At 38.8% G+C, this 541,903-nt stretch overlaps 11 protein-coding genes and 2 long non-coding RNA genes across 26 annotated transcripts; 6 read left to right on the plus strand and 7 right to left on the minus strand.

Annotated features, from left to right (window-relative positions):
* Positions 1 to 1,648: 1,648 nt before the first annotated feature.
* On the plus strand, positions 1,649 to 41,525 carry LOC5579967 (cellular tumor antigen p53). Of its 3 annotated transcripts, none has more exons than XM_021838344.1 (6): positions 1,649 to 1,982; positions 17,287 to 17,382; positions 17,458 to 17,494; positions 17,565 to 18,021; positions 24,603 to 25,334; positions 40,433 to 41,460. In XM_021838344.1, exons 2-6 carry the CDS (start codon positions 17,327 to 17,329, stop codon positions 40,489 to 40,491), a joined length of 1,341 nt encoding a protein of 446 aa, XP_021694036.1. In that variant the 5' UTR covers positions 1,649 to 1,982; positions 17,287 to 17,326; the 3' UTR covers positions 40,492 to 41,460. The 3 variants fall into 3 exon arrangements, with proteins under 3 accessions (XP_021694036.1, XP_021694034.1, XP_021694035.1); XM_021838342.1 differs by lacking the exon at positions 1,649 to 1,982 and adding an exon at positions 16,988 to 17,152 and having other exon boundaries at positions 40,433 to 41,525; XM_021838343.1 differs by lacking the exons at positions 1,649 to 1,982; positions 40,433 to 41,460 and adding exons at positions 16,988 to 17,152; positions 25,416 to 25,704.
* Positions 41,526 to 71,013: 29,488 nt separating this feature from the next.
* On the minus strand, positions 71,014 to 126,402 carry LOC5579966 (nuclear pore complex protein Nup98-Nup96). The gene is made up of 5 exons (XM_001658433.2): positions 125,729 to 126,402; positions 116,423 to 118,727; positions 91,710 to 94,366; positions 71,892 to 72,004; positions 71,014 to 71,826 (listed from the first exon to the last, which is right to left on the minus strand). The coding sequence occupies exons 1-5, from the start codon at positions 126,009 to 126,011 to the stop codon at positions 71,506 to 71,508; spliced, it is 5,679 nt and encodes a 1,892-aa protein (XP_001658483.2). The 5' UTR covers positions 126,012 to 126,402; the 3' UTR covers positions 71,014 to 71,505.
* LOC110674212 lies at positions 73,825 to 78,751 on the plus strand. The gene is made up of 3 exons (XR_002498740.1): positions 73,825 to 73,989; positions 74,049 to 74,465; positions 78,658 to 78,751. It is a non-coding gene; the product is annotated as an uncharacterized LOC110674212 (long non-coding RNA).
* A 450-nt stretch (positions 126,403 to 126,852) lies between the features above and the next one.
* On the plus strand, positions 126,853 to 153,073 carry LOC110674213. 2 transcript variants are annotated; one of them, XM_021838345.1, is made up of 12 exons: positions 126,853 to 126,998; positions 127,055 to 127,491; positions 129,120 to 129,385; positions 130,120 to 130,152; positions 130,241 to 130,432; positions 130,813 to 131,010; positions 133,983 to 134,063; positions 134,117 to 135,009; positions 135,712 to 135,982; positions 136,587 to 137,173; positions 152,457 to 152,864; positions 152,926 to 153,073. In XM_021838345.1, the coding sequence occupies exons 1-8, from the start codon at positions 126,990 to 126,992 to the stop codon at positions 134,134 to 134,136; spliced, it is 1,236 nt and encodes a 411-aa protein (XP_021694037.1). In that variant the 5' UTR covers positions 126,853 to 126,989; the 3' UTR covers positions 134,137 to 135,009; positions 135,712 to 135,982; positions 136,587 to 137,173; positions 152,457 to 152,864; positions 152,926 to 153,073. The 2 variants fall into 2 exon arrangements, with proteins under 2 accessions (XP_021694037.1, XP_021694040.1); XM_021838348.1 differs by lacking the exon at positions 136,587 to 137,173.
* A 1,115-nt stretch (positions 153,074 to 154,188) lies between these two features.
* On the minus strand, positions 154,189 to 155,142 carry LOC110674694. The gene is made up of 2 exons (XR_002499103.1): positions 154,895 to 155,142; positions 154,189 to 154,819 (listed from the first exon to the last, which is right to left on the minus strand). It is a non-coding gene; the product is annotated as an uncharacterized LOC110674694 (long non-coding RNA).
* Positions 155,143 to 157,411: 2,269 nt separating this feature from the next.
* On the plus strand, positions 157,412 to 300,798 carry LOC5579960 (dedicator of cytokinesis protein 1). 8 transcript variants are annotated; one of them, XM_021838349.1, is made up of 13 exons: positions 157,413 to 158,188; positions 252,786 to 252,897; positions 253,221 to 253,650; positions 268,303 to 269,921; positions 269,978 to 270,509; positions 286,638 to 286,751; positions 287,238 to 289,118; positions 289,196 to 289,701; positions 289,763 to 289,864; positions 290,164 to 290,271; positions 291,178 to 291,253; positions 291,328 to 291,555; positions 299,388 to 300,798. In XM_021838349.1, the coding sequence occupies exons 1-13, from the start codon at positions 158,137 to 158,139 to the stop codon at positions 299,862 to 299,864; spliced, it is 6,237 nt and encodes a 2,078-aa protein (XP_021694041.1). In that variant the 5' UTR covers positions 157,413 to 158,136; the 3' UTR covers positions 299,865 to 300,798. The 8 variants fall into 8 exon arrangements, with proteins under 8 accessions (XP_021694045.1, XP_021694046.1, XP_021694047.1 ...); XM_021838350.1 differs by lacking the exon at positions 290,164 to 290,271; XM_021838351.1 differs by lacking the exon at positions 286,638 to 286,751.
* Positions 296,777 to 299,380, minus strand: LOC110674214. The gene is made up of 2 exons (XM_021838358.1): positions 299,144 to 299,380; positions 296,777 to 299,083 (listed from the first exon to the last, which is right to left on the minus strand). Exons 1-2 carry the CDS (start codon positions 299,318 to 299,320, stop codon positions 297,575 to 297,577), a joined length of 1,686 nt encoding a protein of 561 aa, XP_021694050.1. The 5' UTR covers positions 299,321 to 299,380; the 3' UTR covers positions 296,777 to 297,574.
* Positions 300,799 to 312,801: 12,003 nt separating the features above from the next.
* Positions 312,802 to 316,076, minus strand: LOC5579964 (cellular tumor antigen p53). 3 transcript variants are annotated; one of them, XM_021838360.1, is made up of 6 exons: positions 315,827 to 316,076; positions 315,015 to 315,622; positions 314,593 to 314,733; positions 314,472 to 314,514; positions 313,232 to 314,402; positions 312,802 to 313,152 (listed from the first exon to the last, which is right to left on the minus strand). In XM_021838360.1, exons 3-6 carry the CDS (start codon positions 314,640 to 314,642, stop codon positions 313,106 to 313,108), a joined length of 1,311 nt encoding a protein of 436 aa, XP_021694052.1. In that variant the 5' UTR covers positions 314,643 to 314,733; positions 315,015 to 315,622; positions 315,827 to 316,076; the 3' UTR covers positions 312,802 to 313,105. The 3 variants fall into 3 exon arrangements, with proteins under 3 accessions (XP_021694052.1, XP_021694053.1, XP_021694051.1); XM_021838361.1 differs by lacking the exon at positions 315,015 to 315,622 and having other exon boundaries at positions 313,232 to 314,399; XM_021838359.1 differs by lacking the exon at positions 315,015 to 315,622.
* Positions 316,077 to 335,964: 19,888 nt separating this feature from the next.
* On the minus strand, positions 335,965 to 338,128 carry LOC5575036 (serine protease snake). The gene is made up of 3 exons (XM_001661715.3): positions 337,267 to 338,128; positions 337,015 to 337,203; positions 335,965 to 336,950 (listed from the first exon to the last, which is right to left on the minus strand). Exons 1-3 carry the CDS (start codon positions 337,361 to 337,363, stop codon positions 336,082 to 336,084), a joined length of 1,155 nt encoding a protein of 384 aa, XP_001661765.2. The 5' UTR covers positions 337,364 to 338,128; the 3' UTR covers positions 335,965 to 336,081.
* Positions 338,129 to 338,199: 71 nt separating this feature from the next.
* On the minus strand, positions 338,200 to 360,025 carry LOC5579962 (serine protease snake). Of its 2 annotated transcripts, none has more exons than XM_001658428.3 (5): positions 359,602 to 360,024; positions 339,256 to 339,483; positions 338,930 to 339,197; positions 338,607 to 338,869; positions 338,200 to 338,550 (listed from the first exon to the last, which is right to left on the minus strand). In XM_001658428.3, the coding sequence occupies exons 1-5, from the start codon at positions 359,729 to 359,731 to the stop codon at positions 338,228 to 338,230; spliced, it is 1,212 nt and encodes a 403-aa protein (XP_001658478.3). In that variant the 5' UTR covers positions 359,732 to 360,024; the 3' UTR covers positions 338,200 to 338,227. The 2 variants fall into 2 exon arrangements, with proteins under 2 accessions (XP_001658478.3, XP_021694054.1); XM_021838362.1 differs by lacking the exons at positions 338,200 to 338,550; positions 338,607 to 338,869; positions 338,930 to 339,197; positions 339,256 to 339,483 and adding exons at positions 339,565 to 339,955; positions 340,012 to 340,274; positions 340,334 to 340,604; positions 340,669 to 340,863 and having other exon boundaries at positions 359,602 to 360,025.
* A 12,409-nt stretch (positions 360,026 to 372,434) lies between these two features.
* LOC110674215 (venom protease-like) lies at positions 372,435 to 373,587 on the minus strand. Its single transcript, XM_021838363.1, has 3 exons — positions 373,448 to 373,587; positions 372,857 to 373,381; positions 372,435 to 372,793 (listed from the first exon to the last, which is right to left on the minus strand). The coding sequence occupies exons 1-3, from the start codon at positions 373,557 to 373,559 to the stop codon at positions 372,441 to 372,443; spliced, it is 990 nt and encodes a 329-aa protein (XP_021694055.1). The 5' UTR covers positions 373,560 to 373,587; the 3' UTR covers positions 372,435 to 372,440.
* A 6,374-nt stretch (positions 373,588 to 379,961) lies between these two features.
* LOC5579956 (serine protease snake) lies at positions 379,962 to 433,191 on the plus strand. Its single transcript, XM_001658426.3, has 4 exons — positions 379,962 to 380,464; positions 406,663 to 406,863; positions 413,608 to 414,111; positions 432,697 to 433,191. Exons 1-4 carry the CDS (start codon positions 380,404 to 380,406, stop codon positions 433,014 to 433,016), a joined length of 1,086 nt encoding a protein of 361 aa, XP_001658476.2. The 5' UTR covers positions 379,962 to 380,403; the 3' UTR covers positions 433,017 to 433,191.
* Positions 433,192 to 454,044: 20,853 nt separating this feature from the next.
* LOC5579959 lies at positions 454,045 to 454,609 on the plus strand. Its single transcript, XM_021838364.1, has 2 exons — positions 454,045 to 454,062; positions 454,114 to 454,609. Exon 2 carries the CDS (start codon positions 454,160 to 454,162, stop codon positions 454,559 to 454,561), a length of 402 nt encoding a protein of 133 aa, XP_021694056.1. The 5' UTR covers positions 454,045 to 454,062; positions 454,114 to 454,159; the 3' UTR covers positions 454,562 to 454,609.
* Positions 454,610 to 541,903: the final 87,294 nt, after the last annotated feature.

Consider the following 541,903-nt stretch of genomic DNA (forward strand, 5'->3'; position numbering starts at 1 on the left):
GAAAAAACTGATCTGCCGACTGAGGTTTTTAATAACAGTTTACTTTGAACACAATACCAAAGACAAATTAAAGACCCCGATGTCCCTTGCAGTTGCCCAAAATGTTATGGCTCATATGGTAATCTAGAATGCCGTGAAAAGTGTACTGCGATCTGTCAAACTTGGGTACCTTTTGTACTACCGAGGGACCAAATGCAGTACTAGAAGTGGTACACAATCTGAGCCCGAGTGTGACGGACCTGACAATACTTTTCACTTTTTCAGCCATAAAAACGGTTGGCTGCATTTGACGTTTCGTGAGAGGGGAATCTGGGCTGCATATGACGTTGATATTTTTCCTCTTCGCGAGTCTCTCTCAGGTTTGAACCATTTTTAATCTGAACGATGTGCAAATTAGCGGGGTACAAATTAAAAAATGTTCAGATTAAATGTGGTCAAACCAACGGGGGTACCCGGTAATACAATTTGTTTGACGTTGGTATGTTTATGTGTTCTGTCGTATTCTTTCAAACAATTGAAACACTTTTTTTTTTCGATAGCAAACTCTCAACCGTATATTTTTCTTTCAACCGTCCGCGTCTCTTGTGATGTTCATTATGACACTGATAGAAATGCACTAGCAAATAATTGATAAAGTATAACGATGGATTGAACTGGATTATTTCCATATATATTTGTATACCGTTTTGATTCATATTACGGACATTTAAGGACTCAGGGAAATATAACCCAGCATAGAGCATACAAAATAAATCATTCTGTGTGATTCCTTAGCGCTATCGAGCGTCGGAAGCCCTTTACTTTCGAACGGTGGGTGAAGAATACGCTTCCGCAACTTCAATAATTTTAAATTAATCAAAATGTGTGGCCTTTTCATGATTCTTATTCCGGACGCTTCCTCACTTTTGCTTCATATTCCGGACACTTTGAATCGAATTCCGGACAGCTCATGATAATCATAAATGGAACAGTCAAATCATCAATCGAAATCGTTAAACCACCAAAGAGACATCTAAGGTAGTTGGGCATTATAAATTTTTAAAGATATTTATGGAAAAAGTTAAATTAAGAACTTTTGAACAGCAAAAATTGAAACATTTCGCGTGAAATGTTTCCCATACAAAGTAGAGTGTCCGGAATTTGAAGCTGTCCGTAATATGAATCAAAACGGTACTAGCGGTCCCGGCAAACTTCGTCTTGCCATCAAGTAGGCTATTGAAAAATCCCATATAAAATGACAGTTTCGTTCGCGCTTGTTTTTTCAACTTTCCCGGAGAATATCCTGGGATTTTTATACACACAAACACGTCGGAACCCTTAACGAACAAAACTGAGAAAGAATCATTCAGATCCGTTCGGAAGCCATTTCGTGACATACAAACACCATTCCATTTTTATTTATATAGAAGATAGATAGATATGCAAAACAGCAATTTTTTTTTATTCACTCTACAATACTACATGTTCCTAAAAACGAAAACGACATAACACATCATAAGCTAACACGATGATGCGCACATCCCACGGGAGCTCACCCTACTCTACTCACTAAAATGAGCTGCGGCGAACTATGAACGCGTGAGACGTGAGAATCGAGCTGTCAACAACGAACTGTCAAACATAAATCCCGACCCGCGACCGATACAACGGACTCTTCTTCTTCGAACACTTTTCGTCGATCCGGTTCTGTGGAGCAGTGGTCGGTTTTGTTATGCGTGAAGGAATTTGTGCATTTTTCGTGAAAAATTTGTGTATTTCCGAAGTGAAAACTGTTCCAGCTTGTGCGCCAGGTTTTGCACTATCGACGGTGCATCGTTTTTGTGTGAATGTTTTGTGATTTTGCCAGTTTCGGGTGGATTTGTGCTACGCTCAGTTGACGACGGTACTTGGAGGAGAAGACAGCGAAAAGGAAAAACAACTGCAACCTGAAATCGGAATTGGATTTTCGTCGTGATCCGCATAATATAGAAACCATACAATTTGTGAGTATTTCGCTTAAGTTATCCATTTACCATTGATGCTTTTATAAGAAATTTGGGTTCTAGCAGAAAATCAACAATAATTATTGAAGCAAATGTGAGGTTAGACTCTGCAGGAGATCAGACCCCAAAATGTAACTTTCCTCTGCCCTTGTCTCTCAAAACCGGTTCCAAGAAAATGGTCTCAAAGGAAACGGGCGGCATATTTTTGCACTGTACTGCTGTATCTCTCGGTACAGCAGATGCAACTACACAGCTTGGGAATCAGATAAAAAAAAATCATTGCATATAGATCATGTCAATCTACCTAAAAGGATACGATAGGCAAACGAGGATCACTCGTACAAAAAATAGGCTGGGATCATAGAAAGTAACATAAATCAAGCTTCCTGCCGAGGCGGGGGGTTCTTTTTCTTCTTCCCGAAGGGCACACCAACATTGAGTAACCTTCACGGCTATCGTTTTCCCAATTTGAATGAGGCTTCCTGAATTGAACAGAAATCGGTCTTTGAGAATTATGATGAATGCTAGCACAAAGCAAAAACACTCCAAATTGGAAAAGGAAACATCGTAGGAAAAGGTCTCGAAGAGTAAGATCAGCATAAGATCGTTTTGAGGAGGAATCAAAGGAAAGTAAGAAGACAGCCTAGGCTGAGCCTCTTTCTAACACATGCAGCAGACTTAGGTATACTTGAAACTTTAAGCAAACAATCAGATGAGCTTTGGGTTCGGATTCGGGAGGATGGGCAACAAGATCATAAGCGAATAAAATACACAGAAACATAAAGTGATAACTCATTCGATTTAAATGCACTCACACTTAGGAAGGCGAGTGCAGAGGATAAAATGCTTAAGCCAGGCTAAAACATATCATAGTCGTTGTATATGTATTGGGGTTGTGTCTTTCTTCTTTGGCACGATGGAAGACTTATTTCCCATATGGGAACGTTCATAAATTATATCACGCACTTAGGAGAAAGGGGAAGGAAGAGGTGTTGAAAATCATCAAATTTTGCGTGACATTTTTTCAGAAATAGTTTTTTTATAAGTTAGAAATAAAACAAATTAGTGTCAGAAAATGATTTCAAGAATAGTGCAGCTTAAATGCGGTGTCGAATAAATTACCAAAACCCTAAAACTTATAATGTTTGACAATACAAGAAGATTCCGAGACATCATTGTGACATAATTCTAACATAAATCTCAATGTATTTCAGATACAATTGGTCGATGTCAAGGACTCTGATGTGATTTTGACACAGATGTTTCATCAAATAAATAAGTTCCAATATCACGGCAAATTATACAAATCTCGCATACTCTGAGATAACGCCCTAAAAGCCTTTGGTAACCACGAGCGTAGCTCGTTGTTTCTGAGCAAATGAAGGAATAAGCATCCAAACCAACATCACGGGCAGGTAGATATTGATCCTTTCTTCCCCATAGCGTTATTAAATAACATGAAAATCCATTCAGATGCTCAGTAACAACGAGCTACACACATGGTTACCAATGGCTTTTAGGGCGAGATCAGAAGTTATGCGAGAAATATATTGTTGTAATGAATGCTTTCCAGATATTGTTATTTGGAACGTTTTCTTGAAATTAGGTAAAAACACTTAGTCCAAGTCTGATTAACACCGACCAATTATGAAACGTTTTTTCATAAAAAAAACCTAAACTGCAATCTCAGGATTTTCAATAGGCAGAATTTTGATGCAATCCTAGGCCAATCTCATAGGATCCTGAGCATGATTTCTATATAATTCTGAACTTTATAACGGTGGTAAGAGTATGCATGAACGCAATAGAACTATTGTTTAATATGTCAGTATTCTGTGTTTTTTTTTTATTTCACTGATTGACAACCGATAGATTGACCGCAAACATGCGTTTTAGTTGTTTTAGGTTGGGCACAAAAATTATGAATCAATTGGCAAGATTGTTTCTATTGCAAATGCATAGTCTTCATCATTGAAACAGATCATTAATTATCATAAATTTCAAAAGTATGGTAACGTTTTAAAATAAAGATAAATTCAAAAAATAAATTTTAAAATAATAGGAGGAACCCATTTAGAGACTTTTCTGGAGTGATTCTTTAAGAAATTGCTGGGTAAATCTCTGGGAGAGAGATTTCCCTGGAAGAATGCTTGAAGCAGTCTCTGGAGAAATTCTTGAAGGAATCTCTACAGAATTACCTGGGTAAATTGCTGAATGAATCAAAGAAAGGTTACCTGGGTAGATTCATAAAATGATCTTTGAGGGATCTGGGTAAATTGCTGAAGGAATCCGTGGAGGGATCTCAGGAAGTAGTCCTTGGAGGAATCCCTAAAAAAATCACTGTGAAGATTTTGCGGGAGGAATCCCTGCAGTAATCCTTACAGAGATATTTCAGGAAAAATCCCTGAATAATCCTTGGAGAAGTTTCTGGGAGAAATATCTGAAGGAATCCACGAACATATTTATCTAAAGGAATCTAGATAGAGTTTTCCTAATGTAATCCCTGGAGAAATTCTTAGAGTATTTTTTGATAAAATTGCAAGAGGATGATTCAATGATTAATCTTTCAAAAGAAATTCTTGAAAGAATCCCCGGAAGGATTTTTAGAATGCTAGAACGACACTCTTAAGAAATTTCTGAGGATATTCCTGGAGAAATCCCTCGTGAAATGTTCGTGAAATAATTTTTCGTAGAATACCTGGTGCAATCACTGGAGAATTTCCTGATGAAATTCCTGGAACGACCTTTAGAGGAATCCATACAGCCCAGAAGAGGACTTCCTGCAGATATCCTTGCATGTATCCTTGGATGAATCCATACAGGAATGTCTGATGAAATATCTGGAGTAATGCTTGAAGAGATTGTTCTAGTGTAACACCTGGAGAAAGACTTGGAGACATCTCTGCAAGAATCCCTATATAGTTTTTCCTGGATAAATTCTTGAAAATGTCTCTGGAGGAATCTCTGAGACAATATCAGAATAAATCGCTTGCATTCCTGGAAGGATCCTTTGGAGAAATTCCTGGATCCCAGTAAAAAAATACTGGAAGAATCTGTGAAGGATTCACTGGAGGCATTCCGGAGGACACTCTTTGCGAGAATTGTAGAAAAATACCTGTAGAGATTTTTCCGCAGAAATCCTTGCAATAATCTTTGGAGGAATCCCTACAGGAGCTCCTGGCAGAATTTCTGGAAGTATTGCTGAAAGTATTCCTTGAGCCCTATTGGAGCAAGTCTCAAAAATCATAGTGATCAAAAGTTCTTTCCGGAGGAATCTCTGGAAGAATCACTGGTGATATCTCTAGTGGAATTCCCCGAGAAATCGCTGTACAGATTAATGTAGCCTTTCATAGCCGAGTGGTTAGCGTCCAGGGTACAAAGCAAAGCTATGTTGAAGGTGTTTGGGTTCGATTCCCGGTTGGTCCAGGATCTTTTCGTTATGGAAATGTCCTTGACTTCCCTGGGCATAGAGTATACTCGTACCTGCCACTCGATACACGAATGTGAAAATGACAACTTTGGCAAATAAAAATCTCTGAGTTGAAAACTGTGGAAGTGCTCTTAGAACACTACGTTGAGTAGCCGGCTTTGTCCCTGTGGGGATGTTAATGCCAAGAAGAAGAAGAGGAATGCTATTTAGAAATCTTATTAGATATTTGGTTGTTTTTGAAAAATTCCATGTAAATACGTGAAAAATAGAGCAATTTTCATCATATTCTGATCATTGTGAACTATAAGGGAACATATTGTAAGGCTCAAAGAGAAAATATGTATTGTAGTTTTAATAAAGAGCAGGGGTGGCACACTTGCCCCAAAGTCCACTATTATTGACACTTTTGATTCACTTCGGCAGTAGGGTTATCATATTTGATCACAATATGCGTAGTATTGAAGTGCTTATTATTGCAAAGTTTCAGATAATTTGCCTGAGAAAAAACCCCCATGCCAAAGCGAATCATGGAAGTGTCCAATTAGGTCTGCACCTTACTTTGTTACATTATTCTTCTAAAAAAAATGTTTCGTTTCTCTCACACTCAGAAACACGGATAGTCACAAAATGATTAAATTTGAGTAATTTATGACTATTTTCTATCTGCCTCTCTTTCATCCTGCAGGGAATTTTATTCCTATTTGTCAATTTGCCTGGGTTGAAGCATCGCTAAGCTTCAACCCAGTCGAAATGACAGTTAGGCTGAAAACTCACAGCAGAATGAAAGAGAGGCAGATAGAAAATATTCATTAATGCATAAACTTTAGTAATTCTGAGACTATTTTTGTTTCAGAGCGCACAACATCGCTAACGTTTCGAAAGGTGTCCGGCCATCTGACCGAATGCAGTTTAGCCGAACGCCATTTGGCCGAATGGGTCGTTTGGCCGAATGCCGTTTGGTCGAATTACGAACCAAAAATGATTGAATTGCTACAATGTTGATGTGTAGGTTCCATAAGTGTGACCCTATAGTTGATCAGCTAGTTAATTTATTGATTTTCATGATGTTACGGGACGTCATGTTTGTCACTATATATGTAAGTGCTCCAAAAGAATGATCAAATCAATCCGTCAATTCAGGACGAAGTTGTGAGCTGTGATGTGTGCAGCTCAAGACTCTAAGATGATGGTTGAATCGTCTCTGGGTTACCAACGGTATGCTACGGTTTGAAATGTTTTTAATAATTTCATAAGTATTTTTTTCTTATTTTAAACATAGGCTATTCTTTCGAGTTAGTTTAGTACAATTCGAGGGATCGAAGTAAATTAATCCTGCAGAAGAACGCATAAGTCGTCAATCGTTTTAGTAACTATCAAAAGCTGACTACAAACGCAATGCGGAAACCTATGCTGGCAGCTATTACCGCTAGCAGAGAAGTGAATAATTTCTTACATTTAGTATGTTGTTCTTTATGCACTGACTGTTTCTTGAACTAACACTAAAGAGCTTATTATTTGTATATTAATGATGATTTGCCCTTCTTCGAGAGAAAGCTGTTCTATGCAATTCAGCTTTGAAATTCATTACAATTGCATGAGCTATAGTGAGTTCACTATTGTCATCAATTTCATGCAAACGGCAGAACCCAGAACCGTTTCGAAATATTATTTAATCTGTCAGGGGTAACATTTTCTTTTAGCTTTTGTCTTAAAGATTTTTGAATCAAAGTTTTATCAATTCTTTTGAAAGATATTGGCAATCAAACGTATTGTATTGTAATTTTTTCCAGTAACTGAACATTTATACCACAATTAATCCGGATATGTATTGAAGTCCAGTCTAGTACACGACACTGAAGACGACCGGTCGAAATACGCGTATCTGTCAAAGGATACAAACTCTAGTGGAATTAAATGGTATAGTACTAAATTTGCTTTTTCATCTACCTAATTCTTTATTTATTCTCTAAAATTATTAAAACCAATCATAAATTGTATAAATAAGAAGGAAATATATGTATTTACATGTGTGGCTTTTTTCATTATCACCTTTCGAATCCCGGTCGGTCCAGGATCTTTTCGTAATGGAAATTTCCTTGACTTCCCTGGGCATAGAGTATCATCGTACCTGCCACACGATATACGAATGAGAAAATGGCAAAAGCTGAGAAGCAGGCTCTGTCCCAGTGAGGACGTAATGCCAAGAAGAAGAAGAACGAATAGTAACGATCACATTGATGAAATCAATAGTTATACTTTGAGGATTTTTGTATTTACCAATAGGGTCCTAAAATGTTTAATAAAATCTTGTTTTTATTTAATAAGACGAAAGAGTATGTTCTTGCAACCACTTTAGCAATTTTTCCTGATCAAATAACGGTTATATCACATTTAAAATTAAATTTAAAAAAAAGGTTCAACTTTGAACCTTGACACTTAAGATCATGCTTGACATTCACTGAGTCGGCAAAAACGCCACAGGGGCTAACCTTTTAACACTGGGGTTGTTCCTATTTGACATTTCGGAAGGGGCACGGAAAACAAAATACACCCAAAATTTGAGTTTAAACCAAAAATCTGAAAAAAATGTTTTTTGGCCGTAAACCAACGAAAATCATTTAAAAATTGAGTAAACATGTGATTCTGGCCTAAACTTAATCGTTTGGTACTAAAATTAGGATAGGGCTTTAGGACCCTATTAATATATTTTGAAGAATTAAGAAATGTCTATGCGCTTTTTGTTTGAAAATTTTCAAATTTATTTATCCCTGTCTTTCGGTTCAGAAAGGGGTATACCCGGTATACCATATATGGGCGCGTTCTGCCAACTCAGTCGAGGCAGATTTCTTATGTAAACAAATTTCAACATGGACGTTCTAAAGTGCTAATGAGTGTTGTGCTTGTGGTGAGCACTTGAAGATGTGATGGACGGTCATTACTTCACGTTCACGCTCTACTTATAGTTCTCTAAAATGGTCTATACAATAATCGACCCTGAGCTTAACTATATAAATTTTTTTTTTTTTTTATCTAGTTCGTTTATTTGAGGCTCAAATGCGTTCAACGCTTTACGGAGCCGAAATTCATTTTTTGTATTTTTTTTTACATACAATCAATTGACTTTTTCAACATTAATGTGGGATGGAGCCAGGGTACTCGTGGCAGCTCGAGGTTAGTGGTCACAATTTTTGAAGGAAGGACATGGTAGGGATTGGGATCAGGGTTCTCAGCAGCTCATCCGGGAGGTATAACGTGGCATCTTGATTTTTGTTTCATGGCGTTGGTAGCGATTTCTTGCCGGTATTCGACTGCCGGATGGCCAGGATCCTCAATCCATCACAAAGGGGACAAAAAAAACTGGGGAAGAGAACACAAGAGAATTAAACTTTTATACAAGACGAGCAAAGAAAATCGTAAATTGCGACCATATAAATAAGATCGCGGGTGCCCAACACATCTCTAACTGGAACATAGGGTTGTCTACCTCGGGCCGCAAGGGTATCCAAAAGTTGCGCTCTGGAGGCGTCCATATCCGGGCACTGCCAAACTACGTGATCGATGTCATCATAACCGGAACCACACCTATTACAAATATTGCTCAGCGCGAGGTTAATCCTGTGTAGATGTGCATCTAGCGAGTAATGGTTGGACATAAGTCTTGACATTACGCGAATGAAATCTCGACTTACGTCCAAACCTTTCCACCAGGCTCGCAAGGAAACTCTAGGAATTATGGAATGTAACCACCGTCCCAGTTGGCCATTTAGCCAATCGCTTTGCCAACCGTGAAAAGAACTTTGACGTACTAAATGAAAAAAATCATCGTGTGAAATTCGTCGATCATAAATCTCACCTTCCTCAGCGCCCACCTTTGCGAGAGAGTCCGCCTTCTCATTGCCATAAATTAGGCAATGTGAGGGGACCCATACAAAGGTAATCTTATATGATCTTTCGACCAGTGCACACATCTGCTCTCTTATTTTTGTAAGAAAGTAAGATGCATGCTTTACAGGTTTCATCGATCGGAGTGCCTCGATTGAACTGAGACTATCCGAGAAGATGAAAAAGTGGTCTGCGGGCATGTTTGAGATCATCCCCAATGCGAAGTTGATTGCTGCCAGCTCAGCAACATAAACCGTGCAAGGTTCCTGAAGTTTTCGGAAGGCGGAAGAATTTTCATTGAAGACACCGAAGCCAGTGGATCCATTTATACGTGACCCGTCAGTAAAATATCTCCTGTAGGAATCAACATTCTGGAACTTTGCGTTGAAAATACGTGGAATAGTTATACATCGAAGTTGATCTGGAATTCCATGAATAGCTTGTTTCATGGACAGATCATATTCAACAGAGGAACTGTCATTGGAGAAGCGTACACGTGGAGGGTTATAACATGGAAGGCTAATGTCAGATGACATGTAGTAGAGATAAACTCTCATGAATTTTGACTGACTGAACACTCAGTCATTGAGCAATTCTTCGAAGTTTTCGATGACGAGTGTGTTGCTCACTCCACACTTAATAAGTATTCTTAGCGAGAGCTCCCAGAATCGGTTCTGTAGCGGTAAAACCCCTGCCAGAACCTCTAGGCTCGCATTATGTGTCGAGTGCATACACCCTAAGGCGATACGCAAACAACGATATTGAATTCGTTCCAATTTAATCAAGTGGCAGTTTTCTGCTGAGAGAAAACAGAAAGAGCCATACTCTAGAACAGAGAGAATGGTTGTTTTATAGAGTTTTATGAGGTCTTCCGGGTGAGCACCCCACCATGTTCCGGTAATTGTTCGTAGAAAATTGATCCTTTGTTGGCATTTCTCCGTTAAATACCTAATATGAGTTCGCCAAGTGCCTTTTGAATCAAACCAGACCCCAAGGTATTTTGAAGTCAAAGACTGGTCGATGTCTGTTCCCAAAAGCTTAAGCTTTAGTTGGGTAGGATTCCGCTTCCTTGAAAATACGAGTTTTTTGCGGAGCAAACTCGATCCCTAAATTTCTAGCCCAAGTGGATAGATTATCAAGGGAATTTTGCAATGGTCTTTGCAAGATTTCCGCTCGTGGGCCCTTCATAGAAACCACAGCATCATCTGCAAGTTGTCTTAGCGTGCATGGTTCTTCCAAACAGTTGTCAATATCTTTAACATAAAAATTATAAAGCAAGGGACTCAGACATGAGCCTTGGGGAAGGCCCATGTAGCTAATTCTGGAAGTTGTCAGTTGACCGAGAGTGAAGCTCATGTGTTTTTCTGACAACAGATTGTACAAGAAATTATTCAATATTCCAGGTAGTCCACTATTGTGCAAATTTTCTGACAATATTTCTATGGAAACTGAATCAAAAGCGCCCTTAATATCCAAGAAAACCGAAGCCAATTGCTCCTTGTCCGCAAAGGCTAGTTGAATATCTGATGAAAGCAACGCTAGACAATCGTTTGTTCCTTTGCCCTTGCGAAAGCCAAATTGTGTACTGGAAAGCATGTTGTTTGATTCGACCCAGTGATCGAGTCGGGATAGGATCATTTTTTCTAACAATTTCCTTAAACATGATAACATAGCGATCGGGCGGTACGAATTATGATCAGACGCTGGTTTCCCAGACTTTTGAATAGCTATTACTTTGACCTGTCTCCATTCAGGTGGAACAATGTTGTGCTCCATGAATGAGTTGAACAGGTCAAGCAACCGTCTTTTAGCGATATCAGGGAGATTTTTAAGAAGATTGAACTTAATCATATCGCGTCCCGGAGAGGAGTTGTTTGATGAAAGAAGAGCCATAGAAAATTCCAGCATAGTGAATGGTCTGTCCAAAGAATCGTCTCTTGGAGTTTCCCAAAAAGGCGGATGAGCTGGAACTGAGTCTGGACAGACCTTTTTTGCGAAGTTGAATATCCAACGATTGGAGTATTCGTCACTCTCATTTGAGGATGAGCGGTTTCGCATGTTGCGAGCCACTCTCCAAAGCGTCGTCATTGAAGTTTCTCGTGAGAGGCCATCGATGAAACGTCGCCAATAGCTACGCTTCTTCGCTTTAATAAGATTCTTCTAAGTCTTTTTTCGAGCTTCGAGTACTCTAAATAAAGTTCTGAGGTACCATATCTACGAAAAGCTTTAAAGGCATTAGATTTTCCACGATACAACTGAGTGCATTCATCATCCCAACCAGGTGTGGCTGGTCGTCTTTTGAAGGATGCACTTGGAACTCGTTGCTTTTGGGATTCTAATGCACTTTTATAAATCAATTCTGTTAGGAATCGATACTCATCCAACGGTGGGAGAGTGTTGAATGATTCGATACCGAAAGTTACCGCTGATGCAAATTTTTGCCAATCGATATTCCTAGTGAGGTCAAAAGGAACCTGAATTGACTGTTCTGACCTTTCAAGATTATTTCTGATAGAGGTTATTATGGGCAAGTGATCACTACCATGGGGATCATCGATAACCTTCCACATGCAATCGAATGATAGTGAACTTGAACCCAAAGATAGGTCAATGCGGCTTTCTTTGCCGTCGGATGAAATACGTGTCGCTTCACCTGTGTTCAAAATGTTCAAGTTGAAATCGTCGCATAAGTCATAGAAAATAGCCGCTCTATAATCGTCATAAGATTCGCCCCATCCAGTACCATGTGAGTTCATGTCACCCAGTATTAGAACTGGGGATGAGAGCAAGGACACTACATTCCAAAGATGACGGCGGTTTATTGAAACTCTTGGAGGAATATAAACAGAAGCTACGCAAAGATCTTTACCCTTTACGTTTATTTGGCAAGCAACGATTTCTATGCCTGGATGAGTCGGGATGGGGATTCTGCAGAATGAGTGGCACTTTTTGATCCCTAAAAGCACACCCCCGTAATTATCATCTCGATCCTGGCGTATAATGTTAAAATCGTAGAAGTTAAGATCATCTTCAGAAGAAAGCCATGTTTCACAGAGTGCAAATATATCACAATCGGAATTGTGAAGCAAAAATTTAAATGTGTCTAATTTAGGTTTTAGACTATGACAGTTCCACTGTAGCACAGTGATCATATCTTGTACCTCACTTGATGAATTAGCCATCGAAAGATATGATCGAAGCAAGGAGGGGCCACGAGATAGTCAATTCCCTGAGATATTCTTCTATTGCGGGGAGAAAAAGGTCGAGTATGCCTCTGAATGAGTCTGAAACTCCGAGAGCATTACATATGCGATCCACAAGGGCCAACTATATAAATTAACAGTTACCAATACAATAATCGTTCTGAGCTTACTAACATTGTAACGTCTGGCTGTGATATACTTTTACGGAGAGGCATCCGCACAGGTTTGCGTGGTCAATTCGAATGAATGCCCCTGTGACGCTATTGGTGGCACTCTCAAGCGAATGGCAAAAAGAGCAATTCTTCCAAAAGACTATGGAAATACAATTGCAACTCCGCGAGAACTATTCGACTGAGCAGTGAAACAAACCGATACATGTATCACCAAATTAAATTTCTGTAATATATCTAATGAACAATATGTTAAAATGTCAGAGGAATTGGTTTGTTTGATAAGGTTAAAACTGTCCCTGGTACCTAAAAATATCATTGTTTTATGCCTATTAGTGATACACAAATTGCAGCCAAACGGTATACCAATTCAGAGGATGAACCAAAAATATTCAATTTGTTCAGTAAAGCCCAAAAATAATGTAAATATTCATGTGCAGATACTACGTTTTAGGATATATAGCAATAATAAAAATAAAAACACACCACGACTTTTTTTCATAAGCGTAATATTGACCCTTTCCAGACACCTGTTAAGATTGGCTTTGACCAAATAAGAAATGAAATATTATTGTGATATCTTTCAAAAAATAAAAATCTGTCGGATTGTTAGACGGAGTTGATTTTCTCATAAGCGGTATGGTGCGAGATCAATTGAATCTAATTAAAAAAAACTCTGTATAATTCCGTTTTATTTCTTTTAACTACTCGCAATAAAACAAATATAATCTATTTTGTGATTTAAACTCATTTATCACTTGAAAATATGATCATACTAGACTATTTAAAGCAAAATAAAAAAATCATTTTGGACTTAAAAAATTCGATGTTGGAAAAAAAAATTTCTCTAAAATATGCCCAATTTGCGATGTATGGACGACTTTTAGTAAATTTAATTACGAAACTTTTTGCTTAAGGATGATCAAAATCCGTTTTTTTAAATCGACTTTAAAGTTTTGATTTTTTTATTTTTCAGTGTAGAAAATGTTTTTTTATTTTTTCAATATTTTTTTTTCTAAAACTTCAGGAAATTTCACGACAGTCCCCCTTACAACACTTTTTTTTGTAGGTCTTACCGTTTTTTGAGTTATACGGGTTTATAAAAAGAAAGACGTAAACAAACTTTGACCCTTTCCAAATGTTAGTCTAGATCGATTCTGAAAAAAAAACAAAGTATGTAAAGTATCTTAGTTTCACATAGTCTTCAGACCCAGAAAGTTTCATTGAATTCTGAAGAGGTGCTGCCAATCCCTTTGTCGAGTTGGCGTGAAATCCGTCTATGCTACAACATGTCGTCGCGTTTATTTTATCATAATGATCTTTTATCTACATCCGTCTAACCATTCTGAATAGCCGTTGTGTGAATATCACTACTTACTAGCCGTAAAAATAAAGCTGAATTGTCCTACATTGAAACATTAAGATTTTCGCTCTTTCAGATTCATTTTTTGTTGTTAATCATCAATTTTGTTAAGATGTCCTTATTGCCGTAGAGGAAATCGGGGTAAAACTGACACGCTAAGCTTATTTTAAAATATGTGTACTTTTACTTGTTAAATTAATTTTATTTATTATTATATTTTATTTTGTCGAATCACATATTGATTGTTAATCTAGCAATCCTTGAGATCGCTGGATGATATATTAAGGTTATATAGTGATTTGAATCAAATTGATATTTCATCATTTTTAGGTGAAACAATTGAGAGTGCGGCTAAGATTGACACCCTGTTGGGGTAAAGCCGACACATGCACTTTGAGAAGAATTTATACATGGCATATTAGACTGGCCCAGCTCAGTATGGGAGAAAAATAAAGTTGTATGATTCCACGGGGCACCCCCCAGGATTATTTCTTGGGGTTAGAGGAAGCCTTTCTGAAAAATTCAGCTAATTTGGTCGTTCCATGAGCTGGCGCATTTGAATTGAAGTTAATATGGGATTTTCAGCTCAAACAAATGAGCAACAGCACATCATCTACTGTTTGGTTCAGGAAAATTGATGATCGCGTTCAATTGGACCCAGAATGTCAAAAACACTACTTGATATAATAGCGAAGAATATTGTAGAAGATTTTACCACGATCAAAATTAATAAAGTTGGTGTTTTAACCATCTGAAGAATATCATGCAATACTGCTTGTATTTCTTCAACATAGCTTGGAGGTAACCACTAAGCGCATCATAGCCACCTATGACGCTGGGCGAGCTGAGGCACATGTCGCATGCATATAAGTGACTGTACGGGAGTGCTGATCTAAGCCTAACTTTCAACAACTGAAAAAGTAATAAAAATGAGATTAAATCCAGATACAACCTTCTGCAATTATGTTCATTAGGGTATCAACTAGTGTGTTTGTCATTCTGGGCTTATTTGAATGCTAATAATTAGTATACGGAACGAAACAGTGACATAGGGTCAATTTTCAATAAATTTGAGACGAATATCCCATACAAACTTCATAACGATTGCGCCAGCTGGTGGAGCAACCAATTGAGTTGAAATTTTGAGAGAGCGTTTTTCTTACCTTAAGGCTCATATCTAGGGGGTGCCCCGTTAAGTTTTACAACTTTTTTGTTTAAGGGGCCAGTCTAATGGCATATTGGAAACTTGACTTTCGACTTCTGTGATGCCTTCCTCTGGAGCAGCAGTTTTCATATCGTGCGCCGCGGAGCACTTGGTGCTCCGCGATGCCTTGGTAAGTGCGCCGCGACAATTGACATTGATTCTTCATCGTTGCTCTCTTTGCATTATTTCTGAAAACGGATTACCTTTGCGAATTTCATTATTTGTTGAAGTTATTAGCCAAAGAGGGGATCGGTAAATAGAAATCGATCATGTCAGTTAAGCCCTTGAGAATAAACAGTGTTGAAATATCTTAAGTTTTCGCTTTAAAATACGATTTCAATTATATTTAGCCAAGCCATATCAAGAATTTTCAAGAGTATAAACTTAAAGATCAAAGCAACTGATCGCGCTGAAAATTTGATCGATTATGATAAACTTGTTGGCAGCGAGATTTTTTTAAACCACTGTTTTGCTCTCTTTATTTGTGCTCTTGAAATTAAGAGATGATTTTAACCCCTTTACCCCGGCAGCTTCATTTTTTACCGCTAAAAATATATTCAAACAGCGATTACTTTTATGGTTTTAGATAATTTTGCACCATTTTTTTACAAGCTCTCAAAAAACTCTTCTAGTTTTAGAATATGTGTTGTTAATTGGTCATCTGGATCCGGAGATATTCCATAATTCCTTGTGGGACCGACGTGTAGCCATAACCTACGTAAATGTCTCAGGCTACAGAAGTTTTATCGTGTTCGGATATTCACTCCTCGAAATGATACATTAATGCGAGTTGTAAAAAAATGAAACAATTTGGTGCAGCCGTCTTTGAGTAATGCGCATTTATGTTTCTGGTAAGTACCACACTGGATAAAAAAAAGATCTTGAAACTCTGAAAAACCTCATATCGTATTTTTATAATAAAAATATCGCGATTTGAATATTTTTTAACGTTAAAAAAGCTGTCTGTCGGTAGAGGGGTTAATTCATCTTCTCCATATGATGTGTTTGATATTATGGTGGATGACGAAACACAGTACTTTAGATTTTTATACACGCAGAGTCAAAATTTCGGTCATTATTCAACTTTCATGTACCTCGTATATTTTACGAAAACTTTTAGCATTTTCTGGAAATTTTCCCATACATTCCGCTTGTGACCGTTTTAGCTGCGAAATTGGGTTTTCTGGAATTTAATATGGAAAACAACCCTTAAAGTTGAAGCCTTAGGACATTCATATATATTCATAGAAAAATATAGATTTTCAATGCTCTTCTTACACTACTCTAGTTTAGTACATGAGAGTATCAATACTTGCTCCCGGCAATGTATTCATGCGATATGGAAAGGGTATCACAAGTTTGTCGCATGCACAATTATGAAGAAACCAGAAACCGAACGAACAAACAACAACCTGCGAAACCGAAACCGATAGGAAAAAAGAACACCACCAGAAAAAGGGAGGAACGTAATTCTCACACATGGATCCATATGCGCAAAAGAAGCGAAAGCAAGAAGGAAAGGAATCAGCTGTGGCCGCATAGCAGGTACCGGAATCGACCCACATCACATCACCCATACACGCAGACGATCATAAAAATATGCTAATCACGATCAGAGCGAGCCTCCGATTCTTACGTTATACATTGCTTCCGATATTCACCTACAGGTTCAGGGTACGATAATGGGTGTGTTAGGGGGGAAAGATCTCGGCCAGACGAAGATGGCAAGGATTCGGTTGTCGCGCGAGACAGTTTCAAATTAGTCATCATCACCGATGGTAGACGATAGTTGCTACAGTTGTTTAGCACATTTTGCGATTATCAGTGCGTTGCGTTGGAGAGTTTTGGCGATAAAAATGATTTCACCTGATGGGTGCAGTACTTGCAGCAGCACTCCAAGTCCAATTAGCTGCGAGAGGTATTTCATGTAATGAGAACCACTGGAATCGAAAGAGTTTCAGCTGGGCTAAACGAATTGCATCATACAAACAGGATGGGGAGACGATGCTCTTGGCTGGTTTATTAACGAACACGTGTTTTTTTTCTTTGCAGGCAACATTCTTGCTTTGTAACGGTACGGAAAACCCTGGAGATGGTCGACTCGCAGGACACGAATCAGACCTATGGCCAACCGACTCAGCATCCAATGTAAGTATCAGCCCACGCATGGCTTAATCCAAATCAGATAAGCTTTTAAATAATGTGTAATATTTCCTCCTTCAGTGACGAATGTGATGCTGCCCAACTGGTACAGATTCCGGTGAGTTAGCTTGAACCTTATAGAACTGGATCCCTGCAACACTAATCATCGAATCAAACCCCCTTTTCAGACCAATGAGTTCCTGATGGACCTTGACGGAGATATACTAGACTACCACGAGGTGCTCAAGCTCGGATCTTCAGGAAGCTCGCTGATGGGTGAATCCGGTGACCATTACATGGAGCAGAAACCGATCGTCGTCGTCGATCAGCAGACGCCACTGATGGCTGCCCTGCTGGACCATATGGACCGTACTCCCACGCTGGACGAGATCGAGAATCCGGTGTACAACTTCAACGTGGACCTCAACGGGGAAACCAGCGGCAAGTCCAGTTGGATGTTCTCCTCGCGGCTGAACAAGGTATTCGTCAAGATGGGTCAGGCGTGTACGTTCAACATCTCGTATCAGGCCTTGACCCACCAGGAGCTATTTGTGCGGGCGATGATGGTTTGCTCGGCACCGGAAGACATGCACTATCCGGTGTACCGATGCGAAAACCATCGCGGAAGCGACAACGTCAATCCGAGTAAGTATCTCAAATTCTATAGCATTTCCCAGACTCTCGTTCCCTAGAATTCAGCATTTCCAGAATGCACCATTCGCTAGAATGTAATGGGTACATCAAAGTTTTTAAAAGTGATTATTCATTACTGACAGTAGGTACCTAGGTCTCATTTTAGATTGAAGTCTCTACAGGCCTATTCATCAAATCCAATAAGTAATCTTATTTTTTTTCAAACAATACATCAGCTTCATGTAATGGAAATTAAGCATTATTTGTTCTTTTATAATCCAGAGTGTCACTAAACAAATTGATTTATAACATTTTTCCATTTGTCAGGAAAATATGCTAATTGAAAACATTTGTTAAATATATCAGCTAAAAATGATAAGCTACTTTTTGGAAGTTTCTTGATGAGGATGTAGAAAATTCCATCATCGCCAGGAGCTTTCATATTTTTGAATTTTTTAACCCTCTAATACCCAACTTCGCCTTTATTTATTTATTTATTTATTTATTTATTGCATTTTTCACAAGCAGCGTAAGATATAAATCTTATAATTGCCACAAAGTAGTTATGGAGTGCGTCATGGTAACAATCACTTTTACTTTTACATATTACAGAAAAAAAAATATATACTAAAACTAATTAAAGTGTACTTTGCATTGCTTCTTAAACACTATAATTGAATTTATTTCCTTTAAGAAATTCGGCAGAGCATTCCATAAACCGACACCCTTCACGAAAAATGTACCTGAATATTGTGACGTATAATGAACTGGGATGGAAAAATTTCTGCTTCTATTACTTCTTAATGATCTCAATTTTGTGTGCAAATATCTAGGATTTTTGGTAAGAATTAACTTATGGACTATGATACTAATACGTGCCTTGTAAAAACCATGAAAGGAGTTGTCCAACAGTGTTTGTTGAAGGTGAGAAACATGGTCCAGACGTTTTAAACCATATACAAAACGAACACATGAATTAAGCGCTACTCTAAGTTTTTCTTGAGTTCTAGACGTTACACTGAAGAACAAAAAATCACAAGATATAAAATATGGTAAAATGAAAGTTTTGAACAATTTCAATTTCATATCGAAGCTGAACAGATTAGCCTTTGAATAAAGAGATCGTAAAACACCATAAATTTTACCGCACTGACCTAAAACGTATTTGTCCCATTTGAAAGAAGTTTCAACAGTGTACCCTAAACTGGTTGCACTATCAACAAATCTTACGGGGTCAGAACCTATTTGAATTTTTGGACATTCACAGCTATTTCCACGATTTATTAAAAGAGCATTGGTTTTTCGAGCATTCAGTTTGAGAGAGTTCAGTTCAGACCATTTCCTGATAGATTCAAGATCTTCATTAATGAAACATGCAATAGTCTCTGCATCATATTTTTTACAATCAAAATACAACTGAACATCATCAGCGAATAAATGTATAGAACAATATTTAATAACAGATGGGAGATCATTTATGTATAAACTGAACAAGATAGGACCTAGAACAGATCCTTGCGGAACGCCCGAGCTGACATTAAGAAAACTTGATAAAATACCATTAGAAAAAACGGCCTGCTTACGATTCTGCAAATATGATTGAATCAATTGCACAGATTGCCTACAAAATAAAAATTGTTCTGCAAGCTTATTACACACCATTGAATGTGATATGGAATCGAAGGCCTTTGAGAAATCCAGTAATATCATAATGACTTTATTTCCTTTATCCAAGACGATACCAATGTCATCGCAGATCTTTATCATTGCAGTTTTGGTACTGTGACCTGGACGATACCCCGATTGATAATCGGAAAGTAATTGCTTATCGTGAACATAAGCACAAATTTGTTTTTTTAAAATTCGTTCGAAAGCCTTGGACAGTGCGCTAAGAATACTTATCGGCCGCAGATTCTCAAGCGTATTGCACGGGGTACACTTTAGAATTTTGTGTAAAATCGTACCTTTTATATTTTTCTACGATCAACCATTCACAGAAGAAAAGCTTGGTGGTATTAAAATAATTTCAAGCCTGTTTTTCCGTTAATTACACGGAAAATAAAAATAATCCCAGAAAAAAATTAAAAATTTAATATTTTTTAAAGTATTACAAAAACTTGAATTTTTATCATTGCCAAAAATCAGTAACTAGAAGAGGCTTCAAGAAAAAATGAAAAAGGATAGGGATGTTCAAAAATAAAAATTATAAAAATCAAAAACCAAAATTCATAGATTTGCTAATAAAAACAAATCATTGCCCAAAACGTGTTTAGAACGATTTTAAATAACTAAAAATGATATTTAGATCGAAAATAAAAATTTGGGTATTAGAGGGTTAATCATAGTTCTCACTTCTTCTAAATCAGTCTCACAGGCATTTTCGAAAACGTTGTCTTGATTGAGAATATTTTCGAAGTCCTGAGTAACTTGATTTTCAATTGGACTAGTAAGTCCTAAGTTAAAATTGTGCGCACTTTAAAACTGCATAGCAAGTTTTTGAGCTTTTTCACAATTAGTTAGTAATAATTTGTTTTCCTCTTTCAATGCCGGTATTGGCTTCTGAGGTTTTTTCAAGATTTTAGATAATTTCCAAAAGGGCTTAGAGCCAGGGTCCAATTGAGAAATTTTATTTTCAAAATTTTTGTTTCTTAATTGAGCAAAACGCTTTTTGATTTCTTTCTGCAAATCCTGCCATATAATTTTCATAGCAGGATCGCGAGTGCGTTGAAATTGCTTTCTCCTCACGTTTTTAAGACGGATCAAAAGTTTAAGATCATCGTCTATAATCACGGATTCAACTTTTACTTCACATTTTGGAATTGCAATGCTGCTGGCTTCAACAATGGAATTTGTTAAAGTTTCAAGAGCATTGTCGATATCAAGTTTTGTTTGTAAGGGAATATTAACATCAAGATTAGAGTCAATAAATGTTTCATATATATTCCAGTCGGCTCGAAAATAATTGAAAGTGGAGCTGATAGGATTGAGAATCGCTTCTTGGGGTATTTGAAATGTAACAGGGACATGATCAGAATCAAAATCAGCATGAGTAATCAGTTGGCTACAAAGATGACTAGAGTCAGTTAAGACCAAATCAATCGTAGATGGATTTCTAGAAGAGGAAAAACATGTAGGGCTATCAGGGTATTGAATTGAGAAATATCCTGAAGAGCACTCATCAAATAAAATTCTGCCGTTGGAATTACTTTGAGAATTATTCCATGACCGATGTTTGGCATTAAAGTCGCCAATGACAAAAAAAATTTGACTTATAGCGAGTTCATTTTTGCAAGACAGTTTTGAGCAAATTAACTTGCTGTCCAGAGCATTGAAAAGGCAAATAGGCAGCAATGAAAGTATATTTACCAAACTGTGTTTCAACAGAAACACCTAAAGTTTCAAAAACTTTAGTTTCAAATGACGAAAACAGTTGTTGTTTTATACGCCTATGAATGATGATTGCAACTCCCCCACATGCCCCATCAAGTCGATCATTACGATAAACAAAAAAGTTAGGATCTCTCTTAAATTTAGATCCAGGTTTTAAATATGCACGTTATTAACCGTAAGAAAATTAAACAGCTCGTCCTCTTTACCATTCAGAGAACGAGCATTCCAATTTAAAATATTTAGATTATTATTTGGATCCATTAGAAAAACGTAATCCAATAACAATTTGATTTGTAAATTTTACACCTACTTGGACTGCTTCAGTCATAGTGGTGGCTTTGAACATTACATCAATCATTACTCGCGTACTCTGGGATAACGCCCTAAAAGCCATTGGTAACCACGTGTGTAGCTCGTCGCTTCTAAGCAAATGAATGAATTAGCATCTAAACCAACATCACTGGCAGGTAGAAAATGATCCTTTTTATCACCATAGCGTTGCTAAATAACGTATAAATCCATTCAAATGCTCAGAAACAACGAACTACACACATGGTTACCAATGGCTTTTAGGGCGAGATCATATGTTATGCGAGATTAGATTCAATTGTTCAGTTAGAAAATTAAAATCAGAAGCAGACATATCACTTGAAGTGGGTACATTATCTGATGGATTCCCAATAGAATTTTCGGTAGACGAAGAAGCTGAGTAGGAGTTACCTGTGGCGGTAGGGTTTTTTCCATTTGATTTGAAACAAGTAGAATGGGTACTAATAGTACGAACAGGGGAGGAGTTCAAATTACCTGCTACGATATCGGCAAAGGATTTACCGTGGGTAGATACATTCGAAATTGAAAGATTCGAACGGCTACCAGACGGATTAAAATTAGTTTGTGAATGAGCATGATTATGATCTTCATGATGGGTATGATTCATGATCAAGCGATCGTTAACTGAAAAATGAGCATTGTTCGATACTCTACCAGGCAAATTCCGGAAACGACCGTTATCGTAACGGATATTATCTTTCATCTGCCTGGCACGAGCCTCAATGACCCTTTTGCGTGAAGGACAATTCCAAAAATTGGACTTATGGTTAGCCCCGCAATTACAGCATATGAATTTGGTGGTATCTTCCTTCACTGGACAGACGTCCTTGGCGTGAGAAGAACCTCCGCAAATCATGCATTTAGCATCTATGCGACAATTTTTTGTACCATGATCCCACTTTTGGCACCGACGGCACTGAGTGGGGTTCTGGTAATTTCCTCCAGGTTTCTGGAAATGTTCCCATGTCACACGGACATTGAACATAAGTTTTGCTTTTTCTAAAGCTTTAATATTATTTAGTTCTTTTTTGTTAAAGTGAACTAAATAATATTCTTGAGAAAGCCCTTTCCGAACAATGCCAGATTGGGTTCTCTTTTTCATAATGATTACTTGGACTGGGGAAAATTCAAGTAAATCATTTATTCCATTTTTGATCTCTTCAGGTGATTTATAGTCACTTGAGAGACCTTTCAAGAAAACTTTGAACAAACGTTCAGTTTTGTCGTCATAAGTAAAAAAAATTCTGCTTCTTCTCTTCAAGATGTTTGAGAAGAAGTTCGCGATCTTTAAGAGTTTCCGGCAAAACGCGACAGTCTCCTTTCTTTGCGATTATGAAGGAAACCTTGATTCCCCTAATGGAGTTCAAGATCTTCTTCTTCTTTTCTGGCGTTACGTCCCCACTGGGACAGAGCCTGCTTCTCAGCTTAGTGTTCTTATGAGCACTTCCACAGTTATTAACTGAGAGCTTACTATGCCAATGACCATTTTTGCATGCGTATATCGTGTGGCAGGTACGAAGATACTCTATGCCCTGGGATGTCGAGAAAATTTCCAACCCGAAAAGATCCTCGACCGGTGGGATTCGAACCCACGACCCTCAGCTTGGTCTTGCTGAATAGCTGCGCGTTTACCGCTACGGCTATCTGGGCCCCAAGAGTTCAAGATCTCCTGCCTAAATCCCCCAAATTCGGAACCACTGACCACGATAGGCGGCACTCTTTGCTTCCTCACTTGAATCAAAGAGCCTGGGCTAGAGGCTGCTTCGATTTGGTGTTCGGAAAATTTGTCTAGAGCATCGAACTGATTGCTCATTTCGATACAATTATTCATTTCACCCTTGGAAGAAAGTTCGCATTCCGGGGAAACGTTCTTTTCTTCCATTCTTGCCACGTGTAGTGACAGTTTTAAAACCCATTTTTTTGGAAGGAAGTAGTGAATTCAGAGATTCACCCTTCCTTTTGTTTGTTGTTGATACCATGTTTAATTAATAAACGAAAGAAGACGTGACCTTCGAGAGGTTTTTTTTTCCCAAGACGGTGTCCAAGAAGGATTACCACCGCTAGCTTTCGCCAACGGGTCCAACGAAAAATCGAAGGCACGGGTCCAAACAAGGATCGTAAAGGGATCAATAGTAGACAATAGTACTGAAAAGTACCGTTTTTAATTTTAGCACTGAAAAGTACTGTTTTATTGCTTTAGGTAGTTTTTAACAAAACTTCCAAGAGCAGAGAGAATTCGTGTACGCACAGCACGAAGGTACGATGCGCACTTGAATGGCATCCTTAACATCCCTCAAAGTGGGGACTGGTTGGTTTCCATCTTCCGCAGTACTGATGAAGGCATTTCCTCCTTTGTCCCGTTCTTCATTGCCTGTGCTCTCAGCACCATTCAGGTGTTCGTCGAAGTGCTGCTTCCACCTTTCGATCACCTCACGCTCGTTCGTTAAAATGCTCCCATTCTTATCCCTGCACACCTCGGCTCGCGGCACGAAGCCGTTGCGAGATGGTTGAGCTTCTGATAGAACTTACGTGTTTTTTGAGACCGGCACAGCTGTTCCATCTCGTCGAACTCCGTTTTCTTCTCCCGACTCCGTCCCGACGTTGCTCTCAGCTGTGGTCTTCGCCGATTGTCCCGGTTCATATGCTCTCGTTGATTGGCTTGGGAACCGTAAAGTTTTTTAGTATACTCTACTCTATATTGTCAAAAATGTCATTTACAACCCTCTGCATTTGGGCCCCTCAATTCAATCTGGGGAATGATCGGAATGATATTCTAAGGACCGATGTTCAGGAAAATGTTATATATAGAGTAGTACCTCATCATCACACTGACTTCAATTCCTTCGTTGAACCTTCTACCTTCTCTTCCGCAGAACTTCCCAGCGAGGTGAAGGCGCACGTCATGCGCTGTTTCAACCCGTCCGCTCGGTATGTCGGCACCGAGAACGGAGTCGCCTTCAAGGACCGCCTAGCGGTCATCATTCCCCTGGGCATGACCTCCCAGGAGCAGGTGGCCCTGAATGTATCCCTCGAGTTCGTCTGCCAGAACTCGTGCCGCATCATCAACCGCCGGACGACGGCAATAATCTTCACGCTGGAGGACGTCCACGGCCAGATTCTGGGCAAAAAGTCGCTGCACCTCAAAGTGTGCAGTTGTCCCAAGCGGGACAAAATGAAGGAGGAGGAAACTGTAGCTCCCACCAAGCGAAAGAGCGACACCCAACTGCAGGCGCCCCCGGGTAAAAAGATAGCCAAGGTGGCCACCCTTTCGCGCCAAATTGCTGCTCAACAGCAACAACTGCAACAGCGACGCCTCACGCCATCGCCAACCAGTGGCAAGCTGGCCTTCATCAAGAGGGAGATCTCGGCGGAATCACTGAACGGTTGTAACCAGAAGGCCCGTTCCATCACGCCCTCGCACAGTCAGGAGATGGTCGAAGCCAATGGCATTCCGGTGACGGTGCTTCTGCCCTCGGTGGAGATGGCCAACAAGGTGGCCGAGTATGCGTTCCAAATTGTGGCGGCCGAGCTGGTCCGCAGTCACGCCGATCAGGACGACTCGAAAAAGCTGGCCGCATACCTGACCAACATTCGCCGGGTGCAGAGTAAGTATGAACCGTTTGTTATGTAGGCTTAAGGACGCATTTATTTTATTTTATTGCTTTTCTTTTTTTTTTTGTGGCCAGCTCGAGCATCTAAAAGAAAGAAAGCTTCGAGGTAGTGTTTTACTGCCGGGGGACTTAGGTAGACTTATTTAAAAGACTGTATGCAATATAGGTATCATTGAGTTGATTTGTTCAGTAGAAAGACTGATAGTTTTGTAGTATTTAGCGTGACAGAGTTTGTAACGATTAGGATAAGTTCAACAGATTTATATTAAAATATATCGATCTCTCAAGGATAGTTATACGAGAGAGTGTTCTGAATAAAATATTGTTGATCGCAGTGAAACTGGCAACTATATCGAAAGATAAATCTGTGTTTGTGAAGTGAAGAAAGAATATTGAAAGATTCGGGGCAACGTTAGGGGTTCGATTTTGCAATATGATTGTGAGAATGGGACGCCTGATTTACCGAACACTACATGAACTACATGAAGGTCACCTAAATCATCTTGAAGATGTACTGCATTTACGAAAGTCCGTATTTGATTTTCAATAAAGTCCAGAAGGTTACAACTGATCTCATCTGTAATGCTTTGTGAAGCTTGAGAGCGTTTTTTCGACTTGTTCTCTAATTTTATACAAATCTCTATTTTTGATTTAAGGTCTCTAATGACTTGATTTTAACCAAAATGGTCTTTAAAGTCTCTTGTTTTTCATTATTTTGCTTGCAATGAATTCTGATGCAAAATTCTACAAGATCCTGAGAAACCTGCTTCTAAGAATTTCTTCAGAATTTGCTACAAGGAATCTCGGCGCAATATAATCTTACTAATCAAATAATTTCCTCAGAGAATACCTTGAACATTTTTCCCAAGAGTATCCTGAGACTTAAAAAACCCTTAGCGAATTTCTTCAAAACTCTGAAATAAACACTTTTATTCTCTTGGAAGCATTTCTGTAGGTATCCTTGAGTGAGAATTCGGTCGATTTGTGGACCTTTCAGACAGTTTTCACTAATCGAATTTTATCCTAACCCTTTTTATCCACGGTTTCCCAAGAATTGCTCAAAAAATTCCTCAAGATTTCGAGGAAATCTATAAAGAACTTACTTCCAAGCGTTCCTCAACAAATTTCAACTTTTATTCATCGGTTAGTTCTTTTAGCATATTTCCACTGAATTCTCCGAACATCCATGAATAAATTTCTGTAGGAGTTCCGTCTAAAAACTCACGGGTATCTTTTTCAATTATCTTAGCAAGTTATCTAGATAATAATTCGAGTTGTTTAGTGAAATATCTGTAACTAAATGAAAACCAAAAGTTATCTAGAAAATCTTCTGAGATTTCCTCAAAAGTCAGAGGTTATTTGAGAAAAATATAGATTCTATTTCTAATAGATTCTGAAAAAAATCCGGAGACAGCTTAAAAAACTTCAGGAAGAATAAATAAACATTTGAAAGAGTTACTAAACAAACCATAGGAGGAAACTCTGGAGTAATTTCGGAAGGTATCCCATTAGAAATTCCTAGTTGAACTAGAAATCCTAAAGAATAATTTAGAAAGAAATCCTTTGAAATCCCTGAAGGCATCTCTGAAGCAGTTTGTGATTTTTGAAGTTTTTCCCAACGAGAGTCTTGGAGGATGTTGTAGGGAAATCGATGGAAGAATCATCGGATAAAGGAATTAGCGCTTTCATGAAAAATATTTAAAAGAATCTTTGGAGAAATTCCTGATGGAATTTTGGAGGTAAATCCTTTGGTTATCATTGAAAAAAAAACAGGCCCTAATCTTGAGGCTTCCGAAACAGAATTCTTGGAGGCATTCCTTAGGAGAATTCTTAGGGGAATTCCATGGAAAATAATTACTAAATGAACTCCTGAAGAAAACTTCGGAGTAATATCTGTGTCTTAGGACAAATTCCTAAATTAGTTTCTGATGAAATTTCTAGAGAGAATCATGAAAAACGCATAGAAATGTCGGATCTGATTCTATGTGGAATCAAACACCTATCTACAGGTACCTGTTAGGTTTCGTTTTGTTTTCTTGATTCATGGTCTCTTTTTAAGGCAAGAGGTCTTTAAAGTTCCTATTTTCAAGACACTCATTCCAGTCCTGGGTTTATTTCAAAGTACCGTGTGGCAAGTGGGTAAAATAAATCATATGTTAGGTTCTGGAAGTAATAAATGGGTTTATTCTACGACTTGCGTGAGGTGACACAGTTTTTTATGACAAACAACTTTGTAGAAAACACAAAAAATGTTAAAAATCTTGGAAAAAAGTTATGATAATAAATATGATTTTTAGGGACCATTCACATACAACGGAATATATCTCAACAAGTATAAGATATAGAAAATCGTGTCTTCGACAAAGTTGTTTCAAATGGCCAATTTTACAACTTTGCCGGCGACACTATATGTCTATCTGAATGTTATAAAGAAATAACTATATTGCTATATTGCTAAAATCAACGATTTGGGCACTATTAAAAAAGCGCATGAAATCGACAAGATCCAAAACAGTTAGGTGGTGGATTGACCACCTACAAAATATTTGAATTGACCGTTAAAAAGGTAGTCGATTAACAAAGATGAGAGTGTGACATCTGTTTGTCTGTGGTTTATCTTTGCAATTTAACTTTTCTAATACCAAAAGGGTGAACATTTACGCCAACTACTAAGGGTCCAAAAAAATCGGAAGTGCAACTTTGCCCATGTAGGTATATTTCAGTCGTTTTCAAAGCGATTTTCAAATATTCTTCAGCAATGAAATCGGACACTATTCGAAATTGATGCTAATTTTTAAATTTTTGAAATATTTGCTTCTACTCAAAGTTATTAATGGGACGGACCTGGTGTAGTAGTTAGAACATACGCCTTTCAAGCCGAGGACCTGGGATCGAATCCCATCCCCGAGATAGTCACATATGACGTAAAAAGTTATAGATACGAAGAAAGAAGGACATTAGCCTTTGGTCCCAAGATGAACTAGCCCAGGGCTAAAAATCTCGGTCATAAAGATAGGAAAAATATATATTATAAAAAAATATTAAGTGTAGTGAACGAGTTTGAGCAGAAATATAAATTTTGATTACGCTCAAATTTTTGGACCCGCTTGCCTGTAACTCAAAGTTAAAAGCGATGACATATCTCGAAAACTTATTCAAACAGACTCAAGTCAAAAAAGTATTACTTAAAGTAAAAGTACTTACTTTATCGATTCTACGTGTTTCGCAGATGAAATTCTACACATTTTGATCTAAACCAACTCGATTTTTCACTTTGAGAACGTTTACTTTCCGGATTTACAAAACGACGAAAGTAAGATTTTCAACTTTCGCTACCTAACCACTACTTTCGCCGCTCCGATATATGGAGAGACAAAGTTACTTAACCACGAATCAAAACAAAACACTACTTGAGTCGATTTTACACTGGTACAAAAAAGTCGAAAGTAACTGAATGAATCGGCTTATCATTTTGTAATGAAATTTTTGTGGGACATAACACGAACTCCCTAGTTTTTGAATGCGAGCTTATTGTATGCAAAATTTAAGCAATGTACACGGCGAAAAAATGTCAAAAAGGTTATTCGTTTTAAACAGTTTTAGAAGACAGGTTGTAATTCTTCTGAATTAATTTTCTAAAAACCGCATGGTAGTTGCTTACGTCGATTTGAAAAAGTAATCGAGATACAGTTTTTTCGACTTATTATTGATTGTGAAAGTCAAGTGAACATGTTTGAGTAGACAAATAAATTTTCGACTACACTCAACATTTATTTTACCTAGCTACACTAAAACGTATATCCTGTTCGTCTGTGAATCAAAATTGATGGCAATGGCAAATAGTTTTCATGGCATGAATTTGCTTGCAGATTGATTGCACTTAACATTTCTTTTACTTAAAATACTACGAAAAACACTTATTGTGTGATCCGTTTCCATGTAAATTGCAATTCAAAGCTACGAGATGTAGTTTCCTCAACAATAACTTGCTGGTAGAAGTCAAGTAAACATGGTTAAGTATTTAGCAAATTTTTGACTAAATTCAAAATTTATTTTACCAAAACAACTACACAGTCGTATTACCTGAGCTTGTTTGTTTGTAAATCAAAATTAAAGGCTATGCCATGTAGTTTTTATCGACGTGAATTTGCTTTCGGAATTCAAGTGAACATGTTTGAAATCGTTCAGCAGTCCAACGATGATACTTCTAGTATTTCCCACAAGGATCCCCATAGTTTCTCAAGTGTTTTTTTTTCCAGCTGCTTCTTCAGGGATTTCCATCAGAGAATCTTACACTAATACTTCCAACGACTTCTACATTATTAATCTAAAAGACATTCAAAAATCATCCAAATGAATCATCCTAGTGAAATCCACAAATGCTTAGTGCGTTTTGAAGAAATTTGTTATGCGAACCTCCAGCGCCTACGACGATGTTTTCCAGTAGTTCTTTAAGCCATTACCACATGAATTTCTTCATCATTCGAAAATTACCCTACAGATTTTCTGAAGAATTGCTCAAAATTCGTCTAGGGATCATTCCGGAAAATACTTCAAGAAGTTTGAACGATTAGATTTGTTTTTGAATATCTAAGGATATCAAAATAAATCATTGTAATTAGAATTTAACATTTAAGGGTAAGCCAATCGGGAGCACCACAGAGACTCCCTGACTCAAAAACCTCAGGGTCGACACGCTCACTAATACAGCTCGCGGTCAAAAAATTAAGTTAGTCAACCACAGAACTTCTTTATTTTATTCTTTAATTTATTGGCTGGATAGCTTCACTCAGTATTGATAAACTCACACTCAAGTCTCAATCAATACGCTCTCTCGTGAGAGCAAACTCATTAGAGATCTGCTTCGCTTGAGATTTTGATGCAAAATCACTCAATCAACTTGTTAACACTACCGCTTGGTACCACCCTAGTGGACGAACCCAACAGATCGACAAGTACTGCTGTCTGACGTACAAATGTCATGGATACTTTGGCGAACGCTGTCACTGTCAGCGTAGTTTAGCGAAGATTATAAATGCGGAAAAAGAAGAATTACGTTTCATTAGACAAAATCACATTTGAGTCAATCCAAGTTGAATTCGTTCATCCTAATTATATTTCGGTTAAATTGTTGAATTTGATTAATATTGTGTAGCACACGTGAGTAAACGTATTCTGAACATTAAATGCGAGGGTTACAGTGCTAGAAAATTATTCTTATAATTACAGGCCGGAATACATTAAGAATTCGTATGAAATTGTTCACCCGAATTGAAGTAATTGAAAACCATTGATGTAAGACACCATGTAATTAAAACTTGAAATTATTCTAATAAAACATATTTGCAGTTTTGAGCTGTACGACAAACTCGTCTGCTGCAAAAGGATTTCTAAATTTCGGTGTGAACACAACTCAAGCCGTAAAAAATGATTCAGTCGCAAAACCCGTCAAAAACTCGTAAAACCCAAATGTTGTTGTTTACGTTAGAAAGGATTGCTTTAATTTTACCAGACTAATAAAAAAATATTGCCGTGTGTGAGTAAACTGTGGAAATACGAAACAATGAGTCAAAAAGGTGAGCCAACTCATTCATGAATTTTTGACCACTGAATTGCGTGATTGACATTTCACGCATGAAAAATCTCAACGAACTCTGGGCAAGTGAAGGTATTATGGAGTCGTCGACTGTCTTGCGGCCCTTGACCTCGTTGCTCGGTCATTGACCTCTCCATGAACTCAACGACCCCATTACGCCACCCCTCAAGGCTGCCCAGAAGATGGTAACCAAGCCCTCTCTGGTGGTGGTTTTTTTTCACTGCGGTGGGTAGGTGGCTGCGTGACCCCAGACAACCATAAATCGAATGAAAGTTCACGTTACAACTCGTTTATTCATACTAATTACATCAAACCCGCAAAACACCGTTGATAAACTCGTCCGATTGATTAGTTTCCTCGCATAAAACACTTCTTTTCTGAGTTCATTTGTACATTTTGTTTCGTCTCGTCCACTCGTACAAAGTCGAATCAATCCGTAGCAGCTGTCAAATCAACATTTGTTATCATAAGTTTAGTCGCATAAGATCACGGGTTAGTTCGGTAGGATATTTATACACTCGCATTGTATGTTATTATTCATCACATAATATATGAACGCATATCGCCTCCACTTTTGTACGTAGAAGGACTTTTCGCGGCATCTTATAAGTGAAATTTTGCACATACAAAGCCTCCAGGTGATTTCGTTATACGCACATTTTGGTTACTGGGACTACTCTAGGGTGGCGGAGTATATCTAAGGCCTATCTTCTCGGGAGTTTGAACGGTGGGAACATAACAAAGTACAGGTATGTTCCGTTTTTATCAACACGATCGTTAATTTTCAGTTGACAAAAACGGAACCGTGATAAAAACGGAATAGTTTTCTTAGACAAAATATTATACAAATTTCAAAATAAAATTGCAGTTTTGTCAGAATATTACACATTTTCATCATATAAATACACAGTATTGGTGTTTAGGAGCTGTGAGGAGAATTTAGAGTGTTCATTCTTATTGGTTCGTTATGAAAGTTGATTGCATTCATTGCATCAATATGATTTTGTAATAAATCATTAAAAGTGTTAGTTTTACTGGTTTGAATTTCAATTAATGTATTATAGAATATTAAAACGATAATCACATAAATGTCCTTTGCATCATTAGGTTCGTCATATTTGTAAAAATAACTTCAATAAAGTGGGTCAAGCTAATAATAGTTTTATTTTTTATTTTTTTCAAGAAAAAATCAATAAGTCACTTTTTTTCTACTGTGCATTCTTGTTGCTTCTTCTTCTTCTTCTTTTTATGGCATTACATCCCAACTGAGAAAGAGACTTTTCCGCAGCTTTTCTGCAGTTATCAACTGAGAACCTTTTTTTTGCATTTTTGGGAACTCTCGATTGGCGATTGAATGTGGAGTTATGTTGCGAAAGTTTTGCAAACTGGATTGAATATTTACGGTTCCCTGTGCTTTGAATTGCATACGTCTTAGGCGCCGTCTACAAATTACGTAACGCTCTAGGGGGAGGGGTTAGTAGGCTCAAGCGTTACGGCTCATACAAAAATTTGAAATTTTTCATACAAAAAGCGTTACGAAGGGAGGGGGGTTCAAAACTTTTCAACTTTAGCGTTACGTAATAAATAAACGTTGCCTTATCAGTAAAATTATTGTGGGGGTATTTCTTCTAAAGATATTACTATCAACTTCTTCGGGGACCTGGTGTAGTGATTAGAACACAAGCCTCTCAAGTCGAGGACCTGGGATCGAATTGCATACCCGAGATAGTCACTTATGACTTCAAGTTTATGGTAACGGTTTCCTTTTTTTTTTTTTTTTTTTTTTTTTTTTTTTTTTTTTTTTTCTTTATTAGTATCATTCCAAACATTACATTCATTTCTTATATCTAGGTGTTCTGTGTTATTTGACAACACTATCATCCTAATTTGGTAAAACAAATTTAAGATTTTATTAACATTTTGTTAACAACATATTACATTTAATTTGCCGTAGCAGTTCAGTTTTTTTTTTTACAGGTGAGTTGATTTCACCTGCTTATAAGAGAAAAAAAAATGTTTTTAATATACTTAACCTAACTTAACCTAAACATATAACGCATTAATCGTGGCAATAGAAGATTGTAACGATTTTTGCCTGAAATTATTAATGATTGTATTTGACATTTGTTCCAATGTTTCAACATTGGATATTCTATGTAACTCATTGGTACTATACCAGGGAGGAAGCCTCAGAATCATTTTCAAAATTTTATTTTGAATTCTCTGCAGAGCTTTCTTCCTGGTATTACAACAGCTAGTCCATATTGGTACAGCATACAACATGGCTGGCCTGAAAATTTGTTTGAATATCAAAAGTTTGTTCTTAAGACAAAGTTTTGATTTTCGATTAATAAGGGGATAGAGACATTTTACATATTTATTACATTTGGTTTGAATGCCCTCAATGTGATTTTTGAAAGTTAAATTCTTATCTAGCATGAGCCCTAGATACTTAACTTCATCTGACCAATTTATTGGAACCCCTCTCATCGTGACAACATGTCTACTTGAAGGTTTCAAATAAAGAGCTTTTGGTTTATGTGGGAATATTATTAGTTGAGTTTTGGAAGCATTAGGAGAAATCTTCCATTTTTGCAAGTATGAAGAAAAAATATCCAAACTTTTTTGCAATCGACTACAGATGACACGCAGGCTTCGTCCTTTGGCGGAGAGGCCTGTGTCATCTGCAAACAAAGATTTTTGACATCCCTGAGGTAGCTCAGGTAAGTCAGATGTGAAAATATTGTATAATATTGGTCCCAAAATGCTGCCTTGAGGAACACCAGCTCTTACAGGAAGTCTTTCAGATCTGGAGTTCTGATAATTAACCTGAAGTGTACGATTTGACAGATAACTTTGAATTATTCTAACAATGTATGTTGGAAAATTAAAGTTTTTTAATTTTACAATCAAACCTTCATGCCAAACACTGTCGAATGCTTTTTCTATGTCTAGAAGAGCAAGACCAGTAGAATAGCCTTCAGATTTGTTGGAACGGATCAAATTTGTTACACGTAAAAGTTGATGAGTGGTCGAATGTCCATGGCGGAATCCGAACTGTTCATTGGCAAAAATTGAATTTTCGTTGATGTGGGCCATCATTCTGTTCAAAATAACCTTTTCAAAAAGTTTACTGATGGAGGAAAGCAAACTGATTGGACGATAGCTAGAAGCTTCTGCAGGATTTTTGTCTGGTTTTAAAATTGGAACGACCTTAGCATTTTTCCATTTATCAGGAAAATATGCTAATTGAAAACATTTGTTAAATATATCAACTAAAAATGATAAGCTACTTTCTGGAAGTTTCTTGATGAGGATGTAGAAAATTCCATCATCGCCAGGAGCTTTCATGTTTTTGAATTTTTTAATAATAGTTCTCACTTCTTCCAGATCAGTCTCCCAGGCATTTTCGAAAACGTTCTCTTGATTGAGAATATTTTCGAACTCCTGAGTAACTTCATTTTCAATTGCACTAGTAAGTCCTAAATTAAAATTGTGCGCACTTTCAAACTGCATAGCAAGTTTTTGAGCTTTTTCGCAATTAGTTAGTAATAATTTGTTTTCCTCTTTCAATGCCGGTATTGGCTTCTGAGGTTTTTTCAAGATTTTCGATAATTTCCAAAAGGGCTTAGAGCCAGGGTCCAATTGAGAAATTTTATTTTCAAAATTTTTGTTTCTTAATTGAGCAAAACGTTTCTTGATTTCTTTCTGCAAATCTTGCCATATAATTTTCATAGCAGGATCGCGAGTGCGTTGAAATTGCCTTCTCCTCACGTTTTTAAGACGGATCAAGAGTTTAAGGTCATCGTCTATAATCACGGATTCAAATTTTACTTCACATTTTGGAATTGCAATGCTCCGGGCTTCAACAATGGAATTTGTTAAAGTTTCAAGAGCATTGTCAATATCAAGTTTAGTTTCTAAAGAAATGTTAACATCAAGATTGGAGTCAACATACGTTTTATATATATTCCAGTCGGCTCGTAAATAATTGAAAGTGGAGCTGATAGGATTGAGAATCGCTTCTTGGGATATTTGAAATGTAACAGGGACATGATCAGAATCAAAATCAGCATGAGTAATCATTTGGCTACAAAGATGACTAGAGTCGGTTAAGACCAAATCAATCGTAGATGGATTTCTAGAAGAGGAAAAACATGTGGGGCTATCAGGGTATTGAATTGAGAAATATCCTGAAGAGCACTCATCAAATAAAATTCTGCCGTTGGAATTACTTTGAGAATTATTCCATGACCGATGTTTGGCATTAAAGTCACCAATGACAAAAAATTTTGACTTATTGCGAGTCAATTTACGCAAGTCAGTTTGGAGCAAATTAACTTGCTGCCCAGAGCATTGAAAAGGCAAATAGGCAGCTATGAAAGTATATTTACCAAGCTGTGTTTCAACAGAAACACCTAAAGTTTCAAAAACTTTAGTTTCAAATGATGAAAACAGTTGATGTTTTATACGCCTATGAATGATGATTGCAACTCCCCCACATGCCCCATCAAGTCGATCATTACGATAAACAAAAAAGTTAGGATCTCTTTTGAGTTTAGATCCAGGTTTTAAATACGTTTCGGTAATAACTGCTATATGCACGTTATTAACCGTAAGAAAATTAAACAGCTCGTCCTCTTTACCATTCAGAGAACGAGCATTCCAATTTAAAATATTCAAATTATTATTTGGATCCATTAGAAAAACGTAATCCAATAACAATTTGATTTGTAAATTTTACCCCTACTTGGACTGCTTCAGTCATAGTGGTGGCTTTGAACATTGCATCAATCATTAGATTCAATTGTTCAGTTAGAAAATTAAAATCAGAGGCAGACATGTCATGTGATTTCCCATTGGAATTTCCGGTAGACGAAGAAGCGGAGTTACCTGTGGCGGTAGGGTTTTTTCCATTTGATTTGAAACAAGTAGAATGGGTACCCATGGATCGAACAGGGGAGGAGTTCGAATTTCCTGCTACGATATCGGCAAAGGATTTACCGTGGGTAGATACATTCGAAATAGAAAGATTCGAACGGCTACCCGACGGATTAAAATTTGTTTGTGAATGAGCATGATTATGATCTTCCTGATGGGTATGATTCATGATCAAGCGATCGTTAACTGAAAAATGAGCATTGTTCGATACTCTACCAGGCAAATTCCGGAAACGACCGTTATCGTAACGGATATTATCTTTCATCTGCCTGGCACGAGCCTCAATGACCTTTTTGCGTGAAGGACAATTCCAAAAATTGGACTTATGGTTAGCCCCACAATTACAACATATGAATTTGGTGGTATCTTCCTTCACTGGACAGACGTCTTTGGCGTGAGAAGAACCTCCGCAAATCATGCATTTAGCATCCATGCGACAATTTTTTGTACCATGACCCCACTTTTGGCACCGACGGCACTGAGTGGGGTTCTGGTAATTTCCTCCAGGTTTCTGGAAATGTTCCCATGTCACACGGACATCAAACAAAAGTTTTGCTTTTTCTAAAGCTTTAATATTATTTAGTTCTTTTTTGTTAAAGTGAACTAAATAAAATTCTTGAGAAAGCCCTTTCCGAACAATGCCAGATTGGGTTCTCTTTTTCATAATGATTACTTGGACTGGGGAAAATCCAAGTAAATCATTTATTCCATTTTTGATCTCTTCAGGTGATTTATAGTCACTTGAGAGACCTTTCAAGACAACTTTGAACAAACGTTCAGTTTTGTCGTCATAAGTAAAAAATTTGTGCTTCTTTTCTTCAAGATGTTTGAGAAGAAGCTCACGATCTTTAAGAGTTTCCGGCAAAACGCGACAGTCTCCTTTCTTTGCGATTTGGAAGGAAACCTTGATTCCCCTAATGGAGTTCAAGATCTCCTGCCTAAATCCCGCAAATTCGGAACAACTGACCACGATAGGCGGCACTCTTTGCTTCCTCACTTGAATCAAAGAGCCTGGGCTAGAGGCTGCTTCGATTTGGTGTTCGGAAAATTTGTCTAGAGCATCGAACTGATTGCTCATTTCGATACAATTATTCATTTCACCCTTGGAAGAAAGTTCGCATTCCAGGGAAACGTCCTTTCTTCCATTCTTGCCACGTGTAGTGACAGTTTTAAAACCCACTTTTTTGGAAGGAAGTAGTGAATTCAGAGATTCACCCTTCCTTTTGTTTGTTGTTGATACCATGTTTAATTAATAAACGAAAGAAGACGTGACCTTCGAAAGGTTTTTTCCCAAGACGGTGTCCAAGAAGGATTACCACCGCTAGCTTTCGCCAACGGGTCCAACGAAAAATCGAAGGCACGGGTCCAAACAAGGATCGTAAAGGGATCAATAGTAGAAAAAATAGTACTGAAAAGTACTGTTTTAGTAGCACTGAAAAGTACCGTTTTTGATTTTAGCACTGAAAAGTACTGTTTTTGTAGCACTGAAAAGTACTGTTTTATTGCTTTAGGTAGTTTTTAAGAAAACTTCCAAGAGCAGAGAGAATTCGTGTACGCACAGCACGAAGGTACGATGCGCACTGTAACGGTTTCCTTATGATGACTTCCTCAAGGTTATGTCCCGACATGAACTAGCCCAGGACTAAAAATCTCGTTAATAAAGATAAAAAACTATCAACTTCGACAAGGATGCACTAATTGCCAATCTAGAACAGCGTCACCATCGACTTTTAGCTTTACGTTAGATCACGATGCGACTGGCAATTAAATAACTTGAAGTTCTTGTTTTTTATCAAGTAAAAATAATATTAAACACTAAGTAGTCCAGTCAAGTATGGCATGCAATCTCTCATACAAAACGACAGATTAGTTTCCAGTTGTTTTTCGAGTTATTCCAGAGAATTTTTTAAATCGTTTCCTTCACTCAAACACGTCGGAACACTTGACCAATACAACAGTGTAATAATCATGTAAGCCTATTAGCCCGTTCTTAAGCCATTTCGTGACACACAAACATCATCCCTTTTTATTTATATAGAAGAATTTCTTCAAAACACAAAAGTGTACAAACTCTCGCCGAATTAGAACTTTTTGGTAAGAAACTCTTTTGTAAAGTTTCATGGAAAAGTGTATGACTGTTGGTATGAGACTCCTCATTAACCTTTTAGTCTCCATGTGGTGAAGGAATTCATGGGAAAGGAGATCAAGATCCCAGCAAATATGGGATGGTAACGTACGTGACGTGATCAATCTTGTCCAACAGACCATGCTCAGTTTGAACAATCCAATTGATTAGTGGATAGGGTGTCAGACCTTATTGAATCGTATATGACTTGACACCTACCATGTTTCATAGGTGCTCAACATCAACATAATGTCCAAAATTCCACTCTGAGGCTATTGAAAAGCAGTTAAATTGCTTCAAAATAAGTATTTAGTTCATATTCTAAACATTTTGAAAATAAAAAAAAAATCAAAAACGGAATAATTTGTTGACGAAATCGGAACGTGACAAAATCGGAACGTGATAAAAACGGAACATACCTGTACAAGTTTTCCTGACATTTGACAATTTAGATTCTACGAAACGCTAAACACGAATTTCTCGATGACTCTCAAGACATAAAATAACTAACACTTACACAGTGTAGCTCGATAATTGGGTCCTAAAATGTTTGATAAAATCTTGTTTTTATTCAACAAAACGAAAGAGCAGGTTACTTTAACTACTTTAGCAATTTTTTCCGCTCAAATAACGGCTATATCATGTTTAAACATTAATTTTCAAATTGAGTTCATAAATGAACCTTGACACTTGAGATCATGTTTGACGTTCGCTTAGTCGACAAAAACACCACAGGGGTTTTAGTTTTAACACTGGGGTTGTTCCCATCTGACATTTCGGAAGGGACACGGAAAACAAAATTCACCCTAAATTTGAGTTTAGGCCAAGAAGTGTGACAAAATCTAAAAAAAACATAAAAAAAATGTTTTTCGGACTTAAACCAACGGAAAACATTGGGAAAATTGAGTAAACATGTGTTTTTGGCCTAAACTTAAGCGTTTGGCACTAAAATCGGGACAAGGCTTTAGGACCCTATTTGCTTGGCACTACTGTACCGAGAAAAGTTCAGTTAATAAATAGGGAAAGTATACCAATTATGGCCATAGTGGTTCCCTATTTGGCCATATGCGAAATTTTGACAACTTTCACATTTTAAGTCTTTTTGAATGTTTTAACATCAAGATATATCTTAAATCTAATTTCTACAACAAACACAAATTTTCAAAAAATAAAAACATTTAAGTAATCATGTATGGCGAAATAAGGAACCACTATGTCCATAACTGGTACACTTACCCTAAGCATCGTTCATGACGGTCACTTTTCATTATCGGTCCAAAGTAAAAATTCCAAAAGCTTGGACAGATCATGTTTTCAAAAGAAACCTACAGAACTTCCTCCAGAATTTCTCAGAGAATTCGTCCAGTGATTAAACGAGATTTTTCTATACGCACTTTTTTCAGAATTTCATACAGGGGTTACTATAACAAACTCTACCAAACAACTATAGGAGAACATCGAGGTATTTCTCAGGGAATGTATTAAGAGACTTTTCCGACTTTCCTTTCTTTTAGAAAAAAATCATTTTTCCTACAGTCGACTCTCTACATCTCGATGTTCTACATCTCGATATCTCTCCCTATGTCGATGAGTTTTCCGGTCCCTTCATTCTGTATGCATTTTCACTTTCGAGACAGTATGCATATTGTTTTCCTCTAAGGTTCACAACTACATCTACACTAGGGCACCCATACCATTGGGCGTGATAACCATTATGGGATTTAACATTGTGACAGCATTGCTGTTCTGTCAAACACACAAGGCTACGGTGGCGCTATCTGTGCTTTCCATAGCGACCGTTTTGGTTATTTTAGTGATCCATTTGTTCAAAAATATCTGAAACATTTCCTTGGCAATTATCTGGAAGTAATCCTGGAAATTGAGGTATTCATCGAAATATTTATCGAAAAATCTAAAGTAATCTCCGGAGTATTTCCTGGGGTATCCTAAGAGTAATTCCTGGTCAAAATCTTAGAGAAATCCTAAACGAAATCGAGGAAATCTTATGGAATTCTGTGATAAACTTTAGATAGATACACTGAATGAATTTATCGAGAAATCACAGATAGTATTTCACAAAGAGTTTCTGTAGATATCTTCAAACAGAGGAAGCTTCCTCAGCCCAGTGGTTACGTGCGCAACTACAGATAAAGCCATGCTGAGAGTATCTGGGTTCAACCAAGTCGGTATAGATTTTTTGGCGATGGAAATTTTCTTGACTTTCCTGGGTATAGAGGTGATGATACTCTGGTCTTTTGACGAAACAATCGAACAACTACGAAACTTGAGATATTGGTTTTTCAATAAAACAAACGAATTAAACATACTATAGAGCTTTTCTTATGTTATCCGAAAGTTCCAAAGGACTCTTTGCGTTTTCAATGTACATGAAACTTAATACCATTCTATCGCTTTTCCGTCTACTTACAGAAGGTCTACATACTGGCCGCCCAGGCTCCAATACCAATGCATCAACGGACTCTGACTAGCCCTGTGGTTCCAGCTCATTAGGCTTAGGATAGATAAGAAGAAAGACAAAGTTTATTCTTAATTTTTATTTTTACAACGTTTACGAAAAATTTAACAAATTATGTTTAAGACTTAGAATTCTAGTGATGTGCCAAAGGTTCGTTTTCCTTCGCACATCACTTCCTCATATTTACTAACACGCACTAAACGCGAAACACTGTTAAATGTAGCAACGTCGTAGCACAGACAAACAGACGTCACATTTACCTCACTCATCTATAGTGCTCCAAGCGTCTGGTTGTCTGTGGCTTCCTAGTGTGTAAAACAAATCCTACTCTTTAAAAACTCGCGGGAGAGTATTGAAACCTACTTCCCAGTGTCTTCCTGTAACCGTTTCGGAAATTTAAGCCTATCGTGTCCTTCGATTTACATTTTTTTTTTGTTCTATCATGTTACTTACTAGTTACACAAAACCCAATACAAAACCAAGTTTGTCGAACAATGTTGTGATTCTGTTACCGCATGTTAACCAGAAGATCCGCCCCCACTGTCGAATTTTACACCCGCCGTACGAAGTGTCCCATTTCCTTGCAACCTTTTAAATTGTTTTCCTACTTTCTTGACCTCCCTCCCAATCTCCTCAGTTGCCATGATTTCGGTGCAATTCTCTTTCTAGTTTATCGGTCTTTTTCAAGGCAGATTTAGAATTGGCTTACTTTGGTTTTACTGCTTAAAACTTTTAGATGATAAGCATGAAATTCGAGAGTACCTTAAGTTTTTTTTTTACTTATTTCATTTGTTCGAAAAGCGAGAAAATGACGCTTATTTGTTTAGAATAGAAGAATCGAATCTACGGGGATATAAACAACGCCTACAACGGTAGTGATGTAGAAAAAGTGCTATTTGAAGTGCTTTCTAAACAAGTTTGTTGAAGATAAGCGGATGATGATTTATACGGATGAATGTTTTCTGTATTACTTTATAAGAAATTGATAATGAAAAGATCATTTCAAAAAATTACTTTGAAATCCTGAAATACAAGCATTTTCTGAAATGAGGAATACTTTTAACTGTAGTAAGGTATCACAAACTCCTTAATCGGCTTATATCAAGAAAGCACATAATCGCACTATTTTACAGTTAGCCTAGTGAACAAGGATTTGAGATTATGTATATTCTCCATTTATTCGAAAATCTTCGTTATTCAGTATAAGATCTGCTTCGCATTTCGATCTTCACAATTTTCAGGTGTTTGTCGAATTGCTGCTTTCACCTCTTAAACAAAACACTTCCACCTATTAAGATGTGTTCATCTTTATCTATTAGGTACCTTCAACAGCTCGTACAATGGCTTCAAACACTGCGCCAATCTTGGACAAAATTTAGCATAATAGTTGGCCATGCCCACAAACGCTTGAACCTTCTCATGTTCTCTTCGATCTTCTCCCGAACGAAATGATGGCGAATGTCGATGCGCTAAATAATGTGCAGGTTGAGTATTGATGGCCGATTCTTCAACATAAGCATAAATCAACGTGCACAGCCCACACTCCGGAAGCACTGATGATGATAAAGATGCATTTTACGCGCAGCTTGAACGTGAATACGATCGCTGCCCAAGCCACGACATTAAGATCATCATAGGAGATCTAAACGCTCAGGTTGGCCAGGAGAAGGAGGTCAGACCGACGATTGGAAAGTTCAGCGCCCACCGGCTGACGAACGAAAACGGCCTACTACTGATTGATTTCACCGCCTCCGAGAATATGGCCATTCGTAGCACCTACTTCCAGCACAGCCTTCCATACCGATACACCTGGAGATCACCACAGCAGACAGAATCGCAAATCGACCACGATTTGATCGATGAACGGCACTTCTCCGACATTATCGACGTCAGGACCTATCGTGGCGCTAATATCGACTCCGACCACTGCCTGGTAATGATGACGCTGCGCCCAAAACTCTCCGTCATCCTTGAGCGACTGAAGCAGCCGAATGTCGCCACAGCATACGCCCAGCATCTCGAGGCTGCATTAGTGGAAAAGGGTGAGCTGGACGAAGCCCCTCCTGAGAACTGCTGGAGAACAGTGAAAGCAGCCATCTACGATGCAGCTGAGAGCAACGTCGGGTACGTGAGACGGAACGATTGGTTCGACGACGAATGTAAGCAGATTTTGGAGGAGAAGAACGCAGCGCGGGCGGTCATGCTGCATCAAGGGACCCGGCAGAACGTGGAGCGTTATAGACGGAAACGGCAACAGCAGACCCGTCTCTTTCGGGCGAAAAAACGCTGCCTGGAGGAGACGGAGTGCGAGCAGGTGGAACAGCACGCAAGTTCTATCAGAAGCTCAACGCATCCCGCAACGGCTTCGTGCCGTGAGCCGAGATGTGCAGGGATAAGGATGGGGGCATTCTGACGGACGAGCGTGAGGTGATCGAAAGGTGGAAGCAGCACTTCGACGAACACCTGAATGGCGCTGAGAGCAGTAGAGCACAGGCAATGAAGGGCGGGACAACGGAGGAAATGCCTTCGTCAGTACTGCGGAAGATGGAAACCACTTTGAGGGAGGTTAAGGATGCCATTCACCAGCTCAAAAGCAATAAAGCTGCTGGTAAGGATGGTATCGGAGCTGAACCATTTGTCTGCACCGGCTGATAGGCACAATCTGGGAAACAGAACAGATAGCCGTAGCGGTAAACGCGCAGCTATTCAGCAAGACCAGATGTAACCATAATTACTGTTTACAATATTAACAAAGTATGGTTTACCATGAGGAACATTGATGTCAACCAACAAGCAATCTGTTAACAGCAAATGTAGAGGCAACATAACAAACATAGTAACTATAAATTATACTAATGAAATGAATGATCGATTTTGGAAAAAAAACTAGAATTGAGCATTATCAACAACTGCATTATCACTTTTATGATAACTTTTTTTGTAGTGTATAATGGCAATTGGAATATTGAATACCAAATATCAAAAAAAAAGACAAAATCATTTCCCGAATAATTTCTTGTAAAATGCAATTTGACTCTCACGAAATTGCTACAGTAATGATTGAGTAACTAACCTGATCCTGAGTAATTTGTTGCAATCAGAAAGAACGGCTGATGATTTCTTGATGGATTCATTTTTGATTTTTTTTATTTGGTTATTTTTTTTTGTTTATGTGTAAAAGATCCCCAAAATCTCCTATGTTTTATGATTTAAATATTGTATCAGATACAAAATAAACAATTCAGTACACAATAAATTTGATTTGGGAGAAAAAGTTGAATTAATTACGAAAGAAATCGTGTTTAGGGGAATTGGGGCAAAAATAGCAAAAAAACTATATGCTCCCACTATCTTCTATCAATGAGGCTAACGGCAATCAATCATTTAGATCAATATCGTTTACCCAAACTATCGCACATCGTTTGGAATTTGTGATATAAGCAGGTAAATTATTCACAATATGTTGCATAGAGCATACATAATTTTCAAACATATTCTACAAATGTTACTAAAACATATTTCAGCAAGCTATATTCATGATTATTTGACTATATTAGAATTTATTTCAATAAAAAAACATGTTGAAAACTTTAAAACAAAAATTCCTCTTCAAAAATATTTCATTGTATATTTGGCCCCATAATCCCCTAAATTTCCATCATTTTATAACGTTCTCTGTGAAACATTGTTGAATGGACTAGAAATGATGGATTTCATGGGAAATAATCTCCACAATAAAATAGTTTTACTCAAAACAACATGAAAATCTAAAATTTTCAAGGAATCGGGGCAAAACGGGCACCATAGCTTATCCCAGAGTAGCCCCACATTCATGAAACCATCACCAATCGATTCCTGAGAAAATTTCCTTTCGAATGAGCTATAAAACTTATTTTTTTTCTTTCTATTGTGAAATTTATCAATTTTTTCCATCTTTGGGTTCGGAATTCCCCAATGTGGAATGGTCGATGTTAACTGCCGCTTACGAAACCGAAAGGTAACTCCTAAACCTAGGGTAGGGATCTCAAAATGATCGAATCCAGAGATGAGAATCAGATCTCTCTCCTCTTCAATCTCCTGCGACATATCACCACTGCAAATTCAGATGGACCGCTCTCCAACGATCTCCCATGCTGCTATAGCAGTGCAGTGGTCATCCAGCAAAGCAGGTAGCCACGAATGTTGTTTACCATCGTCTGCTATCCATAGCCTGCCTGCCTAGCTGATCTGCAGTAAACCTATTGTGTGGTCGCAGTTGGTTACTGTGATCCAGGGCTGTAGTAAGAAGGGGCTAAGGGATGCGATAGTACTCCACAACAATCGGTTTTAAGGCGGCATACGACAGTATCGACCGCGTAGAGCTATGGGAAATCATGGACGAGAACAGCTTTCCCGGGAAGCGCAAGGTGTGCGAAATTTGGGCTTATTCTACGACTGGGGTGAGGTGACAATTGTCGGTGTCGTATAGCGAGGTGACAATTCTCGACTCGAGTGAAGTGACTCTCCATTTGATTTGCACGGCGACTATCGGATCCGAAAAATCGACCGGAGAGCAGGGATTGAATCCTGAGAAAATTGAGAGAATCTCTCACGTATCGCTCTCTGTAACTATCATAACATGCTGCACATTATGAGAGACTGTTTATCGTATACTGCTACAAGTTTGATCAGATTGGGGGGATAGTAGTGCATGATAAAACCCCTCTAAACATGCTCCAAGCCTGGGGGACACTATAGCTATTGGAAGTTCGTGGATTGTTTATCGTGCCAGTAAAGAAAAACACCTATCCCCAACGGTAAACAAGCGAGAAAAATGGATTTTATCATCGCTCTCTCGTTGGGGCTCTCGCTCGCTGCTTTCATTTATCAGACTTGTTACACCTTGCGATACAATGACGATCGTGGACCGCAACAGATGGAATGTTTTTCTTTGCTTGCTTTGATCGTGCTTCATTCTCAAATGAGAGCGAATTCTGCAACGCCTGCCGGAGAGATGATTACCACCCCTCCCCCCCTAACCCCCGGTTCAAATCCCGCTGGTCGAGGATCTTTTCGTAAAGGAAATTATCACGATTCCCAGGGCATAGAGTATCTTCGTACCTGCCACACGATATACACATGCAAAAATGGTCAATCGGCAAAGAAAGCTCTCAGTTAATAACTGTGGAAGTGCTCATAAGAACAATAATCTGAGAAGCAGGCTTTGTCCCAGTTGGGACGTAATGCCAGAAAGAAGAAGAAGATGATTCCCAACATTCTGATGTTCGCTTTGAAGCTTCTGGACCTCGTCATCGAACGCTGGCTCGGAAGTTGAAGCGATGCTGTTGCAGATCGAATCGAATGGCAACGACCACAAATCGAACATATCGATCTAATCGATGTCGAAGACGTTCAGATTGGGGGACGACGTGACAAAGCATTTGCCACGTTTCGTTGTTTCGTTGAGCGTGACGTCGCATTGGAACTCGTCTATAAGCCCCAGTGGTTCATCGGACGCGTTGACTGTTTCAATCGATGGTGGCGTCGTTTCCGGTTTACCTAGTTGCTGCCAAGCATGGGAAACATTCACTCGAATATTGCATTTCTCTCGCTCACATCCACAAGCGGTGAGGGGGGTCTGTAGCCTTGAGGGTACGCTTCCGCTTCATAAGCGGAGGGTCATGGGTTCGATTCCCAGCCCCTCCACAATAAACCCGTCCAGCCATCAGAAGACGCCTCACTTCCCAACTAACATTCACTCATTTAACAAACACCATTATAGCAGTTTTATTCAGCATCATGTTTAATAGCATTTTAATAATTTTCATGGCCAACCTTTGTTCAGGCGTTGTTCACACAAATTTGGAGAAACTTTAAAGCATGTCGTTGAATTCCAACTTTATTTTTCAGCTTTAAAAACGTTTTACAAGAACTTAGTTCAGCTTTTATACGACTGATCCAAAAATAACTAAAAACAAATAAAAACCAAAACAATATTTTTATAGGCGCTTTAAATGTAGTGCACTCAATCATCATGATATAACAACCATATTTAAAAATCGCCTGGATACTGGATTCGAACTCGAGACCTTCCAATTGTCAGCGGTATGCCTTACCATCTGCGCCATCCAAGAATTGATTAATAAACCGTCCAGTGCAAAATATAAACCTCTCTTAGCTGAATATTGATCATGTTTGAGCTTCTATTCGACATCGTCTAATCAACACATGGTATGCTAATTAACAACTGAACAAGCATATTAATCAGTTGCTGTTTAGTGCTGATCCAAGCCGAGTTCAGTCGGCTATTTTTAGCGCACAGTGAGAAAATTTATGTCAATGATGGTCAAAACTAATTTTTATTTACACGAAGTGAAATCAGTCTGAAATGATAAAGGTGAATATGCATCGAAGCCAAACCTCAAATTTTCAAGAGCACAAATCTAGAGAACCAGACAGCGCAGCGGTTCGAGTTGAAAACCTAATCGATTGGTCACACGCTGGTGTTAACCAATCGATTGAGTTTTCAGCTTGAACGGATGTTTAGTTCTCTAGATTTGTGTTCTTGAATATTTGAGGTTTGGCTTCGATGCATCTTCACCTCAATCTAATTTCATAATTAGTTTTAGTTTGTTCAAAACTTAAATTTGAATGATTCATCAACTTAAATTGAAATTCATTTATTTTTATAAATTATTTTTGTAATTATTTATTATATTATTGATTTGTATTTTTCATAAACCTGTTACGCATCAAATAAATAGTCTTCTGTATGAATATATTTAAATCATTTGAAGTGTTCTGAGGATTATGCGCCAGAATAGAAAAATGTTCGAATACCTTGACGCGTGGGATTTTTTTCAGAAATGGCCAAGTAAATCATATTTCTTAGATCGCACTATTCAGTTGTAAAGAAATGTAATTTCAAACGTAGCTCGCTATAGAAATTCATTTAATCAATTCTGTAAAAGAATTTTCAACCTTTCTTGTACGGAACAACATCCCGAGCAGGCGAAAAAAGCTTAGCAATAGCAAATTATAATATGGATAGCTAAAAGTGATATTAACTTTATAAATATAATATATAAAAGATCTGGAAATGACATCTAAAATTAACAACATACAAAGAACAAACAAAATTTTGATGTTTTCTTCAGATCTTTTATGTCAATCAAGTCAAAATCACGCTTTGTTTGTCAGTACTTCGCTCCTACTAGGAATACTTAGCTCAAATGTGTTTTTCAAAATAATCCTACATTTCTGGAGGCTGACCATGTATATTTTGTGAACAGCTATTTAAAAAGTTTCGAGAAAGCATAAGTTATAAGCTTTGAAATGCATTCGGAACTCAACACGAATTTCGGATTTGTCCATTTTATGAAATTTAGCTATAGTGTGATCGCTTTTACAAGGCTGATTTATTGCTGAACAATGTGTTTGTTAATCATTATTTTGGCCTCTATTAGATCAACTGTTCTTTTTATATACTGAAGCTGAGTTAGGATTTTATAAGATTCTCATTCAGCTCTTATTCATGCTTGTGTTAAACATGTGGAAATAGCTGAAGTGCGACGCAAGTAAAACGTTTGTTCGTCTTCTGAATATCCTTTTATACATATACATTTGTTTAGTGGAATATTGGCTTTTTAATTGGGGGAAACATGTCTTGTTCAGCTCATTAGTAAAACAATCTTGACTAGTCGAATGAGAATCTTTGGAAACGTTTAATAAGTGGCGATTCAACTTTTGTTCATTCTAATGCATAACGTTGAACATTGACCTAAGTTTGTGTTAAAAAAGCACCTTCTCAGCTCTTTATAGAGCAAAATTTTTATTCAGCTGTCATTACCATTATTGAACAATAATTAAACATGCATGCTTGTTTGTGGCTCTGAATTGTTAGTTGGGTTAGCACATCCATCCTCCGTCAGTATCAGATGGTGACTGAGACAAACTGACCCTCTTCGCAGGCAGCTAGCCTCACTAATAGCAGAGCTCTCTCCTACCTGCTCGGTGTGAGAGTGAAAGAGTTGGAGAGAGTGAAACTAGATGTAAATATAGATAAGTTGAAAATAGATCTGTATCGATAAAGCAGCTACAGATCAACTGAGTCCGGCACAGTAGTGGCCACGAGCACGGAGTGCCTAAAAAAGAAAAAAAAAATAAAAAAAAAAATCCACAAGCGGTCAAGAGCGAGATTGCCGTTTCTCCGACCAAGCTGAATGTTTCAATTGCCAATGCGCTTTCTTCTTGTTCGCCGAGCGACAAGTTAGACAAAAACGGCAACAAAATGATTCACTACCGACTCCTTGTGCCTAAGGCATCCGATTGCTGTAGCGAATGATTCTTTACATTCTGATTCCGCACGAGTGGCATTCGTATTTGAGAGCTGAAGAGCGTTCACTGACTGGTAATACACAAGGCGAAATCACAGACAAACAGACGTAACACTTAGAACAAATCTCGATCAAAATCATAGTCACGAAGATATGTACGCTCAATGCTAAAATTAGTGTGTTTGGCCGACGGGCCGACGGGCCAACAGATGGCGGCAGTGTGTAAACGTCAAACACGAACAAAACCGATGCGAGCGCTGCGGGTGGTGGATTGACCACCGACCATATTTTTGAATCGACCGTTAAAAAGGTAGTCGATGGACAATGATGAGAGTGTGACGTCTGTTTGTCTGTGGCGAAATGTTTCAGTGAACGCAAAATCTGTACATTTCGCAGGAGAGGGATTCCACGGAGGCATGCAAGTCGATTCTGATCGACCATTTCAAAAATATCTGAAACTTTGCACAGTTTTTCAGTTCCATCTAAATCGTCATTTTCCGATATCAAATCTTCAAGTTGAGTCACGACTAACTTTTCAAAAGGGTGTATGTGAAAATGGTTCAAAAATATTCAAAAAGCTGCACAGCAAAAACGGTTCGTTCGATTGTTAGACAACTAAAGAAACAAAGTTAGACAACTAAATAAAAATTCAAAAAAAAAAATTTTTTTTGCATTAAAAAACATCATTTTTGTCACAAAAACTCAAATATCTCAAAACCCTATCGGAATACCAACGTAATTTTTTGAGGGAAAACGGTCCATTATATTAGCTATCTACCATAAAAATTTGGTGATGGTAAGCCAATAAACAAAAAAGTTATGACATTTCAAATATTTCACAAATTTGACACTTAGTGAAATTTTTTTTTTTTCATTGTTAATTTTTTTTAGGACCGCAGTTTGTTGCTGATTTTTTTGTTAAGGGTACCACATGAGGTTAACAAGTTGTTTTCATGATATTTTATTTAATTATTCATAACTATTATAGCATCTATTAGAAAGTTAGACGCGATCCAGTGTTGTGATCTAAAGTCTTGATAGTGTCATATTTTTTATTGTACGTAACTGAAGAAAAAATCTTTCAATAGTGTTGAAACCTTTTGATAAAAGAAACCTATAAGAAATCTAATATTGAAGACAAAAGCTACAAAAAAAGTTTTCTATACAGGTATACGACTAGTTTACCTGCAAAAAGTTTACCTCGTAGAGAACAAGGCGGGTCTATACCCAGGTAATCTAGTATACGTAAAGCAGGTCGGTTTTCTCGGCGCTGGTTTTCTCCACAAAGTTAAAATCTGATTACACCTGGGTATAGACCCGCCTTGGTAGAGAATAGACTTTGTTAATCATATTTGGGAGAAAGCGAGTAACTTCAACAACATCAAAAACATGATAGGTACATACCATGAACATACTCACGAAAAAGCTAAAAATATACTACCACTATGGTTATAAAAGATTTAATTGTAAAATTTTTCTTCAGTCTAGCAACCGACACCAAACTAGTCAGTAAAAACTTAAAAGTGATTTTGTTTATTAAAATCTAACGAGCAACATGAGTAGTCGCTTTCTCAACTGTTGCAGGCCGTTTGCAGAAAAAAAGTGTTCGAAAGAGCTACGAAATCTCACCGAAAGCACCATAGATAAACTGAAAGCGGCTGGTTATGCTCCAATGTCTACATTGAATACAAATTTACGCATTTGTACGTCCTGCCGTTTAAACGTTGACAAACGGGCAATCTGTACATCATCGGTGGATCAGGTTGCAGGAAGTTCGAAAACAACAACAACTGAGGAATGACTAGATGCACCGACAACAACTGAGGAGTTACCAGAAGTACCAAGTGCAGATAGTCTTGCCACGGTACCATCAGCGACATCTGTTTCAACAAATCAATCAGAAGATGAGTGCATCCAGAAGGTCAACATCGAACGCTTCAACGAAGGGATAGCTGGAATAAAAGTGACTCCGATTAAATGGACGAAGATGGGTTACGTCAATTATCCCGAGAAAAAATACCGTGAAATCAACGAAGCTGTACGAAGAAACCTCTTCAAATTAGGACCTGAGGATGTGGAAAATACAGACTACGATGAGGTAATTATGAATATGAAGGAAAGGTTCTCGAATCTAGCCACGACACGGAAGGAAAAATTATTGATTTTGTCGATGCTGCCAAGCTCGTGGTCTATTCAAGACGCCATTGATGAGTTCAAAACTAATAGAAATACAGCAAAAGAGGCAAACAATTCAAAAATAACTGTCTTGCAACCAAAAATGCTAGGTCGAGTACTTCATTAACAGATGAGACAAAAGAAAAAATAATTCAATATTTTGAAGACGATGAAGTAAGTAGAGCTATGCCTGGCCCAAAAGATTATGTATCTGTAAAAAAATATTAAGGTAGGTTTTTCCTCATTTGCAAGCCTTCGTCCAAGGCAATGCAAGCTTCTATCCAATTCAGGAACACATAATGTTTGTGTGTGCACAACACACGAGAATATTAACCTAATCTTACATAGTTTGAAAAGAATCAATTTATCAAAGGATATTAAAATGTTAACTGGTAGTCTTTTGTGTGAAAATACAACATCAAATTGCTATCTACGATCTTGTTCGGATTGTCCAGATTCTTCATCATTGGAAAATACTTTATTCGCTGAGTTTGAAGAAAATTATATTGATCAGTTATCATTTGAGCAATGGGTGACCTAGAAACTATTGTAAAACCTGTAGATGAGTTTGTGTCATTTTTTTGCTTGAAATTAGAAAGTTTAATTCCTCACGACTTTATTAAAACAGAGCAATCCCGCTTTTAAAAAAAATACGAAAAATACATTACAAGATGGTGAATTTTTAGTCATTTGTGATTTTTCTGAAAACTATAGCTTTGTATTGCAAGATGAAGTGCAGTCCCATCACTGGAATGTACAACAAGCTACAATTCATCCATTCGTTATTTATTTCAATGGAAGTACGCAAATTGAACATTTTAGTTTTATTGTAATTTCCGAAGATTTAAGACACGACTCAGTATCTGTAAATTTGTTCATTGCCAAAATGATTAACTTTTTACGCGTTGATAAGGATAAAGAAATCAGAAAGATATATTTCATGTCTGATGGAGCAGCATCGCAGTACAAAAACCGTAAGAATTTTTCGAGCCTATGTCAATTTAAATCAAAGTACGGAATTGATGCAGAATGGCATTTCTTTGCTACGTCACATGGCAAAGGTCCTTGTGATGCTATTGGAGGAACCATAAAGCGCATGGCCACAAGAGCAAGTTTAGCCAAAGAACGTGAGCATCCAATTAAAACTGCAAAAGAACTATTTGATTGGGCGAATCGCAGAAAAGAAGAAGATTTAACAAAATTATCATTTTGTTTTACTACTACTGAAGAGTACGAATTAACGGCATCAGAGCTCAGCGAGCAATATAATAACGCGAAAACGATCCAAGGAACCCAAAAATTTCACTGTTTCATTCCATTGTCAGAAAATAAAATTAAAGCAAAACTATACTCGAACTGTACTGATAATGATGCAAAAGTGTTCGATATTGTAAAAAAATTGAATAACAATAAATAAATAAATAAGTATTAATAAAATGTTTTCATGATCTCATAACGCATACCCAAATCCAAAACTTTTAAAGTTTATATATAACATTTAGAAACTCATCGATCATACTCTAAAAAAAATATCCTGGTAAAAATTTTTTTTATTTTCGTGTAATCTGTTAATTCATTTTAATTTATACATATATACATATACATATAATATTTATACATATACATAATATTTATACATATAATATACATAATACTAATGAATACATGAAAACAACTTGTTTAATTCATGCAAGGCCCTTAACAATAAAATCAGCAACAAACTGCGGTTCCCGTAATAATTTACACCGAAAAAAAAATTTTTTTTTCTACTAAATGTGAAAATTGTGACATGTTTGAAATGTCATAACTTTTTTGTTTATTGGTTTACCATCACCAAATTTTTATGGTAGATAGCTAATATAATGGACCGTTTTCCCTCAAATAATTACGTTGGTATTCCGATAGGGTTTTGAGATATTTGAGTTTTTATGTCAAAAATTATGTTTTTTAACGCAAAAAAAAAATTATTTTACTGTGTGTATTTTTTTGGAATCTTTATTTAGTTGTCTAACTTTGTTTCTTTAGTTGTCTAACAATCGAACGAACCGTTTTTGCTGTGCAACTTTTTGAATATTTTTGAACCATTTTCACATACACCCTTTTGAAAAGTTAGTCGTGACTCAACTTGAAGATTTGATATCGGAAAATGACGATTTAGATGGAACTGGAAAACTGTGCAAAGTTTCAGCTCAATAGAAAAAAATGAATTAAAAAATTTACCAAATTTTGGTGCTGTTGCTTGGAATCACTCAGGAAGCTTTCAGTGATTGAATGGTGAACGCGTTCATTCGTGTCTCCAATTTAAGAGAGGATAGGTGCTCTCTCCGCTCCGTATATGTTTTCATTTTCGGTTTATCTCAATCGTTTACGATTCGTCGGGATTGCGCGAACCCTACACTCAAAATAATCCAAACGTCATTGTTACGTGAAAACATGCGTGATTTTTTTCCATCGCACTTTTCACGTAGCTCTTACGTTAATCATAGGTAGCTCAGAATGAACGCATGAACTTTTGAACTTCGTCCATTCCACCGTCGCTAAACGTAAGAGCTACGTGGATTTTCCGGTAGCCTTTACGAAGCGTTTCAATAGGACCTAGATGGTCTTGCATTAAATTTAACTGTAATAAAGACCAATCTTATTTCTAATAGGCTTTGGAAGAAAACTAATTCCCAATTGGAAAATGTAAACAAACTTAAAAGATTGTGATATTTTTATTGTCAATCTGAGCATTTTGATTCCTGATCGTTTCCCCAATGTTGTAAGTTTGGTCTGTCTTGTAGCCTTCGCGTGCTATAATTGATAGAGGTTATAAATCACGTATAAAATATGAAGTAATGCACGGATTCTTCGGTATTCAAAGCATATTTACCTTGAAATCAATCTTACACAGGATTTAAAGCAGCAGCAGCTTCTGAAGTTCTTCTAAAATCAAGCGGGCGCCATCTTAGGATTTGAGCTCAACACCGAATGTACGTACAATATGCAGATGTCAAAATGAACTCAGGCACCTACGTGAATTCCACGTAAGCGCGATAGGTAATCTCAGTAAACATTACCGAGTCACTATTTGATGGTTATGAATGGTTTAGTGATCTTTATCTTAGTCAGGTGAAGTGGAGGTAAAATGAATTTGGAATGATCTACGTGATTTTTCACGTAGCAATGACGTTTGGATTTTTTTGAGTGTAGTAGCGTTCGGCAGTCATTGAACATTCGGTGGCAGCAGATACTTTGCAGATATTTTATCGGTAGCGTTCGGGTGAGTGAGTGAATTTTCTCATGCTTGGTTGCTGCCAGGTTTGCTCGCAAATCACCGTGATGTCGCTGGCTGAGTCCAATTGCAACGACGTTGTGACGTTGTTGATGGCTGTCGTTACGAAGCGTCGCTTCTTGGAACGGTTTGCAATGTGGTTCACCGCGGAGACTCCTCGAGTTTGGGAACTGGAACCACTTGATTTTTTCTGCTTCTTCTTTGCAGGCTTCTTACCGGTCGAATGTGTTTGACTGGAATCGCCGGCGGTTGACTTATTGATGCAGCCGCAGTAACTTTCCTTGTGGCCGACGCGATCGCAGGTTTCGATGGTCAGAAAATGGGCAGTCCCGCACGTAGTGGACCTGACCACATTGCCAACATGGTGTGGATGGTAGCTGCTTACCTTTCGCTTTCGGTGGACGTTGTGGCTGATACTCCTTTTTCTCCGAGACCGCGTGGACGAACCTTCGAACCTGATGGTTTTTCGATGAGCGTTGTGTCCGCCTTGAGGTTGACAAGTCGCTGGAACTCGTCGATTAATGTCTGGAGAGTCACTGGTGCTTCAACCGTCCTCCATGCGGAAAAGAAGCCGTGCCCGAATGTCTGCGTTGCGGGATGCTTTGAGACCATAGACGAAAACCAAGCACTTGAAGTGGTCGATTTTAACTTTATCGAACTCGAACTCCTCGCATGCCCGATTTACTTTCCCGCCGTAGCTGATGATGTCTTCTGCCTCGTTTTTTACCAGCTGTAGGCAATGGAAGCGTCCCTGGGAAGCTGGGGCAGGATGTAGTTCACATAGCGGCTGTTGACTACGCCCCGTCGATTACTCAGGCGAAGGGAGCCCTACTTAACTCTACGTCACTGCTTGCAGCAACCAATGCTGACTCTGGCATCGTGAGCAAAGCAGATACGTAAAGAAGAGAGATAATGCCGTATATCAACAAAACCGCTGTCGCGTCCTGATGTGAAGGTTTGATTAATCACACTTTTCTTTGCCAACGGGACTCGCGTGATATCAAGAATAACTACTAGACTCGTCCAAGGTCCACTTATGATTGAATTTTATTTCTACTCAACTTAACTACCGAGGCCTCGTTCTCGGTGGCGGACGTGACCCTTTTTGTTATGTCAGCATAACCGCGTTCACTGCCCGGGTGGTCATCGCCCGGGTGGTGTGATCGCGTTTATGCTGATCATTTGTTTACGCAGTTTTCACTGCTATGTTTATGTAGAGCTTATCGCTGTTATAAGAATATAGGGCCGCATCCACCACACGCCCTATCTAATTTATTAAAAATTTTAAGTTTAAACTTACAAATTTTTACTCTTGTTGCTATTATGCTATTCTTTAAGATAATCGGTGAAAGGATTGAAATTGATTGATATCATTACTTTTCTTTAATTATCTACTATCCACCACACGACCCTTAGATCATTCCAGGAAGAGGATTGCTCTATTTTTACGTACAGTTTCCAGTTTTCCATCTTTGTTTATTAAAATATTTGGCCCTAAATCTTGAATGACTTCAAATGGACCTTCGTTTATATCGTCAAGTTTGGTGGTGTCTTCTTTTTTAAGAAAAACTTTTTGATTCTCCCGAAACACAATCTTTTTCGCAACGTTCTGAGATTTTGCGTTCTGTTGTATTTTGTTATCAATTAAAATCTGCCTAGCATCATTATGTGCCGCTTGCAAACGATATTTAAGCTCTTTCGCGTAACCTTCGAAATTGTAAATAGGATCTGTTTCAGTTTGAATCAAGGAGGGAAGAATGCATTTTCTTCCGAACATTAATTCAAAAGGAGTATAATTGTGGCTAGAATGAACTGTTGTATTGTACATGAAAGCCCAGAACGGAATCCATTCTGACCATGTAAAAGGCTGTCCATTGAGACTAGCTCTCAAAAATTTTCCTAATGTTTTGTGTGAGTTTTACAGCGATCCAATCGTTTCGTGGCGGTAAGCAGTGCTAGTTAATTTATCTATACCTAGTAATTCTGCAACGTCCTTCATGACCTGTGCTATAAATTCAGTTCCTCTATCTGTTGCGATAGTTTTTGGAATTCCAAAATTCAAGATCACAGCCTCCACGAAAGCTTGGGCTACTGTTCTGGCTCGCTTGTCACTAATGGGTTTTGCAATAATAAACTTACTAAGCTCACATTGCACTGTCAATACGTATTCCTTTCCATGGTGGTCTTTTGGTAGAGGACCAACCAAGTCTAAATAGAGTTTTTCCATAGCATGGTTAGCTGTTGTAGTCACTTCCAATGGTTGCTTTGTAGTTTTATGATGTTTTGTAGTTTTGCATAAAATGCATTTACTAACGAAATTTTCCACATCGCTTTCCAGACCTTGCCAATAATAATGTTGGCGTATGGTCTTATACCGTTTTGATTCATATTACGGACAGCTTCAAATTCCGGACACTCTACTTTGTATGGGAAACATTTCACACGAAATGTTTCAGTTTTTGCCGTTCAATAGTTCTCAATTTCGAGGCTCGATTTAGTAAGCTTTTTCCATAAATATCTTTGAAAATTTATATTGCCCAACTACCTTAGATGGCTCTTTAATGGTTGGACGATTTCAATTGATGATTTGTCTTTTCTATTTATGATTTTCATGAGCTGTCCGGAATTCGAATCAAAGTGTCCGGAATATGAGGCAAAAGTAAGGAAGCGTCCGGAATAAGAATCCTGAAAAGGCCACACATTTTGATTTATTCAAAATTATTCAAGTTGCGGAAGCGTATTCTTTATCCACCATTCGAAAGTTAAGGGCTTCCGACGCTCGATAACGCTAAGGAATCATACAGAATGATTTATTTTGTATGCTCTATGCTGGGTTATACTTCACTGAGGCCTTAAGTGTCCGTAATATGAATCAAAACGGTACATTCGTCGTACTCCTACATGACCTGCGGTTTTACTAAGGTGGAAATTATATTCTGTTATAAGAATGTAGGGCCGCATCCACCACACCGCCATAGTGACAAGTATATTACGGAAAAAACTCGCTGAATTAGATCATTATAGTTTATAGTTTAATTATTGAATTACCATTCCCATATTTACAATTGCCGGTATATAATGCTTGCCGATATTAAGAACAGTGCGAGAGTATCTAGCTACATAATTGCAAATTTGGTAAGCGTGGAATGCAGTATATAAGCATATGCTACAACATAACTCTACTTTGTAATTAGGCGGTAGACGGTGTAGAATTCAACCGGTTACATTGAGCAGCTCATCATATCTAGACATAAGGAGTGGTACGCTCATAAGGTAAAATCCGCAGTGGCTAATATAACAATAGATGGTGCATAGGATTCATTACATTACTATCGTGTACAGGGGTTGCACAATGCAAGGGGCCCAGATAGCCGTAGCGGTAAACGCGCAGCTATTCAGCAAGACCAAGCTGAGGGTCGTGGGTTCGAATCCCACCGGTCGAGGATCTTTTCGGGTTGGAAATTTTCTCGACTTCCCAGGGCATAGAGTATCTTCGTACCTGCCACACGATATACACATGCAAAAAATGGTCATTGGCATAGTAAGCTCTCAGTTAATAACTGTGGAAGTGCTCATAAGAACACTAAGCTGAGAAGCAGGCTCTGTCCTAGTAGGGACGTAACGCCAGAAAGAAGAAGAAGGGTTGCACAACCCTTCGAGACGGAACACCATTGCGAGAAACTTAAGGCGAGGAAAGATCACTAAAAGTAAGACCAATTCTATACACGTTAGTAACTAGATATTGATGAAGCTATATTTTTAGGAATTTTATAATTTATCCCACCCAGCGAATAAATTCATTGAATTTGGATCTTGTCCTTTCTGTTTCCACAACAGCGGCTGTGTGAAGCATGATCTAACATCCGCAGGAGGAGACGTACCTTGAACGCGTCGTCGAGATTCCGAGCGCCGTTGTCGAAAAGGTCCGAATAGCGTGCAAACCACTTTTCGAATGTGATGCCGTTTTCGGGGTCGAACACAAATTCGCTGATGTTGGTGGAGAGCGACTCTAGAACTTTCTCCTGGTTGATCGGCGTCGGCGTGGCCAATCGTTGGAGTAGTTCAGCCATTTGCACTTACCTCGTCGCCAACAAATGTTGTGTTTTGGGATCAGCCGAATCAGTGAAAAACGTGGTTTTACACAAATTACTTATAGAAAATGTATTCACATCTTCACTACTATACGGTTTACGGCAAAAGAGACCGAGTTATGCTGGGGCAACACGCAGGTTGCTGTGATTGAAAATCTGTTGTTAATGGTAACAATTTGAAATTCAAATTTTGCTTGGTGTGCTGCGATCACGCCTAACACTGACAATAACGTTAGCCGTGAAATACGGAGGCGCATCATCAGTGGAAGTCGGGCCTACTATGGCCTCCATAAGAAGCTGCGGTCAAAAAAGATTCACGACCCGCACCAAATGTACCATGCACAAAACGCTCATAAGGCCGGTAGTCCTCTACGGGCATGAAACGTGGACGATGCTCGAGGAGGACCTGAAAGCACTTGGGAGTCTTCGAACGTCGGGTGCTTAGGACAATCTTCGGCGGTGTGCAGGAAAACGCTGTGTGGCGGCGAAGGATGAACCACGAGCTCGCCCAACTCTACGGCGATCCCAGTATCCAGAAGGTGGCCAAAGCTGGAAGGATACGATGGGCATGGCATGTTGCAATAATGCCGAACAGCAATCCTGCAAAGATGGTGTTCGCTTCGGATCCGGTTGGTACAAGAAGGCGTGGAGCGCAGCGAGCTAGGTGGGCGGATCGAGTGCGTATCGATTTGGCGAGCGTGGGACAGAACCGAGGATAGAGAGATGCGGCCACGAACCGAGTTTTGTGGCGTGAATTCGTTGATTCACTGTTATCTGTTTAGATGTTAACGTTCAACGCTCCCTCGTCGTAATCATTGTCATTATCTAAACTTCAACAGCAGTTTTTCTGTTCAAAACTGAATTGTTTTCGACGAAAATGTGTTCACTCTGCAGGGTGGCCACTAAATATCCATTTTGAAATTCCCGCTTTTTTCCCGGTATAATCTCAAAATTTTCCCGGTTTTAACGGGGGTACCCCAAACGTAAAAAAATGACATTTTATTCAGTTTTTGAGTTGAATATAGAGTAAGGTGGGGCAAAAGTTCGACCTTAGTGGTATAATCAAAGTTTCCAGGAAAACAATAGCAGTTAAAACAAAACAAATACCATACAGTGAACCTTCAACATATTGGCTATAATTTTGCTGAACAAACTTGTGTCAAAATATTTACCCATTTTTAGTTATAACAGTTTCAAAATTGATTGTCTTATTCGAACTTTTGCCCCATCGGTGGGGCAAGAGTTCGAATCTAGTCTGGGGCAAAAGTTCGCTGGCTTAAACAAAAAATATCGCTAGTCTAATGACAGGCATATTTTACACCATCCGTAAACTTAAGTTGGACGAAAAATACACACTAAATTGTCATTAAAAATTGCCCAAAACTGGGTTAATTGTAATATACTCAAAAATAGCAGATTTTCGCAAAACTAAGTGGAAATGTAAAATTTTGGTGACAGTTTTCACACGATCAGACAAATTTAACTAAATTTGAAGATAATATGTGGATTTTAGGCAATTTGCAAAATTTTCCGTGATTTTATACATGGGTCGAACTTTTGCCCCACTATGGGCCAAACATTGTTTTCAAGTATTTGATGATGATGATGATGATATAGGCTGCCATCTATTGTAGCAAGGTATCCACCGGTAGCAATGGCCTATTCTAACAAAACAATTTGTTCAAGATTGTATGACTATTCGTATTCAATCATACTCCTGTCTGAAGGGCCAAAAACGAATGGCGGACCCGTAAGCAGAGACACTTACGCGAAACCCGCAAGGAAAAAGAATCTCCTTCCAAAAGTAAGTTCACACGAACAGTCGTACAATCAAGCCCTTGCTTGTCAGAAAGACCCAATAGATGGGAAGAAGAGCCCGCCCTTTTTCCACGAAATGTTAGCGATAGGAAGTTGACAGTTTCACTTTTTTTTTTTTTTTTTTTTTTTTTTTTTTTTTTTTTTTTTTTTTTAATTTCTTTATTAGTATCATTCCAAACATTACATTCATTTCTTATATCTAGGTGTTCTGTGTTATTTGACAACACTATCATCCTAATTTGGTAAAACAAATTTAAGATTTAATTAACATTTTGTTAACAACATATTACATTTCATTTGCCGTAGCAGTTCAGTTTTTTACAGGTGAGTTGATTTCACCTGCTCATAAGAGAAAAAAAATGTTTTTAATATACTTAACCTAACTTAACCTAAACATATAACGCATTAATCGTGGCAATAGAAGATTGTAACGATTTTTGCCTGAAATTATTAATGATTGTATTTGACATTTGTTCCAATGTTTCAACATTGGATATTCTATGTAACTCATTGGTACTATACCAGGGAGGAAGCCTCAGAATCATTTTCAAAATTTTATTTTGAATTCTCTGCAGAGCTTTCTTCCTGGTATTACAACAGCTAGTCCATATTGGTACAGCATACAACATGGCTGGCCTGAAAATTTGTTTGAATATCAACAGCTTGTTCTTAAGACAAAGTTTTGATTTTCTATTAATAAGGGGATAGAGACATTTTACATATTTATTACATTTGGCTTGAATGCCCTCAATGTGATTTTTGAAAGTTAAATTCTTATCTAGCATGAGCCCTAGATACTTAACTTCTTAATATTATTAGTTGAGTTTTGGAAGCATTAGGAGAAATCTTCCATTTTTGCAAGTATGAAGAAAAAATATCCAAACTTTTTTGCAATCGACTACAGATGACACGCAGGCTTCGTCCTTTGGCGGAGAGGCCTGTGTCATCCGCAAACAAAGATTTTTGACATCCCTGAGGTAGCTCAGGTAAGTCAGATGTGAAAATATTGTATAATATTGGTCCTAAAATGCTGCCTTGAGGAACACCAGCTCTTACAGGAAGTCTTTCAGATCTGGAGTTCTGATAATTAACCTGAACTGTACGATTTGACAGATAACTTTGAATTATTCTAACAATGTATGTTGGAAAATTAAAGTTTTTTAATTTTACAATCAAACCTTCATGCCAAACACTGTCGAATGCTTTTTCTATGTCTAGAAGAGCAAGACCAGTAGAATAGCCTTCAGATTTGTTGGAACGGATCAAATTTGTTACACGTAAAAGTTGATGAGTGGTCGAATGTCCATGGCGGAATCCGAACTGTTCATTGGCAAAAATTGAATTTTCGTTGATGTGGGCCATCATTCTGTTCAAAATAACCTTTTCAAAAAGTTTACTGATGGAGGAAAGCAAACTGATTGGACGATAGCTAGAAGCTTCTGCAGGATTCTTGTCTGGTTTTAAAATTGGAACAACCTTAGCATTTTTCCATTTGTCAGGAAAATATGCTAATTGAAAACATTTGTTAAATATATCAACTAAAAATGATAAGCTACTTTCTGGAAGTTTCTTGATGAGGATGTAGAAAATTCCATCATCGCCAGGAGCTTTCATGTTTTTGAATTTTTTAATAATAGTTCTCACTTCTTCCAAATCAGTCTCCCAGGCATTTTCGAAAACGTTCTCTTGGTTGAGAATATTTTCGAACTCCTGAGTAACTTCATTTTCAATTGGACTAGTAAGTCCTAAATTAAAATTGTGCGCACTTTCAAACTGCATAGCAAGTTTTTGAGCTTTTTCGCAATTAGTTAGTAATAATTTGTTTTCCTCTTTCAATGCCGGTATTGGCTTCTGAGGTTTTTTCAAGATTTTCGATAATTTCCAAAAGGGCTTAGAGCCAGGGTCCAATTGAGAAATTTTATTTTCAAAATTTTTGTTTCTTAATTGAGCAAAACGTTTCTTGATTTCTTTCTGCAAATCCTGCCATATAATTTTCATAGCAGGATCGCGAGTGCGTTGAAATTGCCTTCTCCTCACGTTTTTAAGACGGATCAAGAGTTTAAGATCATCGTCTATAATCACGGATTCAAATTTTACTTCACATTTTGGAATTGCAATGCTCCGGGCTTCAACAATGGAATTTGTTAAAGTTTCAAGAGCATTGTCAATATCAAGTTTAGTTTCTAAAGAAATGTTAACATCAAGATTGGAGTCAACATACGTTTTATATATTCCAGTCGGCTCGTAAATAATTGAAAGTGGAGCTGATAGGATTGAGAATCGCTTCTTGGGATATTTGAAATGTAACAGGGACATGATCAGAATCAAAATCAGCATGAGTAATCAGTTGGCTACAAAGATGACTAGAGTCGGTTAAGACCAAATCAATCGTAGATGGATTTCTAGAAGAGGAAAAACATGTAGGGCTATCAGGGTATTGAATTGAGAAATATCCTGAAGAGCACTCATCAAATAAAATTCTGCCGTTGGAATTACTTTGAGAATTATTCCATGACCGATGTTTGGCATTAAAGTCACCAATGACAAAAAATTTTGACTTATTGCGAGTCAATTTACGCAAGTCAGTTTGGAGCAAATTAACTTGCTGCCCAGAGCATTGAAAAGGCAAATAGGCAGCTATGAAAGTATATTTACCAAACTGTGTTTCAACAGAAACACCTAAAGTTTCAAAAACTTTAGTTTCAAATGATGAAAACAGTTGTTGTTTTATACGCCTATGAATGATGATTGCAACTCCCCCACATGCCCCATCAAGTCGATCGTTACGATAAACAAAAAAGTTAGGATCTCTTTTGAGTTTAGATCCAGGTTTTAAATACGTTTCGGTAATAACTGCTATATGCACGTTATTAACAGTAAGAAAATTAAACAGCTCGTCCTCTTTACCATTCAGAGAACGAGCATTCCAATTTAAAATATTTAAATTATTATTTGGATCCATTAGAAAAACGTAATCCAATAACAATTTGATTTGTAAATTTTACACCTACTTGGACTGCTTCAGTCATAGTGGTGGCTTTGAACATTGCATCAATCATTAGATTCAATTGTTCAGTTAGAAAATTAAAATCAGAGGCAGACATGTCATTTGATTTCCCATTGGAATTTCCGGTAGACGAAGAAGCGGAGTTACCTGTGGCGGTAGGGTTTTTTCCATTTGATTTGAAACAAGTGGAATGGGTACCCATGGATCGAACAGGGGAGGAGTTCGAATTTCCTGCTACGATATCGGCAAAGGATTTACCGTGGGTAGATACATTCGAAATAGAAAGATTCGAACGGCTACCCGACGGATTAAAATTTGTTTGTGAATGAGCATGATTATGATCTTCCTGATGGGTATGATTCATGATCAAGCGATCGTTAACTGAAAAATGAGCATTGTTCGATACTCTACCAGGCAAATTCCGGAAACGACCGTTATCGTAACGGATATTATCTTTCATCTGCCTGGCACGAGCCTCAATGACCTTTTTGCGTGAAGGACAATTCCAAAAATTGGACTTATGGTTAGCCCCGCAATTACAACATATGAATTTGGTGGTATCTTCCTTCACTGGACAGACGTCTTTGGCGTGAGAAGAACCTCCGCAAATCATGCATTTAGCATCCATGCGACAATTTTTTGTACCATGACCCCACTTTTGGCACCGACGGCACTGAGTGGGGTTCTGGTAATTTCCTCCAGGTTTCTGGAAATGTTCCCATGTCACACGGACATCGAACATAAGTTTTGCTTTTTCTAAAGCTTTAATATTATTTAGTTCTTTTTTGTTAAAGTGAACTAAATAATATTCTTGAGAAAGCCCTTTCCGAACAATGCCAGATTGGGTTCTCTTTTTCATAATGATTACTTGGACTGGGGAAAATCCAAGTAAATCATTTATTCCATTTTTGATCTCTTCAGGTGATTTATAGTCACTTGAGAGACCTTTCAAGACAACTTTGAACAAACGTTCAGTTTTGTCGTCATAAGTGAAAAATTTGTGCTTCTTCTCTTCAAGATGTCTGAGAAGAAGTTCGCGATCTTTAAGAGTTTCCGGCAAAACGCGACAGTCTCCTTTCTTTGCGATTTGGAAGGAAACCTTGATTCCCCTAATGGAGTTCAAGATCTCCTGCCTAAATCCCCCAAATTCGGAACAACTGACCACGATAGGCGGCACTCTTTGCTTCCTCACTTGAATCAAAGAGCCTGGGCTAGAGGCTGCTTCGATTTGGTGTTCGGAAAATTTGTCTAGAGCATCGAACTGATTGCTCATTTCGATACAATTATTCATTTCACCCTTGGAAGAAAGTTCGCATTCCGGAGAAACGTCCTTTCTTCCATTCTTGCCACGTGTAGTGACAGTTTTAAAACCCACTTTTTTGGAAGGAAGTAGTGAATTCAGAGATTCACCCTTCCTTTTGTTTGTTGTTGATACCATGTTTAATTAATAAACGAAAGAAGACGTGACCTTCGAAAGGTTTTTTCCCAAGACGGTGTCCAAGAAGGATTACCACCGCTAGCTTTCGCCAACGGGTCCAACGAAAAATCGAAGGCACGGGTCCAAACAAGGATCGTAAAGGGATCAATAGTAGAAAAATAGTACTGAAAAGTACTGTTTTAGTAGCACTGAAAAGTACCGTTTTTAATTTTAGCACTGAAAAGTACTGTTTTATTGCTTTAGGTAGTTTTTAAGAAAACTTCCAAGAGCAGAGAGAATTCGTGTACGCACAGCACGAAGGTACGATGCGCACTGATTGACAGTTTCACTCTTCCTATCCATCTCGCTTCAATCGGGTGCCCTGATGGTCCCACCCAACCCAAAATGCATATAACATTGGAAATATAATTAAATAACACAAGTCATCATGGAAAGATCTCACCGGTTTTTTTTTATCCTTGTTGTATTTTGAAGCTGGTCGTCGCAACGATGTCGTCGAACCAGGTCCGTCACACTCGGGCTCAGATTGTGTACCACTTCTAGTACTGCATTTAGTCCCTCGGTAGTACAAAAGGTACCCAAGTTTGACAGATCGCAGTACACTTTTCACGGCATTCTAGATTACCTTATGAGCCATAAAATTTTGGGCAACTGCAAGGGACATCGAGGTCTTTAATTTGTCTTTGGTCGAACTATTTCACCGTTAGCTATAAAGTATCATTTATGCAAAACTGTTCAAAAACCGAGAAAAAAAAACAAACTTCCACTCTTCCGATAAAGCGATACGAAAATCAAATCCACTTGTTGGGCTTCTCAAACTGCACTGCCCGAAAACCGAAAAAAAACTTCCATTCCGACGAACCGAAAGCCAAAAAAAACACTTCTGCTATGCGAAAACTGTACCCGCTTGCTGGGCTTCTCCAAATGAAGATCAAACGGTAGAGTTGCTAAAAATCGAACGGGCACTGTATTAAATTTGCAACACTCCAATTGAACACCACTGTACATGCCCAGTTTTCTAATCGTACCGTCATCTTGCTCATACCCGCTTCTCTTTCCCGCTTCCGAAAGATCACTTTAATCAGTTGGTGTGGGTAAGACTCGCAAGCGAAAATTCTCCTCACGTTCACCTCTCTCACCACACCACATCCACCCGTCCTACCTTTCACTACCACTACTACTAAGGGCCCGATTTTATAAGTCGAGTCGATTAAAATGACTCGACTGGAGTCACCGTCGACCAAAAAATTCGCTCGACACGACTCTGTCACTCAAGTTTCTCGACAGTTGTCACTCTATGTGACTGGATTACTATGGGAGTCGACGGGTGACATCTGAAATATGCATGCTTACTTCGATCGACAGTGATTACAGGCGAGTCACATGAATCTGCTCGATTTACAAAATAGGCCCCTAAGACCGCGTTCACTCATACACTAATCGCTTCCCCCGCGCATGCTGTCGCCAATCTTTTTTTTTTCACAGCAATTCCACTTTTTTAAATTCTAAATTATTAACTTTTAATCCATTTTCCAACTGAAATTTAACTTGCACTCGCGACTTCGCTCTTTTCTGCGTTCGGATATGTATTTTTCGTCGATTTTACTTTGATATTTCCACATTTTTTCACAATTTGAGTACCACGATAAAAATGCACAACCTTCCCTCAGCCAGTGCTCAGCAATCAAAACATTGTTTTCAAGTATTTATGCAAAAACTAATACACCTCAAAGCAGCCTTATGATAGGCCTAGAAACGCCCTTACATAAAATATTGAAAAAGATTTTATTTTCAATTGGTTCCATGCAACGAAAGTTTGACCAAAAATACAATATTCACGTCGAAAAACAACAAATAGCCATAACTTTTCCAAATCTCAATCGATTTTAATGATATTTGGAATGAAAGTCTCTTACTTGAATAGCATTCAAACCACTATGACATTTATAAGATTTGCTTTGAATTGAGCTGGAAATCTTTAAAAGAAACTCTTACCCCACTCGAACTTTTGCCCCACTTTACTCTATAGTATTTAGTTTGTTTCCAGCAGTGGCGCGGAAAGTTGGTAGGACACGTAGGACATGTACTACGCACAAAAAGACCTGGGTAGGACAGTCAAAGGATTGTCCTTCCTACGATTCAACAAAAAAAAAAACAAAATCATCAGAAAGCTTGAATTTGTGTGAAGAACGATTGTGATGGCGAATAGGGATTTCTGAAAGTGCAATATTGATATATTCAGTGTTGCGATGGATCTTCTTCGTGAACAATGATCGACGCATCTTCGCGATCCAATATTCGCCAAAATTCATTTTTCATTTTTGCGTCACGAAGAGCATCGCAAAAAGCAAACGAATGCAACGCCGAAGAAGTAAAATGAATACACCGATAACTGGTTCGCGAAGTCTTTCCACTCGCAGGATTCATTTATCCACGCGCTGTTCATTCTCGTGATTCATCACGCTAAGCCAGCTCCGCGCAGCGCATGTGTTAAAACTACACAGAATGAGGAAACCAATGTAGAACTGGCTGACTGAGTGAAAATTCTGTGTAGGTCGCACTCATTCTGTGAGTTGCCGACGTGTTGGCCTTCGGCTGTGCGGGGAACGATGGAAACGGAACTGTCAATGGGGAGTTTTCTGAGATGTTTTCTAGCGAAAAGCCGGAAGATAATCGCAAATGCGAAAGTTTTTTCCCCATTTGCTTCCACTTCAGCTATTCAAATGAAAAAATCTCTGAAAAACTTTAAAACTGGAATGTTTTTTTTATGTTTTCAGAAGCAAAACAAAAATGGAAGCGAATTCCGCATTCCAAGCGTTTCTCCTCTGTGCGCATTTCACTCATTCAGTTTTGTTTACCACCTTTTACACAAAACTGTGTACAACCCCTTTGCACAGAATCTGTGCTGCACGAAAAAAGGCCAATTTTGTGCGCACGGCACTTATTTTTGAGCGGAGCAAGTTTAGCGTGACTGTTGCGAGCCCGCAACAGATGATGCAGATGATCGCAAATGAATATTTTCCTGCTCTTCGCGAAGAGCAGGCAGCGTGGATCGCACCGTTCACATTACCGAGCGATGGAAAATCACCCGATGATAGCGTCGGGAGAAACAGCGATCCGAAAATTAAACACGAACGAATGAAGCGCCCGAACGGTTGTTTGTGTTTATTCGCAGATTCTGTTTTGATGCTTACGAAAATTCATTGTGCCTCGCGTTTCCGATCGCTGTTCAGCAACATTGGATATATTCTATCAAAGTATTGCTGAATTTCTTGACGATTTTAAAGACTATTCCTATAGAACTCCCACAGTTAGTTTCTGGTTTGATGAAATTCCCACTAATATTTGTGGCATTATTCATAAAAAATATTCAGAGCAGATGATGACGATTTTCTGAAAGTTTTTTTTTTCAGGATTGTTGAAGAAGTTCCAGTGATATATATGGTAGAGTTTCTGCGTTTTGGAACATTTTTCAAGAATCTTCAGTTTCTTCTGAAAACGTTTGTTATGAATTTGATTTGGAGCAAAGAAAAAAAACTACACAAATTAACATAATTTTGACTGTTCATCAATTAGTTATCTAGGAAATTAGAACATCCTCGTTGGTTGTAATGATGAGCAGTTCGATCTATTTTTGTCAAATTTGTTTAATAAAATCCCAATTCTGCTCGCAGTGTATCCTAATACAAAATTGCACAGGCTCCTAAAAAACCTTCACATATTATAACGGGTTCATCAGGCTCTTAAATAATTTTGTTTCCGATTCTCCGAGGAAAAACTTCAGGAATTATCATAGTGATTCTATTTTTTAGCAAATTATCTAGGAAATCTTCTAAAACTTCCTCAAGAGTCCTGGAGTTATTTCAGAGATCATTGTTCATACAGAGTAACTTTAAAGCTTCCACTTGTTTCATATGAGGTTACTTCAGGATTCTTTAAAAGTGCCTCATGTATTTATTTTTCAGAATTTTTTTCTTGGCCTTTCCCTGGACACATTCCTTGAAAAAAAAAACTTTCAAGGTTTACTTGGGAATATCTCAAATGTAACACTTTTCTGCAGAAACCTAAGAAGAAATCTCTGGAGCAATTGCTAGAGGTATTTTTAGAAAATAAATCTCTAGTTGCAATCTTTTATAAGTTCCAAAAGACAGTTTCATAGGGAATCCCTAAAAACTCTTGGCGGCATTTCTGGAGAATTTATTGATTCAATTGAAGAAGATTTTTTGACCGGAAACCTTGCAGGATGTCCCAACAAAATAGATGGATTAATCACTGCATACAATCTTAGAGAAGTTAGGACTTTCTTTCACAAAGATTTTTTGGAGGAATTCTGATGATTTCTGACACAATCTTTGGAGAAATTCCATATCTGTGGTTCTCTTTGGGTAAATCCAGGTTGAATTCTTTAGGTATCCAAAACAAAATTCTTGGAGAAATTCTCTAGGAAAATTCGTCAAACTCATTTAGAAATTTCCGGAGTAATATCTGAATATTTTATCTGAAAAAAAATCAGGTAGAATTTCTAGAGAAAATTAAGTAATTCCAAAAATGTGTAAGGTCTAGAACAGTCTGCTCTGACACTATGAAGAATAAAACTGTTATCTCATGGCTCTTATAAGGTTTCATTTTTTTCTTGGTTCCTGTTTGGTCTCTTTTCGACCATCGTATTATTATTATTATTATGTCTCCGTTTTCTGGCAAGATGTCTCTAATTTCCTATCTTTTAAGGCACTCAGTCTTATCTAGCCCAGTAAAGACGGAAAGCCTTTTTAGTCTTGTGGTAACGACTGACATTAAAAATTAAGGGGTTTGGAAGCAAAGGGGTGTCAGTGAAAAAAAAAACTAGTTTTGAGAAAATCTACTTTGAAGTTTTCATTCTATACTAATTATATGAAAGTCAAAAAGTTCCTCAACTCAACATCGACCAAAATGACGCTTACACCCCTTTGTGTTTGAGACCCTCAAAATAGTCAAATATAGTTTCACTGTGCACAAAATATTTGTCAACGTTTGTCCTATCCATGGTTCCGAACGTGGACGCGCCTCTGGTTTCCAGCCAGCTCTCGCCGCAAATCAGCAATTTGCTTTTTCTTCTTGAGAATCCGGATCTCCTCGTCCAGACGGGGTTGGTGGTCTAATGGCTATCGCTTCTGCTTTGCAAGCAGATGGTCGTGGGTTCAATCCTAGGCCCGTCCCTTTCACATATTTGCAACACTCTTTCTAATAGCTGTCTTTCTCTATCGCTCGGCGTCATTATGGCGCAAACATCATCAGTTCTATCTATCACTAGAATCGCTTACCACAGTGGTATCCATACGGTCGAATACCTCATCCATCACTAACAAAACACTCCTACCTCCAAGGTAGCTGTGGAAAATTCAGGAGATTTTCCGGTTTTCTAGTAACAACAGCTAACTAATCAACTTCTTTCCTCTCCCTGGTGGACATGAGGACGTGGCCGGCGCCATTATCAATCGAAAAATATCAAGGGTAGTGTGATTTTACATTGAAGATGGAAAAAAGCTAAAACCCAAGCTTCATCTGAGTGGTTCTCTGTGCAATATCACTATCCTGATTGATCAGGGAGTAGCAACTACGAAGTCTATGTTTCATCAGTTTTTTTATCGTTGAGAATCCGGATCTCCTCGTCCAATATTTCGTCTTCTCCGATGTTTTGCTCCGCGTTGTCGTCCTTCTCCTTTTGGTTCGTGATTCAATTGGCCGGATGACTATCGTACAGCGCACGTAGGTGTCGAATAGAGGCCGTTTCTGGAACTTCAACTTCGTGCACCTGAAGCCACTTTAGGAGCTTTTCTTTATTCATTCGTCCTTCCGCCATTTTCAGCTAAACTTCCTCGATCCCACTTCTGAAGTTGTAGGGATGGCGTCCGTCCAAATAAAACATGCGGTTGAACTTACGACGTTTTAGTTTTCGTGTCTGAACGTGTCGGTTGGCTAACTCACAATGATACAGGAAGTGTGTCAAGAAAATATACAAAGGTGGTTTTCAAAATAAAACACACTAAAACAAAAAATCGAAACGGAAACACGATAATCGATAAACGAACAAAATCGGGAATTGACGCAATACACTCTTGTTGAAAATTAGTGGTAACATACATAAATCTAACACACGGAATATTACAATATCAAAAACTAAGTCTCAGTCACTATTCGATACTGACGGATGATTCGATGAGTTTCACAAGGTAAAGATAAATCTCTTGAAAATTCAAGATATGCCTTCGCTTTAAATTCACCTTAATCAAAGTCCTGCGTGTGGCGTCTTTCGGTGGTTGTTCGAAGTTTGGCTGGTAATCGACCATTCGCTGTGAAAGTGTAGGCTTTGGGACCCCTATCTCGTACCCTAATGCATAACAACAGGGCTGGTCATCATGAACACTAAATAGAGACCGCTTTTCTTGGTTGTATAGATTTTAGTTTGGATTTCATAGCTCCAAATTCTCTTAACGCTTAGGCTTAAAGCTAAAAACTCAAAAACTCAACTATAACTTGCTGTTGTTTACACACTCCCGAAGTACTTTCTTGCTTTCCAAAGATAGGATATCTCGCAGACATAACACAAACGAACCGATAACCCTTTTTTATAATGAAACTGCTAAACTTTAAATCGTCTTCAACTGTTGTACGTTTAGGAAGAAATTATTAGATAATACATAGTTAGACTGTCCCGTTTTCTGTTAAAGTTATAAACGTGCTTGTAAATCAATAACCAGTTGCATAGCTGTAGTGTAGTTGTAGTTATCTATATTGTTGCTCAACAAATGAATAAGATTATAGGTGTTGCTAGAAAATACTCTGTTCTATTAAACTCTTGCATAATTTAGTTGTCTTCTTTCACGATAGTCGATGTGATTCCTAGGATTAAAATTCACCCTGCAGGTTCGGTTACTGCTGCTTCCGGAGGTCCTCCACCAGAAACGCGCTCAACATGTGCCGCAGTTCCTCCTTGGCGTACTCCTGCGGCAGCGGAAGCTTCTCCAGCGCGCTCCTCATCAGCGCACAGCTGTTGATGCGGGGATCCTGCGCGAAGAACGACCTTATCAGGTACGCTAGCCGTTGGGCGATTTCGCTCTGGCAGAGGCGATGCTTCGGCGTCGGGCAGGGGAACATTTTGATCACCGAGCACAGGTCGGACAGTTTGGGCTTGAGCTCCTCGAGCCGCGCCTCGGCCACCTCGTCGTCGATTGCGTCCCGGATCAGGTCGAACTGCGAAAAGGAGGGATTGCCATAGATTATTGATCGGAAAGCGTTCATTTTTGTATTGTACTTACCTTTTCGTTCAACTCGATGAAGTCTTTCAGGATTTGACCCTTGATGGACCAGTTGGAGATTTGTTTAACGTCTTCGAAGTCGTTCAGCAGAGACTTCAGATAGGGGATGTCGTCTGGAAGAAGAAGAGATACATGTTTGAACAGAATATCGAAATACAAGTTTTGCACGATTCAGTCAATTTGTTTATCTTGCAAATGACGCTCGCGTCGAGAAGGTTGAGGCAGAAGGCGGAATTTCAACAAGCCGAAAATATCACGAGCAGAAAAACCTTAAGGCGGAAAATAAACCAGGGGATTTTAAAGCGATTTGAGGGTAAGGGAGGGACAACACCAACCCTAGTACGCCCCAACTGGAATCCTGCATGCCATCCCATTAAAAAGTCGATTTTTATGCGATTTGTGAGGAATTATGAGCATAATCAGATGGGGGATTTGAGAGGGAAATTGAATATAATACGATGGTTGATGCAAAGTGGTTACACGCTGAGACTCGCGAAGTCGGTCTTCTTTTTCTGTGATTGCTGAGTTTTTTTCTTATTCCACTTGGTGTTTATACCAATTATGCGCATGCTGTTCAAATCCTCACATGAACCTCTCAGCAAAAAATGTTTGAGTTTGCATCACATCGAATCATATATAGCCGTTTGAGTGAAATTTCATGCCAGCAAACGTAGCAGACATTAGAAATAATTAATCTTCTGCTTAGACTGCCGACTGAGGTTTTTAATAACAGTTTACTTTGAACACAATACTTTTCACTTTTTCAGCCATAAAAACGGTGGGCTGCATTTGACGTTTCGTGAGAGGGGAATCTGGGCTGCATATGACGTTGATATTTTTCCTCTTCTTCTTCTTTCTTCTGTCGCCACTTGTTCAATGGCATTTAGGGATGGCACAGCTCTTTTCGCTATATTGCCAGCGGTTTTGTTTATAGTCTGAAAGACTTCATGAACGTACACGATTCGCTGTCAGCGTGACGTGAAAAAGACTGTGAACGCCGGCCGATCTAGTTGACGGCGCTTATCACTTGTCAGTTTCTGATTGTGTTTATATCGTGCTTTTGATTTCTCGCAGGAAATTGTTACATTTTTCAAGAGAGTTAAATCTCGATTACTTTTTCAAATCGACGTAAGTAAGTTTCATATGGTTTTGAGAAAATTAATTCAGAAGAATCACAACCTGTCTTTTAAAACTGTTTTAAAATTAATCAACTTTTTGATTTTTTTTTCGCCGTGTACATCGCTTAAATTTTGCATACATTAAGCTCGCGTTCAAAAACTAGGGAGTTCCTGTTATTTCCCACAAAAAAATATTACAAAATGATAAGCCGATTTATTCAATTACTTTCGACGTTTTTCTACCAGTGTAAAAGCGGCTCAAGTAGTGTTTTGTTTTGATTCGTGGTTAAGTCACTTTGTCTCTCCATACAGCGGGGCGGCGAAAGTAGTGGTTAGGTTGCGAAAGTTGAGAATCTTACTTTCGTCGTTTTGTAAATCCGGAAATTAAACGTTTTAAAAGTGAAAAATCGAGTTGGTTCAGAGCGCAACGTGTAGAATTTCGTCTGCGAAACACGTAGAATCGATAAAGTAAGTTTGTATACTTTTTTGACTTGAGTCTGTTAGAATAAGTTTTCGAGAAATCTTTTTTCTCATAGAGTTGGTGTATATTGCAGTATGGACCGATGCACGAGTTCATAAATTTGACGTTTTGGCGGTGCCAAATTCACTCGTTGTCATGGTCACATAAATAACACGGCACCGCTCAAACGTCAACGGGTGAACTCGTGCACTGATCCATTGGTCTAGGTTGTATTTTTGCCTTGTTAATGCGTATTTTACGCAGTAAAATATGACGTGCTCAGAGTTGTCGACTGCATCACATATATCACAGATGCAGTCGTCTTTGATTTTCATTTTGCTTAGCCAATAATTGGAGTAGTCATGGCCCGCTAGCAATCGATTGAGTGTTCGTACTTCAATATTGTTTAACGGTAGCTTGTGGTGCCAGGGCTTCTTAGGGATTGTGTTGCAAACCTGGAAAAACTTCCTCCCTTTTCCAAGTTCTGCGGTGTAATTGAGATACCATAGTTGAGCTTCCTGTTCGCTGACTGATGCAAAATAGTTCAGTCCGTCGTGTATTAACAATTTGTTTTTGCAGATATTGTCGCTGGTGGTGCCGGCCTTGGCCAACTGGTCCGCCATATCGTTGCCTTTGACGCCAGTGTGCCCGGGTATCCACTGTATAGTTGTTCCGGATTTCGTAGCCATTTCCAGGATATTGTCTATGACTCGATCTCGGTCTCGTTTGGCGATGTTGCTTCTAATCAATTCACATCCAGATTTGGAATCCGTCATGATCACTGGGCTCGTTATGTTGCTTCTTGTGATGTACTGCAGTGCGACGTATATTGCCTCTATTTCGGCTGACATAATGCACACAGAGTGCTGCAAACGAAGACTTATCCTGACGTTCCTGGATTCGTGGTAAATTCCAATGCCACAGTTTTCACCGTTGTCTGAGGCATCAGTATAGATGATTTGTCGATTATTATATGTTCCGTTTATCAGCGATAGGGTAAGTTGCTTAAATATTTTAATATTTGTTGTCTTTTTAGGCCATAAATCCCTGTCTAAAGCTGTACGTACAAACACATCCCCGAGTTGGCATTCTATTTCTACAAGATATGACATATCTTTCAAAATATTCTCATGTTGCCGATAGATCCTTTCTACCATCGACATTTTATTTTCTTCAAATGTGTTTAGACGTGTTAGTTGCTCCCAAACTGGAGTTCTTTCGTAGCAGTGTTTAACTACCTGCCTACCGATTACCTTGATCCTCCTGAAACGGAGCGGATGTTGAGCCGATATGGCTTGGAGCGTGTTTAGTGGAGTCGTTTTTGTGCAGCCAGTTATTCGTCTTAGACACGCGTTGTTTATCTTTTCTAATTTGTCCAGATTGGTAGGACTAGCTGACCCATAGATGCTAGCACCGTATTCTAGGAATCCTCTGAAAAGTGCGTTGTACACCAGCCCTAGAGTTTCGGGGTGACTTTCGTGCTTGAGTCCACTGATTACCTTCAAAATGTTTAGCCTATCCGTTAATCTGTGGGTAAGTTCACGGATATGTGGCCCATACCTTAGATTTTTGTCTAGCAATAAACCTAGGTACATGTGCATCCTAACAGTTTCGATTTTGTTATTCTCAATGGAAATGTTGAGATCTTTGGGACTGCTGTTGAAAATGATCGCCTTTGTTTTTTGAGCATTTACCGTAAAATTTAGATCTCTGGCCTTTTCCACAAAGATGTTCATGAAACGTTGTCCTCTTGCCTCTACTTCCTCGATGCTACGTCCTTCAATAATCATGGCAAAATCATCTGCATATTGCACTAACACCACTCCTTCTACTTCTATGCTGTGTAGTGCTGCAGTGTATATGTTGAACATTGTGGGCGAGAGAACATCTCCTTGCGGTAGTCCTTGACTCACATAGCGAATCATAGTGTCATTACCTACACGTAAACGTACAGGTCTATTAACCAAAAAAGCAATCATCCAGCTGGAGAATTCCGGAGGGATTCCGCTAGACAACAGTGTTTGTTCCAGTACTTCTACCTTCACAGCGTTGAACGATTTGGATAAATCGATGAACACAACTGCTGCAATGTGGTTCATTCGTCTAATCTGCATAATCTTGTTAGTCACAAACTCAAAGCAACTTACCGTGGACATTCGCTTACGGAAACCAAACGACAAGTCTGGCAGAAACGCTTGCTTCTCCAAATGATATTGTAGCTTATCTAGCACCGCTGCGTTGAGCATCTTCAGGCCGCAATTAATCAGCGAAATTGGCCGGGTTCCTTCTACGGTTTCCGGATTCTTACCGGCCTTAGGGATAGCAACAATTTTTATGGTTCTTATTTCCTCAGCTAGTGAGCACGTTCGCCACATGTGATTCATATCCCGAATGATGCTATTTCGAACTTCGGGGCTCAAGCTTCTCAACAAACTGTAGGAAATCCCATCAGGACCGGGTGACGAACTCTTTTTAGACGCAAGAGTTGTTTCCCAGAACGAAGGCGTGATGATATCATATGTTGGTAGGTAACATGGTCTATAATTAAGATAGTCTTCCTGCGAGAAATGCTTGTCCAGGAAAACCCGAGCCATCGGTGGGTCGTCATGAACTATCACATTATTGACCTTCTTCTTCCTGCCATTCAAACATCTCAGTTTCTGCCAAACTTCTTTGGACGGTGTTCGGGGGTCAAAGCTGCTCACAAATTCTTCAAATCGTTGTTTTGATGCCTCCTTTTTCTTTTTATTGAAGATAGCCTCCGCTTTTTTGAACTCAATCAATTCCCTCATGCCTCCATTCCTGTTGAACGCCGCCCTGGCATTACGTTTGTCCTGCCAGGCCATTTCAACTTCATCAGACCACCAAAACTTAGGGTCGTATTTGTCCTTCTGCCTAGCATTCCTGTGTATCTTTTTAGACACGTTCTGAAGTTCCTGGAAAGTAGCTGCTGTGCTAACATTGATCTTTTTGAAAGCCTCATGTACCTTGGCCTTGTTTACGAAGGTTTGTGCTCTCCTAGGTTCGACTAAGCAAATCCTATTTTCGATCGCCAGATGCCTACTACCTATTCCATAATCAAGAACTTTCATTGTTGTACTATTGAAGAGCTGCGGAGTCACTAGTACCAAGTCTATAGTAGATGGCGTTTTTCCCAACTCTGCCGGAACGAATGTTGGTTGACCGTCGTTCATCAGGATAACATTTTCTTCGTTTATAAGTTCAAATAAAGCTGTTCCTTTATTATCCGAGTGTCTGGGATCCCAGGAAGTGTGGTGACAATTAAAGTCACCTCCCACCAACACTTTAGGATAATGTGCTAATTTACGAAAAATGGATTTTAGCTTATCTTTTAGGTCAAGGTGAAACACATTTGGAGCGACGTATATTGAAACTATTACAATATCCATGTTCACTATTTTTCGTGCAATAACCTGGATCTTCGGATAACTCGCAATTTCTACTTCACACGTCCTAATGTTTCTGTCGATAATCAAACCGGCACCACCGTATCCATCATCCCTGGAGTCAAGATATGTGAAGTACCCTGGCACTTTATATTTAAGCTTTTCGTATTCTTTTTTTGTCCAACTCTCTGTTATAAATGCTACGTCATATTTCTCTTTTATTAGTGTTCTAGCTAGTTCATCTTTATGTTTTTCAAGGCTCTGTATATTTAATTGTAGAAATTTCAAGAAATTTTTTGTCATTTCTACTTACATTTTGTCGTTGACATCCATAGACCAATCATACCTTTCAGACCCCTGCTTGGATCTGTCTCGAGATCTGTTCTTGCGCTGTACCATCGGGACCTGCTCGCTGGCGATTACAGCTCCGCTCGTAGATGCTGTATTGCCATCCCCATCGTTGCCAATTTGCTGCTGCTGATCTTTGTGCTTCTGCTGTATCTCGAACTTTTGCACGAACTTCTCAAAATCGTCGACTCGGTATTTGTTGAAGAGCGCCACTCCATTACGTTGTTCTTCACCATCATCCTTCTTCTTCTTTTTATCCGCAAAAACCGTCACCTGTTCCGCAATGTTGACTTGTTCGATGGGACGCTTTGCCTTCTGTGGCTTGTACTGGTGCGCGTTGACTGGTTTGTAGACTCCGCTTGTCATTTTGGCGTAGCTTTCGGGAATCGTCGGAAATTCGTCAGCGTTTTCCAGGATTTCATACCGGTTCTGCGTAAACGTAGGATTTTGTTCTCTTGCTTCCATATATGTGAGTGTTGTCTTCGCCATTATGCTCTTGATGTTTTTCTGGCGTATCCGTTCTGGGCAGTTTTGGTCGGTTGTTCTGTGCTCATCGTTGTTTCTGCAGTAGAGACATTTCGATCTGTTTTGGCATTGGCCGGTTTCGAGCCCTTCGTGCTGCAGTGAACAGTTTTCGCATCTCTTTTTCGACCGACAACTCTCCGTCTTATGGTTGTATCGCAGGCAATTCAGACACAGTACGGGTTTGTTGATGAACGGTCTGACCGAGTTTATGCAGCAAAACAGCCGAACTTCGGTCGGAAGTTTGCTGGCGCGGAACACAATACTGATCCTGTTTGTCGGGATTTTATTTCCTGCTTCGTATCGGTGCAATCTGTTGATCGCTAGGATGGGGAAATTGCTGCTGATGTTTTCCTTGATCTCTTCCAGGTCCATGTCGGTAGGGACTCCAGCCACAACCCCTGACACCGACACGAAGCTGCGCGGGATGTACGCCTTGTAGTTGTTGTTCTTCAGCATGGGATCCGATTGAAGTTTGTTCGCAGTCTGATAATCCTTAAGGAAGACAAGAATTTTGTTTCGACCCAGCGCGCGCATGTTGTAGATGCTGTTCTTGTAGTCGTTCTGCTTGCTGACCAGTCTTCCGAGGGTAAGTTTGTTGATCCTTAGTTCTCCCTTGTTGTCGTCTGCGAGTTGAACGATCACCCTGTACGGGAACACATCCTGTTGGTGATATTCGTAGATGGTGTAGACTTTCTGCTGCTGTTCCGCATTTCGACTTTTGTCAGGAGGCTCCGTCATCGTGCGAGGTTAGGTTCCCGCTTCTCCTATTTCACACTTTTCGGCACTAGAACTCAGTCACACAATGTAGTTTTTTCTCACTTCCAACAAAAAATGTATTTCACGTTGTATTGAGAAACTTCGGAGGTATTAAATTCGCTTTTTTACAACCGTTTCGTGGATTTTTCGAGAAATCAAAATGGCGTCCGAGACACGTTTTTCTTCACTCCGAAAAAAATAACACGTCCGTCACGATCGAGATCTACCAAACGAAAACCGATATTTTTCCTCTTCGCGAGTCTCTCTCAGGTTACACGCAGTCTTCAAAATCTCCTTTGCATAGCGTTGCTTTGATCAATAAATCAGGGAGAAAGAAAATGCACACTCCTCTTTTCCCAACCCAACATTGCTTTGATTTGCTCCTATCATTTCGTGGAAACACTGCATTAATGATCTAGAAAAAATATCAACTCCTTCCGTTGGGCAAATATGGGTAGTAGGCATAGCAACCGTACGATTATCGTTTCATTCCGTGGTCGGAAAGCTTGAAAACTGTCAGACTGCAGTTATCTGCAGGTGAAAATGTCCGTTGCTGGAAAACTGGTGGAGTATTTTATAATGCGAAACTTTATTTTATTTGGTTTTAAATAAATTTTATGTATTTTTTTTTCTTATAGAGAACACCCAATGGATGTTATTGGCATTCAAAAGCCAACGATATCATAATAGTCCCATTGAGATTGGTCGAGGCTTATCCGATGAGAACCTAAAACCCCAAAATCACAACTGAACTCAGTGACAATCTCTATAACCTGGAAGGGAGGCACCGATACTACACACGAAATATGACACACTTTTCCAAATTGCAAGATAACTCCCGCTCACCAACGACAATCAAGGCAGGCTTGGGGAAAATCGCTAGTTTTCTTTTATGGGGCTCTGCACAAAAATCATCCTCTCTCTTTTGCTCTGCCATGAAATTAGTAAACAACAAGGCCAGTAAACGTCAAAATCCTATACAAAATCAAAACAGTGCAGAGCCCCATTGTGTACCTTCGATCTTTCTGGACAAACTTGGAAAAAGGGCCATAGTTTTATGTGCATTCAATTTTAATGATGATTGGACAACAGTAAAAAGATGCGTGTTTCATTACTTTATATTCGATCAAATTAAAAGGTACTATCGTGGCATTGCTATTGGGTGTTGCAGGAATTGATTTTCAACCGACTGTTGTCAACTTTGTTGGAATGCAAAAATTTGTTTTGATCAATTACGCGCTTTTATCAAGTTTGTCCATTCTTCAAGATCTGGGCTCACAGTGACAGTTCGTGACAGCAGAATCTCAGCTCACTATGACGTACATCAATTTTGTATCTCCCAGGTTATACTCATAGCGATCATCAATCGATTCGCTATAGTATAATACCAGGCGGGCGGAAGGCAGCGCGATGTAACTCGGCCCAAGCCCGAGGATGGAAAACAGCGCGCTTCGACGGCGAAGTATTCACTGAAGCCCTGAGGCGCGAACGGAACACTCTGGACCTAAACGGTGAAGAGCTAGTTGCTGTGATATCACGAGCGTGTGATGCTTCCATGCCGAGAAAAGCCCCTCCTAGAGAGAACAGGCCGCCGGTGTACTGGTGGTGCGAATCAATTGCAAATTTTCGAGCAATCTGCCTTCGGGCTAGACGGAGAATGCAACGCGCACGCACAGAAGCACAAAGAGAAGAACGCGGTGCAGTATTCAGAGAAGCAAAGTTGGCTCTCAAAAAAAAAAATCAAGAGTTGAAAACGGGCATGCTTTGATAGTCTATGCGAGAGTGACAATTCTAGTCCATGGGGTGACGCCTACAGAGTGGTAATGGCTAAGACCAAAGGTGCCATAGCGCCCCAACAGAAGTCGCCCGAGTTGCTGCGATCGATAATCCATGTACTCTTCCCGCACCATCCCATAAGTCCATGGCCCCCAGCGCCGTATGCGGCAGATGAAGAAGAAGAAGTGACGAGAGTGACGAACGAAGAGCTGGCAGAAGTCGTGAAGACATTCGCGTCAAAAAAAGCACCAGGACCCGATGGTATCCCGAATGTTGCCTTAAAAGCGGCAGTGAACGCGGATCCGGACATGTTCAGAACTACGATGCAACGCTGCATTGTTCAAAGAAGCTTCCCGGATGTATGGAAGCGACAGAAATTGGTGCTACTACCAAAGGCGGGGAAACACCAGGTGACCCGTCGGCGTATAGACCTATCTGTCTACTAGATACGACGGGCAAGTTATTGGAGAGGTTGAATCTCAACAGGCTAGTACCGTATACGGAGAGCGCGGACGGCCTGTTCAACAACCAGTTTGGATTCAGGAGAGGTAAATCTTCTCTGGACGCTATCCAGTCGGTCGTTCAGACAGCTGAGGCGGCAATCGAGCATAAAAGGAGCGGCATCCGTTACTGCGCGGTTGTCACTCTGGATGTGAAGAATGCGTTTAACAGCTAGGATTCGAACATTAATTAAAGAGTTCTAGAAAGCTATTTTGATGGTAGGATTCTACTGTATGACACAGAGGAGGGGCAGAAAATCGTTCGAATTACCGCGGGAGTACCTCAAGGTTCAATCCTGGGCCCGCTTTTATGGAATGCGATGTACGATGACGTACTGAGGCTGCCCCTTCCGACGGGTGTTAAGATTGTTAGCTTTGCCGACGATATCACCCTAGTGGTCTATGGTGAATCGATGGAGGAAGTAGAGTTGACAGCAGCGCACTCTATTTCCATAGTTGAGGAATGGATGAAATCTAGGAAAATAGGACTGTCACAAGACTGAGGTGGTGGTGGTCAACAACCGCAAGTCCGAGCAACGGGCGCTTATCTCGGTAGGTGATTGCACCATAGAGTCCAAGCGATCCCTTAGGCATCTTGGGGTAATGATCGATGACAAGCTGAGCTTCGCTAGCCACGTTGAATATGCCTGTAAAAGGGCATCTACGGCTAGAGCGGCGCTTTCGAGGATGATGTCTAACAGCTCTGCTGTAATTGCCAGCAAACGCAAGCTACTGGCAAGCGTGGCGCTATCCATACTAAGGTATGGAGGATCAATATGGTCAAAAGCGCTAAGAACGAGCAGAAACCGCAAGCAGTTGGAAAGCACGTACAGGATAATGTGCTTAAGAGTAGCAAGTGCATTCCGGACGGTATCTAAAGAGGCCGTGTGCATCATAGCCGGGATGACGCCCATCGGGCTCATCATCAAGGAAGATGTTCAATGCTTCAACCAAAGGGGTACCAGAGGAGTCCGCGACACGTGTAAAGAGGAAACGCTCAGAAGCTGGCAGCAGGAAGGGGATAACTCCACTAAGGGTAGATGGACCCATCGGATAATACCAAATGTGTCAGATTGGTATGGATTGAACTTCCACCTGACGCAGTTTCTGTCAGGACATGGTTGCTTTAGACAGTACCTGCATAGGTTCGGGCACCCATAATCTCCTGCGTGCCCCAATTGTGCTGGTGTGGAGGAAACAGCGGAGCATGTCGTGTTCGATTGCCCCCGTTATGCGGAGGGGACACGTCCGCCAACAATATAATAGAGAGAATGTGTACGGATGCCGAGTGCTGGAATGCAGTAAGTACGGCTGTCACTCACATTATGTTAGAATTGCAACGCCTATGGCGCGTCGACCAATAGTTGGCTGCAAAGGATTAGCTCTGCCGAGGCTGGTCCCTTGTAACATTGTTTAAGTTGGCTAGGAGAAGCAGTTTGCCTAGGTTACTTCTGCTACACGTGTTGTGCTATACGCACAGGCCCCTCGCTGAAGAAATACCGTAAGGTGGTTCCGGCGAGATAAAGGTCTGAGGCCAAGGGTAATATCGATGCACAGTACACCACTTGAGCAATTCTAAAAGAATTGCTCAAGCACAGTGCATCGGCTGGTTTTAGTGGGTCGTCGTCGTTGGTGCAGCATCCCCACACTGCCGGAGTCACCATCTCAGGCGTCTGTTTGCAGATTTCCCCCATGTAAAAAAAACCTTCTTGTATTAATGGGATTCGACGCAAACAGAAATTTGGAAGTTATGTTATCCTGTAGTATTGTAACATGCCCTGCTCAACGCACCCTTCCCTGGGTTCGCCGTTGAATATGGCAAACTCTGTTTCTCCGCCATCACTCACTGTTCCAAAGAAGAACCTAAGAATCCGTCGTTCAAAAACTCCTGAGTACCTGAAGCTCTCTTTCAGCATAGTCCATGCCTCATATTCATAGAGGACTATCGGTCTGACATCGTTTCAAATGTTTTGCCAACAGTATCCGTACTATCCGCGAAGCAAACAAATTGAATAGTCTATCACCCTGGTAAAGTCTCCGGCGGGATTCCAATGAACTGGGGTTGGGGTGTTCACCCGAAATTTTCACGCTTCACGCTGCTCACCGTCCATCGTTGCTCTTATTAGTCTTGTGACCATCCTTCTTCTGGAACATTTGTCGTACAAGGAAGATTTGGTCCGCCATCGAGTGACCGTTGACGAAATCTACTTGATTGACATATGGCTAGTTCTTCACCTGACTGGGACTGGGCATCCCTCGAAATATGAGTACAGAAGGATGGTCAGATGGGCCAGCCTTTGAGCCCAACCATGGGGTTTCACTATTATGGGTTTTTAACGTAGGACGATAGACACATATAAAAAAAATTGGGGTGGGTAATGTCTATTACATTACCGCGGGGTTGACGTAGAACTACGATGATTAATAATTTGATTTGTCAAGTGTATGAATTTGTAAGTGTACTAGTTTTGTATTGTTATTGATCGGATGAAGTTTTCAGAAGTATACTCTTTTTGGACTCATTTTGGTAGTCCTGAAAAGAACCATTTGTCGTTCTGTGGTTCCGAGAACCATTGTTTGGTGTTCCAGGAATAATGCCAGATGATTGAATTTGTTTTTTGGTCGTTGCTTTCTTGTGTTGCTTGGTTGGGTGATCGGTTTCTGGCTCCAGCTGTAGTTCGCCAAACTCCTCCAGTAGATTAGATGTTTGATAGCTCGGGTGCATCGATCGTTAGAATCGATAGGATCGGTCCAGTACTTTGGTCTGTAGCAATATCCATTGCATGAGCATTTAGGCTCTATACATTGATACTCATCAATATGCAGGCTTGGCCGCTATGATCCAGTATTTCACGCAGTTCGTCTCAAAGCGTCACTAATTGATGATTGCCTAAGCGCTGCAGCTCATTCCTCAAGTCAACCCTCTTGGGAGAATTGCTGCCTTTGGCGTGATGGAACTTAAAAAGTAAGAGGTTGTTTCCGAGATACGACCGCCAAAGTGACGTTGGATAACATTAGCATCTTCTATCTCCTGGCTTGAGACCCTCACGTACTTATGAAAGATTTCTGAGAGAACAGCACCAATTTTCGACCCAACAACTTTCGACCGATTTTCGATACGGTTTTGGCCTACTTTGTATGAAAATCCGAAAATTGGCACAGAATTCTTGTAGGTCGAAAATAAGTGCTCTTCTAATCAATTTTCACACTATTTGTTGCATGCCATTTTTGACCTATTATGAACATTTTGTGTTATTATTTGGTTGGTTCGATTAACTCTTCAACCGGTCGATGGAAGAAGAAGCATGAGCGATAACTTTTGCTCAACAAACAAATATTCCGCTTGAAGGTCCACGCATGATCCACTAAGATTGATTGCTTAAGTGGGTTCCGAAGCCTTTCGATACTCGTCGTATCCGTGGCGAACGTGCTGAAATTGCATTGAAGCACAATTTCAAACAACTGCCCTTTTCAGGGCCACAATTGATTAAATAATTTATTTAGTTATCAATTATAGTTTCGGATGATTAGTTTTCAACGGAGATAAATGGCAAACAAAGTTTAACATAGGTTCCCGTCGTTGGGGTCGGGCGGCGGTAGCATTTTCGCAGTCTTTTCTGTGTGCGTATTTCCATTCGATCGACAATGTCTTACCAAATCGAAACGTCAACAAAGCTGTTGCTTATTAGTTTTAGCTCTGTGTTCGACGAGTTGATACTGATCGCTCTAGTATCATTTAGGTAGCGACGGCGACAACGGCATTATGCGATCATCTCTAAATGCGAAACAAACCGGGAGGGATTCTTCATTCAAGTGCCGTTCGCAATTTATCCGACTCATGCACACACTGTCGAGGATCGCCTCGCGCCCGCAAAATGGGAAATTTATTTCCCATTTATGGTTGCGTGTAAATGACTGACCAAAATCTGAATCAATCACATCCAATCATCAAAATGTCGCTCTTCACGGTGGAAAATTCTCACAACTCTTTTAAAATGAAATTGTCGTCCTGCAAAGGACGGTTGGTGGTAGTCACCGTCGATCAAACTGGGTTTTCATTCCATTGTTAGACAGAAACACACCAAAAGATCACCGAAAACGGTTAAATTAAAATGCGGTCGGTAATTTTGTGCTTTCTTGTCCGTCCTTGTATTCGATGGTTTGCTCACTCCTCCGACGGTAATTATCAAGGTTTCTGGACGCATCCTCCACGAATTCGATGGGCTAACTGGATGCCAAGGGCCATGATGAGCGATTACACGGAACCCGCAGCTTTTAGCTTGGGAATAAACAGCAGCAGCAGCAGCGACGAACGTGTAAATTTTATTCCGATATGAGTCCTTCTCCGGTTCCTGGTCAACGATTGACTGATGCGCGGGTGAAGTCGAGTTTGGTTGGCTTCGACTGAACACGAGATAATAAAGAGAAGTAAGAAGAAGACCGAAAGGGGCGTTTCCTTTTGAATGACGAAAGTGGCTAAGATATCGCGCAATGATGTCTGTGTCAGGAATACACAAGAAAAATGTGCTTTTCTATGAAACATGCTTCGATATTTCCCAATTTTTCAAAAGTTTAGTCATGATAATCAATAGTTTTCATTGTTGGAGTAGATTCGAAAGATTTCCAATCGATTGGTGCTCTGTCCCAGTGAGGACGTTAATGCCAAGAAGAAGAAGAATAAGAAGATGTGAATAAGTTCTCAGTTTATTCGACAAACCAGCTAAATATTTCATGGGTGCACAACAGCAACAGGGTAGCGGATCACAGGGATTAAGTTGAAATCTGGAAACGTAGCTCAATCTTGAAATCTTGAGCGATTTCACAAACCAGATTCTGGATTAACGGCTCAGCAGGCTTCTAGCTGCGAGGTACTTCTCGCTAAGCAAGTTCGGAGGAGCTCTTACCAGCTCGAAAGCGGAAATGGAATGAAACTGAATCCAACGAAGGCAGCATGTTTTATAACCTTAGAATAGCAGATGATGCTCCTCCCTTTTGTGCTCTTCGCTTTCTGATCGACCAATCTGGGAAATGGGTATGTGCTAATAATGTGTTGGGCTTGGAATTACTTAAAAATTGTGGAGAATACTAATACGTGAGAAATTGGTCGAACATGAATTGTTGGAATGATTAGCATTCCCTAAATATTCAATACGAGCTATTGATAATCAATAGTTTTCTTTATTATGAAGGTAAATTTCTGATCCATGGGTGCCAAAATTATTACAATTGTTCAATGAGAATGTCTTTTCAAAAGCATTCTTAATATGTCACAATTTTGTTACATGGGATAATTTTCCTAATTAAAGTGATCCCATAAAATATGGAACAAAAAAGGCGCTGTTCGAAAAGCCACTCTATTTTACAATCGTTGTGAAATGTTGAGCACTCACCCCGACGGCACTGCAGCAGCGTCCGCGAGTACAATCTCAAATGGTTGAGTCATAAATTATTCATGACAAATGAAATGTTGTATGAAGGCGTGAAATTGATTTAGGAATATTAGAAGTTATAAATAAAATCGGAAATATTTCTCTTTTAACTCTTTTCCACAAATTTGATGGCTCTGAAAAGAACCGATGGCTTTGTTAGCTTCGATGTTGTTACGGATAAATAACACTTCTCGGACCATTAAAACTCAGGGGGCTTCTGGTATTTGCTTCTACGGGATTGCTTCTTGACCACCAATGATGATTTCATCACGAGTCGAAATTTTGAAGCGCGGGTCAACAGCTCCTCGGCCGATGAAATTATCGGCGGCGATGACGATGGCTGGGTGAACGCAAACAAGCGGTGAAGCACAAAGCGAGAATGACTCGCCCGACCGTGTTCACAGTTCGACCGCAAATTCACCTGTGGACTGCTTCCTCTTCTACTTCTAGGCGGCGGCAGCGGTGATGGCTTTGGCTTCGGACGGCATCTTCTCTCGCTCGCTCGACAGTTTGATTTGAGCGAAGCAAGACAAACGGGGGCGTCCTTCGCTATCGATGTCTGTGCCTGAGAAGCACGCCCGGTCAGAGCAAGCCGATCTGTCGCCTGCTGAGATGCGAGCCAATCGGAGAGTGAAAAGCAAATGACGTCAAATTTTCTCTAACCACCCCTATTTATAGATTTGCTTGAAATCAACTTTCTATTTTAAAACAGTTATTAAACTATTTGGACAGGTATGTGGGATTCAGTAAGTAAACGACATGAAGCTTTGATGTCTTATCTTTCGATTGAGGTGCTAATCAAGAAATTTCGTTAGGCCAGCGAAAAGTTATGAACGTTTAAAATATTTCATGCCAGCGTAACGCTCTTGGTTTTGAAATTCCAATTTCACTCCTGTATAGAGAAGAAAGACGTACTTCTACGTCAAAAAGGGTACGTGCGCCTTTGCTGGGCCGACGACTTCTGCAGCCCAGAAAAAAGGAGAAAGGATCGTTGGCGTGATTGCGAGTGATGACTTTGGTGTTGGATGGGTCTTACCCCCGAAATAGGAATCTTTCGGGGAGCCCACCGGTCGTGTCGATGTGGAGATTCTTGCAGGTTGATTGAAATGATGGGGCGGACTTACCCCCGAAGGAGAGGTCTTCGTTCGTCCAATCCCACCGGTCGTCCAATCCTAGGTGTTCTCTGACGTGGATGGAGTTGGGTACAGGTTGTGGAGTCGTCACGTACGGGAGTAGAGTCTGGTTACCTTCCGTTCTGGCTGTAAGGCTGATAGAACGCTTGCGGAATCGGTGAGTATGAGGATTGGAGCACTCGCTGGTGAGATGGCTGCATAAAAGATGGCCGCTGCTTCGGCAGAGAAACCCGAACACTCAGTTGGAAGGCTTTGACAGAGTGTCAGATCGGCGCCGGAGATGTTGATACCTACTCCATGCTGGGAAAGAGATCCGACTGTGTAACGGTGTATGTGTTCCGAGTAATTAGCCCGCAGAAGTTCCAGTACGGACATTCTAAGCACCGTAGAGTCATCGCCACTACGGAAGGTCTTTTTATCTGCTCGTCTATGTTTGGAGGGGGCAGCTGCTAACTGCTCGCTCCATGCCAGTGTACTTTGGCCACAGGGGGGAGACTGGCATTGGCAACCTCACGGAGAATACAATCTGCTTGATCAAAGAGTTTCTAGCTGGGTTTGAAGCGTAAGTAGTCGGTCGCTTTGCAGATGGCTGCGTGCACACGATGGCAGAATGGGACAATACCAGCTTCTGCACAGGCTGCGTCGGCAGGTGTGGATGGAATTAAAACGGAGATAGTTCTGACGTACCCGTTGAGAAGATTTCTAGCAGATTGTGTTGACTCAAACATTTCGAGACCGTAAAGTAGCCTGCTATCTACGATAGCTTGTGCCACCCTGAAGCACGTGGACCGATTGTTGGACCTATGTGGCTTGGATATCGTTTAAATGATGCTCAGACGGGAAAGACAGTTCGTTTTGACAGCAGTGAAATGCTCCTTAAATAGCAGGTTACGGTTAATCAAAATCCCTCAAGTCCTATCAGTTTTCCGGTTTGGAATGGGTTGCCCGTCAGTTTCCACCATCAAGATGCTTCCATCCCTATCTCTACAAATTTTGGCTCGCGGTACGAAACCTTTTCGAGATGCGTTAAGCTTTTCATAGAACTTTCGCGTTTCTTGTGAAAAATGGATGCAGTTGCTCCATTCTTCACATTCCTCTTCTTGCTGCCAGCTTTAGCCACCTTCTGGACACTGGGTTCGCCGTAAAGTTGGACAAGCTCGTGGTTCATCTTGGTTTATCTATCGCCGCTACACACCATTTTCCTGCACATCGCTAAAGATCGTTCTTAGCACCCGACGTTCGAAGACTCCAAGTGTTTGCAGGTCGACGAACTCGTCGATCACCTCGAACGTATTCCCATCTTTCGTAACATTGCTTCCTAGGCGAGCCGAGTCGCGCTCGGCTCCACCCACCAGCATGTACTTTGTTTTGGTCGCATTTGGCTGTCTCGCTTTTCAGGTGATGTATAGGTCTGCCACGTTTTCAAATGTTCGGCCGACAATGTCCATATCATCCGCGAAGCAAACAAATTGACTGGATCTCGGGAAAATTGTAAGCCCGACTCGCCGCATATCACCTTCTAACGCAATATTGAACAACCCATCATCTTGTCGTAGTCCCCGACGAGATTCAAACTGGAATGTTCGCATGAAACCTTCACACAACCACCATCCATCGTGACTCTTATCGTTCTCGTGATCTTCCCGGAAAAGCTGTTCTCGTCCAAGATTTTCCATAGTTCTACGCGGTCGATAAAAAACTGGAGTCCTCCTCGGAACGGAACCTTCTGCATCTGCTTTCGTTCTTCCTCACTGCTAGGGTTCTTCTGCTTCGTCAATTTTTGATTGTGGTTCGCCGGAGTCGCAATCGGATCATATTCTCCCATTCCGAACCGTTCGATTATCTGCTGAATATACTGCTCTTCATCCAAACACACAGCCCCCTTCTACCGCGTCACTCGGATGCCAATGACTTTGTTGACCAAACCAAGATCCTTCATCACGAACTTCGAGGTGAGCTGTTTCTTGAGATGGTTCACCCAACGCAAGTTGTTGGAAAATAGGACAAGGTCGTCGCAATACACCGCTACTATCAGGTTCCGACCGTTTTCAATCCGGTAATGCACGTGTCGAACTTCGATCACTTCAGTCCAAAGCGCTTCAATTCTCCATCTAGGTTTTTATTTCAAATCCAGCTAGCTTGCTTTAGTCTGTACAACTTTTTCTTCAGCTTGCAGACACTCCTCGGACGATCAGGGTTGACGAATCCTTTTGGCTGCTCCATATACATTTCTTCCTCCCCCAGTTCACCTTGCAGAAACGCTGTTACTTCATCCATCCCTTAACTTGAGAGTAACCCCTGGTCACCAAACGGGCTTTATACCACTCGGTGGATCCATCTGGATTGGTCTTGATCGTATATAATTACTTGCAACGTAGTGCTGATTCTTCATCTGTGCTCGATAATCCTCGACCATCGCGTCTTTCCAACGGTCGCTGCTGTTCTCGTATGAAATCGCTTCCTAGAACGTCTAAAGGTCAACGCTTGTATCACCTGGTACATCGTAAAGCTGTGGAATTTGAGTGCTTTCATCAGGAAGAATACTGAGACTCAAATGAAAATCTCGATACTTGCTTGGGGTAACGTGCTCCCTCACTCCCGACATCAAGCAGCATACTCTTGGCGCGCTCCACCAACGTTCGTTTCATCCGTGCTGCAAGCCCATTCTGCTCCGGATTGTAGGAAACCGTTGTCTCGTGGTGGATTCCACCTTGACGCAAGCACCGCCGCATCCCACGATTGACGTACGTACTTCTAGCCGTTGTCCGTTCTGATCCGCTGATTAAGCTTTTCCATCTTGTTCTCGACAAAAGACTTAAAATCTTCGAATGCTTCCAAAACGTCTGTTTTTGATTAAAAAAATATACAAACGATTTCCTGCTCGCATCATCGATGAATGTCAGGAAGCATTTACTTCCTCTCAACGATGCCGTCTTCATCGGCCCACCCGATCAGTACGATGACCTTTCATCTTGAACGGTTGCCGATGGTGCTTCATGCCATCGAGCGAGAGATGTCCCAATCAACAATGCCACAGTTGAATACTGTTCTGCTCCCGTGCCACGTGAACTGTCCAACCACTACGATCTCCTTCGTGGGGCTAACGATCTTGCATGATTGTCACCTGATATCCGCTCTGGCAAATCATACTCACGGACAACGGATTCAAGGCTAAATCTGGAACACTTAGCACATTATTCATGGCGATATCACATGACAAACCTGCAATGTCTACTTCCAAATTGACAACGCCCTTCGAGATGACGGAAGCTTTAGCATTATTCACATTGATACTTGACGACACATTCTCAGCTTCTTCATACAGCTCCCGACACAGAATCGAAGATTCAGTCGACATTGTCATCTGAAGCCTTCACTGCGTTGAACGCCGCGTAAAATGCAGCATGATTACTTTGCTTATCGCGAGCTTCTTCTCGTGTTTCCTTCCTTTCGCTTGATTTCTTCTGGCATTGTGTCACAACTGGCATAGTGGCATAGTGTCACAACTTCTTGCACCGGAAACATTTCACCGCAGGCTTTTCTCCTGATTTCTGATCGCTTGACTTGCAATCGATGCCGAGCTTCACATACTAAAAAACGCCTTGGCGATGTCTGAAGTAAGCTTCATACCCGACGACTCCAATCCCAGGATAATCAATTCGTGCTGCTTCGGTAGGCCTTTTGATAATTGTGAAAATGGGATCGATTGATTGAGTCTCATCTGCAAAACTCGCACTCCGTTGGAGACTCCACCAAAGTATTTTATCTACCGCATCTCCAAAACTCATCATGTAATCCCCAAGGGCCGTAACTGTCCCGCTATCTGCACACAGGGATCTTGAAAGGCTTATCTTTATAGACAAAAGAACGTTTGAGGTTATTAGCCGTTTCATACCGCAACGCTGTCTGACCGTCTTTCATTTCAATATACACACAGAAGCGGGTGCAATTGAATGCTATTGACATCCGCTAGGTTGAGACATCTGGGCGGACCGGGCGAACGTTAAAACCAACTAGCAGATTTTTTTTTCGAACACTACTCTGGCTACGATCAAAAGCTGCAACTGTAAATAATGATCAGGCTGAGTGAATCACCTTCAGTCGAAAACCTTGCTTTTATGACGTTGATTTCGAGCCTTCAAGCATTATCAGCCTATTCAGCTTCGCCGGAAAACCATGCTCAGACATCAGCCACATCTCTTCACACTGCTTCTCGCTGCCTTGAAATCTAATTACAAATTGTGAGTCTGCAAGTTAAAATCTAGCAATTTATCTAAAAATACCGCCTAAAACCTAAACCGTACTTAAATTTTCAATATCTAAAATCTGATTTCAAACAATTTGACAAGTATCCAGAGGTACTCACCATTGATGACGCAATCCGCCGCGATGTGCTCCATGATGACCTCGTGCGCCTGGGACCACTGTTTGGCCTTCAGCAGGAAGCGCGCCTGCTGGTGGTAGTCGAACTGCGCCCCCGCCCGGACGGCCTTGGCCCAGAAGATCCAACTCTCCGGGATGCCCAGCTCGTTGACGACGAACCGTTCCCGCTGGAGGTACTCCTCGTCCTGTTCATCGTCTCCCAGGGTTGCGGACGTCAGCTGGATGTAGCGATAGAGCAGATCCTGGATGGCCAGCTCGCGCCGCGATTGGTCGTTCAGGTGGAGCAGAACGTAGATCGACCAGTGCCACAGGCCGTGGTTCTCTAGCTGGCTGGCGAACGAAACGTGCAGTTGACTGCGGGACAGTTCCGAACAGTGGCGGTAGCCGAGCGTTTCCAGGATCTGGAGCAGGAACCACGATAGACGGAAATCTAGGGGATCTGGTGTGTGAGTGGCGGGGTTCAAGAGGGATTCCAACGGGTGGGAACGCTTGGAGTAGAGTTTTAGCAGGTGGAACCGGATGTCCTGGATGGGTTTGGAGCTGTCGAGTTTGACGCGGGAGGTGTAGGCTGGGGATGGCGGAAGGGCGAAGAATTCACTGGATTCGAAGGATTTTTCGTAGTTGATAAGGGCATCGGTGATAGAAGCGGTTGGGGAACAAAGGTACCATAGATGAAGGGCGAGCGATTTTAGCCAACCAAGCTTTTCGAAGATGTTGATTGCTCCGTGGGTGGAGGACAGAAGAGGGATTCCCGCGATCAACATGAACATCTTCAGCCGACGGGGGTCGATGAATTTGTCCGCCTCTACGTCTTGCCAAGAGCTCAACTGGTGCTGGACCAGCTGTCGAACGGTTGGGCCTCCGGAGACCTGCGCCAACAGCATCGAAAGGTTGATGTCGTTGTTTTCGAAAGCCAACTCGCAGGCATCCAGGACCTTGTGAGTGCAGATCAGTTCAAGAAGTTGATCGAGATATTCCTGCTTCTTGCCTTTGAGGGCAGCTGTCACTTCCTTGGCGGAGAGATCCGTGACGACTTCTTCAATCCACTCGGAGAAGAGATCGCGTCGGAACATGATGCTCATGTGGGCGGTTTCTTCGACGTCCTCCAGCTCTTCGCGGGCTCCCCACAGAGCGGCACAGAGCGACCATACTTCGACGCACAGAGCTTCGAAGTCTCCTCCGGTGGCAATCAACCGGGCCATCTCCAGGTGGTCCGCAAGCGCGGCATGTTTTCCCCCAGCCACGTAATGGGGACAGTCGCTTCCAGGAACCTTTCGTACGTCGTCGTACTTCAGCTGGATCCTCAGGTGATCCTCGACGGTTTTGGCAAACTCGGGAATCTCCGCCGACGACCTGATGCGGAGCATCTGTAGTGCTGCCGTGGAGAAGTCTTTGCCTGTGCGGCCTGCGAAGAATCGGTGCAGATCACCAATGGGCATCACTTCGTCCTTCTTCAGGGTGGTGCAGTTTTCGACCGTGTTCAACTGGACCAGCGAAGATGGGAAACTCCAGCCGACCTTGAACTTGCGGCCGTGGAAGTAGGCCAGGTCGGATTTGTTGTTCAGGAAGCGGGCTAGTACGGATTTGTGGAGAGGGATTACGATGTTATTCGAGTGGACCAGTTCCACCTTGGGCTTCAGGATCAGGGGAAGTGACTTTGGTCCAATGGGACGAGGGATTTCCGTGATGAGCCCATGTTTGAGTTTCTGTTGATCCTGGAAATTCTTACTCGTTGAGGTGGTGAACAGGGTCGGAGGAGCTCCGAAGTCATCCATCTGCATGGATTCCGCTTCCACCACTTTGGGTGATTCACCTCGCATATACAAACTGCTTGTGAGGGTCCTGCCAAGACCAAAATACGGCTTGTTGGGAACCATCTGGTCGGGACTGTCCCTCCCGCCGTCGGTCATGTCCGATATGATGGATCTCCTGTCGAAATCGTCATCCACGAAGAAAGAAGCCTTCATCAGTTGCAGTTTGTGCGAATCGGTTCCCATGCCAAGGGCCAAAGCGGCGGTCGGACTAGTTGGCGCCAGGCTTTCGTGCGTCATCATCGAGTAGCTAAGATCTTCTTGACCCATGACTTTCTCTCGATTCATCAACGGTTTCTTCGGAATAACTCCTTTCTCTTTGCCGAGCTTATCCTCTCCTGTCATTTTCGCCTTTTTCGGATCGACCGGGGCCTCATCCTCATCACTGTCGCTCAACCCATACTTGGAGAAGTGCTCAACTTTGAACACCCAGCTTCCAGTGTCCGGTCTATACTCCAAGAACCGGGTATCGTGCTTATCGCACACCCTCCGAAGCTTTCCTTCGTAATCCATCAGCGCCAGCCGGTGCGGATCCTTGATCGGTTCATGCAGTGCCTTGTCGTGCGGCCACACCTGGTCCAGCGTGATCTGGGCCTTCCGGTTCAGGCCCTGTCCCACCGGGGGCTTGTTCTCATCGTCCGGATAGATGATCACCTCCTTGTGGCGGAAGTGGACAATTTCGTCCAGGTTCAGGTTGGCCACATCGATCGGTTCGTTGAAGTACACGTTGCCGTAGCCTTTCCGTCCGATGGTGAAGTTCGGCACAACGCAACGGCCGTCCGCGTCCATCAGCTGCAGGATTTCGTCCAACGTCGGGATGGTGTAGTAGCTGGAAGGACAAAGGATTTTAATATCACATGACGACTAACATTATGCAAAAGAGTTGGAAAAAGAAGTGTTTGGCTATAACTTGTCTGTGCTGTTCAGTCGAGGAAGGATTAGCAACTGGTGAGCTTGTTTCATTCTTGTAATAACACACATTTATATCGTGGCAACGTTACATTTATGTACCGTGCACCCCCGCTAATTTGAACGATACTTCATGCAAACCATTTATAACTTGAACTTCCAGTCACCCTACAACCGTGTTTCTGGTTACCTATTTGACTATTTTTTGTTTTACCTGCATTTCGATTAATGATATTCCATTTCGCTTTACTCCGTCACTGTTTATAATATTTTGAGAAACACATAAAACACACACCTATTCTTTAATTGATTTGTCGAAATTACTAAAAATAACCTTTGGGTAATTTCACATTAACCCTTTCTTTCCACAGCTTTGTTTGACAATTTAACTGTCAAAATGGTGTGATAGATAACTTTATGGACTGAGGTAACATGAATCGCATCTCTTACCAAGGTGAATCCTGATAATGTAGCTTTTGAACCCTTCCACTAACAACACTCTTTTCAGTGAAAGCCATGGAAATGCAGAGGAGATCTAGGTCTCTAGTAGAAATGGACGTCACACAAACGTCCCTTCCCTACCCCGATGACCATAAGGGCGTGGTCACCAGCACCGTTATTGACATTTCTTAGTTTGGAATCCACGATTTTGTACATTGTAAGATTGTATGCTACTCCCAAGCTACAACTGTTGGTTGCCTGTGCAATCTAGATAATACTGGTCAATTACGGAGTAGCAACTACGTATTGTACGATTATCAATGCTCATTAGTGTGGGACAAAATTTAGATTCTCGCTTCAGTCCACTTTTTGGATTGCATTTAGGTCCCATAACAACTGTGCAAAATTTCAGCACGATCGGAGAAACTATATTTTAGCGCCAGCCGTTCAAAGTTTGTATGGGATTTACTATGGGAAAACATACTTTTACAAAGAAAAATCGCCAGAGGTCACCCATTGTCCTCTATAAAAATTCTGAAATTCCATACAAAATTTGAACGGCTGTTTCTCCGATCGAGCTGAAAGTTTGCACAGTTGTTATGGGACTTGAATGCAGTCCAAAAAATGGACTGGAGCGAGAATATAAATTTTTCATATAACCGTGTCCCAGGCTAATGCTCATGTTCATTTTAATATCTTTGTACCTAAAATTGATTGAAATTCAAGGGACAAATTTCATGGTTCAGGCTTCCGGTGTATCTACTTTGAAATCGAACTGGAAGACGAAAAATGACCAATTTCGGAACGAATGCCCATCCTAGTCTTCAAATGGCCTTGATTATATTTTCGCGCTGTTCCAGATTGGCATGACAATAACATGAGCCATTTCGCATAAAGACGTTTGGCATAATGGACGTTTCCTTTTAAAGCAGTTCCATATAAGAACAGACAAAACTTTTAAGATGGCATACAATTCTAAATTCTAATGTTTCCTCTTGATATGTACAATTGAAGAGTAGATTTTGTTTTCCAATACTCGCCAATCTACTAAATTTTCCATGTGTTTACATAAAAATATGCTTAAACCAAATGTTATATTTTTTGTTTGTTTGTTTTGAAAATGTACATGGAAAGGCGACACTACTGAGCAATTCTCGCTGAAACCAGGCCGCCATCGGCACCCATCGTTAGAATTCCAATTTTATGTCACTGATCGCTAGTTTTCGATAAAACTTAAGGGTGGTTCTTTCTGTTTTCTCAAATTGGTGGACCCCTCGCACGCCAGCTAGCTGGCAATTTGCAAAACAATTTGCAAAAAAGCCCATTTTTCGATAAATCTTGGGTATTTCTTCACGGGATATGTCTCATATTTCGCTCGGAACACATAGCAAACTTAGTGGCATCGTATAAAGAAAGGATATAGCTTTATTTGAACTCGAAAAAAATTGGCGGCCATTTTGAATTTGGTCGCCATCTTGAATTTTGTTAGAAAAATCGTTTTTTTAACCATTAGCGCACCGTTAATTTTTGATTCTGTGATCAGAAAGCTGAGGAAAAATTGCGTAAGATAGGCTTCAGAAGAGCAATGGTATTTACCCTATCAAATGAACGATTTTCTAAATCATGTTATACGATTTTTACATACAGTATTGGACAAAACATTTGCAACTTTTTCGATTTTCCATACAAAATGACCAACTTTGATAAGCTATATCTCAGTTATTTATGGACCGATTTGAATGAAATTTTGGCAGAACATCAGACATAACTTGAATTTTAACATATATTTTTGAGTGATTTTTCCAAGCACAAGTTCAAACGCAATAACGGTCTGACTAAAATGATTTTTTTGACGACTTTTTGTAAACGACATAACTAAACATATTGAAGGAATAGCTTCATGGTATCTTCAGCAAAGCTGTAGATTTTAATGAAATGAACAAGTTTGCTGAAGACAGTTTTTGTGAAGGGCTATCAGATTTTGAAATAAATAGGGTTTAATTTTTCGTCAAAAATAACATTTTAGATAAACCGTTATAACTTATAAACTCGTGATTGGAAAAATCATCAAAAAATATATGTTACAATTGAAGTTATATCTGATTTCTTGTGAAAATTTCATTCAAATCGGTCCATAAATAACTGAGATCTAGCTTACCAAAGTTGATCATTTTGTATGGAAAATCGAAAAAGTTGCAAATGTTTTGTCCAATACTTTATATGGCGAGTGCAATCAATACAAAAATCTTTTTTTTTGTACTACACAGAAACAAGTTCTCAACCTTTGGTGTTTTATTCGAGTCGAGTGAAGGATAAGAATATTATTTTGAGTGAAAAAATCTGGCGGCCATCTTGGATTTTGACGCCATCTTGATTTTAGGTAGAAGAATTAATTTTTCACCTTGATAGCACTCAGCATGTTGAATTTAGAGGCTATCAATAAAAAAAAGGTTACGTATACTCTTTTTCTTATTATTATTCTTAATTTTCCTGACGTTACGTCCCTACTGGAACCGAGTCTGATACTCAGCTTTATTAGTCATAAATACAGGTTATTAAATAGGAATTTTCTATTATAATGCGATTTCTGACAACAGAATAATTCTTCGACACATCTTTGATAATTCAGTAATTCAGTAATAATGAATAAATAAATTCAATAAATGAAAACCGTTCAAAAACATTGATTGTATTAAACAAACATTTTTTTTACCATATGCATTGTTGTTCATTGAATGAAGTTTATAGATTGCGCGTCGGGACATTAGTAAGTCTTGTGTTAATATCTGTAGTAAAACATTGACAAAAGTGCATTAATTTAGAATGGAAATCTCAAATCTTGAAGCAAAAAAACATCCTTGATTTTCTGAGCTATAAAGTATCGTTTTTAGTACCGCCCAGCATGCATGTGAAAAAAAGCGAGATTGAAAGATGGAAAGCAGGTTTTGTTTTAATGTGGACGTAATGCCGAAACGCAGGTGTATTTTTTCGAGGTTGGAAAATCTGGCGCCCATCTTGGATTTCGACGCCATCATGGTTTTTAGCAGTTGAATGATTTTTTACCATCTCAGTGCTCATCATGTTGAATTATGAGGCCTCCGTTAAAAAAAACAATCAGATTCTATTTTTCTTATCTTATCTCAGTTTTTCAACTGATTGTTCATTTCTATCAATGGTTTAAGGTGAAGATGAATCGAAGCCAAACCTCAAATTTTCAAGAGCACAAATCTGGAGAACCGAACGCCCGAATTGGCTGAAAACTTAATCGATTGGTCACCTCCAGCTAGTCACCAATCGATGAAATTTTCAGCTCAAATGGATGGTTCGTTCCTCAGATTTGTGCTTTTGAAAATTTGAGGTGTGGCTTCGATTTATCTTCACCTTAAGACCAAATAAATGTAAGAAATAATGATAATTTCAACTCGAAGATATGCAGAAGAATCATTCAGGTAGCAAATAAGCGTTAAAAAATCATGTTTGAAAATTTGTTTTCAAAGCGAGTTAAGCTGAGGGGCTGGCTCCGTTCCAGTAGGGATGTAACGTCAGGAAAAAGAAAAACAACAAGAAGAATAAGTGTATCGGTAGGATTAAAATTCAACATGTTGAGTGCTATCAAGGTGAAAACTCATTCTACTACTTAAAACCAAGATGGCCGCCAGATTTTTTCACTCAAAATAATACTCCTATTCTTCATCTGTCTCAAATAATACACCAACGATTGAAAACTTGTTTCTTTGTTGTACAAAAAAATGATGTTTGCATCGTCATATACGTCAAAATAGTAGAACATGATTTAGAAAATCGTTCATATCATAGGATAAATACCATTGCTCACTTAGTTTTTGTAGCCTATCTTACGCAATTTTTCCTCAGCTTTCTGATGGTGATCTCAGAATTCAAAACTAGCGGTGCGCTAATGGTGAAAAAACAATTTTTCTAACAAAACTCAAGATGGCGACCAAATTCAAAATGGCCGCCAAAATTTTTTTGAGTTCAAATGAAAGCTATATCCTTTCTCTATACGATGCCACTTAGTTTGCTATGTGTTCCATGCGAAATATGAGACATATCCCGTGAAGAAATACCCAAGATTTATCAAAAAATGAGCTTTTTTGCAAACTGTTCAGCTAGCTGGCGTACGAGGGGTCCACCAATTTGAGAAAACAGAAAGGACCACCCTTAAGGTGATTATAGAACGAAGCCACACCTCAAATTTTCAAGAACACAAGACTTTAGAACCAAATAGCGCTCCGCAGTTGAAAATATATCCCATTGGTCATCACCAGCAAGCAAGCATTTTGATTAATTTTCAAAGCGAACTGTTGTCAAATTTTCTCGTCTTGTGCACTTGAAAATTCGAAGTTTGGCTTCGTTTTTTAATCACCTTAAGTTTTATCGAAAACTAGCGATCAGTGACATAAAATTGGAATTCTAACGATGGGTGCCGATGGCGGCCTGGTTTCAGCGAGAATTGCTCACTATAGTATTATAGTTTTACATCAGTGTTACATTCGTAGTGTTACATCAATGTGTGAGTGTTACATCAAAGATGATTCTAATGATTATTTGAGTTACACGTCGCTTCACCTTAAGCAAAGGGATGTTGATAAACTGCTCACGATCGTACATTCCGTTGCCAGTTATTGATAGGACGTACGTCTAATCTTCATTTTTGAAGAAAACCAATTGGAATTACAACATTCACAACTTCCGGGGTCATCATACCCCTTTTTCATAAAAATTCTCGATACGTCCGTGTTATGGTTCCAGATATTACTGAACCACAGCAATATCGTCCATTTCAAATTATGCCAAACGGCATTATGCAAAATGGGGTCCAAGGTCCCCACTAGGTAGTTTGGCTCTAATTCCATTAGAAAAATGTACTCAATTTTGGGTTGATTTAACGCAAAATTGAGTTCTTTCGACCCAAACATAAGAAAAGTTGCATTTACCCAAATTTGGCTTATTGGGCCAAAGTACCCCCATTGGGTAGATGCAGCTCTCTCTATTTTTGACAACATTCGTGTGGGAGAAAGAGAAAACCGAGAGATTTTGGGTTGAAACTATAATCGATAAGGTACCGTGGGGCAAGTGGGTAATGGAATTCGCATAGTTGAGATTCTTCAAATTCTAGAGACTTTAAATTGAAACAAATGAGGTCGTGTATATTTTTTAGCTTGACTCCCACCAAATATAAGCAGCATGCTGAAATTGATTTTTATGAAAAATTGAAGAAAAAAATACAGAAAAAGTTTTTGAAAAATGTCTCCTTACTTTTCACTTGCCCCACTACCGTTTTGAACAAAAAATTCAAAAACAAACAGTTATATCCACGATTTCTATAAGCTTTAACATTTGTTAAGGCTTCCCAATGAACAATAACATAAGTAATAGGTAAACAAAGAAAATATTATTCTTTTCACTTGAATTTTCTTCTGTTCAGTTATTTTAGTTGAAATGATTCGACAACATTATAACTGCAACATTTCCAACGTTAGTTCTTACATCATGGGACAGCAATTGCATTTCTGCTGTGTAGAATTTCCACCGCTCGTCATTTGTTTTTAAGAAAGTCGGATATGACGTCGGATAACTTTTTGAGCAAAATCAAACGGAATCCTTCAATAAAGTGTTTAGAATCTATTTTAAGTGGATATATCCCATTTTTATGTTTTGAATTAGCTTTACATAGACATTTTAACGGGATTTCCGTGCGCTCACTTATGTTGGAACTTTTCCTTCAACGTTTTCCTTTAAATCGGCTGTCCGAAGTGGACATATTAATATCGTAATGTTTGGCAACGTCTTTTATGAGAAGTTCCATGATAATACCTTTTAACACTTTGAGTATAGTGTTTCTTGAATTATCAGCTCGTTCTGTTGTTCTATAATAATTGCGAACCTTGTTTACTTATAGCTACTTGAAAAGAAAACACAAATTCAATCTCTAATGAGAAACTTTTCCCTTGCCCCACGTGATTAGTGTTAAGTGTGATCGTAGCACACCGGGCTAAATTTGAATTTTGAATGGTAACCATTAGCAACCAAATTTTCAATTACAGCAACCTGCGCGTTGCCCAATATAGGGTAACCCACGGTGTACTATATTTAAGAAGGTGATATATTCCGAAAACTGACAGCTACTTGACGACGTCATTCCTATCCACCTCGAACAAATTTTCGAAAAAATTGATCTAGTGGTCTGGATGGTATATGGTACGATAGGAGTGACGTCACATGTTTTCAACCAAATTTGATGTTTACATCAGTGAAGAGCCTGCCTTGTTAATTTTTTATGCCGTGGGGTAACCAATATATTTTGGACCTCTATATATTTTGGACCCCCTGGGCCAGTTTCCTGCAAATTTTCCAGTTAAAATCGAAAGACCAATACAATCCGCATGCCATTTGGAAAGATAGGACCATTCCGCACTTGCATCAAGCGTTTGTGCATGGAAAATGTGTTTATTTTATCTGAAATTAATTTAATTTAATCGGTTCATCCATGCAATCGTTACAACACGTTACACACAGAAATTGAAGACGTCAGAAATTTTTCAAATGTAAACAAAAACTTTTTTCTAATTTCTGAACTAAAAGCGTAGAATTTCTTCGCTTTTCCATTGTCAATCGATTGATTAGACTTTGGGCAAGCATATAATACAACCAGTGCCGTGGACTTTGTCGCCAAACGATAAGAAAATGCCGGGGGTCCAAAATATATACCATGAGGGTCCAAAATGTATTGGTGTGTCCAAAATAATGAAAAACAGTGCATCACAATTCAATTATTTTCGACGTCTTTGGATCCTACATGACCGTATGGGCATTTTTATCTCGTAGATGAAGTTTTTCTCTACATTTTGGTATGTTCTTTGACATGGTTACGCTGTGCAATAAATTAATTGGGACAAAAATGTAAAATCACTTCCTTAGGGGGTCCAAAATACGACCGTTACCCTAACTCGGTCTCTTTGGACAAGCAACGATTGATCCGGACAAACGCGAACCAACTGAAGAAGCGCTCAGCTGATCCAGTGCGAACAGATGGTCCTTCGCCGCTTTCCATTTTTGTGGATGAGTTTGGTCTATCCAACACCGCTCCGATCCGTCGTCCAGTCCAAGAACCAGGTAGCGCAACAGTTTCCGCAGCATCCGCACCAGAATCCGGCGATTCCGAATACTTTTCGGAGTCCGATCCCGAAGATGAACCAGCACCGCAACCGACTGTAAACAACAACAACCGACCGAGACGCATCGTACGACTACTAGGGTTGTCGCAAATTAATCGATTATTTCTATTAATCGATTAATCGACTCACTAATCGATTAATTTTTCATCGATACCTGGCTCAACCAATAATCGAGATAATCGATTAACTGAAGTCGATTATTTGTCGATTTTTGCAAAAAAAAAAAGTCTAATTCAAACTACGGTGATGTTTTCCTGTAAAACACTGTGTTGTGTACTGTTATGTACGAAAATTTATTGCACAAACAATCATAAAATCACGGATATGATCATGGATCTAGCAGTTATTCATTTTGATATTATCTGTGCATTTACACCTAATTGTCGTTTTCCAAGATCATCGGTGCGAGAAGTTTTTTTTTTCGATAAACTCAGTCCTATAGGCCTATACTACCGTTAATCGCAAGTCAGTCCCATCTGCTTTTTTTATGTTAAATTTGAGTTTATACAAGTTTTCATATACCTATGATCATTCAGCTACACTAACGAGACGAGACATAATGTGTTCGGTTAAATTAAAAAAAAAAAAACAACACGTCGAATTGTTCCATAATGAAATGTAACCTCGTTACAGTCTCGCTGCATAGTTTTGTAACGTGTTATACAAAAATTACGATGTTTTGATCATCTTACTTTTCATCTCAAAAAGGTATCAGAATGATAAGTAAATTGAAAAAGTTTCATTGATATACAAAAACTACAAATTGAACTTTAACACTTCACTTTTGCAAAAAAATAAAATACTAAAATCACTTGTAAGGCGAGCAAATACCTTTAAACTCTAATATGTGTTGCTTATTTTGACAGATAGGCCTATTTCGTCTGCGACTTACAGACTTCTTCAGTGCAACACATATTAGAGTTTAAAGGTATTTGCTCGCCTTACAAGTGATTTTAGTATTTTATTTTTTTTTTTTGCAAAAGTGAAGTGTTAAAGTTCAATTTGTAGTTTTAAACATACTCTAATGATCCCTCCCCTAAATTTAATATAAAAAGTGTAGATACAAAAACTGTCAATTAATTGTCCGTGGGTCATTATCTCATTGCCTACACTACAATTTTTTATTACCGTTCCATGTTTTGTAGACAGCGGGAAGCGTAACATGCGCTGAATTTTCTTTATCCACTTCTGGAAAGATTCCTACCTCCACTTTTAGCGTTTTCTTAGTCTTTTTTGAGATTCTCCCACATTTTTAAACAAATGCTTACAATGAATTTATCAAAAATTCTGATAGATTTTCTTTGCTTCCTTTGTAGTTCAGGTTAATTTTTGGCCATTGGCACTGAAAAGAGATAGTTCTGAAATTTCCTTACTTTAGAGAATGAACAAATCCATGCTGCAAAAGTCTTTCAGTGACCGCGGCGCGGCGCTACAATGTTTTTAAACGCTCTCAAAAATCCATTTTTGAATCAAATTTAGTTTTTTTTTCGCTTTAATGAAAAGGTATGAGATTCTAGGATGGAGTTCTGAACAGTTTTTGTAAAATTGGTCATTTTGTACACAAGCAAGTATACACCTATGGTCAGAATTTCATAAGCATGTATGGATCATATTTTTATTTGGATTCACAAGAGCATCAAGTCATGGACGATTGGTTTTGACGATGGGATATCGATTCTGGTAGATCTTTGTATAGACATTTTCTGATCATCATATTGTTGTTCCATCATTCGACAGCTCATAATCTATGATTTTTATCCACATTCAGAAAGTCGTCATACCATAGGGTAAATATTAAATAGGTTTTATCCGAATTCTTCATTTTATGACAAAACACAAAGATAGAACGAAATTTATATATTTTTATCTGGGCTACAGAAATTGAGCCAGAATTTTTAACGAATATTTAAGTAATTCTCACATCAATTTATACACGAATTCCTAGCTTATTATACTTGTACAGATTTCTCCATGAATAAATCCAAAAACTGCTCCAGGAATCACACTGCGAAGATTTTTCCATAGAGATCTCCAGAAATATTTATAGCTGTGTTATCCCTGAAGATGTCTCTAGAAATTTAATATGAAACTCAAATTTAAGATTCCTTCATTTTTTCAGGGATTTCTTCTCCGATTTTAACCAGGGTAATAATCCTAGGATTTCTTGAAGAAATGTTTGGAGTATTTTCTAAAAGAATTCCAGGAAAAAAATCTGGAGGAGATTTTCGAAGAAACCCCATTCGAAAAAAACTGGAGAAATTCCAAAAAAAAAAAACTTACAATTGGATGTGTTTTTAGAGGCATTATTCAAAGAATTTTATAAATAATTCTTGTTGTTTTTTTTAATAAATTAACCCTGGAAGGAATTTGTTGAGGACTTATCGAGAGATATCATGAAAATCTTGTAAGAACAAATAAAGGATACGTGATATAAAAACATGAGGAAATTCTGGCCGATTATAGGAGGAATGACTTTAAAAAAACAGGTAGAATCCCTTGAATAAATTCTGGAACAATTCCTAGAATAAGGTGCAGAGGAATCGCTGGATAAAGGTAAAAAGGAAAATCCAAGGAATTTCCTAGGAATGGAGGAATTCCTGACGAATCTCTAAGAGAATTTTTCTCTTGGAAACTCATGAATAAATCCCTGTAATAACTCTTGAAAGAACCACAGAAAAATGTTTTGGAGGACCCAAGTGATATTTGTGGAGCAATGGTTGGAGAAATCTTCAATCAAATTTGTAAAAGAATGCTAGAAGGAACCCGTAGAGGAATTTCAAACAAAATACTTGCAGCCATCTCTGAAGAAGTTTCAGAAGGATGCCGATTAGTAATCCCTAAAAGTTCTATTGGAGCAATTTATAGAGGAATCCTTAGATGAATTCTTTGAATACTTGCAGAAATTTTCCGAAGAATCCCAAAAGAAATTCATAAGTAGATGAAAAACCCGAATTTAGTACTATACCATTTAATTCCACTAGAGTTTGTATCCTTTGACAGATACGCGTATTTCGACCTCAACTGTAAGGCCGTCTTCAGTGTCGTGTACTAGACTCGACTTAGAAATTCATAGTAAAATCTGAAGAAGAAAATCTGTTGCATCAAAAAAGAAACGAATAATTCCAAGCATAACTCTTAAAAAACCTCTGACACAAAATGCCTAGGGGAATCTTTGGCAGACTTTCTGAATAAAAATCGCAAAGGAAATAATTGAAAAAATCTTCTAAGAATATCTGAAGCAAAATCTGGAACAATCTTTGGATAAATCCATGGAATATTTCCAAAAGAAATTTCTTGAAGAATTCATGAAGGCATCTCTGGAGAGGTTTATGTTTCACTAGAGGAATCTTATAGAAATTTCTAGAGAACCCTCTGAAGGAAACCATGTGAGATTTTTTCCATAGGAATTCCGTGAGAAATATTGAGAGAAATTCTGAGATAAAATTCTGTAAAACATCCTGAAGGAGGCTTAGAGAAAATTCCTAAATACATCCTAAAGAAATATCTGGAACAAATCCTTGTACAATGCATGGCGGAATCTCTGAAAGCGTTTTTGAAATAATTTAAAAATATGTTTAGGAGGAATCTTTGGAAGTATGAATGATGGTGAAATTATGGGAGAAATCCCAAAAAAAAATCCTATCAGTAGCATCACTGGTAGAATTCTTAAAAGAGTCCCTGGTGGAATTCCTCCTGCAATTGTTTTAAAGTCGTCAATGCATGATGTGAAATTTTTGTGTAATATTGTGTATTTCTTTCACCACCGTACTGCAAAGTGCGGTCTCATAATTGCGAAAGTGTCAATAAAGATGCGGGATTGCATAGAATGGTGTTTTCAGAGCACTTTTTCTTTGATTTGCGAAGACTAAGTCCCCAGAAGACACCTACCCAATTTGATGCAGTTGCGCATTTTTTTTAACGTTACCGCACTTGTAAAAACTTCTACGATAGTCCTGTGGTGAAAGAAATGCGCAATACATAACCTTAACAAAGGCGCGTTAAAAAAATTTCCATGTTCCCTATTTTTTTATTGAAATTCTTCAAATGAATTCTTCTTCCAACTCTTGTAGGAACTTTTCTAAGAAAATCCACAAAAGTTTATACCGTAGGGTTAAAAACAGGAGGCTTCGTGGCCATGCGGTTAGCATCATAAATCGTTTAGACATATCGTCAAACGAAAAAATCATTATGTTGCCTGCTTTAGCTAGGGACAATGTAAACTGTCAAACATTTCGTAAGGAATTCGAACAAATTTTTACGACTACAAATATTTCTGATATTTCTCGAGGCACTTTGATTCGGATTTCTAAAAAAAACAATTCTAGGTATTGCTCCATAAATTTCACCAGATTATTTAAAAAAATCTTTTCGAAACTTGTCTAGGAATTCCTCTAGTAATTCCTCCACAAAATTTTCTTGGAATTTCTCCTGCATTTATTCTTAAGATTACTCCTGCTAATCTTTCAAACATCTCTAGTGATTTCTCATATAAACTCGTCATGAATTCTCTAGAAGTTCCACACCAATTGCAACAGCGATGCCAAAATACTAATTTCTTCAGGAATTAGGTCTAATGTTTTAAGAAAATCCTGCAGGATATCTGAATGATTTTTTTTTTCAATTATTTTAGAAATTGAACAAAAATGTCTTCTAATATACTTTAAAATCACTCCTACGGTTACTTCTTGACATCCTCTGAAGAATGACTGGGATTTTTTTTAAGTTCAGATGAAATTCCTAGTGAAAATCATGACAAAATGCATACAGCATTACGAAAAGTATCACTTGTGGTAATGTCACGAAAAATGCAAAATAAATCTCCAAAATGCTCTCAAAGAAATTCCTGGTCAGATTTTATGATAAATCCATCTCATATCATCTATTTCCTGTTGAGTTCTTCTTTGTTTTCTTAATTTCTGTTTGGTTTCTTAATATTTTTTCTGGTTCCGGTTTGGTGTCTCTTTTCAGGACAGAATTTAAAAGGTGCAGTCCTATACCAGTCCTGATCAAAAGTTGACATGAGAACGGGTCAACGGATTTGGATTTTTTTTTTTCACTTTTGCATTTATCCAGGACTCCGACGCGTTCGTGCGAGTGAAAATTTCATAAACTTCATAGATAATGTTAGGAAATTGTGTGTTGTAATTTGAAGTATAAACGCCCATAAACGCAGTATGCCAGGATAGTTAGGAAGTAATGTAAAAAAAGCAACAAACGAATAGATTAATAGTAAAAATTCTATTCATCTTTGCCGTTTTTCTCCTTGCAGAATTGTGAAAAAAAATATTCCAGGGGTAGAAAATTCTAAAGTAACCTAAACAAAGCTTACCTGAGAAAACTGAATATCGCCGAAGTTCCCGAGTCAATCTAAAACATTTCAGTAGATAATAAAAATTCTTGAAAAATGATCCAAAAGTTCATTCGAAAATCCTGCAGAAACTCATTTCAGAACATCCGTAGAATTTTGTCAACAATTTCGTTATAGTAGTTACAGAATGATGATTTTTACATCACGAGTCGTAAATTTATCCTACGAGGCTTGCTGAGTAGGATAATTGACGAGTGCTGTAAAAATCGAGTTCTACAACGAGCTACGTACAACATTTTTTGCAATCTCGTAAAAGACCACTTGAGGGCATCAGAAATTATATCGGAATGCATTCACCATCATTTTACAATTTCAAAAAAAATGTTGTGTAATGGTTCATTTCGCGAGAGTTGCGTAATGAATTATCACAATGCTGGTTTCAGTTGCGTTATGACTATTCCCGCACTTCATACTTTAGTGCAGAAAAGTAGGCCGTGTCATGAAAGCTTGGCGTGATGAAAAACAGCCTATTACGATGAGCAATTGCAAAAAAAAAATTATATCGGAATGCATTCACCATTATTTTACAATTTCTGATAAATTGTTGTGTTATGATTCATTACGCAACTCAAAACTGTTCCTTAACGAGAGAGCGTTGCGTAATTAATCGTTACAGCACTGGTTTCAGTTTGGTAATGACTATTCCCGCACTGCATAGGGGGAGATCCCCCAGTGCCGGACAGCACCCAATGCCGGACAAAGTCGAAACATTTAGAAATCATGGTCCAATCAAGATGGTGTATTAGAAGAAAAGAAAGCTATTATGTAGACTAATGTTTGCGTAGAATAACACATCCTTGAAATATGCATGCCTTTCAAAAAAAAGTAGAAAAGTTTGAAAATCTTTAAAAAATTGACGTATGCTCTTAATTTTGAGCCTATTTAGTAATTATTTTGAATATGAAAAAATACTTCGGTTCCCGCAAGCATGATCGAAAATAATCCTTATTTGATAGTATGAATGTATATTGTACCATAATTGAACTAAATATTGACAAATTACAATTTTGGTTAAGCACCTCCTGTCCCTCAGTTTCGGACAGCTTGATTTGTTATATGATATCATTGTAATTATTGCACCAGTGTCTCAAAATACTTTCATTTTTCATGGGTTTCGTCGATCATGATATCAAACATGCAATAAAATTAACAAGAATGAACATTCAGTACAACATCGTGAAATGTGCTACTTTTCATCATATATGAAAGAGGTTTTTGATAGGCATCTTGCAAACTAAGAAAAACTCAAATTATTCTTGTAAATGTTGCAAATGCATTGAATTGGTAATTATAAACTATTCCTATAGTGTGCACATTCAATGATGTTCAAATTTACAGAATTTTAGGCATTACCAGATCGTGTCCGGTATTGGGTGCCACCTTTCAAGATCGATCAATTTGGTACTAAAATATATCATCAAAATGCAATGTCAAAATTCATATTTATATTTTCAAATTTATTTTTGTACACTATAAAAATGATAATATTTATCATAAATGGGTAACACGAGCCCATAAAATCAATATTTTTCGAATTATGAATTTAATGGCTTAAGTGTCCGGTACTGGGGGATCTCCCCCTACTTCAAAGCAGGAAAGTAGGCCGTTTCTTGACAGATTGATGTAATGAGAAACAGCCTAATACGATGAGAAATTACAAAAACATTTATACCTAGTGTTTCTGATAAATACAATTTGTTCTACAAATTATTCAATTATTAGGGAAGCAAAACATAAATTTTCTACAAAGTTGAGGGTTCATGTTCTGCATAGATGCATCAGTTCTTTGTGTTTTTTTTTCATTTCCATTATGGAAAAAATGAAAAAATGGGAGAGGGAGGGATTAGTTTCCGAATTGTAAATGTAGGCCATACACGGAGAAAACGAAGTACTCAAAAATAAGTTTTTTTATACTCAAAATTGAGTAAAGCCATCGAACTGAAGTAGTGGGTAAATTCAATTCTGTCAATTACGTACATTTAACCTGAGACGAGACTCGCGAAGACGGTCTTCTTTTTCTGTGATTGCTGAGTTTTTTCTTATTCCACTTTGTGTTTATACCAATTATGCGCAAGCCGTTCAAATCCTCACATGAACCTCTCAGCAAAAAAAAAATGAGTTTGCATCACATCGAATCATAAATAGCCGTTTGAGTAAAATTTCATGCCAGCAAACGTAGCAGACATTAGAAATAATTAATCTTCTGCTTAGATTTATCAGCAACTTTGGAAAAAATTGCTCCGCTGACTGAGATTTTCAATAACAATTTACTTTGAACACAATACTTTTCACTTTTTCAGCCATAAAAACGGTGGGCTGCATTTGACGTTTCGTGAGAGGGGAAACTGGGCTGCATATGACGTTGATATTTTTCCTCTTCGCGAGTCTCTCTCAGCATTTAACCCAACATTTGAGTTCTCTATCGAAAACTTAAATTTGAGTAGAAATCAACTTGTTCAATTTATTGCAGTCATTTAGGCTACGTTCTAGTCGTTGGGTAATTTAAACACAATTTTGGATGAAAAAATGAAGCAGCCACTTTAAAATACCAACACAGATCATTTCAAGTTAGTCATCGTCGGCGAAGGATGTGATCGTGATCGTTTCTAAAAAATAGTCGCAACATTGGTGGATTAGTGTAGTGATTTTTTAAAGGTAAGTGCCCTTGACTTATTTTCCTCCGAAGAGTTCAGTGTGCCGAAGAAATTAATATCAAACGGTCTTTTTCTTTTCAGATCCTCAGTTGTCCTGGGTCCACTGTCATCCCGTTATAACTACTGTTTGCCGTCCCTGCCACTCGTTGTGAACGATTTCTGGAACCGAGATGCTGGTTACTGAGCTTAAAAGAAATACCGCACTGATTTCGACAGATGGCACCCCGCCCCGAGCTTTATTTTCCAGTTCCATCCATCCTGTGCCACCGCCTAATTGCAGTAAATTTTCACACCCGATACGAAATGTTTTTGCACCGTAAACGTCGCTCCTGACATCCACGTCGTTGAAGTTTCAAACGAATAAAGGTTTTTTTTTATAGTTAATCTTTTGGTCTTTATATATCACAAACGCATGCTTATTATATCAATTTTGATATTTTTTTGTTTTGGATTTCGCTTTGTATGAAAATACCTATTTTTGAGTTTTTACTCCCAAGTTAACGTTGAGTAAAAATCACCCACCGATTTGATTTGGTACAATTACTCAAATTTGAGTACTAGGCTATTTACTCAAATTTGGGGTAACGCACTAACGTGCCGAGTTGGGTCAAAAGAACCCAAATTTGAGTATGTCATTTTCTCCATGAGCCCCATGTTTATGCTTCGAAAATTGGATTAGTTCTATTAAATTTTATAAGAGTTTCATCGTGCACGTCGATCTGTATTTAGAAGGATTTATCTATTCGGAACAATTCTCAAAACAGTTTTCAATAAAATTTCTAGCAAGTTGAAACGGCTGGGGTCTAGGCTGGGGTTACATGAAATATAAAATTTCGTAAAATTTAAAAATTTTACTACAGAAACATTGTGCTTACAAATGAAACAAACTTTACGGAACGAAAAACCTACTAACACTTATTGTCATCATGTTCAAAACTTAATATTTCATTTTGCCGCACCTGTTTTAGCTTACTCCGGTGTACCTTATAGTATTGAGAACTCATATTTACAGAAAAAAATGTCGATTAATTCGATTAATCGAAAAATACTGGTCGATTAATCGTTATCGATAATCGGCATTCTTGGACTGTAATCGATTATCAGCTAATCGATTAATTGAGATTTTGCGACAACCCTACTACCAGCGAGATTTGAGCCGTACTACCTGAACTAAGGGGGGAGATGTTAGGTGTGATCGTAGCACACCGGGCTAAATTTGAATTTTGAATGGTAACCATTAGCAACCAAATTTTCAATTACAGCAACCTGCGTGTTGCCCGATATAACACGGTCTCTTTTGCCGTAAACCGTAGATTAGTGAAGACGTAATAAAATTAGCTCTGGTTAAGTTAGTAAAAACCACGTTTTTCACTGTTTCGGCTGATCCCGAAACACAACAATTAGAAAATTAACGGTGTTTCAATTTAGTTATTTTTAGGTCTACGTCGATTTAATTTTGAAACTTTTTTTATTGCAGTTTGCAACTGTCAGAGGGGACAACTTAGAAGTGGTACAGAAAATTATTTTACGAATCTTTTTTCCACTGAAAATTTCAAAATGAGATTGCACGCCGCCAACGGAGTGATAGTTGACAGGTTAACAATCTTTCGTTGTATTATGCAAACATGGCTGAAAAATCTCAGGAATCTCTTACTTATCCTAATGTTCTGAATGGTCTCGAAGGTTTAAGCACGAGTTTGAAACGTTAATTCACATATTCAGTAAAATATATCAATTATTTTCACTTACCCCATTTATCCACTTGCCCCGCGGTACCTTGAATCATTTTATTTAAGATACCATACTATACAAAGAACATAATTTCGAAGATCCATTTTTAATTGATTGAATATCGTCAAATTTGGCAGCAGAAGCTATAGCCATTAGACCACCAATCCCTTCATTGTAAAATTTGACGCTTGGACTACAAATAGTATGCTTAAATCTTATAAATCATCATTGAAGATACTTTAGCCATCAAAAGTGTGTGAAGCGTCTGTCACAATTAACATAACAGGTCTATAAATTAATAGCATAGCCCTCTCCTACGGAAATCCGCTTCGAAGTTGACCATTTGGAAGTCTGGCCATCATTTGGATCCATAATTATGATGTAATGACGTCCAAATCATATTCTTGAAATTGAAAAAAATGGGTTCCGATTTTGGCACGGTTCCGTTTTTGGCAACTGAAAATTTCGATTTTGTTGCCAAAAACGGAATCCCACTGTATTACTCTGAGGAAAATGAATAGTAGATTCACTGAGTAGAAATAAGTGGCGACAATCTTATTGTAATATGGTTTCTGAATTGCCATAATAAGGATTACCTCTTTTGTTGAAGTGGTATAAAAAATCTAATTATAGCTTCATTTCCTCAAAATTTACAAGTAGAAAGTAGACGTTGTGAAGCATTGCATTTGCCACCGAAAAGTGAATCTTGTAGGAGACTATGGACCAATGCACGCGGTCACTCGTTGACGTTTGAGCGGTGCCGTGTTATTTACGTGACCATGGTAACGAGTGAATTTGGCACCGCTCAAACGTCAAAATAGTGAACTCGTGCATTGGTCCATAATAGAAGCCAAAGGTAACTTTACCCTTAAATATTCACTATAATAATGACTATGAAAAGTAAGACGCTGAGATCATTCATTATGGTGGTATGGTTATAGTTAGTTTCGAGAAATTGTTGAAAAGACAAGGAAAGTAACTTTTTTCTTTAAGGATATATGAACGTAATGACCAATAAATACTTTTAACAACAAAAAACGAAATTAACTAGAACTACAACTGAACAGCCAAATTTTGTTAAGACTTGACGACAATTGACATTTAAGACTCTAATCTTACGTAAAAGACAGGAGTAATCAGAATAGCACTTTAATGACAAATTATCCAAAACCATTTCGACTAGACAGTATGAGTAATGACACTACTACACTACTATTTCAAACAAATTCTGCTGTAGCTGCTAATTTTTACAATGCTCATCCGGAAAGTATGGCACGGTAAATGGCTGGGCATGGCGTACCATTGGTACCTCGCGTACCTACAGGAATAAAATAGACCCCATTGTGTGGTCCTTAGACTCTTGCCCAGCAACTCCTATCCCTACCTCCTCGTGGTACTGGCCGGGGTACGAGTAATACTTATGACACACTTGTGGTATACGTACCATGGTACAATTATCTTGAAATGGGTTCCATACTGATAATTGTCTTCATTCAAGATAGCCTTGGAATAATTTTCTTGACAACTTGTACCATGGTATATGTATCAGATGTCTAACCTTGGGGTAGATCGGGTAACCAACCCCCGGTGGGAACTTTGGTCGTATGCTGACAGGGAAGGGGGGGTTTGCTTTTGCTTTTGCTTCTGCAAACCTTGAGCGTCTGTACTCCATGTTAGGAGCGGCTCACAACAGCGTCTGTTCCCCATGTCAGGAGCGGCTGATCATCGTCCGAGTGCCAGAGAAGGACTCTAAGCTAAACTGCGCACTATGGCCCTCCGAACATTTAGGAGGAATGGTCCACCGGAAATATAGGGGGTTGGTGTCAGGCCCTGCAAGCCAGCCGTAAAAATACATCAGCACAGGATCGTCAACGAGATAATACGGACCGGAACAATCGGCAAAGACCACAGCAACGAAAATGGACTAGCGATTGAAAACTCGATACGTGGAATCGTAAATCTCTCAACTGCATCGGTAGCACACGCATACTCTCCGATGTACTGAAGATCCGCGGTTTCGACATCGTAGCGCTGCAGGAGGTGTGCTGGACAGGTTCGATGGTGCCATCTACCAGAGCTGCGGCAACACACGTGAGCTGGGAACAGCTTTTATAGTGATGGGTGATATGCAAAGGCGCGTGATCGGGTGGTGGCCGATCAACGAAAGAATGTGCAAGTTGAGGCTCAAAGGCCGGTTCTTCAACTTCAGCATCATAAACGTGCATAGCCCTCACTCCGGAAGCACTGATGATGAAAAGGACGCATTTTACGCGCAGCTCGAACGCGAGTACGACCGCTGCCCAAGCCACGACGTCAAGATCATCATAGGAGATTTGAACGCTCAGGTTGGCCAGGAGGAGGAGTTCAGACCGACGATTGGAAAGTTCAGCGCCCACCGGCTGACGAACGAGAACGGCCTACGACTGATAGATTTTGCCGCCTCCAAGAACATGGCCATTCGCAGCACCTACTTCCAGCACAGCCTCCCGTATCGATACACCTGGAGATCACCACTGCAGACGGAATCACAAATCGACCACGTTTTGATCGATGGACGGCACTTCTCCGATATAACCGACGTTAGAACCTATCGTGGCGCTAACATTGACTCTGATCACTATCTAGTGATGGTGAAACTGCGCTAAAAACTATCCGTCATCAACAATGTACGGTATCGACGCCAGCCTCGGTATAACCTAGCGCTATTGGCCCAACCGAACGTCGCTGCCGCATACGCGCAGCATCTCAAGGTAGCGTTGCCGGAAGAGGGCGAGCTTGACGAAGCCCCTCTTGAGGACTGCTGGAGCAACATAAAAGCAGCCGAGAGCATCGTCGGGTACGTGGAAAGGAGGACATGTAACGATTGGTTTGACGAAGAATACAGGCAAGTTTTGAAGGAGAAGGATGCAGCGCGGACGAGAGGTGATTGAAAGGTGGAAGCAGCACTACGATGAACACCTGAATGGCACGGATAACACAGGTACCGAGGGTCACGACAGCGGAGGAAGTGACTACGTCAGCACGGCGGATGAAGGAAACCATCCTGCCCCCACATTGAGGTTAGTTAAGGATGCCATCAACCAGCTCAAGAACAACAAGGCCGCTGGTAAGGATGGTATTGGAGCTGAAATCATCAAAATGGGCCCGGAGAGGCTGGCCATTTGTCTGCACCGGCTGATTGTCAGAATCTGGGAAACGGAACAGCTGGGTCTACCACAAAAGGCCGAATCACATAAGGCCGAAAGCACAGAAGGCCGAATCACAGAAGGCCGAATCACAGAAGGCCGAATCACAAAAGGCCGAATCACAAAAGGCCGAATCACTAAAGGCCGAATTAGAGTTACAAGCCTAAAGAATAAAGCTTGGATATGAAAAGAACAAGTCCATGCTTTGTTAAATGCAGTCATGTCAGTAACCAGTGCCTTTTGTGGTACCGTACGGTACTCCACCAATTTGTATGCCAACTAAAGTTGGCGAAGCACACGGTTCGGCCTAGTGGTCCCTAGTTGGCCATTACGCCTATTAGAAACAGATTAGTGCCGCTCTGGTCTTGCGAGGCCATAACCGTTAAGGAGCGATTCCTCGGGTCCTAAGGGCGCCCTAAACGTCAAGGAGTACCCCTCTCGGCAAAGTCACTCCGGCCTTGTCCTGGGCTCTGTCGATGTAAGCCAAAGAGAAAAGACGCCAGGGAGACAAGTAGATCGCACCTTTCCGTCAAGTCGATCTACTAGCGATCCATCAAGTTAATTTTTCGACTACCACCACCACCCTGCGGGGAAATCCACCGGAGGCCCATCCAGCCGGCCGCAAAAACATCGTCAGCAAGTGCTCGTCCATCGGCATGGAGACACCAGGCTAAGCAGCATCAACAGTACCGGTAAGTCCCAAAGTTTTCAATAAATTACCCGCTCTACACCCACAATCACAATAGTAAATTCAATAAAGTCAACCCACACCACATAAGCAATAGTTTTCCAATAAATTTCACATTATTTTTCATTTTAAATTACACTTTTTACATAACCCAAGTAAGGGGACAGTATCTGCACGTTGGTCGTGAAGCCCCTCCGATTGCCCGGTAGTAAGCCGACCTTGAGACCCAGCTTGAGGGGTCCCTTTCTACTGGAAGATTACCGCGAGCTTTGCTAGGGTTAAATTTGTCAGAAATGCCTTAAGGAATTCCTTCGACCAAATGTATTCTGTAGTGATTGTTGAAAGGATTGCAGTAGTAATCCTTTGCAAAATTATTCATTATGTCTTTGGAGGGTTTTGTTCCTTAACGGATTTTTTGGATCAACATTTCTCGAGAACTTATTCAAATAGGCTCAAGTCAGAAACAAACTTACTTTATCGATAAAAAAAGTAAATTAAAAATCTTCTTTTTTTGAACTTAGTTGTATTGCAATCTTTCTGAATTCCAAAACAACTTCAGAATAGAACAAAATTTCGAACAAATCTCTAAATGAAACTGCTTTTTGTACAAACTTTAAGTTGAAGAATATCAAGAAACACTAAAGCTATAGCCCACAACGTGTTTTACAACTCTTTTTGATTGCCAACGGAACAGAAAACTTGTAGGTACTCACCCCGGTCTACGCAGCACGATCCCGGTCGGGTGCGGTTCCGCCTCCTCCTGGATGCTATTGGACATCAGCGACAGATCCCCCATCCCGGTGGCATTGGCCGTGGTGTCATTCAGAAACGACCGATTGCTCGACGACAGCAGCGAATCATTCATGTTAATCGGCGAACTTCCACTGCTAGCCACTCGCCCGGCCGTGTCCGGTTTTCCGGCTGGTTGGGAACCGGTGGAGCCCGTTGGTGAAGAGCTGGAGTCCAGCGAGATGTTGGGATCCTTGGCGGCAGAGGACGACGCCGCGGATTGGGCGGCCGATGATGGGGCGAATTCCTTGATTGTGGTGTCCAGCACCGACTCCGAGAGGCGATTGCTTTGCCGGACTTTGTCCAGGGCGTTCGACTGTAGCCAGGAAACGCGACGGCTGGTGTCCTGGGCGGATGATGGGACCTCGATCGGGTTCAGCGGGATCTGGTTGTGGAAGGACTCTTTGGCGACTGGATCGTCCTTGGCGGTGGAATCGTTACCGGAAGTTTGCTGAGGGGCGGCTCGGTTCTGAATCGTGATGGTTGGGGTGGACACCTTTGGTTTGATGATGAGTCGCTTGGCGTTCGGTTTGAGGGAGAAGGATTCCTCCAGGGTGCTGTCGTACTCTTCGAGGCCTTCGAATAGGGATTTCTTGGAGAGGGTGGCCGCCCCGACGGGTTTCACCCGAACGCCACTTCCGGCGACTTTGGGCGAGACCTTGAACTGTTGGTTGGCGCCCTCGAGGATGGCTTTCTGGGCTGTAGGGTTGGTCGGTTTGAGGGATTCGGCCGTGGCTCCGGTCAAGGGTTTGATGTCTTTGAAGATGGGATTGTCGCCGTACGGGGAAGTGACCATGGCGAGGATCTGCTGGTGGATGGGAACTGAGGCTTGGGTTGGCTGGCCAGCCATTCCCATTCCGGTGTTGGTTCCAAGCCCTGCGCCGAATCCTCCGCCTCCGAGGGTTCCAAAGCCGCCAGTTCCTGCGCCGAGAGTGGAAGTATTACCAAACAGGCCGGTTCCAGTGCCAAGACCGCCAGGTTTGTTCGCTGTGTTTCCGAACAGGGATCCGGAACCGGTGCCGAAGTTCAAGCCGCCTCCGAAGGTACCCGTTGAGGTGGCCGTGTTCAGTCCGAACGCTGGAGCTGGCTGTTTGTTGAAGGTACTTCCGAATAGGGAACCTCCGGTGTTGGTGGCCGTTCCGAAGCCTCCGAAAGTTGGCGCCGTTGAGGCGGGAGTTTGTCCGAATGGACTTTGGATGGCTCCGAAGGTGCTCGCGGGCTTGGCACCGAATAGACCGCCTCCGGTGGTGTTGGTTGCCGTGGTAGATCCGAACCCGAATCCGGTCTGGGTGGTTTGCGTTCCTAATCCTCCGAAGGCGGTTCCTCCAGCAGTGCTTGTGGTGGTTCCTGAGAACAATCCTCCGGCAGGCTGGGGTTGACTCTGGGCTCCGAATCCGCCGAAAGTGGACTGTCCAAAGGTGTTCGTAGCCGGAGTTGCCGTTTGACCGAACAATCCGGTGGTTGACGTTCCGAAGGCTGGCTTGTTAGCTGTCAGGCCTCCCAAAGTGCTGGTGTTGGTCTGGCCGAATCCGAAGCTGGTGGTTGTGGCCGTAGCCCCAAAAGACTTCCCAAATGCAGTTGCTTGGGTCGCTCCGAAGGCCGGTGCCGTAGTCTGTCCAAAGGTATTGGTGGTGCTTCCGAAAAGGCCCGTGCTCGGCTGAGACGTCGTAGTCTGTCCGAATAGTGACTGGGGTTGTGTCGCTTGTGCCCCAAATGGTGTGGGCGCCGGTTGTGCTCCGAAGAATCCTCCGGCTGCCCCTGCTTGAGGTCCCTTCCGGTTTGCTTGGTAATCCTCAATCCTCAGCTCCTCAACCGACTTATTCTCATACTCCTTCATGAAAGTGATGCAGTGCTGCTTGGTCTGAACGGTGGTCGTTTGGCCATTCTTGACCAACGTGTCCGTCGATGCCGTTTGCTGATATTTGGCCACCGCCGTTCCATTTCCGGCGCCAATCGGAGCTACTCCTCCAAAAGCTGGCTTCTGCGCTCCGAACAGTCCCCCACTCTGTGCCGTTTGGCCGAAGAATCCTCCGGTCGTGGTTTGACTGGTGCTTGCCTGGCCAAAAAGCGAAGTCTGCGCCGCGGGTTGTCCGAAACCTCCAAATCCGGCCGGTTTGGCCGCTCCGAATGCCGAATTGTTGTTGTTAGTGCCGAACAGGGACGTACTCGGGGCCGTATTATTCTGCGTTCCGAACAGAGAAGTGGTTTGCTGCTGCGGCTGGCCGAATGCTGAAAAAACAAGAAATAATATTTCATATTTCAGAAATTTCAATGAATGTATTTCTGGTAGGTATTTGAACAAAGTTTAAGATATTACTCAAAAGATTCCTCTGGAATTGATCCATTAATTCCTTCATGAACTCCCCAAAGTACTCCTGCAAGATTGTCTTTCAGAATGCTTTCAAGAATTCGAAGAATTTTTTTATCCTCCAAAAACTAGTAAAGAGATTTCTCCAGACATTTCTTCAAAAAATACTCAAAGAAATCCTCAGCCTCTCCAGATTTCATCCTAGGACTTGTTCCAAGTTAAGAAATTCTACAAGAATTCAATCATCCATTTGCCAGAAAATGCTCCAGCTATTCCTCCAAAGCTTCCTACGGATTATTACAGAATTTATTGTATGTGCGAAAACTTGTATGAATCTACAGGGAAATTGCTAAAATAATTATTGGAATAACTACCATACGATGTCCGATATTGCAGGACTTTATTGAGGAATCGCTGGAAATGTTCAGGAGAAAAACCTCGAGGAAATTTATGTAGAAACAATCATAGATATAACAAGAATAATGGCTGTAGCATTTTTTGGAGTGAAATCCTGAATGAGCTTTTCAAGAATCCTAGGAGTATTGAAAAGAAAAATGATTAGGGAAATTTTTGGAAGGGACTGCAGGAAGATCCTTGGATAAAATTATGAGAAATCTTATGAGGCGATTCTTGGGGGAATGCCTGGTAGGAATATCTAGAATCTCAAGAATTTTCCCATGGATTCACTGCAGGGAGGAAAAAAGAGCAAAAAGGGACTTAAGAGGTAATTTTGTTTGAAAAGGAGATTTTACAAATCTTCCACTAAAAGTAAAGATTTTTCTAGAGACTCGCATTGAAATAAAGATCAAGTCTAAAAAAGACCTTCTGCCAGTCTTGGAATCCTAGAGTAATAACTGGATAAATTGGTGGAAGAATTTGTGGAAAATTTATAGGATAGGATAGTAACTGAAAAAATATTCAAAGTAATTCCTGTAGAAATTACTGAAGGTTGGAGTTTTGTTATTTTTTTTTCTTTTAGCAAATGCTGTGAACTTCAAGAATCCCTTGAATCGTTGGAGGATTTTCTGGGCGAATTTTCGAGAGAATTGGTAGAGAAATTTTGGGAGCGATTCTTGAAGGGGTATATAAAAGTGATCCATAAGAAATCTCGCGTAACTTTTCAAAAGGCCTATCTAACATTGAGAAGTTCTCTATCGATCTATAGTGAAAAACGTCCCAAAAGATTTGTTTTTCTTTATTAGAGAGACTTTCAGCCCGAGGCTGGTTCGTCTCTCCAAAAGATTGAGTTTTTTACTGTTATAATCGAAATTGAGCGAGAAAGGAAAGAATCTCTCGTTTTTACATAGCTCTTTTAGCGAAGTTTAGCGAGAAATGGCTGAAGAAACCACTAGAAGATTTTTTGAGGCTTTTTCTTGAGGGGTATGAAAAGAATTGTGAAGGAATTTCATAGTCGAACAAAGAACTCTGAAAGCTTTGGAATTCTACACCAGGATTCATTTAGAGCAGGAGAAGGAAAAAGTTACTCCAGAGACCATTTTGGTTGGGCCTAAAAGAGACTTTAGAGACCTTCTATTGAGACATGCATTAAAATAGTGACCAAGTCCAAAGCTGTTAGTTACTGAGTGTCTAAAATCGGGAACTTTAGACACCGCATGCTTGAAAACAGGAACCAAAATGAGACCGGAAAGAGATCACGATGCCCACCGCAGCCTGAATAAACACAAATTGCTAACGACCATCATAACGCGACATTACACCGGTCGTTGCTAAACACGTATGGGAAACAGCAACCTACCCTGTCGGTTAACAGTGCGTTTGTATCTTTGGCAACGCTATCCAACCGATCCAACCGTTGCTATTCTTTAAAACAAAGTGACGTGCAGTCTCGTGTTTCGTCGGTATTTTATTGTTCCGTTTTTTTTTGAGGATGTATTGGAGAAACTCTGCAGGATTTCCCGGAGGATATCTAGGGGAATTCTCGGAATAACTCCAGAAGGATTCCTAATGGAGCTTCGGAGGATTTCCTAGGAATTACTGGAGCATTCCTGGAGAAACTCCGATTAAATTATTGGAGGAACTATCTCGAAAATCCAAATAAAATCGCAAAGAAATTTTCGGAGGAGTTCCCAGTGTAGCTCGAAAAGAATTACCGGTAGAGCCGCCCAGAAATTACATCGGGACATTCTTTTCAAGAATTCCCCCGAAGATTTCTCCAAAGAACTCCTCCGGTATTTTCTTCAGGAATTTCTCATGGGATTTCGAATGGCATTTCCAATTCCTCGTCATCCAGGATTTTTTCTGAGGATTTCGTCCAGAAATTCATAAAGAAATTCTTATTTGGATTTTCTCCAGAAATTATTTCGGGGACTTTTCAGAGAATTTAAACCAGCTGTGGATTTGCAGCAGGAATTTCTCCAGAAACGTCCTCCAGGAATTCACCCGGGGATTTCAAGGAATCCTCCAGAGATATCCCCCAACATTTACTCAGGGATTTTCTTCAGGAATTTCTTAGGGAATATCTTTCAGGCATTCATCCGGGGATTTGCTGCAAGAATTTTTCCGGGGACTCGTTCCAGGTATCCCGTCGGGTATATATTTCCTTCAGAAATTTATCCGTGGATTTCGTCCAGAAACTCCTCTTGGGATTTTCTTAAGAAATTTCTTTGATGATTTGAGAAGATTCCTTCGGCGAATTTCTTCCAGAAATTCTTCTGGGGATTTCGTCCAGGAATTCCTACGCCGATTTTCTCTAGAAATTCCTTCGGAGATTTTTTCATAGAATTCCTCTGGAGATTTCCCCCAAGAATTCCTCTGGGAATTCACTCCAGGAATTTCTCCGAGAATTTCAAGGATTCTCTCTGGGGGTATTCCTAGACCTCCTTGGAGATTTTTTCCAGGAATTCAACAGGGGATTTCTATAGCAATTCCTCCAGGGATTTCCTTCAAAAAATCTGTCGGGGATTTTTTTTCAGAGAATTTTTCCGGAGATTTCCTTCAGGAATTTCTCTTGTGATTTGAATTAGGAATTTCTCTTATGATTTCAACCAGGAATTTCTGTGGGGATTTTCTCCAGGAATTCCTCCGGGGATTTCAAGGATTACTCTGCCAATATCCCCAAGAACTCCTCTGAGAATTTTCGCCAGGAATTTCTCAGGGGATTTACAATAGTAATTCCTCATGGGATTTTCTCCAGGAATTCCTCAGGGAATTTCCAATAGCAATTCCTCCGGAGATTTCGTCCAGGATTTTCTCTTGGGATTTCGTCCAGAAATTCATCTGAGGATTTTCTTCAAAAAAATTTTCTGAGATTTTTTTTTCTCGAAACTTCTCCTGGGATATTCTCCAGGAATTCTTCTGAGAATTTCGTCCAGAAATTCCTCTAGGGTTTTCGTCCAGGAATTCCTCCAGAAACTTCTTTGACGATATGCTCCAGGCATTTCTTCCGGAGAATTCCCCCAAGAACTCCTCCGGGGATTCTCTTCAAAATTCTTCAGGAGATCTCCAATAGCAATTCCTTCTGGGATTTGCAACAAAAAATTTCTCCGGGGATTTCACCAAGAAAGGTCTCCGAGGATTTTCTTAATAAATTCCTCCGGAGATTGTTTTATAGAATTCCTCTGGGGATTCACTCCAGGAATTTCTTCGAGAATATCAAATAGCAATTCCTTCGGGGATGAAAATTTTCTCCAGGAATTCCCCAAGGGACTTCTAATAACAATTCCTACGGGGATTTCGTCCAGAAATTATTTTGTGCTTTCCTATAGGAATTGCTTCGGGAATTTCCTCCAGAAGCACCTCCGGAGATTGGTCCAGGAATTCCCCTGAGCATTTCCTACAGAAACTTCCCTGGAGATTTGCTCTAGGAACTACCAAGGGGATTTCCAATAGCAATCCCTCAGGGGATTTCGTCCAGAATTTCCTCTGGGTATTTCACCCAAAAAAATCATAAGGATTAAAAATCATTCTCCGGGGATTTTCTTCAGAATTTCTTCTGGGATTTTTTTCAGCGAATTTTTCTGGAAATTTTCTCCAGGTAGTTCTAGGGAAATTTGCAAGATTTTTTCCGAAGATCTTTTCATGGGATTTCTTAGAGGATTTTCTTCAAAAATGCCCCCGGGGATTTCTTCCAAGAACTTTTCCGAGAATTCCCTCCAAGAAATAATCCGGGGATTTCCTTCCTTTAAAGTTCTCGGGGTATTCCTTCGGTGCTTCACCGTTCATTCCTCCTGAGTTGTTTCAGAAATTCTTTAGGAGTTCTTTCAGCAATTCTTCTGGATCGAATCCAGCATATCCTCCGAAGTTCCTCCAAAGTTCTACCGGGAAGAACTTTGGATTTCCTTCTTAGCTCCTTTGGAATTGTTGCGTAGTTCTTTCGGGTATTCCTCTAGGAATTTTTCGAGTTTCCCCCATGAATTCCTCTGTAGGTGCTCTAACAATTCCTCCGGCGTTCCTTCAGAAATTTTTCCGGAGTTTTTCCTGAAGCTTTGAAGAAACTTCGAAGCAGATGTTGGATAAAATCCAAAAGAATTGCTGAAAGAACTCCAGTGGAATTTCTGGAGCAACTCAGGAGGAATCACCAGTGAACCTCCGAAGGAACTCTAAAGAAATTCCTGTAGGAATTTTAGACAAAACCCTAGAAAATCTCCAAAGGAAATCCTGGAGTAACTTTCAAGTAAAATTCAAATTCCTACAGTTGGAAAGAAATTCCGGAGGAACTTTCTGGAAATCCAAATGAATCGCTGGATGATTTTTTGGAATAAGCCGTTCCGAGGAATTGCTGGATGATATCCAGAAGAATTTCCGATGGAAATCCGGTATAATTTTTAGAGGAGTTCCCAGTAGAAGTCTAGAGAAATTCCCGGAGAAACTTTTGAGAAATTTTCCGAGGAACTCTGGACAAACTTCCGGAGGGAATGTAGTGAATTATTCGAAGCAACTTCAGAAGAATTCCATTTCATGTTTACTATGTCTCAATCAACTTTCCAAAGCATTTTTGTTCTATGAGTCGATGGGAACTTCAGTAATCGATTCATGGAGGTTTGCCTGTACTTGAGAAACTCTGGAAAGTTCTGGAGTTATTTATTTGGTGGAACTCCATGGAGGAAATCCTCGGCCCCGGAGGGGAAACCTTAAGAGGAGTCCTTGGGACATCCCTGGAGGATTTTTTTTTTGAAAAAATCGCCGGATGAATTTCTGAAGAAAATTCCGGTGGAATTCCTGGTGGAAATAACCGAAGGAATTCATTAGCGATAGGGAGCCAGATCCTATTCATGGCACTTTTGGTTCATTTCGGCAGAGGGGTTTTTGTAAGCTACAGAGCTTATTTTTGGTCAAAATATGCATCGCACTGAGGCGCTTCTAATTGCAAAGTTTCAGACGATTCGGCCGAGAAAAACTCCCCATGCCAAAGTGAATCATACAAGTGACCAAGTGGTTCAGCACCCTGCTTTTTGTCTAAATGTCCAAATAATGCGGAACAAACACTTCACGTTATGTCGTGCAAACACTGTAGCTGTCAATAATGATAAACAAGAAGCAAGAATAGCAACTACCGGTGAAATAAAACCACTAACCTAAAATAGAACCACTTTGCGTATTCATTTTATGCACGCATCTGTGAACGCACTGGTGGGCATCGTCATAACCCTAAATCGAGAAGCACGATCTGTCCCAGTTGGGACGTTACGTCAGAAAGAAGACGAAGAAGAAAATTATTCCGAATGCTTCTTTATCCAACATTCATACAGTGGATTTTTTCCGGATTTAGCAGGGAATTCCTCCGTGCTTTTCGTTTAGAATAGAATGCCCGTTCGATTTTGGCAAAATCCATTTTACCACCGTGCCAAAATCGAAAGGTTTTCAAAAATTCGTTAGATTTTGGTAACTATTATCAACAATTTCTACAATTTATTCAAAACTAAGTTTAGAGGATGACTTTGTAGTTCAATTCAGAATGAATTGTGTAAGAAAAATGCACTCTACAAAGACCGTTCGATTTTGGCAACATGTCAGTTTTGGACGTGTTTGCCCAAATCGAACGAACACTGTACTGGTTGTAGATAATGAATGATGACGCCTATCAAATGTTTTTTCCGAGCAAATCTTTCATTCTAGAGAAATGTTCAATTAGATGACTTTTCTCCATACAAAATAGAATTATTTTACTTCGACTGTTCTATCGATATCTCTAGCAGATCTTCCTACCGAACTTCATCTAAGAAAATCCTGAAAAGTTTATTCCAGATATTCATTTATGGATTTCAAAATTTTCTGACCTATGAGACTTCCTCCAGGAGTTGCTGGACTTCCTACGCTGATTTTTTCTACTTATTTTTTCTTGAATTCATCTGCACATTCTTCCATAAAATACTGCAAATAATCCTTTAGGAATTTTCATAGGACTTATACTGCCCATAAACGCATAATTGTCCCATGTGAATAGGAAATCCAGCAGATATGGGACTGATATGCTTTTATGGGCAGTATAGGACTTTGTACTTTTCATAACATCAACCGGGTATTCCTGATATGATTCTTCCCAAAATTGCTCCAATTTTTAAATAATTTCACCTAAGGATTGATTCTGAAGTTCTTCCTAAAATTTTACGATTTTCTTTTAATCTACATGGATTCTTCTATTTTTAATTTAAAGTTTTACAAAAAGTTTCTGCTTTCTTTTAGAAATACTTCCTGGATTTTTTTCAGGAGATTCTCCAAAGATAATCTGGATATTTTTTAAACTTTCCTGGAAAGTTTCAAAAAGAATTCATGGAGGCTAGAGAAATCACTGCTAAAATTTTTGAAGATTACTGGTTATTATTATTTATCTTTATTTGAGTGGCTTTTCGCCCTTGGCGAGTTCGATAATGATAAAAAAGATACTTTAGGAACCTGCTACCAGCCCTGGGAACGAACAAATTGCGTCGCAGTAAAAATATATAGAATCAGTGACGTCACCCACCTCCGAATCCAGATTGGGTAGTTGCCGGAGCGCCGAAAGCCGGTGCCGCCGTGGTACTCGCCCCGAACAGTCCACCTGCGGCGGGTTGCGTTTGTCCGAAGAGCGAAGGCGTCGCCTGTTGGCCAAAAGTGGGCGTAGCCCCGAAGGCCCCAGTCGTCGCAGGCTTCCCAAAGGTACTCGTCTGCCCGAATGGACTGGCCGTGGCTGTGGTGCTTCCGAATGTGCTGCCAAATCCCCCGGCAGCACTCGTTTGGCCGAATCCTCCCTGCTTGGGGCCAAACATGGTCGATTTCCGAAAATTCGCTTCAAAGCTTCTGAATAGATATCACTTTTGTTTTGATTTTTGCTCCGTCGCCACTTTCTCTCGCGAAACTGTCAATAATGAAAACGCGCGAACATAACCTCAACTCAACGAACTGAAGTCAATAAACACCAAGAAGAAGAGGCAGACACCGATTCGATCGGTTCCAATCACTTTTTCCACATGAAATCACACTTCAAATGATGGACTTTCACCTTATTTCGACGCGGAACGATGCCCGGCACGTAATTTCACTACTTTAGCACGGAATCAGTTGATTTTTACGCTCAATTTCGGGATTTTCCGGCGAGCAAAATTTCGAACACAGTTTTCACGTTGATTCAAGCAAAAGGATACTCGGCTCAGGTCAGCTCGCGGGAGTGCGAATGAAGCAGAGCTTTTTATGTCATCTTCGGAAAGCTTGGTTTTTGACAGAAGCCCGATAGATCAAGGTGTTTTAAATAGCAGGTAAGCTTTCTTCTGAGCTTTCTACACGCAAAAAATATGTGCGGTAAAAACTACAATTTTCTTCTCCTCTGGGTGGCCGAGACTAAACTACCATCACAGACAAACAGACGTCACACTCTCATCGCTGTTCATCGACCAACTTTTTAACGATCGATTCGAATATCTTGTAGGTGGTCAATCGACCATCCGCAGCGCTCGCGTCGTTTTTGTTCGTGTTTGACGTTTACACATTACCGCCACCCAGGGGGTGGGAAACTCGGCTCACTGTGCCCGGCACAGTTCTCCGCACAGTTCCGCACAACTGGGCACCCTGCTAATTGTCATTTGTTTTTGTTTTATTTTTTCATTGATTTGATTTGACAACTAAAATTTTGTTTTTGTTTGTAAATAATCGGACCGTGACCTGAACCGTGATTGTTTTTTGTGATATTTTTTATTTAGATATTTTGCAGTTTTTAGTTTGTTGTGAATAGTTTTTGAATAGTTTTAAACATGGATGAGGTAAGATAATTTAAGTTATTATAGAGAATGATGCAATAAATGTTGTTTCACTACAGGAATGGTTCTGGATGCAGCTCGAGCAAAAATACGGCCAAGTAAGCCTGCACTTAAAGAACATCCTTCGGCTGCAGAGCTTGTGCCGCCAATCGCTGGCGAACCTTACGGAGGAACGCATTCGACACATCGAGGACGACATGAGAAGCATGGCCGAATGCCTGACGGAGGAAGCGAACGCAGGAGGGACACCGTTGCGTGAGATTTATGGTCTGCAATTCGCCAAAAATCCGGAGCGGTTCCGATTTTTGGCAGGAGAAGTTATGTGCTTGCTAGACTTAGCACAAATTATGCGGGACCACTCAGCTACGTCGTTCATACGGCCTTTAAAAAAAGCTAAAGCTTGTCTTTCCCAACACCCCGAGCCTGTCGCGAACCCATGCACAGATGGGTTATTGGATAATCTACGCCGAAAAATAACCCTACATATCCGATCCATGTAAGTATTACCCTGATGTAGGGAAGGTGTACCGGTATTCGCCATGTACCAGTTATTCGCCACCCCGGATTATATACCGTTTTACGACATATATGGTTGCCAATTGTTTAATGTTCGCTAAATTGCTTTAAGGCTAAGTAGCCCGTCATTCGTTTTGGCAACAATGATGACTTTTCAGCTTGCATTTCTAAGTGATAAAACTCAGTCGTGATAGGATTATACTGACTTGAAAATGTATCACTGTACGCGCTAACATGCATAAAGTATGCTGATACTTTTTCAGTTGTGTCAGTGCAAAACCAACTGATTTTCTTTGATTCGAAATCGTTGGATAAATTAGCAACAATCATCAACGACACATACAAATTTCAATGACGGCCTACTTCGCCTTAAGATGATACGGAAACATTCTTGGAAACCGCAAAATTTTCTCAAAAAAAAACCTTTTTTTTTTAATTTTTGCACCTTTGCACTTATTTTTCGCCACCCTCCATAACAAATTAACGTAGGTGGCGAATTCAGGAACCAAAATTAAAATCGTGGCAAATACTGGTGCAAGTGGTCCAGTATTCGCCACCCCAATTTTTAATACAAAAACAAAGTTTCTGATTAGTTTATATATTTTCCCTCTCCCTTTCGTGTAATGTATTGACAGTAACCAAAGGTCGTTTGATTGATGTATAAACAATATTTCTCCTTAAGGTGGCCAAAACTGGTACACCTCCCCTAATTATTGTGAAGATGAATCGAAGCCAGACATCAAACTCGCAAGAACACAAATATAGAAAACGAGACAACCGATGATGTTGAAAACATGATAAATTGATCACTCAACCAAGTTTTCAGTTTGAAAAACTCTCTGCTTTTCCAGATTTGTGCTCTTGAATATTAAAAGGTTTTGACCTCGATGCATCTTCACCAAAGACAAGACATGGTAGTTAGGCTCAGACTGGGTACCACTTCTAGTACAGTGAAACCTCCATGAGTCGATATTGAAGGGACCATCGACTCATGGAAATATCGAGTCATGGAACAGCAATCCTTTGGAAAGCTGCTTCTAGGGACCATCATAGTAACCATGAAATTTTGTTTTTAGTATGGTTCCATGAGTCGATATCGAGTCATGGAACATCGACTCATGGAGGTATCACTGTAGTACAGTCCTTATTTCGTCTTTGTCTTTACCTTACAGGACATATTTAAATGTATACAGTCGACTCTCCACATCTCGATGTTCTACATCTCGATATCTCTCCCTATGTCGATGATTTCATAAGTCCCTTCAGTCTGCATACATTTTCACTCTCCATATCTCGATATCCTCCTTATCTCGATATCTCCATATCTCGATGTGTTTCTGTTGATTTTTCGTTCTCAACTTTCTCTCCGTATGTCGATATGATCAATATCAAAGGTTACTAGACCAGAGTTTTGGGATTCAAAACAAATTAGGAGCGCAAAATGACGTCTGTTTGTGTATTACTTTCTTGGCAACGGAGTGTTTTTCAATCTAGTATTCATCAAAACTTTGTTCTTTGTCTCGATCTCTCCCTATCTCGATGGTCCCTTCGATATCGAGATGTGGAGAGGCGACTGTAATTTGATTTATTACTTTTTCGAAATCACAGAACATCTCGAAATGACCTTATGGAAAAAGTCCATAAAATGGATGCAAAGGTGTACTTGACCAACGCCGGGCAGTATAAGGCGACAATAATATGCCCATTTTGCGAAGCCAAACCCTCAAAAATAACTCTGAGCATGGACGTCACTGGAAGTTGGCACATATTTGGATTCAAACGACATTACAATACGTTCCATTTGTCGTTACCGGACTCCATGGCCGAACCAGTTATCAAACGCAGCAAAAACGATACGAAAAAGGAGTCATACGGTAAGATATGTTAACATATTCCTTGACAAGTGAACGCCGCGTGGCAGTCAATTTGGTTCTCAGAAGGCGGTTGGGTGACAAAACGTCGCATGCCATAACGTCGAATGCCATAACGTGGGAGAGAACGGAAAATTCTTGGAAAAATGATTCTCTTCCCATAGAATAAATAATGCACTTTGAGCCAGACGTTTTTCGAAGCATATTGAATCGAAATCATTGTGAAAAAAGAAATACAATTCTAAATCGCTGTTGAAAATTTACTGCTTGCAACGTTTTATCCCCTTCGACGTCTTGGGATTCGACGTTTTGTCTTTCGACATTGTGTTCCTAAACCGTGTTGAAACAGCCATAGTGATTCCCTATTTATAAATCCTACTGCATAATAATTATTGAAAAGATTTGGAATTTAAAAAAAATCGCGTGTTTAAGGTAAAGGTGAATCGAAGGCAAACCTCGAATTTTCAAGAGCACAAATCTGGAGAACCGAACACCCGTTTGAGCTGAAAACTTAATCGATTGGTCCCCACCAGCTAGTGACCAATCAATTAAGTTTGCAGATTAAACGGATGTTTGGTTCTCCAGATTTGTGCTCTTGAAAAATTGAGGTTTGGCTTCGATTCATCTTCACCTTCAATAATATAATATAAATGAAAATTGTATGTATGGCTAAATAGGAAACCACTATAGCCATAACACTCCTAACCCTGTTTGAACATTTCATTCGCTAATTTTAGATCTCAATTACGAAGACGTCGAAGTATTAGAAGGTAATTTATATGCTGCAATTCACTTTAATAGATATTTTCCGACGATAGGTTTTCGAATTATAAACAATACAATTTTTGTGTTATTTAGAAAACATCACAGTTGAACTTCTCACCGATGTAAGCAAAAATGAACCGGCATTGAATGGTTCAGATCCATACTCATATAGAAGATCTCTCGAAATGTATAATGATAGCGTCTGCACTGAAGAATATGTGTTTGCCAAGGATGCACAATTTGAAGCAGTGGAATTCCTTGAAGGGTACCAGGAACACGTCGAAGGTAACTAACACATAACAAATCAGATGTAATTCATGCTGCACAGTGCCCATTCGATTTTGCCAACACAAAATTATTCAATTTTAGCAACATCGTTCTTTTTTGGTTTTGGTAACATTTGTGGTTGGTATTGTTCAAAAATAGGATGGTTTTCCAAAATTTGTTAGGATTTGGCAAGAATAAATAACAGTTCCTATAATTTGATTAAAAATGTAGTTGGATAACTTTCTAAATAAATTCACGATATGGACATTTGTTTGATCTGTTGCCAAAATCGAACCGACACTGTACATTGCCTTATTCCAGGGAAGTCCAGAATTTTAAAAAAAAACAATTTTTTCCTTTATTGGTTCATTTTGCTTGCATATATTTTTGCTTCACAGAGAATAGTACAGACAAACCTTTCGCCGATATAATTCAAATGAATCCGTCTTCGAGTGATGCTGATCCGTACTACGTGGAAAATGATAGCTTTGTCGAACTTCATTATGATAGTGTTTGCACTGAAGGTGTTGTGATTTCCGAGGAAGCAACAGTTGGATTTGTGGAATTCGTTGAAACGAGTCAAGAGGACACCCAAGGTAAATTAATTGCCAAATGTAAATCATATACCGTGAAGGCCCCATATTCTGTACATTCAAAGCTTTTCAAATTTCAATCTGCTGTAACTAATCTAAAACACACAATAAAACTCATAATTTTTTTAGAGCAAATACTTATCGATCTTATGTGTTTACAAGGGAAAGTATAAAGTAATGATTTTTATTAAAAAATCTTAAATTTCTTCAAGGGCGCCGTGTTCCTCTTTCTGGGCTCTCATTCTTTCAATTTTCTTATCCTGTGTATTAATGTTCATAATTTTGCACAAACGATAAGTTTTCTATAATAGGTAAAATAATTTACTAAAAGCATCATTGGCACATTGATTCCTTCTTCTTCTTCTTCTCCTTCTTCTTCTTCTTGGCAATACGTCCTCACTGGGACATACACCTTTAGCATGGCTTTGCTTTGTAGCCGCGGACTCTAAACACTCGGCTAAGGAAGGCCCCACTTTAATTCCTACTTATTTTTAATTTTCTTGCTTTTTACGTGTTTACGTCTCTAGTGAAAAGTGGCCCACCTTTAAGGCCGCACGGGACGTCATCATAATCACCCTATCCATTTCAAGAGGCAAATCCCAAGAACCACTCCATATATCGATGCGAAAATGTATCACTATGATGCTTTATATGTAGTACACAACCCGATAAATTTTCAGCTTCATCGGTTCACTAAAACTCGAGATTTGCTTCCACAAAGATTTGATGATTATTGTTAGAGTGAGACGAAAGATAGGAAAAATAACACGGTCTCCCGTGTCCCCTTAACATAGAAACTTACTGAGCAAAGTTAATTTTATCTATAATACAGTCTAAGATAGTTACTAGCATAGCATATCATAGACTGACAGTACATGTCAATGATTGCTACTCCGTCATTGATCGAAACTGGTAAGAATTGTACTTCGATCCAAATGAATAATGGATGGGTGTTTCGTTTACACTCGAAGTGCAATTTCAGCAGATCTCATATTAAAAGTCAATAGCGGCGCCAGCCAAGTCCTTACAGAAGATTAAGAAAATACGTCGACATTCAAAATATCGAACTATTCAAAGGTTATTTTTAGTAATGACAAGAAAAGAAAGCTATAGGGTAGGTGTACCAGTTATGGCCATAGTGGTTCCCTATTTCGCCATACGTGATATCTTGAATACCTTCACATTTCGAAAAATCTTTTGTGTTTTAGCAGTAAAGTAAAGGATAAATCTTGATGTTAAAAAGTTCAAAAAGATTAAAAATGTAAAAGTTATCCAAATTTTGCATACGGCCAAATAGGGAACTACTATGGCCATAACTGGTACACTTTCCCTATATAATAAAACTATATTTATTAATATAAAGGTTCATGCCAACACTTGAAGTGACGAACCATCCACAGTCAGTTTGAAAAATACATGAACGATATTGATAAAAGTTTCAAAAAAGAGTTCAAAACACTATTTATTTAATCATCTTAATTTATCTCAGTTCTATGATAATTTGTGAAATAATCCTGACAATTTTATAACAAAAACCTTATAGGGTATGAAAACGTAACGCTGTAGTACATCGACATTCATAATATCGAACTACACAAAGGTTATTTGTAGTAATGATGGAAACCGACATTTATAATGCTGGTTATTTTAAGAAATGACAAAAAAAAAGATGGAATATGAATATTAAAACTATTTAAAACAGAATAAAGGCTTGTGCCGACACTAGTAGTGACGAACCATTCATAGTTTGCTTGAAAAATACAAATAACATAACTTTGCTTTGATATAAACGTGTAATAACAAGCTCGTTTTATGCTCACCAATCGGTAATCCATCCTCGACTGAACACAAACAACTTTTGACACTCGCACAACGTAAACCGGATACGATTGACCTTGGTTCCATCACTCTATAATACAGTCCAAGATAGTTACTGTTAATAAACTGTTTTGTAGATAAAATAAACTGAACACTTTAAGGTGTGGGTTTATTCACAAATTTCATTACGCTAAAAATGGCCATTTTCGACACCCACCCACCCCCTCGTAACACTTTTTGTGTGAATATTTCATAAATTTTGTATGAGCCGTAACATCGCGAAGACACCCACCCACCCCCTTTAGCGTTATGAAATTTGTGAATGGGCCCTGTAACTCTCAAGATAAATATTATAGTATTGTGTATTTCTTTCACTACTGGACTGCGAAGTGCGGTCTCATAAGTGCGAAAGTGAGAATAAAAGTGCGGGATTGCTTTCAATCCTGTTGGTGTCTTCAGAGCACTTATTCTTTGATTTACAAAGAATAAGTCCCCGGAGGACACCTACCCGATTTAATGCAATTGCGCACTTTTATTAGCGTTTCCGCACATGTAAAAACTTCTGCGATAGTCCAGTGGTGAAAGAAATGCGCAATATTCTAAACGAATTTACCATAGGATTTCAATCGAAATCTAAAAATACACACTAGACATGGAATCCTAACAAATTTTGTTATATTTTCAGCTCATGTTATCCAGAATTGACATTGTTGAGAAACGTATCATTTTGTTAAATAAACTCACTGGATTTAATTCAGAATGATATATTCTGTCTTGAATTATATTCGGTCCAGAATCCTATAAGGACTTGAAACACTATATAGCGCAGCGTAAAGTAAATGTTCTGTAATCCTTAGCTTTCAAATGGAGCGCCTTTATAAATTATGTGTGATCGCATGTGATTTCAATAAATCACGCTATTTGAGATCAAATGGTTATTTTCCCCCTATATTTCCAAATGAAACAATAATTTAAAGCTAAATAAACACTATACGTTTAATTGAGCTCAATCTCATGTTAATTTAAACTTAAATGAAATTATTTTGGTGGACTTAGAGGATGTTCAGCTACAAGTTCATGGCATTGCTTAATTTTATGTTCATACCTGTTTATACATCTAAATTATATTTTAACGATATATTTGTTTTTATTTTTAGTGGAGATTAAATTCGAAGAAGTGTCAAACGATAAAATCTATTTGCATCCTGATGAAACCAGTTTCGATCCTCTGGAGGGAAGTAGGTAGTGAAGAAAATTTCGAAAATTTTCCCCTACATCTTATTTTTTCCAGCAAATCCGTCGGAAAACTGAAGGTTTGGAGTGAGCCGGTCGAACACTTCAACGAACCTTGCTCTGCGACCGATCAACCTAACACTTTACTTGATCTACACGTCAGCATTCACGAGCGGGCAAAAATTACCAATGAACGAGGCATGCGCTACAACGACTTAGAGTTGGATGTGGCCGCTTACGATTATATGACGGCTGGTTGTAGTAACTATCAATTTAAAAGACAAAATATGTCTCTGCCTTGCATCAAAACGTTGAAAAAGCATATCTCTTCGCATACTGAAGATACTCGAGAAGGTATTTTAATGATTGCTCCACTCGTCAAATACTTGAAGGCTCACGACTACCCGATGCGTGTTGTACTAAGTGAGGATGGAACACCTGTATCGCCAAATCCTGAATACGATTGTAAAACCGACTCAATTCGAGGACTAGTCGCTCCTTTGAATGAAAACGGCATGCCAAAACAAGATCTGTTCATAGCCAGTTCGGTGGCAAAACTCATCAACGATCTCGATACATACACCGTTGGCGAATATTTGTACACGATTCTTGCAACACCATTGGTCCCGAAAGCATCACCTTTCTGCATTTTCTATATGTGTACGGACAACAAATTTACACATGAAGATGTGCTTCGTAGATGGCGTTATATTGAAACACAACTTGCTAATGCTGGAATCACTGTAGTAGCTAATGCTTCCGATGGGGATCCACGATTGCTCACTGCTATGAAATGCAGGACAGGTCTTCCTCGAGAAGCGCCGTGCAAAGTGTATGGACCACATTTTGTTGCTGAATTAGGCGACGATGCACTTTGCATCCAGGACTCAATCCACTTGATCAATAAACTAAGGCATAGTTTACTAGATCCTAAAAAGCATATGTACCTTGGTAAGTATTTTACCTCCCATAAAAGCATAACTGTCCCATAAAGAAAAAGTAGGTATTGAGAAAATAGCGCTCGAAGTTTGAAGTTTGTCTTCTCATACAAATGTATATAATTGTCTAGTACATTTCTGCATGCCATATTAAGCCATAAACCAAGTTTACCCTCTCTTTCCCATGACTTTGATCGATTATTAAACAGAAAAAAAAATCATCACAAAAAAACTTTAATGTAAAAAAAGCTTGAACAAACAATATTGCAAATGGGCTAAACTTGTCAAAATCAGTTAAAAAGTAGTTGTTTTTGACAGTAAATTGATTGTTTATCAATAGTTTTACTATTGAAACAGTTAGTTAGCTAATGGTTTAATCTGATGAGTATACCATAGAGGTCAACTCTCCATAATTCGTAATTGAAAGGACCATCGAGTCAATGATGTATCCATGCCATCCATGTTAGCTTGCCTTGAAAACCAACTTTCACTAAGGTTCTCTAACTCGATATCGAGATACGGAATATCGAGTAAGCGAAAGTTGACTGTAGTAACTATTGCATAGTATTCATCTGATTTGGTTGTCTCAAGTTCATCGAAAATCAATGGAGCTCTGAATCTACCATGAAAAATAAAAAAAATAAAAAAAATAAGTTGAAGGCCTAAAAGCAATGGTGAATTAACTGCTTATAAATATTGCATTATTTCATTTCAGGAAACTTTACAATCGCATCGTCGCTTTTGAAACAGATGATGGATTATGGAGACAAATCTGTGCATAAACTGAATCCATCCGATTTAAATCCGTTGGACAAAATGAAATTTGATCCATCAATAAAATTAATGTCTTCCGAGTTGATTGAACATCTGGGCGAAGTGGTCCCTGGAAGCAATGGAACGGTTGCGTATTTGAAAGTAATGCGTTTGATATATCAAGCATTTATCGAAGAAAACATCCCACCGAAAACCCGAATTACAGCGATTTGGTAAGTTCATCTATTATTAAAAAGTATTATAGGCTTTTAATAGAAACCACACGATGAGATGGTCTTTTTACCAACAGTTTCAAGAGTTTCAGTAAAGTTTGTACATCGGTAAATTTTGCTTCCTGAATATACTGACAGGTCTAGCTTATAAATGTCTTGTAAGGTACAACGGGGCAAGTTGAAAATATGGCTCTAATCTGGCATTTGCTGCTAAGAACAAATTGCTAGCTTGGTATACACATTTAGATGACTTCACTGCAGATTTGAGAAATTTTTACCCAATTAAAAATCGTCAGTTTTAGTTTTTAATGATTTTAGGTGTCTTAAAACAAGCATATTTAGCATGGGGTCATGCACAAATTACGTCACGCTCCAAGGGGGGGGGAGGGGGTCGAGCCAAGCGTGACAAGTCTTACAAAATTTTCGGAGGACTCACACAAAAAGTGTGACAAAGGGGGGGGGGGGAGGGGGTCGAAAAAGTTTAAATTTAGCGTGACATAATTTGTGTACCATCCCCATTCGAATGATTTTTTTTTATTATCAAAAACAGCACTACTGACTATCAATTGACCAAAAGTATAATCCTCGTTTCTATTATTTATAGGACTGCTTTATTTTTCATTCGAGCTTGGCGTTCTATTAGTTTGAAGAATACGAAGAACATCAAACAATGTCCAACTTCAAATGTCTATTGGTCCCTGGAACTCAACGCACATGCACTTATCCAATTTGTAATTGTTTGTCGTGAAAATCACCATCCGGAACAATTTAACGTTCCCATCCTGTCCAGTCAACCATGCGAAACATGTTTCAGGGAATTGCGTTCGATGACTACACTAAATCACACTGCCATCAATTTCACTATTAAGGACGTCGAGCAGAGGATGCAAAAGGTGCAGATGAAACTGCTAATAATGTATCGCAGGAAAAATTTGCTTCATTTCCCTACTTTGCGAAAACAAGAACAAAAAGCTTCAGAAACAATAATTTATGATCTACCAACCGACGATGAAATTTGTAGAGCTATTTTGGACGCAGAGATTGACGCCACAGAACTTCTAATTTCTGTCGGATGCATTAAGGATGAAATCGAATTTTCCAATAATATTGTTATTCGAAATTCTCAAACAACACCCGAATTTCAATTTGTCAGTGCGCTGGACGAGACAGAATGGAACGATGAAAATGTTGGTAAGACCATCTTTATACATTATATATACTTCCCTCAGTAATGTCTTTTATATATGTAAAAACCTCAAATGTTTGTATGAGCTACAACATAAACCTGTGGGCTCCTGGATCTGATCGGGTAAAAAAGAGGTAGTTTTTGGAACACGCCAAGTTATGTTTTTTTTTTTGTTTTGAATGTTTGGCACTAATAAGCGGTTTCTTCACCACCAGGCCTTAAACATAGTTTAAGGGGGCAGGATCATCAATTTGAAAATTTTCAAAGGCAATTTTTTCGTTAAAATCATGAAAATGTGTTCACTATATTCTTTTCTCCAACCGAGACACAGTGAACACAATTTCGTTGAATAAATTTTAGTTTTGAACTACTCTGCCCATAACTGCATAACAGTCACATTCGACATTTTTGACAAATTGGAGTTAATACCATGGAGAGTCATCAAATGATAAATACTTTCGATCAACTTAATGAAATCTGTGAGATTGTTCTAGAAAATTCGAAAAAAATACCAAGTTGTTTTGTCACATTGATAATTATAATCGCATAACAGTCACATTGAGATTATAAATGAGCCTCGTAATGTAATAGCGATGAAATTTCTATCCGAATTATTTTCTGACTATTCACCTAGTATGCGATATGAGTTGTACAAAATATCAGCCTCAAATAAGTACTTTTGAGTTCCTGGTAATTTTTCGAAATTTTAGTTTCCTCCCATACTGCCATAAAATGCACACTTTGTACTCCATTTACTCAATGCCTACTTTTGTCGAATGTTACAAATATGCAGTTATGGGCAGTACTACAGTTGTTAACTACTATTAAATTCTCTTCTAAAAGACATTCAGGCTCATTCTAACAAACTTCATAAAATCTAAATATGGAAATATTAGACAAATACAGGGTGTTTGGTTCCGGACTTTAAGAATTTTGAGGGTAGATAGATCTCCACGAGTTATGAAAAAGTGCCCAAGGAACATAGGGTCGCAAGTCACTGCTAAGTGAATTAATCACAATTTAAAGTTTTTAAATTTTCTCATCTTTGACGCTCCATATCTAAATAACTATTAGTCGTACATTCAATCTCTGCGCACGAATCGAAAGCTTATGACCTCATCTTTCTTAGCTTCTTCGACATGAATTTTGTAGAAAATGGTTAACATGCATAAATAATGAAAAGTTTACAAAAAGTGACGAAAAACTCAGCATTTTTTCAGGTATTTTCATGAAATTTAATATGATAATGAAAGTTCCTTTAAAAAAGTTCTTCTACAAAATACGCATTACCTTGTTAGCTGCCAAAGTTTCTTTGTGAGCAACATTGTATGTTTTGTAGATTCGTCACAATATCACTTTTAATGTTGCGCACCAAACAGTAATAAATCAATCAAATAATTGCTGGTAACCCTATTCGTTCGTGTGTTCGTTGATTGCTGCCTTCGCGTGGGAATGAAGTGGACGGTGACGACGGATGTTGGTCGTGCCGAAGCGGAGGGAAAATGAGTTCGCTTTGCAATTTGCACCATGTCATCTTCGCTGCGGCGTTTGGTTTGTAAACAGTTTCACAAACAGATTCAATGCGTGCGCCGCATGACTGTCGTAGTAGCGAAGGTGTATTTATAACGACTGATCCCTTTAAATTCTTCGCACTAGTAGCTGAGCTACGGTGCAGAGCGGATGGGGGTGCGCGTGCGCGTGCTGCGAGAACTCAATTTGTGCATTTCTCGTGTACGACGTTGCACTTTTAATGCATTATTATGCTATTATGGGTCATTTATACTTGAATTACATGTGGGATATAGAGATTCATAATCTTGACCCATATTGTAAGCGATGTACATAAAGATGGGCGAGGGAGTCTCACAGGGCGAGAGGTCGGTTTTTGAATAACCATATAGGGGGAAGAGAGGTGTGGCCAATGAACACGGTACAAACAAATTTTATTTTATGTTTTTGTACAAATCACGTGGTTCATGGACAACCTCTTTTCACGCAATACGCGCGTCGTTGTAATGTTGTACTTGTAATGTAACCTCGTAAACCTCGCTCGTGATACACAGCACAAGCGATGTGAAGTCTTAGGTCAATTTCTCAATGCGGTGGAAATTTGAGAAAATGTCTAACCCTAAACGACTTTCAATTGGCGGGATTCGAACCCACGATCAACAGCATGGCTCGCGGAATTACCGGTACGGCTGGCATATGATATGATATGTAGGAATATTATAATCGCGTAGAACATAGTTTTGCATAATGTACTTGCTAGAAGAACCTGCTCCTCAGCTAAGTGTAAGTACTTCCACCGTTATTAACTGAGTGGTTTTCTTTCCAATTGATCATTTTGTGCATTCTTGAGTCGTAAAGGTTCCTTTCAAAATCACAAGCAGCATTTCCAGAACTTTCAATAGAGATTGCTAAAGCAATTTCTCTCCTCTTTTTCACGAATTAAATTACAAGGAATTATACTGGAGATAACTCAAAACAACGACATAGTAATTCGTTTGAGGATTGCTTCAGGAATGATTTCAAGAATTATTCAAGGAACTTCAACGAAGGTTTTTTCAAAAATTAATCTGGGAGTTTCTTGATCTCCCAATTTTTATGCCTGGAATGCTAGAGATAGTTGGGTCTCGGGTTTCCAACCCGACGGGATCGCGTTTAAAAAAAATTGAGTTCAGGTTGCTTTCAACCTTCAGTTCAAAAGATTTAGGTCGGGGTTTGGCTTGGTAAATGTCATGTTTCGGTCGGGTTTGAGTCGTCTTTGGTGATCATTATGAACAGAGCAACAATCGCCAACGAACATTTCTGCTAAACAAGAATTGAAAAAAAACACTCTCAAGCGTACTCCAACGTACGTATGTCAGAAAAGTTTATTTACTAGTAATTTCAAAATGGGGTTTTAGAAGGATTTTCTCAAAAATTGCTTTCGAGTTTATAATCAGAAAATTTTGGGTTTGAGTTTGGAAACGAATTATTATTTCGGGTTTAGGTCGGGCCTGGGCTTAAAAAAATATGTCGGGTACGGGTCGGGTTTGGTTTTATAAAATGTGAATTCTGACCAAACCTACCTTCTGGAGTTTTTCCAAAAGTTACATTTGAAATACTTGACAGAAAATTTGTCTGGAAATCATCAACAAAAACAATATTTTTATTTCTCTAGAACACACTTTTGTATTTTCCAAGGAATTGTTTAGGTATTTCCACATTAAGTGGTTCTGAAATTATTGCAAAAGTTCTGTTGGAAACTTTTCAATTTGTTCCTTTTGGAATTCTCAAAGAAGTTCATGATTTCTTCAGGCATAATTTTTTGAAATGCTAGATGAGTTCTTTCTGGATTTTTTTCCTCCAGAAGTGTACCTTCAGGAAGTTTTGAAGAACCTCCTGATGAAAAAAATCCTGGAACTCTGCATGAAAACCTTTGGATATTCCAAGTGACACCTCTGGGGTTTTATGCAATATGTTTTTTGGAATTCCTTTATGGAAATTTGACTACAAATTGATACAGAAATGCGTATAAAGATGCTCTCAGAAAACAATCCAGTGATTACTTCCAGGATTGCTTAAAATATTCCTTTAGAGACACCTCCCGGTGCTCCAGCCAGCAAGCATTCCTTAAAAAAATTTCTCCAGGACTTTCTAAGAAACACCCTTTTTTTATTTTTCATCTGTTCTCTCAAGAACATTAACCTTATTTTTATTATTTTTTCTCCGTTTCATACACAATAATATAGGGTGCTTCAAACATTTGCAAGATTAATTGAATAACTTTTTTTTATTTTCAGTGGTTTTCAGGTTTTTCCTCCAAAATTTTGCAAGTACCCTTCTGGATTAAATTTCTGATGCCTCATTGATTCCAAATATTGGTTGATTCAATGCTGAGAAAATTTGACTTGTTTTTTCCAGTTTAGTTTTTGACATGTGTCACAAACTCAAGTAAAAGTTTGGTAAACAATATTCAAATGTTTGGTTCAAATTCCTATAAAGTAAGATTTATTCATTCGACACGTCAATTAATCAAAAACTTATGTATATTTTTTCAGGTGGTGACCCTAAACTATTGAACGCGAGTTTACATTAACTTAAACAAACTTAAACTAAAACTTAATCCAGAAATGTAATCATAACGAATCAAACTATGTGTCTTTAAACTATAAACTAAACAAAATTCCTATAGTGGTTTTCCCAAGAATGTATCACAGGCTCTTTTTAGGTATTCTACTAGGAATTTTTTTAAATTTTTTGTCCATGAAATTTTCAAAATAATCATCCAAGAATTCTTCAATCAATTTCCTGAGGTACCGGAACTCCTTTTGCTTTGAATTAGAACATTTAAACTTTTGAACGCGAGTTTACATTAAGGATGCCTCTAGGAGATTGGACTGGAACTCCTACATAAGTTACATTAGAAATTTATCATGATGAATTTGAATCAATGATTCTTTCAATACTTTCAGAGGTTTCTTCAAAGAATACTTAAAAATCTCTTAGGAATCATTCAAAAGTTTTTAATAATACCATAATAACTCCTGGAGCCTTTCGAAACAAAAATTGTTGATGAATTCTCCATTAATTTCATTGGGAAATTCTATAGCAGTTACCCATGAAATACTCTCAATTAATTTAACACATGACGAATTCCATCCAGAATGATTTGAAAAAAAAAATGGAAACCGTGCTCGATAATCTTTGATTATGATTTCATTTTACACATGTTTTAGTAATCCCCATCTGTTTTTTTTTCTGAATTGCTGCGCGTTTACCGCTACAGCTACCTGTGCCCCATATTTCGTGTATAAATCCCTTAGTTTTCGGCAGGAATATGTGACGAATTCCATGTCAAATTGACCAATCACAGAACTCGAACATCGTCGATTTGCAGTGAATTTTGCACATGTTTTTGGTATGGTAGAATAAGTGTTTTCCATAGATCAATTTGACATGGATCATTTCGACTTAAGAATACCCCATGGCCTATGAGTTTTTGCGTGCAATTTATTTAAAAAAATATAGTTCTGAAACTGTTGATTTCAGAGAAAAAAATGTTCCACGTAAAATTCAAAAATAAAACATGAATTTTAAATAACACAAATATTACATTTCAAATATTTTTATATTTTCACCGTGAAATCTTGATGGCAAACAGTTATTTGGGATAGCGTTTCATGATGAAGAAATTTTAAGTAAACAAGTTTTTCTAAGAACCTCTTTTGGTCGATTTTTAAAATTATTCTAAATCATAATGATATTCACAATCACCTCTCTAGAAGCAGCCCTTTTCGAGTTATTTCAAGCCAAATGCCAAAATATATCATTTTAATAATTAAATAGGACATTTCCATTAGTTATAGGGGAAGTTGTACAAAGCAAAGCTATGCTGAAGGTGTCTGGGTTCGATTCCCGATCGGTCCAGGATGTTTTCGTAATGGAAATTTCCTTGACTACTCTGGGCACACGGAAATGGCAACCTTGGCAAAAGAAGCTCTCAGTTAATAACTGTGGAAGTGCTCATAAGAACACTAAGCTGAGAAGCAGGATCTGTCACAATGAGGACGTAATGCCAAGAAGAAGAAAAAGAAGACGGAGGACAATTGAAGTAAAAATATCAACGAAAACTAAAATTTCAGAAAACTACTTTTGAAAATGAGAACTGACGTATTTTTTTAGTTCGAGAGTCTTGAGGTTTTTCAGTGAGATGAACATCGTTATGATATGAAGTCAAACCTGACACCTTCAGATTACCACCAACAACTGTTCATCTGAAAATATACCAAAAGTACTTTTTAGAAAAACTTTTGCATTAAAAGTTTCTCCATCTTGAAACAGAGCCCGAACACAAATGTTTACAATCAAGATTCCATGGTGGCAATTTAAAACAATATTGAAAATGGGGTTCTGAGTAATATAAAATTTTGTTTAATTTTCATGATAAAATTTATATATTTTTCAGTGCATATTGTTTTCTTTAAAATTGGAACATTTAATTTCATCTAGAACTAGAATTTTTCGAATAAATTGCACGCAAAACCTCATGGCCATTTTCAAAAGTTATTATTGAGTAAAAATGATCGATTTATCTATCAAAAACACTTATTCTACCATACCGAAAACATGTGCAAAATTCACTGCAAATCGAAGATGGTCGAGATTTGTGACTGATCGATTTGACATGGAATTCGTCACATGTTCTGTCGGAAATTAGAAAAATTATACACGAATTTTGGGGTCCAGATAGCTGTAGCATTAAACGCGCAGCCATTTAGCGAGACGCAGTTGGGGGTTATGGGTTTGATTCCCACCGGTCGATGATCTTTTCGGGATAGAAATTTTCTTGACCTTCCAGGACATAGAATATCTTTGTACCTGCCATACGATATACAAATGCACAAATGGTCATTCGACAAAGTAGGCTCTAAGTTAATAACTGTGGAAGTGTTCATAATAACACTTATCTGAAAAGCAGGATTTGTGCCATTTGGGACGTAGTGCCCATTAGAAAGAAAAATCCACGAGTTTTTAGACTTATTCATCTATGGAGTTCGCCAGAACTTATCAAGAGAACACTTCAAGGAACTCTAAGAGGTTCTCCAGGAATGCCTCCAGGGATTCCCCTTAAACAATCCAAGTTTTCTTGAACTTATTTTTCCTGAAACTTCTAAAGGGAATCAAAAACTAAAAGCACAAACGTGGTAATTGCAAAAAAAACCTAGACAAAAAAATTATAAACATTATCATAAACAAGTTAACACTAAAGATGAAAAAGAAAAAGATATCTGTATCATCAACAGTTGAAACATGTGCTGTAATATACAATAACTTGAAATTAATTACTTTTTTAAGTCAAAAACGAACGAATTTTCAGAAATTAATAGGGCTCGTACGCAGCCCAAGTAACAATTTTAGTTTAACGAATTACTTCCAGGGTGCTATAAATAAACGCCCATAAAACCACTGTTGCCTTCATCGCTCCCCACAAAACCTCTAGTAGATTAGAACGTGACCAGTTGGTCCACTCTGAAAGAGGCTATGAAGTGTATAATTATGTCACACGAATGAAGCAAAATATCATGTATGGTAGCTATTTTGAGGCCATCTGTCCTGGATGAATGTCGCTTCATCTTGTAAATTATTTTATCATAACGTCGATCGGATTTATTAATTGTTAATGTTAATGACATAAGTAGTGACGTTATATTGGTGTGGTAAGTATTAAATTTGCAATGTTAACCCCTCTACCGGCAGCTTCAATTTTTACCGTCAAAAAATATTCAAATCGCGATAGATTTTTTGTTTCTAGATATTTTTGCACCATTCTTCACAAGTTCTCAAAAAACTCTTCTAGTTTTCGAAAGTGTGTCGATATTGATAATGGGTCATCTGAATTCGGAGATATTCCAACATTCCTTAGGGGACCGACGCGTAGCCATAACCAACGTAATCATCTCAGGCTACAGAATTTTTATCGTATTCACACATTCACTACTCGAAACGATATATTAATGCTAGCATGTTGTGAAAAATATAAGCAATTTGGAGCAGCTGTCTTTAAATTATGAGCATTTATGTTTCTGGTACCACCCTGGACAAATAAAGATATTGATAACTCTAAAAAACCTCAAATCGTAATTTTTAGATTTCTCCAAGAATACTGAACTGATTTGTATGTTTTTTTCAGAGTAGCTCGTTATAACCTATTATGTATAACACACATTTTATTTTTTGATAAATTGACCAAAAACAAAATGGCCGCCAAAGATATTTTATATGGAAAATGTCGGTCCCCCAAGGAACATCGGAAAATCTTCATAACCAGATAACCAATGATTAATATCGACTCAGCTTCTTAAACTAAAAAAGTTTTTTTGAGATCTTGTGAAAAAATGGTGCAAAAATATCGAGAAACAAAAAAGTTATCGTGATTTGAATATTTTTTGACGGTAAAAAATGAAGCTGCCAGTAGAGGGGTTAACATTGCAAACTTAATACTTACCACACCAATATAACGTCACTACTTATGTCATTAACATTAACAATTAATAAATCCGATCGACGTTATGATAAAATCATTTTCAAGATGACGCGACATTCATCCAGAACAGATCGCCTCAAAATAGCTACCATACATGCTATTTTGCTTCATTCGTGTGACATAATTATACACTTCATAGCCTCTTTCAGAGTGGACCAACTGGTCACGTTCTAATATACAAGAGGTTTTGTGGGGAGCGTTAAGGCAACAGTGGATTTGTGGGCGTTTATTTATAGCACCCTGGAAGTAATTCGTTAAACTAAAATTGTTACTTGTGCTGCGTACGAGCCCTATTAATTTCTGAAAATTCGTTCGTTTTTGACTTAAGAAAGTAATTAATTTCAAGTTATTGTATATTACAGCACATGTTTCAACTGTTGATGATACAGATATCTTTTTCTTTTCCATCTTTGGTGTTAACTTGTTTATGATATTGTTAATATTTTTTTTGCTAGGTTTTTTTGCAATTACCACGTTTGTGCTTTTAGTTTTCGATTCCCTTTAGAAGTTTCAGGAAAAATAAGTTCAAGAAAACTTGGATTGTTTAAGGGGAATCCCTGGAGGCATTCCTGGAGAACCTCTTAGAGTTCCTTAAGGCGAAGTAGGCCGTCATTGAAATTTGTACGTGTCGTTGATGATTGTTTCTAATTCATTTCACGATTTCGAATCAAAGAAAATCAGTTGGTTTTGCACTGACACAGTCAAAAAAGTATCAGCATACTTTATGCATATAGGCCCGTACAGTGATACTTTTTCAAGTCAATATAAACTATCAAGACTAAGTTTAATCACTTTGAAATGCAAGCTGAAAAGTTATCATTGTTGCCAAAACGAATGACGGGCTACTTAGCCTTAAAGTGTTCTCTTGATAAATTCTGGCGAACTCCATAGATGAATAAGTCTAAAAACTCGTGGATTTTTCTTTCTAATGGGCACTACGTCCCAAATGGGACAAATCCTGCTTTTCAGATAAGTGTTATTATGAACACTTCCACAGTTATTAACTTAGAGCCTACTTTGTCGAATGAACATTTGTGCATTTGTATATCGTATGGCAGGTACAAAGATATTCTATGTCCTGGAAGGTCAAGAAAATTTCTATCCCGAAAAGATCATCGACCGGTGGGAATCGAACCCATAACCCCCAACTGCGTCTCGCTAAATGGCTGCGCGTTCAATGCTACAGCTATCTGGGCCCCAAAATTCGTGTATAATTTTTCTAATTTCCGACAGAACATGTGACGAATTCCATGTCAAATCGATCAGTCACAAATCTCGACCATCTTCGATTTGCAGTGAATTTTGCACATGTTTTCGGTATGGTGGAATAAGTGTTTTTGATAGATAAATCGATCATTTTTACTCAAAAATAACTTTTGAAAATGGCCAATGAGGTTTTGCGTGCAATTTATTCGAAAAATTCTAGTTCTAGATGAAATTAAATGTTCCAATTTTAAAGAAAACAATATGCACTGAAAAAATATATAAAATTTATCATGAAAATTAAACAAAATTTTAAATTACTCAGAACCCCATTTTCAATATTGTTTTAAATTGCCACCATTGAATCTTGATTGTGAACATTTGTTTTGGGGCTCTGTTTCAAGATGGAGAAACTTTTAATGCAAAAGTTTTTCTAAAAAGTACTTTTGGTATATTTTCAGATGAACAGTTGTTGGTGGTAATCTGAAGGTGTCAGGTTTGACTTCATATCATAACGATGTTCATCTCACTGGAAAACCTCAAGACTCCCGAACTAAAAAAATACGTCAGTTCTCATTTTCAAAAGTAGTTTTCTGAAATTTTAGTTTTCGTTGATATTTTTACTTCAATTGTCCTCCGTCTTCTTTTTCTTCTTCTTGGCATTACGTCTGGTCTGGCACGGACAATTTAAGTGGACTGTATAGAATTAAGTCCGTCCAGACGCGGGTCTTCAGAGGTCCCTGACCTCCACCTTCGATCGTTGACCTTTCTCACTAGGATCACTACACTGGGACGAGTTTTATGTTGGCAAAAAACTAAACTTTATTTCCGACCGCGAACCGAGTACAGAGACGTAATGTCTTGTTGGATATTGGTGGCTAACTAAATTTATTCTGGTGCAAATTGGCTATTATAAACATCTGGATGCGGCGATCTCTCGGGAAGCGAGAGATGGGAGATAGCTCTTATCGCTCCTATCTCCTATCTTAGGAGAATTGAATGCGATCTAAAGAGATCAGAACCAGGGGTTCGCAAACTAAATGGACCGAACAACGTCCTCATTGTGACAGATCCTGCTTCTCAGCTTAGTGTTCTTATGAGCACTTCCACAGTTATTAACTGAGAGCTTCTTTTGCCAAGGTTGCCATTTTCGTGTGCCCAGAGTAGTCAAGGAAATTTCCATTACGAAAACATCCTGGACCGATCGGGAATCGAACCCAGACACCTTCAGCATAGCTTTGCTTTGTACAACTTCCCCTATAACTAATGGAAATGTCCTATTTAATTATTAAAATGATATATTTTGGAATTTGGCTTGAAATAACTCGAAAAGGGCTGCTTCTAGAGAGGTGATTGTGAATATCATTATGATTTAGAATAATTTTAAAAATCGATCAAAAGAGGTTCTTAGAAAAACTTGTTTACTTAAAATTTCTTCATCATGAAACGCTATCCCAAATAACTGTTTGCCATCAAGATTTCACGGTGAAAATATAAAAATATTTGAAATGTAATATTTGTGTTATTTAAAATTCATGTTTTATTTTTGAATTTTCCGTGGAACATTTTTTCTCTGAAATCAACAGTTTCAGAACTATATTTTTTTAAATAAATTGCACGCAAAAACTCATAGGCCATGGGGTATTCTTGAGTCGAAATGATCCATGTCAAATTGATCTATGGAAAACACTTATTCTACCATACCAAAAACATGTGCAAAATTCACTGCAAATCGACGATGTTCGAGTTCTTTGATTGGTCAATTTGACATGGAATTCGTCACATATTCCTGCCGAAAACTAAGGGATTTATACACGAAATATGGGGCACAGGTAGCTGTAGCGGTAAACGCGCAGCAATTCAGAAAAAAAACAGATGGGGATTATTAAAACATGTGTAAAATGAAATCATAATCAAAGATTATCGAGCACGGTTTCCATTTTTTTTTCAAATCATTCTGGATGGAATTCGTCATGTGTTAAATTAATTGAGAGTATTTCATGGGTAACTGCTATAGAATTTCCCAATGAAATTAATGGAGAATTCATCAACAATTTTTGTTTCGAAAGGCTCCAGGAGTTATTATGGTATTATTAAAAACTTTTGAATGATTCCTAAGAGATTTTTAAGTATTCTTTGAAGAAACCTCTGAAAGTATTGAAAGAATCATTGATTCAAATTCATCATGATAAATTTCTAATGTAACTTATGTAGGAGTTCCAGTCCAATCTCCTAGAGGCATCCTTAATGTAAACTCGCGTTCAAAAGTTTAAATGTTCTAATTCAAAGCAAAAGGAGTTCCGGTACCTCAGGAAATTGATTGAAAAATTCTTGGATGATTATTTTGAAAATTTCATGGACAAAAAATTTAAAAAATTCCTAGTAGAATACCTAAAAAGAGCCTGTGATACATTCTTGGGAAAACCACTATAGGAATTTTGTTTAGTTTATAGTTTAAAGACACATAGTTTGATTCGTTATGATTACATTTCTGGATTAAGTTTTAGTTTAAGTTTGTTTAAGTTAATGTAAACTCGCGTTCAATAGTTTAGGGTCACCACCTGAAAAAATATACATAAGTTTTTGATTAATTGACGTGTCGAATGAATAAATCTTACTTTATAGGAATTTGAACCAAACATTTGAATATTGTTTACCAAACTTTTACTTGAGTTTGTGACACATGTCAAAAACTAAACTGGAAAAAACAAGTCAAATTTTCTCAGCATTGAATCAACCAATATTTGGAATCAATGAGGCATCAGAAATTTAATCCAGAAGGGTACTTGCAAAATTTTGGAGGAAAAACCTGAAAACCACTGAAAATAAAAAAAAGTTATTCAATTAATCTTGCAAATGTTTGAAGCACCCTATATTATTGTGTATGAAACGGAGAAAAAATAATAAAAATAAGGTTAATGTTCTTGAGAGAACAGATGAAAAATAAAAAAAGGGTGTTTCTTAGAAAGTCCTGGAGAAATTTTTTTAAGGAATGCTTGCTGGCTGGAGCACCGGGAGGTGTCTCTAAAGGAATATTTTAAGCAATCCTGGAAGTAATCACTGGATTGTTTTCTGAGAGCATCTTTATACGCATTTCTGTATCAATTTGTAGTCAAATTTCCATAAAGGAATTCCAAAAAACATATTGCATAAAACCCCAGAGGTGTCACTTGGAATATCCAAAGGTTTTCATGCAGAGTTCCAGGATTTTTTTCATCAGGAGGTTCTTCAAAACTTCCTGAAGGTACACTTCTGGAGGAAAAAAATCCAGAAAGAACTCATCTAGCATTTCAAAAAATTATGCCTGAAGAAATCATGAACTTCTTTGAGAATTCCAAAAGGAACAAATTGAAAAGTTTCCAACAGAACTTTTGCAATAATTTCAGAACCACTTAATGTGGAAATACCTAAACAATTCCTTGGAAAATACAAAAGTGTGTTCTAGAGAAATAAAAATATTGTTTTTGTTGATGATTTCCAGACAAATTTTCTGTCAAGTATTTCAAATGTAACTTTTGGAAAAACTCCAGAAGGTAGGTTTGGTCAGAATTCACATTTTATAAAACCAAACCCGACCCGTACCCGACATATTTTTTTAAGCCCAGGCCCGACCTAAACCCGAAATAATAATTCGTTTCCAAACTCAAACCCAAAATTTTCTGATTATAAACTCGAAAGCAATTTTTGAGAAAATCCTTCTAAAACCCCATTTTGAAATTACTAGTAAATAAACTTTTCTGACATACGTACGTTGGAGTACGCTTGAGAGTGTTTTTTTTCAATTCTTGTTTAGCAGAAATGTTCGTTGGCGATTGTTGCTCTGTTCATAATGATCACCAAAGACGACTCAAACCCGACCGAAACATGACATTTACCAAGCCAAACCCCGACCTAAATCTTTTGAACTGAAGGTTGAAAGCAACCTGAACTCAATTTTTTTTAAACGCGATCCCGTCGGGTTGGAAACCCGAGACCCAACTATCTCTAGCATTCCAGGCATAAAAATTGGGAGATCAAGAAACTCCCAGATTAATTTTTGAAAAAACCTTCGTTGAAGTTCCTTGAATAATTCTTGAAATCATTCCTGAAGCAATCCTCAAACGAATTACTATGTCGTTGTTTTGAGTTATCTCCAGTATAATTCCTTGTAATTTAATTCGTGAAAAAGAGGAGAGAAATTGCTTTAGCAATCTCTATTGAAAGTTCTGGAAATGCTGCTTGTGATTTTGAAAGGAACCTTTACGACTCAAGAATGCACAAAATGATCAATTGGAAAGAAAACCACTCAGTTAATAACGGTGGAAGTACTTACACTTAGCTGAGGAGCAGGTTCTTCTAGCAAGTACATTATGCAAAACTATGTTCTACGCGATTATAATATTCCTACATATCATATCATATGCCAGCCGTACCGGTAATTCCGCGAGCCATGCTGTTGATCGTGGGTTCGAATCCCGCCAATTGAAAGTCGTTTAGGGTTAGACATTTTCTCAAATTTCCACCGCATTGAGAAATTGACCTAAGACTTCACATCGCTTGTGCTGTGTATCACGAGCGAGGTTTACGAGGTTACATTACAAGTACAACATTACAACGACGCGCGTATTGCGTGAAAAGAGGTTGTCCATGAACCACGTGATTTGTACAAAAACATAAAATAAAATTTGTTTGTACCGTGTTCATTGGCCACACCTCTCTTCCCCCTATATGGTTATTCAAAAACCGACCTCTCGCCCTGTGAGACTCCCTCGCCCATCTTTATGTACATCGCTTACAATATGGGTCAAGATTATGAATCTCTATATCCCACATGTAATTCAAGTATAAATGACCCATAATAGCATAATAATGCATTAAAAGTGCAACGTCGTACACGAGAAATGCACAAATTGAGTTCTCGCAGCACGCGCACGCGCACCCCCATCCGCTCTGCACCGTAGCTCAGCTACTAGTGCGAAGAATTTAAAGGGATCAGTCGTTATAAATACACCTTCGCTACTACGACAGTCATGCGGCGCACGCATTGAATCTGTTTGTGAAACTGTTTACAAACCAAACGCCGCAGCGAAGATGACATGGTGCAAATTGCAAAGCGAACTCATTTTCCCTCCGCTTCGGCACGACCAACATCCGTCGTCACCGTCCACTTCATTCCCACGCGAAGGCAGCAATCAACGAACACACGAACGAATAGGGTTACCAGCAATTATTTGATTGATTTATTACTGTTTGGTGCGCAACATTAAAAGTGATATTGTGACGAATCTACAAAACATACAATGTTGCTCACAAAGAAACTTTGGCAGCTAACAAGATAATGCATATTTTGTAGAAGAACTTTTTTAAAGGAAGTTTCATTATCATATTAAATTTCATGAAAATACCTGAAAAAATGCTGATTTTTTCGTCACTTTTTGCAAACTTTTCATTATTTATGCATGTTAACCATTTTCTACAAAATTCATGTCAAAGAAGCTAAAAAAGATGAGGTCATAAGCTTTCGATTCCTGCGCAGAGATTGAATGTACGACTATTAGTTATTTAGATATGGAGCATCAAAGATGAGAAAATTGAAAAACTTTAAATTGTGATTAATTCACTTAGCAGTGACTTGCGACCCTATGTTCCTTAGGCACTTTTTCATAACTCGTGGAGATCTATCTACCCTCAAAATTCTTAAAGTCCGGAACCAAACACCCTGTATATAAAATAAATGGGGGCCTTCCTTAACCGAGTGGTTAGAATCCGCGGCTACAAAGCATAGTCATACTGAAGGTGTCTGGGTTCGATTCCTGGTCGGTCCAGGATCTTTTCATAATGGAAATTTCCTTGACTTCCTTGGGCATAGAGTATCGTCGTACTTGCCACACGATATAGGAATGCGAAAATGGAAACTTTGGCAAAGAAAGCTCTCAGTTAATAACTGTGAAAGTGCTCATAAGAACACTAAGCTGAGAAGCAGGCACTGTCCCAGTGAGGACGTAATGCCAAGAAGAAGAAGATAAAATAATACATTAAATTTTAAATTGTGTGTAACATTTTACTCTCTATTTTAGAAGAACCAATCCGAGACAACAAAGATTCTAGCCGATCAGATGAAGCAAGTTTTGTTGACTGCAATGGGAATGAATCTGAGAAAATCGAAACAGCAGAAAGCATATTTTAACGAGCAGGCGGAGAATTGATACTACGGAATTGTGAGTCGGTATCCAAAAGCCATTCGTTTAAAGTGAAAGGGATTAATGGGAGAATCATCCATGTTAAAAAGTCCACAATGCTTTGGCTTTTATCGTCTGGCCGCTTTAAACGTTCAAATGATAGATTAAGGCGTTTCCACCGGATCCGAACGCTCAATGCTCTGCCGATTACCACCAACCGTATTAAGGATGACGTGACCATTGGAGATTGGGTGGCATTGAGCGGTCGCCTGATTTGCCATGTTAGCAGTTTTCAATATCAGACAGGTGAAAATACAAGTTATAAAATGTATACATAACTTTTAAGACACTTAATCAAATCTTGCAGGGAGATCTAAAGCGTGTTCTCTACAAACTGTTCCTGTCAAATGCCCTGCTAACGTGAAACGCAGAGGTATTTTTCTAGTTGGGAATTTTTATAACGTATCAGAACAAGGAGCCCTTAATTTGTGTAACGAGCGCCACCGCCAAAAGGATATGAAGAATTACAAAACACATATTGTGGCTCCTACTAAGAAAGCGAATCGTTCCAGTTTGGTGTTGCCAAGCAGTACATTAAAGTTTCTGAAGTCTTTAAATGTGCTATAAGCATGACACTTTCTATCATGTTTCTAATCGTATCGTTCTTGCATATCTCTAATCAACCTCAGCATGCTCATCCGAATACATAATGTAAATCTGTTACTATCAGATTTTGATTTGTCTTCCATTTATAGTTTTATGAATAAAAAAAAGTTAAAACGTCGCAGAAGGGCGAATATGTAGTAGATGTAGACCGAAGCAGACGTAGCAAAATAAAACAAAAAGTCCGAACTAGTAGTTTTTTTTTATCCTTTTAAGGCTGATTCACAAATTTCAGAGGCCTAAAATGACCATTTCAACACCCACCCAAACCCGTCGTAACCGATTTGTAAAAATATTCTACAATTTTTCTATGAACCATAACATCTTGAGGACATCAACCCATCCTCCTCAGCGTTATGAAATTTGTGAATGGAACTTTTCATTGCTTATTATACATAATAATTAGACATACAAATTAGACTATCATACAAGTGCTAAAAGAGCACGTTGCTTCAGATCATCTCGATCTACAAGAAATTAGTGCACCGAAGACACCATCAGGATTCGACGTCACACTGAGTTGCTCACACTTTGAAGAAGTGTGCACCATCGACCATTGGGGCCTTGCTTAGCCGAGTTAGGTTACTGTCCGAGGCTACAAAGCAAAGTTATGCTGAAGGTGTCTGGGTTCGATTCCCGGTCAGTCCAGGATCTTTTCGTATTGGAAATTTCATTGACTTTCATGGGCATAGAGTATCATTGTACCTGCCACATGATATACGAATGCGAAAATGGCAATTTATGCAAAGAAAGCTCTCAGTTGATAACTTTGGATGTGCTCTTAGAACACTACGCTGAGTTGCCGGCTCTTTCCTAGTGGGGACTTTAATGTCAAGAAAAAGACCATCGACCTTAGTGAGTACACGCCTGTAATCACATGTTAGTTTAATAGATTTCTTATTCATATGGAATAGTTATGCATGCGATTTTGAACATTTCTCAAGAGTTATCTGAATAAAAGCAACCATCTGAAGGTTATTCTATTCCTCATTTATTTTTCCGAAACATCATCAGGGCACTCACGCACCATCTCCTGCATATTGAAATTTGAGCTAGCACCTACTTATGCGATAACGCATTTTACTGCGTCGTTATAATATCAAACCGTACCATAACTGGTACACTTTCCCTACCTCAATTTTCGAAAATTTACATCATTACTTGTAGAATATAAGTCGAATGTCAAGAAATCGCATTGCCAAAAATATATAACATAAAGATAAAAAACCTCTATTAAAACTTTAATTATACTTATCCTGGGTTATAGATGATTTGAACTATGTGAAATTTGTGCTCCCTAGTTTCCTGGTTTCAATCCTTCTTCTTGATGGTTTGAATGGTCTTTGGGATATCGAGATGAGTCGACTGCATTTTCGATCACTCGACAATCTCTAACTTTTGGACTTAACCCGAGAACCTTCCGCATAGTAATATTCTCACTGTCGGTCTGAATACCTCATGTATTATTTTGCATACAATAGTTGATCGATGGTGCTATATATTGATTAAATAGTTTGATTCCGCAAGGGAAATCGCTCTCATTAATACGATTGCTGCGCCCCGATGAATGCATCTTCTGTTGATGATGTTTGATTTTTCTACAAAAAGAGTCATACCAATTTTAATTAAATGATGTTTTGTGTTCATTACTTTTGTCATTACTCAACACTTACCGAATGCTCAGAAACTCCAACAACGTCTTCGGTCGAGCAAATAAGCATTAAAAACCTGATTAAAAATTAATAATTCTAATGCTGTTCGATCGATTCGATCTGTGATTCGTTATCCAGACAAAACAAAAACAATCTGTCATAACATCAGTAACTGTTGCCAGTTTTTGCAGTGCAACCAGCCAAATATGACATATTGATTAGATCGCTCATTCTCGCACAATGGGCACAATTCGGCACAATTTCAGATGAGCCGAGTTTCCCACCCCCTGATTCATTGTGTAGTGCTCTAAAATCCTGTGCTCTGAATATAACAAGAGCTCATGCCAAAATGATTAAAGATCAATAAACAGCATATCCGAATTCAAATCACTAATAAAAAACGAAAGAATCCTCAAAATAATGAAACTTCGACTAGCGAACAATTAATCGCCAGCGCACATGCACAACAATGCATTATTCGCGGAGCGTAGTTTGTTGTGATAGCTTAACGACAAAAGGTTGATCGTTGTTGCTATGATCTCAGGATAAAGAACAACCGCGATGAATCATTTATTTTGTCATGATCACTAGATTTCCATCCTTGGTCACTATTGTGTAATATATCATCCAGAATATTATGTAGAAGATGAACTAATAAAAGCACAAACTTATTTTCACAATTGATAGACTAGATGTCGATAAAATTATAATAAATTTATTAATTTTTGATTCATTCTTGATGCGGTGGCAACGAAAATTCCACGAATCTGACAGCTAGTAAAAAGAAAGAAAAATAAACCTATAAAGAAAACAACAAATTTTTGGTAAGTTAGAAATGGTTAGAAACGGTTATATGCGGTTAGCTACGGATATATTTGGAAAAGGCGTAATGTGGACGGATATTACCACATGTAGACATTACGAAGTCTTTCTTTTGCTTTTTCTTTAAAATCCGTCACCGCCTTCCCTCTTGGTCCCAACAAAATATGATCTTCGGCAAAGTTGTAGCTGGGAAGATTTTACATGGGAAGAGCAGGTCCGTCGCACTCGGGCTCAGATTGAGTACCACTTCTAGTATTGCATTTGGTCCCTCGGTAGTGCAAAAGGTACCCAAGTTTGACAGATCGCAGTACACTTTTCACGGCATTCTAGATTACCTTATGAGCCATAAAATTTTGGGCAACTGCGAGGGACTGGGGCCCATTCACAAATTTCATAACGCTAAAGGGGGTGGGTGGGTGTCTAGAAGATGTTACGGCTCATACGAAATTTGAAAAATGGTCATACAAAACGCGTTACGAGGGGGTGGGTGGGTGTCAAAAATGACCATTTTTAGCCTTATGAAATATATGAATAAACCCATGGAGGTCTTTAATTTGTCTTTGGGAAGAGTGTGTGGCGAGCGGATAGAGGACTGAACACAAAAGATTTGGCTTTTTCATAGTTATTTCCATATAAACTTCAAATGGCGTGTGCACAACCAAATTTCTTCCACGGAAGAACTTCCAGAGCAACTTCCTGATGGAACCACCAGTACGAACTTTTCCGATAAACATCTGGAAGTGGAGAATTCGAGAAAAAAAAACTTCCTAGAAGATTCCGGAGCTGTAAGATTGTGGCAAAGAGTTAGTAAACAATGAAATTGAGTAAGAATAAGAAGAAATAAAATCAAAATATCAGCTGTCAAACAATACCACCCGAGTGTGAACGGGTTTCGTGATACAATTGTATCACGTTTCTTGTATCATGATACGACTCAGTAGTCTGAACAAGGCATTAGATTTTAACTAAATAAATTAATGAACATCTTGAAGCAATTAGTAATGTAATTTCTGGAGCAATTTTTTTGATTATCCTCAGAAAAAATAAGGTTGAATTCTCAAAGGTATCTTGAAAGAAAATCTTGGATGAATTTCTCCAGATGACACTAAATGAAATCCTAAAGAAATCTTGGCCACGGTGAGCCGTCGGCCAACTACCAAATAAATATTGTCAAAAGCAAGACCGAACACAAATATTATTCAGCTACTTCGCGCGACCAAAACGTCGCTAGACTCTGGCGACCTTTTCATGTTAATGCTCAAGCGACACAGGCTATTTCAATGCGTCGCTAGAGCACTAAACCAGTCCAGCGACGCACCAGTTGAGCGACGTTGCAGCGATTTTTCGGATGCACAATACCAATGGTCAAAATAGATTCTCACAGTGGATTTTATGTTTTTTAACACTTCAGTTGTCGCGCTGTTGTATTTTGTACAACACTAGTGGAAAAAGCTCGCTTTTCGCTCCCAACAGCAGCGTAGTGGTTCTGACGGTGGCAAACCGTGCGACGACTGGAAGGTTAACAGATTTTATAAGACTGATGGAGTACATTGAGTAGTTTCAAGTTAGGGTGGTATACGATGGAAATAACTTCAAATTCGCCGGTCTTCCAGCTCACCGTGGTCTCTATCCCGCCGTTCGTCGACCGAATCCGAAAAAGCTCCGAACATTTGAAGCTTTTTAGTGACTTCATCCCAAGCCACCCGAACGAGGCCGAAGCGCAATCATTCGCAGTTTTGCTTTCGAGCCGATCGGACGTGTTTCTATCGCTTTGCTCGTCGTCGTCGTCGCGTTTTGCTGCTCAACAATTCCCCCCTTTAGTTCAGTGTTTTTTTTTGTTGTTGTTGCGCGAAGATTGTGCAGTGCGCGTTCTTTACCGTTTTTGTTAGTGTTTGTGTTTACGGTGGAGGTGTCGTTGGTGGCTCTGCGCGTCCACCCACATCCTCCCCCACCCACCTTTCGTTTGCGCGACGGCAAGCGGCCCCCCACCCACAAAAAAGGAGTCCGCACGGTTTTCGTTTACAATCATCAAAACAATCGCCGAGTCCGGAGGGCAGAGTATAGGCCGTGGCTGAGTGTGTGTCAGTGTGTGCGAAAACAAGACAAGAAGAGGATCATTTTTTTTATGAAGCAGAATATTTTGCATCAACGGAACCAGCAGCATCCAAGTGCACTGTGAGTGTTGAATATCATCGATAGGGAAAAGGGCAAACACTGGCAAAGCAACCCGTATCAAAGGAGGCACGCATCAAAATGTGAACCGTCAACGCGTCACCAGGGCGACGAAGAAGAAGTTCGACGATGAAAAAATCGCAGTGTTAATCAAAATCCGGTGCAAGCGACAGTCGAAAAAAAAAGTGGAGATAGTGAATTTATTGGCGACGTCGTGAGTGATAAGAACGCGCGGTGTTCTTTTGAAAAGGTGACAACAAGAAGAAAAGATGACGGTCACATCGTGGAAAAGTGTTGGCCAGGCGAAAATGCTCGCTATCGGTAAGAATACAGTGGGGAGTGGTTTGGGGTGGGGCTGGGATTAATCAATTAAAAATCATATTTATTTTGCTGATGTGGGATAGATGGATGAAGAATATGTTTAGAGCAAAACGTGGAAAGCTCAGTGCACAGAAACCAAGAAGTGCATTGGGAAGAAGAACGAAACGGTTGATCGTAGTCGGCGGAGAATCCGTCTCCAAACGAAAAAGACGTGTCGCTATGGTAATCAAGGAGTGCTGCGATGTGCGAGAGGGCGTACAAAGACGAAGAAACTGGCGATGGAAATGTGTGCGACAATTTTATGCTGTTTATTTTTGTATGGCTGAGCATGGGTAAAAAGAAGTTGAGTCAACTTTTTTCTTTGGATTGGAATAACGATGATCATCGAACGACCGGTAAGCTTATCACATTCATCAGCGGATTTTTTGGTCCTGTTAGCAGCTCATCGATTACTGTTCTTATGGAAGGCTTTGACGGGTCTTACACCATGCATTTATATTGAGATTGGACCTATCGTAAGGGGCATTTGGGATTGAGAGTCTTCCAAATTCGGTTTGTGACAGAAGTAAACTAATGAGAGGGGAAGCACTTTTTCGACCTACAAGAGTTATGAACAAAAATTCGTATTTTTACACAAATTAGACATAAACCCAGAATTCAATTGATTGACTTATGGAAATCAGTAATGAAATTCTTCTTCAAAATCATAGGTAAAACTTACAAAATTATCAATAATCGCTGTGGCGCCAAATCATACGTATATCTTAAGAAATTAATAAACTTTTTTTGCCTAAGTGCAGGACTGGTGTCCGGTCTCTTTTTAGAGATTTGGTCACTATTTGAAGCAAGTCTCAAAAAAGTCACTTTATTTCCTTTTGTGCTTGCAGTGAATCCTGTTGCAAAGCAGAATTTAGAAATAAAGATTCTCTAAGTATCTTAGTAGAGCTTACAACACAGCTGGAAACAGATCTCTTTTAAAGGCTTGGTCTCTTTTTCAATGCAATCTTCAGGGACTCTTTCAGAGAACTCTCCAGAAATTTCTTTTCAGATTCCTTTATTCTCCAAGAAAATCTTCCTTAGAGGAATTACTAAAAGTAATTCTTAGTAATTCCTCAATTTATGTGTTTCCTAACTCTGACTCTAACTTGAAGCAACAACTCAGAAATTTCCCCAGTTGATACTTGATAATTTCAAAATGATAATTTCAAAAGATTCCTACATAAGCTTTTTTCTTCAAGAAAATCCGGAAAGATTCATTCCAGAGTTTTTGAAGAATTTTGTTAAGGGATTTTTGCAGAAAGATCTATAAGAATTCCTATGCCAGTTTATCCAGTCATCCTTCCTGGCATTTTCGTATGAATTCCAACAAAAATTCATCCACATTTACCCAGGAATAGATGTAGTAAATTCTAGTTTTAATGTTCCAATTTTCCCAAACAACAAACAAGTAAAAACTTACTGGATATTTCAATAACTCATCCGATCACCCTTCACAAATTGCTTCAGGGACTCCGCCCGTCCATAATTTTCAACGAAACTCTGCAGGATAGCAATTAGCAACTTGGTTGGGAAATCCTCCAATGTTTCCTCGAGGGTCTAGAAGTTCTTACACAGAATTTTGTGGGCGTTAATCAAGAGTTACTCTAGAACTCAATCAAGTTTCATCAGATGTTACTAAAGGATTTCTTTTTGGAAATCTTCACCAATTTCAGGAAAAAAACCATGTCATTTACCCTGAAAAAAAACGGAGAAAAGGATGCTCACATTACTTCTCGTCCTAAAAACCATTGGTAATCATGTGTGTTGCTCGTAGTTTGTTAGAATTTTAATGGATTTACACTTTATTTAACAACTCAATGATGGAGAAAAGATCATCCTCTACTTTCCCGTGGTGTTGGTTTGGATGCTCATCCATTTATTTGCTCAGAAGCAACGAGCTACACACATGGTTACCAATGGCTTTTAGGGCGTTATCCTAGATTAAGCAAAATTTGAAGATTTGAGAAATTTATCAAAAGTTTGCTGGACGAATTCCTGAATCTTTGCTAATGAACGACAATTTTGTGGATTTCCTAGAAAATGCCTGGAGGAAATACTGGTTGAATTCTAGCAAATGTTCTAATCGAGAATCTTGCAGGAAGTTCTTAACAATAGGATGTTGGAATCATTGGATAAATTATTGGATTGAAACTCTATTGGAAAAAATGTGAAATAATCTTTGGAGGAACTCCTGATGAAATTTCTGTAGTTATCCTTAGTAGATTTCATGATTTTCTCAAGCGAATCTTTTGAAAGAATTTATAAGGAAGTCCATAAAAACACAAAATGAACCCCTGAAGGAATCTTTGGAGGAAACTCTTTGATCAAGTAGCTGAATCAGGAAATAATGTAGGAATTCATACAGAAATACGAGTACTTGTAATTTAATTCTTTTTGTTATCTTGGTTCCCTATTGGTCCCCTTTTGATCTCATTTTGGTTCTTGTCTGGTCTGTTCTGGTCTCTTATTTCCAGGCAAGAGGTCTCCAAAGTTCCTATTCTCAAGACACTTAGTCGCTACCAGCCCTGTATCTTTGTGTCCGCCGCAAATAGGGTCAATTGGTAAAGAACAGTGCTGGGAATGGTAATAGTAGTAGGCTTGAATATCGCGAAAATCACGTGGCTCTTCCCAGTACAGTAGTTCAAGATCGTGAATCTCATCAAGTAGCCTATGTTAGGTGCATGCATTTTCTAAATCATTATGGTTATTGAAGACTCTAAATGCGGGAAATGCAGCGGGAAATAGAACATTTTTCAACAGTAATTTTGGGTTGCCCTTAGCAACGGGTGTTTTGCTATTTTCAAGGCGTTTTGCCTACAGCAGCGATGGGCGTAAATTTTACTGGCTTCGCTGACTGTGATTTGCTCTACTTGGCTACTGTAGAGTGAATTTCAAGATTTTTCCCAACCTTGGTAAAGAATACTCTAAGTTAATAACTTCGGAAGTGCTCATAAGAACACTAATCTGAGAAGTAGACTTTGTCCTAGTTAGAACTTAACGCCAGAAAAATGAAAAGATGAAGAAAATACTCTTTTTTTAATGAATAATGGGAAATATGACGCAATCATTTTCTTAGAATTAATCAGAGAATATTTTTACGACAATTTAATCAATTCATAATGTGCTCCGGAAGTTCTGTAGGGATTGCTTAACAAATCATCAACAAATTATTCTAGGAATGCCTTGAGAAATCATCATCAGCCATCGTCACCAGCACTACGCTAGTACGCTAGTTACTAGGTATTCGTTTACCAATTATCCAAGGAATTCGTCCTGGATATTATTCCAGCGATTTTTCAAGGCATTCTTATAGTTGATTGTACAGAAATTACTCTAAGAATTGCTTGAGCAGTCAAACTGCCTCCAGTAATTTCCACAAAGAATACTCTGCCAATTTTCCCAGGGACTTTTCATTAGCTCGTCTACCAAAAATTAGTTTGTTAGGCTAAGATTCCTACATGAGTTCTCGAAAACCATCCATAAATTTTACATTTTTTTTCAATAAAACAAACAATAAAACAATAAAAAACAAAGAGAAATATATATATAAACAAACTTTTTGGAATTCCTTAACAAACTAGGAATTCTGCATGAAATACGAGAAACTTCTACTAAGTATTTCTCCAACATTTCATCCAGGGATTACTTCTGCAGTTCTTCCAAACATTTCCTAAGTAATTCCTCAAATGAAATCTGTGTGCACATTACAGTTTCACACCATCAAATACGACTGAAACTATTCCAATTCAGTGGTTCCAAACTTTTTGAAGCTGCGACTTCCATTGAGGATCTTCAAACATGTCGTGGACCCCTAATGGATGGATGTTTTTGAAATCAATGTTAATGGAAACCTGTTTAGGATCCCAAAAAGATTTAACAGATACACTGAGCAGGTACTGTGAAAAATCACGACTGTTATCCACCGCAAATAGTGAGAGATCTTGAAAAACTCCAACAAGGAGGATTTTTTTTTCTTATTCTGCTTGTACTTGTTGAGAACTCTAGAGGATCCAGAGAAACCGTCGGAGACTCGTACTTGACTATTCCACAAGTTCTTCCTTAATTTATTCATAACTGTCATGTCACTCCAAGAAAAGCTTCAGGAATTCTACTTGGTATTTCTCCAAAATTTGGAATTTACCTTCAGAAATTGATCTAGAGATATCTCCATCAGCTCTCCCAAGAATTACTTCAGCTATTTTCCTAGAGATTCTTAGGAAAATTTCTCCACAATTTACTTCAGGAAATCCTTCTTTCTCCAGTAATTTCCACAGGTAATTTGTCCAAAGACTCCTAAGATTTTCTTAAGATGTATTTTCACTGCTTTTTTTGTCGATTTCTTCTACGCACAGAAATTCTTCGAAGACGATTAATTTAAGGATTTTTTTTCTAGAAAATCCTACAAGAATTTCTACTCCTCCATTATTTGAGGAAATATGTTAAGAACTCTTCTAGGATGTCCTCCATAAGTTCGATCAAAAAGTTCTTCATAAATTATTCCACAAATTTCAGCAGCATTTCATCCAAAGATAACTCCCAATCCAAGGATAGTTCTCCCAAGCATATCTCAAGTAATTTCTCGTATGTAAGTTGCCTCGATCATTTCTAGACACATTTCTCCAGAGGTTCTGTATGGTGTTTTTCAAGGAATTTCTTCGGAGGTCCTGCAGGATATTCCAAGACTTCTACAAGAGTCCAGCAACAATCTTATTTAAATTGGGCCAAAAGATCTCCAAAAGATGTGCTTGATGACGATTTCTGGAGCGTTCTCTACGACTTCCATGGCCATGCTAGCAGATTTGGCGTTTGACCATGCACTTTAAATATGCAAAACTCTCTTACTCTTGGGTTTATGGGTATTGGATTTACTGAGAACAAAATCCGTAAATCATAGTTCTACACAAACTTTGTTTTTTTTTTTTTCACTTTTGATGAATTGTTCTTGCTTCAAGTGATCCCACGATTACTTGTAACTGTCCCTATAGGACACTTACTACACAAAGAAGTATATCTAACAATATACAGGTCGGACTCGATTATCCGGAGTATCGATTTTTTTTCACTCCGGATAATCGAATCACTAAGAAACAAATTGAAATCGTTGATAAAAGAACCTAAATATTTTCTTTTTTTGTTGTTTTATTTATATGATGCAATGGCGTAGCCAGAAATCGTTTCTAGGAACGGTACGGGTCTTTACAAGAAAAATACATTTTTGATCAGCATTCACAAAAAAAAAAAAAAAAATTAAACCCCCCTTTTCTTAAATTCTTAAATACGTTCCAAACTGCAAAACCATTCATATTGCAATACCAAATTATCTCAAATTTATGCATAAAAATTGAAAAAAAGAACATCAAAAAACAAATTCCGGATAATCGAGTCCGACCTGTACTATCATAACACAGAAGCTACCTCAGACATTCCATAAGGAATTCCTTCAAAACTTCTTTCAGAAATTTTTCAAGTAAACCCTAAGACCTCCAGGAACCTACCATTGTTTTCTCGAGACTTCCACAAAGATTCTCATTTAGAAGAACATCTTCAAGAACTCAATCAGTACGTCTTCCAGGGATTTTCTTGGAATCCCTACAATTTTAAGCTCAGAATACAAATTCTGAACAGTTTTGAATTGCGGACAATCTACTTTTGATGGGAAACGGTTCATTTGAAAACTTTCAATATTTGCCGTTCAAAATTAGTTACTGTGGAGAAGTGATTTATAAGCAATTTCTATATTTCGATTTTCAAATTCCACTATACTTCACTGGACCTTAAGTGTCCATAATACGGTACTTCAGAGAGCCCTCCTAAAATACCTTCAGGATGATAATAAATCTTCGAGCTGTTAGTAGAATACCTATAAGTAGATGAAAAAACCGAATTTAGTACTATACCATTTAATTCCACTAGAGTTTGTATCCTTTGACAGATACGCGTATTTCGACCTCAACTGTAAGGCCGTCTTCAGTGTCGTGTACTGAAGTCGAGTCTAGTACACGACACTGAAGACGGCCTTACAGTTGAGGTCGAAATACGCGTATCTGTCAAAGGATACAAACTCTAGTGTAATTAAATGGTATAGTACTAAATTCGGTTTTTTTCATCTACCTTCAGGAATTTTTCGAAGAAGTCTTCAAAGCATTTTTCCAAGAATGTTTCCAGAAAGATGTCAAGGATTTTTTCATCAGTATTGGAGAAATTTTAGAAAAAATCGGGAGATATGTCAAAGAAAATTATAAAGTAACATCTGACGTAACTTCATTAAGGCTAAGTAGCCCGTCATTCGTTTGGCACTTTGCAGATCAAAATGTCAAAGTAATAAAAGTCAGTTGTCATATGTAATATTGATTCAAAAAAGTATCACTACTTGTGCTTACATGCAGAAAGTATGTTGATACTTTTTTCAGCTATGTCAGTGAATACCCCAATGATTTTCATCAAATTGAGGCCGTGAGATAAATAAGCCACTATCATCGATGGCTAGTACAAATTTCAATGACAGCCTACATCGCCTTAAGTTCTGAAGTAATCCTTGATGAAGTCGTACAAGATTCCCTGAAAGAAGTTCTGGACTCTTGAGGAATCAAATTTCTGGAAAACATGCCTTGAAAATTATTGGACAACATCCCGGGAAAAAATTGCGTAGAATAATCGAAGGAATCACTGGAAAAAAACCTGTTCTATTAGCTGATGTAAAACGTTAAAGCTAAGTAGCCCGTCATTCGTTTTGGCAACAATGATGACTTTTCAGCTTGCATTTCAAAGTGATAAAACTCAGTCTTGATAGTTTTTTTTTTACTTGAAAATGTATCACTGTACGCGCCAACATGCATAAAGTATGCTGATACTTTTTCAGCTGTGTCAGTGCAAAACCAACTGATTTTCTTTGATTCGAAATCGTGAGATGAATTCTGGACAAACATTTGAAATGGGCTCAAGAGGTCTTGAGCCTTTTTTTAGAAACGTTGCTGTTGAGCCCATTTTTAGCCCGCCCACGCAAACTAACCCCACTATCAGAAAGATTGGTGTTAGCTCTGCCTGATAGTGGTATTGGTGAGCGTGATCGAGTTGAATTGGGCTCAACAGCGGCTGGCAAAGCCAATTTTTACCAATGTCGTTGAGCCCTTTTGAAATGTTTGTCCAGAATTAGCAACAATCATCAACGGCGCGTACAAATTTCAGTGACGGCCTACTTCGCCTTAAATGAACTTACGAAGAAGCCATTGAGATTTTACTTGGGTAATTATTGAGGAAATTGTTTTGAGCAACTGCAGCAGTAATCTTAGAGACGAACCAGCCAACGGCTGAAAGTCTCTTTAATAAAGATAATAATAATAATAATGCAGGAGTAATCCTAAGATGAGATGTTGGAAAACATTGTGAGAAGTGAAAAAATCTATTTGAAAATACCTGGAAAGATAACTGGAGAAATCGATGTAGAAATTGTTGTAGACCTTTTGGTAAAATTCTGAAACGAGTTCTGAAAAAAAATCTTTGTGGATTTTCAGGAGTCCTGTAGAAGTCTTTGAAAAATTTTCTTTTGTTCCAGGTTGACAAGTGGCTACTTCCCCGGGACATCAAATCCGTGACATGGCCTGGTGGTTCCAAGTATGATCATACGTAGCTGCTTTGATCACCAATGCATTGACGCATCAAATTCATGAAATTTGATGAGTCACATGCTAGGGTTTGTTTCAAATGGACAAGTGGTCACTTTCACGGATGCACCAAATCCGTGCAGTAACGTTTTAGACGTTTTTTTTTTTCGAACGATTCGAAAAGGTGTACATCAGATCAGATTAAAAGAGATGTACATCATGGAATTGGCAATCAAAATTATTAAATACCAATCCAAAATAATCTATTTTTTCAACGGAATCCGGAATAACTTCGGTACCATTGAACCAATGTAAAACAAATTCTGGCAATCAAAATTCGAAGAGATTCCCGATCGAATGAAGCGGTTGAAATATGATCATATTAGAGCTGATCAAAGATAAAAATTGTATGCCAAAAACTAAGTTAGTACCGCAAAGGATAGGAAAAAACCCTAAGAAAGTCTCTTGGAGAATATTCTTTGTGCAATTAGAGTAATTAGAAGAGTTGGAGTGCTCAAGCATCCCCTGCAGCAAATTATAGAAAAAAGAAAAGAGAAATTCCTCTAAGCATTCTTTTTGAAATTCAAATGAGAGCTGATGGAGGAATCACTAGAGCAATTTCTGCATGGATCTTTGGAGTCTCTGAAAGTTTGTCGATGAAATCTTTGTAGAAATTACTAGAAGAATTCCGGAAGCGTTTTCCTTCTAGAAATGCAGGAATACCTGCGCTAAAGGCATCTTCAATACGAGAAAACTTCGATGTTTCAGACTTAAAGTGGTCTACTGAAAAAAAAAACTCATTACACAGCGTAACAAAAATGACTCTTTTGCGTGTCTCAAGGATCAAATTATGTGTCTCGAGTAGATCTGGGGTTGCTGAATCTGATGCCGTTCTCAGAAATGTTCCAGCACGTCACAATTTTTAGCTACAGGTCTTCAAAATTGTATAGTAAACTGATTTAATTGATGTTTACATGAAATTCTAAATATGATTTATCAAACTTTATTGAGATCTAATCCACCAAGTATGTGAAACATAACTTTAACTTTCATTTCAGACATAATTTGGGTGAAATTTCAGGATTAAATTGGGATTAAATCGATTTTTTCAACATGCTTCAGTCTTCATACTAAATTCTTCGTTTCTCTCATATGGCAAAATACAATACTTTTCTAAACCATCGAAAAATAGCTTTAGAGCATCAAAAGTTTTATAAACTTTGTTCATAAGTATTGTTACACACATGAAGTTCGAATTCTGTGGCAAATTAAGCAAATAGATTGCCATACAAGATGGAAAACTTGCATGCAAGTTGGCTGAAATTGTCAAATTTTGCATTTTCAACTGCCAATATCTCCAAAACTAAGCGTGCTATGCTGTTTCTGAAAACGGCAATGGATTCAGCAACGCTTTATAATATAAATAGCGATATTTTGGTGCTTGAGACAAAATCGTGTTCCGCAGTGTTATCGCAAGTTTATCGATTTAATAAAGAAGCTCATTCAATTTACTTTGTTAATGCTTTGAAATCGTGTTATCAGTACTGAACTAAGAAGGACACCCTACATTCAAATGTGTGCTAGATCGTGAATAGAACAAAGAAGCTACACTCAAAGAAAAATATATCTTTAATTTGAATCTGCCGCAATTGTCAAATTATTCAAAGTGCTCACGATTCGCCGACATTCCACATTCGGAACCAAATCAAACAAATTACGGCTTCCACGGTGGATCGCAAGCAAAACAGGATATTGGCAATATATAGCGATGACGACGCCGACGATACCCGTCGTATTGCTACCTTCTTCTGCCGCCTACAACAACGGATCCGCCCTCTTCTACGAGTTGAGCTGAGAGAGCTGGGAAACAGAAGCAATAAGAACCAAATTAGCGCTGGAGCGCCGGAAGTTTGCTACCTTCTTCTCATACTCGTCTGTCTATCTTAGTAGTACGATTGTAAAAAGTACAAATTTTGGTAATTTGAGTGTGCCTGGTGCTTAGTCTGTTTCAATTGGGCCTTTTTCCTCGCAAATTTGGGCTTTCGACTTCATACAGTCAACTCTCATTAACTCGGTATTTCGTATCTCGCTATCGAATCATAGACTAATAGTAATAGCTGTTTATCATGGCTAACTCGATACACTTGCACTGATCTTGTGTTCTACAACTCAGATTTGAGATTCTGATGGAGTTACAGAGCATTGACTGTAGAACAAGATTTACGATTTGACGGTAAAGTTGTAGGAACACATTACAAAATAGCTAACTTTGGTCCAAAAAATCAATCCGGATTAAGCGCACGTATCTCTAACGGTATTTCCTTTGGCTGAGCTATACCGAAGCATTTTATTGATGACTCACGGTTTCCATCGAATTCATCAATAGTTACGATTGGATATTGTGGTTTCTGCGGCCAGTTCAAGTCTGGAAACCTTGAAAACATTCACCTTCGGCACGATTCCAGCTTTCCGATTCAAATGAGAAAAGCTCTATGGTATTCTTCAATGTTTCAAAATTGATGGATCACACATAGTTTGCTGCCTTTTCGCTCTAATTGAGTTTTTGTGAGCTGTTACGTTTCAAAACGACTCAAATCCTGGGAAAATATCCTTCAGAATCACATCTCACATCTGTTTCTGTGCGGAGCGTGAGAGAGCACAGGCGAGAAAGTCCTGGTAATTGGCTTTCCACTTAGCCACCACCCTCGTCCTTCTCGGCGGCCTGGGTGATTTATGAATGGAACGAGTCCTCACTGAGGAGAAGGAGAGAGAGAGAGAGCGAGACCATCAAACGTCGCGCAGACTGACGGAGACTCGGAATCAATTCCCAAGCCGGCTAACGACATCCTTGAGGCCCCAGCTGTGAGAAAACACTTCTTCTCTGCTAGTCAATAGCCTCGTCGTCGATCGGAACAAGAAAGGATGGACGGAAGAAGAGTAGACACGGATTTGTGTCGGGCCCACAGCAGGTCAATATAGCTTTGTTGGGTTTTCTGTGTGTTTCTAAGCATTGAGGCGAATGGTGGTTTCGGTAGAGTTCCTGGAAGGAACTAAAAAGAAACGAAGCTCGAATCATTCCAATGAGATTCAAGTTAGGTTTTTGAGCATTAACGCTTGAAAGTTGCAGAGTTCACTCTTAGTATTCGATAGAGAAGAATTTTGAATACTTTTGACAGTCTTAGCTGAAACAAAAAAAAAAAACAATTCTCGTTATTTCTACAAAGATTTATTCTAGCAGAAACTGCTCTAGTAATTCTACCATCCAGAAATTCTTCCAGTCGCATTCCGTAGAATGCTTAGAAGAATTTCTTCAGAAATTGCTGCTGGAAATCTTTGAGAACTCCAACACTTCTATTTTCTCTGATTTCACAAGCCAAGTTCTTTAAGAGACTTTCCCAGGATGTTTTCAAATCTCGCGTAATAATTTAAAAGGATCAATCCTCATATCGTGAATTCTGAGAAAATCAGGGTGTCTACTACCTGGAAAAAACTGAAATTTTCAGGGAATTTTATTCCACCTGGAAAAAAACCTGGAATTCTCAGGGAATTTTGTAATTCATTGTTGAATAATAACTAATTACTGGGGCGTCCGATTTAAAAACGGTCTTCGGCAAAGTTGTAGCTGACTATTGTATCCCACAGTATCAACGTAGTTCTAATCCTCAAGAGCACATGGGCAAACACTATGACCGATTGAATGAACTGCTTGCTTTTCCCATATTAATTCCCATATAAACTTCAAAGGGCTTGTACAGTCTCAGTTTTCATCCGAATGAGCTCAAACTTTGGGAGGACACTCAGAATTTGATCTAGAATCGAATGAGTGGTGTGGAGCAAAATCGATTTTTTGAACCACTCTATTGAATATGTTCACGATTAACTATTTCGAAACTATTTTTGCACACTTTATTTAATATAAAAAATTTCGGCTGCGCCGCTTCAAAATGCTACTTGCACGATTGAGTTCATTAATAAACTTGGAAGTATCCCGTGAAATGCTCTCAAATAATGCACCATTAATTTGTCAAAGAGTACTATGATCATCGATTATTCGTAGTTCCGGAAAAAATGTCTGTTTGTTGCAGGTTATGAATCTGCATGATTGAAGATTTCAAAGGTAGCAGTAATATTACACAGCTTAACAAAGATAACATTTTGCGTGTCTCAAAGACCAAATCATGTGCCTAGTAAATTTGGGGTTGATGAATTTGAAGCTGATTTCGAAAATGTTCCAGCACATTACAATTTTGAGCTACGGATCCTCAAAGTAGTATAAAATACTCTTTTTTAATGTTGAAAGTTAAACTATGATTGGTATATAGAGATCTAACCCACCAATAATCACCAGAATAGGATTATGTATGATTTGGTTTGAATGCACGAATAAATGTTGAATAAATCGATTTTTTAAACATGCCGCTATCGTCACACAAAATTATTCGTTCCTATTATATGGCATATATGGCAAGATTCCATATTTTTGTAATACATCAACAAATAAATTTTGAGCTTTTTTGAATGGAACTTCTGAATAGACCTTTTTCGTCAGATCTCAGCCCGATCTCAGAATATATTTGAAGCATTCCTGTTTTTTTGTAGAAATTCTAATGAAATACAAAAAAAATCATTTTATTTCCTTCGCAGTATTGGTAAATCTCTCTTTTACGATATATGGTGTCTGTTTTTCAAGGAAGATCTCTAAAGTCTATATTTTGAACAAAATTGTCTCTTAAGTCATCATATTGAATGTATTGCTTGCAGTCAATCCTGATGCATATTTTTACACAGTAACATTCAGAGACTATAATGCGAATATTCAATAGGCTCATCTAGATTTTTTCTCAGATCCCTCGAAGAAAAGCTTCAAGAAATATCTCAGTAATTCCAAGAGATTTGACCTAGAATACTTTCAAAGATGTTCTCTAGATTTTTTTTATAGAGTTCTCTCTACCAATTATCCCAGAAATTCATCCAACGACTTTTCGAAGAATGTTTAGAGGAATTTCTCCAGATTGTGCTCCGGTAATTTCTAATTTATTTCTTTGTTTTTTTTTTTCGAAAATTATCCCAAATTATGCACTAATTCTTCAATCTATTCCTCCAGTTGTTGCTCTAATATACAGAAATTACTTAAGAAAACCCACCAAGGAATCGCACAAGAATTCCTACATTTTTTCATGTTAATTCCTTTTGAGTTCATTTATGGTTACTTCCAGGAATCGTTCCAACAGTATCTCGAGGGGTTATTCGAGGAAATCTATTAGGAAGAAAGGATTTCCCAATAAACTCGATCGTCGATTCATCATAATGCTCCTATAGATTTTTTTCTAGGAGTTTTTTCAGCATTTCATCCAAACGTTTTCAGATGAATTTCTCGAATAAAATACCCTTGGAATCTTCCAAATTTTAGTCAAGGTTCCACACCAGTCAAAACCACTGCAAATTTTCCAGTAATTACTCTGATCATTCTCATACAAACTTCTTTGGGAATTCCTTCCGATGTTATTCAAGGAATTAGAATTCTGAAAATCCTACGGGATAAGCTATTCGATTGATTTTGATTTCAATATCTTAACAATTGATCTAGGAAATCTTCTCAAACTTCCTCAAGTGTCCAGGAGTTCTTTCGCGATCCTTGTTCATCAAGAGTTATGTACTTTGAACCTTACACAAGCTTCATCGGAGTTTACTTTAGGTTTTCTTCTAAAATATTTCTGAAAAATTTGCATGAAATTTCTTTAGAGATATTCTTTTAAAAATGCTCGAAAAAATATTCGAAGACTTACTTGGGAAATATCTCAATGAATTACTGGAGTAATTTCTTAAGAAATCTTAGAAGGAATCTCTAGGGTACATTCAGAAAGTATCCACAGAGAAATTTCAAGTTGAAATGTTAAAAATATTCCTGAAAATCAATGTTGTACGGGATTCTAAGAAAAACCCAGAGGTGCTTTCTGGAGAAGATACTGTTTTTTAGATGTTCCAAACGGGTATTTTTGAGTGCCCAAAAGAAAGCGATGGAAGAATCGTTGTCTGGAGAACTTAAGTCTTTGTTGGGGAATCTTTGGAGGAATTCCCAATGAAATCTCTGAGGTGTTTTCTGTGGTTCTCCTTCAAAAAATCCATATTGTATTCTTGAAGTTTCTAAAATGAAATTGTAGGGGGAATTCCTTGGAAAATAATCACTAAAGAAATCTTTGTTTTTTGTTAGTGTTTTGAAGCCATTTAAGACCTACTGTTAGAAATGAATTCGAATTCATTCAAAATTTATAATTCGATAATCATCAGAATTCAAGAGTTTTTCATAAGACCGGAAAAAACCTGCAAATATCAGGGAATTTCATTTCAGTAAACGAGTAGACACTCTGAAAATTCTATGTGAATATGGTGAACATTACATTTCCAATTCCTATTTCTCAATATACAAATCATTCATGCTCGTTGTGTTGATTCACTATAACTACACGTTAATAATTGATTATATATGTATGTATGTATGTAGATAGCCACTATCCCTAGCTTGAGTCTTGCTCTGCATGCGGTTCCACTGGATAGAAAGGTCAATTTTCATTATTAATTTGTATTCATGATACCGTTGTATGAAGGGCCAAAAGGGGTGTGGCGGACCCGTAAGCAGAGACACTTACGCGAAACCCGCGGGTAAAAAGAGAATCTCCTTCCAACGGTACAATCCAACAATTAGAATAATGAGAATCGCAGTGCTTGTTCAGCTTTCCACGAGATGGTTTGTTATAAGAAGGGCGCGTCAAATCCATTGCAACTGTTGGAGATATGCACCCATCTACGAGGATGTTAAGGCACATTCTCCTAGACTCCGGTTGGCACTCCACCCCATCGTCCAGCTGCAACTTCAATGATGCCCTGATGCACCCCCCCAATTCCCAACATATGAATTGGCATATTTATATAATGAAATGTATATAAAAATGGAAATAATGTTCATGTATGATTTATATAGATGTTCAATTAAATTCAATGAATGTGATAAATTCAACCTCATTCAGCACCATCTAAAATAAGGACAAAATACATTTAGTATACACGTTAATAATTGATTATATTCTAAAAATGTGGAAAAATGAAGAGTTTAAATGCTTGGCTCATTTCAGATTTTCACCCAGGCATGGGTCCTTTTTATAGGCCAACTTGAATTTTGTTAGCGTGCCTTGGCCCAAGGATAGGCCCTTTTGGCTTTCAATGAATGGTCAAGAGAGAGTCATTGACCTTGTTGACGCCGCTATAGTGTAGAGGTGTTCGGGCACTAAATTATGCACTTAATCACGGCAAATACACGGATTTAATGATAAACAACTGTATTTTCGTGAAATATATTAGTCGCTTAACTTATGTCGAATTCGTTTTTGAACCTAGGTTGGAACTGGCGCAACCCGTTCTGAATTACAGTTTCAACCCTAACCCGATTCAGGTTCGACCGAACTTCAATTTGCTTGACGTTGGTTTGTTTATGTGTTGATCACCGACCCAGTTCCTAAAAACGAAAACGACATTAGTGAACAAGGTCAATGTCAGTTTGCGATATTTTCTGATTTTTGGCTCTCTTGATGAAGAGAGATCTGATCGTTGGCAGTTTTAAGCAGGGGACCAATGAATGATGTTCAGAGCTTTCTTTGCCAAAGTTGCTATTTTTGCATTTGTATGTCGTGTAGTTATCTTCGTAATCCTTTAAGACATCCTCAAGAGTCCAGGAACTCTTTCAGGGAATCTTGTACGAGTTCATCAAGTGTTACTTTAGAACTTAATGAAGTTTTATTAGATGTTACTTTAAAATTTTCTTATAAAATATCTGCCATTTTTTTTAATTTCTCCAATAGCTGTTGAAAAAAAACCCCGACATTTTCGTGCAAACATTTTTGAAAACATGCTTTGAAGACTTCTTTGGCAAATTTATCGAAGATTTCCTTGAATAATTCCTGAAGGAATCTTAAAAGGTCTATCTGGAGAACCGTTGAAGTATAACTAAATCAAAAGCATATAAATCAAATTTCTGTATGATTTCTAAGCATCATCAAGCTGGAAATTAACTTTTTAATCGTTTGTAAAGATTTTGATTCCGCAACTTAAAACACCTTGAATAAATAGAAATGTGTGGCCATGTTTCTGATTTCGGACACTAACTAACTTCTGCTTCATATTCCAGACATAAGAATCGCTTGGAATCCGGTTTATGATTTGCTCAGATTTCTGCTTAGAATTCATTCGGAATCCTGCTGAGTACTCTCTCAGCATTTTGTATGAGATCCGCATCAAAAACTTGGTAACGAATTGCTCAAAGTATAGGATTCGCTTGGAACCATGTTTAAAATTTGCTCAGAATTTTTGCCCTGAAATCTGTATAGAATTCTCTCAGAATACTTACCAAGATTCGTCCAGAATCTTATTTTTGATTCTTTCGAATTTTCGTTCAAAATCCTGATTAACGTCATAAACCTGTCCAGAATTCATTCAGAATATTGTTCAGGATTCTCTCAGATCTCAGAATACTGTTTAGGATACTTTCTTAATCATGTTCTGGATTAACTCCTGTAGTTTCCAAATCCTGTAGATGAAAAATCCTCCGAATATCCTGTTGGGAAATCTTACCGAATCATCAAGTTAATCAAATAATCCAATTACCTGTTTTCCGGATGTCCTTGATGTTCTGAATAACTTTACCGAAGACTCAAACTTTCTATATCATATGGATTACTAGATAGAGCATGCATAAAATGCTCAATTTTACATGCTCACTAGTGCCACCTAGCTTCAAAATTGCGAACCAAACTATTTGCTTTCCGAATGTCCTAGATCTGCTGAACAACTTTGCTGAAGACCGCAGCATTATGGATCTTCAGCATCTCGAGATATAGCATCATGAATGTTTCTGTTTTGAGGTGATGCTAAACTTTTCAGGGTGATTCAATATTCAGCTGAGTGTTGCAATACTTTTTCAAGCGAGTCCGTATTTATGACGGGTAGTGTATGTCTCTATTTGTCTCTGGTTGTACTCTGAAAATTAATCAAGATTCATACAATATCCTATCCAGGGCTGCTGCTCAGGATTCTCTGAGAAAATCTTTGTGAAAGTTTTCTTTTTGAGTGTGCTTCGTAAAGCCCAAGCAAGACGATTCGTTTTCGGCTCTGCAGAGAAGTTTTTTATAGGATCCAAGCAATCGAGTCTGTTTAGCTCGCGTCTACAAAGTGATTTGATATGTACATCAGCTTGTGCGTTTTGTGTTGACGGAGTTGATTCGTGGCTGCACAGTCAAAGATGAATTAGCAATTGGTGAGCTCGTTTCAAGTTTGTTTTTAAAATAAGAAAAAAAATGATAACACATGCTTTTGTCCTGACAACGGTAAACATATTTAATTTTTGTAGTTGTTCAACAAACACAGGAATCGCTCAGAATCTAATTACAAATAGTTTTGAAAACTTATAGAGAACTCTCTTAGAAGTCTATTCAGGATTCTCTTTGAATTCTATTAGACTCCTAAACAGCATGGTCTTAGAATCCCTTTCTAGATTATCATTTAATCTTGTTGGGCATTTCTTCCAAATTCTGTTGAAGATTCTCTCCGAATCATGTTGAGGGTTTTCGCTGAATCCTGTTGAGGATTCTCTCTGAATTCTGTTGAAGATTTGTTCAGTATCTTGTTCAAGACTTGCTCAGAATTCTTTTAAGGATTTGCTCAGAATTCTGTCCAGGATTTGCTAAGAATACTGTTCAGGATTCGCTTAGATTTCTGTTCAAGGTTCCTCAGTGTTCTCTCAGATCCTGTTGTAGATTGTTTCAAAATCCTGTTCTCTTAGGCTTGTATTAATAATTCTCTCAGATTACTACAGTTAACTCTCCCTTACTTGATATTCCGTATCTCGATATCGAGTTAGAGAACCATAGTAAAAGTTGGTTTTCCTGGCTAACTCGATGGTCCCTTAGATCACAGTTGCACTGGTTTTGTGTTCTGTAACTCGATACCTCCTTAACTCGGTGGTCCCTTCAATATCGAGTAAGGGAGAGTTGACTGTATTTGAGATTCCCTCAGAAGCATGTTCAGGATACCCCCTGAATCCGGTTTAGTATTCTCTTAGAATCTTTTGCAGTATTCTCTCAGAAAGATTTACATAGAATTTTGTTCAGGATTCGCTAAGAATTATGTTCAGTATTGATGAAGATTCTTTAAGTATTTTGTAATAGATTCTTTCAAAATGCTGTAGAGAATTCTATCAAAATTAGGTTTAGTATTCTTTAAAAAACCTTTGCAGGTTTCTTTCAGAATGCTGTTTAGGATTCTTTCGGAATTCGATTCAGGATTATCTCAGATCCTGTTGTAATTTTTTTCGAAATCCTTTCGGTTTTCTCAGATTGCTGTTGAGAGTTCATTTTGGGATTCCCCCAGAATCCGGTTTAGTATTCTCTTAGAATCCTTAGTAGATTTTTTCTCTGAATCCTGTTCAGAATTCTTCCAGAATGCAGAATACGAAATTTTCTTACAAATCTTCATGCTCCAAATCGGCATTATACTTAGCACTGTAGGGCTTATAAGTCATTTAATAGTTTTATATTAGCACTATATACCTTTTTTGACGACGTAGAGGACTCCGTGTGCTCTTGGTTATTTTTTTAGAATCATGTTTAGGATTTTCTTCAAAGATCCTGCTTAGGATACTCCTACAAGAATCCTTTTCTAAGTTTCTCTTAGAATCCTGTTCAAGATCATTTCACGATTTTTACGATCATTCACGATGATTTCAAGAATATGTTTGGAATTTACCCAGAATCATACAGAATTCTTTCCTGCAAATGCAGGACTCCTGTTTAGAAGTCTTCAAGTAGATTGTTCAAAAAGATTTCTTTCAGAAGTCTTCCAGAATTTCACTTGGATGTCCTTCAGGATTTTAGTTCAAAATCCTTGAGAATTCCCAATTGAAATTCTACAGAATTTCATGTCGAAGTCTTCCAAAATTTTTCTATGGAATACTGCAAGTTTTCGTATTGGAAGATTATAGAATTTTACTTTTGAATTCTCCACAATTTTGTTTTGAGAACTCTTCAGGATTTCATCTTGAAAACATTTAGTATTTGCTTCGGAATCCTCAAGAATTTCGCTTTGTCCATCCCTGAGATAGTCACCCATGACGTAAAAAGTTATAGTGACGATTTTCTTCGGACCAGTGAATTACAACAAAATTGTAGCACAATTGTATCAAAATTTGTTACAAATAAAAATCTTGTTTCATTTTTGTTAGAAGCACTTTAAATTGATGGAGGAAATTATAACATAAATAAAACAAAATCAGTTAGGCTGTTTCAAATTTGTTTCAATGCAAAACATATTTATAACACAATTTGTTGTAAAAAAATGAGAGAAATTGTTTATAACAAATTTTGTTATAATTCAGTTATGAACAGCTCCAAGCTGAGTTATATTTTTGCTTGCTTATGTTTCAATAATGAGTAACAGTTTTGTTTAAATTATAATATATTTTGTTTCAATTTTGTTAAGTGTAGAGGAAATTGTGTTATAATTTTTGTTATTTTAACTACTAACCAGCCAAAATTACAGCATATTTTGTTACAAAAACGCGGTAACTAAGTAACAAAACTTGTTACAACTCTGTTGTTATTCACTGGTCGGGGAAATAAAGCCGTTGGCCCCGAGATGAACTAGCCCAGGGCTAAAAATCTCATTGAAGAAAGATTAAAAAATCGCATTGTAACATTATGAGGGTTTTTTATTCTAATTTTGTCCTTTTTAGAACATGTGAGAAAGTACATCTGTCCTTATGGAAAGCAAAACTGCTGAATCTATAAAACATCGTCGCCTGCTTTGACCAACCTCATACGGCACGGATCGAAATCGCGATAACTTTATCACAGCCCAACTCAACACTATCTCAACAACCACCAGCCCAAAGGGGCCTCACATTAAGGTGTGTTGTTTACATCGGTTCGGTTTATGATAAAGTCTGTTACGTTGGTGTGTGAGCGTGGCTCGATGCCAGCAACCACTCGAAAGCTTCTGGACTGGATGATGTGATGAATAATGCGAAGCAAATACACAGTCAGCGAACGATACGCGAGAGAACTGAAAACGAGTTTCGTGAAGCTCTGTGACACACATAAAATATCATAGTGGATAATCAGACGATTGTCATTCACTTACACCGCCCCTAGCAAGCGCTTGAACCGGCCAATTGAAGATCCAAGTATGCCATTAGAGCCCTAGCTGCGTAGTTGCGGCGTCAATGATCGATCAACCGGTTGACTTTGATTGGAAATTCGATATCGGGCGATTGCTACTTGGATCAGGGATCGCTGCCGGAAGAGTTTCAAACATGTCAATGACTGCCTCTTGGCGCGTCAAGTTTCTATGCTCAATAAGTCACGTACTCGTGAACTAAAACTTTTTTATCGCATAGTGTTTACAACGACAAATCAATCGTAGCATCATCAGAGAATGATTCATCATACACGCAAACCGACCAGCTGAGCAAGCAAGCTCAAGGGTTACGCGAATTTCCTAGGAAACACTTCTGATTCATCTCAGTAGTGGTCTTCGGAGGCCAGACGGCGTTGTTTAGTCGGCGATTTAAATCGAGCGAACACCGCAGCGGGAGGAAAATTCGCTTTCGTCGAAATATTTATCGACTGGCACAGGGCTACAGGGATTTCACCGCGATGCTTTCTCATCCGTGTCGTCAGTGGGGATGCACCGAAAAATAAAAAGGTTCGCAGAAGACCGAGATGGCTAAAAATAGCCGGGGTTTATCGAACTGGACCCAAATCAACGGAGCGTCTGGCAAGGCGATGAACGCACCCAAAAACAGCTATTTAATGGGAAATTTTATGACCGATTCTGGCAGGGATTGGGATGAGTTTTAGTCGCGATTTTGTCTGCGTTGAGCGATTGATGAGGTTGGTGATATTGGGTAATTGTGGAGGGAATGAACTAATCTGTTGGAACAGCTATTAATTAGTTATATGTAATAATTTCAGCTGAATTCAGGTATAACTTGCACTGTGAGAACAGCCCAGGGCAAATTTTGAAAAAGTTTTGACTAAATTGTTGATGATTCTCTCAGAATCCTGTAAATAATTCCCTCAGAATCCTGTAGAGGATTCTCTAAGAATCCGGTAAAGGATCCTCTCAGAATCCTGTTGCGGATTCCCTCAGAATCCTATTGAGGATTCTCTCAGAATCCTGTAGAAGATTTTTTCAGAATCCTGGCGAGGATTTTCTCCTAATCATATTGAGGATACTCTGAGAATCCTGTTGGGGATTTTCTGAGAATCCTTACTCTCCGAGTACTATTGAAGATATTTTCAGAATCCTGTTGGGGATTCTCTCAGAATTCTATAAAGTCTAACAGTGCTGGTTCATTAACTACCAAAAAGAGTTATTTGATTTAAAATGAAACAAATTTTCATTGACTCGCTGTTATCCAGATTGCATGTGGAGAAAAACGATGAATTTTTTACTGTATTAAAATGTATATTAGGATCATATATCGATGATGTACTGAATTTTGATGAACACCAAATAATCAAAAACGGTATCTTTTCAAATGCCAAAGTATCGTCACATAGTACTGCCTACGCAACTGTGCACTGTAGCATGTCACGATTCCACTTGACAAGCTTCTGCAGTCAATCAAACAAAACCCTTCGCCGGATCCGATCGCCATAAATAATTGGATCAGAAATTTTATCACGCTAATCTGCAGCGCCATCGGACTGACGTCAAGTCACGCATCTAGATACAGCAACGACAATGGCATCCCGCCCGCTCCGATCAGACGGAGATGGTCCGCTTTATTCAATTTAATTGTCGGAATTCCATTCTCCCGTTGGTCCAACGCTCTCCGACCTATTCTCTTCGCGTCCTCCGCTTTATCAACGAACGATCACGCCACCACAATTCAGAAACGCAACAACCCAGCCTGACAATGCCTACTGCCTGCGACGAGTCAGTTGACTTGGATCGATCGGAAGCTTTGGGTTAAACCTCGGAATGCAGAGTGTCATTGCTTGCTGGGATGGATGACTAACGAACGACGCGGTTTCCTTCATCTCTATCACCTCAATTCTCGCGGAACATTACTAAAGGACCTATGTACAAATGAGAGATTCTCTTCTCTCTCGTTCTCTTTCGATTATAACAGTGGAATACTAAAGATTTTGGGAAGTTTTTCACTATAGATCGAAAGTCAATTTCCTTGACTAGCGTTTCATACAAAAAACGCAACAGAAGAGGTTAATGTGACACAGTTATTAATGAAAGAGAAAGTAAACAAAGAGAGCCTCTCAATGATAGATAGGTCCTTTAGTAATGTTCCGCGAGAATTATCACCAGGCAGCTATTCTTGATTTTCCTCGTTTTCTTCGATCGCAAACTTTGTGCAAAGGTGGCTGGCAGCGTTGCCAACTTTCCAGATTTATCGGGATAATTCCAGACTTTTTAGGCTACACTTAGCAAAAGATTGTAATTTCGTGCATGGGGAACCTTACAATTGAATTATAAATTTTCATTTGGAAATTTGTAATGCTTGTGTAGGGAAGGTGTACCGGTATTCGCCATGTTCCAATTATTCGCCACCCCGGATTACATAGCGTTTTACGACATATATGATTGCCAATTGTTTAGTATTCGCTAAATTGATCTTAAAGCAATGAATCTCAAAGCAAGCTCCGGAAACATTCTTGAAAATCGCAAAATTTTCTAAGAAAATAATAGAAAAAAATCATTTTCCTTAAAATTGGTGCTCCTTTGCACCTATTTTTTGCCATGGTGTTCCTGATTCGCCACCCTCCATAAGAAATCAACGAAGGTGGCGAATTCAGGAACCGAAATTGAAATCGTGGCGAATACTGGTGCAAGTGGTCCAGTATTCGCCACCCCCATTTTTCATACAAAAACAAAGTTTCTGATTATTTTTTATATTTTCCCTGCTAAGCTTAGATTGAAAGTTTTCGTTTAATGTATTGACAGTGAACATAGGTCGTTTGATTTATGAATAAACAATATTTTTCTTTAGGGTGGCCAAAACTGGTACACTTCCCCTACGACAAGATCTAAATTTGGCGTCCCTGCCTTGGCATTCCTGCCCGCTCGTGCCACGCTAGACTACGTCCATTTTTGCGCCATCAGCCATCAATCGTCATCATCATCCTTGTCTGCATACAATCAGACGATGGGGCTGGAGCTGACTGACTGACTGGCGGACTGGTGGTGACGATAATTATTATCAATTCCAGTCACATAACTGCTTCGGCGTTTGCCACCTCATGACATCCTATGATCAAGTACCACCACACAGGCACAGATACCTACTAAAAAAAGAATAGGGGTACTATCTACAACGGATTCGCGAAAGATGTTGAAAGCCAGTGCTCGTGCTTTCAAAGTAATTTCTGTTTGAAATTGACGACAGAAGTCTACGAATCTAAATTATTGTACTACTATAAAACACTTTTATATCAGTATGAAATCAAGTTTTGATCAAGAATATATGTACTGAAAAATCTATCTGAAGTTTGTCGCGTATATTTTGATGTATCAAACCAATGTGTGATTTCAAGCGAAATTCATGGAAATATAACGTTGAGTGTACGTCCGAACGAGTACGAGATTTCGCGACTGACTTGCACATGTATTGCAGCTATATTAGCCTTTGCGCGGTGGAGGAGACACTAGCACCACTAGCTTTGAAGTTCGCGGTAAGAAAACTGCTACTTGCTTGCAAGTTTAATAGCCTTTGTCACCTTGAAAAGCGCTGCTGCCTGTTGGATATGACTACAAGCACATAAACACAGTTATAGCCAGCGTCATCCCGTTTACGACAATATTTCCTTGGAAGAATGAAACTGTTCGGATTCGGCCCTGCGATTTCAGAGGCGTTTCAATCTCAATTGATTTATTGATCACAAGATTATCTTGAGACATTTCTCTGTTTGTTTTTTCAACCAATCCTCTACAGGATTCTGAGAGAATCCTCTACAAGATTCTGAGAGAATCATCTACGGGATTCTGAGAAAAACCTCTACAGGATTCTGAGAGAATGCCATACAGGATTCTGAAAGAATCCTCTACATGATTCTGAGAGAATCCTCTACAGTATTCTGAGAGAGTCCTCTGCCGGATTCTGAGAGAATCCACTTCAGGATTGTGAGAGAATCCTCTACAGGATTCTGATAGAGCCCGCTACAGGATTCTGATAAAAACCTCTACAGGATTCTGAGAATTCTCTACAGGATTTTGAGAGAATCCTCCACAGGATTCCAGGAGAATTCTCCACTAGATTCTGAGAGAAACCTCTACAGGATTCTGAGAGAATCATCTACGGGATTCTGAGAGAATCCTCTACAGGATTCTGAAAGAATCCTACACAGGAGGATTCTGGGAGAATGCTCTACAGAATTTTGAGAGAGTTCTCTACAGGATTCTGAGAGAGTCCTTTGCCGGATTCTGAGAGAATCATCTACACGATTCTGAGAGAATCCTCTACATGATTCTGAGAGAATCCTCTACAGTAATCTGAGAGAGTCCTTTACCGGATTCTGAGAGAGACCTCTTCAGGATTGTTAGCGAATCCTCTTCAGGATTCTGAGAGAATCCTCAACAGGATTCTGAGAGAATCCTCAACAGGATTCTGAGAGAATGCTCTACAGGATTCTGAGTGAATTCTGTAAAGGATTCTGAGAGAATCCTGTACCGGATTCTGATAGAGTCCGCTACAGGATTCTGAGAATTCTCTACAGAATTTTGAGAGAATCCTACACAGGATTCCAGGAGAATTCCCCACTAGATTCTGAGAGAATCCTCCACAGGATTCTGGAAAAATCCCCTAAAGGATTCTGAGTGAATCCTACACAGGATTATGAGAGAATTCTCCACTGGATTCTGAAAGAATCCTCCACTGGATTCTAAGAGAATCTTCCACAGGATTCTGAGAGTATCCTACACAGGGTTTTGAAAGAATCCCCCACAGGATTCTGAGAAAATTCCCCACAGGATTCTGAGAAAATCCCCCACAGGATTCTTACTGAATCCCCCACAGGATTTTGAAAGAATCCTCCACATGATTCTGAGAGAATCCTCCACAGGATTCTGAGATAATTCTCCACAGGATTCTGAGAGAATCCTCCACTGGATTCTGAGAGAATCCTCCACAGAATTCTGAGATAATTTCCTCACAGAATTCTGAGAGGATCATTCAAAGGATTCAGGGAGAATCTTCCACATGATTCAGAGAGAATCCTCTACAGAATTTTGAGAGAATCCTCTACAGAATTTTGAAAGAATCCTCTTCAGAATTCTGAAAGAATCCTCCACAGGGTTCGGAGAGAATTTTCCACAGGATTCTGAGAGAATCCTCCACAGGATTCTGGGATAATCCTCCACAGGATTCTGAGACAACTTCTCCACAGAATTCTGAGAGAATCATTCAAAGGATTCAGGGAGAATCCTCCACAGGACACAGAGAGAATTCTTCACTAGATTCTGAGAGAAACCTCTACATAATTCTGAGAGAATCATCTACGGGATTCTGAGAGAATCCTCTACAGGATTCTGAGAGAATCCTACACAGGAGGATTCTGGGAGAATGCTCTACAGGATTTTGAGAGAGTTCTCTACAGGATTCTGAGAGAGTCCTTTGCCGGATTCTGAGAGAATCATCTACACGATTCTGGGAGAATCCTCGACAGGATTCTAAGAGAATCCCATACAGGATTCTAAGAGAATCCCATACAGGATTCTAAGAGAATCCCATACAGGATTCTGAAAAAATCCTCTACAGGATTCTGAAAGAATCCTCTACCGGATTCTGAAAGAATCCTCTACAGGATTCTGAGAGAATCCTCTACATGATTCTGAGAGAATCCTCTACAGTATTCTGAGAGAGTCCTCTACCGGATTCTGAGAGGTCTCTCAGGATTGTTGGCGAATCCTCTTCAGGATTGTGAGCGAATCCTCTACAGGATTCTGAGAATTCTCTACAGAATTTTGAGCATTCTCTACAGAATTTTGAGAGAATCCTCCACAGGATTCCAGGAGAATTCTCCACAGGATTCTGAGAGAATCCCCCACTGGATTCTGAGGGAATCCAAAACAGGATTCTAAGAGAATCCTCCACAGGATTCTGAGACAATTTCTTCATAGAATTCTGAAAGAATCATTCAAAGGAATTAGGGAAAAAGGATTCAGAATTTTGAGAGAATCTTCTTCAGAATTCTGAGAGAATCCTCCACAGGATTCTGAGAGGATCCTCCACAGAATTCTGAGATAATTTCCTCACAGAATTCTGAGTGGATCATTCTTCAGAATTCTGAGAGAATCCTCCACAGGATTCTGAGAGAATCTTTTACAGGATTCTGAAAGAATCTACTGCAGGATTCTGAGAGAATCCTCTACAGGATTCTGAGAGAATCCTCTACAGGATTCTGAGAGAATCCAAAACAGGATTCTGAGAGAATCCAAAACAAGATTCTGAGAGAATCCTCCACAGGATTCTGAGTGAATCCTCCACAGGATTCTGAGAGAATCCAAAACAGGATTCTGAGAGAATCCTCTACAGAATTTTGAAAGAATCCTCTTCAGAATTCTGAAAGAATCCTCCACAGGATTCTGAGAGAATCTTCCTCTACAGGATTCTGGGACAATCTTCCACAGGATTCTGAGACAACTTCTCCACAGAATTCTGAGAGAATCATTCAAAGGATTCAGGGAGAATCCTCCACAGGACACAGAGAGAATCCTCTACAGAATTTTGAGAGAATCCTCTTCAGAACTTTGAGAGAATCTTCTTCGGAATTCTGAGAGAATCCTCCACAGGATTCTGAGAGAATCTTTTACAGGATTGTGAGAGAATCCTTTGCAAGATTCTGAGAAAATCCTCCACAGGATTCAAAAAGAATCCTCTACAGAATTCTGGGCAAATCCTCTTCAAAATTTTGAGAGAATCTTCTTCAGAATTCTGAAAGAATCCTCCACAGTATTCTGAGAGAATCCAAAACAGGATTCTGAGAGAATTCTCAACACTGGAGTCTGATAATCATTCACAGGATTCTGAGAGAATCTTTTACAGGATTCTGAGAGAATTCTCCACATGATTCTGAGAGAATCCAAAACTGGATTCTGAGAGAATCCTCAACAGGATTCCGGAAGAATCCTTAACATGATTCAGAGAGAATTCTCTACAAGATTCCGAGAGAATCCTCCACAGCATTGCTAGAGAATCCTCTACAGGATTCTTGGAGGATTCTCTACAGGATTCTGAAAGAATCTTCTACTAGATTCTGAGAGATTGTTCTACAGGATTCTGAGAGAATAACCTACAGGATTCTGAGAGAATCGTCAACAAGATTCCCGGAGATTTCAGAGAGAATAGGGTCCTAAAACCCTATCCCAATTTTAGTGCCAAACGCTCAAGTTTAGGCCAATAACACATGTTTACTCAATTTTCTAATGTTTTCCGTTGGTTTGAGTCCAAAAAAAAAATTTTTTTAGATTTTGTCACACCCCTTGGCTTAAACTCAAGTTTTGGGTGCATTTTGTTTTCCGTGTCCATTCCGAAATGTCAGATAGGAACAACCCCAGTGTTAAAACTAAAACCCCTGTGGTGTTTTTGTCGACTAAGCGAACGTCAAACATGATCTTAAGTGTCAAGGTTCATTTATGGACCCAATTTTTAAATTAAAGTTTAAACATGATATAGCCGTTATTTGAGCGGGAAAAATTGCTAAAGTAGTTGCAGTGTGATGCTATTTCGTGTTATTGAATAAAAACAAGATTTCATTAAAAATTTTAGGACCCAATTCGCTTCAAGATTCTGAGAAAATCCTCTACAGCATTCTGAGAGAATTCTGTAAAATATTTTGAGAGAATCCTTTACCGTATTTAGAGAGAATTCTCTACAGCAGTGCTTCCCAAACTTTTTTTGATTTACGCCTCCTTGAGGTCAATATTATTTTGGAATCGCTTCCCTGATATGTCATGCAACTATTTGAACTAAGCGCTATATTGTGCTGAACTTTTGATCAATATTTAATAAAAAAATAATGAAAATCGATCAAATAATCAAGTTTACAGGTGTATCACTCAGAAGTGTTAAATATTTCATGTAAATGCGCTAAAATGTCTTCGGCTCGCATATATCCATAAAATGCTCAATACAAAATTCTTCGTTTCTTTTATATGGCAAAATACAACACTTTTCTAAACCATCAAAAAATAACTGAGCATTGAAAAAAGTATTATGAACTTTGTTAATAAATATTGTTATACGTATGAAGTTTGAATTATGTGGCAAATTAATCAAATAAATTGCCATACAAGCTTGAAAACTTGCATGCAAGTTGACTGAAATAGTCAAATTTTAGCATTTTCAGAAGCCAATATCTCAAAAATTAGAGGTGTCATTATATTTTTTGAAATCGACAATAGATTCAGCAACCCTTATTGTAGTAAATAGCGGTATTTTGGTGTATAAAACAAAAACGTGTTCCGCAGTGTAAGTTCTCGAGAAATACTGGCTACTAGATTTCTAATGTTTGACTTGATGACAAACCTGCGCAGGTCTACACTAGTTTCAATTTATTCCTTGAAGATTTCCGCACAGTAAAAGTTGCTGGTTCCCATGAAAACTTTAACGGCTGTAATGAAGAAAAAGACGGAAATAAAATGGGATAATTTCGAGCTGTGCAATCTTATGAACAAATTTTGTACCAAAATAGATCATATGATGGCAAAATAGAGCACTTTCCGTAGTTCGTACTAGGTGCTCTCTAGAGGGCCCTTAACTTGTGGATATTTACAGCCTTTTAATGGACAGATTCACGCCTCACTGCAGCAGCTGTTTCTTGCGTTAATCCGTCCCTCCTTATATCGGAGTGTGTCCAGCAGCATAAGAGTTGAGATGACGGAATATCCATTTAATCGTACAGTCAAGCATATAAAACTCGGCAAGGAAAAACATCTCAACTTCGTTCGATCTATGTGGCATCGTTTCACGAGGGTTTCACTGTTTGCACAGGCCCAATCTAGCGAACCATCATCACATGCTTTCAAAAGATCAAAAAGTCATACGCGAATGCTGCAGAGGGTAAATGACCCTTTCATCTTTTACATTTCGCTTCCACAGGCACCCACTTGGGAGAGACAGCATCTAATGTGGGATCTAATTGAATCGAAGCAACGACGAGGGAGATTCTTCCAGACCGGGGAAAGTGTTCTAGTTCTAGATAACTCAATTAGAGACCGCCTCCTTCCACTTGAGTTTCATTTTTAAACTTTACAGGCACTAATTAACAGCTTGTAACTGCCCGGGGATCCCTCGAGACTTGCAGCGCTATAAAAAGTAACACCTAGTCGTCGAACACCCTTTTCCGCTAAATCTCCTTAATAAGGGAACTCACCGGAGCGGAACAACGAGCGGATCTTCCCCACAGCTCGACCGTTTTCTGAACCTACTTTTTTTGACGGATCAACAACGCGTAAAATTGCAGCACCGCGCGCAGCAGGCCATGCACCGTCCAAGTTTTGAGATGCGCTTCGAAGCTTCAAAGGGGGCACGTGTTGCTACGATTCATAATTAATTGCTCCGACTCGTGGCGGCCACTAAGCAAACTGTGCACCAGAGCAGAGGTGAATCGTAGTTGGCCTTGACCCGTTTGATCCATTATATGAATTAATGTGCGCATCACCATTTTTCAGCGAATGCAATGGACGCGCAATTACTGTTTGTACTGTTAACGAAGTGGTTGAGATCGTACGAAACGGATGCTGAATCACGTCAAGCTGTCAAACTTGAAATGAAATGACCAAGATTTGTGCCTCGAGTTTGAAGACACTGAACCGGTGTTGAATCCACCGTGCAACCTTGAAGTGGAACAATTTCTGGCACGCGCTCCATGCAAATTCAAGAACGACGTCATGCGTGAACTGGGAGATTCTTCTCAGGAAACCGTAAAATATCCGACCATTAGTGTGCGCAAAACGGTGCGGCGTCGTGGAAAAGTCTGAAAACGCATCGCTACAACATTTTATCGTAATTAACTGTTAATAATGTTGGCTTCATTAAAACCGCTCAGCATGTACAGTTCGCTGAAGTAGACTTCGTCGGCCTTTGCAGCAATTACTCCAGTGCTTCCAACGTCTGCTGAGCAACGCTTCTTATCGATTGTTTGCAATCGGTTCCGGCAGGTTGCAATCAAATGCGATTTTTTATGCTCGCATGGCTACCGCTTCTCCTGATATAGAAGAGATATTGAAGTTCCCATAGCGTCTACTTAGATAGTCGCACCTTCCGTCGTCGTCGTCGGCGTGGAATCAACCTGATCCATCAAGTAGGCGCTGTGACTTCCGAACTCACGCGCCATTACGAAATCCGTTGTCATGGCAGACAACAGAGGAAGAAAAAACTTTTACTTTCGTTCGACGACTTGAATATGTATGAATATGCGAATTTTGCGAGACCCTCGGCGCGCAAGGGTGAAAGGGAAAGGTGAATCGGTGAAACTTTCATTTCACTTCTTCGCCATGGAGACCGGGCAAGGTGACCGACATGCGGCCTTACGTATATCTGAGCGAGCTTACGAAGTGAATGGACAAGATTCCGGCGAGAGACGAGCGCGAAATGGGAAAAGCGAAAAAACGCCACCGGTCGGTCACTGGAGCGAGTGATCTTGGATGATGTTTTTTTTCGCCGACAAGGAACTTGAAGTGACCGCAAGAGTTGAGAAGAAAGCGAAATTAGAGCGAGTTGGCTTGCTTAAATGAGTACTTAGTTAGGTTTTCAACAGTACTTCAAAGTTGGCCATCTATCTCCAATGCAAATTCGTGTTTTTGTTGACTTCATCTAGCTGATTGGAAAGCTACTTATTGAAATGAATCTTGCCTGGAATACTTCTCCCAGAATCAAAGGATTTTTTTTCCAGATGTTTGGAAAGCTTCATCCAGAAGCTTTGAAAGCCTTTCCCTGAAGATTCAGAAGGTCTAAGGATTGAGAAGCTTCTCCCAGAAGCTTGGAAAGGCTCTCCCAGAAAGTTAGAAAGACTCTTCCAGAAGGCCGGGAAGCTTCTTCCAAATAACTCAACAAGCTCTTCCCAAAAAACTCGGGAAACTTCTACGGGATACTCGTGAAGCTTCTACCGGAAGCTCAGGAAGCTTCTCACGGAAGCTTGAGAAGCTTCTCTCAGATGCTCGGAAAGCTTCTCCTAGAAGCTCGGGAAGACTTCTTCCAATTGAGTGGAAAGCTTATCACTGGAATGTACGATCTTTTTGGCGATGACTTCGAAACTTGCCTAAAGTGCTTCTCTCAGAATCTTGGCAGCTTTTCCAGAAGTTTGCAAAGCTTCTCCCTGAAGATTGAGAAAATCTTCCCAGAAGCATGAGATGCTGGGGCCCAGATAGCCGTAGCGGTAAACGCGCAGCTATTCAGCATGACCATGCTGAGGGTCGTGGGTTCGAATCCCACTGGTCGAGGATCTTTTCGTAAAAGAAATTTTCTCGATTCCCAGGACATAGAAGTATCTTCGTACCTGCCACACGATATACACACAAAAATGATCAATCGGCAAAGAAAGCTCTCAGTTAAAAACTGTGGAAGTGCTCATAAGAACAATAATCTGAGAAGCAGGCTTGGCCCAGTTGGGACGTAACGCCAGAAAGAAGAAGAAGCATGAGATGCTGCTCTGTGCAGTTTGAAAAGCTTTTTCCAGAAACTTGAGAAACTTATTCTAAAATGTTGGAAAGGCTTTCCCAGAAAAATGGAGAGGCTCTTCCAGAAGCTCGAGAAGCTGCTTCTGGAAGTTCTGGAAGCATCTGCCACATGCTCGGAAAGCTTCTCTCGGAAGCTCAAGAAGCTTCTGCCAGTAGTTCGGAAAGCTACTACTATAAGCTTGACAAGCTTTTCTCGGAAGCATGAGAAGCATCTCACAGAAGTTTGGAAAGCTTCTCTCGGAAAGTTTATTCCAGAAACTCGGAAAGCTTATTCCAGAGACTCGGAAAGTTTATTCCCAAAAGCTCAAGAAGCGTATCCCAGAAGTTTAGGAAGATTTTTCGAAAAGCTTTGGAAAAGCTTTTTCAGGAACCTCGGGAAGATTCCCCCAGATGCTTGATGAGCTGCTCCCGAAAGCTCGGAAGTCTTCGCTAGAAGCTTGGCAAGCTTCTCTCGAAAGCTCTGGAAGCGTCTCCCGGAAGCTCAGGAAGCTTCTCCCGGAAGCTCGGGAAGCTACTTCCGCCCAGTTAACATTTTGGTTGGTATATTTTTTGCTGTACATCATTATATATTAATAAATTTACTCGTATAAAATGCATGAAAACGCTATATACAGTCGAAGCTCGTTATAACGACATCGCAAGGGACCGTCGGTATACGGAGATGTCGCTATAAAATCGTCGTTATAAAGAAGTTGGATGTCGTTATGGAGCATGGAGGAATAAAACGACCATAATGTGTACTAAAATAGCTAAACGAATGTCGTTATATTGAGTGACTATTGAATATAACACTAATGTCGCAATAGAGAACGGTCGAAACAGAGAAATGTCGCTATAAAAGTTGAAACTAGTATGGAAATTTGAAGGGACCATCGGAACCGTCGTTATAGAGAGATTTGTCGCAATAAAAGTTGTCGTTATAACGAGCTTCGACTGTACATACCAAAGTGGAGGCCATATACGCACTTCCCACGACTTTTTCAGACTTTCCATGGTTGGCAATACGATGCCACAAAATTCCGATAAAAAAAAAATCCAATTCGAACACCGGACCGTTGGATCCCTAATCCGGTACCATACCACTACACCACAGACCGCTTTATGAATGAGGTGTGATTATTTGCCAACATGAAAGGAAGTTTGCTATACAGCACACACGCTTTGTTGTTTATTGAAGCCCACCGCCAGAAGATACCAACCTCGGGTGGCAAATTTTGCTAAGTTATTGCGATTTCATTTGATGCTAGTCTGCATTGATATTCTGTCAGTTTATACAACTTGATGCGATTCTAGATTATACTATTAGCGGCATGGTTTGTTGTCAGCAAAGTTTGTCGGCAATGAATCGTAGCAGAGAATTATATACAATTTGTGTTAACATTTATTCGTTTTGATTTGACATATTGTGCGATTCTGATTTTTGACGTATGAATATGAGATTTTTGGCGCACATTCTTATGCGATACGTGGTTCGCTGGGCGGAGTCTTGGGGAACTTCTCCAAAAAGCTCGGGAATACTTCTTCCAGTTGATAGAAAAGCTACCCACAGAAATATGTGAACTTTTCCACATTGGCTTTGAAACTTGCCTGAAATGTTTATCCCGGAATTTTTCCAGAAGTTTGGGAAGGTTTTCATTGAAGTTTGAGAAGCTCGTCCAGAAGCCTAATATGCTGCTACCTGCATTTTGAGAAGTTTCTTCCAAAATCTTGAAAGGCTCTTCCAGGAATTCGGAAGGTCTCTCCCAAAAGCTCGGAAAACTTCTACCGGAGGCTCGAGAAGCTTAGGAAGCTTTGTGCAGAAGTTGAGAAAGCTTTTGCCAGAAGGTTAGGAAGCTTCCACTAGATGCTCGAGAAGATTCCTTAAACAGCTCAAGAGGTTTCTCCCATAAATTCGGGGCGGGAATCTTCTCCAGGAAGCTCGGGAAGCTTTTTCTCATAGTTCAGGAAGCTTCTCCCAGAAGATCAAAAAGCTTCTTCAAGAATCTAGGAAAGTTTTTCCCGGAAGCTCGAGAAGCTGAATCCATAATCTCGGAAAGCTTCTTCCGGAGGATCAAAAAATTTCTCTCGGAAGCTCGGGAAGCTTCTTCCGGATGCTTGGGAAGTTTTCACGGAAGTTTGGGAAGCTTCTCCTGGAAGCTCGAGAAGCTTGAAGTACGATGAGCTCGAAGCGCTTCTTCTCAGAAGCTAGATGCGATTAATCCAGAAGGTTCTCAGAAGCTGGAAGAATTCATTCTACAAGTTTGATGAGTTTCTTCCAGAAACTTAAAGAGCTTCTTTCCGAAGCTTGAAAGGGTTTCTTCCCGAAGCTTGAAGAGCTTCTCTCCGAAGCTTGAAGAGCTTCTCTCCGAAGCTTGAAGAGCTTCTCTCCAAAGCTTGAAGAGCTTCTCTCCAAAGCTTGAAGAGCTACTCTCCGAAGCTTGAAGAGCTTCTCTCCGAAGCTTGAAGAGCTTCTCTCCGAAGCTTGAAGAGCTTCTCCTCGAAGCTTGAAGAGCTTCTCCCCGAAGCTTGAAGAGCTTCTCCCCGAAGCTTGAAGAGCTTCTCTCCGAAGCTTGAAGAGCTTCTCTCCAAAGCTGGAAGAGCTACTCTCCGAAGCTTGAAGAGCTACTCTCCGAAGCTTGAAGAGCTTCTCTCCGAAGCTTGAAGAGCTTCTCTCCGAAGCTTGAAGAGCTTCTCTCCGAAGCTTGAAGAGCTTCTCTCCGAAGCTTGAAGAGCTTCTCTCCGAAGCTTGAAGAGCTTCTCTCCGAAGCTTGAAGAGCTTCTCTCCGAAGCTTGAAGAGCTTCTCTCCGAAGCTTGAAGAGCTTCTCTCCGAAGCTTGAAGAGCTTCTCTCCGAAGCTTGAAGAGCTTCTCTCCGAAGCTTGAAGAGCTTCTCTCCGAAGCTTGAAGAGCTTCTCTCCGAAGCTTGAAGAGCTTCTCTCCGAAGCTTGAAGAGCTTCTCTCCGAAGCTTGAAGAGCTTCTCTCCGAAGCTTGAAGAGCTTCTCTCCGAAGCTTGAAGAGCTTCTCTCCGAAGCTTGAAGAGCTTCTCTCCGAAGCTTGAAGAGCTTCTCTCCGAAGCTTGAAGAGCTTCTCTCCGAAGCTTGAAGAGCTTCTCTCCGAAGCTTGAAGAGCTTCTCTCCGAAGCTTGAAGAGCTTCTCTCCGAAGCTTGAAGAGCTTCTCTCCGAAGCTTGAAGAGCTTCTCTCCGAAGCTTGAAGAGCTTCTCTCCGAAGCTTGAAGAGCTTCTCTCCGAAGCTTGAAGAGCTTCTCTCCGAAGCTTGAAGAGCTTCTCTCCGAAGCTTGAAGAGCTTCTCTCCGAAGCTTGAAGAGCTTCTCTCCGAAGCTTGAAGAGCTTCTCTCCGAAGCTTGAAGAGCTTCTCTCCGAAGCTTGAAGAGCTTCTCTCCGAAGCTTGAAGAGCTTCTCTCCGAAGCTTGAAGAGCTTCTCTCCGAAGCTTGAAGAGCTTCTCTCCGAAGCTTGAAGAGCTTCTCTCCGAAGCTTGAAGAGCTTCTCTCCGAAGCTTGAAGAGCTTCTCTCCGAAGCTTGAAGAGCTTCTCTCCGAAGCTTGAAGAGCTTCTCTCCGAAGCTTGAAGAGCTTCTCTCCGAAGCTTGAAGAGCTTCTCTCCGAAGCTTGAAGCTTCTCCGAAGCTTGAAGAGCTTCTCTCCGAAGCTTGAAGAGCTTCTCTCCGAAGCTTGAAGAGCTTCTCTCCGAAGCTTGAAGAGCTTCTCTCCGAAGCTTGAAGAGCTTCTCTCCGAAGCTTGAAGAGCTTCTCTCCGAAGCTTGAAGAGCTTCTCTCCGAAGCTTGAAGAGCTTCTCTCCGAAGCTTGAAGAGCTTCTCTCCGAAGCTTGAAGAGCTTCTCTCCGAAGCTTGAAGAGCTTCTCTCCGAAGCTTGAAGAGCTTCTCTCCGAAGCTTGAAGAGCTTCTCTCCGAAGCTTGAAGAGCTTCTCTCCGAAGCTTGAAGAGCTTCTCTCCGAAGCTTGAAGAGCTTCTCTCCGAAGCTTGAAGAGCTTCTCTCCGAAGCTTGAAGAGCTTCTCTCCGAAGCTTGAAGAGCTTCTCTCCGAAGCTTGAAGAGCTTCTCTCCGAAGCTTGAAGAGCTTCTCTCCGAAGCTTGAAGAGCTTCTCTCCGAAGCTTGAAGAGCTTCTCTCCGAAGCTTGAAGAGCTTCTCTCCGAAGCTTGAAGAGCTTCTCTCCGAAGCTTGAAGAGCTTCTCTCCGAAGCTTGAAGAGCTTCTCTCCGAAGCTTGAAGAGCTTCTCTCCGAAGCTTGAAGAGCTTCTCCTCGAAGCTCGAAGAGCTTCTCCCCGAAGCTTGAAGAGCTTCTCTCCGAATCTTAAAGAGTTTCTCTTCGAAGCTTGAAGAGCTTCTTCCCGAAGCTTGAAAAGCTTCTTCCCGAAGCTTGAAGAGCTTCTCTCCGAAGCTTGAAGAGCTTCTTTCTCATTCTTGAAGAGCCTATTTTCGAAGCTTGAAGGGCCTCTTCTCGAAGCTTGATGAGCCTCTTCCTGAAGCTTGAAGAGCTTCTCCCCGAAGCTTGAAGAGCTTCTCCCCGAAGCTTGAAGAGCTTCTCCCCGAAGCTTGAAGAGCTTATCTCCGGAAATTGAAGGGCTTCTTTCTGATTCTTGAAGAGCTTATTTTCGAAGCTTGAAGGGCCTCTTCTCGAAGCTTGATGAGCCTCTTCCCGAAGCTTGAAGAGCTTCTTCTCGAAGCTTGAAGAGCTTCTTCCCGAAGCTTGACGAGCCTCTTCCCGAAGCTTGAAGAGCTTCTTCCCGAAGCTTGAAGAGTTTCTTCCCGAAGCTTGAAGAACTTCTTCTCGAAGCTTGAACAGCTTCTACCCGAAGCTTGAAGAGCTTCTTCCCGAAGCTTGCAGAGGTTGTTCTCGAAGTTTGGAGAGCTGCTTGTAGAAACTTGCAGAGCTGCTTCCTGAAGCTTGAAGGGCTTCTTTCCGAAGCTGGAAGAACTTCTTCCCGAAGCTTGAAGTGCTTCTTCCCGAAGCTTGAAGAGTTTTTTTCCGAAGCTGGAAGAGCTTCTCTCTGAAGCTTGAAGTGCCTCTTCCCGAAGCTTGCAGAGCTTCTTCCCGAAGCTTGCAGAGCTTCTTCCCGAAGCTTGCGGAGCTTCTTTCCGAAGCTTGAAGAGTTTTTCCCGAAGCTTGAAAAGCTTCTTCCCGAAGCTTGAAATGATTCTTCCCAAAGTTTGCAGAGCCTTGGACCTTGACGTTGAAGTTCAGTGAACTTGGTGATGGTTTCCTTAGGCTTCAGTAATGTTTCTTTGCTTCAGTGGCGCAGTTGTTATGCAAACCAAACTATCCGTAAACAAGCTCTTCCGTTCCCACAGACGACGATACATATCGATTAGGCATGCTAGGATAATCACGCCGAAAGTTTTGACGCCATCTTTTGGAAACCGTTTTTCGAACAATGCCGATTGAAAATCAACGTCCAGCTCAACCGGAAACCATTTTGGCGAGTTTGAGTCTATTTATCTGTGTGCCATAACTATCACCCTTCTTCGTCATCATTATCGCTGTTTACAATTTGCACCAATCCGTCAGTCAGTGCGCATCATATGGGAAACTGAAATTTGCATGATGCAAGTCGTTAATCGGCTTTCCACCCTTCCTCGAAATTACACCAGGCCTGCTCAGTTGAGGCGAAAACGAGCGATTACTAACCACCGAGTCGCGTTCGCTCCGCTGAAGATGATTTTAATAAGCTCAAGGCGGGCGTCCGTCAAAATGCAAAATCGCTGAGCGTAGCGATCATCATCATCAAAACTAGAAACGACGCGACGACGATGGTTGAAGGTGAAGAAACTTTACCTGCTTGGAATCTAGTTAACCAAACAATACCGGTACGGGGAGGGTGCCAGTTGTTGTTGCCAACTAACTATAAGGTCTTGGAAATAAAAACAATCCCTCGCCGAAGCCGTGTCAAGTGTGTGAACAGCTGAGAAAACTTGCTTCCATCGTAGCTTCATACTGGCCTCGAGCGAGATTTTCAAAGGTGAAACAAATTATTAAGAGTGAGCATACGAGAGCCGTCGAAATCAAGTAGTCCTCCTAGAGACGGAAGGAACTCGTAAGTCACGGCCTGCTGCGATTGTTGTGGTGGTACGTTGCCACACTGACGGTTCGGGCACAGACAAACCGACTTTGCCTTCTTAGTGTGAATGGCTGTGGTTATTCATGATTTCAGAGTTACAATTGTCTTCTATTGTCACGTTGAATCCGAGTTAGCCATGATGACATTTGCAATCATGCAATCTGTCGGCATATTCGTAAAACTCAATTACATTCCAAATTTGATTGTTGAGCACGCGTTTCGGAAACAGTGACGAAGTGCTGCTATCCTTTGTGAGAGGTTGAAAATCTAAGCAGGCATTGGATTACACTGATTAAGGCCAATTTGAACACTTAGTAGAGTATCCAGTGCTGGGAATGGTAATAGTAGTAGGCTTGACTTTTCGCGAAAATCACGTGACTCTCCCAGTACAGTAGTTCAAAAACGTGAATCTCATCAAGTAGCCTCTGTTGGGTGCACGAATTTTCTAAATCATGAGTGTCATTGAAGGCTCTAAATGCGGGAAATGCAGCGGGAAATAGAACATTTTTCTACAGTAATTTCGGGTTGCCCTTAGCAACGGGTGTTTTGCAATTTTCAAGGCATTTGCCTACAGCAGCGATGGGCGTGAGTTTCACTGGCTTCGCTGACTGTGATTGGCTTTGTTTGGCTACTGTAGAGTGAGTTTCAGATTTTTTCCCAACCCTGAGAGTATCAACTCGATAGTGTCATATGCGTAACGCTTCACTGTTTCAGATTCTCTATGAAAGTGTCATCTGTTGCAACTTATCCAGTATGAGACCCGCTTGGGTGTCCACCAAATTGCAATGCCTACTGCGCCACCACGGGTGGCAATAATTGGCGTCGCGATTCGATGTAAGCAAAAATGCCGTCTCGGCGACCGAAGTGTTTACTTGAAAGAAGAAACCACGTAAGGCAAAACCGCATATCGACCATATCGGCCGGCCGATGAAGGAGCCCGGTATGGATTGGTTGGTTGGTTCATGGTTGGAGTGTGTATTTATGATGCAAAACAATTATCACGTTGCGGGAATGCTAAAAAGCCGTTCGCATGCCGTTGGTTAGTAACTGATGATGGTTGCTTAGATTTTAGCAAAAAGAAAAGCAATTTTAGTTGCGGAATCTTGCTTTGCAGTTAAGAATTGCGGCAGGTAAGTGCTCTGCCAAAAAGATTTGGCCGCAATCATCGTTTTGGGTGTTTGATGGACAGAACACAGAATCTCTTTCCATTTTGTTTGTTATAGAAGCCTTTTGACCTGCATTTCAAGAAAAAAAAATGGACGGGATCGTCTATTGAATGCTGTATACGAATGGTTTGTACTAAGTATTTAAGGCGAAGTAGGCCGTCATTGAAATTTGTACGCGTTCTTGATGATTGTTGCTAATTCATCTCACGATTTCGAATCAAAGAAAATCAGTTGGTTTTGCACTGACACAGCTGAAAAAGTATCAGCATACTTTAGGCATGTTAGCGGGCACAGTGATACTTTTTCAAGTCAATATAAACTATCGAGAGTGAGTTTTATCACTTTGAAATGCAAGCTGAATAGTCATCATTGTAGCCAAAACGAATGACGGGCTACTTAGCCTTAAAAAATCTCGCTTATAATACTCGTAGATTCGTAGCCTAATACTCCAGGAAAGCTTCCTCTTTCCTAAAGAGCTGTACAGCTGCAAGTCAGTTGTCTAGCGGAAAACTTCATTTGAAACGAAACGAACGAATGTACACTCAGGAAAATTAACAGGCTTTTTCATCAAAATGTGACAGTGACACAAACAGTCACAGAGAGGCTATTCGAATCACGCAGCAAAAGTGACAACTGATACCTCTGCCGGTGGTTGAATCCGAAAATGAAACGAAACCAACGAATTTGGGTCAAACTGAGGAGTAGAACTAGCGTGTCGTTTGTTTTTGTGCCCCGTCCTAAGGCAACGTCACAGAAGGAGTGCCATCTAGAGTGCCATGCGATCCAACAATCGGAGAAAGGAGGAAATCCTCCGCAAACCCGGCCTACTAGATAGAGTATGCAGCACCCTCAGGTCTAGTAACCCAAATACAGGCATTCGCTATTCACGTGGTGGCTCACAATGGCTAACGAGGCAAGCGATGCTTGAAAGAGGAAGTCAAGGTAAAACCTGGTTTCTATTCAGAACGCAGCCTACTGTGTTACGAAATATCACCAGGACTCCGTGTTCAAGTACGCCTCCTACTTCTCGAAAGCTCAAGCGGAAAATGGCAACAGATGAAGTGTCGGTTTGTGGAACGAGTGGCGGGAAAAAGTGTCACCATCATCGTGTTGGAATGAAAGTGAGGCAACCTGTCACCCGAACAACCGAGGAGGGAGCATTTTCTAGAACGGAGTGGAGCACGTATTGACGTATTAGTGTCATTTGTTGATACTTTTGTAAGCCGATGGTATCGAGTTTCCACTTGGCCTGCATTCGAGGAGCGTCGTAGAACAAGACGGAATGACAACGAAATGGCTTTCTTTTGGGGGCGGGATTGCAACAAGTTGAAGTTTGGTTTATCCAGTGAAGCCAGTTACGCCAACAAGTGTAATTCGATCAGATTATAATGGTTTCTAATAACGATTATGGTTCACTTCTAAACGTTTCTTAGCGAAAAAAGCGTTATGACTCATACCCATTTTGATTGTTTATACTATCTTCTATCTGTCCATACAAATAAAGCGAAATGGCTTAAGAACGGGCTAATGGACTTAAATGTTTTTTTTCACTGTTGCATTGGTCAAGTGTTCCGACGTGTTTGAGTGAAGGAAGAGTTTTGGAAAATTCTCTGGTATAATTGGAAAAACAACTATAATATAACTACACAGAAAAAAATATTTAATTTTCAATGTGATGTAAACTGAAGTCTACTGTAAAAATGAATTAAATTCGTGTGTTATTACAGCATAATGTAAATTTAAATGAATATGCATTGAATTTTCTACTAAAAATGGTTGAATATTACATGATCGTGTAAATTTAAAGTGAATTCAATTGAAAAATAATGAATTGGTCGTTGAAATTTACGTTTATTTTGATGCTCCAAATATGTGCATGAAAATAAACTTAAATTTACAACACATTTTTAGCCGTGTAATGTACCGAATTCAATAAGCGATATTTATTAAATATTTTACGGTATCCATGGCGAGCCGCTTACTCATACAATCGACCACAGAGTTCCGGCAACAGAGAATACCCCCAACCGGTGAAATTCGTAAATAATTGCAATTAACGCACGAACCGTACCGTTACACCGCATTTGATCTGTTTACTTTGGGAGTTGTTGCTTCTGTTCGTTCGTTTGATCGTCTGCAGCGTCTTTACACGATATATGTACATTTTACGTATGTCACCCGGTTGTTTGACGTGCCCCTGCAGGAGAGAACCAGAAAAAGACGACGTCGACCAGGTCCCCCAGGTTTGGCGCAAGGAGCTAAAAATAATGGAGTTACGGCATATACCTCGCCCAAGCAAGCGTTTACTTAGAAGTTCTGCTTACTTTGATCGATGGTGCGATGCTAGAATGCGTTTCTATGGGGCCTACTGCTTGTAAAACGGTTGAACGAATAGGAAGACACGTGACTGGTGCTGCAGTGAAATGGCCCTAACACTGAATGTTTGTAGGGGATAATATGTTTATTGTTACGCATATGCAGTACGGTGTTCAAGATGACATCTCGGTGAACTTTACTTTAGGACATATGTAACCTATGTCTCTCGTTCTCTTTTAACAATAACAGTGCAATTCTAAAGATTTTGGAAAAATTTTCACTATGGATCGAAAGGGTAGTATTTCATACAAAAAAAAAAGCAATAGATTTCGAGGTTAATGTACCGTAATTAACCTTTCCCCCGACTTCTTTACAAACTGATTCGAATTCATCTAGGCGCAGTGGAAAAGCGAATGCATTATCGGTTACTAAACCAGTCCCCTATGGACCTAAATGCTAATGTTGAAAATATTTTAAAACTAGCACTAAGAACATCAATCTCTTCGATGATTTCTTCAATTGTCTTCAGATGAATGCTATTTTGTTCGAATAGTTGCGCTCTGAGTAACTATGTAGTTATTCTTATTCTGAATTTAAAATAAAATAAAAATGTGGGCTTCGTAGCCGTGTGGTTAGTGTCACCGAGGCATTTAGCCGCATCGTGCAAAGGAGTGTGGGTTCGATTCCCGCCTCAGGCCGAAAAACTTTTCGAGTGGAATGTTTTCCGACTGTGCCACTGGGCGTTGCATGCTAGTCCGTTGTCTAGTGTGGTGCTTCCTTCAAAGGGCAAATAACCCACTGGAAGCATTGAAGTGTAGTGTCTTTTTTTTTTTTTTTTTTTAAAAAGAAAGACAATTTACACCGTCTTCAGCACATAAGCTGCACAGACTGAACGATCACTAACATTAGGCAACGGACTACACGAAACACCCAGTAGCCCAGTGATGAATTTTTCGTTTGACGAAAAGTTTTCACCGACTGGAGCGGGAATCGAACCCACACCCCATGGCATTTGATGAACAATTCAAAATTCCATTAGGAATCTGCTGTGGAAATTCTCAAGCAATTTGTTAACAGTCTTGCCAAAATTCGTTAGAATTGTTTAACGAATTTTAGCGAGACTGTTAACAAATTGCTTGAGGATTTCTCAAAACAAATCTTTGCTAACGATCAGTTAATTTTGGTGCGGACCGGACAAGAAAGGTTATGGAATTCGAATGGAAGAAAATGCTACAGAAAGTAGTTCCAAAAAGATCGATGGATGATTTCAAATTGCATCTCAAAATTTTCATCAAACATGACTTCAATGTTGGCCATCTATATGTGTTACTCACAGTTTCAAAGAAAATTTGGTGTTTAAGAAAAATGAAATGGTTTCGTAAAACTTCACCTCTTCTGTTCTGCACCTGTTTGTTACAGTTCAATTATATGATTGGATGTTTATTAAAAATACATCGCTAAGCTCATTCGTACTCTCCAATCAACACGATTTTAGTTCTGCTTTTCTAAGAAGCTGTTCATTTAATAAACCGCGTGGACTCATTTTATGAATCAATAATAGAAAAAAAAATTTCTACCTTTTTGGAAAATTCAACAGTAAATAAACTATAGGCTCTGTTCACCATAGATTCTATAGTTGGTGGATATTTTCTAACACTAAATTTATTGTGATGTTTTGTTCGGGAAACCGACGTTACTTTACGATCTATGCGTTCTATACAAAAGCTTCAATAAAAACCAAAATCGCAAAATACCACATTTAAATAAAAATAGTACAAAAACATAATATAGCTGGGGAGGTCACAAAAAAGCTACTGTCACGAATTTTCCTGAGAATTAACAATTACAATTTGGCTGATATTCAGCTGATGATTGAGCCATTTAAAAGTGACTTGGATATTGCAGTTTTGTTAAAGAAGCATTCATTGTAATAAAAAAGGGGCTCATTTTGTGTATAAAATTGATAACTAGCCTGGAACATAGTGAAAAGTCTTTGAAGTAAATCTGCAGGAAAAATATCAACGATGTCAATCTGAAGAAACTGAAACTGAGAAAAGCAAACGCGTTTCTCATCGGTCAAGATTTGTAAAATAGAAGCTTTCGTGAGATAAAGAAGAGCACGATTCGAGTTGGGTTCCTTTTGCATTTCGCTGAGCTGAGCTACCCTATGCTCCGACAGCTACAATGGATGAACTTCCCATGAAGACATGCTCTGAATTTCGCTTGTGCGTGTTGGTGCCGAAATTGTGACTTCAGTCAAGGATGCATTACCAACTGGTGAGTTCGTTTGATGGATCAAATTCAAACTATGGCTGGTTCGTCACTGTCGGTATAAGCTTTCACTCCTGGTTTAAGAAATTTGAGCTACTCGTGCATATTCTTTTATATATTTGCCGCAATAACTAAAAAATATAATAGTTCGACATTAAAATGGTCGACTTGATTAGTTCGACATTAAAATAGTCGACGCACTGATAGATAACTTTTTCAAATTGAGGCTACATTAAACGCACCACTTAACCACTTAAGGTGAATTCTGATAATGTAGCTTTGAGTCCCCCCCCCCACTAACAAAACTCCTTCCTAACATCCCTTCCCTTCTCCGATGACCGTAAGGACGTGGCCGGCGCCGTTATTGACATGACAACTTTTGGAGTTCTCTCGAAATTGTACATTGAAGTTGTATGCTACTCCCAAGCTGCATCTGTTGGTTCCCTATACAATTTCGATTATTCCGGTCAATCACGGAGTAGCAACTCAAAATTTTACGGTCATCAATACTTATGCTTAAACAGAAATATAATATAGCTCGGCCTTTCTGAATTAAGGTTTGGATTTTATTGGACATTTATTTCACATATGCCCTCCAACCCATACCTTCCATGGAAATTTAATTTAGCCTTCTTAATGGATTGAGAAAAAGTTACAAATCATTCATTAAGGGTCAGAAATACTTCCAGGAATTTTTCATTATCATTATTTTTTTTCCGGAGATTCCACCAGCATTAATTTCACACTTAATAAATAAGAGATTCTACAAGAAATAACTTCATGAATAGCTTTAGGGATTCCTCAAGTGTTTTCTCCAGGGATACCTACAGGCAAATGGCCAGCTGAGTTATTCATGTAAGGATTTTTCTTGGCAATCCTCCAGGTATTCGCTTTGAAATTTCTCCAGTGATTCGTTCTTGGCCTCCAAAAAATCCTCCGGGTATTCCTTCAAGAATTTATCTAGAAATTCCCACAAAGATACTTGATTTTCTCCAGGGATTTCATCAAAAAGAATAAGAATTCTTCTAGGGTAGAAATTTTGTTGGAATCGCGTATTGTTTAAAGATTTCTTTAACCTTAGTAAGGAACGTGGGGAACGACCCATGTCAAAATTCAAATCAATGTTACTTTTTCAATTACAATGATTGGATTATCCTAGTAATTTGAAATTTCCTGACATTTTTTTTTTGTGGGAAATTTTATTTCGGTGGAAACAAAAGCTTTGAATGACCCCTAGGGGAGCTTCCATAAAAAAGTTACAAATTGTGACTGTAGTTTCGTAACTAAATAAGTAATCTGAATCGTCCTCATATTGTTAAATAGGTATTCACATGGACTGTGAATAGAGATTCTCAAATCCCTTAGTTATTCATACCCCGTTCCGGAATCCCGGAACATCCGATAAGTGAGTGTCTATCGCAGTCTTGTATATGTGATTCACATCGGTACTATTCGGCTGATGGATATTTTGGCATAAAATTTCTCGGTAATAAGGATCCAATTACTGGTGCACATCCCCTGAAAAATTGAGTCCAGGATGGTCCATGCGGAACCGGTTCCTGGAGTCCCGGAAGGTTGCCAATCTGGAGAATTCGATGAAATTACTCGGATTTATGCCCCAAACCCAAATGAATTGTGCCCAATTCTTTACGATTTTTTTATGTTTGGATGTATCTTGCCAAAAGGATGAATGGATGGTAATTCTGGTCCTTAGGGAGCACCTGAATGGTCACCAGGAAACCCGTAATATGGGACCACTAAGTTTTTGCACCAAAAGTAGGCATGCGACGGCTGAATCTAATGCCAAAAAAAGAAGATTCAGTCGTTTCTCTTCCAGCTCATCCCTGGAACAAAAGAAGGACCTGGATAAAACCAGGTAGAGATTTTTCTGGAGCAATCCTTGGAGAAATTCCTGAAGAAAAAGCAGGAGAAGTCTCTGTAGAGATTTTCCTAGAGAAATCCCTGGGAAAGTCTCTGAAGGATAATCTAAGTTAGTTACTGAAGGACTCCTAGAGACATCTCTGGAGAAATTCCTAGAGAATCATTGGAGATTTCCCAGGAAGAAACACTGTAGAGATATTGTAGGTAGAATCCCTAAATAAATCCATAGAGGACCCCTGTAGGGATTTTTCTAGAGAAATCCCTGGAATAATCCTTGGAGGAATCCATGGAGCAACTTCTGGAGGAAACCCAGGAGAAATCTCTGCACGAATCCATGGAGAGATTTCCCAAAAGGAATTTATGTAGAGATTTTACTGGGGGAATTTCTGTAGAAATTTTTCTAATGTTATCTCAGAAAAAAATCTTGGGATAATTTCTGATAAAATTCCTGCAGAAATTCATGGGAGAACCTCTGGAGGAATTTCAAAAGGAACTTTTGGATAAATCCCTGGAAAATTATGATCAAAGCTCTTCTTTGACAAATTCACAGATTGATAGCCGTGAGATTGGATTGATATGAGTCAAACACACTTTTCAATGTTTTGAGCATAAAAAATGATCCGTGTAGTATTTCCTAGTAGGCCCTTCCTTAGCCGTATGGTTAGAGTCCGCGGCTACAAAGCAAACTGTGGAAGTGCTCATAAGAACACTAAGCTGAGAAGCAGGCTCTGTTCCAGCGAGGACGTAATGCCAACAAGAAGAAGAATTAATCCCGAAAGAAATCTCCGGTATAACTCATGGACGAATCTCGAGAGGACTTCTTGGGGATATTATTGTTTGTATACGTAGAGGAATCCTCGAAGGAAATTCTGGAGAAATCGATAGAGAAATATCTAGAGTAATCCTAAAATAGATTGTTCTAGTGTAACTCCTGGAGGAATTCCTGGAGAAGGCCTTGAAAATATCTTTGCAAGAATACTTGTAGAGATTTTCGTGGAAGAACCCTTGGAGAAGTCTTTGGAAAATTTTCTAGAGGAATCTCTGGAGGTATACCAGCAGAAATCGCTAGAAAAATCCCTGGAGAAATCTCCGGAGAAATTTTCTGAACTTCAACTTCTGAAACAGATCCTGAAGGAATCCAGGAAATTGTTGGAATCCTGCGGGAACTCCTTCGATATCTCTAAAGGAATCCCAGGATGAACTTCTGGAGGGATTGCTGAAGGTATTACTGGCGCCCTGTCAGAACCAGTCTAAAATGTCTCAGTGCGAACCAATTTTTTTCCTGGAGGAATCTTTGGCAAAAGCCCTGGTGGAATGCCTGGAGAATTTGCTGATTACGGTAGAGATCATATTGAAAGATATTTTGGCAAAATCCCTGGGGGAATCTTCGAAAGAATTCCTGACGAAATCTCTAGAAGAGTCTCTGGAGATATTTCGAGAGGAATTTTTGAAGGAACCTCTGAGGATTTTTCTATTAATTTATTTATTAGCTTCAGCGATAAAATGTCTGTACTTATAGATAAAGAAAACATGAATAATATGACTGTTCGAATGATGCCGATGCGTTGTATGAACCAAGCGGAGAGCATAGAGTATCATCGTATCATCAGTCTTGCCACACGACATACACATGCAAGACACGACACACATATGTAGAAGTTGTCATAAGAACACAAGTTGAGAAGCAGGCTCCATCCCGATTGGGACGTAACGCCAGAAACAAGAAGAATTTTTCGTTTAATTTTTGGTATGGTGTCTATTTAGATCTGGTTGAAAAATACATGACTTTTGAGCTGTCCCTTGATGGCACTGTATGATGGTCTGAAAATGTCCGCTTCACAGCCTACCGGAACCGGTTCCGGAACTCTCCGACCAAATCTAATTGTTGGTCCTCTTGATACTTTTATAAATCGGTATGAAAAGCCATGACATTTGAACTGTCGTACCATGCATGCGTATGAACATCTGAATATGGTTCCAGGTTCCAGGTTCCAGGTGGCCTTGTGCCCAGAATGTCCGTAACCACAAAAAAATTTCCAGGATCAGGGATGCCTAGTCAATTTTCCAAAAATATGGAGGATTCTGAAAATTTGTCTGGAAAAGTCTGGATCGCCTTTTGGAGAACCTTACAAATTATTTACAAAACCTTACAAATTCGTTTCAAATTTTATCTGGATGTTCCAGATTTTTGTAAAATGGAGCTTCAAAAATCTGGAATATTCCAGACAAATCTGGAAGGTTGGCAACGCTGTCCAGGATACCATTCTGGATTCTGGATTCCTTTAAAAAAAAACAAAAATCGGATTTTTGAGAGCGTTTCAAAATCATTTTTTACCCTTGATGCATAACGTGTCACTTTTTTGTAGCTCCGCTCCTAGAGGTCGCTGGAAGCTTCTTTTAGTACGAAAATTTTTGTTTTCAGCAGTTAGGAAAAGTCAGAAAATTTCATATCTTTTATCTCTTTTAGCCTGATCCGCTGCTGACAAGTAATTTATCGGCCTATCTTGATGCATGGGAAATTTCTGCAAGGAATCGGTCAGTAAGGCGCTTTTTTCTGATCGCAGTACGCAGTTGAAAAGAACTGTCAGTTCAAATGGGAGTCGCTGTAGAAAATTTCTGCAAGGAATCGGATAGATATTTCTTTAGCGATTCCTTTTCAGTAGCAAATCAGGCTTTTCTCTACAAAGTAACAGCACATTTTCCGTGCCGATTAACCAAAAATTACCTTAATACTTAAGGAAGGTTAAGGTACAACGGGGCAAAATGAAATGCAAAGTTTTGAATATGATGCAAAATAATGTTACAAAATTTTTGGTATAGAAAATTTTGTACGATTTGTTAAGTTTTATATAAAGAGTCGTTAAAAATCTTCACATACATGTTCACGTTAACACATTCAAAAATCTACAAATAATTGATTTTTTTCCTGACTTAGTGAATTTATGCTCGACCCACATATTTTTCCATTGAACTGTTTCAAGACTTTTAAGTTTTATATAAAACTAAAATATCGTAACAATATATGAAAAACCGAATTTAGTACCGTACCATTTAAATCCTCTAGAGTTTGTATCCTTTGACATCTACGCGTATTTCGACCTCAATTGTAAGGCCGTCTTCAGTGCGTCGTGTACTAGACTCGACCTAAAAAAATATTGCAAGTTCGATAGATAAAATATTTAAAAAAAAAGAAAATTGTTGTTATTTTGGACTTTCTCGTTTCTTATCCTTGTAAATTGTAAATTGAAAAAAGCGATTCAATATTTCTCGATAAAGAATAATCCTATGAATGTATTCGAAGGTCTGAGACAGAATTACTGGTTCTTAGAATTACTGTTATAAGAAACATTGTACTCAATGACAATCGCATGCATAACCATGAATTTAGCACATCCTCATATTCACTCACGTGCTTCAAATTATCTTACATTCATGAATCTAATGAATGACATCTTTCAACTTTCTACCATCGTTTGTTTTCATCGAGGCGACTTATTCGATACGATCTGCCACCGCCGCCGGATCGAGTCAGCAACGGAAACTCCAAACACCGCTGGTGAACTATAATTGATGACCACAGAGGTTGTCATTTTCCAGAAAGTTCACCTTCAATGCAACTTCGTCGTATCGTACGGGTAGCAGCAAGTACCTACATGACATCGAATGCCGGTAGCTCTCAATGAATGCATCATGTACGACATACCGCACCGTGCCACAGACAATTAAATCACGTTACACATAAATGCTTCAAGGCAAATTACTATGGCTACAGTATGGGCCATGAAAAAATGCGAAGTTTTACGAGCACACATCAGCATTATTTTTATTGTTTTCGTAAGCGAATTTAATTTCTGATTACTGTAGTGTATTCTGATGTCACATCGCCATATAGGACAATTTATGCCATATTGTTTCTCATAACGTCTCGTAATGTACAAAAATAATCAAGTTTGAAATATGACAGGATTTACAAAGAGAATTAAAAATGAAATGAAAAGTCGAGTATAGTACACGGCACTGAACACGGGCTTACAGTTGAGGTCGAAATACGCGTATCTGTCAACGGACACAAACTCCAGTGGAATTAAATGATATTAGCTTAGCTTAGCTTAGACTGACTACACATATCAATGACACAGCGTAACAAAAATGACATTTTTGCGTGTCTCAAGGATCAAATTATGTGTCTCTTGTAGATTTGGGGTTGCTGAATCTGGTGCCATTCTCAGAAATGTTCCAGCACGTCACAATTTTTAGCTACAGGTCGCCAAAGTTGTAAAAAACACTGGTTTTATTAATGTTTACATGACATTTAAAGTACAATTTATCATACTTTTTTGTAATCTAATGCACCATACATGCAAAATAGAACTTGAACTTTCATTTCAGACATAATTTGATTGAAATTGCGCGATTAAATTTCGATTAAACCGATTTTTTCAACATGCTTGCAGTCTCCATACAAAATTCTTCGTTTCTTCTATATGGCAAAATACAACAATTCTCTAAACCATCAAAAAATAACTTCCGTATCGAAAGTAATACAAACTTTGATGATAAGTATTGTTATACACATAAAGTTTGAATTCTGTGGCAAATTAAGCCAATATATTACCTTTCAAGCTGGCAAACTTGCATGCAAGTTGGCTGAAATAGTCAATTTTTGCATTTTCAACAGTCAATACCTCAAAAACTAGACGTGCTATGATATTTCTGAAAACGGCAATGGAATCAGCAACCCTTAATTAAGTGAATAGTGGTATTTTGGTGCTGGAGACAAAAACGTGTTCCGCAGTGTGATTGCTATTCCGTGATTGACCGAAGTCAGTGAAAATGCATAAAGAATCAACTAGAAGTCCGGCTGGGATTGGCCATAATCTTCTTCAGTGTGCATAATTCAGTGCCTCTATTTATACAGGGTCAATGACGGCGCCAGCCATGTCCTTGCAGTCAGGTGGGATTGGGGGAAGGAATGTTAGTGTGTAACCTTTGCTATTTGGAGACCGTGTTTGCCTCTGCATCTCCACAAAGGTTACTGAGAGGAATGTTTGTTAATGGGGAGGATCGTTGGGTCACAGGATTCACTTTGATAAGCGATTAGACCATGATAAATAATTATTTGTGAAATGTAAACATGCTTATATGTAAATATAATATTTTCATTTGATATGAAGAATTTCTATGTAGTAGGAATATTATGCCGACCCTTGAGGTGACGTTGAATAAAGTGAACCTTTCGCAAGTCTACACTTGTAGTGTCGAACCATTTTTTTTAATCGATAAAAAAAACGTTTTACTCAATTAAGATACAAAATAATTGAAAATAAGATTCCTGAATTGGACCTAGAGGCTTAGAGCTTCCCCTGGAAATTATCTAAAATTTTGAAAAACCCTCAGAAGCCAATACCGGCATTATAAGAGAAAAACAAATTCTTACTAACTAATTGCGAAAAAAGCTCAAGCATGTTCTATGCAGTTTGAAAACACGCACAATTTCAATTTAGGACTCACAAGTCCAATTTAAAATCAAGTTACTCAGGATTTCGAAAACATTCTCAATCGAGAGAACGTTTTCGAAAATTAATGGGAGAGTGTTTTGGAAGAAGTGAGAAATATTATTAAAAAAATAAAATAAAAAATATGAAAGCCCCTGTCATCTTTTTATGGTCCATACTGTACACCTCGACCGTGAGTGAGGGCATTCGATGTTCTACACTTGTATAAGCGTGAGTGTGTTTGACTGTAATTGGCGATATAGGTATCTACAGACGGTTCGCGCGCTGCCTCGAGCGCTTATGGCCGATTGGAAGTCGCTCCGGAAGGAAACCTACTCGCCATTGGTCGTCGCCAATGAAGTTTCATTTATAACGGCGGGGCGTCGGAAATAGCTCACCCGGGGTCAGCAACCAGTCTCGCATCGATTGAAACGATTTTTAGCACCACCCTTATTAAAAAATTTCTAAAAAATAAACGGAGGACCCTCTCGAAGAAGATGTGCTCGCTTGTTTCAGTAAACAAACCCCGACGAAAAAAAAATGGTAAATTAATTTACATCTACTGCTGATAAGGTTTCGACCTCCAACTAACCAAAACACTCAGTATACATAGTAGAAACCATCCGTGCGTTTCCCTTCCATATCACAATTTTGGTGAGTGGGCCGATATGAAATGCCTCACCTCCTGTTGATTGTTTACTCTATGTGGTCTCCTCTAAGTTGCTTGATTGTGAGATTGAGCTATATCTGTTAGGGTGGATCAAAAACTTGTTTTGATAAACATCACTCATTCGTTTCATGGTCAGATCATGAAAGTGAGGCACAAGCTCTATGAAGTTCGTATGGAAGAACCAAATATACATGCAATATAACACGATAGAGTCAAAGATATTTGAAACGCAGTTGCATTGATTTTGGGTTCTATAACTCGATGGTTTCTTCAATATCGAGGTACGATGAGTTGACTGTAGACATTTTAAACAATAGAACCATAACTTTGACGAGTATCGTTGAGTAGGATGTCTATGATTTTAAATTATATTGAATTCGAGAACCTTTGGTAATGAGAAGGAATTATATTACCCAGTTTTCGAAGGGACGTGGCCGGGACAGCTCTTGACTATTGGAGAATGCGTCAATCCTGTCTAAGAGTCAGTGGTTTTTCCTAAATATCTGTCCATGGTAATGGACGGGAAGGAGGCAACTCTCATACGACAGTCCATGACTGTATTTCGAATTTGTACAAATTGCGTAATCCTATTTGCAAATATCTCGCGTAATAATTCAAGACGAAGGACCAAGATTTTCTTTTGTGGATAATTTTAATCTTTATTATAAAATCCGCTCTGACGCTGATGCTCAGTTTCTGCAACAACAGCTGACTGCAATATCATCAGAGTTTGGTGACGTACTCTAGAGCAGCGTGCTGCCTTTGCCTCTTTGAGAGGCAGCGAAAAAATGCTAAGCAGAGAGGCAACACAAATTGAGCGAGGTAGATGCAGCACAAAACACACCAGAGTAAAATTCCCTCAAAAAAGATTGCCATCGCAACTCCCCGAAGATTGTCTACTTCGGGCGGGACGCTCGAGTTCTTTCGAAGCGTGCGGTAAAAATGGGCGTGGACGGGAATAGCGATGTTCATGATATTGGTGTTCTTTTTCATGATTGGATCATGGTTCATTCCCCAGCCTGAAAGTAATCTGGATAAGACTATCAAAGAGAGACATGAATGTCGCTAGTATCCAATCTACGAAGTATACCGTAACTAACGCTAACGCTATCGCTAACGCTATCGCTAACGCTATCGCTAACGACTCGTATCGCTTGAGGATCTGTGTTGAAAATTTAGAGTTCCATTTTTTCTCCTTAAAAAACGGCAAAATCACCTCTTTGCATCGCAGAGGAGTTTCTATCAAGGCTGATTGTAATGTTATTTTGAACTCATGAAGATTGAGACGTTGCACGATAGATTTTGGACATAAAACGGAAATGTGCTTAAAAAGGCCCTCATGGTATCTGTGCCAGGTGTTCTGGAGTGGTCACATCCATTATTCAAATGTTCATTCTGCGATCATCTATATGTTCATTCGAACTCATGAAGATTGAGACTTCGGATGGCATGTTTTGCTTATAAAATGGAAATGTCTCCAACGAGGCCCTGGTGGAACCGGTGTCAGGTGCTCTGGGGCTACATTTGTTGATACCGAGTTTATTCTTAATTTATTGACAAGTTCTCTACAATTCATGAAAATTGAGCCATCGTACGATGTGTTTTGGACATACAAAGAAAATGTCCTTAAAGTGGCCCTGGCGGAACCGGCCACGGTGTTCCGGAACGGACAACTATTTCAAATAATGTACAAATATGGTCACATTCACACGTTTTCTATTAAAACTACGGTGTTGTACCGCCGTGACCCTAGTACAACCCGGAATATCTCCGGCATGATTCCGAATTTTGCATGGCATGGCATTAACCTTTTTAAAGTCAGTTTAGGGTGGTTTCAAACAAATTGAATTCAATTTGATGAAATGACAGATATTTGAAAATGACATGGTGGGGACAGGAATGACAAGTTGATCAAACACAGTTAAAAATAATCAAGATTACACGTCATGTAAACTCCATTTATGCAATGTAAATTTGACGTCGTGTTAATTTAAGTCTGAAATCATGTAAAAATGTGTTATATGTCATGTAACCATTCATAATCCTGCTAAATTACATGACATATAATCGAAGTTTACATGACATATCATGTAAATATCCATGATATTCCACGCTCCAATTATGTGCATTATATGTCTCAGAAATTTACACGTTTCGTTCGAACTGTGAATTAACAATAACACAGCGCAACAAAAAGAACATTTTTGCGTGTCTCAAGAATCAAATTATGTGTCTCTAGTAGATTTGGGGTTGCTGAATCTGATGCCGTTTTCAGAAATTTTCCAGCACGTCACAATTTTTCGCTACAGGTCGTCAAAGTTGTATAAAACATTGGTTTTGTTGATGTTTCCCTAAAATTTGAAGTATATTTTATCAAACTTTTTTGTGATCTTTTCCACCAAGCATGTAAAAGAGGACGTAAACTTTCGTTTTAGATATATTTTGGTTGAAATTTCACGATTAAATTTAAATTAAATTGATTTTTTCAACATGCTTGCAGTCTCCATACAAAATTCTTCGTTACTCTTATATGGCAAAATACAATACTTTTCAAAAACATCAAAAAATAACTTTTCTGCATGAAAAGTATTATGAACTTTGATGATAAGTATTGTTATACACATAAAGTTTGAATTCTGTGGCAAATTAAGCAAATAAATTTCCTTACAAGCTGGCAAACTTGCATGCAAGTTGGCTGAAAAAGTCATTTTTTGCATTTTCAACACCTAATATCTCAAAAACTAGACGTGCTATGATAATTATGTAAACGGCAATGGATTCAGCAACCCTTAAATAAGTAAATAGAGGTATTTTGATGCTGGAGACAAAAACGTGTTCCGCAGTGTAACCAAACGATCACAAAGTAGCGAAAAACGGTTTTTTGGATCACCCTAATACCCATACCCTTGGGTTCAACGCAAAACAAAGCAAAACAAACCGCTTCCAAAATATTACGAAGGGAATTTCGGGGATTTCCTCTCTCGCTATTTCTTCCCTACTAACCCACATAATCGTGCATACAAAACGATAAGTAGGCTTTCGATGTCGTGCACAGCGACGACGCCATGACCGGCTTTATTTGTTTGCGTTCGTTTTCGTTTCGTCCCAAACGAGGAGGATTTTCTAATAATAATGGATAACTCCAACAACAACAAAACGCCCGAGGCAAAAAAGGGAAATCTAATCAAAATGTACGCATCCCGCCGACTAAACATTTGCATGTTTATTTGTTTGTGCCCTTCCGGAAGTTATTTGTCCCCTTCTCGTTCCGTTTTCGTCATTGTCCGGTTCAATTTTGTCCTACGTTTCAAATCGAAGCATGTCGGGTAGCTCCCATGGTTGCTGATTGCTTGGATGACATACGACTGGTTTCGATCTGGATATCGATTTGAGGATCAAGTTAGCTGATGTTGGGACATATCGACGTTTCCGTTGTTAACTATGGTAGAATCATAAATTTGAAATAATCTCTTAGAGAATTTGTGGACATATCCTAAGAGGAATTGATGGCGGAATTCTTAGAAAAGAACGTATATTATTGAAGTCATTCCAAAGATGACATATTCGTAGGAATACTTCGGCGAGATATTTAGCACTACAGAATGGATCTAGCGATCCTTTAGGTTTGTATTGTTTCTGAAGACATAGTTTCTGAGTCATAATACGGTAGATTCCCTTCTTTAAACCCATGGGTCTCCCTGCAATCCATTTAGCAATCCGGAACCTCTTCGAATTACAGTCAACTTTCCATAAATCAAAATTCAATATTTCGATATCGAGTTCAAGAACCATAGTATATTGTTTTCATGGCTACCACGATGCCCCCCTTCAATCACAGCTTCACTGGTTTTGTGTTCTATAACTCCCTTCAATATGGGGTTATGAAGAGTTGATTGTGTTTTTGAAATTACTACGGACTACTTCTGAAGTCCCTAGGAATACTTCGGCATTATCTTGGCATCTTGGCAGCCCTTATTATTGCTTTGATAAGGCATGTTTGATCCCAATGAATAGGCAGGGTGGCCACCGAACCGGGAAAAACGGGAAAAGCGGGAGAAAGACGGGAATTTGAATCCATCGGGAAAAAGACGGGAAAAACCGGGAATTTGAGATGGTCACCGGGAAAACCATTCTGAACGATCATCTTCACCATCTTCAGCGATACCAGGGCTTGATTTTTTCACTAACTTATGACTTAAAGTTTTGAATCAGAGTTTCAAAACTTCTGGCAGAATCAAACCTTGAACATATTGGATTCATAATTTTCTTTAGTTACTTTATTTTAGTGGGGCTTTGTTTCACCCTAACATTAAACTTCATTTGCTTTAGTGAACTTTTCTTTTTTATGAAGAAAAAAAAATGAAAGATAATAGATTGAAACAATTGAAATAGTATAATAGGATGCACAAGAGAGGCATACCTATATAAATGAAAATGGAATGGTGTTCGTATGTCACGAGTTGGCTTAAGAACGGGACGGCCGATTTAAAGATTTTTTTCTTTTCCTCAAGAGCTCCGACGTGTTTGAGTGGAATAATATTTTTGAAAATCGCCCAAGAAAGTTGAGGGGAAATGTGAATTTGACATAATCTTCGGTATTATTTTCAACGTCTCTATGATCTACTGGGCAATACAACGTTTGCCGGGACTGCTAGTTGTTGGAGTGAATCAAGAGTGCCAAAAGTAGAAACCATCTTATTGGCACAATTGAGGGGATTAGAAGCAAATGGCTGTGACAGAAACCTAGTTTTGAGTTTCATACTAATTGTACGGGAACCAAAAAAACTAACCCGAACATTATTATTTTTCTTATTGGACAGAAAAATCACCTAAATATACAGTTGAAAAACTTGAAGTAGATTTTTTAAGAAAATACAGTTAGAAATCGAACAAATGGTCATCCTTTTGCGTATGGGCTTCTGAATTAAAAACCGGGAAAATTTTGAAAATCATACCGGGAAAACCTGGAAAAAAGCGGGAATTTCAAAATGGATATTTGGTGGCCACCCTGATAGGTTATGTTAAAGCTCAATAGTTCACTGAGTAGGTGGATCGCCAGCAGATCATTTTTATTACTATAGTCAACTCTCCATAACTCGATATTGTAGAGATCATCGAGTTAGGGAAGTGTCCAGTTACAGAACACAAAACCAGTGCAACTGCGATCAAAGAGACCATCGAGTTAGTCATGAAGTTCAAGCTTTACTAAAGTTCTCTAACTCGATATCGCGGTACGAAATATCGAGTTAGGGAAAGTTGAGTGACAACTCAAGACTAACAATTCAAAAGGCCTCATCTCCAAAAAGTAAACAATGAGAAAAATGCAATCTCGTTTTGTCAAACAATAAATCAAATTTATATTATGAATTTAAGCTTTTTATGTTATTTTATCGTCCAGAAAGTCGATGGATAAACTGATTTATAGCTATGAATATTCATTACTATCATTTTAGCAAAAAATCCTGCTAAAAAAACGAGTCAAAGGAAATGAGGCTTTCATGTCACCAAAAGCTGTGCAGCCCTTTTCATTTGTGCCCATAGATGCCGGCCGACGCTGATGAGGCCTGTGAGTTGACGCCTTTGTTTACTCTAAAATGTGTTGAGGCCTTCTAGTTGTGGCTTGTTTTTTCATCATCTTCTGATGTGGCCTTTTGAAAATCATTCAAAATTGATGATGAAATAAGAAATTTGAAGTGTAGAAGAGTGTTAAGTGGTGAAGTAAAGTACATGGAGATCCCTACAGCAAGAGAAGATTCGTGCGGTCGATTAAATATGTGATTGATTGAACCCTTCGTCATCCATGAAAATTATGTATGTGCTACGCGAGTTTGTCGTCGAGAAAATGTATGGAAAATTGGTTCAATTGATATAATATTGCAATTAAACGTTATTTTTCATGCAATTGAAACCAAATCGTGTTTTTGTTGATAATTTGTGAAGTACAGACAGGCTGACACAGGTATTATTAGGTAGTATGGTACAAAATACATCACTTCACAGGAACCCGACAGAAAATTTGATTATGTTCGCTGTTGAAACTATCGCTGTGTAAAATAATACAGGGAGCGGAGCGGCTGAAGTATAACTTGTATCTGCTAAGTAAATTTGAAACATTTTTTCGTAATTTTAGTTGCAATTTTGATGTTTGTTTAATAGGCCTCAACTCGGTTTCAAGTAAATATAGAAATGGGGCCTTTTTGGGAAAAGGCCGCATTTACGATTAATATCCTAATTATCGGGAAATGAGATGGGGCCTTTTAGAAAAATGATATTTTTTCAACTTTCATGCATATTTTTGCATGACTATTGTATGTTACAGTAAGAATAGGCTCTTATACACTTAAATCAGCAGAAACCCGATTTGTTTACATTTTGGACTTGAGGCCTTTTCAATTGTTGGTCTTGAACTGTCACGAAATACAGATGCCACCCAAGACAACACCTTGCGTTCGGGACTCTTCTCGCAGCAGTACCCCGTATTCAATTCACACATCTGTGCGAGTGCGAAAGTTATTCGACCAACCCAAACAACAAGAACAGCGGCAACAAACCGTAAAAATTTCAGACTGTTCGTAGATCGGTCAGTGACCAACTGGCCTACTATGTACGTATTTTCGTATGGCGTAATTATGAAATCTCGTTTACGTCTCGCATTTAAGACGGTGACGGCGCCTACCTTGATGTGCCTGCCACACTTATGGGGCAAAAGACGCACAGCAAAACCGAAAGCCAACTGCAGTTTTCTTTCTGATCGTTCATTCATAGCCTACCCCTATCGCAGATTTACTGCTGACCGACAGCGACAATTGGCGGCTATCTTGGGCGGGCGGGCTCGACCAACGACCAAAGTGGTTATGATTATTCAATTGACCGGCTCCACTTTTTGACGAAGATGCACAGTAAAAAAATAAATTGATATCGGTCGACGTAATTTTTGGCCATGAATTGATAAACAAACGAAAGTGAGTTGGATCTCTTCCATTTTACAACAAAATTTCGCTCAAAACGAAATCGGATTTGATCGACGAAAATGCGAAGAAACCAATTTCGAGTAACTACACAAAACTTGTAGCAAATCGGTCGCACTTCCCTCAACCGAGAGAGGTACCGTAAATTCGGGTGAAATTGATCAGTACAGTAGGGTGAATTTGATCACCGTGTCATACGATTTTGTTTCTTCCTAATAGAGTACAAATATCAATGTGACCTGCAGTGAAAGAACGTTGTTTGTCGTAAGGGGCGGTCCATTAATTACGTAAGACAATTTTCGGGATTTTTCAACCCCCCCTCCCCCCATGATAAGATTTTTTGTATGAAAATCCAAAATAAATTGTATGGCACGTAAGAAATCTCAAACCCCCCCTCCCCCCATAACCTCTTACCTAATTAATGGACAGCCCCTAACTGTTGTCGAATTGTGTGTTGCAAAGTTTTTTGCGTTAAAGAATGTTTATTTCTTTGAAAATAATGTAAAATTTCAAAATTATGTACGGTGCAGTAATTACAAACATCCATCTAAACATGGATCTGCACATGGTACAAACCTGAAAGTTTGTTGGGATTCTTAAGATATATCCCCAAACCAGATTTCATCACCAAAACTCGTACCAATTTGCTCATTCGGTTGTAATAATTGAATGTCTGTTAAATATTAGAATATCTCTTGGGAAATTGCATACATTTAGACGTTTTCTCCTCAATTCTTGAAATTTATCTATTCATTATTTCCATTAATAAGGTATTGTTAAGAACTTAGCATGTATATTCGAATTCAGGGAGCTCAAATTTATTATATGTAGAGTTGTTTTGAAAACTAATAATAATCGTATTGACAAGTGATCAATTCCACCCCGAAATGAGATCCCCCGATTTTTTTTTTATTTTAGAGATATTTCTTACCACTAAAATGACATTTGTTGAAAAATTTCGGTGCATGAGCCAATGAGGCTCATCTTCGTTCTTGTTTTTCTGCATTCAATTGTTTGGCACAGTCAACATTATAGACAACAAACAAGATGCACCGTGAAAAATGATCAATTTTACCCGAAATTACGGTATCGAACGCGTCTCTCACTCGCTAGATCATCATGTTTTACATTTTTTTTGGGTTAATCTCTTAGGTTTATTTCTCAAATTGGTTCTATCGATTTCTAGACTCAGATTTTCAACTGCCGCTTACTAGTTTTGAGTTTGAGAGATGAAATTTTCACTAAACTTTACTAAAGGACTAATATTTACTAATAAGAACTTAAAAGGACTAATAATTACTAATATTTAACAATGATATTCTTTGCTCTGTTGCTCTCTTTCGATTATAACACTGCAATACTAAAGCTTTTTGGAAGTTTTTCACTATAAATCGAAAGACAATGTCCTTGACTATCGTTCCATACAAAAAAACGCAACAGGTTAAGGTGAAACATCTCGGAATCCAAAGATGGCCGGCACAATGGCCGACTTCTCACCCTACTCACGTTTTCAAAGGCACAAAACTGGAGAAATAGTTGACAAACGTTCCTGATCTTCCTATTTTAAGCTTTCTGCTAGTACACAAAGCCAAAATAAAAAGTGCACTGTTGTGGGATGCTTTTTTCGCGAGATTTGTGCCTTTAAAGTTTCAGTGCAATCTTAGAAGTTGATTCCAAACTGTTTCACCTTAATGTGTCCCAGTTATTGATTAAAGCAGTGGTTCTCAACCTTTTTGGAACTGCGTTCCCGTTCGACAATCTTCAAACATCCTGCGGACCCCTTGAAATGAATGTTCTCAAATTTAATGCTTGTAAACGTCTTCCAAATTTCTTATTATGAATCAAAACGTATCCTTGGCAAGCACATCCAAAAGTTTCTGTAATTCACCACAGTAAGCATTGAGCGCTTCGCACAAATTTCGTAGGTGGTACAGTTCTTGTTGAATGAGGTTTACCTTCTTCCCGTCCGTTACCAAAGTTGGAGAGCAGTCTATTTGCTACGTCCTGGGATTTGGAAGGAATGATTAGTTAAACCCCTTATTAACGGAGATACCTACAATTCTACGATCTGTCATACGTGTGTCTGTACGCAGATAATTCAAGTCTTCTGCTCAGATTATTTGGAATCGACTAAGAACTTTGCAAAACATCTTGCCGAGAGTTCGACTAGCAACTTTTTAAAACAACCTTACCAAAATCCATTGAAAAGGTCGTTGGAAAGCTTCCAACTAAAATTACCAACAGCATTTTTTAACAATATTTCCAGCAGTAACTATCCTAAAAGATTTTTATAAGATAAGGTAGATTTCTTCGAGTATCCTTAATCGTCCACCAGAATCCACAAAGTTCTTGTCAAGAAATTTTCCAATGATATGTTATTTTCCTTGCACCATCTCTGCAAGCTGCTATATATATTTGAGAAATTTGCTAATGGACTTCACGGAACCCAATTAACGGCATATTAAGTAAATGTAATAACAAAAGTCAGATATCCATCAAGAATCTTCGCAGAAATCTTTCAAGGATGACTTGTGAATTTCTCTCGAAAATCTTATCACAATACTACTGATAGACTCTAGATGATTTTGCCAATGGGTTGAATAAAAAAGTGATTAATTTCGATTCTCTTAAATAGTTTGCCAAGAAATTGCCAGAAAAAAGCCAGTAATTTGCTATAGATACCTGTAGGAATAATGCTTGTTGCATTTACAATTTTAAACTTTGAAATCATAGCAGTTTGAATTCCATATATAATAAACTTTTCAAAACAAGAGAATACCAGGCTTGACAGAAATTCTTTTACGATCCAAAATTGAGGCGATTTGAAGGTTTTCCTTAGGAACGAAAGAAGAACTCAAAATTCACAACACAAATCCTCAAACGATTCTAGTGAGATTGCATCTAAATGCGGGGATTTGTTTCTTGTACTTTTTCTCTCTTACTGTTATGCTCACCTTTATTCATACTTAAGAAGAACTCTTGTGTGACCCACCCGAACAAAGCTTGCCTCGCCGAGTAATGATGGTACTCTTTTTTAATAGATTTATTCTCTAGTTATTTTGTGTCACATCTTCCTTGCTCGCAACTGCTTAGTATGTTTTCGCTCACTCAAAAAGAGGCAAAGACAGCGCGTTGCTCTGGACTCTAGAGTATGTTACCGAACTCTGGTGTTGTTGAGGAATATTATCGAGCCTGGAGGATACTCATATTTATTCATAAATCAATAAAATCAAAACTTATTTAAAATGGCTTCGCGGACCCCGTCAGAGGTCATCACGGATCATTAGGGGTCTGCGGACCAGCTGTTGGGAAACCCTGGATTGAAGTGAAAGTAGACAAAGAGAGGCTGTCAATGTGAGATAGGCCCTTTTGAAAAGTTACGCGAGAATTTAAGGATACATTTTCAATCCGGCGAATTTCGCATGATTTGCTTTGCATGTGTTCGGAAACGAATAATCTACATATCGGGCGGTATGAATAAAATGTAATAAAATTGAGTTTATTACATTCTCTGTAGTAAACGCTATATGTGGAACACGAGTGGAACATGTTTGTGTCATTTTTCTTACTACACCTCTCGAACATACTACAAGCGACGCGCTTATATGAATAAAGGTAGCATTTACTGCAAAGTTAGTCTCAGAGGTTACTACTCATGCTTTGAGATTGTTGGATTGAATGGAATAAAATTAAAATGTGAGTAAAAATCATGGAAACACTATGTTAGCTTTGATATTTGGAAAGATATTTTGGGATTTCCGTAAAAAAATCAGAGATTTTAAAAAGAGTTTTAAGATTCTGGTGCCGTAGGAATTTTGGAATTTTTGCGTGAATTTTGACATTACGATAAGCATGTTGTTTCATAGGAATCCTTGGATTTCTGCGGTAGTTCGTGAGAATTGTGACATACAAGATTCTCGGATTTCTGGGATTCTGATAGACATTATAGATTTGTTATAATAATTCTGGAATTCTGGTAACAATATTAAAAATTCGATTATTGGTCTTTTGAAATTGTTTTGGTATCTTTGAGAAGGTATTTCTGAGATTTTAGGATTTTACATCACTGGAATCTAAAAAAGTCTACTAACTTGATAATGTTATGTTTCATCTCTGCATAGGATACAGATTTCTAGCAAAAATTCCAAAATTTCCAGACAATTCTTTTTAGTCAAATCATTATAAAATTCACACGCACATAAGGGGTCATCCAAAATGACGTTCGTCATAAACGGAGGGGAGGGGGGCACCACACTGGGGCAGATCGCTGTTTTTGACGGCCAAAACCTCTATTACTCTGGATATGCACCCTAGAGGTTTGGTGTCTTCGACAAAGTGTTTTGGAATAACTTGTACTACATTTTGAAATATTCAGATTTGATCTAGATGAGTGGAAACTGATCTAGATCAGTTTTATCTTTTTAAGGGACGTCCTAGCAAAAAACTTTCTTCTGCAAAATTGTTCATTGAGGCATTTTTGACATTTATTCGGAAGACACTTACACGCTATCGCTGACGTGCATTACGATATATGTCAATTTAGTAAAAACAGTCAAAAAATCGATTTTGACCATTTTTTCACACAAAAAATTGTTCAAAAATATTTTGTCATCAAGAATTAGAAGCTTAACTATTAGAAAGTAAATTTACAACATTTACTAGCAAAAGTTTCAGATTTAGTTATATTTTTGGTAAAAACAGTCTAAAAATAGTGTTTTACAAAATCCAGGATAACTCATGAAGCGGTAGATGGCGGCAGCTAATTTTTTGTATACGACTAGTCAATAACATAAGTTTCATTGTCGCGAAGAAAGAAAAGTGGGGCCACGTGGGGCTTTTTTCTTGTAGTGGTTTGAAAATTTGATGAAAATATGTTAAAAAAAAAGCTTATATTTGAGAAACTTTTCATAAATTTATATTTTTCAAATGTATTTCTGAAAAATATTGCATGTTGACGAAATGTTTTTAAGAAGTCATCTCCAAACTGGTGTTCCAATAAACTTTTAAATGGAATTCAAGATAATTTGTCCCATATGTATATCTACCTCTCTATCTATCCTTTGATTATTAATTACTAGTGGTCCCGGCAAACTTCGTCTTGCCATCAAGTAGGCTGTTGAAAAACGCTGTGGATCGTCCCATAAAAAATGACAGTTCGGTTCACGCTCGTTTTTCCGACTTTCCCGATGAATATCCTGGGAGTTTTATACACACAAACACGTCGGAACACTTGACGAACAAAACGGAAAAATAATCATTCAAATCGGTTGACCCGTTCGGAAGGCATTTCGTGACATACAAACACCACTCCATTTTTATTTATATAGATAGTATTGTGTTTAATGAAAGCCATATTATACGATACCAGTTTGGTGATCACTTTTTCAAAAAACTTCGTCAACATGCAATATATTTTAGAAATACATTTAAAAAAATATAAATTTATGAAAAGTTTCTCAAAAATAAGCATTTTTTAACATATTTTCATGAAATTTTCAAACCACCACAGCAAAAAAGCCCCACGTGGCCCCACTTTTCTTTCTTCGGGACAATGAAACATATGTTCTTGAATAGTCGTATACAAAAAATTAGCTGCCACCATTTGCCGCTTCATGAGTTATCCTAGATTTTGTAAAACACTATTTTTAGACTGTTTTTACCAAAAATATAACTAAATCTGAAAATTTTGCTAGTAAATGATGTAAATTTACTTTGTAATAGTTAAGCTTCTCATACTTGACGATAAAAATTTTTTTAAATTATTTTTTTGTATGAAAAAATGGTCAAAATCGATTTTTTGACTATTTTTACTAAATTGTCATATATCGTAATGCACGTCAGTGATAGAGTGTAAGTGTCTTCCGAAGGAATGTCAAAAATGCCTCAATGAACAACTTTGCAGAAGAAAGTTTTTTGCTAGGACGCTCCTATCAAAAGATAAAACTGATCTAGATCAGTTTTCACTTATCTAGATCAAATCTGAATGTGTTAAAATGTAGCACAAGTTATTCTAAAATACTTTGTCGAAGACACCAAACCTCTACGGTGCATATCAAGAGTATTAGAGGTTTTGGCCGTCGAAAACAGCGATCTGCCCCAGTCTGCAGACGGGGAAGGGGGGTCTGAAAATACCGAAAAACGATGGACGTCATATTTGGATCTTCCCTAAAGGGAATGCCAGATTTATCGCAAATTTACATTTCAAATAATGTAAAATTACATAACCTACATGTATTTGTGCCCATGCTCGATTACGCGATGTACAGCTGGAATGTAGTAATATTCATATTTTCACATGATTTGTCGTGTGAATAAGCGACAAATTTAGAATCCCCTTTATATGCATGATTTGATTGATTTTACGCTGCACTCTGAATGGATTTTTCGTAACATGCACCATCAGTCACTGCTACCCGTATGTATATTAAAGGCTCATGTCCGAAAGTAGTACGTACTTCATGGTCGAAAGGTTTTTTATTCATACCAAAAGTGTGGTAAACTTTGTGGATTCTGGTTTTGAGTAGAAGCTACAAGTTCAACGCTTTTTATTCATACCACCCATTGAGTCTACAAAAGTATCCCTAAAACCGTTTTTTGATATTTTGAAAAAAAGTTCCTATTATGTCTCACGCTACAGAGTAAAATGCACACACCTTAAGGGGGCAGGATCCGTCATTGATTTCGGAATTTTCAAAAGCAGTTTTTTTGTTCAAGATCAAGAAAATTTACAGGAAAATGTGTTCACTGTATTATATTCTTCAACCGAAACACAGTGAACACCTTTTTATCGAATAATTTTCAGTTTTGAACAGAAAAACTGCTTTTGAAGTTTCGATGATGACGACCAGCAGATTATGAAAATCGAATGTACCTCGGTTTTTTTTTCCGCTGGAGATCAGTATTTGGTCTATAATTTCATAATCGAAAGATTTTAAAATATTCTATCGGTAAAATTTTGATTTTTTCCAATTTTTTTTAGCTATTTTTTCATACACAATTCATGAAAATCACGTTTTTCAGCCCATACAAAATGTATGGAAAAAAAAAATTACCGTGCGTTTTGCGAAGTGACTCAACTGTCAACATTTTTGATGCTAGCACATCTGCAGTACAAACGCTTATAGTAAAATGACCTATGTGCGGAATCAAAACATGAATTTCGAGCAGCCGATACGTCATACTGTTTCTGAATCGCTAAGCCTGTTGTTGGATTTCACACAGCTGGCGATTCGGTAAACTGATGACGGACATCATTAGTATTGGGTTAGAGGCTATATGTATGACAAATGTTAGTTCTTTATTTATTTTTATTACTCACGACTTCGTTCAATGCACCCGTTAGTTGAGTTGAATTTGGAAATATGCGAAAACCAATATTCATTGTAATTGGACATAGTAACTAATGAATTACTTTACTTTATAAAAATTTTATGGGAATTAGTTGAACTTGATTTTCAAATTTATAACGTTCAATTTTCGAAATAACATAACGACGTAAGTAAGATTTTCAACTGTCGCAACCTAACCACTACTCTCGCCGCTCTCTTATATGAAGAGACAAAGTGACTTAATCATGAATCAAAACAAAGCAATACTTGTTGGACGGAAAAATCACCTAAAATACTGTTCGAAAGCTTGGAAACTGTAGAATTGAGTATGTTTTACTCAATATCGATCAAAATGTCACTTACACCGCTTTGCGTTAGGGGCCCTCATTTAGAAATAGGGATTTTGATTTTTCTCAATTATTTTCTCCAAACTGTGTAAAAGTTTCATTCGTCGATTCAAAAAGGTATTCGAGAAATACTAGATGTAACGTATATCTGATGTGACGCAAGTATAAAACGAACTGTTATACTGACTTATCAAGCTAGATACACATACACTTTCAAGGTTTCATATTGATTAATCTTCTTGGTGTATGTGACAAGCACAAATCAAAAAGGTTTATCAACTCAATTTTTCAATTCTATTTTAAATAAATCAGGTTTCTATTTTCCAGTACACAGAAAAATGCAAAACATTTTAAACAGGAAGTTGAAATTGTTTGCGTTATTATGTATCGAATTTTTCTCGTTTCCTCCAAACTGTCACATACGTCGTTTTTAAAATTTATGCTTGCATTATACACCATATTTGAAACAGGGTTGATGTGCATCTAAAATTATGCAACATCACAATGTATTTCTTGCTGTGCACTGGTTTCGATACGACCCATTCACAAATTGAATGAATGATTCATACGATGACGACGTGTGGGACGGAGAGTGCATCTCTTCAAAGTTCAATTCACTAGAAAACGAAGACTGAGCAATCGGTCAATCAAATGATTATTCGATGTTTCGTTTTTTCAGCAACGCCATGAACAATTTTTACAAGCGGGTCTGTTTCTTCGAAGTAGGGGATTAATTGACGGGTCACGGGGTGTTGAATCCGGTCAAAAGCGCGTATTGGCCGTTGATTGGCGCGATAGGACTTCCAATGTCACCTCGAGGAATTGCAATCGGAGTAAGAAGTTGCTGTGTTATCGGAAGAATACGCTCAATTCTACCATGAAAAAAGTCACCTTTCCTTATCTTATCTAGTGGACCAAGACGATGATTGCTGCAGTGGGATGGGCAATTGTCTGAAGGAAAGCGCGAACAGCTTATGCAGTTTCGAATTCATGCATATTCTTCGAAAATGTTCATTTATTAAAACTTTGGTATATTCCAAACCATTTTTTTTTTTCAAATGTGTAAAACGATTATCATTAAATGATTAAATAATTAAATGCTTATTTTTTCAAAAGGACCTATCTAACATTAAGAGATTCTCTCCTGTATTGCTCTCTTTCAATTTTAACAGTGCAATATCAAAGTTTTTGGAAAGTTTTGCACTATAGATCGAAAAACAATGTCCTTATGAAAGGCTAACATACAAAAAAAAACGCAACATAAGAGGTAAACGTGGCTCAGTTATTGATGAAAGTGACAGGCAACAAAAATAGTCTCTTAATGTTAGATAGGTCCTTTGAAAAGTTACGCTAGATTTGTCATCGTATGTTCCTGATGAAATTTTTCCTCTTGAGAAGGACGATCAAAGCATGCTAAAAAATCTTTTCCCATAATTTTTTATTACATACTAGTGGTCCCGGCAAACTTCGTCTTGCCATCAAGTAGGCTGTTGAAAAGCACTACGAATCATCCCATACAAAATGACAGTTCCGTTCACTCTCGTTTTTCCGAATTTCCCGGTGAATATCCTGGAACTTTTAAACATACAAACACGACGGAACCCTTGACAAACAAAATGGAGAAAGAATCATCCAAATCCGCTGACCCGTCCGTAAGCCATTTCGTGACATACAAACACCATTCCATTTTTATTTATATAGATAGATAGTTCAATGGTTGCTACGATTATTTTCAAAATCTGGCGTCAACTTAATTGTGACGTTAATCAAATAGTTTGATGATATGTCATTTTCCAATCCGATTTCTACATCAATCGTGCTTGTCATCCCCATCAACTTAAAGACTTACGGGGAATCACATTTTTCACGAAAATCTGCAGCTGCTACTCGCGCCAAGGGTACGTACCTACGTGACATTTTCGATAGGCACATGAAGATCCCTGGCTTCACCGTGTTGGTTAATCGCACACCAGTCGTCGGAGCTATAAATCGCCCCATTTGTGTCATCGATGGAAGTCGAACGGGTGCGGTCCTCTTTGCCGACCGACACACGCGATTTATGTAAACATGTTTTATTTATGGTATTGAACGGGAAAACCACCGATTGTGATTTTTAATGTGGATTTGAAGACATTTGGGAGCAATTTTAGAGACAGTATAGTTTTCGCAACTTGTAGCTTATTGAACGACGATCAGGCTCCTCCGATGGTTTTATCGACAATTTATCGCGTAACTCTTCAAAAATACCTGTCAAACATTGAGAAGCTTTCTTTGTTTATTTTTTCTTTAATCCATAACTGAGCTACATCAACCTGTTCTGCTGCGTGTTTTTGTTTTGTTCAATATCAGATAGGTCCTTTTGAAAAGTTACGCGAGATTTCGACGTTTTTGAGCGAGCAATTTCACATCATCTGTTTTTTTTAGAGGAATGAACATCTGTACATTCCAACTGTGAAAAAGAAAAAATCGTTTTCCTTAGTTGTAGGGGGATCAATATAAATATTTAGCGACCGAAATCAAATTCCCAAAACGTAACACGGTTTAACCCTCTAATACCCAACCCCGCCTTTAGACGGGGTACACTTTGGAATTTTGTGTATTTTTTCGTAGCTCGGAAATCATAATGATTTTATTTTTGGCTTATACCTTGACTCATAACACGCATATAGGAATAGCTTTTTATGACTTTTGAAACTTTTTTGTATTTTTAGAAATTGTTTGAAAAATTGCATTCTTATATAACCTACAAATGCCTGGGCTTCATTTAACGTGTAATATAAAAAATCGTACCTTTTATATTTTTCTACGATTAACCTATCACAAACGAAGAGCCTGGTGGTATTAAAATTATTTCAAACCTGTTTTTCCGTTAGTTACACGGAAAATAAAATACGCTTCGAAAAAAAATTAAAAATTTAATATTTTTCAAAATACCGTAACAAATAAAATTTTTATTATTGCCAAAAATCAACAACTAGAAAAGGCTTAAAGAAAAAATGAAAAAAACTAGGGATGTTCAAAAATAAAAATTATAAAAATCAAAAACCAAATTTAAAAATTTGCGAATAAAAAATTAATAAATGCCCAAAACGTGTTAAGAACGATTTTAGATAACGAAAAATAATACTTAAATCGAAAATAAAAATTTGGGTATTAGAGGGTTAAGTAATTCCTTCACTGTTGCATTGCATGGCAGCGACGTGTTTGGATAAATCCACCGGGAAAATTGAATACAATGGTAATCAAATTTATTTTGCATAGCCTACTGGGCAGTACAACCATTTCCGGGTCAGCTAGTTGTTCATAAAGAAAACCTAAAACACTTCCATAAACGAAGGAATCCGGAGAAATGACATCCAGCTTGTAGCGGCGTGAACGGCTCCATTAAAATGCGCTAAAACTCCGGCATTTTGCTGCAAAGCGATTAGTACCCGTGATTAATGGATGACTGAAGCAGACCAAACAACGCAGAAAAAAAAAAAACTGAAATGCATTCATTTTATTGCAACCAAATGAACTGCCCATCCATTTGTCTGTGCGGGCTTGACTTTCGGCTTTCATAGCAGTCATATAGTGGAGTTGATCCTATGCTGCGATGGCGGGTTTTTATAAGACCTACGACGGTGCAGTATGTGACTGACTGACTGTGTCTATACATATTTTGTAGTATTGTTTTTATTGCTGCCATAAGGGACGTGGGCCACGATGTAGAAAGTGCAAGTGCAAGAAGTAGCTTTGATAACCGGAACTTGATTACACACATTGCACTGTAAACTGCCACCGAACAGACGGACGGACGGACGGACGGATGGATGGCAGTAGAAAAGGAATGTCAGTCAGCACATGCATCGCATACGGCACTCGTATACGCTATGTGCAGGGCTGGTAGCGAGTCACTTTTGAGTTAGTCGGTCATTATTTTCGACTTGGTCTCTACAAGTCACTATTTGCAATGAAAAGTCACTGAAATCACTTTTTTTCAACAAATTAGTTACTATAGTCACTATTTTAATAATGAAAAAAGAAGAAAAAATGTAGAGTACTTGTCACATTCAGAGCATAGCATAACATAGAGTGATTCAAAAAATCGTTTTAGCTCCACACAGCTCAATCGATTGTACATCAAGTTATGAGTGTTCTCAAAAAGTTGAAGCTTATTTGAATGAAAACTGAGATTGCACAAGCCCTTCGAAGTTTGTATGGAAATAGCTATGCAATTCATTCATTCATCTTATTGGTCATAGTGTTTGCCCTTGTGCTCTTGAGGTTTAGAGTTACGCTGATACTGTTAGATACATTCATTAACTAGAACCTTGTCGAAGACCGTTTTCAAATCAAAACGCCTCAGTAATTAGTTATTGATTTTTGTATGAATTGAAAATCTTTGGCTATAATAATTGAGCTGCTCTGCATACACTGGATATATCTTGTAAAACATAGTAGCCATGAGTTGTGCGTGCTTTCTTTTGCGTCAGATGCAGTAATAATGCCTGTTCAAAAGTTAAATGAGCACTGTTGAAGAATCCCTGATTGGATATAAACTAATAACTAAATACTGAAACGCCCGATTTAGGAACGGTCTTCAGTAAAGTTGTAACTGATGAATGTATCTAACAGTATCAGCATAGGTCTAACTCTCAAGAGCGCATGGCCGAACTCTATGACCAATTGAATGAATAGCTTACTTTTCCCACAGTTATTCCCATAAAAACTTCGAAAATCTTCGGCAGTCTCAGTTTTCATCCGAATGAGCTCAAATTTTGAGATGACATTCACTTGTAGTGAAAAACCAACCATAATTAGTTTGAAAATAACATAAACGTAATGATGCCACGATAAAAACATATTATTATCTTAACCATGAAACGAGCTCACCAGTTGGCAATCTATCCTCGACTGAACACGGATATCTTTTCGCAATCGCACTACGCGAACCGAACACGATTGATCTTGATTCCGTTGCTCACTCCACAGGAGCATGCAACGAAATCGAAAGGCCACACACTACTCTCAAAGCTTCTCACAATCAAATTTAATGCTTTGATTCATGAACACGTTCATGTTGAAATTTCGGGAAAATGTTATGTAGGGGAACTTGGTTTAGTTCAGACCCAGTAATATTTCGGACCATTAAGCATCCTTGGTAGCCATAAGTTGTACATCGCACCCAATCCCTTGTATACGGTTTATATAATGCTAGTTAATGGTATATTTGCATTATATCAGTAACAAAACAATATTGATATGTCTAAGCACTGTTTACGCTCAACAAGTTTGAAAATTAAAAAAAAACACATTATTGGTCCAATCTAGACCTTTTGATTCAGGCATAAGCTCATAAAAAAATCCCAATACTATCCGAAAATGTAGGAATTAATAAACCTGGTACTCGAAAAGCTTCTTCATCAATATTAATGACAATCTGTAACCCAAAAAGTATAGGATAAAGTATGCATCTGAAAAAAAAAACAGAAAGCATGATAAGCGCAGATAAAAAAAATCCTCCGAAAAAAAATTCAACCATTGAGTTTGATTATTTATGCTTGCGCATAGAAGAGAAATTCTTAACGAAAATAACCAAATTGAAGTTATACTTCGTTCTTTTTTTCTATAAAACGATAAAAATGGGGTGGTCCGTATTAGACCATAAGGCAGTTGTTTCCAACCTTTTTGAAGGACTGTGGACTCCTAAAATTGATATGCTTCAAATCGAAGTTTATGGGAAGATTTGTTAATGAATCACTAGATAGCTTTGACAGGCACATCTGTAATCCACCACCGATAATGTAAGAATTCTGCTATGAATCCTTGGAGTCTATTAATTCCAAAAATAATGTAGGCCGGAGTCTATTAAACATCTCCACGGTGAGCAAGAAACCGTTATTACACAAAAAAAAAACCATCAAGTTTTTTTAAGAATTTAAAAACTTTTGCTACACATGCCTGGAGCTTTTTTGCTATTTTATTTCGTACTTTTACGCTATCCAGGGTGTCTACTACCTGAGAAAACCTGGAATTATCAGGGAATTTAATTCTACCTGAAAAAATTGAAATTCTCAGATAATTTCGGCCACTATGTTCTTTTTGCGACACAAAATCTTTTCAATAAAAATAAAAAATAGGGAGGTCCCGTAGCCTCGAGGCTACACGTTCGTTCTGTAAGCGGATGGTTATGGGTGCGATTCTCAGCCCCTCCATCAAAACACTTAGTTCAGCCACAGGGAGATGCTGCACGGAGGACGTGCATTGGAGAGCACATCCGTCCTCCGTCAGTATCGAACGGTGACTGACACGACTGACCCCTCTTCGATGGGTCCTCAAACGACTGATATTGCGGCTAAATGAACAACAGTGCACACAATGGAATATGGAATTCTGGACATGTATGACTGATGAAGCGAAACGGCGTATAACTCTTCCTATCTACACTGAACCTTAGATAGAGAAGCACACATTCAATGAATAGGGTTTAAAATAGACTGTATCGAAGTTTTAGAGTCTTCAGAAAAGCCTTAGGAGATTCCTTCTGGAATACTTTCACCTTTTTAAAGCACCTTATGTTTAGAAGATTTTTTTTTGAATTTGGTACAGAAAATCTTAGAGCACTACAACGCTACTACCTCTTCTAAATTTCCCAGAGATTACTCTGAAGAAATTCTAGCAGTTATCCCAGCATTCCCTCCAGATGTGTTTTCACTGGTGTTTTTCCAGTTGTTTCTTCTAAGAGATTTCCCACAGATTCTACAGGAGTTCTTCCACAAAGGTTAATTCTGAAATATTTGAAAAAAAAAATCTGCCTTTTCCCAAAAACCTTACAACAACTCCTACGCCAATTTTTCATTTATTCCAGGCATTATCATAAGGATTAAATATTTTAAAATTTCATCTATGATTGCTCTCAGGAATTGCTCCAAAACTTCCTTCAGTCATTCGATGAAATCTATTATAAACTTTTCCAAGAATTCCTTATTAAATTCGACCTAGTATTGCGCATTGAGTTTCTCCAGAAATTTCTCTCGGAATTTCTCCAGCATTCCATTACAATATTATCGTTGTGATTCTGTCTGAATAAAAAAAATCAAGATGTATTATAGGACAGCATTCAGAGATTCGAATGATTTTTGAGTTATCTTATTAATCTAATAAGAAAATCCTAGAAAGAATTTCATCAAGAATCCAGGAGTTCTTTAAGAGATCATCATAGGAATTCATCAGAGCATATCTTTAGAATTAGAAAAAAAATCAGATTGAATCCATGAAGGTATCTAAAACGAAATTCTTGAAGGAATATCTTCGAAAGTTTGTGAAAAATCACAAATCAAACTCCTTAAGAGATCTTCGTAATAATATGTCAAAGAAATCTACTGCAAAACGAGCAGTTATACTTGACGCAATGTCACAAGGAATCCCGAAAAAATCTTAGAAATATTGTTAAAGGAATGTCTGTTTAAATGGGGAATAAAACTCTCGTGTCGTGGTTTCTGTTCGCTTTCTTTTTGTTTGGTTATTTCAGGTCTCCAAAGTTGTTATTTCCAAGATCCAAGGTCAGTCATTACCAGCCTTGATTTTCCCAAGATATCATATATTGAAATACACAAAACGATTTGCAGAAAAATTTACTGGGTGCGTCGCTGATGTCCATAAATCTGATTTTTTCTTAAGTCCGAATAGAGTATTTTCTCCATATCTGAAAGGCACTTTCAGATCATTTGATAAGCATTCTTGGTTTTCGTGGAATTTGAAACAAAATTACCAATGTTTTTTCCTGTGTTGTTTAAACATTGAGAACAAACTGATATTTTTTTATTTTAAAGTGAAAAATATTTTGAAACTCATCGTTAGATTTTTTTTTGTTCAAGTGTTTCGAAGTCGAACTCCTATCTTTGAAAATAAATTTTAAGTCATCTAAAATGAAAATATCGGGAATAATTTATGCACCATGGAAACATTTTTGAAACTGAAATTATTTTTTTAAACCTGGAAATATCAGGGAATTATATTTCTGTAAATGATTAGACACCCTGCTATCTGAAAATATTAAATTTAAGTTCATTGAACATTTTTCAGATTAAAACAAATAGGGTTATAGATACAACGTAAATTTACGACAAATCTTGATTCAATCGCTCACTCTACACTGCCGTTCTACGCCTATTTGTCCCGTTGTCCATAAGGCGTACATAGAACATGGTGCAGGTAGACAGGTGTAGAACGGCAGTACAGGAGCATCCAACGGAATCAAAAGACTACTCTCAAAGCTTCAATTAAAAGTGTTAAAAAAGAACACATAGGGGAGTTTACGTATCTCGGCAGTCTAAGCCGCTACTTTTGCAATTTTCTCGGACATCAGCAGAAAAATTATGTGTTTGTCTGATTACATCTATGCGCTGCTCAATCCTCTATCGATTCACAAGGACTGAATTGTTATAAGCCTTTCGGAAACGGTTTTACAATGCTTCGAACAGGTCTTGTCAGTGTGCCTATTGTCGGCAGCCCCGTTTTCTTCAGCAGCTGTCCCATAAGAATTGCAGGCAAATCTCTTCGGCAACTCCGAATCAGTCGCATTTTTAGACGAATTCATTTGGATTGATCACATCTTTGGCGAAATTGTTTGTTTAGTCTCAGAAATATTGTCAGTGGGAAGCAGACGGAACAAAGAATCTGAATCCTTTGGAAAGCTGTTTCGCGGGATAATTATAGTAGGGTCGGTGTACCAATAGACGCAAAGCTAAGAACAAATATTCGAGATACAAAAAAGTAGAGTGGAGTACCTTGTAAAAACATTGATTTGTGTTTTGCCTACGCCTTGAAGCTAGTGCTACTATAGGAACAGAAGTTATAATTAGTGCTACTATAGGCACATGTGTTCCTATAAAAAATAATGGTGCTGGCTTTATTTTTCGATTTTTTACGCATATATGTATTGCAATCCTCTGAGCAGAATCTCGATAGAGAAACAAAAAAGTAGATTTGAGTACCTTGTACCTTTTAATTTCGCCCTAATTGCTTGTCTTTGACACATACGCCCCAGACAACCAGAAGTCGCATAGCAGTATACGAAAAAAGTCGTTTATTTGTACAAATTGCATCGCTCCCGCACTATATGGTGGATGAAATCGTATGAACGATGAGTTTCCTCGCATAAAACGCTATTTTACGAGTTCATGTGTACATTTAGTTTCGTCCCGTATACCCATACAAAATCGGATCAATCCGTAGCAGCTGTCAAATCAACTTTGTTATCATACATTAAGTCGCATAAGAGCACATACTTATTCGCAAGAAAATCCATACAAGCGTATTGCATGTTGTTTTTCATAATATAAAATGTGCATGCATATCGTCTCCACTTTTATACGTGTAACGCCTTTTCACGACATCTTATACGTGAAACAGCTCACATATTTTCATATTTTGGCATTGGATTCCAGAAAAATTCTATTCAATGTTTAATAAAATTGTTATAAAAAATATTGTGAAACATGTTATTGTTGAGGATTCTTTTCAAAAAAATGTTTCCGTCAAAGATCATTCAATTCGTACAAATGCCTTCTAACATGCATATATTTTTTTTCGAAAATCAAAAAACGGTTTTCTATAAAACAATTGACAAATTATTTTTACGAAATTGACGGCTCTAAATTGATTACTCTAATATACAAAAATGGGGTTTTTGTGTAATTTAAAATTTAGGTTTTATTTTTGATTATTTTATGACAATAAATAAATTATTTTTTCAGTGTATATTTTTTCTTATAGTCCAAACGGTTCACTACAACTTCTTCATAGAACGTTTTTCTCTAAAATCAACAGTTTTAGAATTAGAATTTTTCAAATAAGTTGCATGCAAAAATTCATAGGCCATTTTCAAAAGTTAGACTGGAGTCGAAATGATCAATTTTTCTATGGAAAACACTTATTCTACCATACCAAAAACATGTGCAAAATTTAATACAAATCAAAGATGGTCGAGTTCTGTGATTGACCAATTTGACATGGAATTCGCCCATTATTAAAAAAATAGTAAAACAACTATCAAAATTCCATCTGGATGTCATCAAAAATCTATCAAGGTAGGAGAAAATGCTTGAGGAATTTCCAATCAAGCTATAGTTAAACATATGTCACTATAAATCCATACAGATTTTTAAAGCAATCTGCCAAAAAAAATTATATGGTTTATAGGGGAACTAGGGGCATAATGGACACGTTAAGCAAATGTTCGTTTTAAGACCATAAAATGACAATGTTTTTGATTGAATTAAATTTGAATTTTTTGAAGTTTGATGTTAGTACGACGTGCTACAATCATTCATGATGATAAAAATCATATCATATGTCAGAAAAGCGAGATAGAAAATTGGGTCGAAAACAAGGCTATGAAAAGGTATCGGGGTGAAATGAACACTTGCATGGAATTTAGTGATTTCAATATATTTAATGACTGTCAATCGCTCCGATATGGGGGCTCTCCCTCAATCATAGAACCTTTCTGGGTTCGTTACTTTGCTCAAAAATTAGATTTTTCCATGGCCTTGCTTATGTGCCAACTTGAAACTGAGAAAAACTTTAAGTCAAATTTTGAAGGACAATTGAAGCAAAAAATAAACTTTTATATCATCAAACATTTCAAATGCAACACAGATTTCATGCAGTGTATGATCTTTTGATGAAGTATGCATATTCTCAGATATTGAGAGGGTGTCCATTTCGCCTCGTATGTTCATTATGCCCCTAATCCCCCTAAATCCCTTAGATTTGCCTTAAAAGTGCTGAGCGGTTCCACAGAAAATTACGACTTTTTTCCCAAATTTCATTTTTATATTTTTTTGATTTAGATGAAATTTTGCACATGCTTTCTTTATGCCCAAAAATGCCTTTTTGCATCATCGGTTCGCCATTTTGACTCTAGCCTTACTTTTGAGAAGGGCCTAATAAAAATTCCTTAATCATTTTCAAAAAATTATAACTTAGAAACGGTTTGTCCGATCAGTTTAGTGTCTTCCCCAAAGTTTTAGGTTATTGTTGGGACTATCTGGAAAAAAAATATACACTGTAAAAAAAATGTTGTAATTTTTTATATTTTGAAAATAAAGCTTAAAAATCAATTTTCTCAAAAATCGTATTTTTGATTTTTTTTTTATATGTTAAAGTAGACAAAAATGAAGTCTTTTGCACAGTTGGTCAAGATGGAAAAATCATGGATAAAAAAGTTATGATTTTTAAAAAAAAGGTGAATTTTTGAAAATGGTCATAATAAACTTTTTAAATGTTTTTTAACTCGATTTTATGAAAGTACGCAAAATTTACAACAAAAAAGGTATACGGGAAAATCAGGCTAACTTTTACTGTTTTAATACAAAATTATGATACAACTAGTGGTCCCGGCAAACTTCGTCTTGCCATCAAGTAGGCTATTGTATGCCCTATGGATCGTCCCATATAAAATGACAGTTCCGTCCACTCTCATTTTCCCGGCTTTCCCGTTGAATATCCTGGGATTATTATACCCACAAACACGTCGGAACCCTTGACGAAAAAAACGGAGAAATAATCATTCAAATCCGTTGATCCGTTCGTAAGCCATTTCGTGACATACAAACACCATTCCATTTTTATTTATATAGATTTTCAATTTTCGGTCATTTTCGAATGTTTTTCGAGGCTCATAAGCCTAGAAATTTGTTCATTGTCTGAAAGAGCAGATAATTTTTTACTAAAATGTTTGAAAACATATTGATTTGGTAATTTTTTATGGTATGAGGCGAAATAAAAAATGTGCCCTGTAAAAATGATTTATTTATTTTTTTAACAAAACACAACTTCAACATTCAACATTGTGATATTTTGATGTGTAATTATCAAGAAAATATGGAACAAAATGTTGAAAGTTAAGAAATAACGAATATAAAGCAATCAATACGTGAAATGCATTCATATCGATTTAAGATAATGAAATATTTCCATTCGAAAACAAAAGCTTTATGAGTAGAAGAGTAACGTGCCCAGTTGTCTCACACAAATATACCTGATGTTTTCTTAAAGTATAGCACGTTGGTATATTTTTGTGGTCGGACAGAAACGTACCTTATAGTTGATTCAAGTACCCATGTTGGTATAAAAAAGAGCTGATGCAGCAAAGACACAAGCAAGTGATAATCAAGTGAAAGGTAAAAGATAGCTTAGAACAATGAAGTATAAAATGAACACCATCAACGAAGGTTGTGTAAATGTGTTTTCAAAAAAGTGTTCAAAAAGTTACCGAAATCTCACGGAAAGTAATACAAATTAGTTGAACTAGGATTTGCAGATGAAAATCAGCTTAATAAACAATTTAAAATTTGCGATTCGTGTCGTTTACAATTGGCCAAAAGAACAGCATTATCAAGCAGTAGTGACTTATCAAGTAGTGAAGAGGAAGACGTTTGCATGGAAGAGGAAACAATAGAAGCATCAGCAACTTCAATACAGTCAACGGATTCCAATATGAATATTCCTAGTCAGGAGTCATTGAAAGCAACGTCAGCACCTTCAATAGAATCAACGAACTCCAACTTGAATGTTTCTAGTAAGGAGACATTAGAAGCAACGTCAGCCACATCGATTGAGACAACGGATTCCAACATCCCATTGATGATGAGATTGAACATCCCATCAAAAATGCCAAGGAATTATTTGATTGGGCTCAAAAGCGAAAGGAGAAGCAACTAACACAAATTTTCTTTTATTATGCAACTACAACAGAGTATAAACATATCAAGGAGCAGCTTAATGAACAATATTTGAAAGCAATAACTATTCAGGGAACACAAAAATACCATTATTCATTTATTCCAGTGTCCGTAGATAAAATAGAAATTAGGCAATTTTCAAACTGTAATGATAGTAAAAAAATTTAAACATTATGAAAAAGTAAGAAATCTGTTTCAAAATAGGACGCTCCATCATTGTATAAGAACATGAAATAAAATGCTTTCAGAAAAAAAATTCTTTATTTTATCAACTCGAAAAACATCCGAAAACAACCAAAAGTTGTGAAATTTCAGTAAATTTAATTTTAAAATCGCTGTATCTCGGAAACGATAGCAATTAGCAACATTTTTTCATATACAGTCAACCCTCCATGAGTCGATATTGAAGGGACCATCGACTCATGGAAAAATCGAGTCATGGAACAGCAATGCTATGGAAAGGCATTTGAGGGGGCCATCGTAGTAACCATTAAATTTGATTTTTAGTATGGTTCCATGAGTCGATATCGAGTAAAGGAACATCGACTCATGGAGGTTTAACTGTATCTTTTTTGTTGCAACTTTTGCGTACTTTCATAAAATCGAGTCGAAAAGCATTCAAAAAGTTTATTTAGACCATATTAAAAAATCAACCTTTTCTAAAAAATCATAACTTTTTTGTCCATGATTTCTCCATTTTGACCCACTGTGCAAAATACTTTAAAATATAAAAAAAACGATTTTTGAGAAAATGGATTTTTAAGCTTTATTTTCGAAAAAAAATACAACATTTTTTTTACAGTGTATATTTTTGTCCAGATAGTTCCAACAATAACCTAAAACTTTGTGGAAGACATCAAACCAATCAGACAAATAGTTTCTGAGTTTTAATTTTTTTTAAGGCTTTTTACCTTAGGCCCTTCTCAAAAGTAACGCTAGGGTAAAAATGGCGCACCGATGATGCAAATAGGCATTTTTGGGTATAAAGAAAGCATATGCCAAATTTCAGCCAAATCAAAAAATACAAAAGTAAAACGACATTCGAATTCAAATGAAATCGCTCTGCTCTTAATTTTATAGCTCTGCATTTTAAAGCCATACAAGGTAATGCAAAGAATTTTAAAATATGTCGGCCAAGGAAATCTCCAAGAATTTTAAAAAAATTTACCAACGCTTAAGATTTTGGAGAAATGCATAGTGAACATCACTGCTACAAAGAAAAAGTCCAGTGGGACTTCTCATTACCAGATCTTCAACAAGAATTGTGTTGATGGCATTGGGAGAGAAGTTGATATTAATTTTAGTTAGCTTAAGTACATCTATATACTTAAGCTAACTAAAATTAATATCAACTTAAAGTTCAAAAATTGATGGTTTTATTAAGCTGGTAGCTATTATAATCTATAAGTTAATAAATTTTTATCAAAATTAACTCTTTGTTGTAATGACCTTAAGAGGTCGTCATGGCACCCTAGGGGTTTGCGGGTTCTTGGTTGGGAACACGCTTCTGTAAGGAAAGAAGTTTAATACTCGTTTTTGAACGAATGTTTGTAGTTTTGACGCCACTTTTCAGTCACTATTTGGTGATCATTTTGATGTTTTTAGTGACTGGCCGCTACCAGCCCTGTGTGTGTGCCTGCAGAAGGGTTTTCGACTCTTTCAAGGCATACATAATTCCTCCGATGCCGACTCGGCTGAAACCCGGAGGGGCAACTGAGTTCATTGGCGCACGTTTGTTTAGGCTGAGTAAGGCAGTCGTCGTCGTCGTCGTCGGTCGACATTAAGAATTTAACCACTTGTGGCATGCATGGAGAAATTGAACCAAGTGATGTAATGTGTATTTACGAAAAAATAATGACGTTCTTGAGTAAACGCTACTGCTGCTGCTGCCGCCGTAATTGCTTCATATCGATAAACTACCGAAGGAACCCGCCAAGTGGCACTCCTCGAACGAATCGCTCGGATTGAGCTATGAAATGTCACAAAGGGACGGAGAACCTCAATTAATGTGGGTTCTCTATTCGGTCTTCAACCGGAAAAGTGGGAGTTTTTTATGGGATCGGTCCCATTTTCAGAGTGTGTCACAATTGAGGGTGGAAAAAACAGAAAAAATGAAGCAATAAACGTTGCACTTTATTGAGAGGAGAACGAAATCGAGTGCAGCATACAAAGTTGGCGAGTTTTGGATCTAAGATGCGGCTGGTTTGCGAAACGATGACTTTTCAGCCTCGTCGTCGTCGTCGTAGACAATGGTTGCTTTGGTTCGATCTTTGAGCAAGGGGAAAAAACCGCTGTGACTGACAAGCGGCGCAAATAATTGCAAACAAATGATGATAGCAATTAGTTATCACGAAGAATGCCGCGCCGACGATACCGATAATTGTTGTTGGCCTGAGTCAAACAACAAACAAAGCTGGCGATTGTTCTTCGGAGACGACGAGTTGCGCAAACAAAGTCAACAGCACCGCAAGTGGCCATTCGATGACTTCCGTCACCTTATCCTACCCTGCGCTTGAAGAGGAGGAGATTTTTATAATGATCTATCTGAAGAATTTTATGAATGCAGTTGCTTGTTCAATAACAGGCATGTCTAGAGTCTAGACGATATGTGTGTCAATAACAGGTGCAAGGTTAAAAAAGTTCTTTACTTGATGGCAATTTACTTCATGTTGCCCTGTGTAATACGTAATTCTGGGTCTTCAATCAACAAGGGTAATTTTAAACGTATTTCCCCGGGAAGTTGATTACCAGACATAATTAAGTCTATCGATGTTCTACATTGGAATTTCCATTGACAGATTAACGTCTGTAGGCCTTTTTAGATATAGGAGGGCTCAAATAGCTAGGAGCTAGGAGTTCCAATCAGATTTCCAGGAAATGCCTCAGGATATCTTGAAAACCTTTTGGAAACTCTCGAAACTTCTTTTCAAACTCCTGAAATCTTTAACGATCCTCTGAAAACCATTGACAATCCGTTAGTATCAGCAATCATTGAAAAAATGAGGAAAATTCTCACAAAGAAACGAAACTGAAAGTGAGGAAAAGCAGTCGTGCAGAACGCGTCCCATCACATAATCAGTATGCCATGCCAACAAACATATCGTTACCGCGCGTGTGGAACGACTTGGCAGAGCCTACTCGGATGAACTCAACAAAGTGAAGGCCGTCGTTCATGTTATCCAGTCAGTGCCGCAATAAATGTTCAACTCTCCAGTGGAAAACGATGCGCTTATTCTCATCACACGCGTCGAATTTTCCCATCGCTCCGATCCGAGTGCGGAGACTGGAGATGTTCCATTAGGCACTTGAAAAAGTGTTCTTGAGTGACTCCTCTCCAATAGATAGCGAGTGGAAGTGTGGAAGAATGTTTCAAACTGCTGCTCGCGGAGATTTTCGCTTTTTATGAAGGTAATAAATGTCAAAGAGAACCGCTTGAAGTGAGCAAACAAGCGCGGGAGTGGGGAGAACGGGGTTGGTTGGGTACATCTTAACATCACTTCAATCGCGATGCACACACCTTGGAAGTTTTATTTGCGGCGTAGTCGTCACGAACGATGACTACATTATGCCATTATGTAACGCTTTACAGCTAACAAGGCTGTGGAAAGTGAACAACTCGTCGCCAGAATAATTCTCAACGGCTATGACGAACACTGCGCTGGAACTAGCTTCTCTCAAATCTAAGTGGGGGGGAGGTTGGGAAGTTCCCAGTCAGGGTTCCATTTTCATGTTTCACATCTCGTTAGATGAAAACTGTGAAACAGCGGCAAACACTATCGTTTGTTCAGTAAGTTGACGCGTATGCTCTTAGTTCTACCACAGACAAACAGACGTAACACATAGAACGATTTCTTTTGAAATCGATCGTTCATATGTTGCACGAAATACGATTGAGTGCCACAAAACTCGAAGATGGCGCTAGTGTGAAACGTCAAACACGAAGAAAAACGACGTGCGCGCCTCTAGTTGTGAGTGATCCAACATAGGAATTTTGAAATAATCGTTTCTAGTGTGGTCGATGGTAATTTCCACAATGTTACGTTCGTTTGTCTATGGTTCTACCCTTTCCTTCACTGCTCGCTAGCATTGTAAGTTTGATCGGTTGGGCATTGTGCAACTTTGTTCATGTTCTTCGTAAAGAAAGGAAAAATGGACACTTTCTGATAGCGGGGCTGGAAGTATGCCAAACGCAAAGCCTACTTTGTCATTTGTTGGAGAGGCACATTCAGGCGAATAGCGTTGACACATATTCTCCGTTTATGTTCGGATCGTAGCAGACATTGTGGCTGCAACAAGCAGAAGCCCTAGCAGAACATATATTATTTGTGAGTCTTAAGTGAAATGAGAGTCCGTGATTATAGATGATGATTTTAAATTCTCGATTCGTCTTAAAAACGTGAGGAGAAGGCAATTTCAACCTTTAATCGAGAGCAAGTTTTCATAAACTGGGGAACTGATTTGGAAGAAGTAGGAAATACTGTTAAAACAATCAAGAATATGATTTTTTTTACATCCTCATCAAGAATCTTCCGAAGAGCAGCTTATTATAGTTAACATATTTAACAAATGTTTGCAGTTAGCCAATATCTGACAAATATAAAATACCAAGGTTGTGCCAATTTTAATACCGGACAAAAAATCCTGCTGAAGTTTCCATCTGTCGTCAAATCAGCTTGTTTTCCTCCATCAGTTAACTTTATGAAAAGGTCATTTTGAACAACAACCAAAATTCAATTTTAGCCAAAGAACAGCTCGAACATGGACATTCTACCACTCATCTGTTTTTACGTGTAACAAATTTGATTCGTGCCAACAAATCTGAAGGCTATTCTACTGGTCATGCTATAATCTATTGTGCTCTGGGGTCTTTTATTCAATTGAGCCTTGGGTTGATTGCTTCCTTTTTGAAATGGTGAGCTCGTTTCATTCTATTTTTCTGATCTTGTTTTGCATGGACGTTAAATTTTCGTTTTCAACACTCCTACAAGGTGTTATCAGGTGACAAGTGTTTTACCCCTCTACCGGCAGCTTCATTTTTTACCGTCCAAAAAAATATTCCAATCGTGATAGCTTTTTTGTTTCTTGATATTTTTGCACCATTTTTTAACAAGCTCCCAAAAACCCTCTTCTAGTTTTAGAATCCGTGTCGATATTGATCATTGGTGATCTGAAGATATTCCGATGTTCCTTGGGGGACCGACATTCTCCATATATAAAATGTCTTTGGCGGCCATTTTGTTTTACGTTAATTTATAAAAAAAAATAAAATGTGGGCTTTGTAGTACCAGTTAATGAGGAATGTTCATTTTATAAAGTAGACATCTTGTGGATGTTATATCTTTTTAATTTATCAATAATATCGCAATCGGTTTTCTGTACATCGTTCTACTTATGTAGTACAATGTTGTGATAATAAAAATCCATCGAAATAATTAAATTTCACACGAATAAGGAACAACGTTTAAAACAGTCATTTTTGGAGGTTATCGAAATCAATGATTATTAGAAAATTGCTGGAAAATTCGACAATCTATAATTTTCACGGTGCTCCCCTGACCGTTATTATCAGAAAAAAAATCTCCATCAAATCTGTGCTCACCAGTCGTTTTCTATAGCTATGCTGCATGCCTGGGCAAAATTTCAAAAAAATCGTAGGGCCCGTTTTTAAGTTACGTCCTTTTGATTGTATAAGTCCAAACATTCAAAGGAAATTTTGGCTATTTATACGGGTTTTCACTGACCGTAACCATCAAATGAAATATACAATCAATATTTTATTCAAAATCTGTGTATTTGATTATTTTTATCTTGTAAGTGGAATTTAGAATGAGAATATCGGCGGAATTTTGAGTTACGCCCTTTTGGAAGAGTAACCATTAAAAACACTAATTTTAAATAGAATAATTATGCAGTCTAAAACAGTTAAGCCTGTTTTAATGTTTTCAATGACATATTGCTCTTACAAGTCACAAAAATATTTCACGATTAACTGATTTTTCATAGGCTCAAGCGCTATGAGGCATTACGGAGCCAATTTTGTATTATTATTATAATTATTATTATTATTATTTTTATTATTATTATTATTCAAACAATATTGTTACAGCCCAACTAGCTGCCCCCTCGAGTGTTCCAGCAAACTTTGTACTGCTCCAGAACTTAAACTTCAATTGTTGAGTCATGCATAGTTGGCCAAACTATCGCACTCTAGACCATTGTCAATATTTTGTGATCGTTAATAGCATACAGCACTACATTTATATATTTCACAAATTCACAATTTTACTTGTGGGTTTTCCCGTACTTTTAGATCACACAAATACGTACGAGCCCTGTATAAATACAATAGTACCAGAATTGTTTGAATCCATCAACCCATTTTTAAGCTAACTCGTGAAGAGGAATCCTCAATACATGGACTATGCTTCAGAAGAGTATGAAATATCCGTTTCTATTTGGTTTTATTGAATCAGAATACTTGCAGAGCATAGTTTTACAAGTCTTCCTTAAAAATCAATACTCACATCAAAACTCTTTTGAGAACATTCTACCCTATAACCCCAAACTTAATTTCTCCGTAAACATAGGTCTGAATTCCGTAACCTTGAACGCACCAACATTTGGCATGTTGCTGTTGCCCCGAATATATAGTTACCTTAAATGACATTGCTTCGTGATAATGAAATTCGGGCCAAAGCCATTCTGGTTTGTAGGTTTATGGCATTCGTAGTAATGGAGGTCTGGATTAAAGGATATAATTTTTGAAAGATACATGGAATATGGTCAATACAGAGTTGTTCTTAGATTTTGTGTAATTTCGAGTTTTGATTTTTGGAAAATCGTAATTTTATTTGTGGCCCTGTTGTTGCCTGGTGGTCTGCCTAACTTGATTTGAATCCTATACAAACTTTGCCTGTAAAGTTAAAACTAACCAGTTACTATAAACAGTGAAAGCAAGCGAAAAAAACATACTTTGAGAGCTACACAAACTTTTTCTTGCTGACAAAGACAAACATTTTAAAATTAAGCTGTATGAGTGCTGCAATTTTGTTCAATTTCAAATTCAATTGAACAAAATGATTTTGGATTGTCTACACTTTGCATTATTTTGTTTTGTTTTGTATCTTTGCTTTTCACGTCGATAATTTAATTTTCTTCCATACGCCACTTACACTGAAAAACTTAACCAAGTTTGAAGGATTGCTACCTATAACAGAATACTTAAGCCTGAAAGTATTCTTTAACGCAGGCCTGCTCAAACTTTTTGACACACGGGCCAAATCACAGAAACAATATTGTGTCGCGGGCCAAATTTTTTTTGCGGGCCAAGTATTTGCAAAACAATCTAGTCCAGAATATGTTGATGAATCTACCCCAGAAATTTTGGTGCCTGTTAGAATATCAAGAATTTTATAAAAATCATAATCCGAATTCTACTAGAATCCGACCTAATACTATTAGAATGACCCAGAATAGGCTGAAATCCTTATGAAGCTTTCACGAAAATCTCGGTCAAAATGTCCAGGATTTCACAAGAATCATGCCAAGGACTCCTTTAGAATCTCAATCATTAGTCATTTAGAAATTGAACCTTGAAATCTGAGAATGCTAAAAAGTATTCGAAAAAACCTATTCAAAAGTTTATTGTAAATTCGTTCAGGGTTCTAGCAAAATGTTACATAGCGTAATATTATAATCTTGCCCAAAAATTTTGAAAGTTATGTGTTGAATGCGATGAAAATTATGGCAAGTGTGCCTTGTGGCCGTGCGGTTAGTGTCGCCAGACATTTAAACGCATCGTGTCATGGGGTGTGGGTTCGATTCCCGCTTCAGCCATTGAAACTTTTCCTCAGGAATGTTTCTCGGCTATGCCACTGAAGCATGCTTGTCCGTTGTCTAATGTTAAGTTACAGTATGTGCAGCTAAATGGCTGAAGACGATGTCAGTTTCCTTTAAAGAAGTCTATGGACTCCTGATCAAAATTCAGTGAGAATCTTGCCGATAACATTGGTGAAAGTCGTTTGCAGAATTTTGAACAAATCCAGTTCAACATTTTGTTAAAAGTCTGTCTTTTTATAATCCTATCAAGGAATCTGCGTGAATTACGCACAGGTGTTGGGAAAATTTATTTCCAAGATTCTGTGCGAATATTAGCCTCTGATTCAGTGAAATTATGTATGAAAAATTAGCCTTTTGTTAAATTTTTTTGTTCAGGCTGAATTTTTTGAGTGTTGACGGAAGTCATGGCAAAAACATTGTCGAAACACCTAGAATTTGAGATTTAGAATTTGAAATATTCATGAAATCAAGAATCTTAAAAGATCAAAAAAAAAACAAACCTTTTCAAATAATTTCCAAGCTGAAATATTAGATTGATACAAAATTTAAAATTAAATTCGCGACCACGAAACAAAAAGAGATTTACAAAGCACTCGCACCAACGGAAAACCTCGTAAGGAACTGTCATCTTGTGCGTGAAAAAAAAAGCAAAAAATATATCTCGCCTTGTTTTTCTCACAGAAAACCGAAGAAAACATCAGCAGCTTCGTAGTCGCGAATAGTCTTGGTATGTTCTAACTTCGGATTGGTACAATATCCAATGGGCCAAATACGAGAAGAATCCTCCGAAACCTCCGCGGGCCGTACGTTGGGCAGCCCTGCTTTAACGTATACTTACATGTTGGTACCAATGAGTTTCATGTTGCATTTGAATCGTAAGTACATGGACTCACCATACTATCCAGAATATTGTGCTACAAAAACCAATTTGGTTACATGATGAAATTGGCTCCGCAATGCCTTATAGCGCTTGAGCCTATGAAAAAACAGTTTTTTTTTGTGAAAAACGATAACGACATGTAAGTGCAATGTGTAATTATGAACATTAAAACTTGCTTAACTTTTATAGAATGCGTAAATATTCTATTTAAAATTAGTGTGTTTAATGGTTACACTTACAAAAGGGCGTAACTCAAAATTTCGCTGAAATTCTGATTCTTAACTCCACTTATAAGTTACAAATAATCAAATACACAGATTTTGAATAAAATATTGATTGTATATTTCATTTGATGGTCACGGCCAGTGAAAATCCTTATAAATAGCCCAGATTTCCATTGAATTTTTGGACTTATACAATCAAAAGGGCGTAACTTAAAAACGGGCCCTAAGATTTTATTGAAATTTTGCCCAGGCATGTAGCATAGCTATAGAAAACGACTGGTGATCACAGATTTGATGGAGATTTTTTTTCTGATAAAAACGGTCAGGGGAGCCGTGTTTTTTATTTTCAAAAACGGCTTATTTTTCGAAACCATCTTTAATCAGAAGCCTGCTGAAAAATATCAAGTTATTTCTGGAACAACAATGTTGCAGATATCATACAATCATTTAAAGTACGTCCTGACCGAATTACTGATATAGTATTAATATGGAAAATATATTACGCCTTCATGGAGTTGTTTATTTAGCCCACATCTAAAGCACAATAAAAAAACAAATACAGTAATACCTCGATATAACGTAACTCGATTTTCATTTTCGTTACCTTTCACCGAGGTTACGTCATACCGAAGCAATTTTTTTTCTAATGGCCTTAAATTGATATAATTGAATTAGCAGGCATTTTCAGTTTATTTTACATATTTTTTCAAAAAAAAAAACGTATTCAATTTTTACATATTTTTTCATTTTATTTTTTTTACCTCTCTATTGTAGTAATCCCTAAATAAATGTACTCAGGAAAAATCGTTGGAGGAATCCTTGAACACTCGGAGAAACTATAAAAGAAATTTTTAATGCGGAGCAGTCCATGAATATTTTGAGCAGGCAATTATGGAACTTCAAGAATTTTGTTATGAGGAACTCTTGGTAGAACTCCTAAAGCAATTTTTGTAATTTCTTGACAGAATTTTGGAATGAATGTCCCAAGAATTTTTCAAAAAATTTTTTTTCCTGAATTAATGAAGAAATCACTAGAAAACTCCATTAAAAACAAGAATTATCTTTGAGGAATCTTCCATGCAAAAGTTACAAATACGTGGTGGAAAAGAATTTTCCGGGGAATCATGGGAACTTGCTCAGTTTTTAAGCGAATCTCTGAATATATTTTTGTAACAAAAAAATCCATAGAAAAATTTCTAGACTTATCGTCTTTAAAAACTACTTGGAGAGCCCAATGAAAAAGAATCATTGAGAACTTTCTTAAGACATCCCTGATGGGATTAATGAAGGATTTCATTTGACAAAGAATCATTGAAGAAACTTAAGTAGTACATAGAATAGTTTTGGCAAAAATGATTGGAGAAAGTTCTGCAGAAAATCATAATAAAATTGCTGGAGAAAAGCCAAGATTTTTTTTCAGGTCTTCGGACGGATACCTGTACGATTTTTTGGAATAATTCGTATTCCAAGAGTTATAACTGAATTGTTCTCTAAAAGGGCCGCTGGAAGATTTCATGAAAAATCGCTGAAATAATTTATGAACCTTTGAAATTCCGGAAAAATATGAGGTATCATATGCGGAATGGTTTGAAGAATTCATGGTTGGATCCGCTTTATATCCTAAAGAAATTACTTGATAATATTTTTGTAAAAAGGCACAGAAAAATTCATAGGTATAATATACCTAATAAAAAAAACTTTAGGAGAAATTCAGAACAGTTGAATTGAAATTTACTAGAACCCAGAATTCCTTGGAAACAGTTCTTGGACATATTCCGGAGAAATGCCTGAAGGAATATTTGAACCATTTCTTGGTGGAATGGAATGCGAACGCTTTGATTAAATTCCTCAAGGAATTCTTAAGGCGGGAATCCGTTAAGTCAATATTGATGAAATGTTTCTAGAAATTTTTAGGCATAATTTCTAGAAACTTCCTGGCATAATTTCTGAAGAAAATCTTAGAAGGAATTCCTGGAATATGCCTGGAATTATTTTAAGAATATGTTTAAGTTTTATAAATGAATACCAAGAGAGTTTAAAATGAGTCCATGGAGAAATTATTGGCGGCATCTCCGGGGGTATCCTCAGAATGATGTTAGTTGAAATCCGTGGAGAAATTTCAAGAGAAACATCGAATTCTTTGAGAAACCGTTTGAAGGATATCTGTAAAAATTCCTAAAACAATAGCTCAATATTTTCTTAAGCAGTTTCAAGAAAAAAATGTCTATCAAATATACGTCTAATGAATTGGCGATGGCAGCGTGGCCCGGCGACACACATGTCTAATCAGAGTTTGATCTAGTCATTTGGAATGCAAAGTCTAAAGTTTCAATTTCAGCAACTCGATATCAATTTTTGACTGTAGTCAGTGATAGTAAATGCTTGCATTGCTTCGATTCAGTATTGGTTGGTGTTTGAATCTTGAAAAATGTTAATTGCAGTTCATAAATCATGTTTTTAATAAAAATTGGAAAAATAAATGGGACCAAAAAAAGTTATTTAATATCGAGGTATGACTGTACTTCATTTTCAGAAAACCACTCAAAGCACAATGAAAAACATCAAAATTGGCAACACTGCCGTAATGAAATTGATTTTATTTTCCATGTATTATTTTCATAATATGTTATTCTGAGATAACCAATTGGAACATTCGGAGGAAAACGTTTATAATTTGTTGTAGATCCTTAAATATGCGTACATGATTTTAAAAGTAAGAGATTTTTTAGAAAAACGACCATAAAGAGTAAAATTTATAGCTAGGAATGTGGTTAAAACACACTCTTTTATACAAACAACAGTTGAACGATGCACAGAAAACCGATTTAAGAAATTGTGCAAAAATATCGAGAAACAAAAAAGTTATCGCTATTTGAATATTTTTTTGACGGTGAAAAATGAAGCTGCCGGTAGAGGGGTTTATTATTGATCGTAAACAAAGCAGAATCATATTTCAAGGTGGATTATTCACGATTCGCTGCCATGACAAGGAAAACAATGTCTATACAATTCAAAAACTCCACTGCGTTGTGCACAAATATTTTCCTTCGCATCAGGATTACATTCCCGTTGCTATTGTTCTTTCGCTCCACATCGGTCCGGAGCTTTCAATTAACTCCAAGAGCGACAAAAAATTTAATTGAAATTTTCTCCTATTTAGTCGGAAGGTAGAAACGATTTCTCCGCTGCCTTGGTTTTGCGTCATCATCAATGCAAAGCATCCGGGAGGTGTGGGTAACCATGCCAATCTCGCACCGGCATCATCATCATCCGGAGAATCATCGTTCGTGCAGAGCTCAAGGACGATGTTTTAAGGCGAATATTCAAGGTGAATTGGAATTCAACTTTAACATTGCATCGAAGCTTCGAAAGAATAATTTTCACGAAGCAAGCCTAAAGCCTTAGAACAAGATCACTATTCGTTCAGTATAGTTTCACCTTAACCACCCATTGATGCCTGCCTGGAACGGAGTAATGGACGGTGTGTGCAATTATAATGTCAGTTTGTCTGTCGGATTGTCGATCCGAGACTGCCTCACGCCGGCCTTCCTCCCTCTATCATTCATATTCTTCAAGTGAACGATTGTGGCAAGCAAATTTAGCAAATTTATTACGTCATCTCCACATCTGGGACCGTGACCGATATGCCATGCGGGTGGATTACTTCAGTGGTTTGGATTTTTTCGTAGAATCACTACAGTATTAGAAACAATAAATTCCAATGTAAAGACACAAGGTCTGATTTCGTCAAACGCTTAGGCCAGTGATTCTCAAAATGGGCGAAGTCGCCTCGGCGATTTTCAATAATAGGGAGACAATATTGTATTATGAACAGCTTTTGGTTTATGCACGAATATTATGAGTTGATTTACGGAAGCATCAGGAGAAATCTTTCCTTTTTGCAAGTATGAAGAAAAATATTAAAACAAATATAAGCATATAAATAATTATGTGCAAATATTACTCTGAAAATTTCTGATGGAGTTTACTTAGTTATTATCATTATTATTATTATTTTCCAATGAATTTCTCCACGAATTTTCCCAGGGAAAGAATCGGAGAATTGCATTTAGAATACCTAAAGAATACAACCTGGATTTTTCTAAAGAGAATCACAGAAATGGAAATTCTTTTTCAGATATCATCTGCATTCCTCCAAAAATTCTTTAAGAAATTCTTCAAGAAAGTTCTAACACCTCCAAGATTTTATCCAGTGATACATCCATCGATTTCTTTGGGACATCCTGAATCTGTGCATCGCAATTTTTTACAGAGCTGGGAGCGCTAAAAAGCCGTACAAATATCGAAAGAGTACCGTTCAAATCTTTTGCGCGCAGTTTTTAATTTTTTCAGTGTCCATTTGTAAAAATATGTTTAAAACAAGTAGGGTTGATCAGAGTAGAATAAATTTAAGTAGAGTATAATTGAATAGAATAGAACAGATTAGAATAAAAGTATGTATGTATGAATATATAATATAGATAAAGATAAGTGATGTTAGAGTGTTTCGATCAACTTTGATACAGTCATTGTTCAGCTATAATGAAATGTGTATATTTCCATTATACTTTGGTCCTTTTTCAATGTCAGTATAGACAACATGTGTACGTGTTAATTTGGAATTGTTCAAATATTACGTAACGAGGAGGTTCGGTAGTGTTACGGTTCATACATTTTCCATACAAAAGCTGTAATGTGGGGGAGCAAAGGGGGTCTCAAATTGGAAAATTCTGCGTTATATTTGAATACAATTTGAATCATTCCTTCTATGCCACTTGCTAAATTGAATGAAATAAGAACAACCGTAAAAGTGTAATGATTATGTATGCACCTAGCTAACCGTTGATTACACAGCGTAACAAAAATGACATTTTTGCGTGTCTCAAGGATCAAATTATGTGTCTCTAGTAGATTTGGGATTGCTGAATCTGGTGCCATTCTCAGAAATGTTCCAGCACGTCACAATTTTTAGCTACAGGTCGCAAAAGTTGTATAAAACACTGGTTTTATTAATGTTTACATGAAATTTAAAGTACAATTTATCAAACTTTTTTGTAATCTAATCCACCAAACATGCAAAATAGAACTTGAACTTTCATTTCAGACATAATTTGATTGAAATTGCGCGATTAAATTTCGATTAAATCGATTTTTTTCAACATGCTTGCAGTCTCCATACAAAATTCTTCGTTTCTTCTATATGGCAAAATACAACAATTCTCTAAACCATCAAAAAATAACTTTTCCGTATCGAAAGTATTACAAACTTTAATGATAAGTATTGTTATACACATAAAGTTTGAATTTTGTGGCAAATTAAGCCAATATATTATCTTACAAGCTGGCAAACTTGCATGCAAGTTGGCTGAAATAGTCATTTTTTGCATTTTCAACAGTCGATATCTCAAAAACTAGACGTGCTATGATATTTCTGAAAACGGCAATGGATCCAGCAACCCTTAATTAAGTGAATAGCGGTATTTTGGTGCTGGAGACAAAAACGTGTTCCGCAGTGTTACAGATGGAGCAGAATCCACCATATCCCATATTCCATATTCTTTCCATACATTTCAAAAGGGCGTATCTGCATATCCTGTCCAAGAATTTTTCAAATTGAATGCTTTGGACAATTTCCTAAAATCACTAACAGGCGTTAATTTGGTAGATATCATTTTTCGTGTATTGGCTTATTAGTAACTAGTTGTCCCGGCATACTTCGTACTGCCAAGTAGGCTTTGGAGTAGGCCATAAAAGATCCTTATACAAAATGTCAAAGTTTATTTCCTATTTCTTCCACTTCCTCGGTGAGTTTTTTGCTAATATTATTCCACACAAACACGTCGCAACCCGAGGAACGCAACTGCAAAGGAATCACGCACATTGATTGGCCCTTTCTTGAGCCATTTCGTGACATACAAACACCATTCCATTTTTATTTATATAGATAATCAAACAAAGCATTGGCCCTTTTCAAATGTCGGTCGAGAAAAATTTTAGAAAAATGTATTTTTCAATATCTTAAACCATATAAAAAATTAAAACTACAAATTTTTATTATAATCTCTTTGTTTAAACAAGTTAAAGTGGCATATTTCGTGTGATTTCTATCATATAAACTTCAAAAGGGCGTAACTCAAAATTCTGCCTAAGGATTTTTTTAAAAATCGGCCCAGAGGTGCAGAGCAACGTCAGGAATCAACTGCTGACTGCCGTTTTAATGGTATATTTTATTTGATAATAACGGTTATTGGAGCACCGTGTGTTCGCCGAGGGGGTGAACTGACGACTATAGTATCGTGTTCAATCGTAGTAGGCGTTGCATGGTGGGAAATGATGATCTTTATCACGCCATCATCGGCTCTAGGGTAATTCGTTCAATGCTGGTCGATAAGCATCAGAGATTGGATTTCATTTTGCAAATCATTTCTTATTTTCGCGAACCCATGTTTCTATCTGTCTATGATACATTTTCATATAAGTAGACCACCGTTAATTACCTAATCAATCTCGCAAAGGATTAATTTACCTTACATCATCAACAAGGCCAGGCGTAAATCACGGACGACTAGATTCCTCTATTATGCACACTGCAAAGCTACCATTCAGGTCGGTTCCGTTGTAGCGAAGTAAGTCAATGGATCGGAAAGAGCAAATATCCCATCGTAATACCACTAATCCACCACACTACGCAAACGGTCGTCGAGAGCCGGGTTTAGAACGACCAGCACCGGTGAGTACAGTATGCATGATTGATGAAGGGGTTCCTGTTGCATAGCGGATCCAATCGCGTATCAAGTTACCCCCATCGTGGAGTAGAGCCTTTGCACTCGTAACACTTTGCAACACACGCACGGCTTGCTACGATCCATCATCCATCTATCCCATATCCGTCGGCGAGAGGGGATTTCAAGGGCGACCGACACAGATTGCCTAGGGGGATGAACGCAAATCCCCCAGCCTACTGCCATTGTTGAACGGGCGTATAATCTAATTCGCGTATTTGCCTTGTTTTAATTTTTTTATCCCATGCAGCCAAAGCCAACTACAGCGAGTCGAACAAAGAGCACAGACTGGAACTGGACGTGGGCGATTCGGTGGTCATTCTACAGGAAACTGCCAACTGGTACTACGGATATAATCGAAGGTAAGTCGATAGAAGAGGGGTCTGCGATTAACGCAGGATGTTTGATTGCAGTGCTGGTTGGCGTTTCTCATTAGTTAATGCTGTGAATAGTGTCCAATTTTTAAAAGATACAGAACGCATACAAATCTTTACAAACTTCTCGGATTTTGACCAACTTTTAATGAATTCTCAGCCAATTTGAATGGATTAGCCCTTGATGAACGAGAACAGAAACAGAATAGCAGCGAAATAACCAGATCGTTATCTATACAGAGATGCCAAATGAGAAAAAAGCACAGAATACACTCAATAATCCAATGATATTTTCCATTTCTGTGTTGCAGTCGACCCCACGTGAGCGGCATCTTTCCCAAATGCTACGTCCACATCGTCGACAGTCGGATATCCCGCGACGGCGAGCTGGTCGTGGCCCGCACTGAAATCGTCGAAGAGATCACCACCGTCCTAAAAGAGTGGCAGCACCTCTACCGGCGGTTCTTCCTCTACACCCACCCGGACTTCAAGGTCATCCGGACGAAAATGCTGGAGCTGATCCGGCTGCGATCGCAGCTGCTTTCCGGGAATCTCCCGGTCGACGAAATGAAGGACATCAAGCTTAAGGCCACCTCGGAGATCGACACCGGAAACAAGATCCTCCGGCTGGACATGGTCGTTCGGGACGAGTGCGGCAACATTCTGAACATCGAGCGGACTTCCACGACGCAGCTGTACGAGCACCACCTGAATGCGGTCGACCGGATCAAACGGGCGAGTGTAAGAACAATTCATATCTTATAACGTTATCAAGATTTGTCGAGAATCTTTTCGAATCAAACGTTTATTCTCTTCTAGATCTTCGAATCTATAAGTTAGTTCAGCGACATGTGAGAGAAGAAGACATATTCGGGAAACTTCAGAGATACTGGGTGATGTGTATGTAAATGTAATAAGATGAGTTTACCACATTATCGGTAGTACTTGCTACCTGTAGAACACGAGTGGAACATGTTTGTGTAATTTTACTTCACTACAGGCTATGAACATACTACAAACAACGCGTTGGTATGAATAAAAGTAGCATTTACTACAAAGATACTGGTAGTTGGCCTCATAGGTTGCTACTCATGCTTTGAGATTGTTGAATTTAACGAACCAATTGAAATTTGAGGTAAAATCATGGAAAAACGAATTCAGCTTTGATATTTTCAAAGGTATCAAACACTTTCCGTAAAAATTCTGATGTTCAAAAAAGAATTTTAATATTACTGTAAGATTACTGTAGGAATTTGGAATTTCCGCGGATGTCGGTAGGAATTAGGAATTTTACGTGATAATTCTGACACCATAGATACTCGAATGTCATTTGGAATTCCGTAGTCCATGTAGGAATTGGGGAGGGAATCCCCATTCTAAAGATTACTACCGGAATCACTACAAGTCCAATAAAAATCTCGATATATATTCAACGAAAGCAATCTCACTGGACTCATAAGAGTTTTTATCCGAATTGTTAGAGATTTATACCCCAAAGTACAGGAAAATCCGTTTTTAATCCAACCAGTATTGTGAATATCAATTTTCAATTCTAAGAATTCCAGGGATGATTCTACCCCATTACCCCGAATGCCATTTCCCCGAATCTCATCACCCCGAATTCCATTACCCCGAATGCACCATAACCCCGAATTCCATCACCCCGAATGCTATTTCCCCGAATTCAAAATTATCTTATTGATAACATTTCCCAATGATTTTGAAATTCGGGGTAATGTCATTCGGGGTGATGGGTCGTTCGGGGTTTTGGAATTCGGGGTAATGGCGTTCGGGTTAATGGCATTCGGGGTAATGGGATTCGGGGTAATGGGGTAGAATATCCAGGGATACTACCAGGTGTCTTACCGAAATAACAAGAGTACCACAGAAATACTTAGAATCCATCATAGGATTTCAAAATGCTGTTAAAAATAGCAAAGGAAGCTTTAAAGTTTAAACCCTACCACAATTTCATCAGAATCGCAGTACTAAATTCGAAAAAAAAAAAATGATTTTTATATATTTATGATTGCTGTAATTTCAAGATTCATTCATAGGATGCAGATTTCTAGCTAAAATTCAAAAATCTCAATTAGCTCTGTGTTTTCAAATCATCATAAAATAATGCACATCAAGGAAATGCCAGATTGATCGTAAATTTACAGTACAAATCGTGTAAAAGTACATAACCTACATGATTGTGAGTAAATTGTCACATAATTAGTTAGAGCTCGATTATGCGATGTATAGCGGAAATGTAGTAATATTTATAATTTACCATGATTAGTAGATTAAATAAGCGACAAATCTGGCATTCCATTTATGTGCATGAATTCACGCTGCATTTAACATGGATTTTTCTTTCTGTGCAGTATCAGTTGATAGCTCACTGCTACCCGTACGTAGTAAACGCTCATGTTCGAATGTTGTATGCATTACACGTTCGAAAGGTTTTCTATTCATGCTGCAATTGGTACAGTCAAGCGCTTTTTACTCTTCTTCTTCTTCTTGGCATTAACGTTCCCACTGGAACAGAGCCTGCTCCTCAGATTAGTGTTCTTATGAGCACTTCCACAGTTATTAACCAGTGATGGAAAGTGGCGAACGCTTCATCTGAACTGGAACAAAAACAAAACCAAACGCTCCCGAGCGTCAGAGCGCTGGCTTACTCGCATCTATCGACTCCCGAGTAACTGAAGCTAAAAGTGATTCGCGAACGTGTTCGGAGCTGCTCAGAGTCATATTGTGCTTTTGGGAAAAAACCTGCTTACCCTCCGAGATTTATGGTTTTCAAGGGCCTTTGACTACAAACTAGTAGTTTACTGTCGATATGATGGTTATACAATTAATTTGTCTGTCAAAACCATAATAAATCACACCTTGCTCGGTTACTCGCGAGTAAACGCTCGCGAGCTTGTTACTACTTCTTTTGACATGTTCTCCCGAGCAGACGGGTGCGGGCTTACTCACACCTAGCCAGATCCCGAGTCTGTGATGTTTGTTATGCGTTGGTATACACTCGTGAGCTGCTTCGTGATGCGAACTTTTCCAGCACTGTTATTAACTGAGAGCTTTATTTGCCTAAGATGCCATTTTCGCATTTGTATATCGTGTGGCAGGTACGATGATACTCTATGTCCAGGGAAGTCAAGGAAATTTCCTTTACGAAAAGATCCTGGACCGACCGGGATTCGAACCCAGACACCTTCAGTATGGCTTTGCTTAGTAGCCGCGGACTCTAACCACTCGGCTAAGGAAGGCCCCCGCTTACTTACTTACTTATTTGGCTTTACATCAATTATCTTGATAAAGCCTCGCCAACAATATTTCGCCAATTCCCTCGGTTCATGGCCGCTTCTCTCCATCCTCGACTGTGACCCACGCTCTCCAGGTCCTGGTGTACCTGATCAATCCACCTAGCTCGCTGCGCCCCACGCCTTCTTGTTCCGACCGGATTCGTGGCGAACACCATCTTTACAGGGTTGTTGTCCGGCGTTCTTGCAACATGCCCTGCCCAGCGTATCCTTCCAGCTTTAGCTACCTTCACGATACTGGGTTCGCCGTAGAGTTGAGCGAGCTCGTGGTTCATCCTTCGCCGCCACACGCCGTTCTCCTGCACGCCGCCGAAGATCGTCCTTAGCACTCGGCGTTCGAAAACCCCAAGAGCTTGCAAGTCCTCCTCGAGCATAGTCCACGCCTCATGCCCATAGAGGACTACCGGTCTTATGAGCGTTTTGTACATCGTGCATTTGGTGCGGGGGTGAATCTTTCTTGACCGCAGTTTCTTCTGGAGCCCATAGTAGGCACGACTTCCGCTGATGATGCGCCTTCGTATTTCCCGACTAACATTGTTGTCAGCCGTCAACAAGGATCCGAGGTAGACGAACTCGTCCACCACCTCGAAGGTATCCCCGTCTATCGTAACACTGCTTCATAGGCGGGTCCTGTCGCGCTCAGTTCCGCCAACCAGCATGTACTTTGTTTTCGACGCATTCACCATTAGCCCGACTCTTGTTGCTTCGCGTTTCAGGCGGGTGAACAAATCTGCCACCGTTTCAAATTTTCTCCCAATAATATCCATGTCGTCCGCGAAGCAAACAAATTGTCCGGATCTCGTGAAAATCGTGCCTCGACTGTTAAGTCCGGCTCTCCGCATGACACCTTCAAGCGCAATATTGAACAACAGGCACGAAAGTCCATCGCCCTGTCGTAGTCCCCGCCGAGACTCGAACGAACTGGAGTGTTCGCCCGAGATCTTCACGCAGTTTTGCACACCGTCCATCGTTGCTCTTATCAATCTTGTGAGCTTCCCGGCAGTGTTGATAGACTCACACTCAAAAGCTCAATCAATACGCTCTCCTGTGAGAGCAAACTCAATAGAGATCTGTTACGCAAATCTCACGCTTGAGATTTTGATGCAAAATCAACTCAATCAACTCACCCCGTAAAAAATGATTCAGTCGCAAAACCCGGCAAAAACTCGTGAAACCCGAATGTTGTTGTTTTCGTAAGAAAGGAGTCATATCATTTTACCAGACAAACAAGAAATTATTGCCGTGTGTGAGTAAGCTGTGGAAATACGAAACAATGAGTTAAAAAGGTGAGCCAACTCATCCATGATTTTTTGACTGCTGAGTTGCATGATTGACAACTCACGCATGAAAAATGTAAGACGTGAGTTGTGAGAAATTGAGTTTTTCACAACACTGCTTCTCGGGAAAGCTGTTCTCGTCCATGATTTTCCATAGCTCTATGCGGTCGATACTATCGTATGCCGCCTTGAAATCGATGAACAAATGGTGCGTAGGGACCTGGTACTCACGGCATTTCTGGAGGATTTGCCGCACGGAAAAGATCTGGTCCGTTGTCGAGCGGCCGTCGATGAAACCTGCTTGATAACTTCCCACGAACTCGTTTGCTATAGGTGATAGACGACGGAAGAGAATCTGGGATAGCACTTTATAGGCGGCGTTTAGGATGGTGATTGCACGATAATTTTCACACTCCAGTTTGTCGCCATATAACGCCTTGCTTCCACTCCTCCGGTAGCTGTTCCGTTTCCCAGATTCTGACTATCAGCCGATGCAGACAAGCGGCCAACCTGTCCGGGCCCATCTTGATGAGTTCGGCTCCGATACCATCCTTGCCAGCGGCTTTGTTGTTCTTGAGCTGTTGAATGGCATCCTTAACTTCCCCCATCGTGGGAGCTGGTTGATTTCCGCTATCCGCTGTGCTGACGTAGCCATCGCCTTCGCTGTCCTGACCTTCTGTGCCTGTGTTCTCTGCGCCATTCAGGTGTTCATCGTAGTGCTGCTTCCACCTTTCGATCACCTCGTGTCCGTCCGTCAAGATGCTCCCATCCTTATCCCGGCACATCTCAGCTCGCGGCACGAAGCCTTTGCGGGATGTGTTGAGCTTCTGATAGAACTTCCGCGTTTCTTGAGAACGGTACAGCAACTCCATCTCTTGGCATTCCACCTCTTCCAGGTGGCGCTTTTTGTCCCGGAATAGGCGGGTTTGCTGTTTCCGCTTCAGTCTGTATCGTTCCACGTTTTGCCGCGTACCATGCTGCAGCATTGCACCCCGCGCTGCATTCTTCTCCTCTAAAACCTCCTGGCACTCCTCGTCGAACCAATCGTTTCTTGAGCTCCGTTCCACATATCCGACAACGCTTTCGGCAGCGTCGTTAATGGCTGCTTTGACTGTCCTCCAGCAGTCCTCAAGAGGGGCCCTATCGAGCTCGCCCTCATCCGGCAACGCTTCCTCAAGATGCTGCGCGTACGCATTGGCGACATCCGGTTGTTTCAGCCGCTCGAGATTGTACCGGGGCGGGCGTCGGTACCGTACATCATTGATGACGGATAGTTTTGGGCGCAGTTTCACCATCACCATCACCATCATAGTGGTCGGAGTCAATGTTGGCGCCACGATAGGTTCTGACGTCGGTTATGTCGGAGAAGTGTCGTCCATCGATCAAAACGTGGTCGATTTGCGATTCTGTCTGCTGAGGTGATCTCCAGGTGTATACGGGAGGCTGTGCTGGAAATAGGTGCTACGAATGGCCATGTTCTTGGAGGCGGCAAAATCTATCAGTCGTAGGCCGTTCTCGTTCGTCAGCCGGTGGGCGCTGAACTTTCCAATCGTCGGTCTGAACTCCTCCTGGCCAACCTGAGCATTAAAATCTCCTATGATGATCTTGACGTCGTGGCTTGGGAAGCGGTCGTACTCGCGTTCGAGCTGCGCGTAAAATGCGTCCTTGTCATCATCAGTGCTTCCGGAGTGTGGGCTATGCACGTTGATTATGCTGAAGTTAAAGAATCGGCCTTTGATTCTTAACTTGCACATTCGTTCATTGATCGGCCACCACCCGATCACGCGTCTTTGCATATCACCCACCACTATAAAAGCTGTTCCCAGCTCGCGTGTGTTGCCGCAGCTCTGGTAGATGGTATGATTACCTCTAAACGTTCGCACCAATGCTCCTGTCCAGCACACCTCCTGCAGCGCTACGATGTCGAAACCGCGGGTCTTCAGTACATCGGAGAGTATGCGAGTACTTCCAATGAAGTTGAGAGATTTGCAGTTCCACGTACCGAGTTTCCAATCGCTAGTCCATTTTCGTCGCTGTGGTCTTTGCCGATTGTTCCGGTCCGTATTCTCTCGTTGACGTTCCTGTGCTGATGTGTTTTCACGGCTGGCTCGCAGGGCCTAACACCAACCCCCTAGATTTCCGGAGGACCATTCCCCCTAAATGTTCGGAGGGCCATAGTGCGCAGTTTAGCTTAGAGTCCTTCTCTGGCACTCGGACGATGATCAGCCGCCCCTGACATGGGGAACAGACGCTGTTGTGAGCCGCTCCTAACGTGGAGTACAGACGCAAACCCCCCCTTCCCTGTCAGCATACGACCAAAGTTCCCACCCGTTGGTTACCCGATCTTCCCCAAGGTTACTCGTACCCCGGCCAGTACCACGAGGAGGTAGGGATAGGAGTTGCTAGGCAAGAGGCTAAGGACCGCACAAAGGGGTCTATTTTATTCCTGCAGGTACGCGAGGTACCAATGGTACGCCATGCCGAGCCATTTACCGCGCCAAAGGCCCCGCCATTTACCGCGCCAAGGCCCCCGCTTATTATTCATATTACCCATTAACTACATGAAGTATTGTAGTGAATGTTCTTTGTCATCCAAAAACTTTCTGATGTGTATCGGAATCGGAATCGGTTATAAATTACCCCTACGGTACCGTTTTGATTCAAGAATCATTTAAAGGCCACACATTTTGATTTATTTAAAATTATTGAAGTTGCGGAAGCGTATTCTTCACCCACCGTTCGAAAGTAAAGGGCTTCCGACGCTCGGTAGCGCTAAGGAATCATACAGAATGATTTATTTTGTATGCTCTTTGCTGGGTTATATTTCCCTGAGTCCTTACATGTCCGTAATATGAATCAAAACGGTACTTGTAAATTACCCTATGTATCAATAAATTATTCAGTATGTCCTTCTCCTGGGTCCCGGAATCTGCTCCAGAACATCCCGGAAGTACTTGCAAATGGCCCTATGCTGCAAGCAGTTGTTCAAGGGATTACCATCATCGGATTGATATCCTTTTCCAGGGTCCCGGACTCAGCTCTAGGATATTACGGAAGTACTTGTAGATGACCCATTGTTGCAAACAGTTACTCAATATGCATTTTATTATACTCCCGTTGTAATATCTTGAAGACTGATGTGTCGCACGGTATGCATTGTGCTGATCACGTTTTGATTCCCAATTGATGCCGCAGAAACCGGTTTCAGGTAATCCGGAACCGGCCAGATTGGTTCCAAACGAGTTGAAAGAGTCGGAATTAGACTTACATGTTTCTCAGGAGCACATAAATGCACTGACGAGCCTCCAACCATACCGTCTCTCAGCTCATCGGAATCCTAGTGTGCTGCGCTAGATGAAGGCTCACGAAAATTCTAAAAGCGTGCGCTAGGTGATGTGCTCTCGAGGAGACTCGTCTCATGCGCTGCTCGGCGCTAAGGCTCGCCATCGGTATCCAAGTTATGAAACAACTGCTTAGTAACGAAGAGCCTCTACAACTATTTTCGCCTTGTTATGCAGGTGTCTAGATGGCTTACATGATATGGTCGAAGACTCACAATCCAAGAGTTACAATTTCGATCCTCGTTGAAAACTTTTGTAATCACTTAAATTATTGCGCAGAATTTTAAACAGCACATGTGACTGAGCGCATGAGACCACAGTGAGACACATCTCAAGAAAAATGAGGCGCACCATAAAAGGTCTCACAATTTACAGAGCGCCCGTGCGCTTGCAAGCAATGAGGCTCCTGCACCTAAGGCAACAGCACGTGCACAGTAACTCTAGTCGGAATATACTAATAGTTAATGATTCAGTTACAAATACTGTAGCTTTGTTAGATCCGTGCAAAATAATTATGGACTCAAATGGCCTTCGGACACAACCCACGGGACATTCGTATAAATCCGGAACCGACCGTCCGACTTGCATTCCCCGTACAGGTTATGACATTTGAATAATGTTGAGGTGTTGTGACAAAATTTCATGGAAATCCGATGAAAATTGTGGGAGTTAGAGTTGAAAGATCATGAAAATTTGATTGTAAAAAATAGATCAAGGACGCTAAGGTTAATGCCTGGAAACCTAATCAGAGATTTTTTATTAGTGCAGCATAAACTTTAACTATTTTTGTTTTGCAATATTTTTGAACCAAATTTTGACACACACACTCAATCTGTTGGTAAAAATAACTGGGTTTTTGAACTACCGAAAAAGTCAGTGAACTAAAAATAAATGTCAGAAATCGAAAAACAGTGATTTTTTACTGAAATTTTGCAGAGAGGTTTCTTTTTATATCATATATCGACAAAAAATAAAACATGGTGAAATTTGCTTTTCAATTACTCGTGGCGACAGTGTTCATTTTACTGACTTTTTCGGTAGTTCCAAAACCCAGTAAAGTAATTTAATCTAAGTGTGCAAGAAGCGGATATCCTTCTTATTTTAGGGCTTGGTCAGAAGTTTGGATTAGCCACCTGGTTCCGGAGTTATTCCGGAATCGAAATAGGTGTTTCAAACTGGCCAATTTAAAAAAGTGGATTCGCTATGTGAATTCAGCTAAGTTTTTACAATTATTAGCTCCAAAATGAAGGAGACGGATGTCATGGGTACTACATGACGCGGATCATAATCTCCGGATGTTCCGGGGAACCGGTTCCGCGACCATCATTTGGAAGCGAGTAAACACTATCATGTGACCCACAAAAATTCATGATTTTTCAAATGACTGCATTTTATGTCTAAGCCATTTGACCATTTTTGGACCGGTATCCTGGTTTCCGAGGAATCGGTTACGGGGTCAATTATTCGAAATCAGTAAACATTGTCATGCGATACATCAAACTTCGGTGATTTTGAAATATATACCTTCTATGGATGAGCTGCAATGCCTGAGACCAATATGTCCACTCTGGAACCAATATGTGGGTTAGGAACCGGCTCCGGGGTCAATATTTGGAGGTGACTAAATATGTACTATCATGCATCACATCAAATTTCATTATTTTGCAAATTGAACCTCACAGTTTTTGACTTATTTGGCAGCTTTTAACCTGGTATCCTATCCATAGATCCTTTGGATTCGAGACCAGATTTAAATTCAAGAGAACTTCTGTCTCCATTTGCGCTTAGAAGATTCAGAGCACCAGTCTTCAATTCAGCAGTTATTTGTTGGTGCTGTTTTTCATTAGGTTGAGCTGTTCGGCAAACTTATTTGTGTATCAACGTTTTTCGAACAGGTTTAACTACTTTTGGGTTTTGAGTGGTTCCGTTTCGGAGCTACATTCACTTTCAACTCGTTGTAGAATCCCTGCAATTCGATCTTCAACAGTGTTGACGTCTAATTCCGATCCAGATCAAAGATCTACGGGATATTGCTTTTCCAGCGTGGGAGTGAACTTCTTAGTAGGAGTTTTAATATGTTTCGTTTCTTCCATTTTCAGCATGGCTTCTCTCAACTCGTGACATTTTATGTAGTCTATCGAATCTTGCGATATTCTTAGCGGTCTAGCAATGAAACAGCTTACACTGGATTCATAATCCAAAAAACCTTTACCACGAGGAGTACTCGAGTCTTGATGAACTGGGCTGACGACTTGAACCAGTATCCGAACCACGGGATCCCTCTATCGAAAGTCGCAGTTCGGAAGCTTGCTTTCCGTCTGTTTCATCAGGCATGTGCTTGGGTTCTTCTTTAGTTGGAGATTTGTGCTTCTTTCTTTTTTCAGGATCGCTTATATCCTCGAAAGCTGCTTGGCATTCGATTTTTCGACCACTTGTTCCATCTGTTTCCGTGCATTCTTCACTGCCCATAGTAACCCATGAAGCAGTTCCATCACTTTGACTTCTCTCCAAGTTAAACTTTCGCATGATCTCCTTCTTAGCTGGATGTTCTACCACCTCTTGTTCTTCCTCAAGTTCCTCTTCGATGGATGACTCCTCGTATTCTATTTTAGGGATACGACATAGAAAATAAGAATCCTTCTGGTCTCCTATTTCACTTACCTCAGTCAACGATTGACTCCCTACTTTGCCAAGTCCTCCGGTGACCTCATCCGGGACTCGTTGGGACTGTGAACAGCGCGCTCTATAGCGGAGCTGGAACGTCCACCTTAGCTACTTCTTGTTTTCTCGTATGAGTATGGCCTTCGGAATCTGGTGAAGTCGTGTCCCCGTAGTTGTCAATGTAGTTTTGGTCGAGGCTTCGTGTTTATATTCAATATCTAAGTATTGCGATTCCTTTTTTTTCCAAGCTCTTTTTTTTTCATTTTATTATGTACAACTGAACCCTCGATTAAGCTCTTAAGCTGCTTAAGCTCTTGACTCTTTGACAGCTTTGTTGGAGATTTTAATACAATACTTCTGCTATCATCAGTGATTCCTTGTTCCGAACAATCCGAGTAATCATCAAACGACTTGCCACGATCATCGAAGCTAGGACTGGCTTTACCCAGTTTTTCAACACTTTTTTCAATCCTCAAAACTACGACTAATCTTTGCCAAAGAACTATCCAGTTTTCAGGTTTAGATTTTACTTCTGCATCAATGATGCATTTATCACCTTTAGTATTTTCTTCCCAATCGTTTCAATTTCATTTTCTCCAGTGATTTGAATTTTTCCTTTCCGTTCGATTTGTTTTTCCTAATTTTCTTGACGCTTGGTTCGAAGAATGTCGTTCAGAGAGGCCTTCTTTACTTCATCCGAGGCTCGTCGCTTCGGTTGAGGTATTTTCCCCGACCCTTTTGGGCTTGTTGATTTGCACTTCTGTTTTACAGCTGTCTGATCACCAGTTGCTGGTCCTTCGCTGAGATTCAGACGAGCATGAGCGAACAAAATTGACGCATGTCGCCGAGTCGATCAATCAGTTTTGTTCGAGATGGAGACAGCTTGGATTCACTCTTTGGTATTGGCAAAGCTTGAAAATCTTCTTTGAACTTTTTACTCAGTTCCTTCTTCAAGGTTCTCGCAAACCGCAAGTTATCTTCGCGGATTGTTTTGTACACTTCATCGTCTGTGCGGTGAAGTTCGGTGGTTTCGATTATCGGCGACGGAACCTTCTTCGTCATGTGGTATGCTCTAGTCGATTCCTCCTTGTTTCATCTTCCGAGCTTGGAATTGAGAAGGAGCTTCAGAGATTAGTCTAGTTCCCGTATTGGACCGACTTTCAAGTTCCGCCAGTTTCTTACACTGCGGTGGAGAACCCTCAATCTCTGTGGAACTTATTGTTTGTCCCCGGGCCCAAACATTCGTCATCTTGCTGGATTCATGTTTCAAGATAGGCTCGATTTCTTTTCTGGATTGTGGCGGTGAAAATTCTAGTTTAGTTGGCATGGCCTCTGTAGGAGAGCAGTAGGCCATGAAAAAGAACGACAGAAAAAAATAATTACTTGTCAAACCGCGTGTTAGATCAGTTTAATAAAGCGAAAACGTCCTAATTATAAACCGTTCAAATAGTAATTTCATCCTGCATTGCGGAGATTTCTCGAAGAAAAAGGAAGAAGTGTACCGTCGGATTGTTTCCGACCATTTGCAGGTGAGCTAAACTATCAAAGCGATTCCGTGCCAGCCTCTGTGCAGAAGCAAGAAGAGCTCCCGAGAAGACGTTCCTTCACATTTGGTCCTTCTCCGTTTCCCAGGTGAGCCCGTCCCTGTCGGTGAATCTGCAGCATCTGTTGAACCGAATACGTCGTCCTAATCTAGACTTTCATCGTCAGAGGAGAAGGACGTTATTCGAGTTTTGGCATTTTTCTTCTTTTCGTCTGCACTGGAGCCATCCCGGTTTGGCAACACGTATTGGAACGGTCAACTCTATATTTTTCTTCTCGATCTCATATGCAGGGTGGCCACTGAACCGGGAAAAACGGGAAAAGCGGGAAAAAGACGGGAGTTTGAATCCATCGGGAAAAAGACGGGAAAAATCGGGAATTTGAGATGGTCACCGGGAAAATCATGTTGAACTAACATTTTCAAGCTTTAATCTACAAACCACTAAAAATAAGTTATAGAGAGTTGATATGGTTTATGATAAGCATCTGTTATCTTGGCCAAATAACATTAAACCATCAATGATTCAATTGCTTGTAGAAATACTCTACTTTGCTACACTTACCTTCATAAAAAAATCAAATTGATTGGCAATGTTTCGAAATATTTTATGATTTTTTTCTTTTAAGCTAAGTATGCTGTTCAGCTCAAGAAAAGTAAAAATTTCTGCGGAAAGAAATGGTCAAGAAATTTTCTACTGTGAGTCCCATTTAAATTGACATTTCTTTTCAACTGCGCACTGCGATCAAAGAAAAATGCTTTTCTTGAGCATTTCTTGAAAAAAATTTCCCACGCATCGAGATAGGCGATTACTTTTCTGTTGAAGTGCATACTTCGCTTTACTACTTACTACTTACTAAATTATCTGACTCAAAGTTTTAAAACTTCTTGCAGAAGGTTAAAGCACTCAAACATATTGGATTCATATTTCTCTTCAGTTACTGAATAATAAATCAATAAAACCGAATATTCTTGTAAACAATGCTTCATTTCTAAGAGTTTCTAATGTATCATTAGTTATCTAATCGACTAAAAATTGAATAAGTAAGGTGAGATACATCCTTCATCATGTGCGGGTTTGTTTAATCCTCATCTTAAATTTATTTTCTTTAGTGAACTTTTAATGTTTATGAAGAAAAAAAATCGAAAGATCAGAAATTGAAATACTTTTAAATAGGATAATAAGATGCACGAAGAAGGCATATCTATATAAACGAAAATGGAATAGTGTTTGTATGTCACAAGTTGGCTTGAGAACGGGACGTCCGATTTTAACAATTCTTTCACTTTTGGTTTCTCCACAGGCTCCGACGTGTTTGTGTGGAATAATCTTTTTGAAAAACCTCCGAGAAAGTTAAGAAAACGGAAAATTTGACATAAGCTTCGGGATTTTTGTTTACTGGGCAATATAGGCTTGGTAGCTTTCAAAACAAACCCCTGTCGAAGTGAATCAAAAGTGCCAAGAGTAGAAGCAAAGGGAAATATCGCTGAAATGCTTGAATTATTTTTTTAGTATATTCAATAAAAAATCCGACCCTTCTGCGTTTGGGCCCCTCAATTAAAAACCGGGAAAATTCTAAAAATCATACCGGGAAAAAAGCGGGAATTTCAAAATGGATATTTGGTGGCCACCCTGCATATGGAAGCTCAACAGGCTTTGGCTCAAGCTTCTTATGTTGATTGCCATCGGTTCGGGAGCTCGTTGCCGAGTCGCTTTCAATCTGGCTGAGCTTGTTGTTCAGCTGTTCCATTCAAGAAGAAGAGGATCCATTTTCTTGGTAATGTCACGTTTCGGGCTGGTAAGCTGAATGGTTTGGGATGACTTGTCGACCTCCAGCGATACGGCGGGATCTACTTTTGATAAGTCGATGTTCTGCGTAAACAGAAGAAGAAGCTCTTGGGAACCTCGAACCCCTTCAGGGCTAGCTCAACGGTTGGGATGTTCATATCTTACGTTTGGGGCAGTTCAACATGACTGCCATGAGACTTGCACAACGGTGGAGCACTGGGGATCTGCTTGTAGAGGTTCTCCTCTTCGCTCTCCTAAGCGAGGTCGATTGGCCAGCGAATTGGGTCTGATGAAAATATTTCTATAGAATTCCGAATTATGACCAAATTTTAGAGCCCCTCAAAAATCTCGACAAACATATTCAGCCATTCCATGAAAAACCGATCTAGTGGGTCACCGAATCCCGTGAAAATTTGCTATTTTGTTCCTTATCCGAAATAAGGATACACGTGTTTTTGGATTTTTTGATTAGGGTGACCATTTCCGAAATAGTGTTACCAAAAAAATCGCAATTTCGCAAAATTTTTATTTAAAAGAAAAAAAAAACTTTTGAACTGCTTGACCGATTTTCAATTTTCTTGGACGAAATGAAAGCTAAAAATTTTGACTTTTCAAGAAAATATAAAATTTTACAAAAATTGTTTTTTTACATGAAAAAAAAAAACAAAAAAAATCCGAGGACTTCGGGATAAAAAGGGCTATTTCTGTTCTCATTTTTTCTTGAAAGTTCAGAAAATTTTACGTTTACTGTCATATTTTCAGCAATGTATGTTTTTTTAGTTTTTGAGATATATTTTTTTGAAAATAAAAAATCAGTCATTTTTTATCGGCACACACTGTAGGTCTCAGCGCATTAGATTTTTTTTATTTAAAAAAAAATCATAACTTTTGAACAGCTCAACCATTTTTCAATCTTTTTTATGGAATGAAAGCTTAAGATTTCAACTTTTCAGAAAAAATATAAAACTCTGAACAGAATTTTTTTTACATTAAAAAATATAAAAATTTCCCAAAAAACTAGACATTTTTATATTTTTTCATGTAAATCTACAGCAGTAGATTCTGTAAGAATCATGCCCAAGAATACAATACAATTATTGATAATGATTCTTTTAGAATCCTGTCCAAAATTTTGTGAAAAATGTTTGTAATAGTAGAAATTCATTTTTTTTCTACTAATTAGAGGAAAATAGGCTTTTACATTACGGATATAAAAATGTTTTTTTTATTCAAATGAGCAGTGATTTGTATATACCTAATCCTATACATATTCAGATAATACTGAAGACATGATACATCTATTGTTCTCGAGTTAAGAACATAGAATCTACAATTATAACAGTAGATCTATTTCAACAACAAGTGTAGGCTACATAATCAAGTTTCTTTCAAATCTTAGGGACATCAGCTCAGTTCCTTTGTATCCTCCACTAAGTTAGTGGCTTTCAACGAATTTTCCATACCTTTCCAGACGTCAACCACCAAGAACCGCAACGTGGAAACGATGAACCGCCACTCGCACAACCTGCTCCTATCCGTGCACAACTTTGTGTGTCGCCTGTGCGAGGACACCGAAATCTTGTTCACGCTGTACGACGGCGAAGAGATGCGAGCCATCACCGAGAACTACGTGGTCAAGTGGAGTCGCCAGGGCGTGGCGGCCGACCTCGATCAGTTCAACAACATCAAAGTGCTGTTCACGGATCTGAGTGGGAACGATTTGAGTCGGAACAAGATCTACCTGGTGGCCTACGTGGTCCGGATAGGGGCCATGGAAGGCAAGGATACCGACACTCGAAGAAGCAGCATGGCCAACTCGTCCAATACGGGCAGTCTGAAGAACAAGAGTCAATTGACCAACCAGATGAGCACTCCGGCTAGTCCGGGTCCGGGCGGATCGGCATCGGCTGCAGCTTCTAGTCACGAGCAGCAGATGAGACGACCGTTCGGAGTGGCGTCTCTGGATTTGTTACCCATCATCAAGAGGACGGAGGATTTCAAGAGTGATTCCCAGTTGAAGATGCCATTTATTCCCTGTGAGAAAGAGTCGTTGGAGAGTACTTTGAGGAAGCTTGTCGGCAACAAGGATCTGGCGGATAAGAGTGACGCAGCGATCTGGATTAGCGTGGATATCCTACACGGGGATATCAAACAGGTGAAGGAGGAATACCCACACTTGGTGCTGGGTAATGTGGCATTCGCGCGAAAGATGGGATTCCCGGAGGTGATCTTCCCCGGAGATGTTCGAAACGATCTTTACCTAACACTAGTCGGAGGGGAGTTTCCCAAGGGCTCCAAGAGCAGTGATAAGAACATAGAAGTGACTGCGATGGTTTGCAACAAGGAAGGGGTGGCGATCCCCGGGGTGATCACCTATGGCGGCGGGGGATTTGCTCTGAACGAGTACAAATCGGTGATCTACTATCATGACGATAAGCCAAAGTGGAACGAGACGTTCAAGATCGATGTGCCAATAGAGGAGTTCAAGCAGTGCCATTTGCGGTTCACCTTCAAGCACCGGAGTTCCAATGAGGCCAAAGATCGCAGCGAGAAGCCTTTTGGGCTGGCGTACGTGCGGCTGATGAACGACGATGGAACCACGCTGCAGCACAAACGCCATCAGTTGGCGCTGTACAAGATCGATCACAAGAAGTTCGATCAGGACACGCAGTACAACTACCTGCAGCTGCCGGCATTGCCGGTAGAATCGAACCTGAAACCGTCGATCAGTGGGTTTAGCTTGGCGAAGGGCAACTTCACCATCGAGACGAATCTGTGCAGCACGAAGCTGACGCAAAACGTGGATATTCTGGGTTTGCTGAATTGGTCGTCGCGGAAGGAGAAGATGGAGGAATCGCTGAACGCGCTGATGAACGTCAAGGGCGAGGAGGTGGTCAAGTTTCTACAGGACATTCTGGACGCGTTGTTCAACATACTGGTGCTGAATGAGGACGCGGCCAAGTACGACAACCTGGTGTTCAAGTGTTTGCTGCGGTTGATCGAAATCGTGTACGATCTCAAATACCAGCACTTCCAGTCGGTGCTGGATCTCTACATCAACGAAAGCTTCTCGGCGACGTTGGCCTATGAGTGAGTATTAGTTGGTAGGTCGGGTGATATCACTTAATTGCTATTTTCGATTTCAGAAAGCTGATCAACGTGGTTCAGACGCACATCAAGAACGCGATCAACAACGTCAGCAGTGATCGGTCGAGCTCGATCAGCATCTACGCCGTCAACGAGAACGACGAAACGCTCTACCGCACCACCAAGTACCTGCAGTACATCATGAAGTTCATCATACGATCGCGCATTTTGTTCGCCGATCTGAACCAGGGAAAAGATCGCGAGCTGTTCGAAACCATGCTGGAAGATCTGCTGGAGTCGTTCACCGAGTTGATCAAGTACCAGAACGATCTGCTGAAGTCGCAAGGGGCGCTGCTGAAGTATCTGCACATCATCGCGTCCGATCTGATGCAGGTGTACGATCCGATCAAGCTGAGTCAGCGAATCGTGGACATCATCACGAACGTCCCGACCGGACGGCTGAATCAGTCCAAGATGACCTGCATCAAGGATGTGGTCGACTCCAAGCTGTTCAAGTTGCCCCAGTGTCGAGCTATTCTGCTGCCGGTGTTCTGCCGGCAGATCAAGGACAAACTCGAGAGCAAGGAAGAGGTAAGTTTTGCGGGTTCTATTTATATGTTTAAAAGAAGATTGCTGCATGAAACTCAATGTGTTCGTGATCGTGTTCATGTGTTTGTCATACCTTTTAATTGCGCGTTGCACTGAAGTCGAGTCGGACCCTCCAAAAAAAAAAAATAAGCACAAACGTTTGCATCCCGCCTTTCAAATTGTGTGTTTCGTTGTTAAGCAAATTACTTTGGTTCTTTCTGTTTGTCCCAATAAGGCAAAATATATTCATGATTTTTGTTTGTTTGTCTGTTTGTGTATGCTTGCTGTCTTGCCGCCTGTGTCGTTCGTTCTTCTCCTGTATGCCTGCGCCCTTCGACTTCCATCTATCTTACAAACTGTGTGTTACAATACTTTCATTATGCATTTATCATTCGCGTAATACATCGCTACCACCATCATCAACACCCACCGAAAAGAGATCATTATCCTCTTGGAAGCACCGCATTCACACCGCGCCCATATGCAAACAAGGAAGTAGTTCACACCTTCCGGAGGCCGGGAGCTCGTTGTTCTAGTTGAGGTAGTTACCATCTGTTCCTTGTGTCGTATAGTCCCCGTGGAAGCAGAATGTACATATCGTAGTGCCGTTTTTTTGTTACATAACCTTATCATCTGCCCTTTTAATGTGGTCGTTATCCATTCCATTCTCATACATCATAACATTTCATTGAATCATATTGTTTATCTAACAACATTGTTACAATCACATAGTTTTACAAATTCGTACAATGCTTTAACTGGTTCTGATCGACTCATGTTTTAAAATTCTCCATCATTAATTGAATTTAGAACCAGTCAGAGTAGTGGGCTATTCAGAGTAGTGGAGATATGAGAAGTAATATTCGAAATTTCGTCATTCGGGGCAATGTTATTGAATCGTGAAACTTAAGTCATTCATCCGGCTCAGTTTCTTCTCGAAATTCTCATCAGAATCGTCTCCGGATTCTTATCAGAATTCTTTCTGGATTTTCAATCAGTGAATCAAATTGTCATCAAAACAGATGAAAAACAAACAACAAAGCAAGATCGCTCACAACCGTTTGTCCCAACTGTTGCGGATAAGGATACAATCAAATGCAAAATTGTCATGACAATCACAGAGCGCAACATTGTTGCAGCGTTTTCAACTCGCAAATAATCAGTTATTTTAAACACAAACCCAAATTTGTTTTATGGATGCTGCTCGATAATGTGTCAATCTTTTCCAACACGGAGAAAGCTCTCGAAGATTGCAATGCAAAGCCCAGAAAATCGCTGCGCAAGTAGTGATCGATCATTGTCATATTCTGTTCAAGTAATGATAAACTGATGTTGCAAATCGAAATTGTTGCAACAAGAATAGGAGATGACAATGTCTTTGTTGCTGCGTATTGGGTGACAATTGATTCACTGTTTTCAATATAATCGCTTCAGGATTCTCATCCTTAGAATCCTTCCAGCATTGTCATCAGTATGCTGCCAGGATTCTCATCAATATCGTTCCAGGATTTGTATTCAAATCCTTCATCATCATAATCGTTGAAGGATTGTCATCAAAACCATCCAGAATTTCAGAATCCTTTTAGATTTCTCATCAAATTTCTTATTAGGATTCTCCTCAGATTTATTTCAGGGTTCTAAGGTTATTTACAGCGTCATCTCCAGATTTTCATCAGAATACTCTCATATTTCTCATCAGAATCGTCTCGGGATCATCAGAATCTTTCCAGGATTCTCATCGCAATCCTTTCAAAATTTTCATCAGAATCCTTTAGAAAATTGTCAGGATTCTCATAAAAATCCATCCATACAGTATCCTTACAAAAGTCTCATCGAAAACCTTCTAGGAATATCATCAGATATCAGGAATTTCATTATTATCCTTCCTGAATTCTCATTGCGGTTCTTCTAGGATTGTAATCAGAATACCTCCATGATTCTCTTAAGAATCGTTCCAGAATTCTCATCCGAATGCTTCTATTATTGAAGGAATCTTTCCAGTATTATACCTAGAAACCTTCCAGGGCTCTCTTCATAGACAAGACCATTCGAGTTTCTCATCAGAAACCTTCCATAATTTTCCAAGTATCCTTTCAGTATTAGGAATTAAAAAAAAAAAACAAAACATTGATGTTCCGAAATCAAGATGTGGAATTTTGTAGATGGATTGTATGAAAACTTCCATGGGAAATTTTTCAATGAATTTCTCCATAGAAGGAATCTCTGGAGTGACGATATTCTTATAAAAAATCTTGGTTGAAATGCTGAAGAAAAACTGAATGACAATTCTGGAGGAGATCCTAAGAAATCGGTGTAGGCATCTTTGGAGAAATTATTGCTTGAGTTCTTAAAGATGCCTTTAATGGAAATCTCGAAATATCGATGGAACAATCACTGGATGCATATTTGAACGATATTCTTGACAAATTTGTGAACGAAGCCATATTCAACTAGGCTCTTGGAGGAATTCTTTACCCAGTTAAAGTATTAACTGTAAAGGTTGAATTTCGGAGTAATGCCTGTAGAAAACTTTGGTCAAATACGAAGAAATTTCTAAAAAAAAGCATACATACATATCTTATAAGGAGCAGTTCATACAAGAATGTCTGGTTGGATTATTTGAAAACTCCGATCTCATGATTCCTGTTTAAATAATTTTCGTTTTCTTGGTCCCTCTATGGTCTCTCTTGATTCCCGATCGGTCTCTTTTTAGTCTCTTTTTCAAGCATTGTTGAGAACGAGAGCGATGGGCACCGATCTTACAGCAGGACAAATAGAATCACGGCGATACTTATCTGTCACATGCTAAAAAGCTATCATTAATTCATTTGTACAAATACAAATTTGTTATACTTGAAGCTAAATAGGTACTCACAACTTCGGTATTTTCCCGTATTAGAGTATAAGTCTAACACTTCCGTGCTGCATTTTGTTCTCGTTCGTACAATTTTATGAGTTACCCTATTCTACAGCAAATATAAGCATCACAGATAAACATAGAGAATCTAGTACAACATGAGTTTAGAACAACGCATCTAGTACACTGCCCATAACTGCATAACAGTCACATTCGACATTTTTGACAAATTGGAGTTAATACCATGGAGAGTTATCAAATGATAACTTACTGAAATTTGTGAGTTTGTTCTAGAAAATTCGAAAAAAAAAAACAAGTTGTTTTGTCACATTGGCAATTGTAACCGCATAACAGTCACATTGAGATTATACATGAGCCACATAATATAGTAGCAATGAAATTCCCATCAGAATTATTTTCTGACTATTCACCCAGCATGTGATATGAGTTGTACAAAATTTCAGCCTTGAAGAACCAGTTTTCAGCTCTTGGTAATTTTAAGAAATTTTAGTTTCCTCCCATACTGCCATAAAACGCAAACTTGGTATTCCATTTACTCAATGCCTACTTTTGTCGAATGTTACAAATATGCAGTTATGGGCAGTACAACATCACATTGACAAGTGAACAGGGAATACAAGTGCATATTGTATTCTCATGTAACAAGCCTAATGCCTCTCAAGGTCAACGCATTTAGTCGCTATTATTCAACCAAAAACTGTCAATATCCAGCTTTTTACGCTAGCACGCCATAAATTTTGAATCACCCCTCTCTGACATTTCTTGCCTCTGACACTATGGACCGATGCACGAGTTCGCGAATTTGACGTGTAAGCGGTGCCGAATTCACTCGTTGCTATGGTCACGTAAATAACACGGCACCGCTCAAACGTCAAATAGTGAACCCATAATATTTTATAGTTGGATCATAGCAATCTTTGGAGTTGAGCAAATTTTCATTTTGACTCAAAACAAATATTTTCATTCGTGTATCCAGGAGACCAAAACTAAAAAATACTTCAGATGTTGTATTCTTTTCATGGCGGCATCCACAAATTACGTAACGCTCTAGAGGGAGGGGAGAGTAGAAGCGTTACGAATCATACAAAAATTTGAATTTTTTCATACGAAAAGCGTTACGGAGGGGGGGGGAGGCAATCAAAAATTTCCAATTTTAGCGTTACGTAATAAATGGATGCTGCCTATTTTGCTGTTTGTAATAATGCTTATTTATTTTAGGTGGATGAAACTAAATTGTAGCTAAATTCACAAACTGAATAGGAATTTAAAATTACAAAATATGAAGTCCCATCTGAACCTAGATGTATGCCAGTGATTTGACAAAATAGGCTTTCTTGAGCGAGCCTATCAAAAGCGATGTGGGGTTAGGTCCGTGGTCACCAAAGTGTGGCCCGTATGTGATGACTGTATCTCTCAAGTCTGATAATTTTTCGTAATTTTTGTCTTCGGGATGCTGTTCTACTCCCAAAGTTATGAAGAACACGAAACTAAATTATTACGAGAACAATACGCTATTTATATATATCTATATAAATAAAAATGGAATGGTGTTTGTATGTCACGAAATGGCTTACGAACGGGTCAACGGATTGGAAAGATTCTTTCTCAGTTTTGTTCGTCAGGGGTTCCGACGTGTTCGTGTGTATAAAAATCCCAGGATATTCGCCGGGAAAGTTGAAAAAATCGAGCGCGAACGAAACTGTCATTTTATATGGGACGATCAAAAGCGTTTTTCAACAGCCTACTTGATGGCAAGACGAAATTTGCCGGGACCACTAGTCAGAAATAAATATGGTTGAACAAACAGGACTGAGGTTAGGTCATTTGACAAAGGAGATTAAGGTCCAGTGGATGTAATGTACGCCCGCTTCGCATGGACCTCAGAAATTGGTAATGCAAGGGAGAAGTATATTTTCATACAAGGGTAGTTCATTAGCGAAGGTAGCTAGCTTCTATTCAAAGCTCTGAGTTAGTTGTGGTCTCTAGTGAATTATAGAAAAATGGTTGATGTAAGTATAACAAAATGAATATAAAGATGTTGTAGCTGCATTACAAATCAGGTGAAAATTATTGACACTTCAATCAACAAAATAAAATCATTGCCTACTAAGACTTCGCTATAAAATCTGTACACAAGGAGTGTCAAAATCAAATCACCCCTTGTCGTTTATGGCCAGCGTAAAAAGCTGGATATCTTGCTCGAAGCAACATTTTTATACATCCCAGGTAACAAGTAAGTCGTATATTGGGCCAAAATGTTGATTTACGGCTTATATAATGCCAAAAATCCCAAATATGAGCCGTATATAAGGGATTGGGCTCGATATACGGCTTATGGTTACCTGCGATGAGCTTTTACGTTACATTTTCTATGAAGTTTGCAAATGAGGACATGGGCATTCTATACCAAATAATCTATTTAAATGACAAATCTCAAATGGGGTGATGACTCATCACTGATCACTGGTGAGCTTATTCATGTCTTACTAAGCTGCCATTCGGTTACATCTTTTGGTGCATCAGAAGACTGGCTCCAGAGTCATGTCCAAGGATTCTTAGAGGAGTCCAGGTGCACTCCACGGGGCAATATAAGGTTGAGAAACGCTAAAACCAAGGGCATCTCGCATTCTCAATTATACCTGTCCTACGATATTAATCAAATATATTTTGGCAAATTTATAATCTAAGTAAAAAAATCAATTATTGAAATCAACTATTTAAACTATTCCCTATTAGGTAGATCATGAAATTCTTTTCGTAGAACAAGTAGATTTGAGGCTAGGGAATCGCCCAACCGGCCCGACCCCGGGAACCTCGAAGAACTTGCGTAAAATTATTTCGATGTTCAAACTAGTTCTAAGGCCAGGAAAATCACTGGAACAGCTTGTAATCTTTGGAATCTCTAAATAACCCTAGAAAATTCAAAATACCTTTGGGAGCCTTTATAATTTCAAGGATGTCCTTTGAGAACTCCTTCCGATACCGTTGAGAACCCATCAGATTCCCTTGCCCACTCCAGAGAACCTCTGTGTACTGCTTGGAATCCTCTGAGATCTTCCAAATCTCGCTTAAGAACTCCTTAAAAATATTGTGAGATCCTCCTTGAGAATTCCCAGGAAACGCTTGAGAACATCCTAGGAATCACTTGGAGCTTCTACAACTGTATTAGGAACCCCTGAGAATTCCTTGGGATCACCTAGCGTACCTCTGACAACGCTTTTGGAAACCTTAGGCATCCCGCTTCGGGAACCCTTTGGATACCTATTGGGATCCTTTAAGAACGATTTGAAAAACCCTCCTAATAATCTTTTGACATCAGCATTCAAAGGGCAAAATCTCGCTTCACAAACTAATTCAAGCTATGGATCCCACTTTTAGTTCATAGGTGCCTGAAGTATCTTCAGTTCCATGTAATGTTTCCTGAACTCCACTCCTAATTTTGGTTGAGAGATGTTAACTTTAAGATATTTAATCCCGAAACACCGCCAGAATTCCTTAAAATTTCTTAAGGAACTGTTACTGGAATTTCAGTTGGGATTTCTCTGAGAAATATTTCAGGAATTCCTGCGTAACTGAATTTTTTTTTCAAGAAATTACTAAGTTTGCTAAGAATTCCTCTAGGGATCGCTCATGGTTTGTTGCTGTGGTTCCTCCAAAAATTCCACTAGAGATTTGTTCGAAAATTCATCCAGGATTCATATTCTAAAAAATTAAAATAATTTGTATTTTTCGGTAGAAACTTATACCCCTTTATCCCCCTTATCTGATAATCCTTGAAAACCTATAGAAATTTCCATGTAACGCTTCGAAATCTCCAGAGTTTTATTTGAACCGCTTCGATACCCCCACAAGGATTCCCAAATCACGTTACTTATTTTACAAGAGGTAAGAAAAGAGTGAAATACGCTGGGAAACCATTCTTGGCCATTCTTAGCCCCTGAGAACTTCTCAGAAATCTCTGAGAATTCTTTGAGAGTCTCTGAAAACTCACAGGAATCCCCTTAGAACCCCATTGATAACTTATTTGGAGATACTTAAAAAATCGTAGAGAAACTCTTATAGAATTTCTCGAGAAACGCTTTGCATTTCCCTGGTAATGCTTAGGGAGCCTCTTAGTCCTCTTGGGTACATTTTGAGTGCTAACTCGTATAGGCCTCGGTGAAAGCAAAAATACTAAAACCCTCACCCACCGCCCAGCGAATACTTAATCGATCAAATATTTTTTTGTCATTATACTCGTACACAAATCTAGTTTCTAAAAGTGGCCAGAAGAACTCGGGGATATTCCGGTAGCCGGAATTATTCCGGTGGGTCACTGGGTCAGGTCGGGTAAAAAGAGCTATTTTTTGGGACAGTAAGTATTTATATTAAATTTTAGGCGTCCCGGAAAATGGTCATTTGTAGGGTCAATCAAATGCAGGATACATGGTAATCTATTTCAATCGTTTCTAAAAGGTGGCCACATTATAGCCGATTCCGGAAACTATCAGCGACTTGAAATTTGCCTACCTCCAGGGGCCCAAAACAATAGCACCCTTCTCACCTAACCTGTGCCAGTGACCCACCGGAATAACTTCGGTTACAGGAATATTTCTAAGATCCTTTGGCCACTTTTAGAAACTATATATTTGTACGAGCTTACTGACAAAACATAATTCAAATCCGTCAAGTATTCGCTGATCGGTGACAGTTTTAGTTTTTTTTTTTTCACTCAGGTCTATACGGGTTAATTGGATATCTCTAAACATGTATAAGGATCCTCAATTTCGCGAAATTCTTATAAGGGTAAGACCGTTCAATACTGAATAATGCGTTAAAATGAGATATCTATATGGGCAGTTCCTATATTAACTGGTGGTCAAAAATATATTTGTTATCTCATGTCAAATATTTGAGTTTGTTGATAAAAATTTTATTTTTGTTCGCAATAGCAAGTTTTCGATACAATCTTTTGAAAAGGGCCTGCATATTAGTCACATTCGACATTTTTGACAATTTCTAGTTAATACCGTGGAGAGTCATCAAATGATGTATACTTTCGATCAACTTACTAAAATCTGTGATTTTGTTCTAGAAAATTCGAAAAAAATACCAAGTTGTTTTGTCACATTGGTAATTGTAAATAGTTTCCTATCCTTCAGTTCACATCTTAAGGTACACTTGGAAATGGATTTTAGCATAGGATAACTTTGAGCAAAAAATAATGAGATTTGTGAAGTTTCGATGAAAATACAATTTATTTAGTTCAGTGTAGTCCTCACATTTACCCAAACAAAAGAACGAACTTTTAATACAATATTTTATACTAAGATACCCTATTTTAACAGTGAATAAAGATAAATTTAAAATACTTGCGTTTGCATAGACATAATTATTTTTCTTAAAAACTTTCGACATACTCTATCAATGAAACTCAATGGGGCCAGATAGCCGTAGCGGTAAACGCACAGCTATTCAGCAAGACCAAGCTGAGGGTCATGGGTTCGAATCCCACCGGTCGAGGATCTTTTCGGCTTGAAAATTTTCTCGACTTCCCAGGGCATAGAGTATCTTCGTACCTGCCACACGATATACACATGCAAAAATGGTCATTGGCATAGTAAGCTCTCAGTTAATTACTGTGGAAGTGCTCATAAGAACACTAAGCTGAGAAGCAGGCTCTGTCCCAGTGGGGACGTAACACCAGAAAGAAGAAGAAGAAGAATCAATGAAACTACAAAAGATCTTGCTTTATTATTCCAGGAATACCTTAATAGAAGCGTTTACTATGTAATGATGTACATGAAAAACAGTCAGTTGTCGATTGTTGGCCACCTTATCGCTCATAGTGGAATTGATAAACATCTTTTTAGAGCATTTATGAAGTTTACCGGAAGTCTGAAATGAATAATCTAGAAGTTTTAAAGGGTTTCTGAAGAGATCACAAGGAAGGTTCAAGGGTTACCGAAAGTGCTACCCTTGAAAGCCTCCAAAGTTTTTTGAAGATCCATGAGAACTCCTTTGGATATCTTTGTAAAAAATGGGATCTTGGAAGCTTTTCAGGTGTATTCATTCTTTGAAAACCCACTGGGATACCCACGGTAAATCATTGGAAACTATTGAAAACCATATGGAAACTCATTGAGTATTTTAATAAAAGCTTCTTGCAAAATTTCGGAAGCTCTTGAAAACCGTTAGGGCATTCCAAAGAACGCTTCGGAAAATTTTGTTCAAGTGGGATGGTGGTTCCGTTTACAAGCTGAAAAATCCTAAATATTCCTCTTTCAATTCCGGCTGTCAATTGGGGTAAAATTGAAAAGTCGCCAACTTAAGCCCAGAACCAGTTTTAAGGCTTATCGCGGAAGAATCATTCTTCGCAAAATTACAGGTAATCAATGTGCTTGAAAGAAATTGTTTGCAAGCAGTTATTTGCTACGTGCTACTGCAGTGCACTGTTGGCAATTTAATCAGAAAATTCTGCTAAATTCCCAAAATAGATGTTTGCGAGAAAATTGATTACGCCTTTACCATTGTTTGGTCGTTATATTGTATGATTGTTAACATTTTAGAACCAGCGACACGTTGGGGTAGCAATAAAGAGCCGCCAGTACCACTCTTGGGATATACCAGTCGCCACAGTTTCTATTCTAAAATCGCTATCTTACAATGATTATAATAGCATACAAAACGACGGATATTTGGAAATAAATCCGCCATTTTTCTTGCCCCAGGTATGTTTTTGATAATTTCTGGAATCTCTTCTAAAATTTTTTGACAGCCAACTCGATATCTTTTACAATTCGGAAGAATATCTTATTTACGCAACTGTTTTTGGAAAGTTTGTAGATCGAGGTACATCCATTCAATAATAAAGGGCACTGCGGATCTCAGAGGATTCCAAGGAGTTCCTAGATGCTTCCAAAAGCTATTATGCTATTAAAAATCAGGGGATCCCAAGGTATTTTCAGATGCTTCCGCGGGGATTCAAGGAGGGTTGGCACAGTCTTGCAAACTCCTGGACACCTGGGAACTTCTAGAGATTATTGGAAACGCCCACGGAGCTCTTCACAACTTTTCTTGGAGATCGTCCTGTAGACCCCCAGTAACATGGTTACCCATAAAATTTGTAAAGTTCTCTTTGAGAACGGTTTAGTCTCTAAAAACTCATAGAAATCTTCTTCTCAAACTCTTTGAGGATTTATATAAATTTATTGTGAGTCCCCGGAAACCTTCAGGAAATTTCTAGAAACACTTTGTGAACCTCTGGTGATCTATTGTAAACCTCTGATACCTCTTGGATGTTTACAGAATTTAGAATATCTTGAGTAATTTCTGAGATTTTCATTGGGCAAACACCAAAACGAATATCTGAATTAAATGCAGGTTATAAACAAAACCCTGTTTCACAGGAATGATCCATAAATTCTTTATAAATCAAAGTTTGAAATAAGGACTGTTCATTTTATAAAGTGGACACCTTGTGCATGCTGTATCTTTCTTATTAATCAATGAAATTTCAATCGGTTTTTTGCACATCGTTCGACTAGTATTGTACAATGTTGTGATAATAAAAATTCTCCAAAATAATTAAATTTCACACGAATATGGAACAACGATTAGATCGGTCGATTTTTTGAGGTTATCAAAATCAATGATTGTAAGAAATTGGCTGGAAAATTCGATAATTTATATTTTCTATTTTCAAACAAGGCTTGTTCTTCGAAAGCATCATCAATCAGAAGCCTGATGGAAAAAATCAAGTTATTTTTGGAGCAACAATTTTACAGATATAATAAAATCAATTTTCCCGTATATTTTTAAAGAAATTTTTTTTAAATTTGATGGGAATTGATATGAGTAGAATTTTTTGTGTAAAAGTCCTGATGGAAGTCCTAATATAGTATTAATATGAAAAATAACTTACGCCTTCATAGAGTTACTTAGTAAGTCCCCACGTCACATTCAAAGCACAACAGAAACACAATTGTTTTATTCTTAGAAGACCTATCAAAGTACATTGACAATCATCAAAATTGGCAACACTGCTGTAAAAAAATCGATTTTATTTTCCACATATTATTTTCATAATATGTTATTCTGAGATTACCAATTGAAAAATTCGGAGAAAACTGTTTACAATTTGCTGTAGATCGATAAATATGCGTACATGATTTTAAAAGTATGAGACTTTTTAGTAAAACTACCATAAACAGTAAAATTTATACTTAAGACTGTAGTTCAATCTCACGATTTAGCTTTCGTTTATACTAATATAGTTTCTTTAGTAATCCAAACTAGTTTTGAACACGCTTTTTACTTTTCTCTTTTGCTGGGAGTGAAAGGATGGTGTATCAGCAAATTTGGCCATAAATGGGTAAATCACTAAAGTTACCTAATGTCATAGAATGGTGGAATATAATTGATATTTTTAAAGCTTTACCTTTAGTAGAATAGTAAAGGATACAAACATACAATTTGTTCATAAAAATAAGGATTTTTGTTTTGCGAAAAATAATGTTAAACTTTGACGGACAGCTTTTTTTTAAGAGTTTTTGGAAAAACTATTTAGTCCTTCAACCAAAAGCATTTTCAAAGATTTTATATTTTCATAGCATTTTAGAATAATAGGTCAACGATACACAGAAAACCGATTACGATTTTATCAATAAATAAAAAAGATATAGCATAAACAAAGTGTCCACTTTATAAAATGAACAGTCCTTAAATAGCAATCACTAGGTACACGTTGAACGCTATCGGATCACATGTTGTCGAAACATGTCCATTTTTGGACATGCCTGAGGCAAATGTTTTCAATACTTGACAGTAATTCAGTAATTAAATTGTTCACAAAAATCATAGGTTAAACTTACAAATTTCAACAATAATCGTTGTGGCGTCAAAACATAACTATTCCCAAAAAATAGCTACATTCAAGGAGTTTACAGGAGTGTCTGGGCAGTTCTAAATAAGTTTTCACCGGTTTGTAAGAGCAAGTGGTTAACATGAAGCTTACAAGGTTTCCTAAGGCGATCCAAAGTGTGTTTCAGAGGTTTACAGAGTTTCCAAGGACTGTCATGGGGTGGAATACGCTGGGAATCTCCTGGCAACCTCTAAAACTCCATGAGAACTCGTTTGAATGCATATGAAAGTTAACAAAGATCTCTCCAAAACCCCTAGTAATTCCTTGATAATCCCTGGAAATCCCTAGTAGGTTTTTGAGAACTATTTTAGAGCTGCTTAAAAACTCCTTGAGAATCTCACGAAAAACCCAGAAGCATCCTCAACAGAGTTGGGAAATGTCATGGGATTCACACTAATTCAAGCTCATCGCTGCTGTAGGCAAAATGCTTTGCAAGTAGCACAAAAAACACCCGTTACTAAGGCAACCTAAAATAACTTTTGAAAAATGATCTATGCATTTGCCGCATTTACAGGCTGTGATGACCAGTGCAGGGAATGGTAATAGGGAAAGTGTACCAGTTATGGCCATAGTGGTTCCCTATTTGTCCATATGCAAAATTTGGATAACTTATACATTTTTAATCTTTTTGAATGTTTAAACATCAAGATTTATCATCTATTTTACTGCTAAAACACAAAAGATTTTTCAAAATGTGAAGGCATTCAAGATATCACGCATGGTGAAATAGGGAACCACTATGGCCATAACTGGTACACCTACCCTAGTAGTAGGCTTGAATTTCGCGAAAATCACGTGGCTCTCTCACTACAGTAGTTTAAAATCGTGAATCTCATCAAGTAGCCTATATTGGGTACATGATTTTCTCTAAATCAGTATTGTCATTGAAGGCTCTAAATGCGGGAAATGCAGCGGGAAATAGAACATTTTTCTACAGTAATTTTGGGTTGCCCTTAGCAACGGGTGTTCAAGGCTTTTTGCCTACAGCAGCGATGGGCGTGAGTTTCACTGGCTTCGCTGACGGTGATTGGCTTTGTTTGACTACTGTAGAGTGAATTTCAGATTTTTTCCCAACCCTGGTAATGACACAGGATGACACAATGATTTACCAAATCCATGCACCCAACAAATGCTGCTTGATGAGTTTTAGGTGACATAGGAAAACGTGTTATTTTCACTATCTTTTGTCTCACTCTATCAATTGTCATCGAAACTTTGTGGAAGCAAATCTCGAGTTTTAGTGAATCGATGAAGCTGAAAATTTATTGGATTGTGCACTACATACATAGAATCATAGTGATACATTTTTCGCATCGATATATGGAGTGGTTCCTGAGATTTGCTTCTTCAAATGGATAGGGTGATTATTATGACGTCCCGTGCGACCTTCACGCTTCCAGACTACTGTAGTGAGGAGAGCCACGAGAATTTCGCGAAACTCAAGCCTACTACTATTAGCATTCACACCCCTGATCCCCAATTTATGGTTGAAAGACTGCTTCGATAAGTTCGGAAAACTTTTTCTCCAGAACAATGAGACGTGTCATGTTGTTGAATTACCGTAAAATTGTTGAAATAGTCACATTGACCTTCGTCTAGGTCATCTTAACTGGAGAATTGCCTATCCTTTGTACTGCCCATAACTGCATATTTGTCACATTCGACATTTTTGAAAATTTCGAGTTAATACCGGGGAGAGTAATCAAATGACAAATACTTTCGATCAACTTACTCAAATCTGTGAAATTGTTCTAGAAAATTCGAAAAAAATACCAAGTTGTTTTGTCACATTGTCAATTGTAACCGCATAACAGTCACATTGAGATTATTCATGAGCCTCATAATGCAGTAACAACGAAATTTCTATTAGAATTATTTTCCGACTACTCACCCTATATGGGATATGAGTTGTACAAAATTTCAGCCTCAAAAAAGCATTTTTGAATTAGTAGTGATTTTTTGAAATTTTAGTTTCCTCCCATACTGCAATGAAATGCAAACTTGCTATCCCATTTACTCAATGCCTACTTTTGTCGAATGTTACAAATATGCAGTTATGGGCAGTGTATCTTCCTGGTGTTTTTCTATCTCCCAATCGGTTCCCAAACTTTTAAGCTTTCGGTCGTCGCGCGAAGTTTTGTAACGCGAGTAGTCGCGCGTTGTACTTTGTACAACACCCTTGGTTTTGCGAAAATCTCAGGAGTCTGACCACTTAGATAGATGACGTCTTCTGCAAAATTGTTCAGTAGCTTATGGGCTATCATTATCATAGCTAAGAAATTCGGGATTTTGCCACTAGGCGGCGCTAGTGAGCATTAAGCTTTTGTTTCCCAGATCTCATGATTCTGACCACTTAGAAAGATGGCGTCTTCGGCAAAGTTGTTCGGTAACTCAAGAACTATCATTGTTTGAGCTAGTTGACTCAAAATGTTGCCACCAGGCGGCGCTAGTGAACATAAAACATTTGTTTCGCAAATATCTCAGGAGCCTGATCACTTAGAAAGATGGTGTCTTCGGCAGAGTTGTTCAGTAGCTCAAATTCTTTCTTTGTTTAATCCTTAAAGTTAGAGATTTATTAAAATAATGGCGGGTTTTAGACCCCCCTCCCCCCATTGTAAGATTTTTTGTATGAAAATTGAAAATAATTTGTATGGCGCGTAAGAAATCTCAAACCCCCCCTCCCCCCATAAACCCTTACCTAATTAATGGACGACCCCTAAGTGGTCAGGCTCCTGAGATATCTGCAAACAAAAGTTTCATACTCACTAGCGCCGCCTAGTGGCAAAATTTTGAATCAACTTGCTCTAAAAATGATAGTCCTTAACTTACTAAACAACTTTGCCGAAGACGACATCCTTCTAAATGGTCAGGATCCTGAAAAATCTGCAAAACAAAAGTAAAACTTCCATGCCCACTAGTGCCACCTAGCGGTCAAATTCCGAATTAAATGAGGTACCATCAGATAGCGCTTCACCTCCAGAACAACTTTACTAAAGACCCCAAGTTCCTATATTATCTGGACTTCGAGATATGACGATTTCAAACTGTGGTTTCCTCGAACCGTACATAGTGCGTTCATTATTATGCGACTTCCATGTACATTTATTGATTTTACCGTATTATAAAGGGTAAATAAAAACTGTCGAGTATTGTTCTTAAGAAGATTCTTGAGGAATACATTTTGGTTTGGAGTCGATAGATATCTTTGTTGCAGAATGATAGCATATAAATCACAACTGTTGTACAAAGTACAACAGTGCGACAGCCCGAAGGTTAAGGCTACAAGTCTCCAAGTGCCGTTAAAACTGAAGCACTCCAGTGGTATTTCGTTAAGGCCCATAAATACGGCATTGGAGTTTTTCCTTAGATAATGTTTAGTGGACAATGGGACTGATCATTCTTCAGATCCGATTCAGGACAATTCAATAGTAGTGTAATACGTCCTATGAAACATAACTTTAGGACAAATTAGATTCATGATTCAATTTCACATTGAAATTTTTTCTATCTGTATGGAGAAACTCATCGCAATAGCCATGGTGCTAACAGTAATGAAGTTTGTGTATACGATTTCATCCATCTCACTCCATCTTCATGAATATCATTGCCGCATCAACATCGCTGTTCAACCCAAAAATGCATTTCTCTGTTTAGGGGTCATGCACAAATTACGTCACGCTCCAAAGGGGAAAGGGGCTCGAGTCAAGCGTGACAAGCCTTACAACATTTTCGGAGGACTCATACAAAAAGTGTGACAAAAAAAAGTGTCGAAAAAGTTGAAATTTAGCGTGACATAATTTGTGTACCATCCCTTAGAATAGTCTCGTTCGATGCGTCGTAAGCAACGCAGATTGTAACTAACCCCAGGCCTTGTTTCCCTCGTTTTTTGATTTACTAATCCGCCTATGGTGTTCGGAGTTACCTGTTACTAACGTTACGCGCTAGTTAGCCTACTGAGAAATAACTCGATTTTTAACAAGTTTTGTATTTTTCTTTCCCTCCCAACCTCCATCTCATCCCGCTTCCTTCGATCGATTTGATTCTATTCAAAAATTTCAAAATTAACCCGTCCGGTGGTTGGAAATCCGTGGTTACGTTGATCATCTTCACACGGTCACATTTGCGCGAATCGATTACTCACGCGCATTGTAATATTTCCCTCTCTCTGTATGTGTGTGTGTGTGCGCTCATCAAACGCACCACCTCGTGATCGTTTTCGCCGCCCCATTTTTTATTTTCTGGTTTTCGCTGGTGTTTGTGTGCCTACTACAACTACCACTACTACCCCTACTGATTTTGCCACTAACTGAACAATGAACAAACCACACGAATCGGGCAATGTCGTCGCCAGGGTGAATTCATGTTCGACATCCGGCAGCAGGAGAAGAACCTCATCAAGGCGGCCAAGGTCCTCGGGGAGAGCAAGTCGCAGCTGCACACGCGTGAAACCACCGCCAAAACGAAGGTATTTATGCGCTCCACCTGTGTTCTGCTCTCTGTCTCTCTTTCTCGCCCTCGTCGGTGTTTTGTTGCACACTAATGTAATCGATGAAAAATGCAGCAGGTGCGCCATAAGCTTTTGGCTGTGTGTGCGTGAGCGTTCTTTGTTTCCGTAAATAATGCAAGAGAGTGCTGTAGCTTTGGCTTTGAGTTTGAAAGTGAGTGTGTGAGTGGAGCAGTTTATATTGAAACAATAGACATTTGAGGCGGAGTGCAAAGTGAGTGCTTACAATCATTGTATCACTTTTTTAGATGGAATTTCAAATATCATTCTCACATTGTGCAGCATTTTATTATTGTTAGAAATTTCATTTTAATTCAGGCATCAACAATGACAATACGACAATTAGATCCTAGTAGCCACAAAATTTCAAACGAAGTAACCGTCATTATTGATGCAGCCTGCTACGAATGAAAAGAAGTTGTCATGGAAACCGTCGCTTTTTCTCAGGTTGCCGAATGCGTGAACATCATGAACAACATGCTGGAGTTGCTCTTCCACAGTGAAGAGGACATTGGATCGACGGAGAACGATGTCCGGGAGATAATGCAGATTCTCCTGCGCACCGTCATCCAGAGTTCCATCGCCATGGATCGTGACAATCCGTTGGTCGGTAATCTGGTGGCGATCATGCTGGGGATCTTCCGCGCCATGACGGCTGTGCACTATCAGGCGTACGAGAAGAGTTTCCTCACCAGTTTTGATTTGCTGGATTTCCTCATGGAAATTTTGTTGGTGTTCAAAGAGCTGGTGTCGAAGCCCGTTTTCCCAGTTGACTGGCTGGACATGATAATGCATCAGAATACAGTGATTCTTGAAAGTCTACGTCACTTTGCTGTTATCATAATGGATAGGTTCTTCTCGCCATTTGAGAAGCAGGTTTGGTCGAACTATTTCCAGTGTTCGATCACCTTCTTGACGCAGCCGTCGCTACAGCTGAATTTGTTCAGCAAAACCAAACAGTCGATGATTTTGAGTAGCTATCGTGACATCCGGCGTGAGACTGCGTTCGAGATCAGGAAAATGTGGTTCAACCTAGGCGAATACAAGATCATGTTCGTCCCGCAGTTGGTAGGGCCCATTCTGGAGATGAGCATGATTCCGGAGATAGAACTCCGAAAAGCGACCATTCCCATCTTCTTCGACATGATGCAGTGCGAGTACTACAGTTCGAAGTACGTGATGGAGAGCTACGGGGATACCAAGAGGAACGTAAGTCACGTAAAGGGGAACTTCAACGATTTCGAAAAGGAGATCATAGAGAAGCTCGATCACTATATCGAGGGAGGGTATGGAGATGAAGAGTACAAGACACTGTTCTACGAGATCATGTATGAGTCATGCAGCAATCATAACACGCTACAGACCTACGGAATTCAATGCGTCCAGGTGCTGACAAGATTGATGGAGAAGCTGTTAGAGTATCGGTGTTTGATCCACGACGAAAGCAAAGAGAACAGGATGGCTTGTACGGTGAGTTTGCTGCAGTTCTACGCCGAGGTCAATCGAAAGGAGATGTACATTCGGTACGTGAATAAACTGTGTGATCTTCATATGGAGTTTGACAACTTCACGGAAGCTGCATACACTCTGAAGTTACACAGTAATGAATTGTGTTGGGACGATACGCCGCTTTCTCCATTGTTGAAGTCTAGTCGTCACTCCGGTTGTAGTACGCATTGGCATTTGAAGGAACGACTGTACAGGAATATCATCGATCTGTTCGATCAAGGTAAGATGTGGGAGTCGGCGATCGATATGTGCAAGGAGCTATCCCAGCAGTACGAAAACGAATCCTACGACTATCTGAGTCTAGCTGAGTTGTACAAGAAGATGTCCCAGTTTTACGAGAAGATTCTGCGGGAGAAACGGTTCGAGTCGAACTACTACCGGGTGGCGTTCTATGGCAATGGGTTTCCGCAATTCCTTCGAAATCAGGAGTTCGTCTACCGGGGGAATGAGTACGAAGATTCCGGCTCGTTCAACACCCGTATTCTGAGTCAACATCCCAGGGCGGAGTTGGTCCCGACGTTGAATCCCGGCCCGGAGATTCGTCAAAGCGAAGGCCAGTTTATACAGATCGTGAAGGTCGACCCCGTCAGCCGGGATATTCGGATCAGCAGGGATCGGAAGAACATTGCGTCCAATATCCTGAAGTTTTACCAGACAAACAACGTGAGCGAGTTTCAGTTTTCGCGTCCGATTCGGGACTCGAACGGAGGCGGAGATGACATAGCGAGCACGTCGTACGAACGGACGATCTTGATGACGAAGGACGCCCTGCCGGGCATTTTGCGGTGGTCCCCGGTGAAGTCCAGCACGACGGTTGTGGTGAGTATTACGCTGCAGTACTTGACGTCAAGAACTTTAGATCATTTTTATTGAAACGATTCTGTGTTTTCCGCTAGATCTCACCAATCGAAATGGCGATTGAAACCATGGAGGCGAAGAACCGTGGCATTCGTGAGCTCGTCCTGGAGCATCGCTCCGATCCCACCCTGCCGATCCATTCGTTGAGCGCCACCATCAATGGCGTGGTGGACGCAGCGGTCAACGGGGGTATCCCGATCTACGAGGACGCATTCTTGTCGCCAGAATATCTCATCAGATATCCGGAGGATGATCATCTGGTGGCGCGGTTGAAGGACCAAATCGCTTCGCAGATCCCACTGCTGGAGGTTGCCATCCAGGTGCACAAGGCCAAGGCGCCGGACAGCCTGATGCCATTCCACGAGCGGCTGGAGACGTGCTTCGCCGGACTGCAGCCCACGATCGAAGCCAAGTACGGCAAGCGGACGACCGACATCAAGATTGATCGGGACAGCGAGGTGACGCTGAGAAGGCAGATCTCCGCCATGCCACAGGTCAGCATTGACTCGAGTCGGCTGTCCGAGACCAGCATAGGGTCGTCTGAGTAAGTATCAACTGTTGCGCCTGAAACTATGCCTAACCTAATTGATTTCAAAAATTTGCAGCAGTGGAATCTCCAAGAGCCAAAACAGTCGCCCAACAACGACCAGCTCGGGCGGCTTCAAGTCCACCTTCACCAACTTTGCAACGAATTTCAACAGTACAAGGTAGGTCGATCTGTTCCATTCTAGACAAATCTTGACTGTAAAAAAATACCCAGCAAAAAATCGCGTTAGCTCTCATGCCATTGGACATTATCCATTCAAATTAACCCCATGTAGAAGATTTGAGAGTAATTTGCGCAGCAACTAATCCTGTTAGATCAGTACAAACTGAATTCCCACCTTTTTTATTTATCTTCCCACCTCTGACAAATGTTGTTCCCACCTTCCCATATCGTGTCGCGCCGCCATGATGCTTCCCTCCGTGTGTCACTATCATGCTCGCTCAACCCATCGTGTCGCAGTGACTTTTTCGAGTTTGATCGGCTGAGCCTGTCCAGCGTCAAGCTCGGGACGCAATCCGGCAAGCTGATCTGCAACATTTCGACCAAGATTGGCAGCAAAATTAGACAGTGTGTATTGCCCATACCGTTTCGCCATTAGTATTTTGTGATAGAGCAGAAGCATTGCAAATCCCACTTGAATCTCACACATCGTTTTTTTTTTCTTTTTTGTTTCTTTTCATTTGTATTGTGCTTTATCGCTTTTCTTACCGCGTGCGTGCGCTTGTTGCGAAATGTTGAAAAGATCATGGCCATCTAGATCGCTGCAAATTTTGTAGCAAGCCAGCTGCTGAACAATCGCAAAACAAACGTCTAGATTTTAAGGGGTGTGCGCTTTCTCGAAATCGGAATCGTTGAATCAGGATAAGCAAAGTGACGTTTTGTGTCAAGTTTTTTCTTTCTTTGTTGTGTGACGTTGAAGCCAGATATTTTAATGGAATGAAACCTGGCTTCCTTTTTCTAATATATTTTCTTGAATTGGTCGGAGCCTCAACTGGTCTGGGTTAGAAAATTGTTCACTCGTTCGCACTTCGTTGCGTTCTACTTGATTACAAGACATCAAGATAGAGTGCGCTAGCGTTTTCCACCACTAAATTACACATTAAATACAACCAACACTAATATCGTCAAATGTCTTACCGAACAAACTGTTTTCTTTCCTCTTGTTTCATTCTACTGTGCCTACTGCAAACACAACCCTCCGGAAATCGGACTACGCAGACTCGACCTTTCGTCTCATTCGTTTCTCAATTCAAATGGGAAAATCATGTCTCAGCATATCTTTTCTTTCTTACAACATTAGGGACGTCATACTTTTGTGTCTTCCATTTCATGCGTGTGCTATTCTGTTGGTTGAATTTTTCCCGTTTTGTTTTTGCGTTATCTTTCGTTGTTTGTTTTATGTTTCTTCTTTTCAAATCATTATTGTTTTCATTTTTTCTTCTTTCGAAATTTGCATTATTACGTCCCATCTAGAACATCACTCGGTAGCTCACCCGGTGCCAAGGGCAAGAAGGACAAGTACGGTACGAAGCGAAGATCGAGTCGCAAGGTGAGTAGTATCCTTCTCGGTTCGACCGCTGAATGGCGCCAACATTAACATTTTGCATTGTTTCCTCTCGACAGAGTGATCGCGACTCGTTGAACCTACAGGTTTCGAACAGTCAATTCTACACGTCTCCCATTACGATGGCCAGCGAGATTGTCGGGGCGGGCGGTGGCAACAGCAGCTGTAGCGATCGAGACAGCATCGTGCTTCAGAGTGGACCGGCCAGCATCGGGTCGCAGTCGACGACCTGTTCAACGCCGACGACCACCGGCTGCAGCACACCGAAGGTCGAGCTAACCGAAGAGGTGAGTAGACGGGTGAAAGGGTCCTAGTAAGTGGCGCTGAAGCAGTGCAGTGATGATCGACGATCGGTTGAACTTCAATGGCTACAAAGGCTGTAAGGGTGGTCAATGCAATAATGAGGATGATTATCGATCAAATATCAATAAGGAGTGCATTCAACGTATATAACATTCCTGACTTAAGCCGCCAGTCCAGCTATGAACATGATTCCCATGAAGAATCGTGTCAACCCTAGCTAGCATGGTATCACTATTTATAAGATCATCGTAGAATCATGAAAGGCTTTATCTACAAAAAGGGGAACAAGCTAAAATGTGAGAACTATCGAGCGATCACTATTCTTAATTCCGCCTACAAAGTACTGTCCCGAATCGTCTTCCGTCGTCTATCATGAATAGCAAACGAGATAGTGGGAAGTTATCAAGCCGGCTAGATCTTTACAGTACGCCAAATCCTCAAAAATGCCGGGAATATCAAGTCCTTACGCATCACCTGTTCATTGATTTTAAAGCGAAATACGACAGTATCGATCGCATAGAGCTATGGAAAATCATGGACGGGAACAGCTCTCCCGGGAAGCTCATAAGATTGATTAGAGCGACGATGGACGGTTTGCAGAACTGCGTAAAGATTTCCGGCGAACACTTCAGTTTCCTGGGAACTACGACAAGGCGAAGGACTTCCGTGCCTGTTGTGCTGAAATAGTAGCAATCTGAAGTTTGCCTAGACCGGACACGAGTCGAGTCGGCGTCAGCGTCGTAGGCCAACTATGGCCAATCGCGATTCACCAACCACTCCGAAATTCAACGTTATCAATTTCAAATTGGATTCTTAGGCGAGTGACCATTTGGTGAATGTGAAGACGTTTTTCGACGTGGCGACGGCGCAGGTCTGGTCGCAAAGGAAGAAAGCGTGAATGAGAAATCGTAGTGTCTCCCTGGACATGCGTTAGGTGCTCTACGTGTCGGGCCTTCGAGACAATCTGCTGTCGGTTGAAAAGCTGGCTGTTGCTGGCGTTGAGGAACAGCACCTCAAGAAAGAAGCGGGCTCAAAAAGAATGGAGAAACCATATCTACCACAACTATCAGGGGCAACCTGTACGAGATTAAAATCAAGGTGAGTGGCTCAACTGCTAACGTTTGTCAGGTAGAACAAAACGATCTGTGGCATCTCAGCCAAGGTGGCATGGCCAAATTCTTGCAGAAGCAGTTAGCTACCGGTGTGGACTTCAAGTTGAGACAGAATCGATTATGCGATGCCTGTGCTCAGGGCAAGCATCGTACGGAACCTTTCGATGGCATACGTCTATCGCGCAAAGCGACTTCTCGAGTGGCTTGGGAGGGATCGAGATGTTTCCTTTCGTTCATCAACGACAAAACGCACTTTGCCATGATCTACCTGATGAAACGGAATTCGGAAATCTTCGAGAAGTTACAGGAGTACGAAGCCCTTGTTACCGCACAATTTGGATTGAAGGTCTTGAATCGCACCGTAGATCAAGGCCGTGAGTATGGTTCTACAGCGCAGAAAGGAGTCTACAGAAGGGCATCCAAATCGAAGCCACCGTCGCCTACACCCCCCGGCAGAATGACGTGGCCGAGCGATTCAGTCGGATGCTGGTGGAATCAGTGACTACCATGCCATGTCGAAACCAATGTGGTGTGGAGCGGCTGTAACGGCGTGGGTCTCAACCCAATTTCGGAAGAAATTGGACGCCAAGAGTCAGGAAGACATCATGGCGGGTTACGCCCCCAACGAATACCGCCTCTGGAACCGAAATGACAGGAAGGTGGTGATTGCTCGTGACGTTCGTTTCGACGATAACTATTTCCCATACGCTTCTGAAATGAAGAAAAATGAGAAACCGTTCGTAGTGCTACCATCGTACGAGTAAGAAAATATCGACGATTCCGAGGAGTACGAGCTTGCTGGCCCAACTACCGCCACGCTCCCTTCGTAAACAGATTGACGCGATGCCCAGGACGCGACGACTCGCCGAGGCGCAGCGAACAGAAGCGCAAGTTACCAGTTAAGTTGCTGTTTTTTCACTGGTTTCCGAGTAACTTCTGCAGTAGATGTTACTGAGACTTACCGGGAAGCCCTGAGTTGTGATGACCGAGACGAGGTACAGTCGATGGAAAAGAACCAGGTGTGGCAGCTGATGCCATGCTCTGCCAACGTGAAGCCGAGGAAAACCAAATGAGTTTTTCCCATCAAGGACGACCAAAGCTTGCGACGATTAGTATCATCATTGCGGTGGGCGTCCATGAAGGCATCTTCTTCAATCTGATGGACGTGAAGACCGCTTGTCTTCATGGCGAGCTGAAGGAGCATAGCACCGGAAATAGAGTGTTAGCTGTAAAAGTCCCGGCCTGAAGCAGTCGCCACGGTGTTGGAACCAGAAGTTCACCAATCAGATCGAGAAGCTGGCCTTTGTACGTGCGACACCGTGACGGTGATGAGTTGTACATAATTTTGTACGTGGACGATCTGCTGATTGCCGGAAGAAACCTGAGCACCATCAAGTTCCAAATGACGGACTGCGGCATTTCCTCGGGATACGGATCGACTACAACCGTAGTGAGTTTTCAATATGGGATAATAAGTTTCTACTTACATTACAGTACTAGCGAATTTGGAACATTTCTCAAAATTTCAATATAAACCTACATTGTCTTTGGGCCTCCTTTAAATCACCACATATTAAGCTGGAAATTTCACAGAACACTATTTTTATGGTAAGGATGGTAAGGAGCATATGGGATATTGGATTTTCAAACATTTTTAAAATTTGAATCGTCCCACTGTACACCCTAGGAAGCAGTGTTACGATACGATAGACCGGGTACGTTTGAAGAGCAACTTAGGAGAAGTTCCAAAGATAATCCGGTTAAGCAAGGCGTTTGACGGCACTTCAGATTGCATAGTCAAATCGAGATCCATCTAATAACGATAATTGAGCCGTGGATATAGCGGTATATTGGCCATTCACAGGATGAATTGTGTCCCTTTACAGCTCACACGAAGGCTTCGAGGTGAACATAAGAACCAGTTGTTCGAGAACAATTCAACACTTGAGCCGTGAAGTTGGAAAGACTACTCGCCAACGCTAGAAGATATTCGTTTTTTTTTTTGCATTATAACAGGCAATCGGTTTCAAAAACGACCGGAGAATTCCTACAATTCCTAGCAGGATGTTTGAACGAGGATGGAGCAGTTCGACTAGAATCTAATTGTTAAGACAATTCAAACAAACAGCGGTAGTTAAGATCTGAATGCAGATGAACTCACTGAAGTGACGGCATGTGAGGTCACACAGCCGAGAAAACTGGAACCAAGAAATAATCGGAGTCGGTGGAATGCAAAACTAAGCACTTTCCATGCTGCTTGTCCTAAACCAAGACGCTGCGTTCAGAGGGATCTCGCAGGATTGAAAACTGTTGGAGTTGAGACGGAACCGATTGTAGAAGCCTAAGAAGAAAAAAAAAAACGTCCCACTGTATCTCATTGTTAGCCAATAGGTTGTGGGCCCAGAATCGTGAAGGACAAATGGCGAATACGTCGAATCCTGGAATCGAGCGTCCTATCGGAAGGGAGAATTGGACGACATGGAAATTCGCCGTTCAAACCTATCTAGCGGTGGATGACCTGTAGTAGGCTATCAAACCGAAGAAAAAGGCTGATGGCAAACTGGTAGCAGCCGATCCGGTCAAAGACATAAAGTCAGGAGGGAAAATTATCTTGTTTCTGGAACCTGAAAATTACTACCATGTTCGGCAAACGGCTACAGCACGGGAGCGTTTGAAGAAACTGTATGACAACTGGTGACAAAAAGTTTAGAACTGCTTGAAGATGTGAAGAATGCGCGAGGAAGGGTTGTAGCTGCTAACAAGGGATCCATGTATTGTCGCGCGCCCACCAAATCGGAACGCGCGTGTGGGACACGCGACGTGTGACTCGTTCCCGACATAACTGTCATAATGACATGTGTGGCGCTGCATTCTTACGATGTTTATGAACACAGTGCACTATTCAAATGTTAGTCGCGACGCTTGTAGATTGATAAAAACAATATTTAAAGAAAAATGTTTGTCCTTATTTCTGTTGGATCCATAATATATTGAAGAAAGACAAATTTCGATACACGTCCAGTATATTCCAGGATTGTCAAGGATCTTCTATCAGTAGTTCAAATTATGAAGAAAGGCTACAGCCCAGTGAACCACGTATCGTATAAGGATGTGCGCCAAAAATCTCATATTCATACGTCAAAAATCAGAATCGCACAATATGTCAAATCAAAACGAATAAATGTTAACACAAATTGTATATAATTCTCCACTACGATTCATTGTCGACAAACTTTGTTGACAACAAACCATGCCGTAAATAGAATAATCTAGAATCGCATCAAGTTGTATAAACTGACAGATCATATATCAATGCAGATACACGAGGTCGGTATCTTCTGGCGGTGGGCTTCAAAGAACAACAAAGCGTGTGTGCTGTATAGCAAACTCTCTTTCATGTTGGCAAATAATCACACCATATTCATGTAGCGGTCAGTGGTGTAGTGGTATGGTACCGGTTTAGGGATCCAAAGGTCTGGTGTTTGAGTCTCACTGGAAACTTTTTTTTTATTTTTATCGAAATTTTGTGGCATCGTTTTGCTGACTATGGAAAGTCTGAAAAAGTCGTGCGAAGTGCGTATATGGCCTCCACTTTGGTGTGTATATAGCGTTTTCATGCATTTTATACGAGTGATTTGATTCATATATAATGATGTAAAGCAAAAAATATACCAACCGAAATGTTGACTGGGAGTGTTCTCTTTGATTCGAGTGACTGTATGGTGATGAATGCAGGATGAAGCTAGCAAGATAGCAACAGGTATTATCGAAAACGATTTATTTTCAAGCTAGATCAATTGAAACATGCTGGATCAGTTATGTTGAGTTCGTGTGCAGCATCCCTTGAAGTTTGGCACAAACGTTTGAAGCACCTGAACATCAGCAGTGTGAAGAAGCTGTCCAATGGTCTATTGGATGGTGTTCAAATCAATGCAAGAAGTGATCGTGATTTTGCCCGATAAGAAAACATGGAGACTGAAGGCTATCGATGGTTTGATTCAGCATTCCCACTGACACCAATATGTCCGTGCTCCCTCCACGACAAGCTTCAAATCCACCTTGGTCACAGGTGTTGAGGCTCAGCGTACGGGAACACTCCTTACCAGACAAGTACAAGGATTTTTCTATCAATTGCAAAGGTCTTCCCGTATCAAAATCTCGACTGGCATCCGTGACTCGTTCAAGTGATATTCAGATAAGCGATGACAATGCTGCTGAACGTATCCAAGGTCCTGGATTCAGCGGTGTTGCTAACAACGAGATTCATCAGGGCGTGCCGCATGAACCGAAAACGTTTGACGAAGCTATATCATGCCGATATGCGGCATGGCGTTTCAACAAGCAATCTGGTTGAACCTACTATTGAAGGATTTTAATGCTGAACAGGAAGTTACTATTTTTAAGGATAATCAGAGTTGGCTGAAAATGTTGATCAGTGAAAAAATAGCCATAGAAAACCGAAATAAGCTGCATCTATTGTCCCACTGCACTCATGGCAGACTTATTAACAACACCGTTGGCAAAACTGCGTATCAAGAAGTTAGCTAAGATGGCCGGACTGACCGTTTCCGTCTAGGAGGAGTGTTGGAGATGATACGGAACCGATAGCAGCCTAAGAAGATGTAACCATGAAGAAGAAACATATGAAAATGATGGAAGGCTAATTCGAAGAACGAAGAGAAGCTCAGAAAGACGTTCAGTGATTCAGAGATTCAAGAAATCGATGATAAATGGTTGAATTGTTGTCATGAATGTTTAATTGAAACAACCAACGTCATTTCATACACTTTCTAATTTATAAATTTTGGTGAAATAGCCGGTAAAGGCCTTAGTCCCAAAGTTATCACCGTTACCATTTGAACGCATCATGAACCAGCTCGCAACCTCCTCATCACAGCCCAATCCGGTAGAACCCGGTCTTCTGCCGCCGGCTTTTGCTCTTCCGACCACCTCTCGGTGCCCCGCCCAGCCGGGAGTAGATCTTCTGCGGGGCCGGATTTTTCGCCTCGTTGATCCGGAAGCACTTCCACAGCCCGTAGCGTAGCTCCAGCGCGTCGAAGAACAGCGTAGCCTCATTCCAGGTGATGTGATGCTGCGCGTACTCGTAGATCTCCTTCAGCGGTGGATTCAGATGCGGGGCGTGATCGAACCTCCGGTTGAGCACGGTGTTGACGTAGGCCGTCAAAGACGACCCTCGATGGATCCAGTTGATCAGTGTCATGATGCTGATGCACGTGGCATGGATGCAGTTCATCTGCTGCTGATTGTAAAGCGAGTTACTGGAAGACTCCAGTAGACGCCGTTGGATTCCCAGCAGTAGGCAGACAACCGCGCAAGCTGTATAGCCGCAAGGGATTTCCACCAGAATCATACAGATCACGTTGTAGAACACTTCCAGATTGGTGCGCCGTTGACTGTGAAACTCTATGGCGGTGCTCAAAGCGTTCTCGAACTCCCGTCGGTGCGTTTCGAACATCTGCCGCTGAGCCGGAAGGTACCGATTGATGTCTATGTCGTAGTAGGTTCCTTCGTGGAATATCTTTGGGGTGTTGAACTGTAGAAAGTTGCGTCCTCGATCGAGAATTTTCGCAAAGATCCGACTGGCGAGGATGCTTTTCGAAGCAGTGCTTGATTTGATGTAAGCTAATAGGTATTCTTGAATGAGGATTTCTTCTTGAGAGGGATTTTCTGAGAGTTCCAGAGTGGATGCAGCAAACTCCACGGTGGTTCCGAACTCGAGCATGGCCTCGTCGGAAAGAATGGTGTCGAACGTGAGCGGCAGCATGGTGATCAGCAAGCTGCTCAGTTGATTCGGTTTAATGACCTTAATTAGATTGCGTAGACATATCTCGAAACCTCGCCGCAGTTCGTAGATTTGGTTCTTGGATTCTCCGATGACGGCGCTGCTGTGGTAGAACCGGAGTAGTTTTGACATGTCCGAGTGCTTGATTTCGTCCCAGTATTGAGGCTGGATGATGTTCTGTAGAACGACTACTGTGTGACGAGCTTGCAGGACATCGTTTCTAGCTAGTAAGGTCTCGACGTAGTTGACGATTTTGTAGAGCAGTAGCGAAGCAGGACTTTTGCACTCCAAGACCATTGTTAGTATTTCAACACAGATAAATTCCACCTTCCAAAGGTTTTCACGCTGCAAAAAATTGAGAATGGTGTCGATAACCATCTCCTGCATTTCCGGAATGAGCAGATAGATCAGCGATTGGAAACATTTTTTCGCACTGGCGAACGGCTGTTTGCGAAAGCGATCGAAGAAACTGCGGGTCAATTTGAGATGGGCTACGTAGGCCTGAACCAGCACTAGGGAACATTCTAGAATCATTTGTTTTTCGGGAATATATTGGAGGATTTCGCGATCCGTATGCTTGATAATGTGCCGGAGAATCTATTCGGATGACTATGATTATCATGATAAATTCAAAGATAGATTTAGTGGAAAACTAACCTTCAAAGATTTTTGTCCTTGAATGTTTGTTGATCGAATGGTCGCATCAAGAAAAATGGCCGTACTTTGCTTCAACTGTTGTGCCTTGTACCGTGCCCGGGAATCTGAATGCTTTCTTTTCGATTTAGTCAAAAACTGTATGATCGAGGACGCTGCCGTCATCTTGGCCGTCGCCATTTTGTAAATTGTCAAACAACATCGTCATTTCACAGCTTACTTTGTTTCTAATCTCATCCATTCGCAGCTCCATCCCAAGCGCCCACTTCGATCGGAAGTGGAGAAGGAAAAGCGTCACTCTCGACCGCCGAGCGTTGTGACGCCCACGCTGAGTATCAAGACTCTAACCAGCACTGGAGGGGACACCGTTTCGATTGGTTCCGCCGAAAGCAGTAGCAATCGCAATTCCATCATAACGAACGGTTCCACCACTTCGGAGGAAGATCTAGTCCCGCCGCCGTTGCCGATGAAGACCCGAGACAGTGACTACGGCAACGTACCGCTGAACGAAAGTTCACTGTACCGGCGGACCACTTCGGCCAGCCATTACGTGAGTTGTAAGCCTTTACCACCGGTTCCTACCGGTATTGTCAACTCGGCGTACGACGTGGTCGAGACGAGAAACAATAGCGTTATTGTGATCAGCAGTGGTGGCATCATCTACGACGAACGGAAGCGGCCACCGACACCTCCGCCAAAACCGGCCAGGAATTCCAAGGTATGATAGCTAGATTATCTCTCTTCGATTTTCTTTTTGTTTCCACGGAAACCGATAATCAAAATTAGTGAGTACAAAAGTAGTGTACCCCTCGTTTTGCGGTGAGTACAGAAAGGTAGGAATTGATCGGCAAGCACATAGAGACGCGATTAGATAGGTGGGAATTGTGAAAGACATTTAGATAGCTGAATGCGTGAGTGTGTAGGTTAGGGAAAAAGAACACGCACACTGTATTCCGTTTCCGATGCAAAGGAAACGCCAGAAGCCATTTTATTTTACGTTCTCGACGTAGTATTTCGTTTTGTTTCGCTAAGCTAAGAGAAAAGGCAAAGCCGATTATTATCGTTGTTTAGTTTTATTCGCGGATGTAGTAGGCGTGTGCAATTATACGTTTTATTTCAATACGCAATGATCCGTTTTCCAAGTTTTAACAACTTACCAAAGACGACATAGTAGGCGATGAAAAATCGTGCATAGATCCTACTTTTCAACGCATCTATGAATGCATAAGATAGTTTTAATATTAGATAGATTAAGCAATCCAGTTACTGTGTAAAAAAAACGATAACGAAGGAACAAATCAGAGAGCTTCTAACTAATCGAAAGCTAGGTATAGTTTTAACGAAAAAAGCATTATTTATAGATCAATTCTAAAGATTTATCGTATGCTAATCCTAGAGTTTAGTATTATTTCGCTACATATCGAGATCAAAGTTAGTTCTAATGTAAATTAACCGAGCATATTTTGTTTCCACGATTCATCATACGAGCGCAATATTATTTCCTATCCCTTAGTAGGTAAGAGTCATCGTGCGGTTTGTAAGGATCAGTATAATGTACATGGTAATAAACGGCAACGGCCAACTGCAACTCGGCTGCGGATGGACGTTGTATTGATGTGCTTGCGCAGTCGGCTTTGACCAGCGCAGCATTCCAGTTACAGTAGGCGTACTCATTTCGAAAGAAATCCTTTTGCGGCCGAAGCAGGCGTTCGTTCTGAACGATTTGGTTTGGAAAATACAGTTGACTCTCCACATCTCGATATCGAAGGGATCATCGAGATAGGGAGAGATCGAGACAAAGAATATACTTTACATGAACACTAGATTGAAAACTGCTCCGTTGTTAGGAAAATCACGAAAATAATAAACAAACGGGCGTCATTTAGCGTTCCTAATTTAAAGTGAATCAAGAAAATCTGGTCTATTAACCTTTGATATTGGTCATATCGACATACGGAGAGTAAATTTGGGACATAAAAATCATCAGGAATATATCGAGATATGGAGATATCGAGATAAAGAGGATATTGAGATATGGATAGGGAAATTGTATGCAAAATGGAGAGACCGAAAAAATCATCGACATAGGGAGAGATATCGAGATGTAGAACATCGAGATGTGGAGAGTCGACTGTACGATCATGCACCGTAACAAACCACTGAAAAAGGCATCCTGTAGAGATCCAGTGCGAGATTTACAATCTGAGTTGTAAGTGTTTGGTTTGTCAATTGATAGTGTTAAGGTGATTTTGTATTTTGTTTATACGTTAAAACGACAGGAAATGTTCGTAGCAGTTGTCTAGGTTTTTCCCCAGTATCACTAGGCATACAACTAGGGCAAATGTATGTCAGCTAACCATAACCATGCAGGCCCACCGAGCTCCCAAAACCCACCACCAGATGTCCGGTAGCATAGCGTTCGGGTGACCATGAGGGGTGGCGAAATGGTGGCCATCGTTTAAAACCCGAATGGAAAATGGTAATGACCGACGACCTAGGTCAAGAACCTCTAAGGTTGAAAACTTAATTAATGGTCGTTCACTTGCCCGGATGAAGCTGAAGAAGCTAGTCGCAAAACCCGAAGTCCGACGTGCGAGAGGCCTATTCCGGGTACTTCCCGGCATCGTTATTAGCCGAAGACCACCAAATCGGTAGCCTAGGACTCGTAGGAGGGTCCCAGCAGGCTGCAACCAAAGTCCCCCAAGCCAACCCGAGGAGAGCGTGGCTGAAGCATACTTGTGTGGTAGGCGAACGCCGGTGGCCGATACCAGGCCGAGAGGAAGGAGTGGACAGGTGGTAGCTGTAAGAAGAAGGGGCCCGAAATGAAAAGGTTAGATTAGTCAGTAAGAAAGTGGGAGGAAAGTGATGTTAGTAGATAGAAGAAGTAACGAAAAATAGGAAGGAAATGAAGTAGGAGTTTTGACAAGTGAAGTGCTGTGGGTTTTCCTAAATTTCGAGTTCGAAGATTCCCTTTTACTTATTTGGCTTTACATCAATTACCTTGATAAGGCCTCGCCAACAATAATTCGCCAATTCACTCGGTTCATGGCCGCTTCTCTCCATCCTCGACTGTGACCCACGCTCTCCAGGTCCTGGTGCACCTGGTCACTCCACCTAGCTCGCTGCGCCCCACGCCTTCTTGTTCTGACCGGATTCGTAGCGAACACCATCTTTACAGGGTTGTTGTCCGGCATTCTTGCAACAGCGTATCCTTCCAGCTTTGACCGCCTTCACGATACTGGGTTCGCCGTAGAGTTGAGCGAGCTCGTGGTTCATCCTTCGCCGCCACACGCCGTTCTCCTGCACGCCGCCAAAGATCGTCCTTAGCACTCGGCGTTTGAAAACCCCAAGAGCTTGCTAGTCCTCCTCGAGCATAGTCCACGCCTCATGTCCATAGAGGACTACCGGTCTTATGAGCGTTTTGTACATCGTACATTTGGTGCGGGGGTGAATCTTTCTTGACCGCAGTTTCTTCTGGAGCCCATAGTAGGCACGACTTCCGCTGATGATGCGCCTTCGTATTTCCTGACTAACATTGTTGTCAGCCGTCAACAAGGATCCGAGGTAGACGAATTCGTCCACCACCTCGAAGGTATCTCCGTCTATCGCAACACTGCTTCCTAAGTAGGCGGGTCCTGTCGCGCTCAGTTCCGCCAACCTTTTCGACTTTGTTTTCGACGAATTCACCATTAGCCCGATTCTTGTTGCTTCGTGTTAAGGCGGGTGAACAAATCTGCCACCGTTTCAAATTTTCTCCCAATAATATCCATGTCGTCCGCGAAGCAAACAAATTGTCCGGATCTCGTGAAAATCGTGCCTCGACTGTTAAGTCCGGCTCTCCGCATAACACCTTCAAGCGCAATATTGAGCAACAGGCACGAAAGTCCATCGCCCTGTCGTAGTCCCCGCCGAGACTCGAACGAACTGGAGTGTTCGCCCGAGATCTCCACGCAGTTTTGCACACCGTCCATCGTTGCTCTGATCAATCTTGTGAGCTTCCCGGGAAAGCTGTTCTACGCGGTCGATACTATCGTATGCCGCCTTGAAATCGATGAACAAATGGTGCGTAGGGATTTCTGGAGGATTTGCCGCACGGAAAAGAGCTGGTCCGTTGTCGAGCAGCCGTCGATGAAACCTGCTTGATAACTTCCCACGAACTCGTTTGCTATAGGTGATAGACGACGGAAGATAATCTGGGATAGCACTATGTAGGCGGCGTTAAGGATGGTGATTGCACGATAATTTTCACACTCCAGTTTGTCGCCCTTTTTGTAGATAGGGCATATAACGCCTTGCTTCCACTCCTCCGGTAGTTGTTCCGTTTCCCAGATTCTGACTATTAGCCGATGCAGACAAGCGGCCAACCTGTCCGGGCCCATCTTGATGAGTTCGGCTCCGATACCATCCTTGCCAGCGGCCTTGTTGTTCTTGAGCTGTTGAATGGCATCCTTAACTTCCTCCATCGTGGGAGCTGGTTGGTTTCCGCTGTTCGCTGTGCTGACGTAGCTATCGTCTTCGCTGTCCTGACCTTCTGTGCCTGTTTTCTCTGCGCCATTCAGGTGTTCATCGTAGTGCTGCTTCCTCCTTTCGATCACCTCGCGTCCGTCCGTCAAGATGCTCCCACCCTTATCCGGCACATCTCAGCTCGCGGCACAAAGCCTTTGCAGGATGTGTTGAGCTTCTGATAGAACTTCCGCGTTTCTTGAGAACGGTACAGCACCTCCATCTCTTCGCATTCAACCTCTTCCAGGCGGCGCTTTTTGTCCCGGAATAAGCGGGTTTGCTGTTTACGCTTCAGTCTGTATCGTTCCACGTTTTGCCGCGTACCATGCTGCAGCATTGCAGCCCGCGCTGCATTCTTCTCCTCTAAAACCTCCTGGCACTCCTCGTCGAACCAATCGTTTCTTGAGCTCCGTTCCACATATCCGACAACGCTTTCGGCAGCGTCGTTAATGGCTGCTTTGACTGTCCTCCAGCAGTCCTCAAGAGGGGCCCTATCGAGCTCGCCCTCATCCGGCAACGCTGCCTCAAGATGCTGCGCGTACGCATTGGCGACATCCGGTTGTTTCAGCCGCTCGAGATTGTACCGGGGTGGGCGTCGGTACCGTACATTGTTGATGACGGATAGTTTTGGGCGCAGTTTCACCATCACCAGGTAGTGGTCGGAGTCAATGTTGGCGCCACGATAGGTTCTGACGTCGGTTATGTCGGAGAAGTGCCGTCCATCGATAAAAACGTGGTCGATTTGCGATTCTGTCTGCTGAGGTGATCTCCAGGTGTACCGATACGGGAGGCTGTGCTGGAAATAGTTGCTACGAATGGTCATGTTCTTGGAGGTGGCAAAATCTATCAGTCGTAGGCCGTTCTCGTTCGTCAGCCGGTGGGCGCTGAACTTTCCAATCGTCGGTCTGAACTCCTCCTCCTGGCCAACCTGAGCGTTCAAATCTCCTATGATGATCTTGACGTCGTGGCTTGGGCAGCGGTCGTACTCGCGTTCGAGCTGCGCGTAAAATGCGTCCTTGTCATCATCAGTGCTTCCGGAGTGTGGGCTATGCACGTTGATTATGCTGAAGTTAAAGAATCGGCCTTTGATTCTTAACTTGTACATTCGTTCATTGATCGGCCACCACCCGATCACGCGCCTTTGCATATCACCCATCACTATGAAAGCTGTTCCCAGCTCGCGTGTGTTGCCGCAGCTCTGGTAGATGGTATAATTACCTCTAAACGTTCGCACCAATGCTCCTGTCCAGCACACCTCCTGCAGCGCTACGATGTCGAAACCGCGGGTCTTCAGTACATCGGAGAGTATGCGAGTACTTCCAATGAAGTTGAGAGATTTGCAGTTCCACGTACCGAGTTTCCAATCGCCAGTCCTTTTTCGTCGCTGTGGTCTTTGCCGATTGTTCCGGTCCGTATTCTCTCGTTGACGTTCCTGTGCTGATGTGTTTTTACGGTTGGCTTGCAGGGCCTGACACCAACCCCCTAGATTTCCGGAGGACCTTTCCCCCTAAATGTTCGGAGGGCCATAGTGCGCAGTTTAGCTTAGAGTCCTTCTCTGGCACTCGGACGATGATCAGCCGCCCCTGACATGAGGAACAGACGCTGTTGTGAGCCGATCTTCCCCAAGGTTACTCGTACCCCGGCCAGTACCACGAGGAGGTAGGGATAGGAGTTGCTGGGCAAGAGGCTAAGGACCGCACAAAGGGGTCTAATTTATTCCTGCAGGTACGCGAGGTACCAATGGTACGCCATGCCCAGCCATTTACCGCGCCGCGAAGATTCCCTGTCCGCGGTAAATTTAGGTGAGCGTGCCGACCCTGAGGCAATTGAGTCGGGGAGTCTTTAAGACGCTCCCGATTGACTGACTGATACTTACAGAGTCGTCCGTGGTAAATTTGAATGCACAATTATCACGGCTCTACCCCATTTGGCATAATGCCATTGGGCATAATGCCATTTGGCATAATGCCGTTTGGCATTATGCCATTTGACATAATGGCCATTTGGCATAATTTGGAGACTAATTTCCTCAAATTATTGTTCTCAACTTTTGAACTGATAATGATCTAGCTAAATGAAATGCATGTCATCTTCGATTCGAAACAATTTTATAGAATCATTTTCGATTTCCGACCAGCGCCCTCCAAATCACACTTGTAGCTGTGAGAACTCATTCGCGTAGCTTCATAGAGGAGTACTATGAGGAGTAGAAAATTTGGCGCCATAGAGCGACCTCACTTTTATCAAGCTTTTAATGCTCTCTGAACGTCTGTCTTTATTTATTCTTTTGAGCATTAGCTCGATTTTTGACAATGGCTTGGGTGCCACGATTGTGCTTCAAAAGTATATTGATTTTCTTTATTCATGAGGGCACAGAAGTTAAGTATGAAGAACATCAAATGTTCCAAAGAAGGCAAATCCCAAAAGAGATGCTTTGCCTTAAATGATACAACAATCAGTTGATACACGGTTAAAAATTCAGCAGGATAATTCGCCTATTGTTGAACGGCCACAATTGATTCGGGTTCCATCGTTCGCCCACCAAGAAGCATGCAAACAATTCATCGGGTCAAACACTACTCGGTGATGTGGCCCATGATATGATCACGCCTAACCGGATTCCTGATATTACTCGGGTACGCATTGCATGCCAAACGAGTGTGTTTCTGGTTCCATTGCTCGCTCTCGTTTGAGCAAGTTACAAAACCAATGGACCAAACACTACTCAATCATGGACACTGTCCTTAATACACCAAAAAGTCATTTTTCTTCTACCTTATGCATGGAGAATGTAGAAGACGTCGTAATTATGGACTTTAGACGAAAAAAGTCGGAATTCAGTCCAAAAACATCGTGGAAAGGCCTTTCTCCGGCTTTAAAAGCGTCCAACAATTCGTTATAATTCCCTAAACTGCAAACTCAAAAGAACAGCTCATGGTTGAAAGAAGGCGAATTTTACTAAGGGGCTGCCCATTAACCACGGTCATTTTTTAGAAATTTCAGACCATACCCTCTCCTGACCACAAGTGGAGAATTTTAAAGTTTTTATGGACCGTGGTCTTTGATCAGACCCCCCTTTCCGCCTATAAATGACCATGTGATTCATGGACGACCCCCTATCCTAAATCATAGTCCCATATGCTATGGGATGCCTCTCTTCTTGGACTAAAAATCATTGTCAATATTTGCCCTTTTTCCAGTAAATTTTACTTGTCCTAGCCAAACATTTCAAGCACTTAAAATATTGAAATGTGAAAGAAAACAAATATTTTTTTTAAATTATGCCAGATGGCCGTTATGCCAAATGGCCATTATGCCAAATGGCATTATGCCAAATGGCATTATGCCAAATGGGGTAGAGCCATTATCACCCCCCACATTTGCCGGTTCAAGCACACTTTTATACCATGATTATTCGGCAATTTAGCAAACTGAATCTCCGTTTCGTTCTTCCGGATAATCCCCATAGTATTGTACGAAAATAATCGTTCCCAAATGGTGTTCACCTTTGAGCTTGAGCTTGATTGGCCGCCCGTGATTGCTACTCCAGTATCACCAGATCAGCTGCACTTACACAAAGAATTAACCAGATGACTGCGTGGGACTAACAGATACCCTCCATGTAGCAGTGCTGGTGATCTTTTATTTTTAGGCAACAATGCCGCCTGCCACGTCAGAATGCAGACTAATGAGGGGAAGGAGAAGGAATTGATGATGTATTTATGAGCCTATGTATGCCATACATCGTTTGACTTTTATTGTGCGCCCTGTTTTCAAGTTGCCCGTGAGAGAGAGCGAGGCAGCATGTTACTGCTAGGTTGGGCAACACGCGGGCTGCCAGGACAAATACCTCGGCAAGCTTGGCTAAGCAAAGGCCGACCGTGTGAGGCTTGGTTCTTCAACGACGTCTTTTACGGCTAGCTCGACCTGGAGCACTTATACGGTCTCAAGATCGGCTGGAGTGGATCTACTTGGCTAATCAGACCTCGGATATGTGGGGGTGTGACTCAATAGGCTAATGTGGCACAATTACGTTTATTCCCTCAATTTTACAGTACTATGTGGGTGAGTGTAGTGTTTGGTACTTAGCGTTATTATTTTGGACCGGCCGGTCTCTGCTGGCAACTTGGAGGATATGGAACAGCTCTGGGCTCGGTGAACAACGTGTCAACTCTTCAGGGTACCGTAAGTCGCTGGACCTGTTCTGAGGGGGGATGGGTGGAATACCAGGCACGTCTTGGTCTGCTTCTGGATCCAAACGCCTCCGTGGTTTGTCCTTCTACGCCGAAGGACGTGACGGAACTCCAGACTGTACTTCGCGGGTCCTTAACATAGGAAACACTCGTCTGTATACCTAAGCTACTATTTGAGGGATCACGTGCTTTAGCATACCTGATTCGTATTTCTTCGTTTTTAAAAAAACTTCTCCGCTGTCCTGAAACTTCTTCATACATGCTTCACTTAAAACTTTCTTACTTTAACAAATTTTATTTATTTTTTTTAACAACTGCTTTAGCTGAGGTCCTCTTCAAAAGTAGCACGAGTTTTTTTTTTTAATTTCTTTATTAGTATCATTCCAAACATTACATTCATTTCTTATATCTAGGTGTTCTGTGTTATTAGACAACACTATCATCCTAATTTGGTAAAACCAATTTAAGATTTAATTAACATTTTGTTAACAACATATTACATTTCATTTGCCGTAGCAGTTCAGATGTTTTACAGGTGAGTTGATTTCACCTGCTTATAAGAGAAAAAAAAAGTTTTTAATATACCTTACCTAACCTACTTACCTCGTGGGCTTCGTGGCCTTGCGGTTAGCGGTGTCAGTCGTTTAGTCGTATTGTGCCACGAAGCGTGAGTTCGATTCCCGCTCCAGTCGGTGGAAACTTTTCGTCAAACGAAAAATTCATCACTGGGCTACTGGGTGTTCCGTGTTGTCCGTTGCCTAATGTTCGTGATTGTTCAGTCTGTGCAGCCTTTGGCTGAAAACGGTGTAAATCGTCTTTTTTTTTAACCTAAACATATAACGCATTAATCGTGGCAATAGAAGATTGTAAAGATTTTTGCCTGAAATTATTAATTATTTTATTTGACATTTGTTCCAATGTTTCAACATTGGATATTCTATGTAACTCATTGGTACTATGCCAGGGAGGAAGCTTCAGAATCATTTTCAAAATTTTATTTGAATTCTCTGCAGAGCTTTCTTCCTGGTATTACAACAGCTAGTCCATATTGGTACAGCATACAACATGGCTGTCCTGAAAATTTGTTTGAATATCATTTTCTATTAATAAGGGGATAGAGACATTTTACATATTTATTACATTTGGCTTGAATGCCCTCAATGTGATTTTTGAAAGTTAAATTCTTATCTAGCATGAGCCCTAGATACTTAACTTCATCTGACCAATTTATTGGAACCCCTCTCATCGTGACAACATGTCTACTTGAAGGTTTCAAATATAGAGCTTTTGGTTTATGTGGGAATATTATTAGTTGAGTTTTGGAAGCATTAGGAGAAATCTTCCATTTTTGCAAGTATGAAGAAAAAATATCCAAACTTTTTTGCAATCGACTACAGATGACACGCAGGCTTCGTCCTTTGGCGGAGAGGCCTGTGTCATCCGCAAACAAAGATTTTTGACATCCCTGAGGTAGCTCAGGTAAGTCAGATGTGAAAATATTGTATAATATTGGTCCCAAAATGCTGCCTTGAGGAACACCAGCTTTTACAGGAAGTCTTTCAGATCTGGAGTTCTGATAATTAACCTGAAGTGTACGATTTGACAGATAACTTTGAATTATTCTAACAATGTATGTTGGAAAATTAAAGTTTTTTAGTTTTACAATCAAACCTTCATGCCAAACACTGTCGAATGCTTTTTCTATGTCTAGAAGAGCAAGACCAGTAGAATAGCTTTCAGATTTGTTGGAACGGATCAAATTTGTCACACGTAAGAGTTGATGAGTGGTCGAATGTCCATGGCGGAATCCGAACTGTTCATTGGCAAAAATTGAATTTTCGTTGATGTGGACCATCATTCTGTTCAAAATAACCTAGTTTACTGATGGAGGAAAGCAAACTGATTGGACGATAGCTAGAAGCTTCTGCAGGATTTTTGTCTGGTTTTAAAATTGGAACAACCTTAGCATTTTTCCATTTGTCAGGAAAATGTGCTAATTGAAAACATTTGTTAAATATATCAACTGATAAGCTACTTTCTGGAAGTTTCTTGATGAGGATGTAGAAAATTCCATCATCGCCAGGAGCTTTCATATTTTTGAATTTTTTAATAATAGTTCTCACTTCTTCCAAACCAGTCTCCCAGGCATTTTCGAAAACGTTCTCTTGATTGAGAATATTTTCGAACTTCGAGTAACTTGATTTTCAATTGGACTAGTAAGTCCTAATAATCCTTTCAAACTGCATAGCAAGTTTTTGAGCTTTTTCACAATTAGTTAGTAATAATTTGTTTTCCTCTTTCAATGCCGGTATTGGCTTCTGAGTTTTTTTCAAAATTTTAGATAATTTCCAAAAAGGCTTAGAGCCAGGGTCCAATTGAGAAATCTTATTTTCAATTTGAGCAAAACGTTTCTTGATTTCTTTCTGCAAATCCTGCCATATAATTTTCATAGCAGGATCACGAGTGCGTTGAAATTGCCTTCACCTCACCTTTTTAAGACGGATCAAGAGTTTAAGATCATCGTCTATAATCACGGATTCAAATTTTACTTCACATTTTGGAATTGCAATGCTTCTGGCTTCAACAATGGAATTTGTTAAAGTTTCAAGAGCATTGTCAATATCAAGTTTTGTTTGTAAGGGAATATTCACATCAAGATTAGAGTCAATAAATGTTTCATATATATTCCAGTCGGCTCGAAAATAATTGAAAGTGGAGCTGATAGGATTGAGAATCGCTTCTTGGGATATTTGAAATGTAACAGGGACATGATCAGAATCAAAATCAGCATGAGTAATCAGTTGGCTACAAAGATGACTAGAGTCAGTTAAGACCAAATCAGTCGTAGATGGATTTCTAGAAGAGGAAAAACATGTAGGGCTATCAGGGTATTGAATTGAGAAATATCCTGAAGAGCACTCATCAAATAGAATTCTGCCGTTGGAATTACTTTGAGAATTATTCCATGTCGGATGTTTGGCATTGAAGTCACCAATGACAAAAAAATTTGACTTATTGCGAGTCAATTTACGCAAGTCAGTTTGGAGCAAATTAACTTGCTGTCCAGAGCATTGAAAAGGCAAATAGGCAGCTATGAAAGTATATTTACCAAACTGTGTTTAAACAGAAACACCTAAAGTTTCAAAAACTTTAGTTTCAAATGATGAAAACAGTTGATGTTTTATACGCCTATGAATGATGATTGCAACTCCCCCACATGCCCCATCAAGTCGATCATTACGATAAACAAAAAAGTTAGGATCTCTTTTGAGTTTAGATCCAGGTTTTAAATAAGTTTCGGTAATAACTGCTATATGCACGTTATTAACCGTAAGAAAATTAAACAGCTCGTTCTCTTTACCATTCAGAGAACGAGCATTCCAATTTAAAATATTTAAATTATTATTTGGATCCATTAGAAAAACGTAATCCAATAACAATTTGATTTGTAAATTTTACACCTACTTGGACTGCTTCAGTCATAGTGGTGGCTTTGAACATTGCATCAATCATTAGATTCAATTGTTCAGTTAGAAAATTAAAATCAGAGGCAGACATGTCATGTGATTTCCCATTGGAATTTCCGGTAGACGAAGAAGCGGAGTTACCTGTGGCGGTAGGGTTTTTTCCATTTGATTTGAAACAAGTAGAATGGGTACCCATGGATCGAACAGGGGAGGAGTTCGAATTTCCTGCTGCGATATCGGCAAAGGATTTACCGTGGGTAGATACATTCGAAATTGAAAGATTCGAACGGCTACCCGACGGATTAAAATTAGTTTGTGAATGAGCATGATTATGATCTTCATGATGGGTATGATTCATGATCAAGCGATCGTTAACTGAAAAATGAGCATTGTTCGATACTCTACCAGGCAAATTCCGAAACGGTGATTTATAGTCACTTGAGAGACCTTTAAAGACGACTTTGAACAAACGTTCAGTTTTGTCTTCATAAGTAAAAAAATTGTGCTTCTTCTCTTCAAGATGTTTGAGAAGAAGTTCGCGATCTTTAAGAGTTTCCGGCAAAGCGCGACAGTCTTCTTTCTTTGCGATTTGGAAGGAAACCTTGATTCCCCTAATGGAGTTCAAGATCTCCTGCCTAAATCCCCCAAATTCGGAACAACTGACCACGATAGGCGGCACTCTTTGCTTCCTCACTTGAATCAAAGAGCCTGGGCTAGAGGCTGCTTCGATTTGGTGTGCGGAAAATTTGTCTAGAGCATCGAACTGATTGCTCATTTCAATATAATTATTCATTTCACCCTTGGAAGAAAGTTGGCATTCCGGAGAAACGTCCTTTCTTCCATTCTTGCCACGTGTAGTAACAGTTTTAAAACCCACTTTTTTGGAAGGGAGTAGTGAATTCAGAGATTCACCCTTCCTTTTGTTTGTTGTTGATACCATGTTTAATTAATAAACGAAAGAAGACGTGACCTTCGAGAGGTTTTTTCCCAAGACGGTGTCCGAGAAGGATTACCACCGCTAGCTTTCGCCAACGGGTCCAACGAAAAATCGAAGGCACGGGTCCAAACAAGGATCGTAAAGGGATCAATAGTAGAAAAAAATAGTACTGAAAAGTACTGTTTTATTGCTTTAGGTAGTTTTTAAGAAAACTTCCAAGAGCAGAGAGAATTCGTGTACGCACAGCACGAAGGTACGATGCGCACGGTTTGTCTGGTAGTTTGTTTTAGTATTGCAACTGGGACTAGGGGGTGACTGGTTGAATCCCAGACATTTCGATTTTTGTGAAACTGTCCAATGTTCAATTGATTGAACATTGATTTCCGATGCTACTTCGGTACAGATGTATCATCAAATAGATGTGTTCTAGTATTACAGCAAATATGTCGATATTTCGTTTCCTTGGGGTACATTTTTTTGAAACCATTAGAAACACTTGGTCAAGTCTGTCTGACCAACCATTGTTTGGCCTTCGGATATTTAGAAGATACCTACATCTAGTTCATATGAAAACTGACTTTGATTTGTCCGCTTAATATTTCTTAGTTTTTTTTTATTACTAGTCGAATGGATCGTTTCGACATGCTATTTTTGTTATCAGTTTTAAAAAACACTGGTTATCCGTAGTCTTACGTACACATCTTAACTTGGTATAAACATAACGCTACATACATTGATCAGGTAAATTTTGTCGAATACTTTAAAACTTAATCGAATAAATATTTTCTGTTTTACAAACGTACATCTACAAACTACAAACTAAACCTAAGTAGCGATTCCAACAAAAAATGGGGAAGGGCGTGCTTCAATCGCTGTCCACGCTGCTTTGGCTGTTGGGTAAAGCAAACGAAGCTAAAAGTAGACAAGTGAAAAGCAAGTTAAGCACAATCCGATTCCCAGCCTGCCAGCAGGCGTTCCCCGGATCGCTTACATTTAATGCGGCGAATGTCATGCACGAACTGCATCAGCTCGTTCCGTTCCGCGTCGTTGGAGGTATTGACCACCGCGGTCGATATCTGTCCTATGCCGATGTCCAGCATGCGTCTGGCCATCCGCCGGTTCGGCATAGTGACCGTAAACGTGACGGGGTCGATGTTGCAGCGCCGATTGCCGGATTCCTCCTTGATCTGGATGCCGGCGGAAGTTTGCGAGTGTGAAAGTGGTAGACCGGAGTGGTACCGCACGATCTTCTTGCCACGTTTGTGCTCCCACGATTGGGCGGCGGCTTTCCGCTTCCGAGATGACTCCTCCATGACGGCCTTCTCCTCGTTCACCATGTCTCGCTTGATGTTGGTGCAGATCTTGATTTGGAACACCTGACGGCCGAGGATCCGTCCGGCTTGATCTTCCAGAGTGAAAACTAGGGCTGTCGCCCGGCGATTGATATTTCGACAGGAATTTTGGCACACGAACTCCAGCGTGATGCCTGTTTTGGCCGAATGACCCATCGGGACTAGAACGGCCAATCGCTCCTCGAAGGTTTTGCCATCTTTGGTTCCGGTGTAGGTGACCTGCTCGTTCTTACAACGAACGATATGTGTTTTGATAGAGTCCGGGATGTCCTGATTGTCGCTGCACCGATGGTTATCGCACCGAGATACTGGAAGATGGCGGTCCTCCGGTGTGGAACAGACCACCATGGCACGGACTGTAGTGTCCCGATCGGGGGACGGCAGTTGGGAAACATTGAACGTGCAAGTGTTTCCCATTTTGACGAATAGTTTCTGGAGTTTTCGAGAGAACATCCAGCTAGTTTTGTCGCTGGTTTCGCTCGGTAGACTGACTTGGAAATTGATCCATGGCACGATCATCGGATCAACCGATGGAAATTGACGCAAATGGTCCAGATTGGTGGTGGTTGTGGGTTGAGTGTCATCCACTTGACCGTTGAAAACTTCCACATTAATTGATTCTCCTGGAGCTAGGTTTTCTAAGCTCTTCAACGAAATGGGTAGTTCGTAATCTTGCGAACCGGTGGCAAAATCGCCACATCTCAACACCTTGCTAGCATCATCGGCAAACGTCTGACTATTGAAGAGCTCCATTGTCTGGCTATCCCAATCCTTGAGTTCGTAGTTGGATGGCTGTTGTTGCAACTGTTGCTGTTGGATGACAAAAGTCCCATTAGAGGTGACGAAATCGATTCCCATTGGAAACGCGCTTCCACTTACCGAATTTCCCGTCAGCGGAAACATCTCCTCGTCACTGGCCACTCTGAGAAATTAGAAATACATCGATTAAAAATTAGGAATTGCATCTTGAACCTGAAGATTCGTGGACGAAAAAACTTACTCGGCCTCCTCGTTGTAGGATTCGATTTTCAAATCTTGTGAATCGACCATTTTTTTTTTGGTTGCCTTTGGATGCTCTTGAACTGCGACTAAAACTGTGATGATAGAGCCAGCTGTAGCCTAGCTGAAAAACCGCCGCCGTCTGAAACGAATGGCAAGATACATATGAACACACTTATGGAACTTTTCATTTCGATGTGATTGTAGGGAAAGTGTACCAGTTATGGCCATAGTGGTTCCCTATTTGGCCATATGTAATATTTCGATTAGTTTAACATTTTTAATATTTTTGAATGTTTCAATATTAAGATATATTCTTTATCTTACTCCTAAAACACACAAAAATTTCCAAAATGTGAATAAATTCAAGTTATCGCGTATGGCGAAATAAGGAACCACTATGGCCATAACTGGTACACCTACCCTAGTTGTGTAGCGTTCGAATGATGCAACACTTCTGCTCGGTGTGGATTACTGTTGCATGATGCGTGTTGCAGCGATGATGCGAATCAAAACAGTCGAAGGTGTCGTCAGTCTAATGCTCAAAATTCTTCCCGTAAAACCGGGATTTTAGACTTCCAAATCTGATTATCACTTTCACCCAATCTTGAATGGGATTCTATACTCATTGCATCTCCCTTTCTTATATGATTTTATTGCTATCAGTGACAGTATGTTGCATCAAATTCTGGACCCTGTCTCTGACGAGATGCATTTGTATGTGTGTTTACACAAAAAAGACAGCCATATGGAGTTTCTGTCAGTTTTTTTCTCTGTTTTCACGCCGAAATGCTAAACATGTTCGCACAGGTTTCCATTGTTGTTGTTTTAATGCGTGAAGTTGAAAATTGTCCATTGTCTCGAATGCGTATGAAAATCGAACTCAAAATCAGCTGTTTTTGTCCGACTCATGCAAATTCATCCATGGTCCGGTTCCTCAAATAATCCACTTCGATTTCAATCGTTCTAGTTAAGAACATTTTGCAATCCTTCACAATTGCCCGGTTTCCAATTTTCCAATTGCAAATCACCTGTTGATGACTCATATTTTTCACAATCAGAAAAAAATTGAAAAACTTTTCCAATTAATAAAATGGCGTTCGCGTTTTCACTCGTCACAGAATAGTGCGTTTGATTCTTGATTACGTTTCTAAACGATTGACATCCATTCTGCCGGTACCGTGGAATATCATCTGTTGCCGGAAGATTTCCTCCGTCCCCATTCCAGAACTTACCTCCGTTTTCCGAACCAATTTCGACAGGATTTTTGTTTCCAATTTGTTCGCTCCGTTTCTCGGTCCAACTTCCGAAAGAGAATCCCTAAGCGGATTGGAGCGGAAGAGAAGACACTTTTCACAGTTCCGGCTAATCAGCTTGTGTTTTTTTTCGTTTTGTCCACTTCACCTCACTTGAACTTGAACTCGGGAGAAATTATTGCACAAGACTGGTTAAGTCCGCTGACGGCGGTCGACTGACGGACGGGCGCCGAACGAGTGGTGCGATTTGCAAGCGTCAGTTTTTGCTTTTGAATAGAGCTGTGCACACGGTAAAGTAGCGTTGCTACAAAGTGCAATAATGCACGGTAAAACGAGGGCACTCAAACCATGTTTTTTTGTCATTTTAAAATATAACACATGAGGTATTATATACATATTATTATGATCCACACATATTACATATTATAATGATCCTTAATTGAAATTGAACTAAAATTTAATTTTTTTTTTACTTTTATGACGTCAAATTGGTTGCAGTCAAAAAATTGAAAAATGTATCAATAAAATAAAATACAATAATATTTTAGGACTGCAATATTTCCCCAAAGTTATGTGCTATGTAAAAGCTTATGATCCAACATTTTTATCGAGCATGAAGATGGAAAAAATACTTGGTTAAAATTTTAATACTATTCAATATTTCCATTTTGTAATTTTGATGATTTTGAACATGAAAACAACTCGTGTCACGTCATGTCGGCACCATTTCGAATATTGCACATTAAAAAACATCCTAAGATCTTAAAAAAACGTTTAATTTTTTTCCAGAAATTAGCTGATTTTCACGTTAGAGCTTTTTTTTAATATTTCAATATTTTTCATATATTTTGATAATACAGTCATCTCTCCCTTACTCGATATTGAAGGGACCATCGAGTTAGGGAGGTATCGAGTTACAGAACATAGAATCAATGCAACTGCGATCCAAGGGACCATCGAGGTAGCCATGAAAATCAACTTTTACTATGGTTCTCTAACTCGATATCGAGATACGAAATATCGAGTAAGGGAGAGATGACTGTAATTTCCATACATATTTAACCACTCTTTATGCACATTCAGATCAAACTCGGTCAAATACAAATAAAATTTGTGCTTTCAGCCATGTTTGATAGCATTTCTAATAAAAAAAAACTTTTTGAAAAAAAGTTACGTTATATGTGAATAACCACTTCTAAAACAATAAAAACGCCAATTTACATATTTAGATTACATGTTTCATCGATTGAGACGATAAAACTAGTTTTAACCAAACTTCATTTTTTCTGACCAGATATGTGGCCAGATAGAGAAAAAATAACAATTGTAATATTTGGAATGTTTTGAAAATCTCAGCGATTTTTATTCAAACTATTTAAAAACTGACTTCTGGTAACCTTTTTCACTGTTTTGTTTTGATTTTGCGTTCCGTTCCACAGCGTTTCATTTCACTTTACTCCGTTCCATGAGCCAAATGACGTTTGAACAATTTTTAATCTGAAAGACGTGCAAATTAGCGGGGTACAAATTAAAAAGTGTTCAGATTAAATGTGGTCAAACCAACGGGGGTACCCGGTGCTGGCCCACATATCTTGTTTCTAGAAGTGGCCGGAGGATCTGGGGAATTCTCCTGTAGCCGGAGTTATTGCGGTGGGTTACTGGGTCAAGTCAGGTAGAAAAAGGCGATTTTTTGGGTCATGCCAAGTTATCTTTGTTTATTTCCTATGGCAATCATTTTGATTTGCATAAATCAGTAAGATCTGATATTCAACATTATAAATTAATAGTTTTGCACCGTTAAGAGTGCACCAGATGCAGCCACTCGGATTTAATGCCCTGAAGAACCAGCTCTAGATTTGTTAGGTACTTAACCGTTTCAAATCTTTATAAGTGTAGATCGAACATAATAGTTCACTAAAATGCGTTCCCATAAGGTTGATGTGGAGTTCATGGTTCTTCTGTTGCGATGGTTCTTCCACAAGCAATGCACCGTGTTTCACAGCAGATCAAAAACACCTCATTTTTTAACGATCAGCTTGAACTACAAGTATTTTTATTTAATAAATTATAATCAATGTAATGCTATTTTCACTTACAATTAACAGTGCTCCTTTACGCCTATTTATTTGGTTTCAACCTGTATTTATTTCACTAGCTTGTGAGTTCAATATAGCTTCCTCCAACAATTTCTATACATTCTCTCAATCTGAAGAGCCAAACAACTTTAACTGTTGTCTAGGGTAGCCAGCTATGCATATCGCGCCAACAATCGTTGTTGGCAAGCGGGAGCCTCATAAAGAACCGTTCATTCCATTCTGACGTTACTATAGGACTGAGGCGTCGTAGTTGTGCCATGCCTACTAGATTGTTTGATGTTCGATCTGATGCTACATTCTCGGAGTTCTTTCAATACGCTTTTGATTATAAGCCATCATAACAGGGTTGGAAGACAAGATCTATGACAAGGTTCATTCAGTACCACACATCCTCCCTCTTCTCAGGGAAAAAAAATGAAGTGATGAGTTTTCACATCGTTTTCGTCATCACAAAAGCTTCTAGGAATTCAGGGTATATCTTCTACATCGCTTCACTGATGTATACTGCTTCATATCTCTACTGTTCACTTGTTCATGCGACTTTGAAACTTGCCTGTGCGATACCCACACAATCAGAACGGCGTTGAAATTATTGATCCGTTGAATGTCATTTGATTCATTAGAAACGGCAAGCTAATTCTAAGCAACGACATTTCTAAGACGAACTAATTTTGAACAAAATATTGCAACTAATGGACTGCTATATACGTGTTCTACAGAGAAGCATCAGCCTTTGACTTTCATCGTGTTATACATTCAATTCGCCGTACTTCCACGGAAATACTCACTCGGACTTGTTTGACTTTTGTTACTTGTTTTGATATAACATACTTTGATCTATTTGAATGTAAATGTAAGTTACCACACATCATTGGGCTTACATCTCTTGTTCTTTAGATACATTTTCGACCGCCAGTCGCAAATGCATGTGAGCATCACTTTTATTAGGAACCAATTTACGACCACCAGTCGCGGTAGCAAGTGTACACCACCATTGCTTAGAGCAAATAAACGACCACCAGTCGCGCTAACAACATCAATAGCACTTGCTACCCAAGTAACCACGAAGCTATATATGAATACTTTATGTTTGCTCTATAGTATGCTATCAGATTTTGTTTTAAAGTGACATAACCTTTAAGAGCTTTATAAAGCATAATTAAAGTGGGAAAGGGCCCCACAACAACCAAATTAATGCAATAATTTGTAAAGCAGTTTTAATGCACAAGCCCTACTAAAGCATTTATGTTTGTATATTTAGGGTTCATGATGTATATTAGCTTAAAATAATGTATGTTTAGGGCTTGCGTTCAAAATAAACAAAACAATGAATCCATTGGCTACCTTCCAATGGTTTTCTTTACCATCTGAATGATTTTATTTTGTTGGAATCAGGATTCGAACCCACAACTAGGATGATGGTGGGGACGGACCTGGTGTAGTGGTTAGAACACTCGCCTCTCACGCCGAGGACCTGGGATCGAATCCCATCCCCGACATAGTCACTTATGACGTAAAAAGTCATAATGACGACTTCCTTCGGAAGGGAAGTAAAGCCGTTGGTCCCGAGATGAACTAGCCCAGGGCTAAAAATCTCGTTAATAAAGTCAAACCAACCAACCTAGGATGATGGTGTGCTGGATGCCTGGCGCGTTGGTGTCCTGTGCTAAAGCTGCTGATGTAATAAGGTAGGATAAAAGTTCCTTATAAACGAAGCCACTGTGTGTGTTAACATTACTATTCGCCCAGTTATTACGAATAGAAAGAATTCTCTTCGGCGATTGATTTCCTTTCCCCACCAAATGAAACATAAATAGAAATAATTTGATCACCATTCTTTCTCGTAGAGGAAATAACAGCGCATTAAACAGATTTCGGGGGGAGAGAAATTGATCAACATTTCCTCTCACTCCTTATGAATAAAAGAGTCTCAAAGATAAACTACAACAATTTTGAATGAATACATATATCCTTAGATCATGAAATGGGGGTTCGAGATGAAAGAAAGTCATTTCATTATTCTTCCATATCCCACAAAACGCAATGAGCGAGTGCGAACGTGCTCGATCGTCTTACTTATTTATTACAGATTCGAGTGCGTTTAATGAGGTTATGTAATCTTGTATGACAGCATAACTGTATATTCACTCTAAACGCTTAGCATAATGCTATATTAAAATAATGCTACAAAGCATTTACAATGTTAATCAATCATTGCTTGACAGTTATTGAATAAATGCATGATAACATTATTAATGCAAAAAATGTTGACTTTCGACCAAATTAATGCAATGGTATAATGCTTGTGGTTACTTGGGTAGGAACAAGTATGTGACCACCAGTTCGGTAGCAAGTGTACACCACTATTGCTAAGAACAAAGATACGACCACTAGTCGCGCAAACAACATCAATAATACTTGCTAGGAATAAGTAAGGGCTGTTCATTTTATAAAGTGGACACTTTGTTTTGGCTATATCTTTTTTATTTAATAATAAAATCGCAACCGGTTTTCTGTGTATCGTTCAACTATTATTCTACAATGTTATAAAAAATTAAAATCTTACAAATGTTTGTGGTTGAAGAACTAAGTAGTTTTTCCAAAATCTCCTAAGAAAAACTGCTTGTCAAAGTTAAGCAATTTTTTCACATAATAAAAATCCTCATTTTAATGAACAGATTGTGTGTTGGTATCCTCTATCATTCTACTAAAGGTAGTGCTTCAAACATATCTATAATATTCTACCGTTTTCTGACACTAGGTCATTCTAGTGATTGATCCTTTATGGCCAAATTTGCTAAAACACCAGCTTTTTACTCCCAGCAAAAAAGTAAAGTAAAAATCGTGTTTAAAATTGTTTTACATCACTAAAGAAACTATATTTGTATAAAAGAGAGTTATATCGCGAGTCTTAACCGCATTCTCAGGTACACTTTTATCTCGTTTTGGTCGTTTTATTGAAAAATCTCATACTTTTAAAATATTGTACGCATATTTATCGATCTACTGCAAATTGTAAGCGTTTTTCTCCAAATATTTTGATGGGTAATCTCAGAATAACACATTATGAAAACAATACATGGAAAATAAATTCGATTTAATTACAGCAGTGTTCCCAACTTTGATGATAGTCATGGTGCTTTCTTCTGGAATAAAGCATTTGTTTTTCTATTGTGCTTTTAATGTGATGTGGGAATCAGATTAGCTACTCTATCAAGGTGTAGGTTATTTTCCATATTAATACTATATTAGCACTTCCATCAGGATGTACATTAAACCTAAAAATTTTACTCAAATCAGTTCCATTAAAATTTAAAATGTTTTTCTCTAAAAAATATCAGTGAAAAAGGATTTTTTGATATCTGGAAAAATGTTGCTCCAAAAATAACCAAATATTTTCCAGCAGGCTTCTGATTGATGGTGCTTTCGAAGAACAAGCCTTTTTTGTCAATAAAAAATATAGATTTGCGAATTTTCTAGTCAATTCCTAATAATCATTGATTTTGATAACCTCCAAAAATCGACTGTTGTAAACGTTTTGCTTTGTTTAATTACTTTTGTGGCTTTTTCATTATCACAATATTGTATAATATTAGTCGATCGCTGTACAGAAAACCGATTCCGATTTCATTGACAAATTAAAAAGATATTGCATGTACAAGGTGTCCACTTTATAAAATGAACAGTCCTTATACGACCACCAGTCGCGGTATCAAGTGTACACTAGTGATCCTTTATAGAGAGATAAGCGGAAGTAAAATGGAATGATTTGGCAACAGACCAGCAGTGCTGATTTTGCTCGGCGTCGAGAATAATATTGTAACACGGACATGACGTCCTCATTGCTATAAAGTGTATTTTGTTTCGTTATAGATCTTTGAGCTACATATCAAAACTAATAAACAGCCGAAAAAATCAAAAACTAAAAATCGCATTGACAAAAATTCAAAAAAGTAAAACATTTCATTTTTTTTGCTTCATGCAAAATTACTTTTACCGAAATAATTTCAAGCGGATTACATTACTCCACAAGAAAAGTTCAAAACAAACATAACGCATGTTCGTTTGGCTCACACTTTGACAGCTCTCGCTGCTCGATTGGCTCACACTTTGACAGAAATGTCAGCTTCCGCGAATCTCTCTTATAAAGGATTTCTAGTGTACACCACTATTGCCAGGAACAAGTATACGACCACCAGTCGAGCTAATAACATCAATAGCAGTTACTAAGAACAAGTATGCGACCACCAGTCGCGGTAGCAAGTGTACACCACCATTGCTTAGAACAAATATGCGTCCACCAGTCGCGTTAAGGCAGTGGTCCTCAGCCTGGTTGTGCGGGCCATCATTTTGCTCTTAAAATACGACGCGGGCCACAAGATGTTAATAACATCTATTTTATGAATCCGATCAAAACAACTTGGTTAGAATTAGTGTCGACCAAATAATTCGCATGGAACGACTCATTTAGTCGAGTTTTTCGACAGTTGTTACACAACTTGAATGGGAAACTATTGGGGTCGACCTGAAACGAGACTTGACAACACGTTTCTAAGTTTCGTGCCAAAATGAACCAGCCTCTGGTTGGTCCGCAGTGTTACCAGCAATGATGATTGTACGGTAACTTCAGCACCTTCTGAGCTCAGCTTTCTTCTCTCTCCTTTTCAATTTTCAATTATGTGTACCAGTTTTCTGACACCACAAGGACCATACAAGAATAGCCAGGCGTCACATCTTGTCTTAAGGGTCGACAGGTGATTTCTGAAATATGCATGTCTATTGCGTATGACAGTAACTAGTGATTTCAATAATCTTTCCAAATAACACTGATGTTCCTGGATTTTCAAGAGTTCATCTTTCGTGCAATGGTAAATGTCAAAAATTATTGGATTTTCGAAAATGAAACATCATGATCAATTCAATACCGATTCAAAAGAGGCGGGTGGATTATAATGTCAAAGATGAGAATAGATTTGATAAACTTCGAATATTATCAACGTTTTTTGATACAATAATTGTAACATTATAATAATGTCAATAATTAACCTCCATATAATAACAAAAAACCTTAGCCACATAAAAACTATAACTTCTGCGTTATTTTGGAATTATTTTATATACTTGGAAAAATCATTTTCTTACTTGAATTTTGAAAACTTTTTTTGAAGAAACGATTATATAAGACATACAGAGACTCTGGGTTATCAAACAAACTCCAGAAATAAGAAATTATATCAATTTCCCTTTGTTTCTCGATAACTATTCCACTGCTTAACGCATGAAAAAGAGAAAATTTGGAAAATTATCGAATGGCTACAGATAAATATTTGCCGGATATTACAGAAGGTAATTTTTCAACTTCTAAAATCACAAGATACGGGCCGCACTACTACAATATTCAAAATCACTCCGCGGGCCGCACAAAACCTTGCTGAGGGCCGCATGCGGCCCGCGGGCCGCAGTTTGGTGACCACTGCGTTAAGGTATTTTTATTTCCATTGCACCCACTAGTCGCGTTAATAACATATTTTTTTATTGCAACCATCAGTCGCGCAGGGAACATTTTCTTATAATTTCAACTACCAGTCTCATTGGGAACTTCTTTTTTTCACGGCATCCACCAGTCGCATTAAGGACATATTTGTTTTCATTATGACCACCAGTCGCGTGAAGGATATTTTTTTGAAGACAATTTATAGTATTTTTTTGTGTGTATGGATTAAAACATTCTAACTGCCACTGTGTAGTAGTAGTATTATTTTTAACAGCCTTTTTTTATTTTTCACAAAACAATAGTCATATGATACAAGATATTTAAGAGGAAAAAAAAGTACATTGAGTAATTATCAGTTCGATCTCACCGATTATTGATGCAACTGTCATAAAAATTCAACCCATCAGTCAGCTTTACACTAAGCTTTTAGGCAATAATAACTGGATACGTAAATATGAAAAACAATAGTCATTCACGCTCACTAACATTCAATTGTAAATCGATTTATTTCATGTTACGGAAATATAGTGACAATAAATATTTTTTTTTTTTAATTGGTAATAAGAAAAGATTAGTAATTTAACCCGTTCGAAAATTTTGGTAATTCTGCTAATTTTATATACAAGTAATAATAAAACTTCGCTTTAATTGTGTGTGTCGATTTTATCGCCGCTTGAACTTATAGAATTCATTTTACTAATTTTGCTCGGAAATATCTAATCGACTTCTGCGGAAATGTACTGCCCATAACTGCAAAACAGTCACATTCGACATTTTTGACAAAATGGAGTTATTACCATGGAGAGTCATCAAATGATAAATACTTTCGATCAACTTACTGCAATCTGTGAGATTGTTCTAGAAAATTTGAAAAAAATACCAAGTTGTTTTGTCACATTGGTAATTATAACCGCATAACAGTCACATTGAGATTATAAATGAGCCTCGTAATGTGATAGCAATGAAATTTATATCAGATTTTTTTTCTGACAATTCACCTAGTATGCGATATGAGTTGTACAAAATATCAGCCTCAAGTAAGCACTTTTGAGTTCCTGGTTTTTTTTTAGAAATTTTAGTTTCCTCCCATACTGCCATAAAATGCACATTTGGTGTTTCATTTACTCAATGCCTACTTTTGTCGAATGTTACAAATATGCAGTTATGGGCAGTATAGTTCAGCTTCAAAATGTTCATTCCGTTGTTTTTTATAATTTGATGCAGTAAAATATGTTTCGTTATTAGCAGGATGTTTACTGCATAGGTGAGAAGAATTTGGAGTTTTCAAAATAAGCATCAAATTGAATTGATATAATTATTCTGATTCTGTCAGATTCTGTCTGCCTGTTGCGCGAAAAGGTGTTTCGTGCAACAAGACCGACAGATGGCGGTAGTGTGAAACGTCAATCGCGAAGAAAAGCGATGCGCGCGCCTCTGGTTGTGAGATTTGTAACATATCGAATTTGAAATGATCGTTAAATAAGTGGCCGATGGAAATTTCGTCAGTGTTACGTCTGTTTGTCTGTGGTTAGGCTAAAAAATCACAGCAGGATGAAAGAGAGGCAGATATAAAATAGTTATTAATGCATAAACTTTAGTAATTCTGTGAATATTTTTATTTCTGAGTGTGGAAATTATCTGTGACTTGAAATTTGCCTACCTCCAGGGGCACAGAAGCACAGAACCCTTGTCACCCGACCTGACCCCGTGATCCACCGCAATAACTCCGGTTATATGAACATTCCCGAGATCCTTTGACCAATTTCAGAAATTAGATATGTGTACGAGTATACTGGCAAAAAATAACTGAAATCCGTTAAGTATTTGCTGAGCGGTGAGAGTTTTAGTAATTTTTCTTTCACTCAGGCCTATACGGGTTAACTTGTTAAGCTCTCAGATGTTTAGACACCAATCAATATAATATTCCATAATTCCGTTAGGTTAGTTTCCATCATGAGTTCTTCTGGGGATTTCATCAGATATTCTTCTAGGAGTTCCATAAGGAGCTCCTTCAGGGATTCCATCTGGAATTCCTCTAGGGATTCCAGCAGAATTTCCTTCAGGAATTTCAACTGGAACACCTCTAGGAATCCTATCACGAGTACCTCTAGCAATTCTATGATACATTTCTTTAGGGATTCCACCAGGAATTCCTTCAGAGATTCCACCTGTAATTTCTCCAGGATTCTATCATCAGGAGATTTCTATCAGGAACTCCTCTAGGGATCCCATCAGGAGTATTTCTAACGAAGGAGTTCCTTCAATGATTCCATCAGGAGTTTCTTCAAGAATATCTTTAGGAATTCCTCCAAGAATTCCATCTGGAATTCCTCCTAGAATACCATCTGGAATCCCTCAGGAGTTCCTATAGGGATTCTATCATGAGCATCATTAGGAGCATCGGAGTCCTTCTGGAGATTTCATCAAGAGTTCCTCCAGGGATTCCATCAAAAGTTCCTTCTGAGATTTGGCAGCGTCCATGTATTACGTAACGCTCAAATTGACAATTTTTAGACCCCCTCCCCCCGTCCGTAACGCTTTTTGTATGAAAAATTTCAAACTTTTGTATGAGCCGTAACGCTTGAGCAAACTCACCCCCTCCCCCTAGAGCGTTATGTAATTTGTGGACGCCGCCTTTCATATGGAATTGCTCAAAAGATTCTATCAGGAGTTCTTCCAGAGATTATATCTGGAGTCCCTCGAGAAATTCAATCTGGATTATTTCTAGCGAATCATAAAAAATGCTCTAGTTATTTTATCAGGAGTTCCATCAGGAATCTAATCAGGAATTCTTCCTGGGATTTCATCATTAGTTTCTATAGGGATTCAAGAGCTCTTCAAGGGATTCCATCAGAAGTTTCTATATGCATTCTATGAAGAATACATATTCTACCTGGAATTCATCCAGAGATTTCATCAGAAGTTCCACCAGAGATTATATCAGGAGTTCTTCGAGATATTGCATCAGGATTTCTTCTAGGGGTATCATAAGAAGTTCCTCAAGCGATTCTGTTACGAGTTCCATCGGCAACCTTATCAGAAATTCCTCCAGGGATTTCATCAGCAGTTCCTCCATCAGGAGGAATTCTTTCAGGATTTCTTCTAGGCATATCATAAGGAATTCCTCTAGAATTCCTCTCTCTGATAGAACAGGAGTTCCTCGAGGAATCCTATCAGGAATTCCTCCGGTGATTTCATCAGGAGCTCCTATAGGGATTTCATCAGAAGCTCTTCAAGGGATTTCAATCAATTATTCCATCTGTAGTTCCGTCAATATCTTTAGGAATTCTTCCAAGTATTCCATCAGGAGTTCCTCCAGGGATTACATCAGGAGTTCCTATAGGGATTCTATCAGGAGTACCTCTGAGTGTTCTTCTGTGGAATTCATCAGGAAATCCTCCACGGATTCCATCAAAAGTTCCTTCAGAGATTCCACCTGGACTTCCTCCAGAGATTACATCAGGAGTTCCTCTAGTGATCATATCAGGAGTTCCTCGAGGAATTTCATCAGAATTTCTTCTAGAGATATCATAAGGAGTTCCTCTAGGGATTCTATCAGGAGTTCCATCAGGAATCTTATCAGAAATTTCATCAGGAGCTCCTATATAGATTCCTTGAGGAGTTCTTCTAGATATTTCATTAGTAGTTTATTCAGAGAGGAGTTCTTCTAGATATTACATTAGTAGTTTATTCAGAGATTCCTCCAGGGATTACATCACAAGTTCTTCTAAAAGGGATTACATCAGAAGTTCTTTCAGGGATTTCTTCAGGAGGATTTCATTAGAAGTTCCTTCAGATATTCCACCCAGACCTCGAGAGATTCTACTAAAAGTTTTTGTAGGAATTCCATTAGGAGTTCCTTCAGAGATTGCACCTGGTAATTCCTCAGGGGTTTCTTTCAAAAATTTCTCTAGGGATTCCATCAGGAGCTCATTTGGAGATTGTTCCTGGAATTTATCTAGAGATTATATCAAGGATTCCTCAAAAAATTCCATCGGGATTTCTTCTTGAGATTTTATAAGGCGTTCCACCAGGCATATTATCAGGAATCTCTCCAGAGATTGCATCAGGAGTTTCTATAAGGATCCCGTCAGGATATTCTATTAGGAATTCCTTCAAAGATTACATCAGAAGTTCTTCTAGGGATTACTGCAGGAGCTCCTCTAAGGATTCCATTGGGAGTGTTTCTAGGGATTTTATTAGGAGTTCTTCCAATGATTTCAACAGGAGTTCCTTCAAGAATATCAAAAGTTTCTGTAGGAATTCCTTCAAAGATTCTACCTGGTGTTCCTACAGGAATTTTATCGAGAATTTCTCTAGGGATTCCATAAGGAATTCTACCAGAAGTTCTTCCAAAGATTCCATCAGAAGTTTCTCTAGGAATCTTTCAATAGATTTTATTAGGAGTTTCGACATGGATTCCATCAGAAGTTTTCTCCATGGATTTCTTTTGATATATTTCAAGATTTCATTAAATATTACCTCTGGGAACTCCATCATGAACACCTTTTGGGATTTTATCAGAAATTCTTCCAGGAATTCCATCAGGAATTGTTCTAAATGTTATCTCAGGAATTTCAAGGGATGCTTCCCAAAATTCTTCAAGCAATTAATATCACCAATATTCTCCAATGATCCTCAAGGGTTATCACGAATTCCTCCTGGGATTTTACCAGAAATTTCTTATAAGGATTTTATTACTGGAATTACTCAAGAGATTACTTTTGGAATTTCTCGAGGAATATCTCCAAGGATTTTTAGGAATTTCTCCAGCAATTTTACCAAAAATGTCTTATGAGGATTTCACAAGTAATTTGGGAATCCTCCAGATATACTTCAATGATTTTATAAGGAGTTCCTCTTGGGATTAAAAAAATGAGGACTCTTTCAGTTATTCCACCAGGAATTCCTTCGAAAATTCCGTTAGGATGAAGATTCCCCTAAAATTCTCTAAGGATTTCAACTAATAATCCTCCAGGGCTTCCACCAGAAGTTCCTATATGGATTGCATCCGGAATTCACCCAGGTGATTCTACATGATTTACACCAGGAAAACCTTCAAGGATTTCTGCTGAAATTCGGATTACACTAGAAATTCTTTCAGAAACTCCACCAATATTTTTCCGGTGATTTTCTTATGGGATTTGACCACAATTTTCTATAAGACTCCACCAGTAGTTCCTCCAGTATCTCTAATTATTTCACCAGTAATTTTTCGAGAGAGGAATTTCGCCAAGGGTTGTTCCAGGGTTAACACTGTGAATATCACCAAAGTTTCTCCATAATTTCCACCATAAAAATCTACCAGAGTTACGTCAGAGGTTCTACCAGAAAACACTTTGAAGATTTTACTAGGATTTCGTTTCTTAGAATTTCAGAAACTTCAGAAACTCTTCCAGGGAATTATCCAAAAAAATTCCAAAGAACCATTTTTTCATTGAAGCACTAGCGACACTACAGAGTATCTACCAGGAATTTTGCGAAGGGTAGATCCAGAATTTTTTCCTTCCTCCACTCTAGGTATTCCGTCAGGAAGCTTCTACAAAATTCCAAAAGATTATTCATCTAGGGACGCCACTGATATATATATTTTTTAATTTCTGGATAAATCCATGAAGTGATTTCTTGAGAAATCTTTGGAGGAATCACTGGAGAAATTCCCAGCGAATTCCCTGCAGAAATTCCTTAACATATCTCTGGAAGGACTCTTAAAACAATCCCTGTAGGAGTTTCTAAAGGATTCTCTAAGGTAGTTCTTAGTAGATTTCTGGAAATACTGGAATGAATTGATGGATAATTTCCTTCAAGGATCTTTGGAGGAATTTCTGGTAGATTTTTGAAGTAATTCCTGAAGAAATCCCAGGTCGAATGCCTAGTAGAGTCTCTTCAAGGGGAAGAATCTCTGAAGGAAACACTGGAGGAATTTATAAAATAATTTATTGAAGATTCCCTAGAAGAATCCCTGAGGGATAACCTGAGGGAACATCCCAAAAAATTGCAAGCGGGATCTCTGAATAAAATCCTCGTGGAATCCTGTGGAGGAAGTTTTGGTGAATTATTTTGCAGTATTTCTTGTAGAACCTTTGAAGGCTTCCGGGTAGAACACTTGAAGAAAATCTTGGTAGAATCCCGGGAGGAATTCCTTGATGAATCCTTGAAGAAATTCAGGAAGTTCCTACAAAAAATCTTACAGATATATTTTGAAGGAACTTCTAGAGAAAATTGCATAGGAATCCCTGAAGCATTCTGGAAGAATGTTTGGATTATCCACTGAAGGATTTTCTAAAGGAATCTGTGCTGCAATCCTATGGAAATCACGAGGAGAATCATTAGAAGAGTTTTGATAGGAGGAATTCCTGGTAGAATTTTTGACGGTGTGCCTGTAGTAATTTCTTGAGATGAATTGCTTGAGCAATCTCTTTAAGAATTTCCGGAGGAATTCCTGGTGGAATCGCAGGCAAAGAATCCTGAAGTTTCACCGGAGGAATTCTTTCATAAATTTTTGGAGGATTTTTGGTGGAATTCTTGAAAAAACCATTGGATGAATCACTGAAGAAATCTCTTGGGAAGTTTTTGGAAAAACCCCCGCTGGAATCTGTAGAATAATTACAAGAAAGAATCGCTGAAGGAATTCCTGGTGGAATTCAAGGAGAAATCCTAGGAGGAAGCCCTGACAAAAGTTCTGGCGAAATCCCTGGGGGAATTCCTGGTAATGAATATCTTAGGGAATTCTTGGACAAGTTTTTCAAGGCATTCGTGATGCGATTCCTGGGTAATGCGTGATGGAATCCTTGTAATTAACTTCTTGAAGGAATCTGAAATCCTGAAAAATTACTGAAGAAATCACTTTAGATTTTTGTTTTGGATTGATCGTTGAAGAAATCAGTGGAAAAAATCCATTGAATTATTTTGTAGAAGATCTTTGAAGGAATCTCTGGATGAATTCCTGAAGGATTTTCCCCGGTGGAGTTTCTGGCTGAATCTATGGAAAAATTTCTAGATGAAAAAAATCCTTGTAGAAACCCAGGAAGAATCGTTGGTGGAATCGCTAGTCAAACCCATGGATTCCAAAGCATAATCCAAAGCATAACCACTATAGGATTCTGGATAGAATCCCGAGCGACACATATGTTATAATTGAGCACTATCAACTGATATGTAACCAATTTTGGTTATATATTTTGTTGATAATGCACAATTATAACATGTGTGTTGCTTGGGATGTTTGGAGAAATTTCCATAGCCATTTCAATATCGATGGCTGTTCAGCATTATCCCCTCAGAGTTTTGCAGGAATTCTTCGTACGAATTATAACATGATTAATATTCATTCTTTCGGTACTTAAATTTTGAATGTTCTGTTTTTCCTTACTACTATTATTGTCCAAGAATCATATAAATTCGGGGAAAATAACAATCATATATCCACTAGACTTGCCGAGATCATTCAAAATATGTGTTGGTTAGACAGTTTCACAAAAATCAAAATTTCTGGGATTCATCCAGTCACCCCCTAGTCCTAGTTGCAATACTAAAACAAACTACCAGACAAATTTTCATTCAATTTGGAGAAGATTAGGAGGTGCCTCAAGTCGAATTTGTGTTTTTTGGCTATTTTTTTACATTCAAAAAATTCTAACGAGAATTTGGAAAAACGAAAATCAAAATAAATACCACTAGTTGAACGTGTTATTAGTACTTTACAACTTTTGAGAACACTGTATGCCGATTACACAGCGCAACAAAAATGACACTTTTGCGTGTCTCAAGGATCAAATTATGTGTCTCTAGTAGATTTGGGGTTGCTGAATCTGATGCCGTTCTCAGAAATTTCCCAGCACGTCACAATTTTTAGCTACAGGTCGCCAAAGTTGTATAAAACACTGGTTTCATTGATGTTTACCTAAAATTTGAAGTATATTTTATCAAACTTTTTTGTGATCTTATCCACCAAGCATGCAAAAGAGGACTTAAACTTTCGTTTTAGATATATTTTGGTTGAAATTTCACGATTAAATTTAGATTAAACAGATTTTTTCAACATGCTTGCAGTCTCCATACAAAAATCTTCGTTTCTCTTATATGGCAAAACACAATACTTTTCTAAACCATCAAAAAATAGCTTTTGCGCATAAAAAGCATTATGAACATTGATGATTAGTATTGTTATACACATAAAGTTTGTATTCTGTGGCAAATTATGCGAATAAATTGCCTTACAAGCTGGCAAACTTGCATGCAAGTTGGCTGAACTAGTCAATTTTTGCATTTTCAACAACCAATATCTCAAAAACTAGACGTGCTATGATATTTCTGTAAACGACAATTGATTCAGCAACCCTTAATTAAGTAAATAGAGGTATTTTGATGCTGGAGACAAAAACGTGTTCCGCAGTGTTAGAGATGGTTTTGACCTCATAAAATTGATTTCTGTTCATTAAAGTACCTGTAAAACATACATTTCTCTACAGTTTTTGTTCTACAAGATTTTTAACCTCATGCCTAATCATAAAAGTTCAACCGTAGTATCATTCCTTCGTCATTTCTGAACATTATTTTAGTACATCATTTTTGTATCCGAATTACAGATAAATTGTAAAAAATCGTCGGAGATACGACATTTCTCATTCCCCTACATTTAGAGCTGCTGCCAAATGGCGCAATTGTTGACATGTTACAAAATTGAACATAGTAGCTTTGCTTTTTCAATGATGGATGATGATTGAAGAAAACAGCTATCAAATGTCATCAACGCAGTCGTGTTTCAAACAACATTCGCATTTGATGCCAAGCAATTACATATGTGATATAGCCCCGAGGTCAAGCTTCTCGACTACCGATCTTGAGGATCGGAATTCAATTATGATTCTTTTTTTTTTCGAGTGAAACCAATGTTTATTATATGCAGCATAGAAAAAGGACTAAAGGCGCAAATCACTACTTGAGCATTTCTCTTCATTCACTTAGGAGTGGGAGATTTTTGTGAGTCCTAGTGATTAAGACTCAGACACAAGATGCACTTTTGAACAATAAATCGTGATGAAATTTTTTGGCCTCAAGTCATTTGGTCCATGGCAAAAAACAACACTCTAAATGAACTCCCATTATCAAACTCTGATCCTCAAAATCAGTAGTCGAGAAGCTTGACCTCGGGGCTATATCACATATGTAATTGCTTGGCATCAAATGCGAATGTTGTTTGAAACACGACTGCGTTGATGACATTTGATAGCTGTTTTCTTCAATCATCATCCATCATTGAAAAAGCAAAGCTACTATGTTCAATTTTGTAACATGTCAACAATTGCACCATTTGGCAGCAGCTCTAAATGTAGGGGAATGAGGAATGTCGTATTTCCGACGATTTTTTACAATTTATCTGTAATTCGGATACAAAAATGATGTACTACAATAATGTTCAGAAATGACGAAGGAATGATACTACGGTTGAACTTCTATGATTAGGCATGAGGTTAAAAATCTTGTAGAACAAAAACTGTAGAGAAATGTATGTTTTACAGATACTTTAATAAACAGAAATCAATTTTATGAGGTCAAAACCATCTCTAATCGGCATACAGTGTTCTCAAAAGTTGTAAAGTACTAATGACACGTTCAACTAGTGGTAGGGTGCAGAGCTACTTGGGCACTTCCATGATTCACTTTGGCATGGAGGGTTTTTCTCGGCCGAATTGTCTGAACCTTTGCAAACAGGAGCACTTCAGTACGATGCACATTGAGGCCAAATATGAACTCTGTAGCTTTCAAAAAACCCCACTGCCCAAGTGAATCAAAAGTGCCAAGAATAGGATTCGGCTCCCTATTTATTTTGATTTTCGTTTTTCTAAACTCTCGTTAGAATTTTTTGAATGTAAAAAATAGCCAAAAAACACAAATTCGACTTGAGGCACCTCCTAATCTTCTTCAAATTGGATGAAAATTTGTCTGGTAGTTTGTTTTAGTATTGCAACTAGGACTAGGGGGTTTCTATATATTTCACTATCGTTTCCAACTATCTCTAACCGTTTTCTTTGGCAAATTCACCAAGGATTCTTAAATTATTCCTCAACCAATTTCTCCAGAAATATCTTCAGAGAATCCATCAGCAGTTTCACCTGTGATTGAAAAAATCCATCCATGGATTGTACCTATATGAACTACAGGGATTCCATCAGGAATTTTACCAAGAATTTCTCCAGGTAATCCTCTTGTAGTACCTTTAGGAATTCTTCCAAAACTGCTTCATGATTCCACCAGGTGTTCTTCCAAAAATGTAATAGACATCTTGTCCAGTGATTTAACAAGAAATTCCTGTAAGAATTCCTTTATAAATTCCTTCCGAAAGTTCACCTGGAATTCCTCATGGGATTCAATCAGGAGTTCTTACAGGGAATCCATCAGTGATTCCTGAGAATCAGCAGTTCTTCTTCTTCTTGGCCTTACGTCCTCACTGGGACAGAACCTGCTTCTCAGCTTAGAGTTCAATGGGCATTTCCACAGTTTTTAACTGAGAGCTTTCTTTGCCATTTTCGCATTCATCTATCGTGTGGCAGGTACGATGATACTCTATGCCCAGGGAAGTCAAGGAAATTTCTGTTACGAAAAGATCCTGGACCGACCGGAAATTTAAACCAGAAACCTTCAGCAAGGTTTTGCTTTGTAGCCGAATATTCTAGGGAAATAAACACGATTTCATCCAGGCATTCCATCAGGAGAACTTCTAAAGATTCAATCATAAATTTCACGAAGGTTTCATTCAGCAGTTCCTTCAGGGTTTTCATCAGGACTAGCTCTAGAGATTCCATCGGAAATTCCTCTAGGATTTCCATGGAATCTGGGGGTTCCATCAGATGTTCGTCTAGGGATTCCATCAGGAATTCCTCCAGAGATTCGATCAGGTGTTCTTTCAGTGATTGCACTTGGAACTCAGCTAAGTATTTCATCAGAAGTTTCTCCTGGGATTCTATCAGGAGACATTTCAGAGATTCCACCTGGAATTCCTCCATGGACTCTATCCGTCGTTGCTCTAGGGATTCCATCAGGAGTTCTTCTCGGGATTTTAACAAAAAAATCCTCCAATGATTCCATCCAGAGTTCCTTCAAGGATATCTTTACAAATTCTTCCAAAGATTTCTTCAGGAGTTCCCCCAGGGATTTCATCAGGAGCTCCTGTAGGGATTCTATCGGGAGTACCTTTAGGGCTTCTGGAGATTTCATCAGGAGTTCCTCCAGGGATTCCATCAAGAGTTTTTTTCTGAAATTTCAACCAGAATTCTTCAAAATATTAAATCAGATGTTCCTCGAGGAATCCCATCAATTTTTCTTCTAGTAATATCAGGAGTTCCTCTAGGGATTCTATCAGGAGTTCTATCCGGAAACTTATCAGGAATTCTTCCAGGGATTTTATCAGGAGTCTCTTCAATGATTAGGAGTTCCTTCAAGAATATCTATACATAGGAGTTCTTCCAAGGATTCCATCAGGAGTTCCTATAGGGATACTATCTGGAATACCTTTATGGCTTCCATTAGAGTTCTTCTTAGGATTGCACCAGGAGTTTTCACCTGAATTGCCTCCAAAGATTCAATCAGGATTTCCTCCAGAGATCATATCAGGAATTCCTTCATTTCTGAAAAAAAAAATCCATGGAGATATATCTTTATAAATTCTTGGAGGTATCGCCAAAGAAATCAATAGAATAATTCCTAGAGAGTTTCCTGGAGAGATTCCTTAGTATATTTCTGGAAGAACTTTTAAATCAATCCCTGCAGGAGTTTCTGAAAGATTCTCTAAGGTAATTCCTGGTAGATTCCTTGGAAAAAACCCTTCAAGAAATACTGGATGGAATTGATGGATAAATTCCTTTAGTAATCCTCGGAGAAATTAGATTATTGAAGTAATTCCTGCATAAATCCAAGGACAAATGCCTCGTAGGGTCCCTTCAGAGATACAAGGAAGAATCTTTGGAGGAAACACTGGTGGAGTTTGAATTTTTTTGCAATATTTCTCTTGAAATTTTCGAAGGCTTTCTGACCCAATTCTTGGAGGAATTGTTGGTGGAATCTCTGGAGGAACTTGATGAATCCTTGGATAAATTGTGGGTAGTATCCGTATAGAAATGCTTGAAGTTTCGCTGGAGGAATTCTTAAATGAATCTTTGGAGGATTTTTTGGTGGAATTCTTCAAGGAAGCATTGGATGAACCACTGGAGAAATCCCTTGGGAAGTACTCGTATAGATCCCTGGAGAAATCTGTTGAAAAATTGCTAGAAAGAATCGCTGAAGAAATTCCTGGAAGATTTTCTGATGTAACTCCTTGAGGAATTTGAGGAGGAGTAGTTCGATCATCACAGATACGGTGATTAGGAATTGTTCAAAACGGGAACTTTTGGAAGAGGTTATATGTGAGTCGCGTCATTGATCAACATACTATAGAAGCGTGCATTACGATCAATTAACTAACTAATATCTAACATTAGCTGTAGGAATTGTTTAGATTTCACTACAGAAAATGTTTACACATTTTGATATGAACTTTCGAGGTCATGAATATTGATTTATTGATATTTATTTTGCTTCGCACGATGTCCATTTCAATAAAAGTGTACAGCTAAAAACAGAAATATGAACGGGAAGCTTCGGCGAACTTACGGCTGCTCGGGCCATACGATTCGCTCAATCCAATCGGCAAAGGCAGCTACCCTGGTGTAGACGCTGGGTACCTGCATTCCACAGAACATCCCAAACGATGTAACTCCGACGACGTAGTACAGACAGCTGTGATCTTTGGCGGTCACCTGTAGCGGTCCACCGGAGTCCCCAATACAGGTGTCTTTACCGTTCGTCAGGGCACACATTTGCGACTCTACGATCGACTCCGGCAGCAAACGTCCGCCATAGTATGACATACTGCAGTCTGCGTAATCCAACAGGTCCAGGATTACTTTCATCAGAACGTTGGAGAAGGGGCTAAAAAAGTCTGTCTGTCCGTATCCAATGGCGATCGCCTTGCGCTCGACTGGATCTTCCGATGTCCAGAGACATGCAGGACGTATCGCCGGTCCAAATTGCACCGTTCGGTTCAGCTTCAGCAGAGCGATGTCATGGTAGCGACTTTCGGATGGTCTATAATCGGGATGTAGAATGTATTCCGCCACGCCGTAATCGATTCCCTGAAAACCGTCGTCGTCGGATACCAGATTCAATTCACCCAAACGCACAATATGTGGAGGGCCATGATCTGTCAGTAAACAATGACCTGCACTCAGCACGTATCGATCGCTGATGAGCGATCCTCCACATTTAAAGACATACTTTGCGCTGTCATTGCCAACATCAATCCAACCCAGTGCTGCCATGTGAGGAAACTCCTTCGGGCTTGCACGCGCTCCTCCCACGATCAAATTGATCGATTCGTCACAGTTTGGGACCCATGCTTTCCTTGCTGCACTTGGATCCAACGAGAGAGCTCCGAAGTGGACCTCCGTTGATGTGAGCTTCCGGTACTGTTGGCAGTCTAAATTTAGGGGAGAAATATCTTGAAGCAGTCTTGTATATTTGACAACTGATCCAGGACGTACATTGCTCACTTGGTCGGGTTGCCTGCTCGATCGGTTCCACTCGTGGACAACAGAAGATCTTCTCCCGGTTCGTAGTATAGGCGCAAATCTTCGGACGTACACCCAGCTGTTGCATTTGCTTGAGTTCCGGGCAAGCCGGACGGAGCGCGCAGATGCCGTTCAGACCATTGATCGAGCAGCGATCGCCTTCTGTTTTTGAGGATTACAATGTTAATTGATCGATATTGCTGGCAGAGGTAATTATTGACAAACCTTTCAGCGCGATCGCCACTGCGATCATAGAAACTAGGGAGATCGCTGAGCGAGCCGACATTGTGCGAATGAATGGCAGTCGCACACTGATGATCATCAAGTCAGAAACATTGCGAATTGTCGCTATCAGTTAGTTTTTACATTTCAACAGCTGTCGAGTAAGATAGAGAACCGGCGTACGATGACGTGATTTGAAAGCTTCGAAGGATTGCTGATAGGTGTAGACAATATAATGGGAATTTTCAAGTCGGTGAATTTGACTACATTCCATGTTCAGCGAACGGAGTCTTTAGGTGATCTTGAAGCAAATTGACTTTGGTTTGTTTGGGCACATGATAGATCCAGCCCTTAAATTTGAATTGGCGTACATACACTCAGAAACATGGGCAATCGCCAAAAGTAGCAATACTGGTGTAAATCCCAATTTGGGATGATCCTCAGAGGACGACGTAGTACAGGCAGCTGTGATCTTCAACGATCAATGTCATGATCTTCCGGAGTCCCAACATCATGGCAGCCTATGTACTCTATGGTAGGCAGTTTGTATCTGCTATTGGACGGTTCGTAGCTGGTGGTGTTTTTCGCAACATCGTAAGCAATTCCTAGAAATTCGTCTTCATCGGATACAGATCCGATGATCTTGAAAACGCTTCTACAACTCCACAGTATGCGAAAACAGTTTTTATGTATTTTGTGCGATCATTCCTTGTATAATCTGAAATGATCGCATCAACAAAGTGGATTGGAAGGATTTCAATATCGCCGTTGCGAGAACTATTCCCACAATGCACAGTATTGTCATCAATATTAGTCGAATTGCTGATTCTTCAGCTGCTGCTCATTCATCGATCACTGATCAAATATGATCTCACATCATTCCCGTTAAAATTTTTCAGATGATCGACAAAAGATCAACAACCAGAGATCGACAAATTAATACAAAAAAGCTTGATCTATATTACTAATTCCACACGATCGACTCGATCCAGTCCAGGTAGGACGCGACGCGCGTGTAGATCGCCGGCACCGGTGATCCACACGTCTGCCCGAACGAGGTAATACCGATGATGTAGAACACGCAGTGGTTCTCCTGCTTGGTGATCTGCAGAGGTCCGCCCGAATCGCCCTGGCAAGTGTCCCGGCCGCCTCCGACGTTTCCCACGCACAGCTGGCTGACCATGATGCCCTTGCGCAGCTGCCGACTGTTCGCGTAGCCGCGACTGCACAGCTGGTTGTCGTAGATGTTCAACGACACCTTCAGCAGTTCGTCCGATCTGTCGCCATCTAAAAAAAGAGAAACTTGTCCATTAAGGTCGTTGAACATGTCCCGCCCCACTTACGATCCTCCGTGAGCCCGAAACCTGTGGCAACCGCCGTATCCACGCTGAACTGCAGCTGATCGTACAGACAGGCTGGCCGGATGAAGTTGCTGAACGTGACGGCCCTGACCAACCGGATCAACGCAATGTCGTTGTACAGACCTTGGTTTCGTATGAACTCCGGATGGCGGATGAAATCTGCGATGCCCACGTCCTTCGGCTTGGCTCCGTCATCTTCGCGAAACAGGTTTTGATCGCCCAGACGGACGAATGACGGCAGTTCTCTGCGCAGAAATTGAATGATCATTGATCTCGATCTACATTAATAACTTCGAATAACTAACCCGTCGACTTCCGTGTAGCAGTGCGCCGCCGTCAGCACGTACTGATCGCTTATGAGCGATCCTCCACAGTCAAAGGACATAATGCCTCCACGACGCCATCCAATGGCCGCCATATGCGGGAACTCGCCCGGTTTGGTGACGTTACCTCCGACGATGAGTTTCACGATGTTGTCACATTTGGGCACCTCGTAGGTCACCACCATCGGCGTCAGGGTCAACGCGCTGAGCGTCACCCGATTGTACGACAGCTTCCGGTACTCGTTGCACTCTACAATGGATAGCTAGATATTATTGTTCGATACCGGATACATCGAGGCAATACGTACTATTGACCGCTATCCGGGCGTTGCGGTCATTCTGCTGCGGTTGCTGCCCCCAAACCGGTCGATCGTCACTGTCGTAGCGAGTGTCGGGAAGACCGACCTCCGGACAACAGACGATCGCCTCCTGCGAAGTGTAGCTACAAATGGTGATCCGGTTCTGAAGCTGATCTCTACAGGCAGAATAACGCCGACAGATGCCGTGCTCGCCGTTATGCCGACAGACGTCGTTTTCTACGAAGAGAAGATCCAAATCATTAAACTAAATGACGATCATGATCAAGATATCTAACGGAAGGTAGGAATTTGAACGCGTTCAAGGTTTGTAAAGGTTTATATTTCTGTAAAATCCTAACCATACAAATGGCACATATGATCTCGATCTACGGCCACACGATCGCCTCGATCCAGTCCAGATACGCTGCAACGCGAGTGTAGATCGCCGGAATGTTTCCACCGCAACCCCGTCCAATCGAAGTGATCCCGAAAACCGAGAATGAACAGTGGTTTCCTTGGTCGGTGATCTGCAGCGGTCCTCCCGAATCGCCCTGACAGGTGTCGAAGCCACCCTTTACGTTCCCTACGCAAACCTGACCTTGCGCTAAACCTCGCCTAACATCTCGACTGCCAACGAAGGCTTCGTTGCAGACCTGGTTGTCGTAGATCTCGAGCGAAACCTTCATCAGCTCGTTGGAGAAGTCCTCGGCTGAAATGTATTTTAGCGTGTTACACGATCACTTCTCGGATCTTTTTTCATCTTACCGACTCCCGTGGATCCGAATCCAGTAGCGATCACCGGTTTTGAAGGAGCTTCTTCCTTGTCGTACAAGCACGCCGGTCGTATGTTCCTATTGAATTTAACCTCCTTGGCCAACTTGATCAGTGCTATATCATTGTACTTCCCCAGTCGTCTCTTATATTCCGGATGGACGATGAAATCCTCTATTTCGTAGTCCTTCGGGACCGCTCCATCGTCATCTCGGTACAAATTCTGGTCACCCAGTCGGACAAACGACGGGAACACCCTGGGGAAAGAAATGGATTGATTTTGACGTTTTATTACACCTATCAAACCGATCCTTACCCATCGTACTGATCGTAGCAGTGAGCCGCCGTCAGGGCGTAACGTTCGCTGATCAACGACGCTCCGCACTTGAACGATACGGCGCCATTGGTTTGGCGCCACCCTAGGGCAGCCATGTGCGGGAACTCTCCCGGCTTCGTAATGTTCCCTCCAACGATCAGCTTGGTAATACTATCGCACGTTGGAACCTTAACCTGCGACACCAGCGAAACCAAGCTCAACGAAATCGCCGTCAAGTCTCGACTGGCCAGCTTCCGATACTCGCTGCATTCTGCGGATAAACATAAATCCTTGAAGTCCTGATACAAGACTCTTCTCTCATTCAGTGAACTTACTTCGACCGGCTTTCCGCAGCGATGGTTGTGGAAACGCGTTCCGGTTGTCGAGGGTGACTTTGGGGTTCGGACAGCATACGATGGCCCCGCTGGCGGAGTGACCACAGAACTGGATGTTGCCCTGGACCGCTTCCCGGCAGGTGGCGTACGGACGGCAGGTCCCGGGAGTTCCTTTCAGCTCGCATGGTCCATTCTCTGTGGATAATGGTGGGGAATGGGTTAGGAAGGCAGGAATTTGAACGGGTTGGGTCATTAGAAGCGAGAGATGTTGCGAGGGCCTAGAAGTAGCTTAGCTGTAGACGTGAGTTCATCGGGATGCAAATTAAGAAGTTGGACAACTTACGGTTTTGTATGATTTTCAAAGAAAAGTTATTGATGATGATTCACGACGTTGGTCACAACAATTCACTCAAATTTATGAATTAACACAAATCTCGAAAAATCACGAAACTCAAAAAAATTGGTATCCTCCTTCATTTCTTTATTTTAGAAGTTCCAACGCTGATACCTCGAGTACTTTTCACAAGGTTCCGCAACAAAACAAAACTACCTAGGATTGTTCTAAGAATATCTCTTAGATTTTTCGGTAGGATTCTTCCAAAAAAAATTACCACTGTTTTCTTCTTTTACTGCTTCTTGGTTCTTGTACGATGTTTTCAAAGAAAATTTTCAGTATTTCTTAAATAATTCTTTCATTGAGCCCTCTATGTTTTTTTCCTCTTTAGCAAAATCTGCAAAACTTTTCGAAAGGAAACCTCTAACGGGTGTTTTGTAAAAAATGAGAATGATTTCAATACCTTTCTGTAATTAAAGTAGAGATCGTATTTTTTTCTCTCCAAGAGAATTGCCCTCTGGCTGGACTCCTCTAAATTGGGTGCCATCACGATAAAAAGAAACAAAATATTAAATTCCGAAAAATGACACTTGGTAGTGACGTCATTCCTATCGCAATCTCGAACGAGTACAAGAGAAAGCAAAGCCTGCTCTCTTTTACTATCTTTCTAGCCCCATGCTTAGCGATAAGAATGACGACACATGTATTGATTGAAAATCGTTGTTTACACGTGGGAATAGCCTACCTTGTTGTGTATACCGTGGGTGGCATGTTTCTTTTTGTTCGTTTGCTGTCAGTTCAATCGAAGATGGCGTCGAAACAGCAAGCACTCCGCGAGCGTGTTGTACGTTCCGAAAGAAAGGAACCCGACCAACTTGCTCCGGTGCCGTCACATTGAGGATTTTTTCGGCACGCTCAGTACCCTAGTGTACAAACACAATTGGCGGGCCAAGGATTCAAAACAGTAAACCTCGAGGATCCGGAAGATGGAAACTAGTACAATTTTACAATTGTTGTGGAATGTTGAGCACTCACCTCGACGGCACTGCAGCAGCGTCCGCGATTACAGTTTCAAAATGTTTAGTCATAAATTATTCATGACAAATGAAATTTTGTATGAAGCTGTGAAATTGATTAAGGAATATAAAAAGTCATATATAAAGTCGGAAATATTTCTCTTTTAACTCTTTTCCACAATTTTGATGGCCCTGAAAAGGGCCGATGGCTTTGTTAGCTTTGATGCTTTTACAGATAAATAACACTGCGGGATTTTATCAGTTGATTTCCATGGTCAAACGGGGAATCCTCAACTGAAATGTATAAATTTGAGCAAGTTATTTGCTTATACGACGAACCGAAAGTTTCGTGGCGTGGATGGCGCACAACAGTAGTGGATCACCGGGATAAGTCGAAATCTGATGATGGCGGCGATGACGATGGCTGGGTGAACGCAAACAAGCGGTGAAGCACAAAGCGAGAATGACTTGCCCGACCGTGTTCACAGTTCGACTGCAAATTTTTCTGTGGACTATGCTTCCTCTTCTTGTTCTTCTTCTTGGCGGCGGCAGCGGTGATGACTTTGGCTTCGGACGGCATCTTCTCTCGCTCGCTCGACAGTTTGATTTGAGCGAAGCAAGACAAACGGGGAGGTCCTTCGCTATCGATGTCTGTGCCTGAGAAGCACGCCCGGTCAGAGCAAGACAATCTGTTGCCTGCTGAGATGCGATCCAAGCGGAGAATGGAAAGCAAATGACGTCAAATTTTCTCTAGCTCCCCTATTTATAAATTTGCTTGTAGTAGTACAAGCTTTATTCATGTATGATTTTGTCACATTCAACGTTTACATTCTTATAGTTTAAGTGATATAGCATTTGCTTTACATCTTTAGTAATGTTTCATAAATTTTTGGTGTAAATCAAATTAACCTACTTATCCATACTGGATGACGAAATTTCCGAGCACTTGAATTTGCTCAAATTTAGTTCTGCATCCTCGGAGAGAACTGGCCATTTCGTTGAAGATCTTGGTGAGCTCTGTTGGTGTGTACAACGAGGGAGATGCTTCCGAATGCCACGCAGATTTCGGTGGAGTTGGCTCGTTTGGATGTTGCTGAAATCCTGGAGGATGAGATTTCTGAGTTTGAGTCGAAAAGACTGGCTGATTTCCACGGATTGCTTGAAATCAACGTTCTCTTTTAAAACAGTTATTAAACTATTTGTACAGGTATGTGGGATTCAGTAAGTAAACGACATGACCCTTTGATGTCTTGTCTTTCAATTGAGGTGCCATTCAAGGAATTTCGTTAAACCAGCAAACAGTTATAAGAGTTCAAAATATTTCATGCCAACGTAAGGCTCTTGGTTTTGAAATTCCAATTTCACTCCTGTATAGAGAATTATTATTTTACTTTCAAACTGTGCGGCATAATCAAATGCAAACGCATTCAGTTCCGATGGCTAGTGCCTGTGCTTTTACTGTTCATAAGTCGCAAGGTGGAACTTTCCCCGAGGTACGACTATGACAAAAGTCAGGATCAGCAATTGGTATATGTTGGTTTGTCGCGGATTACTTCACTGCAAGGACTATTTTTGACAAACTCTTCCAATTTTTTTAAGTTCCATCACGCCAAAGGCAGCAATTCTCCCAAGAGGGTTGACTTGAGGAATGAGCTGCAGCGCTTAGGGTGAAGATGAAACGAAGCCAAAACTCAAATTTTCAAGAGCACAAATCTGGAGAACCCCACACCTGTTTGAGCTGAAAACTTAATCGATTGGTCACTGCCAGCTATTGGCCAATCGATTATGTTTTCAGCTCAAACGGATGTCTAGTTCTCCAGATTCGTGCTCTTGAAAATTCTAGGTTTGGCTTCGATTCATCTTCACCTTAGGCAATCATCGATTAGTGACGCTTTGAGACGAACTGCGTGAAATACTGGATCATAGCGGCCAAGCCTGCATATTGATGAGTATCAATGTACAGAGCCTAAATGCTCATGCAATGGATATTGCTACAGACCAAAGCACTGGACCGATTCTATCGATTCTCACGATCGAAGCACCCGAGCTATCAAACATCTAATCTACTGGAGGAGTTTGGCGAACTACAGCTGGAGCCAGAAACCGATCACCCAACCAAGCAACACAAGGAAGCAACGACCAAACAAACAAATTCAATCATCTGGCATTATTCCTGGAACACCAAACACTGGTTCTCGGAACCACAGAACGACAAATGGTTCTTTTCAGGACTACCAAAATGAGTCCAAAAAGAGTTAACCTCTGAAAACTTCATCCGATCAATAACAACACAAAACTAGTACACTTACAAATTCATACACATGACAAATTAAATTATTAATAATCGTAGTTCTACGTCAACCCCGCGGTAATGTAATAGACATTACCCACCCCAAATTTTTTAACAACTTTCAACCATCCTCGATTTTATACAAATATTTGTTATTCAATAAGTCGCGTCGTATGCAGAGTTGCTTGCTGTCACTATCAACGCTTGTAATTTGCTGATTTATACAGGCCGACTACGATACAATTCGAATCATTCCATATCACATCAACATCATGCTGTCTACTCCATCACCAATGCATTGATGGCGATTGTCTATGGATATCACTGATGGGTCAAGTTTAGCCTTATATTAAGCAAATAAAATGGCAATTTATCAGTACGATATTTTTGATAGTGCGGCTGACGGATTGAAACTGTGTGTTGGTCACTGAAAAACATTGAAAGTGTGGTTAATTACCACGTGATCACTCATTCTGCAGTGATTGTGATCTAGAGTGTGATGTCGCATCACCGCAGTTGGTTGTCAGATCGAAGCGATATTTATAGTTCGCAACTGATATTGATAGTTTTAGTTCATCAGCCATCAGCTGATTTGACTGATATTGTGCAACTCTGGTCGTATGGCTGATCAGGGCTCCTTCTTCAATATTCATTGACGTTTTTTTACTAGGCTAGATGTACTAATTATGGCAATAGTGGTAACGAAAAGAGATTTTTATTCTTGTTTCACTAGAATATAACGACTTACTTCGCAAGCGGCAACTGCTAATTTGATGGTAGAGAGGGTTGTTTCAGCAATACTCGATTTTTTAGTTTGCGCTCTTTTTTCCCCAAAATTTAACACTGAAAAGGTAATGTGAGTTCATTTAGGCCCAAGTGAAAATGGAGCAAATGTCAAAAGTGAAAAAGCAGTTTTCGCCATTAAAATCGACAAATCGAAAAAAATAAAAACACACAGCTGTTTTATTTGCAAAACAAAAAGCTGTGTGTTTTTATTTTTTCCCATTTTTGATTTAAAGGGCGAAACTGCTTTTTCATTTTGGACATTTGTTTCATTTTTACTTGCACCTTAATGATATCATATCATATTTTGAATTTTCACTACATTTCGATTCCTTTTAGAAAAATCATTTGCTCCCATGAACCCATTTCAATAAATTGATTAATGTCTATTTAACACAAAATTTATGGACACTTAAAATTAAAATGTCCCCAAACATGCCCCTGTGCCAGATTCTCTGGAGTAGAAACCGAAATTTTCTTTCGTTTATCGTCATGTTCTATCGTATGCACAGAGATTGAGACGACGGACGGCGTGTTCTTCTTTCTGGCATTACGTCCCTACTGGGACAGAGCCTGCTTCTCAGCTTGTGTTCTTATGAGCGCTTCCACAGTTATTAACTGCGAGCTTACTATGCCAATGACCATTTTTGCATGCGTATATCGTGTGGCAGGTACGAAGATACTCTATGCCCTGGGAAGTCGAGAAAATTTCCAACCCGAAAAGATCCTCGTCCGGTGGGATTCGAACCCACGACCCTCAGCTTGGTCTTGCTGAATAGCTACGCGTTTACCGCTACGGCTATCTGGGCCACGGACGGCGTGTGTTGGACATAAAACGGGAATGTTCCCAAGGAGGTCCTCGTGGAAGCTGTGCTAGGTGCTGTGGAGTGGCCAAATCAGGTGATAATGAATTGTTTATTTATTTATTTACGAGCTCCCTCGAATTCAACGAGATTGAGACGGCGCACGGTATGTTTTGGACAAAAAAAAAGGAAATATACCTGTGGTACCCTGGTACCCTCTATTGCAGTAATTCACGAAAGGCGAGGCTTCACGGTTCCTTTGCGAACCCGGAAGACGATTCAAGGATAAATAGGTGAACAGATCTTAACTCAAGGCTGCTCTTTCTAAGAATGCGCTACACCTGAGGCTGTTTAATTTTTCAACCGGTGGTTGCTGGACTGAACTTGTGGATGTTGTTGGATGAACGTAACGGACCTCGACCTTGGGACTGCTGGTCGAATGGTATGTTTGCTGGATTGAGCTTTTCGTGCGGGGGTCGGAAGATGGCCGACGTCGGAAGGGTGATGCTTTACACTGCGCAACCTCGTGGCCAAAAGCAATGGCGGCGCGGCATCTACCTCCAAAACGAAGCGATGGTCACACAGACCGATTCTTGAGCAAGGACGATTCGCACGGCCTTCCGGATGGCACATCTACGACACTACACTGCAGGAAACTCAGGAAATGACATAAAAGAAAAAGGCCCCAGGAGAGGACCTGGTCATCACGGATTAGTACCCTATGACGTCACTGTACCTAACCTCTAACTATCACTTCTCGTATCACTGAAAGTAGCATACGTTTTTCTTGTTTAACGTTTGGTTATTCGTCGTGTTCGTTCATTGTACTGTTGTATGTTCATCGTATTGATAACTTTAGCTATAAGGTCAACACATTTTAACATTTAGAATGTAGTTTTAGATAATCACTACTAACCATACTAACACATTTTAACGAAGTACTTTCCGTACTATTACTAACAAGCTTTTGACACATTATTAGAAAAGAACATTAGATATTAAAAACGTTCACCAACAATTAGGTTTTATACAAATCTAACCTTAATATTCACTTTTTACACACGCGCGCTACTTCTACTCCGTTCAAGGATCACTGATAATAGAGAGAAAGATCCCCACATTCCAGCCTCCTTTTATATGAAATGCCGTTTTACATAAAATTAAGTATTTGCCAATACATGTGTGCCCATCCTGTTGCATACCAACACCATCTCTGGGCAGTTATTAAATCAACAGGGCTGTGGTTTGTTTTGCCTAGCCTCAAACTGCTCGAATTATACGCATCCTATTTGGAATGGTATGACGTGAAAGCGGAACACTCACTCACTCGTGTTACTGTCATCCAGTGAGTGGGTAAGCCAACCCGGGAGCATCATGACAGCTGCAGTACAACGTCAATGTACCGAAAAATTTTGGTCCGTGGTACTGTCAAACTCAATGAAATCATGGAGTGTGCTCAAAATAGGGCGTAAACTAGAATTATGCTTGATGGACATAAAAAAAGTTTTACATTTTTTGTTTGGCATTTGTCATCATTATAAACGAGTGATCACTAAATAGCGATTCTCTAAAAGGATTTGTACGGTCATTGGGAAGATTTTGTATGGCACACGAGCGAGTTTTGAATAGTGGTGTGATGTGGTCCTCATGCTGTAAGTTGCTTATAGTAACCGCCCAGGTAACCAACAAGCACTGTTATAAGCGGTATATGAGCCATTTAATGGATTTTCAGTGCCTACTAACTTCATAAAACATTTTCGAATGCTTATAGGCACTGTGACCCTCAGGTACTGTTATTGGCCGTATATGAGTATATAACGCTTTGTTTTAGTGCTTGTAAGCCCTGTGCCAATAAGCCGTACGCAAAGACCGTCAATGCTTCTAAACGGCCTAGTGCCTTGACGTTTATCAACCATAACAAAACTGAATCGGGATTACGACGTTGAAAGAGATTTCATATCCCGCTTGCACCTATGAAAAAGATCGTACGCAAATGTCAACATGCGATAGAATGAAGCGCAACACATCTCTCCGCCTCTTTTTCTCTCACCGCAGAAAATAAAGCGAATAAAGCAATGTATCAGGGGACCTTGGATGTCTCGAAATTCAACCAAAATGAACCTGCAATGAATGGCGCTCCATGAATGTTTTTTTTTATATAAGATGCTCTAAGATATGAACAGATTCGTAAATCGTTTGTAAAAGATTGTGGTGGGGTAATGCTGATCCATTATCGATTTTTTTCTGTAAATTTTGCTTCTTTTGCACTGCTATGCACATAGCTATATGGTTAAATGCCTTGCCGGCATCGCCAGCATCACTCGTGATTCGATAGGATAAAAATAGACACATCGCTGCAAACATTTCTCTTTTAAATACGACGTTAAGCATCTCAATCCACTCGTGCATCGATGGAGCAGATGGAAAAAGCGACGGGAATCTTTAATATGAACTACGACGACAGCAGTTTGCGCCTGGGTCCCGCAGCAAAATGGAAAAAAATGTATTCAGAGGGAGCACGAAAGAAAAGAAAATCATACGAAAGATAAACAATTATTATGTTTCTTTTTTTTGCCACTTGCTATAAAATTTTGACATCACTCATTTCAGAGACAAAGTACGAGTAGGCTGTTTATCAGCCAAATAATTCGCCAAAAGTGGCTTTATTACATTATTTAAATCGACTATAGAACCGGCTTACTGCCGATTTTAACGGCTTATTGGTTACTTGGGCGTTCTTTTGTTTACGAAATTATTTTTTGACCACTTGTCAATTCAAAGCAAGACAAATTTGTTAGAGATCGTTCAAATATTAAGTAACACAACAAGGGGAGGTAAGGGATATTTTGTAGTGTTTCGGTCCATACAATAAATTGAAACTTTCCATATAAAACCTGTTACTTCAGGGAGGGAGGGGGTTTAAATTGGCAAATTTCTTCGTTACGTAATATTTGAATCATCCCTTAGATAATTAAGATAATCATTAATTTATGGGAAATTGACTGTAGTTATAAGCTTGAAATCAATCTGAGATCATATCAACTCGCAGTACATTTTCTTTTGCGGATTTGAACACTTTTTTTTCTCATACTCACCACCAGATGTCTAAATTCCAATCGCTAATATCACCAAAAATTAGCCCACTTTTACAAAAAGGGGTCTAGTGATCTGACGTTTGACTTGGGTCGCTTGATATGGGGCTCTGTACTGTTTTGATTTTGTACGGGATTTTGACGTTTACTGGCCTTGTTGTTTACTAATTCCATGAAGGAGTGAAAGGGATGGCATGATTTTTGTGCAAAGCCCCATGGACTTATCCACCGGTAAACTAAATTTACTCAGTCCAAGAATTTTGACACTTGACCGAAACACGTGGGAAGCATCTACATGACCCGCTAAAGTGTCAAAATTCTTTAACCGAGTGAATTTATCACACCGGTGGACAAGTCAATTAACCTGACCAAAGCCAAACGTCAATATGTTGGATCCCTACCAGAAAGTAAGCTAACTTTTGGCGGCCATTACCACTTCTAAAAAGCTGGATAGTTCATCCAATGGACTTATCCACGGTCTTCTTTTCTTGTTGATTTTTTCCGATCTAAATATGTTTACATAAAATGCCATCCACGAAAACACGAATGTTCACCGGATGAACAATGCGTGGATGAAATCGTTTATTTTTCTGTATACATCGCCCGCAGTAAAGGTTTTCTTCACGCTGAAAGTATATTAGTTCATAGGCTTATTTGATTGAAACTTAGACCTCTGGTGGTGAGTATGAGAAAAAGTGTTCTAATCCGCATAGAAAAAAACTGCAAATAAAAAAAAATCACTTTTCGACATGATTCGATTTCAAATAAAAAGATGAGGACACCGTCTTCAGCCATTTAGCTGCACGGAATGTAACTTAACACTAGTCAATGGATAAGGATGCTCCAGTGGCACAGTTCAGAAACATTCCTGACGAAACGTTTTAATGGCTGAAGCGGAAATCGACCCACACCCAATGACACGATGCGCTTAAATGCCTAACGACACTAACCGCACGGCCACGAGGCCCACAATATTTTATTTTATTTTATGTTACGGCCAGCGCTTTCTTTTTAGGGCATAAAAGCGATCCACAAATCAGTTAGGCTGTATTGTAAGTAATTTCTTATAGATTACTTCTCCGCAAAACAAAGCACTAACACGTCATTTAATCTTTTCACCGAACGAATTGGTATGCTCTTAAGTTCATTTGGTGCCTAAACTTGGTGATTTTATGAAATTTATTTCCATTGGCAGACGAAAATATCAGACTCGCCCTTATTTCATTTCATTCCATTCGTTGTTTTGCACCCGTCAACAACGAAACAAAATTCCGATCTGCCATAGTGAAAAATTGTGCCGGCAGCGATGGATGGCCCCATTGTTTACGTTGAAAGTAGGTACGTGAAAATTGCGTTATCTGTCACTTCGCGGGGGGGTTGGGGTAAGCTGAGTTTTATGATTTCCAGGGTGTTATTAAGGGGGGAAATAATGGTTAATCGCTTGTGGTGGAGCCAGCAAGTACGCATTGGAACCGAACGGTTACAGTTGATAACAAATTTTATGGAAAAATGAAAGAGAGCAAGATGCTTTGTGCAGAGCCTTATATGCCTTGTTGTTTACAGGTGAAAGAGTTAAGAAAGAGGATGGTTTTTGGGCAGAGCACCATAGTGGTTATCACGATGAATGGTGTGGGTGCCTAAAAGGAGATGTGGTTGTGAAATTCAGAGAAAAACAATATGAACTCTGTTTTGAAAAAAACAGAAACCAGTTTTTCAAATTGGGTAATATTTCCATATGCATTTTGATGAGTCTGGAAAGCGTGTACAAGTTTCTCAGAAAAGAAAAACAAGCTGTGTATGACAAGCGTATTAGAGTGTTCGTGAGTTCAAATGTCATCTATAAACAATTGGATCGTTGAGGTTGATATCAGTGGTATTATGTTTAATGCGCAACATATGCATAGTGAGATGTGTTTGTTTTTGACGTGGTGGCTTTGTAACAGGTGTGATATGGAGAATAGAACTATCGAAAAAGTATCAGAGCCTGCATGTTTTCTACCGCCAGTGATATCGAATGTTTACGTTTCTTCATGAGTTGTGACTGAAATTTTCTTATACTTTATGCAGAAAAAAAAATAAAAGGAGAGTTGAAGGGTCAGTGGATCTATGTTCACTTGAAGTGGAGAAATCAAAGTAGCTGGTGCATCGCAAAGCATTGCTCTTCGAGAGCGTACAAAACAAAAGAGGCTGGTGCATTGCACAGCGTTGCTCTTCGAGAGCGTACAACAGAAAAGAGGCTGGTGCATAGCACAGCGTTGCTCTTCGAGAGCGTATAAAAGAAAAGAGGCTGGTGCATAGCACAGCGTTGCTCTTCGAGAGCGTACATAGGAAGGAAAAAAGAAGTTGGTGCTTTGCACAATGTTGCTCTTCAAGAGCGTACGGAAAAAGAAGGTTATTGCATAGCAAGAACAGATGGAGAAAAAGATAGGAATGTTATAAACAGTATTGTAATGGATGATGATGTATCCCACACTGGCGTTGTGCACCTGAAGTTAATGATACGATTGCATTATGCGTCGAGCATAATTGAATGCATCGCGTTGGATGGCACTGCAATAGAACTATTAGTTGTCAGGTTTGGTGGTGACCCTTTAAAAATAATATGTAAACGGGACTGAAAAAAAAAATGATTCTAACACAGACCATTGCTGTTTATAAATGTTGCATTCATAGAAGAATATTGCAGGTTTAAATGAAAGATTCAAATTACATACTACAGATTACAAATTCGTTATAAAGAAACTTTTGTTTTCAATTAAGTAAATACGATTGCATAACTAGCAACTTAACGATTACTCTTCATTGGAAGCAGAAAATTGCGAATCTGACAAATATCAGCATGTTGAAAACAAATAGGAACAACAAATCGTTTACACACAGTTTACGTTTATACAAAACACAGTAAATTTGCGATTTATAAGGCTATCACAAGCAGCATATCATTGTGTGCATTACTTTTCAGTAAAACATATATGAGTATTTTCATTTAGATATCTAAAGGAATATTTTATGAGGAAAGTGTTCGAAAGTATAATCTTGAATGTTGGTCAAGATATTCAGAAGCAAGTACATGTAGATAAATATTGAGTTTATATTAACAATGCGTTTTAAGATAGTTATGAAAAGTTCCAGAACCGGAATTAAATTGTCTTTGGAAAAATATATGTTTCTAATGATATCGAACAAAAAAATAATAATAAAAATTGTCAAAAATAACAGGTGGTGCAGGCAAAGAAGTTTCTTATCAAAAATACATTGAATACGGAATATTGATATATATGTTTGAAGAATATTCCAGAAACTCTTAAGAACTGCTGCCTAGGTTGCTGTTTATTTTTTCCGTGCTGTTTTGGAATTTGTTTGGGTATAAGATAAGATGTTGAAATAATGCCACATTTAGTTACTAAATCACAATACATCTAAATTAAAGTCTAACTGGTTCTCCGACATTACCCGGAAAACCATTACCCGGAATGCAATTTACCGAAAGACCATTACCCGGAAAACCATTTACCGGAATGAACCATTTACCGGAAGACCATTACCCGGAAAAACCATTTACCGGAAAATCATTTCTCTACAATGTTTACTTTCCTCATTAACGTCCTTTTGGCTATTTAGGTCAGTATGTTGACCTAAAAATAATTGACAGGAGAGATTCTTCCTTCAAAATACATAAGCATCGAAGAGGAATAAAAGATATCTTCATACTTGTCAATATGTACCATCTTCAAATATTTGCATTTCATATATGATTCACCCTTCTTTTAAAAATAAGCTGTTCTTTCAACTTATATTATCTCATCAATTCACCGAATATCGTTTTTGCAAATATACCTGTTTGGGCAAATGCACTGCCCTATTATTGTAGTAGCGCATGTCCAATATAGATGTATTAATAAAGCTTAGAAGTTTCTATACCTCCACCATGGCAGGACGGTTACTTTTACCACCTTTCGTTATTAATTAAAACACAACGTAGGAAGAAAAATTTATCCCTTGCGCGATCAATACCTTTTCCAAGAATGACCCGTTTCGGGTTATCTGATATTAACTCTTCTTTATTAGTTGGTGATTTTTTCGAGTTCCAGTTGTTTAGTCGAGAATGACCAAATATCTTCCTTTTACGATTTCTTATTGTTCTTTCTAGTTTATCACCCTAGGGTACAGACATTCAGAGGTATAAAATTCGGAGAAAAATAGCGAAATCAAGTAAACTTAAGGCAAAAGTAGGTCTATTTAGGTGCAACACCTCGGAATCCAAAGATGGACGTCATAATGGCGAATTGTGTCCCTACTTTAGATTAACAAGGCACAAAAAAAAACATTTTTTTTTAACTTTCTTTGAATAACAAAGCTTAAATGAGAAATGCTTTATTGTTGTATATCGCTTCCTTCCCAAAATTTGTCTCTTCTTAATGTTTTGATACAATGTATTCTAAACTATTTTGTTTTAAGAAGATTTTTAGTGACAGAGATGTTCTATTTACTCAAATGCACCATACCTTATTTGATAGGTGATATTTTCTAAAATGACTTCGCTGTTATTTGGAATCAAATATGCATAATAAAAATAATTCTTCTTATACTCTCTATCCTTGCCTGTAATGTTTCATTTTATAGCCTGAATTTGAAGACATAGTTTTCCGATCATATCAATCGCCTTTTCTAATTTAATCAGAAATCAATTACACGTTCAATCAAATTCGTAATATTCGTTCATAACCTATGGCCTACGTTGCGGCAAAGTGGAAGTTGGTAGAATTGAATACCGCTGGTTCAAAATTATTTCTGGTTGGTAAATTTGATGACCCTTCAGAGTACTTATAGGGGGAGATCCCCCAGTGCCGGACAGCACCCAATACCGGACAAAGTCGAAACATTGAGAAATCATGGTCCAATCAAGATGGTGTATTAGTAGAAAAGAAAGCTTTTGTGTAGACTAATGTTTGCGTAGAATAACACATCCTTGAAATATGCATCCCTTTTTAAAAAAGTAGAAAAGTTTAAAAATCTTTAAAAAATTGACGTATCTTCTTAATTTTGAGCCTATTTAGTAATTATTTTGAAAATGAAAAAATACTTTGGATCCCGCAAGCATGATCGAACACAATCCTAATTTGATAGTATGAATGTATGTTGTACCATAATTGAAGTAAATATGGACAAATTACAATTTTGGTTAAGCACCTCCTGTCCCTCAGTTTCGGACAGCTTGATTTGTTATATGATATCTTTGTAATTATTGCATCAGTGTCTCAAAATACTTTCATTTTTCATGGGTTCCGTCGACCATGGTATCAAACATGCAATAAAATTAAGAAGAATGAACAATTCATAACAACATCGTAAAATGTGCTATTTTTCATCATATATGAAAGAGGTTTTTGAAAGGCATCTTGCAAACTAAGAAAAATTCAAATTATTTTTGTAAATGTTGCAATTGCATTGAATTGGTAATTATAAACTGTTTCTATAGTGTACACATTCAATGATGTTCAAATTTACAGAATTCGAGGCATTTCCAGATCGTGTCCGGTATTGGGTGCCACCTTTCAAGATCGATCAATTTGGTACTAAAATACATCATCAAAACTCAATGTCAAAATTCATATTTATATTTTCAAATTTATTTTTGTACACTATAAAAATGATAATATTTATCATAAATGGGTAACACGAGCCCATCAAATCAATATTTTTCGAATTATGAATTTAGTGGCTTAAGTGTCCGGTACTGGGGGATCTCCCCCTATACTCTTCAAACTATAAACGAGTGCAAAAATGGTCAGTTGATAAAGGCTCTCAGCTAATAACTGTAGAAAAGCTTCTAGAATAGCTTAGAAGCAGGCTTCGTCCCAGTTGAGTCGTAGCGCCAGTAAGAAGAATAACATATTTGGTCCATAGTAGTTTGGGGATGTCTTCTGAAGAAGTGTCTATGGAAACCAAGGGAGTTGAGAATGTCATAGGGCATCTGTACCAGTGATAGAGGCAATAGTAACGGGTTGAGAAATAAAAAAATCGCCCAAAAAATAACGGATGGTCGTTTTTCATATCTGAATAAGATATTCGACAGCTATTCTACTCTATTTCACGTAAAAAATATTCTTAGAATGATAAAATCATTGAATCTTATAAAAAATCATTTCCTCCATTATTGGAACATGTTCCAGTAATAGTGGTATTTGCTAACTTGTGTTTCTATAATAGTGGTTTACATTGATATCCCATTGAGACTCACTATTATAGGAACGCCCTACTATTACTGGTGCAAAGAAGCAAAAACATTAAGGTTTTTAATTGTTTTCTGCTATTTCCTTACTGATATCCAAGATTTTTTATACACATTAATGTTATTTTAACAAGGACCATGTTAGAAAAATACACATAGAAATATAAATTTCCGATAACACGCTTAAAACCGCACTAGCACTATTATTGGGACACACTACCACTGGATCAGCCACCCTAAAATAATTGGTGCATCAATGAAAGATAATAAAAATTGCATACAAATGTACTGATGCATACAAATGTACTGATGGGTTTTCCGGGTAATGGTACATTCCGGTAAGTGGTCTTCCGGTTAATTGCATACCGGGTAATGGTATTCCGGGTATTGGTATAGAATCGTCTAACTTGCTATCAGTAGAAAGGAGTTCGTTTACAAACACTCAACTAACAAAATAGATACATTTTAAGAAGTTATGCGACCATCCAATGCTAAGTAGAACAGCTGCTTTTATAAAACATGGAAAATTCCCGATAAACTCAATTTGCTATCTAGAGAAAAAACGAGAGGTGGTACCCTGCGATATTATAGATGGCTACATTGGAATGTTACGCTTGACAATGCTGTATGAACCTTGTCACGAAAGTGTATAAACCTTGACACAGGTTGAAAGTAACAACTATTGATTGATATATAGTTAGAGTGTTGAGTGGAAGTCGGACGATAGCTGCCGGGTTCCAGGGCTTCCGGAATAGTGTATGTTGTGTGTAAGAGAGCTGGAATAGTGGAATACCACAATACCCATAGAGGCCCTGGCGGAACCTGTGCCAGGTGCTCTGGAGTGACCAACTCTGTTGGTATTTAGTTCCTTTATTGGCATCTTTTTTTTTTGTTATTTTACATATAAAGGTATCGACCGTGATAATTATATTTTGAATATTTTTACCGGCATATCGGTCTATTTTGCTCAAAGTAAGAGGGAGCATGGAGAAGAATGCAATGAATACTAGATGGATAGGTACCGTAAAGGAACGGCGAGAGAAATTCTGGACAAACATTTCAAAAGGGCACATCGACATTGGTAAACATTGGCTTTGCAAGACGCTGTTGAGCCCCATTCAACTCGATCACGCTCACCAATACCACTATCAGGAAGAGCTAACACCAATCTTTCTGATAGTGGTGTTAGTTTGCGTGGGCGGGCTTAAAAGGGCTCAACAGCAACGTTTCCGAAAAAAGGCTCAAGACCTCTTGGGCCCTTTTCAAATGTTTGTCCAGAATTGGATTAGATGTTGAAGAGGGCATACTATATGAAACAGTATTACTTGAAACGTCCTTCCTTGTGGCTGACGTCCCCTATGGGAACGGCTTGGTTTTTTTTTTTCAGAATAACACTACCAAGACTTGCTCCCTCTTACTTCGAGCAAAATAGACCGATTTGCCGGTAAACAAATTCAAAATTTATTGACATCTTCTTTCGAATTCCCGAAGATTGAGACGTCGCGCGGTATGTTTTGAACATGAAACCGAAATGTCCCCAACGGGCCCTGGCGGAACCGGCTACGGTGTTCCGGAACGGTCCACTAATCCAAATTATGTTTAATGACAATCGATCATTACTTTACATTTTACTTAAAAACTTCGGTGTTGTAACTGCAATGAATAAAAAAATAATCCCATTTCCAAAATTTGACACCCTTGTGACCCCAGTACAACCCGCAATATCTCCGGCATGGTTCTGAATTCAGCATTGTGCATCTATGACAAATAACTGGTACCTTTTTAAAATGAAATGAGGGTGGTTTGAAAAAAAAATCGAATGGAAATTGACGGAATGACAGCTATTTGAAAATGCCTTGTCGGAGGTCGGGTACGTAAAAGTTAATTTTACACTGACAAATATAGAAGCTTGGTCAATATGTCATGAGAGGGCTAAGTATACATGAGAAATATGACGCTCTGTATTGCGCGAATATGAAGTGTACTCAGTATATTATGTTGAATTTAGTGACGGTTATTCGAATACGAGACCCTAAATTCAACATAAGGTATCATAAACAATCATCACTCCTAGTAAAATTTATCGAAGTTTTATAGAGATAATTGTTTGCATTAAATAAACTTTTGAAAAAAGCTTAGCTTAGCTTAGTCTGACTACACATATCAATGGTTGCTATTCCGTGATTGACCAAAGTCAGTGAAGATGCACAAAGAGTTAACTAGAAGCTCGGCTGGGATTGGCCATAATCTTCTTCAGTGTGCATAATTCAGTGCCTCTATTTATACATGGTCAATAACGGCGCCGGCCACGTCCTTGTAGTCAGGTGGGATTGAGGGAAGGAATGTTAGTGTGTAACATTTGCTATTTGGAGACCGTGTTTTCCTCTGCATCTACACAAAGGCTACTGGAAGGGATGGTTGTTGATGGGGAGGATCGTTGGGTCACAGGATTCACTTTGATAAACAATTAGATCATTAAATAAACTTTTGAAAAAAAAAAACTAAAATTGTTTACTTGAGCCTACTATGTTAATCGTTGTATTATTTCAAAAAATTTTTTTTTAAGAAATTTTGATTATTATGATCAATTTTTCCCAAATTTACAGTACTCTAGATTCCTAACAACACACTTTTTATTCAGCAACAAACAGTGACATATATCTGAGGCAATCAAGTTGCATATAAGCAAGTTCGTCTGCTGCATATTAAGTGGCACACAGTATGCTTCATCGCCAAGTACTCAATGAACACATCCACTCCACATATACCGAATAAATGCATTCCTTTTGGCTTCCTTTTTCTATCCGTTTTGTATACCGTTTTTGAAATAACGCTACTTTAAAAAAGGTAATTTTCCATAACTATATTGAAGGGACCATCCAGTTAGGGTTGTATCGAGTAACAAAACACAAAACTAATACAACTGCGATCAAAGAGACCATCGAGTTACCCATGAAAACCAACGTTAACTATGGTTCTCTAACTCGATATCGAGATACGGAATATCGAGTAAGGGTGGGTTGACTGTATTACTAAAGTCACCATGAATAAAGTGAAATTTTCATGATCGTCGACTTAGAATAATCACATTTTGAAATAAGTACCTTCCTGTAGAACAACCATCATAGTAACCCAGAAATGTTAGTAACATTCTGCCAGTCGAGTTTTGCAACATCGGTTTCATTGCAGTTATGTTATGTTGGATCTTCAGTTACAATAACTATATATCATGTTAAGGTGAAGATTAATCGAAGCCAAACCTCAAATTTTCAAGAGCACAAATCTAGAAAACCGAACATCCGTTTAAGCTGAAAACTTAATCGATTGGTCACTTGCTGGTGGTGACCAATCGATTAAGTTTTCAGCGAAAACGGATGTTCGGTTTTCTAGATTTGTGCTCTTGAAAATTTGAGGTTTGGCTTCGATTCATCTTCACCTTAAAGAATATGCACATATTAAATGTTAAACAAATGTTCTAGTCAAAGCAAGCATATAAAAAGGGAAGAGTTCCAAAAGCACAAATTGGAAGCATTTGATAACATATACAGGTCGAACTCGATTATCCGGAGTCTCGATTATCCGGGGACTCGATTATCCGGGATTCGATTATCCGGAATTTTAGACTCGATTATCCGGAATTTGTTTCTTGATGTTCTTGTTTTTCAATTTTTATGCATAAATCTGAGATAATTTGGTATTGCAATATATAATATGAATGGTTTTGAAGTTTTGAACGTATTTAAACCCTCCTTTTTGAAAAAAGTGTTTTTTAGTGCATGCTGGTCATTTTTTTGTTTTCTTGTAAAGACCCCTACTGCTCCTAGAAATAATTCCTGGCTACACCACCGCATCATATAAATAAAAGAACAAAAAAGATAATATTAAAGTTCTTTTATCGAAGTTTTTAATTTTTTTTCTTAGTGATTCAATTATCCGGAGGATTCGATTATCCGGAGTGAAAAAAAAAATCGATACTCCGGATAATCGAGTCCGACCTGTACCCCATCGAACGCTTAGTATTCGTTGGTGATTCACACGATCAGATGATCGAAAGGCATTTCATCGAAGTAATCGTCATTGCAAACATCACGGATGCTATACACAGAGACCACTTTGTTGTTGTTTTCTTCCGAATTAATAACAACGTGACAGCAGTGTATGAGAGCTTATAAATAATCACACCAAACCTGTCGAGCATCTTCGGAAGCTTTACAGCGTTTGGCAGACCGGTTTCTTAAAAATCCGCTTTTTCCAGCATCGTAGTGGTCGATAAACCATAAATTATCCTCAACTAGTCTTCATTATACCTATATCGTTGACCTTGGCTTTCCTTCCCTACCGCTTATCCTGAAATTAAATGTCCAATACATCATGAATATTCACCTTTCAACACTGCACCGCTTGACTGCATATGAATAATCAGTAACACCAAAACACCACCGAAGGATGACATCCAAGTCGGCGCTGACCACCACTTTATAGTCCATCGTCTATTCGTAGCAGGCTTTGCCATCGTTCCACAACCGAACACTGCCTACTTGGATCACACCCCGTTAATCGTAATCCCACCGAACTCACCACGGTTCAATTGCACTTGCCCTACTAGCGGATTACTTATTCGCACATTTAATTACCATGTTAATTTGTGGCGTAACCGCGCATCACAACAAACACAAAACCAACGCGCAGTTTAAGGGGGCATTTAATGACGAAACAAGAGAAAAATAGCGTCGCACGCACGCTCGACTTCCGAAGCTTGCTAATCTTCGCGGAACGACCGATCGATCTTGACTGAACGGCCGAGCGCATCCGATCGGGAAGAACACAGTTCAATACGAGTACCTACAACGTCTCGACAGAGCTATGAGTGATCGTTCTTTCAGAGACAAACGGACTTGACCTTAATTATCAGTTATTATTACATGGAGGTTCCCAAGGGTGGCATTCCTCATATTTGTCGAACTTGAACGATGTAACTACACCCTTGAAACTGTTATCAACACACATCACCTGTTTGGAATTGAGTTGATGGGCCATCAAAGATCGGCGCATCACTTTGCGGTTTACGATTTACGGTCGTAATTGCCCAACAAAAAAGTTAATAAAGTCATATAAGGAGCGGTAAATGAGAAAAAATGAAGCGAAAGTCCAAGTGTCTTTCAAGTTGTCGACTCGTGCTCGTGCAAATGATGTGACTGGGGATTTCCCCAAACGTACAATTCACTGATCAGTAAGCATACTGATCATAGCATTGAGCGAAGAACATGTGTACATAGATTCAGCGTAGCTTTGATGTACGTTTGTGCGCATCGTGGAATTCTCTCACCAATGGAACTAATGAGTCCTGAAATAGGAGCAAAAATGAGTATGAGTTCATGGCATCGTTTGATAGATTTTTGATATTGATATTGATAAATTGATTTTCGTTAACTTAGTTGTACCAAAATATACTGCAGACCTGATCGCAACTTTTTTGGAGCTCGTTGGACGGCTGACTTCCGCTAACGATGCGCCTCCGTATTTGATTAACCCATCGAACACCTCGTACATAATATGTTTATCGTGAGCCTGCTTCCTATGCGAGCCTTGTCGCTTTCGGATCTGCCTACTTGCATGTACCGTTTTGATTCAAATTCCGGACAGCTTCTAATTCCGGACACTCTACTTTGTATGGGAAAGGTTTCAATTGAAATGTTTCAAAATTTCATGTTTGAAAGTTCCCAACTTTCAGGCGCGTTTTAATATGAATTTCAAATAGCAATCCATGAAAATTTATAATGCGCAACTTGTTTTGACGTTGCTTTTACGAATGCGGGAGTTTATTTATAATTTAACTATTGAAGTTCTTCTTTTCGTGAGTTGTCCGGAATTTGAAACAAGGTGTCCGTAAAATGAAGCAAAAGTGAGGCTGCGTCCGGAATAAGAATCGTGGAAAGATCATTAATTTCTATTTATTTTAGGTAATTCAAGCTTTGGAATCCGAATCATCGCACACCGTTTGGAAGTTGAGTGTTTCAAAAGTCTGATAACGCACAGGTATCATACAATATGTTTCAATTTATATGCTTTTCAATCGGTTATACTTCACAGGGGCCTTAAGTGTCCGTAATATGAATCAAAACGGTACGTGTTACACTTTGTCTTCGGCGCATTCACTATCAGTCTGACGTTTTCAAATGTCCAACCGTAATTATCCATATGATCAGAGAAGCAAACAAACTGAAATGATCGATTCTATTCTAAGCGCTTGCACATCGAGTTGTGTGAACGTGCGTTCTTCGGTGGGTTGCTACAGCAAGAATGGGGAAATACGTTTCGTTGAAGTCGACTCCGGGCTTCTGCTGCAACCCCTCCGCTACCAAGCGCGCCTTGTAACGAACTGGTTCGCCATGCTCGTCCGGCTTGATTCCGGAAGACCTATTAACAACGTACGGTACCAACGGCCACCCCGGTATGACTTAGAGCGGCTTAAGCGGATGTCTCAACTGTGTACGCGCAGCACCTCCAGCCTGCATTACCGGAAGAGGGTGAGCTGGATGAAGCCTCTCTTGAGGACTGCTTGAGAACAGTAAAAGCAGCCATCAACAATGCAGCTAAGAGCAACGCCGGAGTCGACGGAACGGTTGGTTCGACAAGGAATGCAGGCAGATTCTGGATGCAGCGCGGACGGTCATGCTGCAACATGGGACACGACAGAACGTGGAACGTTATAGACGGAAACGGCAACAGCAGATCCGCCTCTTTCAGAAGAAAAAAAAAACGCCGCGTGGTGGAGACGGAGTGCGAGGAGATGGAACAGCTGTGCCGCACTTTTCATCGATTTCAAGGTGGCATACGATAGTATCGACCGCGTAGAGGTATGGACGAGAACAGGTCTCCCGGGCAGCTCACTAGACTGATAAAAGCGACGATGTGCAATATTGTGTGGAGGTTTCAGGCGGAGACTACGACAAGATCATGAACTTTCGTGCCTGTTGTTCAATATTGCGCTACAAGGTGTTATGCGGAGAGCCGGACTTAACAGCCGGGGTACGATTTTTACGAAATCCAGGCAATTTGTTTGCTTCGCGGATGTTATGGACATTGTCGGTCGAACATTTGAAAAGGAAGCAGACCTGTTTTTTTTTTCTATTTGTAGTAGGGTACAAAAAACTTCAAAAACCTGGCCTGTTATGCGTTGGCACGATGTGAGACTCACGTTAGGCGTGCTTAGTCACTGAAAAACTTTCCCTTCTGCTCCTGTGTCTTGATCTCCCCCGGAACTACATCACGCAACTTCATCAAGGGAGGGCTGTGCTCATTTCGTTGCTCTACGACGAGCTCTCTTGGTTGACCAGGATGGATGGAGGATGACTGCCGGTTCACTGGCGCCCCGACGATCCAAAACTGGTTTGTGACGATCGATGCTAATCGGTCTAGTCCTCCATGGTCGAGTTAGCCTACTCCAGCTACGCGCTTCTTCATGCTTCGATACTGGCCGGTAGAGTGCCGAAGTCGGTCCAGAGATTCCGGTTCACTGGCGCTCCGACGACTCATGCCGATGATACGCTACGTACTACTCAGAGTAGTCCCCGGATCTATCCTACTCCTACGGCGGAAGATCTCCCGAACCGATGCTATCACGACAGATGCCGAGGTCGGTCCTGCGATTCCGGTGGTGAGAAGCTTAGGATTCACAGGCGCCCCGACGATCATTTACCGATGCAACAACGCGATCTACTCATCTAGTCCCCGGCGGTGGACTTAGCCTATTCCGACTCGACGTTGGTCGATCAAGTGCTAGGGTCGGTTCCGCAATTCCGGTTGGAGGATGACTTCCGGTTTGCAGGCGCCCATGGGCGTAAATAGCCATCAGATTTGAGGGGGGCCACGGCCCCTTATCATGAGAGAAAAGTTTTACATTAGATTTCGGATTTAGATAACTTTACAATGCTTGTTTCGATAATATTTGTGAACCGATTATAGTGGAGCACTTTCATACAAAGGTCGGTATATAAAAATGTGAATATGGTTCAACATCGATTGATCAACTTTGTTACCAAATGTCATTTTTATGGAAAAATAGTATATAGTATAACGCTGCGACGTTTTATATTGCCAAGATGACGTATTCAACCCAATCAAATATATCTCGAATGAAATACAAAGATTTAAAATTCTGCTTTTCATCAGGATCAATCAGGAAACAAATTTACCTTTCCAATTCGATTTGAAAATTTTAGCAGAGTTATAAAACAAGATAAAGTTTCAAATGTATCAGTTCAATTAAGGTTGAAGATCAATGTGAAATTCTAACCTCTTGAAACAGAAAAGCCAAAACAAAACCCAAACCTTTAAAGAAAAAAACGCTTGCTAGTTTGAAAATATGGATCACTGTTGCTAAGTATTTCTGTAGCGAGCGATTCATTTTTTCGGCATTTGTTTTAAAAATTTGAATAAAAACAATAGCAATTGAAAAGAAAAAATACCACACAGTGAACCTCATTTGCTATAATTTTGCTAAACAAACTTGTGTTAAAATATTTACCTATTTTTAATTATAATAGTTTCAACATTGATTGTCTTCGCTGGTTGAAACACAAAATATCGACCCTTTTACGACAGACATACTTTATACCAGCCATAAACTTATGTTTACAGGAAAATGCACACTAAATTTTCATCGAAAAATTGCCCAAAACAAGGTTTATTGTAATATTCAGTTTTTCGCAAAACTTAGTGGAAATGTGAAAAATTGTGGTCACTTTTTTGCACAATCAGGCAAATTTCGGTAAACTTGAAGATAAAATGTGGATTCGGGCTAATTTGTAGATTTCGCCGCCCCACTATGGGTCAAAAAATACACTTCTTATGATAGGCCTAGAAACGCAATAAGTTTCCTAAGATAAAGAGATATGCTATTCACTAAATTTGGGATCACTGAATCTGGATCAAGTCTCAAAAATCTTACAACCTAATGATATATCGGTCAATTTTCAATTTTTATGTTGTAAATTACAGAATACACCAAATTAAATTAAACACCATTAAAAGGTATGCAATTTTCTTTGAAATTAGCAAATCACGCACAAAAAATACATTTTTTACTCAGAAAATGATTGTTTATCCACAATGCAAATTCAAAACTGGATGCACAGAACATATCTGAAATGTATGAAATAGTTTATTTAAATGGTGTCTTTGTATAGCCTTGTCAATAATCGATTGTTTAGAGAAGAACCCTTCAACAGTTCATCAAACATTTCCTAAAAAGTCTGTTTTGCCATGGTTTAACTTTCTTGATTGTCAAACAGAATTTAGATTTATCAAGAGCAACCATCAGGTAATACGACGCCACATAAATCGTGCTAATTGAAGTCGAATCATAGCTCTCTTGACACTTAATAGATGTGACGTGAATGATCAACTTCTCCCCACTGGTCAACTACACCCCGAATTACGGTACCTCAGATTTCTTTATGACAAGGATATGTATCCAGATAAAACTTTCATATCCTGAGAAATTCAAATTCATTCGAGAAAACTCAATTCTGCAGCTAAAAATGATCGCCGACAGAATATTTTTAACCTTTCAATTGAAAAATCATCGCCCAAATGCTGAACGGGGTAAAGTGATATACACAATGAGTATAAGACTCGTGTTTCATCATCCACAATAACGTCGAAAAGATCATAAGGTGAAGATGAATTTAAAGCCCAAACGCAAAGGGATACAAGTAAAACATTGATCGGCTTTGAGTTAAGTTTACTTTTTTCCAGCTTTCCATCGGCATTTCAAATGAATTTCCATCCAACTAACATAATTCGTAAGAGATGGGCTTGTTCTTGTTTATTTTTAGCTCCCATACAGTGTTGTAAACATTCAACATTTTTTCACGACGTTCGTTTCGCTTCCGTGGTCAGCAGTCAAATGATTTTTCTACACTCATTGTTACGAAGACGGTCACGTTTCGGACTCTTAACAGCAAACTCGTTCTTTTGCTTGAGTAGGCTTTAAGCTGTAATTTAGTTTTATTTAGTTATATGTCGCATGTTTTAATTTATTTTACTTACATTTGTTGTCTTCTACGTTAACTGTCCGTCTACTAGTAACAAATGTGTAGTTGTTGTGTATGTCCCTTCATAGATTAAGTTTTACAATTAGAATCAAATTAATTTTAATAGATTAAGCAATACTTACTTATTTTTAGGAACAAATTCTATTTTAGCAACTTTAGAATAAACAATTTTAGAATAATAAATTTATGAGATTCAATCTAGCTTAGAGAGTCTTTGTGTAGATGTCTGCTATTCGTTTTTAACAAAAGGTTATCTCAATTTTTCCCCAATCATCCATCGGAACCACAAACAGGTGCCTTACACGGCCACTTGCCGTGAGGATATAAACAGCGCTTACACAAACGTGCTTCTTGTACTGCTTTCCAGCGTTCACCGAGAGATTTCGTCTTGAAAACAGAGCAATCCTTCGGCTTATGGCCATGAACTTGGCAGACTGCACACGGCCGCACCTTGGGAGCTGTAGATGCCTTCGATTCCACGAACTCTTTTCCGCTACTGCTGGTTTTCTCCGTTCGCTGATCGCTCTTACTGTTGTTCTCCAAACGGACGGAGTTCACGAAGGCTTTACCCTTCTGCCGCTCTGCTTTTGTAACCTCGGTAATACCGCTAGATACACTGCTCGCTGCGTTGATGATCACATTCATATACTCAGCAAACGTTCGAAGATCTGCCACTGCTACTGACTGTTTGTGCATAGCCCATCCCAGTTTCACATTGGCCGGCAGCTTATCCACCAGCTCCTGAAGAAGGATCGGGTTGGCCAAGTGCATCTCTTGGCCTGCGGACACTAAATGTGCACAAAGGTTGCGCACCACCAATCCAAAATTCACCAGGGTTTCCAATTTTTCCGGTTTGGGCGTTGGAGTGCTTCTGACATCGTTTAGCAAGGTGTTTATGATAGCCTCCGGGCGCCCATACAGCGTGCGCAAGGTTGACATAATGTCGTCCACGTTTGCCGGGTGCAACAGGAAACTATTCACCGCTTTTCTCGCTTCGCCCTTCAAGCAGCGCTGCAGACGAAGAAGATTCTCAGCTCCCGTGTAACCACACATCTGCGTTGAAGTAGTGTAGCTACTCCAGAACATTGGCCACTCCGCAGGATTCCCATCAAAAATTGGAAGCTCTCTTGACACCACATGACGAGCTGCGAGCTGCTGAGTGTTTGGTGCGTAATCCAGTGGAGCCGAAGGAAAACCACTAATATTCGTCTCTTGTAACATCGCAACATTTGACCCCACACCGTGCAGTGAAGCCCTTTGGGGACCCCCAGGAACAAATTGAGACCCCCCAAATGTAATGCTGGCCTAGCTACGCTTGCTATATTTTCTTGCTGTGGCAATATTTGCAATGGAGCATTGTTTGCTCCCGGGAACCAATAATTTGGTAAATAATTTTGGTACGAACTTTGCATGCCATGTAACCCATAGGTATTACTTACCACTGCTGTAGGTTGTGCATACTGACCTACAGAGCTACCATTCTCACCAAGACCTGGATGCATACTGATTCGACTGACCGGGACTGATGCAGAGTTGTGCTGATCTCCCTGAGAACGAACTAGCTGTGTATTGTACAGATGTTGCTCTCCTACTGAACGTCTCTCCGAAGCCACAGTCGTTGGTGTTGAATGGTGGGTTGGTGGTGGCATACTAACGTACGTCGATTGTTGCCACACTGATGGAATTCCTCCTGATGGTAAACACGACGCCACAGCAGTGTGTGATGTACCTATCCGATACAACGATGATGATGGCACAGATGGAATTGCTTGCAGTTGTGGTGGTTGAGATGAGAACGACGCCGGTACGAAAGAGTGCCTGTAGGGGGGTACAGAGCTAGCGGGTAACGTGGGCAGTGGCGGCAACGAGAGCGATGCCGTAGACACAATAGTTGGTGATATCACAAACATATTGCTGGTGTCGATTGATGTGGATGGGAAATTTTGTTGCACACTCGCAACTGGGTTTTGCATTGCTGCCTGCGTGATCGATGCGTTCGAATAGCATGGCAGGGGAGTCGAATCACTCGTAGTCGTACTCGGCGCGGTCGGTGGTACTTTGGATATGAAACCGGGAGCTGGGTGAACACGATTCGCATTAGTGATCGCTGATGCCGATGTTTGTTGCATAGAGTGTGTGATTGGTTCCAGTTGCGATGTGAGTCCAGTGGGAATAGTCCCAGTGTTGGCACTCATGGTCACAGCCGGATTACTGGTAATCCAATCCACAACCCTTTCTGATCTTGGTTGGTAACGACTACGAACACTAACTGCGTCCCCGTCGTCATCCAACTGCGTATGTAGGAGGTCATATTTCCTCTGGAGATAATCTTTCTCCAGGGCAAACTTTTCCTTCATCGCCTTGTCCCTCCGCTCTCGTTCGAGACGCAAAGTCATCTCTAGCAGATCTTGCTCCAGCTTCTCCCTTTCCGCGTGCATCTTTTCCTGAAGCCTTTTTTCGTCCGCCAGTCGCTGTACTTCTAGCTGGATCCGGGCTTCACGGACACTCGCTGATGTCGATACCGTTGAACCCGGAGGATCGGGAACAGTACATGCCGCACATTTGAAGCTTCTTTCCGGATCTTCGATGCTGTCGTTCACACCGACGCATCTGAAGTGGAACCAGTGATCGCATCCATCACACTGGACCATTTTACGATCGGCATGGTTCGGTTGATTGCAGATAATGCATTGACTTTGCTGATCTGCATCACGCTGCTCGCGTGAATCGGCAACGGGATCACCACTAGACATGGTTATGTAATCCACGCCGATAACGATACCGAACAAATCTTAAAGTTTTTTTTGTTACGAAGACGGTCATGTTTCGGACTCTTAACAGCAAACTCGTTCTTTTGCTTGAGTAGGCTTTAAGCTGTAATTTAGTTTTATTTAGTTATATGTCGCATGTTTTAATTTATTTTACTTACATTTGTTGTCTTCTACGTTAACTGTCCGTCTACTAGTAACAAATGTGTAGTTGTTGTGTATGTCCCTTCATAGATTAAGTTTTACAATTAGAATCAAATTAATTTTAATAGATTAAGCAATACTTACTTATTTTTAGGAACAAATTCTATTTTAGCAACTTTAGAATAAACAATTTTAGAATAATAAATTTATGAGATTCAATCTAGCTTAGAGAGTCTTTGTGTAGATGTCTGCTACTCGTTTTTAACAAAAGGTTATCTCAATTTTTCCCCAATCATCCCCCATGACGTTTTGTGCTGCACTTGTCAATCGATCGTCGGATCGGTTGAACCGATAGCGGTAGCCGATAACGAGGGGTCTTGTACCGTTGCGCACACTCATCAATTATCGTCACTTTTCACACACAGCACGAGCGATGGATTAAGTATCGAGAAACACAAAACCTGTGTAATGAATGTCGTCTGACACGATGAGATTTTCATAAACCATGAGTTTAGATTTCAGAAATGTCCGATCATTAATTGACATTTTTCTTTCGTACGTTCGTTGGATCACTTGTGTTGTAAATGCTGAAGGTAAAGACTGTCGTATGTCAACGAAAACGTGTTCAGTACTGTGATTGTTAACAACACTACACCCATACATTTTGTAAGGAATGAGGAACTGCTGAAAACGCCTCAATACTTAGTTTTGTCACATCCCTTTACTTCTAAACCCCTCAAATAAACCATTCCTCAATTTTCAAAAGTACAAATGTGAAGAATAACAATGAAAATTGGATCGATTGCTCGCAACCACCAAGTTACTAATCAATCGAAATTTTTAACGCGATCGGTTGTTTTGTTATCTAAATCTGTACTCTTCAAAATATTTGGTACGGTATTTGGTTTGGTATTATCTGAGAGAGAGGAGACAGCTGGCTTAGATTGTGAACTCCCAAAAGTCAAGGGAACCTGTCATCAACTGTCACTGGAAAACCGCACATTCGAAGGGCAGAGCGTGAAAACCCGTCAATTTGGCTAAAACTGGATGTGATTGAAAATTCAGGTTGTTTTCCTGTGCTCTCGCATATAAAATTGTTGAATATTTAAATATTGTCGATTGGACTCAAATTGATATTGATTTATTTTTATTTTACGATCTTTTCGATAATAAATCCTACACTGAGGCAAAAATACTTAGGTTTTCCATAAATCAAGACTTATGAACCAGCCAAGTTATGGTTTTATTGCACGCTTAAACATTTCGAAAATAGGATCATAAGTTTCATAAGTGAGAGCTTTGAATTCTTTAACAACAATTACTTGAAATATTTATCATAGCAATCGCTAGAAGAACTACTCCGCTTTCGATGTTGGCTAAAATTTAATCGAGCACAGATCACATGTTATCAAAACATGTCAATTTTTGTGCACGCCTGAAATAAAAGGCGAACAACATTATCGATTGATAATACAATTTGAGTTAATACCATTGCGTTAATTACCGAATTTCATTGATTGACTTATGAAATTCATTACTGAAATTCTTCACCAAAATCATAAGTAAAACTTACAAATTTCAACAATAATCGTTGTGGTGCCAAATCATAATTATTCCTTAAGAAATTATTAAGTTTTTTTGCCTCAGTGTATGTGAAAATGGTTTTGACCCAGTTCGTGCTCTCCGAACCATTGTGCACAACCCAAACATGAGAAGAAGAAATCAATGAAGCTAAGAAAACAAGCCAGTTGTCAGTGAGCTGTCTCCTCTCTCTCAGGGTATTATTAAAAGCGTATTTAAAGAAAAAAGTTGAGATATTTCAAAGTATAGGTACCAATTTTCAAAACTGTCGCGGAGCACCTGCCAAGGCTTGGCGGAGCACCAAGTGCTCCGCGGAGCACGATTTGAAAACCGCTGTACACTAATTTCAACTATATTGTCATTTCTTTTCCATTTTGTTTTTGGGGGGGGGGGGGGGCAAGCCTATGATTCAGGGGGACCAGGCCCCCCCTGGCCCCTCCCTGTTTACGCCAATGCAGGCGCCCCGATGACTTATTACCGATATTACGCTACACCCGCTCTACTCGATCTAGTCCCCGACGGAGGATCCAGCCTACTCCGATCGCGACCCGGAGCTTTCTTGGCTTTACGCCATCTCCTTTGCAGCGACGACATAATCTGCGTTATCTCTCTGTTCACCGCATTCCAAGACACTTGCAGTTTCTGGCATCATCTCGCTTCGTATATCCCTAAGTCGAGGGCAGTCGAATATAACATGCTCCATGGGGTCTCTTCGATATTTTGACAGACCGGACAATGTGGAGACTCTGCATGTCCGAATCTGTGCAGATATTTTCGGAAGCATCCATGGCCTGACAAGAACTAGGAAAAAGATAACTTCTCCCTGTTTTCTGGTCGTCCACACCGACTCGTTAGGAATGAGCCTGTGGGCCCACCTTCCATTCTCCGAGGTATTCCACTCCTGCTGCCACTTGGCCATTGTATCTATTTTGATGGTATTCCTCACATGCCTTGTGGCCCTTTACTGGTAGCATGCTATGTCCTCAGCCAGGGTGATGCAGATAGGAATCATATCGGCAATAACGCACACTGCCTCAGACAATATGGTATGGGTTACGAATGATTCCCAACGATGCAGCCCAATCCGGGACTCCATATCTCAATATAGACGATGATACGGTCGCCAGAAGACGCCTGCTTTTTGGTCTTCCAATGTTGGGCATGATCCTAGCCACAGTATCAGCTGCTTCGCTGCCTTTTCGCAGGCATAGTCTACGTGGCTGTTGAAGTTAGCCTGTCGTCGACCATTACTCCAAGGTGCTTTAGAGAGCGCTTCGATGAGATTGCGTGTCCTCCGACGTTGATCTCAAACTGCTGAACCGCGTTGCAGTTGCTGACCAGCACCATTTCCGTTTTGTGATGAGCCAACTGCACCTTGACTCATGACGATTCAATGATAGCGCCAATTCCGCCGTCAGCATCTCTACCTCCTCCGCAGTCTCGACATTTATCGCAAGAACGACATCGTCTGCGAACCCGACGATCTCGACTCCATTCGGTAGTGTCAATGTTAGAACTCCATCGTACATCATATTCAACAGGGTTGGACCAAGTATGCATCCCTGTGGACCCACGCCGTTGTTTTTGCTGACATCCGTCCGTCCGGTTCTAGAAGAAGCTTTGCAGAACTTTGCACAGATATTCTGGAACCCGCATTCTGTGTAGGGAGTATCGATTGCTTCCCCTCTTTTTGCTTCTACGTGCTCCGCGCACTCGATAACCGTCCGAATAGCATCAACCGTCGAAGTCTTTTTACGGAATCCGAACTGCCTTTTCGACAATCCGTTCTCGCTTTCTGTGCAGATCGTTAGCCTGACGAGGATGACCTCCTTCAGAAGTTTACCAAGAGTATCCAGCAAGCATATTGGTCTATATGAAGCAGAAAAGTTGGACTGGTGGTGAATGCGGCCAAGACAAAGTACATGCTAGCTGGTGGGGCCGAGCGCGACAGGGCTCGTCTAGGTAGCAGTGTTACGATAGACGGGGTTACGTACGAGGTGATCGACGAGTTCGTCTACCTTGGACCCTTACTGACGGCTGATAACAACGTAAGTCGGGAAATACGGAGGAGCATCATCAGTGGAAGTCGGGCCTACTATGGCCTCCACAAGAAGCTGCGGTCAGAAAAGATTCACACCCGTACCAAATGTACCATGTACAAAACGCTCATAAGGCCGGTAGTCCTCTATGGGCATGAAACGTGGGCGATGCTCGAGGAGGACCTGCAAACGAGGAAATACGATAACTATTCGGAAAATCGTTCTTTCGTAGGAAATTGTTCACCAAAGCAGGCTTGTTTCACCGTCTTTCAGGTGTCCTCAGTGTTTTTCATAGTCTCTTCAAACTTTTTTTTCACGTCTTTCTCAGATTCCCTTCATATGCTGGAGTTTCTTCACGTCTTCCGCAGTTTTTCAATGTCTTTCTTGATCTATCAAAAAATTCCCTAGCCTTTCGACCGTTTTATGAGACTTTCCACGTGTTTCTAGTTCTTTTAAAGTGTTTATAAATCTCTTCACGTATTTATGAGTCGCTTGACGTCGTCATGATTCTTTTCGCATGATTTCTCGGGTCACTCTTCGCACAAATGGCCGAAAAATTACGACTTCGATTTCGGTAAAGTGTGGGACTTCGGAAAATAGTGTTTGAAATAGCAAAAAACAAGAAATCACATCTACCAGCTCTCCCAATATTCCTGATGTGACCAATCGTCGGGCCACGCTGTCCTTACAATCCACCCCAGATAGCGCGAAACCCTCGTGTACAGTCCATACTCGGCAGAACCGCAGATTTTTCCGTACGATACCACTCCCACCACGTGGTACCGACATTCGCCTTCCTCAAACACCTGCAGCGGTCCTCCCGAATCCCCGTGGCAAGCATCCTGATTGCCGTCCAGCGATCCAGCACAGATTTGCCGATCGATCAGCGGGCTTTGTCCAATCCCTCGATACATCCGGGCGCATTTCTTGCGATCACTCGGCACGTCCAGCGACACCTTGCCCAAGCTATCCGACAGGTGTGAATCTACGGAAAAAATGCCAATACATCAGACCTTAGCTATACTTCAGAACGTTCATCCGACCGAACCTTGACTGGTTTTACCCCACCCAGTGACCGTGGCCCGTTGAATCCGCTCGGTGCGGTCCGTCCCCAAGCACGCCGGCCGCACATGCAGCGATATCGTCACGTTACGTTCCAACCGCAGCAGCGCTATATCGTCGTACCTGGTCTCCGGCGAATAGTCTTCATGAACGATCTTTTCCACGATCCTAATGTCCTCCGCATCGGGATCGTTCAAGTCCACCACCCCGACGCGAACGATCGCCAGATCCTTGTTGATACAGTGTGCGGCGGTCATCACAAAGCGTTCACTAATCAACGTGCCCCCGCACTGGAACGTGTACGGTACGCCGTCACTCGTCCAGATCGAACGGGCCCAAAACCCGAGCGCCACCATATGCGGAAACTCGTACTTCTCGACACGGCGTCCTCCGACCACGTACGGGTTCTGCAACGGACAATGCACGCTGTAGACCTTGCGCACCCGGGAGTCCATCTCCAGCGTCATGATATCGTGCGGGATCGACACCATGTCCAGGTAGTGTTGGCATTCTGAAACACGGAATGGACGAAGTGCAACAAGAAGAATATAATTTGGTTTGAGTGTTGAATATCTACTTATCATGGTAATCCGTTTGGCTGCGACTTCGTCGTCACCGGCCTCGGCAGGGCTGGTCAAACGAACGATGGTGGCAAACACTGCCCATCCAAGTAGGCTGGAAGATTGCATTATGACGACTGAATGGCGAGGAGTAGTAGGCCGTTGAATCCCAGTAGGTTAGTGCGGCGAGAATTTTTCTATTTCAAATGCTAAACAATGTCTTGACCTGTGCGGTTTGGTTACAGAAACGGGACTGGCCTTGAAACGTAGAAAAAGTAGATCGCAACGTGAGCAAGTGCATGACAGTTTACAAATTTACATCGAGGTACGCAACCCAAGTGACCATCGAGGTAGCCATAACAACCAACTTTCACTATGATTCTCTATCTCGATATCGATATCAATAATATCGAGTAAGGGAGATTTGACTGTATATAGATGTATTTGAAGAGAATGTTTATAAGACTTCGTGTTAGTCTGCTCATATCAAAGTGCTTCGACTTCTTATGATTAGAGATTTTACATCTAGAGAATCCATGCACCCAAAACAGGCTACTTGATGAGATTCGCGCTTTTAAACTACTGTAGTCAGGAAATCCTACTACTATTATCATGCTCAGTCCTGTTTATTTTTTTTTGATACACATTCACTAAACCTTAACTTTTCGGATATAAACTATAAAAGGTTAGTTTTTCAGACCATGAACTAAATGATATCCCATTTAGGCATAAGAACAAGTTACTTTAGACAGAACGTTTGAGAACGTTAATGAGAGTTTAAGAAGACGCGTAAGAACGGGAGCAAGAACGAGATCGAAAGACGTTTGACACATTTAACTGTCAATGAATGAAAAGCTAGCAAGATTAATAAAAATACAGTAGTTTGTAGTCAAGATTAATATTCATGGAACGTTAATGTCGTTGACTAAGCTCTCATGGCAAAGTGTCTTCAGTATTAATTAACCCTCTAATACCCAAATTTTTATTTTCAATCTGAGTATTATTTTTCGCTATCTAATATCGATCTAAACACGTTTTGGACAATGATTTTTTTTATTCGCAAATTTCTGAATTTTGGTTTTTGATTCTTCTAAATTTTATTATTGAACGTCCCTTTACTTTTTCGTTTTTTCTTGAAGCCTTTTCTGAGTACTGATTTTTGATATTAATGTAAATTTGAGTTTTTGGGGTACTTTACAAAAAATATAAAATTTATTTTTTTCTGGAACACATTTTGCTTTCCGTGTTACTAACGGAAACATCGATTTGAAATTAGGCTGATACAAATATTAAATTTCTTTTATGTCCGAGACTACTTGGAAGGTACGAGGGGGAGATAAAAATAAATAAGGAACAAAAAAATAAAAATGAAAAAAAAAGTTATTTTTTCGAATTTTTATTTTAAATGATAGTTGTTAAACTGTTTTAATCGTCCTCTGGATCATAATTTTACTTGTTTTTTAATTTGTAAATTAAAAAAAAACCTAACTGATGTCAAAAAAATGATGAATCTTTTTTTTTCACACCTTCAAAATTTTCGGATTTTTGAAGGGGGGGGGGGTGACATAAAAGAAAATTAATATTTGTATCAGCCTTATTCCAATTCCACCAGGCTCTTCTTCTGTGATAGGGGTGATAGATTGATTGCAGAAAAATATAAAATGTACAAATTTTTGTATTACGCGTTAAATTAGACCCAGACATTTCTAGGTTATAAAGTAATACAATTTTCAGACATTTTTCAACAATACAAAAAAAGTATCAAAACATGTAAAATTGTCCTAAGATGCGTGTTATGGCCCAAGGTTAAAGTCAAAAATAAAATCGTTTCGATTTCCGAATGAATGAATTAAATTGAACATGATCTGAATGAACTTAAGCCCGAATGTTGAAGTTGCTCGATCAAGCAAGATTATTTCAAATGTAGTTGAATTGTGGATATCCTACATCTTGCATGATAAGGCTTGCTAGCAAAAGCAAGAGCAAAAGAAAGAGCAAGAGAAAGAGAAAGAGCTAAAGAAAGAGCTAGAAAAAGAGCTAGAGAAAGAGCTAAAGAAAGAGCTAAAGAAAGAGCTAGAGAAGAGAAGAAAAGAGAAGAACAGAGCAGACCAGAGCAGAGAAAGAGCTAGAGAAAGAGCTAAAGAAAGAGCTAGAGAAAGAGCTAGAGAAAGAGCTAGAGAAGAGCAGAGCAGAGCAGAGAAAGAGCTAGAGAAGAGCAGAGCAGAGAAAGAGCTAGAGAAAGAAATAGAGAAAGAACTAGAGAAAGAGCTAGAGAAAGAGCTAGAAAAAGAGCTAGAAAAAGAGCTAGAAAAAGAGCTAGAGAAAGAGCTAGATAAAGAGCTAGAGAAGAGCAGAGTAGGTTCTGGTACGGACGAACTGCCTGGGCGACAGCTGGCCATCTGTCCAGAATGTACCGTTTTATTTACTGAAGAATCTTGCACTTTTTCGTGGCATCTTGGAGTGCAGAGAAAGCAACAGGAACTGGTTTTACCGTCGTGTTCAGAATGCTTAATAAATCTTCTTCTAGCGAAAATGAAGCGATGATGTAGTCGCATGCTTCAGTCGAGGTGACGGGAAAGAGACTAGACGAGATGCGATGAGGAGAAGAGACGAGTGAGGAGATGAGGCGTCGTCCACAAATTACGTAACGCTCTAGGGGGAGGGGGGAGTAGGCTCAAGCGATACAGCTCATACAAAAATTTAAAAATTTTCATACAAAAAGCGTTACGGACGGGGGGAGGGGGTCCAAAAATTGCCAATTTATGCGTTACATAATAAATGGATGCTGCCAGAGATGAGATGAGGAGAAGGAAGAAGAAAGAGGTTCGACTGATGTGAATTTTATAGCTACTGGATTCGGCACTGCAGTCTTGGGGGAATCAAAACGATGTTTTTTAGATGAGGAGAAGAGACGAGAAGAGGAGATTTGACGAGATGAGGAGAAGAGACGAGATGAGAACAAGAGACGAGATGAAGAGAAGAGACGAGATGAGGAAAAGAAGCGTGATGAGGAGAAGAGACGAAATAAGAAGAGATGAGATGAGGAGAACAGACGAGGAGATGAGGTAAGGAGAAGAGACGAGGTCAGAAGAATGGACGAAATGAGGAGGAGGGACGAGATGAGGAGAAGTGACGAGATGAGAAAAAGAAGAGTGATGAGGAGAAGAGACGAGATAAGGAAAATAAGTGTGATGATAAGAAGTGACGAGTGAGGAGAAGAGACGCGGTGAGGAGAAGAGACGAGATGAGCAGAGAAGAAGAGACGTAATGAGGAAAAGAGATGAGATCAGGAAAAGAGATGAGATGAGGAGAAGAGACGAGATGATGAAAAGAAGAGTGATGAGGAGAAGAGACGAGATGTGATGGGATGGAGATGGAGATGGAGATGTACAAATTCAATGCGTTTTTGGCATTGTTGGCGCGTTACCCGTGGCCAAATCCGGTCGGGTCGGGGTGGACTGTATTTTTCGGATGAAAGGAACAACACCACTGATTCTGCTGACCACTGTACTTTATTTGCACTACACTGCTGTTCACTATTTAAACTATTATTATTACTGTTCACTTCACTGTGGTAGCTAGAGCTTGTGTATAAAAATATTGATTGGTTTTATATCAGCTTGCATGTTTGATTTGAGCGTGCATGCTATGAGTATGTTTGTTTTACTTATTGGAGCATGCGTGTCTCGCGATCGAGACCTCAGTTTAGTGAAGGATTTTGTGGCATACGGTTGTGCTGGATTAAAACCAGCATTTACTTGTTCGGCCGAAAGTGAGTTGGCATCTCGATTCGGATACTACATTCACTTGGATCGGGTTATATTCGCGGCGGTTGAAACATAACTATCTCGACAACCTGAAGGGATTGCGTGTTTATAGCACCGAGCCACGTGTTCTAGAAACACGCGGATGCTTCTAAAAGCACGATAAATAGTCGTGATGCGCGTAGCTCGGTCATTCACTCGTAGAAGGGAACTCACGAGTGATCAGTCGAACCAAAGACAAAATAAAGACCTCCATGTCCCTTGCAGTTGCCCAAAATTTTATGGCTCATAAGGTAATCTAGAATGCCGTGAAAAGTGTACTGTGATCTGTGAAACTTAGTACCGAGGGACCAAATGCAGTACTAGAAGTGGTACCTAATCTGAGCCCGAGTGGAACGGACCTGGTCGGTCACTCACACTGTTCATCCGCTCCCTGTGGGAACTCTCGACCATAGAGGTGTCGGCAGGGTGAGTTGTGTAAGGGGCTACACTCGAGTGAGTTTAAGACGCACATGTTTACGGCTCGCTTCGTACGGAACAGGCATGAACAAGAATGAAAATTGCAAAATTGAAAATTGAGATCAAGAACGAGAGGCCGAACATCAAAGTGGGAGGGCGAGTAAGTAGGAACGAGAATAAGCGAGAAAACATGAGAGTGAGAGAAGAGGAACAAAAACGAGAAAGCATGAACTAAAACAAAAGTGCGAGATAAAAGCAGAGGAGTGAGAGCGACTGCAAAAATATAACATCAAGAAAGATAGCAACAGAAGGCAAAAGAGAATAAAACGTAAAAAAGCGAGAAAAAATGATGACGAGAATGATAGAACAAGGATGTGATTCGCGACTATGAAGCAAAAAGGGATTCCATAAAGCACTAGCACCAATGGAAAACCTCGTAAGGAACTGTCATCGTGTGTGTGAAAAAAAGCAAAAAATATCGCTCCTTGTTTTTCTCACAGAAAACCGAAGAAAACAACAGCAGCTAATCGCTAATAGGTAGCACGTAATTGAGGGCAAGATAGCGAGAATAAAAGTGAGAACGTGAATACTAGAGTGCGAATACGAACATGCGTAATATATACATAACATAGAATAGTCCATTTTACGAGACGTTTTTGAACATCTGATCACTTATTTTATGAATGAAAATTAATCGTATTTTAATTTGGTGTCGTAACGTGGGAAAATAAAAGCAATATCATCGTTATATTAAATGGATTATTGAGTACGATTCACACAAAACCGGGCTTTTGTGGACCAACACAGTTTTTTTATATGCTAAAAATCACTCCATTGCTGGTTTCTTCTTCTTACACTTTATGATACACAGGGTTGCTCGATGTTGTCAATCATCTCTGTATGGCATAAAATGTAAAAAGTAGAAGATGAAACCAGCTCCGGAACAATTTTTTATAGCGTGAGTGATGGAGTGAGAACAAGAACGAGAAAATAAAAATAAGAAATGCGAATCAAACCGAAAGTGAGATAGATTTTAGGAATGAAAATGAGAGTGAGAGAACGGAACTAGAGCAATATTGAGAGCAACAAAGTTAGAGCGCCGTCAAGTATGTGAGATCGAAATCAAGAGAACAAAAAAAAAACGAAAGTCAGACAGCACGAGTTTCAAAATAGTAGAACAAGAATTAAATTTAGAGAAAATTAATTAGATCTGGCAAATAACAATAAGAGCAATAGAGTGATAAGAGAACAGAGCAAGAGAATGAGAAAGGAAGCGAGAAAATGTGTATCATTAGGCATTTCACGGCGAAATTATCTCTTTTTCGCTCTTCAACAAAACTTGAAAACCATGGTGCCAATACCTGTCAACTTTGATTTCCTGAAGGAGGGAAAGAGAGAGGTTTTCTGCTGACGTCACCGTGCAACGGGCAATAGCAAGAGCTTAAACGTGAGAATGATAATCTGAGATATGAATATAGAACAAGAGTGTGAGATGCGAGATCCAGAGTGACCAGCAATCGATTTCTACTTATGGTGCTATAAATCGATTTCGAGATAGGGTAAGCCAAGTATTTGTTAATATCATCGTTCCCCGTGGAAAAAGTCATCGGAAAATGTTTTCCCGGTGATCTTTTCCGAATTACTATCGGTTGGAAATATTTCCTGAAGTGATATATTGCATGGAATTTCGAGTCTTAAAATTTTGAAATTTAACAGTACAGTTTTAGACAAACCGTTACGCGTATATAATTTAGCCATTCACCTACGACAAAAACAAATGGAAGCGGCCAAATGTATACGTGTAACGCTCTGTCCAAAATACATAAAACACTCTTTGCAATATCGAGTTCTGGAGTGATGACTATATTAATGTACATACATTTGAATCAAATTATGGTCATTATATTTACACATTGAAATCATTGTTTATTTAATAATTTGTATTTATCGTGTAGCGGTGATTTATAACAGTTCCGACTGTTGCCTTTGTCGCCACACCCGTTATCAATAATTGAATTATTCAAATTTACCCAGAAAAACCGGTTGTCTATGCAATCGTCTACCTACTCCTTCAAAACCACAAACAATCAGTCTAATTCTGTCTACGCTTGCTGAGATCAGCTCACCAACATCCAACCGCATCCTCCGTTGCCAGTAGTAACGAGAAAGTGACAGCTTTCCACCTCTTTTAAAGGTATCGATAGGTCGTCATCTCATCCATACCGATCAACGCGGTAGGTATTAACAATTTGTCAGAAAAGTATCGAATGTCGGATCGAGATTATTCATCATCATGCTGGTTTCGCAGCAGGCCGGACTTCAGAGGCAACCGCGTAAATCACCACACTCCGTGCGATTAAGTATACGATCACTCCCTCTCGTGGAGCTCGTTTAACGGCCTCTGCGACTGTCACCACCGTAAACAAAAAAAAAGACCGACGCGGAGCGAAACCGGCTCTCCTGACGAAGATCCACCGCTCGATTAGTTGGTGACTACGAGCTGCGAAATAAACACCTGTTTTTGCGCAGTCGTCGACCGTTCGGAGGTGGATCGAACTATTTTTGAGGTGGCATCTAAGCTTCCCACTAAACGCGCGTCGTCGTTGAGTAGTGTATAGTTCCGTCACCCAGAGGACACCGTGACGTGGCCAATTGTTGTGCTGTGGGAGGTTTCGATTGCAGTTTATTTTCGTATCCCATGGAAACCTGAAAGCGGTGTTAAAAGTGTCCGAAAAACGTAGCCTACTAGGATGATGTTGGGATTGCTGACGATACTGAGCTGCCTGGCGGTGGTAACACGTGCTCTGGAAGGTAGGCTATGGATCAGAAACTACACAGCAACCGTTGCAATTCTAACAAGCCAACTACAATTGGAAGCGTTGCGCTAAATGGAAACACAAATAGGGGAAATAGACGTTGGGACATTCTGGTGTAAATCTTCTACTTTCTGTGGCAAATAACTAGCACTTGCGGACGTTATTTTGAAATCACAATCAGTGATCAACGGTAAGAGTTAAAAAAAATGACGTAGCGGGGACTTTCCCGAGTCCATTTCTCTTTTCCCACCGTCATCCACTTACAGCACATTGCAGTTCTATAAATAACTGCGCTGGAATCACCACCTTTTGACGCAATTTGGGTTGAAGGTCAAAGTTTATGGGGCTGTAAAATTTATCAGGATTCATATAAGTACTTGTGGTGAAAAAGACTGCAAAAACCTTGATCACATTTTACGATAGATACAGAGAGGAGTACTTTTTGATATCTGACGAGCCCCTATTTTACGCCTTTTGGTGGAAATGTGGGAATACTATAAGTTGAGTTTGTAGTGACTGGGCCTTTTTAAGTAGCCGAATTCAGACACTTTCCCGATCACGCTTCCCTTAGAATTTCAATCGAGTTAGACTAAATAATTAACACTTTCTTCATCATTATAAAAGCACGTTTATTCTTCCCAAAACACATCAACAAACTGATTCCTCTTTTTCTTACGTAAACCTATGCCTACTATGATCTGATTTGATTTCATTTTCAGTACTAGTTAAACAGTTCGTTGGTTCAACAACAACATATTTTGTTTTAACTATACTCTGCTTCTAACCTCTCATAATCCCTACATTCACCCCTTCCTCTACTCTTAGTATGTAAATGTTATTTAAAATTATGTTGCATGATATAAGTTTTTTTTCTTCATAATATGCAATTACTTGAGAATAATAAAAAGCTTCTTTCTTGCTGGTCACCAATTCCATGTTTCATTATTACGATTCCGTTATCTGTTATAAAACTGTTAACTTGAATCTTGATATGACCCTGAAAAGACAAAAATAAATTTAGTAGTGCCCAAACAGCTTTATGATTTTTTTTGAAAAGTTTTCGTTTCCTGCATCCACCACGATTGAAGATATCAGCAACTGCCTTTTTACAACGTTTGATTCAAATTGTTTCTTCTCCGGATACCTACTTCTCCTAGAAAAAATCAAGGTTATCATTAGTTTGTTTGCGTTGCCTTGAATAACATTTGAAACATTTCTAACTCCCACAATATTCCTTAACGCCAAAATGAGCATAAGAAATAGAGTCATCTAAAATTTCAATAGCAAAAACGCTTTACACATTTTAATTTCATATTAGACAATTTACACCGTCTTCAGCACATAGGCTGCACAGACTGAACGATCACTAACATTAGGCAACGGACAACACGAAACACCCAGTAGCCCAGCGATGAATTTTTCGTTTGACGAAAAGTTTTCACCGACTGGAGCGGGAATCGAACCCACACCCCGTGGCACAATACGCCTAGACGACTGACGCCGCTAACCGCAAGGCCACGAAGCCCACACATTACTGAGTATCTATGCTATTAAAATGTAACTTTGCAAAGAGAGCTTTCCAGACTCATGTCGTCAAATTGAGCACATAAGATCGAAATCTTCTAAAACTTCAACAACACAAAACGTGTTAAACATTCCAATTCGTCAAATAAATAACTATTTTCAATAATTTAAGTATAATGAAAGAGTTTTCCAGGCTCACAATGTCAATGTGATCATAGGAAAAAGAGATGTTCTATAATTTCAACAGCTCAAAGTGTACAGCTTACATTCTTATTCTAACTGGTTATCTTTGTTTTCAAAATGCTATTTCGTAAAAATTTATCTGGTTATCTTTGTACTCAAAATGCTACTCCGTAAATTATTTTTTTAGACTCATAAAGTAACAGTGATCATGATAGTTCGAAATTTTCCAAAACTGCATCAGCATTTTAACTCTATTCAATTGTCTATCCGTGATTTCAAAATATTACTTCGGAAAAAGTTTTCCAGGCTTATAACGTGAAGGTGAGCGTAAGAGATCGAAATGTTCCAAATAAAACAGCATAAAACGTTTTACAGATTCGAATTTTATGTTACCGTTTCTATGTTCCCTACCCTCTCGAGGAACTCACATTTTTTAGCTTATCCTCTCAGGGTATTCGTTTCAATTCAGCTACCCTCTTAGGAGACTCTTTCAGAACAGTTATTCCGATCTTAATTATAAACTTATTTATTATATTCATTTTGTTATTACTTTTTTTCCTAAAAAAATCGAATTCTTTCAAACTAAAACGGGCACAGCAAATTTAAAAAATGTTAATGTAACCAATTTGTATACATTGTTTTAGTTTTTTTTAACAATAAAAACGTGTTAGCTTCGTATTCTATTTTCTCTATCTATTTTCCAGGCTCATAACGTCAACGTGAGCACAACTGATCGAAATCTTCCAACCTTTAAAAGCAGAAAGTGCTTGACACTTCCTAATTTTTTTTTGTAACTGGTGCTCTTTTTTCTTAGCGTACTACATATAAAAGTTTTTTTTAAGCTCTTTACCCTTTTCTCATTCTGTGTTAGTGGCAGTATATGTAACACAAATAATAGCCCTTCTAGCTCATTACTTTAAATTGAGCATAAGAGATCGAAATCTTTTAAAGTTTCATTTACACAAGTCGCTTTATACTTCGGAAAAAAATAACTCTTTCTGTAAGATATTCTCTCAGAGTTCTCGCTGTTATGTCCTATTTAGGAGACTTGTTTCGTGTTAGCTATTCTCTCAGGGTTCTAGTTATTTTACAGTGGTTATTTCTGAAAACTCACTTTGTCACCTATCAATCCAGGTATTCGCATTATTTCTGTTATCTTTTCACAAGCCTCCCTTATTTCACTTCCCATTCGAGAAACTCACTTTATCTCAATTCAGGAAGTATCATATTTGAAACCGTAAATCATTTCTTAATGTTATCAGCAAATAGAAATTTAAATACTTGTAAGTCACGTAACAGTCCGATAACTTCAGGTTTTCCTGTCGTTTACCCGCTCAGGGGTCTCACCTTCTGTTAGCTACCCTCTCAGGGGACTCGCTTTTCTAGCTCTCTTGTTTTTTTGTAACTTACCTTGTTTTTCTGTCTACCCTCTCAGGGGACTCACTTTCTGTTAGCTACCCTCTCAGAGGACTCGCTATTCTAGCTCGTTTGTATTTTTTGTAACTTACCCTCTCAGGGGACTTGATATTTTCGTAGCTTACCCTCTCAGGGGACTTGCTTTTTCTGTCGTTTACCCTCTCAGGGGACTCGCTTTTCTAGCTCTCTTGTTTTTTGTTGTAACTTACCCTCTCAGGGGACTTGATATTTTCGTAGCTTACCCTCTCAGGGGACTTGCTTTTTCTGTCGTTTACACTCTCAGGGGACTCACTTCCTGCTAGCTACCCTCAGGAGACTAGCTTTTCTAGCTCTTTGCTCTTTTGTAACTTACCCTCTCAGGGGACTTGTGTTTTCGTAGCTTACCTTCTCAGAGGACTTGCTTTTTCTGTCGTTTACCCTCCCAGGGGACTCACTTTCTGTTAGCTACCCTCTCAGGGGACTCGCTTTTCTAGCTCTCGTGCTCTTTTGTACCTTACCATCTCAGGGGACTTGAAGTTTTCGTAGCTCACCCTCTCAGTGGACTTGTTTTTCTGTCTACCCTCTCAGGGGACTCCCTTTCTGTTAGCTACCCCCTCAGAGGACTCGCTTTTCTAGCTCTCTTGTTTTTTTTGTAACTTAACCTCTCAGGGGACTTGCTTTTTCTGTCGTTTACACTCTCAGGGGACTCACTTCCTGCTAGCTACCCTCAGGAGACTTGCTTTTCTAGCTCTTTGCTCTTTTGTAACTTACCCTCTCAGGGGACTTGTGTTTTCGTAGCTTACCTTCTCAGGGGACTTGCTTTTCCTGTTGTTTACCCTCCCAGGGGACTCACTTTCTGTTAGCTACCCTCTCAGGGGACTCGCTTTTCTAGCTCTCGTGCTCGTTTGTACCTTAACATCTCAGGGGACTCGAAATTTTCGTAGCTCACCCTCTCAGTGGACTTATTTTTCTGTCTACCCTCTCAGGGGACTCACTTTCTGTTAGCTACCCTCTCAGAGGACTCGCTATTCTAGCTAGTTTGTATTTTTTGTAACTTACCCTCTCAGAGGACTTGATATTTTCGTAGCTTACCCTCTCAGGGGACTTGCTTTTTCTGTCGTTTACTCTCTCAGGGGACTCCCTTTCTGTTAGCTACCCTCTCAGGGGACTCGCTTTTCTAGCTACCCTCTCTTTCGTAACTTACCCTCTCAGGGTACTTAATATTTTCGTAGCTTACCCTCTCAGGGGACTTGTTTTCCTGTCTTTTACTCTCTCAGGGGACTCATTTTCTGTTAGCTACCTTCTCATGGGACTCGCTTTTCTAGCTCTCTTGCTCTTTAGTAACTTACCCTCTCAGGGGACTTGATATTTTCGTAGCTTACCCTCTCAGGGGACTTGCTTTTTCTGTCGTTTACTCTCTCAGGGGACTCACTTTCTGTTAGCTACCCTCTCAGGGGACTCGCTTTTCTAGCTCTCTTGCTCCTTTGTTATTTACCCTTTCAAAAACATGATATTTTTCTACCTTACCCTATCAGGGGCTTGCAGTTTTGTCGTTTACCTTTCAGGGGACTCTTTTTCTGTTAGCAACCCTCTCAGGGGATTCGCTTTTCTAGTTCACTTGCTCTGTTGTAACCTACCCTCTCAGGGGACTTGATAATTTTTTTTGTAGCTTACCCTCTTAGGGGAATATTTTTTTTATAGTTTATCCTCACAAATAACTCGCACTCTGTTAGATTTCCACCATGGGGCAAGTAGATCATTTGGCGCAATTTTTTAAGTCTCTTATACTTAGTACATAACAATCAGAAAAATCTAAATAAATGACGATTTGAAGTAGGGAAAGTGTACCAGTTATGGCCATTGTTGTTCCCTATTTGGCCATATGTAAAATTTTGATAACTTCAACATTTTAAATATTTTTGAATGTTTTAACATCAAGATATATCTTAAATCTATCTACTACAACACACAAAAGTTTTCAAAATTTTAAGACATTGAAGTTATCACGTATGGCGAAATAGGGAACCACTATGTCCATAACTGGTACACTTACCCTACATTAGTTCCTCATTTGTTATCCACAGAAAAAAGTTTGAATTACATAACTCACTTTAGCTGTGCATAGCAATGAAGTTGACTATTGATTTTTCTGTATCCACTTACCCCACGGTACCTTATCACGGTTATGCCGACAACTGGTTGTGAAGCTGCTACCAATGTTATACAGTGTGACATTCTTATTCCGGATCATGAATTTGCATAAACATCTGCCAACTGGAAATTTTTGTTAAATATATTTACCAAGAATGGTGAGCTACTCTCTGGAAGATTCTTGGTGATGATGGAAAAATCCATCATCAGCAGCGGCTTTCATATTAGCATTTTTTTTTTTTTTTTTGAGAATAGTTGTCATTCCCAAGTAACCACTAGCCCGCTAATTCGCCTTTTTGGGCTTATAGGGCCATTATACGGCTAATACAGGGCTAGTCAGCTGTATAATAGCACTATATTAGCACGCAGGGCGAAATAAAGTGCTATTTGGTTACTTGGGTTTCCTTCAAATCAGTCCCTCGGAATTTTTGAGAACGTTCTCTTGATTGAGAATGCTTTCGAAATCATGAGTGACTTGATTTTCAATTGGAACAGTCAATTCCACATTAAAATTGTTCGCGCTTTCAAACTGCATAGCAAGTTTTTGAGATTTTTCGCAATTTATTAGTGATAATTTGTTTTCTTTTCTCAAGGCTGAAATTGGCTCCTGAGGTTTTTTAAAAAATTTTAGATAATTTTCAAAAGAGCTCCAAAACCGGGGTCCAATAGAGAAATTTTATTTTAAAAATTGTTGTGGTTTAATTAGGAAAAACTTTTTTGATTTCTTTTTGCAGAACCTATCCTTTTCATAGCAGAATCGCGAGTGCGTTGAAATTGCCTTCTCACGTTTTTAAGGCGGATCGATCATAATCTATAATCACAAGATCAAATTTCGGTATTGCAATGCACCTTGCAACAATGGAACTTAATAAAATTTCATGAGAATTTTCAATATCGTACATATTTAGTTTACAAGGAAATCTTAAGGTGAAACAGTTAGGAATCAACTTCCAAGATTGCACTAAAACTTCAAAGGCACAAATCTCGCGAAAAAAGCATCCAACAGCAGGGAACTTTTTATTTTGGCCTTGTGCACTAGCAGAAAGCTTAAAATAAGAAGATCAGAAACGTTTTCCAACTCTTTCTCCAGTATAGTGCCTTTGAAAACGTGAGTAGGGGCACCAGTCGGCCATTGTGCCGGCCATCTTCGGATTCCGAGATATTTCACCTTAACCACAAGATAATTATCTGTGTGTTTTATATGCATTTTAGTCGGTTCTTAGATAATTGAAAGTGAAGCTGATGGGATAGACAATCGCTTCATGGGATATTTAAAATGTATCAGGGACATGATCAGATAAGCGTAAGCAACCAGTTAGTTACAAAGGTGACTAGCGTTAATTAAGACAAAATCAATCGTAGAAGGGTTTCTAGAAGAGGAAAAACAAGTAGGGCTATCAGGGTATTGAATTAAAAAATATCCTGAAGAGCACTCATCAAATAAAATTCTGCCGTTGGAATTACTTTTCGAGCGAGTTTTTGTTGAGATACCGAAACAGCAAAATCAAAGCAATCAGCTTAAATTCAAATTCATGCCATGCAATCGAAGCAATCTGTAACTGTATCGAATTAATAAATTTTCATTACACTATCCATTACACTACCCGTAGAAACAAGATGTTTCAATTATTAGCTCTGTTAACAGGTTATGAGCCTTTAGCACCGCGTCGAAGTTTCCGAAGTTTGGCGATTGGAGCCATTCTTGCGATAAAATGGATCTGAAGAATTCCACGAAGCTCTACAATTCGAATTACGAAGCCTGAAAGCTCCGCGCTGAAGCGCTTCCTGATCCCAGAGAAGCCGCTGGACGTGGTAAGCAAGCAAAACTGTCATTCCGCTGAGGGATCGGCGCTGAAAGCTGCCGGTCGGAAACCGATTATTTGCTATTTATGCAAACAACCTGGCCACAAACAGTGTGACTGCAAGCTACAGAAAGACCCATGAGGACCGAAGAAGCAAAATGCAAAAGTTGCCCGTGGTGGAGGTATGTATGGCCTGACCATTGGGAATGGATCCACAGCAAGCCTGACACAAACCGAGTGTGGCATCTGAAGGTGTTTGAGTGCAAAGCGTTCGTCCATGTGCTAAAGGAAAAGCGACATTTTTGCAACGAGTCCGTTCAGGAAGACCTGAATGAAACCACCATGCGGAGATACGAGCAGACCAAAAAGAGTGTTGCCCCTTCACGGCAACATGGCCCTTGTTGCTGAACCAACCACCAACGATGAGGCAATAAATAGTCCGGAAAGCGGATCATGGATAGCAGCCATGAAGGAAGAGGTGCAATCACATCGTCAGAATTCAACTTGGACCGTTGGAGCTCTCCTGAAAGGACGAACAGCCTTTGGTTCTATATAGCTGTACAAACGGAAGCTTGACGAGCATTTTGATTAATAACGCGTCACAAGGCGAGACTGGTAGCGCAAGGCTTTAGTCAGAAGTTTGGCACTTACTACGACCAAGTGTTCGCCCCGGTGGCGAAACAGCACGTAGATATCAAAACGGCCTATTTGTACGGAACCTTAAGCGAGACTGTGTACATTAGCCTGGGACACGATTATATGAAAAATTTAGATTCTCGCTCCAATTCACTTTTCGGATTGCATTTAGGTCCCATAACAACTGTGCAAAATTTCAGCTCGATCGGAGAAACTATATTTTAGCGCCAGCCGTTCAAAATTTGTATGGGATTTACTATGGAAAAACTTACTTTTGCAAAGAAAATTCGCCAGGGGTCGCCCATTGACATCAATAAAAATTCTAAACACAAATCTTGATAGATATTTCTACGATGAACAATATTGATGAAGACCGTAAAGCAATCCGATGCTTGTGAAAAAAGTTAGTAAGCATAGACTATTCGGAAGTTCTGCCCGATTTTGTTATTATTGTTATTCTTTTACGTGTTAATCAACGTCGGCTTGCCAATAGGTTTTCATCATCTTTCTTCACAATTGTCGGATTGTTTCGCGGTCTTCGGCAATATTCTTCATCGTAAAAATTCCTATCGAGGCATGTGTTCATAATTTTTATATAGGTAAATGGGCGACCTCTGGCGAATTTTCTTTGCAAAAATAAGTTGGCACATAGAAAATCCCATACAAACTTTAAACGGCTGGCGCTAAAATATAGTTTCTCCGATCGAGCTGAAATTTTGCACAGTTTTATGGGACCTAAATGCAATCTAAAAAGTGGACTGGAGCGAGAATCTAAATTTTGTCCCACACTAGGGTGCATGCGTCAACCAAAGGAATACGAGACGGTCTAGACGAATTTGGAATCAGACGATCAATAGCAGATTGAAAAAGCTCGGATTTTAGCAATCAACCGCCGACGGGGGAAACAAGCAATTGTTCATCCTCTTATACGTGGACGACATGCTCTTTGCCCGTGGAAGTCCGGAAGAATATAAAGCTATTCTGCAATCGTTGAAGTTCAACATGATGCCCCTTGGTGACGTACGGCAGTATCTCGGCATACAAGTGGAGCGTTCAAGTGACGATTTTCGATAAGTGCTACATCTAGCGACTTGTGTCGCGATTCGGGCTTGACATGGCGAAGCCATCACTCATTCCGATGGACCCCACTATCTGCAAGCTAAGGAGGAGGATACTATTCAGTTACCGAACAACATATTATCGTTTTCTAGCTTGATTTGTGGGTTGCTCTACATAGCAGTCAACACGAGGTCAGATTTCATTGCTTGGACAAAAGGGGAGGCGTCAATGTCGTCGATTTTTTTTACGAGGGGGAATTCTGCAAACAGATCTTCTGAGAAGGTAACTCAAGGAATGCGGAGAAGACGCACCTACGACGACCCGCTAAAACCAGCCTAAGCACTGTACTTGAGCTGCCGCCGCCAAGAAGAAGAAGAGGAAGTAGTCCACAGGAGAATGAGATAGTTGTGTCCGCTATCGCAGCTCTAAACGAACGGAACGGGTCCTCCCTGCAGAAGATCGAGAAATGCATCGGAGGCAAAATTACAACATTTGCAAGAGTGAAGTGAAATCCCGGGAAACTGTGGCTGTGGCTGGAGGAGGAGAAAAAGAAAGCAGTTCCTAAGCAGAACCCCACCAAGTTTCAAAGACTGCCGCGATGAAGAAGACCCCGACGAAACCGCCACCGCAAACCTCATCGGGCGAGGAGGATTTCAACCAGTGCGCCGTCAAAAAGTGTCCGTGTTACTCGAATTCAAAAATTCAATCGGCCCTTTTCAGGACCAACCAAAGTGTTCTAAAGAGTTATTTGTGCAATATTTCCTAATATATTTACCACATACTTGCTATAATCTCTTACTTCATCTTGTAGCATCATACAATGTCTGATTTACAACGAATAATTGACAATACGGCAATTTGAGGATGTTTCCGAGGACGCTGCAGTGCCGTCGGGATGCAATAACAGCATAATGCTAATCTTGTACACCCCTTGCTAAGACATCAATTTCATATAGCCTATTTCCCAGATCAGAAAGCGAAAAATACGAAAAGGAGGAGCATCATCTGCTATTCTAAGGGTATTAAAATATATTTGGGGGATTCTCCAGGGGTTTTCAGGGGATTCTCCAGTCAGGAAGTAAGAAATGATTCCTGGTCAAATAACTGCATGATTTTGATGGCATTACCAGCATCTTGAACTTCTTCTGTTGAACACAAAGGCTACAGCAACTTTCTTTACTTTAAAAATAACGCTGGGCGAAGTGAATCAGCAGTACGTCGATAGATCAGTTGGAACATGAGCCAATCACAGTCAGCGAAGCCAGTGAAACTCACGCCCATCGCTGCTGTAGGCAAAAAGCCATGAAAATTGCAAAACACCCGTTGCTAAGGGCAACCCAAAATTACTGTAGAAAAATGTTCTATTTCCCGCTGCATTTCCCGCATTTAGAGCCTTAAATGACACTAACGATTTAGAAAATTCATGCACCCAACATAGGCTACTTGATGAGGTCGATTGAAAGTGAAAAAGTGGCGTGATCCGTTAGTTGCGTTTGGTCCTTCGACCTTGACGCTTGCTCCTGCGGGGGCCGGCGATGAGGGCAGGATCAAACATGTCGCGCGTCGGTCGAGTAAAGTGAAAAAGTGCCGCGTCCGATTAGTCCTTTTTGATCTTTTGACGTTGACGCTTGCTCCTGGGCAGTGCGTCAAGAAAGCCCGAGCAGTCGTCAGTTGTTTTCCCTCTCGAGTCACGCGCTTATTTTCTCTGAGTGCTTTTATACAGCCGAGCAAACGAGTGAAGCTGAAAGTGGATTGTTGCTGCTCAAGGATGACGGATCAATTGGTGAGCTCGTTTCATGCTACTATTTCTAATCTATAAAATATGTATGACTGCACCTTTAATCGTTACAACGGTGAGACGTAAATATGATTTTTCAATAAACTATGAATGGTTCGTCACTGTGAGTGTCGACATAAACTCTGATTCATAAATTATTTATGTCTAATTTTTTTTTCCAAAACACCTTCTTCTTTTTACCATTATTTTTGTAATTAAAAAAACTTTGAATGGTTCGACACTACAAGTGTAGACTTGCGAAAGGTTCACTTTATTCAACAAACTTTGAAAGGTTCGTCACGTCAAGTGTCGGCATAATTTTTCTCTACATAGATATTGTTCATATCAAATGAAAATATTATATTTACATATAAGCATGTTTGTATCTCACAAATAATTATTTATCATGGTCTAATCGCTTATCAAAGTGAATCCTGTGAACCAACGATCCTCCCCATTAACAAACATCCCTCCCAGTAACCTTTGTGGAGATGCAGAGGCAAACACAGTCTCCAAATAGCAAAGGTTACACACTAACATTCCTTCCCCCAATCCCACCTGACTGCAAGGACGTGGCCGGCGCCGTTATTGACCATGTATAAATAGAGGCACAGAATTATGCACACTGAAGAAGATTATGGCCAATCCCAGCCGAACTTCTAGTTGATTCTTTGCGCATTTTCACTGACTTCGGTCAATAACGGAATAGCAACCATTAATATGTGTAGTCAGCCTAAGCTAAGCTAAGCTAAGCCCCCAACATAGGCTACTTGATGAGATTCACGTTTTTTAACTACTGTACTGGGAAGAGCCACGTGATTTTCTCGAAATTCAAGCCTACTACTATTTCCATTCCCAGCACTGCATGAGATGAAAATCGTTTGATAGAGGCCTCGAATACATCAGTCTGGAACAAGCAACTAAAAAAAAGGAGGAGGAGCATGGAAAGAAAAGACGGTGCAGAAAGTAAACATTTTTTTTTCTTGTCTTCTATTTTCCGCCTGCTATAACATTTAGACGCCTCTCACTTAAGAGACACGGAACGAGTGGGCCGTTTATCAGCCGAATAATTCGCCAAAAGTGGCTTTAAGCCTGCTAAGCCCTTAATTACTTATTTTATTTTATTTATTTATTTAATTTTGAATTTAGAAAGAGGGAAAAGACTCTTTGAGTGATTATCTTTATAAATCGTTCTAAAAAAGGCATGAAACCTTTTCAAATAACATTATGAAATAAAACTTGTTAAATTCTCACAGGGTTAAACCCGAGACGTTCGCTGGGGACGAGACCTTATAGACCTAGTCACCAGGGGCTCCCAAACTCTTCTTTCAGGGTCGGCTCTTAGCACTGATCAAAGATTCAACAACTTCTATTCTTTTCAATATAATTTTATTACTTACGGGGTGTTAGGCCGAATGCCGTTAGGCCGAATGTCGTTAGGCCGAATGCCGTTAGGCCGAAAGGGTCGTTAGGCCGAAAGGGTCGTTAGGCCGAAAGGGTCATTAGGCCGAAAATGGCATATAGTCCTAATGGGTCGTTAAGCAGAATGGGTTGTTGGGCCGAATAGGCCATTGGGTCGGAAAGATGATGAAAGTACAATTATTGAAGCCTAGTCAAGTGAATTATCATTGAGTATTTCACCGTAATTGGTTTCACTATGTCTGAGGGATGTTGGGATTTTAGAAAAATTAGCTTGTCATTATACAAAAATGGTTGAGTCAAACGAGTGATACTGTCTGCGTTTAAATGCTTCACATTATGTGTATATGAAACGTTTAATAAGAGAAATATTGTTTATTATGTTTAACGAGTTCATGATTTATTACAGTTATAGCGATCTACAACACTTCACATTAAGGGCCCTATTTTATAAGTCGAGTCGATCAAAAACCACTCGACTGGAGTCACTGTCGACCAAAAATTTCGCTCGACTTGGCACTGTCACTCGAGTTTATCGACAGTTGTCACTCTATGTGACTGGATAACTATGGATCAATGCACGAGTTCACTAATTTGACGTTTGAGCGGTGCCGAATACACTAGTTTCCATGGTCACATAAATAATATGGCACCGCTAAAACGTCAAATAATGAACCCGTGCATCGGTCCATGGGAGTCGACGGGTGACATCTGAAATATGCATGCATACTTTGATCGACAATGACCTCAGACGAGTAACGTGAATTCGCTCGAATTACAAAATAGACCCCTAAATACTATTTACAATTCAGGTTAGATGCTACAGCATTTATATAATCCAATAACTAATATTCCTTGTAATTCTGCACTACTCTCTGGAGGCGTACATCTTTATCAATGGTTTCTTTTCTCTTGCCTGTCGCTTCTCCCGCTAGCCATACTGATGCACGACTAACGGCAGCTTTTTGCTCAAGACGCATCTCCTCTATTATCCGAAATGTACCCACATGACTCTCTCCGACTAGGTTTGCCCATCGGCTATGCCATGCTTCCACATTATTTGTAGTACGTGGCAAACTGTTAAGTACGTTATTATAAATTGACCAAAGAGCAGGTGAAAACATTGGTTGCGTTCTTAGAGAAGTTCCTGGCTTAATCCTACCCAACACGTACGTATTTTCAAGATACGTTACCAATGGTCGCATCACCTCAGGTATTTGTTTATCGAATAAAGCCAATCCTTGAGGAACATCCTCAGCTGGCAAAAATGCTAAAGCTTGAAAGCGCTTAAAGTGGTCGTTTAAGCCTTCGCTGGAAAATTGAGAAACAAGACCACTTTTTTGAACTTTCTTCCACAAATTTTGGCTGAAGTGGAAAAAACATCCCACCTGTGAGGCACCTTTGAATTCGTGGCTAAACGCGTTTATCATAGCAAGTTCGAAATCGGTCAAAATCATGGTGGGGTTCAATTCTATCCCGATATTGGCTGCCACCTCCGAAACATGTGACAATACTGTTTGGTATAATGATTGTGATTTTTTGGTCATTAACACAAACACTATTGGCACAGTATTCACATGATCCGGACCTACACTTCCATGAACAGTAAACATTTGTCTAAACTCTCCAGGGACAGTATCAAAGGTGGCATCCGCTAACCAATATCGTGATAAAGCCAATCTCCTGAGATCATCGCCCGCGGCAAAGACTAACGCCTTTCACCTCGATAAAATAATCCGCCTTCAAATGTCACTCGACTCTTTTCCGGAATCACAAATTCCTGATTTCCCGGCATTTGCGGTGGCTGAGCAGATGGATGAAGGCGTTGGATCACTTTTTTCTGCGCGTTATTTGTGAAGCGTTGATTAACCCCATCCGAAAACTCAGCTGCAACTTTTCGAATTATTCTGGCTGGAGGACCAGAATCATGCTCTGCTTGCCGCTTGAGGTTGTTGCGGAGTTTGAACTCATCAACCGCTGTAGGATCCGGAGCGTGATGATGAGAAGCTGGATTTCCCGAAATAATTACGTGGTTGTTGCCCACGAATTTTGTCACCAGTCTGGAAGAACACTTGCTCTCTTGTAGCTTGTTGTGTTTTCTTCGGGAGCATTCCCAGTAGTGGATATCATCAGCCTGGTAATACAAAACAATGTTAGGTTTAGGTAAATTAATACAACGTTACTACTTACTTTCTTATTGCGATGATATAAGTAGTCGTTAACTACTAATATTTCGCCACCACGGGAGCTACGCAATACTTCAATATGGTCGGACATTATGAAGAAATTCGAATACGCAAAATCGGTCCGCTTGCGACGACGACGAAATGGAAATAATTTTCTTCTTCAGAATCAACAAATATGTATCATAGCAACATACCAAAATACTATAGCAACCACGATGATATTACTTGTTACGATATTTTTTGTTAGAATGACTCAATGCGTACTTAGTTAATTTGCAGACACTAGATCATGACAAAAGCTGGTTAGGGATTGTTCAAATATTACTTACCGTAACAGAGGGAGGAAGGGGGTCTTACGTAGTGTTACGGTCCATACAAAAATTTAAAATTGTCCATACAAAATCGGTTGCGTATGGGAGGGAGGGAGCCTAAAATTAGCAAATTTGCGTTACGTAATATTTGAATAAACCCTTAAATGCATTTATAGGAGTTTTACTATTGTACTGTTAGCCTACTGTGAGTATTGGCATGCGTAATTTTGGGAAATTCGAGCGCTCTTAATTTAACGTCTTATCCAAAGATTGCTGATGTAAATAGAATAAAAATACAAAAGATGAAAATAAAAGCAACTATAACTGCAATAATAACTAGTAAAGTAAACAATCTGTCAACGTTTAAAGAAGAAATAATATCTGACCTTAGCATTTAGTCAATTACCACTTTGAAGCTTAACATGGAAGAAAAGCCGATGTCTTAAAGAAGGATCATCACTGAAGAAAATGTTTCAAAAATAAAAAAACTTTTTCGCCTTTAGGAAATTGAAAATTTTTCAGTTTGAATCAATACAGAGTTTTACTGGAGTGGATAACAAACAAAAAACCTTAAGGGACTGTCCATGAATGACGTAGCATATTCGCGGTTAACGAAGAGTTTACGATTACGATTGAGACGAACCATGTATATATATTGTGTACCGTCGATGGGGGTGACAATGGGTCTGGGGGGTGAGATTGGGTCAAAACGGAAAAATATGATTTATGAAATATTTCAGCTAATAACGGTGATATTACTAAAATTAATAATTCATATGTTAGGGAACATATTATTACACGTAATTCATCACAATATACATTTTTCGAAATAGTAGTTTTTGTTTACTATATCAATAAACTTGTATGTTGAAATTAGATAAAATTTGCAACATTAAATTTATCCTGTGCAAAGTATCACGCATGTACTTTAACCTCTACCGTTATATTAGTAGAAGGTTTAAAGTCTTTTCATTAAACTTCACACGTTTTTTTCCGAAATCTATTTGATTTTTCAACAAAAATTTTATTTTTTTCGGTACGGTGTCTAAAACATCAGAAATGGGGGTGAGATTGGGTCAAGCAAGAACGATAGTAAATGAAATTGCAAGTTCACTTTTTTGACATTTTACGGTGCCGGTAGTTTTCTTTTTCATTAAGATGTGTTTATTCTTTCTGAATACAGCATCTTTGAAACATCAAACAAATCTACTTGATGATTCCGTACATTGAATAACAATGCAACGCATTTTGACAACTTCTCAATCCAGCAACTGTGTTTCGTGCGCAGCAACATCGTAAAATTTTACCAAATAGATTGTTTTTTTTTTTTTTAATTTAATTATTTATCAGTGTTTTCATATTATAGAAACATCTCCTGGAAGTACAAATGAGTTGGAACACTGAAATATCGTGATTATGACGTCAACATCTGCCTGAAATGTATTGATCATGGAATGTCGCACCGAAATTTAACTATTTGCGAAGAATTAAAATAATCACTGTTTCAGTACACCTTTGGGGAAACTGAATAGGCTTCATGGCAATGGGGATGAGACTTTGAAGACATTTCGAGGGGAAAAAAATAGAAAAATTATGTAAACTTGACGATGAATGTTGTGTTTACATATTTTTTCTCATAGCTCTTCAATTTTTTGGTATAATCGTTCTTTTAAGTGGGTTTATCATACTTGTGATACATCTTAGATATCTTTTCATCTTGTTTGCATCGTATTTCATCAATATTCTTCAGCTGTGAATGGTTTTGCAACCATATTATCAAAAACAAGTTATTTCAATTACAGTGACCCAATGTCACCCCCTCTATGGGGTGAGATTGGGTCAATTATCATTCACTTGTGGTGCCGCTGTGAATAAATATTTTTCTTTAATGTTTTGAACAGTTGTTAATGTACCATCAAAGTACATACACACCAAATTTGAAGTTTATTGGAGTTAAATTGCGATAGTTATTCAATAAATAATTCGTACACATCCTTTTTTGACCCATTGTCACCCCCAACGACGGTATCAAAAAAAAAGAGTAAGATGGGAGAGGGCGTTTCAGAAATTGTCAAGAAAATGCTGCGTCATTTATGGATGCTTACTAACGAGTATTTTTTGTCTACTCATCTATATAACTAAATCTGCATTATCTCTTCTGATCCTATACAGCCGCTGTCAATTATAACTAGAAAGAACAGCCTTCTTTTAAAAGAAGGAAAAAACACTGATTGATGTCTTAGCCATTTTAAAAAATTGTTTGTATTTTGCATCTGAAATATTCAAATGTCATTTCCATTTGATTAACCCCTCTACCGACAGCTTCATTTTTTTACCGCTAAAAAAATTCAAATCGCGATAACTTTTTTGTTTCTCGATATTTTTGCATCATTTTCTTCACAAGATCTCAAAAAACTCTTCTAGTTTAGGAATTCCTGTCGATATTAATCATTGATGAACTAGTTTTGAAAATATTCCGATGTTCCTTGGGGGACCGACATTCTTCATATTAAATGCCTTTGGCAGCCATTTTGTTTTTTAATCAATTTATCAAAAAAATACAATGTGTACTATACAATGCCAGGTAATGAGGAGCTACTCTGAAAAAATCAGTATTCCTAGAGAAATCTGAAAATTACGATATGATGTTTTTTAGGGTTTTCAAGATCTTTATTTGTCCAGCGTGGTACCAGAAACATAAATGCTCATTACTCAAAGACGGCTGCACCAAATAGTTTCATTTTTTTTCACAACATACTCGCATTAATGTTTCATTTCTTATTATCCTCCCGTAAAGCTTTTGTGAAAGTACAAGGCGCGAGATCTGATATATTTGGTATATCCTCCGGAGTTCCACAAGGAAGTCACCTAGGTCCACTTATTTACGTGCTCTTCATAAACGATTTGTGTGATCAGCTGAACTGTGGCAAATTACTGTATGCAGATGATTTGAAGCTATTTCGTACGATCAAAACATTGCTGGACTGTTGCGCGCTACAAGCTGATGTCGATAGAGTTTCCAATTGGTGTGATCTTAACGGTATGCAGATGAATGCTAACAAATGCAAAGTCATATCGTTCAGCCGTCGTCAGTCCACCACAGTATTTGACTATTCTTTGAATAGCTCATCGCTGGAGAGAGTATCGTCCATCAAGGATCTTGGAGTGATCCTTGATTCCAAACTCCGATTCCATTAACATATCGCCTCGATGACAGCTAAAGCCAATGCAATGCTTGGTTTTCTTCGCCGCAATGGACCATTGTACGAATTCATCAATTTGACGTTTGAGCGGTGCCGAATTCACTCGTTGCCATGGTCACGTAAATAACACGGCACCGCTCAAACGTCAGATAATGAACTCGTGCATTGGTCCATACACAACATTTCGACGATGCTTATGCACTTAAGTCACTTTATTGCGCTTTAGTTCACAGTGTGCTTGAATACGGAATGAATGAGATTTTAATCAAATGTTTATTTTCCAATGTTGTATTCATACGGAGGCCGAGTGCATATAATTGACATAGTTAAGTATTGTCTAGTTCAAAACAACACTTATACAAACCTAAAAAAGGGAATGCAACTGCATTGGCATTGTCCAATCTAGTGAAAGCTTTAGCTTATATTGGCAGGACTTCATTTAAATTCGTCGAGTTTTCCTTCCATTGACGGTATTGTATGGCAAAGAACGAAAATCTCTGTAATTATTAACGATATGAATAAAAATAGATATGATAATCATCTACAAACTTCTTGTTCATGCTAAGAATGATTCAGTATTTTTGAATTATTACAAAATGTTCGACTGTAATTGAATAAGAATCTCAAGAAGTAAAGAAAATCTGTTTTCTAAGTAAAATTAAGGGATAATTCAGAACACATTTATTAGAGAAAATCAAAAATCACTATCACCAAATTTTCTTAAAATGCACTTTAAGATATGCTTATTCAAGTAACGGGAAAAGTTTTTGATTTCACTTGCGCCATTTTGAAATGTTACGCTTGGAAAAGTGGGTGAAAAAACTACAAAAACGCTTATATCTTTTCATATGAAAATTTTAGAGGTATGACGTCTTCAGAGAAAATGTGTATTTTGCTCATATCTAAAACTCTTCAGAACATAGTAGGCCTGAAAAATTAATATTTTCGTTAGTATTGAGGAAAAACCATAAAGTTCTAAAGTGACCTATATCTCTAAAACTATAAGATATAGAAAAAAATGATGTTTTACAAAGTTTTCAAATTTTCTATAATCTTAAATATTGTAGAACATTTTGTTGTGCTATCTTTTAAAATAAACAAGTTTGAGAGCGAATTTCGAAAGCTATGAAATTTGGCGCTTAGGACACTTTTGCATATAACGCGCCTTGATCAGACAAACAAATGTTCAGAAGACACCAAAACCCTATCTCTTATATTTTTCAAGTTATTAATTTATTCCACTTAATTTCGTTCCGTGGACCAATGTGCATTGATTGCAGCAGTCTGCTGGCAAATGTGCAGTTTCAGGCGCCAGCTCGTCAGCTCCGGAATCGACAATTACTTTGGATACCTTCCCATCGATCGCTCTATGGGTATAATAATCCGCTCGATTCATGTTGTAGATTGCTTAATTATGTTTGTGATGTTTTTGATTTTAATATTAGTAAATTTATGTTTAAGAATAGAATTAAGTAAAATTAAATTAAAATTAAGTGCGGCATAATGTCGAAGATGTTGTAAATAAATAAATTTCGTGGATTGAATATCCGAATACCATAAAAAAAAATTGTAGCCTGAGATACCTTTCGGCCTAACGACCCTTTCGGCCTAACGACCTTTTCGGCCTAACGGCATTCGGCCTAATGGCCTTCGGCCTAACGACATTCGGCCTAATGGCCTTCGGCCTAACGACATTCGGCCTAACGACTTACGGCCTAACGGCCTGCTCCCGCGGAAACAATTGAAGCAGACACCAGATGCTCGCACCTTCTCTATCCTTTGGTCAAACGGCATAACACTTATTGCGTTACATTAATAGTTGCGATGTGGTCCCTGGCAGAATTCGCAACTGTCCTTCTTCGGCTCGATTGAAGCGGTGTAAACCTTCACGTCGGTTGCTTTCGATGACACTGGGCCTGTTGTATTCGGGTTCGGTTGAATCTCGGTGTGGGTTTGCTGGAACGCCATTTCACAATTTTCCAGCATCTGGAACCTTGCCTGCAGGAACGAGATGGTCTGCGCATAGTTTGGTAGCTCACCTTTTTTCTGCGTGGCTTCCCACGCCATCCTGGTCGGCTGATCCATTGCGGATGACACGATGGGGACGAGGAACAAATCAGAAATACCCAGAAAGACCTGTTCAAGGTACTTCAGGCTCTCAACGTGATTGGTGCACTCGTCGAGTAGGCGTCGCAATTCCTTGGATAATCCGCATGTCATTGGTTTTACATCGAATAGACCACGGATGTGTGCCTCCACAATGATCCTTTTATTTTCGTAACGTTCGGTGAGAATGGCCTATGCTTGCTGGTAGTTTCCTTCGCTGATCACTTTCGCATCTAAAACTCCAGCCGCGTCACCAACAAGTGCCTTGTCGAGATGGTACAACTTGATGGCGTCCGAATCTCCTGAATTGGCCTCCTGGAAGATGGCCTTGAATTTCGGCCAGTTGGCGTAAGACCCATCGAAGGTAGGGATTGGAGCCTTCAATGGTTGCTGTTGCACTATCACTTGCGGTTGCGTCGTTGGAGTCTTGTTGGTGTTCAATTCGTGTTCCAGCATAAGTTCTTCTATGGCCGTGCGAGCGTAGTCGTATCGTTCCTCAAAAGCGATGTAGATCTCCTCCTGCTGTCGAAAGGCCTCATTTGGGATTATAGCAACCAGCTTGGTGTGCACGGCGCTGAACTCGGCATACGCATCATCCATTCTTTTCAGGAACGTCTTCAACTGTGGCAGGCTGAGCTGGTTCTGAGCGCCGGCAAGTGCCTTGTGAACTCGTGTAAGCTTCAGGCTCACTTGGTCACGTTGGCGGGACAGCGATGAAAGCTTCTTCAGTGTTTCGGCATCGGCAGTGATTTCCTAGTTGGAAGCGTGTTGCTCGGCGTCTTGATTCTGTTTCTGCATGACGGTTTCAGCTGCTGCCTTAGCAGCCGACTTGATGCTCGGTGAGCGTCCTTGCGACATGTCGAATTTTGGTCGGAAGAATCACCAGTAGCGAGTGTCGGGTCGAAACGGCGGTGCAGAGAACTCCCTTGTCGATTGGTACAATAGAAATATTAGTAGTAGAACGCTAATGGCGTTGTTGTCACAAACTGATTTTAATTAATATTACCTTAAATTAGGGGTTTTCATTGTTTGTTCAGTACCATGTCGTTGTTTTGGCTTTTAAAAGTAATCTGACACATTGAGGCCCGGTACTCAAACTGTCAGTTCGTGGCAAACTCAAGGGTGGAACTGGCGGCTCTTTATTGCTACCCCGACGTGTCGCTGGTTCTTAAATGTAAACAACCATACAAAATAACGACCAAACAATGGTGACGGCGGAATCAATTTTCTCGCAAACATCTTTTTTGGGAATTTAGCAGAATTTTATGATTAAATTGCCAACAGCGCACTGCAGTAGCACGTAGTAAATAACTGCTTGCAAACAATTTCTTTCAAGCGCATTGATTACCTGTAATTTTGTGAAGAATGATTTTTACTTTTCCGCGTTAAGCCTTAAAACTGGTTCTGGACTTAGATTGGCGGCTTTTCAATTTTACTCCCAGTTGACAGCCGCCCTCCACCCTTGGGCAAACTAGATGTTGGTAACACGAACAGCAGCGACATTAGCATTCTTAGGTTAATGCTTCTACCATTGGTACACTACTCTGCACTTAACTATTACAACTTCACTATTAGGAGGGTCCGTAGCCTTGAGGTAACGCTTTCGCTTCATAAGCGGAAGGTCATGTATTCAATTCCCAGCCCCTCCAAAAAATAACCCGTCCAGCCACCAGAAGACGCCGCACGGAGGACCGTGCATAGGGGAGCACATCCATCCTCCGTCAGTATCAGATGGTGACTGAGACAAATTGACCCACTTCGCAGGCAGCTAGCCTCAAACGACTCAGGAACATGGCAAAACGAACCACCGCAAGAGCAATGGGACTATGGCTTATGGAAATCGATTGGACCAACAGCAGAGCACTCTCCTACTTGCTCGGTGTGAGAGCAAAAGAGCAGAAGAGAGTGAAAGCAGATGTAAATATAGATTAGTTAAAAATAGAACTGTATCGGTAAGGAAGATACAGGTAAAACTGATTCCGGCACAGTAGTGGCCACAAGCACGGAGTGCCTTAATTTAAAAAAAAAAAAAAACTTCACTATTTACTTGAGTCACTTTTCACTTGTTCACTCGATTACACGCGCGCGGATGTTAAGGTGAATATGAATCGAAGCCAAAGTTCAAATTTTCAAGAGCACGGATCATCCAACCATCCGTTTAAGCTGAAAACTTAATTGATTGGTCTCTAGCTGGTGGTGACCAATTGATTAGGTTTTCACCTCAAACGGGTGTTTGGTTCACCAGATCCGTACTCTTGAAAATTTGAACTTTGGCTTCGATTCATATTCACCTTAAAACAATACTGACTTCACTGGCGGAGCGGTCGCGTATTTATATGCACGCGCACGCGTTCCAGAATGTTCGCGCTCTCACCATACACGTATTCCAGACGCGCGTGGAACATTCGCGACGCGTCTGCACTCATCGTTTCGTTACTGTTGTGGTGAGTGCCAGTGAGTTCCTCGATGACGATGACAATGACAGTGCTGGAAAAGTTCGCATCACGAAGCAGCTCACGAGTGTATACCAACGCATAACAAACATCACAGACTCGGGATCTGGCTAGGTGTGAGTAAGCCCGCACCCGTCTACTCGGGAGAACATGTCAAAAAAAGTAGCAACAAGCTCGCGAGCGTTTACTCGCGAGTAACCGAGCAAGGTGTGATTTATTATGGTTTTGACAGACAAATTAATTGTATAACCATCATATCGATAGTAAACTACTAGGTTGTAGTCAAAAGCCCTTGAAAACCATAAATCTCGGAGGGTAAGCAGCTTTTTTCCCAAAAGCACAATATGACTCTGAGCAGCTCCGAACACGTTCGCGAATCACTTTTTGCTTCAGTTACTCGGGAGTCGACAGATGCGAGTAAGCCAGCGCTCTGACGCTCGGGAGCGCTTGGTTTTGTTTTTGTTCCAGTTCAGATGAAGCGTTCGCCACTTTCCATCACTGGACAATGATGGCGGGAATCTTTCACGGGCACTCACGGGTGGAACTCACATCAATCGAGGTAACTCGCGATCTCAGTGACGTAGCTGGGCTGGGTCACGCTGGGGGCTCTATTCGGTGAGTGTTTTGCTACATTCGGATTTGGTGTGTAAACGAATTGTCGTTTGCGTTTTTTCCGCACGTTCCGTACGGAATAGTGTCTGTATGTTACGAAATGGCTTACGAACGGGTTAACTAATTTGAATGATTTGTTGCATACCTCATTATTAACAAATAGGGAATTATTTTGATCTGCACTGTTAACATCCTTGAAGGCAAATAATAAGGCTCTCAGATAACTCAGATAACAGGCACGAATTGATTAAAATAATTAATAATTTAAAAATAAATTGTATTCAGTAGGTCTCGAGCTATCATAAGTGTTGTATCGTGTAATTGTTAGTTGTAATAAATTCCTGTAAATATGTCTGGTTATTGAATATTAGTATACGTTAAATAAAGTGTGTTAATTTTTGACTTCTGGACGAAGTAATTTATGTACCATCAATGGAAGGAATTGAGCTAGAAGGGCTCATAGAGCACAAGGAGATTCGATGTTGGGAGAGACCCCCATTTCATGCAGTCCACTAAATTTGGCTTGGGCCACATCCCAACATGATTATTTCTCCGTTCTGTTCGTCAGGGTTCCGACGTGTTTGTGTGTATAAAAATCCCAGGATATTCACCGAGAAAATCGGAAAACCGAGAGTGGACGAAACTGTCATTTTGTATTGGACGATCTATAGCGTATTCAACAGCCTACTTGATGGCAAGTCGAAGTTTGCCGGGACCACTAGTCATTAATAAATTTAATTCTAGGAATGGTGTATCGAGTACATTGAAAAACAATATGATCAATATCCTCATAGAATTCATCACAATCGCATAAATTAGAGTCACTTATATTAATACGATATAAATGACTATTACAAATGTAATGATTGAAAATTAATCTGGATAATGTGCAAATAAAAATTCTACCAACAGATAAATGTTTAAACCATGTAGAATAATTAACAATAGGTAAAATAGAATGACACCAACGGCTTTTATCACTAGAATTGCCAAGAAAGCTGCCAGTTGTTTGTAGATTATTTTTTAAATTCAGAATAATATTCTGATGAAGCAATTTGACGATCATACAAAACACCACAACGAACACCTAATTTAGCTAAACAATCAGCCTGCTCATTACCATCAATATTGGTATGCACAGGAACCCAAACAAATTTGACAATGTAACCCTGAGTATGTAAATGAAATAACTCTTCTTTTAATTTCAAAATAATATGATGGGTTTTTGAAGAAAAATTGATTGATTTAATTGCATTCAAACAGCCTAAGCTATCTGTACATATGATAAAAACATTTTGAGATGATTTTTTAATCAATTTACATATGAAATACAATGCGATTAACTCAGCAAAACAAATTGAACAAGGTGATTGTAATTTAAAATATTATGCTGAATAATGGTTATATACATCAAAACCAGCAAGATTTTGAATCAATGAACCATCCGAAAAATAAATTTGATTAGGGTCAAGACCAACAAATTTACGTTTGAAAATAATAATAAAAGAAAAAATAACAATAAAAGAGCAAAACGAGAATATTCATTACTGGAAATTTGTTTTAATTCTTCGTGCAATGACAAATCAATGTTGGGTTGGAATGAATGAATATCAATGGCATAATTATGGAAATCAAGAGAATGAACTGGTGCCGACTTATGCGGCTTAATGGTTCTTGGGTTATCATCTTATTATATTCTGAAATGATCTTTATTAGAGCTAATTGCGACTGTTCTGTACAAGAGCTGGCAATGGAATCACTCTTTTCAGAGTAACTAGTCAGAATGCCAACTCAGAGTTGGCTGCCATGGAATGCTACGATGCTACAACTGTATTGGTTGTGATAACACATCTGCAAAAAATACCGCACTGTTGTTAGAGTCTGACCCAGAATTGATCGATGTTTTGTCCATAGTAGTCCTACGTCAACAGACATTACCCACCCAAATTTTTTCGTCATAGGTAAAGCCTGATATGCTGCTGAAAAGGAATCGCTAAAGAAATTTCTCGCCGATTCCTTGCAGAAATTTTCTACAGCGACTCCCGTTTGAACTGACATTTCTTTTCAACTGCGAACTGTGATCAGAAAAAAGCACTTTCCTGACCGATTCCTTGCAGGAATTTCCAATGCACCAAGATAGGCCAAGAAATTACTTGCCAGCAGCGAATCCTTATAGTAGTTTACGGAACAAGTTGCAGAATGATGATTTTTACAGCACGAGTCATGCATTTATCCTACGAGGCTTGCCGAGTAGGATAATTACGACGAGTGCTGTAAAAATCGAGTTCTGCAACAAGTTACGTTCAACATTTTTTGCAATTTCGTATAATACCACTTTAAGGTATACGAAATTATGTCGGAATGCATTCACCATTATCTTACAATTTTTTGAAAAAATGTTGTGTAATGATTCATTACGCAACTCAAAACAGTTGCGTAATGGAAAAGCGTTGCGTAAACTTTTTTGCAATTTCTCATCGTAATAGGCTGATTTTCATCACGCCAATCTGTCATGAAACGGCCTACTTTCCTGCACTGAAGTATGCAGTGTGGGAAGGGGGTTCTGCACAAAAATCTGTCTCTCTCTCTCTTTCCCTCTTTCATGAAATTAGTAAACAACAAGGCCAATTAACGTCAAAATCTCGTGCATAATCAAAACAGTGCAGAGCCCCATAGTCATTACGCAACTGGAACCAGTGCTGTAATGCAACTGTTTTGAGTTGCGTAATGAATCATTACACAACAATTTTTCAGAGAGAGTTTTACAGGTGCAGAACTAGCCATACGTCAATGTGCTAAAATTTACCTTAATAAAGAAACAAAAAAAAAATTCAGAAATGTAAAATGATGGTGAATGCATTTTGATAGAATTTCTGATACCCTCAAGTGGTCTTCTACAAAATTTCAAAAAATGTTGTACGTAACTCGTTGCAGAATTCGATTTTTACAGAAATCCTCGTAATTATCCTACTCGGCAAGCTTCGTAGGATAAACTTACGACTCGTGCTGTAAAAATCATCATTCTGCAACTTGTTAGGTAAACTACTATTATGTTTCTGTTATTCAATATGTTTTGAGAAGAAGTTCGCTCCTTAATAATTTCCGGCAATACGCGTCGGTCCCTTTCTTTGCGATTTGGAAGGAAACTTAGATTCCCCTAATTGAGTTCAAGATCTCCTCCTTAAATCCTCCAAGTTCAGAACAACTGATCACGGGAGGTGGTACTCTTTGTTTCCTCGCTTGAATCAAAAAGCCTGGGCTGCTTCGATTTGATGTGCCTCTTCTCTTCAAAATGTTTGAAAGTTTTACATCTTATTCATATATTCCTATCATTTATCGTATTGTCACTAATATCACTTTTCTTTTCTTCTTTTAGGTGATGAGTGCCGCTTTGGTTCCGGTGTGGGGGTATGCGTCGGCTTTACCACGTGCGGTCCGGTACTAAAACACATCCAAGCCCGAATCAGTATTTGCAATTACACCCCACGTGAGGCCGTCGTATGTTGTCCAGTCGACTATCGTTCGCGACTGCAGAAGATCCGGCAGCAGGCCGATGCCCTGAGCGTTAGCATGAGAAGTAAGTTTCGATTTAGAATGCTGATTTGAAACAGACAGGTTACCGTAATCCGAAAGCAAATCACTCCCGGATTTGATCAGTTCGGAATCAAATTACAATCTCTATCAAAGATGCTAAATTTTTCGTTCGCATCGTCAGTTTTTGGATGTATAATGATGATTTTTCTCTATTTTATTAAAGCAAAAAGTTAATTTGCATAAACCAGTTGTGTCTTCCTATATGAAACGGTATTCTTTATTCTGCCTCATGATTTTGATATATTTTATGCATTTTTCAATCAAAACATGTGTCGTCATTCCTATCGTCAAGCATGAGGTTTACAGGATAATAAAAGAGAGCAAGCCTTGCTTTCTTTTGCACTCGTTCGAGTTTGCGATAGGAATGACGTCACCGCCAAATGTCATTTTTCGGAGTATAATACCTTGCTTCTTTTTACCGTGGGATAAGTGATTTATTTATTTATTTATTTTTTAACTAAAAATTTTGAAAGAGGGAAAAGCCCCTTTGAGTGATTTCCTTATGAAATTCTTCTCAAAAAGGCACAAAACCTCTTTGTCTTTTCAAAATTATATTACAAAATGATAATAATAATAACATATAAATCTAAAGGCTCAGGCGGCATTTATCCATTTCAGAGCCAAAAATCTTGAAAATTGGCCATGACTCGAAATCAACTTGATGCCATCCTTAAATGAGTTTATTGAAAATGTTTCCATCAAACCTGAAAAGAGGAAAAAGAACGAAGCAGAATCATACGAAATACAAAGCATCATTTAAAAATCTATAAAGTATTTTCAACGAGGGTAAGAATTTACTTCCCAGAATATCACGAAACGATGATATATTTTCAAATTTCTAAAGAAAGTATTTCTAGGTATAGCAAAACGCGTACAATGAAAAACAATATGATCAATATCCTCATAAACAACACCACAATCACACAAATTAGAATCATTGATGTTGATACGATACAAATAACTATTACAAATATAATGATTGGATATAAGCCTCGATAATGTACAAATAAAATTTCTTCCGACAGCAAAATTTTTGAACCAACTAAATCGACTAACATTATGTAAAATTGAATGACACCATCGTCCTTTATCACTAAAGTCCCATGAAAGCTGCCAATTATTTAAAGAATATTGTTTTAAATTTGTAAAATATTCAGACGAAGAAATTTGTCTGTTGAACATACTGCCACAACGAACCCCTAATTTTGCTAAAGAATCAGCTTGCTCATTACCATAAATGTTAGAATGAGCAGGAACCCAAATAAATTTAATGATGTATCCCTGAGAATGCAAATAATATAGTTCTTTTTTCAGCAACAACATAATGTGATGAGTTTTAGAATTAAAATTAATTGAATTGAGTGCTTTCAAACTACTTAAGCTGTCTGAACATATAATAAAAATATTTGGAGCACATTTTTTAATCAAAGAACAAGTAAAATACAAGGCAGTTAGCTCAGCTATAAAAACTGAGCAAGGAGATTGTAATTTGAAAAAATAAGCAGAATAATAATTATAAACTCCAAAACCAGCAACATTTTGGATTAATGATCCATCAGAAAAGTAAAATTGATGTGAATCTAATCCAACAAATTTACGCCGAAAAAATAAAGGAGCGAAGCGAAAATACTCATTACTAGGAATTTGTTTTAATTCTTCATATAACGATAAATCGATCATAGGGTGAAACGAGTGAACATTAATATCAAAATTATGATAATTGAATGTAGAAATTGTTGTAAGAACAATATTCAAAGAAGAACAATATTTGTATGAATCTAAAATTTTGCAAGTTGGATTTATATCATTTAAACATTTCAAAACATCAATTATTGGGTGTTTTTTTACAAAACAATTTAACATGAATTTACAATTCAATTCATGTAAGCGAGTTTTAAGTGGAATCACTCCAGCTAAAACCTCTATAGATTGAGTGTGAGTTGAATTCATTAATTTTAAACAAATTCTTAGACATCGAAATTGAATCTTTTCTAGCTTACAAAAATGCGATTGACTAGCATTTGTAAAAGTAAAACATCCATATTCAATAATAGATCTAATGATCGTTTTGTAAAGTGTAATTAAATCAGTAGGATGAGCCCCCCACCTAGTACCTGTTATGGTTCTAAGGAAATTTATTCTTTTTGCACAAATTATCTGGATATATTGAATATGTTTTTTCCACAATAATTTTGAATCAAACCATATTCCTAGATATTTGTAATCATCAACTTGTTCAATTTCGTGACCATTAAGATATAAATTTATATTAACAATAGAACGTTTACGGGAAAATAAAATAAATTTAGTTTTAGGAACAGAAAAAGAAAAACCATTATTGTTTGCCCAAATTTCAATATTATTCAATGCACATTGCATAAAATGACGAATAATTTCTCTATTATTACCGCTTATAGAAATAACTTTATCATCGGCAAATTGATAAAAATAGCATCCATTCGGAATAACAGATGATATGTCACTGGTAAATAAATTATATAGAAATGGACTCAAACAAGATCCTTGAGGAAGACCAAAATAACTATATCGTATCAATTTGGAAGAGCCATTATGAAAAAAAAATGCATAATTTTGAAAGAAAATAAAATGTATAAAAAATTGGCAATTATATTTGGAATATTGATTTTTTTTAATTTTTCAAAAAGTAGATCTAATAACACAGAATCATAAGCACCAGAAACATCAAGAAAAGTTGAAACCATATCCTGCTTCTTATTAAACGAAAGATTAATTTGTGAAGCTAGAAGAGCAGTGCAATCACGAGTGCTACAACCTTTTCTGAAATCAAATTGGGAAGAAGAAAAAATTTTATTACTTTCAGCCCATAATTCTAAACGATTAAGTAACATTCTTTCCATAAGCTTACGAAGACATGACAATAAACATATTGGTGTACGACTATCAGCTAATGAAGGATCCTTGCCTGATTTCACAATACTTACAACCTTAATAGAACGCCATTCCGAAGGAAGAATATTTTGAAATAGGAATGAATTGTACAATTCTAACAAATGTATTTTTCCATCATGTGGTAAATTTTGCAAAACAATAAATTTAATATTATCAATTCCCGGAGACCTGTTTTTTGTAACAGATAATGCTAAATCTAATTCTTCTAATGAAAATGAAGCACTAAGTTCAGGAAAATAATTATATCTTTGACAATTTTTAAAATTTATGGAACAAGGAACAAAATAAGGACAAATTTTAGAGGCAAATTTATTAATCCAATCTTCAGAATATTCTTGAATATTTGGAGAAGAAGAATTATAATTTCTTAAATTTCTAGCAACAGACCAAAGAGAAGAAAGAGAAGATTCTTTATCAAGGTTTTCTATAAAATTTCTCCAATAATTCCTTTTTTTAAATTTGGTAATTTGAATAAATTTAGCTTCAGCTTTACAGTATAAAAAATAATTTTCCCTTGATCCAAAACGACGAAATTTTTTAAAGGCGTCGGATTTATTTTTTAAAGCCGAAGAACAATCACTATCCCACCAAAATGAAGGATATTTTTTCCTTGGAGAAATTGGAGTAATTTTATATTTTTGAGATTTTAATAAACATTTAATTATAATTTCGCAAAATTGTTTATAATTATCAAGTGGAGATAATGAATCATCAAAATAAGTTAACGAAAATGAAATAAGATCCGAAAATTTTATCCAATCAACATTTTTACATAAATCAGGCTTAAGGGATTCATTAGATGATTTTCTATTGTCATTATTACAAACTTCGATCAAAATAGGTAAATGGTCACTACCATTAGGATCATTAATTATTTTCCAAGAAGAAAGGAATGTTAAACTATTAGAACAAAGTGATAAATCAATACATATATGATGAGTAGGAGGAACAGCAATTCTGGTAAATGATCCATCGTTGAGAATATTCAAATTCAATTCATCAATCAAATCCAGGATCAAATTACCTCTAATATCATTATTCCTACTACCCCAAGCAGAGTTATGCGCATTAAAATCTCCTAATATGTAAAATGGAGAAGGTACATTATCTAATATAGTCTTAATTTCTGATAATGAAAAAGGATAATTTGGAGGGATATAAAAACATATGACAGAAAATTCCTTATTCAAATGTTTAACAGAAATAGCAATGTATTCAATTGAAAAATTGAAAGGTAAATTTAAATATTTAAATTGAATATTTTCACGAACACCAATCAAAACTCCTCCTGCTGAATAATTTCTATCTTTTCTAATAATATTGAAAGTCGAAATATGCAAGTGTTTATTTTCCACTAACCAAGTTTCGTTTAAACAAAATATATCTATATTGTGAGTAAATAATAAAGCTTTTAATCTATCAATTTTGGGTATAATGCTACGACAATTCCATTGTAATATATTTAATTTATTAGTAGTAGCCATTACACTGAAAATAATGAAGAAAGGAGGGGTCCAAAAGAATTTATCTTTTCAAAAATAAACGCAAAAAAGGGTAAACATTTTTTAATCAAACTTTTCCAAAAATCACTAAATCCTAATAAATCTAAAATTTGTTCCAAAATTTTCAAAATGGAATTTTCAAAATTTTCATTATTATCAATATTTTCCCTAGAACTTTCATTAGCAAATGTATTTTCACCTTCAACTTTTTGAAACCCAGGAATTGTTTGTGAAGTGGACGAAGTATTAAGTGGAGGAAAATTTTTATCAAAAGATGTAGAAGGCTGAGGATCAGAATTTTCATTTTTTTTGTTAGATTATAAGCTAGCTCTTTTTCTTTTTGTGGGAGGTTTATATATAAATTGATTAGACTCATTATTTAAATCATCATTATCATAGTCAGATAATGCATCATAAATATTAGAAAAAGTAAAATCCCCCGAAGCTTTTAAGATCTCTGAATAGGAACATCGATTTTTGAATTTAATTTGTTGATTAAATTTTTGTTGGTTAGCTTTATAAACTGAACAATCTTTAATAGAAAAATGAGTCTGTTTACAATAAATGCAAGCATCAGAATGTTTATCACATTCAGATGAAGAATGTGAATCTCCACATTTGGAGCATTTAGGTTTATTTGAACAGTAAGTAGAAGTGTGTCCAAATAAAAGACAATGCGTGCAATGCATAAGTTTGGGAAAGTAAAGTCTCACACTAAAACAAACATTATTAATTGAAACAAAATCCGGAAGAACAGAACCTGCGAATGTTATTTTAATACAATCAGAATGAATATAACTTGATTCATTCCCATTGAAAGTTAATTTAGACAAACGATTACAGTCTAAAATTTTGACGGGAGCAATAGATTTATTTTTGAAAATTCCTAAACCATAATTACGAATATCATCGAAACTCAATGATTCGTCATAAATTACGCCATTTATCTCGCATGAATCGCAAGGGGCATAAATGCGGTATGAATTTCCAAATAAATTAGATTCTAGGAGTGCATTAGCATCTCCACGAGAACCAAAAACTACCCTTAATTTATCCAGCGAATTTTTTTTAATTTCTTTAACAGTTTTATATTTTTTGTAAACTTCAGCCGAAATCAAAAGAACATTAATTGGTTTATCCTTCTTTCTAAAATATACAGGATAGAGACCAATGAAAGTGGAAGGAAAAATTTTAACTCTAAAGGGTTTAGTATCTGAAGCAGGAAGATCAGAATGATCATCATCTTTAGAATTTGAAGATTCCCCGTCAGTTTCCATATCGAGAAAACTGCGGGGATTATAAATAAATAATAAAAAGTTAAGTGGTTAATCAAAGTTAAAACTTAAAAGAAAGAAAAATGAACTAGAAAAAAAAAATATACTCAACAAAATCCAATCGAAATCTTGACCTATTTCTCCTTGAAAGAAGCAACTTCAGTCTTGGACACTTGACAGGACCAAAAAAAAAACAGAAGAAGCTTCAAAAAATTCGATTGCTCTCCAAAAAAATTCTCCGCCGTCCGCAACAATTCTCAAAGAAATCCTCCTCAGTCAAACGCACGCAACAAAACGATCTCCCGACAATGTTGAAAACAATCCTAGACGGAATGTCTCTCCTCAATTCCAAAGCCCGTAAACTGGATCAATCCAATTCCTAATCAGCTTGTTTGGAAAAATTTCTCCTCCTGAAAAAGAAAAGAAAAGTCAGACGTCGAAAAAAACACGTCTTGATAATCCAAGGCCTGCTACAACAATGGGGGATAAGTGATGAATCCATTGAAACTTCGTCAAATAGTGGTCGTAGCAAGCGTTTCTAAAATGTTAAAAACTCATCAATGTTTCACATTTGAGTACTGTAAATTGGTGGACCTTTCTGACGCTAGACATATAAAGCCAAACATTCTCGATTTTAGCGAAAATAGCTCTGACATGAAGTTTCATACTAATACTCTTTACTTTTGCATTCGTTTTGCTTAACTGATTAACAGAAATTATATTAATTTCGTTTGGTATGTTGTGGGCCCTGTACTTTCAAAGTTACCCGCATTATCAAAGATACTTTACGTTCGATTTGAAGGTTTATTTTAAATTATACGAGTAAAGATAATCATTTTCTACTGTGTAGCACATTCGTTGCTTACTTCAAGGCGTTTAGAGCATATTCAAACAAAAGACTCATTGTTGTTATGTTCATTGGCTAATGAATAAATGCCCGGAAGTATGCACTAAACGCCTTGAAGTATGCAACCTATGATTATGGAAAAATAATCTCTTTTTATGCCTCATTTTTTGTAGAATGCAAAGAGTACCAACGCCCTGCCACCGTGTACCTCAGCTCGCTGAAACCGAACGCCGAGGTGGTCCAGAAGCAAGCCAAGCAGTGCTCCAACGACAACAAGCTGATCATCGGCGGTGAGGCTGCCAAGTGGGCCGAGTTCCCGCACATGGCTGCCCTCGGATATCGGGACGGTCCGAACGAACCCATCCAGTACAAATGCGGCGGTTCGTTGATTAGCGACCACTTCGTCCTGACGGCAGCTCACTGCATAGGCCAAAGCCTGACGACGGTTCGGTTGGGGAGTTTGAATTTGCTCTCCTCGGTGACCCACGAGTACGAGGTGGAGGACACTTTCAGCCATCCGCAGTATTCGGCCAAATCGAAGCACAACGATATCGCGCTGGTGAAAACGTTCGAGAAGGTGCCGTTCAGCGCGGAAGTAAGGCCGGCTTGTTTGTACCAAACGGCGAATGTGGCGGAGAAGAAGCTGACGGCGTCCGGATACGGAGCGAGGGAGAATTGTAAGTATTGGTTTAGCAATGCTACGGGAATGGGACATATGGCTACATCTGCTATTGCTGTGCCGAGTCTAGCATCGTACTTTGTAGCTGTATATATCTATCTACCGCTTACGCCTTTCTCGCAACCGCTAGAACTAGAAACTGGTTTAGAAACACTGCTTCCCTCACGTTCAATCTTCCACAATTTCTACATTCTATTCCTGATGCGTTGACATTCTGCTAAAACCAAAACAGCAAACCTGCGTCATGAAAAATAAAAACCTTCTCGACACTTATGCAATCCGCGCAATACTTTGCGTAGATGCAGTGGACTTCCCGGTTTAAGCTAAGTATGCAGATGAGAAGAAATTGGGCAAAAATCAAATGCATCATCAATTCCTCATCAGTTCTCCCAATTTTCTCAACAGTTTTGTGTATTGAATTCATAATTTGGAGCAGGTTCATTGGATTTTGAATTTTATACAACTCTTTAAGTAGACCGTGGATATGATTTTTCAAGAAACTTCATATTCTCGAATAATAATTCACCAGTTATTTATGAATATTAAGAAAGCTCAAACCAACATAGTGTTTTCAGAGTTGTTTGCAGATACATAAAGAACATCTGAGTCGAATAAAATTTTTCATATGGGTTCATTCAAAGCAAATTCTTCCAAGAAAATGCAGTAGACCGCGAGTGGTTGTGTTTTCAACTGACTCGCACTTTTTTTTCGGGTTCTGTGTGATGGATTTTGACGCGATTCCGTTGGTGATAAGTGTGATTAGTTTGTGATAAGCGTGGTGTTGTCGCATCACTGCTGTTGGTCATTTGGCATAAAGCCATTTGGCATAACAGCCATTTGGTATAACGGTCATTTGGCATAATTTTGAACAATGTGAAAATAAAGGGTCATTTGGCATAACGGACATTTGGTATAATTTCAAACCATCTGAAAAGTAAGGGTTATTTGGTATAATGATTCAGATACTCCTTTTTCTATGTAAAAAAACTGTTGTAATATTACGCAAAAGAAAAAATCATGTTAGAAAGAAAGGCAAATTCCTATATAATAAAAAAAACGCGTCAAATCGCTATAGCAATAACCCTCAAAAGAATACCTTATGTTTAAAAGAAGGGTAAATCTCTAGATAAATATCATGACTAAACAGGATAACAGAGGATGAACTAGGGTGTCAATCAGTGACGCAATATTTCTTAATTTGAAATTAAAAATTGAAAACAAGGTCATGACTTTGGAAATCAGAAGAAAAAAATGCAGCAACATTGAGGCAAAACAACCCCATGGTGCCTTCTATGAGTATTTGTAAAAAAATTGGAAAAGATTCGTCAAGAGCGGATAGGAGTGACCCACAACATGCGATTTTACAAATCCAACTTACAGAAAAATGTCTATTTTTTTCTAAAATATTTATAGAATCCCCAAAAAGTCGTTTTATTCCTGGGGTGCATATTAGACTGGCCCTAAAACAAAAATGCTGTAAAACTCAACGGGGCACCCTCTAGATATGTGCCTTAGGATAAGAAAAAAGCTCTCTCAAAATTTCAACTCATTTGGTTGCTCCCCCAGCAAGCGCATTCAATTCGAAGTTTCTATAGAATATTCGTTTCAAATATATAGAAAATTGACCCTGTGTCACTGTTTCGTTCGGTATACTAGTTAATCGCGATCAATTGAGCCCAGAATGACAAATACACTAGTTGATACCCCTACGAACATAGTTGCAGAAGGTTGTATCTGGATTTAAGCTCATTGTCCTTAACCTTTCAGTTGTTGAAAGTTAGGCTTAGATCGGCACTCCCGTACAATCACATATACGCATGCACCTTGTACCGCAGCTCGCCCAGCGTCATAGGTGGCTATGATGCGCTTAGTGGCTACCACCTATCTATGTTGAAGAAATACTAACAGTAGGTATTGCAAATCTACTTCAGATAGATGAAATACCAACTTTCTCAATTTCAATCATGATACAACCTCCTACAATATTGTTCGCTATAGTATCAAATAGTGTTTTTGACATTCTGAGTTCAATTGAACGGGCTCAACAATTTCCCTAACCCAGACAGGCGATGATGTGCTGTTTCCCATATGTTTGAGCCTAAAATCCCATATTAACTTCAATTCAAATGCGCCATCTCATGGAACGACCAACTGAGCTGAAATTTTCAGGAAGTCTTCCTCTAACCCAAAGGAATAATACAACTTTAGTTTTCTCCCATACTGAGCTGGGCCAGTCTAGTGCATATTACCCCTGATGCCTTTACTATAAGCTCTAATATGAATAACTATGAGAAATACTTCACTCTAGAAACAACAGCCTATGATCAAAAGAAGGAAAAATCTCTTATGAAAATTTAGGCAAGTGTAATGCATATAATAGTTTTATCAGTACAACTACAAAGAACTTCCGATGATTTAAAGAAGGTAAAATTCCCAATTAAAATATAAGCTGAACTATTTTCAATAGTAATGAAATCAGTATAACTCGTATAGCCTATGTGCAAAAGAAGAAAAAAAAAATCTGATGAAATCAATAAAACATTTGAAACCTTATTACACCTTTGGTAATCCAGAGGCGAATTAACCGTCACCTCAGAGTCTTGACGCGATGTGAGGAGTTCACAATTTCGTCCTGAATTAACGGGTCGATTTTATCATTCCCTTAGAGCTCTTATAGAGGGGCAAACAATTACATCCCGTCACATCATGAAAATCAACAAATTAATTAGCTTATCAGTTATTGGGCAACACATCAGAGGTGTTGTAATTTGATATTTATGTTCATGATTCGGCCAAACGGCATTCGGCCAAATGACCAACAGCAGTGATGCGATATCACACTCTAAATTATAATCAATTCAGAATGAGTGATCACGTGACAAATCTCCTTCTCCCTGGGGCCTTCCCGACTAGAGACTTGTAAGGAAAATGTAATATAATGTTATCAGAATGTTATATGCATATCATATTATGATATAATATTGTTAGGCTCCGTTATCCATAGAACATAATAAAATAGAACTATGACATAATGTGTTTTATTTCCCTTTAAGATATTTTTTTTCATTTTTAACAACTTTATAACAAAATAAATAGATAGTTATGCATTTCAATAATATACAATATTATCGTATAACGAACAGTATTATAATTTTGATACTTTGTATCAAACATTATAACTTGGTTTGATATGTTTTTGATACAATTAAAACACATTTTGTTATGTTTATGTTACTATTCATACACTTTTTGTTATAATTTTAGTTATTTTAACAACATCCTGCATCAAGTTTGTAACAACCTATGTTCGAAAAAAACTTATAACATAATAACATATGCTGATATAATTTTGTTATGTACCCTTAGTCGGGTTCCTTAGCCGAGTGGCTACAGTCCGCGGCTACAAAGCAAAGCCATGCTGAATCCCAAAACCCTGTCGGTTCAGGATCTTTTCGTAATGGAATTTCCTTGACTTCCCTGGGCATAGAGTATCATCGTACCTGCCATGCGATATACGAATGCAAAAATGGTAACTTTGGCAAAGAAACCTTTCAGTTAATAACTGTGGAAGTGCTCATAAGAACACTAAGCTGAGAAGCAGGCTCTGTCCCAGTGAGGACGTAATGCCAAGGGGCGGTCCATTAATTACGTAAGACAATTTTCGAGGTTTTTCAACCCCCCTCCCCCCATGGTAAGATTTTTTGTATGAAAATTAAACATCGATAGATTGTATGACGCGTAAAAAATCTCAAAACCCCCCTCCCCCCATAAACCCTTATGTAATTAATGGACAGCCCCCAAGAAGAAGTAGTGACAATTCTCCAAGCTATTATTGGTCTTCTGAGCCCCAAAAAAAATTTCTATTCATCTGCAGCATTATCAAAAATATCGTATTGATAAGTTTTATTTGCTTAATTTAAAATTGAACTTAACCCATCAGTGATATCAATAGTCTACCACTACTAATGCATTGGTGATGGCACAGAAGTAGACAGTAGGGAAGACGGGGTAAGACCGCCCGCCTAAGCAATTTAATTCATATGTCAAAATCAAGAATCAATAAATCCTTTTTCGACGCAGCATGTCGTATTTTGAAGCCTTAGGCATGATCAAAAAATATCACAGGTGTTGTATTTCTAAAAAATATTTATTTCTTGAAGCTTTAAAAAAGTGATGTCTTATGACGATTATTTTTAGCGACGGGGTAAAACCGCCCACCCACGGGGTAAGAGCGACCACCACGATTTTTGTACACAATTTTGCGAAAAAATATATCAGTTCCCTGTGATTCTAAAAAGTTAAGATGTTTTATGAACTCTTTATTGATGAACGTGGATATTGAATCATTTTTAGGATTAATTATTCCTAAAAACTTGAACATATACTCATTAGTACCTTGAAACACCCATATTTTGGAAAAAGCTATGCGGATTTAGCTTGAATTTTTCACATAATTGATTTCATTTCACTAGAACAGTAATGTACAACGTGGTTACAACTTCTAAAATGGTTTACACAGTTATTTGATATAAATCAGGGGTGGCGGTCTTACCCCGTCAACAGTGGTCGGTTTTACCCCGCTTGCGCAATTTTCACAACTATGGCCTTATTTCAAAGCTTAATATTTACAATTCATATTTCACTTCACCGAAGCATATTTCACATTTCTGTTAAAGCATACACGGGTAATTTGTTATGTTTTACCAAGAAGGGATTTCCGAAATCCTAAAGTGAGCATCTGTTAAATTTAGATCAAATTCACTATCGACAAGCAGAAACTTTGTTTTTGACATTTGTTATGACAAATTTGATGTAAATATCACACTAAATGCTCCGGAATGTCACAAATCTGGTGTTCATGGAAAGTGCTTGGTGAACTTTCAAGAAAATTGCCATTTTCATGCCAAACTGAAGGTGGTCCGTCTTACCCCGGCGGGCGCTCTTACCCCGTCTTCCCCTATGATGTTGATGTGATATAGAATGACCGTATTGTATCGCAGTCGGCCTGTACAAATTAGCAAGTTTTAGGCGTTGATAGTGACAGCGAGCAACTCTGCAAACGATTTGCTTAAGAGCCGCGATAATTGAGTATTTTTAATACAAAAAAAATTGTCGCTCTTAAGTTCTACAAAGTTTTAATACTAATCATTTGCTACAACTTTGCCATAGTTGTATTTCTTATGGTTTGCATGTTATTTGAGTTTTTCTTCTTAAAATTTAATATTTTGTGTGCCTTGTATCTCAACTATGAGCGCCTGAAGAAAATGATACTTCTAACCTAACGATTTTGCAGTCTTTCGAGTATCTTTGAGCAAAATTAGGAGAAGATGATATTTTCTATCTCGTTCAAAATTGATTTTACTAATAGACGATATGAGATAAATCCATATTTATTCACACATGCTCAACTCACAAAAGTCATCACCTGCGCATATAAAATCAAATATAAAACGTGTATTTATATAGAAAGAAAAAGTACCGTAATCCGGAGTAACATTGATCAGTTTTCAGGATATTTCTTAAATATTCCATCCAAAAATGTAAATGTTGTGAGTTTTATATTTTTAAAACAAGTACTGCCACCCATAGCTCGGGGCTATATACTGTATTTTGGTTTTTGAAAGATTTAAGCATGTTTACAAAAATGTTTTATGTGATTTTTTTCATTTAGCGGATATGGGGTAACATTGATCATCCATGTAAACAACGTTCGATAATATTGAAAATGTCGTTACTTGCATAAATCATGGCCCCTGAAGCCGAACATGATGTCCAAACGCTTACATCTCATTTACTTTTTGAGTTATTTTAAAATTAAAAACACCTCGAACAGCGGAATACGCCTAAAGGAATTCTACAATCTTAACAGTAATTCGTTAATTTTGCCTTATTGAACATTCATAAGAAAGTTTTGAACCGCATTTACCTTGCTCATATCGCTTGCAGAACTTATGTGAGACATGAATCTTTGGTAGTGTCATCCTTAACCATTGAAATCATTGTTTCGTAAACTTGACAAATTTACGAATAAAGTTAACGTAATTTTTGTAATAATCTTAATTTTTAATAGCTTATAAATATAAAAAAGAGAATCAACATTCATGATTTGAAAATGTTTCATCAATAAATGATGATACCAACTTATTACGAGATTAGTCATTCCGATCAATGTTACCCCGCTGATCAATGATACTCCGGATTACGGTACATCGTTTTTCAGTTGTTTTCGATTAACTTGGAAGCTTCTGAAATAAATTCACCATCTTTTCCTTTACCGGTATTTCGTCCATTAGTAAGCGAGATCACCGGATTGGAAGTCAACATAAATCGTATAAAATACATCTACAAAGTTTACAGTCCGATTGAATTCGGTGGTATGATTTAACCGGAATCTTGTGATGGATTCATACCGTACTTATTGTGCTTCTTCGGCGGCTTGCCAGAAAAGAGAATAAATAAATTATCATAAAAAAGTTTCAGCTATTACTAAAATGAAACAGTAATAAAATTCTAAAATCTTCAATTTAAGTATGTACAGAAAATATATTGAAATTATGCCAAATGTCCGTTATGCCTAATGACCCTCATCTTCCACTTAGTTAAGAATTATGCCAAATGACCGTTATGCCAAATGTCCTTTATGCCAAATGGCTTTATGCCAAATGGCCCGCTCTCGTGTTGATGGGAAATTACAGCAGTTATAAAGTTGTAACATTTGATAGTGCCATTTATTGTTTTCTTCTGTTGAAATGAATACGTTTTGTCCAGTTTTACTCTTTCCGTCCAAAGCAATCGAAAATCAATGTGGAAACCTGGCCTTTATTCGATGGTAACATTTCAATGGTTGCGCTGTTATAGTTCGTACCACACATGTGGGAAAACCACTTGGAAAACATCAATTCTCAACTTCAGCGCACTGCTTTTGGCGATGATCGCGTGATAAATGGAATCATTTGCTTGGATCAGATTTGGCGAGTTTGTTCCAATCAATGTATTTATTTTCAATGAAATCAGGGATATTCAAGAGGGTATGGTCAATTTGTTATCTCGCTTCGGAGAGCGAGCAATGGCGCTGAACTCAAACTTTTTTTTTTAGCTAGGACACAAGGTGGAAATCAGAGTTGCTCGCTGTCACTATCAACGCTTAAAATTTGCTGATTTGTACAGGCCGACTACCATCAAATCAGATCATTCCATATCACATCAACATCATGCTGTCTACTCCATCACCAGTGCATTGATGGCGATAGACTATGGATATCACTGATGGGTTAAGTTTAGCTCTAAATTAAGCAGATAAAATGGCAATTTATCTGTACGATATTTTTGACAGTGTTGCAGATAGATTGAAACCTGGGAGGGAGGCACCGATACTACACACAAAATATAAGACAACGTTATTTTGAACTGCAAGATAACTCCAGTATGCCAACAACAATCAAGGCAGGCTTCGAGAAAATCGGTAGTTTCCTTTTGCTGTGCACCTTCGATCTTTCCTGACAAACATGAAAAAAGGGCCACAGTTTTCTATGCACTAAATATTAATTTTCATTGGAAAAAGTAGAACGATGCGTTTTTCAATGCTTTATGTTCAATAAGATTAAATGGTGCTCACGTGACATTACTTGCATTATGTGCATGAATTGATTTTTATTCGATTTTTATCACTTTTGAAGAAATACGAAAATGTGTTTTAATCAGTTACGCGCTTTTTTCATGTTAGTCCAATGTTTGAGATCTGGGCTCACAGTGACAGTTCGTGACAGCGGAATCTCGGCTCACTATGACGTACAGAAATTTTGTATTGGTTTCTCCCTCCCAGATTGAAACTATGTGTTGGTCACTGAAAAACATTACTAGCATGGATAATGACCACGTGATCACTCATTCTGCAGTGATTATGATCTAGAGTGCGATGTCGCATCACTGCTGTTGGTTGTCAAATCAAAGTGATATTGATAGCTCGCAAGTGATATTGATAGTTTTAGACCATCAGCCATCAGCTGATAAGATTGATATTAAGCAACTCTGCTCGCTACTGGTGATTCTTCCGACCAAAATTCGACATGTCGCAAGGACGCTCACCGAGCATCAAGTCGGCTGCTAAGGCAGCAGCTGAAACCGTCATGCAGAAACAGAATCAAGACGCCGAGCAACACAGAAAAAAAAAAAAAAAAAAAAAAAAAAAAAAAAAAAAAAAAAAAAAAAAAAAAAAAAAAAAAAAAAAAAAAAAATACCTGTGGCCCTGGAAGGGAGGCACCGATAGTACACACGAAATATGACACAAAGTTATTTCGAATTGCAAGAAAACTCCAGCTTGCCAACGACAATCAAGGCAGACTTGATGAAAATCGCTAGTTTTCTTTTGTTGTGTTCCGTTCTAGACAAACATGGAAAAAGGGCCAAAGTTGTCTGTGCATTTAATTTTCGTTTTTATTGGAAAAAGTAAAATAATGCGTATTTGAACACTTTATATTCAATCAGGATAAAAGGTACTATTGTGACATTACTTTTGAATAAGCATGAATAGCTTTTCATTCGATTTTTTGTTACATTTGATAAAATGCAAAAATACGTTTCAATCAATTACGCGCTTTTATCATGTTTGTCCATTGTTTTAGATCTGGGCTCACAGTGACAGTTCGTGACAGCAGAATCTCGGCTCACCTTGACGTACATAAATTTCGTATTGGTTTCTCCCTCCCAGCTGTGGCCCATCCCTGGAAGACTCGCGGCCTACTTTGTAAATCTAGCAGATTCATGTGACTCGTCTGTCGATCAAAGTAAGCATGCATATTTCAGATTCACCTGTCACATAGAGGAACAACTGTGAACTGTGTAACTCGAGTGAAAGGGTCGTGTCGAGCGATTTTTTGGGGTCGAGAGTGATTCCAGTCGAGTCATTTTGATTGAAAACACTTATAAAATGGATTTCTTATTGTTCTAATGAGTTATTTCAGGTCCGTTCCACTCGGGCTCAGATTGGGTACCACTTCTAGTACTGCAGTAGTACCCTCAGTAGTGCAAAAGGTACCCAAGTTTGACAGATCGCAGTACACTTTTCACGGCATTCTAGATTACCTAATGAGCCATAAAATTTTGGGCAACTGCAAGGGACATGGAGGTCTTTAATTTGTCTTTGGTTATTTACTGATAATTTTGTTTACCGATTGACCATTTTCGCATGTGAATATCGTATGGCAGATACAAAGATTCTCTATGCTCTAGGAAGTCCAGAATGCTTCCAACCTGAAAAGATTTCTACAGGACTTCTCCAGGAATTCCTTTGAAGATTTCTCCAGGAGTTTACTAGAGATTTCACCCGGGGAAAACTTTGGATCGCAACCAGATTTGTTGACCAGTTCCGATAAGCCTCCAGACATAGCTTCAGCAATTCCTGCATGTGTTCTGCCACAACTTCTTCCAACTGATAGATCAGTTGGATACATCGATTATTTATGTGTACTACTTGGTTCCAAGCAGTAGCGTAGCCAGGGGGGTGCGGTGGGTGCGATCCGCACTGGGCTCTAAGCTGCTAGGGGCCCCAAATTCGCGGTAAAAATTTATCATAGAAATGAAAATTTTAAATGGCTTGTAGAAAACATTCTAGGACCCTAAAATCAAATTGGACATGGCAAGAATACGTTTTGTAAGAGTCTAGATTTAAAGTTGGCCTAGGGCCCCGTCAAGACCATGGCTTCGGGCCTCCTCATTTTAGGGGCATTTACAAAAATTAGTTTTGTAAGTCTATTTTAATTTAAACTGGTGTTGACAACTTATAGGTAATTGCGGCCTTGAGATAGACTCATGTTCAAATGTTAAAGATGTAGAGTCTGAACTACGGTCTTGGATTAATAAATGCTTGCTTCATAAACACTGATTTCCAATAATTTACCCGGGTTTGTAGGCCTCATAATTTTATACAATCTGAACTAAACATCGATTTTAAACTTTTATATAGTTTTAAGAGCACGAATTTTGCTTTTTTCATCTAAAAATTAATCCTTTAGAGATAACTCCAAGTATTTATTCTGCGTGTCTACAATGGATAATAATTATTACTTATGGTACTTCTCTTGATAAATTGTGTTAACAATTATATTGATGATTTCTTGAAGAATTTCACTAAAATATCTCCAGTGATTTCAGAAACCTCCAAACATATTGGTACGCCAAGAAATCCTTTCCCAACTATTCCTCTACAAACAACTCCAGGGATTCTCCTATGATTTTTTGTTGTTTTAAATATACCCCGAGTGTTCCCATATAATCTCGCACTTTTATTTTAGATTCATCTAAGTGATTTCATCAGATTTGTTACCAGAATTCCTCTTAATATTCGTGCAGGAGTTCTTTTAAAAGCATTTCAACGAGTTTCGCAAAAAAAAAATCTTCCGAGAAATTAGGAAATTCCACCAGAAATTTATTTTTTACTTCCCAGCGAGTTTTATTTCAAAGTTTCATCCAAAATTTGATCGACAATTGCTTTTATAATACCTCGCTAGCGAAACATCATAAAATAAAATCAACTATGCTTTCAAACATTTTATCTTTATTTCCAAGTAAAATTGCATAAAAACACAACAATTAGAATTAGAATTTCAGGAATTTAATTGACCGGGCTAATTGACCAGAAATATTCCTTTGAATTGAGCATACTTCTATAAATTTTTCAAGGTATTCCAGTCATATGAAAACTTCCGAAGAAGTTGATCCACATATTTTTTTCTTGTATTCCACAAAATATCGCTCCAGAAATAACCCTAGGACGGAAATCCTGGCTACGCCCTTGTATGAGTGAGCTTTTACCGCCCAAATGTAAATCGTTTTCAAGAAAATATTGAAGGTACATGCCAATTTAAAACTAATAGGTATATTGAATTTCATTAACTTCAGGTTTTCAGCGCAGGGACTATGCATTAGTAGAGAAATTCTACTCTATCTTATTGTGATTTGCTTTGATAGATGGATTATTGGGAATGTTGTGTATCGCAGTTCGAAGGTCACCAAACAGTGGCTCCAAATATTTTTCCATGCAAATGGATCCATACCTAAAGTCATTCACGTGTACATTTACGCGACAAATTATGGAGCTTTTTTATTGTGCAGTTCCCACCTTACTGGACCCCGCACTTCATAAGTGCGGAAACGTCAAACGTATTGTTTTCGCCGTTGGCGGGCAAGAAAAGGCAGTGAATCGGTTTCGCGCCAATGAAAATTGGTTACGTTTTACCAAAACCATGTGCTTTCAGCAGGGTTACTAGTCTGTTTGTTTCACTTGTTGTACAAGAGTTCTTTATGATCTTCCGACATTGACGCTTGCTCCTGGGCAGTGCTTCAAGAAAGTCCGAGTAGTCGTCAGTTGTTTTCCCTCACGGGTCGCGCGCATATTTTCTCTGAGTGCTTTTATATAGCCGAGCAAACGACTGAAGCTGAAAGAGGATTGTTGCTGCTCAATGATGACGGATTAATTGGTGAGCTCGTTTCATGCTACTGTTCCTAATCTATAAAATATGTATGACTGTACCGTTAATCGTTACAACGGTGAGATGTAAATATGATGTTTTAAAAAAATATGAATGGTTCGTCACTGTGAGTGTCGACATAAATCCTGATTCACAAATTATTTATGTCTAATTTTTTTTTTATTCAATACACCTTCTTCTTTTTACCTTTATTTTTGTAATTAAAAATAAAACTTTGAATGGTTCGACACTTCGAGTGTAGACTTCCGAAAAGTTCACTTTATTCAACAAACTTTGAAAGGTTCGTCACCTCAAGTGTCGGCATATTTTTTCTCTACATAGATATTGTTCATATCAAATGAAAATATTATATTTACATATCAGCATGTTAATATCTCACAAATAATTATTTATCATGGTCTAATCGCTTATCAAAGTGAATCCTGTGACCCAACGATCCTTCCCATTAACAAACATCCCTCCCAGTAACCTTTGTGGAGATGCAGAGGCAAACACGGTCTCCAAATAGCAAAGGTTACACACTAACATTCCTTCCCCCAATCCCACCTGACTGCAAGGACGTGGCCGGCGCCGTTATTGACCATGTATAAATAGAGGCATTAAATTATGCACACTGAAGAAGATTATGGCCAATCCCAGCCGAACTTCTAGTTGATTCTTTGTGCATTTTCACTGACTTCGGTCAATCACGGAATAGCAACCATTGATATGTGTAGTCAGTCTAAGCTAAGCTGTTTGTTTCACATGTTGTACAAAAAAACTTGTTTGTAAAACTGCGCAATATTGCGTAGCTATTTTTTACGATACCACGGCGGTGCATCCTTCTATTTGGGAGGCCCCCAAAATTGTCTCCGCACTGGGCCTCGAAAACTCTAGCTACGCCACTGGATCCAAGCACTATTACAGGGATTCCCACATGGATTGCACTACAGATTTCGTAAAGAGTTTCTTCAGGCATGTCTCCAGTGATTCCTACAGTAGAATCTTTACTAAAACACCTCCAGTAATTTTTGCGAGGACTCCTCCGGGAATTTTTCCAGGGATTCCTTTAGAAATTTCTTCAGTGATTTTTCAAGTAAATTCTCGATCCCTTCAGAAATTCTTCCAGAGACATTTTCAAAAATTGCTCCTGAAAAATCTCTATTCTAGTAGAGATGTCCACAAGCCTTCTCCAGATATTTCTCCAGTGATTTATCCTAAAATGCTACAATGGTTTCCTCCAAGTATACATGCAAGGATATCACCAAGTAGTCCTCTCGGGATTTCTTCAGAAACTATTTCGGAGATTTTTTCAGGAATTCCTCTAAGGATTGCTCCAGGGATTCTACAAGAAATTACTTCAAGAATTCCTCAAGAGTTTCCTGCATTAAAACTCCAAAGAAAATTGCTTCGTGAATTACTCCAAAGATTTTTCCAGGTAATCCTCCACGGATTTCCTCAGAAATTTATCCAAAGATTAGTTTTGGGCCTCCAAAAATTATTGCGAGGATTCCTTCAAAAATTTCTCCATAGATTCCTTCATTATCCAAATTGACCTAAGAATTTCTCCAGGGATAACATTTGGAAACTCTCTCAATGGATTCCATCATGTCTTTAAAGGGTAACTCGTTTATTGAAAGCAAAAGGTCATTCTAGAGCGTTCCCTCAATCGATCAAGTCGTGTTTGCGTGTCTTTCCTCAAACCGACTTTTTTTCCGCTTCGATAAAGTTTAATTCTAAGATGGTGAAGAGTTTTACATATCTGGATAACAGTAAAAGAGATGGAAAGTGTAAAACAAGATAAAAAGAGTGAAGTTGAACGTGAATTAAAAGTGCAAAAGTGAAAAATTAAATCGACAAAATGTGAATGTTGAATGGCATCAGAGCGCTGTGAGTGGTAGGGAAAAAAAACATCCGCCGTCATGAGCTACTTGTATAACGGTACTAGTATGTGTGTTGTGGTGAGATCAGCATAATCATTGAGTTCAATCCAGAGATATTGCGCCGTTTGGGTTGAGTGATGACGGAAGAAGTGGTTAGTGTATGCGTGTGTGTATGCGTGAAGTATACCTATCTGGATGTGGAAAATCCTGCCGAATGCAGCATGATTACGGCACCGATTATCAACGTATAGGAGATGAGGAATTGGCAGGGCGAAGCTAAGTATAATTACGATAATAATTTAATATTCATCATGTATCCGTGTTGACAGTTTCATGCATATCTTTGCTTGTTAAGTAATCTATATGTGCTATTATATTGCTGCTATTTATTTATAACAAATTGTTGTGTAAATTTATGATTTAATTGATCACATTTAATTGCGCTTTACTTTACGAAAAACTTCACCTCATGGCTATAATAACGACAAAACCCCGCAATGCTCGCGCCTGCACATCACCATAATCATCATCAGCGTCATTACTGAAACGTGTATAAACATAATTAAAGTGGTATGCGTGATGGTTGCTCATCTTAATATCTTATCTATTCTGCAATGGCATGTAGTTTCTGCAGTGCGAGGCACTCTGTTTTTCTTGGGGATGGTACACAAATTATGTTACGCTAAATTTGAACTTTTTCGACCCCCTCCCCCCCTGTCACACTTTTTGTATGAGTCCTCCGAAAATTTTGTAAGGCTTGTAACGCTTGGCTCGACCCCCCCCCCTTGGAGCGTGACGTAATTTGTGCATGACCCCTTGTGATGGTGGTGGGAAACTAATACCCTCTTCATTATTTGGGCGCTTTTGTGTGTATAGGTGCCTTTCGGCCAAAGAAATGGTACGAAGAGCGTGTGAAAGGCGACTGCATCTTAGACACAAGAATGTCGTTAGTGAAATCAGATCACTGATTGATGTCGTAGGCTTTAGGCACAGACAAACAGACGTAACACTTAGAACAAATCGCGATCAAAATCATAGTCGCGAGAACATGTAAGCCCAATGCTAAAATCTCAGTGTTTGGCCGATGGGCCAACAGGTGGCAGTAGTGTGTAAACGTCAAACACGAACAAAAACGATGCGAGCGCTGCGGGTGGTGGATTGGCCACCTACCATATATTTGAATCGACCGTTAAAAATGTGGTTGATGGACATCGATGAGAGTGTGACGTCTGTTTGTCTGTGCTTTAGGATTAAAACATATTCTTGTGTTTGACCAGACATTACTTTTAAAATATGGTATCGGAAATATTTCACTAATAGAATTTTTTTGATTAGCAATTTAATAGGCATCGCCTACAACTTACGTATTGGGGGTCACGGTGGCACTACAATCAGTACGAAATATATTATGTAAGAGGAGAAATGGGGCAAAATAGATCAACAATAGCGATTCGTGATTTGGAACGGTGCCATATAACTATATTGTATAAAATGATTTTTATTAAGCTTTAAAATATCCAGATTTCACAACACTTCTGTTTCAGGTACATGAAGACAAGAAAGGTATCCATTCTTCTGCGTAGATAATGTATGAACTTGTTTTTGAAATGAAAAGGTGCACTTTAACACACAACTAACAACATAATTTAGCATAATTATTAATTGTTCCGCGTTAAGGGCGAAAAATAGCCAAGGAGGAAAATAATAATTAATTCCTTGAATTTCCAGACCTAATTATTATTTTTCATTTAATAATTTAAAAAAATAAACAGTTGAATACGTACTTAGCTATTAGATTAATGTAATAAAATGAACATATTTTCATTTATATCAAATCACTAGACCTCTACTACAATAATTTGCTTTCAATTTTCAATCCTCAGGCTCATTTTCATTCCAACGGAAAAAACATGATATTCATACCATTTCTTCTACAATTTTATACAGGTATTCGGAATTTCAGTATTTATACTGTTAGATCATCACGTTGGAAGATGTTTGTGTTCTTCATACAACAAAATATTGGATTTTAAATAGCTGTTTCAGGCATATTAAGCTTTTCAACTCGCGTATTGTATGGACAAATGGGACTCGATGGCCATATTATATCAATAATTACTATTATTTAATTTCTATAAAATTGGTATTTTATTTATAGTAGGATAAATTATTTATTTTTTGAGTTATTATTTAGTCAGTTCTGCATCACTACATATATAAAACATCGCCACAACATTTAGCCAATTTAATTGGATCATGGCTGCCGTCCTTTATCTTCGGCAACAAAGCACGTTTTTGAGATTTAGTTGCGCCTTATTAATCTTCCACTGCGTTCCACGCCTCAATCTTCCAACACAACTTGACGCGAACTTCGTTTCACAAAATTATTATTTCGATTTCAGGCTACATGGACTTCGTCAACTTCCAGCTTTAGTAATTTTTCAAATACTTGGCTCGGCGTATTATATAATATAATGTTAAATTATTTTATGTTGTTTTGTTTTATATTATATTATATTAGTGTTTGATAAATGATATTATGATATGTTAAATATTATTATATTATAATATGTTAAATTATTTTTATTTTATTGAATTATATTGTTCTATATTATTTCATATTATACCATATACTATATAACATATGTACTATATAGACAATATACTGGAAAGAGACGTAGCATCCGAGCATCATCGAAGTTGCAACTGAAGTGGAGTTACTAAATGTGGCGTGAACTCGTGTTTAAAGGATTGTTATATGTAATTATTACTATATACCCTGTCCACCGCTTCAGCCATTTTCAGGATACTGGGTCGGCGGATTATAAATACTATATTATATTATATTATGTTTCATTATAGTATTTTATTTTTCTTCATATTATATTATTATTTTTATACCTTACTATATACCATATAACACTGACGATATACTGGGAAGGGAGGGAGCATCAGGGCATCATTGAAGTTACAACTGGACAATGAAGTGGAGTGCCAATCGGAGTCAGGAGGAAGAATGTTAGTCGCTCGCGATAAATATTTTTCTCTCCAACAGTTGTAATCAATTTGACGCGCCCTTCTTCTAACAAACCATCCCGTGGAAAGCTCGACAAGTACTGCAAATTCCAATGCTCAATCTGTTGGATCATACTGTTGGAAGGAGATTCTCTACTTCCCGCGGGTTTCGCGTAAGTGTTTCTGCTTACGGGTCCGCCACCCCCCTTTTGGCCCTTCATACAGCAGTATGTTGAAATCAAATTGGTAATGAAATTTGACCTTACTGTTGAGTGGAACCGCAAGCAGAGCAAGACTCAAGCAAGGATGGTGGCTACCTACATACATACATACATACAACTCGTTTATTGAAAGCAAAAGGTTATCCAGGTAATTCTTCAGCGATTCCTTCCCAGGTAACCTTTCGTTGATTCTTTCAGAAATATACCCAGCTAATCATACAGAGATTCATGCAGGAATTTTTTCAGAAACTTTTCCAGGGATTCCTCCAGAGATTTATCCAGTACTTTTTTCTGGAATTTCCCCAAAGATTTCGTCGACTATACCTCCAAATAGTACTGCAAGAATTTCTCCAGGTATTCAACCAGGTACACCTCAACTGGTTCTTTTGTGAATTCCTCTATTCAATCTAACGTAAATTAAAAAAAAAAAACAAAAACGAGGGGTTCCTCTCGGAATTTATCCATGTTTTATTCCAAAAATTTCTTAAAAAAAAAAGAGTTCTTTGATGAAATTCTGTAAAAATTCACGGACGAATCCCTGGAGAAGTTCTTCTTATTATGATTGAAGTCCTTGCGGAAATCATGAAACAAAAAATCTGCGGGAATTTATAAGGCAGAAAAACCTCGGAGAAATTTTTCGAGGACCATAACAAATCTCTGGAGAGATTCTGAGGTAATTCCTGGAGGATTGCCAGAAATAATAGTTGGAGTACTCATGTAGCGATTTTCCTGAAGAAATTCCTGGAGGAAACTCTTTAGGAATTCCTTGAGAAACACGTGAAGTAATTTCTTGTAAAATCGCCGAAGGGAATGCTGGTAGAATCCTTGGAGGATAATTCGATAATTCTGGTGAAATTTCTGAAGATTTCTCCGGAATAATTTCTGGTGGAATCCCTGAAACTATCCTAGGTAAAAAATCTGGAAAAATCACTGCAGACATATCCTAAGTAATCCCTGACGAGATTGTCCTAGTGTTACCCCTTTAGAAAATACTGAAGAGAGCCTTGAAGACTTATCCGCATGAATGCCTATAGACATATTTTGGAGGAATCCTTGGTGAAGTTTCTGGAAGAATTTCTGGACGAATCTCTGAAGGAATATCAGAAGAAATCACTGAACACATTCCTGCAAGAACTTCTCAAGAATTTCGAAATCTTTAGAGAAATCCTTGACGAGATTTGGAATAATCCTTGGAGAAAGCCCTGCTGCCCTAGTTCCTAAGCTTACACAATTCCTGGAGGAATTCCTGAAAGTATTCCTCGAGCCCTGTTGGAACCGGTCTAAAAAATCTGGCCAGAATGTCTACCGAATGTATCCTATGGCACTACCCTTCCCATCTACATTCCACAACATCCCGTAACACCTATGAGTGGTCGTAGAGTTCTCTGCATCTTTCTTAAGTAGATGTTCAATCAATCATCCTTTCCCATTCCCCAGCTCAGCTTTCGCAAGGACGTGGCCAGCACAGCTCTCGATTATTGGAAGATGCGTCAATCTTATCTAAGATGGTCTGGGATCGTACCACCTACGAATTTGTGCGAAACGATTAATGCCAATCTGTTTATTTGATTAGCGTATTCAAACAATCATAAATTAGAAATTATCATTTTACATAGTAGTCATTTTGTAACTAGTTAAAACTCAGCAGAATCATGTAAATGATATTCTTAATATTGATCAGCTGCTGAGAATATTTTTGCTTCTCATTTCCATTTAAAATGAATTGACGCTAGCAAGAAATTCCCCATGAAGACGACTCATGCCGTTTTTAGTAAAAAAAACTCTACAGTTTTGAAAAACGTGTTTCTGTAGATTTTATAGTCTTTGTCGGAATTTGTCGTTTTTGCATAACTAGCCACTCCCTCGGTGTTGCCAAATTCTTTAACCATCATGCATGACGACATGTGTGACTCAAAGTAGTGGAAGAGAATTCTTTTCCGCCCTACGCTTTCACCCTATTGATTTTATCGTTTCTTTCCTCCGTTTTTCCGCTCTCTAGACGGCCCCAGCGCGAACGTCCTCATGAAGGTGGTCCTGGACCAGTACGATCGGTCCACGTGCCTCAACTACTACTCGCAGGCCGGAGCGCGTCGCCTCATCGACAACCAGATGTGCGTTGGATTCCAGGCCGGAGGGCGGGACACGTGCCAGGGAGATTCCGGAGGTCCCCTGCAGATCCGCGACGCGGAGAACGATTGCGTCTACCTCATCGTGGGCATTACGTCGTACGGTTCGTATTGCGGCGGGGAAGTTCCGGCCATCTACACCCGAGTCGGAGCGTACTTGCCGTGGATCGAGTCGGTCGTTTGGGGCGCTTGACCGCTGCGAGAAATCGCCGGAGGGTAAAATGCTAAGTGGGTTCCTAAAGATGATTGCAATAAAGTGAACCGATGTCTTCGTGTGCCATTTGCTTGTGCGGCGCAAATGACGATGCCGCCGCCGCTTTGTAATTCAAACGACGCTGAGCCATAAATCGGTCGCTCAAAGTGAAAAACTTGTTTTATATACGGTGCACGGTGCTTCATTTGCCGTTATTTATTAGAGAAAAATAGCCATCAAAAATGTGAACGCCCGTTTGTTTCTTAGTTATACTACACCTCTGCACCGATTTCAAGAAATCATTAGACGAAATTTTGAGTTATGCCCTTTTGTATGCGTAACCGTTAAAATAATTGTTTTATCGCATAACTTATGATCTCATTGGTAACTGAGTGTGTAGCTTATTGTTACTGAGCATGCGAATGGATTGACATGTTACTTAACGATGCTACGATGAATAGAAGATCTTCCTCTATCTGCCCAGTGGTGATAGTTTTCATATTGATTCATTCATTTGCTGAATAAAAAACGAGCTGCACACTAGATTACTAATGGCTTTTAGGGCGAGTTATGCGAGATTCGTAGTATGTAGCTGAAACCAGGCTGTCATCGGCGCATATCGTTAGAATTCCAATTTTATGTCACTGATTGCTAGTATATGCAAAAACTAGTTGAGGGTCTTTTTGTTTTACTGAAATTGGTGGACCCCTTGTACGTCAGCTAGCTAAACAGTAATTCTTCACGTGTTACCCAACTAACATTTATTGCAAATGTAAACATTCTCTAGGCCCTCTTTACACGGCTTTATGCTGAGTAAAGGCGCTGTACATACGAACGAAAGCTTCTATGCGATCCTTTTACCAACAAATCTGGCGAATCTACTCAGCTACTTTTAAGCTGTGTTGGCAGCTCTTATTCATACCGATCATTGCTCTATCTCGACAGTTATACGACAAGTACTGTCGTTATACGCATAATTGTCCCATGTTACTTTTTGTGCATTTTGACTTTTTGTCATCAAACAGTTTATTTTTACGTAAAGTTTTAGAAAACACTTACCAAAAATTAACTTTGTTCGGAAACTCAATGAAAAGCAAGCCAAGTCAATTTGTCCCATTGTTGAATTTCCACGCATAACTGTCCCACTACTGTATTTCTACGCATAACTGTCACACTATACAATTCGCTGCGCTGATCTCGAACGAAATATTCAGATGTCAGTTTTGAATTAGCTGGTGTTTATGAAAATCGTTTTTAACATCTTCTTACGTTGGCTTTACATCCCATGTTGAACACAACCTATTTTATGTGTTTGTATTATCGGGATGCATTTATCATTCATGCGAGCCTGACGTCAAATATGATTGAAATTTTCAATATCGAAATATTTTTTCCCATCCGTTTTTCAATGAATTTCAGTTGAATTTTCAGGGTCAATCACAAAATTCTTCTAGTTTTTGGAACCACGGTCATCGCTTAGAAATTCACCGTAATTTTTGATTCATCGTGGGGAGTATTGAAATAATCCCACTATAAGAATCAGTAATCACTTTAATTTCGAGTCCATGGCTTACAATAAATCAACTTTATGATTTAGCAAATCAAGTCTAAATAAAAACAGTTCGACCGTATTTGGATGACTTGGCCACATGCTGGGTTGTTTCGAATACCGGTTCACTGGTGGAAGTGGCGAATCTGAAACCTGGCTTGCGACATATCAATTTTCATGAATTTGCAAATCAAATCTAAAGGTGGTCAAATGTATTTGAATGACTTGATCACATGTCTGATTGTTCAGAATTCCCGGTTCCCTGGAAGAAATGACCTCTAAACTGTCGGTTCTGAAACCTAGCTGGAAACATCAAACTTTATAAATTCCCAAATCAATTGGCTCATTGGTGCGAGTGGCAAATATGTTGGTAGTTCTAAAACTTAATTTGCGATGTATCAAATATCATGATTTTGCAAACAAAGTCCAAAAAATGTCAAATCGTGTAAAGATTTGTGTCCTGAACTATGAGTTAAATATTTACTCCACAGCATAACCTTGAATTCGCAGATGATTTTCTGTCAAACCTGCAGCTAGAAGACTCGATATAGGAATTAATTTCATCTTATAAACTCTCTAACTTACTCATCCACTCTTTCTATCACTAACTCATACATTTTATCATTATCAAAAATACAGAAAAGTTTGTTTTTCATCCCGAACTATAAAATCGTATTTCTTCACTTTCCCACACGTGGCTCCGTTTGGCACATGTCACTTGAGCCTACATAAGGTGCACATTCGTAGAGGACGTATATCTCCTCCACAATCCATCCGTTAAAACGGTCTTCTACAGCATTATGCTTAGCACATATTTGGTCATCACTATCAGTGGGACTGTTATGCGTAGAAATTCACCAAAAACCCCGTATTTCTAGGCATAAGAGTCCCACTTTGAATTTTGTAGCTAAATTAACTTTATTCCCATAATACAAACTCTTGACTCTAATAAAACACGCTATTCTTTGCACTATTGTAAAGATTTTAATTTAATTTACCACACACCTGGTCAATACGAGGCCTAAATGTGTTAAAATCTTTAAACGCGTTTTTCTCGATTGCATATTTTGGGACATGGGACAGAGTAGCTGTGTAACATCTTCGGAAGGCGCTTTCTCAACCATTTTGCAACTGTTGAGTAATTATTATACAGCTTCGCTGTATTATCGATTAAATATTATTTTCAAGCTGTTTCACAGCTTCCGAAATTCATATCATAAGTATCTGAATTTAATGTTCCCAGCGTTACCTGCCACCGCTTGGAATCGAACTCACGATCTCTGCATCCACAAGTCTCGACGCTGTCCTTGTTGCCACCACAGTCTATATCGAAAGGCAAAGAAAACACGCCGTTTTGTTCTACATCGAAAACGGTTCACACAATATTTTATAATGATCGTAAAAGATGCCATAGCCGCGCTTACACCACTTCATCAGGCTGTAAAAGGGTGCGAAACGTCAAACGCAATGTTTACATCCAACAAGCTGAGTAGATGCGCCACAAGTTGTTGTTTTACAGCATACTGCTGTATGCTCGCTGTATAACTAACGACAAAGCGCTTCTTAAATATATATTGAGCAGCATAACAAATTGCTATCTTTTACGGTGTTGAGTTACAGCTTAGTGAAAGCAGCAAAAGCGATAACTGACGAAATTTATTCAGCTAAGATTTGTAGCTGCAAAACGTTTGCGTTACAGCTGTATTAACGCTAATCGTTCTATTTTTGACAGCTTTCATTTTTTGCTGCGTTTGCTGCTTCAATTCAACTGTTATACAGCACAAAGCAAATAATCTTGGCTTATAGCGCTAAAATTGTTAGTTGGGTACACATTTAAACGGATTCGCCGAGAACCCAACAGCTGATATCTCGATAATAATTTGACGATTCTCGGTAAAAAAAATTACCGAGATCTCGGTAAACGTTTACCGTGTCTCGGTAACGTTCGCCGAGATCTCGGCAAAAAATTTGGATTACCGAAATCTCGGTAAAATAAGTACCGAGATTCGGCATTGAAAATTACCGAATTCTCAGCTGTTGGGTTCTCGGCGAAAAGTTTTACTGAGGTCGGGGAAATAATTTAAGTGTGTATGTCTTATATTTCTCTTGGAACACATAGGAAACTTCATCCTTTTCTGTTCGGGATGAACCACTGCCTTCCAGTTTTCTTTGACCATTTGTGGTATACCCGTATCATTTGTTTAGTGCATCTTGTTACATTGTAGAAATAATATAATGAAGTAGTCATTTTTTTACACAATTATCATTTTTTTTATCATTATGCAATAATCCTCTTTAAAAAAATACAGCTCTTTATTTTGAAGAGATTTCACCATTAAACTCTCAAAAGCGCGCCTCGTTGGTTTGGTCACTAAGCTAGTTGAATGATGCTGACTTTGACCATGCATAGGTACTCTAGTGTAACAAAACATTGTTTCTACTTATGAGGTCTGAAGTCGTGGTTTTCAACTGTGGATTGTTCTCATCGCATCAGACTTATTGGTTTCTTACCAATTATCAGAAGGATCGCAGCAAGCCGTGCGTACGTGCGGCTGCGTTTTGAATTTTCTGTCATGTTTATATTGGTTCCGCGTGTTTTTCCAATTCGGATGGTAAAAATAGATTCGGCTGTTCGTGCTATGCCACCTACAACCGTTATCCGTGTTGTAGTGCTTTGTGCAACGCTAAATAGCTGCAACAGAACTGGCTGATTGTGTTGTGGTTAAAGCGTTATTTTTTTGTGGAGATTTTAAAAGATGGCTTGTGGCGTACCTACTAGATGTTTACACATTCCGTTGTAGCTACCAGACCCGGATATTTTTTTTTTGTTTGATATTAGTGTGACTCTGTCAAATTAAGATGAAAAAGCATACGGTCGTGAGGTTTGCACTCGACGTTTAGACACATGAACGTATTTGGTAAGTTTGTTCCGATTTAATCGCTTATATTAATGCATACTGGGCTTTTCCTGTATCATGGGGTTGGGTCAATTTATCTTTTCTTGTTTCAGAGAGCGTGCAGTGGCGCTTAAACCAACGCTTTTCAGCTAGGACACAAGGTGGAAATACCTGTGTCCCATCCCTGGAAGACAAACACGCATGGAGTGACATTAAGGGGGCAGGATCCGTCATTGATTTCGGAATTTTCAAAAGCAGTTTTTTCGTTCAAAATCAAGAAAATTTACATGAAAATGTGTTCACTGTATTCTATTCTCCAACCGCAACACAGTGAACACATTTTCATCGAATAATTTTATGTTTTGATCAGAAAAACTGCTTTTGAAGTTTCGATGATGACGATGATTACGATGACGGAGCGTTGATCGTTAACATGCTAAAAACATTACATTCACACTTAAGCCTGATTCGCTACTGACAAGTAATTTCTTGGCCTATCTTGATGCATGGGAAATTCCTGGGAAATTTTTCTGATCGCAGTACGCATTTGAAAAGAGATGTCAGTTCAAACGGGAGTCGCTGTAGAAAATTTCTGCAAGGAATCGGCGAGATATTTCTTTAGCGATTCCTGTTCAGCAGCAAATCAGGCTTTACACCCAAACACAAAAAGTATACTAAACAACACATACGCTAAATTTCAACCTGGTCACATCAATCGATTATAGTGAAGCCTAGATCTTCCCGTCATCCAACATTTATTAGGCCGTCAGTGGGTCACTGGCCTCTCTTCAAGTAGGTGTCATATCATCATTTTCCTTTTCTTTCCTCTTAACGGAGAAGATGGGCGTGGGCGGCACTGAACGTCGTTAATTTAGGCTCATGAATTGTGTTTGTTTGTTTCAGTGCGCATCGTACCTTCGTGCTGTGCGTACACGAATTCTCTCTGCTCTTGGAAGTTTTCTTAAAAACTACCTAAAGCAATAAAACAGTACTTTTCAGTGCTACAAAAACAGTACTTTTCAGTGCTAAAATTAAAAACGGTACTTTTCAGTGCTACTAAAACAGTACTTTTCAGTACTATTTTTGTACTATTGATCCCTTTACGATCCTTGTTTGGACCCGTGCCTTCGATTTTTCGTTGGACCCGTTGGCGAAAGCTAGCGGTGGTAATCCTTCTTGGACACCGTCTTGGGAAAAAACCTTTCGAAGGTCACGTCTTCTTTCGTTTACTAATTAAACATGGTATCAACAACAAACAAAAGGAAGGGTGAATCTCTGAATTCACTACTTCCTTCCAAAAAAGTGGGTTTTAAAACTGTCACTACACGTGGCAAGAATGGAAGAAAGGAAGTTTCTCCGGAATGCGAACTTTCTTCCAAGGGTGAAATGAATAATTGTATCGAAATGAGCAATCGGTTCGATGCTCTAGACAAATTTTCCGAACACCAAATCGAAGCAGCCTCTAGCCCAGGCTCTTTGATTCAAGTGAGGAAGCAAAGAGTGCCGCCTATCGTGGTCAGTTGTTCCGAATTTGGGGGATTTAGGCAGGAGATCTTGAACTCCATTAGGGGAATCAAGGTTTCCTTCCAAATCGCAAAGAAAGGAGACTGTCGCGTTTTGCCGGAAACTCTTAAAGATCGTGAACTTCTTCTCAAACATCTTGAAGAGAAGAAGCACATTTTTTTTACTTATGACGACAAAACTGAACGTTTGTTCAAAGTTGTCTTGAAAGGTCTCTCAAGTGACTATAAATCACCTGAAGAGATCAAAAATGGAATAAATGATTTACTTGGATTTTCCCCAGTCCAAGTAATCATTATGAAAAAGAGAACCCAATCTGGCATTGTTCGGAAAGGGCTTTCTCAAGAATTTTATTTAGTTCACTTTAACAAAAAAGAACTAAATAATATTAAAGCTTTAGAAAAAGCAAAAATTTTGTTTGATGTCCGTGTGACATGGGAACATTTCCAGAAACCTGGAGGAAATTACCAGAACCCCACTCAGTGCCGTCGGTGCAAAAGTGGGGTCATGGTACAAAAAATTGTCGCATGGATGCTAAATGCATGATTTGCGGAGGTTCTTCTCACGCCAAAGACGTCTGTCCAGTGAAGGAAGATACCACCAAATTCATATGCTGTAATTGCGGGGCTAACCATAAGTCCAATTTTTGGAATTGTCCTTCACGCAAAAAGGTCATTGAGGCTCGTGCCAGGCAGATGAAAGATAATATCCGTTACGATAACGGTCGTTTCCGGAATTTGCCTGGTAGAGTATCGAACAATGCTCATTTTTCAGTTAACGATCGCTTGATCATGAATCATACCCATCAGGATGATCATAATCATGCTCATTCACAAACTAATTTTAATCCGTCGGGTAGCCGTTCGAATCTTTCTATTTCGAATGTATCTACCCAATCCTTTGCCGATATCGTAGCAGGAAATTCGAACTCCTCCCCTGTTCGATCCATGGGTACCCATTCCACTTGTTTCAAATCAAATGGAAAAAACCCTACCGCCACAGGTAACTCCGCTTCTTCGTCTACCGGAAATTCTAATGGGAAATCACATGACATGTCTGCCTCTGATTTTAATTTTCTAACTGAACAATTGAATCTAATGATTGATGCAATGTTCAAAGCCACCACTATGACTGAAGCAGTCCAAGTAGGTGTAAAATTTACAAATCAAATTGTTATTGGATTACGTTTTTCTAATGGATCCAAATAATAATCTAAATATTTTAAATTGGAATGCTCGTTCTCTGAATGGTAAAGAGGACGAGCTGTTAAATTTTCTTACGGTTAATAACGTGCATATAGCAGTTATTACCGAAACGTATTTAAAACCTGGATCTAAACTCAAAAGAGATCCTAACTTTTTTGTTTATCGTAATGATCGACTTGATGGGGCATGTGGGGGAGTTGCAATCATCATTCATAGGCGTATAAAACATCAACTGTTTTCATCATTTGAAACTAAAGTTTTTGAAACTTTAGGTGTTTCTGTTGAAACACAGTTTGGTAAATATGCTTTCATAGCTGCCTATTTGCCTTTTCAATGCTCTGGGCAGCAAGTTAATTTGCTCCAAACTGACTTGCGTAAATTGACTCGCAATAAGTCAAAATTTTTTGTCATTGGTGACTTCAATGCCAAACATCCGACATGGAATAATTCTCAAAGTAATTCCAACGGCAGAATTCTATTTGATGAGTGCTCTTCAGGATATTTCTCAATTCAATACCCTGATAGCCCTACATGTTTTTCCTCTTCTAGAAATCCATCTACGATTGATTTGGTCTTAACCGACTCTAGTCATCTTTGTAGCCAACTGATTACTCATGCTGATTTTGATTCTGATCATGTCCCTGTTACATTTCAAATATCCCAAGAAGCGATTCTCAATCCTATCAGCCCCACTTTCAATTATTTACGAGCCGACTGGAATATATATAAAACGTATGTTGACTCTAATCTTGATGTTAACATTTCTTTAGAAACTAAACTTGATATTGACAATGCTCTTGAAACTTTAACAAATTCCATTGTTGAAGCCCGGAGCATTGCAATTCCAAAATGTGAAGTAAAATTTGAATCCGTGATTATAGACGATGATCTTAAACTCTTGATCCGTCATAAAAACGTGAGGAGAAGGCAATTTCAACGCACTCGCGATCCTGCTATGAAAATTATATGGCAGGATTTGCAGAAAGAAATCAAGAAACGTTTTGCTCAATTAAGAAACAAAAATTTTGAAAATAAAATTTCTCAATTGGACCCTGGCTCTAAGCCCTTTTGGAAATTATCGAAAATCTTGAAAAAACCTCAGAAGCCAATACCGGCATTGAAAGAGGAAAACAAATTATTACTAACTAATTGCGAAAAAGCTCAAAAACTTGCTATGCAGTTTGAAAGTGCGCACAATTTTAATTTAGGACTTACTAGTCCAATTGAAAATGAAGTTACTCAGGAGTTCGAAAATATTCTCAATCAAGAGAACGTTTTCGAAAATGCCTGGGAGACTGATTTGGAAGAAGTGAGAACTATTATTAAAAAATTCAAAAACATGAAAGCTACTGGCGATGATGGAATTTTCTACATCCTCATCAAGAAACTTCCAGAAAGTAGCTTATCATTTTTAGTTGATATATTTAACAAATGTTTTCAATTAGCATATTTTCCTGACAAATGGAAAAATGCTAAGGTTGTTCCAATTTTAAAACCAGACAAAAATCCTGCAGAAGCTTCTAGCTATCGTCCAATCAGTTTGCTTTCCTCCATCAGTAAACTTTTTGAAAAGGTTATTTTGAACAGAATGATGGCCCACATCAACGAAAATTCAATTTTTGCCAATGAACAGTTCGGATTCCGCCATGGACATTCGACCACTCATCAACTTTTACGTGTAACAAATTTGATCCGTTCCAACAAATCTGAAGGCTATTCTACTGGTCTTGCTCTTCTAGACATAGAAAAAGCATTCGACAGTGTTTGGCATGAAGGTTTGATTGTAAAATTAAAAAACTTTAATTTTCCAACATACATTGTTAGAATAATTCAAAGTTATCTGTCAAATCGTACACTTCAGGTTAATTATCAGAACTCCAGATCTGAAAGACTTCCTGTAAGAGCTGGTGTTCCTCAAGGCAGCATTTTGGGACCAATATTATACAATATTTTCACATCTGACTTACCTGAGTTACCTCAGGGATGTCAAAAATCTTTGTTTGCGGATGACACAGGCCTCTCCGCCAAAGGACGAAGCCTGCGTGTCATCTGTAGTCGATTGCAAAAAAGTTTGGATATTTTTTCTTCATACTTGCAAAAATGGAAGATTTCTCCTAATGCTTCCAAAACTCAACTAATAATATTCCCACATAAACCAAAAGCTCTTTATTTGAAACCTTCAAATAGACATGTTGTCACGATGAGAGGGGTTCCAATAAATTGGTCAGATGATGTTAAGTATCTAGGGCTCATGCTAGATAAGAATTTAACTTTCAAAAATCACATTGAGGGCATTCAAGCCAAATGTAATAAATATGTAAAATGTCTCTATCCCCTTATTAAATCAAAACTTTGTCTTAAAAACAAGCTTTTGATATTCAAACAAATTTTCAGGCCAGCCATGTTGTATGCTGTACCAATATGGACTAGCTGTTGTAATACCAGGAAGAAAGCTCTGCAGAGAATTCAAAATAAAATTTTGAAAATGATTCTGAGGCTTCCTCCCTGGTATAGTACCAATGAGTTACATAGAATATCCAATGTTGAAACATTGGAACAAATGTCAAATACAATCATTAATAATTTCAGGCAAAAATCGTTACAATCTTCTATTGCCACGATTAATGCGTTATATGTTTAGGTTAAGTTAGGTTAAGTATATTAAAAACATTTTTTTTTCTCTTATAAGCAGGTGAAATCAACTCACCTGTAAAAAAAAACTGAACTGCTACGGCAAATGAAATGTAATATGTTGTTAACAAAATGTTAATTAAATCTTAAATTTGTTTTACCAAATTAGGATGATAGTGTTGTCAAATAACACAGAACACCTAGATATAAGAAATGAATGTAATGTTTGGAATGATATTAATAAAGAAATTTGATTCATTTGTCATATTTTTCACCTCATTTGTGTCATGTTTTTAAGGGGGCAGGATCCGTCATTGATTTCGAAATTTTCAAAAGCAGTTTTTTCATTCAAAATCAAGACAATTTTCAGGAAAATGTGTTCACTGTATTCTATTCTCCAACCGAAACACAGTGAACACATTTTCATCGAATAACTCTTAGTTTTGAACAGAAAAACTGCTTTTGAAGTTTCGATGATGACGATGATTACGATGACGGAGCGTTGATCGTTAACGCTCAACGCTAATCATCGTAATCATCGTAATCATCGTCATCATCGACACTTCAAAAGCAGTTTTTCTGTCCAAATCTAAATATTATTCGATGAAAATGTGTTCATTATGTTTCGGTTGGAGAATAAAATACAGTGAACACATTTTCATGTAAATTTTCTTTATTTTGAACGAAGAAACTGCTTTTGAAAATTCCGAAATCAATGACGGATCCTTATAGAGTAAAGTGGGGCAAAAGTTCGAGTGGGGTAAGAGTTTCTTTTAAAGATTTCTAGCTCAATTCAAAACAAATCTTATTAATGTCATGGTGATTCGAATGCTATTCAAGTAAGAGACTTTCACTCCAAATATCATAAAATTCGGTTGAGATTTGGAAAAGTTATGGCTGTTTGTTGTTTTTCGACGTGAATATTGTAATTTTTGGTCAAACTTTCGTTGCATGGAACCAATTGAAGATAAAATATTTTTTCAATATTTTATGTAAGGGCGTTTCTAGGCCTATCATAAGGTTGCTTTGAGGTGTATTAGTTTTTGCATAAATGCTTGAAAACAATTTTTGGCCCATAGTTAAGCAAAAGTTCGAATCAGCGGGGCAAAAGTTCGACCCATGTATAAAATCACGGAAAAATTTGCAAATTGCCTAAAATCCACATATTATCTTCAAATTTAGTTAAATTTGTCTGATCGTGTGAAAATTGTCACCAAAATTTTACATTTCCACTTAGTTTTGCGAAAAACTGCTATTTTTGAGTACATTACAATTAACTCGGTTTTAGGCAATTTTTTGATGAAAATTTAGTATGTATTTTTCGTCAAACTTAAGTTTACGGCTGGTGTAAGGTATGCCTGTCATAAAAGGATCGATATTTTGTGTTTTAGCCAGCGAACTTTTGCCCCACACTAGATTCGAACTCTTGCCCCACCGGTGGGGCAAAAGTTCGAATAAGACAATCAATTTTGAAACTGTTATAACTAAAAATGGGTAAATATTTTGACACAAGTTTGTTCAGCAAAATTATAGCCAATATGTTGAAGGTTCACTGTATGGTATTTGTTTTGTTTTAACTGCTATTGGTTTCCTGGAAACTTTGATTATACCACTAAGGTCGAACTTTTGCCCCACCTTACTCTATCTAGTATCCAAGTTCTTTTAAATGTACCTTAATTATTCAAATACCTAACTGCATTTTATTATATTATTTTAGGTACCAAATTGAAGGAACATCGCATTATTAACTGACGCAAATTGATTTATAAGATTTTTGGCGCTGCTTTGAAAAGCCCTGGAATAAGAATGAAAATCAATCATTTCATTGTTTCCGACACAGAGCATCGATTATTTATTGGAACACACTGTCTAACCTTTTTCTAATGTTTCTTTCATATAGCTTAGCTTAGACTGACTACACATATCAATGGTTGCTATTCCGTGATTGACCGAAGTCAGTGAAAATGCACAAATAATCAACTAGAAGATCGGCTGGGATTGGCCATAATCTTCTTCAGTGTGCATAATTCAGTGCCTCTATTTATACATGGTCAATAACGGCGCCGGCCACGTCCTTGCAGTCAGGTGGGATTGGGAGAAGGAATAATAGTGTGTTACCTTTGCTATTTGGAGACCGTGTTTGCCTCTGCATCTCCACAAAGGTTTTTGGGAGGGATGTTTGTTAATCGGGAGGATCGTTGGGTCACAGGATTCACTTTGATAAGCGATTAGACCATGATAAATAATTATTGGTGAGATATAAACATGCTTATATGTAAATATAATTGTTCATATAATTTCTATGTAGAGGAAAATTATGCCGACACTTGAGGTGACGAACCATTCAAAGTTTGTTGAACAAATACCTAAATGTAACATTCCTACAGCTGTAAAGTACGAAAGCATGTATTATTATATTTTACTCATTTGAAAAGAAACAAAAGACTCAATTGGTTGGGACATCATAGAACACTCTTATTCTTATGCCGACACTTACAGTGGCGAACCATCCAAAGTTTGTTGAATAAAGTGAACCTTTCGCAAGTCTACACTTGTAGTGTCGAACCATTCAAAGTTTTTTTTAATTACAAAAATAAAGGTATATAAGGGGTGTTCTGGAAAAAAAATGTTAAACATAAATAAACCATGAATCAGAGTTTGTGTCGACACTCACAGTGACGAACCATCCATAGTTTGTTGAAACATCATATTTACATCCCACCATTGTAACGATTAAATGTGCAGTCATACATATTTTATAGATTAGAAATAGTAGCATGAAACGAGCTCACCAATTGATCCGTTATCCTTGACTGAGCAGCCACAATCCACTTTCAGCTTCACTCGTTTGCTCGGCTAGCACTCAGAAAAAAAAAAATAGGCGCGCGACCCGAAAAAAAAACACGGACGACAGCTCGGGCTTTCTTGACGCACTGCCCAGGAGCAAGCGTCAAGGTCGTCGAAAGATCAAAAAGAACGAACCGATCGCGGCACTTTTTAACTTACTCCAACCGAACTCCCCGATCATGCCACTTTTTCACTTACGAGATCGACGCGCGACATGTTTGATCCTGCCCTCGTCGCTCGCTCCGGCAAAAGCAAGCGTCAAGGTCGAAAGATCAAACAGAACTCGGGTGTCATACAGCCGAGTTTATGACAAAAAAAAAACATTTGTGTTGGTTCATTCATGAATTCCTCCAAGAACTTCTCTCAATACTATCTCAAAAATTAATCTATGGATTCCTGTTGAAACTTTTTTTTTTCAAAAACTTCCAAGCAATAATTTTATAAATTGTTGCAGAAACATACTGGGTACACCGAAAGGGATTTTCGTCTAAATTAAAATTTCTTTATGCTTGAATTTGAACTCGACCACAAACTTCACTCAAAATTCCTATAGAATATTTTTATTTTTCAAGTAATAACTTCAATAATTATCTTCTTTTAGTCCTTGTTGAATTCATTCCATTTTTATCTTCAGTATGTCTTGAGATAAATTTCAAAATTTGCTCCTTAAAGTTTTATTGAGATTGTGCCAACAATAAACTGTTTAAAAGGTTCCTGCAAAAAAAAGTTTAGTTGAAGCTTTCTTAGGATATTCTTGATGAAGTTTGACCTCATTTAAAATCTATGTTTCTATAATTCCGATATTCCTCTAAAAACTGTTTTGAAAATTTCTTTGGAAATTCATCCAATTACCCTTCTTCTTCTTTTTCTTCTCTTTCTCCTTTTTTTAATTTCTTTGCTTATTGAAAGATTTGCACAGGAATCATCTCACGAGATTTTTAGGAACTTTACTAGGAATTTCACCAAAAACATTTTGAAGCATTAAATCATCCCTTGGGTATAGGAATAATTTATGAGATTTATTCACAACTTCATGTTATGTAATTTATGAATACTTCTGCGCTAAAAACCCAGCAAAAAAAATCCAGAAAATTTCTGGGTTTGAGGCAATTATTTATGTTATTTCGAAGGAGTTTCTAAATCAAGAGGAATTTTAATACCTCTTTAGGAATTTCTGTGTTCTGTGTTCTGTTACGAGCTTTGCAATTTTCTAAATTAATTTTATCAATGAAAAATCGTTCAATATCATCACAATGGACTATAATCTATAGAATCATTTTGAAATTTATAAGAAAAAAAATTCATTATCAAATTATGAAAATGCCCAAAGTAGCCCCTTTTTTGTCTTGAAGGACACACATTTTTCGCTATTCAAGCATTTTTGTTATTTCTTAATGGATTTGCCTCATATTTTGCATATTTTGTACATATACAACTTAAATATATGCAAGAATTATCAATATCTATCCATAATTCTAAGAGTTGCAAATACCAGGGTGGCCACCAAAAATCCGTTATGAAGTTTCCGCTTTTTTCCCGGTTTTCCCGGTATGATTTTCAAAATTTTCCCGGTTTTTTATTAATGGGCCCGACCGCAAAAAAAATAACCCATTTATCGGTTTTTTAGTTGAACATACCAAAAAATTGTACTTTAAGCTTTTAAACGGTAGGTTTAGGGGATTTTTCCGTCCAATAAGAAACAAATAATATTCGTAGAAGATTGGCATGTGTTTTTTGGCTCTCGTACAATTAGTATGGAATGAAAAATTGTTGAAAAAACTTAAAAAAAAGTCGCTTTTCTCAAAAGTGGGATTCTATCACTCACACCCCATTGCTGCTATTCTTGGCACTTTTGATTCACTTAAACATTTAGTGTCCCGGCAAACGTCGTATTGCCCAGTAGGCCGTAGAGGCTTTGGGAAAAATTCCTGAATTTTATGTCAAATTCGCATTTCCCGTTTTCTCAACTTTCTTGGAGGATTTTGAAAAATGTTCTTGAGTGTAAGAACACACGTCGGAACTTTTGAGTAAAACAAAAGTGAAAGAATGGTTCAAATCAGTCATCCCGTTCTCAAGCCAACTCGTGACATACAAACACCATTCCATTTTTAATTTAAATACCTAGATATGTCCCTTTTGTGCATCCTATTACCCTATTTAAAGTATTTCAAATTTTAGTGTTTCTTCTTTTATTTCTTCATAAATATGAAGAGTTTACTAAAGTAAATATATTTAAGGTGAGGATGGAACAAAGCCGCTCTAAACTAAAATAACTAAAGAAAACTATGAATCAAATATGTTTGAGTGCTTAAACCTTCGAAACATTACCAACCAACTTTAGTGTAGCAAACTAGACTATTTCTACAAGAAAATCATGTTTGAAACATATCTACCCAAGATAACAGATGGCAATATGATCAATAATATTACGGTTGTTAAGAAAATTTTCCGGTTTGCGGTAGCCGCAGCTGTCAAAGTTCTACCGCAGGCTTCGAAATCATTCCATCATTGAAGCAAATACTTCCATCATGAGCAATTCTCGCTGAAACCAGGCCGCCATCGGCACCCATCGTTAGAATTCCAATTTTATGTCACTGATCACTAGTTCTCGATAAAACTTAAGGGTGGTCCTTTCTGTTTTCTCAAATTGGTGGACCCCTCGTACGCCAGCTAGCTGAACAGTTTGCGAAAAAGCCCATTTTTCGATAAATCTTGGGTATTTCTTCACGGGTTGTGTATCATATTTCGCATGGAACACATAGCAAACTTAGTGGCATCGTATAGAGAGAGGATGTTGCTTTCATTTGAACTCGAAAAAAATTTGGCGGCCATTTTGAATTTGACTGCCATCTTGAATTTTGTTAGAAAAATCGATTTTTCACCATTAGCGCACCGCTAGTTTTGAATTCTGAGATCACCATCAGAAAGCTGAGGAAAAGTTGCGTAAGATAGGCTACAGAAACTAGGTGAGCAATGGTATTTACCCTATCAAATGAACGATTTTCTAAATCATGTTCTACGATTTTGACGTATATGGCGAGTGCAATCAATGCAAACATCTTTTTTTGTACTACAAAGAAACAAGTTTTCAACCTTGGGTGTTTTATTCGAGTCGAGTGAAGAATAAGAATATTATTTTGAGTGAAAAAATCTGGCGGCCATCTTGGATTTTGACGCCATCTCGATTTTAGGTAGAAGAATGAATTTTTCACCTTGATAGCACTCAGCATGTTGAAATTAGAGGTTATCAATAAAAAAAGGTTACGTATACTCTTCTTCTTTTTATTCTTAATTTTCCTGACGTTACGTCCCTACTGGAACCGAGCCAGATACTCAGCTTAATTGGTCATAAATCCAGGTTATTAAATAGGAATTTTCTTTTATAATGCGATTTCTGACAACAGAATAATTCTTCGACATATCTTTGAATTCAGTAATAATGAATAAATCAATTCAATAAATGAAAACCAACCAAAACCATTGATTGTATTAAACAAACATTTTTTTTACCATATATATTGTTGTTCATTGAATGAAGTTTATAGATTGCGCATCGGGACATTAGTAAGTCTTGTGGTAATATCTGTAGTATACGTTAAAACTACATTACTAAACATTGACAAAAGTGCATTAATTCAGAATGGAAATCTTAAATTTTGAAGCAACCGTATCGTATCGTTTTAAGTACCGCCCAACATGCATGTGAAAAAAAGCGAAATTGAAAGGTGAGAAGCAGGCTTTGTTCTAATGTGGACGTAATGCCGAAACGCAGGTGTATTATTTCGAGGTTGTAAAATCTGGTGGCCATCTTGGATTTCGACGCCATCTTGGTTTTTAGCATTTGAATGTTTTCTTACCATCATCATGTGCTCATCATGTTAAATTATGAGGCCTCCGTTAAAAAAAACAATCAGATTCTATTTTTCTTATCTTATCTTAGCTGTTCAACTGATTGTTCATTTCTATCAATGGTTTTAGACCAAATAAATGAAAGAAATAATGCTATTTTCAACTCGAGGATATGCAGAAGAATCATTCAGGTAGCAAATAAGGGTTAAAAAATCATTTTTGATAATTTGTTTTCAAAGCTAGTTAAACTGAGGGGCTGGCTCTGTTCCAGTAGGGATGTAACGTCAGGAAAAAGAAGAACAAGAAGAAGAATAAGTGTAACGATAGCATTAAAATTTAACATGCTGATAGCACTCATTCTAATACTTAAAAACAAAATGGCGTCAAAATCCAAGATGGCCGCCAGATTTTTTCACTCAAAATAATACACTTATTCTTCATCTGTCTCAAATAATTCACCAACGATTGAAAACTTGTTTCTTTGTAGTACAAAAAATGATGTTTGCATTGATTGCACTCGCCATATACGTCAAAATAGTGGAACATGATTTAGAAAATCGTTCATATCATAGGGTAAATACCATTGCTCACCTAGTTTCTGTAGCCTATCTTACGCAATTTTTCCTCAGCTTTCTGATGGTAATCTCAGAATTCAAAACTAGCGGTGCGCTAATGGTGAAAAAACGATTTTTCTAACAAAATTCAAAATGGCGGCCAAATTCAAAATGACCGCCAAAATTTTTTCGAGTTCAAATGAAAGCTATGTCCTTTCTCTATACGATGCCTTTAAGTTTGCTATGTGTTCCATGCGAAATATGAGACACAACCCGTGAAGAAATACCCAAGATTTATCGAAAAATGGGCTTTTTCGCAAACTGTTCAGCTAGCTGGCGTACGAGGGGTCCACCAATTTGAGAAAACAGAAAGGACCACCCTTAAGTTTTAGTGAAAACTAGCGATCAGTGACATAAAATTGGAATTCTAACGATGGGTGCCGATGGCGGCCTGGTTTCAGCGAGAACTGTTCCATAGTATGCTTGAAAGAGAAAACGCTATGAAAAATAGCAACAAACAACAATCATCAAGGTGGTATCCAAGGTATCATTAAAGCCTACTGATGATTTAGCAGTGCAAATCAGTGATGTGACAGCTGCGGTAGCTTTTCGTTGAACCGTAAAACGGAAAGTTTTCTCTAGAATTGCAATATCAACTTTCTAAAACTTATTTTTGATGGTTTGTAGATTTAGAGCTTGAAGATGTTCGTTCAAAATTATTTTCCCGATGACCATCTTAAATTCCCGTTTTTTCCCGATGGATTCAAATTCCCGTCTTTTAGAGTACTAGACTCGACTTGGTATTCTAAGATCTTGAGAGACTCTTTAGGCTGAAATACCAGCCTTGAGTTTTTTTTTCCAAATTTCACAACAAATGTTTCCAACGTTTTTTCAGTAATTGTACCAGGTTCTCTTTCGGAGAAAAAAATCAAACGAATTTGTCCACTATCTCATTAACAAACTATGCTGAAAACGCAATGGATCGATGCACAAGTTCACTAATTTGACGTTTGAGCGGTGCCGTGTTATTTACGTGACCATGGAAACAAGTGAATTCGGTTCCGCTCAAACGTCCAATTAGTGATTGGTCCACAAGGCAATACCACCAACCAGTAGCGCAACCAGGATTTGGCTCTAGGGGGGGTTTTGGATGGTAAAAATGGAGTCAAAGTAGAAAATTTTTAATATGTTAACATTTACGAAGGACGCAATAACATTTCAAACATCAGTTTCTCTCGCTCGCTCTAGGCATGCCTTTTTGTATGAACTTACACCTCTAGTTGAAGAAAGTCTATTGAACCTGGTATAATTTTCCAAAATTTACCAAAATACGCCTGTGGTGAATAAAAGAAGCTTCGTATTCTACAAGATATTTTATTCTTTATAAAAATTAGCATAGATTTTACTTTTTAGATATGAATGGTTAAAAGAGTTCATATGGAATTTAAACATTCTGATAACGATTTAAATCTCCATTCATTGTGGTTTGCTTGAAAGTTCCAAAACTGTGTATTCACTTATAGTTCTATTTAGATGAATAGATAAGGAATTACTAAATCGTACTACATGGACAAGAAAACTTGCACTTTTTTATTTGGCGAAGTCATAATCGAAAAAGAGGATTGATGAAGAGAAATCGCACATGTAAGTTAAGCCCTTTGAAAGTAACAGTATTGATATGTGATTTTTCAGCCTACGAACCGAATCGCCATCCCCTTCGAGCTTTTCTAGAACTAGGATTTTTTCGTAATCATTGAACACAAAAAAAAAGCTTATCCAACAATTCACGTACTGTGAAGGTCGTAAAATTTGACTAAATGCTGCATCAACTATAAGAATGATGAAGCTTCGGAATCAACTGTTGAGAATTCCAATATATCTATTAGTACATCTCGTCAAAAGCCGTCAGTAAAAGTGAGAAAATTATGTTTTACACAGTTTAGAAAAATATTACTTGTAATACTGTTGTAGTGCTTGTAGGTTACAGTATGGTTAGTCATATAAATATTTTTGCCCTGGGGGGGGGGATTTGACCCCCAAAACCCCCCCTTGGTTGCGCCACTGCCACCAACTCTCATCAAACCAAGGCGCGTTCAATTCTCTAAGGTGTCCTATTATGCTCACTTTGTGGAGAAAACCAGACAGGGTAGGCGAGGAAGGGCTGGCCGTTTTGTTTACAAACATCTGAGACAGGTAGTCGAGAGATTGACTCATGATTGGTTGGAGAAACAGTGTTGTCAAGAATTATTCCAATCTGGTCGCCCCTGCTCCTTGTGTGCTCTACTCCTTTCTTTCTTTTTTGACAATTTCGTCCGCACTGATGGCAGCACAGCTAGTTTCAGTTTCAGCATCATCCAGGCAAGACAGTAATGTTTGTAAACAAATCGGCCAGCAATTTAAAGATGGCCTCCAAGCCGCTATCGCCAAGTGATTACACCTTACTCTGGCTACAGAGTAAAATGCACACACCTTGACTTAAAGCACTCTACAATTCTTACCTTAGACATCTCCACTGCATGGTGTGTGATGTACCTGCTCTCCAACATATTCCACTATGGCTACGACTGGCGTATGGCCAAAATCGGTGTTTTCACCCTACTTGATTTTTACAGCACATGAATTTAACACTTAGTGTTATGAGGTGTTATTTTCGATATTGATTTTTTTTATCTTATTGCGTAAACTGCTTTGGCGTGCCAGCATCTCAAGAAGATCTTGCTTTAAAGTTTCACTCTAGCACAGTCGCAAATGTTCACCGAAGATAACACTGTGTACAACTTGTGTGCTTTACCGATGGTGCGTATACTCAGTACATGATACCTCTGCTCTTGGATTTAAAGCTGAACTGAAAAAGGCTCCTAGGCATTCTACATACAGTATTGGACGAAACATTTGCAACTTTTTCGATTTTCCATACAAAATGATCAACTTTGGTACGCTATATCTCAGTTATTTATGGACCGATTTGAATGAAATTTAGGCAGAACATCAGACATTACTTGAATTTTAACATATATTTTTGAACGATTTTTCCAATCACAAGTTTGACTAAGTGAATTTTTTGACAATTTTTAATAAATGACATAACTAAACATATTGAAGGAAATGCTTCATGAAAAGTTTTAGATTTTAACGAGATGATCAAGTTTGCTGAAGATAGTTTTTGTGTAGGGCTATCAGATTTTGAGATGAATTGTTTTGAACTTTTCGTCGAAAATTACTCGTGGTTGGAAAAATTGTTCAAAAATATATGTCAAAATTCAAGTTGTATCTGATGTTCTGTGAAAATTTCATTCGAATCGGTCCATAAATATCTGAGATTCAGCTTACCAAAGTTGGTCATTTTGTATGGAATATCGAAAAAGTTGCAAGTCCAATACTGTAATTCGAAGTAGTTGCCATGAAATTGTTAAAGATTATATCTGCACTGTTACTTCAATAGGGCCTTTCTCTTCATCGATCCTCTCTTTCGCTAATAACTTCGCTAAATTAGATAAATCTATAATATTTCTTGTTAATGACGCAAGATATAGTTATTCTTCATCCAACAGCACAAAAATATGTTACGAAAATAGAATCAGTTTGCTGCAATAACGTAAAGCGAGCACAGATGAAGAGAAATCGATAAATGCAGATAGGCCCTTATGACAAAAATAATGCTGATATAGACAAAAAAAGGCTCATGTTTTGATATTCTTGAATTTGGCAACATAAAATTCACGTCTTGTTGCCAAAATCGGTAAGGCAAAAAAAAAGTTCTGATGGCTATTTTTTCTGATGATACCCGCAAATGAAACACCGTGCGACGCAGAGTAGAACACATTTTTGTGAGATTTCCATACAAACTGGGAAATCCCTCCTATTGTCGCTCAATGAGCCAGTCAGTGGAATAAACCTGTTTTGCTTCCGCACCGTTACCTAGAGTCGGCCCACCTTATAGTTCCCATAGAAGCCACCACGTTAATATCAGTTTTAAATTACCCTCACCCAACAGTAGGTATATTCAAATAGGCGCCAAATAGCTTCTGCACATGTGGTTAGTAGTTATCCATCTGTCCCACAGTTCGTTGCCACCTTTCCACCGATCAACATGAAAAACTTTCAGCTCGAGTTTCTAGTTTTCGCTCTGCTGGTCGCCATCTCAGCCACTTGTGCCGCTTCCGCAGCGAGAAGAGGCCCCATTCCGGACCGGCCAATAGTTTACCCGGTCAGCCAGGAGAAAGAACTCGGCGATCTGTGTCAGGTCTACTATCCCACCGATCCGTACCCCAAGACGGGATTCTGCATGCGTGTCAACGAGTGCGAATCGTTCTCATTGAGGGTGTTCTACCAGCCGAATTTCAACGTCCACCGGGAACTGTGCTACTTCGAGGTCCACGATCCGGTTGTTTGCTGTCTGAGTGCGCGGGATGCTGGACCGCCGTTTGTGGCGCAAAGGACCCAGCTCACCCGGGATTGGCCGTACGAGTACGACAGAGCGAACTTGGTTTGATACCAGTGATTGTGTGATTAGTGAAATATAGTTAGTGATAAAAGTTAATGGATGTTTGTGTTGAAAATCCGAAACCTTAAGCAGTAAAACACATATAAATTGGGCCTGTTTTTATGAAACGAAAACGATCTTATTGCAAGTGCCGTAAATCAGCGCAGTTAAGGAAAAAACGTTTCAAATGAGTAATTAAAATTAGTATTGCATCAACCAAAAAGCTCTATGACTGAATCGCTTGCAAATCTCTTTTAGATTATATGAAAAATACAAGTCTGACTGTATTCATAATTTACAATTGTGATTATTTTTTTTGAAAAAGTTCACTCGGTGAAAAGGCTTTATTCCTCGCATTTTTAAAACGCTTTTCCATATTCCACGCAGAAACTGTGTGAAACGTGTCGGAACGGTTGTATGGATGAACCGATTGATTTAAATTAGTTTTAGACTAAATAAAGACATTTTATATGTACAAACGGTTGATGCAAGTGTGAAACAATCCAATTTCCGAATCACTTGCGAATTGAGTTGATTTTTTTTGTAAACGAGGAAACGCCGCCGCCGCTTTTTCGTCACGTCGCCGAACTTTTTTCGGTGCGCCAATTACTTAAAAATCGTCACGCCGCTTATCATGGACTTTTATCTGATCCAAATAGTCCAAGTGTTTCGTGAGTTGTTGTTATGTTGATATGTTGCACAGGGCATTATTTAAAAAAAAAAAATAACGTTCAAGGTAACATTTTCTACACATAACTGGTATGGGCAATTAAGAGCGTATCCGATGCTAGCTTCAGTTTAGATAGATCGTAGATATGAAAAGAACTTTTATAGAACAATTAGCTTGTTTATAAAAAATAACCTTTTCGAGAACCACGCTAGATTCTTCGGAAAGCATATTTCTCAAATACAATATTGATTGCCGCCATTTAAAAGATTAAATTAAAATCATTTAAACAACAATTCCCCCTGGTCTATCGCCAGCTTTTCAGGTGAATCCCGTCCTTATACCTCTCCCCATACTCACCTCTCTATGTTTACATTTCCTTCCATTATCCCAACTTACGGTAAAAATGGGCGTGGCCAGGAATAGCAATGTTCATGATTTCGGTAACTTTGTTCAAGATTGGATCAAGGTTCACTTTCCATCCTTGTTTGTGAGAGCATTCAAGATGATATCATCAAGAGGAAACATAAATGATTTTAGTATCCCATCTACGAAGCATACCATAACTACGCTATTGCTAACGCTATAAAATAACCTTTTAGAGACGAAGCAGCACAATTGTGTTGCACTTATTTTTTGAAACGACTCAATCAGGGTTGGATTCACATACACTCTCTGTCCACTTCATAGCTGATGTTTTATATTGCCACTTCATGAAGATTACAATTCATCAGCAAAAGAAATTTGATCATAAAGGTAAAAAATCGTACGTCCCGAAAAAGATAGAATGTTATTTCTGTCCATATATTCTTACATTTTATACAACATATTGCTTTTTTTATGCGTTGTCAAAATTTTATTTATTTAATTTCCTTAGTTTTATTATATGCGTTCGGTATGCGCGCAGCATTCTAGCAAGACCGATTTCCTCGACTCCCAGGGCACACAAGAATACCTTCGTACCTGCCACACGATATACTAAATCAAACATGGTCAACTGGTAAAGAAATCTCTCAGTTAATAATTAATTCGTTTTGCTTCGAATTAAAGGACACTTCGAAAGCCGGACACTATGCCTATTTTTACATTTATTATAACATAAATTCAATGTTTTTTTTTGGAGAAAGATTCAAATTAAATAGGGTCCTAAAGCCCTGTCCCAATTGTAGTGCCAAACGCTTAAGTTTAGGCCAAGAACCCATGTTTACTAAATTTTTAATGTTATCCGGTAGTTTAAGTACAAAAAACATTTTCTATGTTTATTTTAGATTTTGTCACACCCCTTGGCTTTAACTCAAATTTTGGGTGTATTTTAAAGTTTTCAAGATCTTTATTTGTCCAGCGTTGTACCAGAAACATAAATGCTCATTGCTCAAAGATGGCTGCACCCAATTGCTTCATTTTTTCACAACATACTCAAATTAATGTATCAGAGGAGTGAATATCCGAATACGATAAAAATTCTGTATGTCTAAAATCCTAACATGAGTATATAAGACATAAATCAGGGGATGTCCAAAATAGATTGGTTTTTGTTCAGATGATATAATTTGGCCATCTGATGAAACACACTGGAATGTCGCATGTATGCATACTTGTAGGCGTATTTCGTGGGTCTGATTAATAGAAATATTAGCAGTAGAACGCTAGTGGCGCTCCGACTCGCTAGGACTGATGATGCTACACGGAGACGGAATTCAACTCAATTTTGGGTTGTTTCAACGCAATTCCGTAGTTGAGCCCAATAACTCAATTTTGGCTAAATTTCCAAGGTCCCCACTAGGTAGTTTGGCTTTAATTCCATTAGAAAAACATACTCAATTTTGGGTTGATTTAACGCAAAATTGAGTTCTTTCGACCCAAACATAAGAAAAGTTGCATTTACCCAAATTTGGCTTATTGGGCCAAAGTACCCCCATTGGGTAGATGCAGCTCTCTCTATTTTTGACAACATTCGTGTGGGAGAAAGAGAAAACCGAGAGATTTTGGGTTGAAACTATAATCGATATACTTAATTTTGGGTAAAGTAAACTCAAAAATTAGGTAAAAATATTTCTCCGTGTAGGACTCCAGAAGATACAGCACAGACAAACAGACGTAACACTTAGAACAAATCTCGATCAAAATCATAGTCACGAGGACATGTACGCCCAATGCTAAAATCGGTTTGTTTGGCCGACAGGCTAACAGATGGCGATAGTGTGTAAACGTCAAACGCAAACAAAAACGATGCGAGCGCTGCAGATGGTGGATTGGCCACCTACCATATTTTTGGATCGACCGTTAAAAAGGTGGTCGATGCACAATGATGAGAGTGTGACGTCTGTTTGTCTGTGGATACAGTGTGGCAGGAGGAGGAGTGTGGAACAGTGCAACGAATACCACTTCATTCACACCTCGTTTGTAACCAAACCTTTGTCATTGCATCTACTTCAGGCGTGCTAGAGAGAAGAAAACGAACATGACCATTACTAAAGTGACTGCTAACGCGATCGGTTGAGTTTATTGGGTGATATGAATAAAAAACGTTAAACTTTACTACATGTAGCATCTACTCAAAAACAAAATCCACAAAGTTTACTACACTTTTGGTATGAATAAAAAACTTTTCGAACATTTAGTACTTACTACTTTCGAACATGAGCAGTGACTGATGCTGTTAAGAAATTTCCATTCAGAGTGCAGAGTGATTCTGCACCTAAAGAACAATCTATTCAGAGCTAGGACAGGACGTGACAGCTCAACTAAGACGGCCCCGTTGTTTTTCAGTCGATAACCTTGACGATGCAAAAGCCAGTGCTGCTAGTATTCTTTTCAAGCAAATCTTGTGAACAAATTCAGATATCAAGAGTTATAAATTGGTTGTTTCTTACACGCTTTATTTGTTTAGTGCAATTCAAAATTCAGGTTTATTTTCAAAACAGGCGATATTTTCAAAGAAAATTTACATAATTTCCATTGTTTTGCTCTCAATTCAGTATTTTTTTTTTTATTTAGGGAGACTTACGGCTTCGGCACCTTGCGACTATTATCGGCAACCAAATTTCAAACGCCAAATACACAGTATTTTACTATTAAAACACACCAATGAAAACATTCAGATGATTCTTCGTCCTGTCAGCTACCCGCTAACGAGATTTCCGAGCAGGAACAAACAATCTCGCCAAAGATGTCAGCAATTCAAATAAACACGCCTCAAAATGCGACTGATTTGGAGCTGCCGAAGTGATCCGTTTACAGCTCTTATGGGAAAGCTGCCGAACAGAAAGAGGCTGCCGACAATAGTCACACTGACAAGAGATGTTCGCAGCGTTGTAAAAACGTTTCCAAAAAGCTTTTAACAAGTCTGTCGGTGTGAATCGATAAATATGTAAACAAACAAACACGTACTTTGTCTGCTGATGTCCGAAAAAATCACAAGAGAAGCGCGGCATCGGCTTAGACTGCCGAGAATACGTAAGTTCTCCTATTTTAGTGTTGTAAGAACTCATGTGGTACATTTAACATCGAATTTAAACCGATTTGAAACAAAAAGATTTTGTGAAAAATTTCCAAACTTTTGATGAAAACTCTAATTTATGAACTAGCAACACGGCCGGGCTAGAAACAAAGTGCCCTGTTGCAATCCAACTCAACGATGTGAAAGTAGGCCTTGGCGAAAACGACCAATGAGAAGTGGTCTTTTTTGACAGGCAATTGGTTCCATTTTTGTACTTTGACCTGACACGTCTTGTCTTAGATTCAGAGTGACGCTCAAAATTAATACAATCATGCATATGAAGGAAATTCATGGAATCTTATCGATTACGCGACAATTTGCACAAAATCATGAAGGTGCTGTAATTTGTAGTGTAATTTTGCGATTAGTCTGGTATTCTCTTTATGTCTATGATTTTATGATGATGATTAATATTAGCTTAACATCTATGAAGAGATCTTGAGATTACAGCTCTCAAATCAGGAACCACATATTTTTTAGCTCCAGTACTGAGATTCTGGTGCAAAATTGCGGTGAAATTTTGATGCTCCCCGTGTGTTTTCTTAACAGCACGTTGAATTCTGGAAACTTTAAGTGTTTCTGTGATGTTCTCGTTATTTCAGAGGGGTTTCTGATAGTATCTTTGGAATTTCTAGAACTTAGAATGTATAGATTTTTATGAGAATTGTAGTGATTCCATTAGTAGTCGTTAGAATTCAATGAGGATCTCCCCTAAAATGCCAGTCCCTTTGAAATTATTAAAATTCTTATCGATTTCACAAAAAATCCCATTCAAATCTATAAAATATTTACCGACATTCAAAAGGTTCATATTAAAGCTTTGCTTCGAAATTCCAACGCAATTGGAGATCAACGGAATCTTAAAGATTTTTACAATAATTATAAATATTGATTTTCAGAATTACAAATATTCACACAATAATTCGCAGGAATCCCACCGCAATCTCAGAGATTCTTACAGAAATACCATCTCAAAGACACCCACAGAATTCCAAGAGATTAATATCCGAAATCCCGATCCCACCTCAATTCTAGAGTTTTTAGCAGATTTCTAATATTTCCGCAATATTCCTAGAATGGTATTTAAACTTCCAGAATTATCATAAAAAACCCGACATCCCTATCGGAATCCCAAAGTTCAAACAAGAATTCCGGAATTCCAAAGGAAATCTGAGAATCTAAGATGTCAGAATTTATACGTAAAATTCAGAATTACATTATTTATATCTGAATTCCTACCGACATCCAAAAATTCCTAGAAAATAACATAATTATCGTAATGCCAGAATTTACACGAGTATTAAAAATTGCTACTGGCGGTAATCTTACCGGAATCTCAGAATTACCGGGGTGAATGTTTTCGTAACCTCAGAATTCCTTAGCAAAACTCAAAATACCTTCCGAAATATCAAAACTCATATCATTTTCCCGTGATTTTTACTCAAATTTTAATTATTCCATTCAATTCCGCAATCTCAGAGCATGTGTGGCAACCTCTGAAGCTAACTACCAGTAGCTTCGTAGTAAATGCTACCTTTATTCATAGCAACGCGTTGCTTGTAGTATGTTCGAAAGGTGTAGAAAGGAAAATGACACAAACATGTTCCACTCGTGTTCCACATATAGCGTTTACTACCGAGAATGTAGTAAACTCAACTTTACTACATTTTATTCATACGGCCCATTGTTGTCTCGCGAATAAATAAGTTTAAAGTGATTTCTCGCGTTTGTCTTTCATTTCCACAACTGGTCCGAATCCGTACGCTGATATTTCGCTTCGTTACTGTGACTCTACCATCGATTCCGTCAGTAATCCAAATCACTTGGATTTTCTATGGACGGAAAGTATGAAATTAAATATAAATTTCCCAGGGATTCCTAAAACGCATAGTCTGCTAAGTTGCATTCGAATGTTTAAAGAAGATGTAACGATGATACAAAATGATTCCCCATCTGGTACAAGCTAAATCGTCAACTAGTGACTGATTCTGTTCGAACAGAGCGTAATGTCTAACACTTCTCCAGTAGATACCATGAAGTTGGGCGATTGCCTATATTAAGGGGTCTATTTTGTAAATCGAGCGGTTTCATGTGATTCATCTGTAGTCATTGTCGATCAAAGTAAGCATGCATATTTCAGATGTCATCCGTCGACTCTCATAGTAATCTAGTCACATAGAGTGACAACTGTCAATAAAATCGAGTGACAGAGTCGAGTCGAGCGTAATTTTTGGTCGACAGTGACTCCAGTCGAGTCGTTTTTGATCGACTCGACTTATAAAATAGGGCCCTAAGTAATCAAGTGTACTACTTAAACACAGACAAACAGACGCACCACTAACTAAATTTCGATCCAACATACTTCAAACGATAATTTCGAATTATTTGGGTTACATATCTCACAGCCACATGCGCGTGCATCGATTTCCTTCGTGTTTGACTGTCACTAATTCAAATTATGTTCAAATCACGCGTTTAGTATCGTACAGGCGAATCTGCAGTGATCGAATTCTCTTTGTCGATTTTCTCTTTGGATGGACGATTTTCGCATGATTTCACGATGCACCATGGCGAAGGACCATGAATATTTTCTATTGAATTTAAAGTAATAGTTGAAAACTGTCATCTGGCCTAGTATTTAGCTAAATTGTGCAAAATCGTTGAAGAGAAATCGATCACTGCAGCTACGCCCTTATGGCACTGAATGCGGGAAATGATCACAATCAATAAACTACACTACTATAGAGCAAACAATAATCGCTTTCGTCATATTTAGCATTGTCGTGACCCCAGTACTATTCGTAATATCACCGGCATGGTTCTGAAATTAGCCTCGCTCAGGTGTGGTTACTTGTACCCTACGAAAATCAACCTAAGAGTGGTGTCAAAAATAAATCTAATGAAATTTGATTCTACATTTCCATATACAGTCGACTCTCCACATCTCGATGTTCTACATCTCGATATCTCTCCGTATGTCGATGATTTCATAAGTCCCTTCAGTCTGCATACATTTTCATTCTCCATATCTCGATATCCTCCTTATTTAGATATCTCCATATCTCGATGCGCTTCTGTTGAATTTTCGTTCGCAATTTTCTCTCCGTATGCCGATATGACCAATATCGAAGGTAACTAGACCAAAGTTTTGGGATTCAAAACAAATTAGGAGCGCAAAATGACGTCTGTTTGTGTATTATATTTCTTGGCAACGGAGTGTTTACCGAGATCAACACCACCGAGCTCATAGCAAAAACTTTTAGTAGGTTCTCAACGAGCGTGGTGTTCGTCCAGAGATTTTTCAAAAATGGTTGGAGAGCATTTTTAAATAAAACTCGTGCGGGTCTGGTGGAAGATGTTTTCGGAATAATAATTTTCTCTATATCCCAGAACATAGAGTATATTTGAGCTTGTTGCGATATACATATTTGAAAATAGTAAATTGGCAAAGAAAGTGCGCAGTTATTATTAAAGGAAACGCTCATAGAATATTTCGCTGCAGATCAAGCTCTGTCCAAGTTTGGACGTAACACTTGATGAAATTTACTTGATGAAAGAAGGGAAATTTATTTGCAAAATATTAAAAGCTCTACGATAGCAGATTATTTTTGGTTTAAAATGTTTAAGGCTCTAACGCAAAAAATCTTCTCACATCATAACTCAAAGGAACAACACATTTTTTAATGAACATATTTGTGGCAAAACTTTTCTACGATTCATCATAAATCTTAATTTTAGATGTGTAGATCAAAAACACCGTCTATTATCAAAAGAAGGGAAAATTTGTGATTGAGATAATATTTTTCCAGCATATCTCGAAAGGAGATCATTCACCTGCAAAAAAAAGTTGAATATTGTCAGGTTCTAAAATAATTATCATTATAACAGCACGTCTTTTAAGAATTGATAAAACAGCATGATATAAAAATGGTTAAAATTTAGCTTTACTTAATTAATAAAGAGTATAAATATAAAGAACAACCTATTTCTAAAAGAAGGCAAAATTTATGGTTAAACCAAAAGAAGATTGGACGTTGAAAACTATTTCGGCATAATAAAATTAAAAGACATTAACAATTGCGTTCAGAATCATCGAATTGATTGTGATACTTTTCCCCGAATGTCGTTTCTCCGAACGTCGGTTCCCTGAATATCAGTCCTCGAATGACCGGTTCCCCCGAAAAGTGGTGCAGTTTAAATAGGTGCTATAAATAATCTTCATTGGCTGGATAGTGAACGAGAAAGAACGATAAGTAATCAAAAGAAGGCGTTATTCTGTCATTCTCGGCTATACACATGGTGGCAAAAAAGCTGAGGACGGTTAAATTTGAAAGAACAGCCAATTAAATAAAGAAGGGTGCATATTAGATTCGTTTACAACCCTGAAATGTATAAAGTTACGACAGTTATGAGTGCTAAAAACTATTCGGGGAAATTGGCTAATCGGGGAAATGGGATATTCGGGGAACTGGCATTCAGGGAATTGGCGTTCGGGGAAACGACATTCGGGAAACCGACATTCGGTGAAAAGTAGAACAACCCATCGAAGTAACTGCAGTAATCGAAGTCTCTTTTCGCTGACAACTTGAGCAGATCAATGTTATCGAATGCCGCCCTTTTGTCAGTTGGGAACAATAAAATATTTCAAAAATATAACTCCAAAGAACAGCCTATGTATAAGAGAAAGTTAAATTTATTTAAATTTTGAATCAACAGATAGAAACTGTTGTTACTATAACTATAATTATGATTACATCATATTTAGAAAAAAAAATAGAACGTTTGAAATAAGGGTAAATTTGTGCTAAATATACCAAAATTTTCAGTGCAAAAATTTATTCCAATAGCGAAAGTCAAAAGAAAAATTAGTATTTGAAAGAAGGGTACTTTCAAGATACATAATAAAATACTATTGGCAATAAATTTCCTAATATGCTTTAGTTTATTCAAGAGCATATGATTGTTGAACAAAGTGTCATTTTATGTTAATTGACTCCAAAACAAGCCTGATGTAATCAGAAAGTTTCAAAAGAAACGTAAAAACGAATGTCATCTTAAGAAATTCTTGGTTTCAGACTCATTATGCCAAACGACTGTTATGCCAAACGACTTTATGCCAAATGACCCACCACCCATCCAACATCTGTTCTTTGTCTCGATCTCTCCCTATCTCGATGGTCCCTTCGATATCGAGATGTGGAGAGGCTACTGTATCTTCCATCCATACATCCCTATGTCGATGATTTCTTCAGTCCCTTCAAATCTGCAAACATTTTCACTCTCTATATCTCGATATCCTACTTATCTCGATATCTCCCTATCTCGATGTTATTTTCATTCCCGATTTTCTCTCCGTATGTCGATATGCATAATCAAAGGTTGCTAGACCAGATTTGAGGGATTCAAAACAATTTTCGAAGACGAACTGACGTCTGTTTGTTTTTACTCTTCCTTGTAACTGAGTGATTTTAAATCTAGAAGTCATTAAAATTTTGTTCTATGTCTCGATCTCTCCCTATCTCGATGGTCCCTTCGATATCGAAATGTGCAGAGTCGACCATAACAGAAAATAGGGCATTAATAACCCTTGTTTAGCCTACTGCGTAAATTCTAAATCACAGGTGGGAAAACAGTTACCGTTGTGTTTATGTACACTACCCGTCATAAATACGGACTCACTAAAATAAGTATAGCAACACTCAGCTGAATATTGAATCACCCTGAAAAGTTTAGCATCACCTCAAAACAGGTAAATTCACATTGCTATATCTCGAGATCCTTACGACTTGCAAAGAAGCGATCTTCAGCAAGGTTGTTCAGGGGATCAAGGACATCCGGAAAGCGAACAGTTTAGTTCGCGATTTTGCCGCTAGGTGGCGCTAGTGACTGTTTCCTAGATGCCCTTGACTTTCCGAACAACTTTGCCGAAGACTCAAACTTTCTATCTCATCTGACTCGAAAGATAGTACAGAGATACCTCCATGAGTCGATGTTCCATGACTCGATATAGACTCATGGAACCATACTGGAAACAACATTTCATGGTTACTATGATGGTCCCTCAAAACAGGTTTCCAAAGGATTGCTGTTCCATGACTCGATATTTCCATGAGTCGATGGTTCCTTCAATATCGACTCATGGAGGTTTCACTGTATGTGTTTCATATATTTAATTAAATATGCGTACTAGTGTAACCTAGTGGCAAAATTAGGAACCAAAAAATTTGATATTTGGATGTCCTTTAATTTATTTCTGTTCTTTACTTACTGAAGACTCGAACTTTCTATCTCTTGTGGATCGCAAGCTAGAACTAGTTCAAAATGCTCAATTTTACACGCTCACTAGCGCCACCTAGCGGCAAAATCGCGAACTAAACTGTTCGCTTTCCGGATGTCCTTGATCCCCTGAACAACTTTGCTGAAGATCGCTTCTTTGCAAGTCGTAAGGATCTCGAGATATAGCAATGTGAATTACCCTGTTTTGAGGTGATGCTAAACTTTTTGGGGGTGATCAGTGAATCAAATTATCATCAAAGTAGACGAAAAACAAACAACAAAGCATGCTCGCTCACAACCGTTTGTCACAACTGTTGCGGATAAGGACATAATCAAAAGCAGATTTGTCATGACAATCACAGAGCGCAACATTGTTGTAACCTTTTCAACTCGCGATTAATCACTAATTTTAAATACAAAACCAAATTTGTTTTATGTATGTCTTTTGATAATGTGTCAATATTTACCAACACGAAGAAAGTTCTCGAAAATTGCAATGCGAATTCCAGAGAATCGCCGCGCACGTGGTGATCGATCTTTGTCATATTCTGTTCAAGTGATGATAAACTCGTGTTGCGGAATAAAATTGTTGCAACAAGAATAGGAGGTGACAATGTCTTTGTTGTTGCGTGTTGGATGACAATTTATTCACTGGGGGTGATTCATTATTCAGCTGAGTGTTGCAATACTTATTTCAGTGAGTCCGTACTTATGACGGGTAGTGTAAGTGGTCGAAATTTCTTTCTCTAGTGAAACATTATAGCGAAATTGTTTAGAAACATTGATTCATTCTTTCGGATACCTTCTTTGTATAAACTTACATTTGAACTGGCAGTCGTTAAGCTTCCTGATGGCCAACGATGAGGTGATCTTCACTGTACCAAACTCACCACGCGTTTCCGAGCAACTTCGCTTGCTGCGATCGAAATCCACTTCGAAACACACGCATTTCGAAAAATCGCCTCCGAACCAACAAAGCCTCCATTCAGGCGCATCCCGCGTCGAACGCACTCTCGTTTGGTGGACACACACATGCTATGCTATATTTCCGCCGAATCCGATGAACCTGGCACCTCGCGGCGGCAGGGCGGATAGTGGTTGTGAATCTGAGCCCCCATGTGCGCGCGAACGCCACGGAAGCCCCCCAAAGTTCTACACAACCAGCTAACCACACTGCCATAGCGTATTGCCTTGAGTTGAGAGTGTGCGGAGATTGAATCCTCTTCCTGTGGTTCCTCTAGACGCGATGGCTTCCGGTCGACTGACCGGACCGTTCGAGGCCGGTCTTCTTGATCGCCGCTTGTGTCGTTCTTCGGGCTGCCGACACGCGACAACCCGAACTGGGAAGGTCGAAAAATACTACGTCGCATGTGCGATATTTATGGATTCACCTTGTCGGGACTTGGCCGAGGTCCAGGTCCCCTCCGAATGGGAGGGGATCGCTCTCGGAAGATGTGTCAATGGGAACGGAAATAGCAGAGGGATTGTTTACCGTGATGGTCGGGGGTTGTTCGGACGAGTAGGCGGAATGTCGGGAATAAAAATAGGTTGCTTTGTTCTTCATAGGTTTTTATTGTGCTATCGCGAAGGTTCGGTTTGACGTTTGTTGATCGAGGGAGCCACGTGGGGGTGCGATGGACAATTCAGGGAATGTGATCAAGGCTGCCAGCTGAGTGGCAAAGGAAAACGATTCCGGTCGGAGAAAAATGTTTATTTCATTCGATTTAGTTCATAAATAAAACACACTTAGAAAAACTAACTAATTAATCATCATAATTGCAAGCATTTATTTCCAGCAGCTTCCCCCTCTCTGGATGATTGTTGATTCTGGAATGTCGTACCAGATAGTGCATTTACAAATACTGCTAAACGGGAAATACCTATGTAAATGCACTTCTGACACGCACTCCAAAACTAAGTTTCGGCCGTCGCCTAGGGATGTCGTCTTCTTCCGTCTTCGGTCTGTCACTTTCACTAAAGGATCACCGCCGGATTCCCGAATCGCATCTTGCCAGTTATCTTCCTCGGCCTCGTCGTTTAGGTGTTTTCGCGACGATGCAAATCGCAGTGTGCCATGCCTTGGTGAGAACGCGTCCGCCGAAGAGAGGGACGACGAACAGGTGCAGTGGTGGGAAAGCGTGACCATTTTCTCCATGAAATGTGAATCGTGCTTGCGATTTGTGAGTTTGTGACCAATATTTTTTGCTCTATGGGTGTTCCACGATGTAACACAACTTGGACGGAACGTAACTTCTGTATAACATAATTTGACATAACGCAACTTTTACCTCGATATAACGTAACTTTTTTGAAATTCCATATTTGCAGCTCAAATTATAAACGTGATTTGCGAATTAAAAAGTATTTTTCATGTTTCAAGTTAGATCAATGTCATCGCCTACTGTCACTAAATACAGTCCTAAATATACATGTAGTATTTTGGAGATTTTTCCTTATATTCCTGTTAAATTGAGATCCAGATTTTTCTTGAATTCTTTATGGATTCCGTCGAAAATTCCCGGAAATATTTTTCAGGTTTGCTTCGACGAAAACTTTTAAAAACTTCTTCAAAATTCACTTTTGCAATAACTTGAAGAATAAGTAAACCCTAAATCTCAGCTAATTGTTTTGTCAGTGCTTCCTAGCTTTTGGAGAAATTTGCCATTTTTGCAATGTATATCGTATAGAAGGTAGAGAGGATCTCTTTGCTTGCTTTCTCTTCAATCGATAACTGAGCCACATTAACTTCTTCTGTTGCGTCGTTTTGTTTTTGTATGAAACGCTAGCCAACGCATTGTCTTTCGATTTATAGTGAAAAACCCTTGGTATTACAAAAGGTACCGAAATTGAACAAATCGCAGTACACTTTTTACGGCATTCTAGATTTCGATCTTTTACCTTATGCTGCCATGAAATTTTGAACGACTGCAAGGAACATGGATGTCTTTATTTCATCTTTGGTTCAATAAACAAAATGAAGAAAAACACATGTTGCTTCAATATGACGTACGAAAATAAAAATCAAGTAACGTTACATCCAGGTATTCCTGTATTTCTATATTCGCCTACTTCGATATATCGAATATGATTTGTAACCGACCAAAATGATTAAATTTTGTATTTCAAGCCACGTGGCAAACGTCAAACCCTTCACTGAGTGCTCGTTAGAAATCGGTCATTAGCACCCTGTAACTCAACTACCATAGGTACCACTTGGTAACGCCAATTTCGCGCAGCCTACTGCACCTAACCCAACTTTTCGCTTATTGCGTGACAACCGCAGCCGCATGAAATCACACAAAATGGACAAAAAAGCCTCGTTGTCAGTCGTCAAACGCGAGTGGAAAACAATTTTTTAATGACTTCCACAAACAACCCGTTTATCACAACACATCATCCATTCATTCATCGTCGTCGTCAGCATCATCATCAGCCTCTGCGGCCCCTCCGCTAGGGCAGTACTTACAGTAAATTCTCTGTATTGAAGTCACCATTGAGTTAGTCAGCTATCGAGTTATGGAACACGAAGTCATTGCTACTGCGATTCAAGGAACCATCGAGGTAGCCATGAACTCTACATTTGACTTCGGTTCTCTAACTCGATATCTAAATATGAAATATCGAGTTAGCCAGAGTTGACTGTACCACATTCTGAGGCTGCGACCCGTCCACAATTGCCAATCATGACAAACGCGGGGCGGTGATCGCATGTGCTGTCTAATGGATAAAATTAACTTTACACATGTAATATGTCATTGGCTGTATAGCTGCCCCACGCCTTTCCTAAGGTGGAAAAGGCAGGGCAGCAACCCACCTCAGTTTTCATCTACATAGCTACATAGAGTTGACGCGGGGGAGCGCGAGTTCGACCCTGGGCGAGGTTGATGCATTTCTCAGTATGCTATCTTGGCATCCATCGCCATAACAGCGGTCGCTCGGTAGCCGAGCTAAACTGCGCCGAAAGTATGATCGCAGCAATCGAGGGAGGATGACAATTTGTCGAAACTTCCGATTCGGATAGATCTACTTTGAGTCTAGAAGAACAACCCGATTGCGATGAAAGTAGCCTTCTGTTTCAAAAAGAGGTACACAATTTGACATAAAAACGATCAAAGTTCGCTAGTCGTCTCAACTCAATTTCAAAAACATTGGAGAACACACCGAAGACATGACATCTTGGTGGATGTAAGGCCACCAACTCTTTACCATGTCATTTCTGACTGTTCGAAACGCTGTAGGTTTCGTTATGGGCGGTTTTGAGCCCTAGAGATACCCATCCCAAGATGTGTTGCGATTCCATCCGTCAAACTTGATGCAGTGCGGCTTGCTGCGATTGCGACCGTTTTTGCTGTGCAAAAGCCATTAGACGTCGTCATCGTCGTCCGACCGCTCCCTCTCCATGTACTTGTTCGTAATCGTAGTAGGCGGAAGCTCAACTACATGTGTTTGTGTGCAATTGCACTCGCGGCGTTGATGGGGGTGCCCCGCGGAGGTACGGAACTATTTTTCTAGTTTCTAGTGCCTTGACGCACGCCACCTCACCGAACCGCTGCGTGCACGGATTGCCGCTCTGCAAATTGTTGCATAAGTTGTGAAGCGGCAGCCAAGCGCTCGTTAGATGCAATTCGCAAAATTTCCTCCGTGCAGGCAAGCGACTATATTGGCAACGTGTGCGCGAACAGCCAACGTCGCCATTAGTCATCATCAGCAGCAGCAACCGGGGATTCAATCGAAGCATGCCGCGACACAGGTAGTGCGCGGTTTGCGTTTCCACGTTACCGAGGAATCGGGGAAACCGTCAAGAGTAATTGTTTTAAATGTCTTCGCACGGCACGTGAATATGTCACCGCACAGTTGATATTTGCAGATCTAGATCATGTGAAAAGTTTGGATCACATGTAGACTCATCGGACATTTACAGGTATTCGTCACCATAAATAATAGGACTATGGATTCTACCAAAGATGTGATAAAAACATGGTAGTCGAACTCAGAATGAATACCACTTCTAGTACTACATTTGGTCTTTTGGTACTGCAAAAGGTACCCAAGTTTGGTAAATCACACTACACTTTACACAGGATTCTAGATTCTGATCTATTACCTGATATGCCATAACAGTTAGGGCAAATTCAAAAGACATAAACGTCTCATTTTGTCATTACATTTACATTGCATGTCGAATCGATCAATGTAACTCGTCTCGAGTCACTGTCAAACATAGTACCTGTACATATGTATATCAGAAATTAACCGTCGAATCCCATAGTAATCCTGACTGATAACTGTCAACATGACAGTCATGTCGAGCAAATTTTTTGGTCGACAGTATGTGGCAAATATAGAATCTGTTAGACTATCAAAATCCCACTAATCCTGTTGGGTAGTTTTGCTCTGCCAAAAGTCAATTAAAATCCGATATTGCTGTTTGACAGCTAAATCTGTGATACAAGCAGACATGCTGTCAGGTAGCTGTCAATATTGGCATCCCTAACAGATTCCTTTCCTCAGAAACATACTGAAGCTTCAAAATACTGCTTCTGCTGTCGAACTGTGCAAGTTTAGAATATGATCCCATTTTTAAGCGGCATAAAAGGCCAGTGTGGAGAGACTCACACTCAAATCTCGATCGATGAGCTCTCCTGTGAAAGGAAATTTTCATACAAAATCACTCAATCATACACAAGCCGTCAAATATGATTCAGTCATAAAACCCGTCAAAACTCGGAAAACGAATGTTGATGTTTACGTCAGGAAGGATAATTTAACCAGACTATAATATTACCAGACTAAAAAAAAATCGTTTTTTTTTTGCGAGAAAACAGTTAAAATACGAGGCAATGAGTAAAATAGGTGATCCAACTCATCCATGAACATTTTGACTGCTGAGTTGCGTGATTGACAACTCACACATGAAAAATCTCAATGGACCAGTGCACGAGTTCACTATTAGACGTTTGAGCGGTGCCGTGTTATTTATGTGGCCATGGTAACCAGTGAATTCGACACCGCTCAAACGTCAAATTAGTGAACTCGTGCATTGATCCATCGCGAGTCATGAGAATTTGAGTTTTTCACAACACTGTAAAAGGCATGAAAAATCGACTCCACCAGATCGGAGGACGTTCACGATATGATCTTATTTATGTTACATGACATATTGCTGACGGCAAAGGGAATGATGCATTTGTTTCTAATGGCTGGTACGCTGATCATAAGTACTGTGCAAAAGGATAAGACAAGAAACGGTCAAGGAATGATTCCGCTACCGAAATTACTTGAGCTGTACGCTGCTGAGAAGTAGAGCTGATTTCATAACGTCGGTAACGCCTGCCGTACAAATCAAATGGAGCTTCCGTACGGAAAAATGTGCCGCTCGATTATTCCGCAAGTAAAAGTGACATTTTGCTCCAAGGAGATCAGCTGTCAGCTGTACTTTGGCAAAAAGGAGAAATTTTACTTGATTGCTTTACTTTTCAAGTTCGTACTTCACTTAAGCAAAAAATCTCAAATATTATTTTTCCATGCTGTTGTAAGTCAAACAAATTTTGTGGTTCATAGATGGAACTTGTGCGGAGCATATCATAGGCAGGGATATTCTGGACTTTTAAGCTAAGAAAGGTATCCATCATCTTCCTTGGCTGACAGTTTGTAAGGATTTGTAGCCAGCATTAAAACTGTTAAACGTGTTAAGCAGCTTACGCGAGCATTGAGCCAAACCTGCGCAGGTAAAACCTATCCAATTCTGGTTTCAAGAGGTTTTACTGACAGCTAAGCCAATATCTGCGTTATCTATCGTTAAGACCGCATAATTTTGCAGTATTTCTGTATTAAACGAAAAAATCGTTCATATACCAAGGATCCAGTTATCACATTGCTATCGATCGAACGGATGAACTCAGTGAACCAAAAAGGTACTTCTAATTTCGAGTTCATATTAGCTCTTCTGACGTCTATCTGACGCTCCAGTTATCGAAGTTCATTCCATCTTTACAAGAGTTTCGCAAAAGTTCTACAAGAGTCTTAGAAATTAGCATAACTTAGTAAAATCCTTGAGTTTTTCAGAGATTTCAAAGAGATTCTAATATTTCGACCTGAAACATTTAAGGTTCTGTTGAAATATTGATGTTCATGTCGGAGTCTCCAAAATTATACTTATTTTAAGACATTTAGAAGTTTCTTCCTCTGAGCTCGCTCAGGATCTTCTGGAAATTGTTTTTTTTTACCATGCAAATCAAAGCTTCAACATATTGTAGCTTGAGTTTAGAAAATTTTAAACCAATTTTTCTAATAGGGACGAACGATCTGTCATTTCTCGCTTTTAGTGTCATACAGGAGTATCTGCAGTAGGGTGCGGCTTATTTCTTGAAAGTTCTCAAACTAAAAATTCGTGTTGTGGTCTTCTGAATTTGAAGCTCATAAAAAGTTAAACCTCAAATTTTGAGCCAAACATTCAAGTTATGAAATAAGACCTCTAGTGAAGTCTTCATAACTATTATTTTCTTGAAGCTTTTAGAACCATTCTCTTCATCTTTAAATAGGTTTATGAGAAGCTTTTAGAATATGAAATTCGTCTAAAATGTAAACTAGTCTTAGTAAAAAGTAGTTTTCTTCAACATTTTCCTCCTTTTCCTAAAAAAATCGTCTTTGTCTGATCATAACTTCATAAATACTTAACCGAATTCAGAAGGTCACACGATTTTTAGGTTTTTGAGCACTTTCGCCCAGATAGCCGTAGCGGTAAACGCGCAGCTATTCAGCAAGACCAAGCTGAGGGTCGTGGGTTCGAATCCCACAAGTCGAGGATCTTTTCGGGTTGGAAATTTTCTCGACTCCCCAGGGCATAGAGTATCTTCGTATCTGCCACACGATATACGCATGCAAAAATGGTCATTGGCATAGTAAGCTCTCAGTTAATAACTGTGGAAGTGCTCATAAGAACACTAAGCTGAGAAGCAGGCTCTGTCCCAGTGGGGACGTAACGCCAGAAAGAAGAAAGAAGATGACAAAAGATGATGAATAGTGTATACTAAAACAAAAATTGCAGTCAAAAACAGTTACCTGGATAAATTATTAGCTATAGAGAAAAAACAAAACCAATCAATTGTCAAAAAAGACCATTTCTTATTGATCGTTTTGATAAATAAGTGGGCATAAGTCACAATGTTGAGTTGGATTTCAACTGGGAACTTTGTTACTAGTTCAGCCGTGTTGCTAGTTCCTAAATTAGAGTTTTATAAAAAGTTTGAATGTTTTCAAACATAACTGAAAAAGTATCAGTATACTTTTTGCATGTAAAAAAAACGTAGTGATACTTTTCTGTATTAATAGGAACCATAATTTCTGAGTTTCATTACTTTGAAATTACGAGTTAACAAGCCAACATGGCTGCCGAAACGAATGACAGGCTACTTAGCCTTAAAGTACAGAATTTATAGGCATTTATGTTGACACAAACATGACAAATACCGTTATAAGTCTATACGACCTTGTATAAAATTGTATTTTTGAATAACTATCGATTGATTATTATGTTTAGAAATACAGATCAACATAGATCAATTGTTTTTGTAATATATACAAGTACAATCCAAACAAAATCGAATGAATTACGTTGAGCATGTAAGGCGTTGTATACCGTTTAACGTTATATGGAAATATCTAACTTTGAATACAAAAATTACCCCTATTAGTGACATACAAACACCATTCCACTTTTTATTTACAGATTAAGATTTCATTGAACCCTAACAACCCTAACCCTAACCCTAAGGAACACTTTCCTGTTGGCAACCAATGGTACAGTCATCTCTCCCTTACTCGATATTTCATATCTCGATATCGAGTTAGAGAACCATAGTAAAAGTTGGTTTTCATGGCTACCTCGATGGTCCCTTGGATCGCAATTGCATTGATTTTGTGTTCTGTAACTCGATACCTCCCTAACTCGATGGTCCCTTCAATATCGAGTAAGGGAGAGATGACTGTAGTTAGAATTCAAAAAGCAGATTTGAGTATTATACCTTTTAATAGCCCTGTCCCAATTTAAGTACCAAACGCTTAAGTTTAGACTTGAAACACATGTTTACTAAATTTGTTAATGATTTTCATTGGTTGATTTCGTTGGTTTCGTTTTTTTACGGTTTTTAAGATTTTGTCACACCCTTTGGTTTCCACTCAAATTTTGGGTGTATTTTGTTTTCCGTGTCCCTTCCGAAATGTCAAATAGGAACAACCCTGGTGTTAAAACTAAAAGCCCTGTGGCATTTTTGTCGACAAAGTGAACGCCAAGCATGATCAAAAGTGTCAAGGTTCATATTTGGAAGCATTTTTGGAATTAAAGTTTAAATATGTTATAGCCGTTATTTGAGATTGAAAAATTGCTAAAGCAGTTACAAGAACACGCTCTTTCGTATTATTAAATAGAAACAAGCAGTGATGCATTTTGAACTGAACGCGAGCCAAAACTGAACGGAGCAAGTTCAAATTTTGCACGAGAACGCAGTAGACAGTGAACTTGCGAGCCGGAGCCTGTCGCTGCTCTCGAACGGCCCGTTCAGATCGCAATGCACTACAATGGTAATTAAGGCATAGATTCAGGTATTCACTTGGAAAATATGTCTTGAATCAATAATAAAATCAATTCAATCATAAATAAATATATTATGTCTTGCTTTGTTCACCTCATAAACAATTCTGGCACGATAAGATGCCGTGAAATCTGTCAGAACAATCTGCGTTCAAATTTTTGCTCATTAGAGTTCAAATTTTTGAACTGAACAATGAGCAAGCCTACTTGATCGCTCCGTTCCAAAAAATGAACTGGAACGCTAACTGAACGCGTTCAAATGCATCACTGGAAACAAGTATTCATTTAACATTTAGGACCCAATTCCGTCATAATTGCGTTACTTTTGACAGGTACACGGTAATTTTAGTCTCTTTTGTTCCACTGTAGATGGAAGCAACTGACACTGAAGAGGACTAACTAGTGATAGTCGAAATATGATACTTTCCAAAAGATAAGCAATTAGGGCAGAATTGAAAGATACAAAACCCAAATCTACTTTTTTTGGATTCTCTTTACCATTGGTTGCCATCAGCAGGATCACTTTCTGTTAAGGTTCAATCAAATACGAAATGAAGACCCTCATGTCCCTTGCAGTTGTCCAAAATTTTATGACACTTCAGGTAGTAGATCAAAATCTAGAACGCTGTGAACAGTGTACTGCGATCTGTCAAACTTAAGTAGCAACTGTAGTACCAAGGGACCAAATTTGGTACTAGAAGTGGTACCCCCGACTACCATGTCTTTATTTCACCTTTAGTTCAATGGAATCTATCGCTCGACAACTGATCGAACAGTTTGATGACCGATCTTTTTCGGTTAGTACGATAATCTGCACAGATCTTTTGATCCTTATCAGACAACGAAATCAACAAATCAAGTCTGACAATCCTCAGATCAGAGCGGTAAATCTTTTGCCAAAAGTTTTGTCAAATTGTGCGTGGCTATGATTTTCGACAGGTGTTGAATTCTGAGACAATTTAGAATATATCTCATTTATCGCTCTCTGAACAATCGTGATCCGCAAACCATCATGAAAGTCTGTTTATTGTCTACTGCTACAGCTCTGATTATATCGGGGGAATAGCAGATGCGATGGGGTTCTTAGCTTGCTTTGGTCGTGTTAAGTTTAGGTCAGGAACACATGTTTACTCAATTTTCAAATGTTTTTCGTTGGTTTGCGTTTTTTTCCAATTTTGAGATTTTGTTACACCCCTTGCTTCAAACTCAAGTTTTGGGTGTATTTTGTTTTCCGTGCCCTTCCGAGATGTCAGATGGGAACAACCCAACCCAAAACATGAACCCCAGTGGCGTTTTTGTCGACTAAGTGAACGTCAAACATAATCTAAAGTGTCAAGATGCATATTTGGACCCATTTTTTTTAAATTGAAGTTTAAATATGATATAGCCGTTATTTGAACGGGCAAACTTGCCAACATAGTAGCGAGAACACGTTCTATCGTATTATTGAATAAAAACAAGCTTTTATCAAAAATTTTAGGAAAAACGATTTCTGCAATGCCTGATTTTCGATGTAATGAAAAGTGAGATTGTGTGATAAGCTGAATTAAATTTTATATTTCTAACTTTTTCAAGGAGAGAAAATCAGTTGGCCTCGGGCATCAACCAGCCTCGGGCTGAATTCCCCCATAAAAAAGAGTAAATTAATTAATAAGGAGCAGTTGAACTGGAATCCTCCTCCCAAATTCTCTAATTTTATCAACTAAAATCCCTCAATTTCAGTTCTAATTCTAAGGATTGTAATCCTGTCTGGAAGATGTTGTTTTAGCTGGAGCATTAACAACAGTTGCAGCTAAAACAACATCTTCCAGACAGGATTACAATCTTTAGAATTAGAACTGCGATTTTAGTTAATAAAATTAGAAAATTTGGGAGAAGGATTCCAATGATACTCCAGAACATATGGTCTGAACTAAAATAAGATTTAGAAGCCTACAGTACAGATTTCAATGTTCCAGTCAGAAGACGAATTACTTCGATAGAAGTCTATTCTCTTCATTTGCTCGCCAGCATGAATAAACTTAATATTTTAAATAGTTTCGTACAGTCATTCCAATCAATCGAACGGCATTTTGTGCCACCGCTTCTTACCTCAACACCCGACCTGCCTTAGAAGGTTAGGAACCAGATTGCTCTAAAGCGGAGAAATAGCACAACCTGTAGATACATAGAGTTTCTTCAAGCGAACTACCGATGGAGCCAAGGGTATCAATTATCGCACCTGAGAAAGCGTGTTACATGTGCGCACCAGTTTTCACCTTTCTCTCTGTGGGCGCCCACTAAGACGACTCACTCGACGGTTGCTCAGATTTCCATTTCTATTTTCTGTTTTTTTTTGCCTTGTGATGCAGCAAAAAACAAAATCTGAAAGTTGCGCGTCATCCCCCCCGCTTCGGTTGCAACAATGAGTTAACGAAAACGGATCATCTTCCGTTTCGACTTCGACTCTTATGCGTTTCAGCCGAAAATCTGAATCATATGTCAAAGTAGGCGATGAAAGCAAAAGTCACTAGCTTCTTGGATTGGGATAGGTTCGGGTTTTCCCACTTGATGACGTTCGTCGTCGCCAGAATTCCAATCCCAACCGAAGTCGGAGGGTGGTTGAACTAGTCGCAACAGAAAGCGATAAGGAGAAAACGCCTCCGAAGCAGCTTCACTTGGATGCACAATTAGATTAGGTAGGTAGCTGCTGGTTTTGATTAATATGCAACCTAATCAAAATGCATCGTTGATCGTCCGCGTTTCACTTCATGCCTGAACGAAGCCGCCCCGGACGACGGTAAATGGTTGTAATCGAGCGAGTACTTCGCCTTATCGCAGCAGGCGCGAGGCGCTCATCATCCGTTAAATTGTGCGTCTCGATCTAGTAATCTGAGCGATAAGTGACGATGATGTTACGGCGACGCCTGCTGCCACTCGATTCAGTGCGATGTAACCGTAGCATCGATTTAGGTCTGACTGAACAGGCAAGCTGCCTAGCGGTGCCTTGCCTGAGGCTGGTGGAAACACTCTGATAACGGCGATTTTTAATTTCGTTTGTTTGATTTTTTTTTGCGAGATCTTCATCGAAGCTTAGCGAGAACTTTACCGTTTCGAGCAAAACCGTAACTGCCTCGCGTGGCGAATCATTGGATCCAGTTGGACGTTCCATTTCAGCTCGGTTTCCGATAAACGCGTTGCGTGTGCCTCCGTATTTGCAGTTTGGCGACAACGTCTACGTCGTCGCCTTATCTTATCAAACCACTTGACGTAGTCCCCGAAATACAGTGCTGTTCTGAATAATAGCAGCGCATGTCGATTTTCATACAAAATGCTCAACTTTGACATGCTGTAGTTTTGTTCCCTTTCAAGCAATCGAGCTGAAATTTTCTCCACAGAACTACAAATATGATCAATTTTGTAGCTACAAAATTTCAGTTTTTTTTGAGTCCCTGCCGAAAAGTGAGACACTAGGTGAAATTTTTCGAAAAAATAGCAGTTTTTCATTTTAAAATTTTTCTTCTACAAATATTTTAAACATTTTCGGTTTAGGTGTAGGTTTGATAAGTAGGAGGAGATTGTTCCAATGGTAAGTGATATACAGTGAGTCCACAATTAAGAATCACCCACAATTTATGAATCAGCTGCCTTTAAAGGACAAAATAACAGTAAAAAATAGCACCAAACATCACGGAAACATTTTCGCTTATAATTTATTTTGAGTAAAATTGTTTACGTGATGTTTTGTGTTGATTTTTGTTGTTATTTTGTCATTTAAAGTCAGCTGATTCATAAATTGTGGACGATTCTTAATTGTGGATCCACTGTACAATTTAAAACTATAATGTCAAGCCGAAATTCAATTTTTTAAAACTGCTATTTTTTCGAACAATTTCACCTAGTATCTCACTTTCCGGCAGGGGCTTAGAAAATTTTGAAATATTGTGTTTACAAAATTGGGCATATTTGTGGTTCTGTGGAGAAAATTTCAGCTCGATTGCTTGAAAGGGAACAAAACTACAGCATGTCAAAGTTGAGCATTTTGTATGAAAATCGACATGCGCTGCTATTATTCAGAACAGCACTGTAGGCTGTCGGAGGCATTTTCTGGAGTTTGATCCCGAGGCGTCACCCGCGTTGCCAAGGGCGAACTGTTCTCTCCAAGACCACCAGGCGACGGGCAAACCTTGAATCAACCTTATCCGCCAATTTTCGATCCCGAACCCAACGTGATGCAACGGGGCCGGTTTAAGGTGACTTTCGTTGTCGTCGGTCGGGATTTTTCGCGCTGTGGGACAGCTCAAGGCACCCAGTTTATTTTCGCCCTAAATTTTTCGGCCCGAGGGAAATGTCACACTTGGTTGGAGTGCAAAAATGCCAACCCAAACCGTTGCCGATCGAAGCATGCAGCTTCGAGAATTCCCCTCGAACAAAGCAGGCCACGCCACTGCCTAACGCTGCTGAAGGCGAGGTGGGCCAGTGTGGGAGGCCCTTGGCTTGACGCGATGGCGGCGTATTAAGGTTATGCAACACCATGCACACAAACACCACCAACGCCGCAACTTTTGCACTGTTCGGTAGGTTATGACAAGCTGTTTGGGAGGTTGGTTGTGGCCGCGTTCCGACTTGCCGAGCTGCATGTAACCTCAAAATTTTTGCGCGCTTTATTTTTGTAATTCAATGAGCTGCGAAACCCCACGCTCATCCAACTGCGAGAGGCGAACTGCTGCTGCTGTAAGTGTGGGACTTTGTGCAAGGTTACGACGACGACGACGACGACAGCGAGAAGCAGAAATATGCACTTTAATTGCAGCCAGTTGGTCGGTTGGTCGACAACGCTCCACGTCGAAGTTTGAGAATTCTGTTTTTATCTAGTAGACGAGTGCAACAACCATTTAGTGTGGCGTTGCAGCAAGCGACGATCACCCCAGTAGGCTAGGCGTCATTGGATGAGAATTTGACGGACTACGCGGCTGCTGGGTTTCATTCATTAATTTCGAGTGACATATGAACTTGCAATCATAGTTGGCGATTGCTGCGATTGATCAATGTTTGTGTGAAAGTCGAATGATGTTCACTAATTTTATCAAACTAGATGTTATCCCTGAGCATCTTGGATGACACGATTTGGGACAGAACTCGATTTCATATCATCCGTAGACGATTTCTATCGTCTTTGGCTTGAAGTTGGTCCAAACGAAGCCGGACTGAATTTTTGCAAACACTGCCACACTAGATTATTGGGTGATCGGCTCAATTGGCACTTTTCTCTTATATTGAAACCAATTTAAAAAAGATTTCATGAATAAATTCGAAAATTTCATAACTTTACAAGGTTTTGAATAAATCTGCAGAGGCATCCTCTTGGAAGATGTGCTTGAACGTTAAGGAAGGCCATTGTCAAGGCATTGCAGAATGCAAGCTTGAGTAACAAACTTGATAAATAACAGAAGCGAACGAGATCACCAAAACGAGAGCGATGATAACACTCACAATCCCAAAACATCCGATAGCAATACTGTTCCCCAGGTTTGGAGCTTGTTCAGATGGGTTTTATCATGCATTATGATCGCCCCAATCTAATCAGAGCTGTAGCAGAAGATGGCAAACAGATTCTCATGATGTTCGGCGGATCATGATTTTTACAGAGACCGATAAGTGAGAGATACTCTCAATTTTCTCAAAATTCAATCCCTGGCTTTTAGCAAAAACTTTCTGAAATACGGTGTTCTAGAAAGATCCTGAAGAATTCGTCTGATTTCTAGTACTCAACTAAATTTTTAAATTGATACAATGAGGTTATGGCATAATAAATTTTATATCGGTAGAAAACTCTAAGACTACTAACGAAACTGTATCAGTCTAAGGAGGAAATCAATGCAATTTACTAAATTTTATCCAATTTATCTGAATTTCTTGACAGAAACCCGAATTACGGCAGAAAGTGAAATACTATAGCATAGGGACGTTCAATATTCGATATTTTGGTATCGATATTTCCTTTTCAATATATCAGTGATATCGATATTTTCCTCCGATATATCGTACAATTACACTCGCGTAACAATTTTTAAGGGCCAATCATCAAATTGTAAACAATTCGGGTTTTGCTATCGAATGGTATGATAGCATTTCTTAACACCCACAAACTATGCAACCATTGTCAACAGAATCATAAAACTTACCGCTATAAATTCGATTTTTAAAACGGCTAGGGTAATTCGCCAATTGTTGAACGAAAAAATGCTCGCTAATTGTTGAACACGCCATAAGGAATACACGAACTGTTCAACAATAGGCGAGGTTTTTAGCCGTTCAACATTAGGCGAATTGCCCTACTTCTTCCAAAACATCCATTGCCCCCTTCTCAAAAAGGCCAATGATCGATTCTCTCTGCATCAAGAGGGCCATGCCTGGTTGAAAATTGAAAATGGGCCAAGCACCTCTTTTTTTTCAATTTTCTCAGAATCAACGATCTGAGGATTGGTCCTTTTGAAATGTTATGCAAGAATACATTGAAAACTATTCTCGCGTTCAGTATCATAAGGGCGTAGCTGCGGTGATCGATTTCTCTTCATTGATTTTATCTTTAGCTAAGTACTTGGCCATGAGACTGTTTTTGACTGCTATTTTTGATTCAGTACAAAGTACTTATCGTCCTTCGCCATACTGTATCGTAGAATGTTACGAAAATCGATTACATTTCGTGCAATTATCAAAGGAGAATATCGATGAGCAGAAATCGTTCAGTGCAGATACGCCAATATGATACTAAACGCGAGAATTGTAGGATTTTCAGATATATAATTTGATTTTAGTTTTTGTAAAAGCAGTTTCTGTTCAAAATGTACTATAATGTATCTTTACAAAAGACATTTCAGCATTGTTTTTTCATAAGGGCTTATCTGCATTCACCATTCAATTTCAGCATCATAAACGTGCATAGCCCTCACTCCGGAAGCACTGATGATGACAAGGACGCATTTTACGCGCAGCTCGAACGCGAGTACGATCGCTGCCCAAGCCACGACGTCAAGATCATCATAGGTGATTTGAACGCTCAGGTTGGCCAGGAGGAGGAGTTCAGACCGACGATTGGAAGGTTCAGCGCCCACCGGCTGACGAACGAGAACGGCCTACGACTGATAGATTTTGCCGCCTCCAAGAACATGGCCATCCGCAGCACCTACTTCCAGCACAGCCTCCCGTATCGATACACCTGGAGATCACCACTGCAGACGGAATCACAAATCGACCACGTTTTGATCGATGGACGGCACTTCTCCGATATTACCGACGTCAGAACCTATCGTGGCGCTAACATCGACTCTGATCACTATCTAGTGATGGTGAAACTGCGCCAAAAACTATCCGTCATCAACAATGTACGGTATCGACGCCCGCCTCGGTATAACCTAGCGCGACTGGCCCAACCGAACGTCGCTGCCGCATACGCGCAGCATCTCGAGGTAGCGTTGCCGGAAGAGGGCGAGCTTGACGAAGCCCCTCTTGAGGACTGCTGGAGCAACTTAAAAGCAGCCATCAACAACGCAGCCGAGAGCATCGTCGGGTACGTGGAAAGAAGGACATGTAACGATTGGTTCGACGAAGAATGCAGGCAGGTTTTGGAGGAGAAGGATGCAGCGCGGGCTGCAATGCTGCAGCGAGGAACGCGACAAAACGTGGAGCGATATAAAAGAAAACGGAAGCAGCAAACCCGCCTATTCCGGGACAAAAAGCGCCGCCTGGAAGAAGCGGAATGTGAAGAAATGGAACAGCTGCATCGTTCTCAAGAAACGCGGAAGTTCTACGAGAAGCTCAACGCATCCCGAAAAGGCTTCGTGCCGCGAGCCGAAATGTGTAGGGATAAGGACGGAAGCATCTTGACGGACGGACGTGAGGTGATTGAAAGGTGGAAGCAGCACTACGATGAACACCTGAATGGCACGGAGAACACAGGCGACGAGGGTCACGACAGCGGAGGAAGTGACTACGTCAGCACGGCGGATGAAGGAAACCAACCTGCCCCCACATTGAGGGAAGTTAAGGTAGCCATCAGCCAGCTCAAGAATAATAAGGCCGCTGGTAAAGATGGTATTGGAGCTGAACTCATCAAAATGGGCCCGGAGAGGTTGGCCGCTTGTCTGCACCGGCTGATTGTCAGAATCTGGGAAACCGAACAGCTGCCGGAGGAGTGGAAGCAAGGGGTCATATGCCCCATCTACAAGAAGGGCGACAAACTGGAATGTGAAAACTATCGTGCGATCACTATCCTGAATGCCGCCTACAAAGTGCTATCCCAGATTATCTTCCGTCGTCTATCACCAATAACAAATGAGTTTGTGGGAAGTTATCAAGCTGGTTTCATCAACGGCCGCTCGACAACGGACCAAATCTTCACTGTACGGCAAATCCTCCAGAAATGCCGTGAATACCAAGTCCCAACGCATCACCTGTTCATCGATTTCAAAGCGGCTTATGATAGCATCGACCGCGAAGAGCTATGGAAAATCATGGACGAGTACAGCTTTCCCGGGAAGCTCACAAGACTAATAAGAGCAACGATGGACGGTGTGCAGAATAGCGTGAAGATTTCGGGCGAACATTCCAGTTCGTTCGAATCCCGCCGGGGACTTCGACAGGGTGATGGACTTTCGTGCCTGCTGTTCAACATCGCGCTAGAAGGTGTCATGCGGAGAGCCGGGTTCAATAACCGAGGTACGATTTTCACAAGATCCAGCCAATTTGTTTGCTTCGCGGATGATATGGATATTGTCGGCAGAACATTTGGAACGGTGGCAGACCTCTACACCCGCCTGAAACGTGAAGCAACAAAAGTCGGCCTGGTGGTGAATGCGTCAAAAACAAAGTACATGCTGATAGGCGGAACCGAGCGCGACAGAGCCCGCCTGGGAAGCAGTGTTACGATAGACGGGGATACTTTTGAGGTGGTTGATGAGTTCGTCTACCTCGGATCCTTGTTAACGGCTGATAATAACGTTAGTCGTGAAATACGGAGACGCATCATCAGTGGAAGTCCGCCTACTATGGGCTCCAGAAGAAGCTGCGGTCGAGAAAAATTCACCCCCGCACCAAATGTACCATGTACAAAACGCTTATAAGACCGGTGGTCCTCTATGGACATGAAGCATGGACCATGCTGGAGGAGGACCTGCAAGCACTTGGAGTGTTCGAACGAAGGGTGCTTAGGACGATCTTTGGCGGAGTGCAGGAGAACGGTGTGTGGCGGCGGAGAATGAACCACGAGCTCGCTAGGCTCTACGGCGAACCAAGTATCCAGAAGGTTGCGAAAGCCGGAAGGGTGCGCTGGGCAGGGCATGTTGCAAGACTACCGGACAACAATCCTGCAAAGATGGTGTTCGCGTCGAATCCGGTTGGCACAAGAAGGCGGGGAGCACAGCGAGCGAGGTGGCTTGATCAGGTGCAACAAGATCTGGAGAACGTGGGCCAAAATCGAGGTTGGAGAGACACAGCCTTGGACCGAGTAAATTGGCGTAACATCGTTAACGAGGTTTTATCAAATTAATTGATGTAACACCATCTAAATAAATAATAATCTGCATTCACCGATTTCTCTTCACAGTTGCTCTCTTTGCGGTATTGCGGTATATGCGGTATTGATTCTCTTTTCATAACATGTTATCTTGCTTCATTAACAAGAAATATTACAGATGTATCTAATTCAACAAAGTTATTATTGAAAGAGGGGATCGATGAAGAGAAATCGCTCATGTCAGTTAGGCCCCATTGAAGTGACAGTGTAGATTTATGTTCATATTGGTCAAATTACCACTATTCTGAAGTATTCAAAGATTTCTTCCGAGCCTTAGGAAACTAAAGAGCACGTCAATAAGCAAATAGGAATAATAATTTGCTTCTATTCAAATATCAAGCGTGTGCTAGAATAAGAGCATTAGTCACAAGACCGATTTCTCTTCATCGATCCTCTCTTCTGTAAATTAAGGTGACAAGATGCAAGTTTGTTAGCATTTTTTGCTGCAAGACTCGGTCTGAAGGGCCGGAGGTGAAAAAATGCTGAAAAACTTACATCTTGTCATCTTAATTTACAAAAGAGAGGATCGATGAAGAGAAATCGATCATGCGACTTACGTCCTTATTCTAGCACATGATATTTCGATATATGCATATTTTCAATCAATAGATCGGTGATCGATACTTTGATCGATAATGATATCCGATCGAACATCGATACTTCGCAATATTCGAACGTCTCTACTTCACTATTCATCAAGTAATAGTGGAGTCTTCTTTAGTCTTGCGGCTATTTTTTCGCGAAAGTTTTGAAGAAGTTTAGATCCTAGCTTGCGGTTGTTGCAACCATAATAAAAACTAAGAACATTTAATTTAGAACGAATCGTAGGAAATTCAATGTCGCCTCACCTCAAGTGATGAATTCCAAGCAGAAAATATTGAATTCTGATCGAATATAAAAAAAACTTTGTTGCTTCTATAGATATTTCTGGATCTCGGCAGATGCTGCTGAAAACCTCTGATACTTGCAGAAAGTTCAAGAGTTTGGCGTAAAGATCACAATACTGGTAGAAATTTCACTACTTCTAGAAACAAGAAACCTAAGATTCTGGAATCAATTTCTGAAATTTATTTTCCATTCATTAGAAATACATGGTTCAGATCAAAAATTTAGTGTTTCCTGTGAAACCCTTAATGGTTTAACAAAAATCTTCTAGCATACTAGCAAAGGCAATCTGGTAATCAATTTTGTATGTTGGCCGCAGTCTTCCCATGAACAGAACCGATGTTAAACTTTGGTTTGAGCCTTTGCAACTTGTGCTGAACCGCAAACACGCTGCGTCTCCAGTGTTCCACGCCAAACACGGCACATGTGTACTTCGGTTCAAACTTAGGTTCAAGTAATGGCGCAATGTCTGCTTTGATAGAAAACGATTGAAATCCACGCGGATAAATTTCTACGATGGTATATAGAACTTCTTGGCACAAATCGGAAGACTCTTGAGGCTTGAATGAATGTTTTATTTAAGTAGATCATCTAAGATAAATATTTAAGGTAACATTTAGCGGTAACCTTATGAAAAATACCAAGGATTTAACTATATCATACAACAAAACACGATAAGTAGAAATTGATAAGCGTGGATTTCACCGTTTTCTGTCTGTCCGTTTTGCAGCAACCGATGATTTGCACCAAAATTTGAACCGCGGTGGCAATCGAGGTTCAAATGGATCGGTTTTCAAACCGGTGTGCAAACCGATGTTCACTTTGCACATCTTTGGGTTTAGGTTCAGGTTCGAGCGTTTCAGTTTGCACGCGAGAAGAGAGTACAAGGAGAGTACCAAACCGCCGTTCGATATTCGTTTGGGAAAACTTGTTGGCCAAAATTTTAGGTGTTCCCTTGAACAATAAGTGGAATAACCGATTTTCTAGCAAATTTCAAGCAATTCGAGATGGCTGATGGCTGATATGATGGGATTTGAAAAGAAATCCATAAGATTTCACCAAAAATATATTTCGAATACCTACTGAACATTTTTAGGTGTTCAGAGAACACAAAATTTCTTGCAGATACTCTTAGATTCTTCTCAGCAAATGTGTTCTTTGGAAAATAAATCACAATATTTTGATATAGAATTCTGACAACTTGATTAACAGTAAGTGTCTTACGGAAAGTCGAGCTAAACAATGCTTTTCCGATAGCAATTTCTGGATCTTGGTACATCATCATTCCTGATAGAACATTTTGTTTCTTTTCTTGATGAATACATCACTATCGGTTAAAGACAACTGTTCTGTTAGAAGTTTGTCTAAAATAATTTCACTATAGTGAATATTTCTGGATCTCAGCTGATGCTGGTGAATAACTTTGCAGCTTGCGGAATGTTCAAACATTCGGCAGAAAGACCAAACATTTTGGTAGATACTTCAGTACTCAAAGAACTTGACTAGAATGCTAAGATTCAGGCATCAATTCGTTCCATTTATTAGAAATACATGGTTCAGATCAAAAGTTCAAAAAGTCCGGTGAAACCCTGAATGGTTCAACAAAAATCTTCTAGAATTCAAGCACCGACAATCTGGGAAGTGGTTAAAAATTATGGATTTTGACATAAATTGGAGGTTTGCTCTTGAACATTGAATAGAATTACTTCATCTTACGGTTCAGATTACTTGTTTCGTTACGACACTATGGGCTGTCAAAGTAAGGGTCTCTAAAGGGGATTTTTTCAGATGTGGCAGGTTCCCGGTGGCCATAGTGACCAACTCCGGATCTCGTTTTAAGCCCAACAGAACCAAAACCATGAATACTGCTATTGCTGGCCACGCCCATCTCTACTGTAACTAGGGATAGGGTAAGGAAATGTTGATGTTTCCGCAAAAACGAAAAAGACCCAAAGTCCTTACTAAGGTTAACACGACTATGTTCGCAATTATGCCGAGCTTCAAAAATTCTTGTATGGAACAAAGCTTATTCAAAGAGTAATAACCTTATTACAGAAGCTTGAAAATCCTTTTAGAATATCATTAGATTTTCCTTGAATTTTATAATATTGAATCCCGCTGAATTTATTTATCTTTTGTTGAAAAACAAAAGTTGTTGACTTCATAAGATTATCAAATATGCTAATTTTGACGAAATCTTGCGAAATTTTTTAAAAGGACCTATCTAACATAGAGAGGCTCTCTTTGTTCACTTTCTCTTTAATCAATAACTATGCTACATTATCCTCTTCTGTTGCGTTTTTTGTATGAAACGATAGGCAAGGATACTGATTCATGGTGAAAAACTTTCAAAAAGCTTCAGTATTGCTCTGTTATAATCAAAAGAGTACGAGAGAGGCGAGAATCTCTATTCCTAACATTCTCATCTGACCTTTTGAAAAGTTACCATGAAAAGGATGATGGAAAATTCTGTATTGATGTTAAATATCGATCTCTTAACCAACAGCTTTAACTCAAGGAATCAAACAAATTTATATAAATACAAATTGAATGGTGTTTGTATGTCACGAGTTGGCTAAAGAACAAGCTATCGAATTTTGAAAATTCTCCCAAAGTTCTTTTTTTGAAGTGCTCCGACGTGTTTGTAGGTATAAAAACCGCAGGATAATCATCGCGAAAGTCGGAAAAAAGAGAGTGAACGGAAGTCTCATTTTGTGCGGAACGTTTCATGGCGTTCTTCAACAGTCTACTCGATGACAAGAAGAAGTTGGCCGGGACCACTAGATATGTATGTTAAAACACAATTTTATGGTTTCTATGATGATCTCCTCCAGCAGCACTCTATGGCAGTTCTATCCCATTACTCACTGTGGCGTTGAGGTGATTTTTCCTGCAATTTGACTTGCGGAGATTTGACTATACTGAATTTTGTAGGAGGAATAAGCCATAGGCTACAAAATTGCTGTCACTACACACTAAGTTTAACTTATGAAGTTTTCAAACTGATTCTGGCAAAACATGACGTTTGTGAACTGACTCTCAGCAAAACAATCCTCGAATCATATCAAAAAATCTCAATGTTTGCTTAGATCTCGTTGGAGAAAATCTCGGCGCTACCTATATAGAAAGCCGAGATAAAAACCTTTTTTTTATGTTCATTAGGTATTATGACGAATTTTGAGAACGAAAACGTCTTTATCTGAAAATAGACGAACAAAATCAGTCTTCTCCCCTATTCCACTTGTCGTCCAATCGAGGCCTCTAATCCCCTAAGCAGCACACGTACAGAGCACTCAAGCCAAATGCAGTTTCCCCGCACTTTCTATGTCACTTGCGCGCATTACCGTTGTTCCGCACATTTCAGCCCAATACACCCAAACAACACCACCACCACAAACTTCGTCTAATAGTGCACTCTATTCTGGGCTTACTGCTGCTGCCGCTGCAACCTTGACTAAACCCCACATTATCGAGTGGAGTGAATGCGTTCTCGCCGCCATTCATTACTCACACTCCAATGCAAGCCATCAGAATCGGGCGTTGTTATCTAACTGCCTCCTAGTTCTGATTGGCTGTTGCCTACTTGGATTCGAATTGTTGGCATGGCCTACTAATGCTGGTCTGCCCCAACGTGGGAGCAATTGGATCAGCTGACGCACCAGTCGGTGGGCTACTGGGATCGATCCGTTCCGTCGTTTCGTTAGAACATTCTCACGTGACACTCTGCTGTCATAATACTACGACAACGACGACGGCCAGTTCAATTAGATCCCAGCGCTAACGCTAATTAGCGCCCTGTTGCGGCTGGTGGTTATTATTACTTTGGCAACTACCGTAGCAATAATGGTCACCGTCACTCGCAGCGGAGGAATAAAAGAGCAAAAGTTACCCACTTTTTTTTCCTGCTCGTCATCGCAACGCAACTCTCGTTGCGATGGTGACTCGCCGACCTACTACGATGGATGATGATGATGACGGTGATGAAATGGCAGACGAGAAATCGCACTTTTTTTTCGGACTGCTGTTACGGTCTTTATTCCGTTTGGCACCGAAAATATAAATCTCTCTCATCGCAGCGCACCACAAACTTTTCATCGACCTAATTTCGGGCCGCGTTTTCTCGGTTGGTCGAATTTTTGCCGTACACTCGCGACTTTACATTGGTAGAAAGTCGGGTGGCGCATTTTGTGAGTGTGTGGAAATTTGCCATAAAAACCGAGAACCTCGACGAGCGATGTCAAAATAGCAGCGCACCGAAAAAATGCATCGTGTCCCTGCAGCGGCCTACTGAGCTGGTGGAAAATCGATTGGCCTCGCATGCCGTGTGCCCGATTCCCAAAATTTAGTTCGACTTTCGAAAAACGGAACAGAAAAAAAAACCTGTGGATGACAAGTTTTTCCGGTAATGTCACATAACTTCCCTGCCCCACAGAAGTCCACGCCTTAGAGAGAGCATTTGATTGGTCACAATACACTCGTTCGCAAGCACTTCACAGTCCACCGAGGTGTAAACACAGCTGTCCATAAATCCACGTTGCAGGTTCTTCTTCCCGTTTGGGTCGTATGTGTGCGACGTGATAATCCACAGAAATTTGTGAGTGACAATCGGTTATCGATGCCTGTCAGCTACTGTTACTGGTCATCTCTCACACGCACCGTCCCTCGTCGTCACCATCCGCAGGCTGACTAGATTGCAGGTGGTCATCAACGTCGCAGTAGGCACGTCACCTCACCGAGAGGCAAGAGGAAACACTGGCTACTGCGATCCGGCCACAAAGCAGTAAATATCCGCCCGTTATAATTCCTTCCTTCCGATCGATCGATCGATCGATTGCTTGGATCCGCTATCAATGGATGATGGCCACTGTTTTCTGCATGAAGCTGAACAACTGCACTTCACACTCAGATCGGCAGCTTCCTTGAGCGACGAGAGCCACCCGGATTGCGATGTTATTGTTCGAATGATTAAATTAACACTAACCGATTGGGGCGCAAACTAAAAATATAACAGACAAATTTTTCCTACCACTTTTCTCGTCGCTGTCCGCGCGCGGGTTTCGGTTCGGGCGCTCTCTCGCTTCGCGCCTCGCGGCGCAAACTCTCCGACTGCGAGCGGCTCTCGCGTTCCGTCGTACCGCACTCTCCCGTCGAAGAACCGATTTTGACTGTCGGCCAGCGCATACGACTCTTCAATCTTCATGCGTTGCGGTGAAAAAGATGCGTTCGCCGCACTCGCACCGCGATTTCCCGTTGAATCTCAAAACCAAACGGCCTAAGTCCATCTATGTTCAAATTCGGCTCAGCTCGCCATCCGCGACGAGTAATTTTCGCACACGCGACTGCGAATCATGCGCGTAGCGCTCCGCTCTCGCACGAATGAGTCGATTTTCTCTCCGATTGCGTTCGTTGATCGAAGTCGAACAATGCACTGCATGCAAGTCCCTTCGCTGAGTAACTTTTCGTTGGGCGCCAATCGCTCGCCCTGCGCTCGAGATAAAGAAAATGCGCTCTTTAATGTTACATCATCCTGTTGGACCTGAATTCGTGATTTTGTGCGTTGTAATCTTAAAGTCGAATTATCACCCTCCAGTGAAAACTAGACGGATGGATGCACCTTTGGGGGCAGCAGCTTTGACAGCGAGCGCGACCTGCTGATCGCAGTAAGCCGTGTAAAACTGTCTGGTAGTAAGCTAGGCAATCGTGCCAGGCACACGACATGGTTTAACCTTTTGATACCATTGATTAGGGACTGATAAGGAATAGTTGCACTGATTGAGGATGGAATGACGGCAAGATAAGTTGTTCCAGGGGCCCAGATAGCCTTAGTGGTAAGCGAGCAGCTGTTCAGCAAGACTAAGCTGAGAGTCGTAGGTTCGATTCCTACCGGTCGAGGATCTGTTGCGGTTGGAAATTTTCTCGACTTTCCAGGGCATAGAGTATTGTGTGCCTGCCACACGATATACACATGCAAAAATGGTCATTCGGCAAAAAAGCTCGCAGTTAATAACATTGTAAGTGCTCATAAAAACACGAAGCGGAGAAGTAGGCTCTATCTCAGTCGGCCAGGAGGAAGAAGAAAATAAGTTGTTCTATTGTTCGATTCAATTTCAATCATATGAACACCTGGTAGGTATTTCCTCAAAACAATCACTTAAAATGTATAGTCGAAGAAAAAAATATGCCCTTCAATTTTTCCAATTGTTGTTAGCATTTTGATGACAGTAAATCTAAGCAATTATAATATTTTAGAAAATATAGAAATGAAATTGAAGTTGAGGACATCGATTTAAGGTACAACGACAATCATTTTTTTCGTATTGTGTATGTACCTACAACCTGCTTATGACCTTCGGCAAAGCTGTAGAGCGAAAGCAGGTCGTTAGATCGAATGCCGTAAGGCCGAAAGAGCCGTTACGCCTATTTAAGGGGAAAAATACTGACTACTATTTCAACTGGCTTTCAAACAAAGGCTTTACTTTCTAGCTATACTTCACAGTGGATATTGAATTAGTAATGCAAATTATCCTAATCTAACAACCCATTCGCCCTAAAATTCATTTGCCTTTACGATTCATTAGAATTATCGATCATTTTCAGCCTAGTGACCCTGTTGCGACGCGGCTGATTGGTTTTCAGCAACGGGAACAGACCCTAACGGGATAGAACATCATAAATAGATTTTGTTCCAACTAATTAAATATTTGAAAGTTATGTGTTTCGTTAGAAAAGTATTTTTCTACATTCTGAATTTTGATTTCGCTTCGTGAAACATTATAAGAGAAATTTAGAAGCATTTTATCAAATCTTTTTCACACACAATTGAAAAAATATGTATAAACTTACGCATTTCTCAAATGTATTATTCTTAGATGCTTCAAATGAATAAAAAAATGAATCGGAGCTCCCTTCTACAAAAAATAAGAGAAAGTTGACTAATTTGACTGAAATTTTGACCAATGCTCCAGAATCAATCACATTTCAATCACTGAGTTTGAGCGCAAAGAGGAAGGAACACGGTGGTATGGTAGCAATTTCTCATATTTTTTGTTAGCAAAATCGTATATGGGTAATAAATTTACAATGCTTTAGCAAAATATTCCTGAACAGCTAAAATACATCATTATAATTGTTAGAACTTCCGAAAACATCCATCTTTCTTCTTTCTCAAGCTTAAATGCGATTGAAAATCGAAGTTATTGCAACAGAAACCTTGTTTTTAAAGTAATTTCTCCATATTTTAGGGATGTCCAAAAATGTTCAAATGTGGTTAGACCTTCAATAGGCTTTCACGAAAGTTATTTTCAATTGATTTGTTATTTTTGTTGAATTGTATCACCGAAATATCTAAGAAAAGTACTTGAGAAATCTCGCGTAATTTTTCAGAAGGACCTATTTAACATTGAGTGGAGAGGACCTCTTGCGTACTTCCTCTTTCATCAATAACTGAGCCGCATTGAGGATCTATTTAGAATTGGTCATTTGCCAAAATTAAAACAGTAGTTTTCTTCTAAACGGACAAAATTTCTCGAAAAATATTAACGTCCGTTTCTTTATTTTGTCAGTAATGATAAACGGACGTTCTTGTTTTACTTGATTTTTTGATAAATCGGAAGAAAACCGCTTTTCCAGTTTTGACAAATAATCGGTTCTTCCTAGAGCCTAAACCCTATGTTGCGTTTTTGTATGAAACGCTAGCCAAGGACATTGTCTTTCGATCTATAATGAAAAGCATCCCAAAAGCTGTAGTATTGCACAGCGCAGTGGTTCCATTTGTTCCACGAAGTGGTCATACATTTTTGTTATACAATATCTGATGACAAATGTCATCATAAATTGTCAAATTCATTATTTTTGGCTGTTAGAACACCGTTGAGATTGTTGTCGCCATTGAAATCATTTAAAAAATTCTGATTAAATATTTCTTCGCATATTTGAAGTCGCTGTTATTTAAATGATTATATGCGACATACTTTGACATTGCAATAATTTATATCTCTGTGTCCAAAATCAACAAAATTATTCAATTTTTTTTATAGAAGAGGACTATGAAATCCATACATTGGAAACAAAATATCAGGATTATCAATTTCACACACAATTTGCACAAACTTTCCGGACTCATCAAAATGCATATGGAAATATTACCCAATTTGATTATTTTTACTCAGATTATTGTTCTTTTCGAGATAGAGTGCATATTATTTTCCTCCGAGGTTCACAACCACATCTACACTTGGGCACCTACACCATTGAGTGTGATAGATGGCTGTCCCAACCTTCTCTTTCCAGCAAACAAAATCAAATGGATTTTTTTGTTTGGGGATGGTACACAAATTATGTCACGCTAAATTTCAACTTTTTTGACCCCCTCCCCCCCCCTTTGTCACACTTTTTATATGAGTCCCCCGAAAATTTTGTAAGGCTTGTCACGCTTGGCTCAACCCCCTCCCCCCCCTTGGAGCGTGACGTCATTTGTGCATGACCCCTTGTTCGTTTTGTTTGTTCCGTATGAAAGAAAAAACCTGCGGAGAAGTTAAGGGTGTTAGATCCTTTTGAAAAGTTACGAGAGAAATCTTTTTCTCAAGCAGGACACAGTGTACTATTTCGTCGACTTTGGGCGTTTTATAAATAGCGCATCAATCGTTGATTTGTTCGGGGCAGTTCTTGGTAGGAAATACATCCTATTTACGGCATATTAGATTTATTTCGTCAAGGGGGGTTATCTCAAATCGTCATATTATAGTGAATCTAACAGCTGACTTCTTCTTCTTTTCTGATCGGTGGTGCTTTTCTTTTGTACAATCCCACCTTATAATTGACCAGCATTTAAGGCTACACGGAGAAAATGAAAAACCCGTATATTAATATTTTTTAGCTTAATTTTGAGTTAGTTTTTTCTCCCTATTTCTTTCGCTCCTTCTATTGTTGTCAAAGAGCGAGAAGCAAAACAAGTGCGCTATCTCAAATTTGACTAATTTGCATAGTAATGAAAGTTGAGTAATACGATCTGCCGGTTGAGTGAAAATAACTTAGCTAGTAGGATTTCTTTTCGCATGGATGTAAATAAAAACTACATTTACTCCCATAACTCAAAAGTAGGTTAACGCATGAATTGAGTGGAATGAACTCACTTTTGAGTACTTCATTTTCTCCGTGTATAGGTAGTAACAAAATTTGAAAACAATGGTGCCAGTTCCTGCCAATTTTGACAGGTAATGGCAACGTTGGTTTCTGATTTCTCAAAGGAGAGAAAGAGAGCGATTTTCTGACGACGGCATCCGTGCAATGGGCAATAGGTATGTCTAATCTGTTTCTATCGGCCCATCGACATCTTCTATGGTGACAGAGGGCTCGATTGGCTTGTCAGGTGGACCGGGACATTCAGTCTACTGTCAATCACTGACATGTCTAATGTGTGGTTTTTTTTTATACTCCGTGCACTGTAAACTTGGCATTACTTTTTAATGTGGGAAAAGTACCCATTATTTTTTGATATATGGAAACGTCAAAATAAAGAGTACATTACTTTTTAAATAATGAGTGTTTTATGCCCAATTAGATATTCCGAGTATTTACTTTTCAATGGACCGATGCACGAATTCACTATTTGACGTTTGAGCGGTGCTGTGTTATCTACGTGACCATGGCAACGAGTGAATTCGGCACCGCTCAAACGTCAAATTCATGAACTCGTGCATAGGTCCATAGGTGAAAAAAATGCATATTAGATTTACGGAGCAGTGTTTGTTGTTCTTTAGTTTGTTATTTATTTATTTATTTCCTTAACAAAAATTTGGAAGAAGGAAAAACCCCTTTGAGTGATTTCTATAGAAATTTCTCTCAAAGAGGCACAAAACCTCTTCATCTTTTCCAAAACGTTATAATGTGAATATATAATCTAAATGCTCGAACGGACATAAACCATAACAGAGTCAAGCGCTTGAATTTCTAGGATTTTTTTTAACAGTAATAAGCATTCAAAGATGCGGATACGTCGAAGGTAGGTTACTTTTTTTCTAGTCGCGTCATCTATCTTAACAAACAATACAATATTTTATAGGATGACTCAATACATCACATGTAACGGGATGTAACGCTGCATAAAACTACCAGGAGCACCTGCCCTTTTAAGTTTGTAGACGAATGGATTATTCTCTTGGATAAGAATTGGTATTGCAAATCACTTATTGAATAAATATTAGGGTGCGGCTTATTTTTCAAAAGTTCTTAAAACCAAAAATTCGTATGCTCTACTGAATTCTAATCACATTAAAAGAGAAACCTCAAAATGTGAGCCAAAAATATTAACATTTAGAGGTGGCGCAAGTGTCTTGAAGGTGAATTTTCAAGTTATGAAAAATGACCTTCAGTGAAATAAATATTACTTTGTAATTTTTCAACCGATTTTGAAACTTTTAGCACAGACAAATTTTTAGCATAAATACCTTCAAAATTGAATTTGTAAAAACTTTGTAGAACATCGAATATGTCTAATATCTAAACTGGTCTTGATTAAAAATACTTTTATCCAAATTTTTCCTCATTTTACTAAAAAAATCATTTTTGTTTGACCATTACTTCATAATTACTCAATCGATTCCGAATCTTTTTTCATGTTTCTGAAGCAAATTTATTTGTTTTTAAATTGTTCATACAACACATTTTAAAAAAAAAAACTTAGTAATTCAACAAAAACTACCCAAAAACATGATTGTTCAATGAAAAAAAAAAAAAAAATTATTGATTATTTAAGTTTTTTTCGCCGAAAATTGCATTTTTTCTATTAAACTTAAATTTATAAAGCATCTTGCCTTAATTACAGTCGAAGCTTGTTATAACGACATCGCAAGGGACCGTCGTAATAGAGAAATGTCGTTATAGAGAATAGTGATAACATTAAAATCTTTTTCAAGGGACCGAAAAATGTCGCTATAGAGAGCTTTTGTCGTTATAAAAGTGGTCGTTATAACGAGCTTCGACTGTACAAGTTGAATAGTGCATATTTATTTTTACATTCGCAAAAATATTTTTGTTGCAGAATTATTTGAAAATTGTTGTAAAGTCATTCACAAAGGTCAAACAAATGAGAAAAAACAGTTTTAGAGATAATATTTAACTGGCAAAAAATTAAAACAACTGGCATTTTTCGTTAAAAAATCATGTTTCTGTTCAGTTTTTGCTGAAAAACTTGGTCAAGACATTTTTTTAGTGAAATGTGATGTATGAAAGGTTTGAAACCAATTGAATTAGCTTCAAAACCATGTAAAATGTAAATAAATGTAGATTTGGAATCGGTTGAGTAATCATGAAGTTATGGTCAAACAAAGTTGAAATTTTTAGAAAAATGAGGAACATTTTTGAATAAATTTCTTGTAACTAAAATTATTTTTGATTTTAGACAAATTTGATGTTCTATAGAGTTTTCATAAATTTAATTTTGAAGGTATTGATGCTAAAAGTTTCCAAATCGGTTGAAAAATAACAAAGTTATGTTTACTTCACTGAAGGTCATTTTTCAGAACCTGAAAACTTACCTTCAAAACGCTTGCGCCACCTCTAAATTTTAATATTTTTGGCACAGATTTTGAGGTTTCTCCAAAGACAAATTAAAGACCCCCATGTCCTTTGCAGTTGCCCAAAATTTTATGGCTCATAAGGTAATCTAGAATGCCGTTCAAAGTGTACTGCGATCTGTCAAACTTGGGTACCTTTTACACTACCGAGGGACCAAATGCAGTACTAGAAGTGGTACCCAATCTGAGCCCGAGTGGGACGGACCTGGTTTCTCTTTTAATGTGATTAGAATTCAGTAGAGCATACGAATTTTTGGTTTTGAGAACTTTTGAAAAATAAGCCGCACCCTAATAAATATGTCTTGTGCTCATGAGTCTTTAAGTTGATGATTTTTTATACGAAAATGAACATTTAAATTAATTAAAATTTAATATTTGAAAACAGTGTAAATTGTAATCTGTTACAATTAATTATTTTTTGGATAATGGATAAATTTCACTCATTGATTTGACGTACAAGCCATCTACTCTCTGAGTAAAGGCCGTTTACTCTTTTAATGAGTTAAACTAGTTTCTTTCAAAGTGGGTACTTTTTTACCCTTTGAAGAGTACTTTGGTCTCACAGTGTGTGGAGTTTACAATGGTTAAATCTGCTTTATCGATCTGCAAAATATTTTTGTGTCCGTAGACTTTCCCATTATTTTAACGTCGATTTATGCTAAAGGGTTGAAGGTGGTGGGAATCGATCCCATGACCATCTGATTATCAACCAGACGTGTAGACAATTACTCTACATCCCAACCCTGACTTTCAGACAGCTAGAGAGGAACGATCAAATCATAGTATGTCAACGCACACTTTGCTATGATATTGGCAATTTTTTTTTTGTCGATATAGCAGCAATGACTAAAATGTCGATAAAGCAAAACAAAATGTTGAGTGAATATTGCAAATGCAATGTATTCAATAAACAATGTAAATTATTACGGACTGAAAAAATGGGAAAAAACTTTTGTAAGAATTGTTTAAGAGAATTTTCTCCACTTATTGAAAATAATAGAAAGAAGAAAAAAATGAGTTTTTAGTGAAATTCGTGTTTAAATATATAAGAGATTTAATGAAGTATAAATTTTGCTCTGAGCATTTCTGAACAAATTGAAGAAGTATGTGTCAAAGGTTTTTCAGGCGAAGCTACTACATGTATCTTGGAAGAGCTCGTGAAGGAATAAAGTAGTAATTTGTTGGTGTATGTTGTTGTCAGACAGTTCCAGGTGAACTCTTAGCCAAAACTGTATGAAGTTTCTGGAGAATGTTCGAGATCAGCATTTCCAAGAAGATTTCCAAGCATCTTTTTCCAGGCATTTGAAGGAAGCTAGTCAATGAACACATAAAATAATTTTGGAAAAATCCTGAATAGGTTTTTGAAAGATCCTATACAGGACTTTGAGAAAATCCTGAACAGGGTTTTGCAGAATTATGGAAAAGTTCGGAACAGGATCTTTGGAAAGTCCTGATAATGGTTTTGTGGAAATTTCGAGAAAATCCTGTACAAGATTTCAGGACAATAATGAACAAGATTTAAAAAAAATCCTGAATAGGATTTTGGGGAAATCCTGCACATTATTTTGTGAACATGCAGAACAAGATTTTTTGATAATCCTGAACAAGTTATCGAGGTATAAACTAAATGTAATTTCGGGGAAATTCTGAACAAGATTTTGGGAATATCCTGAAATTTTTAAGGAGATTTTGGGAAAATCCTGAACAATAGTTTGAGAAAATCCAGAACAAGATTCTGGGACAATACTGCATAAGATTTTGAGTAAAATTCTAAAAAGGGGTTTCGAAAATTCCTGAATAAGATTTTGGGGAAACCCTGAAAGGATTTTGGAAAAATTTAGAAGAAGGTTTTGGGAAAATCCTAAACAGGGCTTTGTGAAAATGCTAATCAGGATCCTTTGAGAATGCGGAACATGATTATGTGAGTATTTTGAACAGGTTGTGGGAATATCCCTAACAGGATTCTGTGAGAATCACGAACATAGTTTTGAGAGAATTCTGGTATTCGTCATTTTTACAGGGTTTTGCAGCAATTAAGGAAAGGATTCCAAGAACATTATAATGAACAGGATTGAATAAAAATCCTGAACAAGATTTTTGGAAAATTTGAAAAAAAATATTAGAGGATTTGATCAAGATTTTTGTATGAACCGGATCCAGAGTTTGGCATTCTGTAGAACAGCGGTGAAAACCTGAAAATGAAGTGCTTATCAAACTATTCATTCTTGCGCACTTGAAATCGCACTGGAAATGGCAAAAGGTTTGACTCACATTTTGGCGAAAGTTCCTAAACTATGTATCATGTAAAAGCCGTAGTTTTTAATATTCTGAAACTGGACTAGAAAACTATATGAAAATCAGTAGAAAATTTACTGAATTTTTCACGATAGTATCACTTGAAATGCATACTGGAATCTTGTTTTGAGTCCCTTCTAAAGTTCAAAGTTTTTCAAAAACTTATCTCAGCTTTAAAAAAATCTACAAAAGTATCTGTGACGTTCCTAGTTATGGGTTAGTATCAGATCCTTAGGGCTCAAAGAACTTCATCCTATAGAACTTTATTAGTAAAAAAAAAAATTTCCAAGATGTTTCTCATAGAACTAGGGATATCCGTGATAATTTTGTTCTGTGACATATTCAAATGAATTTGTCGATAAATTTGGTGTGAGTTTAAAAATTCTCAAAAAGAACGGGAAGTACACTAACATCATTTTTGTGAGAACCTTTCCTAGCATCTAGAAAGAGCCTCCCAAGCTTCTGGGAGAAGCCTTCATAGCTGCAGCGAGAAGATTTCCAGGCTGCTGGGAGCAGTCTTCCAAAAAGAAGTCTTCTAAAACGATTTCGAACAGAAATCCAAGATGATTTTAAACAGAAATTCAAGCGGACTAAGGGTCAAAATTTGAGAACTTAGAACAAAAATCCAGGAGGAATTAAAACATAAATCCAAAAGGGCTTAAAACAGAAGCTTCAGGCAGAAACACACTCGAATTCTGTGTAGAAATAGAAGAGGAATAACAGGGTTCCAAGAAGGTTTCATGCAAAAATCAAAGAGTATGTCGATCAAAAATCCAAACAAAAAATCATACAACAATCCAAGAGGATTTCAAACACAAAATCAAGAAAAAAATTTCAGAAATCCATGCGGATTTCGAGCAAAACACCAAATAGACTTCAAGTAGAAATCCAAGGGGACTCCAAGCAAGAGAAATCCAAAAGTAGCAACTGAAAAGGATGTAGAGTGGAAATAAAAAGAGATTTCGATCATAAGTTTATGGATTTCGAACAGAAATTCAAAAATATTTTTGACAAAAATCCAACTAGACTCCATACATAAATCCAAAAGGATTATGAGCAGTTTCAACGGGGATTCGAGCAGGAGACCAATAGGATTTCAAGAACAAATTCAAGAGAATTTCAAATACATTTCAAGGGTTTTCAAAACTCATACAAATTATCATAAGCTTTCACTTATTATTTCAAAGAGAAACTTTTTATAAAACTTAAAAGAATTTTGGAGAAAGTATTGCTTTAAATCAATTCGATATCATCCAAAATAAATCATTTGTTATACCTCGATAAAAAATCAGGAAAAAATGATCAAGAATCCATTTTTTTCGCATCATAGTAACCCAGAAAGTATGTTTTATTAGTGGAAGTAGTGTCAGGTATTTTTCCATCCTCTTCTATGAGGCAAATAAAAAATAAATGACTCGTTAGCGTTTAACTGTGATGAGAAAAAAATACAATAGAAACTCCATTTAATTGTCCGTGCTCATTTGGATTATTCAGATCTCTAATTTCCAATATTTAAGGTTTTCGGTCGCTCCGAAAAGTTTCCCCGTTTTGCCATTGTGTCCGAAACAGGGCAATCCGCCAATAACATCTGATTACAGAGAATTAGATAGAAAGGAAAATCCATTGCACTGCGCCGCATCACGCGCTCCATTCCCATTCACCGAATTCAGCAAACAAAAATTAAATAGAAAAATATCGAAAATCCAAACCAGCGGCCAAAGACAGACAGCGCAAGGAAAGTCTTTTTTTTTTCGAAATTTGCGTGATTTGTTCGGCAGGCTGAGGCAGCACGCGGCGCTGCACGCCGGAGGAATGAAAATCGAAAACACCACAAATCCGGTGAACTAGATCGGCGAGGCATCAGAGACGACAAGGTGCATTCGCATCATCAAAACTCGATGCGATCGACCGACCGGCTGACTGTGCTCTGCTCGAGCGCGCTGGAGTGGTGTGTGGGGAGCGAGCGAGGTAGGCAATGGAAACATGCGAACCAGCCATATTTTGTTGCTCTCTTTTCTCGCCTCGATTTTCTAATAATTTGCCCGAGCCTCAAAGCGCGCATCAAAGTAGCAGTTGCTTGGAATCAGGCAACCGAGCAAACCGAGTTCGTTTTCATTTGGACATGGCCATTGCCATCTCTGATCTGTGCGGTCTCTAAAATAAAGCTACACAAAATTGGGCTCTATTTTATGATTTTTAGACATTCCATTTTGTGCTGATTTATGCTTCATTTTAACTGATTTCATGACATAAGATGCGAAGTACAGATACATTGTTTCAAATTACGGACACTCTACTTTGGATTTCGAATCAAACCTTCATGTGCCTTGCAGTTTCTCAAAAATGTTTGACACATGAGGTAATGGATCAAAATTTAGAATACTGTGAAAATTGTTCTGCGATCTGTCAAACTTGGGTATCAAGTACCAAGGGTCCAGATGGAGTAATAAAAGTGGTACCCATGCTGAGCCCGACTACTATGTCTTCATTTCGTATTTGTTCCAAATCTTTACCAACCATTTGAAAGTTCAGTGTTTTCAAAGCTTGATGAAGAATTATTAAATTTATATGCATTTCGATGAGTTACACCTCATTGATGCCTTAAGTGTCCGTAATATGAATCAATACTGTACTGAATTTTGTGTAGCTTCGTTTGAGCGTGCGGTGAAGAGTGCACCTGTTCGTGAGCAAGGAGGAGGGGAGGGGGAATCCCCCTTTTCGGTTTGGATCCGAGAAAAGCGTGAAAATAATAAGGTGTAAAAGCGCTGTGAAAACATGAATACCGGAGAGGGCCGAGTTGGGGCGAATTATGACGTGCAATCGGATCGGATTGAAGTGAGGGGGTCAGAGAGGAGGGAGAGCGAGAGAAATCTCCGATCGACTACTGTGAGCTCTAGTAGGACGTGGCCGAGGCAGTGGAGAAAGCTCTTTAAAACTGCGATCGTTCGTCTGTGGCGAGTCACCCGCGCTTCGCTGCCGGTTTCAGTTGGATGAAGAAGCTTCTGTTGTTTGATCTGTTGATGATCACAGTAAATCTCGAACAGCAAATTGTTCGAAATCGCTTGAAAAGCAATGAAATGAAGTATTCTTGTTCCGATTAATTAATGTCATGTGGTCATTTCAACAATAAGATCGCGATGGTGTCAAACAAAAAAAAAACAAAATATTGGAATCGCGTTGGTTGTCTGAATTCAAAAATCTAATTTAGTTTTTATTTTCAAAACTCTGGTTCAAATTTTCCAAAGTAATTCCAAAAATCTTGTTCTGGATTTTCTCAAAATTCCGAAAACTACTTCATGCGTTCAAATGATGTAAATCTAGTACTTGGAAAGGCCCATCTCGAACCTCATCAATATAGCTAATTAGAATTTTTGAAGTCGTAAATACAATCACAAAGTACTTCTGATAACTGGCAACACTGTTCATGGCTGAATTCATTGATGTTAAAAACATATTTCGATAGTTGACAATACTATTCAGAGAAATCGTGAAAAGCGCAAGGATTTTCCTAAGCATCCTGTTCCTAAACTCTGAATTCAAAACTCTGCAGGTTTTTCAAAAATCTTGTTCAGAATTCTAAAAAAATAATGTGCAAATTTCCCAAAAATCTTGTTCAGGATTTCCCCATAATTTTATTCAAGATTTTCTTTCAATACTGTTCATAATGTTCATGCAACCGTGTTCGTAATTTTCACATAATCTAGTGAAAATTACGAATTTCAGGATTCTCACAAAATCATGTTCGCGATTCTTAAAAAAATCCTCATGGGGTACTCATAAAATCTTGTTCGGAATACTCACGGAATCATGATCAGGATTCCCAATGGATCCTGTTCAGCATTTTCTCAAAACGCTGTTTAGGATTTTCCCAAAACCTTGTTCAGGATTTTTCCAAAATAATGTTCTAGATTTTCCCCTAAATTTTTGTTCGGAATTTTCTTGAAATCCTAATCAAGTTTTTTTTTTTTAATTTTGTTACTTATTCTCTTATAGTCTTGTACAGGATTTTCTCAAAATTTCCCCAAAATCATTATCAGAACTCTCAAAAAATCCTGTTCAGAATTGTTGCACAATCCTGCGCAGGGTTTACGTAAAGTTGTGTTCATGATTTTCTCAAAATCATCAGTGCATTTGGTAGCTTCTCCTGGAAAACCTTTGGCACATACTTCTAATATTTGTTCAGAAATGTTCGAAGCAAAACTGACGCTTCATTTAATAGCACAGAAGGTAGAATTACTTGTTTTGCGATTTTTTAGATGAATACCGAAAGTTCTCTTGAACATTTTTTTCAAAAGCTTGTTATTTTTTTCAGAAATACTGAAAAAAACCTACACGGAGAACAAATTATGTAGTCCGTATAGTTGAAAATGAAAATAGTCAACTCTCCCTTACTCGATATTCTGAATCTCGACATCAATTTAGAGAACCACAGTGGAAGTTGTTTTTCATAGCTAACTCGATGGTCCCATGGATCGCACTTGCACTGGTTTTGTGTTCTGTAACTCGATACCTTCCTAACTCGGTGATCCCTTCAATATCGAGTTATCTAGTTGCTGCTTTATCGACATGATGATTAAGATGAAGTGAATCTAATATACCGGAAAAAGAATACGTTTTCCTATGAAGAATTTCTTCTCCGAATAAATCAGCAATTCAGACGCTATTCATAAATCGTACAGTTCCCCCGAAAGGGTAAATCAATTACCCCGAGAGGGTAAAGCAATTCTCCCAAGAGGGTAAAGCAATTCCCCCGAGAGGGTTAATCAATTCCCTTGAGAGGGTAAATCAATTCCCCCTAGAGGCTAAAGCAATTTCCCCTAGAGGGTAAATCAATTCCCCAAGAGGGTAAATCAATTCCCCGAGAGGGTAAATCAATTCCCCGAGAGGGTAAAGTAATTCCCTCGAAAGGATAAAGCAATTCCCCCTAGAGGGTAAATCGATTCCACCGAGAGGGTAAAGCAATCGCCCTGAGAGTGTAAAGAAATTCCTTCTAGAGGCTTATCAAGATTTGTTACATATATACAATTTTGAAAAAACGCGCTAACTGAGTAACAAAATCTGTTACAACTCTGGTGTAATCCACTGGTAGGGTTGTCAATTTCTTTTTCACTCCGTAACAAAGAAACGGAGAGTGATCGTTTTACAATTCAAATTATTTCATTACTGATTACTGATATTTCTTGAAGTCCTATTTAAAAAATAGTGTTTCCCATGCAATTCTAACTGGCTCTGTACTGCAAAAATACTTGCAATATTATTTAAAACCACAAATTATCCAGATCCATTTAAACGTTATTGAAAGTCTTATTAAAAGTCCAGAGATTTAAAAATCCTGTAATTCATAAAGCTAACCTTATAAACACAAATATTTTCTTTTGAACAATCGTCAATATTTGTCTACAATAGATTGAAACTGAACTTTAAAATGTAGCCAAATTCTAATGCATTGCACTTTAAACACAACCTTCCATAAGAATTGTGTATGGGAAGATGCCAACTTTAACTCAATCTCATTTTACAGGGATATAGCAAAGTTTTACTAGATACTTGTGACGAAACACTTCAGTATACAATATTTTCTATCGCTGAATCATATATTTTAACTAATTTAAGATTATCACCAAATCCTTCTCGGGATTCTCTCCAAATAATGTTAAGGATTAGCTCCGAAACCTGCGCGGGATTCTTTCCGAATCCTGAACTATCGGAATCCTTTTCAGGATTCTGTAGAAAGTCTGTTCAAGATTCTGTAGAAATTCTGTTCAAGATTTTGTCGGAATGCGGTTCAGGATTCTATCGGAATCCTGTTCAGGATTCTGTCGGAATTCTGATCAGGATTCTGTCGAAACCCTGTTCAGGATTCTGTTGGAATCCTTTTCAGCGATCTGTCGGAGTCCTGTTCAGGATTCTGTCGGAGTCATGTTAAGGATTCTATAGTAATCCTGTTGATGTTGCTGTCGGAATCCTGTTCATGTTTCTGCTCAGATTTTTTTCGGAATCTTGTTCAGGATTCTGTCGGAGTTCTATTCAGGATTCTGTCGGAATTCTGTTCAGGATTCTGTCGGAGTTCTGTTCAAGAATCTGTCGAAATCCTGTTTAGGATTCTGTTGGAATCATGTTCAATGAACTATCGGAGTCCTGTTCAAGATTCTGTCGGAGTCCTGTTTAGAATTCTATCGGAATCTTGTTTAGGATTCTGTTGGAATCTTATTCAGGATGCCATCGGAGTTCTGTCGGAATCTTGTTTAGGATTCTGTCGGAGTTCTGTTGATGATTCTGTGGGAATCCTGTTCAGGTTGCTGTCGGAATTTTGTTCAGGTTTCTGCTCAAGATTCTGTTGGAATCCTATTCAGGATTCTGTCGGAATCCTGTTCAAGATTCTGTCGGAGTTTTGTTCAGGATTCTGTCGGAATCTTGTTCAGGATTTTGTCGGAATCCTACTCAGGATAATGTCGGAATTCTGTTCAAGATCCTGTCAGAATTCTGTTCTGTTGGAACCCTATTCAGGATTCTGTAGAAATCCTGCTCAGGTTTGTGTTGGAATCCTGTTCAGGATTCTGTCGGAATCCTGTTTTGGATTCTGGCGGAATCCTGTTCAGGTTTTTGTTGGAATGCCATTTGGGATTCTGTAGAAATCCTGTTCAGGTTTGTGTCGGAATCCTGTTCAGGATTCTGTCGGAATCCTGTTCAAGATTCTGTCGGTGTTCTGTTCAAAATTCTGTTGGAATCCTGTTTAGGATTCTGTCAGGATTCCGACAGATTTAAGATTCTGTAGGACTCCTGTTCAGGATTCTGTTGGAATCCTGTTCAGGATTCTGTCGAAATCCTGTTCAGGATTCTGTCGGAATTCTGTTCAGATTTCTGTTGGAATCCTATTCAGGATTCTGTAGAAATCCTGTTCGGGTTTGTGTCGGAATCATGTTCAGGATTCTGTCGGAATCCAGTTCAGAATTATGTCAGAATCCTGTTCAGGATTCTGTCGGAGTTCTGTTCAGGATTCTGTCGAAATCCAGTTTAAGATTCTGTAGGACTCCTGTTCAGGATTCTGTCAGAATCCTGTTGAAGATTCTGCCGGAATCCTATTCAGGATTCTGTCGGAATCCTGTTCAAGATTCTGTCGGAATCCTGTTCAAATTTCTGTTGGAATCCTATTTAGGATTCTGTAGAAATCCTGTTCAGATTTGTGTCGGAATCCTGGTCAGGGTTCTGTCGAAATCCTGTTCAGGATTCTGTCGGAATTCTGTTCAGATTTCTGTTGGAATCCTATTCAGGATTCTGTAGAAATCCTGTTCAGGTTTGTGTCGGAATCCTGTTCAGAATTCTGTCGGAATCCAGTTCAGATTTCTGTCAGAATCCTATTCAAGATTCTGTCGGTGGTCTGTTCAAAATTCTGTTGGAATCCTGTTTAGGATTCTGTCGGGATCCTGTTTAGGATTCTGTTCAGGATTCTGTCGGAATCCTGTTCAGGATTCTATCGAAATCCTATTCAGGATTCTGTCGGAATCCTGTTCAAGATTCTGTTGGAATTCTGTTCAGATTTCTGTTGGAATCCTATTCAGGATTCTGTAGAAATCCTGTTCAGGATTCTGTCAGAATCCTGTTTAGGATTCTGGCGGAATCCTGTTCATGTTTTTGTTGGAATGCTATTTGGGATTCTGTAGAAATCCTATTCTGGTTTGTGCCGGAATCCAGTTCAGAATTCTGTCAGAATCCTGTTCAAGATTCTGTCGGTGTTCTGTTCAAAATTCTGTCGGAATCCTGTTTAAGATTCTGTAGGACTCCTGTTCAGGATTCTATCGAAATCCTGTTCAGGATTCTGTCGAAATCCTATTCAGGATTCTGTCGGAATCCTGTTCAAGATTCTCTCGGAATTCTGTTCAGATTTCTGTTGGAATCCTATTTGGTATTCTGTAAAAATCCTGTTCAGATTTGTGTCGGAATCCTATTCAGGATTCTGTTGATAATGTTGAAGATTCTGTCGGAATCCTGTTCAGGATTCTGTCGGACTTCTGTCCAGGATTCTGTCAGACTCCTGTCCAGGATTCTTTCGGAATCCAGTTCAGGATTCTGTCGGAATTCAGTTCAGGATTTTGTTGAAGTTCTGTTCAGAATTCTGTCTAAATCCTTTTCAGCATTTTGTTGGAATGCCGTTCAGCGATCTGTCGGAGTCCTGAACAACATTTTACCGGAATTGTGTTCAGGATTCTGTTGGAATCAAGTTTAGAATTCAATCGGAATCCTGTTTAGAATTCTGTCGGAAACCGGTTCAGGATTCTGTCGGAATACGGTTCAGGCATTCGATTCAGAATTCAGTAGGAATCCTGTTCAGGTTTCTCTAGAAATCCTGTTCAGGACTCTTTAGGTATCTCCTTCAGCGTTATGAAATTTGTGAATGGGCCCTTTAAAGAAGTACAAAGGCTTCAGAGAAATTGGCTTCTATATGAAAAAATATTGAAACTTCCTTAATACTTATGCGCAAATTTGAAATATCTGTATTTCATACATATTATAAAATCATCATTTAGTGACGATTACAATTTTTTGCATAAAATATGACAGTTACACCACTCTGACGTTCACCCGCCCGATTCGATGATAAAAAGAAATCAAAGTCACGCAAGTGCATCGCACATCATTAGCATCGTCGTCGTCTCGGGGTCCATGCCACCGAAAGCATTTCTAATGAAAAGTGAATGCACGTGCAACTGCACCTCGAGCTCGAACAAAGTGACGGAGAAGAAAGTTTTCTTTCATTATGTTTTCTTTCGAATTGGGGAGCTGACAGAGGAGGAGAAGAGGCACACTAGTCTCAAGGTTAAACATCTAGTTCATTGTTTCCAACGGGGATTCCGAAAGGGGGTGGCCAAGATCAAGAAACGTCAAACCGATGCTGTATTCGATCGCAGTAGTCACACGCGAGAGAGTTTCTAGTTTACAAAGCAACCCTCTTGTTGGTTTGTTTCCATGGAGACGATGATCGGGAGAGAGATCTCAGGGGGGAAAACAAGACACATTGTTGCGGTGGCTGCTGTATGAAAATGAGATGTCGGAGGAGTACTTACGTGTGAATCGGTGGGTGCTTTCGAATTAATTCGAATCTGGCCGCAGATGAGTGATGATGACACGATTTTTACTTTAGTTTTCCCCAACCGTGGCGATGTCTTCGGTTGCTAATGAGACGACAAAGTAGTCACAAAGTACACTCGGAAAGGCGTTCGGCTTCAATGTCATTTGACAGTTTACACCCCAGTAGGCAAGGAGATTTCATTTTTGGACCTCAATCAAGGCATGCTGAGCACCCATTTGGTGGAATGATCTTTTCGACGAGATAAAATTTGAATCGCCTCCAACTCTCCTCCGGCAAGAGGAAAATGCACTTTTCTCCTAATATATGGACGACTCACTTTACTGGCTATCACGCTCTAGAAATCATCGCGAGTTGCGCATCATAATTTTCATATTTTCTAATTTAATTTAAAAAAAAAACATGAAATGTGCTGCCCCCCCCTGTTTGGATTAGATTTGTACCGTGCAAGGAATTGTTGCAATGCCGATGTTGTGCCGCCGCTCTAATCGATGGTCCGTCATGGCCAGTCGGAACCGCTGATTTCAGTGCACTTGCTAACGGCTAATCAGTGGAGTCGGGCATCGGCGTAACCAGAAATCCCATCAGGGGAGGCGAACAACCTCAAAGGCTTCATTTACATAGAGTGAACATCTGATTGAGTTCGAAAATAAGGACATTCAACTCCATAACGATGAACTTATTTATCGCTACAAGAGCTGAACTTTTTTGTTTACATTTTGAATGGATCATTGAAGGTAACTTTTTCGGCATTAAAGGCATCAAAACAGCGGCGCTACTGTATATGGGATTTAACATTGTGACAGAACCGTTTTTATGTCAAACACACAAGACTACGGTGGCGCTATCTGGCTTTTCATAGCGGCCGTTTTGGTTATATTAATGATCCATTGAGAAGATGTCATAATTACTATGCTTTTATCGAAAACCATGTTTAATTTGAGAATAAGTTGTGTATAATCCTTCTAAATTTAAGTTAAGTTTAAATTCTGTCGAATATTGGATGTTATAATAATTAATGTTCGAGATGTTTAATGGAATATAATTCACTCAATTTCAAAATTATTGATTATGAACGAATATTTAGAAAAAAAAATCTTGTTATTGAAATACTTTTTACCAAATTTTGGTTCCTATTTGAAAAAAATGCAAAGAATTGTTGAATTTTCCAAAAAAAACTTGTAACGAATTGTCTTTTGATTTCTCCTGCTTTATACATTTGGTATTTGTTTCATAAAAGGGCCGTGGAAAAATTCAGGATAATTTTCAGATTAATTTTATTGTAGACTTTAATTTGTTGGCCTTTTGTCTGTGACTAGGCAGCTTAAAATACAGAATCAATTCAAAATTTTGGAAAATATTATGACTTTCCCGTATTGATGCAGAACATTTGACAATCATTTGTTACAATTTGGAATGCAAAAAAATAACCTAAAATTATTATAAAAAATTATCTTAAATTTCTGAAACTTCTTGCCTATTTTGCATATTTTAGTCAACATTTTGCTTCTGGTTACCCATACAAAATGTCGTGTACTTCTTGTACAATATCAATTTTGTCATTCCTGCGATTAAAAATCACAAATTGTAATCGTTTTAAATTTATAAGAAGAAGATATGTTTCAACAAACAATGCGCTAATTTCAAGTTTATAATTGGAAGAGAGATGGTTCAGTACTTCTAAAATGATTCATTCATTTTCAAAAGTTGGTTATCATTCTTCAGTTATCCCAAACCCGAGACCCGACCATCTCTAATCCCGACCAGTTGATCACAACAAAATTATGCCACAAATATACAAAATTTTGTTACAAATAATTAATTTTGTTTCAGTTTTGCTAGAAGCACACTGAGTAGGTCAAAGAAATAATCAGAAAATCAGTTATAATAACAAAATCTTTCGAAAATTTGTTTTAGGTAAGCAAATATATTTAACACAATTTACAAAAGTAATCTAAAAGCAATTTGAAAAAAAGTAACAAATATTGTTATAATTCAAGTATGAAACATTACACAATGAGTTATACCCTAATTACCGTTTTGATTCATATTGCGGACAGCTTCAAATTCCGGACACTCTACTTTGTATGGGAAACATTTCACACGAAATGTTTCAATTTTTGCCGTTCGTAAGTTATCACTTTTAAGGCTCGTTTTAATGAGCATTTTCCATAGATATCTATTAAAATGTATAATGTTCAACTTCATTAGGCGTCACTCTAGTGGTTTAACGATTTCATTTAATGATTTGACTTTTCTATTTATGATTTGTTTGACCTGTCCGGAATTCGAATCGAAGTGTCCGGAATATGGGGTAAAAGTAAGGAAGCGTCCGAAATAAGAATCATGTAAAGTCCACACATTTCTATTTATTCAAAATTATTCATGTTTCGGAATTGAAATCTTCACTCACTACTCGAGAGTTAAGGGGTTTGAAGGTTTGATAACGTGGAGGAATCATACGGAGTGATTTATTTTACATGCTTTTTCGTGAGTTATACTTCACTGAGGCCTTATGTGTCCGTAATATGAATCAAAACGGTAGTTTGAAACAAAGTGAACTATAAAATTGTTAAAATTATAACAAATTATGTTCTTATCATGTTGAATGAAGACGAAACATTGTTATAATTTTGGTTATTATAACTTCTAACTGTGGCAGTTGCGACAGCAGATCTTGATTCATTGTAGTCCAAAATATGAGTAACTGTGAATTTATTTCATTCCAAGTGTCAACCCAGATTCATAGCCTACTAAACTCATCTACCAGAATCATAACAAAACTTGTTAGAAAAAAACGTGCTCACTTACTAAAAAAATATGTTACAACTCTGTTGCCATTGGCCGAGAAGATTTTTCATGAGATTTTTTAAATAATCTAATATTTCTAACAGTTTCTGAGAATTCATCGTGACATCACGACAAGAAGGTTAGAGTAGGATTAAGGAAGTGGGAAAAAGAAGGAAGTATGAGCCGGAAAAGTCCGGAATAACTAAGTAGTTTGTGTCGAAACCAATAAGACGTTAGTTTTAATGTGTGACAGTGCGAACATTCCCTGCCTCACGAAAATCTGTAGTGAATGAGCATGCCGACCCTGAGGTCAGGGAGTCTCAGAAAGGCTCCCCTCTGAGCTAACCAATAGTTACAACTCCGAGCATTTCTTCAGGAGTTCATATAGTGAGTATATTCCAAGATGATCTCAGATGTAACTCCAGAGATTGAATAAAGATCTTTGTTTTCAGAAATTTTAGAAAAAGATTCTTTTCAGAAATTTCTCAATAAAGTCCTAAGTCCTTCAAGAATTCATGCATTGATTTTCCTTTAAAATTCTCTTTCAGATTTTTTTTTTCAGTATTTCAATTCATATTTTTTAATCAGAGATTTATAACAAATTTTCGCTTGAAATTTTGTTAGGATTTCAGATAGATATTCTCTTAAGAATACCTTATATTCCTCCTATGATTCCTTCAAAGAGCAATACTTATTATGTACAATAATAGACATTTTAAATCCAAGATTTTTTCAGGAATGTCTCCAGAGAATTTTCAAGAAAACATTCAAAAATCTCTGAAAAATTTTCCTGAAGAAAACCTGGGAAAAGTAATCTTAAAGTAATCTCCAACAAGTATCTTCGAAAAATTTAAATAAATTTCCAACTGCCGAAAAAATAATGAATTAAATTCCTGGATACAATTTTGATTTTGCCGTAACTGGCTAAATTGTATTCGCGTAATGGTCTGTCCTTAATTACATTAACATCTTGAGGAATCCCTGACTTACAGTGTTGGACAATACATTAGCAACATGATTTTCCCTTCAAAATGGTCAGCTTTGGATGGTTAAATCTTAGTTTTTTATGCGCCAATTTCATTGAAATTTGCACAGCTCTTTAGACATAGCTTGAATTAGCGACCAGTGAACTACATAAAAATTGTATAACAATTATATCAAAATTGGTAGAAAATAACAAATTTTGTTTTATTTTTGTTAAAAATTTAGTTTTAAGCTCTAATGCATAACATGATTATAACACAACTTGTAATGGAGAATCTGAAAGCATTTGCTTATACATGGTCAGTTTCATTTCATGTTTATGGAGTAACACATTTTGTTAGAATTCTGTTGTGAAAAATAACACAATGAGTTACATTTTTATTTAATTTAAAACATGTTGTGTTATGTTTTCGTTTATTTTGTTTAATGTAGAGGAAATTTTGTTATAATTTTTGTTATTTTGACTACTAATCAACCGGAATTATATCACGTTGACAATTTTGTATGGATAATTAAAAAAAGCTGCAAGTGTATTGTCCAAAACTGTGATTTATTGAGAATATACAGGAAGAGCTCTTCCTGTTTACTTGAATCTCATTGAAAAAGAATTTTAGGCAATTCTTGGAATAAACAGTTGATATCTCTATGAAAATGAATAAAAATAATTTGATCACTATCCTAAATTTTGTCAGAAAACCCGTTTTTTCTTACCAATAGTGCACCGTTCGTTTTGAATTCTGAGATCACCATCAGAAAGCCGAGAAAAACTGAGAAAGATAGACTACAAAAACTAGTTGAGCAATGGTATTTATCCTATGAAATGAAGGATTTACTAAATGCTGTTCTACGATTTTGACGTACATGTGAAATCAATTAAACATCATTTTTTATACACCAAAGAAACAAATTTAAAATCGTTGGTGTTTTCTTCGAGTCAAGTGAAGAATAAGAGTATTAATTTTAGTGAAAAAAGTTGGATTTTGACGCCATCTTGATTTTTAAGGCTAAGTAACCCGTCATTCGTGTTGGCAGCCAGGATGACTTTGCAGCTTGCAATTTCAAAGCATAAAACTTAGTCTTGATAGTTTATATTGACTTGAAAATGTATCACGGTAAGTGCTAACATGCATACAGTATGCTGATACTTTTTCAGCTGTGTCATTGGAAAACCAACTGATTTTCTTTGATTTGATTTCGAATCAAAGAAAGTCAGTTGGTTTTCACTGACACAGCTAAAAAAGTATCAGCATACTTTATGCATGTTAGCGCGTACAGTGATACATTTTCAAGTCAATATAAACTATCAAGACTGAGATTTATCACTTTGACATGCAAGCTGAAAAGTTATCATTGATGCCAAAACGAATGACGGGCTATTTAGCCTTAATAGTTGAATGAGTTTTTCACCTTGTTAGCACTCAACATGTTGAATTTCGATTTCAATGATAATTGTAGAAACTCTTCCAAAATACTAGGAGTAATTTTCTTAGAAGCTTCCTTTATGCTTGCTCCAAGCATATTCCCATAAGCTTCATCAGAAGTTTATCAAGATATTTCTACATTAATGTGGCCAAGATCCACTCGAAAACATCAAGAGGTTTCTTTGGGAACTCCTTCAGCAACTACTCCATAATTCCTCACAGTAATTTCTGGCTTCAAACCATAAACACTTTCAAGAATTTTCTTATCTGGATTTGATCCTATTAAAATGTATCCTTAGAGAAATTCCTCATCGAAATCTTTGTGGGATCCTGGTAAGTATAACATAATTTTATAGTGAACTCGCTGGATTAGTTCTTAGAAATCCCAACATTGAATAGAAGATAAATATTGGTACATAGAAATCTTTTACCATCAAACATTTGAATAAATACCTGAAATTGATTTTTTGTATTAAATTTAGGATTGATTGTCGGAATTCCTGCAATCTCTGTAAAAATTTCTCGAGGAACATCTTTTGGATTTCTCAGGAGAACTTCAGGGAAAAAAAATCTTAGCTTAAAGTTCCTACAATAACCACTGTAGAAACTCTTAGATATAATGCCTTGAGTAATTCCAGAAGAAGTATCCGGAAAAGTTACGAATAGAAAAATATTCTTTTCTTAAAGTGCTTTTAAATCTCATTTCACTACATTGCGTCATCTTCCTGAAGTGAATGCCAGAAAGACCTTATGGAGTACCCTGAACAATATTCTTGTCAAACTGCTTGAAGAGTTCATTTAGTGGTTCTTTGTGTAATTTGAGAAGCTACTTGAAAAAATATCACGGATAGGAATTCTCGGGAAATTTATGTAAGAATACATACAAAAACTTGAAAAAGATTCCCGGTAAAATCATTTTTATATATAAAGCTGTTTGTATGTCATGAAATGGCGTGTGAACGGGTCAACGGTACTTGATGGCAGGACGACGTTTGCCGAGATTTTTTAAAAGGATTCTCCTGTAACATGCTTTGACAAGAATTATCTTGAGTAGAACTGCTGTTAAATTATTATTAGAATTAAGTTTTTTTTCTCTATACCTTGAGTGAAGTTTTTTAGCAAACTTTGCTGATAAAACTGCAAAAACTTTCTATGAAAAGCAAAAATAATTGAAATTTCTGAAGCAATCTCTCAAAGACTCCTTCGTTGAGTCATAGATTGCATAACTTCACAAGTTTTTAAGGATTTTTTTCAGGAAAGGAATCCTTGGAGGAATTCTAGGGGAAATTCATCGAGTAATTCAAAACAAAATACCAGAAAAATTACTAGCGAAAAAAATGGAAGCAATTTACTTAAGAAATCGTTAGAAAAAAAATGATGAACTGTTTAAGGAATTTCTTGGAAGGAAAAATAACTTGAAAGAACATAATATCACTTCATTTATTTCAAGTGAAGACAAGTTTGAGAGGAAAATTCCTGAAGAGTAGACAGAGAATTTCCTGGAGTTGAGAAAGAATTCCCTAGTGGAATTGGGTTTTTGAATTTTCTCAAGAGTTGTCACATTTTGTTTCCACATGAGAGTTTAACGGTTTTTGAGCACAACAGTAAGATTTTTTCATCTCTACTTTTAACATCTAACTCGAACTACAAATGACGCAAAGGAGGCCATGGTGCGAGGATGAACATTAGATTGTTAATTTTCAGTTTGCCAATGCTATGTTGTCTAAAAATATTAAAAAAAAAGATGAATCACTGAAAAAAATTTCAAAAAATTTGATGTTTAGGGAATCATTGCAAAAATCAATAATATTAGATAATAAAAACTATGAAATTTTAAGGAATTTTTTTGAAAAATATCGTGGGAGATGTTCCTTGAAGAATTCTTTTTTAAAACCTACAAGAATTGCTAAGGACATTCTGAAGAAATTTGACATATATCCTAAATAAAAAACAGTTAAAGATGGGGGTAATTCTTAGAGGAAAACCATAAAAAATCCTGGGAAATTTGGAGAAATAATCAGTATTTCTGATAGCAACATCCTCAATGAAATTGTGGTGAATTTCGTAACTATAATTTTATGCAGAGTTCTTGCAAGACCCGTTGCGGATATTTGACAAAATCTTTGAATTTTATTTAACATAAACCTTAATTTTTATTTGTACTCCAAGAAAATACGGTCAAATCTCCATAACTCGATATTGAAAGGATAATAGATTTAGTAATCGAATGTCAGAACACAAAACTAGTGTAAATACGATCCAAGGAGCTATCAAGGTAGCCTTAAAATCAACTTTTACTATGGTTCTCTAACTCAATATCAAGATACCGAATATCGAGTAAGGGAGAGTTGACTGTAAATATGAAATAGGAACACTGGAAATAATGTCTTCTGGTCTTTTTGTCACCTGCCCCTCTCTGACTACGCCCATAGAGTCAACGCTGAGCGCGGGTGCCCTGCGCTTCCTCCTCTCCCCCATCATACCCATCCGAACCACCGCAAATCAGTTGGCATGGCATTTGGTGCATAAAAATTTAGTGCGCGTGCAATTGCAGCGATGCACCAGGTAGGTAGATGTACAGAAAGAAAGCCTTTGGGAGTTGGAGCGAACGAGAGCGCGCACACCGAATTGCGATGCTCTGACGCGTTCGTGTGTGCGCCGCCGCCGTTCATAGCCTACTAAGGCTGATTTACGGGTTTGCCTCAAGCTGGGATTAGACATGGGCGAAGAAAGCCTAAACGTGGTACCCAAAGCAGCATTTTATGAAGCTACTTAGATTGATTTGTGCTTTATGGTAGTTTTATGACGATCATTAATCGATAACAGTTTCATTGTGTACTGTAAACATTGTTTAGAACTCTTATAAAACCATTTCAAATGAAAATTTATCACTACTACATCTTATATCTTATTTAAGGTTATACCATGGATGTCAACAGCACCATCAAACACTGTCATAAATCAACATTTGTCGTAACAAACATTATCAATATTATCCTATTGATAGTCACAATGAATCTTGTTGGCTGTAACTAATCAGCTTCGTAATAACTTCTAAAGAAAAGCAGAAACCTCAGGTGATTTAAAGCGAAGGTGAAACGGGAATACCACAATCCATTACAATTAAAATGTCAATGACTAAGTGATATTACATTCACTGTTGAACTTAGAAAATTATGGTATCACTATCTTGGAATAAAGGATTTTTTTGAGACTGGAAGGTAAAAAAGTCCAAGAATTCGACATGATAATGAATAAACGGTACAGCTCGTTCCACACCAAAACAGCAATTCAAAACACTGGATCAGGTGTACACCCAGCTTGAGCGATTGGAGCATTTGTGCAATGTTTTAGAGGTTTATGCGCAAGGTGGAATCGCTATTAGCTTGCGGTGCTTTAGACGAATGTTTTTCACTGTTGTTGTTGCTGTTTTTTATCGTGCCTGCATAAGATTTAACTGTTGATGAGCCGGATTGAGTTCATTGATTTAAATGGAAAATCGGACCATAAGCTTGGGAAGTTTACTATCTGGTAATTTTCCGACAGAGAAAAGTTTGAATCGTTTTAGTCAGTACGTACAACGGTTTTACCACTGTTCTACCAGCATGCTAGATTTGCTCTATTGCCGTATGTGCCATATGGGCAACTGTAAGGGAATAAAGGACTTTCTTTCGTCTTTTATTTGGAATTTTTGGCTTGTTCTGACAAAAAAAAAAACAGTGACGAAAGTAATACGTAACAACACATAAGACTAGTTTATTTTCTTGATCGCTCAGAACATTGCAACGCTGATCATTTGAACTCTCAAATACTGATAAATACGTTTCACCTTTCTAACGAACTTTCTTTGAATTTTCTTCTCCAGAGAGTCGACTATTGCCCTTAGTGCCATTGACAATATGAGGATTTAGAGCTTTTTACAAATATCAAACTTATCCTCGACTGACTAAATTTACCCTTTCCTTCCCTTCGAGCATCGCCTACTGTCTGTCCCACATATGTTTATAAATATTACCATTCTTCCGTGAACTCCTCGGAGTGCAGCAGAGCATTCGAGCTGCACAAAGACGATCGAAGCAATCGGCTGCCAAATACCGAAAATAAAAGCAAATAAATGTGCTTTGGGAAGTCACAAGACACAAGTATCTCAAAATGCGGGGAGAGGGGGGCATCGCTAAAATTAGCATCACCCCTCCGCTCTCCACACCACCCTATCATGCTATGAATTTTGCGCACTTCGTCGCGATGTTAGAAGATGCATATGGCAACATGTGCATTTCGGACGGTGGGCAAACCACTAAATTACACATCCTAGTTTTTGCGATGTGCTCTCTGTTTATGTTAACCCTCTAATACCCAAATTGTTTTATATCTAAGTATCATTTTTGCTATGTAAAATCAATCTAATTACTATCTATTTTTTCACAAATTCATAGAATTTGGTTTTTGATTTTTCGATTTGTTTTTGTTACCTTTTCCTTTTTTTGTCTTATATGAAAACCTCTCCTAGTTTCCGATATTCGACAATAATAAAAAATTTAAGTTTTCAAGATACTTCTGATAACATGCAAGCTTTCAGTTTTTCCTTAGACATATTTTATTTTCCGTGTAGTTTACTGAAAAGTAGGGTTGACATTATTGTAATACCGCCAGGTTCTTTTTTTATGATAGGCTGATTGTGGAAGTAGATGGAATGTAGAAATTTTTGTACAGTAAACTCTCCCTTACTTGAACAAAAAAGTAGATTAGAATATTTTGTACCTTTTAATTTCGCCCTAATTGCTTATCTTTGACAGATACGCGTAGTAGATACGAGTAACTGACACTGAAGAAGACTGCATGTGGTAGTCGAAATACGCGTTTCTGCCAAAGATAAGCATTTAAGGCAGAAGTAAAAGGTACAAGGTACTCCAATCTACTTTTTTGTTTCTCTATTGAGATTCTGCTCAGAGCATTCAAATACATTAAAATGAGATCTCTCTTAATTGGTATTCTGTATCTATATATCGATTTAGAGAACACCATAGAAAAGTTGGCTTTCATGGCTACCTCCATTATTGCATTTGCACTAGTTTTGTGTTCTATAACTTTATACCACCGTAACTCGATGGTCTCTTCAATATCAAGTTATAGAGAGTAGACTGTATTACACATTAAATGATTATAGGTTAACATTTTTCAAATACGCAAACTATTCTATGGTTTTAGTCAAAACTATTAACGAAAAAATACATAAAATTCCAAAGGGTACCCGTCGAAAATCCGGGATGGGCATTAGAGGGTTAATGCAGTTTTATTTTTGAAACACCTTTGCGCGAATAACATTTTCTTTTTCGTAGCACCGATTTCGATTTTCCTTCACTGCCCGACAGTAAGTAGGTTCGTTCGGACGTCCGTTTTTTCGTTTCTCAGCGATTGTCGTCAATCGGCCAACTAAGCCAAATTCTAACCCCGAAACATCTTAACCCTTGGTCACTCGATTGACTTGTGTTGCCGAGCAAACCCCCTTCTGAAGTGCCTACATTTTCTCGAAAAAAGATTCCTACCAATCAAAGCAACCCAATAAAAGCGGAAAATTCCTCTAGCCGGCGGCTTCTTTCAAGGGCATACTGCGATTGTTATTTCTATGCAAACTATCGCGACGACAGTCGTCTTTCTCAGTCTGACAGTTGTTCATACGGAAAAAAAGTTTTGAAAGACAATTTTCATTTTGCCCTACAACACTGCCATCGTCTTTGACGATGACGACGATGGTAGAGTAGCACGCGAAAGTAAAAATAAATCGTTCACTTACATAAAACCAATTGCACTTGCCAAGTTTTTCTTCTTGTTTTTCGGTGTGCTTTTCCCTGTAGGGTTGCTTCGATTGCAGTCGTCTTTGGGAGGAGGAAAGGTGGTTTCAATAACTATTTGTTTTGAAAACTAACGGTCGAAGGTGGGTGGAACGTCACTTATGCACATTTGGGAAAATATGGAACGTAAGCTTTACATTCATCAACGAATGTCCATGGTTTTGGTCGTATCTCATTAAAATGAAAAAAAAAAAAAAAAAAAAATATATATATATATGTTCTACAATGTAGAATGATTCAAGACATTTTTTTTACAGTTTTTGGGATTTCATCACACCTCTTGGTTTAAACTCAAGTTTTGGGTATATTTTGTTTTCCATGTCACTACATTTCCTTAAAATAAGCTCATATCCAATTCCATTGACATATTATGTACAACACAGAGAAGATATTTTATACAAATATTTTGTTATCTCGAAGGTTTAGTTTTGTATTTGCACAAGATTCCATTGAAATTACCATCAACGATTTCGAAACTAGTTTGGATCTAGCTGAACAGAATATCAATGATTTTAGTGTTGTCTAGTCTCCACAAACACAGTTAGTTTAGGAAAGAATCGTAGAATACGGTAGACCTTAACCTAACATTTGACTTGTCATCTTTCTATCTTCTATCTCCTCCTTCTATCGGATTTTGAAAAATTCTTTCGTTTGTTCTAAAGTCTTCCGACGTGTTTGTGTATCTAAAAAGCACAGGATATTGAACGTGAAAGTCGAAAAAACGGAAGTGTACGGAACTTTAATTTTTTACAGGACTTTCTTCAGCGTTTTTCAACAGCCTACTTGATGGCAACACAAAGTTTGTCGGGATCACTATTATTAAATTGTGCGACATCAGCGATGCGATGGTTTAAATTTATATACAAGACAATGTAACATTGACTACACAGGTAAGCCATAGAATAGGGACAATTGTACCAACCGCTCTGTTTTTGTTACTAGCAATGTGTTAGAAGTGATAATTCTAAAAAAGTTTATATAAGTACTTGACAGCTTCACGGTGCGCCCCAGGACCACTATCATCAGAAAAAAACAATCTCCATCAATTCTGTGCTCACCAGTCGTTTTCTATAGCTAAGTTACATGTCTGGGCAAAATTTAAAAAAAATAAGGTCCCATTTTGAAGTTAAAAGTCTACACATTCAAAGGAAATCAGTGAAACGGGGACTCGTTTATCGTGAGTTTCAAAAGAAATGTACCATCAAAACATGCTTCAAAGTTGGTTGTCAAGTTGTTTGTAAGGGCCCATTCACAAATTTCATAACGCAGAGGGGGTTGGTGGGTGTCCTAACGATGTTACGGTCCATACAAAAATTGAATAACATTCATACGAAAAGCGTTACAAGGGGTGGGTGGGTGTCCAAAATGGCCAATTTCAGCGTTAAGGAATAAATGAATGAGCCCTAAGCTCTGGGCAGATTTAAAAATATAAAATAAATAAATACATAAAAGAGGCATTCTGATATCGTTCATTAAGTTCAAATGTTGTCAATTCTAAACAGTCAGTACATGTCATAGAAGTAGTCATTTAGTTTTCATAGGCTCATGCGCTTTAATGCATTACGGAGCCAGTTTGAAGATGTGAGCAACTGTTTTTTTGGAAGTGTCACAATATTCTGGATTATTTGATGAACTACATGGGTACTCACGTTTCAATACATTTCGCATTTTAAGATTTTCCGGAAAATAAAGGGGAAAGTTGCACAAAATTCATAGACAAATTTGTTTTTACTTTCTCAGTTTTTCACCATATTGTAACAGTTGAATCTCAAACATTTCAGTTGCCAGCCATGGTCTATGCTGAGGTTATAATGTATTGTGTAAGTTAAACTTCAATTTATTCAATTTTAGTTCACACACGCCAAACACTGAAAATACATTGATTAAGATAGTTCTGTACAACAGAGTTACATTTGAGCAAAAAGATTAAAAAATATACACTTAAAAATATTTCATATATTTTCATTCAAAATTCAAAAATAATACTTAAATTTATTTTTAAAATTTTCAAAATGGAATTTTAATAGTGAACTGATGTTCGGGACAAAGATTCATGATGAAAAAATTTTTAATAAAAATTTTTTCTTAAAAATTTTGATTTTTTGTCACAATAAATAAGTTTTGATAACACAACAAAAATCTTGAAATGATTCTAAACTATAATGATTATATGCATAAGAATAATGATTAGTGCATAAGAAGTAGCCATTTTCAAATTATATCAAGTTTAATGCAAAACATTATTATTAAAATTTTAGCATAGGCCATTTTTATTAGTTATTCGCAATTCTTTATCAAGAAATACAAGTAAATGGAAAGATATATGGTCATTACTTTCGAGAACGTATTGTTCTTGATTGAAAATCGCGAATAACTAATGGAAATGGCCTATTTTAATATTTAAATAATATTTTTTGACATTATATTTGATATAATTTGAAAATGGCTACTTCTAGAGAAGTTTTATCCAGACAATCATTATGGTTTAGAATCTTTTTATGATTCTTATTGTATCATCAGAACGTATTTGTTTCGACAAAAACCCAAAATTTTGAAAATCAACCAAAAGTTGTTCCTAGAAAAACGTTTTTATCAAAAACTTCTCCAACATGGAACTTTGTCCCGAACATCTGTTTACTACCAAGATTCTATGGTGAAAATTTAAAAAATATTAAAATGAAGTTTTTGTGTAATTTAAAATTTAGGTTTTATTTTTAAATTTTTCATGAAAAAAAACATAAAATGTTTTTTTAGTGTATATTTTTTTCTTGTAGCCCAAACTTCTTCATAGAACTTTTTTTTTTCTAAAATCAACAATCTTCGGTGTTAGCATTTTTGAAATTAATTGCATGCAAAAAATTATAGGCCATTTCCAAAAGTTATTCTCGATCGATTTTTGATCGATTTTTCCATGGAAAACACTTATTGTACCATACCAAAAACCTGTGCAAAATTTACTGCAAGTCGAAGATGGTCGAGTTCTGTGACTGACGAATTTATCAATATTGGAATGGCTCTTTTATCTACTTAAGCTTCGTGCTTCTGGTGGTTACGCCTCAAAAAGGGCGTAATTTTCAATTGGATCGATTTTGTGATTCAAAACACGGTGTAAGGCGTACTAATTACTAGCCAAACCTAGTTTGAACCAAGTTTTGATGGTAAGAACAGTTTTAATATCACCAAAGTTCTTTGAATTTATGAACTTACAACTTCAAAATAGTGTAACTTCAAAACGGTTCATACGATTTTTTTTTTAAATTTTGCTCAGACATGCAGTTCAACCATAGAAAACGACTGGTGAGTGCAGATTTGATGGAATTGAATGGACAGTTGAACCTAAGACACATTAAAGACCTCCATGTCCCTTGCAGTTGCCCAAAATTTTATGGCTCATAAGGTAATCTAGAATGCCGTGAAAAGTGTACTGCGATCTGTCAAACTTGGGTACCTTTTGCACTACCGAGGGACCATATGCAGTACTAGAAGTGGTACCCAATCTGAGCCCGAGTGGGACGGACCAGGTTGAACGATAAGATCGATCATTAATCCAACGACACAAGCCACACTTATTCTACCACTGCTAGTCCTTATTTTGCCAGGAAGCAATCGCCTTGACATTTGAATTTTGACGTCCAGCACATCAGTCAAAATTTCATTCGAGCTCTATATTCTGTCGATATCAAGCGATTTTAATTTTGGCTTTGCGATTGACAGTTGATCGATGATAACAATCATCAGATTTATCGATTAAATGTCAAACAAGCTAGCGAACAAGAAAAGATATACGTCAGATTGTTCCACTCTATCAGAAACGTGTCAACGAAATCACGCGTAATTTTTCAAAAGGACCTATCTAGCATTGAGAGGCTCTCTTTGTCTTCTTTCTCTTTAATGAATAACTGAGCTTCATTAACCTCTTCTGTTGCGTTTTTTTGTATGAAACACTAGCCAAGGACATTGTCTTCCGATCTAATTGTAAAGTGAAAAAATCACCAAATACTTTAGTATTGTGCTGTCAGAAGAGAGAAAGAGAGGATCTTAAAATGCTGAGTCGAGTAAAAACTTATCGAATGACACAAACAAAACCTTAAACAATCTAAGTCCAACGGCGACGACCCTTACCGCTAACAATTTGCAGTTAAATTGATACAGTTTGAGTAAATAATTGTGAAATTCTTCATAGAACACTAATTTGAGCAAAGTGTAGCAACTATGCAATGCTATTTCTGCACAAAACTGCTATGTCTTCCTTACTACATTTACAGCTGATTTAGACTTATAAAATAAACTGATAGCCTTTTTCTTAGTTTTCAGTGTTTGTTTGAAATTAAGAGCAACCATCAGCAGCACATCAAATTATATAATTGGGTGTCAATGATTTCGAGATAATTGAGTCCTAAAATTTTAAATGAAATCTCGTTTCTATTTAATAACACGAAAGATCATGTTACTGTATCTACTTTAGCAATTTTTCCCGCTCAAATAACGGCTATACCATGTTTGAACTTTAATTTAAAAATTGAGTTCATAAATGAACCTTGACACTTTTGATCATGTTTGACGTTCGCTTAGTCGACAAAAACACCACAGGAGTTTTAGTTTTAACACTGGGGTTGTTCCTATCTGACATTTCGGAAGGGACACGAAAAAAAAATATACCCAAAATATGAGTTTAAGCCAAGGGGTGTGACAAAATCTAAAGAAACATGAAAAAATGTTTTTTGGTCTTAAACCAACGGAAAACATTAAAAAATTGAGTAAACATGTGTTTTTGGCCTAAACTTAAGCGTTTGGCATTAAAATTAGGACAGGGCTTTTGGACCCTATTGTAGGATTTTTTATTTAATCCTTTATTTAAGGTTCATGTGCCATTAGGCATTACGGAGCCGACTCTATTTTGCATTTGTTCACAATCATATCTTTTCACCGAGAATTTCCGGAATGATACACGCATACTTGGAACCACATTATTATCGAACGTGTACAGTATGGCCCAAATAATGTAATGAAGCAAAGAAGCTCAAAGGTTGTGTCCGCCCAAAGCAAGAAACAGATTCTGATTGTCGTATACTCTGGTGATAAACTTTCCACTTTCAAAAACCACACCCTATTGTTGAAAATTTTAGTTTGTTTGGTATCAGAGGATGGAGGAGTTCTTAGAGAACGTGTTTTTCATGATCACAATAAAATATGTTGCCAGGGTCATAGTTTTTAGGGCATTTGCGTCTTATAGATTTGATATGCCTTCATTTTTTGTTAAAGTTCAATAAAAAATATATACGGAGGCCTATAACAGATTTTTGAGGATGAAATTTGTTCCTTCGGTTACGGACAACTTATATCAATACTAGCTCATAGGTTTTGAGCAAAACGGAGCCGTTTATCACACTTATATGAAGGATCAATCAAAGCTCTCTAAAATGAGCCGTTTTTTCGAAAACATATTTAAGTCTCTAATGACCCAATTCTATCATTTGATATGGGCGTGAAAATAACAGATAAAAAAAATGCTCAAAGCGGAAAACTGAGTCAAAAAAGATTATACAATAGAAGTTATGAATAATATTTATATTTCATTCACATTTTCTATGTAAAAACTACCATAAAACATGATATGACGATTTTCGCAGTTTTTTATGGGCCATACTGTATGAACCTAAAATTTTCCTACATAGGATTTTTTTTTATGGCCCAAACATTCAGAAAAACTTTGAATAAAAATATTCCATCGTCTAAAACTTAAAAAAACATGTTTGAAGGTGTTGGATTTAAATGCTTTCTACCATTGCATTAAATAGGTATCCTAAGTTTAGTGCAGAAATTCTCTTTGTTCTCTGGTCTCTTTTCTGATACTCTATTGCAGTGATGCATTTTGAACTGAACGCGAGCCAAAACTGAACGGAGCAAGTTCAAATTTTGCACGAGAACGCAGTAGACAGTGAACTTGCGAGCCGGAGCCAGCCGCTGCTCTCGAACGCCCCGTTCAGATCGCAATGCACTACAATCGTTGTTAATGCAAAGGTTAGGTATTCACTTGGAAAATATTTCTTGATCCAATAATAAAATCAATTCAATCATTTATCATTAAATATAATATACCTTGTTTTGAGCAGCTTACAAACAATTTTGGCATGGCGAGATGCCATGAAATCTGTCAGAACAATCTGCGTTCAGTTTTCTGCTCACTAGAGTTCAAATTTTTGAACTGAACAATGAGCAAGCCTACTTGATCACTCCGTTCCATAAAATGAACTGGAACACGAACTGAACGCGTTCAAATGCATCACTGCTCTATTGAGAGGTTTCAATATTTGCTATGTAGAGTACCGGTGCCAATGGTTGTAATGTACCAGTAGATTGGACTATGGAACATTTTTCTATTCAAACGACATGTGCCTTTTTGGTGGATAGATCGCCTCTACTTTAGTCGATTTGCCAAATGTCAGCTTTTAATTTGATTAAAAAGTCATATAAATAATAAAGTTTACGCAAAAAATCTGCTCCCTTCCAACAGTGATTGCCGTCGTGTTCCAATAGAGCGGTTCCACAGAAAATGAAGACTTTTTTCGCAAATTTCATTTTTATATTTTTTTAATTGGATGAAATTTTGCACATGCTTTCTTTATGCCCAAAAATGCCTTTTTACATCATCGGTTCGCCATTTTGACTCTAGCCTTATTTTTGAGAAGGGCCTAAGAAAAATTCCTTAATAATTTTCAAAAAATTATAACTTAAAAACGGTTTGTCCTTTCAGTTTGGTGTCTTCCGCAAAGTTTTAGGTTATTATTGGGAGTATCTGAAAAAAAAAACTCTGTGATTTTTTTGTTGTAATTTTTTATATTTCGAAAATAAAGCTTAAAAATCAATTTTCTCAAAAATCGTATTTATGATTTTTTTTATTTTTTTATATGAGAAGTAGACAAAAAATGAAGTCTTTTGCACAGTGGGTCAAGATGGAGAAATCATGGACAAAAAAGTTATGATTTTTTTAAAAAGGTGAATTTTTGAAAATGGTCATAATAAACTTTTTAAATGTTTTTCAACTCGATTTTATGAAAGTACGCAAAATTTACAATAAAAAAGGTTTACGGGAAAATCAGGCTAACTTTTGCCGTTTTAAAGATACAGCGATTTTAACACAAAATTATGATATGATTTTCAATTTTCGGTAATTTTCGAATGTTTTTCGAGGCTCATAAGCCTAGAAATTTGTTCATTGTCTGAAAGAGCAGATAATTTTTGACTAAAATGTTTGAAAAAATATTGATTTGGTAATTTTTTATGGTATGAGGCGAAATAAAAAATGTGCCCTGTAAAAACGATTTATTTTTTTTTTTTTTAATGAAATACAACTTCAACATTCAACATTGTGATATTTTGATATGTAATTATCAAGAAAATATGGAACAAAATGTTAAAAGTTAAAAAATATTAAAATAACAAATATAAAGCAATCAATACGTGAAATGGATTTATATCGATTAAAGATAATGAAATATTTCCATTCGAAAACAAAAGCTTTATGAGTAGAGGAGTAACGTGCCCAGTTGTCTCACACAAATATACCTGATGTTTTCTTAAAGTACAGCACGTTGATATATTTTTGTGGTCGAACAGAAACGTACCTAATAGTTGATTCAAGTACCCATGTTGGTATAAAAAAGAGCTGATGCAGCAAAGACACAAGCAAGTGATAATCAAGTGAAAAGCAAAAGATAGCTTAGAACAATGAAGTATAAAATGAATCAACAGAGATTGTGTAAATGTGTTTTCAAAAAAGTGTTCAAAAAGTTACCGAAATCTCACGGAAAGTAATATTGCCAAATTAGTTGAACTAGGATTTGCAGATGAAAATCAGCTTAATAAACAATTTGAAATTTGCGATTCGTGTCGCTTACAATTGGCCAAAAGAACAGCATTATCAAGCAGTGATGACTTATCAAGTAGTGAAAAGGAAGATGTTTGCATGGAATTTTCTTTTCTTATGCAACTACAACAGAGTATAAACATATCAAGGAACAGCTTAATGAACAATATTCGAAAGCAATAACTATTCAGGGAACACAAAAATACCATTCATTTATTACAGTTTCCGTAGATAAAATAGAAGTAAGGCAATTTTCAAACTGTAATGATAGTAAAAAAAATTGTAAACATTATGAAAAAGTAAGAAATCTGTATCAAAATAGGACGCTCCGTCATTGTATAAGAACATGAAATAAAATGCTTTCAGAAAAAATATTCTTTATTTTATCAACTCGAAAAACATCCGAAAACGACCAAAAGTTGTGAATTTTCAGTAAATTTAATTTTAAAATCACTGTATCTCGGAAACGGTAGCAATTAGCAAAATTTTCTCATATACCTTTTTTGTTGCGTACTTTCATAAAATCGGGTCAAAAAGCATTCAAAAAGTTTATTTAGACCATATTGAAAAATCAACCTTTATTTTTAAATCATAACTTTTTTGTCCATGATTCTTCCATCTCGACCCACTGTGACTCCATTTTTTTGTTATCTTAAAATATATAAAAAAAAAAAAAAATCAAAAAAACGATTTTTGAGAAAATGGATTTTAAAGCTTTATTTTCGAAATAAAAAAATACAACTTTTTTTTTACAGTGTATATTTTTTTCCAGATAGTTCCAACAATAACCTAAAACTTTGCGGAAGACACCAAACCGATCAGACAAATAGTTTCTGAGTTTTATTTTTTGAAAATTGTTTAGGATTTTTTTCTTAGGCCCTTCTTAAAAGTAACGCTAGGGTAAAAATGGCGAACCGATCAGGAATACTTAAAAAATGGAAGCTGTTGTTTTTATTGTAAGGATTCCACCAGGAACTCTCACCAAAACTTAGTTATTCTATGGATTTAAACACGAGTTCGTCCAGGAATTCCATAAGGACTACTTCTGAAGATTCTATCATGAATTCCATGAAGGATTCCATCCGAAGTTCCTCTGGGGATTCCATCGTAATTTTCTCAAGAGTCCCTCTAGGGATTCCATCAAGAGTTCCACCTGGGAGTGACTCAATTCGCATAAGGTCGTTTCGCATAAAGACGTTTGACAGAATGGACGATTCGCATAAAACAGATAACATTTTAAAGAAGGCATATAGTTCTCTTTATGCCAAACGTCCACCTATAAAATTTTGCGAAATGTCTCTCCCCCGTTCTACCTGGGATTCCTCCAGAGATTCTATCAGGAATTCGTCTAAAGTTCATATCAGGAGTTTCTAGAGGTATTCCATCAGTATTTCTTCTAAGGATATCAGAAGAAGTTCCTCAAAGGATTTTATCAGGAGTTCCATCTGACATCTCATAGGGAATACCTCCAAAGGTTTCATCAGGAGGTCCTATAGGGATTCATTTAGAATTTTCTCTAAAAATTCCATCATAATTTCCTTCAGAGATTCCATCTGGAATTCCTCCAAAGATTACACCAGGAGTACCTCAAGAAAATTAATTAGGATTACTTTTAGAGATTGCATAAGGAGTTCCTCCATGGATTCCATCAGAAATTCCTTCAGGCAACTTATCAGCTTTTTTTCAGAAATTTCAAGAGGAGTTCTTATAGAGATTCGATCAGGAGTTCTTCTAAATATTACATCAGAAGATTCTTCCAAAGTTCTATTCAAAACTTCTCTAGGAATTACATCAGAAGTTCTTTTAGAGATTTTATCAGGAGTACTTCCAGTAAATTCATTAGCAGTGCCTTTAATATTCCACCCGTTATTCGTTCAGGAATTCTATCAAAAGTTTTTCTAGGAATTCCATCAAGAGTTCCCCTGAGTCTTTCAACAGAAGTCCTTCTAGGGATTCCATGAAGAGTTGCTAGAGGAATTCCTTCATGGATTCTATCAGGTGGTCCTCCAGGAATTCCATTAGGAGTTTCCTTACTACGGTTATTGCTCAAAAATCGTAGGAATATTCCCCCACAGCCACAGAATCCCAAAATAAGTAATAATCAAATGTTCACTAGACTTGCCGAGATCATTCATATCATGTGACAAAATATAGTGTTGCTGCAACGCGCTTTGACAGTCGGTCAAACGGTTACATCAACATAAATTGGTTTGACAAACTTAAGAGCGCGGAGTCAATATTAGTCAAACAGTCTAAGCGTCTGTATGCTGCATAAGATGTGAGAACAAACAAATGAATCATTTACCTGTCAAATTATAGCAACTTGTTGTATGACAGTTGGTCGAGAAGATTCAATTATTTAAGTTAGTATCAAATAATGTTATTCCCATCGTGTAAAGAATTAGAAAAATTAACAACTAAAGAATTTCTTAGGCTTTACATTAATGAATTAACGCAAAAAAGTAACTTGAATCCATGTTTTCAAAATTTTTGGTGTCCAGGAACTATTTTTAAAATTGTTTGAAAATACCATAGAAATCAATTTTGAATCCAATGAACAAATATGATTCAATTCTATTTCTAATCAATCCCTGCTACCTGACTGTAGATGTTAAATTATGCTCTCATTCCGGTGGGAGCAGATCATTAACTTGAACAACTTGTTTTCAAAACCTTCACTCCATTTCATATCTTCCCAGTGACCCCAATCCGATGTGACATCCTGCACATCGCTCATCCGCTGCTAATTCATAACACGATACTCGATCAATTCTGACGTGCAACCGAGACTACGTAAAACTGCTTACAATGTTGCCTCGATCGCTTTTGCGTATTTATTCCTGCAATGAGTGCACTACCCTTTCGATTCCAATCTATTTCGCTAGACACATTAATCGCAGCAACCTGCGAACAGCTACAAACCTATGGCAACCGATTTGTCACCCGCCGTCTACTGTGATTTATATTTTTTCGCTGAAGCTACTGAAATTCTGTTGAGAGAAAAGTGCATTTCCTTGGTTGCCCCGTTTCTTTATCATGTGAAATCGAACAAAGCTTTTTATTTAAATTCGAAGGAGACCGCCCGGTACTTTGTGACTACTGCGTCCAGCGCTGCAACCGTTTGCCATAACACAGAAAGCTCCGCACCATTTTTATGGCACCGTGAAGCTCGTTCATTACTCACAACTTAACCCAACCCCCTTATTTTCTTTCGCAAATTCACCATCCGGCGGAGGGTTGCGATCGGATTAGGGCCACTGAGATACCACCAGCTGTGTTCACTAGTTTCGAATGCAAAGCGAGCACAGGGTGTATCCCGGTAGCCGAAATTCCTCTACACCGCCGGGCTATCAAAAGTAGCTTGTTTCTTTATAATGAGCAAACGACGAAAGCTAGAAAGCTTCGCTCGTTCATTTTTCGGATCATCTTTGAATCGAAGCAATCTGTTATAATTTCGAATTCGCGGTCGCTCACTCACTCATTCACTCACCCACTCGCAAGTTTCTCACAGTGTTAGATAATGAAAAGTTCGGATTGAAAAGCAGAGGGGGCGTGTGTGTGTTTCGGGTGAGAGACCCACCCCTCTTTCGGCTTCGATGCAGAAACACAAAACCCTGTTTTTGTTTGGGCACTGATCATATGTTGGATGACTTGGGAAGAGGCTGCATTCGGAGTGCTTAGAGGGAGAGAGAGGGGCTCAGTACACCGTGACAAAGTCACGTTCCGGAATCGGATGCGGGCACGTGACAGTCGTGTCACTTGGCCTGCTGCGATCCGAGCGCGCTACTGAGGTTTTCTGTGGTTGCTGTCTGTCTGCCTGTCTGTCACACATGTAGGAAAACAGGGAGAATAGTGCACCTGAGCGAAAACGAACGATTAATTTGTATAAAGTAGGCATTCACAGATCGTTGAATGTGCCCTTTGGCTGCGGTGTGGTGTGTTTTTGCGAGCACACGGCCTACTAATCTAATCATATGTTCCTCCGAACAGCTGAAGCTTGCAATTAAGCTGTCGGGAAAGGTAGGAATACGAATCGAATGACGCTCGCTGGTGCTCGTGTGCTAATCCGGGAGAATAACAAGCACTAAGTAGGCTGTGGGCTTTTGTATCTTTCCCTAGTAGGATGCACTCTCGATTACACAGGTGGTTTTTGGTTGCGTAATGTTTCGAAATAGCGATGAGTGTGGAAAGAATTAGTTTGCCTTTTGTGATTGATCATTGTGTTTCTTGACTAGAAGTTTAACTAGAATTGTAGATAGTAATGTGGATAGCCTTAAAAGATCCTTTCATGACTATTACAAAGTATTTGACTGGAAATGCTTAAAATCGTTTTACGGATGGTTCTCAAATTTCCGAAAAAAATACTCCAAGTTCCTGTCAAACATCAAATTTTTAAATAATACTAGAAGATCATTATAATAAATTAGGATTTTGAATTATCCTTTTTTTTCGCTAAATCTTGTCTTTTTTTAAAGCTTCCTATCGAAATCCACGCTCAGCAAGCAATTTATTTTACGAGATCACAATAAGCATGGTATTTGTTTGATGATATTTGAAAACAATTTGATAAAAATCAATTAACAAACAGTAAGGGCTTTGTAACCGGCTATTCGGCCCCAATGGAAGTTGATCCTCAATATCAGCTTCTATATTCGAATAGCCTAGATAGCCGTGTAGTGTCGGTAGCCGATTGCAACAAGGCTAGAAATAACACTACGGATTGCCTGTTCCGGTGGTATAAGTCCATCATACAGGTGGCCCCTAATTCATGGTGTCATGTGGCTAAAAGCATACCGTGCCTAGGAATGAATGGTTAGGGGGGTCAAAAGAAACCTAACCGTGAACGGTGCCTGTGGAGTACCAGGGCACCCTCCACAGTATTATGCCCTTACTGTGCTACCCGGAGCAATGGCGCAGTTGACCTTGTACTTCTCCGAAATAATCGGCTACTCATATTTAGCCTCAAATCAGAGGCTTGATACGAGTGGGAGCATGTTAATGTAATATGAATCGAATCAAAATTATCCAGGTGAACCTTCATCATGCAAAGGGCGCATCAGCAGTGCTCAGCAGAAGGTTCACCAAGGAAAATATCAATGTGGGACTAATTCAAGAGCCCTGGGTAAATAATGGAAGGGTACTTGGTTGCCCTTCGAGCAGTTGTAGAGTTTTGTACGACGAAACTCAGTCCAAACCACGGACGGCTATTCTTGTAAATAGGGACACTAAATTTGTCCCAATCACAGAATTTATCCGTAGAGACATTGTTGCGATCAAAGTAGAGGTGCCAACTATCCGTGGGAAAACGGAGGTATGTATTGCTTCTGCTTACTTTCCTGGAGATGTTGAAGATGTGCCTCCATGCTCTGTCGTTCATTTTGTCAACTACTGTAAGAAAATTAATGCCCAATTTATAATAGGGTGCGATGCAAATGCCCATCATACAATTTGGAGCAGCACCGATATTAATAAAAGAGGAGAAGATCTTTTAAACTACATGTCGTCTAACAACATAGACATATGTAATAGAGGTGATTCTCCTACTTTTGTAAACTCTATCCGACAAGAGGTTCTTGATCTCACGATCTGTAGCGACTTGTTATCGGAGAAGATTGTGAACTGGCATGTTTCTGATGAAGAATCATTGTCAGATCATAAACAAATCCGGTTCGATTTTAAAGCTGGATCAGAAATAACAGAAAGCTATAGAAACCCGAAGAAAACCAATTGGGATCTCTATCGTTTTCATTTAACGAATAAGAATTCGTATAACGGTGAACAGTTCACGACTGTTTCACAACTGGAAAATGCCTCTGATGGGATCATTGACCAAATGGTCTCATCTTATCATGCTAGCTGTCCTATTCAACAAAGGTCATCTAACAGGGATGTGCCTTGGTGGAATGACAAGCTGGCAGGATTGAGGAAGAAATCCAGGCGGTTGTTCAATAGAGCAAAGATCACTTTAGATTGGGTTGAATACAAAAAAGCCCTAACAGAATACAACAGAGAACTAAGGCACGCCAAACGTAAGGACTGGAGACGGGTATGTGAAACCATCAACAACGCTCCTGCAGCTGCAAGGCTGCACAAAGTCCTTTCAAAAGACCATTCAAATGGTCTAGGTTGCCTTAAAAAAGAAGACGGCAGTTATACTGTTGACTCTTCTGAAACACTGGAAGTAATGATGAGAACTCATTTCCCTGAATCGATCCCATATTCGGATGAAGAACAGGTCTCAGATGAGGCAAGACATGTATGGTCGATAAATGCCTATCAGAAAGCTTGTGAAATCTTCACGCCTTCGAGGGTCGAATGGGCATTGAGTTCTTTTCAGCCTTTCAAATCTGCCGGGAAAGATGATATTTTCCCAGCCTTACTGCAACAAGGAAAAGAGACGCTTTGTCCGCTCTTAACCGAAATATTCAAAGCAAGTGTTGCGCTTTCATATATTCCAAAAGCGTGGCAAAAGGTTCGAGTTGTCTTCATTCCAAAAGCTGGAAGAAAGGATAAAACAACTCCCAAAGCCTTTAGACCTATAAGCCTTTCCTCTGTTCTTTTAAAGACAATGGAAAAAATAATTGATGACTTCATCAAGTCAACAAGTTTAATAGAAATGCCTCTTTGTAAATACCAATTTGCGTATCAATCAGGTAAATCTACCATTACGGCGCTGCAGTCGCTGGTAAATAAAATCGAGAAATCTCTTGAAGCCAAAGAAATAGCCGTGGTTGCTTTTCTCGATATTGAAGGAGCATTCGATAATGCATCCTATAGCTCTATGAGTTCAGCCATGGAAGCAAGGGGCTTGGATAAAAGTGTTATCGAATGGGTTATGACCATGCTCAAGGGTCGCACAATTTCTGCTGATCTAGGAGGTGCGCAAATATCTATAAGATCTACGAAGGGATGTCCTCAAGGAGGAGTGTTATCGCCCTTACTGTGGTCTCTTGTAGTAGACGAACTCCTTAGAAATTTAATAGATCAAGGTTTTGAGGTAATTGGATATGCCGACGATGTGGCCATCTTAGTTCGTGGAAAGTTTGATAACACGATTTCCGATCGGTTGCAAACTGCGTTAAACATTACTCTCAAATGGTGTAGGAAAGAGGGGTTAAACGTAAACCCTTCAAAAACTACTATCGTGCCTTTTACCAGAAGGAAAAAGGTAAAGCTTATACAGCCTTCTTTGAATGGAGTTCAAATTCAATTTTCGGAAGAAGTTAAACACCTTGGTGTTACTTTGGATAAGAAATTGAACTGGAACTCTCATCTGAGCAAGGTCATAAGTAAGGGTACTAATGCCCTATGGGTCTGCAATAAAGCCCTAGGAAAAACTTGGGGACTGCGACCTAATATGGTAAACTGGATTTATTCAGCAATAGTCCGACCAAAAATTAGTTATGCTTCACTGGTATGGTGGCCCAAGACAAATGAGGTAACCGCTCAGAAGAAGCTGGCTAAGTTGCAGAGACTTGCTTGTATATCAATGACAGGGGCAATGAAAAGTACATCATCGGTTGCCTTGGATGCCCTTCTTAATATACTGCCTTTGCATCAATTCATTAAACTGCAAGCTGCAAAAAATGCCTTGCAGTTTATTCGTTATAATAAAATACTAGATGGTGATTTGATTGGTCACATGAAAATCATCAAGGAATTCAATTTAAATTCAGATAACAAAACAATAGAAGATTGGATGACAACGAAGACCAACTATGACGTTCCCTTTAAAGTGGTTAAACCAAGCCGCTATACTTGGGATTCTGGTGGGCCAAGTTTACGTGCAGGTTCTATTGTGTTTTATACCGACGGGTCAAAGATGGGCGACAATACCGGAGCTGGAGTTTTCGGCCCTGGTATCAGCAAGGTAATCGCTATGGGGCGCAGTCCCACTGTGTTCCAAGCTGAAATACAAGCCATCATTGACTGTACAAATGTTTGTCTCAAAAGAAACTATAGGTTTGCAAAGATCTGTATTTTCTCAGACAGTCAAGCAGCTTTGAATGCTCTAAAGTCATTCACATGTAGATCAAAGTTAGTGTGGGAATGCATTCTTTCTTTGAAGCAATTGGCCAGTAGGAACGAAGTTACATTGTACTGGGTGCCCGGCCATTGTGGAATTGAGGGGAATGAAATCGCCGACAATCTAGCAAGACAGGGTGCAGCTTCGAGCTTTGTCGGCCCTGAACCGTTCTGTGGTATTCCTGAGTGCACTCTCAGGATGAAACTGAAAAATTGGGAAATGTCCATGGTAGAATCCAATTGGAACGCCACGGATACATCCAAGCAAGCGAAAAGATTCATAAAACCCAGTCTAGCTAATGCCCGGGCTATACTGAATCTTAATAAAGGAAATCTTAGGGTAATAACTGGCCTGATGACCGGTCACTGCCCAAGTAGGTATCATCTTAAAAATATAGGAAAAATACAATCCTCTGAGTGTCGTTTTTGTCAAGTTGAAGACGAAACTGCTGAGCATTTACTCTGCAACTGCGGAGCATTGCTTAATCAAACAACGTTAACATTTGGAAAAGGGTTATTAGAGCCCTTGGAAATTTGGCAAGGTAGTCCTAATAGGGTAATAGACTTTATAAAACGAGTTGTGCCCAGTTGGGACAGTGTGATACATCAACCAATGTCTATCACATCTCAATTGTGAAAGGATATTTGATGAGCACCAAATAAAATATGGGTCATACCACAATATTCCTAAATAATGGAAGCAGTGGTTAAAAGGCTCTACAGATGAGGGAAAAAAAAAAAAAAAAGGGCTTTGTATTTATTATCAGAGAATTTTCGAAAATTGTAGACTACTTGATTGAAATTCAGCATTATTTGACTAAAGAACTTCAACAATTTAGAAGTAACTTCATATTGGCAACTGGCACATTTTTGTAGAAACTGTGAATTTTTAACAAACGCTTGAACGTTACATTTGCTGTCTGTAGAACTACAAAATCCATTTATCTAGCAGAATCTGAAGAATTTCCACATGAACTACAGTTTTTGGACAGACATCTCTGAAAATTTAGGGTTTTTTGCGACTCCGTAGTTGTTCATTTTCGAAAGTTACACATACTTGCAGAACACAGCAACCACTTACAGCACACAATAAAATCGAAAAACCTCTCGGTTAGTTACTTTTCTCTTTGACGAACCATCTGAAACTCCTCGGAAAATGATAGCAACTTAGTAAGCTCAATATACACAAAACAGGTTATTTGTAGTTCGTCATCCAAATTTCAGCTAATTCGATCATCCAGAAGCTGAGATACAGATCCCCAGACTTGGGAATTTTGTATGGAAAAACAGTATTTAACTATTGTCACCGACTGTAGGCCATGCGATAACAAAAGTTGCATAAAGTGACCTTTTTTCAAGAAGCTCTTGATAAGAACTGATCAATTCCTTAAAATAGTGTATGAATACAGAAAAACAATACATTTCACTACAAATGTATTTGCAAAGAAAAAGCTTGTAGGTGTTACGAAACTGTATCATTTATCTAATTTAATGAGCAAAGAAAATCAGTATATATTTTAAGCCCAAACGTCATATTTGACAACATTGGTTTCAAATCGACTCTTTAAAATTATGTTTCAAAAGGGCAGAAATCAACTGGAATCAATTGCTGTACACAAAAAATATGATATTTTTCGGAACAGAATATTGACTAAAGTTTTCAATAAGATTCAATAAGATTTGAAATGAGTTAAAATTGTGTTTTAGAAGTTGAGCTTGAATCAACCCGCTATAAGAGCCTAAAAGCCCGATAAGAATCATCAGGTGTTCGTAAAGACACTGGCTAGAACTTTGAAGAAGCTCGCTAGGAATCCACAGGATCTTGCGTAGGAATCAGACAAGAGTTGACATTTACCCATCTGATTTTGAGAATATCGCTTAGCGGAACAATGTCTGCTGAGCAGAGTTTAGGGAATTGAGAACAGTAGTTTTTTTTATTGTTCCCGACGTTTCGGTCCATTTGGGACCGTCGTGATGCGGACAAACTTCTACCTAGCGAGCGGTCTGGCAGTCGGTGTCCATAATTTAGATACTCCGCACTTGTGACCATTACAGTTTAGCAAAGCTATCTTGACTAGAAACCCTCAAAAAGGTCCTAAACGGACCAAAACGTCACGAAGATAAAAAATAAAGACAACTTAGCTAACATTGTTTCAATAACATAACCTAAGTCGAAACTTATCCAAGGAATCGCTTAAAATTTTGAGATTCCGCTTAAAAATTCCTGAAAATTCTCAAGCCTCCTATGGACAATTTCAAAAGTTCATAATTGGGAGATACAAATGCGAGTGTGTTGGGGGTTGCTTAAAAAAACGTGTTAATGATTAGTACTCGAATTCAGTTTGGCTTTCTATTCCACAGAATCATATGGTGTTCTGTAGCTTAGTTGGTTAAAGCGCCCCTAACAAACAGTCATAACTGAATGTTTTATGCGGTTTTGCCCTACGATGTCGAGGAGGAACTCATTATACACAAAAAAAAACCTAATTATTGGCATGATTGACACATATTACATCAGTAATTGACACCAGAACAGCGATCGCTTTGGAATAAATGTTCAAAATAAAAATGCATGAAATAGTACTTGAGTCGTTTGCATAAACGATGTATGTGGCATGCATAACCATAAAAGTGTCTCTTACAACTCTTGTCAATCCTACTAGGTATTTACAGAAATATTGAAGTACGGATTATTCCAACGAATAAAATGAAACCCAACAAAAAAGGTTACAGTCAACTCTCCATAACTCGATATTGAAGGGACCATCGAGTTGGGGAGGTATCGAGTTACAGAACACAAAATCAGTGCAAATGCGATTCAAGGGACCATCGAGGTAGCCATGAAAACCAACTTTTACTATGGCTCTCTAACTCGATATCGAGGTACAGATAACAGATAACAGATGGACCAAATCATTATCTTCTTTTACTACAAAGAAAATTGAAATGTCGTGGGTTTCTGTTTGATGATTATTAGAAACATTTCTTCATTTTCCGGATATTGATGGGTCTGTGCAGAGGAGCATATAATTCATCAAGTCCTCGTTACTATTTATTCTTGATGACTTTCTGGTATGTTTCAACCGATTTTCCCTGAACAGCTGATGGGTTGCTTCCAGCGCTTCTTCGGATAAATTACCGATAGGAATTTCGAATGCTTCCATTATGTTTGCACTGTGCATCACAAGTTTGTGCACAGTTATAGGCATAAAATACCAATCATACTTCCTTCAGGTAGAGCTGTCGTGTTTGACTTAGAAGATCTCGGAATTTGAGAAAATCGATTGTTCAGATTGATATCACTCGCAGAAACGTTCCAAAGTTTTTGATGAGATCTAGATTAACTCCTGTTATTTCCGAACTTTTTTTCGGATCTACAAAAAACCTTCGTGCTGTGTTCCCATACCCCGCTGGACCCATACCCGGGGTAGGCTTATCGACGACTAGACCCATCCTATTTTTGAATTGTTCTTGGATATTACGTTTGCTATTTTCTAGTTCATGCTTTTGTACGTCCGTTGTTACCCGCCACACTTTGATGTTCAACCTATTAAAAAAAAAAAACAAAATAATTATTCTCTTATTTCAAAGCTCTTGTTTTATCACAACCTGTAGGCAATGTGAATCAAACAATCAAAACTTTTGACCCAGCACTGGAGAATGAGAGGCCAAACTTATATTTGTTTGTGTCGGGAAGTTTTTTGTCTACCTTCGGAGTGTTCATTTCCATTGGGAGCGCTCCACAAATGAAACACTTCGATGATGCTTTGTTTTCGGACAGGATGTTGCAAACTTTTCCATTCACCATCGTTAAGTTAAGGTTCTTGATGTCTTCTTCAACTTCCTTTTGAATTTTCAGAACAGCTTCAGTATCTTCTTTGATCAACATTAACTTAACAGGTCTGGTGAACATAAACTTAAAGTCGATCGGGGTTTGATTTTATTTTGTTTGGAACATTTTCAACGGAACAATAGCGACGATCAGCAAACTTACATCCGAGTTTCCTGCTTCCGAAAATTTTTGTTTGTACATGCTATGTCCTGAACTTCCATTGAAGCCCCACTTGCATACCAATTTTACTGCAGTTCCAACGAGCTATCCTTCATGATACTGGGTGCAGTACAATTCGAGCTGTTGTAGATCGACCGAAACAGATGTTTCTGATGCAGAAATCGGTTTCGGAATTATTTTCTATTTCTCTTGCCTTAGCGCATAAAGGCCAGGAAGCAAATTCGGATGTAATTCGTTCAAAGTGTTTCGAAGCAAATTGTACTTTCGTTCCGATAGATTTAAATCAACGTACACACTAAGCTCTTACGGTGAATTTCACCGTAATCTCAACACCTGAACAGTTCGGTGAAATAAAACACCGTAATTCCGTCAAAATTTGACGGATTCCGGTGATTTTTCACCGAATACTGTAAAAATTTACCGTATTTCGTTAATTTATTTCACCGAACTGTTCAGCTGTTGAGATTTTACAGGAATCCGTAAAATAATTTAAGTGTGTACAAAGCTAATGCTTGTGCTGCAGTTATGACCTGTACTTGATCCCCACTCGAAGAATTTGATACGTTGGCAGCGAACGCGAGCTTTTAGGGTGCATTATTGTTGATAAGATCTGCAACACGTCGCTTTTTGGTTTTTCTTGAAGATTCATTGAACAGTTTGAGAGGCCTTCCCATGCCATCGTCTGCATCGTCAACTTTCTGATTGCGCGGAAACTAACCAGTCGGAGTTTAGCTTCACGAAAATTTTGTAAGATCATCCACATTTTGGTTTATTTTGCAACAATAAAATTTGCAAAACGTCTTTAGCTCGTTCTCAAATATCTTGGAGAAAGAATCAGTGCCATAACAACTGTACATGATTTTTTCGATTGGGTGGAGCGGCAGAAAACCACTGCTCGAAACAATCTTTATTGATGATTGTGGCAGCATAACCTAAAAATTATAAGATGACATACAATCGGCATACATATGCAGCTGGAATCACTTCCAGAAATTTAAAAATACTTCAAATTTCATTTTAAAGTGAACTTCAGAAAGGTACTTTGAGGTACTTTTTTGAATGAGCAAAAAGAAAATAACTGTTTGAATTTTGTTCTCTTTAAAAAATGTAAGTTAGTACAGGTTACAGGTTCAAGCCATATTTTAAACTTGTTTTAGATTTTTTTCAGCAAGAAATCCCAAGTGCAGAAAAGATCGTGTCATAATGAAATCCTAGCATAATTTTCGAAACTTTAGACCGATTTACCCTGGACAGGTCTCAAATGCCACCTAAAGTATTGATCAGATTAATAAAATTCTACTCGCATTGCGGAATTATTAAGAGGAATTATTACATAAAGTTAATTTAATTACAAAATGAATCTAGGTAATCCTTCAAAAATTCCAGAGAGTGCCTTTACACGATTAATTGATCTAATGTCTAAGGAATTTTAAGATATAAATTTATTAGTCGATTACTGGAAATATTTTAGGCAAATCACTGCTTGGACGAATTTCTGGTAGATTAATTGGAGAAATTTCGGACACAACTTCAGAATATTATTAGAAAAATAAACTCCTGTTAGAAAAGCTGAGGGTTTCTAGTATTTCAATACAAATCCAGAGGATATATGTACAAGAAATCTCTCTACCAATAGTTCAAAGGCATCGTAGGAATAAGATTAAAAATTACCTGTTTAACATTTGTAATAAGTATTTGATAAATTCCTAACACTTGGAACAACGACAGACGGATTTATTTCAAAGATTCCTAGCAAACAATTGAAGTATTTTCTGTCGTAATTATAAGAAGAAATCTGGGGAGAAATTCTGAAGATGTTTTTGCAAAATTAAGGAGGATGTATCAGTTTTCGCACATTGTTTTGAAGAATAATCAAAGATTTTTTTGATAAGCATTCTTAAACCAATCATTAGTGACTTACTGAGAACATCTCTTGGAGAAATCATGACAGAAACTAGACGAAGTTCCTACTCAACTATATTCAGGATTTGCTGGTAAACTGTGGAGTGTTTTCTGGTTGACCAGCTAGAGACGATTTGCTCGAGCCCAGTGCGATCAACAGAAACTAGCTGTCTTATTTTTTATTCTCCCGTAGTTCTGGCGTTTCCTATGGTAATTGAGTATGAACGCAAAAATATCGAAAGAGACTACTAGTTCCGGTTCTGTACTCGATTACATCAAGCTAGAGAAATTCACAGGATGATTTCCAGAGGAAAGTTGGGGACATTATCTGGAATAAATCATGTCTGAAACAAGTTTTTTGATATGAAGAAAATAATCCATTGTTTCCGATAGTAACTTTCGAATCTAATTAGGAATCCTGAGAAGCTGATAGAAACGGTCAAGAATTTCTCCAGTAAGCTGATCTTATTCTGATGTAATGCTAAGAAGTCGTGAAATTGCCCAAAATAGTTACCTAGAAAGCATTCTGATTTACCGGCCGAAAATTTAGGATTTCGACTACTTCAATATTTCAAAAGAGGTAAGGTGCTATTGGAATCCAACTGTAAATCATGAATCACCTATAATCAAATCAGCCGATTCACTTTCAGATTTAAACATTTCTGGCGCATATTTTGGATTTCTCGAACAGTACCGTAATTTCGGGTGAAATTGATCATTTTTTACGGTTTTTCTTGTCTGTTTTCGATAATGTTGACAATGCCAAACAACTAAATGCAGAAAACAAGTACGAAGGGGAGCCTTATCGACTCATGTACCGAAATTTTGTAACAAATGTAATTTTAGTGTAAAACGCGGAAAAACGCCTAAATGTATGCAATTTCCTAAGGAATTCAATGATATCTAACAAAAATTCGATTATTTCAACCATATGAGCTAATTGGTACGAGTTTTGGTGATTAAACCTGGTTTGGGGATATATCTCAAGCAGCCTCACAAACTTTCAGGTTTATACCATGTTCAAATCCTTGTTTAGAACTAGAAGTTCATGGATGTTTGTCAATACTGCACCGTCC

This window comes from Aedes aegypti, chromosome 1 (assembly GCF_002204515.2).
Source record: "Aedes aegypti strain LVP_AGWG chromosome 1, AaegL5.0 Primary Assembly, whole genome shotgun sequence".
Taxonomy (NCBI): domain Eukaryota; kingdom Metazoa; phylum Arthropoda; class Insecta; order Diptera; family Culicidae; genus Aedes; species Aedes aegypti.

What these genes read in the sequence shown, in the direction of transcription:
- LOC5579960 (XM_021838349.1), top strand. Translation starts at nt 158,137, where the DNA reads ATGACGGTCACATCGTGGAAAAGTGTTGGCCAGGCGAAAATGCTCGCT. An exon ending in ACCGGATCAAACGGGCGAGT is followed by an intron (nt 253,651 to 268,302) that starts GTAAGAACAATT and finishes ATACCTTTCCAG; the next exon opens with ACGTCAACCACCAAGAACCG. An exon ending in AACTCGAGAGCAAGGAAGAG is followed by an intron (nt 270,510 to 286,637) that starts GTAAGTTTTGCG and finishes TGTCGTCGCCAG; the next exon opens with GGTGAATTCATGTTCGACAT.
- LOC110674213 (XM_021838345.1), top strand. An exon ending in ACCCTACATATCCGATCCAT is followed by an intron (nt 127,492 to 129,119) that starts GTAAGTATTACC and finishes TCGAAATCACAG; the next exon opens with AACATCTCGAAATGACCTTA. An exon ending in AGACGTCGAAGTATTAGAAG is followed by an intron (nt 130,153 to 130,240) that starts GTAATTTATATG and finishes TGTGTTATTTAG; the next exon opens with AAAACATCACAGTTGAACTT.
- LOC5579959 (XM_021838364.1), top strand. Translation starts at nt 454,160, where the DNA reads ATGAAAAACTTTCAGCTCGAGTTTCTAGTTTTCGCTCTGCTGGTCGCC.
- LOC5579964 (XM_021838359.1), bottom strand. Translation starts at nt 314,642, where the DNA reads ATGGTCGATTCACAAGATTTGAAAATCGAATCCTACAACGAGGAGGCC. An exon ending in TTCCGCTGACGGGAAATTCG is followed by an intron (nt 314,403 to 314,471) that starts GTAAGTGGAAGC and finishes GTCATCCAACAG; the next exon opens with CAACAGTTGCAACAACAGCC. An exon ending in TGACATTCGCCGCATTAAAT is followed by an intron (nt 313,153 to 313,231) that starts GTAAGCGATCCG and finishes GTCTACTTTTAG; the next exon opens with CTTCGTTTGCTTTACCCAAC.
- LOC110674214 (XM_021838358.1), bottom strand. Translation starts at nt 299,320, where the DNA reads ATGGCGACGGCCAAGATGACGGCAGCGTCCTCGATCATACAGTTTTTG. An exon ending in AAGGACAAAAATCTTTGAAG is followed by an intron (nt 299,084 to 299,143) that starts GTTAGTTTTCCA and finishes TCATCCGAATAG; the next exon opens with ATTCTCCGGCACATTATCAA.
- LOC5579967 (XM_021838342.1), top strand. Translation starts at nt 17,010, where the DNA reads ATGGTAGACGATAGTTGCTACAGTTGTTTAGCACATTTTGCGATTATC. An exon ending in AGTCCAATTAGCTGCGAGAG is followed by an intron (nt 17,153 to 17,286) that starts GTATTTCATGTA and finishes TTTTCTTTGCAG; the next exon opens with GCAACATTCTTGCTTTGTAA. An exon ending in CAACATTCGCCGGGTGCAGA is followed by an intron (nt 25,335 to 40,432) that starts GTAAGTATGAAC and finishes GTCTACTTACAG; the next exon opens with AAGGTCTACATACTGGCCGC.
- LOC5579966 (XM_001658433.2), bottom strand. Translation starts at nt 126,011, where the DNA reads ATGTTTGGCCCCAAGCAGGGAGGATTCGGCCAAACGAGTGCTGCCGGG. An exon ending in GGCGGATTGCGTCATCAATG is followed by an intron (nt 72,005 to 91,709) that starts GTGAGTACCTCT and finishes TTCTTCTTCCAG; the next exon opens with ACGACATCCCCTATCTGAAG. An exon ending in TCATCGAGTTGAACGAAAAG is followed by an intron (nt 71,827 to 71,891) that starts GTAAGTACAATA and finishes TCCTTTTCGCAG; the next exon opens with TTCGACCTGATCCGGGACGC.
- LOC5579962 (XM_001658428.3), bottom strand. Translation starts at nt 359,731, where the DNA reads ATGGCAAAGCCTGCTACGAATAGACGATGGACTATAAAGTGGTGGTCA. An exon ending in CGCCCGGATAGCGGTCAATA is followed by an intron (nt 339,198 to 339,255) that starts GTACGTATTGCC and finishes TATCCATTGTAG; the next exon opens with AGTGCAACGAGTACCGGAAG. An exon ending in TTTCGGGCTCACGGAGGATC is followed by an intron (nt 338,551 to 338,606) that starts GTAAGTGGGGCG and finishes CTCTTTTTTTAG; the next exon opens with ATGGCGACAGATCGGACGAA.
- LOC5575036 (XM_001661715.3), bottom strand. Translation starts at nt 337,363, where the DNA reads ATGATCATCAGTGTGCGACTGCCATTCATTCGCACAATGTCGGCTCGC. An exon ending in AGTGGCGATCGCGCTGAAAG is followed by an intron (nt 337,204 to 337,266) that starts GTTTGTCAATAA and finishes CCTCAAAAACAG; the next exon opens with AAGGCGATCGCTGCTCGATC. An exon ending in AACCCGACCAAGTGAGCAAT is followed by an intron (nt 336,951 to 337,014) that starts GTACGTCCTGGA and finishes CCCTAAATTTAG; the next exon opens with ACTGCCAACAGTACCGGAAG.
- LOC110674215 (XM_021838363.1), bottom strand. Translation starts at nt 373,559, where the DNA reads ATGCAATCTTCCAGCCTACTTGGATGGGCAGTGTTTGCCACCATCGTT. An exon ending in CAAACGGATTACCATGATAA is followed by an intron (nt 373,382 to 373,447) that starts GTAGATATTCAA and finishes TCCGTGTTTCAG; the next exon opens with AATGCCAACACTACCTGGAC. An exon ending in GTGGGGTAAAACCAGTCAAG is followed by an intron (nt 372,794 to 372,856) that starts GTTCGGTCGGAT and finishes TTTTTTCCGTAG; the next exon opens with ATTCACACCTGTCGGATAGC.
- LOC5579956 (XM_001658426.3), top strand. Translation starts at nt 380,404, where the DNA reads ATGATGTTGGGATTGCTGACGATACTGAGCTGCCTGGCGGTGGTAACA. An exon ending in GGTAACACGTGCTCTGGAAG is followed by an intron (nt 380,465 to 406,662) that starts GTAGGCTATGGA and finishes TTCTTCTTTTAG; the next exon opens with GTGATGAGTGCCGCTTTGGT. An exon ending in ATACGGAGCGAGGGAGAATT is followed by an intron (nt 414,112 to 432,696) that starts GTAAGTATTGGT and finishes TCCGCTCTCTAG; the next exon opens with ACGGCCCCAGCGCGAACGTC.